Here is a 576,716-nt window from a genome sequence, read left to right as displayed (position 1 = left end):
AACTTGTGTTTCTTTCCATAGGAATCCATTGTTTGGTTTTCAGCAGCAAAGGTTCTGTGTCCATTTTTGAAACGTAGAAATATTCCTCCAAAAATTAGACGAACTACGAATTCCGATTTACTCACCTTTTATCAGGAGAGAACCCAGGGCTGCATCTTTAAGCCCAGCACTGACCCTGAAAAGTAATTCTAAGCGTACTTACCAGTAACTTGTATTTCTTTCCAGAGGTATCCATTGTGTGGTTTACAGCAGAAAAGTTTCTGTGATAATTTTTGAAACGTAGAAATATACATCTAAAATCAACCGAACTACGAATTCCGATTTAATCACCTGTTATCTGGAGAGAACCCAGGGCTGCATCTTTTAGCCCAGCACTGACCCTGAAATTTAATTCTAAGCGGACTCACCAGCAACTTGTATTTCCTTCCATAGGAATCCATTGTGTGGTTTTCAGCAGAAAAGTTACGAAGTTTCCATTTTTGAAACTTCCAAATATTCCTCTAAAATCAGCTGAACTACGAATTCCGATTAACTCACCTATTATCAGGAGAGAACCCAGGGCTGTATCTTTTAGACCAGCACTGACCCTGAAAAGTAATTCTAAGCGTACTTACCAGTAACTTGTATTTCCTTCCATAGGAATCCATTGTGTGGTTTTCACCAGAAATGTTTCTGTGTCCATTTTTGAAACATACAGATATTCCTCTAAAATTAGCCGAACTACGAATTCCAATTTACTCACCTGTTATCAGGAGAGAACCCAGTGCTGCATCTTATAGACCAGCACTGGTCCTGAAAAGTAATTAGAAGCGTACTTACCAGTAACTTGTATTTCTTTCCATAGGAATCCATTGTGTGGTTTTCAGCAGAAAAATGTCTAAGTGTCCATTTTTGAAACTTACAAATATACCTCTAAAATCAGCCAAACTACGAATTCCGATTTATTCACATGTTATCAGGAGAGAAGCCAGTGCTGCATCTTTTAGATCAGCACTGACACTGAAAAGTAATTCTAAGCGTACTAACCAGTAACTTGTATTTCTTTCCTTAGGAATCCATTGTGTGGTTTTCAGCAGCAAAGGTTCTGTGTCCATTTTTGAAATGTACCAATATTCCTCCAAAAATTAGCCGAACTACGAATTCCGATTTACTCACCTGTTATCAGGAGAGAACCCAGGGCTGCATCTTTAAGCCCAGCACAGACCCTGAAAAGTAATTCTAAGCGTACTTACCAGTAACTTGTATTTACTTCCATAGGAATCCATTATGTGGTTTTCACCAGAAAAGTTTCTGTTTCAATTTTTGAAACATACAAATATACCTCTAAAAATAGCCGAACTATGAATTCTGATTTACTCACCTGTTATCAGGAGAGAACCCAGTGCTGCATCTCTTAGACCAGTACTGACCCTGCAAAGTAATTCAAAGCGTACTTACCAGTAACTTGTGTTTCTTTTCATAGAAATCCATTGTGTGGTTTTCAGCAGCAAAGTTTCTAAGTGTCCATTTTTTAAACTTACAAATATTCCTCTAAAATCAGCCGAACTACGAATTTCGATTTACTCACCTGTTATCAGTAGAGAACCCAGTGCTGCATCTTTTAGACCAGCACTGACCCTGAAAAGTAATTAGAAGCGTACTTACCAGTAACTTGTATTTCTTCCATAGGAATCCATTGTGTGGTTTTCGGCAGAAAAGTTTCAAAGTGTCCATTTTTTACACTTACAAATATTCCTCTAAAGTCAGCCGCACTACGAATTCCGATTTACTCACCTGTTATCAGGTGAGAACCCAGCGCTGCACCTTTTAGACCAGCACTGGCCCTGAAAAGTAATTCTAAGCGTACTTACCTGTAACTTGTATTTCCTTCCATAGGACTCCATTGTGGTAGTTTTCACCAGAAAAGGTTCTGTGTCCATTTTTGAAACATACAAATATTCCTATAAAATTAGCAGAACTACGAATTCCGATGTACTTACCCGTTATCAGGAGAGAACCCAGGGCTGCATCTTTTAGACCAGCACTGACCCTGAAAAGTAATTCTAAGCGTCCTTACCAGTAACTTGCATTTCCTTCCATAGGAATCCATTGTGTGGTTTTCACCAGAAAAGTTTCTGTGTCAATTTTTGAAACTTACAAATAATACTCTAAAATTAGCCGAACTACGAATTCTGATTTACTCACCTGTTATCAGGAGAGAACCCAGTGCTGCATCTTTTAGACCAGCACTGACCCTGCAAAGTAATTCGAAGCGTACTTACCAGTAACTTGTGTTTCTTTCCATAGGAATCCATTGTGTGGTTTTCAGCAGCAAAGTTTCTAAGTGTCCATTTTTGAAACTTACAAATATTCCTCTAAAATCAGCTGAACTACGAATTCCGTTTACACACCTGTTATCAGTAGAGAACCCAGCGCTGCACCTTTTAGACCAGCACTGGCCCTGAAAAGTAATTCTAAGCGTACTTACCTGTAACTTGTATTTCCTTCCATAGGAATCCATTGTGGTAGTTTTCACCAGAAAAGGTTCTGTGTCCATTTTTGAAACGTACAAATATTCCTATAAAATTAGCAGAACTACGAATTCCGATTTACTTACCCGTTATCAGGAGAGAACCCAGGGCTGCATCTTTTAGACCAGCACTGACCCTGAAAAGTAATTCTAAGCGTCCTTACCAGTAACTTGCAATTCCTTCCATAGGAATCCATTGTGTGGTTTTCACCAGAAAAGTTTCTGTGTCAATTTTTGAAACTTACAAATAATCCTCTAAAATTAGCCGAACTACGAATTCTTATTTACTCACCTGTTATCAGGAGAGAACCCAGTGCTGCATCTTTTAGACCAGCACTGACCCTGCAAAGTAATTCGAAGCGTACTTACCAGTAACTTGTGTTTCTTTCCATAGGAATCCATTGTGTGGTTTTCAGCAGCAAAGTTTCTAAGTGTCCATTTTTGAAACTTACAAATATTCCTCTAAAATCAGCTGAGCTACGAATTCCGATTTACACACCTGTTATCAGTAGAGAACCCAGTGCTGCATCTTTTAGACCAGCACTGACCCTGAAAAGTAATTCTAAGCGGACTTACCAGTAACTTGAATTTCCTTCCATAGGAATCCATTGTGTTGTTTTCAGCAGAAAAGTTTCGAAGTGTCCATTTTTTAAATTTACAAATATTCCTCTAAAATCAGCTGAACTACGAATTCCGATTTACTCACCTGCTATCAGGAGAGAACCCAGGGCTGCATCCTTTAGACCAGCACTGACCCTGAAAAGTAATTCTAAGCGTACTTACCAGTAACTTGTATTTCCTTCCATAGGAATCCATTGTGTGGTTTTCACCAGAAATGTTTCTGTGTCCATTTTTGAAACATACAGATATTCCCCTAAAATTAGCCGAACTACGAATTCCAATTTACTCACCTGTTATCAGGAGAGAACCCAGTGCTGCATCTTATAAACCAGCACTGGCCCTGAAAAGTAATTCTAAGCGTACTTACCAGTAACTTGTGTTTCCTTCCTTAGGAATCCGTTGTGTGGTTTTCAGCAGAAAAGTTTCTAAGTGTCCATTTTTGAAACTTACAAATATTCCTCTAAAACCAGCCGAACTACGAATTCCGATTTACTCACCTGTTGTCAGGAGAGAAGCCAGTGCTGCATCTTTTAGACCAGCACTGACCCTGAAAAGTAATTCTAAGCGTACTTACCAGTAACTTGTATTTCTTTCCATAGGAATCCATTGTGTGGTTTTTAGCAGAAAAGTTTCTAAGTGTCCATTTTTGAAACGAACAAATATTCCTCTAAAATCAGCCGAACTACGAATTCCGATTTAATCACCAGTTATCAGGAGAGAACCCAGGGCTGCATCTTTAAGCCCAGCACTAACCCTGAAAAGTAATTCTAAGCGTACTTACCAGTAACTTGTATTTCTTTCCAGAGGAATCAATTGTGTGGTTTTCAGCAAAAAAGTTTCTGTGACAATTTTTGAAACGTTCAAATATACCACTAAAATCAACCGAAGTATGAATTCCGATTTAAGCACCTGTTATCTGGAGAGAACCCAGGGCTGCATCTTTTAGCCCAGCACTGACCCTGAAATTTAATTCTAAGCGGACCTACCAGCAACTTGTATTTCCTTCCATAGGAATCCATTGTGTGGTTTTCAGCAGAAAAGTTTCGAAGTTTCCATTTGTGAAACTTACAAATATTCCTCTTAAATCAGCTGAACTACGAATTCCGATTAACTCACCTGTTATCAGGAGAGAACCCAGGGCTGCATCTTTTAGACCAGCACTGACCCTGAAAAGTAATTCTAAGCGTACTTACCAGTACCTTGTATTTCCTTCCATAGGAATCCATTGTGTGGTTTTCACCAGAAAAGTTTCTGTGTCCATTTTTGAAACATACAGATATTCCTCTAAAATTAGCCGAACTATGAATTCCAATTTACTCACCTGTTATCAGGAGAGAACCCAGTGCTGCATCTTATAGACCAGCACTGGCCCTGAAAAGTAATTAGAAGTGTACTTACCAGTAACTTGTATTTCTTTCCATAGGAATCCATTGTGTGGTTTTCAGCAGAAAAGTTTCAAAGTGTCCATTTTTGAAACGTATAAATATTCCTCTAAAATCAGCCGAACTACGAATTCCTATTTACTCACATGTTATCAGGGGAGAACCCAGGGCTGCATCTTTAAGCCCAGCACTGACCCTGAAAAGTAATTCTAAGCGTACTTACCAGTAACTTGTATTTCTTTCCAGAGGTATCCATTGTGTGGTTTACAGCAGAAAAGTTTCTGTGATAATTTTTGAAACGTAGAAATATACATCTAAAATCAACCGAACTACGAATTCCGATTTAATCACCTGTTATCTGGAGAGAACCCAGGGCTGCATCTTTTAGCCCAGCACTGACCCTGAAATTTAATTCTAAGCGGACTCACCAGCAACTTGTATTTCCTTCCATAGGAATCCATTGTGTGGTTTTCAGCAGAAAAGTTACGAAGTTTCCATTTTTGAAACTTCCAAATATTCCTCTAAAATCAGCTGAACTACGAATTCCGATTAACTCACCTATTATCAGGAGAGAACCCAGGGCTGTATCTTTTAGACCAGCACTGACCCTGAAAAGTAATTCTAAGCGTACTTACCAGTAACTTGTATTTCCTTCCATAGGAATCCATTGTGTGGTTTTCACCAGAAATGTTTCTGTGTCCATTTTTGAAACATACAGATATTCCTCTAAAATTAGCCGAACTACGAATTCCAATTTACTCACCTGTTATCAGGAGAGAACCCAGTGCTGCATCTTATAGACCAGCACTGGTCCTGAAAAGTAATTAGAAGCGTACTTACCAGTAACTTGTATTTCTTTCCATAGGAATCCATTGTGTGGTTTTCAGCAGAAAAATGTCTAAGTGTCCATTTTTGAAACTTACAAATATACCTCTAAAATCAGCCAAACTACGAATTCCGATTTATTCACATGTTATCAGGAGAGAAGCCAGTGCTGCATCTTTTAGATCAGCACTGACACTGAAAAGTAATTCTAAGCGTACTAACCAGTAACTTGTATTTCTTTCCTTAGGAATCCATTGTGTGGTTTTCAGCAGCAAAGGTTCTGTGTCCATTTTTGAAATGTACCAATATTCCTCCAAAAATTAGCCGAACTACGAATTCCGATTTACTCACCTGTTATCAGGAGAGAACCCAGGGCTGCATCTTTAAGCCCAGCACAGACCCTGAAAAGTAATTCTAAGCGTACTTACCAGTAACTTGTATTTACTTCCATAGGAATCCATTATGTGGTTTTCACCAGAAAAGTTTCTGTTTCAATTTTTGAAACATACAAATATACCTCTAAAAATAGCCGAACTATGAATTCTGATTTACTCACCTGTTATCAGGAGAGAACCCAGTGCTGCATCTCTTAGACCAGTACTGACCCTGCAAAGTAATTCAAAGCGTACTTACCAGTAACTTGTGTTTCTTTTCATAGAAATCCATTGTGTGGTTTTCAGCAGCAAAGTTTCTAAGTGTCCATTTTTTAAACTTACAAATATTCCTCTAAAATCAGCCGAACTACTAATTTCGATTTACTCACCTGTTATCAGTAGAGAACCCAGTGCTGCATCTTTTAGACCAGCACTGACCCTGAAAAGTAATTAGAAGCGTACTTACCAGTAACTTGTATTTCTTCCATAGGAATCCATTGTGTGGTTTTCGGCAGAAAAGTTTCAAAGTGTCCATTTTTTACACTTACAAATATTCCTCTAAAGTCAGCCGCACTACGAATTCCGATTTACTCACCTGTTATCAGGTGAGAACCCAGCGCTGCACCTTTTAGACCAGCACTGGCCCTGAAAAGTAATTCTAAGCGTACTTACCTGTAACTTGTATTTCCTTCCATAGGACTCCATTGTGGTAGTTTTCACCAGAAAAGGTTCTGTGTCCATTTTTGAAACATACAAATATTCCTATAAAATTAGCAGAACTACGAATTCCGATGTACTTACCCGTTATCAGGAGAGAACCCAGGGCTGCATCTTTTAGACCAGCACTGACCCTGAAAAGTAATTCTAAGCGTCCTTACCAGTAACTTGCATTTCCTTCCATAGGAATCCATTGTGTGGTTTTCACCAGAAAAGTTTCTGTGTCAATTTTTGAAACTTACAAATAATACTCTAAAATTAGCCGAACTACGAATTCTGATTTACTCACCTGTTATCAGGAGAGAACCCAGTGCTGCATCTTTTAGACCAGCACTGACCCTGCAAAGTAATTCGAAGCGTACTTACCAGTAACTTGTGTTTCTTTCCATAGGAATCCATTGTGTGGTTTTCAGCAGCAAAGTTTCTAAGTGTCCATTTTTGAAACTTACAAATATTCCTCTAAAATCAGCTGAACTACGAATTCCGATTTACACACCTGTTATCAGTAGAGAACCCAGCGCTGCACCTTTTAGACCAGCACTGGCCCTGAAAAGTAATTCTAAGCGTACTTACCTGTAACTTGTATTTCCTTCCATAGGAATCCATTGTGGTAGTTTTCACCAGAAAAGGTTCTGTGTCCATTTTTGAAACGTACAAATATTCCTATAAAATTAGCAGAACTACGAATTCCGATTTACTTACCCGTTATCAGGAGAGAACCCAGGGCTGCATCTTTTAGACCAGCACTGACCCTGAAAAGTAATTCTAAGCGTCCTTACCAGTAACTTGCAATTCCTTCCATAGGAATCCATTGTGTGGTTTTCACCAGAAAAGTTTCTGTGTCAATTTTTGAAACTTACAAATAATCCTCTAAAATTAGCCGAACTACGAATTCTTATTTACTCACCTGTTATCAGGAGAGAACCCAGTGCTGCATCTTTTAGACCAGCACTGACCCTGCAAAGTAATTCGAAGCGTACTTACCAGTAACTTGTGTTTCTTTCCATAGGAATCCATTGTGTGGTTTTCAGCAGCAAAGTTTCTAAGTGTCCATTTTTGAAACTTACAAATATTCCTCTAAAATCAGCTGAGCTACGAATTCCGATTTACACACCTGTTATCAGTAGAGAACCCAGTGCTGCATCTTTTAGACCAGCACTGACCCTGAAAAGTAATTCTAAGCGGACTTACCAGTAACTTGAATTTCCTTCCATAGGAATCCATTGTGTTGTTTTCAGCAGAAAAGTTTCGAAGTGTCCATTTTTTAAATTTACAAATATTCCTCTAAAATCAGCTGAACTACGAATTCCGATTTACTCACCTGCTATCAGGAGAGAACCCAGGGCTGCATCCTTTAGACCAGCACTGACCCTGAAAAGTAATTCTAAGCGTACTTACCAGTAACTTGTATTTCCTTCCATAGGAATCCATTGTGTGGTTTTCACCAGAAATGTTTCTGTGTCCATTTTTGAAACATACAGATATTCCCCTAAAATTAGCCGAACTACGAATTCCAATTTACTCACCTGTTATCAGGAGAGAACCCAGTGCTGCATCTTATAAACCAGCACTGGCCCTGAAAAGTAATTCTAAGCGTACTTACCAGTAACTTGTGTTTCCTTCCTTAGGAATCCGTTGTGTGGTTTTCAGCAGAAAAGTTTCTAAGTGTCCATTTTTGAAACTTACAAATATTCCTCTAAAACCAGCCGAACTACGAATTCCGATTTACTCACCTGTTGTCAGGAGAGAAGCCAGTGCTGCATCTTTTAGACCAGCACTGACCCTGAAAAGTAATTCTAAGCGTACTTACCAGTAACTTGTATTTCTTTCCATAGGAATCCATTGTGTGGTTTTTAGCAGAAAAGTTTCTAAGTGTCCATTTTTGAAACGAACAAATATTCCTCTAAAATCAGCCGAACTACGAATTCCGATTTAATCACCAGTTATCAGGAGAGAACCCAGGGCTGCATCTTTAAGCCCAGCACTAACCCTGAAAAGTAATTCTAAGCGTACTTACCAGTAACTTGTATTTCTTTCCAGAGGAATCAATTGTGTGGTTTTCAGCAAAAAAGTTTCTGTGACAATTTTTGAAACGTTCAAATATACCACTAAAATCAACCGAAGTATGAATTCCGATTTAAGCACCTGTTATCTGGAGAGAACCCAGGGCTGCATCTTTTAGCCCAGCACTGACCCTGAAATTTAATTCTAAGCGGACCTACCAGCAACTTGTATTTCCTTCCATAGGAATCCATTGTGTGGTTTTCAGCAGAAAAGTTTCGAAGTTTCCATTTGTGAAACTTACAAATATTCCTCTTAAATCAGCTGAACTACGAATTCCGATTAACTCACCTGTTATCAGGAGAGAACCCAGGGCTGCATCTTTTAGACCAGCACTGACCCTGAAAAGTAATTCTAAGCGTACTTACCAGTACCTTGTATTTCCTTCCATAGGAATCCATTGTGTGGTTTTCACCAGAAAAGTTTCTGTGTCCATTTTTGAAACATACAGATATTCCTCTAAAATTAGCCGAACTATGAATTCCAATTTACTCACCTGTTATCAGGAGAGAACCCAGTGCTGCATCTTATAGACCAGCACTGGCCCTGAAAAGTAATTAGAAGTGTACTTACCAGTAACTTGTATTTCTTTCCATAGGAATCCATTGTGTGGTTTTCAGCAGAAAAGTTTCAAAGTGTCCATTTTTGAAACGTATAAATATTCCTCTAAAATCAGCCGAACTACGAATTCCTATTTACTCACATGTTATCAGGGGAGAACCCAGGGCTGCATCTTTTAGTCCAGCACAGACCCTGCAAAGTAATTTGAAGCGTCCTTACCAGTAACTTGTGTTTCTTTCCATAGGAATCCATTGTTTGGTTTTCAGCAGCAAAGGTTCTGTGTCCATTTTTGAAACGTAGAAATATTCCTTCAAAAAATAGACGAACTACGAATTCCGATTTACTCACCTGTTATCAGGAGAGAACCCAGGGCTGCATCTTTAAGCCCAGCACTGACCCTGAAAAGTAATTCTAAGCGTACTTACCAGTAACTTGTATTTCTTTCCAGAGGTATCCATTGTGTGGTTTACAGCAGAAAAGTTTCTGTGATAATTTTTGAAACGTAGAAATATACATCTAAAATCAACCGAACTACGAATTCCGATTTAATCACCTGTTATCTGGAGAGAACCCAGGGCTGCATCTTTTAGCCCAGCACTGACCCTGAAATTTAATTCTAAGCGGACTCACCAGAAACTTGTATTTCCTTCCATAGGAATCCATTGTGTGGTTTTCAGCAGAAAAGTTTCGAAGTTTCCATTTTTGAAACTTCCAAATATTCCTCTAAAATCAGCTGAACTACGAATTCCGATTAACTCACCTGTTATCAGGAGAGAACCCAGGGCTGCATCTTTTAGACCAGCACTGACCCTGAAAAGTAATTCTAAGCGTACTTACCAGTAACTTGTATTTCCTTCCATAGGAATCCATTGTGTGGTTTTCACCAGAAATGTTTCTGTGTCCATTTTTGAAACATACAGATATTCCTCTAAAATTAGCCGAACTACGAATTCCAATTTACTCACCTGTTATCAGGAGAGAACCCAGTGCTGCATCTTATAGACCAGCACTGGCCCTGAAAAGTAATTAGAAGCGTACTTACCAGTAACTTGTATTTCTTTCCATAGGAATCCATTGTGTGGTTTTCAGCAGAAAAGTTTCAAAGTGTCCATTTTTGAAACTTATAAATATTCCTCTAAAATCAGCCGAACTACGAATTCCTATTTACTCACATGTTATCAGGGGAGAACCCAGGGCTGCACCTTTTAGCCCAGCACTGACCCTGAAAAGTAATTCTAAGCGTACTTACCAGTAACTTGTATTTCCTTCCTTAGGAATCCGTTGTGTGGTTTTCAGCAGAAAAGTTTCTAAGAGTCCATTTTCGAAACTTACAAATATTCCTCTAAAATCAGCCGAACTACGAATTCCGATTGACTCACCTGTTATCAGGAGATAACCCAGTGCTGCACCTTTTAGACCAGCACTGGCCCTGAAAAATAATTAGAAGCGTACTTACCAGTAACTTGTATTTCTTTCCATAGGAATCCATTGTGTGGTTTTCAGCAGAAAAATGTCTAAGTGTCCATTTTTGAAACTTACAAATATACCTCTAAAATCAGCCGAACTACGAATTCCGATTTATTCACATGTTATCAGGAGAGAAGCCAGTGCTGCATCTTTTAGATCAGCACTTACACTGAAAAGTAATTCTAAGCGTACTAACCAGTAACTTGTATTTCTTTCCTTAGGAATCCATTGTGTGGTTTTCAGCAGCAAAGGTTCTGTGTCCATTTTTGAAATGTACCAATATTCCTCCAAAAATTAGCCGAACTACGAATTCCGATTTACTCACCTGTTATCAGGAGAGAACCCAGGGCTGCATCTTTAAGCCCAGCACAGACCCTGAAAAGTAATTCTAAGCGTACTTACCAGTAACTTGTATTTACTTCCATAGGAATCTATTATGTGGTTTTCACCAGAAAAGTTTCTGTGTCAATTTTTTAAACATACAAATATACCTCTAAAAATAGCCGAACTATGAATTCTGATTTACTCACCTGTTATCAAGAGAGAACCCAGTGCTGCATCTCTTAGACCAGTACTGACCCTGCAAAGTAATTTGAAGCGTACTTACCAGTAACTTGTGTTTCTTTTCATAGAAATCCATTGTGTGGTTTTCAGCAGCAAAGTTTCTAAGTGTCCATTTTTTAAACTTTCAAATATTCCTCTAAAATCAGCCGAACTACGAATTTCGATTTACTCACCTGTTATCAGTAGAGAACCCAGTGCTGCATCTTTTAGACCAGCACTGACCCTGAAAAGTAATTAGAAGCGTACTTACCAGTAACTTGTATTTCTTCCATAGGAATCCATTGTGTGGTTTTCGGCAGAAAAGTTTCAAAGTGTCCATTTTTTACACTTACAAATATTCCTCTAAAGTCAGCCGCACTACGAATTCCGATTTATTCACCTGTTATCAGGTGAGAACCCAGCGCTGCACCTTTTAGACCAGCACTGGCCCTGAAAAGTAATTCTAAGCGTACTTACCTGTAACTTGTATTTCCTTCCATAGGAATCCATTGTGGTAGTTTTCACCAGAAAAGGTTCTGTGTCCATTTTTGAAACGTACAAATATTCCTATAAAATTAGCAGAACTACGAATTCCGATTTACTTACCCGTTATCAGGAGAGAACCCAGGGCTGCATCTTTTAGACCAGCACTGACCCTGAAAAGTAATTCAAAGCGTCCTTACCAGTAACTTGCATTTCCTTCCATAGGAATCCATTGTGTGGTTTTCACCAGAAAAGTTTCTGTGTCAATTTTTGAAACTTACAAATAATCCTCTAAAATTAGCCGAACTACGAATTCTGATTTACTCACCTGTTATCAGGAGAGAACCCAGTGCTGCATCTTTTAGATCAGCACTGACACTGAAAAGTAATTCTAAGCGTACTAACCAGTAACTTGTACTTCTTTCCTTAGGAATCCATTGTGTGGTTTTCAGCAGCAAAGGTTCTGTGTCCATTTTTGAAATGTACCAATATTCCTCCAAAAATTAGCCGAACTACGAATTCCGATTTACTCACCTGTTATCAGGAGAGAACCCAGGGCTGCATCTTTAAGCCCAGCACAGACCCTGAAAAGTAATTCTAAGCGTACTTACCAGTAACTTGTATTTACTTCCATAGGAATCCATTATGTGGTTTTCACCAGAAAAGTTTCTGTGTCAATTTTTGAAACATACAAATATACCTCTAAAAATAGCCGAACTATGAATTCTGATTTACTCACCTGTTATCAAGAGAGAACCCAGTGCTGCATCTCTTAGACCAGTACTGACCCTGCAAAGTAATTCGAAGCGTACTTACCAGTAACTTGTGTTTCTTTTCATAGAAATCCATTGTGTGGTTTTCAGCAGCAAAGTTTCTAAGTGTCCATTTTTTAAACTTACAAATATTCCTCTAAAATCAGCCGAACTACGAATTTCGATTTACTCACCTGTTATCAGTAGAGAACCCAGTGCTGCATCTTTTAGACCAGCACTGACCCTGAAAAGTAATTAGAAGCGTACTTACCAGTAACTTGTATTTCTTCCATAGGAATCCATTGTGTGGTTTTCGGCAGAAAAGTTTCAAAGTGTCCATTTTTTACACTTACAAATATTCCTCTAAAGTCAGCCGCACTACGAATTTCGATTTACTCACCTGTTATCAGGTGAGAACCCAGCGCTGCACCTTTTAGACCAGCACTGGCCCTGAAAAGTAATTCTAAGCGTACTTACCTGTAACTTGTATTTCCTTCCATAGGAATCCATTGTGGTAGTTTTCACCAGAAAAGGTTCTGTGTACATTTTTGAAACTTACAAATATTCCTCTAAAATCAGCTGAACTACGAATTCCGATTTACACACCTGTTATCATTAGAGAACCCAGTGCTGCATCTTTTAGACCAGCACTGACCCAGAAAAGTAATTCTAAGCGGACTTACCAGTAACTTGAATTTCCTTCCATAGGAATCCATTGTGTGGTTTTCAGCAGAAAAGTTTCGAAGTGTCCATTTTTTAAATTTACAAATATTCCTCTAAAATCAGCTGAACTACGAATTCCGATTTACTCACCTGCTATCAGGAGAGAACCCAGGGCTGCATCCTTTAGACCAGCACTGACCCTGAAAAGTAATTCTAAGCGTACTTACCAGTAACTTGAATTTCCTTCCATAGGAATCCATTGTGTGGTTTTCAGCAGAAAAGTTTCGAAGTGTCCATTTTTTAAATTTACAAATATTCCTCTAAAATCAGCTGAACTACGAATTCCGATTAACTCACCTGTTATCAGGAGAGAACCCAGGGCTGCATCTTTTAGACCAGCACTGACCCTGAAAAGTAATTCTAAGCGTACTTACCAGTAACTTGTATTTCCTTCCATAGGAATCCATTGTGTGGTTTTCACCAGAAATGTTTCTGTGTCCATTTTTGAAACATACAGATATTCCTCTAAAATTAGCCGAACTACGAATTCCAATTTACTCACCTGTTATCAGGAGAGAACCCAGTGCTACATCTTATAGACCAGCACTGGCCCTGAAAAGTAATTAGAAGCGTACTTACCAGTAACTTGTATTTCTTTCCATAGGAATCCATTGTGTGGTTTTCAGCAGAAAAATGTCTAAGTGTCCATTTTTGAAACTTACAAATATACCTCTAAAATCAGCCAAACTACGAATTCCGATTTATTCACATGTTATCAGGAGAGAAGCCAGTGCTGCATCTTTTAGATCAGCACTGACACTGAAAAGTAATTCTAAGCGTACTAACCAGTAACTTGTATTTCTTTCCTTAGGAATCCATTGTGTGGTTTTCAGCAGAAAAGTTTCTAAGTGTCCATTTTTGAAACGTACAAATATTCCTCTAAAGTCAGCCGCACTACGAATTCCGATTTACTCACCTGTTATCAGGTGAGAACCCAGCGCTGCACCTTTTAGACCAGCACTGGCCCTGAAAAGTAATTCTAAGCGTACTTACCTGTAACTTGTATTTCCTTCCATAGGAATCCATTGTGGTAGTTTTCACCAGAAAAGGTTCTGTGTCCATTTTTGAAACGTACAAATATTCCTATAAAATTAGCAGAACTACGAATTCCGATTTACTTACCCGTTATCAGGAGAGAACCCAGGGCTGCATCTTTTAGACCAGCACTGACCCTGAAAAGTAATTCTAAGCGTCCTTACCAGTAACTTGCATTTCCTTCCATAGGAATCCATTGTGTGGTTTTCACCAGAAAAGTTTCTGTGTCAATTTTTGAAACTTACAAATAATCCTCTAAAATTAGCCGAACTACGAATTCTGATTTACTCACCTGTTATCAGGAGAGAACCCAGTGCTGCATCTTTTAGATCAGCACTGACACTGAAAAGTAATTCTAAGCGTACTAACCAGTAACTTGTATTTCTTTCCTTAGGAATCCATTGTGTGGTTTTCAGCAGCAAAGGTTCTGTGTCCATTTTTGAAATGTACCAATATTCCTCCAAAAATTAGCCGAACTACGAATTCCGATTTACTCACCTGTTATCAGGAGAGAACCCAGGGCTGCATCTTTAAGCCCAGCACAGACCCTGAAAAGCAATTCTAAGCGTACTTACCAGTAACTTGTATTTACTTCCATAGGATTCCATTATGTGGTTTTCACCAGAAAAGTTTCTGTGTCAATTTTTGAAACATACAAATATACCTCTAAAAATAGCCGAACTATGAATTCTGATTTACTCACCTGTTATCAAGAGAGAACCCAGTGCTGCATCTCTTAGACCAGTACTGACCCTGCAAAGTAATTCGAAGCGTACTTACCAGTAACTTGTGTTTCTTTTCATAGAAATCCATTGTGTGGTTTTCAGCAGCAAAGTTTCTAAGTGTCCATTTTTTAAACTTACAAATATTCCTCTAAAATCAGCCGAACTACGAATTTCGATTTACTCACCTGTTATCAGTAGAGAACCCAGTGCTGCATCTTTTAGACCAGCACTGACCCTGAAAAGTAATTAGAAGCGTACTTACCAGTAACTTGTATTTCTTCCATAGGAATCCATTGTGTGGTTTTCGGCAGAAAAGTTTCAAAGTGTCCATTTTTTACACTTACAAATATTCCTCTAAAGTCAGCCGCACTACGAATTTCGATTTACTCACCTGTTATCAGGTGAGAACCCAGCGCTGCACCTTTTAGACCAGCACTGGCCCTGAAAAGTAATTCTAAGCGTACTTACCTGTAACTTGTATTTCCTTCCATAGGAATCCATTGTGGTAGTTTTCACCAGAAAAGGTTCTGTGTACATTTTTGAAACTTACAAATATTCCTCTAAAATCAGCTGAACTACGAATTCCGATTTACACACCTGTTATCAGTAGAGAACCCAGTGCTGCATCTTTTAGACCAGCACTGACCCTGAAAAGTAATTCTAAGCGGACTTACCAGTAACTTGAATTTCCTTCCATAGGAATCCATTGTGTGGTTTTCAGCAGAAAAGTTTCGAAGTGTCCATTTTTTAAATTTACAAATATTCCTCTAAAATCAGCTGAACTACGAATTCCGATTTACTCACCTGCTATCAGGAGAGAACCCAGGGCTGCATCCTTTAGACCAGCACTGACCCTGAAAAGTAATTCTAAGCGTACTTACCAGTAACTTGAATTTCCTTCCATAGGAATCCATTGTGTGGTTTTCAGCAGAAAAGTTTCGAAGTGTCCATTTTTTAAATTTACAAATATTCCTCTAAAATCAGCTGAACTACGAATTCCGATTAACTCACCTGTTATCAGGAGAGAACCCAGGGCTGCATCTTTTAGACCAGCACTGACCCTGAAAAGTAATTCTAAGCGTACTTACCAGTAACTTGTATTTCCTTCCATAGGAATCCATTGTGTGGTTTTCACCAGAAATGTTTCTGTGTCCATTTTTGAAACATACAGATATTCCTCTAAAATTAGCCGAACTACGAATTCCAATTTACTCACCTGTTATCAGGAGAGAACCCAGTGCTACATCTTATAGACCAGCACTGGCCCTGAAAAGTAATTAGAAGCGTACTTACCAGTAACTTGTATTTCTTTCCATAGGAATCCATTGTGTGGTTTTCAGCAGAAAAATGTCTAAGTGTCCATTTTTGAAACTTACAAATATACCTCTAAAATCAGCCAAACTACGAATTCCGATTTATTCACATGTTATCAGGAGAGAAGCCAGTGCTGCATCTTTTAGATCAGCACTGACACTGAAAAGTAATTCTAAGCGTACTAACCAGTAACTTGTATTTCTTTCCTTAGGAATCCATTGTGTGGTTTTCAGCAGAAAAGTTTCTAAGTGTCCATTTTTGAAACGTACAAATATTCCTCTAAAATCAGCCGAACTACGAATTCCGATTACTCACCTGTTATCAGGAGAGAACCCAGTGCTGCATCTTTTAGACCAGCACTGACCCTGCAAAGTAATTCGAAGCGTACTTACCAGTAACTTATGTTTCTTTCCATAGTTCTCCAATTTGTGGTTCTCAGCAGCAAAGGTTCTGTGTCCATTTTTGAAACGTACCAATATTCCTCCAAAAATTAGCCGAACTACGAATTCCGATTTACTCACCTGTTATCAGGAGAGAACCCAGGGCTGCATCTTTAAGCCCAGCACAGACCCTGAAAAGTAATTCTAAGCGTACTTACCAGTAACTTGTATTTACTTCCATAGGAATCCATTATGTGGTTTTCACCAGAAAAGTTTCTGTGTCAATTTTTGAAACATACAAATATTCCTCTAAAATCAGCCGAACTACGAATTTCGATTTACTCACCTGTTATCAGTAGAGAACCCAGTGCTGCATCTTTTAGACCAGCACTGACCCTGAAAAGTAATTCTAAGCGTACTTACCAGTACCTTGTATTTCCTTCCATAGGAATCCATTGTGTGGTTTTCAGCAGAAAAGTTTCAAAGTGTCCATTTTTGAAACTTAGAAATATTCCTCTAAAATCAGCCGAACTACGAATTCCTATTTACTCACATGTTATCAGGAGAGAACCCAGGACTGCATCTTTTAGCCCAGCTCTGACCCTGAAAAGTAATTCTAAGCGTACTTACCAGTAACTTTTATTTCCTTCCTTAGGAATCCGTTGTGTGGTTTTCACCAGAAAAGTTTCTGTGTCAATTTTTGAAACTTACAAATAATCCTCTAAAATTAGCCGAACTACGAATTCTGATTTACTCACCTGTTATCAGGAGAGAACCCAGTGCTGCATGTTTTAGACCAGCACTGACCCTGCAAAGTAATTCGAAGCGTACTTACCAGTAACTTGTGTTTCTTTCCATAGGAATCCATTGTGTGGTTTTCAGCAGCAAAGTTTCTAAGTGTCCATTTTTGAAACTTACAAATATTCCTCTAAAATCAGCTGAACTACGAATTCCGATTTACACACCTGTTATCAGTAGAGAACCCAGTGCTGCATCTTTTTGACCAGCACTGACCCTGAAAAGTAATTCTAAGCGGACTTACCAGTAACTTGTATTTCCTTCCATAGGAATCAATTGTGTGGTTTTCAGCAGAAAAGTTTCGAAGTGTCCATTTTTTGAATTTACAAATATTCCTCTAAAATCAGCTGAACAATGAATTCTGATTTACTCACCTGCTATCAGGAGAGAACCCAGGGCTGCATCCTTGAGACCAGCACTGACCCTGAAAAGTAATTCTAAGCGTACTTACCAGTAACTTGTATTTCCTTCCATAGGAATCCATTGTGTGGTTTTCACCAAAAAAGGTTCTGTGTCTATTTTTGAAACATACACATATTCCTCTAAAATCAGCCGAACTACGAATTCCGATTTACTCACCTGTTATCAGTAGAGAACCCAGTCCTGCATCTTTTAGTCCAGCACAGACCCTGCAAAGTAATTTGAAGCGTCCTTACCAGTAACTTGTGTTTCTTTCCATAGGAATCCATTGTTTGGTTTTCAGCAGCAAAGGTTCTGTGTCCATTTTTGAAACGTAGAAATATTCCTCCAAAAATTAGACGAACTACGAATTCCGATTTACTCACCTGTTATCAGGAGAGAACCCAGGGCTGCATCTTTAAGCCCAGCACTGACCCTGAAAAGTAATTCTAAGCGTACTTACCAGTAACTTGTATTTCTTTCCAGAGGTATCCATTGTGTGGTTTACAGCAGAAAAGTTTCTGTGATAATTTTTGAAACGTAGAAATATACATCTAAAATCAACCGAACTACGAATTCCGATTTAATCACCTGTTATCTGGAGAGAACCCAGGGCTGCATCTTTTAGCCCAGCACTGACCCTGAAATTTAATTCTAAGCGGACTCACCAGCAACTTGTATTTCCTTCCATAGGAATCCATTGTGTGGTTTTCAGCAGAAAAGTTACGAAGTTTCCATTTTTGAAACTTCCAAATATTCCTCTAAAATCAGCTGAACTACGAATTCCGATTAACTCACCTATTATCAGGAGAGAACCCAGGGCTGTATCTTTTAGACCAGCACTGACCCTGAAAAGTAATTCTAAGCGTACTTACCAGTAACTTGTATTTCCTTCCATAGGAATCCATTGTGTGGTTTTCACCAGAAATGTTTCTGTGTCCATTTTTGAAACATACAGATATTCCTCTAAAATTAGCCGAACTACGAATTCCAATTTACTCACCTGTTATCAGGAGAGAACCCAGTGCTGCATCTTATAGACCAGCACTGGTCCTGAAAAGTAATTAGAAGCGTACTTACCAGTAACTTGTATTTCTTTCCATAGGAATCCATTGTGTGGTTTTCAGCAGAAAAATGTCTAAGTGTCCATTTTTGAAACTTACAAATATACCTCTAAAATCAGCCAAACTACGAATTCCGATTTATTCACATGTTATCAGGAGAGAAGCCAGTGCTGCATCTTTTAGATCAGCACTGACACTGAAAAGTAATTCTAAGCGTACTAACCAGTAACTTGTATTTCTTTCCTTAGGAATCCATTGTGTGGTTTTCAGCAGCAAAGGTTCTGTGTCCATTTTTGAAATGTACCAATATTCCTCCAAAAATTAGCCGAACTACGAATTCCGATTTACTCACCTGTTATCAGGAGAGAACCCAGGGCTGCATCTTTAAGCCCAGCACAGACCCTGAAAAGTAATTCTAAGCGTACTTACCAGTAACTTGTATTTACTTCCATAGGAATCCATTATGTGGTTTTCACCAGAAAAGTTTCTGTTTCAATTTTTGAAACATACAAATATACCTCTAAAAATAGCCGAACTATGAATTCTGATTTACTCACCTGTTATCAGGAGAGAACCCAGTGCTGCATCTCTTAGACCAGTACTGACCCTGCAAAGTAATTCGAAGCGTACTTACCAGTAACTTGTGTTTCTTTTCATAGAAATCCATTGTGTGGTTTTCAGCAGCAAAGTTTCTAAGTGTCCATTTTTTAAACTTACAAATATTCCTCTAAAATCAGCCGAACTACGAATTTCGATTTACTCACCTGTTATCAGTAGAGAACCCAGTGCTGCATCTTTTAGACCAGCACTGACCCTGAAAAGTAATTAGAAGCGTACTTACCAGTAACTTGTATTTCTTCCATAGGAATCCATTGTGTGGTTTTCGGCAGAAAAGTTTCAAAGTGTCCATTTTTTACACTTACAAATATTCCTCTAAAGTCAGCCGCACTACGAATTCCGATTTACTCACCTGTTATCAGGTGAGAACCCAGCGCTGCACCTTTTAGACCAGCACTGGCCCTGAAAAGTAATTCTAAGCGTACTTACCTGTAACTTGTATTTCCTTCCATAGGACTCCATTGTGGTAGTTTTCACCAGAAAAGGTTCTGTGTCCATTTTTGAAACATACAAATATTCCTATAAAATTAGCAGAACTACGAATTCCGATGTACTTACCCGTTATCAGGAGAGAACCCAGGGCTGCATCTTTTAGACCAGCACTGACCCTGAAAAGTAATTCTAAGCGTCCTTACCAGTAACTTGCATTTCCTTCCATAGGAATCCATTGTGTGGTTTTCACCAGAAAAGTTTCTGTGTCAATTTTTGAAACTTACAAATAATACTCTAAAATTAGCCGAACTACGAATTCTGATTTACTCACCTGTTATCAGGAGAGAACCCAGTGCTGCATCTTTTAGACCAGCACTGACCCTGCAAAGTAATTCGAAGCGTACTTACCAGTAACTTGTGTTTCTTTCCATAGGAATCCATTGTGTGGTTTTCAGCAGCAAAGTTTCTAAGTGTCCATTTTTGAAACTTACAAATATTCCTCTAAAATCAGCTGAACTACGAATTCCGATTTACACACCTGTTATCAGTAAAGAACCCAGCGCTGCACCTTTTAGACCAGCACTGGCACTGAAAAGTAATTCTAAGCGTACTTACCTGTAACTTGTATTTCCTTCCATAGGAATCCATTGTGGTAGTTTTCACCAGAAAAGGTTCTGTGTCCATTTTTGAAACGTACAAATATTCCTATAAAATTAGCAGAACTACGAATTCCGATTTACTTACCCGTTATCAGGAGAGAACCCAGGGCTGCATCTTTTAGACCAGCACTGACCCTGAAAAGTAATTCTAAGCGTCCTTACCAGTAACTTGCAATTCCTTCCATAGGAATCCATTGTGTGGTTTTCACCAGAAAAGTTTCTGTGTCAATTTTTGAAACTTACAAATAATCCTCTAAAATTAGCCGAACTACGAATTCTTATTTACTCACCTGTTATCAGGAGAGAACCCAGTGCTGCATCTTTTAGACCAGCACTGACCCTGCAAAGTAATTTGAAGCGTACTTACCAGTAACTTGTGTTTCTTTCCATAGGAATCCATTGTGTGGTTTTCAGCAGCAAAGTTTCTAAGTGTCCATTTTTGAAACTTACAAATATTCCTCTAAAATCAGCTGAGCTACGAATTCCGATTTACACACCTGTTATCAGTAGAGAACCCAGTGCTGCATCTTTTAGACCAGCACTGACCCTGAAAAGTAATTCTAAGCGGACTTACCAGTAACTTGAATTTCCTTCCATAGGAATCCATTGTGTTGTTTTCAGCAGAAAAGTTTCGAAGTGTCCATTTTTTAAATTTACAAATATTCCTCTAAAATCAGCTGAACTACGAATTCCGATTTACTCACCTGCTATCAGGAGAGAACCCAGGGCTGCATCCTTTAGACCAGCACTGACCCTGAAAAGTAATTCTAAGCGTACTTACCAGTAACTTGTATTTCCTTCCATAGGAATCCATTGTGTGGTTTTCACCAGAAATGTTTCTGTGTCCATTTTTGAAACATACAGATATTCCCCTAAAATTAGCCGAACTACGAATTCCAATTTACTCACCTGTTATCAGGAGAGAACCCAGTGCTGCATCTTATAAACCAGCACTGGCCCTGAAAAGTAATTCTAAGCGTACTTACCAGTAACTTGTGTTTCCTTCCTTAGGAATCCGTTGTGTGGTTTTCAGCAGAAAAGTTTCTAAGTGTCCATTTTTGAAACTTACAAATATTCCTCTAAAACCAGCCGAACTACGAATTCCGATTTACTCACCTGTTGTCAGGAGAGAAGCCAGTGCTGCATCTTTTAGACCAGCACTGACCCTGAAAAGTAATTCTAAGCGTACTTACCAGTAACTTGTATTTCTTTCCATAGGAATCCATTGTGTGGTTTTTAGCAGAAAAGTTTCTAAGTGTCCATTTTTGAAACGAACAAATATTCCTCTAAAATCAGCCGAACTACGAATTCCGATTTAATCACCAGTTATCAGGAGAGAACCCAGGGCTGCATCTTTAAGCCCAGCACTAACCCTGAAAAGTAATTCTAAGCGTACTTACCAGTAACTTGTATTTCTTTCCAGAGGAATCAATTGTGTGGTTTTCAGCAAAAAAGTTTCTGTGACAATTTTTGAAACGTTCAAATATACCACTAAAATCAACCGAAGTATGAATTCCGATTTAAGCACCTGTTATCTGGAGAGAACCCAGGGCTGCATCTTTTAGCCCAGCACTGACCCTGAAATTTAATTCTAAGCGGACCTACCAGCAACTTGTATTTCCTTCCATAGGAATCCATTGTGTGGTTTTCAGCAGAAAAGTTTCGAAGTTTCCATTTGTGAAACTTACAAATATTCCTCTTAAATCAGCTGAACTACGAATTCCGATTAACTCACCTGTTATCAGGAGAGAACCCAGGGCTGCATCTTTTAGACCAGCACTGACCCTGAAAAGTAATTCTAAGCGTACTTACCAGTACCTTGTATTTCCTTCCATAGGAATCCATTGTGTGGTTTTCACCAGAAAAGTTTCTGTGTCCATTTTTGAAACATACAGATATTCCTCTAAAATTAGCTGAACTACGAATTCCAATTTACTCACCTGTTATCAGGAGAGAACCCAGTGCTGCATCTTTTAGACCAGCACTGGCCCTGAAAAGTAATTAGAAGTGTACTTACCAGTAACTTGTATTTCTTTCCATAGGAATCCATTGTGTGGTTTTCAGCAGAAAAGTTTCAAAGTGTCCATTTTTGAAACTTATAAATATTCCTCTAAAATTAGCCGAACTACGAATTCTGATTTACTCACCTGTTATCAGGAGAGAACCCAGTGCTGCATCTTTTAGACCAGCACTGACCCTGCAAAGTAATTCGAAGCGTACTTACCAGTAACTTGTGTTTCTTTCCATAGGAATCCATTGTGTGGTTTTCAGCAGCAAAGTTTCTAAGTGTCCATTTTTGAAACTTACAAATATTCCTCTAAAATCAGCTGAACTACGAATTCCGATTTACACACCTGTTATCAGTAAAGAACCCAGCGCTGCACCTTTTAGACCAGCACTGGCACTGAAAAGTAATTCTAAGCGTACTTACCTGTAACTTGTATTTCCTTCCATAGGAATCCATTGTGGTAGTTTTCACCAGAAAAGGTTCTGTGTCCATTTTTGAAACGTACAAATATTCCTATAAAATTAGCAGAACTACGAATTCCGATTTACTTACCCGTTATCAGGAGAGAACCCAGGGCTGCATCTTTTAGACCAGCACTGACCCTGAAAAGTAATTCTAAGCGTCCTTACCAGTAACTTGCAATTCCTTCCATAGGAATCCATTGTGTGGTTTTCACCAGAAAAGTTTCTGTGTCAATTTTTGAAACTTACAAATAATCCTCTAAAATTAGCCGAACTACGAATTCTTATTTACTCACCTGTTATCAGGAGAGAACCCAGTGCTGCATCTTTTAGACCAGCACTGACCCTGCAAAGTAATTCGAAGCGTACTTACCAGTAACTTGTGTTTCTTTCCATAGGAATCCATTGTGTGGTTTTCAGCAGCAAAGTTTCTAAGTGTCCATTTTTGAAACTTACAAATATTCCTCTAAAATCAGCTGAGCTACGAATTCCGATTTACACACCTGTTATCAGTAGAGAACCCAGTGCTGCATCTTTTAGACCAGCACTGACCCTGAAAAGTAATTCTAAGCGGACTTACCAGTAACTTGAATTTCCTTCCATAGGAATCCATTGTGTTGTTTTCAGCAGAAAAGTTTCGAAGTGTCCATTTTTTAAATTTACAAATATTCCTCTAAAATCAGCTGAACTACGAATTCCGATTTACTCACCTGCTATCAGGAGAGAACCCAGGGCTGCATCCTTTAGACCAGCACTGACCCTGAAAAGTAATTCTAAGCGTACTTACCAGTAACTTGTATTTCCTTCCATAGGAATCCATTGTGTGGTTTTCACCAGAAATGTTTCTGTGTCCATTTTTGAAACATACAGATATTCCCCTAAAATTAGCCGAACTACGAATTCCAATTTACTCACCTGTTATCAGGAGAGAACCCAGTGCTGCATCTTATAAACCAGCACTGGCCCTGAAAAGTAATTCTAAGCGTACTTACCAGTAACTTGTGTTTCCTTCCTTAGGAATCCGTTGTGTGGTTTTCAGCAGAAAAGTTTCTAAGTGTCCATTTTTGAAACTTACAAATATTCCTCTAAAACCAGCCGAACTACGAATTCCGATTTACTCACCTGTTGTCAGGAGAGAAGCCAGTGCTGCATCTTTTAGACCAGCACTGACCCTGAAAAGTAATTCTAAGCGTACTTACCAGTAACTTGTATTTCTTTCCATAGGAATCCATTGTGTGGTTTTTAGCAGCAAAGTTTCTAAGTGTCCATTTTTGAAACTTACAAATATTCCTCTAAAATCAGCTGAACTACGAATTCCGATTTACACACCTGTTATCAGTAGAGAACCCAGTGCTGCATCTTTTAGACCAGCACTGACCCTGAAAAGTAATTCTAAGCGGACTTACCAGTAACTTGAATTTCCTTCCATAGGAATCCATTGTGTGGTTTTCAGCAGCAAAGTTTCTAAGTGTCCATTTTTGAAACTTACAAATATTCCTCTAAAATCAGCCGAACTACGAATTCCGATTTACACACCTGTTATCAGTAGAGAACCCAGTGCTGCATCTTTTAGACCAGCACTGACCCTGAAAAGTAATTCTAAGCGGACTTACCAGTAACTTGAATTTCCTTCCATAGGAATCCATTGTGTGGTTTTCAGCAGAAAAGTTTCGAAGTGTCCATTTTTGAAATTTACAAACATTCCTCTAAAATCAGCTGAACTACGAATTCCGATTTACTCACCTGCTATCAGGAGAGAACCCAGGGCTGCATCCTTTAGACCAGCACTGACCCTGAAAAGTAATTCTAAGCGTACTTACCAATAACTTGTATTTCCTTCCATAGGAATCCATTGTGTGGTTTTCAGCAGAAAAGTTTCGCAGTTTCCATTTGTGAAACTTACAAATATTCCTCTAAAATCAGCTGAACTACGAATTCAGATTAACTCACCTGTTATCAGGAGAGAACCCAGGGCTGCATCTTTTAGACCAGCACTGACACCTGAAAAGTAATTCTAAGCGTACTTACCAGTACCTTGTATTTCCTTCCATAGGAATCCATTGTGTGGTTTTCACCAGAAAAGTTTCTGTGTCCATTTTTGAAACATACAGATATTCCTCTAAAATTAGCTGAACTACGAATTCCAATTTACTCACCTGTTATCAGGAGAGAACCCAGTGCTGCATCTTTTAGACCAGCACTGGCCCTGAAAAGTAATTAGAAGTGTACTTACCAGTAACTTGTATTTCTTTCTATAGGAATCCATTGTGTGGTTTTCAGCAGAAAAGTTTCAAAGTGTCCATTTTTGAAACTTATAAATATTCCTCTAAAATCAGCCGAACTACGAATTCCTATTTACTCACATGTTATCAGGAGAGAACCCAGGACTGCATCTTTTAGCCCAGCTCTGACCCTGAAAAGTAATTCTAAGCGTACTTACCAGTAACTTTTATCTCCTTCCTTAGGAATCCGTTGTGTGGTTTTCACCAGAAAAGTTTCTGTGTCAATTTTTAAAACTTACAAATAATCCTCTAAAATTAGCCGAACTACGAATTCTGATTTACTCACCTGTTATCAGGAGAGAACCCAGTGCTGCATCTTTTAGACCAGCACTGAACCTGCAAAGTAATTCGAAGCGTAGTTACAAGTAACTTGTGTTTCTTTCCATAGGAATCCATTGTGTGGTTTTCAGCAGCAAAGTTTCTAAGTGTCCATTTTTGAAACTTACAAATATTCCTCTAAAATCAGCTGAACTACGAATTCCGATTTACACACCTGTTATCAGTAGAGAACCCAGTGCTGCATCTTTTAGACCAGCACTGACCCTGAAAAGTAATTCTAAGCGGACTTACCAGTAACTTGAATTTCCTTCCATAGGAATCCATTGTGTGGTTTTCAGCAGAAAAGTTTCGAAGTGTCCATTTTTGAAATTTACAAATATTCCTCTAAAATCAGCTGAACTACGAATTCGGATTTACTCACCTGCTATCAGGAGAGAACCCAGGGCTGCATCCTTTAGACCAGCACTGACCCTGAAAAGTAATTCTAAGCGTACTTACCAGTAACTTGTATTTCCTTCCATAGGAATCCATTGTGTGGTTTTCACCAGAAACATTTCTGTGTCCATTTTTGAAACGTAAAAATATTCCTCTAAAATTTGGCTAACTACGAATTCCGATTTACTCACCTGCTATCAGGAGAGAACCCAGTGCTGCATCTTTTAGACCAGCACTGACCCTGCAAAGTAATTCGAAGCGTACTTACCAGTAACTTGTGTTTCTTTCCATAGGAATCCATTGTGTGGTTTTCAGCAGCAAAGTTTCTAAGTGTCCATTTTTGAAACTTACAAATATTCCTCTAAAATCAGCTGAACTACGAATTCCGATTTACACACCTGTTATCAGTAGAGAACCCAGTGCTGCATCTTTTTGACCAGCACTGACCCTGAAAAGTAATTCTAAGCGGACTTACCAGTAACTTGTATTTCCTTCCATAGGAATCAATTGTGTGGTTTTCAGCAGAAAAGTTTCGAAGTGTCCATTTTTTGAATTTACAAATATTCCTCTAAAATCAGCTGAACAACGAATTCCGATTTACTCACCTGCTATCAGGAGAGAACCCAGGGCTGCATCCTTGAGACCAGCACAGACCCTGAAAAGTAATTCTAAGCGTACTTACCAGTAACTTGTATTTCCTTCCATAGGAATCCATTGTGTGGTTTTCACCAGAAAAGGTTCTGTGTCTATTTTTGAAACATACACATTTTCCTCTAAAATCAGCCGAACTACGAATTCCGATTTACTCACCTGTTATCAGTAGAGAACCCAGTCCTGCATCTTTTAGTCCAGCACAGACCCTGCAAAGTAATTTGAAGCGTCCTTACCAGTAACTTGTGTTTCTTTCCATAGGAATCCATTGTTTGGTTTTCAGCAGCAAAGGTTCTGTGTCCATTTTTGAAACGTAGAAATATTCCTCCAAAAATTAGACGAACTACGAATTCCGATTTACTCACCTGTTATCAGGAGAGAACCCAGGGCTGCATCTTTAAGCCCAGCACTGACCCTGAAAAGTAATTCTAAGCGTACTTACCAGTAACTTGTATTTCTTTCCAGAGGTATCCATTGTGTGGTTTACAGCAGAAAAGTTTCTGTGATAATTTTTGAAACGTAGAAATATACATCTAAAATCAACCGAACTACGAATTCCGATGTAATCACCTGTTATCTGGAGAGAACCCAGGGCTGCATCTTTTAGCCCAGCACTGACCCTGAAATTTAATTCTAAGCGGACTCACCAGCAACTTGTATTTCCTTCCATAGGAATCCATTGTGTGGTTTTCAGCAGAAAAGTTTTGAAGTTTCCATTTTTGAAACTTCCAAATATTCCTCTAAAATCAGCTGAACTACAAATTCCGATTAACTCACCTGTTATCAGGAGAGAACCCAGGGCTGCATCTTTTAGACCAGCACTGACCCTGAAAAGTAATTAGAAGTGTACTTACCAGTAACTTGTATTTCTTTCCATAGGAATCCATTGTGTGGTTTTCAGCAGAAAAGTTTCAAAGTGTCCATTTTTGAAACTTAGAAATATTCCTCTAAAATCAGCCGAACTACGAATTCCTATTTACTCACATGTTATCAGGGGAGAACCCAGGGCTGCATCTTTTAGCCCAGCACTGACCCTGAAAAGTAATTCTAAGCGTACTTACCAGTAACTTGTATTTCTTTCCGTAGGAATCCATTGTGTGGTTTTTAGCAGAAAAGATTCTAAGTGTCCATTTTTTAAACAAACAAATATTCCTCTAAAATCAGCAGAACTACGAATTCCGATTTAATCACCTGTTATCAGGAGAGAACCCAGGGCTGCATCTTTAAGCCCAGCACTGACCCTGAAATTTATTTCTAAGCGGACTTATCAGCAACTTGTATTTCCTTCCATAGGAATCCATTGTGTGGTTTTCAGCAGAAAAGTTTCGAAGTTTCCATTTGTGAAACTTACAAATATTCCTCTAACATCAGCTGAACTACGAATTCCGATTAACTCACCTGTTATCAGGAGAGAACCCAGGGCTGCATCTTTTAGACCAGCACTGACCCTGAAAAGTAATTCTAAGCGTACTTACCAGTAACTTGTATTTCCTTCCATAGGAATCCATTGTGTTGTTTTCACCAGAAAAGAATCTGTGTCCATTTTTGAAATGTACAAATATTCCTCTAAAATTAGCCGAACTACGAATTCCGTTTTACTCACCTGTTATCAGGAGAGAACCCAGGGCTGCATCTTTTAGCCCAGCACTGACCCTGAAAAGTAATTCTAAGCGTACTTACCAATAACTTGTATTTCCTTCCTTAGAAATCCATTGTGTGGTTTTCACCTGAAAAGTTTCTAAGAGTCCATTTTTGAAACTTACAAATATTCCTCTAAAATCAGCCGAACTACGAATTCCGATTGACTCACCTGTTATCAGGAGATAACCCAGTGCTGCACCTTTTAGACCAGCACTGGCCCTGAAAAATAATTAGAAGCGTACTTACCAGTAACTTGTATTTCTTTCCATAGGAATCCATTGTGTGGTTTTCAGCAGAAAAATGTCTAAGTGTCCATTTTTGAAACTTACAAATATACCTCTAAAATCAGCCGAACTACGAATTCTGATTTATTCACATGTTATCAGGAGAGAAGCCAGTGCTGCATCTTTTAGATCAGCACTGACACTGAAAAGTAATTCTAAGCGTACTAACCAGTAACTTGTATTTCTTTCCTTAGGAATCCATTGTGTGGTTTTCAGCAGAAAAGTTTCTAAGTGTCCATTTTTGAAACGTGCAAATATTCCTCTAAAATCAGCCGAACTACGAATTCCGATTACTCACCTGTTATCAGGAGAGAACCCAGTGCTGCATCTTTTAGACCAGCACTGACCCTGCAAAGTAATTCGAAGCGTACTTACCAGTAACTTATGTTTCTTTCCATAGTTCTCCAATTTGTGGTTCTCAGCAGCAAAGGTTCTGTGTCCACTTTTGAAACGTACCAATATTCCTCCAAAAATTAGCCGAACTACGAATTCCGATTTACTCACCTGTTATCAGGAGAGAACCCAGGGCTGCATCTTTAAGCCCAGCACAGACCCTGAAAAGTAATTCTAAGCGTACTTACCAGTAACTTGTATTTACTTCCATAGGAATCCATTATGTGGTTTTCACCAGAAAAGTTTCTGTGTCAATTTTTGAAACATACAAATATACCTCTAAAAATAGCCGAACTACGAATTCTGATTTACTCACCTGTTATCAGGAGAGAACCCAGTGCTGCATCTCTTAGACCAGTACTGACCCTGCAAAGTAATTCGAAGCGTACTTACCAGTAACTTGTGTTTCTTTTCATAGGAATCCATTGTGTGGTTTTCAGCAGCAAAGTTTCTAAGTGTCCATTTTTTAAACTTACAAATATTCCTCTAAAATCAGCCGAACTACGAATTTCGATTTACTCACCTGTTATCAGTAGAGAACCCAGTGCTGCATCTTTTAGACCAGCACTGACCCTGAAAAGTAATTAGAAGCGTACTTACCAGTAACTTGTATTTCTTTCCATAGGAATCCATTGTGTGGTTTTCGGCAGAAAAGTTTCAAAGTGTCCATTTTTTACACTTACAAATATTCCTCTAAAGTCAGCCGCACTACGAATTCCGATTTACTCACCTGTTATCAGGTGAGAACCCAGCGCTGCACCTTTTAGACCACCACTGGCCCTGAAAAGTAATTCTAAGCGTACTTACCTGTAACTTGTATTTCCTTCCATAGGAATCCATTGTGGTAGTTTTCACCAGAAAAGGTTCTGTGTCCATTTTTGAAACGTACAAATATTCCTATAAAATTAGCAGAACTACGAATTCCGATTTACTTACCCGTTATCAGGAGAGAACCCAGGGCTGCATCTTTTAGACCAGCACTGACCCTGAAAAGTAATTCTAAGCGTCCTTACCAGTAACTTGCATTTCCTTCCATAGGAATCCATTGTGTGGTTTTCACCAGAAAAGTTTCTGTGTCCATTTTTGAAATTTACAAATAATCCTCTAAAATTAGCCGAACTACGAATTCTGATTTACTCACCTGTTATCAGGAGAGAACCCAGTGCTGCATCTTTTAGACCAGCACTGACCCTGCAAAGTAATTCGAAGCGTACTTACCAGTAACTTGTGTTTCTTTCCATAGGAATACATTGTGTGGTTTTCAGCAGCAAAGTTTCTAAGTGTCCATTTTTGAAACTTACAAATATTCCTCTAAAATCAGCTGAACTACGAATTCTGATTTACACACCTGTTATCAGTAGAGAACCCAGTGCTGCATCTTTTAGACCAGCACTGACCCTGAAAAGTAATTCTAAGCGGACTTACCAGTAACTTGAATTTCCTTCCATAGGAATCCATTGTGTGGTTTTCAGCAGAAAAGTTTCGAAGTGTCCATTTTTGAAATTTACAAATATTCCTCTAAAATCAGCTGAACTACGAATTCCGATTTACTCACCTGCTATCAGGAGAGAACCCAGGGCTGCATCCTTTAGACCAGCACTGACCCTGAAAAGTAATTCTAAGCGTACTTACCAGTAACTTGTATTTCCTTCCATAGGAATCCATTGTGTGGTTTTCACCAGAAACATTTCTGTGTCCATTTTTGAAACGTAAAAATATTCCTCTAAAATTAGCCTAACTACGAATTCCGATTTACTCACCTGTAATAAGGAGAGAACCCAGGGCTGCATCTTTTAAACCAGCACTGACCCTGAAAAGTAATTCTAAGCATACTTACCAGTAAATTGTATTTCCTTTCATAGGAATCCATTGTGTGGTTTTCACCAGAAAAGGTTCTGTGTCTATTTTTGAAACATACACATATTCCTCTAAAATCAGCCGAACTACGAATTCCGATTTACTCACCTGTTATCAGTAGAGAACCCAGTGCTGCATCTTTTAGTCCAGCACAGACTCTGCAAAGTAATTTGAAGCGTCCTTACCAGTAACTTGTGTTTCTTTCCATAGGAATCCATTGTGTGGTTTTCAGCAGCAAAGGTTCTGTGTCCATTTTTGAAACGTAGAAATATTCCTCCAAAAATTAGCCGAACTACGAATTCCGATTTACTCACCTGTTATCAGGAGAGAACCCAGGGCTGCATCTTTAAGCCCAGCACTGACCCTGAAAAGTAATTCTAAGCGTACTTACCAGGAACTTGTATTTCTTTCCAGAGGAATCCATTGTGTGGTTTACAGCAGAAAAGTTTCTGTGACAATTTTTGAAACGTAGAAATATACATCTAAAATCAACCGAACTACGAATTCCAATTTAATCACCTGTTATCTGGAGAGAACCCAGGGCTGCATCTTTTAGCCCAGCACTGACCCTGAAATTTAATTCTAAGCGGACTTACCAGCAACTTGTATTTCCTTCCATAGGAATCCATTGTGTGGTTTTCAGCAGAAAAGTTTCGAAGTTTCCATTTTTGAAACTTCCAAATATTCCTCTAAAATCAGCTGAACTACGAATTCCGATTAACTCACCTGTTATCAGGAGAGAACCCAGGGCTGCATATTTTAGACCAGCACTGACCCTGAAAAGTAATTCTAAGCGTACTTACCAGTAACTTGTATTTCCTTCCATAGGAATCCATTGTGTGGTTTTCACCACAAATGTTTCTGTGTCCATTTTTAAACATACAGATATTCCCCTAAAATTAGCCGAACTACGAATTCCAATTTACTCACCTGTTATCAGGAGAGAACCCAGTGCTGCATCTTATAGACCAGCACTGGCCCTGAAAAGTAATTCTAAGCGTACTTACCAGTAACTTGTGTTTCCTTCCTTAGGAATCCGTTGTGTGGTTTTTAGCAGAAAAGTTTCTAAGTGTCCATTTTTGAAACGAACAAATACTCCTCTAAAATCAGCCGAACTACGAATTCCGATTTAATCACCTGTTATCAGGAGAGAACCCAGGGCTGCATCTTTAAGCCCAGCACTAACCCTGAAAAGTAATTCTAAGCGTACTTACCAGTAACTTGTATTTCTTTCCAGAGGAATCCATTGTGTGGTTTTCAGCAAAAAAGTTTCTGTGACAATTTTTGAAACGTTCAAATATACCACTAAAATCAACCGAACTACGAATTCCGATTTAGGCACCTGTTATCTGGAAAGAACCCAGGGCTGCATCTTTTAGCCCAGCACTGACCCTGAAATTTAATTCTAAGCGGACCTACCAGCAACTTGTATTTCCTTCCATAGGAATCCATTGTGTGGTTTTCAGCAGAAAAGTTTCGAAGTTTCCATTTGTGAAACTTACAAATATTCCTCTAAAATCAGCTGAACTACGAATTCCGATTAACTCACCTGTTATCAGGAGAGAACCCAGGGCTGCATCTTTTAGACCAGCACTGACCCTGAAAAGTAATTCTAAGCGTACTTACCAGTACCTTGTATTTCCTTCCATAGGAATCCATTGTGTGGTTTTCACCAGAAAAGTTTCTGTGTCCATTTTTGAAACATACAGATATTCCTCTAAAATTAGCTGAACTACGAATTCCAATTTACTCACCTGTTATCAGGAGAGAACCCAGTGCTGCATCTTTTAGACCAGCACTGGCCCTGAAAAGTAATTAGAAGTGTACTTACCAGTAACTTGTATTTCTTTCCATAGGAATCCATTGTGTGGTTTTCAGCAGAAAAGTTTCAAAGTGTCCATTTTTGAAACTTATAAATATTCCTCTAAAATCAGCCGAACTACGAATTCCTATTTACTCACATGTTATCAGGAGAGAACCCAGGACTGCATCTTTTAGCCCAGCTCTGACCCTGAAAAGTAATTCTAAGCGTACTTACCAGTAACTTTTATTTCCTTCCTTAGGAATCCGTTGTGTGGTTTTCACCAGAAAAGTTTCTGTGTCAATTTTTGAAACTTACAAATAATCCTCTAAAATTAGCCGAACTACGAATTCTGATTTACTCACCTGTTATCAGGAGAGAACCCAGTGCTGCATCTTTTAGACCAGCACTGAACCTGCAAAGTAATTCGAAGCGTACTTACCAGTAACTTGTGTTTCTTTCCATAGGAATCCATTGTGTGGTTTTCAGCAGCAAAGTTTCTAAGTGTCCATTTTTGAAACTTACAAATATTCCTCTAAAATCAGCTGAACTACGAATTCCGATTTACACACCTGTTATCAGTAGAGAACCCAGTGCTGCATCTTTTTGACCAGCACTGACCCTGAAAAGTAATTCTAAGCGGACTTACCAGTAACTTGTATTTCCTTGCATAGGAATCAATTGTGTGGTTTTCAGCAGAAAAGTTTCGAAGTGTCCATTTTTTGAATTTACAAATATTCCTCTAAAATCAGCTGAACAACGAATTCCGATTTACTCACCTGCTATCAGGAGAGAACCCAGGGCTGCATCCTTGAGACCAGCACTGACCCTGAAAAGTAATTCTAAGCGTACTTACCAGTAACTTGTATTTCCTTCCATAGGAATCCATTGTGTGGTTTTCACCAGAAAAGGTTCTGTGTCTATTTTTGAAACATACACATATTCCTCTAAAATCAGCCGAACTACGAATTCCGATTTACTCACCTGTTATCAGTAGAGAACCCAGTCCTGCATCTTTTAGTCCAGCACAGACCCTGCAAAGTAATTTGAAGCGTCCTTACCAGTAACTTGTGTTTCTTTCCATAGGAATCCATTGTTTGGTTTTCAGCAGCAAAGGTTCTGTGTCCATTTTTGAAACGTAGAAATATTCCTCCAAAAATTAGACGAACTACGAATTCCGATTTACTCACCTGTTATCAGGAGAGAACCCAGGGCTGCATCTTTAAGCCCAGCACTGACCCTGAAAAGTAATTCTAAGCGTACTTACCAGTAACTTGTATTTCTTTCCAGAGGTATCCATTGTGTGGTTTACAGCAGAAAAGTTTCTGTGATAATTTTTGAAACGTAGAAATATACATCTAAAATCAACAGAACTACGAATTCCGATTTAATCACCTGTTATCTGGAGAGAACCCAGGGCTGCATCTCTTAGCCCAGCACTGACCCTGAAATTTAATTCTAAGCGGACTCACCAGCAACTTGTATTTCCTTCCATAGGAATCCATTGTGTGGTTTTCGGCAGAAAAGTTTCGAAGTTTCCATTTTTGAAACTTTTAACTCACCTGTTATCAGGAGAGAACACAGGGCTGCATCTTTTAGACCAGCACTGACCCTGAAAAGTAATTAGAAGTGTACTTACCAGTAACTTGTATTTCTTTCCATAGGAATCCATTGTGTGGTTTTCAGCAGAAAAGTTTCAAAGTGTCCATTTTTGAAACTTATAAATATTCCTCTAAAATCAGCCGAACTACGAATTCCTATTTACTCACATGTTATCAGGGGAGAACCCAGGGCTGCATCTTTTAGCCCAGCACTGACCCTGAAAAGTAATTCTAAGCGTACTTACCAGTAACTTGTATTTCCTTCCTTAGGAATCCGTTGTGTGGTTTTCAGCAGAAAAGTTTCTAAGTGTCCATTTTTGAAACTTACAAATATTCCTCTAAAATCAGCCGAACTACGAATTCCGATTTACTCACCTGTTATCAGGAGAGGAGCCAGTGCTGCATCTATTAGACCAGCACTGACCCTGAAAAGTAATTCTAAGCGTACTTACCAGTAACTTGTATTTCTTTCCATAGGAATCCATTGTGTGGTTTTTAGCAGAAAAGATTCTAAGTGTCCATTTTTTAAACAAACAAATATTCCTCTAAAATCAGCAGAACTACGAATTCCGATTTAATCACCTGTTATCAGGAGAGAACCCAGGGCTGCATCTTTAAGCCCCGCACTGACCCTGAAATTTATTTCTAAGCGGACTTATCAGCAACTTGTATTTCCTTCCATAGGAATCCATTGTGTGGTTTTCAGCAGAAAAGTTTCGAAGTTTCCATTTGTGAAACTTACAAATATTCCTCTAACATCAGCTGAACTACGAATTCCGATTAACTCACCTGTTATCAGGAGAGAACCCAGGGCTGCATCTTTTAGACCAGCACTGACCCTGAAAAGTAATTCTAAGCGTACTTACCAGTAACTTGTATTTCCTTCCATAGGAATCCATTGTGTTGTTTTCACCAGAAAAGATTCTGTGTCCATTTTTGAAATGTACAAATATTCCTCTAAAATTAGCCGAACTACGAATTCCGTTTTACTCACCTGTTATCAGGAGAGAACCCAGGGCTGCATCTTTTAGCCCAGCACTGACCCTGAAAAGTAATTCTAAGCGTACTTACCAATAACTTGTATTTCCTTCCTTAGAAATCCATTGTGTGGTTTTCACCTGAAAAGGTTCTAAGAGTCCATTTTTGAAACTTACAAATATTCCTCTAAAATCAGCCGAACTACGAATTCCGATTGACTCACCTGTTATCAGGAGATAACCCAGTGCTGCACCTTTTAGACCAGCACTGGCCCTGAAAAATAATTAGAAGCGTACTTACCAGTAACTTGTATTTCTTTCCATAGGAATCCATTGTGTGGTTTTCAGCAGAAAAATGTCTAAGTGTCCATTTTTGAAACTTACAAATATACCTCTAAAATCAGCCGAACTACGAATTCCGATTTATTCACATGTTATCAGGAGAGAAGCCAGTGCTGCATCTTTTAGATCAGCACTGACACTGAAAAGTAATTCTAAGCGTACTAAACAGTAACTTTTATTTCTTTCCTTAGGAATCCATTGTGTGGTTTTCAGCAGAAAAGTTTCTAAGTGTCCATTTATGAAACGTACAAATATTCCTCTAAAATCAGCCGAACTACGAATTCCGATTACTCACCTGTTATCAGGAGAGAACCCAGTGCTGCATCTTTTAGACCAGCACTGACCCTGCAAAGTAATTCGAAGCGTACTTACCAGTAACTTATGTTTCTTTCCATAGTTCTCCAATTTGTGGTTCTCAGCAGCAAAGGTTCTGTGTCCATTTTTGAAACGTACCAATATTCCTCCAAAAATTAGCCGAACTACGAATTCCTATTTACTCACCTGTTATCAGGAGAGAACCCAGGGCTGCATCTTTAAGCCCAGCACAGACCCTGAAAAGTAATTCTAAGCGTACTTACCAGTAACTTGTATTTACTTCCATAGGAATCCATTATGTGGTTTTCACCAGAAAAAGTTTCTGTGTCAATTTTTGAAACATACAAATATACCTCTAAAAATAGCCGAACTACGAATTCTGATTTACTCACCTGTTATCAGGAGAGAACCCAGTGCTGCATCTCTTAGACCAGTACTGACCCTGCAAAGTAATTCGAAGCGTACTTACCAGTAACTTGTGTTTCTTTTCATAGGAATCCATTGCGTGGTTTTCAGCAGCAAAGTTTCTAAGTGTCCATTTTTTAAACTTACAAATATTCCTCTAAAATCAGCCGAACTACGAATTTCGATTTACTCACCTGTTATCAGTAGAGAACCCAGTGCTGCATCTTTTAGACCAGCACTGACCCTGAAAAGTAATTAGAAGCGTACTTACCAGTAACTTGTATTTCTTTCCATAGGAATCCATTGTGTGGTTTTCGGCAGAAAAGTTTCAAAGTGTCCATTTTTTACACTTACAAATATTCCTCTAAAGTCAGCCGCACTACGAATTCCGATTTACTCACCTGTTATCAGGTGAGAACCCAGTGCTGCACCTTTTAGAACAGCACTGGCCCTGAAAAGTAATTCTAAGCGTACTTACCTGTAACTTGTATTTCCTTCCATAGGAATCCATTGTGGTAGTTTTCACCAGAAAAGGTTCTGTGTCCATTTTTGAAACGTACAAATATTCCTATAAAATTAGCAGAACTACGAATTCCGATTTACTTACCCGTTATCAGGAGAGAACCCAGGACTGCATCTTTTAGACCAGCACTGACCCTGAAAAGTAATTCTAAGCGTCCTTACCAGTAACTTGCATTTCCTTCCATAGGAATCCATTGTGTGGTTTTCACCAGAAAAGTTTCTGTGTCAATTTTTGAAACTTACAAATAATCCTCTAAAATTAGCCGAACTACGAATTCTGATTTACTCACCTGTTATCAGGAGAGAACCCAGTGCTGCATCTTTTAGACCAGCACTGACCCTGCAAAGTAATTCGAAGCGTACTTACCAGTAACTTGTGTTTCTTTCCATAGGAATCCATTGTGTGGTTTTCAGCAGCAAAGTTTCTCAGTGTCCATTTTTGAAACTTACAAATATTCCTCTAAAATCAGCTGAACTACGAATTCCGATTTACACACCTGTTATCAGTAGAGAACCCAGTGCTGCATCTTTTAGACCAGCACTGACCCTGAAAAGTAATTCTAAGCGGACTTACCAGTAACTTGAATTTCCTTCCATAGGAATCCATTGTGTGGTTTTCAGCAGAAAAGTTTCGAAGTGTCCATTTTTTAAATTTACAAATATTCCTCTAAAATCAGCTGAACTACGAATTCCGATTTACTCACCTGCTATCAGGAGAGAACCCAGGGCTGCATCCTTTAGACCAGCACTGACCCTTAAAAGTAATTCTAAGCGTACTTACCAGTAACTTGTATTTCTTTCCAGAGGAATCCATTGTGTGGTTTTCAGCAAAAAAGTTTCTGTGACAATTTTTGAAACGTTCAAATATACCACTAAAATCAACCGAACTACGAATTCCGATTTAAGCACCTGTTATCTGGAGAGAACCCAGGGCTGCATCTTTTAGCCCAGCACTGACCCTGAAATTTAATTCTAAGCGGACCTACCAGCAACTTGTATTTCCTTCCATAGGAATCCATTGTGTGGTTTTCAGCAGAAAAGTTTCGAAGTTTCCATTTGTGAAACTTACAAATATTCCTCTAAAATCAGCTGAACTATGAATTCCGATTAACTCACCTGTTATCAGGAGAGAACCCAGGGCTGCATCTTTTAGACCAGCACTGACCCTGAAAAGTAATTCTAAGCGTACTTACCAGTACCTTGTATTTCCTTCCATAGGAATCCATTGTGTGGTTTTCACCAGAAAAGTTTCTGTGTCCATTTTTAAAACATACAGATATTCCTCTAAAATTAGCTGAACTACGAATTCCAATTTACTCACCTGTTATCAGGAGAGAACCCAGTGCTGCATCTTTTAGACCAGCACTGGCCCTGAAAAGTAATTAGAAGTGTACTTACCAGTAACTTGTATTTCTTTCCATAGGAATCCATTGTGTGGTTTTCAGCAGAAAAGTTTCTGTGTCAATTTTTGAAACTTACAAATATTCCTCTAAAATCAGCCGAAATACGAATTCCGATTTAATCACCTGTTATCTGGAGAGAACCCAGGGCTGCATCTTTTAGCCCAGCACTGACCCTGAAATGTAATTCTAAGCGGACTTACCAGTAACTTGTATTTCCTTCCATAGGAATCCATTGTGTGGTTTTCAGCAGAAAAGTTTCTAAGTGTCCATTTTTTAAATTTACATATAATCCTCTAAAATCAGCTGAACTACGAATTCCGATTAACTCACCTGTTATCAGGAGAGAATCCAGGGCTACATCTTTAAGCCCAGCACTGACCCTGAAAAGTAATTCTATGCGTACTTACCAGTAACTTGTATTTCTTTCCATAGGAATCCATTGTGGGGTTTTCAGCAAAAAAGTTTCTGTGTCAATTTTTGAAACGTACAAATATACCTCTAAAATCAGCCGAACTACGAATTCCGATTTAATGACCTGTTATCAGGAGAGAACCCAGGACTGCATCTTTTATACCAGCACTGACCCTGAAAAGTAATTCTAAGCGTACTTACCAGTAACTTGTCTTTCCTTCCTTAGAAATCCATTGTGTGGTTTTCACCAGAAAAGTTTCTGTGTCCATTTTTGAAACGTACAAATATTCCTCTAAAATTAGCCGAACTACGAATTCCGATTTACTCACCTGTTATCAGGAGAGAACCCAGGGCTGCATCTTTTAGCCCAGCAATGACCCTAAAAAGTAATTCTAAGCGTTCTTACCAGTAACTTGTATTTCCTTCCATAGGAATCCATTGTGTGGTTTTCAGCAGAAAAGTTTCAAAGTGTCCATTTTTGAAACGTACAAATAGTCCTCTAAAATCAGCCGAACTACGGATTCCGATTTACTCACCTGTTATCAGGAGAGAACCCAGGACTGCATCTTTTATACAAGCACTGACCCTGAAAAGTAATTCTAAGCGTACATACCAGTAACTTGTATTTCCTTCCATAGGAATCTATTGGGTGGTTTTCAGCAGAAATGTTTCTAAGTGTCCATTTTTGAAATGTACAAATATTCCTCTAAAATCAGCCGAACTACGAATTCCGATTTACTCGCCTGTTATCAGGAGAGAACCCAGTTCTGCATCTTTTAGACCAGCATTGACCCGGCAAAGTAATTCGAAGCGTACTTACCAGTAACTTGTGTTTCTTTCCATAGGAATCCATTGTGTGGTTTTCAGCAGCAAAGTTTCTAAGTGTCCATTTTTGAAACTTACAAATATTCCTCTAAATCAGCCGAACTACGAATTAAGATTTACTCACATGTTATCAGGAGAGAAGCCAGTGCTGCATCTTTTAGACCAGCACTGACCCTGAAAAGTAATTCTAAGCGTACTTACCAGTAACTTGTATTTCTTTCCATAGGAATCCATTGTGTGGTTTTTAGCAGAAAAGTTTCTAAGTGTCCATTTTTTAAACGTACAAATATTCTTCTAAAATCAGCCGAACTATGAATTCCGATTTACTCACCTGTTATCAGGAGAGAACCCAGGGCTGCATCTTCAAGCCCAGCACTGGCCCTGAAAAGTAATTCTAAGCGTACTTACCAGTAACTTGTATTTCTTTCCATAGGAATCCATTGTGTGGTTTTCAGCAGAAAAGTTTCTGTGTCAATTTTTGAAACGTACAAATATACCTCTAAAATCAGCCGAACTATGAATTCCGATTTAATCACCTGTTATCAGGAGAGAACCCAGGACTGCATCTTTTATACCAGCACTGACCCTGAAAAGTAATTCTAAGCGTACTTACCAGTAACTTGTATTTCCTTCCTTAGAAATCCATTGTGTGGTTTTCACCTGAAAAGTTTCTAAGAGTCCATTTTTGAAACTTACAAATATTCCTCTAAAATCAGCCGAACTACGAATTCCGATTTACTCACCTGTTATCAGGAGAGAAGCCAGTGGTGCATCTTTCAGACCAGCACTGACACTGAAAAGTAATTCTAAGCGTACTAACCAGTAACTTGTATTTCTTTCCATAAGAATCCATTGTGTGGTTTTCAGCAGAAAAGTTTCTAAGTGTCCATTTTTGAAACTTACAAATATTCCTCCAAAAATAAGCCGAACTACGAATTCCGATTTACTCACCTGTTATCAGGAGAGAACCCAGGGCTGCATCTTCAAGCCCAGCACTGACCCTGAAAAGTAATTCTAAGCGTACTTACCAGTAACTTGTATTTCCTTCCATAGGAATCCATTGTGTGGTTTTCACCAGAAAAGTTTCTGTGTCAATTTTTGAAACGTACAAATATACCTCTAAAAATAGCCGAACTACGAATTCTGATTTACTCACCTGTTATCAGAAGAGAACCCAGTGATGCATCTTTTAGACCAGCACTGACCCTGCAAAGTAATTCGAAGCGTACTTACCAGTAACCTGTGTTTCTTTCCATAGGAATCCATTGAGTGGTTTTCAGCAGCAAAGTTTCTAAGTGTCCATTTTTGAAACTTACAAATATTCCCCTAAAATCAGCCGAACTAAGAATTCCGATTTACTCACCTGTTATCAGGAGAGAACCCAGGGCTGCACCTTTTAGACCAGCACTGGCCCTGAAAAGTAATTTTAAGCGTACTTACCTGTAACTTGTATTTCCTTCCATAGGAATCCATTGTGTAGTTTTCACCAGAAAAGGTTCTGTGTCTATTTTTGAAACGTACAAATATTCCTATAAAATTGGCAGATCTACGAATTTCGATTTAGTCACCTGTTATCAGGAGAGAACCCAGGGCTGCATCTTTTAGACCAGCACTGACCCTGAAAAGTTTTTCTAAGCATACTTACCAGTAACTTGTATTTCCTTACATAGGAATGCATTGTGTGGTTTTCACCAGAAAAGTTTCTGTGTCCATTTTTGAAATGTAAAAATATTCCTCTAAAATTAGCCGAACTACGAATTCCGATTTTCTCACCTGTAATCAGGAGAGAACCCAGGGCTGCATCTTTTAGACCAGCACTGAACCCTGAAAAGTAATTCTAAGAGTACTTACCAGCAACTTGTATTTCCTTTCATATGAATCCATTGTGTGGTTTTCACCAGAAAAGATTCTGTGTCCAGTTTTGAAACGTACAAATATTGCTCCAAAAATTAGCCAAACTACGAATTCCGATTTACTCACCTGTTATCAGGACAGAACCCAGGGATGCATCTTTTAGCGCAGCACTGACCCTGAAAAGTATTTTTAAGCGTACTTACCAGTAACTTGTATTTCCTTCCATAGGAGTCCATTGTGTGGTTTTCAGCAGAAAAGTTTCTAAGTGTCCATTTTTGAAACGTACAAATATTCCTCTAAAATCAGCCGAACTACGAATTCCGATTTACTCACCTGTTATCAGGAGAGAACCCAGTGCTGCATCTTTCAGTCCAGCACAGACCCTGCAAAGTAATTTGAGGCGTCCTTACAAGTAACTTGTGTTTCTTCCCATAGGAATCCATTGTGTGGTTTTCTGCAGCAAAGGTTCTGTGTCCATTTTTGAAACGTAGATATATTCATCCAAAAATTAGCCAAACTACGAATTCCGATTTACTCACCTGTTATCAGGAGAGAACCCAGGGCTGCATCTTTAAGCCCAGCACTGACCCTGAAAAGTATTTCTAATCGTACTTACCAGTAACTTGTATTTCTTTCCAGAGGAATCCATTGTGTGGTTTTCAGCAGAAAAGTTTCTGTGACAATTTTTGAAGCGTACAAATATACCTCTAAAATCAACCGAACTACGAATTCCGATTTAATCACCTGTTATCAGGAGAGAACCCAGGGCTGCATCTTTTAGCCCAGCACTGACCCCGAAATTTAATTCTAAGCGGACTTACCAGTAACTTGTATTTCCTTCCATATGAATCCATTGTGTGGTTTTCACCAGAAAATTTCCTGTGTCCATTTTTGAAACTTACAAATATTCCTCTAAAATCAGCTGAACAACGAATTCCGATTAACTCACCTGTTAGCAGGAGAGAACCCAGGGCTGCATCTTTTAGACCAGCACTGACCCTGAAAAGTAATTCTAAGCGTACTTACCAGTAACTTGTATTTCCTTCCTTAGGAATCCATTGTGTGGTTTTCACCCGAAAAGTTTCTAAGTGTCCTTTTTTGAAACGTACAAATATTCCTCTAAAATCAGCCGAACTACGAATTCCGATTTACTCATCTGTTATCAGGAGAGAAGCCAGTGCTGCATCTTTTAGACCAGCACTGACCCTGAAAAGTAATTCTAAGCGTACTTATCAGTAACTTGTATTTCTTTCCATAGGAATCAATTGTGTGGTTTTTAGCATAAAAGTTTCTAAGTGTGCATTTTTGAAACGTACAAATATTCCTCTAAAATCAGCCGAACTACGAATTCCGATTTAATCACCTCTTATCAGGAGAGAACCCAGGGCTGCATCTTTTAGCCCAGCACTGACCCTGAAATGTAATTCTAAGCGGACTTACCAGTAACTTGTATTTCCTTCCATAGGAATCCATTGTGTGGTTTTCAGCAGAAAAGTTTCTGTGTCAATTTGTGAAACGTACAAATATACCTCTAAAATCAGCCGAACTACGAATTCCGATTTAATCACCTGTTTTCAGGAGAGAACGCAGGGCTGCATCTTTAAGCCCAGCAATGACCCTGAAATGTACTTCTAAGTGGACTTACCAGCAACTTTTATTTCCGTCAGAACGGTCCAGTGTCTCCCTATATCTCACCTACCACCAGTCCTCAACCCGCCTGATCTCACCGCTAGGTCACCTGAACATACCATCAAAACTGCACCCCGGCAACAGGCCGCAGGCCTTCCAGAACTCACCTCTCTTTATGATATTGATATTCTCCACTGCAGATCCTCAGAATTAACACTGAGCATCCACAAATCGATTCTGGACCTAAAGCACCTCCTTCACATCACTGAACTCACCTTCTCCAAACTATGGCGCTCTCAGACTGAAACTCACATCCCCGTCACGAAGCCCCTCCTTCACCCTCTACCTCTATCCCAAAGACACCTACGCCCTCGCAAGCAACCCTGCCTCCTCTCTGAAGAGGAAATTCTTGCTCTCCTCTACACCTATAAACCCTCCCCTGGCATGATCAATCCCTCAGAACTCACGGAGGAAGAAGTAGCTGACCTCCTACGTAGCTACGACTCTGCCTTCATAGCCCCATGCCCATTAGACCCAGAGGGAGAACACCCTATCTGCACGGTTGTAACCAACCCTAACAGAGCTGCTACCCGCCGCGTCCGAGGGGTGGTAAATAGCAACCTAGCCATAGTTCCTACCTCTGCCGCTACGGTCAACACCCACTCCTACCCCTCCCTAGCCGGCCTCCTAATAAACTGCCGATCAGCTGTAAAGCATGCATCCGATGTCGCCGACCTCATCATGAAACACAAATCGGATCTTGCAATCCTGACTGAATCTTGGCTCAAGGAGTCCTCATCACCCTACCTTGACCTCTTGGTCCCACCCAACTATAGCATTGTAAGGTTGGACAGACACTCAAAGAAAAAGGGGGGCGGCATTGCCTGTATCTACCGCTCCAACCTCCTTGTGACAGAACTGCCGGTGGACCCCACGGACTCTTGTGAATACCTCGCACTCGCCATCTCCAACAACACCTCGCAGCTGTGCAAATTGCACATTTTTTACCACCCCCCTGGCAATAATGACTGCTTTACGGACCTCCTCATGGAAATACTCACTACTAAGGTGTCCCCAAGCTCTAATGACATTTTTCTTGGTGACTTTAACTTGCATTGGAACGACCCTAAAAATCCTCAGGTCAATGCAATCAGAGACCTCTTAGCCGATCTAGCCCTTACCCAAGCTTGCACCCTCCCCATTCACGCGAAAGGTGCCACCCTCGACTGGATCATTGCTAAGAAATCAGCGATCAAACTTATCTCCATTGATCCTTGTGATTGGTCTGACCACCACGCCATCACCTTCCTCCTGCCCAACACTCGCAAACCATGGGCCCCCCAACCTGCGATTCCCAAACGATGATTCAGAGACACCAAGAACCTTGACCACGAGAAACTGGCAGCCCGTTGTGAATCTGACCTCCCCCCCCTCCACAGTGCACAATGGTCTCAAACCTGGCGGACCACTACTCCTCCACCATATCCGACATTCTTGATGACCTGGCACCGCTAAAACTAAAAAGAACACAGATCAAAGACAGAAACCCCTGGTTCAGTGGATCCCTCAACAAGGAGAGGAGATCCCTGCGACAGTCTGAATGAATCTGGAAAAAACACCCATCTGCGGCACATCTAAATCTCCTTTGCCAGGCCAGAAATGCCTACAACAAGAAAATACTCAACACAAAAAAAGAATTCTTCAGAACTGAACTGAAAAATGCGAAAAATAGGCCCCGCAAGCTGTTCAACCTGGTCAAACACCAATCCAACAAACTAGTGAAAACTGCCAAAGAAATACCGAAACCCTTAATATCAAGTGAGGATTTCTCTTCCTTCTTCTGTGAAAAAATCTCGGCCCTAAGAAATGAGCTTAAATCTGCAACCCTCCACCAAAATCAAAATCAGCCAGCTTCACCTTCTTCTTCTGTGTTGTCCACCCAAACCTCACCCAAAAACCTAGCACACTGGTCCAATTTTAATCTATGACGATCAATCTGTCTCTAAAATTCTTGCCTCCCTTAAACCGAACAATCATTTTAACGATCCTCTCCCCTCTAATTGCCTAGCTGCCGCCTCCAAGGCCATCATCCCTTCCTGGACCTCAATAATCAACGCCTCCCTCCTACAGGGCTCAATTCCTGACTCGCTCAAGGCGGGTCAAGTTATCCCCATCCTAAAAAAACCTACGCTGGACCCTGCCTCCGCCGAGAACTATAGACCCATTTCCAACATCCCACTCCTTGCCAAAGTTCTGGAAAAATTTGTGCAACAGCAGCTAAGCCATCACATCAACAACTTTCACCTGCTCGATGACTTTCAATCAGGCTTCAGACCGGGACACAGCACAGAAACCACCCTCCTCCACATTGTTGATGACGCTCTCCAAGCCCTAGATCTAGGCAAAACCTGTCTCCTAATCCTTCTATACCTCTCTTCCGCCTTTGATACGGTGAACCACGAAATTCTCCTTGAACGCCTCAAATCCAGGATGGGGCTGGAGGGCACCGTCCTTGAATGGTTTAGATCCTTCCTCCAAAACCGCTCACAAAGAGTCCTTATCAATGGCGATCTATCCGCCCCCTCTCCAGTTTCCGTGGGAGTCCCCCAAGGATCAACCCTATCCGCTACCCTTTTCAACCTTTATCTCGAACCTCTCACCAAGGTTCTGCGTTCCGCCAACATCTCATACCTTATGTACGCCGACGATACAGAGGTCTACATTAAAATCTCTTCCCCCAGGACATTCTCTTCCTAAACATGGCACTGAAGCTAACAGTCCATTGGCTCACTGCCAACCAGCTTAAACTCAACACCAACAAAACCGAATTCCTTCTGATATCCCCACCCAAACGTAACCCAGACATCCAGGAATGGATCAAGACAATCACGGCACTAAACTGCCCGCCTACCATTGTTGACTCGGCAAAATCCCTGGGAATAACCCTTGACGGCAGCTTGAATATGCACAGCCATATAAACGCGATGGCCAAAACGGCTAGATTCCACCTGAGCTACCTAAGAAACCTAAAACCCTTCCTCGAGAGGTCCGACCTTAAAATGGCTGCCCAGGCCCTTGTCATCTCCAGGCTTGAATATGGATGCTCTACTCTCACAGGGCTACCCAAGAACTCTCTGGCCCCACTGAAAGCCTGCCTCAACTCCGCTGCCAGACTCATAACGGGCTAAAAAAAATTTGACCACATCTCTCCCCACCTCAAAGCTCTGAACTGGCTGCCCCTGGAGGCCAGAATACAATTTAAACTGGCCTGCATAACTGACAAAGCTCTATACGCGAACTCACCGACATTTCTTGCACAAAAACTCGTGATATCCGGACAGGCCAGAAATTCCCGATCTGCCAAAAACCTGCTGTTGCAGCCAGCAAAATTCCAGAAGAAAAAAACCTACAATCGAGCCTTCTCTGGAGCCGCTCCAAGAATCTGGAACTCTATCCCACCCTCCGTTAGAAGACTCCCGTCCTTGGCACACTTTAAGAGGGAGACCAAAACTTTCTTAATGGGAAAATACCTCATCTAGCGAACCCCTTACAATCAGACTTGCCGCTTGTGCCCTATAACTGCCTGCTCAAACTTTTTATCCCATTTGTAGCGTCAACTGCAGCTAGGATGCACCTCGTGGATTGGAAACTTTGTATAGTATTGTTACTCTGCATACTTTAATTTTTCTCCCTCAGGTAGCTTGAATCTCCCCCTGTATCCCTTTCTCTTCCAGTGTGATCCCTCCCGTCCCTACGTCTTACTCCCCCCTCAATCCTGTAAAGCGCTCTGATACCCTCACGGGTCTGGTTCGCGCTATATAAAACTGTATAAAAATAAATAAATAAATAAATACATTTCCTTCCATAGGAATCCATTGTGTGGTTTTCAGCAGAAAAGTTTCTAAGTGTCCATTTTTGAAACTTACAAATATTCCTCTAAAATCAGTTGAACTACGAATTCCGATTAACTCACCTGTTATCAGGAGAGAACACAGGACTGCATCTTTTAGACCAGCACTGACCCGGCAAAGTAATTCGAAGCGTACTTACCAGTAACTTGTGTTTCTTTCCATAGGAATCCATTTTGTGGTTTTCAGCAGCAAAGTTTCTTTGTCCATTTTTGAAACGTACAGATATTCCTCTAAAATTAGCTGAACTACGAATTCCGATTTACTCACCTGTTACCAGGAGAGAACCCAGTGCTGCATCTTTTAGACCAGCACTGGCCCTGAAAAGTAATTAGAAGTGTACTTACCAGTAACTTGTATTTCTTTCCATAGGAATCCATTGTGTGGTTTTCAGCAGAAAAGTTTCTAAGTGTCCATTTTTGAAACTTACAAATATTCCTCTAAAATCAGAAGAACTATGAATTCCGATTTACTCACATGTTATCAGGAGATAACCCAGGGCTGCATCTTTTAGCCCAGCACTGACCCTGAAAAGTAATTCTAAGAGTACTTACCAGTAACTTGTATTTCCTTCCTTAGGAATCCGTTGTGTGGTTTTCAGCAGAAAAGTTTCTAATTGTCCATTTTGAAACTTACAAATATTCCTTTAAAATCAGCCGAACTACGAATTCCGATTTATTCACCTGTTATCAGGAGAGAAGCCAGTGCTGCATCTTTTAGACCAGCACTGACCCTGAAAAGTAATTCTAAGCGTACTTACCAGTAACTTGTATTTCTTTCCATAGAAATCCATTGTGTGGTTTTTAGCAGAAAAGTTTCTAAGTGTCCATTTTTGAAACGTACAAATATTCCTCTAAAATCAGCCGAACTACGAATTCCGATTTAATCACCTGTTATCAGGAGAGAACCCAGGGCTGCATCTTTTAGCCCAGCACTGACACTGAAAAGTAATTCTAAGCGTACTAACCAGTAACTTGTATTTCTTTCCATAGGAATCCATTGTGTGGTTTTCAGCTGAATAGTTTCTAAGTGTCCATTTTTGAAACGTACAAATATTCCTCTAAAATCAGCTGAAGTACGAATTCCTATTACTCACCTGTTCTCAGGAGAGAACCCAGTGCTGCATCTTTTAGACCAGCACTGACCCTGCAAAGTAATTCGAAGCGTACTTACCAGTAACTTATGTTTCTTTCCCTAGTTCTCCAATTTGTGGTTCTCAGCAGCAAAGGTTCTGTGTCCATTTTTGAAACGTACAAATATTCCTCCAAAAATTAGTTGAACTATGAATTCCGATTTACTCACCTGTTATCAGGAGAGAACCCAGGGCTGCATCTTTAAGCCCAGCACTGACCCTGCAAAGTAATTTGAAGCGTACTTACCAGTAACTTGTGTTTCTTTCCATAGGAATCCATTGTGTGGTTTTCAGCAGCAAAGTTTCTAAGTGTCCATTTTTGAAACTTACAAATATTCCTCTAAAATCAGCCGAACTACGAATTCCGATTTACTCACCTGTTCTCAGTAGAGAACCCAGTGCTGCATCTTTTAGACCAGCACTGACCTTGAAAAGTAATTAGAAGTGTACTTACCAGTAACTTGTATTTCTTTCCATAGGAATCCATTGAGCGGTTTTCAGCAACAAAGTTTTTAAGGGTCCATTTTTTAAACGTACAAATATTCCTCTAAAATCAGCCGAACTACGAATTCCGATTACTCACCTGTTATCAGGAGAGAACCCAGTGCTGCATCTGTTAGACAAGCACTGACCCTGCAAAGTAATTTGAAGCGTACTTACCAGTAACTTATGTTTCTTTCCATAGTTCTCCAATTTGTGGTTCTCAGCAGCAAAGGTTCTGTGTCCATTTTTGAAACGTACAAATATTCCTCCAAAAATTAGTCGAACTACGAATTCCGATTTACTCACCTGTTATCAGGAGAGAACCCAGGGCTGCATCTTTAAGCCCAGCACTGGCCCTGAAAAGTAATTCTAAGCGTACTTACCAGTATCTTGTATTTCCTTCCATAGGAATCCATTGTGTGGTTTTCACCAGAAATGTTCTGTGTCAATTTTTGAAACGTACAAATATACCTCTAAAAATAGCCGAACTACAAATTCTGATTTACTCACCTGTTATCAGGAGAGAACCTAGTGCTGCATCTTTTAGACCAGCACTGACACTGAAAAGTAAATCTAAGCGTACTAACCAGTAACTTGTATTTCTTTCCATAGGAATCCATTGTGTGGTTTTTAGAAGAAAAGTTTCTAAGTGTCCATTTTTGAAACAAACAAATATTCCTCTAAAATCAGCCGAACTACGAATTCTGATTTAATCACCTGATCTCAGGAGAGAACCCAGGGCTGCATCTTTTAGCCCAGCACTGACCCTCACATGTAATTCTAAGCAGACTTACCTGTAACTTGTATTTCCTTGCATAGGAATCCATTGTTTGGTTTTCAGCAGAAAAGTTTCTGTGTCAATTTTTGAAACGTACAAATATACCTCCAAAATCAGCCGAACTACAAATTCCGATTTCAGTGCTGGATCTTTTAGACCAGCTCCTATCCGACAAAGTAATTTGAAGCGTACTTACCAGTAACTTGTGTTTCTTTCCAAAGGAATCCATTTTGTGGTTTTCAGCAGCAAAGTTTCTAAGTGTCCATTTTTAAAACTTACAAACATTCCTCTAAAATCAGCTGAACTACGAATTCCGATTTACTCACCTGTTATCAGGAGAGAACCCAGTGCTGCATCTTTTAGACCAGCACTGGCCCTGAAAAGTAATTAGAAGTGTACTTACCAGTAACTTGTATTTCTTTCCATAGGAATCCATTGTGTGGTGTTCAGCAGAAAAGTTTCTAAGTGTCCATTTTTGAAACTTACAAATATTCCTCTAAAATCAGCCGAACTACGAATTCCGATTTACTCAGGTTATCAGGAGAGGACCCAGGGCTGCATCTTTTAGCCCAGCACTGACCCTGAAAAGTAATTCTAAGAGTACTTACCAGTAGCTTGTATTTCCTTCCTTAGGAATCCGTTGTGTGGTTTTCAGCAGAAAAGTTTCTAAGTGTCCATTTTTGAAACTTACAAATATTCCTCTAAAATCAGCTGAACTACGAATTCCGATTTACTCACCTGTTATCAGGAGAGAAGCCAGTGCTGCATCTTTTAGACCAGCACTGACCCTGAAAAGTAATTCTAAGCGTACTTACCAGTAACTTGTATTTCTTTCCATAGGAATCCATTGTGTGGTTTTCAGCAGAAAAGTTTCTGTGTCAATTTTTGAAACGTACAAATATACCTCTAAAATCAGCCGATGTACGAATTCCGATTTATTCACATGTTATCAGGAGAGAAGACAGTGCTGCATCTTTTAGACCAGCACTGACACTGAAAAGTAATTCTAAGCGTACTAACCAGTAACTTGTATTTCTTTCCATAGGAATCCATTGTGTGGTTTTCAGCTGAAAAGTTTCTAAGTGTCCACTTTTGAAATGTACAAATATTCCTCTCAAATCAGACGAACTACGAATTCCGATTACTCACCTGTTATCAGGAGAGAACCCAGTGCTGCATCTTTTAGACCAGCACTGACCATGTAAAGTAATTCGAAGCGTACATACCAGTAACTTATGTTTCTTTCCATAGTTTTCCAATTAAATAAGGTTCTTTCAAAAACATATAAATCTCTCTTCTATCTCCCAAGTAATGCTTCCCCAGCACAGATTAGACTGGAGTTCGGGTTAAATAATCAAGTTATTGCAAGAAAAGGCCAATTTATTAAAACGTGGTATAGGATCAAAAATGACCATGATAATCATATATCTCAGTTACTTTGGCAAAAAATAAATAAGAATACCAAATCAGTTGTAAGGAAATATCTCAACGATGCATTAGAAGAGTTTGCATTAATGCCAATCTGGAATAATATGATAAGCAATGGACCCATTAAAAAATTAGTAAATCGAACAACAAACCACCTTTCACTTGTACACGACAAAGATACACTAGCAAAAAGAAAACACTCGTGGGCAGTAATAAATGGATACGAAAAGAAGAAAGTACAAGAATACTTGGAGACACCTTGGTCTGAAAAAAGTAAACAATGTCTTATGAGAGCAAGATTTGGAATTTTACCAGGCCTTAGTCATGTCCCTCCGTGGAAAAAAACTAGTAGCAGCACATTGTGCAGACTTTGTAAAAGTGTAGAAGAGAATATTGTCCACCTTCTATGTATTTGTCCAGGACTCCGAAATGAAAGATGCACGTTACTGAAACCTCATTTTAACATGCGTGGAACAAGGACATGTAGACAGGCATTCAAAGTCTGTCTTCATTCGAACGATATAGTCATGAACGTTGCCTTTGTAAAGTTCCTAAAGATTGCATCTATAAAACTGGGAGTATAAAATATAAAAAATGTTTTTATGTATAATTTTTAAAGTAATTTTTTAGGTTATAATTGTTTTTTTTTTTAAATGTATTATATTTATTAAATATGTCTTTGTATTGGAAATATTGTAAGATTTTAACTAATCAAACAATAAAGAAAGCAAAGTTTCAAAGTGTCCATTTTTGAAACTTACAAATATTCCTCTAAAATCAGCCGAACTACGAATTCCGATTACTCACCTGTTATCAGGAGAGAACCCAGTGCTGCATCTTTTAGACAAGCACTGACCCTGCAAAGTAATTCAAAGCGTACTTACCAGTAACTTATGTTTCTTTCCATAGTTCTCCAATTTGTGGTTCTCAGCAGCAAAGGTTCTGTGTCCATTTTGGAAACGTACAAATATTCCTCCAAAAATTAGTCGAATTACGAATTCCGATTTACTCACCTGTTATCAGGAGAGAACACAGGGCTGCATCTTTAAGCCCAGCACTGGCCCTGAAAAGTAATTCTAAGCGTACTTACCAGTAACTTGTATTTCCTTCCATAGGAATCCATTGTGTGGTTTTCACCAGAAATGTTTCTGTGTCAATTTTTGCAACGTACAAATATACCTCTAAAAATAGCCGAACTACGAATTCTGATTTACTCACCTGTTATCAGGAGAGAACCCACTGCTGCATCTTTTAGACCAGCACTGACCCTGCAAAGTAATTTGAAGCGTACTTACCAGTAACTTGTGTTTCTTTCCATAGGAATCCATTGTGTGGTTTTCAGCAGAAAAGTTTCTAAGTGCCCATTTATGAAACTTGCAAATATTCCTCTAAAATCAGCCGAACTACGAATTCCGATTTACTCACCTGTTTTCAGGAGAGAACCCAGGGCTGCACCTTTTAGACCAGCACTGGCCCTGAAAAGTAATTCTAAGCGTACTTACCTGTAACTTGTATTTCCTTCCATAGGAATCCATTGTTTAGTTTTCACCAGAAAAGGTTCTGTGCCAATTTTTGAAACGTACAAATATTCATCTAAAATTAGCAGAAGTACGAATTCCAATTTACTCACCTGTTATCAGGAGAGAACCCAGTGCTGCATCTTTTAGAGAAGCACTGACCCTGCAAAGTAATTCGAAGCGTACTTACCAGTAACTTATGTTTCTTGCCATAGTTCTCCAATTTGTGGTTCTCAGCAGCAAAGGTTCTGTGTCCATTTTTGAAACGTACAAATATTCCTCCAAAAATTAGTCGAACTACGAATTCCGATTTACTCACCTGTTATCAGGAGAGAACCCAGGGCTGCATCTTTAAGCCCAGCACTGGCCCTGAAAAGTAATTCTAAGCATACTTACCAGTAACTTGTATTTCCTTCCATAGGAATCCATAGTGTGGTTTTTTACCAGAAATGTTTCTGTGTCAATTTTTGAAATGTACAAATATACCTCTAAAAATAGCCGAACTACGAATTCTGATTTACTCACCTGTTATCAGGAGAGAACCCAGTGCTGTATCTTTTAGACCAGCACTGACCCTGCAAAGTAATTTGAAGCGTACTTACCAGTAACTTGTATTTCTTTCCATAGGAATCCATTGTGTGGTTTTCAGCAGAAAAGTTTCAAAGTGCCCATTTATGAAACTTACAAATATTCCTCTAAAATCAGCCGAACTACGAATTCCGATTTACACACCTGTTATCAGTAGAGAACCCAGTGCTGCATCTTTTAGACCAGCACTGACCCTGAAAAGAAATTCTAAGCGTACTTACCAGTAACTTGTATTTCTTTCCATAGGAATCCATTGTGTGGTTTTTAGAAGAAAAGTTTCTAAGTGTCCATTTTTGAAACAAACAAATATTCCTCTAAAATCAGCCGAACTACAAATTCCGATTTAATCACCTGATCTCAGGAGAGAACCCAGGGCTGCATCTTTTAGCCCAGCACTGACCCTGACATGTAATTCTAAGCAGACTTACCTGTAACTTATATTTCCTTGCATAGGAATCCATTGTTTGGTTTTCAGCAGAAAAGTTTCTGTGTCAATTTTTGAAACGTACAAATATACCTCCAAAATCAGCCGAACTACGAATTCCGATTTAATCACCTGTTATCAGGAGAGAATGCAGGGCTGCATCTTTTAGCCCAGCACTGACCCTGAAATGTACTTCTAAGCGGACTTACCAGCAACTTGTATTTCCTTCCATAGGAATCCATTGTGTGGTTTTCTGCAGAATAGTTTCTAAGTGTCCATTTTTGAAACTTAGAAATATTCCTCTAAAATCAGTTGAACTACGAATTCCGATTAACTCACCTGTTATCAGGACAGAACCCAGGACTGCTTCTTTTAGACCAGCACTGACCCTGAAAAGTAATTCTAAGACTACTTACCATTAACTTGTATTTCCTTCCATAGGAATCCATTGTGTGGTTTTAACCAGAAAAGTTTCTGTGTCCAATTTTGAAACGTAAAAATATTCCTCTAAAATTAGCCAAACTACGAATTCCGATTTACTCACCTGTTATCAGGAGAGAACCCAGGGCAGCATCTTTTGGTCCCAGCAATGACCCTGAAAAGTAATTCTAAGCGTACTTACCAGTAACTTGTATTTCCTTCCATAGGAATCCATTGTGTGGTTTTCAGCAGAAAAGTTTCAAAGTGTCCAACGTACAAATAGTCTTCTAAAATCAGCCGAGCTACGGATTCCGATTTACTCACCTGTTATCAGGAGAGAACCCAGGACTGCATATTTTATACCAGCACTGACCCTGAAAAGTAATTCTAAGCGTACTTACCAGTAACTTGTATTTCCTTCCATAGGAATCTATTGGGTGGTTTTCAGCAGAAATGTTTCTAAGTGTCCATTTTTGAAACGTACAAATATTCCTCTAAAATCAGCCAAACTACGAATTCCGATTTACTCACCTGTTATCAGGAGAGAACCCACTGCTGCATCTTTTAGACCAGCACTGACCCTGCAAAGTAATTTGAAGCGTACTTACCAGTAACTTGTGTTTCTTTCCATGGGAATCCATTGTGTGGTTTTCAGCAGCAAAGTTTCTAAGTGTCCATTTTTGAAACTTACAAATATTCCTCTAAAATCAGCCGAACTACGAATTCCGATTTACTCACCTGTTATCAGTAGAGAACCCAGTGCTGCATCTTTTAGACCAGCACTGACCCTGAACAGTAATTAGAAGTGTACTTACCAGTAACTTGTATTTCTTTCCATAGGAATCCATTGTGTGGTTTTCAGCAGAAAAGTTTCTAAAGCCCATTTATGAAACTTACAAATATTCCTCTAAAATCAGCCGAACTACGAATTCCGATTTACTCACCTGTTTTCAGGAGAGAACCCAGGGCTGCACCTTTTAGACCAGCACTGGCCCTGAAACGTAATTCTAAGCGTACTTACCTGTAACTTGTATTTCCTTCCATAGGAATCCATTGTTTAGTTTTCACCAGAAAACGTTCTGTGCCAATTTTTGAAACGTACAAATATTCCTCTAAAATTAGCAGAAGTACGAATTCCAATTTACTCACCTGTTATCAGGAGAGAACCCAGTGCTGCATCTTTTAGAGAAGCACTGACCCTGCAAAGTAATTCGAAGCGTACTTACCAGTAACTTATGTTTCTTTCCATAGTTCTCCAATTTGTGGTTCTCAGCAGCAAAGGTTCTGTGTCCATTTTTTAAACATACAAATATTCCTCCAAAAATTAGTCGAACTATGAATTCCGATTTACTCACCTGTTATCAGGAGAGGACCCAGGGCTGCATCTTTAAGCCCAGCACTGACCCTGCAAAGTCATTTGAAGCGTACTTACCAGTAACTTGTGTTTCTTTCCATAGGAATCCATTGTGTGGTTTTCAGCAACAAAGTTTCAAAGTGTCCATTTTTGAAACTTACAAATATTCCTCTAAAATCAGCCGAACTACGAATTCCGATTTACTCACCTGTTATCAGTAAAGAACCCAGTGCTGTATCTTTTAGACCAGCACTGACCCTGAAAAGTAATTAGAAGTGTACTTACCAGTAACTTGTATTTCTTTCCATAGGAATCCATTGTGTGGTTTTCAGCAGAAAAGTTTCTAAGTGCCAATTTATGAAACTTACAAATATTCCTCTAAAATCAGCCGAACTACGAATTCCGATTTACTCACCTGTTTTCAGGAGAGAACCCAGGGCTGCACCTTTTAGACCAGCACTGGCCCTGAAAAGTAATTCTAAGAGTACTTACCTGTAACTTGTATTTCCTTCCATAGGAATCCATTGTTTAGTTTTCACCAGAAAAGGTTCTGTGCCAATTTTTGAAACGTACAAATATTCCTATAAAATTAGCAGAAGTACGAATTCCAATTTACTCACCTGTTATCAGGAGAGAACCCAGGGCTGCATCTTTTAGACCAGCACTGACCCTGAAAAGTAATTCTAAGCGTACTTACCAGTAACTTGTATTTCCTTCTATAGGAATCCATTGTGTGGTTTTCACCAGAAAAGTTTCTGTGTCATTTTTTGAAACTTACAAATAATCCTCTAAAATTAGCCGAACTACGAATTCTGATTTACTCACCTGTTATCAGGAGAGAACCCAGTGCTGCATCTTTTAGACCAGCACTGACCCTGAAAATTATTTCTAAGCGTACTTACCAGTAACTTGTATTTCTTTCCATAGGAATCCATTGTGTGGTTTTCACCAGAAAAGTTTCTAAGTGACCATTTTTGAAACGTACAAATATTCCTCTAAAATCAGCCGAACTACGAATTCCGATTTACACACCTGTTATCAGGAGAGAACCGAGGGCTGCATTTTTTAGCCCAGCACTGACCCTGAAAAGTAATTCTAAGCATACTTACCAGTAATTTGTATTTCATTCTATAGGAATCCAGTGTGTGGTTTTCACCAGCAAAGTTTCTAAGTGTCCAATTTTGAAACTTACAAATATTCCTCTAAAATCAGCTGAACTACGAATTCTGATTTACTCAACTTTTATCAGGAGAGAACCCAGGGCTGCCCTTTTTAGACCAGCACTGACCCTGAAAAGTAATTCTAAGCGTACTTACCTGTAACTTGTATTTCCTTCCATAGGAATCCATTGTGTAGTTTTCACCAGAAAAGGTTCTGTGTCCATTTTTGAAACGTACAAATATTCCTATAAAATTAGCAGAAGTTTGAATTCCAATTTACTCACCTGTTATCAGGAGAGAACCCAGGGCTGCATCTTTTAGACCAGCACTGACCCTGAAAAGTAATTCTAAGCGTACTTACAAGTAAGTTGTATTTCCTTCCATAGGAATCCATTGTGTGGTTTTCACCAGAAAAGTTTCTGTGTAATTTTTTGAAACTTACAAATAATCCTCTAAAATTAGCCGAACTACGAATTCTGATTTACTCACCTGTTATCAGGAGAGAACCCAGTGCTGCATCTTTTAGACCAGCACTGACCCTGCAAAGTAATTCGAAGCTTACTTACCAGTAACGTGTGTTTCTTTCCATAGGAAGCCATTGTGTGGTTTTCAGCAGCAAAGTTTCTAAGTTTCCATTTTTGAAGCTTACAAATATTCCTCTAAAATCAGCTGAACTACGAATTCCGATTTACACACCTGTTATCATTAGAGAACCCAGTGCTGCATCTTTTAGACCAGCACTGACCCTGAAAAGAAATTCTAAGTGTACTTACCATTAACTTGTATTTCTTTCCATAGGAATCCATTGTGTGGTTTTTAGCAGAAAAGTTTCTAAGTGTCCATTTTTGAAACAAACAAATATTCCTCTAAAATTAGCAGAAGTACGAATTCCAATTTACTCACCTGTTATCAGGAGAGAACCCAGTGCTGCATCTTTTAGAGAAGCACTGACCCTGCAAAGTAATTCGAAGCGTACTTACCAGTAACTTATGTTTCTTTCCATAGTTCTCCAATTTGTGGTTCTCAGCAGCAAAGGTTCTGTGTCCATTTTTTAAACGTACAAATATTCCTCCAAAAATTAGTCGAACTATGAATTCCGATTTACTCACCTGTTATCAGGAGAGGACCCAGGGCTGCATCTTTAAGCCCAGCACTGACCCTGCAAAGTCATTTGAAGCGTACTTACCAGTAACTTGTGTTTCTTTCCATAGGAATCCATTGTGTGGTTTTCAGCAACAAAGTTTCAAAGTGTCCATTTTTGAAACTTACAAATATTCCTCTAAAATCAGCCGAACTACGAATTCCGATTTACTCACCTGTTATCAGTAAAGAACCCAGTGCTGTATCTTTTAGACCAGCACTGACCCTGAAAAGTAATTAGAAGTGTACTTACCAGTAACTTGTATTTCTTTCCATAGGAATCCATTGTGTGGTTTTCAGCAGAAAAGTTTCTAAGTGCCCATTTATGAAACTTACAAATATTCCTCTAAAATCAGCCGAACTACGAATTCCGATTTACTCACCTGTTTTCAGGAGAGAACCCAGGGCTGCACCTTTTAGACCAGCACTGGCCCTGAAAAGTAATTCTAAGAGTACTTACCTGTAACTGGAAGACCTGGAAGAAGGCTATTGTTAAACCCCTGATTAAGAAGCCATCTTTAGACCCTACCATCACTTCCAACTACAGGCCAATTGCCTGCCTTCCATTTCCTGCCAAAATAGTGGAGGCAATAATGAATAAACAGCTCTCTGAGTTTATTGAACAACATAAGCTCTTAGATGACACTCAGTTCGGGTTCCGGAAGGGACACGGAACTGAGACAGCATTGATAAAGGCCTCGGATGAAATTCGAGAGATCATGGATTCGGGAGGTGCTGCAGTGCTCATCTTATTGGACCTGTCAGCTGCTTTTGACACGGTCGACCACGTCATCTTGGTCGACCGTGTCGCAGCCCTTGGAATTAGTCATCTGGCTAAAGACCTTATAGCCTCCTTCCTTGTTAATCGCAAACAGGCAGTCAATCTGGGCAACTACTACTCGCCCACTTCTGAACTGCCCTGTGGAGTCCCTCAAGGATCCTCGCTAAGTCCCACGCTTTTTAATATCTATGTTGCGGACTTGGCGAGGGTTATTAAATCACATGGGATGCGATTAACTACCTACGCGGATGACACCCAGCTTGTGCTGGCGGTGCATAAGAACGGTCCAGTGGTAGCAGCTAAGTTTCAGGAGGGGTTACTGGATGTACAATCATGGATGCACAGTAACTGCCTGAAACTTAATGCAGAGAAAACCGAAGTTATGACTTTCGGTAAGATCTCCCCCGAATGGTCTCCAACTTGGTGGCCCAGTCAGATGGGCTCCCCCCCGATTCCAGCTGTCAAGGTTAGGAATTTGGGAGTGATCTTTGATAACAGGCTATCTTTTGGTTATCATGTCAACAAGGTGGTCTCTGCTGCATTCTTCGTGCTGAAGCAAATAAAAAAACTCATGCCATACCTACCCGCTTCGGCAGGGAAAACACTGATTACCACCTTAGTGTTTTCGAAGCTGGACTATGGAAACGCCCTCTTCCTTAGCACTCACAAATACATCCTGAACAAATTGCAGTCCGTGCAAAATGTGGCAGCACGAATTCTGCTTAATATTCCTTGGCGACACTCTACTTCAGCAGCCATACGCCATCTACATTGGCTAAGAGTGGAGAGCAGAATTAAATTCAAGGCTCTCTGCATCGCCTACAAGGCCATTCATCAGACTGGACCAAAGTTCTTAAAGGAAGCTTTTCAGGTGTACATACCTGGAAAGAATCTAAGATCAGCAGCAAGCCACCTATTGCATGTTCCCCGAACAAGAACGGCCACATGGGGAGATAGACGCTTCCTGGTAGCGACCCCCATACTGTGGAACACACTCCCCTTGTATATTAAAACAGCACCAACACTCATTGCCTTCCGTAAGGCTCTGAAAACTTGGCTATTTAATCAATAAGTTCCTGTCCTCAATTTTGTGTATCCTAGAGCATCTCATTGCGCCTAGACACCCTAGGGTATTAGTTGCGCATTAAAAATCCCATAAATAAATAAATAAATAAAATAACTTGTATTTCCTTCCATAGGAATCCATTGTTTAGTTTTCACCAGAAAAGGTTCTGTGCCAATTTTTGAAACGTACAAATATTCCTATAAAATTAGCAGAAGTACGAATTCCAATTTACTCACCTGTTATCAGGAGAGAACCCAGGGCTGCATCTTTTAGACCAGCACTGACCCTGAAAAGTAATTCTAAGCATACTTACCAGTAACTTGTATTTCCTTCTATAGGAATCCATTGTGTGGTTTTCACCAGAAAAGTTTCTGTGTCATTTTTTGAAACTTACAAATAATCCTCTAAAATTAGCCGAACTACGAATTCTGATTTACTCACCTGTTATCAGGAGAGAACCCAGTGCTGCATCTTTTAGACCAGCACTGACCCTGAAAATTATTTCTAAGCGTACTTACCAGTAACTTGTATTTCTTTCCATAGGAATCCATTGTGTGGTTTTCACCAGAAAAGTTTCTAAGTGACCATTTTTGAAACGTACAAATATTCCTCTAAAATCAGCCGAACTACGAATTCCGATTTACACACCTGTTATCAGGAGAGAACCGAGGGCTGCATTTTTTAGCCCAGCACTGACCCTGAAAAGTAATTCTAAGCATACTTACCAGTAATTTGTATTTCATTCTATAGGAATCCAGTGTGTGGTTTTCACCAGCAAAGTTTCTAAGTGTCCAATTTTGAAACTTACAAATATTCCTCTAAAATCAGCTGAACTACGAATTCTGATTTACTCAACTGTTATCAGGAGAGAACCCAGGGCTGCCCTTTTTAGACCAGCACTGACCCTGAAAAGTAATTCTAAGCGTACTTACCTGTAACTTGTATTTCCTTCCATAGGAATCCATTGTGTAGTTTTCACCAGAAAAGGTTCTGTGTCCATTTTTGAAACGTACAAATATTCCTATAAAATTAGCAGAAGTTTGAATTCCAATTTACTCACCTGTTATCAGGAGAGAACCCAGGGCTGCATCTTTTAGACCAGCACTGACCCTGAAAAGTAATTCTAAGCGTACTTACAAGTAAGTTGTATTTCCTTCCATAGGAATCCATTGTGTGGTTTTCACCAGAAAAGTTTCTGTGTAATTTTTTGAAACTTACAAATAATCCTCTAAAATTAGCCGAACTACGAATTCTGATTTACTCACCTGTTATCAGGAGAGAACCCAGTGCCTCATCTTTTAGACCAGCACTGACCCTGCAAAGTAATTCGAAGCTTACTTACCAGTAACGTGTGTTTCTTTCCATAGGAAGCCATTGTGTGGTTTTCAGCAGCAAAGTTTCTAAGTGTCCATTTTTGAAGCTTACAAATATTCCTCTAAAATCAGCTGAACTACGAATTCCGATTTACACACCTGTTATCAGTAGAGAACCCAGTGCTGCATCTTTTAGACCAGCACTGACCCTGAAAAGAAATTCTAAGTGTACTTACCATTAACTTGTATTTCTTTCCATAGGAATCCATTGTGTGGTTTTTAGCAGAAAAGTTTCTAAGTGTCCATTTTTGAAACAAACAAATATTCCTCTAAAATCAGCCGAACTACGAATTCCGATTTAATCACCTGATCTCAGGAGAGAACCCAGGGCTGCATCTTTTAGCCCAGCACTGACCCTGAAATTTAATTCTAAGCAGACTTACCTGTAACTTGTATTTCCTTCCATAGGAATCCATTGTTTGGTTTTCAGCAGAAAAGTTTCTGTGCCAATTTTTGAAACGTACAAATATACCTTCAAAATCAGCCGAACTACGAATTCCGATTTAATCACCTGATCTCAGGAGAGCACCCAGGGCTGCATCTTTTAGCCCAGCACTGACCCTGAAATGTAATTCTAAGCAGACTTACCTGTAACTTGTATTTCCTTCCATAGGAATCCATTGTTTGGTTTTCAGCAGAAAAGTTTCTGTGTCAATTTTTGAAACGTACAAATATACCTCCAAAATCAGCCGAACTACGAATTCCGATTTAATCACCTGTTATCAGGAGAGAATGCAGGGCTGCATCTTTTAGCCCAGCACTGACCCTGAAATGTACTTCTAAGCGGACTTACCAGCAACTTGTATTTCCTTCCATAGGAATCCTTTTGTGTGGTTTTCTGCAGAAAAGTTTCTAAGTGTCCATTTTTGAAACTTAGAAAAATTCCTCTAAAATCAGTTGAACTACGAATTCCGATTAACTCACCTGTTATCAGGACAGAACCCAGGACTGCATCTTTTAGACCAGCACTGACCCTGAAAAGTAATTCTAAGAGTACTTACCATTAACTTGTATTTCCTTCCATAGGAATCCATTGTGTGGTTTTCACCAGAAAAGTTTCTGTGTCCATTTTTGAAACGTACAAATATTCCTCTAAAATTAGCCAAACTACGAATTCCGATTTACTCACCTGTTATCAGGAGAGAACCCAGGGCTGCATCTTTTGGTCCCAGCAATGACCCTGAAAAGTAATTCTAAGCGTACTTACCAGTAACTTGTATATCCTTCCATAGGAATCCATTGTGTGGTTTTCAGCAGAAAAGTTTCAAAGTGTCCAACGTACAAATAGTCCTCTAAAATCAGCCGAACTACGGATTCCGATTTACTTACCTGTTATCAGGAGAGAACCCAGGACTGCATCTTTTATACCAGCACTGACCCTGAAAAGTAATTCTAAGCGTACTTACCAGTAACTTGTATTTCCTTCCATAGGAATCTATTGGGTGGTTTTCAGCAGAAATGTTTCTAAGTGTCCATTTTTGAAACGTACAAATATTCCTCTAAAATCAGCCAAACTACGAATTCAGATTTACTCACCTGTTATCAGGAGAGAACCCAGTGCTGCATCTTTTAGACCAGCACTGACCCGACAAAGTAATTCGAAGTGTACTTATCATTAACTTGTGTTTCTTTCCAAAGGAATTCATTTTGTGGTTTTCAGCAGCAAAGTTTCTAAGTGTCCATTTTTAAAACTTACAAACATTCCTCTAAAATCAGCTGAACTACGAATTCCGATTTACTCACCTGTTATCAGGAGAGAACCCAGTGCTGCATCTTTTAGACCAGCACTGGCCCTGAAAAGTAATTAGAAGTGTACTTACCAGTAACTTGTATTTCTTTCCATAGGAATCCATTGTGTGGTTTTCAGCAGAAAAGTTTCTAAGTGTCCATTTTTGAAACTTACAAATATTCCTCTAAAATCAGCCGAACTACGAATTCCGATTTATTCACGTTATCAGGAGAGGACCCAGGGCTGCATCTTTTAGCCCAGCACTGACCCTGAAAAGTAATTCCAAGAGTACTTACCAGTAACTTGTATTTCCTTCCTTAGGAATCCGTTGTGTGGTTTTCAGCAGAAAAGTTTCTAAGTGTCCATTTTTGAAACTTACAAATATTCCTCTAAAATCAGCCGAACTACGAATTCCGATTTACTCACCTGTTATCAGGAGAGAAGCCAGTGCTGCATCTTTTAGACCAGCACTGACCCTGAAAAGTAATTCTAAGCGTACTTACCAGTAACTTGTATTTCTTTCCATAGGAATCCATTGTGTGGTTTTTAGCAGAAAAGTTTCTAAGTGTCCATTTATGAAACTTACAAATATTCCTCTAAAATCAGCCGAACTACGAATTCCGATTTACTCACCTGTTTTCAGGAGAGAACCCAGGGCTGCACTTTTTAGACCAGCACTGACCCTGAAAAGTAATTCTAAGCGTACTTACCTGTAACTTGTATTTCTTTCCATAGGAATCCATTGTGTAGTTTTCACCAGAAATGGTTCTGTGTCCATTTTTGAAACGTACAAATATTCCTATAAAATTAGCAGAATTACGAATTCCAATTTACTCACCTGTTATCAGGAGAGAACCCAGGGCTGCATCTTTTAGACCAGCACTGACCCTGAAAATTAATTCTAAGCGTACTTACCAGTAAGTTGTATTTCCTTCCATAGGAAGCCATTGTGTGGTTTTCAGCAGCAAAGTTTCTAAGTGTCCATTTTTGAAACTTACAAATATTCCTCTAAAATCAGCTGAACTACGAATTCCGATTTACACACCTGTTATCAGTAGAGAACCCAGTGCTGCATCTTTTGGACCAGCACTGACCATGAAAAGAAATTCTAAGCGTACTTACCAGTAACTTGTATTTCTTTCCATAGGAATCCATTGTGTGGTTTTTAGCAGAAAAGTTTCTAAGTGTCCATTTTTGAAACAAACAAATATTCCTCTAAAATCAGCCGAACTACGAATTCCGATTTAATCACCTGATCTCAGGAGAGAACCCAGGGCTGCATCTTTTATCCCAGCACTGACCCTGACATGTAATTCTAAGCAGACTTACCTGTAACTTGTATTTCCTTCCATAGGAATCCATTGTTTGGTTTTCAGCAGAAAAGTTTCTGTGTCAATTTTTGAAACGTACAAATATACCTCCAAAATCAGCCGAACTACGAATTCCGATTTAATCACCTGTTATCTGGAGAGAATGCAGGGCTGCATCTTTTAGCCCAGCACTGACCCTGAAATGTACTTCTAAGCGGACTTACCAGCAACTTGTATTTCCTTCCATAGGAATTCATTTTGTGGTTTTCTGCAGAAAAGTTTTTAAGTGTCCATTTTTGAAACTTAGAAATATTCCTCTAAAATCAGTTGAACTACGAATTCCGATTAACTCACCTGTTATCAGGACAGAACCCAGGACTGCATCTTTTAGACCAGCACTGACCCTGAAAAGTAATTCTAAGAGTACTTACCATTAACTTGTATTTCCTTCCATAGGAATCCATTGTGTTGTTTTCACTAGAAAAGTTTCTGTGTCCATTTTAGAAACGTACAAATATTCCTCTAAAATTAGCCAAACTACAAATTCCGATTTACTCACCTGTTATCAGGAGAGAACCCAGGGCTGCATCTTTTGGTCCCAGCAATGACCCTGAAAAGTAATTCTAAGCGTACTTACCAGTAACTTGTCTTTCCTTCCATAGGAATCCATTGTGTGGTTTTCAGCAGAAAAGTTTCAAAGTGTCCAACGTACAAATAGTCCTCTAAAATCAGCCAAACTACGGATTCCGATTTACTCACCTGTTATCAGGAGAGAACCTAGGACTGCATCTTTTATACCAGCACTGTCCCTGAAAAGTAATTCTAAGCGTACTTACCAGTAACTTGTATTTCCTTCCATAGGAATCTATTGGGTGGTTTTCAGCAGAAATGTTTCTAAGTGTCCATTTTTGAAACGTACAAATCTTCCACTAAAATCAGCCAAACTACGAATTCCGATTTACTCACCTGTTATCAGGAGAGAACCCAGTGCTGCATCTTTTAGACCAGCACTGGCCCTGAAAAGTAATTAGAAGTGTACTTACCAGTAACTTGTATTTCTTTCCATAGGAATCCATTGTGTGGTTTTCAGCAGAAAAGTTTCTGTGTCCATTTTTGAAACTTACAAATATTCCTCTAAAATCAGCCGAACTACGAATTCCGATTTATTCACGTTATCAGGAGAGGACCCAGGGCTGCATCTTTTAGCCCAGCACTGACCCTGAAAATTAATTCTAAGCGTACTTACCAGTAACTTGTATTTCTTTCCATAGGAATCCATTGTGTGGTTTTCACCAGAAAAGTTTCTAAGTGACCATTTTTGAAACGTACAAATATTCCTCTAAAATCAGCCGAACTACGAATTCCGATTTACTCACCCGTTATCATGAGAGAACCCAGTGCTGCATCTTTTAGACCAGCACTGACCCTGAAAATTAATTCTAAGCGTACTTACCAGTAACTTGTATTTCTTTCCATAGGAATCCATTGTGTGGTTTTCACCAGAAAAGTTTCTAAGTGACCATTTTTGAAACGTACAAATATTCCTCTAAAATCAGCCGAACTACGAATTCCGATTTACACACCTGTTATCAGGAGAGAACCGAGGGCTGCATTTTTTAGCCCAGCACTGACCCTGAAAAGTAATTCTAAGCATACTTACCAGTAATTTGTATTTCATTCTATAGGAATCCAGTGTGTGGTTTTCACCAGCAAAGTTTCTAAGTGTCCAATTTTGAAACTTACAAATATTCCTCTAAAATCAGCTGAACTACGAATTCTGATTTACTCAACTGTTATCAGGAGAGAACCCAGGGCTGCATCTTTTAGACCAGCACTGAGACTGAAAAGTAATTGTAAGCGTACTTACCAGTAACTTGTATTTCCTTAGATAGGAATCCATTGTGTGGTTTTCATCAGAAAAGTTTCTAAGTGTCCATTTTTGGAACGAACAGATATTCCTCTATAATCAGCCGAAATACGAATTCCGATTTACTCACCTGTTATCAGGAGAGAACCCAGTGCTGCATCTTTTAGACCAGCACTGACCCTGAAAAGAAATTCTAAGTGTACTTACCATTAACTTGTATTTCTTTCCATAGGAATCCATTGTGTGGTTTTTAGCAGAAAAGTTTCTAAGTGTCCATTTTTGAAACAAACAAATATTCCTCTAAAATTAGCAGAAGTACGAATTCCAATTTACTCACCTGTTATCAGGAGAGAACCCAGTGCTGCATCTTTTAGAGAAGCACTGACCCTGCAAAGTAATTCGAAGCGTACTTACCAGTAACTTATGTTTCTTTCCATAGTTCTCCAATTTGTGGTTCTCAGCAGCAAAAGTTCTGTGTCCATTTTTTAAACATACAAATATTCCTCCAAAAATTAGTCGAACTATGAATTCCGATTTACTCACCTGTTATCAGGAGAGGACCCAGGGCTGCATCTTTAAGCCCAGCACTGACCCTGCAAAGTCATTTGAAGCGTACTTACCAGTAACTTGTGTTTCTTTCCATAGGAATCCATTGTGTGGTTTTCAGCAACAAAGTTTCAAAGTGTCCATTTTTGAAACTTACAAATATTCCTCTAAAATCAGCCGAACTACGAATTCCGATTTACTCACCTGTTATCAGTAAAGAACCCAGTGCTGTATCTTTTAGACCAGCACTGACCCTGAAAAGTAATTAGAAGTGTACTTACCAGTAACTTGTATTTCTTTCCATAGGAATCCATTGTGTGGTTTTCAGCAGAAAAGTTTCTAAGTGCCCATTTATGAAACTTACAAATATTCCTCTAAAATCAGCCGAACTACGAATTCCGATTTACTCACCTGTTTTCAGGAGAGAACCCAGGGCTGCACCTTTTAGACCAGCACTGGCCCTGAAAAGTAATTCTAAGAGTACTTACCTGTAACTTGTATTTCCTTCCATAGGAATTCATTGTTTAGTTTTCACCAGAAAAGGTTCTGTGCCAATTTTTGAAACGTACAAATATTCCTATAAAATTAGCAGAAGTACGAATTCCAATTTACTCACCTGTTATCAGGAGAGAACCCAGGGCTGCATCTTTTAGACCAGCACTGACCCTGAAAAGTAATTCTAAGCGTACTTACCAGTAACTTGTATTTCCTTCTATAGGAATCCATTGTGTGGTTTTCACCAGAAAAGTTTCTGTGTCATTTTTTGAAACTTACAAATAATCCTCTAAAATTAGCCGAACTACGAATTCTGATTTACTCACCTGTTATCAGGAGAGAACCCAGTGCTGCATCTTTTAGACCAGCACTGACCCTGAAAATTATTTCTAAGCGTACTTACCAGTAACTTGTATTTCTTTCCATAGGAATCCATTGTGTGGTTTTCACCAGAAAAGTTTCTAAGTGACCATTTTTGAAACGTACAAATATTCCTCTAAAATCAGCCGAACTACGAATTCCGATTTACACACCTGTTATCAGGAGAGAACCGAGGGCTGCATTTTTTAGCCCAGCACTGACCCTGAAAAGTAATTCTAAGCATACTTACCAGTAATTTGTATTTCATTCTATAGGAATCCAGTGTGTGGTTTTCACCAGCAAAGTTTTTAAGTGTCCAATTTTGAAACTTACAAATATTCCTCTAAAATCAGCTGAACTACGAATTCTGATTTACTCAACTGTTATCAGGAGAGAACCCAGGGCTGCCCTTTTTAGACCAGCACTGACCCTGAAAAGTAATTCTAAGCGTACTTACCTGTAACTTGTATTTCCTTCCATGGGAATCCATTGTGTAGTTTTCACCAGAAAAGGTTCTGTGTCCATTTTTGAAACGTACAAATATTCCTATAAAATTAGCAGAAGTTTGAATTCCAATTTACTCACCTGTTATCAGGAGAGAACCCAGGGCTGCATCTTTTAGACCAGCACTGACCATGAGAAGTAATTCTAAGCGTACTTACAAGTAAGTTGTATTTCCTTCCATAGGAATCCATTGTGTGGTTTTCACCAGAAAAGTTTCTGTGTAATTTTTTGAAACTTACAAATAATCCTCTAAAATTAGCCGAACTACGAATTCTGATTTACTCACCTGTTATCAGGAGAGAACCCAGTGCTGCATCTTTTAGACCAGCACTGACCCTGCAAAGTAATTCGAAGCTTACTTACCAGTAACGTGTGTTTCTTTCCATAGGAAGCCATTGTGTGGTTTTCAGCAGCAAAGTTTCTAAGTGTCCATTTTTGAAGCTTACAAATATTCCTCTAAAATCAGCTGAACTACGAATTCCGATTTACACACCTGTTATCAGTAGAGAACCCAGTGCTGCATCTTTTAGACCAGCACTGACCCTGAAAAGAAATTCTAAGTGTACTTACCATTAACTTGTATTTCTTTCCATAGGAATCCATTGTGTGGTTTTTAGCAGAAAAGTTTCTAAGTGTCCATTTTTGAAACAAACAAATATTCCTCTAAAATCAGCCGAACTACGAATTCCGATTTAATCACCTGATCTCAGGAGAGAACCCAGGGCTGCATCTTTTAGCCCAGCACTGACCCTGAAATTTAATTCTAAGCAGACTTACCTGTAACTTGTATTTCCTTCCATAGGAATCCATTGTTTGGTTTTCAGCAGAAAAGTTTCTGTGCCAATTTTTGAAACGTACAAATATACCTTCAAAATTAAGCCGAACTACGAATTCCGATTTAATCACCTGATCTCAGGAGAGCACCCAGGGCTGCATCTTTTAGCCCAGCACTGACCCTGAAATGTAATTCTAAGCAGACTTACCTGTAACTTGTATTTCCTTCCATAGGAATCCATTGTTTGGTTTTCAGCAGAAAAGTTTCTGTGTCAATTTTTGAAACGTACAAATATACCTCCAAAATCAGCCGAACTACGAATTCCGATTTAATCACCTGTTATCAGGAGAGAATGCAGGGCTGCATCTTTTAGCCCAGCACTGACCCTGAAATGTACTTCTAAGCGGACTTACCAGCAACTTGTATTTCCTTCCATAGGAATCCTTTTGTGTGGTTTTCTGCAGAAAAGTTTCTAAGTGTCCATTTTTGAAACTTAGAAAAATTCCTCTAAAATCAGTTGAACTACGAATTCCGATTAACTCACCTGTTATCAGGACAGAACCCAGGACTGCATCTTTTAGACCACCACTGACCCTGAAAATTAATTCTAATAGTACTTACCATTTACTTGTATTTCCTTCCCTAGGAATCCATTATGTGGTTTTCACCAGAAAAGATTCTGTGTCCATTTTTGAAACGTACAAATATTCCTCTAAAATTAGCCATACTACGAATTCCGATTTACTCACCTGTTATCAGGAGAGAACCCAGGGCTGCATCTTTTGGTCCCAGCAATGACCCTGAAAAGTAATTCTAAGCGTACTTACCAGTAACTTGTATATCCTTCCATAGGAATCCATTGTGTGGTTTTCAGCAGAAAAGTTTCAAAGTGTCCAACGTACAAATAGTCCTCTAAAATCAGCCGAACTACGGATTCCGATTTACTTACCTGTTATCAGGAGAGAACCCAGGACTGCATCTTTTATACCAGCACTGACCCTGAAAAGTAATTCTAAGCGTACTTACCAGTAACTTGTATTAACTTCCATAGGAATATATTGGGTGGTTTTCAGCAGAAATGTTTCTAAGTGTCCATTTTTGAAACGTACAAATATTCCTCTAAAATCAGCCAAACTACGAATTCAGATTTACTCACCTGTTATCAGGAGAGAACCCAGTGCTGCATCTTTTAGACCAGCACTGACCCGACAAAGTAATTCGAAGTGTACTTATCATTAACTTGTGTTTCTTTCCAAAGGAATTCATTTTGTGGTTTTCAGCAGCAAAGTTTCTAAGTGTCCATTTTTAAAACTTACAAACATTCCTCTAAAATCAGCTGAACTACGAATTCCGATTTACTCACCTGTTATCAGGAGAGAACCCAGTGCTGCATCTTTTAGACCAGCACTGGCCCTGAAAAGTAATTAGAAGTGTACTTACCAGTAACTTGTATTTCTTTCCATAGGAATCCATTGTGTGGTTTTCAGCAGAAAAGTTTCTAAGTGTCCATTTTTGAAACTTACAAATATTCCTCTAAAATCAGCCGAACTACGAATTCCGATTTATTCACGTTATCAGGAGAGGACCCAGGGCTGCATCTTTTAGCCCAGCACTGACCCTGAAAAGTAATTCCAAGAGTACTTACCAGTAACTTGTATTTCCTTCCTTAGGAATCCGTTGTGTGGTTTTCAGCAGAAAAGTTTCTAAGTGTCCATTTTTGAAACTTACAAATATTCCTCTAAAATCAGCCGAACTACGAATTCCGATTTACTCACCTGTTATCAGGAGAGAAGCCAGTGCTGCATCTTTTAGACCAGCACTGACCCTGAAAAGTAATTCTAAGCGTACTTACCAGTAACTTGTATTTCATTCCATAGGAATCCATTGTGTGGTTTTTAGCAGAAAAGTTTCTAAGTGTCCATTTATGAAACTTACAAATATTCCTCTAAAATCAGCCGAACTACGAATTCCGATTTACTCACCTGTTTTCAGGAGAGAACCCAGGGCTGCACTTTTTAGACCAGCACTGACCCTGAAAAGTAATTCTAAGCGTACTTACCTGTAACTTGTATTTCCTTCCATAGGAATCCATTGTGTAGTTTTCACCAGAAATGGTTCTGTGTCCATTTTTGAAACGTACAAATATTCCTATAAAATTAGCAGAATTGCGAATTCCAATTTACTCACCTGTTATCAGGAGAGAACCCAGGGCTGCATCTTTTAGACCAGCACTGACCCTGAAAATTAATTCTAAGCGTACTTACCAGTAAGTTGTATTTCCTTCCATAGGAAGCCATTGTGTGGTTTTCAGCAGCAAAGTTTCTAAGTGTCCATTTTTGAAACTTACAAATATTCCTCTAAAATCAGCTGAACTACGAATTCCGATTTACACACCTGTTATCAGTAGAGAACCCAGTGCTGCATCTTTTAGACCAGCACTGACCATGAAAAGAAATTCTAAGCGTACTTACCAGTAACTTGTATTTCTTTCCATAGGAATCCATTGTGTGGTTTTTAGCAGAAAAGTTTCTAAGTGTCCATTTTTGAAACAAACAAATATTCCTCTAAAATCAGCCGAACTACGAATTCCGATTTAATCACCTGATCTCAGGAGAGAACCCAGGGCTGCATCTTTTATCCCAGCACTGACCCTGACATGTAATTCTAAGCAGACTTACCTGTAACTTGTATTTCCTTCCATAGGAATCCATTGTTTGGTTTTCAGCAGAAAAGTTTCTGTGTCAATTTTTGAAACGTACAAATATACCTCCAAAATCAGCCGAACTACGAATTCCGATTTAATCACCTGTTATCTGGAGAGAATGCAGGGCTGCATCTTTTAGACCAGCACTGACCCTGCAAAGTAATTCGAAGCTTACTTACCAGTAACGTGTGTTTCTTTCCATAGGAAGCCATTGTGTGGTTTTCAGCAGCAAAGTTTCTAAGTGTCCATTTTTGAAGCTTACAAATATTCCTCTAAAATCAGCTGAACTACGAATTCCGATTTACACACCTGTTATCAGTAGAGAACCCAGTGCTGCATCTTTTAGACCAGCACTGACCCTGAAAAGAAATTCTAAGTGTACTTACCATTAACTTGTATTTCTTTCCATAGGAATCCATTGTGTGGTTTTTAGCAGAAAAGTTTCTAAGTGTCCATTTTTGAAACAAACAAATATTCCTCTAAAATCAGCCGAACTACGAATTCCGATTTAATCACCTGATCTCAGGAGAGAACCCAGGGCTGCATCTTTTAGCCCAGCACTGACCCTGAAATTTTTTTCTAAGCAGACTTACCTGTAACTTGTATTTCCTTCCATAGGAATCCATTGTTTGGTTTTCAGCAGAAAAGTTTCTGTGCCAATTTTTGAAACGTACAAATATACCTTCAAAATCAGCCGAACTACGAATTCCGATTTAATCACCTGATCTCAGGAGAGCACCCAGGGCTGCATCTTTTAGCCCAGCACTGACCCTGAAATGTAATTCTAAGCAGACTTACCTGTAACTTGTATTTCCTTCCATAGGAATCCATTGTTTGGTTTTCAGCAGAAAAGTTTCTGTGTCAATTTTTGAAACGTACAAATATACCTCCAAAATCAGCCGAACTACGAATTCCGATTTAATCACCTGTTATCAGGAGAGAATGCAGGGCTGCATCTTTTAGCCCAGCACTGACCCTGAAATGTACTTCTAAGCGGACTTACCAGCAACTTGTATTTCCTTCCATAGGAATCCTTTTGTGTGGTTTTCTGCAGAAAAGTTTCTAAGTGTCCATTTTTGAAACTTAGAAAAATTCCTCTAAAATCAGTTGAACTACGAATTCCGATTAACTCACCTGTTATCAGGACAGAACCCAGGACTGCATCTTTTAGACCAGCACTGACCCTGAAAAGTAATTCTAAGAGTACTTACCATTAACTTGTATTTCCTTCCATAGGAATCCATTGTGTGGTTTTCACCAGAAAAGATTCTGTGTCCATTTTTGAAACGTACAAATATTCCTCTAAAATCAGCCAAACTACGAATTCAGATTTACTCACCTGTTATCAGGAGAGAACCCAGTGCTGCATCTTTTAGACCAGCACTGACCCGACAAAGTAATTCGAAGTGTACTTATCATTAACTTGTCTTTCTTTCCAAAGGAATTCATTTTGTGGTTTTCAGCAGCAAAGTTTCTAAGTGTCCATTTTTAAAACTTACAAACATTCCTCTAAAATCAGCTGAACTACGAATTCCGATTTACTCACCTGTTATCAGGAGAGAACCCAGTGCTGCATCTTTTAGACCAGCACTGGCCCTGAAAAGTAATTAGAAGTGTACTTACCAGTAACTTGTATTTCTTTCCATAGGAATCCATTGTGTGGTTTTCAGCAGAAAAGTTTCTAAGTGTCCATTTTTGAAACTTACAAATATTCCTCTAAAATCAGCCGAACTACGAATTCCGATTTATTCACGTTATCAGGAGAGGACCCAAGGCTGCATCTTTTAGCCCAGCACTGACCCTGAAAAGTAATTCCAAGAGTACTTACCAGTAACTTGTATTTCCTTCCTTAGGAATCCGTTGTGTGGTTTTCAGCAGAAAAGTTTCTAAGTGTCCATTTTTGAAACTTACAAATATTCCTCTAAAATCAGCCGAACTACGAATTCCGATTTACTCACCTGTTATCAGGAGAGAAGCCAGTGCTGCATCTTTTAGACCAGCACTGACCCTGAAAAGTAATTCTAAGCGTACTTACCAGTAACTTGTATTTCATTCCATAGGAATCCATTGTGTGGTTTTTAGCAGAAAAGTTTCTAAGTGTCCATTTATGAAACTTACAAATATTCCTCTAAAATCAGCCGAACTACGAATTCCGATTTACTCACCTGTTTTCAGGAGAGAACCCAGGGCTGCACTTTTTAGACCAGCACAGACCCTGAAAAGTAATTCTAAGCGTACTTACCTGTAACTTGTATTTCCTTCCATAGGAATCCATTGTGTAGTTTTCACCAGAAATGGTTCTGTGTCCATTTTTGAAACGTACAAATATTCCTATAAAATTAGCAGAATTGCGAATTCCAATTTACTCACCTGTTATCAGGAGAGAACCCAGGGCTGCATCTTTTAGACCAGCACTGACCCTGAAAATTAATTCTAAGCGTACTTACCAGTAAGTTGTATTTCCTTCCATAGGAAGCCATTGTGTGGTTTTCAGCAGCAAAGTTTCTAAGTGTCCATTTTTGAAACTTACAAATATTCCTCTAAAATCAGCTGAACTACGAATTCCGATTTACACACCTGTTATCAGTAGAGAACCCAGTGCTGCATCTTTTAGACCAGCACTGACCATGAAAAGAAATTCTAAGCGTACTTACCAGTAACTTGTATTTCTTTCCATAGGAATCCATTGTGTGGTTTTTAGCAGAAAAGTTTCTAAGTGTCCATTTTTGAAACAAACAAATATTCCTCTAAAATCAGCCGAACTACGAATTCCGATTTAATCACCTGATCTCAGGAGAGAACCCAGGGCTGCATCTTTTATCCCAGCACTGACCCTGACATGTAATTCTAAGCAGACTTACCTGTAACTTGTATTTCCTTCCATAGGAATCCATTGTTTGGTTTTCAGCAGAAAAGTTTCTGTGTCAATTTTTGAAACGTACAAATATACCTCCAAAATCAGCCGAACTACGAATTCCGATTTAATCACCTGTTATCTGGAGAGAATGCAGGGCTGCATCTTTTAGCCCAGCACTGACCCTGAAATGTACTTCTAAGCGGACTTACCAGCAACTTGTATTTCCTTCCATAGGAATTCATTTTGTGGTTTTCTGCAGAAAAGTTTTTAAGTGTCCATTTTTGAAACTTAGAAATATTCCTCTAAAATCAGTTGAACTACGAATTCCGATTAACTCACCTGTTATCAGGACAGAACCCAGGACTGCATCTTTTAGACCAGCACTGACCCTGAAAAGTAATTCTAAGAGTACTTACCATTAACTTGTATTTCCTTCCATAGGAATCCATTGTGTTGTTTTCACTAGAAAAGTTTCTGTGTCCATTTTAGAAACGTACAAATATTCCTCTAAAATTAGCCAAACTACAAATTCCGATTTACTCACCTGTTATCAGGAGAGAACCCAGGGCTGCATCTTTTGGTCCCAGCAATGACCCTGAAAAGTAATTCTAAGCGTACTTACCAGTAACTTGTCTTTCCTTCCATAGGGATCCATTGTGTGGTTTTCAGCAGAAAAGTTTCAAAGTGTCCAACGTACAAATAGTCCTCTAAAATCAGCCAAACTACGGATTCCGATTTACTCACCTGTTATCAGGAGAGAACCTAGGACTGCATCTTTTATACCAGCACTGTCCCTGAAAAGTAATTCTAAGCGTACTTACCAGTAACTTGTATTTCCTTCCATAGGAATCTATTGGGTGGTTTTCAGCAGAAATGTTTCTAAGTGTCCATTTTTGAAACGTACAAATCTTCCTCTAAAATCAGCCAAACTACGAATTCCGGTTTACTCACCTGTTATCAGGAGAGAACCCAGTGCTGCATCTTTTAGACCAGCACTGGCCATGAAAAGTAATTAGAAGTGTACTTACCAGTAACTTGTATTTCTTTCCATAGGAATCCATTGTGTGGTTTTCAGCAGAAAAGTTTCTGTGTCCATTTTTGAAACTTACAAATATTCCTCTAAAATCAGCCGAACTACGAATTCCGATTTATTCACGTTATCAGGAGAGGACCCAGGGCTGCATCTTTTAGCCCAGCACTGACCCTGAAAATTAATTCTAAGCGTACTTACCAGTAACTTGTATTTCTTTCCATAGGAATCCAATGTGTGGTTTTCACCAGAAAAGTTTCTAAGTGACCATTTTTGAAACGTACAAATATTCCTCTAAAATCAGCCGAACTACGAATTCCGATTTACTCACCTGTTATCATGAGAGAACCCAGTGCTGCATCTTTTAGACCAGCACTGACCCTGAAAATTAATTCTAAGCGTACTTACCAGTAACTTGTATTTCTTTCCATAGGAATCCATTGTGTGGTTTTCACCAGAAAAGTTTCTAAGTGACCATTTTTGAAACGTACAAATATTCCTCTAAAATCAGCCGAACTACGAATTCCGATTTACACACCTGTTATCAGGAGAGAACCGAGGGCTGCATTTTTTAGCCCAGCACTGACCCTGAAAAGTAATTCTAAGCATACTTACCAGTAATTTGTATTTCATTCTATAGGAATCCAGTGTGTGGTTTTCACCAGCAAAGTTTCTAAGTGTCCAATTTTGAAACTTACAAATATTCCTCTAAAATCAGCTGAACTACGAATTCTGATTTACTCAACTGTTATCAGGAGAGAACCCAGGGCTGCATCTTTTAGACCAGCACTGAGACTGAAAAGTAATTGTAAGCGTACTTACCAGTAACTTGTATTTCCTTAGATAGGAATCCATTGTGTGGTTTTCATCAGAAAAGTTTCTAAGTGTCCATTTTTGGAACGAACAGATATTCCTCTATAATCAGCCGAACTACGAATTCTGATTTGCTCACCTGTTATCAGGAGAGAACCCAGTGCTGCATCTTTTAGACCAGCACTGACCCTGAAAAGTAATTGTAAGCGTACTTACCAGTAACTTGTATTTCCTTCCATAGGAATCCATTGTGTGGTTTTAACCAGAAAAGTTTCTAGGTGTCCAATTTTTAAACGTACAAATATTCCTCTAAAATCAGCCAAACTACGAATTCCGATTTACTCACCTGTTATCAGGAGAGAACAGAGGGTTGCATCTTTTACCCCAACACTGACCATGAAAAGTAATCCTAAGCGTACTTACCAGTAACTTGTATTTATTTCCATAGGAATCCATTGTGTGGTTTTCACCAGAAAAGTTTCTAAGTGTCCATTTTTGAAACGTACAAATATTCCTCTAAAATCATCCGAACTACGAATTCTGATTTACTCACCTATTATCAGGAGAGATCCCAGTGCCGCATCTTTCAGCCCAGCACTGACCCTGAAAAATAATTCAAATCGTACTTACAAGTAACTTGTCTTTCCTTCCATAGGAATCCATTGTGTGGTTTTCACGAGAAAAGTTTCTAAATGTCCAATTTTGAAACGTACAAATATTCCTCAAAAATCAGCCGAACTACGAATCCTGATTTACTCACCTGTTACCAGGAGAGAACCAAGTGCTGCATTTTTTAGACCAGCAATGACCCTGAAAAGTAATTCTAAGCATACTTACCAGTAACTTGTATTTCCTTCCATAGGAATCCAGTGAGTGGTTTTCACCTGAAAAGTTTCTAAGTTTACATTTTTGAAAATTACAAATATTCCTCTAAAATCAGCTGAACTACTAATTCCGATTTAATCACCTGTTATCAGGAGAGAACCCAGGTCTGCATCTTTTAGACCAGCACTGACCCTGAAAAGTAATTCTAAGCATACTTACCAGTAACTTGTATTTCCTTCCATAGGAATCCAGTGTGTGGTTTTCACCAGAAAAGTTTTTAAGTGTCCAATTTTGAAACGTACAGATATTCCTCTAAAATCAGCCGAACTACGAATTCCGATTTACTTACCTGTTATCATGAGAGAACACAGTACTGCATCTTTCAGCGCAGCACTGACCCTGAAAAGTAATTCTAAGCCTCCTTACCAGTAACTTGTATGTCCTTCCATAGGAATCCATTGTGTGGTTTTCACCAGAAAAGTTTCTAAGAGTCCTTTTTTGAAATGTACAAATAATCCTCTAAAATCAGCCGACGAATTCCGATTTACTCACCTGTTATCAGAAGAGAACCCGGTGCTGCATCTTCCAGCCCAGCACTGACCCTGAAAAGAAATTGTAAGCGTACTTACCAGCAACTTGTATTTCCTTCCATAGAAATCCATTGTGTGGTTTTCACCATAAAAGGTTTTAAGTGTCTTTTTTTGAAATGTACAAATAATCCTCTAAAATCAGCCGAACTACGAATTCCGATTTACTCACCTGTTATCAGGAGAGAACCCAGGGTTGCATCTTTTAGACCAGCAGTGAAACTGAAAAGTAATTTTAAGCGTACTTACCAGTAACTTGTATTTCCTTCCATAGGAATCCAGTGTGTGGTTTTTACCAGAAAAGATTCTAAGTGTCCAATTTTGGAACATACAAATATTCCTCTATAATCAGCCGAACTACGTATTCCGATTTACTCACCTGTTATCAGGAGAGAACCCAGTGCTGTATCTTTTAGCCCAGCACTGACCCTGAAAAGTAATTCTAAGCGTACATACCAGTATTTTGTATTTCCTTAGATAGGAATCCATTGTGTGGTTTTCACCAGAAAAGTTTCTAAGTGTCCCTTTTTGAAACTTACAAATATTCCTCTAAAATCAGCCGAACTACGAATTCTGATTTGCTCACCTGTTATCAGGAGAGAACCCAGTGCTGCATCTTTTAGACCAGCACTGACCCTGAAAAGTAATTCTAAGCATACTTACCAGTAACTTGTATTTCCTTCCATAGGAATCCAGTGTGTGGTTTTCACCAGAAAATTTTCTAAGTGTCCAATTTTGAAACGTACAAATATTCTTCTAAAATCAGCCGAACTACTAATTCCGATATACTCACCTGTTAACAGGAGAGAACTGAGGGCTGCATTTTTTAGCCCAGCACTGACCCTGAAAAGTAATTCTAAGCATACTTACCAGTAACTTGTATTTCCTTCCATAGGAATCCAGTGTGTGGTTTTCACCAGAAAAGTTTCTAAGTGTCCATTTTTGAAACTTACAAATATTCCTCTAAAATCAGACAAATGACGAATTCTGATTTACTCACCTGTTATCAGGAGAGAACCCAGGGCTGCATCTTTTAGACAAACACTGACCCTGAAAAGTAATTCTAAGCATACTTATCAGTAACTTGTATTTCCTTCCATAGGAATCCAGTGTGTGGTTTTCACCAGAAAAGTTTCTAAGTGTCCATTTTTTAAACTTACAAATATTCCTCTAATATCAGCCGAACTACGAATTTCGATTTACTCAACTGTTATCAGGAGAGAACACAGTGCTGCATCTTTTAGCCCAGCACTGACCCTGAAAAGTAATTCTAAGCGTACTTACCAGTAACTTGTATTTCCTTCCATAGGAATCCATTGTGTGGTTTTCAGCAGAAAAGTTTCTAAGTGTCCATTTTTGAAACGTACAAATATTCCTCTAAAATCAGCTGAACTACGAATTCCGATTTAATCACCTGTTATCAGGAGAGAACCCAGGGCTGCATCTTTTAGCCCAGCACTGACCCTGAAATGTAATTCTAAGCGGACTTACCAGTAACTTGTATTTCCTTCCATAGGAATCCATTGTGTGGTTTTCAGCAGAAAAGTTTCTGTCAATTTTTGAAACGTACATATATACCTCTAAAATCAGCCGAACTACGAATTCCGATTTAATCACCTGTTATCAGGAGAAAACGCAGGGCTGCATCTTTAAGCCCAGCAATGACCCTGAAATGTACTTCTAAGCGGACTTACCAGCAACTTTTATTTCCTTCCATAGGAATCCATTGTGTGGTTTTCAGCAGAAAAGTTTCTAAGTGTCCATTTTTGAAACTTACAAATATTCCTTTAAAATCAGTTGAACTACGAATTCCGATTAACTCACCTGTTATCAGGAGAGAACACAGGACTGCATCTTTTATACCAGCACTGACCCTGAAAAGTAATTCTAAGCGTACTTACCAGTAACTTGTATTTCCTTCCATAGGAATCTATTGGGTGGTTTTCAGCAGAAATGTTTCTAAGTGTCCATTTTTGAAATGTATAAATATTCCTCTAAAATCAGCCAAACTACGAATTCCGATTTACTCACCTGTTATCAGGAGAGAACCCAGTGCTGCATCTTTTAGACCAGCACTGACCCGACAAAGTAATTCGAAGCGTACTTACGAGTAACTTGTGTTTCTTTCCATAGGAATCCATTTTGTGGTTTTCAGCAGCAAAGTTTCTAAGTGTCCATTTTTAAAACTTACAAACATTCCTCTAAAATCAGCCGAACTACGAATTCCGATTTACTCACCTGTTATCAGGAGAGAACCCAGTGCTGCATCTTTTAGACCAGCACTGGCCCTCAAAAGTAATTGTAAGAGTACTTACCAGTAACTTGTATTTCCTTCCTTAGGAATCCGTTGTGTGGTTTTCAGCAGAAAAGTTTCAAAGTGTCCATTTTTGAAACGTACAAATATTCCTCTAAAATCAGCCGAACTACGAATTCCGATTTAATCACCTGTTATCAGGAGAGAACCCAGGGCTGCATCTTTAAGCCCAGCACTGACCATGAAATGTAATTCTAAGCAGACTTACCAGTAACTTGTATTTCCTTCCATAGGAATCCATTGTGTGATTCTCAGCAGCAAAGTTTCTAAGTGTCCATTTTTTAAAACTTACATATATTCCTCTAAAATCAGCTGAACTACGAATTCCGATTACCTCATCTGTTATCAGGAGAGAACCCAGGGCTGTATCTTTAAGCCCAGCACTGACCCTGAAAAGTAATTCTAAGCGTACTTACCAGTAACTTGTATATCTTTCCATAGGAATCCATTGTGTGGTTTTCAGCAGAAAAGTTTCTGTGTCAATTTTTGAAACGTACAAATATACCTCTAAAATCAGCCGAAGTACGAATTCCGACTTATTCACATGTTATCAGGAGAGAAGCCAGTGCTGCATCTTTTAGACCAGCACTGACACTGAAAAGTAACTCTAAGCGTACTAACCAGTAACTTGTATTTCTTTCCATAGGAATCCATTGTGTGGTTTTCAGCTGAAAAGTTTCTAAGTGTCCATTTTTGAAATGTACAAATATTCCTCTAAAATCAGCCGAACTACGAATTCCGATTACTCACCTGTTATCAGGAGAGAACCCAGTGCTGCATCTTTTAGAGCAGCACTGACCCTGCAAAGTAATTAGAAGTGTACTTACCAGTAACTTGTATTTCTTTCCAGAGGAATCCATTGTGCGGTTTTCAGCAACAAAGTTTCTAAAGGTCCATTTTTGAAACGTACAAATATTCCTCTAAAATCAGCCAAACTACGAATTCCGATTACTCACCTGTTATCAGGAGAGAACCCAGTGCTGCATCTTTTAGAGAAGCACTGACCCTGCAAAGTAATTCGAAGCGTACTTACCAGTAACTTATGTTTCTTTCCATAGTTCTCCAATTTGTGGTTCTCAGCAGCAAAGGTTCTGTGTCCATTTTTGAAACGTACAAATATTCTTCCAAAAATTAGTCGAACTACGATTTCCGATTTACTCACCTGTTATCAGGAGAGAACCCAGGGCTGCATCTTTGAGCCCAGCACTGGCCCTGAAAAGTAATTCTAAGCGTACTTACCAGTAACTTGTATTTCCTTCCATAGGAATCCATTGTGTGGTTTTTTACCAGAAATGTTTCTGTCAATTTTTGAAATGTACAAATATACCTCTAAAAATAGCCGAACTACGAATTCTGATTTACTCACCTGTTATCAGGAGAGAACCCAGTGCTGCATCTTTTAGACCAGCACTGACCCTGCAAAGTAATTTGAAGCGTACTTACCAGTAACTTGTGTTTCTTTCCATAGGAATCCATTGTGTGGTTTTCAGCAGCAAAGTTTCTAAGTGTCCATTTATGAAACTTACAAATATTCCTCTAAAATCAGCCGAACTACGAATTCTGATTTACTCACCTGTTTTCAGGAGAGAACCCAGGGCTGCACCTTTTAGACCAGCACTGGCCCTGAAAAGTAATTCTAAGCGTACTTACCTGAAACTTGTATTTCCTTCCATAGGAATCCATTGTGTAGTTTTCACCAGAAAAGGTTCTGTGTCCATTTTTGAAACGTACAAATATTCCTATAAAATTAGCAGAAGTACGAATTCCAATTTACTCACCTGTTATCAGGAGAGAACCCAGGGCATCTTTTAGACCAGCACTTACCCTGAAAAGTAATTCTAAGCGTACTTACCAGTAACTTGTATTTCCTTCCATAGGAATCCATTGTGTGGTTTTCACCAGAAAAGTTTCTGTGTCCATTTTTGAAACGTACAGATATTCCTCTAAAATTAGCTGAACTATGAATTCCGATTTACTCACCTATTATCAGGAGAGAACCCAGGGCTGCATCTTTTAGCCCAGCAATGACCCTGAAAAGTAATTCTAAGCGTACTTACCAGTAACTTGTATTTCCTTCCATAGGAATCCATTGTGTGGTTTTCACCTGAAAAGTTTCTAAGTGTCAGCTTTTGAAACGTACAAATATTCTTCTAAAATCAGCCGAACTATGAATTCCGATTTACTCACCTGTTATCAGGAGAGAACCCAGTGCTGCATCTTTTAGCCCAGCACTGACCCTGAAAAGTAATTCTAAGCGTACTTACCAGTAACTTGTATTTCCTTCCATAGGAATCCATTGTGTGGTTTTCAGCAGAAAAGTTTCTAAGTGTCCATTTTTGAAACTTACAAATATTCCTTTAAAATCAGTTGAACTACGAATTCCGATTAACTCACCTGTTATCAGGAGAGAACACAGGACTGCATCTTTTATACCAGCACTGACCCTGAAAAGTAATTCTAAGCGTACTTACCAGTAACTTGTATTTCCTTCCATAGGAATCTATTGGGTGGTTTTCAGCAGAAATGTTTCTAAGTGTCCATTTTTGAAACGTATAAATATTCCTCTAAAATCAGCCAAACTACGAATTCCGATTTACTCACCTGTTATCAGGAGAGAACCCAGTGCTGCATCTTTTATACCAGCACTGACCCGACAAAGTAATTCGAAGCGTACTTACGAGTAACTTGTGTTTCTTTCCATAGGAATCCATTTTGTGGTTTTCAGCAGCAAAGTTTCTAAGTGTCCATTTTTAAAACTTACAAACATTCCTCTAAAATCAGCCGAACTACGAATTCCGATTTACTCACCTGTTATCAGGAGAGAACCCAGTGCTGCATCTTTTAGACCAGCACTGGCCCTCAAAAGTAATTAGAAGTGTACTTACCAGTAACTTGTATTTCTTTCCATAGGAATCCATTGTGTGGTTTTCAGCAGAAAAGTTTCTAAGTGTCCATTTTTGAAACTTACAAATATTCCTCTAAAATCAGCCAAACTACGAATTCCGATTTACTCACATGTTATCAGGTTAGAACCCAGGGCTGCATCTTTTAGCCCAGCACTGACCCTGAAAAGTAATTGTAAGAGTACTTACCAGTAACTTGTATTTCCTTCCTTAGGAATCCGTTGTGTGGTTTTCAGCAGAAAAGTTTCAAAGTGTCCATTTTTGAAACGTACAGATATTCCTCTAAAATCAGCCGAACTACGAATTCCGATTTAATCACCTGTTATCAGGAGAGAACCCAGGGCTGCATCTTTAAGCCCAGCACTGACCATGAAATGTAATTCTAAGCAGACTTACCAGTAACTTGTATTTCCTTCCATAGGAATCCATTGTGTGATTCTTAGCAGCAAAGTTTCTAAGTGTCCATTTTTTAAACTTACATATATTCCTCTAAAATCAGCTGAACTACGAATTCCGATTACCTCATCTGTTATCAGGAGAGAACCCAGGGCTGTATCTTTAAGCCCAGCACTGACCCTGAAAAGTAATTCTAAGCGTACTTACCAGTAACTTGTATATCTTTCCATAGGAATCCATTGTGTGGTTTTCAGCAGAAAAGTTTCTGTGTCAATTTTTGAAACGTACAAATATACCTCTAAAATCAGCCGAAGTACGAATTCCGACTTATTCACATGTTATCAGGAGAGAAGCCAGTGCTGCATCTTTTAGACCAGCACTGACACTGAAAAGTAACTCTAAGCGTACTAACCAGTAACTTGTATTTCTTTCCATAGGAATCCATTGTGTGGTTTTCAGCTGAAAAGTTTCTAAGTGTCCATTTTTGAAATGTACAAATATTCCTCTAAAATCAGCCGAACTACGAATTCCGATTACTCACCTGTTATCAGGAGAGAACCCAGTGCTGCATCTTTTAGACCAGCACTGACCCTGCAAAGTAATTAGAAGTGTACTTACCAGTAACTTGTATTTCTTTCCAGAGGAATCCATTGTGCGGTTTTCAGCAACAAAGTTTCTAAAGGTCCATTTTTGAAACGTACAAATACTCCTCTAAAATCAGCCGAACTACGAATTCCGATTACTCACCTGTTATCAGGAGAGAACCCAGTGCTGCATCTTTTAGAGAAGCACTGACCCTGCAAAGTAATTAGAAGCGTACTTACCAGTAACTTATGTTTCTTTCCATAGTTCTCCAATTTGTGGTTCTCAGCAGCAAAGGTTCTGTGTCCATTTTTGAAACGTACAAATATTCCTCCAAAAATTAGTCGAACTACGATTTCCGATTTACTCACCTGTTATCAGGAGAGAACCCAGGGCTGCATCTTTAAGCCCAGCACTGGCCCTGAAAAGTAATTCTAAGCGTACTTACCAGTAACTTGTATTTCCTTCCATAGGAATCCATTGTGTGGTTTTTTACCAGAAATGTTTCTGTCAATTTTTGAAATGTACAAATATACCTCTAAAAATAGCCGAACTACGAATTCTGATTTACTCACCTGTTATCAGGAGAGAACCCAGTGCTGCAACTTTTAGACCAGCACTGACCCTGGAAAATAATTTGAAGCGTACTTACCAGTAACTTGTGTTTCTTTCCATAGGAATCCATTGTGTGGTTTTCAGCAGCAAAGTTTCTAAGTGTCCATTTATGAAACTTACAAATATTCCTCTAAAATCAGCCGAACTACGAATTCCGATTTACTCACCTGTTTTCAGGAGAGAACCCAGGGCTGCACCTTTTAGACCAGCACTGGCACTGAAAAGTAATTGTAAGCGTACTTACCTGAAACTTGTATTTCCTTCCATAGGAATCCATTGTGTAGTTTTAACCAGAAAAGGTTCTGTGTCCATTTTTGAAATGTACAAATATTCGTATAAAATTAGCAGAAGTACGAATTCCAATTTACTCACCTGTTATCAGGAGAGAACCCAGGGCATCTTTTAGACCAGCACTTACCCTGAAAAGTAATTCTAAGCGTACTTACCAGTAACTTGTATTTCCTTCCATAGGAATCCATTGTGTGGTTTTCACCAGAAAAGTTTCTGTGTCCATTTTTGAAACGTACAGATATTCCTCTAAAATTAGCTGAACTATGAATTCCGATTTACTCACCTGTTATCAGGAGAGAACCCAGGGCTGCATCTTTTAGCCCAGCAATGACCCTGAAAAGTAATTCTAAGCGTACTTACCAGTAACTTGTATTTCTTTCCATAGGAATCCATTGTGTGGTTTTCAGCAGAAAAGTTTATGTGTCAATTTTTGAAACGTACAAATATACCTCTAAAATCAGCCGAAGTACGAATTCCGACTTATTCACATGTTATCAGGAGAGAAGCCAGTGCTGCATCTTTTAGACCAGCACTGACACTGAAAAGTAATTCTAAGCGTACTAACCAGTAACTTGTATTTCTTTCCATAGGAATCCATTGTGTGGTTTTCAGCTGAAAAGTTTCTAAGTGTCTATTTTTGAAACGTACAAATATTCCTCTAAAATCAGCCGAACTACGAATTCCGATTACTTACCTGTTATCAGGAGAGAACCCAGTGCTGCATCTTTTAGACCAGCACTGACCCTGCAAAGTAATTCGAAGTGTACTTACCAGTAACTTATGTTTCTTTCCATAGATCTCCAATTTGTGATTCTCAGCAGCAAAGGTTCTGTGTCCATTTTTGAAACGTACAAATATTCCTTCAAAAATTAGTCGAACTACGAATTCCGATTTACTCACCTGTTATCAGGAGAGAACCCCGGGCTGCATCTTTAAGCCCAGCACTGACCCTGCAAAGTAATTTGAAGCGTACTTACCAGTAACTTGTGTTTCTTTCCATAGGAAGTCATTGTGTGGTTTTCAGCAGAAAAGTTTCTAAGTGTCCATTTTTGAAACTTACAAATATTCCTCTAAAATCAGCTGAACTACGAATTCCGATGTACACACCTGTTATCAGTAGAGAACCCAGTGCTGCATCTTTTAGACCAGCACTGACCCTGAAAAGAAATTCTAAGCGGACTTACCAGTAACTTGTATTTCCTTCCATAGGAAACCATTGTTTGGTTTTCAGCAGAAAAGTTTCTGTGTCAATTTTTGAAACGTACAAATATACCTCCAAAATCAGTTGAACTACGAATTCCGATTAACTCACCTGTTATCAGGACAGAACCCAGGACTGCATCTTTTAGACCAGCACTGACCCTGAAAAGTAATTCTAAGAGTACTTACCATTAACTTGTATTTCCTTCCATAGGAATCCATTGTGTGGATTTCACCAGAAAAGTTTCTGTGTCCATCTTTGAAACGTACAAATATTCCTCTAAAATTAGCCGAACTACGAATTCCGATTTACTCACCTGTTATCAGGAGAGAACCTAGGGCTGCATCTTTTGGTCCCAGCAATGACCCTGAAAAGTAATTCTAAGCGTACTTACCAGTAACTTGTATTTCCTTCCAGAGGAATCCATTGTGTGGTTTTCAGCAGAAAAGTTTCAAAGTGTCCAACGTGCAAATAGTCCTCTAAAATCAGCCGAACTACGGATTCCGATTTACTCACCTGTTATCAGGAGAGAACCCAGGACTGCATCTTTTATACCAGCACTGACCCTGAAAAGTAATTCTAAGCGTACTTACCAGTAACTTGTATTTCCTTCCATAGGAATCTATTGGGTGGTTTTCAGCAGAAATGTTTCTAAGTGTCCATTTTTGAAACGTACAAATATTCCTCTAAAATCAGCCAAACTACGAATTCCGATTTACTCACCTGTTATCAGGAGAGAACCCAGTGCTGCATCTTTTAGACCAGCACTGACCCGACAAAGTAATTCGAAGCGTACTTACCAGTAACTTGTGTTTCTTTCCAAAGGAATCCATTTTGTGGTTTTCAGCAGCAAAGTTTCTAAGTGTCCATTTTTGAAACTTACAAATATTCCTCTAAAATCAGCCGAACTACGAATTCCGATTTACTCACCTGTTATCAGGAGAGAAGCCAGTGCTGCATCTTTTAGACCAGCACTGACCCTGAAAAGTAATTCTAAGCGTACTTACCAGTAACTTGTATTTCTTTCCATAGGAATCCATTGTGTGGTTTTTAGCAGAAAAGTTTCTACGTGTCCATTTTTGAAACGCACAAATATTCCTCTAAAATCAGCCGAACTACGAATTCCGATTTAATCACCTGTTATCAGGAGAGAATCCAGGGCTGCATCTTTTAGCCCAGCACTGACCATGAAATGTAATTCTAAGCGGACTTACCAGTAACTTGTATTTCCTTCCATAGGAATCCATTGTGTGGTTTTCAGCAGAAAAGTTTCTAAGTGTCCATTTTTTAAACTTACATATATTCCTCTAAAATCAGCTGAACTACGAATTCCGATTAACTCATCTGTTATCAGGAGAGAACCCAGGGCTGCATCTTTGAGCCCAGCACTGACCCTGAAAAGTAATTCTAAGCGTACTTACCAGTAACTTGTATATCTTTCCATAGGAATCCATTGTGTGGTTTTCAGCAGAAAAGTTTCTGTGTCAATTTTTGAAACGTACAAATATACCTCTAAAATCAGCCGAAGTACGAATTCCGATTTATTCACATGTTATCAGGAGAGAAGCCAGTGCTGCATCTTTTAGACCAGCACTGACACTGAAAAGTAATTCTAAGCGTACTAACCAGTAACTTGTATTTCCTTCCAGAGGAATCCATTGTGTGGTTTTCAGCAGAAAAGTTTCAAAGTGTCCAACGTGCAAATAGTCCTCTAAAATCAGCCGAACTACGGATTCCGATTTACTCACCTGTTATCAGGAGAGAACCCAGGACTGCATCTTTTATACCAGCACTGACCCTGAAAAGTAATTCTAAGCTTACTTACCAGTAACTTGTTTTTCCTTCCATAGGAATCTATTGGGAGGTTTTCAGCAGAAAAGTTTCTACGTGTCCATTTTTGAAACGTACAAATATTCCTCTAAAATCAGCCGAACTACGAATTCCTATTTAATCACCTGTTATCAGGAGAGAATCCAGTGCTGCATCTTTTAGCCCAGCACTGACCCTGAAAAGTAATTCTAAGCGTACTTACCAGTAACTTGTATTTCCTTCCTTAGGAATGCATTGTGTGGTTTTCAGCAGAAAAGTTTCTAAGTGTCCATTTTTTAAACGTACATATATTCCTCTAAAATCAGCTGAACTACGAATTCCGATTACCTCATCTGTTATCTGGAGAGAACCCAGGGCTGTATCTTTAAGCCCAGCACTGACCCTAAAAAGTAATTCTTAGCGTACTTACCAGTAACTTGTATATCTTTCTATAGGAATCCATTGTGTGGTTTTCAGCAGAAAAGTTTCTGTGTCAATTTTTGAAACGTACAAATATACCTCTAAAATCAGCCGAAGTACGAATTCCGACTTATTCACATGTTATCAGGAGAGAAGCCAGTGCTGCATCTTTTAGACCAGCACTGACACTGAAAAGTAACTCTAAGCGTACTAACCAGTAACTTGTATTTCTTTCCATAGGAATCCATTGTGTGGTTTTCAGCTGAAAAGTTTCTAAGTGTCCATTTTTGAAATGTACAAATATTCCTCTAAAATCAGCCGAACTACGAATTCCGATTACTCACCTGTTATCAGGAGAGAACCCAGTGCTGCATCTTTTAGACCAGCACTGACCCTGCAAAGTAATTAGAAGTGTACTTACCAGTAACTTGTATTTCTTTCCAGAGGAATCCATTGTGCGGTTTTCAGCAACAAAGTTTCTAAAGGTCCATTTTTGAAACGTACAAATATTCCTCTAAAATCAGCCGAACTACGAATTCCGATTACTCACCTGTTATCAGGAGAGAACCCAGTGCTGCATCTTTTAGAGAAGCACTGACCCTGCAAAGTAATTAGAAGCGTACTTACCAGTAACTTATGTTTCTTTCCATAGTTCTCCAATTTGTGGTTCTCAGCAGCAAAGGTTCTGTGTCCATTTTTGAAATGTACAAATATACCTCTAAAAATAGCCGAACTACGAATTCTGATTTACTCACCTGTTTTCAGGAGAGAACCCAGGGCTGCACCTTTTAGACCAGCACTGGCCCTGAAAAGTAATTCTAAGCGTACTTACCTGTAACTTGTGTTTCTTTCCATAGGAATCCATTGTGTGGTTTTCAGCAGCAAAGTTTCTAAGTGTCCATTTATGAAACTTACAAATATTCCTCTAAAATCAGCCGAACTACGAATTCCGATTTACTCACCTGTTTTCAGGAGAGAACCCAGGGCTGCACCTTTTAGACCAGCACTGGCCCTGAAAAGTAATTCTAAGCGTACTTACCTGAAACTTGTATTTCCTTCCATAGGAATCCATTGTGTAGTTTTCACCAGAAAAGGTTCTGTGTCCATTTTTGAAACGTACAAATATTCCTATAAAATTAGCAGAAGTACGAATTCCAATTTACTCACCTGTTATCAGGAGAGAACCCAGGGCATCTTTTAGACCAGCACTTACCCTGAAAAGTAATTCTAAGCGTACTTACCAGTAACTTGTATTTCCTTCCATAGGAATCCATTGTGTTGTTTTCACCAGAAAATTTTCTGTGTCCATTTCTGAAACGTACAGATATTCCTCTAAAATTAGCTGAACTATGAATTCCGATTTACTCACCTATTATCAGGAGATAACCCAGGGCTGCATCTTTTAGCCCAGCAATGACCCTGAAAAGTAATTCTAAGCGTACTTACCAGTAACTTGTATTTCCTTCCATAGGAATCCATTGTGTGGTTTTCACCTGAAAAGTTTCTAAGTGTCAGCTTTTGAAACGTACAAATATTCTTCTAAAATCAGCCGAACTATGAATTCCGATTTACTCACCTGTTATCAGGAGAGAACCCAGTGCTGCATCGTTTAGCCCAGCACTGACCCTGAAAAGTAATTCTAAGCGTACTTACCAGTAACTTGTATTTCCTTCCATAGGAATCCATTGTGTGGTTTTCAGCAGAAAAGTTTCTAAGTGTCCTTTTTTGAAACGTACAAATATTCCTTTTAAATCAGCCGAACCACGAATTCAATTTACTCACCTGTTATCAGGAGAGAAGCCAGTGCTGCATCTTTTAGACCAGCACTGACCCTGAAAAGTAATTCTAAGCGTACTTATAAATAACTTGTATTTCTTTCCATAGGAATCCATTGTGTGGTTTTCAGCAGAAAAGTTTCTGTGTCAATTTTTGAAACGTACAAATATACCTCTAAAATCAGCCGAACTACGAATTCCGATTTAATCACCTGTTATCAGGAGAAAACGCAGGGCTGCATCTTTAAGCCCAGCAATGACCCTGAAATGTACTTCTAAGCAGACTTACCAGCAACTTTTATTTCCTTCCATAGGAATCCATTGTGTGGTTTTCAGCAGAAAAGTTTCTAAGTGTCCATTTTTGAAACTTACAAATATTCCTTTAAAATCAGTTGAACTACGAATTCCGATTAACTCACCTGTTATCAGGAGAGAACACAGGACTGCATCTTTTATCCCAGCACTGACCCTGAAAAGTAATTCTAAGCCTACTTACCAGTAACTTGTATTTCCTTCCATAAAAATCTATTGGGTGGTTTTCAGCAGAAATGTTTCTAAGTGTCCATTTTTGAAACGTATAAATATTCCTCTAAAATCAGCCAAACTACGAATTCCGATTTACTCACCTGTTATCAGGAGAGAACCAAGTGCTGCATCTTTTAGACCAGCACTGACCCGACAAAGTAATTCGAAGCGTACTTACGAGTAACTTGTGTTTCTTTCCATAGGAATCCATTTTGTGGTTTTCAGCAGCAAAGTTTCTAAGTGTCCATTTTTAAAACTTACAAACATTCCTCTAAAATCAGCCGAACTACGAATTCCGATTTACTCACCTGTTATCAGGAGAGAACCCAGTGCTGCATCTTTTAGACCAGCACTGGCCCTCAAAAGTAATTAGAAGTGTACTTACCAGTAACTTGTATTTCTTTCCATAGGAATCCATTGTGTGGTTTTCAGCAGAAAAGTTTCTAAGTGTCCATTTTTGAAACTTACAAATATTCCTCTAAAATCAGCCAAACTACGAATTCCGATTTACTCACATGTTATCAGGAGAGAACCCAGGGCTGCATCTTTTAGCCCAGCACTGACCCTGAAAAGTAATTGTAAGAGTACTTACCAGTAACTTGTATTTCCTTCCTTACGAATCCGTTGTGTGGTTTTCAGCAGAAAAGTTTCAAAGTGTCCATTTTTAAACCTACAAATATTCCTCTAAAATCAGCCGAACTACGAATTCCGATTTAATCACCTGTTATCAGGAGAGAACCCAGGGCTGCATCTTTAAGCCCAGCACTGACCATGAAATGTAATTCTAAGCAGACTTACCAGTAACTTGTATTTCCTTCCATAGGAATCCATTGTGTGATTCTCAGCAGCAAAGTTTCTAACTGTCCATTTTTTAAACTTACATATATTCCTCTAAAATCAGCTGAACTACGAATTCCAATTAACTCATCTGTTATCAGGAGAGAACCCAGGGCTGTATCTTTAAGCCCAGCACTGACCCTGAAAAGTAATTCTAAGCGTACTTACCAGTAACTTGTATATCTTCCCATAGGAATCCATTGTGTGGTTTTCAGCAGAAAAGTTTCTGTGTCAATTTTTGAAACGTACAAATATACCTCTAAAATCAGCCGAAGTACGAATTCCGACTTATTTACATGTTATCAGGAGAGAAGCCAGTGCTGCATCTTTTAGACCAGCACTGACACTGAAAAGTAATTCTAAGCGTACTAACCAGTAACTTGTATTTCTTTCCATAGGAATCCATTGTGTGGTTTTCAGCTGAAAAGTTTCTAAGTGTCTATTTTTGAAACGTACAAATATTCCTCTAAAATCAGCCGAACTACGAATTCCGATTACTCACCTGTTATCAGGAGAGAACCCAGTGCTGCATCTTTTAGACCAGCACTGACCCTGCAAAGTAATTCGAAGTGTACTTACCAGTAACTTATGTTTCTTTCCATAGTTCTCCAATTTGTGATTCTCAGCAGCAAAGGTTCTGTGTCCATTTTTGAAACGTACAAATATTCCTTCAAAAATTAGTCGAACTACGAATTCCGATTTACTCACCTGTTATCAGGAGAGAACCCAGGGCTGCATCTTTAAGCCCAGCACTGACCCTGCAAAGTAATTTGAAGCGTACTTACCAGTAACTTGTGTTTCTTTCCATAGGAAGCCATTGTGTGGTTTTCAGCAGAAAAGTTTCTAAGTGTCCATTTTTGAAACGTACAAATATTCCTCTAAAATCAGCTGAACTACGAATTCCGATTTACACACCTGTTATCAGTAGAGAACCCAGTGCTGCATCTTTTAGACCAGCACTGACCCTGAAAAGAAATTCTAAGCGGACTTACCAGTAACTTGTATTTCCTTCCATAGGAAACCATTGTTTGGTTTTCAGCAGAAAAGTTTCTGTGTCAATTTTTGAAACGTACAAATATACCTCCAAAATCAGCCGAACTACGAATTCCGATTTAATCACCTGTTATCAGGAGAGAATGCAGGGCTGCATCTTTTAGCCCAGCACTGACCCTGAAATGTACTTCTAAGCGGACTTACCAGCAACTTGTATTTCCTTCCATAGGAATCCATTGTGTGGTTTTCTGCAGAAAAGTTTCTAAGTGTCCATTTTTGAAACTTAGAAATATTCCTCTAAAATCAGTTGAACTACGAATTCCGATTAACTCACCTGTTATCAGGACAGAACCCAGGACTGCATCTTTTAGACCAGCACTGACCCTGAAAAGTAATTCTAAGAGTACTTACCATTAACTTGTATTTCCTTCCATAGGAATCCATTGTGTGGATTTCACCAGAAAAGTTTCTGTGTCCATTTTTGAAACGTACAAATATACCTCTAAAATTAGCCGAACTACGAATTCCGATTTACTCACCTGTTATCAGGAGAGAACCCAGGGCTGCATCTTTTGGTCCCAGCAATGACCCTGAAAAGTAATTCTAAGCGTACTTACCAGTAACTTGTATTTCCTTCCAGAGGAATCCATTGTGTGGTCTTCAGCAGAAATGTTTCTAAGTGTCCATTTTTGAAACGTACAAATATTCCTCTAAAATCAGCCAAACTACGAATTCCGATTTACTCACCTGTTATCAGGAGAGAACCCAGTGCTGCATCTTTTAGACCAGCACTGACCCGACAAAGTAATTCGAAGCGTACTTACCAGTAACTTGTGTTTCTTTCCAAAGGAATCCATTTTGTGGTTTTCAGCAGCAAAGTTTCTAAGTGTCCATTTTTGAAACTTACAAATATTCCTCTAAAATCAGCCGAACTGCGAATTCCGATTTACTCACCTGTTATCAGGAGAGAAGCCAGTGCTGCATCTTTTAGACCAGCACTGACCCTGAAAAGTAATTCTAAGCGTACTTACCAGTAACTTGTATTTCTTTCCATAGGAATCCATTGTGTGGTTTTTAGCAGAAAAGTTTCTACGTGTCCATTTTTGAAACGTACAAATATTCCTCTAAAATCAGCCGAACTACGAATTCCGATTTAATCACCTGTTATCAGGAGAGAATCCAGGGCTGCATCTTTTAGCCCAGCACTGACCATGAAATGTAATTCTAAGCGGACTTACCAGTAACTTGTATTTCCTTCCATAGGAATCCATTGTGTGGTTTTCAGCAGAAAAGTTTCTAAGTGTCCATTTTTTAAACTTACATATATTCCTCTAAAATCAGCTGAACTACGAATTCCGATTAACTCATCTGTTATCAGGAGAGAACCCAGGGCTGCATCTTTGAGCCCAGCACTGACCCTGAAAAGTAATTCTAAGCGTACTTACCAGTAACTTGTATATCTTTCCATAGGAATCCATTGTGTGGTTTTCAGCAGAAAAGTTTCTGTGTCAATTTTTGAAACGTACAAATATACCTCTAAAATCAGCCGAAGTACGAATTCCGATTTATTCACATGTTATCAGGAGAGAATCCAGTGCTGCATCTTTTAGCCCAGCACTGACCCTGAAAAGTAATTCTAATTGTACTTACCAGTAACTTGTATTTCCTTCCCTAGAAATTCATTGTGTGGTTTTCAGCAGAAAAGATTCTAAGTGTCCTTTTTTGAAACATACAAATATACCTCTAAAATCAGCCGAAGTACGAATTCCGATTTATTCACATGTTATCAGGAGAGAAGCCAGTGCTGCATCTTTTAGAGCAGCACTGACCCTGCAAAGTAATTCGAAGCGTACTTACCAGTAACTTATGTTTCTTTCCATAGTTCTCCAATTTGTGGTTCTCAGCAGCAAAGGTTCTGTGTCCATTTTTGAAACGTACAAATATTCCTCCAAAAATTTGTCGAACTACGAATTCCGATTTACTCACCTGTTATTAGGAGAGAACCCAGGGCTGCATCTTTAAGCCCAGCACTGACCCTGCAAAGTAATTTGAAGCGCACTTACCAGTAACTTGTATTTCTTTCCAGAGGAATCCATTGTGTGGTTTTCAGCAGAAAAGTTTCTGTGACAATTATTGAAACGTACAAATATTTCTCTAAAGTCAGCCGAACTACGAATTCCGATTTACTCACCTGTTATCAGGAGAGAAGCCAGTGCTGCATCTTTTAGACGAGCACTGACCCTGAAAAGTAATTCTAAGCGTACTTACCAGTAACTTGTATTTCTTTCCATAGGAATCCATTGTGTGGTTTTTAGCAGAAAAGTTTCTGTGTCAATTTTTGAAACGTACAAATATACCTCTAAAATCAGCCGAACTACGAATTCCGATTTAATCACCTGTTATCAGGAGAGAACGCAGGGCTGCATCTTTAAGTCCAGCAATGACCCTAAAATGTACTTCTAAGCGGACTTACCAGCAACTTGTATTTTCTTCCATAGGAATCCATTGTGTGGTTTTCAGCAGAAATGTTTCTAAGTGTCCATTTTTGAAACGTAAAAATATTCCTCTAAAATTAGCCAAACTACGAATTCCGATTTACTCACCTGTTATCAGGAGAGGACCCAGTGCTGCATCTTTTAGACCAGCACTGACCCAGCAAAGCAATTCGAAGCGTACTTACCAGTTACTTGTATTTCTTTCCATAGGAATCCATTTTGTGGTTTTCATCAGCAAAGTTTCTAAGTGTCCATTTTTAAAACTTACAAATATTACTCTAAAATCAGCCGAACTACGAATTCCGATTTACTCACATGTTATCAGGAGAGAGCCAGGGCTGCATCTTTTAGCCCAGCACTGACCCTGAAAAGTAATTCTAAGAGTACTTACCAGTAACTTGTATTTCTTTCCATAGGAATCCATTGAGTGGTTTTTAGCAGAAAAGTTTCTGTGTCCATATTTGACACGTACAAATATTCCTCTGAAATCAGCTGAACTACGAATTCTGATTTAATAACCTGTTATCAGGAGAGAACCCAGGGCTGCATCTTTTAGCCCAGCACTGACCATGAAATGTAATTCTAAACGGACTTACCAATAACTTGTATTTCCTTCCATAGGAATCCATTGTGTGGTTTTCAGCAGAAAAGTTTCTAAGTGTCCATTTTTGAAACTTACAAATATTCCTCTAAAATCAGCCGAACTACGAATTCCGATTTACTCACCTGTAATCAGGAGAGAACCCAGAGCTGCATCTTTTAGACCAGCACTGACCCTGAAAAGTAATTTGAAGCGTACTTACCAGTAACTTGTGTTTCTTTACATAGGAATCCATTGTGTCGTTTTCAGCAGCAAAGGTTCTGTATCCATTTTTGAAATGTAGATATATTCATCCAAAAATTAGCCTAACTACGAATTCCGATTTACTCACCTGTTATCAGGTGAGAACCCAGGGCTGCATCTTTTAGCCCAGCACTGACCCTGAAATGTACTTCTAAGAGGACTTACCAGCAACTTGTATCTCCTCCCATAGGAATCCATTGTGTGGTTTTCAGCAGAAAAGTTTCTAAGTGTCCATTTTTGAAAATTACAAATATTTCCCTAAAATCAGCCGAACTACGAATTCCGATTTACTCACCTGTTATCAGGAGAGAACCCAGGGCTGCACCTTTTAGACCAGCACTGGCCCTGAAAAGTAATTCTAAGCGGACTTACCTGTAACTTGTATTTCCTTCCATAGGAATCCATTGTGTAGTTTTCACCAGAAAAGGTTCTGTGTCCATTTTTGAAACATACAAATATTCCTATAAAATTAGCAGAACTACGAATTCCGATTTCGTCACCTGTTATCAGGAGAGAACCCAGGGCTGCATCTTTTAGACCAGAACTGACCCTGAAAAGCAATTCTAAGCGTACTTACCAGTAACTTGTATTTCCTTACATAGGAATCCATTGTGTGGTTTTCACCAGAAAAGTTTCTGTGTCAATTTTTGAAATTTACAAATATTCCTCTAAAATCAGCCGAAGTACGAATTCCGATTTACACACCTGTTATCAGTAGAGAACCCAGTGCTGCATCTTTTAGACCAACACTGACCCTGAAAAGTAATTCTAAGCGGACTTACCATAACTTGTATTTCCTTCCATAGGAATCTATTGTGAGGTTTTCAGCAGAAAAGTTTCTAAGTGTCCATTTTTGAAACTTACAAATATTCCTCTAAAATCAGCTGAACTACGAATTCCGATTTACTCACATGCTATCAGGAGAGAACCCAGGGCTGCATCTTTTAGACCAGAACTGACCCTGAAAAGCAATTCTAAGCGTACTTACCAGTAACTTGTATTTCCTTCCATAGGAATCCATTGTGTGGTTTTCACCAGAAACATTTCTGTGTCCATTTTTGAAACGTAAAAATATTCCTCTAAAATTAGCCGAACTACGAATTCCGATTTACTCACCTGTAATCAGGAGAGAACCCAGGGCTGCATCTTTTAGACCAGCACTGACCCTGAAAAGTAATTTGAAGCGTACTTACCAGTAACTTGTGTTTCTTTACATAGGAATCCATTGTGTCGTTTTCAGCAGCAAAGGTTCTGTATCCATTTTTGAAATGTAGATATATTCATCCAAAAATTAGCCTAACTACGAATTCCGATTTACTCACCTGTTATCAGGTGAGAACCCAGGGCTGCATCTTTAAGCCCAGCACTGACCCTGAAAATAATTCTAATCGTACTTACCAGTAACTTGTATTTCTTTCCAGAGGAATCCATTGTGTGGTTTTCACCAGAAAAGTTTCTGTGTCCATTTTTGAAACGTACAAATATTCCTCTAAAATGAGCTGAACTACGAATTCCGATTTACTCACCTGCTATCAGGAGAGAACCCAGGGCTGCATCCTTTAGACCAGCACTGACCCTGAAAAGTAATTCTAAGCATACTTACCAGTAACTTGTATTTCCTTCCATAGGAATCCATTGTGTGGTTTTCACCAGAAACATTTCTGTGTCCATTTTTGAAACGTAAAAATATTCCTCTAAAATTAGCCGAACTACGAATTCCGATTTACGCACCTGTAATCAGGAGAGAACCCAGGGCTGCATCTTTTAGACCAGCACTGACCCTGAAAAGTAATTCTAAGAGTACTTACCAGTAACTTGTATTTCCTTTCATATGAATCCATTGTGTGGTTTTCAGCAGAAAAGTTTCTAAGTGTCCATTTTTGAAACGTACAAATATTCCTCTAAAATCAGCCGAACTACGAATTCCGATTTACTCACCTGTTATCAGGAGAGTACCCAGTGCTGCATCTTTCAGTCCAGCACAGACCCTGCAAAGTAATTTGAGGCGTCCTTACCAGTAACTTGTGTTTCTTCCATTAGGAATCCATTGTGTGGTTTTCAGCAGCAAAGGTTCTGTGTCCATTTTTGAACTGTAGATATATTCATCCAAAAATTAGCCTAACTACGAATTCCGATTTACTCACCTGTTATCAGGAGAGAACCCAGGGCTGCATCTTTAAGCCCAGCACTGACCCTGAAAATAATTCTAATCGTACTTACCAGTAACTTGTATTTCTTTCCAGAGGAATCCATTGTGTGGTTTTCAGCAGAAAAGTTTCTGTGACAATTATTGAAACGTACAAATATACCTCTAAAATCAACCGAACTACGAATTCCGATTTAATCACCTGTTATCAGGAGAGAACCCAGGGCTGCATCTTTTAGCCCAGCACTGATCCTGAAAAGTAATTCTAAGCGTACTTACCAGTAACTTGTATTTCCTTCCATAGGAATCCATTGTGTGGTTTTCACCAGAAAAGTTTCTAAGTGTCCTTTTTTGAAACGTACAAATATTCCTCTAAAATCAGCCGAACTACGAATTCCGATTTACTCACCTGTTATCAGGAGAGAAACCAGTGCTGCATTTTTTAGACCAGCACTGACCCTGAAAAGTAATTCTAAGCGTACTTACCAGTAACTTGTATTTCTTTCCATAGGAATCCATTGTGTGGTTTTTAGCAGAAAAGTTTCGAAGTGTCCATTTTTGAAACGTACAAATATTCCTCTAAAATCAGCCGAACTACGAATTCCGATTTACTCACCTGTTATCAGGAGAGAACCCAGTGCTGCATCTTTCAGTCAAGCACAGACCCTGCAAAGTAATTTGAGGCGTCCTTACCAGTAACTTGTGTTTCTTCCATTAGGAATCCATTGTGTGGTTTTCAGCAGCAAAGGTTCTGTATCCATTTTTGAAACGTAGATATATTCATCCAAAAATTAGCCTAACTACAAATTCCGATTTACTCACCTGTTATCAGGAGAGAACCCAGGGCTGCATCTTTTAGCCCAGCACTGATCCTGAAAAGTAATTCTAAGCGTACTTACCAGTAACTTGTATTTCCTTCCTTAGGAATCCATTGTGTGGTTTTCAGCAGAAAAGTTTCTAAGTGTCCATTTTTGAAACGTACAAATATTCCTCTAAAATTAGCCAAACTACGAATTCCGATTTACTCACCTGTTATCAGGAGAGAAGCCAGTGCTGCATCTTTTAGACGAGCACTGACCCTGAAAAGTAATTCTAAGCGTACTTACCAGTAACTTGTATTTCTTTCCATAGGAATCCATTGTGTGGTTTTTAGCAGAAAAGTTTCTGTGTCAATTTTTGAAACGTACAAATATACCTCTAAAATCAGCCGAACTACGAATTCCGATTTAATCACCTGTTATCAGGAGAGAAAGCAGGGCTGCATCTTTGAGCCCAGCAATGACCCTGAAATGTACTTCTAAGCGGACTTACCAGCAACTTGTATTTTCTTCCATAGGAATCCATTGTGTGGTTTTCAGCAGAAAAGTTTCTAAGTGTCCATTTTTGAAACTTACAAATATTCCTCTAAAATCAGTTGAACTACGAATTCCGATTAACTCACCTGTTATCAGGAGAGAACACAGGACTGCATCTTTTATACCAGCACTAACCCTGAAGAGTAATTCTAAGCGTACTTACCAGTAACTTGTATTTCCTTCCATAGGAATCTATTGGGTGGTTTTCAGCAGAAAAGTTTCTAAGTGTCCATTTTTGAAACGTACAAATATTCCTCTAAAATTAGCCAAACTACGAATTCCGATTTACTCACCTGTTATCAGGAGAGGACCCAGTGCTGCATCTTTTAGACCAGCACTGACCCAGCAAAGCAATTCGAAGCGTACTTACCAGTAACTTGTGTTTCTTTCCATAGGAATCCATTTTGTGGTTTTCATCAGCAAAGTTTCTAAGTGTCCATTTTTAAAACTTACAAACATTCCTCTAAAATCAGCCGAACTTCGAATTCCGATTTACTCACCTGTTATCAGGAGAGAACCCAGTGCTGCATCTTTTATACCAGCACTGGCCATGAAAAGCAATTAGAAGTGTACTTACCAGTAACTTGTATTTCTTTCTATAGGAATCCATTTTGTGGTTTTCATCAGCAAAGTTTCTAAATGTCCATTTTTAAAACTTACAAATATTCCTCTAAAATCAGCCGAACTACGAATTCCGATTTACTCACATGTTATCAGGAGATAACCCAGGGCTGCATCTTTTAGCCCAGCACTGACCCTGAAAAGTAATTCTAAGAGTACTTACCAGTAACTTGTATTTCTTTCCATAGGAATCCATTGGGTGGTTTTTAGCAGAAAAGTTTCTGTGTCCATTTTTGAAACGTACAAATATTCCTCTGAAATCAGCCGAACTACGAATTCTGATTTAATAACCTGTTATCAGGAGAGAACCCAGGGCTGCATCTTTTAGCCCAGCACTGACCATGAAATGTAATTCTAAACGGACTTACCAGTAACTTGTATTTCCTTCCATAGGAATCCATTGTGTGGTTTTCAGCAGAAAAGTTTCTAAGTGTCCATTTTTTAAACTTACATATATTCCTCTAAAAACAGCTGAACTACGAATTCCGATGAACTCATCTGTTATCAGGAGAGAACCCAGGGCTGCATCTTTAAGCCCAGCACTGACCCTGAACAGTAATTCTAAGCGTACTTACCAGTAACTTGTATTTCTTTCCATAGGAATCCATTGTGTGGTTTTCAGCAGAAAAGTTTCTAAGTGTCCTTTTTTTGAAACTTACAAATATTCCTCTAAAATCAGCCGAACTACGAATTCCGATTTACTCACATGTTATCAGGAGAGAACCCAGGGCTGCATCTTTTAGCCCAGCACTGACCCTGAAAAGTAATTCTAAGAGTTCTTACCAGTAACTTGTATTTCCTTCCTTAGGAATCCGTTGTGTGGTTTTCAGCAGAAAAGTTTCTAAGTGTCCATTTTTTAAACTTACAAATATTCCTCTAAAATCAGCTGAACTACGAATTCCAATTTACTCACCTGTTATCAGGAGAGAAACCAGTGCTGCATCTTTTAGACCCGCACTGACCCTGAAAAGTAATTCTAAGCGTACTTACCAGTAACTTGTATTTCTTTCCATAGGAATCCATTGTGTGGTTTTCAGCAGAAAAGTTTCTAAGTGTCCATTTTTTAAACTTACATATATTCCTCTAAAATCAGCTGAAATACGAATTCTGATTAACTCATCTGTTATCAGGAGAGAACCCAGGGCTGCATCTTTAAGCCCAGCACTGACCCTGAAAAGTAATTCTAAGCGTACTTACCAGTAACTTGTATTTCTTTCCATAGGAATCCATTGTGTGGTTTTCAGCAGATACGTTTCTGTGTCAATTTTTGAAACGTTCAAATATACCTCTAAAATCAGCCAAACTACAAATTCCGATTTACTCACCTGTTATCAGGAGAGAACCCAGTGCTGCACCTTTTAGACCAGCACTGGCCCTGAAAAGTAATTAGACGCGTACTTACCAGTAACTTGTATTTCTTTCCATAGGTATCCATTGTGTGGTTTTCAGCAGAAAAATTTCTAAGTGTCCATTTTTGAAACTTACGAATATACCTCTAAAATCAGCCGAAGTACGAATTCTGATTTATTCACATGTTATCAGGAGAGAAGCCAGTGCTGCATCTTTTAGACCAGCACTTACACTGAAAAGTAATTCTAAGCGTACTAACCAGTAACTTGAATTTCTTTCCATAGGAATCCATTGTGTGGTTTTCAGCTGAAAAGTTTCTAAGTGCCCATTTTTGAAACGTACAAATATTCCTCTAAAATCAGCCGAACTACGAATTCTGATTTACTCACTTGTTATCAGGAGAGAACCCAGTGCTGCATCTTTTAGACCAGCACTGACCCTGCAAAGTAATTCGAAGCGTACTTACCAGTAACTTATGTTTCTTTCCATAGTTCTCCAATTTGTGGTTCTCAGCAGCAAAGGTTCTGTGTCTATTTTTGAAACTTACAAATATTCCTCTAAAATCAGCCGAACTATGAATTCTGATTTACTCACCTGTTATCAGTAGAGAACCCAGTGCTGCATCTTTTAGACCAGCACTGACCCTGAAAAGTAATTAGAAGTGTACTTACCAGTAATTTGTATTTCTTTCCATAGGAATCCATTGTGTGGTTTTCAGCAACAAAGTTTCTAAGTGTCCATTTTTGAAATGTACAAATATTCCTCTAAAATCAGCCGAACTACAAATTCTGATTATTCACCTGTTATCAGGAGAGAACCCAGTGCTGCATCTTTTAGACAAGCACTGACCCTGCAAAGTAATTTGAAGCTTACTTACCAGTAACTTATGTTTCTTTCCATAGTTCTCCAATTTTGGTTCTCAGCAGCAAAGGTTCTGTGTCCATTTTTGAAACGTACAAATATTCCTCCAAAAATTAGTCGAACTATGATTTCCGATTTACTCACCTGTTATCAGGAGAGAACTCAGGGCTGCATCTTTAAGCCCAGCACTGACCCTGAAAAGTAATTCTAAGCGTACTTACCAGTAACTTGTATTTCCTTCCATAGGAATCCATTGTGTGGTTTTCACCAGAAAAGTTTCTGTGTCAATTTTTGAAAAGTACAAATATACCTCTAAAAATAGCCGAACTACGAATTCCGATTTACTCACCTGTTATCAGGAGAGAACCCGGTGCTGCATCTTTTAGCCCAGCACTGACCCTGAAAAGTAATTCTAAGCGAACTTACCAGTAACTTGTATTTCCTTCCTTAGGAATGCATTGTGTGGTTTTCAGCAGAATAGTTTCTAAGTGTCCTTTTTTGAAACGTACAAATATTCCTCTAAAATCAGCCGAACTACGAATTCCGATTTACTCACCTGTTATCAGGAGAGAAGCCAGTGCTGCATCTTTTAGCCCAGCACTGAGCCTGAAATGTAATTCTAACCGGACTTACCAGTAACTTGTATTTCCTTCCATAGGAATCCATTGTCTGGTTTTCAGCAGAAAAGTTTCTGTGTCAATTTTTGAAACGTACAAATATACCTCTAAAATCAGCCGAACTACGAATTCCAATTTAATCACCTGTTATCAGGAGAGAACGCAGAGCTGCATCTTTAAGCCCAGCAATGACCCTGAAATGTACTTCTAAGCGGACTTACCAGCAACTTGTATCTCCTCCCATAGGAATCCATTGTGTGGTTTTCAGCAGAAAAGTTTCTAAGTGTCCATTTTTGAAACTTACAAATATTTCCCTAAAATCAGCCGAACTACGAATTCCGATTTACTCACCTGTTATCAGGAGAGAACCCAGGGCTGCACCTTTTAGACCAGCACTGGCCCTGAAAAGTAATTCTAAGCGTACTTACCTGTAACTTGTATTTCCTTCCATAGGAATCCATTGTGTAGTTTTCACCAGAAAAGGTTCTGTGTCCATTTTTGAAACATACAAATATTCCTATAAAATTAGCAGAACTACGAATTCCGATTTCGTCACCTGTTATCAGGAGAGAACCCAGGGCTGCATCTTTTAGACCAGAACTGACCCTGAAAAGCAATTCTAAGCGTACTTACCAGTAACTTGTATTTCCTTACATAGGAATCCATTGTGTGGTTTTCACCAGAAAAGTTTCTGTGTCAATTTTTGAAATTTACAAATATTCCTCTAAAATCAGCCGAACTACGAATTCCGATTTACACACCTGTTATCAGTAGAGAACCCAGTGCTGCATCTTTTAGACCAGCACTGACCCTGAAAAGTAATTCTAAGCGGACTTACCAGTAACTTGTATTTCCTTACATAGGAATCTATTGTGTGGTTTTCAGCAGAAAAGTTTCTAAGTGTCCATTTTTTAAACTTACAAATATTCCTCTAAAATCAGCTGAACTACGAATTCCGATTTACTCACATGCTATCAGACCAGCATTGGCCCTGAAAAGTAATTCTAAGCGTACTTACCTGTAACTTGTATTTCCTTCCATAGGAATCCATTGTGTAGTTTTCACCAGAAAAGGTTCTGTGTCCATTTTTGAAACATACAAATATTCCTATAAAATTAGCAGAACTACGAATTCCGATTTCGTCACCTGTTATCAGGAGAGAACCCAGGGCTGCATCTTTTAGACCAGAACTGACCCTGAAAAGCAATTCTAAGCGTACTTACCAGTAACTTGTATTTAATCCATAGGAATCCATTGTGTGGTTTTCACCAGAAACATTTCTGTGTCCATTTTTGAAACGTAAAAATATTCCTCTAAAATTAGCCGAACTACGAATTCCGATTTACTCACCTGTAATCAGGAGAGAACCCAGGGCTGCATCTTTTAGACCAGCACTGACCCTGAAAAGTAATTTGAAGCGTACTTACCAGTAACTTGTGTTTCTTCCATTAGGAATCCATTGTGTTTTTCAGCAGCAAAGGTTCTGTATCCATTTTTGAAACGTAGATATATTCATCCAAAAATTAGCCTAACTACGAATTCCGATTTACTCACCTGTTTTCAGGAGAGAACCCAGGGCTGCATCTTTAAGCCCAGCACTGACCCTGAAAATAATTCTAATCGTACTTACCAGTAACTTGTATTTCTTTCCAGAGGAATCCATTGTGTGGTTTTCACCAGAAAAGTTTCTGTGTCCGTTTTTGAAACGTACAAATATTTCTCTAAAGTCAGCCGAACTACGAATTCCAATTTACTCACCTGTTATCAGGAGAGAACCCAGTGCTGCATCTTTTAGACCCGCACTGGCCCTGAAAAGTAGTTCTAAGCGTACTTACCAGTAACTTGTATTTCTTTCCATAGGAATCCATTGTGTGGTTTTTAGCAGAAAAGTTTCTAAGTGTCCATTTTTTAAACGTACAAATGTTCCTCTAAAATCAGCCGAACTCCGAATTCCGATTTAATCACCTGTTATCAGGAGAGAACCCAGGGCTGCATCTTTTAGCCCAGCACTGACCCTGAAATGTAATTCTAAGCGGACTTACCCGTAACTTGTATTTCCTTCCATAGGAATCCATTGGGTGGTTTTCAGCAGAAAAGTTTCTGTGTCAATTTTTGAAACGTACAAATATACCTCTAAAATCAGTTGAACTACGAATTCCGATTTAATCACCTGTTATCAGGAGAGAACGCAGGGCTGCATTCTTAAGCCCAGCAATGACCCTGAAATGTACTTCTAAGCGGAGTTACCAGCAACTTGTATTTCCTTCCATAGGAATCCATTGTGTGGTTTTCAGCAGAAAAGTTTCTAAGTGACCATTTTTGAAACTTACAAATATTCCTTTAAAATCAGTTGAACTACGAATTCCGATTAACTCACCTGTTATCAGGAGAGAACACAGGACTGCATCTTTTATACCAGCACTGACCCTGAAGAGTAATTCTAAGCGTACTTACCAGTAACTTGTATTTCCTTCCATAGGAATCTATTGGGTGGTTTTCAGCAGAAATGTTTCTAAGTGTCCATTTTTGAAACTTAAAAATATTCCTCTAAAATCAGCCGAACTACGAATTCCGATTTACTCACCTGTTATCAGGAGAGAACCCAGGGCTGCATCTTTTAGACCAGAACTGACCCTGAAAAGCAATTCTAAGCGTACTTACCAGTAACTTGTATTTCCTTCCATAGGAATCCATTGTGCGGTTTTCACCAGAAAAGTTTCTGTGTCAATTTTTGAAACGTACAAATATTCCTCTAAAATCAGCCGAACTACGAATTCCAATTTACTCACCTGTTATCAGGAGAGAAGCCAGTGCTGCATCTTTTAGACCAGCACTGACCCTGCAAAGTAATTCGAAGCTTACTTACCAGTAACTTATGTTTCTTTCCATAGTTCTCCAATTTGTGGTTCTCAGCAGCAAAGGTTCTGTGTCCATTTTTGAAACGTACAAATATTCCTTCAAAAATTAGTCGAACTACGAATTCCGATTTACTCACCTGTTATCAGGAGAGAACCCAGGGCTGCATCTTTAAGCCCAGCACTGACCCTGAAAAGTAATTCTAAGCGTACTTACCAGTAACTTGTATTTCCTTCCATAGGAATCCATTGTGTGGTTTTCACCAGAAAAGTTTCTGTGTCAATTTTTGAAACGTACAAATATACCTCTAAAAATAGCCGAACTACGAATTCCAATTTACTCACCTGTTATCAGGAGAGAACCCAGTGCTGCATCTTTTAGACCAGCACTGACACTGCAAAATAATTTGAAGCGAACTTACCAGTAACTTGTGTTTCTTTACATAGGAATCCATTGTGTCGTTTTCAACAGCAAGGTTTCTAAGTGTCCATTTTTGAAACTTACATATATTCCTCTAAAATCAGCCGAACTACGAATTCCGATTTACTCACATGTTATCAGGAAAGAAGCCAGTGCTGCATCTTTTAGACCAGCACTGACCCTGAAAAGTAATTCTAAGCGTACTTACCAGTAACTTGTATTTCTTTCCATAGGAATCCATTGTGTGGTTTTTAGCAGAAAAGTTTCCAAGTGTCCATTTTTGAAACGTACAAATATTCCTCTAAAATCAGCCGAACTACGAATTCCGATTTAATCACCTGTTATCAGGAGAGAACCCAGGGCTGCATCTTTTAGCCCAGCACTGACCCTGAATTGTAATTCTCAGCGGACTTACCAGTAACTGTTATTTCCTTCCATAGGAATCCATTGAGTGGTTTTCAGCAGAAAAGTTTCTAAGTGTCCATTTTTGAAACGTACAAATATTCCTCTAAAATCAGCCGAACTACGAATTCCAATTTACTCTCCTGTTATCAGGAGAGAAGCCAGTGCTGCATCTTTTAGACCAGCACTGACCCTGCAAAGTAATTCGGAGCTTACTTACCAGTAACTTATGTTTCTTTCCATAGTTCTCCAATTTGTGGTTCTCAGCAGCAAAGGTTCTGTGTCCATTTTTGAAACGTACAAATATTCCTCCAAAAATTAGTCGAACTACGAATTCCGATTTACTCACCTGTTATCAGGAGAGAACCCAGGGCTGCATCTTTAAGCCCAGCACTGACCCTGAAAAGTAATTCTAAGCGTACTTACCAGTAACTTGTATTTCCTTCTATAGGAATCCATTGTGTGGTTTTCACCAGACAAGTTTCTGTGTCAATTTTTGAAACGTACAAATATTCCTCTAAAATCAGCCGAACTACGAATTCCAATTTACTCACCTGTTATCAGGAGAGAAGCCAGTGCTGCATCTTTCAGTCCAGCACTGACCCTGCAAAGTAATTCGAAGCTTTCTTACCAGTAACTTATGTTTCTTTCCATAGTTCTCCAATTTGTGGTTCTCAGCAGCAAAGGTTCTGTGTCCATTTTTGAAACGTACAAATATTCCTCCAAAAATTAGTCGAACTACGAATTCCGATTTACTCACCTGTTATCAGGAGAGAACCCAGGGCGGCATCTTTAAGCCCAGCACTGACCCTGAAAAGTAATTCTAAGCGTACTTACCAGTAACTTGTATTTCCTTCCATAGGAATCCATTGTGTGGTTTTCACCAGAAAAGTTTCTGTGTCAATTTTTTAAACGTACAAATATACCTCTAAAAATAGCTGAACTACGAATTCGGATTTACTCACCTGTTATCAGGAGAGAACCCAGTGCTGCATCTTTTAGACCAGCACTGACCCTGCAAAATAATTTGAAGCGTACTTACCAGTAACTTGTGTTTCTTTACATAGGAATCCATTGTGTCAATTTCAACAGCAAGGTTTCTAAGTGTCCATTTTTGAAACTTACATATATTCCTCTAAAATCAGCCGAACTACGAATTCCGATTTACTCACCTGTTATCAGTAGAGAACCCAGTGCTGCATCTTTTAGCCCAGCACTGACCCTGAAAAGTAATTCTAAGCGTACATACCAGTAACTTGTATTTCCTTCCTTAGGAATGCATTGTGTGGTTTTCAGCAGAAAAGTTTCTAAGTGTCCTTTTTTGAAACGTACAAATATTCCTCTAAAATCAGCCGAACTACGAATTCCGATTTACTCAAATGTTATCAGGAAAGAAGCCAGTGCTGCATCTTTTAGACCAGCACTGACCCTGAAAACTAATTCTAAGCGTACTTACCAGTAACTTGTATTTCTTTCCATAGGAATCCATTGTGTGGTTTTTAGCAGAAAAGTTTCTAAGTGTCCATTTTTGAAACGTACAAATATTCCTCTAAAATCAGCCGAACTACGAATTCCGATTTAATCACCTGTTATCAGGAGAGAACCCAGGGCTGCATCTTTTAGCCCAGCACTGACCCTGAAATGTAATTCTCAGCGGACTTACCAGTAACTTGTATTTCCTTCCATAGGAATCCATTGTGTGGTTTTCAGCAGAAAAGTTTCTAAGTGTCCATTTTTTAAACTTACATATATTCCTCTAAAATCAGCTGAACTACGAATTCCGATTAACTCATCTGTTATCAGGAGAGAACCCAGGGCTGCATCTTTAAGCACAGCACTGACCCTGAAAAGTAATTCTAAGCGTACTTACCAGTAACTTGTATTTCTTTCCATAGGTATCCATTATGTCGTTTTCAGCAGCAAAGTTTCTTAGTGTCCATTTTTGAAACTTACAAATATTCCTCTAAAATCAGCCGAACTACGAATTCTGAATTACTCAACTGTTATCAGTAGAGAACCCAGTGCTGCATCTTTTAGCCCAGCACTGACCCTGAAAAGTAATTCTAAGCGTACTTACCAGTAACTTGTATTTCCTTCCTTAGGAATGCATTGTGTGGTTTTCAGCAGAAAAGTTTCTAAGTGTCCTTTTTTGAAACGTACAAATATTCCTCTAAAATCAGCCGAACTACGAATTCCGATTTACTCACATGTTATCAGGAAAGAAGCCAGTGCTGCATCTTTTAGACCAGCACTGACCCTGAAAAGTAATTCTAAGCGTACTTACCAGTAACTTGTATTTCTTTCCATAGGAATCCATTGTGTGGTTTTTAGCAGAAAAGTTTCCAAGTGTCCATTTTTGAAACGTACAAATATTCCTCTAAAATCAGCCGAACTACGAATTCCGATTTAATCACCTGTTATCAGGAGAGAACCCAGGGCTGCATCTTTTAGCCCAGCACTGACCCTGAAATGTAATTCTCAGCGGACTTACCAGTAACTGTTTTTTCCTTCCATAGGAATCCATTGAGTGGTTTTCAGCAGAAAAGTTTCTAAGTGTCCATTTTTGAAACTTACAAATATTCCTCTAAAATCAGCCGAACTACGAATTCCAATTTACTCTCCTGTTATCAGGAGAGAAGCCAGTGCTGCATCTTTTAGACCAGCACTGACCCTGCAAAGTAATTCGGAGCTTACTTACCAGTAACTTATGTTTCTTTCCATAGTTCTCCAATTTGTGGTTCTCAGCAGCAAAGGTTCTGTGTCCATTTTTTAAACGTACAAATATTCCTCCAAAAATTAGTCGAACTACGAATTCCAATTTACTCACCTGTTATCAGGAGAGAACCCAGGGCTGCATCTTTAAGCCCAGCACTGACCCTGAAAAGTAATTCTAAGCGTACTTACCAGTAACTTGTATTTCCTTCCATAGGAATCCATTGTGTGGTTTTCACCAGACAAGTTTCTGTGTCAATTTTTGAAACGTACAAATATTCCTCTAAAATCAGCCGAACTACGAATTCCAATTTACTCACCTGTTATCAGGAGAGAAGCCAGTGCTGCATCTTTCAGTCCAGCACTGACCCTGCAAAGTAATTCGAAGCTTTCTTACCAGTAACTTATGTTTCTTTCCATAGTTCTCCAATTTGTGGTTCTCAGCAGCAAAGGTTCTGTGTCCATATTTGAAACGTACAAATATTCCTCCAAAAATTAGTCGAACTACGAATTCCGATTTACTCACCTGTTATCAGGAGAGAACCCAGGGCGGCATCTTTAAGCCCAGCACTGACCCTGAAAAGTAATTCTAAGCGTACTTACCAGTAACTTGTATTTCCTTCCATAGGAATCCATTGTGTGGTTTTCACCAGAAAAGTTTCTGTGTCAATTTTTTAAACGTACAAATATACCTCTAAAAATAGCTGAACTACGAATTCGGATTTACTCACCTGTTATCAGGAGAGAACCCAGTGCTGCATCTTTTAGACCAGCACTGACCCTGCAAAATAATTTGAAGCGTACTTACCAGTAACTTGTGTTTCTTTACATAGGAATCCATTGTGTCAATTTCAACAGCAAGGTTTCTAAGTGTCCATTTTTGAAACTTACATATATTCCTCTAAAATCAGCCGAACTACGAATTCCGATTTACTCACCTGTTATCAGTAGAGAACCCAGTGCTGCATCTTTTAGCCCAGCACTGACCCTGAAAAGTAATTCTAAGCGTACATACCAGTAACTTGTATTTCCTTCCTTAGGAATGCATTGTGTGGTTTTCAGCAGAAAAGTTTCTAAGTGTCCTTTTTTGAAACGTACAAATATTCCTCTAAAATCAGCCGAACTACGAATTCCGATTTACTCACATGTTATCAGGAAAGAAGCCAGTGCTGCATCTTTTAGACCAGCACTGACCCTGAAAAGTAATTCTAAGCGTACTTACCAGTAACTTGTATTTCTTTCCATAGGAATCCATTGTGTGGTTTTTAGCAGAAAAGTTTCTAAGTGTCCATTTTTGAAACGTACAAATATTCCTCTAAAATCAGCCGAACTACGAATTCCGATTTAATCACCTGTTATCAGGAGAGAACCCAGGGCTGCATCTTTTAGCCCAGCACTGACCCTGAAATGTAATTCTCAGCGGACTTACCAGTAACTTGTATTTCCTTCCATAGGAATCCATTGTGTGGTTTTCAGCAGAAAAGTTTCTAAGTGTCCATTTTTTAAACTTACATATATTCCTCTAAAATCAGCTGAACTACGAATTCCGATTAACTCATCTGTTATCAGGAGAGAACCCACGGCTGCATCTTTAAGCACAGCACTGACCCTGAAAAGTAATTCTAAGCGTACTTACCAGTAACTTGTATTTCTTTCCATAGGTATCCATTATGTCGTTTTCAGCAGCAAAGTTTCTTAGTGTCCATTTTTGAAACTTACAAATATTCCTCTAAAATCAGCCGAACTACGAATTCTGAATTACTCAACTGTTATCAGTAGAGAACCCAGTGCTGCATCTTTTAGCCCAGCACTGACCCTGAAAAGTAATTCTAAGCGTACTTACCAGTAACTTGTATTTCCTTCCTTAGGAATGCATTGTGTGGTTTTCAGCAGAAAAGTTTCTAAGTGTCCTTTTTTGAAACGTACAAATATTCCTCTAAAATCAGCCGAACTACGAATTCCGATTTAATCACCTGTTATCAGGAGAGAACCCAGGGCTGCATCTTTTAGCCCAGCACTGACCCTGAAATGTAATTCTCAGCGGACTTACCAGTAACTTGTATTTCCTTCCATAGGAATCCATTGTGTGGTTTTCACCAGAAAAGTTTCTGTCTCAATTTTTGAAATGTACAAATATACCTCTAAAAATAGCCGAACTACGAATTCGGATTTACTCACCTGTTATCAAGAGAGAACCCAGGGCTGCATCTTTAAGCCCAGCACTGACCCTGCAAAGTAATTTGAAGCGTACTTACCAGTAACTTGTGTTTCTTTACATAGGAATCCATTGTGTCATTTTCAGCAGCAAGGTTTCTAAGTGTCCATTTTTGAAACTTACAAATATTCCTCTAAAATCAGCCGAACTATGAATTCCGATTTACTCACCTGTTATCAGTAGAGAACCCAGTGCTGCATCTTTTAGCCCAGCACTGACCCTGAAAAGTAATTCTAAGCGTACTTACCAGTAACTTGTATTTCATTCATTAGGAATGCATTGTGTGGTTTTCAGCAGAAAAGATTCTAAGTGTCCTTTTTTGAAACTTACAAATATTCCTCTAAAATCAGCCGAACTACGAATTCCGATTTTCTCACCTGTTATCAGGAGAGAAGCCAGTGCTGCATCTTTTAGACCAGCACTGACCCTGAAAAGTAATTCTAAGCGTACTTACCAGTAACTTGTATTTCTTTCCATAGGAATCCATTGTGTGTTTTTTAGCAGAAAAGTTTCTAAGTGTCCATTTTTGAAACGTACAAATATTCCTCTAAAATCAGCCGAACTACGAATTCTGATTTAATCACCTGTTATCAGGAGAGAACCCAGGGCTGCATCTTTTAGCCCAGCACTGACCCTGAAATGTAATTCTAAGCGGACTTACCAGTAACTTGTATTTCCTTCTATAGGAATCCATTGTGTGGTTTTCAGCAGAAAAGTTTCTAAGTGTCCATTTTTTAAACTTACATATATTCCTCTAAAATCAGCTGAACTACGAATTCCGATTAACTCATCTGTTATCAGGAGAGAACCCAGGGCTGCATCTTTAAGCCCAGCACTGACCCTGAAAAGTAATTCTAAGCGTACTTACCAGTAACTTGTATTTCTTTCCATAGGAATCCATTGTGTGGTTTTCAGCAGATACGTTTCTGTGTCAATTTTTGAAACGTTCAAATATACCTCTAAAATCAGCCAAACTACAAATTCCGATTTACTCACCTGTTATCAGGAGAGAACCCAGTGCTGCACCTTTTAGACCAGCACTGGCCCTGAAAAGTAATTAGACGCGTACTTACCAGTAACTTGTATTTCTTTCCATAGGTATCCATTGTGTGGTTTTCAGCAGAAAAATTTCTAAGTGTCCATTTTTGAAACTTACGAATATACCTCTAAAATCAGCTGAAGTACGAATTCCGATTTATTCACATGTTATCAGGAGAGAAGCCAGTGCTGCATCTTTTAGACCAGCACTGACACTGAAAAGTAATTCTAAGCGTACTAACCAGTAACTTGAATTTCTTTCCATAGGAATCCATTGTGTGGTTTTCAGCTGAAAAGTTTCTAAGTGCCCATTTTTGAAACGTACAAATATTCCTCTAAAATCAGCCGAACTACGAATTCTGATTTACTCACTTGTTATCAGGAGAGAACCCAGTGCTGCATCTTTTAGACCAGCACTGACCCTGCAAAGTAATTCGAAGCGTACTTACCAGTAGCTTATGTTTCTTTCCATAGTTCTCCAATTTGTGGTTCTCAGCAGCAAAGGTTCTGTGTCCATTTTTGAAACGTACAAATATTCCTCCAAAAATTTGTCGAACTACGAATTCCGATTTACTCACCTGTTATTAGGAGGACCCAGGGCTGCATCTTTAAGCCCAGCACTGACCCTGCAAAGTAATTTGAAGCGTACTTACCAGTAACTTGTGTTTCTTTCCATAGGAATCCATTGTGTGGTTTTCAGCAGCAAAGTTTCTAAGTGTCCATTTTTGAAACTTACAAATATTCCTCTAAAATCAGCCGATCTATGAATTCTGATTTACTCACCTGTTATCAGTAGAGGACCCAGTGCTGCATCTTTTAGACCAGCACTGACCCTGAAAAGTAATTAGAAGTGTACTTACCAGTAACTTGTATATCTTTCCATAGAAATCCATTGTGTGGTTTTCAGCAACAAAGTTTCTAAGTGTCCATTTTTGAAATGTACAAATATTCCTCTAAAATCAGCCGAACTACGAATTCGGATTTACTCACCTGTTATCAGGAGAGAAGCCAGTGCTGCATCTTTCAGACCAGCACTGACCCTGCAAAGTAATTTGAAGCTTAGTTACCAGTAACTTATGTTTCTTTCCATAGTTCTCCAATTTGTGGTTCTCAGCAGCAAAGGTTCTGTGTCCATTTTTGAAACGTACAAATATTCCTCCAAAAATTAGTCGAACTACGAATTCCGATTTACTCGCTTGTTATCAGGAGAGAACCCAGGGCTGCATCTTTAAGCCCAGCACTGACCCTGAAAAGTAATTCTAAGCGTACTTACCAGTAACTTGTATTTCCTTCCATAGGAATCCATTGTGCGGTTTTCACCAGAAAAGTTTCTGTGTCAATTTTTGAAACGTACAAATATTCCTCTAAAATCAGCCGAACTACGAATTCCAATTTACTCACCTGTTATCAGGAGAGAAGCCAGTGCTGCATCTTTTAGACCAGCACTGACCCTGCAAAGTAATTCGAAGCTTACTTACCAGTAACTTATGTTTCTTTCCATAGTTCTCCAATTTGTGGTTCTCAGCAGCAAAGGTTCTGTGTCCATTTTTGAAACGTACAAATATTCCTCCAAAAATTAGTCGAACTACGAATTCTGATTTACTCACCTGTTATCAGGAGAGAACCCAGGGCTGCATCTTTAAGCCCAGCACTGACCCTGAAAAGTAATTCTAAGCGTACTTACCAGTAACTTGTATTTCCTTCCATAGGAATCCATTGTGTGGTTTTCACCAGAAAAGTTTCTGTGTCAATTTTTGAAACGTACAAATATACCTCTAAAAATAGCCGAACTACGAATTCCAATTTACTCACCTGTTATCAGGAGAGAACCCAGTGCTGCATCTTTTAGACCAGCACTGACCCTGCAAAATAATTTGAAGCGAACTTACCAGTAACTTGTGTTTCTTTACATAGGAATCCATTGTGTCGTTTTCAACAGCAAGGTTTCTAAGTGTCCATTTTTGAAACTTACATATATTCCTCTAAAATCAGCCGAACTACGAATTCCGATTTACTCACATGTTATCAGGAAAGAAGCCAGTGCTGCATCTTTTAGACCAGCACTGACCCTGAAAAGTAATTCTAAGCGTACTTACCAGTAACTTGTATTTCTTTCCATAGGAATCCATTGTGTGGTTTTTAGCAGAAAAGTTTCCAAGTGTCCATTTTTGAAACGTACAAATATTCCTCTAAAATCAGCCGAACTACGAATTCCGATTTAATCACCTGTTATCAGGAGAGAACCCAGGGCTGCATCTTTTAGCCCAGCACTGACCCTGAAATGTAATTCTCAGCGGACTTACCAGTAACTGTTATTTCCTTCCATAGGAATCCATTGAGTGGTTTTCAGCAGAAAAGTTTCTAAGTGTCCATTTTTGAAACTTACAAATATTCCTCTAAAATCAGCCGAACTACGAATTCCAATTTACTCTCCTGTTATCAGGAGAGAAGCCAGTGCTGCATCTTTTAGACCAGCACTGACCCTGCAAAGTAATTCGGAGCTTACTTACCAGTAACTTATGTTTCTTTCCATAGTTCTCCAATTTGTGGTTCTCAGCAGCAAAGGTTCTGTGTCCATTTTTGAAACGTACAAATATTCCTCCAAAAATTAGTCGAACTACGAATTCCGATTTACTCACCTGTTATCAGGAGAGAACCCAGGGCTGCATCTTTGAGCCCAGCACTGACCCTGAAAAGTAATTCTAAGCGTACTTACCAGTAACTTGTATTTCCTTCCATAGGAATCCATTGTGTGGTTTTCACCAGACAAGTTTCTGTGTCAATTTTTGAAACGTACAAATATTCCTCTAAAATCAGCCGAACTACGAATTCCAATTTACTCACCTGTTATCAGGAGAGAAGCCAGTGCTGCATCTTTCAGACCAGCACTGACCCTGCAAAGTAATTCGAAGCTTTCTTACCAGTAACTTATGTTTCTTTCCATAGTTCTCCAATTTGTGGTTCTCAGCAGCAAAGGTTCTGTGTCCATTTTTGAAACGTACAAATATTCCTCCAAAAATTAGTCGAACTACGAATTCCGATTTACTCACCTGTTATCAGGAGAGAACCCAGGGCGGCATCTTTAAGCCCAGCACTGACCCTGAAAAGTAATTCTAAGCGTACTTACCAGTAACTTGTATTTCCTTCCATAGGAATCCATTGTGTGGTTTTCACCAGAAAAGTTTCTGTGTCAATTTTTTAAACGTACAAATATACCTCTAAAAATAGCTGAACTACGAATTCGGATTTACTCACCTGTTATCAGGAGAGAACCCAGTGCTGCATCTTTTAGACCAGCACTGACCCTGCAAAATAATTTGAAGCGTACTTACCAGTAACTTGTGTTTCTTTACATAGGAATCCATTGTGTCATTTTCAACAGCAAGGTTTCTAAGTGTCCATTTTTGAAACTTACATATATTCCTCTAAAATCAGCCGAACTACGAATTCCGATTTACTCACCTGTTATCAGTAGAGAACCCAGTGCTGCATCTTTTAGCCCAGCACTGACCGTGAAAAGTAATTCTAAGCGTACATACCAGTAACTTGTATTTCCTTCCTTAGGAATGCATTGTGTGGTTTTCAGCAGAAAAGTTTCTAAGTGTCCTTTTTTGAAACGTACAAATATTCCTCTAAAATCAGCCGAACTACGAATTCCGATTTAATCACCTGTTATCAGGAGAGAACCCAGGGCTGCATCTTTTAGCCCAGCACTGACCCTGAAATGTAATTCTCAGCGGACTTACCAGTAACTTGTATTTCCTTCCATAGGAATCCATTGTGTGGTTTTCAGCAGAAAAGTTTCTAAGTGTCCATTTTTTAAACTTACATATATTCCTCTAAAATCAGCTGAACTACGAATTCCGATTAACTCATCTGTTATCAGGAGAGAACCCAGGGCTGCATCTTTAAGCACAGCACTGACCCTGAAAAGTAATTCTAAGCGTACTTACCAGTAACTTGTATTTCTTTCCATAGGTATCCATTATGTCGTTTTCAGCAGAAAAGTTTCTTAGTGTCCATTTTTGAAACTTACAAATATTCCTCTAAAATCAGCCGAACTACGAATTCTGATTTACTCACCTGTTATCAGTAGAGAACCCAGTGCTGCATCTTTTAGCCCAGCACTGACCCTGAAAAGTAATTCTAAGCATACTTACCAGTAACTTGTATTTCCTTCCTTAGGAATGCATTGTGTGGTTTTCAGCAGAAAAGTTTCTAAGTGTCCTTTTTTGAAACGTACAAATATTCCTCTAAAATCAGCCGAACTACGAATTCCGATTTAATCACCTGTTATCAGGAGAGAACCCAGGGCTGCATCTTTTAGCCCAGCACTGACCCTGAAATGTAATTCTCAGCGGACTTACCAGTAACTTGTATTTCCTTCCATAGGAATCCATTGTGTGGTTTTCACCAGAAAAGTTTCTGTGTCAATTTTTGAAACGTACAAATATACCTCTAAAAATAGCCGAACTACGAATTCGGATTTACTCACCTGTTATCAAGAGAGAACCCAGGGCTGCATCTTTAAGCCCAGCACTGACCCTGCAAAGTAATTTGAAGCGTACTTACCAGTAACTTGTGCTTCTTTACATAGGAATCCATTGTGTCATTTTCAGCAGCAAGGTTTCTAAGTGTCCATTTTTGAAACTTACAAATATTCCTCTAAAATCAGCCGAACTATGAATTCCGATTTACTCACCTGTTATCAGTACAGAACCCAGTGCTGCATCTTTTAGCCCAGCACTGACCCTGAAAAGTAATTCTAAGCGTACTTACCAGTAACTTGTATTTCATTCATTAGGAATGCATTGTGTGGTTTTCAGCAGAAAAGTTTCTAAGTTTCCTTTTTTGAAACATACAAATATTCCTCTAAAATCAGCCGAACTACGAATTCCGATTTTCTCACCTGTTATCAGGAGAGAAGCCAGTGCTGCATCTTTTAGACCAGCACTGACCCTGAAAAGTAATTCTAAGCGTACTTACCAGTAACTTGTATTTCTTTCCATAGGAATCCATTGTGTGTTTTTTAGCAGAAAAGTTTCTAAGTGTCCATTTTTGAAACGTACAAATATTCCTCTAAAATCAGCCGAACTACGAATTCCGATTTAATCACCTGTTATCAGGAGAGAACCCAGGGCTGCATCTTTTAGCCCAGCACTGACCCTGAAATGTAATTCTAAGCGGACTTACCAGTAACTTGTATTTCCTTCTATAGGAATCCATTGTGTGGTTTTCAGCAGAAAAGTTTCTAAGTGTCCATTTTTTAAACGTACATATATTCCTCTAAAATCAGCTGAACTACGAATTCCGATTAACTCATCTGTTATCAGGAGAGAACCCAGGGCTGCATCTTTAAGCCCAGCACTGACCCTGAAAACTAATTCTAAGCGTACTTACCAGTAACTTGTATTTCTTTCCATAGGTATCCATTGTGTGGTTTTCAGCAGAAAAATTTCTAAGTGTCCATTTTTGAAACTCACAAATATACCTCTAAAATCAGCCGAAGTACAAATTCCGATTTATTCACATGTTATCAGGAGAGAAGCCAGTGCTGCATCTTTTAGACCAGCACTGACACTGAAAAGTAATTCTAAGCGTACTAACCAGTAACTCGGATTTCTTTCCATAGGAATCCATTGTGTGGTTTTCAGCTGAAAAGTTTCTAAGTGCCCATTTTTGAAACGTACATATATTCCTCTAAAATCAGCTGAACTACGAATTCCGATTAACTCATCTGTTATCAGGAGAGAACCCAGGGCTGCATCTTTAAGCCCAGCACTGACCCTGAAAACTAATTCTAAGCATACTTACCAGTAACTTGTATTTCTTTCCATAGGTATCCATCGTGTGGTTTTCAGCAGAAAAATTTCTAAGTGTCCATTTTTGAAACTCACAAATATACCTCTAAAATTAGTCGAACTACGAATTCCGATTTACTCACCTGTTATCAGGAGAGAACCCAGGGCTGCATCTTTAAGCCCAGCACTGACCCTGAAAAGTAATTCTAAGCGTACTTACCAGTAACTTGTATTTCCTTCCATAGGAATCCATTGTGTGGTTTTCACCAGACAAGTTTCTGTGTCAATTTTTGAAACGTACAAATATTCCTCTAAAATCAGCCGAACTACGAATTCCAATTTACTTACCTGTTATCAGGAGAGAAGCCAGTGCTGCATCTTTCAGACCAGCACTGACCCTGAAAAGTAATTCGAAGCTTTCTTACCAGTAACTTATGTTTCTTTCCATAGTTCTCCAATTTGTGGTTCTCAGCAGCAAAGGTTCTGTGTCCATTTTTGAAACGTACAAATATTCCTCCAAAAATTAGTCGAACTACGAATTCCGATTTACTCACCTGTTATCAGGAGAGAACCCAGGGCGGCATCTTTAAGCCCAGCACTGACCCTGAAAAGTAATTCTAAGCGTACTTACCAGTAACTTGTATTTCCTTCCATAGGAATCCATTGTGTGGTTTTCACCAGAAAAGTTTCTGTGTCAATTTTTTAAACGTACAAATATACCTCTAAAAATAGCTGAACTACGAATTCGGATTTACTCACCTGTTATCAGGAGAGAACCCAGTGCTGCATCTTTTAGACCAGCACTGACCCTGCAAAATAATTTGAAGCGTACTTACCAGTAACTTGTGTTTCTTTACATAGGAATCCATTGTGTCATTTTCAACAGCAAGGTTTCTAAGTGTCCATTTTTGAAACTTACATATATTCCTCTAAAATCAGCTGAACTACGAATTCCGATTAACTCATCTGTTATCAGGAGAGAACCCAGGGCTGCATCTTTAAGCACAGCACTGACCCTGAAAAGTAATTCTAAGCGTACTTACCAGTAACTTGTATTTCTTTCCATAGGTATCCATTGTGTCGTTTTCAGCAGCAAAGTTTCTTAGTGTCCATTTTCAAAACTTACAAATATTCCTCTAAAATCAGCCAAACTACGAATTCTGATTTACTCACCTGTTATCAGTAGAGAACCCAGTGCTGCATCTTTTAGCCCAGCACTGACCCTGAAAAGTAATTCTAAGCGTACTTACCAGTAACTTGTATTTCCTTCCTTAGGAATGCATTGTGTGGTTTTCAGCAGAAAAGTTTCTAAGTGTCCTTTTTTGAAACGTACAAATATTCCTCTAAAATCAGCCGAACTACGAATTCCGATTTAATCACCTGTTATCAGGAGAGAACCCAGGGCTGCATCTTTTAGCCCAGCACTGACCCTGAAATGTAATTCTCAGCGGACTTACCAGAAACTTGTATTTCCTTCCATAGGAATCCATTGTGTGGTTTTCACCAGAAAAGTTTCTGTGTCAATTTTTGAAACGTACAAATATACCTCTAAAAATAGCCGAACTACGAATTCGGATTTACTCACCTGTTATCAAGAGAGAACCCAGGGCTGCATCTTTAAGCCCAGCACTGACCCTACAAAGTAATTTGAAGCGTACTTACCAGTAACTTGTGTTTCTTTACATAGGAATCCATTGTGTCGTTTTCAGCAGCAAGGTTTCTAAGTGTCCATTTTTGAAACTTACAAATATTCCTCTAAAATCAGCCGAACTACGAATTCCGATTTACTCACCTGTTATCAGTAGAGAACCCAGTGCTGCATCTTTTAGCCCAGCACTGACCCTGAAAAGTAATTCTAAGCGTACTTACCAGTAACTTGTATTTCTTTCCATAGGAATCCATTGTGTGGTTTTTAGCAGAAAAGTTTTTAAGTGTCCATTTTTGAAACATACAAATATTCCTCTAAAATCAGCCGAACTACGAATTCCGATTTAATCACCTGTTATCAGGAGAGAACCCAGGGCTGCATCTTTTAGCCCAGCACTGACCCTGAAATGTAATTCTAAGCGGACTTACCAGTAACTTGTATTTCCTTCTATAGGAATCCATTGTGTGGTTTTCAGCAGAAAAGTTTCTAAGTGTCCATTTTTTAAACTTACATATATTCCTCTAAAATCAGCAGAACTACGAATTCCGATTAACTCATCTGTTATCAGGAGAGAACCCAGGGCTGCATCTTTAAGCCCAGCACTGACCCTGAAAACTAATTCTAAGCGTACTTACCAGTAACTTGTATTTCTTTCCATAGGTATCCATTGTGTGGTTTTCAGCAGAAAAATTTCTAAGTGTCCATTTTTGAAACTCACAAATATACCTCTAAAATCAGCCGAAGTACAAATTCCGATTTATTCACATGTTATCAGGAGAGAAGCCAGTGCTGCATCTTTTAGACCAGCACTGACACTGAAAAGTAATTCTAAGCGTACTAACCAGTAACTCGGATTTCTTTCCATAGGAATCCATCGTGTGGTTTTCAGCTGAAAAGTTTCTAAGTGCCCATTTTTGAAACGTACAAATATTCCTCTAAAATCAGCCGAACTACGAATTCCGATTACTCACCTGTTATCAGGAGAGAACCCAGTGCTGCATCTTTTAGACCAGCACTGACCCTGCAAAGTAATTTGAAGCGTACTTACCAGTAACTTATGTTTCTTTCCATAGTTCTCCAATTTGTGGTTCTCAGCAGCAAAGGTTCTGTGTCCATTTTTGAAACGTACAAATATTACTCCAAAAATTAGTCGAACTACGAATTCCGATTTACTCACCTATTATCAGGAGAGAACCCAGGGCTGCATCTTTAAGCCCAGCACTGTCCCTGCAAAGTAATTTGAAGCATACTTACCAGTAACTTGTGTTTCTTTCCATAGGAATCCATTGTGTGGTTTTCAGCAGCAAAGTTTCTAAGTGTCCATTTTTGAGACGTACAAATATTCCTCTAAAATCAGCCGAACTACGAATTCCGATTTAATCACCTGTTATCAGGAGAGAACCCAGGGCTGCATCTTTAAGCCCAGCACTGACCCTGAAATGTAATTTGAAGCGTACTTACCAGTAACTTATGTTTCTTTCCATAGTTCTCCAATTTGTGGTTCTCAGCAGCAAAGGTTCTGTGTCCATTTTTGAAACTACAAATATGCCTCCAAAAATTAGTCGAACTACGAATTCCGATTTACTCACCTGTTATCAGGAGAGAACCCAGTGCTGCATCTTTTAGACCAGCACTGACCCTGAAAAGTAATTAAAAGTGTACTTACCAGTAACTTGTATTTCTTTCCATAGGAATCCATTGTGTGGTTTTCAGCAACAAAGTTTCTAAGTGTCCATATTTGAAATGTACAAATATTCCTCTAAAATCAGCCAAACTACGAATTCCGATGACTCACCTGTTATCAGGAGAGAACCCAGTGCTGCATCTTTTAGACAAGCACTGACCCTGCAAAGTAATTCGAAGCTTTCTTACCAGTAACTTATGTTTCTTTCCATAGTTCTCCAATTTGTGGTTCTCAGCAGCAAAGGTTCTGTGTCCATTTTTGAAACGTACAAATATTCCTCCAAAAATTAGTCGAACTACGAATTCCGATTTACTCACCTGTTATCAGGAGAGAACCCAGGGCAGCATCTTTAAGCCCAGCACTGACCCTGAAAAGTAATTCTAAGCGTACTTACCATTAACTTGTATTTCCTTCCATAGGAATCCATTGTGTGGTTTTCACCAGAAAAGTTTTTGTGTCAATTTTTGAAACTTACAAATATACCTCTAAAACTAGCCAAACTACGAATTCAGATTTACTCACCTGTTATCAGGAGAGAAGCCAGTGCTGCATCTTTTAGACCAGCACTGACCCTGCAAAGTAATTTGAAGCTTAGTTACCAGTAACTTATGTTTCTTTCCATAGTTCTCCAATTTGTGGTTCTCAGCAGCAAAGGTTCTGTGTCCATTTTTGAAACGTACAAATATTCCTCCAAAAATTAGTCGAACTACGAATTCCCATTTACTCACTTGTTATCAGGAGAGAACCCAGGGCTGCATCTTTAAGCCCAGCACTGACTCTGAAAAGTAATTCTAAGCGTACTTACCAGTAACTTGTATTTCCTTCCATAGGAATCCATTGTGTGGTTTTCACCAGAAAAGTTTCTGTGTCAATTTTTGAAACGTACAAATATTCCTCTAAAATCAGCCGAACTAAGAATTCCAATTTACTCTCCTGTTATCAGGAGAGAAGCCAGGGCTGCATCTTTCAGACCAGCACTGACCCTGCAAAGTAATTCGAAGCTTTCTTACCAGTAACTTATGTTTCTTTCCATAGTTCTCCAATTTGTGGTTCTCAGCAGCAAAGGTTCTGTGTCCATTTTTGAAATGTACAAATATTCCTCCAAAAATTAGTCGAACTAAGAATTCCGATTTACTCACCTGTTATCAGGAGAGAACCCAGGGCTGCATCTTTAAGCCCAGCACTGACCCTGAAAAGTAATTCTAAGCGTACTTACCAGTAACTTGTATTTCCTTCCATAGGAATCCATTGTGTGGTTTTCACCAGACAAGTTTCTGTGTCAATTTTTGAAACGTACAAATATTCCTCTAAAATCAGCCGAACTACGAATTCCAATTTACTCACCTGTTATCAGGAGAGAACCCAGGGCTGCATCTTTCAGACCAGCACTGACCCTGCAAAGTAATTCGAAGCTTTCTTACCAGTAACTTATGTTTCTTTCCATAGTTCTCCAATTTGTGGTTCTCAGCAGCAAAGGTTCTGTGTCCATTTTTGAAACGTACAAATATTCCTCCAAAAATTAGTCGAACTACGAATTCCGATTTACTCACCTGTTATCAGGAGAGAACCCAGGGCTGCATCTTTAAGCCCAGCACTGACCCTGCAAAGTAATTTGAAGCGTACTTACCAGTAACTTGTGTTTCTTTACATAGGAATCCATTGTGTCATTTTCAGCAGCAAGGTTTCTAAGTGTCCATTTTTGAAACTTACAAATATTCCTCTAAAATAAGCCGAACTATGAATTCCGATTTACTCACCTGTTATCAGTACAGAACCCAGTGCTGCATCTTTTAGCCCAGCACTGACCCTGAAAAGTAATTCTAAGCGTACTTACCAGTAACTTGTATTTCATTCATTAGGAATGCATTGTGTGGTTTTCAGCAGAAAAGTTTCTAAGTGTCCTTTTTTGAAACATACAAATATTCCTCTAAAATCAGCCGAACTACGAATTCCGATTTTCTCACCTGTTATCAGGAGAGAAGCCAGTGCTGCATCTTTTAGACCAGCACTGACCCTGAAAAGTAATTCTAAGCGTACTTACCAGTAACTTGTATTTCTTTCCATAGGAATCCATTGTGTGTTTTTTAGCAGAAAAGTTTCTAAGTGTCCATTTTTGAAACGTACAAATATTCCTCTAAAATCAGCCGAACTACGAATTCCGATTTAATCACCTGTTATCAGGAGAGAACCCAGGGCTGCATCTTTTAGCCCAGCACTGACCCTGAAATGTAATTCTAAGCGGACTTACCAGTAACTTGTATTTCCTTCTATAGGAATCCATTGTGTAGTTTTCAGCAGAAAAGTTTCTAAGTGTCCATTTTTTAAACTTACATATATTCCTCTAAAATCAGCTGAACTACGAATTCCGATTAACTCATCTGTTATCAGGAGAGAACCCAGGGCTGCATCTTTAAGCCCAGCACTGACCCTGAAAACTAATTCTAAGCGTACTTACCAGTAACTTGTATTTCTTTCCATAGGTATCCATTGTGTGGTTTTCAGCAGAAAAATTTTTAAGTGTCCATTTTTGAAACTCACAAATATACCTCTAAAATCAGCCGAAGTACAAATTCCGATTTATTCACATGTTATCAGGAGAGAAGCCAGTGCTGCACCTTTTAGACCAGCACTGACACTGAAAAGTAATTCTAAGCGTACTAACCAGTAACTCGGATTTCTTTCCATAGGAATCCATTGTGTGGTTTTCAGCTGAAAAGTTTCTAAGTGCCCATTTTTGAAACGTACATATATTCCTCTAAAATCAGCTGAACTACGAATTCCGATTAACTCATCTGTTATCAGGAGAGAACCCAGGGCTGCATCTTTAAGCCCAGCACTGACCCTGAAAACTAATTCTAAGCGTACTTACCAGTAACTTGTATTTCTTTCCATAGGTATCCATTGTGTGGTTTTCAGCAGAAAAATTTCTAAGAGTCCATTTTTGAAACGTTCAAATATTCCTCTAAAATCAGCCGAACTACGAATTCCAATTTACTCACCTGATATCAGGAGAGAATCCAGTGCTGCATCTTTCAGACCAGCACTGACCCTAAAAAGTAATTCTAAGCATACTTACCAGAAACTTGTATTTCTTTCCATAGGAATCCATTGTGTGGTTCTCACCAGAAAAGGTTCTAACTGTCCATTTTTGAAACGTACAAATATTCCTCTAAAATCGGCCGAACTACAAATTCTGATTTACTCACCTGTAATCAGGTGAGAACCCAGTTCTGCTTCTTTTAGTCCAGCACTGACCCTGAAAAGTAATTCTAAGCGTACTTACCAGTAACTTGTATTTTCTTCCATAGGAATCCATTGTGTGGTTCTCACCAGAAAAGGTTCTAACTGTCCATTTTTGAAACGTACAAATATTCCTCTAAAATCGGCCGAACTACGAATTCTGATTTACTCACCTGTTATCAGGAGAGAACCCAGTGCTGCATCTTTTAGTACAGCACTGTTCCTGAAAAGTAATTCTAAGCGTACTTACCAGTAACTTGTATTTCATTCCATAGGAATCCATTGTGTGGTTCTCACCAGAAAAGGTACTAAGTGTCCATTTTTGAAACGTACAAATATTCCTCTAAAATCAGCTGAACTACGAATTCTGATTTACTCACCTGTAATCAGGTGAGAACCCAATGCTGCTTCTTTTAGTCCAGCACTGACCCTGAAAAGTAATTCTAAGCGTACTTACCAGTAACTTGTATTTCCTTCCATAGGAATCCATTGTGTGGTTTTCACCGGAAAAGTTTCTAAGTGTCCATTTTTAAAACGTACAAATATTCCTCTAAAATCAGCCGAAGTACGAATTCCGATTTACTCACCTGTTATCAGGAGAGAACCCAGTGCTGTATCTTTTAGCCCAGCACTCACCCTAAAAAGTAATTCTAAGCGTACTTACCAGTAACTTGTATTTCGTTTCATAGGAATCCATTGTGTGGTTTTCACCAGAAAAGTTTCTAAGAGTCCTTTTTAAAAACGTACAAATATTCCTCTAAAATCAGCTGAACTACGAATTCCGATTTACTCACCTGTTATCAGGAGAGAACCCACTGCTACATCTTTCAGCCCAGTACTGACCCTGAAAAGTAATTCTAAGCGTACTTACCAGTAACTTGTATTTCTTTCCATAGGAATCCATTGTGTGGTTTTCACCAGGAAAGTTCTAAGTGTCCAATTTTAAAATTTACAAATATTCCTCTAAAATCAGCCGAACTACGAATTCTGATTTACACACCTGTTATCAGGAGAGAACCCAGTGCTGCATCTTTTAGACCAGCACTGACCCTGAAAAGTAACTCTAAGCGTACTTACCAGTAACTTTTATTTCCTTCCATAAGAATCCATTGTGTGGTTTTCACCAGAAAAGTTTCTGTGTCCATTTTTGAAGCGCACAAATATTCCTTTAATATCAGCCGAACTACAAATTCCGATTTACTCAGCTGTTATCAGGAGAGAACCCAGTGCTGCATCTTTTAGACCAGCACTGACCCTGAAAAGTAATTCTAAGCGTACTTACCAGTAACTTGTATTTCCTTCCATAGGAATCCATTGTGTGGTTTTCACCAGGAAAGTTTTTAAGTGTCCAATTTTGAAACTTACAAATATTCCTCTAAAATCAGCCGAACTACGAATTCTGATTTACTCACCTGTTATCAGGAGAGAATCCAGTGCTGCATCTTTTAGCCCAGCACTGACCCTGAAAAGTAATTCTAAGCGTATTTACCAGTAACATGTATTTCCTGCCAGAGGAATCCATTGTGTGGTTTTCACCAGAAAAGTTTCTAAGTGTCCATTTTTGAAACGTACAAATGTTCCTCTAAAATCAGCCAAACTACGAATTCCGATGTACTCACCTGTTATCAGGAGAGAACCCACTGCTACATGTTTCAGCCCAGTAATGACCCTGAAGAGTAATTCTAAGCATACTTACCAGTAACTTGTATTTCCTTTCATTGGAATCCATTGTGTGGTTTTCACCAGAAAAGTTTCTAAGTGTCCAATTTTGAAAGGTACAAATATTCCTCTAAAATCAGCCGAACTACGAATTCCGATTTACACACCTTTTATCAGGAGAGAACCCAGTGCTGCATCTTTTAGTCCAACACTGACCCTGAAAAGTGATTCTAACCGAACTTACCAGTAACTTGTATTTCTTGCCATAGGAATCCATTGTGTGGTTTTCACCAGAAAGGTTTCTGTGTCCATTTTTGAAACACACAAATATTCCTTTAATATCAGCAGAACTACAAATTCCGATTTACTCACCTGTTATCAGGAGAGAACCCGGTGCTGCATCTTTTAGACCAGTACTGACCCTGAAAAGTAATTCTAAGTGTACTTACCAGTAACTTGTATTTCCTTCCATAGGAATCCATTGTCTGGTTTTTACCAGAAAAGTTTCTAAGTGTCCATTTTTGAAACATACAAATATTCCTCTAAAATCAGCGAAACTGCGAATTCCGATTTACTCACCTGTTATCAGGAGAGAACACACTGCTACATCTTTCAGCCCAGTACTGACCCTGAAAAGTAATTCTAAGCATACTTACCAGTAACTTGTATTTCCTTCCATAGGAATCCGTTGTGTGGTTTTCACCAGAAAAGTTTCTAAGTGTCCAATTTTGAAAGGTACAAATATTCCTCTAAAATCAGCCGAACTACGAATTCCGATTTACGCATCTGTTATCAGGAGAGAACCCAGTGCTGCATCTTTTAGACCAGCACTGACTCTGAAAAGTAATTCTAAGAGTACTTACCAGTAACTTATATTTCCTTTTGTAGGAATCCATTGTGTGGTTTCACTTTTCACCAGAAAAGTTTCTAAGTGTCCATTTTTTAAACGTACCAATATTCCTTTAAATTCAGCGGAACTACAAATTCCCATTTACTCACCTATTATCAGGAGAGAACCCAGTGCTGCATCGTTTAGACCAGCACTGACTCTGAAAAGTAATTCTAAGCGTACTTACCAGTAACATGTATTTCCTGCCAGAGGAATCCATTGTGTGGTTTTCACCAGAAAAGTTTCTAAATGTCCATTTTTGAAACGTACAAATGTTCCTCTAAAATCAGCCAAACTACGAATTCCGATGTACTCACCTGTTATCAGGAGAGAACCCACTGCTACATGTTTCAGCCCAGTAATGACCCTGAAGAGTAATTCTAAGCATACTTACCAGTAACTTGTATTTCCTTTCATAGGAATCCATTGTGTGGTTTTCACCAGAAAAGTTTCTAAGAGTCCATTTTAAAAACGTACAAATATTCCTCTAAAATCAGCCGAACTACGAATTCCAATTTACTCACCTGTTATCAGGAGAGAATCCAGTGCTGCATCTTTCAGCCCAGCACTGACCCTGAAAAGTAATTCTAAGCGTACTTACCAGTAACTTGTATTTCTTGCCATAGGAATCCATTGTGTGGTTTTCACCAGAAAGGTTTCTGTGTCCATTTTTGAAACACACAAATATTCCTTTAATATCAGCAGAACTACAAATTCCGATTTACTCAGCTGTTATCAGGAGAGAACCCGGTGCTGCATCTTTTAGACCAGTACTGACCCTGAAATGTGATTCTAAGCGTACTTACCAGTAACTTGTATTTCCTTGCATAGGAATCCATTGTGTGGTTTTCACCAGAAAAGTTTCTTAGTGTCCAATTTTAAAACATACAAATATTCCTCTAAAATCAGCCGAACAACGAATTCTGATTTACTCACCTGTTATCAGGAGAGAACCCGGTGCTGCATCTTTTAGACCAGTACTGACCCTGAAAAGTAATTCTAAGTGTACTTACCAATAACTTGTATTTCCTTGCATAGGAATCCATTGTGTGGTTTTCACCAGAAAAGTTTCTTAGTGTCCAATTTTAAAACATACAAATATTCCTCTAAAATCAGCCGAACAACGAATTCTGATTTACTCACCTGTTATCAGGAGAGAACCCGGTGCTGCATCTTTTAGACCAGTACTGACCCTGAAAAGTAATTCTAAGTGTACTTACCAGTAACTTGTATTTCCTTCCATAGGAATCCATTGTCTGGTTTTTACCAGAAAAGTTTCTAAGTGTCCATTTTTGAAACATAAAATACTCCTCTAAAATCAGCGAAACTGCGAATTCCGATTTACTCACCTGTTATCAGGAGAGAACCCACTGCTACATCTTTCAGCCCAGTACTGACCCTGAAAATTAATTCTAAGCATACTTACCAGTAACTTGTATTTCCTTCCATAGGAATCCGTTGTGTGGTTTTCACCAGAAAAGTTTCTAAGTGTCCAATTTTGAAAGCAAAAAATATTCCTTTAAAATCAGCCGAACTACGAATTCCGATTTACGCACCTGTTATCAGGAGAGAACCCAGTGCTGCATCTTTTAGACCAGCACTGACTCTGAAAAGTAATTCTAAGAGTACTTACCAGTAAGTTATATTTCCTTTCGTAGGAATCCATTGTGTGGTTTTCACCAGAAAAGTTTTTAAGTGTCCATTTTTGAAACGTACAAATATTCTTCTAAAATGAGCCAAACTACGAATTCCGATTTACTCACCTGTTATCAGGAGAGAACCCAGTGCTGCATCTTTCAGCCCAGTACTGACCCTGAAATGTAATTCTAAGCGTACTTACCAGTAACTTGTATTTCCTTCCATAGGAATCCATTGTGTGGTTTTCACCAGAAAACTTTCTGTGTCCAATTTTGAAATGCACAAATATTCCTTTAATATCAGCCGAACTAGGAATTCCAATTTACTTACCTGTTATCAGGAGAGAACCCAGTGCTGCATCTTTTAGTCCAGCACTGACCCTTAAAAGTGAATCTGACCGTACTTACCAGTTACTTGTATTTCCTTCCATAGGAATCCATTGTGTGGTTTTCACCAGAAAAGTTTCGAAGTGTCCATTTTTGAAACTTACAAATATTCCTCTAAAATCAGCCGAACTACGAATTCCAATGTACTCACCTGTTATCAGGAGAGAACCCAGTGCTGCATCTTTTAGTCCAGCACTGACCCTGAAAAGTGATTCTAACCGTACTTACCAGTTACTTGTATTTCCTTCCATAGGAATCAATTGTGTGGTTTTCACCAGAAAAGTTTCTAAGTGTCCATTTTTGAAACTTACAAATATTCCTCTAAAATCAGCCGAAGTACGAATTCTGATTTCCTCACCTTTTATCAGGAGAGAAACCAGTGCTGCATCTTTTAGACCAGCACTGACACTGAAAAGTAATTCTGAGCGTACTTACCAGTAACTTGTATTTCCTTCCATAGGAATCCATTGTGTGGTTTTCACCAGAAAAGTTTCTATGTGTCCATTTTTGAAACGTGTAAATATTCCTTTAAAATCAGCCGAACTACAAATTCCAATTTACTCACCTGTTATCAGGAGAGACCCCAGTGCTGCATCATTTAGACCAGCACAGACTCTGAAAAGTAATTCTAAGTGTACTTACCAGTAATTTGTGTTTCCTTCCAGAGGAATCCATTGTGTGGTTTTCACCAGAAAAGTTTCTCTAAGTGTCCATTTTTGAAACGTGCAAATAATCCTCTAAAATCAGCCGAACTACGAATTCCGATTTACGCACCTGTTATCAGGAGAGACCCCAGTGCTGCATCATTTAGACCAGCACAGACTCTGAAAAGTAATTCTAAGTGTACTTACCAGTAACTTGTATTTCCTTCCAGAGGAATCCATTGTGTGGTTTTCACCAGAAAAGTTTCTCTAAGTGTCCATTTTTGAAACGTGCAAATAATCCTCTAAAATCAGCCGAACTACGAATTCCGATTTACTCACCTGTTATCAGGAGAGAACCCACTGCTACATCTTTCAGCCCAGTACTGACCCTGAAAAGTAATTCTAAGCATACTTACCAGTAACTTGTATTTCCTTCCATAGGAATCCATTGTGTGGTTTTCACCAAAAAGTTTCTAAGTGTCCATTTTTTAAACGTACAAATATTCCTTTAAAATCAGCCGAACTACAAATTCCCATTTACTCACCTATTATCAGGAGAGAACCCAGTGCTGCATCGTTTAGACCAGCACTGACTCTGAAAAGTAATTCTAAGCGTATTTACCAGTAACATGTATTTCCTGCCAGAGGAATCCATTGTGTGGTTTTCACCAGAAAAGTTTCTAAGTGTCCATTTTTGAAACGTACAAATGTTCCTCTAAAATCAGCCAAACTACGAATTCCGATGTACTCACCTGTTATCAGGAGAGAACCCACTGCTACATGTTTCAGCCCAGTAATGACCCTGAAGAGTAATTCTAAGCATACTTACCAGTAACTTGTATTTCCTTTCATTGGAATCCATTGTGTGGTTTTCACCAGAAAAGTTTCTAAGTGTCTAATTTTGAAAGGTACAAATATTCCTCTAAAATCAGCCGAACTACGAATTCCGATTTACTCACCTGTTATCAGGAGAGAATCCAGTGCTGCATCTTTTAGCCCAGCACTGACCCTGAAAAGTAATTCTAAGCGTACTTACCAGTAACTTGTATTTCTTGCCATAGGAATCCATTGTGTGGTTTTCACCAGAAAGGTTTCTGTGTCCATTTTTGAAACACACAAATATTCCTTTAATATCAGCAGAACTACAAATTCCGATTTACTCACCTGTTATCAGGAGAGAACCCGGTACTGCATCTTTTAGACCAGTACTGACCCTGAAAAGTAATTCTAAGTGTACTTACCAGTAACTTGTATTTCCTTCCATAGGAATCCATTGTCTGGTTTTTACCAGAAAAGTTTCTAAGTGTCCAATTTTGAAAGGTACAAATATTCCTCTAAAATCAGCGAAACTGCGAATTCCGATTTACTCACCTGTTATCAGGAGAGAATACACTGCTACATCTTTCAGCCCAGTACTGACCCTGAAAAGTAATTCTAAGCATACTTACCAGTAACTTGTATTTCCTTCCATAGGAATCCGTTGTGTGGTTTTCACCAGAAAAGTTTCTAAGTGTCCAATTTTGAAAGGTACAAATATTCCTCTAAAATCAGCCGAACTACGAATTCCGATTTACGCACCTGTTATCAGGAGAGAACCCAGTGCTGCATCTTTTAGACCAGCACTGACTCTGAAAAGTAATTCTAAGAGTACTTACCAGTAACTTATATTTCCTTTTGTAGGAATCCATTGTGTGGTTTTCACCAGAAAAGTTTCTAAGTGTCCATTTTTTAAACGTACCAATATTCCTTTAAATTCAGCCGAACTACAAATTCCCATTTACTCACCTATTATCAGGAGGGAACCCAGTGCTGCATCGTTTAGACCAGCACTGACTCTGAAAAGTAATTCTAAGCGTACTTACCAGTAACATGTATTTCCTGCCAGAGGAATCCATTGTGTGGTTTTCACCAGAAAAGTTTCTAAATGTCCATTTTTGAAACGTACAAATGTTCCTCTAAAATCAGCCAAACTACGAATTCCGATGTACTCACCTGTTATCAGGAGAGAACCCACTGCTACATGTTTCAGCCCAGTAATGACCCTGAAGAGTAATTCTAAGCATACTTACCAGTAACTTGTATTTCCTTTCATTGGAATCCATTGTGCGGTTTTCACCAGAAAAGTTTCTAAGTGTCCAATTTTGAAAGGTACAAATATTCCTCTAAAATCAGCCGAACTACGAATTCCGATTTACACACCTTTTATCAGGAGAGAACCCAGTGCTGCATCTTTTAGACCAGCACTGACTCTGAAAAGTAATTCTAAGCGTACTTACCAGTAACTTGTATTTCCTTTCATAGGAATCCATTGTGTGGTTTTCACCAGAAAAGTTTCTAAGAGTCCATTTTAAAAACATACAAATATTCCTCTAAAATCAGCCGAACTACGAATTCCGATTTACTCACCTGTTATCAGGAGAGAATCCAGTGCTGCATCTTTCAGCCCAGCACTGACCCTGAAAAGTAATTCTAAGCGTACTTACCAGTAACTTGTATTTCTTGCCATAGGAATCCATTGTGTGGTTTTCACCAGAAAGGTTTCTGTGTCCATTTTTGAAACACACAAATATTCCTTTAATATCAGCAGAACTACAAATTCCGATTTACTCAGCTGTTATCATGAGAGAACACGGTGCTGCATCTTTTAGACCAGTACTGACCCTGAAAAGTAATTCTAAGTGTACTTACCAGTAACTTGTATTTCCTTCCATAGGAATCCATTGTCTGGTTTTTACCAGAAAAGTTTCTAAGTGTCCATTTTTGAAACATACAAATATTCCTCTAAAATCAGTGAAACTGCGAATTCCGATTTACTCACCTGTTATCAGGAGAGAACACACTGCTACATCTTTCAGCCCAGTACTGACCCTGAAAAGTAATTCTAAGCATACTTACCAGTAACTTGTATTTCCTTCCATAGGAATCCGTTGTGTGGTTTTCACCAGAAAAGTTTCTAAGTGTCCAATTTTGAAAGGTACAAATATTCCTCTAAAATCAGCCGAACTACGAATTCCGATTTACGCACCTGTTATCAGGAGAGAACCCAGTGCTGCATCTTTTAGACCAGCACTGACTCAGAAAAGTAATTCTAAGAGTACTTACCAGTAACTTATATTTCCTTTCGTAGGAATCCATTGTGTGGTTTTCACCAGAAAAGTTTCTAAGTGTCCATTTTTGAAACGTACAAATATTCCTCTAAAATGAGCCAAACTACGAATTCCGATTTACTCACCTGTTATCAGGAGAGAACCCAGTGCTCCATATTTCAGCCCAGTACTGACCCTGAAATGTGATTCTAAGCGTACTTACCAGTAACTTGTATTTCCTTGCATAGGAATCCATTGTGTGGTTTTCACCAGAAAAGTTTCTTAGTGTCCAATTTTAAAACATACAAATATTCCTCTAAAATCAGCCGAACAACGAATTCTGATTTACTCACCTGTTATCAGGAGAGAACCCGGTGCTGCATCTTTTAGACCAGTACTGACCCTGAAAAGTAATTCTAAGTGTACTTACCAGTAACTTGTATTTCCTTCCATAGAAATACATTGTCTGGTTTTTACCAGAAAAGTTTCTAAGTGTCCATTTTTGAAACATACAAATATTCCTCTAAAATCAGCGAAACTGCGAATTCCGATTTACTCACCTGTTATCAGGAGAGAACCCACTGCTACATCTTTCAGCCCAGTACTGACCCTGAAAATTAATTCTAAGCATACTTACCAGTAACTTGTATTTCCTTCCATAGGAATCCGTTGTGTGGTTTTCACCAGAAAAGTTTCTAAGTGTCCAATTTTGAAAGCTAAAAATATTCCTTTAAAATCAGCCGAACTACGAATTCCGATTTACGCACCTGTTATCAGGAGAGAACCCAGTGCTGCATCTTTTAGACCAGCACTGACTCTGAAAAGTAATTCTAAGAGTACTTACCAGTAAGTTATATTTCCTTTCGTTGGAATCCATTGTGTGGTTTTCACCAGAAAAGTTTCTAAGTGTCCATTTTTTAAACGTACAAATATTCCTCTAAAATGAGCCAAACTACGAATTCCGATTTACTCACCTGTTATCAGGAGAGAACCCAGTGCTGCATCTTTCAGCCCAGTTCTGACCCTGAAATGTAATTCTAAGCGTACTTACCAGTTACTTGTATTTCCTTCCATAGGAATCAATTGTGTGGTTTTCACCAGAAAAGTTTCTAAGTGTCCATTTTTGAAACTTACAAATATTCCTCTAAAATCAGCCGAACTACGAATTCCGATTTACACACCTTTTATCAGGAGAGAACCCAGTGCTGCATCTTTTAGACCAGCACTGACTCTGAAAAGTAATTCTAAGCGTACTTACCAGTAACTTGTATTTCCTTTCATAGGAATCCATTGTGTGGTTTTCACCAGAAAAGTTTCTAAGAGTCCATTTTAAAAACGTACAAATATTCCTCTAAAATCAGCCGAACTACGAATTCCGATTTACTCACCTGTTATCAGGAAAGAATCCAGTGCTGCATCTTTCAGCCCAGCACTGACCCTGAAAAGTAATTCTAAGCGTACTTACCAGTAACTTGTATTTCTTGCCATAGGAATCCATTGTGTGGTTTTCACCAGAAAGGTTTCTGTGTCCATTTTTGAAACACACAAATATTCCTTTAATATCAGCCGAACTACGAATTCCGATTGACGCACCTGTTATCAGGAGAGAACCCAGTGCTGCATCTTTTAGACCAGCACTGACTCTGAAAAGTAATTCTAAGAGTACTTACCAGTAAGTTATATTTCCTTTCGTAGGAATCCATTGTGTGGTTTTCACCAGAAAAGTTTTTAAGTGTCCATTTTTGAAACGTATAAATATTCCTCTAAAATGAGCCAAACTACGAATTCCGATTTACTCACCTGTTATCAGGAGAGAACCCAGTGCTGCATCTTTCAGCCCAGTACTGACCCTGAAATGTAATTCTAAGCGTACTTACCAGTAACTTGTATTTCCTTCCATAGGAATCCATTGTGTGGTTTTCACCAGAAAACTTTCTGTGTCCAATTTTGAAATGCACAAATATTCCTTTAATATCAGCCGAACTAGGAATTCCAATTTACTCACCTGTTATCAGGAGAGAACCCAGTGCTGCATCTTTTAGTCCAGCACTGACCCTGAAAAGTGAATCTGACCGTACTTACCAGTTACTTGTATTTCCTTCCATAGGAATCCATTGTGTGGTTTTCACCAGAAAAGTTTCGTAGTGTCCATTTTTGAAACTTACAAATATTCCTCTAAAATCAGCCGAACTACGAATTCCAATGTACTCACCTGTTATCAGGAGAGAACCCAGTGCTGCATCTTTTAGTCCAGCACTGACCCTGAAAAGTGATTCTAACCGTACTTACCAGTTACTTGTATTTCCTTCCGTAGGAATCAATTGTGTGGTTTTCACCAGAAAAGTTTCTAAGTGTCCATTTTTGAAACTTACAAATATTCCTCTAAAATCAGCCGAAGTACGAATTCTGATTTCCTCACCTTTTATCAGGAGAGAAACCAGTGCTGCATCTTTTAGACCAGCACTGACACTGAAAAGTAATTCTGAGCGTACTTACCAGTAACTTGTATTTCCTTCCATAGGAATCCATTGTGTGGTTTTCACCAGAAAAGTTTCTATGTGTCCATTTTTGAAACGTGTAAATATTCCTTTAAAATCAGCTGAACTACAAATTCCAATTTACTCACCTGTTATCAGGAGAGACCCCAGTGCTGCATCATTTAGACCAGCACAGACTCTGAAAAGTAATTCTAAGTGTACTTACCAGTAACTTGTGTTTCCTTCCAGAGGAATCCATTGTGTGGTTTTCACCAGAAAAGTTTCTCTAAGTGTCCATTTTTGAAACGTGCAAATAATCCTCTAAAATCAGCCGAACTACGAATTCCGATTTACTCACCTGTTATCAGGAGAGAACCCACTGCTACATCTTTCAGCCCAGTACTGACCCTGAAAAGTAATTCTAAGCATACTTACCAGTAACTTGTATTTCCTTCCATAGGAATCCATTGTGTGGTTTTCACCAAAAAGTTTCTAAGTTTCCATTTTTTAAACGTACAAATATTCCTTTAAAATCAGCCGAACTACAAATTCCCATTTACTCACCTATTATCAGGAGAGAACCCAGTGCTGCATCGTTTAGACCAGCACTGACTCTGAAAAGTAATTCTAAGCGTATTTACCAGTAACATGTATTTCCTGCCAGAGGAATCCATTGTGTGGTTTTCACCAGAAAAGTTTCTAAGTGTCCATTTTTGAAACGTACAAATGTTCCTCTAAAATCAGCCAAACTACGAATTCCGATGTACTCACCTGTTATCAGGAGAGAACCCACTGCTACATGTTTCAGCCCAGTAATGACCCTGAAGAGTAATTCTAAGCATACTTACCAGTAACTTGTATTTCCTTTCATTGGAATCCATTGTGTGGTTTTCACCAGAAAAGTTTCTAAGTGTCCAATTTTGAAAGGTACAAATATTCCTCTAAAATCAGCCGAACTACGAATTCCGATTTACTCACCTGTTATCAGGAGAGAATCCAGTGCTGCATCTTTCAGCCCAGCACTGACCCTGAAAAGTAATTCTAAGCGTACTTACCAGTAACTTGTATTTCTGGCCATAGGAATCCATTGTGTGGTTTTCACCAGAAAGGTTTCTGTGTCCATTTTTGAAACACACAAATATTCCTTTAATATCAGCAGAACTACAAATTCCGATTTACTCAGCTGTTATCAGGAGAGAACCCGGTGCTGCATCTTTTAGACCAGTACTGACCCTGAAAAGTAATTCTAAGTGTACTTACCAGTAACTTGTATTTCCTTCCATAGGAATCCATTGTCTGGTTTTTACCAGAAAAGTTTCTAAGTGTCCATTTTTGAAACATACAAATATTCCTCTAAAATCAGTGAAACTGCGAATTCCGATTTACTCACCTGTTATCAGGATAGAACGCACTGCTACATCTTTCAGCCCAGTACTGACCCTGAAAAGTAATTCTAAGCATACTTACCAGTAACTTGTATTTCCTTCCATAGGAATCAGTTGTGTGGTTTTCACCAGAAAAGTTTCTAAGTGTCCATTTTTGAAACGTACAAATATTCCTCTAAAATGAGCCAAACTACGAATTCCGATTTACTCACCTGTTATCAGGAGAGAACCCAGTGCTCCATCTTTCAGCCCAGTACTGACCCTGAAATGTGATTCTAAGCGTACTTACCAGTAACTTGTATTTCCTTCCATAGGAATCCGTTGTGTGGTTTTCACCTGAAAAGTTTCTAAGTATCCAATTTTGAAAGCTAAAAATATTCCTTTAAAATCAGCCGAACTACGAATTCCGATTTACGCACCTGTTATCAGGAGAGAACCCAGTGCTGCATCTTTTAGACCAGCACTGACTCTGAAAAGTAATTCTAAGCGTACTTACCAGTAACTTGTATTTCCTTTCATAGGAATCCATTGTGTTGTTTTCACCAGAAAAGTTTCTAAGAGTCCATTTTAAAAACGTACAAATATTCCTCTAAAATCAGCCGAACTACGAATTCCGATTTACTCACCTGTTATCAGGAAAGAATCCAGTGCTGCATCTTTCAGCCCAGCACTGACCCTGAAAAGTAATTCTAAGCGTACTTACCAGTAACTTGTATTTCTTGCCATAGGAATCCATTGTGTGGTTTTCACCAGAAAGGTTTCTGTGTCCATTTTTGAAACACACAAATATTCCTTTAATATCAGCAGAACTACAAATTCCGATTTACTCAGCTGTTATCAGGAGAGAACCCGGTGCTGCATCTTTTAGACCAGTACTGACCCTGAAAAGTAATTCTAAGTGTACTTACCAGTAACTTGTATTTCCTTCCATAGGAATCCATTGTCTGGTTTTTACCAGAAAAGTTTCTAAGTGTCCATTTTTGAAACATACAAATATTCCTCTAAAATCAGCGAAACTGCGAATTCCGATTTACTCACCTGTTATCAGGAGAGAACATACTGCTACATCTTTCAGCCCAGTACTGACCCTGAAAAGTAATTCTAAGCATACTTACCAGTAACTTGTATTTCCTTCCATAGGAATCCGTTGTGTGGTTTTCACCAGAAAAGTTTCTAAGTGTCCAATTTTGAAAGGTACAAATATTCCTCTAAAATCAGCCGAACTACGAATTCCGATTTACGCACCTGTTATCAGGAGAGAACCCAGTGCTGCATCTTTTAGACCAGCACTGACTCTGAAAAGTAATTCTAAGAGTACTTACCAGTAACTTATATTTCCTTTCGTAGGAATCCATTGTGTGGTTTTCACCAGAAAAGTTTCTAAGTGTCCATTTTTGAAACGTACAAATATTCCTCTAAAATGAGCCAAACTACGAATTCCGATTTACTCACCTGTTATCAGGAGAGAACCCAGTGCTCCATCTTTCAGCCCAGTACTGACCCTGAAATGTGATTCTAAGCGTACTTACCAGTAACTTGTATTTCCTTGCATAGGAATCCATTGTGTGGTTTTCACCAGAAAAGTTTCTTAGTGTCCAATTTTAAAACATACAAATACTCCTCTAAAATCAGCCGAACAACGAATTCTGATTTACTCACCTGTTATCAGGAGAGAACCCGGTGCAGCATCTTTTAGACCAGTACTGACCCTGAAAAGTAATTCTAAGTGTACTTATCAGTTACTTGTATTTCCTTCCATAGGAATCAATTGTGTGGTTTTCACCAGAAAAGTTTCTAAGTGTCCATTTTTGAAACTTACAAATATTCCTCTAAAATCAGCCGAAGTACGAATTCTGATTTACTCACCTTTTATCAGGAGAGAAACCAGTGCTGCATCTTTTAGACCAGCACTGACACTGAAAAGTAATTCTAAGCGTACTTACCAGTAACTTGTATTTCCTTCCAGAAGAATCCATTGTGTGGTTTTCACCAGAAAAGATTCTCTAAGTGTCCATTTTTGAAACGTGCAAATAATCCTCTAAAATCAGCCGAACTACGAATTCCGATTTACTCACCTGTTATCAGGAGAGAACCCACTGCTACATCTTTCAGCCCAGTACTGACCCTGAAAAGTAATTCTAAGCGTACTTACCAGTAACTTGTATTTCCTTCCATAGGAATCCATAGTGTGGTTTTCACCAAAAAGTTTCTAAGTGTCCATTTTTTAAACGTACAAATATTCCTTTAAAATCAGCCGAACTACAAATTCCCATTTACTCACCTATTATCAGGAGAGAACCCAGTGCTGCATCGTTTAGACCAGCACTGACTCTGAAAAGTAATTCTAAGCGTACTTACCAGTAACATGTATTTCCTGCCAGAGGAATGCATTGTGTGGTTTTCACCAGAAAAGTTTCTAAGTGTCCATTTTTGAAACGTACAAATGTTCCTCTAAAATCAGCCAAACTACGAATTCCGATGTACTCACCTGTTATCAGGAGAGAACCCACTGCTACATGTTTCAGCCCAGTAATGACCCTGAAGAGTAATTCTAAGCATACTTACCAGTAACTTGTATTTCCTTTCATTGGAATCCATTGTGTGGTTTTCACCAGAAAAGTTTCTAAGTGTCCAATTTTGAAAGGTACAAATATTCCTCTAAAATCAGCCGAACTACGAATTCCGATTTACTCACCTGTTATCAGGAGAGAATCCAGTGCTGCATCTTTCAGCGCAGCACTGACCCTGAAAAGTAATTCTAAGCGTACTTACCTTTAACTTGTATTTCTTGCCATAGGAATCCATTGTGTGGTTTTCACCAGAAAGGTTTCTGTGTCCATTTTTGAAACACACAAATATTCCTTTAATATCAGCAGAACTACAAATTCCGATTTACTCACCTGTTATCAGGAGAGATCCCAGTGCTGCATCTTTTAGACCAGCACTGACTCTGAATAGTAATTCTTAGAGTACTTACCAGTAACTTTTATTTCCTTCCATAGGAGTCCATTGTGTGGTTTTCACCAGAAAAGTTTCTAAGTGTCTATTTTTGAAAAGTACGAATATTCCTCTAAAATGAGCTAAACTACGAATTCCGATTTACTCACCTGTTATCAGGAGAGAACCCACTGCTACATCTTTCAGACCAGTACTGACCCTGAAAAGTAATTCTAAGTGTACTTACCAGTAACTTGTATTTCCTTCCATAGGAATCCATTGTCTGGTTTTTACCAGAAAAGTTTCTAAGTGTCCATTTTTGAAACATACAAATATTCCTCTAAAATCAGCGAAACTGCGAATTCCGATTTACTCACCTGTTATCAGGAGAGAACCCACTGCTACATCTTTCAGCCCAGTACTGACCCTGAAAATTAATTCTAAGCATACTTACCAGTAACTTGTATTTCCTTCCATAGGAATCCGTTGTGTGGTTTTCACCAGAAAAGTTTCTAAGTGTCCAATTTTTGAAAGCTAAAAATATTCCTTTAAAATCAGCCGAACTACGAATTCCGATTTATGCACCTGTTATCAGGAGAGAACCCAGTGCTGCATCTTTTAGACCAGCACTGACTCTGAAAAGTAATTCTAAGAGTACTTACCAGTAAGTTATATTTCCTTTCGTTGGAATCCATTGTGTGGTTTTCACCAGAAAAGTTTCTAAGTGTCCATTTTTGAAACGTACAAATATTCCTCTAAAATGAGGCAAACTACGAATTCCAATTTACTCACCTGTTATCAGGAGAGAACCCAGTGCTGCATCTTTCAGCCCAGTTCTGACCCTGAAATGTAATTCTAAGCGTACTTACCAGTTACTTGTATTTCCTTCCATAGGAATCAATTGTGTGGTTTTCACCAGAAAAGTTTCTAAGAGTCCATTTTAAAAACGTACAAATATTCCTCTAAAATCAGCCGAACTACGAATTCCGATTTACTCACCTGTTATCAGGAGAGAATCCAGTGCTGCATCTTTCAGCCCAGCACTGACCCTGAAAAGTAATTCTAAGCGTACTTACCAGTAACTTGTATTTCTTGCCATAGGAATCCATTGTGTGGTTTTCACCAGAAAGGTTTCTGTGTCCATTTTTGAAACACACAAATATTCCTTTAATATCAGCAGAACTACAAATTCCGATTTACTCAGCTGTTATCAGGAGAGAACCCGGTGCTGCATCTTTTAGACCAGTACTGACCCTGAAAAGTAATTCTAAGTGTACTTACCAGTAACTTGTATTTCCTTCCATAGGAATCCATTGTCTGGTTTTTACCAGAAAAGTTTCTAAGTGTCCATTTTTGAAACATACAAATATTCCTCTAAAATCAGTGAAACTGCGAATTCCGATTTACTCACCTGTTATCAGGAGAGAACACACTGCTACATCTTTCAGCCCATTACTGACCCTGAAAAGTAATTCTAAGCATACTTACCAGTAACTTGTATTTCCTTCCATAGGAATCAGTTGTGTGGTTTTCACCAGAAAAGTTTCTAAGTGTCCAATTTTGAAAGGTACAAATATTCCTCTAAAATCAGCCGAACTACGAATTCCGATTTACGCACCTGTTATCAGGAGAGAACCCAGTGCTGCATCTTTTAGACCAGCACTGACTCTGAAAAGTAATTCTAAGAGTACTTACCAGTAACTTATATTTCCTTTCGTAGGAATCCATTGTGTGGTTTTCACCAGAAAAGTTTCTAAGTGTCCATTTTTGAAACGTACAAATATTCCTCTAAAATGAGCCAAACTACGAATTCCGATTTACTCACCTGTTATCAGGAGAGAACCCAGTGCTCCATCTTTCAGCCCAGTACTGACCCTGAAATGTGATTCTAAGCGTACTTACCAGTAACTTGTATTTCCTTCCATAGGAATCCGTTGTGTGGTTTTCACCAGAAAAGTTTCTAAGTATCCAATTTTGAAAGCTAAAAATATTCCTTTAAAATCAGCCGAACTACGAATTCCGATTTACGCACCTGTTATCAGGAGAGAACCCAGTGCTGCATCTTTTAGACCAGCACTGACTCTGAAAAGTAATTGTAAGAGTACTTACCAGTAAGTTATATTTCCTTTCGTTGGAATCCATTGTGTGGTTTTCACCAGAAAAGTTTCTAAGTGTCCATTTTTGAAACGTACAAATATTCCTCTAAAATGAGCCAAACTACGAATTCCGATTTACTCACCTGTTATCAGGAGAGAACCCAGTGCTGCATCTTTCAGCCCAGTTCTGACCCTGAAATGTAATTCTAAGCGTACTTACCAGTTACTTGTATTTCCTTCCATAGGAATCAATTGTGTGGTTTTCACCAGAAAAGTTTCTAAGTGTCGATTTTTGAAACTTACAAATATTCCTCTAAAATCAGCCGAACTACGAATTCCGATTTACACACCTTTTATCAGGAGAGAACCCAGTGCTGCATCTTTTAGACCAGCACTGACTCTGAAAAGTAATTCTAAGCGTACTTACCAGTAACTTGTATTTCCTTTCATAGGAATCCATTGTGTTGTTTTCACCAGAAAAGTTTCTAAGAGTCCATTTTAAAAAAGTACAAATATTCCTCTAAAATCAGCCGAACTACGAATTCCGATTTACTCACCTGTTATCAGGAAAGAATCCAGTGCTGCATCTTTCAGCCCAGCACTGACCCTGAAAAGTAATTCTAAGCGTACTTACCAGTAACTTGTATTTCTTGCCATAGGAATCCATTGTGTGGTTTTCACCAGAAAGGTTTCTGTGTCCATTTTTGAAACACACAAATATTCCTTTAATATCAGCAGAACTACAAATTCCGATTTACTCAGCTGTTATCAGGAGAGAACCCGGTGCTGCATCTTTTAGACCAGTACTGACCCTGAAAAGTAATTCTAAGTGTACTTACCAGTAACTTGTATTTCCTTCCATAGGAATCCATTGTCTGGTTTTTACCAGAAAAGTTTCTAAGTGTCCATTTTTGAAACATACAAATATTCCTCTAAAATCAGCGAAACTGCGAATTCCGATTTACTCACCTGTTATCAGGAGAGAACATACTGCTACATCTTTCAGCCCAGTACTGACCCTGAAAAGTAATTCTAAGCATACTTACCAGTAACTTGTATTTCCTTCCATAGGAATCCGTTGTGTGGTTTTCACCAGAAAAGTTTCTAAGTGTCCAATTTTGAAAGGTACAAATATTCCTCTAAAATCAGCCGAAGTACGAATTCTGATTTCCTCACCTTTTATCAGGAGAGAAACCAGTGCTGCATCTTTTAGACCAGCACTGACACTGAAAAGTAATTCTGAGCGTACTTACCAGTAACTTGTATTTCCTTCCATAGGAATCCATTGTGTGGTTTTCACCAGAAAAGTTTCTATGTGTCCATTTTTGAAACGTGTAAATATTCCTTTAAAATCAGCCGAACTACAAATTCCAATTTACTCACCTGTTATCAGGAGAGACCCCAGTGCTGCATCATTTAGACCAGCACAGACTCTGAAAAGTAATTCTAAGTGTACTTACCAGTAATTTGTGTTTCCTTCCAGAGGAATCCATTGTGTGGTTTTCACCAGAAAAGTTTCTCTAAGTGTCCATTTTTGAAACGTGCAAATAATCCTCTAAAATCAGCCGAACTACGAATTCCGATTTACTCACCTGTTATCAGGAGAGAACCCACTGCTACATCTTTCAGCCCAGTACTGACCCTGAAAAGTAATTCTAAGCATACTTACCAGTAACTTGTATTTCCTTCCATAGGAATCCATTGTGTGGTTTTCACCAAAAAGTTTCTAAGTGTCCATTTTTTAAACGTACAAATATTCCTTTAAAATCAGCCGAACTACAAATTCCCATTTACTCACCTATTATCAGGAGAGAACCCAGTGCTGCATCGTTTAGACCAGCACTGACTCTGAAAAGTAATTCTAAGCGTATTTACCAGTAACATGTATTTCCTGCCAGAGGAATCCATTGTGTGGTTTTCACCAGAAAAGTTTCTAAGTGTCCATTTTTGAAACGTACAAATGTTCCTCTAAAATCAGCCAAACTACGAATTCCGATGTACTCACCTGTTATCAGGAGAGAACCCACTGCTACATGTTTCAGCCCAGTAATGACCCTGAAGAGTAATTCTAAGCATACTTACCAGTAACTTGTATTTCCTTTCATTGGAATCCATTGTGTGGTTTTCACCAGAAAAGTTTCTAAGTGTCCAATTTTGAAAGGTACAAATATTCCTCTAAAATCAGCCGAACTACGAATTCCGATTTACTCACCTGTTATCAGGAGAGAATCCAGTGCTGCATCTTTTAGCCCAGCACTGACCCTGAAAAGTAATTCTAAGCGTACTTACCAGTAACTTGTATTTCTTGCCATAGGAATCCATTGTGTGGTTTTCACCAGAAAGGTTTCTGTGTCCATTTTTGAAACACACAAATATTCCTTTAATATCAGCAGAACTACAAATTCCGATTTACTCACCTGTTATCAGGAGAGAACCCGGTGCTGCATCTTTTAGAACAGTACTGACCCTGAAAAGTAATTCTAAGTGTACTTACCAGTAACTTGTATTTCCTTCCATAGGAATCCATTGTCTGGTTTTTACCAGAAAAGTTTCTAAGTGTCCAATTTTGAAAGGTACAAATATTCCTCTAAAATCAGCGAAACTGCGAATTCCGATTTACTCACCTGTTATCAGGAGAGAATACACTGCTACATCTTTCAGCCCAGTACTGACCCTGAAAAGTAATTCTAAGCATACTTACCAGTAACTTGTATTTCCTTCCATAGGAATCCGTTGTGTGGTTTTCACCAGAAAAGTTTCTAAGTGTCCAATTTTGAAAGGTACAAATATTCCTCTAAAATCAGCCGAACTACGAATTCCGATTTACGCACCTGTTATCAGGAGAGAACCCAGTGCTGCATCTTTTAGACCAGCACTGACTCTGAAAAGTAATTCTAAGAGTACTTACCAGTAACTTATATTTCCTTTTGTAGGAATCCATTGTGTGGTTTTCACCAGAAAAGTTTCTAAGTGTCCATTTTTTAAACGTACCAATATTCCTTTAAATTCAGCCGAACTACAAATTCCCATTTACTCACCTATTATCAGGAGGGAACCCAGTGCTGCATCGTTTAGACCAGCACTGACTCTGAAAAGTAATTCTAAGCGTACTTACCAGTAACATGTATTTCCTGCCAGAGGAATCCATTGTGTGGTTTTCACCAGAAAAGTTTCTAAATGTCCATTTTTGAAACGTACAAATGTTCCTCTAAAATCAGCCAAACTACGAATTCCGATGTACTCACCTGTTATCAGGAGAGAACCCACTGCTACATGTTTCAGCCCAGTAATGACCCTGAAGAGTAATTCTAAGCATACTTACCAGTAACTTGTATTTCCTTTCATTGGAATCCATTGTGCGGTTTTCACCAGAAAAGTTTCTAAGTGTCCAATTTTGAAAGGTACAAATATTCCTCTAAAATCAGCCGAACTACGAATTCCGATTTACACACCTTTTATCAGGAGAGAACCCAGTGCTGCATCTTTTAGACCAGCACTGACTCTGAAAAGTAATTCTAAGCGTACTTACCAGTAACTTGTATTTCCTTTCATAGGAATCCATTGTGTGGTTTTCACCAGAAAAGTTTCTAAGAGTCCATTTTAAAAACATACAAATATTCCTCTAAAATCAGCCGAACTACGAATTCCGATTTACTCACCTGTTATCAGGAGAGAATCCAGTGCTGCATCTTTCAGCGAAGCACTGACCCTGAAAAGTAATTCTAAGCGTACTTACCAGTAACTTGTATTTCTTGCCATAGGAATCCATTGTGTGGTTTTCACCAGAAAGGTTTCTGTGTCCATTTTTGAAACACACAAATATTCCTTTAATATCAGCAGAACTACAAATTCCGATTTACTCAGCTGTTATCATGAGAGAACACGGTGCTGCATCTTTTAGACCAGTACTGACCCTGAAAAGTAATTCTAAGTGTACTTACCAGTAACTTGTATTTCCTTCCATAGGAATCCATTGTCTGGTTTTTACCAGAAAAGTTTCTAAGTGTCCATTTTTGAAACATACAAATATTCCTCTAAAATCAGTGAAACTGCGAATTCCGATTTACTCACCTGTTATCAGGAGAGAACACACTGCTACATCTTTCAGCCCAGTACTGACCCTGAAAAGTAATTCTAAGCATACTTACCAGTAACTTGTATTTCCTTCCATAGGAATCCGTTGTGTGGTTTTCACCAGAAAAGTTTCTAAGTGTCCAATTTTGAAAGGTACAAATATTCCTCCAAAATCAGCCGAACTACGAATTCCGATTTACGCACCTGTTATCAGGAGAGAACCCAGTGCTGCATCTTTTAGACCAGCACTGACTCAGAAAAGTAATTCTAAGAGTACTTACCAGTAACTTATATTTCCTTTCGTAGGAATCCATTGTGTGGTTTTCACCAGAAAAGTTTCTAAGTGTCCATTTTTGAAACGTACAAATATTCCTCTAAAATGAGCCAAACTACGAATTCCGATTTACTCACCTGTTATCAGGAGAGAACCCAGTGCTCCATATTTCAGCCCAGTACTGACCCTGAAATGTGATTCTAAGCGTACTTACCAGTAACTTGTATTTCCTTGCATAGGAATCCATTGTGTGGTTTTCACCAGAAAAGTTTCTTAGTGTCCAATTTTAAAACATACAAATATTCCTCTAAAATCAGCCGAACAACGAATTCTGATTTACTCACCTGTTATCAGGAGAGAACCCGGTGCTGCATCTTTTAGACCAGTACTGACCCTGAAAAGTAATTCTAAGTGTACTTACCAGTAACTTGTATTTCCTTCCATAGAAATCCATTGTCTGGTTTTTACCAGAAAAGTTTCTAAGTGTCCATTTTTGAAACATACAAATATTCCTCTAAAATCAGCGAAACTGCGAATTCCGATTTACTCACCTGTTATCAGGAGAGAACCCACTGCTACATCTTTCAGCCCAGTACTGACCCTGAAAATTAATTCTAAGCATACTTACCAGTAACTTGTATTTCCTTCCATAGGAATCCGTTGTGTGGTTTTCACCAGAAAAGTTTCTAAGTGTCCAATTTTGAAAGCTAAAAATATTCCTTTAAAATCAGCCGAACTACGAATTCCGATTTACGCACCTGTTATCAGGAGAGAACCCAGTGCTGCATCTTTTAGACCAGCACTGACTCTGAAAAGTAATTCTAAGAGTACTTACCAGTAAGTTATATTTCCTTTCGTTGGAATCCATTGTGTGGTTTTCACCAGAAAAGTTTCTAAGTGTCCATTTTTTAAACGTACAAATATTCCTCTAAAATGAGCCAAACTACGAATTCCGATTTACTCACCTGTTATCAGGAGAGAACCCAGTGCTGCATCTTTCAGCCCAGTTCTGACCCTGAAATGTAATTCTAAGCGTACTTACCAGTTACTTGTATTTCCTTCCATAGGAATCAATTGTGTGGTTTTCACCAGAAAAGTTTCTAAGTGTCCATTTTTGAAACTTACAAATATTCCTCTAAAATCAGCCGAACTACGAATTCCGATTTACACACCTTTTATCAGGAGAGAACCCAGTGCTGCATCTTTTAGACCAGCACTGACTCTGAAAAGTAATTCTAAGCGTACTTACCAGTAACTTGTATTTCCTTTCATAGGAATCCATTGTGTGGTTTTCACCAGAAAAGTTTCTAAGAGTCCATTTTAAAAACGTACAAATATTCCTCTAAAATCAGCCGAACTACGAATTCCGATTTACTCACCTGTTATCAGGAAAGAATCCAGTGCTGCATCTTTCAGCCCAGCACTGACCCTGAAAAGTAATTCTAAGCGTACTTACCAGTAACTTGTATTTCTTGCCATAGGAATCCATTGTGTGGTTTTCACCAGAAAGGTTTCTGTGTCCATTTTTGAAACACACAAATATTCCTTTAATATCAGCCGAACTACGAATTCCGATTGACGCACCTGTTATCAGGAGAGAACCCAGTGCTGCATCTTTTAGACCAGCACTGACTCTGAAAAGTAATTCTAAGAGTACTTACCAGTAAGTTATATTTCCTTTCGTAGGAATCCATTGTGTGGTTTTCACCAGAAAAGTTTTTAAGTGTCCATTTTTGAAACGTATAAATATTCCTCTAAAATGAGCCAAACTACGAATTCCGATTTACTCACCTGTTATCAGGAGAGAACCCAGTGCTGCATCTTTCAGCCCAGTACTGACCCTGAAATGTAATTCTAAGCGTACTTACCAGTAACTTGTATTTCCTTCCATAGGAATCCATTGTGTGGTTTTCACCAGAAAACTTTCTGTGTCCAATTTTGAAATGCACAAATATTCCTTTAATATCAGCCGAACTAGGAATTCCAATTTACTCACCTGTTATCAGGAGAGAACCCAGTGCTGCATCTTTTAGTCCAGCACTGACCCTGAAAAGTGAATCTGACCGTACTTACCAGTTACTTGTATTTCCTTCCATAGGAATCCATTGTGTGGTTTTCACCAGAAAAGTTTCGTAGTGTCCATTTTTGAAACTTACAAATATTCCTCTAAAATCAGCCGAACTACGAATTCCAATGTACTCACCTGTTATCAGGAGAGAACCCAGTGCTGCATCTTTTAGTCCAGCACTGACCCTGAAAAGTGATTCTAACCGTACTTACCAGTTACTTGTATTTCCTTCCGTAGGAATCAATTGTGTGGTTTTCACCAGAAAAGTTTCTAAGTGTCCATTTTTGAAACTTACAAATATTCCTCTAAAATCAGCCGAAGTACGAATTCTGATTTCCTCACCTTTTATCAGGAGAGAAACCAGTGCTGCATCTTTTAGACCAGCACTGACACTGAAAAGTAATTCTGAGCGTACTTACCAGTAACTTGTATTTCCTTCCATAGGAATCCATTGTGTGGTTTTCACCAGAAAAGTTTCTATGTGTCCATTTTTGAAACGTGTAAATATTCCTTTAAAATCAGCTGAACTACAAATTCCAATTTACTCACCTGTTATCAGGAGAGACCCCAGTGCTGCATCATTTAGACCAGCACAGACTCTGAAAAGTAATTCTAAGTGTACTTACCAGTAACTTGTGTTTCCTTCCAGAGGAATCCATTGTGTGGTTTTCACCAGAAAAGTTTCTCTAAGTGTCCATTTTTGAAACGTGCAAATAATCCTCTAAAATCAGCCGAACTACGAATTCCGATTTACTCACCTGTTATCAGGAGAGAACCCACTGCTACATCTTTCAGCCCAGTACTGACCCTGAAAAGTAATTCTAAGCATACTTACCAGTAACTTGTATTTCCTTCCATAGGAATCCATTGTGTGGTTTTCACCAAAAAGTTTCTAAGTTTCCATTTTTTAAACGTACAAATATTCCTTTAAAATCAGCCGAACTACAAATTCCCATTTACTCACCTATTATCAGGAGAGAACCCAGTGCTGCATCGTTTAGACCAGCACTGACTCTGAAAAGTAATTCTAAGCGTATTTACCAGTAACATGTATTTCCTGCCAGAGGAATCCATTGTGTGGTTTTCACCAGAAAAGTTTCTAAGTGTCCATTTTTGAAACGTACAAATGTTCCTCTAAAATCAGCCAAACTACGAATTCCGATGTACTCACCTGTTATCAGGAGAGAACCCACTGCTACATGTTTCAGCCCAGTAATGACCCTGAAGAGTAATTCTAAGCATACTTACCAGTAACTTGTATTTCCTTTCATTGGAATCCATTGTGTGGTTTTCACCAGAAAAGTTTCTAAGTGTCCAATTTTGAAAGGTACAAATATTCCTCTAAAATCAGCCGAACTACGAATTCCGATTTACTCACCTGTTATCAGGAGAGAATCCAGTGCTGCATCTTTCAGCCCAGCACTGACCCTGAAATGTGATTCTAAGCGTACTTACCAGTAACTTGTATTTCCTTCCATAGGAATCCGTTGTGTGGTTTTCACCTGAAAAGTTTCTAAGTATCCAATTTTGAAAGCTAAAAATATTCCTTTAAAATCAGCCGAACTACGAATTCCGATTTACGCACCTGTTATCAGGAGAGAACCCAGTGCTGCATCTTTTAGACCAGCACTGACTCTGAAAAGTAATTCTAAGCGTACTTACCAGTAACTTGTATTTCCTTTCATAGGAATCCATTGTGTTGTTTTCACCAGAAAAGTTTCTAAGAGTCCATTTTAAAAACGTACAAATATTCCTCTAAAATCAGCCGAACTACGAATTCCGATTTACTCACCTGTTATCAGGAAAGAATCCAGTGCTGCATCTTTCAGCCCAGCACTGACCCTGAAAAGTAATTCTAAGCGTACTTACCAGTAACTTGTATTTCTTGCCATAGGAATCCATTGTGTGGTTTTCACCAGAAAGGTTTCTGTGTCCATTTTTGAAACACACAAATATTCCTTTAATATCAGCAGAACTACAAATTCCGATTTACTCAGCTGTTATCAGGAGAGAACCCGGTGCTGCATCTTTTAGACCAGTACTGACCCTGAAAAGTAATTCTAAGTGTACTTACCAGTAACTTGTATTTCCTTCCATAGGAATCCATTGTCTGGTTTTTACCAGAAAAGTTTCTAAGTGTCCATTTTTGAAACATACAAATATTCCTCTAAAATCAGTGAAACTGCGAATTCCGATTTACTCACCTGTTATCAGGAGAGAACACACTGCTACATCTTTCAGCCCAGTACTGACCCTGAAAAGTAATTCTAAGCATACTTACCAGTAACTTGTATTTCCTTCCATAGGAATCAGTTGTGTGGTTTTCACCAGAAAAGTTTCTAAGTGTCCAATTTTGAAAGGTACAAATATTCCTCTAAAATCAGCCGAACTACGAATTCCGATTTACGCACCTGTTATCAGGAGAGAACCCAGTGCTGCATCTTTTAGACCAGCACTGACTCTGAAAAGTAATTCTAAGAGTACTTACCAGTAACTTATATTTCCTTTCGTAGGAATCCATTGTGTGGTTTTCACCAGAAAAGTTTCTAAGTGTCCATTTTTGAAACGTACAAATATTCCTCTAAAATGAGCCAAACTACGAATTCCGATTTACTCACCTGTTATCAGGAGAGAACCCAGTGCTCCATCTTTCAGCCCAGTACTGACCCTGAAATGTGATTCTAAGCGTACTTACCAGTAACTTGTATTTCCTTCCATAGGAATCCGTTGTGTGGTTTTCACCAGAAAAGTTTCTAAGTATCCAATTTTGAAAGCTAAAAATATTCCTTTAAAATCAGCCGAACTACGAATTCCGATTTACGCACCTGTTATCAGGAGAGAACCCAGTGCTGCATCTTTTAGACCAGCACTGACTCTGAAAAGTAATTGTAAGAGTACTTACCAGTAAGTTATATTTCCTTTCGTTGGAATCCATTGTGTGGTTTTCACCAGAAAAGTTTCTAAGTGTCCATTTTTGAAACGTACAAATATTCCTCTAAAATGAGCCAAACTACGAATTCCGATTTACTCACCTGTTATCAGGAGAGAACCCAGTGCTGCATCTTTCAGCCCAGTTCTGACCCTGAAATGTAATTCTAAGCGTACTTACCAGTTACTTGTATTTCCTTCCATAGGAATCAATTGTGTGGTTTTCACCAGAAAAGTTTCTAAGTGTCGATTTTTGAAACTTACAAATATTCCTCTAAAATCAGCCGAACTACGAATTCCGATTTACACACCTTTTATCAGGAGAGAACCCAGTGCTGCATCTTTTAGACCAGCACTGACTCTGAAAAGTAATTCTAAGCGTACTTACCAGTAACTTGTATTTCCTTTCATAGGAATCCATTGTGTTGTTTTCACCAGAAAAGTTTCTAAGAGTCCATTTTAAAAAAGTACAAATATTCCTCTAAAATCAGCCGAACTACGAATTCCGATTTACTCACCTGTTATCAGGAAAGAATCCAGTGCTGCATCTTTCAGCCCAGCACTGACCCTGAAAAGTAATTCTAAGCGTACTTACCAGTAACTTGTATTTCTTGCCATAGGAATCCATTGTGTGGTTTTCACCAGAAAGGTTTCTGTGTCCATTTTTGAAACACACAAATATTCCTTTAATATCAGCAGAACTACAAATTCCGATTTACTCAGCTGTTATCAGGAGAGAACCCGGTGCTGCATCTTTTAGACCAGTACTGACCCTGAAAAGTAATTCTAAGTGTACTTACCAGTAACTTGTATTTCCTTCCATAGGAATCCATTGTCTGGTTTTTACCAGAAAAGTTTCTAAGTGTCCATTTTTGAAACATACAAATATTCCTCTAAAATCAGCGAAACTGCGAATTCCGATTTACTCACCTGTTATCAGGAGAGAACATACTGCTACATCTTTCAGCCCAGTACTGACCTTGAAAAGTAATTCTAAGCATACTTACCAGTAACTTGTATTTCCTTCCATAGGAATCCGTTGGGTGGTTTTCACCAGAAAAGTTTCTAAGTGTCCAATTTTGAAAGGTACAAATATTCCTCTAAAATCAGCCGAACTACGAATTCCGATTTACGCACCTGTTATCAGGAGAGAACCCAGTGCTACATCTTTTAGACCAGCACTGACTCTGAAAAGTAATTCTAAGAGTACTTACCAGTAACTTATATTTCCTTTCGTAGGAATCCATTGTGTGGTTTTCACCAGAAAAGTTTCTAAGTGTCCATTTTTGAAACGTACAAATATTCCTCTAAAATGAGCCAAACTACGAATTCCGATTTACTCACCTGTTATCAGGAGAGAACCCAGTGCTCCATCTTTCAGCCCAGTACTGACCCTGAAATGTGATTCTAAGCGTACTTACCAGTAACTTGTATTTCCTTGCATAGGAATCCATTGTGTGGTTTTCACCAGAAAAGTTTCTTAGTGTCCAATTTTAAAACATTCAAATATTCCTCTAAAATCAGCCGAACAACGAATTCTGATTTGCTCACCTGTTATCAGGAGAGAACCCGGTGCAGCATCTTTTAGACCAGTACTGACCCTGAAAAGTAATTCTAAGTGTACTTACCAGTTACTTGTATTTCCTTCCATAGGAATCAATTGTGTGGTTTTCTCCAGAAAATTTTCTGTGTCCATTTTTGAAACTTACAAATATTCCTCCAAATTCAGCCGAAGTACGAATTCTGATTTACTCACCTGATATCAGGAGAGAACCCAGTGCTGCATCTTTTAGTCCAGCACTGACCCTGAAAAGTAATTCTAAGCGTACTTACCAGTAACTTGTATTTCCTTCTATAGGAATCCATAGTGTGGTTTTCACCAGAAAAGTTTCTAAGTGTCCATTTTTGAAACATACAAATATTCCTCTAAAATCAGCCGAACTACGAATTCCGATTTACGCACCTGTTATCAGGAGAGAACCCAGTGCTGCATCTTTTAGACCAGCACTGACTCTGAAAAGTAATTCTAAGAGTACTTACCAGTAAGTTATATTTCCTTTCGTTGGAATCCATTGTGTGGTTTTCACCAGAAAAGTTTCTAAGTGTCCATTTTTGAAACGTACAAATATTCCTCTAAAATGAGGCAAACTACGAATTCCAATTTACTCACCTGTTATCAGGAGAGAACCCAGTGCTGCATCTTTCAGCCCAGTTCTGACCCTGAAATGTAATTCTAAGCGTACTTACCAGTTACTTGTATTTCCTTCCATAGGAATCAATTGTGTGGTTTTCACCAGAAAAGTTTCTAAGAGTCCATTTTAAAAACGTACAAATATTCCTCTAAAATCAGCCGAACTACGAATTCCGATTTACTCACCTGTTATCAGGAGAGAATCCAGTGCTGCATCTTTCAGCCCAGCACTGACCCTGAAAAGTAATTCTAAGCGTACTTACCAGTAACTTGTATTTCTTGCCATAGGAATCCATTGTGTGGTTTTCACCAGAAAGGTTTCTGTGTCCATTTTTGAAACACACAAATATTCCTTTAATATCAGCAGAACTACAAATTCCGATTTACTCAGCTGTTATCAGGAGAGAACCCGGTGCTGCATCTTTTAGACCAGTACTGACCCTGAAAAGTAATTCTAAGTGTACTTACCAGTAACTTGTATTTCCTTCCATAGGAATCCATTGTCTGGTTTTTACCAGAAAAGTTTCTAAGTGTCCATTTTTGAAACATACAAATATTCCTCTAAAATCAGTGAAACTGCGAATTCCGATTTACTCACCTGTTATCAGGAGAGAACACACTGCTACATCTTTCAGCCCAGTACTGACCCTGAAAAGTAATTCTAAGCATACTTACCAGTAACTTGTATTTCCTTCCATAGGAATCAGTTGTGTGGTTTTCACCAGAAAAGTTTCTAAGTGTCCAATTTTGAAAGGTACAAATATTCCTCTAAAATCAGCCGAACTACGAATTCCGATTTACGCACCTGTTATCAGGAGAGAACCCAGTGCTGCATCTTTTAGACCAGCACTGACTCTGAAAAGTAATTCTAAGAGTACTTACCAGTAACTTATATTTCCTTTCGTAGGAATCCATTGTGTGGTTTTCACCAGAAAAGTTTCTAAGTGTCCATTTTTGAAACGTACAAATATTCCTCTAAAATGAGCCAAACTACGAATTCCGATTTACTCACCTGTTATCAGGAGAGAACCCAGTGCTCCATCTTTCAGCCCAGTACTGACCCTGAAATGTGATTCTAAGCGTACTTACCAGTAACTTGTATTTCCTTCCATAGGAATCCGTTGTGTGGTTTTCACCAGAAAAGTTTCTAAGTATCCAATTTTGAAAGCTAAAAATATTCCTTTAAAATCAGCCGAACTACGAATTCCGATTTACGCACCTGTTATCAGGAGAGAACCCAGTGCTGCATCTTTTAGACCAGCACTGACTCTGAAAAGTAATTGTAAGAGTACTTACCAGTAAGTTATATTTCCTTTCGTTGGAATCCATTGTGTGGTTTTCACCAGAAAAGTTTCTAAGTGTCCATTTTTGAAACGTACAAATATTCCTCTAAAATGAGCCAAACTACGAATTCCGATTTACTCACCTGTTATCAGGAGAGAACCCAGTGCTGCATCTTTCAGCCCAGTTCTGACCCTGAAATGTAATTCTAAGCGTACTTACCAGTTACTTGTATTTCCTTCCATAGGAATCAATTGTGTGGTTTTCACCAGAAAAGTTTCTAAGTGTCGATTTTTGAAACTTACAAATATTCCTCTAAAATCAGCCGAACTACGAATTCCGATTTACACACCTTTTATCAGGAGAGAACCCAGTGCTGCATCTTTTAGACCAGCACTGACTCTGAAAAGTAATTCTAAGCGTACTTACCAGTAACTTGTATTTCCTTTCATAGGAATCCATTGTGTTGTTTTCACCAGAAAAGTTTCTAAGAGTCCATTTTAAAAAAGTACAAATATTCCTCTAAAATCAGCCGAACTACGAATTCCGATTTACTCACCTGTTATCAGGAAAGAATCCAGTGCTGCATCTTTCAGCCCAGCACTGACCCTGAAAAGTAATTCTAAGCGTACTTACCAGTAACTTGTATTTCTTGCCATAGGAATCCATTGTGTGGTTTTCACCAGAAAGGTTTCTGTGTCCATTTTTGAAACACACAAATATTCCTTTAATATCAGCAGAACTACAAATTCCGATTTACTCAGCTGTTATCAGGAGAGAACCCGGTGCTGCATCTTTTAGACCAGTACTGACCCTGAAAAGTAATTCTAAGTGTACTTACCAGTAACTTGTATTTCCTTCCATAGGAATCCATTGTCTGGTTTTTACCAGAAAAGTTTCTAAGTGTCCATTTTTGAAACATACAAATATTCCTCTAAAATCAGCGAAACTGCGAATTCCGATTTACTCACCTGTTATCAGGAGAGAACATACTGCTACATCTTTCAGCCCAGTACTGACCCTGAAAAGTAATTCTAAGCATACTTACCAGTAACTTGTATTTCCTTCCATAGGAATCCGTTGTGTGGTTTTCACCAGAAAAGTTTCTAAGTGTCCAATTTTGAAAGGTACAAATATTCCTCTAAAATCAGCCGAACTACGAATTCCGATTTACGCACCTGTTATCAGGAGAGAACCCAGTGCTACATCTTTTAGACCAGCACTGACTCTGAAAAGTAATTCTAAGAGTACTTACCAGTAACTTATATTTCCTTTCGTAGGAATCCATTGTGTGGTTTTCACCAGAAAAGTTTCTAAGTGTCCATTTTTGAAACGTACAAATATTCCTCTAAAATGAGCCAAACTACGAATTCCGATTTACTCACCTGTTATCAGGAGAGAACCCAGTGCTCCATCTTTCAGCCCAGTACTGACCCTGAAATGTGATTCTAAGCGTACTTACCAGTAACTTGTATTTCCTTGCATAGGAATCCATTGTGTGGTTTTCACCAGAAAAGTTTCTTAGTGTCCAATTTTAAAACATACAAATATTCCTCTAAAATCAGCCGAACAACGAATTCTGATTTGCTCACCTGTTATCAGGAGAGAACCCGGTGCAGCATCTTTTAGACCAGTACTGACCCTGAAAAGTAATTCTAAGTGTACTTACCAGTTACTTGTATTTCCTTCCATAGGAATCAATTGTGTGGTTTTCTCCAGAAAATTTTCTGTGTCCATTTTTGAAACTTACAAATATTCCTCCAAATTCAGCCGAAGTACGAATTCTGATTTACTCACCTGATATCAGGAGAGAACCCAGTGCTGCATCTTTTAGTCCAGCACTGACCCTGAAAAGTAATTCTAAGCGTACTTACCAGTAACTTGTATTTCCTTCTATAGGAATCCATAGTGTGGTTTTCAACAGAAAAGTTTCTAAGTGTCCATTTTTGAAACATACAAATATTCCTCTAAAATCAGCCGAACTACGAATTCCGATTTACGCACCTGTTATCAGGAGAGAACCCAGTGCTACATCTTTTAGACCAGCACTGACTCTGAAAAGTAATTCTAAGAGTACTTACCAGTAACTTATATTTCCTTTCGTAGGAATCCATTGTGTGGTTTTCACCAGAAAAGTTTCTAAGTGTCCATTTTTGAAACTTACAAATATTCCTCTAAAATCAGCCGAAGTACGAATTCTGATTTACTCACCTTTTATCAGGAGAGAAACCAGTGCTGCATCTTTTAGACCAGCACTGACACTGAAAAGTAATTCTAAGCGTACTTACCAGTAACTTGTATTTCCTTCCAGAGGAATCCATTGTGTGGTTTTCACCAGAAAATTTTCTCTAAGTGTCCATTTTTGAAACGTGCAAATAATCCTCTAAAATCAGCCGAACTACGAATTCCGATTTACTCACCTGTTATCAGGAGAGAACCCACTGCTACATCTTTCAGCCCAGTACTGACCCTGAAAAGTAATTCTAAGCGTACTTACCAGTAACTTGTATTTCCTTCCATAGGAATCCATTGTGTGGTTTTCACCAAAAAGTTTCTAAGTGTCCATTTTTTAAACGTACAAATATTCCTTTAAAATCAGCCGAACTACAAATTCCCATTTACTCACCTATTATCAGGAGAGAACCCAGTGCTGCATCATTTAGACCAGCACTGACTCTGAAAAGTAATTCTAAGCGTACTTACCAGTAACATGTATTTCCTGCCAGAGGAATGCATTGTGTGGTTTTCACCAGAAAAGTTTCTAAGTGTCCATTTTTGAAACGTACAAATGTTCCTCTAAAATCAGCCAAACTACGAATTCCGATGTACTCACCTGTTATCAGGAGAGAACCCACTGCTACATGTTTCAGCCCAGTAATGACCCTGAAGAGTAATTCTAAGCATACTTACCAGTAACTTGTATTTCCTTTCATTGGAATCCATTGTGTGGTTTTCACCAGAAAAGTTTCTAAGTGTCCAATTTTGAAAGGTACAAATATTCCTTTAAAATCAGCCGAACTACGAATTCCAATTTACACACCTGTTATCAGGAGAGAACCCAGTGCTGCATCTTTTAGACCAGCACTGACTCTGAAAAGTAATTCTAAGCGTACTTACCAGTAACTTGTATTTCCTTTCATAGGAATCCATTGTGTGGTTTTCACCAGAAAAGTTTCTAAGAGTCCATTTTAAAAACGTACAAATATTCCTCTAAAATCAGCCGAACTACGAATTCCGATTTACTCACCTGTTATCAGGAGAGAATCCAGTGCTGCATCTTTCAGCGCAGCACTGACCCTGAAAAGTAATTCTAAGCGTACTTACCTTTAACTTGTATTTCTTGCCATAGGAATCCATTGTGTGGTTTTCACCAGAAAGGTTTCTGTGTCCATTTTTGAAACACACAAATATTCCTTTAATATCAGCAGAACTACAAATTCCGATTTACTCACCTGTTATCAGGAGAGATCCCAGTGCTGCATCTTTTAGACCAGCACTGACTCTGAATAGTAATTCTTAGAGTACTTACCAGTAACTTTTATTTCCTTCCATAGGAGTCCATTGTGTGGTTTTCACCAGAAAAGTTTCTAAGTGTCTATTTTTGAAAAGTACGAATATTCCTCTAAAATGAGCTGAACTACGAATTCCGATTTACTCACCTGTTATCAGGAGAGAACCCACTGCTACATCTTTCAGCCCAGTACTGACCCTGAAAAGTAATTCTAAGTGTACTTACCAGTAACTTGTATTTCCTTCCATAGGAATCCATTGTCTGGTTTTTACCAGAAAAGTTTCTAAGTGTCCATTTTTGAAACATACAAATATTCCTCTAAAATCAGCGAAACTGCGAATTCCGATTTACTCACCTGTTATCAGGAGAGAACCCACTGCTACATCTTTCAGCCCAGTACTGACCCTGAAAATTAATTCTAAGCATACTTACCAGTAACTTGTATTTCCTTCCATAGGAATCCGTTGTGTGGTTTTCACCAGAAAAGTTTCTAAGTGTCCAATTTTGAAAGCTAAAAATATTCCTTTAAAATCAGCCGAACTACGAATTCCGATTTACGCACCTGTTATCAGGAGAGAACCCAGTGCTGCATCTTTTAGACCAGCACTGACTCTGAAAAGTAATTCTAAGAGTACTTACCAGTAAGTTATATTTCCTTTCGTTGGAATCCATTGTGTGGTTTTCACCAGAAAAGTTTCTAAGTGTCCATTTTTGAAACGTACAAATATTCCTCTAAAATGAGCCAAACTACGAATTCCAATTTACTCACCTGTTATCAGGAGAGAACCCAGTGCTGCATCTTTCAGCCCAGTTCTGACCCTGAAATGTAATACTAAGCGTACTTACCAGTTACTTGTATTTCCTTCCATAGGAATCAATTGTGTGGTTTTCACCAGAAAAGTTTCTAAGAGTCCATTTTAAAAACGTACAAATATTCCTCTAAAATCAGCCGAACTACGAATTCCGATTTACTCACCTGTTATCAGGAAAGAATCCAGTGCTGCATTTTTCAGCCCAGCACTGACCCTGAAAAGTAATTCTAAGCGTACTTACCAGTAACTTGTATTTCTTGCCATAGGAATCCATTGTGTGGTTTTCACCAGAAAGGTTTCTGTGTCCATTTTTGAAACACACAAATATTCCTTTAATATCAGCAGAACTACAAATTCCGATTTACTCAGCTGTTATCAGGAGAGAACCCGGTGCTGCATCTTTTAGACCAGTACTGACCCTGAAAAGTAATTCTAAGTGTACTTACCAGTAACTTGTATTTCCTTCCATAGGAATCCATTGTCTGGTTTTTACCAGAAAAGTTTCTAAGTGTCCATTTTTGAAACATACAAATATTCGTCTAAAATCAGCGAAACTGCGAATTCCGATTTACTCACCTGTTATCAGGAGAGAACACACTGCTACATCTTTCAGCCCAGTACTGACCCTGAAAAGTAATTCTAAGCATACTTACCAGTAACTTGTATTTCCTTCCATAGGAATCCGTTGTGTGGTTTTCATCAGAAAAGTTTCTAAGTGTCCAATTTTGAAAGGTACAAATATTCCTCTAAAATCAGCCGAACTACGAATTCTGATGTACGCACCTGTTATCAGGAGAGAACCCAGTGCTGCATCTTTTAGACCAGCACTGACTCTGAAAAGTAATTCTAAGAGTACTTACCAGTAACTTATATTTCCTTTCGTAGGAATCCATTGTGTGGTTTTCACCAGAAAAGTTTCTAAGTGTCCATTTTTGAAACGTACAAATATTCCTCTAAAATGAGCCAAACTACGAATTCCGATTTACTCACCTGTTATCAGGAGAGAACCCAGTGCTCCATCTTTCAGCCCAGTACTGACCCTGAAATGTGATTCTAAGCGTACTTACCAGTAACTTGTATTTCCTTGCATAGGAATCCATTGTGTGGTTTTCACCAGAAAAGTTTCTTAGTGTCCAATTTTAAAACATACAAATATTCCTCTAAAATCAGCCGAACAACGAATTCTGATTTACTCACCTGTTATCAGGAGAGAACCCGGTGCTGCATCTTTTAGACCAGTACTGACCCTGAAAAGTAATTCTAAGTGTACTTACCAGTTACTTGTATTTCCTTCCATAGGAATCAATTGTGTGGTTTTCACCAGAAAAGTTTCTAAGTGTCCATTTTTGAAACTTACAAATATTCCTCTAAAATCAGCCGAAGTACGAATTCTGATTTACTCACCTTTTATCAGGAGAGAAACCAGTGCTGCATCTTTTAGACCAGCACTGACACTGAAAAGTAATTCTAAGTGTACTTACCAGTAACTTGTATTTCCTTCCAGAGGAATCCATTGTGTGGTTTTCACCAGAAAAGTTTCTCTAAGTGTCCATTTTTGAAACGTGCAAATAATCCTCTAAAATCAGCCGAACTACGAATTCCGATTTACTCACCTGTTATCAGGAGAGAACCCACTGCTACATCTTTCAGCCCAGTACTGACCCTGAAAAGTAATTCTAAGCGTACTTACCAGTAACTTGTATTTCCTTCCATAGGAATCCATTGTGTGGTTTTCACCAAAAAGTTTCTAAGTGTCCATTTTTTAAACGTACAAATATTCCTTTAAAATCAGCCGAACTACAAATTCCCATTTACTCACCTATTATCAGGAGAGAACCCAGTGCTGCATCGTTTAGACCAGCACTGACTCTGAAAAGTAATTCTAAGCGTACTTACCAGTAACATGTATTTCCTGCCAGAGGAATGCATTGTGTGGTTTTCACCAGAAAAGTTTCTAAGTGTCCATTTTTGAAACGTACAAATGTTCCTCTAAAATCAGCCAAACTACGAATTCCGATGTACTCACCTGTTATCAGGAGAGAACCCACTGCTACATGTTTCAGCCCAGTAATGACCCTGAAGAGTAATTCTAAGCATACTTACCAGTAACTTGTATTTCCTTTCATTGGAATCCATTGTGTGGTTTTCACCAGAAAAGTTTCTAAGTGTCCAATTTTGAAAGGTACAAATATTCCTCTAAAATCAGCCGAACTATGAATTCCAATTTACACACCTGTTTTCAGGAGAGAACCCAGTGCTGCATCTTTTAGACCAGCACTGACTCTGAAAAGTAATTCTAAGCGTACTTACCAGTAACTTGTATTTCCTTTCATAGGAATCCATTGTGTGGTTTTCACCAGAAAAGTTTCTAAGAGTCCATTTTAAAAACGTACAAATATTCCTCTAAAATCAGCCGAACTACGAATTCCGATTTACTCACCTGTTATCAGGAGAGAATCCAGTTCTGCATCTTTCAGCGCAGCACTGACCCTGAAAAGTAATTCTAAGCGTACTTACCTTTAACTTGTATTTCTTGCCATAGGAATCCATTGTGTGGTTTTCACCAGAAAGGTTTCTGTGTCCACTTTTGAAACACACAAATATTCCTTTAATATCAGCAGAACTACAAATTCCGATTTACTCACCTGTTATCAGGAGAGATCCCAGTGCTGCATCTTTTAGACCAGCACTGACTCTGAATAGTAATTCTTAGAGTACTTACCAGTAACTTTTATTTCCTTCCATAGGAGTCCATTGTGTGGTTTTCACCAGAAAAGTTTCTAAGTGTCAATTTTTGAAACGTACAAATATTCCTGTAAAATGAGCCAAACTACGAATTCCGATTTACTCACCTGTTATCAGGAGAGAACCCAGTGCTGCATCTTTCAGCCCAGTACTGACCCTGAAATGTAATTCTAAGCGTACTTACCAGTAACTTGTATTTTCTTGCATAGGAATCCATTGTGTGGTTTTCACCAGAAAAGTTTCTTAGTGTCCAATTTTAAAACATACAAATATTCCTCTAAAATCAGCCGAACAACGAATTCTGATTTACTCACCTGTTATCAGGAGAGAACCCGGTGCTGCATCTTTTAGAGCAGTAATGACCCTGAAAAGTAATTCTAAGCGTACTTACCAGTAACTTGTATTTCCTTCCATAGGAATCCATTGTGTTGTTTTTACCAGAAAAGTTTCTTAGTGTCCATTTTTGAAACGTACAAATATTCCTCTAAAATGAGCCAAACTACGAATTCCGATTTACTCACCTGTTATCAGGAGAGAACCCAGTGCTCCATCTTTCAGCCCAGTACTGACCATGAAATGTAATTCTAAGTGAACTTACCAGTAACTTGTATTTCCTTGCATAGGAATCCATTGTGTGGTTTTCACCAGAAAAGTTTCTTAGTGTCCAATTTTAAAACATACAAATATTCCTCTAAAATCAGCCGAACAACGAATTCTGATTTACTCACCTGTTATCAGGAGAGAACCCGGTGCTGCATCTTTTAGAGCAGAAATGACCCTGAAAAGTAATTCTAAGTGTACTTACCAGTAACTTGCATTTCCTTCCATAGGAATCCATTGTCTGTTTTTTACCAGAAAAGTTTCTAAGTGTCCATTTTTGAAACATACAAATATTCCTCTAAAATCAGCGAAACTGCGAATTACGATTTACTCACCTGTTATCAGGAGAGAACCCACTGCTACATCTTTCAGCCCAGTACTGACCCTGAAAAGTAATTCTAAGCATACTTACCAGTAACTTGTATTTCCTTCCATAGGAATCCATTGTGTGGTTTTCACCAGAAAAGTTTCTATGTGTCCATTTTTGAAACGTGTAAATATTCCTTTAAAATCAGCCGAACTACAAATTCCAATTTACTCACCTGTTATCAGGTGAGACCCCAGTGCTGCATCATTTAGACCAGCACAGACTCTGAAAAGTAATTCTAAGTGTAATTACCAGTAACTTGTATTTTCTTCCAGAGGAATCCATTGTGTGGTTTTCACCAGAAAAGTTTCTCTAAGTGTCCATTTTTGAAACATGCAAATAATCCTCTAAAATCAGCCGAACTACGAATTCCGATTTACTCACCTGTTATCAGGAGAGAACCCACTGCTACATCTTTCAGCCCAGTACTGACCCTGAAAATTAATTCTAAGCATACTTACCAGTAACTTGTATTTCCTTCCATAGGAATCCATTGTGTGATTTTCACCAAAAAATTTCTAATTGTCCATTTTTTAAACATACAAATATTCCTTTAAAATCAGCCGAACTACAAATTCCCATTTACTCACCTATTATCAGGAGAGAACCCAGTGCTGCATCGTTTAGACCAGCACTGACTCTGAAAAGTAATTCTAAGCGTACTTACCAGTAACATGTATTTCCTGCCAGAGGAATCCATTGTGTGGTTTTCACCAGAAAAGTTTCTAAGTGTCCATTTTTGAAACGTACAAATGTTCCTCTACAATCAGCCAAAGTACGAATTCCGATGTACTCACCTGTTATCAGGAGAGAACCCACTGCTACATGTTTCAGCCCAGTACTGACCCTGAAAATTAATTCTAAGCATACTTACCAGTAACTTGTATTTCCTTCCATAGGAATCCATTGTGTGATTTTCACCAAAAATTTCTAATTGTCCATTTTTTAAACATACAAATATTCCTTTAAAATCAGCCGAACTACAAATTCCCATTTACTCACCTATTATCAGGAGAGAACCCAGTGCTGCATCTTTCAGCCCAGTACTGACCCTGAAAAGTAATTCTAAGCGTACTTACCAGTAACTTGTATTTCTTGCCATAGGAATTCATTGTGTGGTTTTCACCAGAAAGATTTCTGTGTCCATTTTTGAAACACACAAATATTACTTTAATATCAGCAGAACTACAAATTCCGATTTACTCACCTGTTATCAGGAGAGATCCCAGTGCTGCATCTTTTAGACCAGCACTGACTCTGAATAGTAATTCTTAGAGTACTTACCAGTAACTTGTATTTCCTTCCATAGGAGTCCATTGTGTGGTTTTCACCAGAAAAGTTTCTAAGTGTCCATTTTTGAAACGTACAAATATTCCTGTAAAATGAGCCAAACTACGAATTCCGATTTACTCACCTGTTATCAGGAGAGAACCCAGTGCTGCATCTTTCAGCCCAGTACTGACCTTGAAATGTAATTCTAAGCGTACTTACCAGTAACTTGTATTTTCTTGCATAGGAATCCATTGTGTGGTTTTCAACAGAAAAGTTTTTTAGTGTCCAATTTTGAAACGTACAAATATTCCTCCAAAATCAGCCGAACAACGAATTCCGATTTACTCACCTGTTATCAGGAGAGAACCCGGTGCTGCATCTTTTAGACCAGTACTGACCCTGAAAAGTAATTCTAAGCGTACTTACCAGTAACTTGTATTTCCTTCCATAGGAATCCATTGTGTGGTTTTTACCAGAAAATTTTCTTAGTGTCCATTTTTGAAACGTACAAATATTCCTCTAAAATGAGCCAATCTACGAATTCCGATTTACTCACCTGTTATCAGGAGAGAACCCAGTGCTCCATCTTTCAGCCCAGTACTGACCCTGAAATGTAATTCTAAGCGTACTTACCAGTAACTTGTATTTCCTTGCATAGGAATCCATTGTGTGGTTTTCACCAGAAAAGTTTCTTAGTGTCCAATTTTAAAACATACAAATATTCCTCTAAAATCAGCCGAACAACGAATTCTGATTTACTCACCTGTTATCAGGAGAGAACCCGGTGCTGCATCTTTTAGAGCAGTACTGACCCTGAAAAGTAATTCTAAGTGTACTTACCAGTAACTTGTATTTCCTTCCATAGGAATCCATATTCTGGTTTTTACCAGAAAAGTTTCTAAGTGTCCATTTTTGAAAGGTACAAATATTCCTCTAAAATCAGCCGAACTACGAATTCCGATTTACGCACCTGTTATCAGGAGAGAACCCAGTGCTGCATCTTTTAGACAAGCACTGACTCTGAAAAGTAATTCTAAGAGTACTTACCAGTAAGTTATATTTCCTTTCGTAGGAATCCATTGTGTGGTTTTCACCAGAAAAGGTTCTAAGTGTCCATTTTTGAAACGTACAAATATTCCTCTAAAATGAGCCAAACTACGAATTCCGATTTACTCACCTGTTATCAGGAGAGAACCCAGTGCTGCATCTTTCAGCCCAGTACTGACCCTGAAATGTAATTCTAAGCGTACTTACCAGTAACTTGTATTTCCTTGCATAGGAATTCATTGTGTGGTTTTCACCAGAAAAGTTTCTTAGTGTTCAATTTTAAAACATACAAATATTCCTCTAAAATCAGCCGAACAACGAATTCCGATTTACTCACCTGTTATCAGGAGAGAACCCGGTGCTGCATCTTTTAGGCCAGTACTGACCCTGAAAAATAATTCTAAGTGTACTTACCAGTAACTTGTATTTCCTTCCATAGGAATCCATTGTGTGGTTTTCACCAGAAAACTTTCTGTGTCCAATTTTGAAACGCACAAATATTCCTTTAATATCAGCCAAACTAGGAATTCCAATTTACTCACCTGTTATCAGGAGAGAACCCAGTGCTGCATCTTTTAGTCCAGCACTGACCCTGAAAAGTAAATCTGACCGTACTTACCAGTTACTTGTATTTCCTTCCATAGGAATCCATTGTGTGGTTTTCACCAGAAAAGTTTCTAAGTGTCCAATTTTGAAAGGTACAAATATTCCTCTAAAATCAGCCAAAGTACGAATTCTGATTTACTCACCTTTTATCAGGAGAGAAACCAGTGCTGCATCTTTTAGACCAGCACTGACACTGAAAAGTAATTCTAAGCATACTTACCAGTAACTTGTATTTCCTTCCATAGGAATCCATTGTGTGGTTTTCACCAGAAAAGTTTCTATGTGTCCATTTTTGAAACGTGTAAATATTCCTTTAAAATCAGCCGAACTACAAATTCCAATTTACTCACCTGTTATCAGGAGAGACCCCAGTGCTGCATCATTTAGACCAGCACAGACTCTGAAAAGTAATTCTAAGTGTACTTACCAGTAACTTGTATTTCCTTCCAGAGGAATCCATTGTGTGGTTTTCACCAGAAAAGTTTCTCTAAGTGTCCATTTTTGAAACGTGCAAATAATCCTCTAAAATCAGCCGAACTACGAATTCCGATTTACTCACCTGTTATCAGGAGAGAACCCACTGCTACATCTTTCAGCCCAGTACTGACCCTGAAAAGTAATTCTAAGCATACTTACCAGTAACTTGTATTTCCTTCCATAGGAATCCATTGTGTGGTTTTCACCAAAAAGTTTCTAAGTGTCCATTTTTTAAACATACAAATATTCCTTTAAAATCAGCCGAACTACAAATTCCCATTTACTCACCTATTATCAGGAGAGAACCCAGTGCTGCATCGTTTAGACCAGCACTGACTCTGAAAAGTAATTCTAAGCGTACTTACCAGTAACATGTATTTCCTGCCAGAGGAATCCATTGTGTGGTTTTCAACAGAAAAGTTTCTAAGTGTCCATTTTTGAAACGTACAAATGTTCCTCTAAAATCAGCCAAACTACGAATTCCGATGTACTCACCTGTTATCAGGAGAGAACCCACTGCTACATGTTTCAGCCCAGTAATGACCCTGAAGAGTAATTCTAAGCATACTTACCAGTAACTTGTATTTCCTTTCATTGGAATCCATTGTGTGGTTTTCACCAGAAAAGTTTCTAAGTGTCCAATTTTGAAAGGTACAAATATTCCTCTAAAATCAGCCGAACTACGAATTCCGATTTACACACCTGTTATCAGGCGAGAACCCAGTGCTGCATCTTTTAGACCAGCACTGACTCTGAAAAGTAATTCTAAGCATACTTACCAGTAACTTGTATTTCCTTTCATAGGAATCCATTGTGTGGTTTTCACCAGAAAAGTTTCTAAGTGTCCATTTTTGAAACGTACAAATATTCCTGTAAAATGAGCCAAACTACGAATTCCGATTTACTCACCTGTTATCAGGAGAGAACCCAGTGCTGCATCTTTCAGCCCAGTACTTACCCTGAAATGTAATTCTAAGCGTACTTACCAGTAACTTGTATTTTCTTGCATAGGAATCCATTGTGTGGTTTTCACCAGAAAAGTTTCTTAGTGTCCAATTTTGAAACGTACAAATATTCCTCTAAAATCAGCCGAACAACGAATTCCGATTTACTCACCTGTTATCAGGAGAGAACCCGGTGCTGCATCTTTTAGACCAGTACTGACCCTGAAAAGTAATTCTAAGCGTACTTACCAGTAACTTGTATTTCCTTCCATAGGAATCCATTGTGTGGTTTTCAACAGAAAAGTTTCTAAGTGTCCATTTTTGAAATGTACAAATGTTCCTCTAAAATCAGCAAAACTACGAATTCCGATGTACTCACCTGTTATCAGGAGAGAACCCACTGCTACATGTTTCAGCCCAGTAATGACCCTGAAGAGTAATTCTAAGCATACTTACCAGTAACTTGTATTTCCTTTCATTGGAATCCATTGTGTGGTTTTCACCAGAAAAGTTTCTAAGTGTCCAATTTTGAAAGGTACAAATATTCCTCTAAAATCAGCCGAACTACGAATTCCGATTTACACACCTGTTATCAGGCGAGAACCCAGTGCTGCATCTTTTAGACCAGCACTGACTCTGAAAAGTAATTCTAAGCGTACTTACCAGTAACTTGTATTTCCTTTCATAGGAATCCATTGTGTGGTTTTCACCAGAAAAGTTTCTAAGAGTCCATTTTAAAAACGTACAAATATTCCTCTAAAATCAGCCAAACTACGAATTCCGATTTACTCACCTGTTATCAGGAGAGAATCCAGTGCTGCATCTTTCAGCCCAGCACTGACCCTGAAAAGTAATTCTAAGCGTACTTACCAGTAACTTGTATTTCTTGCCATAGGAATCCATTGTGTGGTTTTCACCAGAAAGGTTTCTGTGTCCATTTTTGAAACACACAAATATTCCTTTAATATCAGCAGAACTACAAATTCCGATTTACTCACCTGTTATCAGGAGAGATCCCAGTGCTGCATCTTTTAGACTAGCACTGACTCTGAATAGTAATTCTTAGAGTACTTACCAGTAACTTGTATTTCCTTCCATAGGAGTCCATTGTGTGGTTTTCACCAGAAAAGTTTCTAAGTGTCCATTTTTGAAACGTACAAATATTCCTGTAAAATGAGCCAAACTACGAATTCCGATTTACTCACCTGTTATCAGGAGAGAACCCAGTGCTGCATCTTTCAGCCCAGTACTGACCCTGAAATGTAATTCTAAGCGTACTTACCAGTAACTTGTATTTTCTTGCATAGGAATCCATTGTGTGGTTTTCACCAGAAAAGTTTCTTAGTGTCCAATTTTGAAACGTACAAATATTCCTCTAAAATCAGCCGAACAACGAATTCCGATTTACTCACCTGTTATCAGGAGAGAACCCGGTGCTGCATCTTTTAGACCAGTACTGACCCTGAAAAGTAATTCTAAGCGTACTTACCAGTAACTTGTATTTCCTTCCATAGGAATCCATTGTGTGTTTTTTACCAGAAAAGTTTCTTAGTGTCCATTTTTGAAACGTACAAATATTCCTCTAAAATAAGCCAAACTACGAATTCCGATTTACTCACCTGTTATCAGGAGAGAACCCAGTGCTCCATCTTTCAGCCCAGTACTGACCCTGAAATGTAATTCTAAGCGTACGTACCAGTAACTTGTATTTCCTTGCATAGAAATCCATTGTGTGGTTTTCACCAGAAAAGTTTCTTAGTGTCCAATTTTAAAACATACAAATATTCCTCTAAAATCAGCCGAACAACGAATTCTGATTTACTCACCTGTTATCAGGAGAGAACCCGGTGCTGCATCTTTTAGACCAGTACTGACCCTGAAAAGTAATTCTAAGTGTACTTACCAGTAACTTGTTATTCCTTCCATAGGAATCCATTTTCTGGTTTTTACCAGAAAAGTTTCTAAGTGTCCATTTTTGAAACATACAAATATTCCTCTGAAATCAGCGAAACTGCGAATTCCGATTTACTCACATGTTATCAGGAGAGAACCCACTGCTACATCTTTCAGCCCAGTACTGACCCTGAAAAGTAATTCTAAGCATACTTAGCAGTGTAACTTGTATTTCCTTCCATAGGAATCCGTTGTGTGGTTTTCACCAGAAAAGTTTCTAAGTGTCCAATTTTGAAAGGTACAAATATTCCTCTAAAATCAGCCGAACTACGAATTCCGATTTACGCACCTGTTATCAGGAGAGAACCCAGTGCTGCATCTTTTAGACAAGCACTGACTCTGAAAAGTAATTCTAAGAGTACTTACCAGTAAGTTATATTTCCTTTCGTAGGAATCCATTGTGTGGTTTTCACCAGAAAAGTTTCTAAGAGTCCATTTTAAAAACGTACAAATATTCCTCTAAAATCAGCCGAACTCCGAATTCCGATTTACTCACCTGTTATCAGGAGAGAATCCAGTGCTGCATCTTTCAGCCCAGCACTGACCCTGAAAAGTAATTCTAAGCGTACTTACCAGTAACTTGTATTTCTTGCCATAGGAATCCATTGTGTGGTTTTCACCAAAAAGGTTTCTGTCCATTTTTGAAACACACAAATATTCCTTTAATATCAGCAGAACTACAAATTCCGATTTACTCACCTGTTATCAGGAGAGATCCCAGTGCTGCATCTTTTAGACCAGCACTGACTCTGAATAGTAATTCTTAGAGTACTTACCAGTAACTTGTATTTCCTTCCATAGGAGTCCATTGTGTGGTTTTCACCAGAAAAGTTTCTAAGTGTCCATTTTTGAAACGTACAAATATTCCTGTAAAATGAGCCAAACTACGAATTCCGATTTACTCACCTGTTATCAGGAGAGAACCCAGTGCTGCATCTTTCAGCCCAGTACTGACCCTGAAATGTAATTCTAAGTGTACTTACCAGTAACTTGTATTTTCTTGCATAGGAATCCATTGTGTGGTTTTCACCAGAAAAGTTTCTTAGTGTCCATTTTTGAAACTTACAAATATTCCTCTAAAATCAGCCGAAGTACGAATTCTGATTTACTCACCTTTTATCAGGAGAGAAACCAGTGCTGCATCTTTTAGACCAGCACTGACACTGAAAAGTAATTCTAAGCGTACTTACCAGTAACTTGTATTTCCTTCCATAGGAATCCATTGTGTGGTTTTCACCAGAAAAGTTTGTAAGTGTCCATTTTTGAAACTTACAAATATTCCTCTAAAATCAGCCGAACTACGAATTCCAATTTACTCACCTGTTATCAGGAGAGAACCCAGTGCTGCATCTTTTAGTCCAGCACTGACCCTGAAAAGTGATTCTAACCGTACTTACCAGTTACTTGTATTTCCTTCCATAGGAATCAATTGTGTGGTTTTCACCAGAAAAGTTTCTAAGTGTCCATTTTTGAAACTTACAAATATTCCTCTAAAATCAGCCAAAGTACGAATTCTGATTTACTCACCTTTTATCAGGAGAGAAACCAGTGCTGCATCTTTTAGACCAGCACTGACACTGAAAAGTAATTCTAAGCATACTTACCAGTAACTTGTATTTCCTTCCATAGGAATCCATTGTGTGGTTTTCACCAGAAAAGTTTCTATGTGTCCATTTTTGAAACGTGTAAATATTCCTTTAAAATCAGCCGAACTACAAATTCCAATTTACTCACCTGTTATCAGGAGAGACCCCAGTGCTGCATCATTTAGACCAGCACAGACTCTGAAAAGTAATTCTAAGTGTACTTACCAGTAACTTGTATTTGCTTCCAGAGGAATCCATTGTGTGGTTTTCACCAGAAAAGTTTCTCTAAGTGTCCATTTTTGAAACGTGCAAATAATCCTCTAAAATCAGCCGAACTACGAATTCCGATTTACTCACCTGTTATCAGGAGAGAACCCACTGCTACATCTTTCAGCCCAGTACTGACCCTGAAAAGTAATTCTAAGCATACTTACCAGTAACTTGTATTTCCTTCCATAGGAATCCATTGTGTGGTTTTCACCAAAAAGTTTCTAAGTGTCCATTTTTTAAACATACAAATATTCCTTTAAAATCAGCCGAACTACAAATTCCCATTTACTCACCTATTATCAGGAGAGAACCCAGTGCTGCATCGTTTAGACCAGCACTGACTCTGAAAAGTAATTCTAAGCGTACTTACCAGTAACATGTATTTCCTGCCAGAGGAATCCATTGTGTGGTTTTCACCAGAAAAGTTTCTAAGTGTCCAATTTTGAAAGGTACAAATATTCCTCTAAAATCAGCCGAACTACGAATTCCGATTTACACACCTGTTATCAGGCAAGAACCCAGTGCTGCATCTTTTAGACCAGCACTGACTCTGAAAAGTAATTCTAAGCATACTTACCAGTAACTTGTATTTCCTTTCATAGGAATCCATTGTGTGGTTTTCACCAGAAAAGTTTCTAAGTGTCCATTTTTGAAACGTACAAATATCCCTCTAAAATCAGCCTTACAACGAATTCCGATTTACTCACCTGTTATCAGGAGAGAACCCGGTGCTGCATCTTTTAGACCAGTACTGACCCTGAAAAGTAATTCTAAGCGTACTTACCAGTAACTTGTATTTCCTTCCATAGGAATCCATTGTGTGGTTTTCAACAGAAAAGTTTCTAAGTGTCCATTTTTGAAACGTACAAATGTTCCTCTAAAATCAGCAAAACTACGAATTCCGATGTACTCACCTGTTATCAGGAGAGAACCCACTGCTACATGTTTCAGCCCAGTAATGACCCTGAAGAGTAATTCTAAGCATACTTACCAGTAACTTGTATTTCCTTTCATTGGAATCCATTGTGTGGTTTTCACCAGAAAAGTTTCTAAGTGTCCAATTTTGAAAGGTACAAATATTCCTCTAAAATCAGCCGAACTACGAATTCCGATTTACACACCTGTTATCAGGCGAGAACCCAGTGCTGCATCTTTTAGACCAGCACTGACTCTGAAAAGTAATTCTAAGCGTACTTACCAGTAACTTGTATTTCCTTTCATAGGAATCCATTGTGTGGTTTTCACCAGAAAAGTTTCTAAGAGTCCATTCTAAAAACGTACAAATATTCCTCTAAAATCAGCCGAACTACGAATTCCGATTTACTCACCTGTTATCAGGAGAGAATCCAGTGCTGCATCTTTCAGCCCAGCACTGACCCTGAAAAGTAATTCTAAGCGTACTTACCAGTAACTTGTATTTCTTGCCATAGGAATCCATTGTGTGGTTTTCACCAGAAAGGTTTCTGTGTCCATTTTTGAAACACACAAATATTCCTTTAATATCAGCAGAACTACAAATTCCGATTTACTCACCTGTTATCAGGAGAGATCCCAGTGCTGCATCTTTTAGACTAGCACTGACTCTGAATAGTAATTCTTAGAGTACTTACCAGTAACTTGTATTTCCTTCCATAGGAGTCCATTGTGTGGTTTTCACCAGAAAAGTTTCTAAGTGTCCATTTTTGAAACGTACAAATATTCCTGTAAAATGAGCCAAACTACGAATTCCGATTTACTCACCTGTTATCAGGAGAGAACCCAGTGCTGCATCTTTCAGCCCAGTACTGACCCTGAAATGTAATTCTAAGCGTACTTACCAGTAACTTGTATTTTCTTGCATAGGAATCCATTGTGTGGTTTTCACCAGAAAAGTTTCTTAGTGTCCAATTTTGAAACGTACAAATATTCCTCTAAAATCAGCCGAACAACGAATTCCGATTTACTCACCTGTTATCAGGAGAGAACCCGGTGCTGCATCTTTTAGACCAGTACTGACCCTGAAAAGTAATTCTAAGCGTACTTACCAGTAACTTGTATTTCCTTCCATAGGAATCCATTGTGTGTTTTTTACCAGAAAAGTTTCTTAGTGTCCATTTTTGAAACGTACAAATATTCCTCTAAAATAAGCCAAACTACGAATTCCAATTTACTCACCTGTTATCAGGAGAGAACCCAGTGCTCCAACTTTCAGCCCAGTACTGACCCTGAAATGTAATTCTAAGCGTACGTACCAGTAACTTGTATTTCCTTGCATAGAAATCCATTGTGTGGTTTTCACCAGAAAAGTTTCTTAGTGTCCAATTTTAAAACATACAAATATTCCTCTAAAATCAGCCGAACAACGAATTCTGATTTACTCACCTGTTATCAGGAGAGAACCCGGAGCTGCATCTTTTAGACCAGTACTGACCCTGAAAAGTAATTCTAAGTGTACTTACCAGTAACTTGTTATTCCTTCCATAGGAATCCATTTTCTGGTTTTTACCAGAAAAGTTTCTAAGTGTCCATTTTTGAAACATACAAATATTCCTCGAAAATCAGCGAAACTGCGAATTCCGATTTACTCACATGTTATCAGGAGAGAACCCACTGCTACATCTTTCAGCCCAGTACTGACCCTGAAAAGTAATTCTAAGCATACTTAGCAGTGTAACTTGTATTTCCTTCCATAGGAATCCGTTGTGTGGTTTTCACCAGAAAAGTTTCTAAGTGTCCAATTTTGAAAGGTACAAATATTCCTCTAAAATCAGCCGAACTACGAATTCCGATTTACGCACCTGTTATCAGGAGAGAACCCAGTGCTGCATCTTTTAGACAAGCACTGACTCTGAAAAGTAATTCTAAGAGTACTTACCAGTAAGTTATATTTCCTTTCGTAGGAATCCATTGTGTGGTTTTCACCAGAAAAGTTTCTAAGAGTCCATTTTAAAAATGTACAAATATTCCTCTAAAATCAGCCGAACTCCGAATTCCGATTTACTCACCTGTTATCAGGAGAGAATCCAGTGCTGCATCTTTCAGCCCAGCACTGACCCTGAAAAGTAATTCTAAGCGTACTTACCAGTAACTTGTATTTCTTGCCATAGGAATCCATTGTGTGGTTTTCACCAAAAAGGTTTCTGTCCATTTTTGAAACACACAAATATTCCTTTAATATCAGCAGAACTACAAATTCCGATTTACTCACCTGTTATCAGGAGAGATCCCAGTGCTGCATCTTTTAGACCAGCACTGACTCTGAATAGTAATTCTTAGAGTACTTACCAGTAACTTGTATTTCCTTCCATAGGAGTCCATTGTATGGTTTTCACCAGTAAAGTTTCTAAGTGTCCATTTTTGAAACGTACAAATATTCCTGTAAAATGAGCCAAACTACGAATTCCGATTTACTCACCTGTTATCAGGAGAGAACCCAGTGCTGCATCTTTCAGCCCAGTACTGACCCTGAAATGTAATTCTAAGCGTACTTACCAGTAACTTGTATTTTCTTGCATAGGAATCCATTGTGTGGTTTTCACCAGAAAAGTTTCTTAGTGTCCAATTTTGAAACGTACAAATATTCCTCTAAAATCAGCCGAACAACGAATTCCGATTTACTCACCTGTTATCAGGAGAGAACCCGATGCTGCATCTTTTAGACCAGTACTGACCCTGAAAAGTAATTCTAAGCGTACTTACCAGTAACTTGTATTTCCTTCCATAGGAATCCATTGTGTGGTTTTTACCAGAAAAGTTTCTAAGTGTCCATTTTTGAAACATACAAATATTCCTCTAAAATCAGCGAAACTGCGAATTCCGATTTACCTACCTGTTATCAGGAGAGAACCCACTGCTACATCTTTCAGCCCAGTAATGACCCTGAAAAGTAATTCTAAGCATACTTAGCAGTGTAACTTGTATTTCCTTCCATAGGAATCCGTTGTGTGGTTTTCACCAGAAAAGTTTCTAAGTGTCCAATTTTGAAAGATACAAATATTCCTCTAAAATCAGCCGAACTACGAATTCCGATTTACGCACCTGTTATCAGGAGAGAACCCAGTGCTGCATCTTTTAGACAAGCACTGACTCTGAAAAGTAATTCTAAGAGTACTTACCAGTAAGTTATATTTCCTTTCGTAGGAATCCATTGTGTGGTTTTCAACAGAAAAGTTTCTAAGTGTCCATTTTTGAAACGTACAAATATTCCTCTAAAATGAGCCAAACTACGAATTCCGATTTACTCACCTGTTATCAGGAGAGAACCCAGTGCTCCATCTTTCAGCCCAGTACTGACCCTGAAATGTAATTCTAAGCATACTTACCAGTAACTTGTATTTCCTTCCATAGGAATCCATTTTGTGGTTTTCACCAGAAAACTTTCTGTGTCCAATTTTGAAACGCACAAATATTCCTTTAATATCAGCCGAACTAGGAATTCCAATTTAATCACCTGTTATCAGGAGAGAACCCAGTGCTGCATCTTTTAGTCCAGCACTGACCCTGAAAAGTGAATCTGACCGTACTTACCAGTTACTTGTATTTCCTTCCATAGGAATCCATTGTGTGGTTTTCACCAGAAAAGTTTCTAAGTGTCCATTTTTGAAACTTACAAATATTCCTTCAAAAATCAGCCCAACTACGAATTCCAATTTACTCGCCTGTTATCAGGAGAGAACCCAGTGCAGCATCTTTTAGTCCAGCACTGACCCTGAAAAGTGATTCTAACCGTACTTACCAGTTACTTGTATTTCCTTCCATAGGAATGAATTGTGTGGTTGTCACCAGAAAAGTTTCTATGTGTCCATTTTTGAAACGTGTAAATATTCCTTTAAAATCAGCCGAACTACAAATTCCAATTTACTCACCTGTTATCAGGAGAGACCCCAGTGCTGCATCATTTAGACCAGCACAGACTCTGAAAAGTAATTCTAAGTGTACTTACCAGTAACTTGTATTTCCTTCCAGAGGAATCCATTGTGTGGTTTTCACCAGAAAAGTTTCTCTAAGTGTCCATTTTTGAAACGTGCAAATAATCCTCTAAAATCAGCCGAACTACGAATTCCGATTTACTCACCTGTTATCAGGAGAGAACCCACTGCTACATCTTTCAGCCCAGTACTGACCCTGAAATGTAATTCTAAGCGTACTTACCAGTAACTTGTATTTCCTTGCATAGGAATCCATTGTGTGGTTTTCACCAGAAAACTTTCTTAGTGTTCAATTTTAAAACATACAAATATTCCTCTAAAATCAGCCGAACAACGAATTCCGATTTACTCACCTGTTATCAGGAGAGAACCCGGTGCTGCATCTTTTAGGCCAGTACTGACCCTGAAAAGTAATTCTAAGTGTACTTACCAGTAACTTGTATTTCCTTCCATAGGAACCCATTGTGTGGTTTTCACCAGAAAACTTTCTGTGTCCAATTTTGAAACGCACAAATATTCCTTTAATATCAGCCGAACTAGGAATTCCAATTTACTCACCTGTTATCAGGCGAGAACCCAGTGCTGCATCTTTTAGTCCAGCACTGACCCTGAAAAGTGATTCTAACCGTACTTACCAGTTACTTGTATTTCCTTCCATAGGAATCCATTGTGTGGTTTTCACCAAAAAGTTTCTAAGTGTCCAATTTTAAAAAGTACAAATATTCCTCTAAAATCAGCCGAACTACGAATTCCGATTTACACACCTGTTATCAGGAGAGAACCCAGTGCTGCATCTTTTAGACCAGCACTGACTCTGAAAAGTAATTCTAAGCGTACTTACCAGTAACTTGTATTTCCTTTCATAGGAATCCATTGTGTGGTTTTCACCAGAAAAGTTTCTAAGAGTCCATTTTAAAAACGTACAAATATTCCTCTAAAATCAGCCGAACTACGAATTCTGATTTACTCACCTGTTATCAGGAGAGAATCCAGTGCTGCATCTTTCAGCCCAGCACTGACCCTGAAAAGTAATTCTAAGCGTACTTACCAGTAACTTGTATTTCTTGCCATAGGAATCCATTGTGTGGTTTTCACCAGAAAGATTTCTGTGTCCATTTTTGAAACACACAAATATTCCTTTAATATCAGCAGAACTACAAATTCCGATTTACTCACCTGTTATCAGGAGAGATCCCAGTGCTGCATCTTTTAGACCAGCACTGACTCTGAATAGTAATTCTTAGAGTACTTACCAGTAACTTGTATTTCCTTCCATAGGAATCCATTGTGTGGTTTTCACCAGAAAAGTTTCTATGTGTCCATTTTTTAAACGTGTAAATATTCCTTTAAAATCAGCCGAACTACAAATTCCAATTTACTCACCTGTTATCAGGAGAGACCCCAGTGCATCATTTAGACCAGCACAGACTCTGAAAAGTAATTCTAAGTGTACTTACCAGTAACTTGTATTTCCTTCCAGAGGAATCCATTGTGTAGTTTTCACCAGAAAAGTTTCTCTAAGTGTTCATTTTTGAAACGTACAAATATTACTCTAAAATGAGCCAAACTACGAATTCCGATTTACTCACCTGTTATCAGGAGAGAACCCAGTGCTGCATCTTTCAGCCCAGTACTGACCCTGAAATGTAATTCTAAGCATACTTACCAGTAACTTGTATTTCTTTCCATAGGAATCCATTGTGTGGTTTTCACCAGAAAAGTTTCTTAGTGTCCAATTTTAAAACATACAAATATTCCTCTAAAATCAGCCGAACAACGAATTCCGATTTACTCACCTTTCATCAGGAGAGAACCCGGTGCTGCATCTTTTAGGCCAGTACTGACCCTGAAAAGTAATTCTAAGTGTACTTATCAGTAACTTGTATTTCCTTCCATAGGAATCCATTGTGTGGTTTTTACCAGAAAGGTTTCTGTGTCCATTTTTGAAACACACAAATATTCCTTTAATATCAGCAGAACTACAAATTCCGATTTACTCACCTGTTATCAGGAGAGATCCCAGTGCTGCATCTTTTAGACCAGCACTGACTCTGAATAGTAATTCTTAGAGTACTTACCAGTAACATGTATTTCCTGCCAGAGGAATCCATTGTGTGGTTTTCACCAGCAAAGTTTCTAAGTGTCCATTTTTGAAACGTACAAATGTTCCTCTAAAATCAGCCAAACTACGAATTCCGATGTACTCACCTGTTATCAGGAGAGAACCCACTGCTACATCTTTCAGCCCAGTAATGACCCTGAAGAGTAATTCTAAGCATACTTACCAGTAACTTGTATTTCCTTTCATTGGAATCCATTGTGTGGTTTTCACCAGAAAAGTTTCTAAGTGTCCAGTTTTAAAAGGTACAAATATTCCTCTTAAATCAGCCGAACTACGAATTCTGATTTACACACCTGTTATCAGGAGAGAACCCAGTGCTGCATCTTTCAGCCCAGCACTGACCCTGAAAAGTAATTCTAAGCGTACTTACCAATAACTTGTATTTCTTGCCATAGGAATCCATTGTGTGGTTTTCACCAGAAAGGTTTCTGTGTCCATTTTTGAAACACACAAATATTCCTTTATTATTAGCAGAACTACAAATTCCGATTTACTCACCTGTTATCAGGAGAGATCCCAGTGCTGCATCTTTTAGACCAGCACTGACTCTGAATAGTAATTCTTAGAGTACTTACCAGTTACTTGTATTTCCTTCCATAGGAATCCATTGTGTGGTTTTCACCAGAAAAGTTTGTAAGTGTCCATTTTTGAAACTTACAAATATTCCTCTAAAATCAGCCGAACTACGAATTCCAATTTACTCACCTGTTATCAGGAGAGAACCCAGTGCTGCATCTTTTAGTCCAGCACTGACCCTGAAAAGTGATTCTAACCGTACTTACCAGTTACTTGTATTTCCTTCCATAGGAATCAATTGTGTGGTTTTCACCAGAAAAGTTTCTAAGTGTCCATTTTTGAAACTTACAAATATTCCTCTAAAATCAGCCAAAGTACGAATTCTGATTTACTCACCTTTTATCAGGAGAGAAACCAGTGCTGCATCTTTTAGACCAGCACTGACACTGAAAAGTAATTCTAAGCATACTTACCAGTAACTTGTATTTCCTTCCATAGGAATCCATTGTGTGGTTTTCACCAGAAAAGTTTCTATGTGTCCATTTTTGAAACGTGTAAATATTCCTTTAAAATCAGCCGAACTACAAATTCCAATTTACTCACCTGTTATCAGGAGAGACCCCAGTGCTGCATCATTTAGACCAGCACAGACTCTGAAAAGTAATTCTAAGTGTACTTACCAGTAACTTGTATTTCCTTCCAGAGGAATCCATTGTGTGGTTTTCACCAGAAAAGTTTCTCTAAGTGTCCATTTTTGAAACGTGCAAATAATCCTCTAAAATCAGCCGAACTACGAATTCCGATTTACTCACCTGTTATCAGGAGAGAACCCACTGCTACATCTTTCAGCCCAGTACTGACCCTGAAAAGTAATTCTAAGCATACTTACCAGTAACTTGTATTTCCTTCCATAGGAATCCATTGTGTGGTTTTCACCAAAAAGTTTCTAAGTGTCCATTTTTTAAACATACAAATATTCCTTTAAAATCAGCCGAACTACAAATTCCCATTTACTCACCTATTATCAGGAGAGAACCCAGTGCTGCATCGTTTAGACCAGCACTGACTCTGAAAAGTAATTCTAAGCGTACTTACCAGTAACATGTATTTCCTGCCAGAGGAATCCATTGTGTGGTTTTCAACAGAAAAGTTTCTAAGTGTCCATTTTTGAAACGTACAAATGTTCCTCTAAAATCAGCCAAACTACGAATTCCGATGTACTCACCTGTTATCAGGAGAGAACCCACTGCTACATGTTTCAGCCCAGTAATGACCCTGAAGAGTAATTCTAAGCATACTTACCAGTAACTTGTATTTCCTTTCATTGGAATCCATTGTGTGGTTTTCACCAGAAAAGTTTCTAAGTGTCCAATTTTGAAAGGTACAAATATTCCTCTAAAATCAGCCGAACTACGAATTCCGATTTACACACCTGTTATCAGGCAAGAACCCAGTGCTGCATCTTTTAGACCAGCACTGACTCTGAAAAGTAATTCTAAGCATACTTACCAGTAACTTGTATTTCCTTTCATAGGAATCCATTGTGTGGTTTTCACCAGAAAAGTTTCTAAGTGTCCATTTTTGAAACGTACAAATATTCCTGTAAAATGAGCCAAACTACGAATTCCGATTTACTCACCTGTTATCAGGAGAGAACCCAGTGCTGCATCTTTCAGCCCAGTACTGACCCTGAAATGTAATTCTAAGCGTACTTACCAGTAACTTGTATTTTCTTGCATAGGAATCCATTGTGTGGTTTTCACCAGAAAAGTTTCTTAGTGTCCAATTTTGAAACGTACAAATATCCCTCTAAAATCAGCCGAACAACGAATTCCGATTTACTCACCTGTTATCAGGAGAGAACCCGGTGCTGCATCTTTTAGACCAGTACTGACCCTGAAAAGTAATTCTAAGCGTACTTACCAGTAACTTGTATTTCCTTCCATAGGAATCCATTGTGTGGTTTTCAACAGAAAAGTTTCTAAGTGTCCATTTTTGAAACGTACAAATGTTCCTCTAAAATCAGCAAAACTACGAATTCCGATGTACTCACCTGTTATCAGGAGAGAACCCACTGCTACATGTTTCAGCCCAGTAATGACCCTGAAGAGTAATTCTAAGCATACTTACCAGTAACTTGTATTTCCTTTCATTGGAATCCATTGTGTGGTTTTCACCAGAAAAGTTTCTAAGTGTCCAATTTTGAAAGGTACAAATATTCCTCTAAAATCAGCCGAACTACGAATTCCGATTTACACACCTGTTATCAGGCGAGAACCCAGTGCTGCATCTTTTAGACCAGCACTGACTCTGAAAAGTAATTCTAAGCGTACTTACCAGTAACTTGTATTTCCTTTCATAGGAATCCATTGTGTGGTTTTCACCAGAAAAGTTTCTAAGAGTCCATTCTAAAAACGTACAAATATTCCTCTAAAATCAGCCGAACTACGAATTCCGATTTACTCACCTGTTATCAGGAGAGAATCCAGTGCTGCATCTTTCAGCCCAGCACTGACCCTGAAAAGTAATTCTAAGCGTACTTACCAGTAACTTGTATTTCTTGCCATAGGAATCCATTGTGTGGTTTTCACCAGAAAGGTTTCTGTGTCCATTTTTGAAACACACAAATATTCCTTTAATATCAGCAGAACTACAAATTCCGATTTACTCACCTGTTATCAGGAGAGATCCCAGTGCTGCATCTTTTAGACTAGCACTGACTCTGAATAGTAATTCTTAGAGTACTTACCAGTAACTTGTATTTCCTTCCATAGGAGTCCATTGTGTGGTTTTCACCAGAAAAGTTTCTAAGTGTCCATTTTTGAAACGTACAAATATTCCTGTAAAATGAGCCAAACTACGAATTCCGATTTACTCACCTGTTATCAGGAGAGAACCCAGTGCTGCATCTTTCAGCCCAGTACTGACCCTGAAATGTAATTCTAAGCGTACTTACCAGTAACTTGTATTTTCTTGCATAGGAATCCATTGTGTGGTTTTCACCAGAAAAGTTTCTTAGTGTCCAATTTTGAAACGTACAAATATTCCTCTAAAATCAGCCGAACAACGAATTCCGATTTACTCACCTGTTATCAGGAGAGAACCCGGTGCTGCATCTTTTAGACCAGTACTGACCCTGAAAAGTAATTCTAAGCGTACTTACCAGTAACTTGTATTTCCTTCCATAGGAATCCATTGTGTGTTTTTTACCAGAAAAGTTTCTTAGTGTCCATTTTTGAAACGTACAAATATTCCTCTAAAATAAGCCAAACTACGAATTCCGATTTACTCACCTGTTATCAGGAGAGAACCCAGTGCTCCATCTTTCAGCCCAGTACTGACCCTGAAATGTAATTCTAAGCGTACGTACCAGTAACTTGTATTTCCTTGCATAGAAATCCATTGTGTGGTTTTCACCAGAAAAGTTTCTTAGTGTCCAATTTTAAAACACAAATATTCCTCTAAAATCAGCCGAACAACGAATTCTGATTTACTCACCTGTTATCAGGAGAGAACCCGGTGCTGCATCTTTTAGACCAGTACTGACCCTGAAAAGTAATTCTAAGTGTACTTACCAGTAACTTGTTATTCCTTCCATAGGAATCCATTTTCTGGTTTTTACCAGAAAAGTTTCTAAGTGTCCATTTTTGAAACATACAAATATTCCTCGAAAATCAGCGAAACTGCGAATTCCGATTTACTCACATGTTATCAGGAGAGAACCCACTGCTACATCTTTCAGCCCAGTACTGACCCTGAAAAGTAATTCTAAGCATACTTAGCAGTGTAACTTGTATTTCCTTCCATAGGAATCCGTTGTGTGGTTTTCACCAGAAAAGTTTCTAAGTGTCCAATTTTGAAAGGTACAAATATTCCTCTAAAATCAGCCGAACTACGAATTCCGATTTACGCACCTGTTATCAGGAGAGAACCCAGTGCTGCATCTTTTAGACAAGCACTGACTCTGAAAAGTAATTCTAAGAGTACTTACCAGTAAGTTATATTTCCTTTCGTAGGAATCCATTGTGTGGTTTTCACCAGAAAAGTTTCTAAGAGTCCATTTTAAAAATGTACAAATATTCCTCTAAAATCAGCCGAACTCCGAATTCTGATTTACTCACCTGTTATCAGGAGAGAATCCAGTGCTGCATCTTTCAGCCCAGCACTGACCCTGAAAAGTAATTCTAAGCGTACTTACCAGTAACTTGTATTTCTTGCCATAGGAATCCATTGTGTGGTTTTCACCAAAAAGGTTTCTGTCCATTTTTGAAACACACAAATATTCCTTTAATTTCAGCAGAACTACAAATTCCGATTTACTCACCTGTTATCAGGAGAGATCCCAGTGCTGCATCTTTTAGACCAGCACTGACTCTGAATAGTAATTCTTAGAGTACTTACCAGTAACTTGTATTTCCTTCCATAGGAGTCCATTGTATGGTTTTCACCAGAAAAGTTTCTAAGTGTCCATTTTTGAAACGTACAAATATTCCTGTAAAATGAGCCAAACTACGAATTCCGATTTACTCACCTGTTATCAGGAGAGAACCCAGTGCTGCATCTTTCAGCCCAGTACTGACCCTGAAATGTAATTCTAAGCGTACTTACCAGTAACTTGTATTTTCTTGCATAGGAATCCATTGTGTGGTTTTCACCAGAAAAGTTTCTTAGTGTCCAATTTTGAAACGTACAAATATTTCTCTAAAATCAGCCAAACAACGAATTCCGATTTACTCACCTGTTATCAGGAGAGAACCCGATGCTGCATCTTTTAGACCAGTACTGACCCTGAAAAGTAATTCTAAGCGTACTTACCAGTAACTTGTATTTCCTTCCATAGGAATCCATTGTGTGGTTTTTACCAGAAAAGTTTCTAAGTGTCCATTTTTGAAACATACAAATATTCCTCTAAAATCAGCGAAACTGCGAATTCCGATTTACTCACCTGTTATCAGGAGAGAACCCACTGCTACATCTTTCAGCCCAGTACTGACCCTGAAAAGTAATTCTAAGCATACTTAGCAGTGTAACTTGTATTTCCTTCCATAGGAATCCGTTGTGTGGTTTTCACCAGAAAAGTTTCTAAGTGTCCAATTTTGAAAGATACAAATATTCCTCTAAAATCAGCCGAACTACGAATTCCGATTTACGCACCTGTTATCAGGAGAGAACCCAGTGCTGCATCTTTTAGACAAGCACTGACTCTGAAAAGTAATTCTAAGAGTACTTACCAGTAAGTTATATTTCCTTTCGTAGGAATCCATTGTGTGGTTTTCAACAGAAAAGTTTCTAAGTGTCCATTTTTGAAACGTACAAATATTCCTCTAAAATGAGCCAAACTACGAATTCCGATTTACTCACCTGTTATCAGGAGAGAACCCAGTGCTCCATCTTTCAGCCCAGTACTGACCCTGAAATGTAATTCTAAGCATACTTACCAGTAACTTGTATTTCCTTCCATAGGAATCCATTTTGTGGTTTTCACCAGAAAACTTTCTGTGTCCAATTTTGAAACGCACAAATATTCCTTTAATATCAGCCGAACTAGGAATTCCAATTTACTCACCTGTTATCAGGAGAGAACCCAGTGCTGCATCTTTTAGTCCAGCACTGACCCTGAAAAGTGAATCTGACCGTACTTACCAGTTACTTGTATTTCCTTCCATAGGAATCCATTGTGTGGTTTTCACCAGAAAAGTTTCTAAGTGTCCATTTTTGAAACTTACAAATATTCCTTCAAAAATCAGCCCAACTACGAATTCCAATTTACTCACCTGTTATCAGGAGAGAACCCAGTGCAGCATCTTTTAGTCCAGCACTGACCCTGAAAAGTGATTCTAACCGTACTTACCAGTTACTTGTATTTCCTTCCATAGGAATGAATTGTGTGGTTTTCACCAGAAAAGTTTCTATGTGTCCATTTTTGAAACGTGTAAATATTCCTTTAAAATCAGCCGAACTACAAATTCCAATTTACTCACCTGTTATCAGGAGAGACCCCAGTGCTTCATCATTTAGACCAGCACAGACTCTGAAAAGTAATTCTAAGTGTACTTACCAGTAACTTGTATTTCCTTCCAGAGGAATCCATTGTGTGGTTTTCACCAGAAAAGTTTCTCTAAGTGTCCATTTTTGAAACGTGCAAATAATCCTCTAAAATCAGCCGAACTACGAATTCCGATTTACTCACCTGTTATCAGGAGAGAACCCACTGCTACATCTTTCAGCCCAGTACTGACCCTGAAATGTAATTCTAAGCGTACTTACCAGTAACTTGTATTTCCTTGCATAGGAATCCATTGTGTGGTTTTCACCAGAAAACTTTCTTAGTGTTCAATTTTAAAACATACAAATATTCCTCTAAAATCAGCCGAACAACGAATTCCGATTTACTCACCTGTTATCAGGAGAGAACCCGGTGCTGCATCTTTTAGGCCAGTACTGACCCTGAAAAGTAATTCTAAGTGTACTTACCAGTAACTTGTATTTCCTTCCATAGGAATCCATTGTGTGGTTTTCACCAGAAAACTTTCTGTGTCCAATTTTGAAACGCACAAATATTCCTTTAATATCAGCCGAACTAGGAATTCCAATTTACTCACCTGTTATCAGGCGAGAACCCAGTGCTGCATCTTTTAGTCCAGCACTGACCCTGAAAAGTGATTCTAACCGTACTTACCAGTTACTTGTATTTCCTTCCATAGGAATCCATTGTGTGGTTTTCACCAAAAAGTTTCTAAGTGTCCAATTTTAAAAGGTACAAATATTCCTCTAAAATCAGCCGAACTACGAATTCCGATTTACACACCTGTTATCAGGAGAGAACCCAGTGCTGCATCTTTTAGACCAGCACTGACTCTGAAAAGTAATTCTAAGCGTACTTACCAGTAACTTGTATTTCCTTTCATAGGAATCCATTGTGTGGTTTTCACCAGAAAAGTTTCTAAGAGTCCATTTTAAAAACGTACAAATATTCCTCTAAACTCAGCCGAACTACGAATTCTGATTTACTCACCTGTTATCAGGAGAGAATCCAGTGCTGCATCTTTCAGCCCAGCACTGACCCTGAAAAGTAATTCTAAGCGTACTTACCAGTAACTTGTATTTCTTGCCATAGGAATCCATTGTGTGGTTTTCACCAGAAAGATTTCTGTGTCCATTTTTGAAACACACAAATATTCCTTTAATATCAGCAGAACTACAAATTCCGATTTACTCACCTGTTATCAGGAGAGATCCCAGTGCTGCATCTTTTAGACCAGCACTGACTCTGAATAGTAATTCTTAGAGTACTTACCAGTAACTTGTATTTCCTTCCATAGGAATCCATTGTGTGGTTTTCACCAGAAAAGTTTCTATGTGTCCATTTTTTAAACGTGTAAATATTCCTTTAAAATCAGCCGAACTACAAATTCCAATTTACTCACCTGTTATCAGGAGAGACCCCAGTGCATCATTTAGACCAGCACAGACTCTGAAAAGTAATTCTAAGTGTACTTACCAGTAACTTGTATTTCCTTCCAGAGGAATCCATTGTGTGGTTTTCACCAGAAAAGTTTCTCTAAGTGTTCATTTTTGAAACGTACAAATATTCCTCTAAAATGAGCCAAACTACGAATTCCGATTTACTCACCTGTTATCAGGAGAGAACCCAGTGCTGCATCTTTCAGCCCAGTACTGACCCTGAAATGTAATTCCAAGCATACTTACCAGTAACTTGTATTTCTTTCCATAGGAATCCATTGTGTGGTTTTCACCAGAAAAGTTTCTTAGTGTCCAATTTTAAAACATACAAATATTCCTCTAAAATCAGCCGAACAACGAATTCCGATTTACTCACCTTTCATCAGGAGAGAACCCGGTGCTGCATCTTTTAGGCCAGTACTGACCCTGAAAAGTAATTCTAAGTGTACTTACCAGTAACTTGTATTTCCTTCCATAGGAATCCATTGTGTGGTTTTTACCAGAAAGGTTTCTGTGTCCATTTTTGAAACACACAAATATTCCTTTAATATCAGCAGAACTACAAATTCCGATTTACTCACCTGTTATCAGGAGAGATCCCAGTGCTGCATCTTTTAGACCAGCACTGACTCTGAATAGTAATTCTTAGAGTACTTACCAGTAACATGTATTTCCTGCCAGAGGAATCCATTGTGTGGTTTTCACCAGCAAAGTTTCTAAGTGTCCATTTTTGAAACGTACAAATGTTCCTCTAAAATCAGCCAAACTACGAATTCCGATGTACTCACCTGTTATCAGGAGAGAACCCACTGCTACATCTTTCAGCCCAGTAATGACCCTGAAGAGTAATTCTAAGCATACTTACCAGTAACTTGTATTTCCTTTCATTGGAATCCATTGTGTGGTTTTCACCAGAAAAGTTTCTAAGTGTCCAGTTTTAAAAGGTACAAATATTCCTCTAAAATCAGCCGAACTACGAATTCTGATTTACACACCTGTTATCAGGAGAGAACCCAGTGCTGCATCTTTCAGCCCAGCACTGACCCTGAAAAGTAATTCTAAGCGTACTTACCAATAACTTGTATTTCTTGCCATAGGAATCCATTGTGTGGTTTTCACCAGAAAGGTTTCTGTGTCCATTTTTGAAACACACAAATATTCCTTTATTATCAGCAGAACTACAAATTCCGATTTACTCACCTGTTATCAGGAGAGATCCCAGTGCTGCATCTTTTAGACCAGCACTGACTCTGAATAGTAATTCTTAGAGTACTTACCAGTAACTTGTATTTCCTTCCATAGGAGTCCATTGTGTGGTTTTCACCAGAAAAGTTTCTAAGTGTCCATTTTTGAAATGTACAAATATTCCTGTAAAATGAGCCAAACTACGAATTCCGATTTACTCACCTGTTATCAGGAGAGAACCAAGCGCTGCATCTTTCAGCCCAGTACTGACCCTGAAATGTAATTCTAAGCGTACTTACCAGTAACTTGTATTTCCTTGCATAGGAATCCATTGTGTGGTTTTCACCAGAAAAGTTTCTTAGTGTCCAATTTTGAAACGTACAAATATTCCTCCAAAATCAGCCGAACAATGAATTCCGATTTACTCACCTGTAATCAGGAGAGAACACGGTGCTGCATCTTTTAGACCAGTACTGACCCTGAAAAGTAATTCTAAGCGTACTTACCAGTAACTTGTATTTCCTTCCATAGGAATCCATTGTGTGGTTTTTACCAGAAAAGTTTCTAAGTGTCCATTTTTGAAACATACAAATATTCCTCTAAAATCAGCGAAACTGCGAATTCCGATGTACTCACCTGTTATCAGGAGAGAACCCAGTGCTGCATCTTTTACCACAGCACTGACCCTGAAAAGTAAATCTAAACGTACTTACCAGTAACTTGTATTTTCTTTCATAGGAATCCATTGTGTGGTTTTCACCAAAAAGTGTTCTGTGTCCATTTTTGAAACTTACAAATATTCCTCTAAAATCAGCCGAAGTACGAATTCTGATTTACTCACCTTTTATCAGGAGAGAAACCAGTGCTGCATCTTTTAGACCAGCACTGACGCTGAAAAGTAATTCTAAGAGTACTTACCAGTAACTTGTTTTTCCTTCCATAGGAATCCTTTGTGTGGTTTTCACCAAAAAGTGTTCTGTGTCCATTTTTGAAACTTACAAATATTCCTCTAAAATCAGCCGAAGTACGAATTCTGATTTACTCACCTGTTATCAGGAGAGAACCCAGTGCTGCATCCTTTAGTCCAGCACTGACCCTGAAAAGTAATTCTAAGCATACTTACCAGTAACTTGTATTTCCTTCCATAGGAATCCATTGTGTGGTTTGCACCAGAAAAGTTTCTAAGTGTCCAATTTTGAAACATACAAATATTCCTCTAAAATTAGCCGAACTACGAATTCCGGTTTACTCACCTGTTATCAGGAGAGAACCCAGTGTTGCATCTTTAATCCCAGCACTGACCCTGAAAAGTAATTCTAAGCGTACTTACCAGTATCTTGTATTTCCTTGCTTCGGAATCCATTGTGTGGTTTTCACCAGAAAAGTTTCTTAGTGTCTAATTTTGAAACGTACAGATATTCTTCTAAAATCAGCCGAACTACGAATTCTGATTTACTCACCTGTTATCAGTAGAGAACCCAGTGCTGCATCTTTTTGACCAGCACTGACCCTGAAAAGTAATTCTAAGCGTACTTACCAGTAACTTTTATTTCCTTCCATAGGAATCCATTGTGCGGTTTTCACCGGAAAAGTTTCTGTGTCCATTTTTGAAAAGCACAAATATTCCTTTAATATCAGCCAAACTACAAATTCCGATTTACTCACCTGTCATCAGGAGAGAACCCAGTGCTGCATCTTTTAGACCAGCACTGACTCTGAAAAGTAATTCTAAGCATACTTACCAGTAACTTGTATTTCCTTCCATCGGAATCCATTGTGTTGTTTTCACCAGAAAAGTATCTGTGTCCATTTTTGAAACTTACAAATATTCCTCTAAAATCAGCCAAAGTACGAATTCTGATTTACTCACCTGTTATCAGGAGATAACCCAGTGTTGCATCTTTTAGTCCAGCACTGTCCCTGAAAAGTATTTTCTAAGCATACTTACCAGTAACTTGTATTTCATTCCATAGGAATCCTTTGTGTGCTTTTCACCAGAAAAGTTTCTAAGTACCCATTTTTGAAATGTACAAATATTCCTCTAAAATCAGCCGAACTACGAATTCCGATTTACTCACCTGTTATCAGGAGAGAACCCAGTGCTGCATCTTTTAGCCCAGCACTGATCCTGAAAAGTAATTCTAAGCATACTTACCAGTAACTTGTATTTCCTTCCATAGGAATCCATTGTGTGGTTTTCACCAGAAAAGTTTCTGTGTCCATTTTTGAAACTTACAAATATTCCTCCAAAATCAGCCGAAGTACGAATTCTGATTTACTCACCTGTTATCAGGAGAGAACCCAGTGCTGCATCTTTTAGTCCAGCACTGACCCTGAAAAGTAATTCTAAGCGTACTTACCAGTAACTTGTATTTCCTTCTATAGGAATACATAGTGTGGTTTTCAACAGAAAAGTTTCTAAGTGTCCATTTTTGAAACATACAAATATTCCTCTAAAATCAGCCGAACTATGAATTCCAATTTACTCACCTGTTATCAGGTGAGAACCCAGTGCTGCATCTTTTAGACCAGCACTGACTCTGAAAAGTAATTCTAAGTGTACTTACCAGTAACTTGTATTTCCTTCCATAGGAATCCATTGTGTGGTTTTCACCCGATAAGTGTCCAATTTTGAAATGTACAAATATTCCTCCAAAATCAGCCGAACTACGAATTCCGATTTACTCACCTGTTATCAGGAGAGAAACCAGTGCTGCATCTTTTAGCCCAGCACTGAGCCTGAAAAGTAATTCTAAGCATACTTACCAGTAACTTGTATTTCCTTCCATAGGAATCCATTGTGCGGTTTTCACCAGAAAAGTTTCTGTGTCCATTTTTGAAATGCACAAATATTCCTTTAATATCAGCCGAACTACAAATTCCGATTTACTCACCTGTTATCAGGAGAGAACCCAGTGCTGCATCTTTTAGACCAGCACTGACTCTGAAAAGTAATTCTAAGCATACTTACCAGTAACTTGTATTTCCTTCCATAGGAATCCATTTTGTTGTTTTCACCAGAAAAGTTTCTGTGTCCATTTTTGAAACTTACAAATATTCCTCTAAAATCAGCCAAAGTACGAATTCTGATTTACTCACCTGTTATCAGGAGATAACCCAGTGTTGCATCTTTTAGCCCAGCACTGATCCTGAAAAGTAATTCTAAGCATACTTACAGTAACTTGTATTTCCTTCCATAGGAATCCATTGTGTGGTTTTCACCAGAAAAGTTTCTGTGTCCATTTTTGAAACTTACAAATATTGCTCCAAAATCAGCCGAAGTACGAATTCTGATTTACTCACTTGTTATCAGGAGAGAACCCAGTGCTGCATCTTTTAGTCCAGCACTGACCCTGAAAAGTAATTCTAAGCGTACTTACCAGTAACTTGTATTTCATTCCATAGGAATCCATTGTGTGGTTTTGAGCAGAAAAGTTTCTAAGTGTCAAATTTTGAAACGTACAAATATTCCTCTAAAATCAGCCGAACTACGAATTCCGATTTACTCAGCTGTTCTCAGGAGAGAACCCAGTGCTGCATCTTTTAGTCCAGAACTGACCCTGAAAAGTAATTCTAAGCGTACTTACCAGTAACTTGTATTTCCTTCTATAGGAATCCATAGTGTGGTTTTCAACAGAAAAGTTTCTAAGTGTCCATTTTTGAAACATACAAATATTCCTCTAAAATCAGCCGAACTACGAATTCCAATTTACTCACCTGTTATCAGGAGAGAACCCACTGCTACATCTTTTAGTCCAGCACTGACCCTGAAAAGTAATTCTAAGCGTACTTACCAGTAACTTGCATTTCCTTCCATAGGAATCCATTGTGTGGTTTTCACCAGAAAAGTTTCAAAGTGTCCAATTTAGAAAGGTACAAATGTTCCTATAAAATCAGCCGAACTACGAATTCCGATTTACTCACCTGTTATCAGGAGAGAACAGAGAGCTGCATCTTTTAGCCCAGCACTGACCCTGAAAAGTAATTCTAAGCGTACTTACCAGTAACTTGTATTTCCTTCCATAGGAATCCAGTGGGTGGTTTTCACCAGAAAAGTTTCTAAGTGTCCAGTTTTTTAAACTTACAAATATTCCTCTAACATCAGCCGAAGTACGAATTCTGATTTACTCACCTGATTTCAGGAGAGAACCCAGTGCTGCATCTTTTAGTCCAGCACTGACCCTGAAAAGTAATTCTAAGCGTACTTACCAGTAACTCGTATTTCATTCCATAGGACTCCATTGTGTGGTTTTGAGCAGAAAAGTTTCTAAGTGTCCAATTTTGAAACGTACACATATCCCTCTAAAATCAGCCAAACTACGAATTCTGATTTACTCACCTGGTATCAGGAGAGAACCCAATGCTGCATCTTTTAGTCCAGCACTGACCCTGAAAAGTAATTCTAAGCGTACTTACCAGTAACTTGTATTTCCCTCCATAGTAATCCATTGTGTGGTTTTCACCAGAAAAGTTTCTAAGTGTCCATTTTTGAAAGGTACAAATATTCCTCTAAAATCAGCCGAACTACGAATTCTGATTTACTCACCTGTTATCAGGAGAGCACCGAGTGCTGCATCATTTAGCCCAGCACTGACCCTGAAAATATCTCTAAGCGTACTTACCAGTAACTTGTATTTCCTTCCGTAGGAATCCATTGTGTGGTTTTCACCAGAAAAGTTTGTGTCCATTTTTGAAACGTACAAATATTCCTCTAAAATCAGCCGAAGTACGAATTCTGATTTACTCACCTGTTATCAGGAGAGAACCCAGTGCTGCATCTTTTAGTCCAGCACTGACCCTGAAAAGTAATTCTAAGCATATTTACCAGTAACTTGCATTTCATTCCATAGGAATCCATTGTGTGGTTTTCACCAGTAAAGTTTCTAAGTGTCCATTTTTGAAAGGTTCAAATATTCCTCTAAAATCAGCCGAACTATGAATTCCGATTTACTCACCTGTTATCAGGGGAGAACCGAGTGCTGCATCATTTAGCCCAGCACTGACCCTGAAAAGTAATTCTAAGCGTACTTACCAGTAACTTGTATTTCCTTCCATAGGAATCCATTGTGTGGTTTTCACCAGAAAAGTTTGTGTCCATTTTTGAAACGTACAAATATTCCTCTAAAATCAGCCGAAGTACGAATTCTGATTTACTCACCTTTTATCAGGAGAGAACCCAGTGCTGCATCTTTTAGACCAGCACTTACTCTGAGAAATAATTCTAAGCGTACTTACCAGTAACTCGTATTTCATTCCATAGGACTCCATTGTGTGGTTTTGAGCAGAAAAGTTTCAAAGTGTCCAATTTTGAAAGGTACAAATATTCCTCTAAAATCAGCCGAACTACTAATTCCGATTTACTCACCTGTTATCAGGAGAGAACCCAGTGCTGCATCTTTTAGTCCAGCACTGACCCTGAAAAGTAATTCTAAGCGTACTTACCAGTAACTTGTATTTCCTTCTATAGGAATACATAGTGTGGTTTTCAACAGAAAAGTTTCTAAGTGTCCATTTTTGAAACATACAAATATTCCTCTAAAATCAGCCGAACTACGAATTCCAATTTACTCACCTGTTATCAGGTGAGAACCCAGTGCTGCATCTTTTAGACCAGCACTGACTCTGAAAAGTAATTCTAAGTGTACTTACCAGTAACTTGTATTTCCTTCCATAGGAATCCATTGTGTGGTTTTCACCCGATAAGTGTCCAATTTTGAAATGTACAAATATTCCTCCAAAATCAGCCGAACTACGAATTCCGATTTACTCACCTGTTATCAGGAGAGAAACCAGTGCTGCATCTTTTAGCCCAGCACTGAGCCTGAAAAGTAATTCTAAGCGTACTTACCAGTAACTTGTATTTCCTTCCATAGGAATCCATTGTGCGGTTTTCACCAGAAAAGTTTCTGTGTCCATTTTTGAAATGCACAAATATTCCTTTAATATCAGCCGAACTACAAATTCCGATTTACTCACCTGTTATCAGGAGAGAACCCAGTGCTGCATCTTTTAGTCCAGCACTGACTCTGAAAAGTAATTCTAAGCATACTTACCAGTAACTTGTATTTCCTTCCATAGGAATCCATTTTGTTGTTTTCACCAGAAAAGATTCTGTGTCCATTTTTGAAACATACAAATATTCCTCTAAAATCAGCCGAACTACGAATTCCAATTTACTCACCTGTTATCAGGAGAGAACCCACTGCTACATCTTTTAGTCCAGCACTGACCCTGAAAAGTAATTCTAAGCGTACTTACCAGTAACTTGTATTTCCTTCCATAGGAATCCATTGTGTGGTTTTCACCAGAAAAGTTTCAAAGTGTCCAATTTAGAAAGGTACAAATGTTCCTATAAAATTAGCCGAACTACGAATTCCGATTTACTCACCTGTTATCAGGAGAGAACAGAGAGCTGCATCTTTTAGCCCAGCACTGACCCTGAAAAGTAATTCTAAGCGTACTTACCAGTAACTTGTATTTCCTTCCATACGAATCCAGTGGGTGGTTTTCACCAGAAAAGTTTCTAAGTGTCCAGTTTTTTAAACTTACAAATATTCCTCTAACATCAGCCGAAGTACGAATTCTGATTTACTCACCTGATTTCAGGAGAGAACCCAGTGCTGCATCTTTTAGTCCAGCACTGACCCTGAAAAGTAATTCTAAGCGTACTTACCAGTAACTCGTATTTCATTCCATAGGACTCCATTGTGTGGTTTTGAGCAGAAAAGTTTCTAAGTGTCCAATTTTGAAACGTACACATATCCCTCTAAAATCAGCCAAACTACGAATTCTGATTTACTCACCTGGTATCAGGAGAGAACCCAATGCTGCATCTTTTAGTCCAGCACTGACCCTGAAAAGTAATTCTAAGCATACTTACCAGTAACTTGTATTTCCCTCCATAGTAATCCATTGTGTGGTTTTCACCAGAAAAGTTTCTAAGTGTCCATTTTTGAAAGGTACAAATATTCCTCTAAAATCAGCCGAACTACGAATTCTGATTTACTCACCTGTTATCAGGAGAGAACCGAGTGCTGCATCATTTAGCCCAGCACTGACCCTGAAAATATCTCTAAGCGTACTTACCAGTAACTTGAATTTCCTTCCGTAGGAATCCATTGTGTGGTTTTCACCAGAAAAGTTTGTGTCCATTTTTGAAACGTACAAATATTCCTCTAAAATCAGCCGAAGTACGAATTCTGATTTACTCACCTGTTATCAGGAGAGAACCCAGTGCTGCATCTTTTAGTCCAGCACTGACCCTGAAAAGTAATTCTAAGCATATTTACCAGTAACTTGCATTTCATTCCATAGGAATCCATTGTGTGGTTTTCACCAGTAAAGTTTCTAAGTGTCCATTTTTGAAAGGTTCAAATATTCCTCTAAAATCAGCCGAACTATGAATTCCGATTTACTCACCTGTTATCAGGGGAGAACCGAGTGCTGCATCATTTAGCCCAGCACTGACCCTGAAAAGTAATTCTAAGCGTACTTACCAGTAACTTGTATTTCCTTCCATAGGAATCCATTGTGTGGTTTTCACCAGAAAAGTTTGTGTCCATTTTTGAAACGTACAAATATTCCTCTAAAATCAGCCGAAGTACGAATTCTGATTTACTCACCTTTTATCAGGAGAGAACCCAGTGCTGCATCTTTTAGACCAGCACTTACTCTGAGAAATAATTCTAAGCGTACTTACCAGTAACTCGTATTTCATTCCATAGGACTCCATTGTGTGGTTTTGAGCAGAAAAGTTTCAAAGTGTCCATTTTTGAAATGTACAAATATTCCTCTAAAATCATCTGAACAACGAATTCCGATTTACTCACCTGTATTCAGGAGAGAACCGAGTGCTGCATCATTTAACCGAGCACTGACCCTAAAAAGTAATTCTAAGCGTACTTACCAGTAACTTGTATTTCCTTCCATAGGAATCCATTGTGTGGTTTTCACCCAATAAGTGTCCAATTTTGAAATGTACAAATATTCCTCCAAAATCAGCCGAACTACGAATTCCGATTTACTCACCTGTTATCAGGAGAGAACCCAGTGCTGCATCTTTTAGCCCAGCACTGACCCTGAAAAGTAATTCTAAGCGTACTTACCAGTAACTTGTATTTCCTTCCATAGGAATCCATTGTGCGGTTTTCACCAGAAAAGTTTCTGTGTCCATTTTTGAAATGCACAAATATTCCTTTAATATCAGCCGAACTACAAATTCCAATTTACTCACCTGTTATCAGGAGAGAACCCAGTGCTGCATCTTTTAGACCAGCACTGACTCTGAAAAGTAATTCTAAGCATACTTACCAGTAACTTGTATTTCCTTCCATAGGAATCCATTGTGTTGTTTTCACCAGAAAAGTTTCTGTGTCCATTTTTGAAAGTTACAAATATTCCTCTAAAATCAGCCAAAGTACGAATTCTGATTTACTCACCTGTTATCAGGAGATAACCCAGTGTTGCATCTTTTAGTCCAGCACTGTCCCTGAAAAGTATTTTCTAAGCATACTTACCAATAACTTGTATTTCATTCCATAGGAATTCTTTGTGTGCTTTTCACCAGAAAAGTTTCTAAGTACCCATTTTAGAAACATACAAATATTCCTCTAAAATCAGCCGAACTACGAATTTCGATTTACTCACCTGTTATCAGGAGAGAACCCAGTGCTGCATCTTTTAGCCCAGCACTGATCCTGAAAAGTAATTCTAAGCATACTTACAGTAACTTGTATTTCCTTCCATAGGAATCCATTGTGTGGTTTTCACCCGATAAGTGTCCAATTTTGAAATGTACAAATATTCCTCCAAAATCAGCCGAACTGCGAATTCCGATTTACTCACCTGTTATCAGGAGAGAACCCAGTGCTGCATCTTTTAGTCCAGCACTGACCCTGAAAAGTAATTTTAAGCGTACTTACCAGTAACTTGTATTTCATTCCATAGGAATCCATTGTGTGGTTTTGAGCAGAAAAGTTTCTAAGTGTCAAATTTTGAGACGGTCAAATATTCCTCTAAAATCAGCCGAACTACGAATTCCGATTTACTCAGCTGTTATCAGGAGAGAACCCAGTGCTGCATCTTTTAGTCCATCACTGACCCTGAAAAGTAATTCTAAGCGTACTTACCAGTAACTTGTATTTCCTCCATAGGAATCCATTGTGTGGTTTTCACCCGATAAGTGTCCAATTTCGAAATGTACAAATATTCCTCCAAAATCAGCCGAACTGCGAATTCCGATTTACTCACCTGTTATCAGGAGAGAACCCAGTGCTGCATCTTTTAGCCCAGCACTGACCCTGAAAAGTAATTCTAAGCGTACTTACCAGTAACTTGTATTTCCTTCCATAGGAATCCATTGTGCGGTTTTCAGCAGAAAAGTTTCTGTGTCCATTTTTGAAATGCACAAATATTCCTTTAATATCAGCCGAACTACAAATTCCAATTTACTCACCTGTTATCAGGAGAGAACCCAGTGCTGCATCTTTTAGACCAGCACTGACTCTGAAAAGTAATTCTAAGCATACTTACCAGTAACTTGTATTTCCTTCCATAGGAATCCATTGTGTTGTTTTCACCAGAAAAGTTTCAGTGTCCATTTTTGAAACTTACAAATATTCCTCTAAAATCAGCCAAAGTACGAATTCTGATTTACTCACCTGTTATCAGGAGATAACCCAGTGTTGCATCTTTTAGTCCAGCACTGTCCCTGAAAAGTATTTTCTAAGCATACTTACCGGTAACTTGTATTTCATTCCATAGGAATCCTTTGTGTGCTTTTCACTAGAAAAGTTTCTAAGTACCCATTTTTGAAATGTACAAATATTCCTCTAAAATCAGCCGAACTACGAATTCCGATTTACTCACCTGTTATCAGGAGAGAACCCAGTGCTGCATCTTTTAGCCCAGCACTGATCCTGAAAAGTAATTCTAAGCATACTTACCACTAAATTGTATTTCCTTCCATAGGAATCCATTGTGTGCTTTTCTCCAGAAAAGTTTCTGTGTCCATTTTTGAAACTTACAAATATTCCTCCAAATTCAGCCGAAGTACGAATTCTGATTTACTCACCTGATATCAGGAGAGAACCCAGTGCTGCATCTTTTAGTCCAGCACTGACCCTGAAATGTAATTCTAAGCGTACTTACCAGTAACTTGTATTTCCTTCTATAGGAATCCATAGTGTGGTTTTCAACAGAAAAGTTTCTAAGTGTCCATTTTTGAAACATACAAATATTCCTCTAAAATCAGCCGAACTACGAATTCCAATTTACTCACCTGTTATCAGGAGAGAACCCACTGCTACATCTTTTAGTCCAGCACTGACCCTGAAAAGTAATTCTAAGCATACTTACTAGTAACTTGTATTTCCTTCCATAGGAATACATTGTGTGGTTTTCACAAGAAAAGTTTCAAAGTGTCCAATTTAGAAAAGTACAAATGTTCCTATAAAATCAGCCGAACTACGAATTCCGATTTACTCACCTGTTATCAGGAGAGAACCGAGAGCTGCATCTTTTAGCCCAGCACTGACCCTGAAAAGTAATTCTAAGCGTACTTACCAGTAACTTGTATTTCCTTCCATAGGAATCCAGTAGGTGGTTTTCACCAGAAAAGTTTCTAAGTGTCCAGTTTTTTAAACTTACAAATATTCCTCTAACATCAGCCGAAGTACGAATTCTGATTTACTCACCTGATTTCAGGAGAGAACCAAGTGCTGCATCTTTTAGTCCAGCACTGACCCTGAAAAGTAATTCTAAGCGTACTTACCAGTAACTCGTATTTCATTCCATAGGAATCCATTGTGTGGTTTTGAGCAGAAAAGTTTCTAAGTGTCCATTTTAGAAATGTACACATATCCCTCTAAAATCAGCCAAACTACGAATTCTGATTTACTCACCTGTTATCAGGAGAGAACCCAGTGCTGCATCTTTTAGTCCAGCACTGACCCTGAAAAGTAATTCTAAGCGTACTTACCAGTAACTTGTATTTCCCTCCATAGGAATCCATTGTGTGGTTTTCACCAGAAAAGTTTCTAAGTGTCCATTTTTGAAAGGTACAAATATTCCTCTAAAATCAGCCGAACTACGAATTCTGATTTACTCACCTGTTATCAGGAGAGAACCGAGTGCTGCATCATTTAGTCCAGCACTGACCCTGAAAAGTAATTCTAAGCGTACTTACCAGTAACTCGTATTTCATTTAATAGGAATCCATTATGTGGTTTTGAGCAGAAAAGGTTCTAAGTGTCCAATTTTGAAACGTACACATATCCCTCTAAAATCAGCCAAACTACGAATTTCGATTTACTCACCTGTTATCAGGAGAGAACCCAGTGCTGCATCTTTTAGTCCAGCACTGACCCTGAAAAGTAATTCTAAGCGTACTTACTAGTAACTTGTATTTCCTTCCATAGGAATCCATTGTGTGGTTTTCACCCGATAAGTGTCCAATTTTGAAATGTACAAATATCCCTCCAAAATCAGCCGAACTACGAATTCCGATTTACTCACCTGTTACCAGGAGAGAACCCAGTGCTGCATCTTTTAGCCCAGCACTGACCCTGAAAAGTAATTCTAAGCGTACTTACCAGTAACTTGTATTTCCTTCCATAGGAATCCATTGTGCGGTTTTCACCAGAAAAGTTTCTGTGTCCATTTTTGAAATGCACAAATATTCCTTTAATATCAGCCGAACTACAAATTCCAATTTACTCACCTGTTATCAGGAGAGAACCCAGTGCTGCATCTTTTAGACCAGCACTGACTCTGAAAAGTAATTCTAAGCATACTTACCAGTAACTTGTATTTCCTTCCATAGGAATCCATTGTGTTGTTTTCACCAGAAAAGTTTCTGTGTCCATTTTTGAAACTTACAAATATTCCTCTAAAATCAGCCAAAGTACGAATTCTGATTTACTCACCTGTTATCAGGAGATAACCCAGTGTTGCATCTTTTAGTCCAGCACTGTCCCTGAAAAGTATTTTCTAAGCATACTTACCAGTAACTTGTATTTCATTCCATAGGAATCCTTTGTGTGCTTTTCACCAGAAAAGTTTCTAAGTACCCATTTTTGAAATGTACAAATATTCCTCTAAAATCAGCCGAACTACGAATTCCGATTTACTCACCTGTTATCAGGAGAGAACCCAGTGCTGCATCTTTTAGCCCAGCACTGATCCTGAAAAGTAATTCTAAGCATACTTACCACTAACTTGTATTTCCTTCCATAGGAATCCATTGTGTGGTTTTCTCCAAAAAAGTTTCTGTGTCCATTTTTGAAACTTACAAATATTCCTCCAAATTCAGCCGAAGTACGAATTCTGATTTACTCACCTGATATCAGGAGAGAACCCAGTGCTGCATCTTTTAGTCCAGCACTGACCCTGAAAAGTGAATCTGACCGTACTTACCAGTTACTTGTATTTCCTTCCATAGGAATCCATTGTGTGGTTTTCACCAGAAAAGTTTCTAAGTGTCCATTTTTGAAACTTACAAATATTCCTCTAAAATCAGCCGAACTACGAATTCCAATTTACTCACCTGTTATCAGGAGAGAACCCAGTGCTGCATCTTTCAGCCCAGCACTGACCCTGAAAAGTAATTCTAAGCGTACTTACCTGTAACTTGTATTCCCTTCCATAGGAATCCATTGTGTGGTTTTCACCTGAAAAGATTCTGTGTCCATATTTGAAACGTACAAATATTCCTCTAAAATCAGCCAAACAACAAATTCCGATTTACTCACCTGTTATCAAGAGAGAACTCAGTGCTGCATCTTTTAGACCAGCACTGACCCTGAAAAGTAATTCTAAGCGTACTTACCAGTAACTTGTATTTCCTTCCATAGGAATGCATTGTGTGGTTTTCACCAGAAAAGATTCTGTGTCCATTTTTGAAACATACAAATATTCCTCTAAAATCTGCCAAACTACAAATTTTGATTTACTCACCTGTTATCAGGAAAGAACTCAGTGCTGCATCTTTTACCCAAGCACTGACCCTGAAAAGTAATTCTAAGCGTACTTACCAGTAACTTCTATTTCCTTCCATAGGAATCAATTGTGTGGTTTTCGGCAAAAAAGTTCCCAAGTGTCGATTTTTGAAACGTACAAATATTCCTCTAAAGTCAGTCGAACTATGAATTTAGATTTACTCACCTGTTATCAGGAGAGAACCCAGTGCTGCATCTTTTATCCCAGCACTGACCCTGAAAAGTAATTCTAAGCGTACTTACCAGTAACTTGTATTTCCTTCCATAGGAATCCATTGTGTGGTTTTCTCCAGAAAAGTTTCTGTGTCCATTTTTGAAACTTACAAATATTCCTCCAAATTCAGCCGAAGTACGAATTCTGATTTACTCACCTGATATCAGGAGAGAACCCAGTGCTGCATCTTTTAGTCCAGCACTGACCCTGAAAAGTAATTCTAAGCGTACTTACCAGTAACTTGTATTTCCTTCCATAGGAATCCATTGTGCGGTTTTCACCAGAAAAGTTTCTGTGTCCATTTTTGAAATGCACAAATATTCCTTTAATATCAGCCGAACTACGAATTCTGATTTACTCACCTGTTATCAGGAGAGAACCGAGTGCTGCATCATTTAGTCCAGCACTGACCCTGAAAAGTAATTCTAAGCGTACTTACCAGTAACTCGTATTTCATTCCATAGGAATCCATTATGTGGTTTTGAGCAGAAAAGGTTCTAAGTGTCCAATTTTGAAACGTACACATATCCCTCTAAAATCAGCCGAACTACGAATTCCGATTTACTCACCTGTTATCAGGAGAGAACCCAGTGCTGCATCTTTTAGCCCAGCACTGACCCTGAAAAGTAATTCTAAGCGTACTTACCAGTAACTTGTATTTCCTTCCATAGGAATCCATTGTGCGGTTTTCACCAGAAAAGTTTCTGTGTCCATTTTTGAAATGCACAAATATTCCTTTAATATCAGCCGAACTACAAATTCTAATTTACTCACCTGTTATCAGGAGAGAACCCAGTGCTGCATCTTTTAGACCAGCACTGACTCTGAAAAGTAATTCTAAGCATACTTACCAGTAACTTGTATTTCCTTCCATAGGAATCCATTGTGTTGTTTTCACCAGAAAAGTTTCTGTGTCCATTTTTGAAACTTACAAATATTCCTCTAAAATCAGCCAAAGTACGAATTCTGATTTACTCACCTGTTATCAGGAGATAACCCAGTGTTGCATCTTTTAGTCCAGCACTGTCCCTGAAAAGTATTTTCTAAGCATACTTACCAGTAACTTGTATTTCATTCCATAGGAATCCTTTGTGTGCTTTTCACCAGAAAAGTTTCTAAGTACCCATTTTTGAAATGTACAAATATTCCTCTAAAATCAGCCGAACTACGAATTCCGATTTACTCACCTGTTATCAGGAGAGAACCCAGTGCTGCATCTTTTAGCCCAGCACTGATCCTGAAAAGTAATTCTAAGCATACTTACCACTAACTTGTATTTCCTTCCATAGGAATCCATTGTGTGGTTTTCTCCAAAAAAGTTTCTGTGTCCATTTTTGAAACTTACAAATATTCCTCCAAATTCAGCCGAAGTACGAATTCTGATTTACTCACCTGATATCAGGAGAGAACCCAGTGCTGCATCTTTTAGACCAGCACTGACCCTGAAAAGTGAATCTGACCGTACTTACCAGTTACTTGTATTTCCTTCCATAGGAATCCATTGTGTGGTTTTCACCAGAAAAGTTTCTGTGTCCATTTTTGAAACTTACAAATATTCCTCCAAATTCAGCCGAAGTACGAATTCTGATTTACTCACCTGATATCAGGAGAGAACCCAGTGCTGCATCTTTTAGTCCAGCACTGACCCTGAAAAGTAATTCTAAGCGTACTTACCAGTAACTTGTATTTCCTTCTATAGGAATCCATAGTGTGGTTTTCAACAGAAAAGTTTCTAAGTGTCCATTTTTGAAACATACAAATATTCCTCTAAAATCAGCCGAACTACGAATTCCGATTTACTCACCTGTTATCAGGAGAGAACCCAGTGCTGCATCTTTTAGCCCAGCACTGACCCTGAAAAGTAATTCTAAGCGTACTTACCAGTAACTTGTATTTCCTTCCATAGGAATCCATTGTGCGGTTTTCACCAGAAAAGTTTCTGTGTCCATTTTAGAAATGCACAAATATTCCTTTAATATCAGCCGAACTACAAATTCCAATTTACTCACCTGTTATCAGGAGAGAACCCAGTGCTGCATCTTTTAGACCAGCACTGACTCTGAAAAGTAATTCTAAGCATACTTACCAGTAACTTGTATTTCCTTCCATAGGAATCCATTGTGTTGTTTTCACCAGAAAAGTTTCTGTGTCCATTTTTGAAACTTACAAATATTCCTCTAAAATCAGCCAAAGTACGAATTCTGATTTACTCACCTGTTATCAGGAGATAACCCAGTGTTGCATCTTTTAGTCCAGCACTGTCCCTGAAAAGTATTTTCTAAGCATACTTACCAGTAACTTGTATTTCATTCCATAGGAATTCTTTGTGTGCTTTTCACCAGAAAAGTTTCTAAGTACCCATTTTTGAAACGTACAAATATTCCTCTAAAATCAGCCGAACTACGAATTCCAATTTACTCAGCTGTTATCAGGAGAGAACCCAGTGCTGCATCTTTTAGTCCATCACTGACCCTGAAAAGTAATTCTAAGCGTACTTACCAGTAACTTGTATTTCCTCCATAGGAATCCATTGTGTGGTTTTCACCCGATAAGTGTCCAATTTTGAAATGTACAAATATTCCTCCAAAATCAGCCGAACTGCGAATTCCGATTTACTCACCTGTTATCAGGAGAGAACCCAGTGCTGCATCTTTTAGCCCAGCACTGACCCTGAAAAGTAATTCTAAGCGTACTTACCAGTAACTTGTATTTCCTTCCATAGGAATCCATTGTGCGGTTTTCACCAGAAAAGTTTCTGTGTCTATTTTTGAAATGCACAAATATTCCTTTAATATCAGCCGAACTACAAATTCCAATTTACTCACCTGTTATCAGGAGAGAACCCAGTGCTGCATCTTTTAGACCAGCACTGACTCTGAAAAGTAATTCTAAGCATACTTACCAGTAACTTGTATTTCCTTCCATAGGAATCCATTGTGTTGTTTTCACCAGAAAAGTTTCTGTGTCCATTTTTGAAACTTACAAATATTCCTCTAAAATCAGCCAAAGTACGAATTCTGATTTACTCACCTGTTATCAGGAGATAACCCAGTGTTGCATCTTTTAGTCCAGCACTATCCCTGAAAAGTATTTTCTAAGCATACTTACCGGTAACTTGTATTTCATTCCATAGGAATCCTTTGTGTGCTTTTCACTAGAAAAGTTTCTAAGTACCCATTTTTGAAATGTACAAATATTCCTCTAAAATCAGCCGAACTACGAATTCCGATTTACTCACCTGTTATCAGGAGAGAACCCAGTGCTGCATCTTTTAGCCCAGCACTGATCCTGAAAAGTAATTCTAAGCATACTTACCACTAAATTGTATTTCCTTCCATAGGAATCCATTGTGTGCTTTTCTCCAGAAAAGTTTCTGTGTCCATTTTTGAAACTTACAAATATTCCTCCAAATTCAGCCGAAGTACGAATTCTGATTTACTCACCTGATATCAGGAGAGAACCCAGTGCTGCATCTTTTAGTCCGGTACAAAAGGGGGTGATGATGGACGGAGCATCAGAACCAATCAAACACTCACACCCAGTCAACAGATCTGGGTTTGATCCATCACCGTTCTTTAGCCCACTCTGCCACCCCAGTTCAGACATGGCCATATGCAAATCAGTCTGACCCTGTGCCTCATGGGAACAGTCCAGCCCGAACTGCCAAGCCATGCCTTCCCTGGACCGGAAACAAGCTTCCTAGGACCGGTTTCTGGCATTTCAGCCGTCTTCAGCCAGGCTTGCTTGAATCCAGTGGCAAAGTGAGCAAGGGACTCACGTCTGAGCATACCCTGCCAACTTATGGCGAACAAAGCGGTACAAAAGGGGGTGATGATGGACGGAGCATCAGAACCAATCAAACACTCACACCCAGTCAACAGATCTGGGTTTGATCCATCACCGTTCTTTAGCCCACTCTGCCACCCCAGTTCAGACATGGCCATATGCAAATCAGTCTGACCCTGTGCCTCATGGGAACAGTCCAGCCCGAACTGCCAAGCCATGCCTTCCCTGGACCGGAAACAAGCTTCCTAGGACCGGTTTCTGGCATTTCAGCCGTCTTCAGCCAGGCTTGCTTGAATCCAGTGGCAAAGTGAGCAAGGGACTCACGTCTGAGCATACCCTGCCAACTTATGGCGAACAAAGCGGTACAAAAGGGGGTGATGATGGACGGAGCATCAGAACCAATCAAACACTCACACCCAGTCAACAGATCTGGGTTTGATCCATCACCGTTCTTTAGCCCACTCTGCCACCCCAGTTCAGACATGGCCATATGCAAATCAGTCTGACCCTGTGCCTCATGGGAACAGTCCAGCCCGAACTGCCAAGCCATGCCTTCCCTGGACCGGAAACAAGCTTCCTAGGACCGGTTTCTGGCATTTCAGCCGTCTTCAGCCAGGCTTGCTTGAATCCAGTGGCAAAGTGAGCAAGGGACTCACGTCTGAGCATACCCTGCCAACTTATGGCGAACAAAGCGGTACAAAAGGGGGTGATGATGGACGGAGCATCAGAACCAATCAAACACTCACACCCAGTCAACAGATCTGGGTTTGATCCATCACCGTTCTTTAGCCCACTCTGCCACCCCAGTTCAGACATGGCCATATGCAAATCAGTCTGACCCTGTGCCTCATGGGAACAGTCCAGCCCGAACTGCCAAGCCATGCCTTCCCTGGACCGGAAACAAGCTTCCTAGGACCGGTTTCTGGCATTTCAGCCGTCTTCAGCCAGGCTTGCTTGAATCCAGTGGCAAAGTGAGCAAGGGACTCACGTCTGAGCATACCCTGCCAACTTATGGCGAACAAAGCGGTACAAAAGGGGGTGATGATGGACGGAGCATCAGAACCAATCAAACACTCACACCCAGTCAACAGATCTGGGTTTGATCCATCACCGTTCTTTAGCCCACTCTGCCACCCCAGTTCAGACATGGCCATATGCAAATCAGTCTGACCCTGTGCCTCATGGGAACAGTCCAGCCCGAACTGCCAAGCCATGCCTTCCCTGGACCGGAAACAAGCTTCCTAGGACCGGTTTCTGGCATTTCAGCCGTCTTCAGCCAGGCTTGCTTGAATCCAGTGGCAAAGTGAGCAAGGGACTCACGTCTGAGCATACCCTGCCAACTTATGGCGAACAAAGCGGTACAAAAGGGGGTGATGATGGACGGAGCATCAGAACCAATCAAACACTCACACCCAGTCAACAGATCTGGGTTTGATCCATCACCGTTCTTTAGCCCACTCTGCCACCCCAGTTCAGACATGGCCATATGCAAATCAGTCTGACCCTGTGCCTCATGGGAACAGTCCAGCCCGAACTGCCAAGCCATGCCTTCCCTGGACCGGAAACAAGCTTCCTAGGACCGGTTTCTGGCATTTCAGCCGTCTTCAGCCAGGCTTGCTTGAATCCAGTGGCAAAGTGAGCAAGGGACTCACGTCTGAGCATACCCTGCCAACTTATGGCGAACAAAGCGGTACAAAAGGGGGTGATGATGGACGGAGCATCAGAACCAATCAAACACTCACACCCAGTCAACAGATCTGGGTTTGATCCATCACCGTTCTTTAGCCCACTCTGCCACCCCAGTTCAGACATGGCCATATGCAAATCAGTCTGACCCTGTGCCTCATGGGCAGATCTGTTGACTGGGTTTGAGTGTTTGATTGGTTCTGATGCTCTATCCATCACCACCCCCTTTTGTACCACTTTGTTCGCCATAAGTTGGCAGGGTATGCTCAGACGTGAGTCCCTTGCTCACTGTGCCACTGGATTCAAGCAAGCCTGGCTGAAGACGGCTGAAATGCCAGAAACCGGTCCTAGGAAGCTTGTTTCCGGTCCAGGGAAGGCATGGCTTGGCAGTTTGGGCTGGACTGTTCCCATGAGGCACAGGGTCAGACAGATTTGCATATGGCCATGTCTGAACTGGGTTAGCAGATTGGGCTAAAGAACGGTGATGGATCAAACCCAGATCTGTTGACTGGGTTTGAGTGTTTGATTGGTTCTGATGCTCTATCCATCACCACCCCCTTTTGTACCACTTTGTTCGCCATAAGTTGGCAGGGTATGCTCAGACGTGAGTCCCTTGCTCACTGTGCCACTGGATTCAAGCAAGCCTGGCTGAAGACGGCTGAAATGCCAGAAACCGGTCCTAGGAAGCTTGTTTCCGGTCCAGGGAAGGCATGGCTTGGCAGTTTGGGCTGGACTGTTCCCATGAGGCACAGGGTCAGACAGATTTGCATATGGCCATGTCTGAACTGGGGTGGCAGATTGGGCTAAAGAACGGTGATGGATCAAACCCAGATCTGTTGACTGGGTTTGAGTGTTTGATTGGTTCTGATGCTCTATCCATCACCACCCCCTTTTGTACCACTTTGTTCGCCATAAGTTGGCAGGGTATGCTCAGACGTGAGTCCCTTGCTCACTGTGCCACTGGATTCAAGCAAGCCTGGCTGAAGACGGCTGAAATGCCAGAAACCGGTCCTAGGAAGCTTGTTTCCGGTCCAGGGAAGGCATGGCTTGGCAGTTTGGGCTGGACTGTTCCCATGAGGCACAGGGTCAGACAGATTTGCATATGGCCATGTCTGAACTGGGGTGGCAGATTGGGCTAAAGAACGGTGATGGATCTAACCCAGATCTGTTGACTGGGTTTGAGTGTTTGATTGGTTCTGATGCTCTATCCATCACCACCCCCTTTTGTACCACTTTGTTCGCCATAAGTTGGCAGGGTATGCTCAGACGTGAGTCCCTTGCTCACTGTGCCACTGGATTCAAGCAAGCCTGGCTGAAGACGGCTGAAATGCCAGAAACCGGTCCTAGGAAGCTTGTTTCCGGTCCAGGGAAGGCATGGCTTGGCAGTTTGGGCTGGACTGTTCCCATGAGGCACAGGGTCAGACAGATTTGCATATGGCCATGTCTGAACTGGGGTGGCAGATTGGGCTAAAGAACGGTGATGGATCAAACCCAGATCTGTTGACTGGGTTTGAGTGTTTGATTGGTTCTGATGCTCTATCCATCACCACCCCCTTTTGTACCACTTTGTTCGCCATAAGTTGGCAGGGTATGCTCAGACGTGAGTCCCTTGCTCACTGTGCCACTGGATTCAAGCAAGCCTGGCTGAAGACGGCTGAAATGCCAGAAACCGGTCCTAGGAAGCTTGTTTCCGGTCCAGGGAAGGCATGGCTTGGCAGTTTGGGCTGGACTGTTCCCATGAGGCACAGGGTCAGACAGATTTGCATATGGCCATGTCTGAACTGGGGTGGCAGATTGGGCTAAAGAACGGTGATAGATCAAACCCAGATCTGTTGACTGGGTTTGAGTGTTTGATTGGTTCTGATGCTCTATCCATCACCACCCCCTTTTGTACCACTTTGTTCGCCATAAGTTGGCAGGGTATGCTCAGACGTGAGTCCCTTGCTCACTGTGCCACTGGATTCAAGCAAGCCTGGCTGAAGACGGCTGAAATGCCAGAAACCGGTCCTAGGAAGCTTGTTTCCGGTCCAGGGAAGGCATGGCTTGGCAGTTTGGGCTGGACTGTTCCCATGAGGCACAGGGTCAGACAGATTTGCATATGGCCATGTCTGAACTGGGGTGGCAGATTGGGCTAAAGAACGGTGATGGATCAAACCCAGATCTGTTGACTGGGTTTGAGTGTTTGATTGGTTCTGATGCTCTATCCATCACCACCCCCTTTTGTACCACTTTGTTCGCCATAAGTTGGCAGGGTATGCTCAGACGTGAGTCCCTTGCTCACTGTGCCACTGGATTCAAGCAAGCCTGGCTGAAGACGGCTGAAATGCCAGAAACCGGTCCTAGGAAGCTTGTTTCCGGTCCAGGGAAGGCATGGCTTGGCAGTTTGGGCTGGACTGTTCCCATGAGGCACAGGGTCAGACAGATTTGCATATGGCCATGTCTGAACTGGGGTGGCAGATTGGGCTAAAGAACGGTGATGGATCAAACCCAGATCTGTTGACTGGGTTTGAGTGTTTGATTGGTTCTGATGCTCTATCCATCACCACCCCCTTTTGCATCTTTTAGTCCAGCACTGACCCTGAAAAGTAATTCTAAGCGTACTTACCAGTAACTTGTATTTCCTTCTATAGGAATCCATAGTGTGGTTTTCAACAGAAAAGTTTCTAAGTGTCCATTTTTGAAACATACAAATATTCCTCTAAAATCAGCCGAACTACGAATTCCAATTTACTCACCTGTTATCAGGAGAGAACCCACTGCTACATCTTTTAGTCCAGCACTGACCCTGAAAAGTAATTCTAAGCATACTTACCAGTAACTTGTATTTCCTTCCATAGGAATCCATTGTGTGGTTTTCACCAGAAAAGTTTCAAAGTGTCCAATTTAGAAAGGTACAAATGTTCCTATAAAATCAGCCGAACTACGAATTCCGATTTACTCACCTGTTATCAGGAGAGAACCGAGAGCTGCATCTTTTAGCCCAGCACGGACCCTGAAAAGTAATTCTAAGCGTACTTACCAGTAACTTGTATTTCCTTCCATAGGAATCCAGTAGGTGGTTTTCACCAGAAAAGTTTCTAAGTGTCCAGTTTTTTAAACTTACAAATATTCCTCTAACATCAGCCGAAGTACGAATTCTGATTTACTCACCTGATTTCAGGAGAGAACCAAGTGCTGCATCTTTTAGTCCAGCACTGACCCTGAAAAGTAATTCTAAGCGTACTTACCAGTAACTTGTATTTCCCTCCATAGGAATCCATTGTGTGGTTTTCACCAGAAAAGTTTCTAAGTGTCCATTTTTGAAAGGTACAAATATTCATCTAAAATCAGCCGAACTACGAATTCTGATTTACTCACCTGTTATCAGGAGAGAACCGAGTGCTGCATCATTTAGTCCAGCACTGACCCGGAAAAGTAATTCTAAGCGTACTTACCAGTAACTCGTATTTCATTCCATAGGAATCCATTATGTGGTTTTGAGCAGAAAAGGTTCTAAGTGTCCAATTTTGAAACGTACACATATCCCTCTAAAATCAGCCAAACTACGAATTTCGATTTACTCACCTGTTATCAGGTGAGAACCCAGTGCTGCATCTTTTAGTCCAGCACTGACCCTGAAAAGTAATTCTAAGCGTACTTACGAGTAACTTGTATTTCCTTCCATAGGAATCCATTGTGTGGTTTTCACCCGATAAGTGTCCAATTTTGAAATGTACAAATATTCCTCCAAAATCAGCCGAACTACGAATTCCGATTTACTCACCTGTTATCAGGAGAGAACCCAGTGCTGCATCTTTTAGCCCAGCACTGACCCTGAAAAGTAATTCTAAGCGTACTTACCAGTAACTTGTATTTCCTTCCATAGGAATCCATTGTGCGGTTTTCACCAGAAAAGTTTCTGTGTCCATTTTTGAAATGCACAAATATTCCTTTAATATCAGCCGAACTACAAATTCCAATTTACTCACCTGTTATCAGGAGAGAACCCAGTGCTGCATCTTTTAGACCAGCACTGACTCTGAAAAGTAATTCTAAGCATACTTACCAGTAACTTGTATTTCCTTCCATAGGAATCCATTGTGTTGTTTTCACCAGAAAAGTTTCTGTGTCCATTTTTGAAACTTACAAATATTCCTCTAAAATCAGCCAAAGTACGAATTCTGATTTACTCACCTGTTATCAGGAGATAACCCAGTGTTGCATCTTTTAGTCCAGCACTGTCCCTGAAAAGTATTTTCTAAGCATACTTACCAGTAACTTGTATTTCATTCCATAGGAATTCTTTGTGTGCTTTTCACCAGAAAAGTTTCTAAGTACCCATTTTTGAAACGTACAAATATTCCTCTAAAATCAGCCGAACTACGAATTTCGATTTACTCACCTGTTATCAGGAGAGAACCCAGTGCTGCATCTTTTAGCCCAGCACTGACCCTGAAAACTAATTTTAAGCGTACTTACCAGTAACTTGTATTTCCTTCCATAGGAATCCATTGTGTGGTTTTGAGCAGAAAAGTTTCTAAGTGTCAAATTTTGAGACGGTCAAATATTCCTCTAAAATCAGCCGAACTACGAATTCCAATTTACTCAGCTGTTATCAGGAGAGAACCCAGTGCTGCATCTTTTAGTCCATCACTGACCCTGAAAAGTAATTCTAAGCGTACTTACCAGTAACTTGTATTTCCTCCATAGGAATCCATTGTGTGGTTTTCACCCGATAAGTGTCCAATTTTGAAATGTACAAATATTCCTCCAAAATCAGCCGAACTGCGAATTCCGATTTACTCACCTGTTATCAGGAGAGAACCCAGTGCTGCATCTTTTAGCCCAGCACTGACCCTGAAAAGTAATTCTAAGCGTACTTACCAGTAACTTGTATTTCCTTCCATAGGAATCCATTGTGCGGTTTTCACCAGAAAAGTTTCTGTGTCTATTTTTGAAATGCACAAATATTCCTTTAATATCAGCCGAACTACAAATTCCAATTTACTCACCTGTTATCAGGAGAGAACCCAGTGCTGCATCTTTTAGACCAGCACTGACTCTGAAAAGTAATTCTAAGCATACTTACCAGTAACTTGTATTTCCTTCCATAGGAATCCATTGTGTTGTTTTCACTAGAAAAGTTTTGTGTCCATTTTTGAAACTTACAAATATTCCTCTAAAATCAGCCAAAGTACGAATTCTGATTTACTCACCTGTTATCAGGAGATAACCCAGTGTTGCATCTTTTAGTCCAGCACTGTCCCTGAAAAGTATTTTCTAAGCATACTTACCGGTAACTTGTATTTCATTCCATAGGAATCCTTTGTGTGCTTTTCACTAGAAAAGTTTCTAAGTACCCATTTTTGAAATGTACAAATATTCCTCTAAAATCAGCCGAACTACGAATTCCGATTTACTCACCTGTTATCAGGAGAGAACCCAGTGCTGCATCTTTTAGCCCAGCACTGATCCTGAAAAGTAATTCTAAGCATACTTACCACTAAATTGTATTTCCTTCCATAGGAATCCATTGTGTGCTTTTCTCCAGAAAAGTTTCTGTGTCCATTTTTGAAACTTACAAATATTCCTCCAAATTCAGCCGAAGTACGAATTCTGATTTACTCACCTGATATCAGGAGAGAACCCAGTGCTGCATCTTTTAGTCCAGCACTGACCCTGAAAAGTAATTCTAAGCGTACTTACCAGTAACTTGTATTTCCTTCTATAGGAATCCATAGTGTGGTTTTCAACAGAAAAGTTTCTAAGTGTCCATTTCTGAAACATACAAATATTCCTCTAAAATCAGCCGAACTACGAATTCCAATTTACGCACCTGTTATCAGGAGAGAACCCACTGCTACATCTTTTAGTCCAGCACTGACCCTGAAAAGTAATTCTAAGCATACTTACCAGTAACTTGTATTTCCTTCCATAGGAATCCATTGTGTGGTTTTCACCAGAAAAGTTTCAAAGTGTCCAATTTAGAAAGGTACAAATGTTCCTATAAAATCAGCCGAACTACGAATTCCGATTTACTCACCTGTTATCAGGAGAGAACCGAGAGCTGCATCTTTTAGCCCAGCACGGACCCTGAAAAGTAATTCTAAGCGTACTTACCAGTAACTTGTATTTCCTTCCATGGGAATCCAGTAGGTGGTTTTCACCAGAAAAGTTTCTAAGTGTCCAGTTTTTTAAACTTACTAATATTCCTCTAACATCAGCCGAAGTACGAATTCTGATTTAATCACCTGATTTCAGGAGAGAACCAAGTGCTGCATCTTTTAGTCCAGCACTGACCCTGAAAAGTAATTCTAAGCGTACTTACCAGTAACTTGTATTTCCCTCCATAGGAATCCATTGTGTGGTTTTCACAAGAAAAGTTTCTAAGTGTCCATTTTTGAAAGGTACAAATATTCATCTAAAATCAGCCGAACTACGAATTCTGATTTACTCACCTGTTATCAGGAGAGAACCGAGTGCTGCATCATTTAGTCCAGCACTGACCCTGAAAAGTAATTCTAAGCGTACTTACCAGTAACTCGTATTTCATTCCATAGGAATCCATTATGTGGTTTTGAGCAGAAAAGGTTCTAAGTGTCCAATTTTGAAACGTACACATATCCCTCTAAAATCAGCCAAACTACGAATTTCGATTTACTCACCTGTTATCAGGAGAGAACCCAGTGCTGCATCTTTTAGTCCAGCACTGACCCTGAAAAGTAATTCTAAGCGTACTTACGAGTAACTTGTATTTCCTTCCATAGGAATCCATTGTGTGGTTTTCACCCGATAAGTGTCCAATTTTGAAATGTACAAATATTCCTCCAAAATCAGCCGAACTGCGAATTCCGATTTACTCACCTGTTATCAGGAGAGAACCCAGTGCTGCATCTTTTAGCCCAGCACTGACCCTGAAAAGTAATTCTAAGCGTACTTACCAGTAACTTGTATTTCCTTCCATAGGAATCCATTGTGCGGTTTTCACCAGAAAAGTTTCTGTGTCTATTTTTGAAATGCACAAATATTCCTTTAATATCAGCCGAACTACAAATTCCAATTTACTCACCTGTTATCAGGAGAGAACCCAGTGCTGCATCTTTTAGACCAGCACTGACTCTGAAAAGTAATTCTAAGCATACTTACCAGTAACTTGTATTTCCTTCCATAGGAATCCATTGTGTTGTTTTCACTAGAAAAGTTTTGTGTCCATTTTTGAAATGTACAAATATTCCTCTAAAATCAGCCGAACTACGAATTCCGATTTACTCACCTGTTATCAGGAGAGAACCCAGTGCTGCATCTTTTAGCCCAGCACTGATCCTGAAAAGTAATTCTAAGCATACTTACCACTAAATTGTATTTCCTTCCATAGGAATCCATTGTGTGCTTTTCTCCAGAAAAGTTTCTGTGTCCATTTTTGAAACTTACAAATATTCCTCCAAATTCAGCCGAAGTACGAATTCTGATTTACTCACCTGATATCAGGAGAGAACCCAGTGCTGCATCTTTTAGCCCAGCACTGATCCTGAAAAGTAATTCTAAGCATACTTACCACTAAATTGTATTTCCTTCCATAGGAATCCATTGTGTGCTTTTCTCCAGAAAAGTTTCTGTGTCCATTTTTGAAACTTACAAATATTCCTCCAAATTCAGCCGAAGTACGAATTCTGATTTACTCACCTGATATCAGGAGAGAACCCAGTGCTGCATCTTTTAGTCCAGCACTGACCCTGAAAAGTAATTCTAAGCGTACTTACCAGTAACTTGTATTTCCTTCTATAGGAATCCATAGTGTGGTTTTCAACAGAAAAGTTTCTAAGTGTCCATTTCTGAAACATACAAATATTCCTCTAAAATCAGCCGAACTACGAATTCCAATTTACGCACCTGTTATCAGGAGAGAACCCACTGCTACATCTTTTAGTCCAGCACTGACCCTGAAAAGTAATTCTAAGCATACTTACCAGTAACTTGTATTTCCTTCCATAGGAATCCATTGTGTGGTTTTCACCAGAAAAGTTTCAAAGTGTCCAATTTAGAAAGGTACAAATGTTCCTATAAAATCAGCCGAACTACGAATTCCGATTTACTCACCTGTTATCAGGAGAGAACCGAGAGCTGCATCTTTTAGCCCAGCACGGACCCTGAAAAGTAATTCTAAGCGTACTTACCAGTAACTTGTATTTCCTTCCATGGGAATCCAGTAGGTGGTTTTCACCAGAAAAGTTTCTAAGTGTCCAGTTTTTTAAACTTACTAATATTCCTCTAACATCAGCCGAAGTACGAATTCTGATTTAATCACCTGATTTCAGGAGAGAACCAAGTGCTGCATCTTTTAGTCCAGCACTGACCCTGAAAAGTAATTCTAAGCGTACTTACCAGTAACTTGTATTTCCCTCCATAGGAATCCATTGTGTGGTTTTCACAAGAAAAGTTTCTAAGTGTCCATTTTTGAAAGGTACAAATATTCATCTAAAATCAGCCGAACTACGAATTCTGATTTACTCACCTGTTATCAGGAGAGAACCGAGTGCTGCATCATTTAGTCCAGCACTGACCCTGAAAAGTAATTCTAAGCGTACTTACCAGTAACTCGTATTTCATTCCATAGGAATCCATTATGTGGTTTTGAGCAGAAAAGGTTCTAAGTGTCCAATTTTGAAACGTACACATATCCCTCTAAAATCAGCCAAACTACGAATTTCGATTTACTCACCTGTTATCAGGAGAGAACCCAGTGCTGCATCTTTTAGTCCAGCACTGACCCTGAAAAGTAATTCTAAGCGTACTTACGAGTAACTTGTATTTCCTTCCATAGGAATCCATTGTGTGGTTTTCACCCGATAAGTGTCCAATTTTGAAATGTACAAATATTCCTCCAAAATCAGCCGAACTGCGAATTCCGATTTACTCACCTGTTATCAGGAGAGAACCCAGTGCTGCATCTTTTAGCCCAGCACTGACCCTGAAAAGTAATTCTAAGCGTACTTACCAGTAACTTGTATTTCCTTCCATAGGAATCCATTGTGCGGTTTTCACCAGAAAAGTTTCTGTGTCTATTTTTGAAATGCACAAATATTCCTTTAATATCAGCCGAACTACAAATTCCAATTTACTCACCTGTTATCAGGAGAGAACCCAGTGCTGCATCTTTTAGACCAGCACTGACTCTGAAAAGTAATTCTAAGCATACTTACCAGTAACTTGTATTTCCTTCCATAGGAATCCATTGTGTTGTTTTCACTAGAAAAGTTTTGTGTCCATTTTTGAAATGTACAAATATTCCTCTAAAATCAGCCGAACTACGAATTCCGATTTACTCACCTGTTATCAGGAGAGAACCCAGTGCTGCATCTTTTAGCCCAGCACTGATCCTGAAAAGTAATTCTAAGCATACTTACCACTAAATTGTATTTCCTTCCATAGGAATCCATTGTGTGCTTTTCTCCAGAAAAGTTTCTGTGTCCATTTTTGAAACTTACAAATATTCCTCCAAATTCAGCCGAAGTACGAATTCTGATTTACTCACCTGATATCAGGAGAGAACCCAGTGCTGCATCTTTTAGTCCAGCACTGACCCTGAAAAGTAATTCTAAGCGTACTTACCAGTAACTTGTATTTCCTTCTATAGGAATCCATAGTGTGGTTTTCAACAGAAAAGTTTCTAAGTGTCCATTTTTGAAACATACAAATATTCCTCTAAAATCAGCCGAACTACGAATTCCAATTTACGCACCTGTTATCAGGAGAGAACCCACTGCTACATCTTTTAGTCCAGCACTGACCCTGAAAAGTAATTCTAAGCATACTTACCAGTAACTTGTATTTCCTTCCATAGGAATCCATTGTGTGGTTTTCACCAGAAAAGTTTCAAAGTGTCCAATTTAGAAAGGTACAAATGTTCCTATAAAATCAGCCGAACTACGAATTCCGATTTACTCACCTGTTATCAGGAGAGAACCGAGAGCTGCATCTTTTAGCCCAGCACGGACCCTGAAAAGTAATTCTAAGCGTACTTACCAGTAACTTGTATTTCCTTCCATGGGAATCCAGTAGGTGGTTTTCACCAGAAAAGTTTCTAAGTGTCCAGTTTTTTAAACTTACTAATATTCCTCTAACATCAGCCGAAGTACGAATTCTGATTTACTCACCTGATTTCAGGAGAGAACCAAGTGCTGCATCTTTTAGTCCAGCACTGACCCTGAAAAGTAATTCTAAGCGTACTTACCAGTAACTTGTATTTCCCTCCATAGGAATCCATTGTGTGGTTTTCACAAGAAAAGTTTCTAAGTGTCCATTTTTGAAAGGTACAAATATTCATCTAAAATCAGCCGAACTACGAATTCTGATTTACTCACCTGTTATCAGGAGAGAACCGAGTGCTGCATCATTTAGTCCAGCACTGACCCTGAAAAGTAATTCTAAGCGTACTTACCAGTAACTCGTATTTCATTCCATAGGAATCCATTATGTGGTTTTGAGCAGAAAAGGTTCTAAGTGTCCAATTTTGAAACGTACACATATCCCTCTAAAATCAGCCAAACTACGAATTTCGATTTACTCACCTGTTATCAGGAGAGAACCCAGTGCTGCATCTTTTAGTCCAGCACTGACCCTGAAAAGTAATTCTAAGCGTACTTACGAGTAACTTGTATTTCCTTCCATAGGAATCCATTGTGTGGTTTTCACCCGATAAGTGTCCAATTTTGAAATGTACAAATATTCCTCCAAAATCAGCCGAACTACGAATTCCGATTTACTCACCTGTTATCAGGAGAGAACCCAGTGCTGCATCTTTTAGCCCAGCACTGACCCTGAAAAGTAATTCTAAGCGTACTTACCAGTAACTTGTATTTCCTTCCATAGGAATCCATTGTGCGGTTTTCACCAGAAAAGTTTCTGTGTCCATTTTTGAAATGCACAAATATTCCTTTAATATCAGCCGAACTACAAATTCCAATTTACTCACCTGTTATCAGGAGAGAACCCAGTGCTGCATCTTTTAGACCAGCACTGACTCTGAAAAGTAATTCTAAGCATACTTACCAGTAACTTGTATTTCCTTCCATAGGAATCCATTGTGTTGTTTTCACCAGAAAAGTTTCTGTGTCCATTTTTGAAACTTACATATATTCCTCTAAAATCAGCCAAAGTACGAATTCTGATTTACTCACCTGTTATCAGGAGATAACCCAGTGTTGCATCTTTTAGTCCAGCACTGTCCCTGAAAAGTATTTTCTAAGCATACTTACCAGTAACTTGTATTTCATTCCATAGGAATCCTTTGTGTGCTTTTCACCAGAAAAGTTTCTAAGTACCCATTTTTGAAATGTACAAATATTCCTCTAAAATCAGCCGAACTACGAATTCCGATTTACTCACCTGTTATCAGGAGAGAACCCAGTGCTGCATCTTTTAGCCCAGCACTGATCCTGAAAAGTAATTCTAAGCATACTTACCACTAACTTGTATTTCCTTCCATAGGAATCCATTGTGTGGTTTTCTCCAAAAAAGTTTCTGTGTCCATTTTTGAAACTTACAAATATTCCTCCAAATTCAGCCGAAGTACGAATTCTGATTTACTCACCTGATATCAGGAGAGAACCCAGTGCTGCATCTTTTAGTCCAGCACTGACCCTGAAAAGTGAATCTGACCGTACTTACCAGTTACTTGTATTTCCTTCCATAGGAATCCATTGTGTGGTTTTCACCAGAAAAGTTTCTAAGTGTCCATTTTTGAAACTTACAAATATTCCTCTATAATCAGCCGAACTACGAATGCCAATTTACTCACCTGTTATCAGGAGAGAACCCAGTGCTGCATCTTTCAGCCCAGCACTGACCCTGAAAAGTAATTCTAAGCGTACTTACCTGTAACTTGTATTTCCTTCCATAGGAATCCATTGTGTGGTTTTCACCTGAAAAGATTCTGTGTCCATATTTGAAACGTACAAATATTCCTCTAAAATCAGCCAAACAACAAATTCCGATTTACTCACCTGTTATCAAGAGAGAACTCAGTGCTGCATCTTTTAGACCAGCACTGACCCTGAAAAGTAATTCTAAGCGTACTTACCAGTAACTTGTATTTCCTTCCATAGGAATGCACTGTGTGGTTTTCACCAGAAAAGATTCTGTGTCCATTTTTGAAACATACAAATATTCCTCTAAAATCTGCCAAACTACGAATTTTGATTTACTCACCTGTTATCAGGAAAGAACTCAGTGCTGCATCTTTTACCCAAGCACTGACCCTGAAAAGTAATTCTAAGCGTACTTACTAGTAACTTCTATTTCCTTCCATAGGAATCAATTGTGTGGTTTTCGGCAAAAAAGTTCCCAAGTGTCGACTTTTGAAACGTACAAATATTCCTCTAAAGTCAGTCGAACTATGAATTCCGATTTACTCACCTGTTATCAGGAGAGAACCCAGTGCTGCATCTTTTATCCCAGCACTGACCCTGAAAAGTAATTCTAAGCGTACTTACCAGTAACTTGTATTTCCTTCCATAGGAATCCATTGTGTGGTTTTCACCAGAAAAGTTTCTGTGTCCATTTTTGAAACTTACAAATATTCCTCCAAATTCAGCCGAAGTACGAATTCTGATTTACTCACCTGATATCAGGAGAGAACCCAGTGCTGCATCTTTTAGTCCAGCACTGACCCTGAAAAGTAATTCTAAGCGTACTTACCAGTAACTTGTATTTCCTTCTATAGGAATCCATAGTGTGGTTTTCAACAGAAAAGTTTCTAAGTGTCCATTTTTGAAACATACAAATATTCCTCTAAAATCAGCCGAACTACGAATTCCGATTTACTCACCTGTTATCAGGAGAGAACCCAGTGCTGCATCTTTTAGCCCAGCACTGACCCTGAAAAGTAATTCTAAGCGTACTTACCAGTAACTTGTATTTCCTTCCATAGGAATCCATTGTGCGGTTTTCACCAGAAAAGTTTCTGTGTCCATTTTTGAAATGCACAAATATTCCTTTAATATCAGCCGAACTACAAATTCCAATTTACTCACCTGTTATCAGGAGAGAACCCAGTGCTGCATCTTTTAGACCAGCACTGACTCTGAAAAGTAATTCTAAGCATACTTACCAGTAACTTGTATTTCCTTCCATAGGAATCCATTGTGTTGTTTTCACCAGAAAAGTTTCTGTGTCCATTTTTGAAACTTACAAATATTCCTCTAAAATCAGCCAAAGTACGAATTCTGATTTACTCACCTGTTATCAGGAGATAACCCAGTGTTGCATCTTTTAGTCCAGCACTGTCCCTGAAAAGTATTTTCTAAGCATACTTACCAGTAACTTGTATTTCATTCCATAGGAATTCTTTGTGTGCTTTTCACCAGAAAAGTTTCTAAGTACCCATTTTTGAAACGTACAAATATTCCTCTAAAATCAGCCGAACTACGAATTCCGATTTACTCAGCTGTTATCAGGAGAGAACCCAGTGCTGCATCTTTTAGTCCATCACTGACCCTGAAAAGTAATTCTAAGCGTACTTACCAGTAACTTGTATTTCCTCCATAGGAATCCATTGTGTGGTTTTCACCCGATAAGTGTCCAATTTTGAAATGTACAAATATTCCTCCAAAATCAGCCGAACTGCGAATTCCGATTTACTCACCTGTTATCAGGAGAGAACCCAGTGCTGCATCTTTTAGCCCAGCACTGACCCTGAAAAGTAATTCTAAGCGTACTTACCAGTAACTTGTATTTCCTTCCATAGGAATCCATTGTGCGGTTTTCACCAGAAAAGTTTCTGTGTCTATTTTTGAAATGCACAAATATTCCTTTAATATCAGCCGAACTACAAATTCCAATTTACTCACCTGTTATCAGGAGAGAACCCAGTGCTGCATCTTTTAGACCAGCACTGACTCTGAAAAGTAATTCTAAGCATACTTACCAGTAACTTGTATTTCCTTCCATAGGAATCCATTGTGTTGTTTTCACCAGAAAAGTTTCTGTGTCCATTTTTGAAACTTACAAATATTCCTCTAAAATCAGCCAAAGTACGAATTCTGATTTACTCACCTGTTATCAGGAGATAACCCAGTGTTGCATCTTTTAGTCCAGCACTATCCCTGAAAAGTATTTTCTAAGCATACTTACCGGTAACTTGTATTTCATTCCATAGGAATCCTTTGTGTGCTTTTCACTAGAAAAGTTTCTAAGTACCCATTTTTGAAATGTACAAATATTCCTCTAAAATCAGCCGAACTACGAATTCCGATTTACTCACCTGTTATCAGGAGAGAACCCAGTGCTGCATCTTTTAGCCCAGCACTGATCCTGAAAAGTAATTCTAAGCATACTTACCACTAAATTGTATTTCCTTCCATAGGAATCCATTGTGTGCTTTTCTCCAGAAAAGTTTCTGTGTCCATTTTTGAAACTTACAAATATTCCTCCAAATTCAGCCGAAGTACGAATTCTGATTTACTCACCTGATATCAGGAGAGAACCCAGTGCTGCATCTTTTAGTCCGGTACAAAAGGGGGTGATGATGGACGGAGCATCAGAACCAATCAAACACTCACACCCAGTCAACAGATCTGGGTTTGATCCATCACCGTTCTTTAGCCCACTCTGCCACCCCAGTTCAGACATGGCCATATGCAAATCAGTCTGACCCTGTGCCTCATGGGAACAGTCCAGCCCGAACTGCCAAGCCATGCCTTCCCTGGACCGGAAACAAGCTTCCTAGGACCGGTTTCTGGCATTTCAGCCGTCTTCAGCCAGGCTTGCTTGAATCCAGTGGCAAAGTGAGCAAGGGACTCACGTCTGAGCATACCCTGCCAACTTATGGCGAACAAAGCGGTACAAAAGGGGGTGATGATGGACGGAGCATCAGAACCAATCAAACACTCACACCCAGTCAACAGATCTGGGTTTGATCCATCACCGTTCTTTAGCCCACTCTGCCACCCCAGTTCAGACATGGCCATATGCAAATCAGTCTGACCCTGTGCCTCATGGGAACAGTCCAGCCCGAACTGCCAAGCCATGCCTTCCCTGGACCGGAAACAAGCTTCCTAGGACCGGTTTCTGGCATTTCAGCCGTCTTCAGCCAGGCTTGCTTGAATCCAGTGGCAAAGTGAGCAAGGGACTCACGTCTGAGCATACCCTGCCAACTTATGGCGAACAAAGCGGTACAAAAGGGGGTGATGATGGACGGAGCATCAGAACCAATCAAACACTCACACCCAGTCAACAGATCTGGGTTTGATCCATCACCGTTCTTTAGCCCACTCTGCCACCCCAGTTCAGACATGGCCATATGCAAATCAGTCTGACCCTGTGCCTCATGGGAACAGTCCAGCCCGAACTGCCAAGCCATGCCTTCCCTGGACCGGAAACAAGCTTCCTAGGACCGGTTTCTGGCATTTCAGCCGTCTTCAGCCAGGCTTGCTTGAATCCAGTGGCAAAGTGAGCAAGGGACTCACGTCTGAGCATACCCTGCCAACTTATGGCGAACAAAGCGGTACAAAAGGGGGTGATGATGGACGGAGCATCAGAACCAATCAAACACTCACACCCAGTCAACAGATCTGGGTTTGATCCATCACCGTTCTTTAGCCCACTCTGCCACCCCAGTTCAGACATGGCCATATGCAAATCAGTCTGACCCTGTGCCTCATGGGAACAGTCCAGCCCGAACTGCCAAGCCATGCCTTCCCTGGACCGGAAACAAGCTTCCTAGGACCGGTTTCTGGCATTTCAGCCGTCTTCAGCCAGGCTTGCTTGAATCCAGTGGCAAAGTGAGCAAGGGACTCACGTCTGAGCATACCCTGCCAACTTATGGCGAACAAAGCGGTACAAAAGGGGGTGATGATGGACGGAGCATCAGAACCAATCAAACACTCACACCCAGTCAACAGATCTGGGTTTGATCCATCACCGTTCTTTAGCCCACTCTGCCACCCCAGTTCAGACATGGCCATATGCAAATCAGTCTGACCCTGTGCCTCATGGGAACAGTCCAGCCCGAACTGCCAAGCCATGCCTTCCCTGGACCGGAAACAAGCTTCCTAGGACCGGTTTCTGGCATTTCAGCCGTCTTCAGCCAGGCTTGCTTGAATCCAGTGGCAAAGTGAGCAAGGGACTCACGTCTGAGCATACCCTGCCAACTTATGGCGAACAAAGCGGTACAAAAGGGGGTGATGATGGACGGAGCATCAGAACCAATCAAACACTCACACCCAGTCAACAGATCTGGGTTTGATCCATCACCGTTCTTTAGCCCACTCTGCCACCCCAGTTCAGACATGGCCATATGCAAATCAGTCTGACCCTGTGCCTCATGGGAACAGTCCAGCCCGAACTGCCAAGCCATGCCTTCCCTGGACCGGAAACAAGCTTCCTAGGACCGGTTTCTGGCATTTCAGCCGTCTTCAGCCAGGCTTGCTTGAATCCAGTGGCAAAGTGAGCAAGGGACTCACGTCTGAGCATACCCTGCCAACGTATGGCGAACAAAGCGGTACAAAAGGGGGTGATGATGGACGGAGCATCAGAACCAATCAAACACTCACACCCAGTCAACAGATCTGGGTTTGATCCATCACCGTTCTTTAGTCCACTCTGCCACCCCAGTTCAGACATGGCCATATGCAAATCAGTCTGACCCTGTGCCTCATGGGAACAGTCCAGCCCGAACTGCCAAGCCATGCCTTCCCTGGACCGGAAACAAGCTTCCTAGGACCGGTTTCTGGCATTTCAGCCGTCTTCAGCCAGGCTTGCTTGAATCCAGTGGCAAAGTGAGCAAGGGACTCACGTCTGAGCATACCCTGCCAACTTATGGCGAACAAAGCGGTACAAAAGGGGGTGATGATGGACGGAGCATCAGAACCAATCAAACACTCACACCCAGTCAACAGATCTGGGTTTGATCCATCACCGTTCTTTAGCCCACTCTGCCACCCCAGTTCAGACATGGCCATATGCAAATCAGTCTGACCCTGTGCCTCATGGGAACAGTCCAGCCCGAACTGCCAAGCCATGCCTTCCCTGGACCGGAAACAAGCTTCCTAGGACCGGTTTCTGGCATTTCAGCCGTCTTCAGCCAGGCTTGCTTGAATCCAGTGGCAAAGTGAGCAAGGGACTCACGTCTGAGCATACCCTGCCAACTTATGGCGAACAAAGCGGTACAAAAGGGGGTGATGATGGACGGAGCATCAGAACCAATCAAACACTCACACCCAGTCAACAGATCTGGGTTTGATCCATCACCGTTCTTTAGCCCACTCTGCCACCCCAGTTCAGACATGGCCATATGCAAATCAGTCTGACCCTGTGCCTCATGGGAACAGTCCAGCCCGAACTGCCAAGCCATGCCTTCCCTGGACCGGAAACAAGCTTCCTAGGACCGGTTTCTGGCATTTCAGCCGTCTTCAGCCAGGCTTGCTTGAATCCAGTGGCAAAGTGAGCAAGGGACTCACGTCTGAGCATACCCTGCCAACTTATGGCGAACAAAGCGGTACAAAAGGGGGTGATGATGGACGGAGCATCAGAACCAATCAAACACTCACACCCAGTCAACAGATCTGGGTTTGATCCATCACCGTTCTTTAGCCCACTCTGCCACCCCAGTTCAGACATGGCCATATGCAAATCAGTCTGACCCTGTGCCTCATGGGAACAGTCCAGCCCGAACTGCCAAGCCATGCCTTCCCTGGACCGGAAACAAGCTTCCTAGGACCGGTTTCTGGCATTTCAGCCGTCTTCAGCCAGGCTTGCTTGAATCCAGTGGCAAAGTGAGCAAGGGACTCACGTCTGAGCATACCCTGCCAACTTATGGCGAACAAAGCGGTACAAAAGGGGGTGATGATGGACGGAGCATCAGAACCAATCAAACACTCACACCCAGTCAACAGATCTGGGTTTGATCCATCACCGTTCTTTAGCCCACTCTGCCACCCCAGTTCAGACATGGCCATATGCAAATCAGTCTGACCCTGTGCCTCATGGGAACAGTCCAGCCCGAACTGCCAAGCCATGCCTTCCCTGGACCGGAAACAAGCTTCCTAGGACCGGTTTCTGGCATTTCAGCCGTCTTCAGCCAGGCTTGCTTGAATCCAGTGGCAAAGTGAGCAAGGGACTCACGTCTGAGCATACCCTGCCAACTTATGGCGAACAAAGCGGTACAAAAGGGGGTGATGATGGACGGAGCATCAGAACCAATCAAACACTCACACCCAGTCAACAGATCTGGGTTTGATCCATCACCGTTCTTTAGCCCACTCTGCCACCCCAGTTCAGACATGGCCATATGCAAATCAGTCTGACCCTGTGCCTCATGGGAACAGTCCAGCCCGAACTGCCAAGCCATGCCTTCCCTGGACCGGAAACAAGCTTCCTAGGACCGGTTTCTGGCATTTCAGCCGTCTTCAGCCAGGCTTGCTTGAATCCAGTGGCAAAGTGAGCAAGGGACTCACGTCTGAGCATACCCTGCCAACTTATGGCGAACAAAGCGGTACAAAAGGGGGTGATGATGGACGGAGCATCAGAACCAATCAAACACTCACACCCAGTCAACAGATCTGGGTTTGATCCATCACCGTTCTTTAGCCCACTCTGCCACCCCAGTTCAGACATGGCCATATGCAAATCAGTCTGACCCTGTGCCTCATGGGCAGATCTGTTGACTGGGTTTGAGTGTTTGATTGGTTCTGATGCTCTATCCATCACCACCCCCTTTTGTACCACTTTGTTCGCCATAAGTTGGCAGGGTATGCTCAGACGTGAGTCCCTTGCTCACTGTGCCACTGGATTCAAGCAAGCCTGGCTGAAGACGGCTGAAATGCCAGAAACCGGTCCTAGGAAGCTTGTTTCCGGTCCAGGGAAGGCATGGCTTGGCAGTTTGGGCTGGACTGTTCCCATGAGGCACAGGGTCAGACAGATTTGCATATGGCCATGTCTGAACTGGGTTAGCAGATTGGGCTAAAGAACGGTGATGGATCAAACCCAGATCTGTTGACTGGGTTTGAGTGTTTGATTGGTTCTGATGCTCTATCCATCACCACCCCCTTTTGTACCACTTTGTTCGCCATAAGTTGGCAGGGTATGCTCAGACGTGAGTCCCTTGCTCACTGTGCCACTGGATTCAAGCAAGCCTGGCTGAAGACGGCTGAAATGCCAGAAACCGGTCCTAGGAAGCTTGTTTCCGGTCCAGGGAAGGCATGGCTTGGCAGTTTGGGCTGGACTGTTCCCATGAGGCACAGGGTCAGACAGATTTGCATATGGCCATGTCTGAACTGGGGTGGCAGATTGGGCTAAAGAACGGTGATGGATCAAACCCAGATCTGTTGACTGGGTTTGAGTGTTTGATTGGTTCTGATGCTCTATCCATCACCACCCCCTTTTGTACCACTTTGTTCGCCATAAGTTGGCAGGGTATGCTCAGACGTGAGTCCCTTGCTCACTGTGCCACTGGATTCAAGCAAGCCTGGCTGAAGACGGCTGAAATGCCAGAAACCGGTCCTAGGAAGCTTGTTTCCGGTCCAGGGAAGGCATGGCTTGGCAGTTTGGGCTGGACTGTTCCCATGAGGCACAGGGTCAGACAGATTTGCATATGGCCATGTCTGAACTGGGGTGGCAGATTGGGCTAAAGAACGGTGATGGATCTAACCCAGATCTGTTGACTGGGTTTGAGTGTTTGATTGGTTCTGATGCTCTATCCATCACCACCCCCTTTTGTACCACTTTGTTCGCCATAAGTTGGCAGGGTATGCTCAGACGTGAGTCCCTTGCTCACTGTGCCACTGGATTCAAGCAAGCCTGGCTGAAGACGGCTGAAATGCCAGAAACCGGTCCTAGGAAGCTTGTTTCCGGTCCAGGGAAGGCATGGCTTGGCAGTTTGGGCTGGACTGTTCCCATGAGGCACAGGGTCAGACAGATTTGCATATGGCCATGTCTGAACTGGGGTGGCAGATTGGGCTAAAGAACGGTGATGGATCAAACCCAGATCTGTTGACTGGGTTTGAGTGTTTGATTGGTTCTGATGCTCTATCCATCACCACCCCCTTTTGTACCACTTTGTTCGCCATAAGTTGGCAGGGTATGCTCAGACGTGAGTCCCTTGCTCACTGTGCCACTGGATTCAAGCAAGCCTGGCTGAAGACGGCTGAAATGCCAGAAACCGGTCCTAGGAAGCTTGTTTCCGGTCCAGGGAAGGCATGGCTTGGCAGTTTGGGCTGGACTGTTCCCATGAGGCACAGGGTCAGACAGATTTGCATATGGCCATGTCTGAACTGGGGTGGCAGATTGGGCTAAAGAACGGTGATAGATCAAACCCAGATCTGTTGACTGGGTTTGAGTGTTTGATTGGTTCTGATGCTCTATCCATCACCACCCCCTTTTGTACCACTTTGTTCGCCATAAGTTGGCAGGGTATGCTCAGACGTGAGTCCCTTGCTCACTGTGCCACTGGATTCAAGCAAGCCTGGCTGAAGACGGCTGAAATGCCAGAAACCGGTCCTAGGAAGCTTGTTTCCGGTCCAGGGAAGGCATGGCTTGGCAGTTTGGGCTGGACTGTTCCCATGAGGCACAGGGTCAGACAGATTTGCATATGGCCATGTCTGAACTGGGGTGGCAGATTGGGCTAAAGAACGGTGATGGATCAAACCCAGATCTGTTGACTGGGTTTGAGTGTTTGATTGGTTCTGATGCTCTATCCATCACCACCCCCTTTTGTACCACTTTGTTCGCCATAAGTTGGCAGGGTATGCTCAGACGTGAGTCCCTTGCTCACTGTGCCACTGGATTCAAGCAAGCCTGGCTGGAGACGGCTGAAATGCCAGAAACCGGTCCTAGGAAGCTTGTTTCCGGTCCAGGGAAGGCATGGCTTGGCAGTTTGGGCTGGACTGTTCCCATGAGGCACAGGGTCAGACAGATTTGCATATGGCCATGTCTGAACTGGGGTGGCAGATTGGGCTAAAGAACGGTGATGGATCAAACCCAGATCTGTTGACTGGGTTTGAGTGTTTGATTGGTTCTGATGCTCTATCCATCACCACCCCCTTTTGCATCTTTTAGTCCAGCACTGACCCTGAAAAGTAATTCTAAGCGTACTTACCAGTAACTTGTATTTCCTTCTATAGGAATCCATAGTGTGGTTTTCAACAGAAAAGTTTCTAAGTGTCCATTTTTGAAACATACAAATATTCCTCTAAAATCAGCCGAACTACGAATTCCAATTTACTCACCTGTTATCAGGAGAGAACCCACTGCTACATCTTTTAGTCCAGCACTGACCCTGAAAAGTAATTCTAAGCATACTTACCAGTAACTTGTATTTCCTTCCATAGGAATCCATTGTGTGGTTTTCACCAGAAAAGTTTCAAAGTGTCCAATTTAGAAAGGTACAAATGTTCCTATAAAATCAGCCGAACTACGAATTCCGATTTACTCACCTGTTATCAGGAGAGAACCGAGAGCTGCATCTTTTAGCCCAGCACGGACCCTGAAAAGTAATTCTAAGCGTACTTACCAGTAACTTGTATTTCCTTCCATAGGAATCCAGTAGGTGGTTTTCACCAGAAAAGTTTCTAAGTGTCCAGTTTTTTAAACTTACAAATATTCCTCTAACATCAGCCGAAGTACGAATTCTGATTTACTCACCTGATTTCAGGAGAGAACCAAGTGCTGCATCTTTTAGTCCAGCACTGACCCTGAAAAGTAATTCTAAGCGTACTTACCAGTAACTTGTATTTCCCTCCATAGGAATCCATTGTGTGGTTTTCACCAGAAAAGTTTCTAAGTGTCCATTTTTGAAAGGTACAAATATTCATCTAAAATCAGCCGAACTACGAATTCTGATTTACTCACCTGTTATCAGGAGAGAACCGAGTGCTGCATCATTTAGTCCAGCACTGACCCGGAAAAGTAATTCTAAGCGTACTTACCAGTAACTCGTATTTCATTCCATAGGAATCCATTATGTGGTTTTGAGCAGAAAAGGTTCTAAGTGTCCAATTTTGAAACGTACACATATCCCTCTAAAATCAGCCAAACTACGAATTTCGATTTACTCACCTGTTATCAGGTGAGAACCCAGTGCTGCATCTTTTAGTCCAGCACTGACCCTGAAAAGTAATTCTAAGCGTACTTACGAGTAACTTGTATTTCCTTCCATAGGAATCCATTGTGTGGTTTTCACCCGATAAGTGTCCAATTTTGAAATGTACAAATATTCCTCCAAAATCAGCCGAACTACGAATTCCGATTTACTCACCTGTTATCAGGAGAGAACCCAGTGCTGCATCTTTTAGCCCAGCACTGACCCTGAAAAGTAATTCTAAGCGTACTTACCAGTAACTTGTATTTCCTTCCATAGGAATCCATTGTGCGGTTTTCACCAGAAAAGTTTCTGTGTCCATTTTTGAAATGCACAAATATTCCTTTAATATCAGCCGAACTACAAATTCCAATTTACTCACCTGTTATCAGGAGAGAACCCAGTGCTGCATCTTTTAGACCAGCACTGACTCTGAAAAGTAATTCTAAGCATACTTACCAGTAACTTGTATTTCCTTCCATAGGAATCCATTGTGTTGTTTTCACCAGAAAAGTTTCTGTGTCCATTTTTGAAACTTACAAATATTCCTCTAAAATCAGCCAAAGTACGAATTCTGATTTACTCACCTGTTATCAGGAGATAACCCAGTGTTGCATCTTTTAGTCCAGCACTGTCCCTGAAAAGTATTTTCTAAGCATACTTACCAGTAACTTGTATTTCATTCCATAGGAATTCTTTGTGTGCTTTTCACCAGAAAAGTTTCTAAGTACCCATTTTTGAAACGTACAAATATTCCTCTAAAATCAGCCGAACTACGAATTTCGATTTACTCACCTGTTATCAGGAGAGAACCCAGTGCTGCATCTTTTAGCCCAGCACTGACCCTGAAAACTAATTTTAAGCGTACTTACCAGTAACTTGTATTTCCTTCCATAGGAATCCATTGTGTGGTTTTGAGCAGAAAAGTTTCTAAGTGTCAAATTTTGAGACGGTCAAATATTCCTCTAAAATCAGCCGAACTACGAATTCCAATTTACTCAGCTGTTATCAGGAGAGAACCCAGTGCTGCATCTTTTAGTCCATCACTGACCCTGAAAAGTAATTCTAAGCGTACTTACCAGTAACTTGTATTTCCTCCATAGGAATCCATTGTGTGGTTTTCACCCGATAAGTGTCCAATTTTGAAATGTACAAATATTCCTCCAAAATCAGCCGAACTGCGAATTCCGATTTACTCACCTGTTATCAGGAGAGAACCCAGTGCTGCATCTTTTAGCCCAGCACTGACCCTGAAAAGTAATTCTAAGCGTACTTACCAGTAACTTGTATTTCCTTCCATAGGAATCCATTGTGCGGTTTTCACCAGAAAAGTTTCTGTGTCTATTTTTGAAATGCACAAATATTCCTTTAATATCAGCCGAACTACAAATTCCAATTTACTCACCTGTTATCAGGAGAGAACCCAGTGCTGCATCTTTTAGACCAGCACTGACTCTGAAAAGTAATTCTAAGCATACTTACCAGTAACTTGTATTTCCTTCCATAGGAATCCATTGTGTTGTTTTCACTAGAAAAGTTTTGTGTCCATTTTTGAAACTTACAAATATTCCTCTAAAATCAGCCAAAGTACGAATTCTGATTTACTCACCTGTTATCAGGAGATAACCCAGTGTTGCATCTTTTAGTCCAGCACTGTCCCTGAAAAGTATTTTCTAAGCATACTTACCGGTAACTTGTATTTCATTCCATAGGAATCCTTTGTGTGCTTTTCACTAGAAAAGTTTCTAAGTACCCATTTTTGAAATGTACAAATATTCCTCTAAAATCAGCCGAACTACGAATTCCGATTTACTCACCTGTTATCAGGAGAGAACCCAGTGCTGCATCTTTTAGCCCAGCACTGATCCTGAAAAGTAATTCTAAGCATACTTACCACTAAATTGTATTTCCTTCCATAGGAATCCATTGTGTGCTTTTCTCCAGAAAAGTTTCTGTGTCCATTTTTGAAACTTACAAATATTCCTCCAAATTCAGCCGAAGTACGAATTCTGATTTACTCACCTGATATCAGGAGAGAACCCAGTGCTGCATCTTTTAGTCCAGCACTGACCCTGAAAAGTAATTCTAAGCGTACTTACCAGTAACTTGTATTTCCTTCTATAGGAATCCATAGTGTGGTTTTCAACAGAAAAGTTTCTAAGTGTCCATTTCTGAAACATACAAATATTCCTCTAAAATCAGCCGAACTACGAATTCCAATTTACGCACCTGTTATCAGGAGAGAACCCACTGCTACATCTTTTAGTCCAGCACTGACCCTGAAAAGTAATTCTAAGCATACTTACCAGTAACTTGTATTTCCTTCCATAGGAATCCATTGTGTGGTTTTCACCAGAAAAGTTTCAAAGTGTCCAATTTAGAAAGGTACAAATGTTCCTATAAAATCAGCCGAACTACGAATTCCGATTTACTCACCTGTTATCAGGAGAGAACCGAGAGCTGCATCTTTTAGCCCAGCACGGACCCTGAAAAGTAATTCTAAGCGTACTTACCAGTAACTTGTATTTCCTTCCATGGGAATCCAGTAGGTGGTTTTCACCAGAAAAGTTTCTAAGTGTCCAGTTTTTTAAACTTACTAATATTCCTCTAACATCAGCCGAAGTACGAATTCTGATTTAATCACCTGATTTCAGGAGAGAACCAAGTGCTGCATCTTTTAGTCCAGCACTGACCCTGAAAAGTAATTCTAAGCGTACTTACCAGTAACTTGTATTTCCCTCCATAGGAATCCATTGTGTGGTTTTCACAAGAAAAGTTTCTAAGTGTCCATTTTTGAAAGGTACAAATATTCATCTAAAATCAGCCGAACTACGAATTCTGATTTACTCACCTGTTATCAGGAGAGAACCGAGTGCTGCATCATTTAGTCCAGCACTGACCCTGAAAAGTAATTCTAAGCGTACTTACCAGTAACTCGTATTTCATTCCATAGGAATCCATTATGTGGTTTTGAGCAGAAAAGGTTCTAAGTGTCCAATTTTGAAACGTACACATATCCCTCTAAAATCAGCCAAACTACGAATTTCGATTTACTCACCTGTTATCAGGAGAGAACCCAGTGCTGCATCTTTTAGTCCAGCACTGACCCTGAAAAGTAATTCTAAGCGTACTTACGAGTAACTTGTATTTCCTTCCATAGGAATCCATTGTGTGGTTTTCACCCGATAAGTGTCCAATTTTGAAATGTACAAATATTCCTCCAAAATCAGCCGAACTGCGAATTCCGATTTACTCACCTGTTATCAGGAGAGAACCCAGTGCTGCATCTTTTAGCCCAGCACTGACCCTGAAAAGTAATTCTAAGCGTACTTACCAGTAACTTGTATTTCCTTCCATAGGAATCCATTGTGCGGTTTTCACCAGAAAAGTTTCTGTGTCTATTTTTGAAATGCACAAATATTCCTTTAATATCAGCCGAACTACAAATTCCAATTTACTCACCTGTTATCAGGAGAGAACCCAGTGCTGCATCTTTTAGACCAGCACTGACTCTGAAAAGTAATTCTAAGCATACTTACCAGTAACTTGTATTTCCTTCCATAGGAATCCATTGTGTTGTTTTCACTAGAAAAGTTTTGTGTCCATTTTTGAAATGTACAAATATTCCTCTAAAATCAGCCGAACTACGAATTCCGATTTACTCACCTGTTATCAGGAGAGAACCCAGTGCTGCATCTTTTAGCCCAGCACTGATCCTGAAAAGTAATTCTAAGCATACTTACCACTAAATTGTATTTCCTTCCATAGGAATCCATTGTGTGCTTTTCTCCAGAAAAGTTTCTGTGTCCATTTTTGAAACTTACAAATATTCCTCCAAATTCAGCCGAAGTACGAATTCTGATTTACTCACCTGATATCAGGAGAGAACCCAGTGCTGCATCTTTTAGCCCAGCACTGATCCTGAAAAGTAATTCTAAGCATACTTACCACTAAATTGTATTTCCTTCCATAGGAATCCATTGTGTGCTTTTCTCCAGAAAAGTTTCTGTGTCCATTTTTGAAACTTACAAATATTCCTCCAAATTCAGCCGAAGTACGAATTCTGATTTACTCACCTGATATCAGGAGAGAACCCAGTGCTGCATCTTTTAGTCCAGCACTGACCCTGAAAAGTAATTCTAAGCGTACTTACCAGTAACTTGTATTTCCTTCTATAGGAATCCATAGTGTGGTTTTCAACAGAAAAGTTTCTAAGTGTCCATTTCTGAAACATACAAATATTCCTCTAAAATCAGCCGAACTACGAATTCCAATTTCCGCACCTGTTATCAGGAGAGAACCCACTGCTACATCTTTTAGTCCAGCACTGACCCTGAAAAGTAATTCTAAGCATACTTACCAGTAACTTGTATTTCCTTCCATAGGAATCCATTGTGTGGTTTTCACCAGAAAAGTTTCAAAGTGTCCAATTTAGAAAGGTACAAATGTTCCTATAAAATCAGCCGAACTACGAATTCCGATTTACTCACCTGTTATCAGGAGAGAACCGAGAGCTGCATCTTTTAGCCCAGCACGGACCCTGAAAAGTAATTCTAAGCGTACTTACCAGTAACTTGTATTTCCTTCCATGGGAATCCAGTAGGTGGTTTTCACCAGAAAAGTTTCTAAGTGTCCAGTTTTTTAAACTTACTAATATTCCTCTAACATCAGCCGAAGTACGAATTCTGATTTAATCACCTGATTTCAGGAGAGAACCAAGTGCTGCATCTTTTAGTCCAGCACTGACCCTGAAAAGTAATTCTAAGCGTACTTACCAGTAACTTGTATTTCCCTCCATAGGAATCCATTGTGTGGTTTTCACAAGAAAAGTTTCTAAGTGTCCATTTTTGAAAGGTACAAATATTCATCTAAAATCAGCCGAACTACGAATTCTGATTTACTCACCTGTTATCAGGAGAGAACCGAGTGCTGCATCATTTAGTCCAGCACTGACCCTGAAAAGTAATTCTAAGCGTACTTACCAGTAACTCGTATTTCATTCCATAGGAATCCATTATGTGGTTTTGAGCAGAAAAGGTTCTAAGTGTCCAATTTTGAAACGTACACATATCCCTCTAAAATCAGCCAAACTACGAATTTCGATTTACTCACCTGTTATCAGGAGAGAACCCAGTGCTGCATCTTTTAGTCCAGCACTGACCCTGAAAAGTAATTCTAAGCGTACTTACGAGTAACTTGTATTTCCTTCCATAGGAATCCATTGTGTGGTTTTCACCCGATAAGTGTCCAATTTTGAAATGTACAAATATTCCTCCAAAATCAGCCGAACTGCGAATTCCGATTTACTCACCTGTTATCAGGAGAGAACCCAGTGCTGCATCTTTTAGCCCAGCACTGACCCTGAAAAGTAATTCTAAGCGTACTTACCAGTAACTTGTATTTCCTTCCATAGGAATCCATTGTGCGGTTTTCACCAGAAAAGTTTCTGTGTCTATTTTTGAAATGCACAAATATTCCTTTAATATCAGCCGAACTACAAATTCCAATTTACTCACCTGTTATCAGGAGAGAACCCAGTGCTGCATCTTTTAGACCAGCACTGACTCTGAAAAGTAATTCTAAGCATACTTACCAGTAACTTGTATTTCCTTCCATAGGAATCCATTGTGTTGTTTTCACTAGAAAAGTTTTGTGTCCATTTTTGAAATGTACAAATATTCCTCTAAAATCAGCCGAACTACGAATTCCGATTTACTCACCTGTTATCAGGAGAGAACCCAGTGCTGCATCTTTTAGCCCAGCACTGATCCTGAAAAGTAATTCTAAGCATACTTACCACTAAATTGTATTTCCTTCCATAGGAATCCATTGTGTGCTTTTCTCCAGAAAAGTTTCTGTGTCCATTTTTGAAACTTACAAATATTCCTCCAAATTCAGCCGAAGTACGAATTCTGATTTACTCACCTGATATCAGGAGAGAACCCAGTGCTGCATCTTTTAGTCCAGCACTGACCCTGAAAAGTAATTCTAAGCGTACTTACCAGTAACTTGTATTTCCTTCTATAGGAATCCATAGTGTGGTTTTCAACAGAAAAGTTTCTAAGTGTCCATTTTTGAAACATACAAATATTCCTCTAAAATCAGCCGAACTACGAATTCCAATTTACGCACCTGTTATCAGGAGAGAACCCACTGCTACATCTTTTAGTCCAGCACTGACCCTGAAAAGTAATTCTAAGCATACTTACCAGTAACTTGTATTTCCTTCCATAGGAATCCATTGTGTGGTTTTCACCAGAAAAGTTTCAAAGTGTCCAATTTAGAAAGGTACAAATGTTCCTATAAAATCAGCCGAACTACGAATTCCGATTTACTCACCTGTTATCAGGAGAGAACCGAGAGCTGCATCTTTTAGCCCAGCACGGACCCTGAAAAGTAATTCTAAGCGTACTTACCAGTAACTTGTATTTCCTTCCATGGGAATCCAGTAGGTGGTTTTCACCAGAAAAGTTTCTAAGTGTCCAGTTTTTTAAACTTACTAATATTCCTCTAACATCAGCCGAAGTACGAATTCTGATTTACTCACCTGATTTCAGGAGAGAACCAAGTGCTGCATCTTTTAGTCCAGCACTGACCCTGAAAAGTAATTCTAAGCGTACTTACCAGTAACTTGTATTTCCCTCCATAGGAATCCATTGTGTGGTTTTCACAAGAAAAGTTTCTAAGTGTCCATTTTTGAAAGGTACAAATATTCATCTAAAATCAGCCGAACTACGAATTCTGATTTACTCACCTGTTATCAGGAGAGAACCGAGTGCTGCATCATTTAGTCCAGCACTGACCCTGAAAAGTAATTCTAAGCGTACTTACCAGTAACTCGTATTTCATTCCATAGGAATCCATTATGTGGTTTTGAGCAGAAAAGGTTCTAAGTGTCCAATTTTGAAACGTACACATATCCCTCTAAAATCAGCCAAACTACGAATTTCGATTTACTCACCTGTTATCAGGAGAGAACCCAGTGCTGCATCTTTTAGTCCAGCACTGACCCTGAAAAGTAATTCTAAGCGTACTTACGAGTAACTTGTATTTCCTTCCATAGGAATCCATTGTGTGGTTTTCACCCGATAAGTGTCCAATTTTGAAATGTACAAATATTCCTCCAAAATCAGCCGAACTACGAATTCCGATTTACTCACCTGTTATCAGGAGAGAACCCAGTGCTGCATCTTTTAGCCCAGCACTGACCCTGAAAAGTAATTCTAAGCGTACTTACCAGTAACTTGTATTTCCTTCCATAGGAATCCATTGTGCGGTTTTCACCAGAAAAGTTTCTGTGTCCATTTTTGAAATGCACAAATATTCCTTTAATATCAGCCGAACTACAAATTCCAATTTACTCACCTGTTATCAGGAGAGAACCCAGTGCTGCATCTTTTAGACCAGCACTGACTCTGAAAAGTAATTCTAAGCATACTTACCAGTAACTTGTATTTCCTTCCATAGGAATCCATTGTGTTGTTTTCACCAGAAAAGTTTCTGTGTCCATTTTTGAAACTTACATATATTCCTCTAAAATCAGCCAAAGTACGAATTCTGATTTACTCACCTGTTATCAGGAGATAACCCAGTGTTGCATCTTTTAGTCCAGCACTGTCCCTGAAAAGTATTTTCTAAGCATACTTACCAGTAACTTGTATTTCATTCCATAGGAATCCTTTGTGTGCTTTTCACCAGAAAAGTTTCTAAGTACCCATTTTTGAAATGTACAAATATTCCTCTAAAATCAGCCGAACTACGAATTCCGATTTACTCACCTGTTATCAGGAGAGAACCCAGTGCTGCATCTTTTAGCCCAGCACTGATCCTGAAAAGTAATTCTAAGCATACTTACCACTAACTTGTATTTCCTTCCATAGGAATCCATTGTGTGGTTTTCTCCAAAAAAGTTTCTGTGTCCATTTTTGAAACTTACAAATATTCCTCCAAATTCAGCCGAAGTACGAATTCTGATTTACTCACCTGATATCAGGAGAGAACCCAGTGCTGCATCTTTTAGTCCAGCACTGACCCTGAAAAGTGAATCTGACCGTACTTACCAGTTACTTGTATTTCCTTCCATAGGAATCCATTGTGTGGTTTTCACCAGAAAAGTTTCTAAGTGTCCATTTTTGAAACTTACAAATATTCCTCTAAAATCAGCCGAACTACGAATGCCAATTTACTCACCTGTTATCAGGAGAGAACCCAGTGCTGCATCTTTCAGCCCAGCACTGACCCTGAAAAGTAATTCTAAGCGTACTTACCTGTAACTTGTATTTCCTTCCATAGGAATCCATTGTGTGGTTTTCACCTGAAAAGATTCTGTGTCCATATTTGAAACGTACAAATATTCCTCTAAAATCAGCCAAACAACAAATTCCGATTTACTCACCTGTTATCAAGAGAGAACTCAGTGCTGCATCTTTTAGACCAGCACTGACCCTGAAAAGTAATTCTAAGCGTACTTACCAGTAACTTGTATTTCCTTCCATAGGAATGCACTGTGTGGTTTTCACCAGAAAAGATTCTGTGTCCATTTTTGAAACATACAAATATTCCTCTAAAATCTGCCAAACTACGAATTTTGATTTACTCACCTGTTATCAGGAAAGAACTCAGTGCTGCATCTTTTACCCAAGCACTGACCCTGAAAAGTAATTCTAAGCGTACTTACTAGTAACTTCTATTTCCTTCCATAGGAATCAATTGTGTGGTTTTCGGCAAAAAAGTTCCCAAGTGTCGACTTTTGAAACGTACAAATATTCCTCTAAAGTCAGTCGAACTATGAATTCCGATTTACTCACCTGTTATCAGGAGAGAACCCAGTGCTGCATCTTTTATCCCAGCACTAACCCTGAAAAGTAATTCTAAGCGTACTTACCAGTAACTTGTATTTCCTTCCATAGGAATCCATTGTGTGGTTTTCTCCAGAAAAGTTTCTGTGTCCATTTTTGAAACTTACAAATATTCCTCCAAATTCAGCCGAAGTACGAATTCTGATTTACTCACCTGATATCAGGAGAGAACCCAGTGCTGCATCTTTTAGTCCAGCACTGACCCTGAAAAGTAATTCTAAGCGTACTTACCAGTAACTTGTATTTCCTTCTATAGGAATCCATAGTGTGGTTTTCAACAGAAAAGTTTCTAAGTGTCCATTTTTGAAACATACAAATATTCCTCTAAAATCAGCCGAACTACGAATTCCGATTTACTCACCTGTTATCAGGAGAGAACCCAGTGCTGCATCTTTTAGCCCAGCACTGACCCTGAAAAGTAATTCTAAGCGTACTTACCAGTAACTTGTATTTCCTTCCATAGGAATCCATTGTGCGGTTTTCACCAGAAAAGTTTCTGTGTCCATTTTTGAAATGCACAAATATTCCTTTAATATCAGCCGAACTAGAAATTCCAATTTACTCACCTGTTATCAGGAGAGAACCCAGTGCTGCATCTTTTAGACCAGCACTGACTCTGAAAAGTAATTCTAAGCATACTTACCAGTAACTTGTATTTCCTTCCATAGGAATCCATTGTGTTGTTTTCACCAGAAAAGTTTCTGTGTCCATTTTTGAAACTTACAAATATTCCTCTAAAATCAGCCAAAGTACGAATTCTGATTTACTCACCTGTTATCAGGAGATAACCCAGTGTTGCATCTTTTAGTCCAGCACTGTCCCTGAAAAGTATTTTCTAAGCATACTTACCAGTAACTTGTATTTCATTCCATAGGAATTCTTTGTGTGCTTTTCACCAGAAAAGTTTCTAAGTACCCATTTTTGAAACGTACAAATATTCCTCTAAAATCAGCCGAACTACGAATTTCGATTTACTCACCTGTTATCAGGAGAGAACCCAGTGCTGCATCTTTTAGCCCAGCACTGATCCTGAAAAGTAATTCTAAGCATACTTACAGTAACTTGTATTTCCTTCCATAGGAATCCATTGTGTGGTTTTCACCAGAAAAGATTCTGTGTCCATTTTTGAAACTTACAAATATTCCTCCAAAATCAGCCGAAGTACGAATTCTGATTTACTCACCTGTTATCAGGAGAGAACCCAGTGCTGCATCTTTTAGTCCAGCACTGACCCTGAAAAGTAATTTTAAGCGTACTTACCAGTAACTTGTATTTCATTCCATAGGAATCCATTGTGTGGTTTTGAGCAGAAAAGTTTCTAAGTGTCAAATTTTGAGACGGTCAAATATTCCTCTAAAATCAGCCGAACTACGAATTCCGATTTACTCAGCTGTTATCAGGAGAGAACCCAGTGCTGCATCTTTTAGTCCATCACTGACCCTGAAAAGTAATTCTAAGCGTACTTACCAGTAACTTGTATTTCCTTCATAGGAATCCATTGTGTGGTTTTCACCCGATAAGTGTCCAATTTTGAAATGTACAAATATTCCTCCAAAATCAGCCGAACTGCGAATTCCGATTTACTCACCTGTTATCAGGAGAGAACCCAGTGCTGCATCTTTTAGCCCAGCACTGACCCTGAAAAGTAATTCTAAGCGTACTTACCAGTAACTTGTATTTCCTTCCATAGGAATCCATTGTGCGGTTTTCACCAGAAAAGTTTCTGTGTCCATTTTTGAAATGCACAAATATTCCTTTAATATCAGCCGAACTACAAATTCCAATTTACTCACCTATCAGGAGAGAACCCAGTGCTGCATCTTTTAGACCAGCACTGACTCTGAAAAGTAATTCTAAGCATACTTACCAGTAACTTGTATTTCCTTCCATAGGAATCCATTGTGTTGTTTTCACCAGAAAAGTTTCTGTGTCCATTTTTGAAACTTACAAATATTCCTCTAAAATCAGCCAAAGTACGAATTCTGATTTACTCACCTGTTATCAGGAGATAACCCAGTGTTGCATCTTTTAGTCCAGCACTGTCCCTGAAAAGTATTTTCTAAGCATACTTACCGGTAACTTGTATTTCATTCCATAGGAATCCTTTGTGTGCTTTTCACTAGAAAAGTTTCTAAGTACCCATTTTTGAAATGTACAAATATTCCTCTAAAATCAGCCGAACTACGAATTCCGATTTACTCACCTGTTATCAGGAGAGAACCCAGTGCTGCATCTTTTAGCCCAGCACTGATCCTGAAAAGTAATTCTAAGCATACTTACCACTAAATTGTATTTCCTTCCATAGGAATCCATTGTGTGCTTTTCTCCAGAAAAGTTTCTGTGTCCATTTTTGAAACTTACAAATATTCCTCCAAATTCAGCCGAAGTACGAATTCTGATTTACTCACCTGATATCAGGAGAGAACCCAGTGCTGCATCTTTTAGTCCAGCACTGACCCTGAAAAGTAATTCTAAGCGTACTTACCAGTAACTTGTATTTCCTTCTATAGGAATCCATAGTGTGGTTTTCAACAGAAAAGTTTCTAAGTGTCCATTTTTGAAACATACAAATATTCCTCTAAAATCAGCCGAACTACGAATTCCAATTTACTCACCTGTTATCAGGAAAGAACCCACTGCTACATCTTTTAGTCCAGCACTGACCCTGAAAAGTAATTCTAAGCATACTTACCAGTAACTTGTATTTCCTTTCATAGGAATCCATTGTGTGGTTTTCACCAGAAAAGTTTCAAAGTGTCCAATTTAGAAAGGTACAAATGTTCCTATAAAATCATCCGAACTACGAATTCCGATTTACTCACCTGTTATCAGGAGAGAACCGAGAGCTGCATCTTTTAGCCCAGCACGGACCCTGAAAAGTAATTCTAAGTGTACTTACCAGTAACTTGTATTTCCTTCCATAGGAATCCAGTAGGTGGTTTTCACCAGAAAAGTTTCTAAGTGTCCAGTTTTTTAAACTTACAAATATTCCTCTAACATCAGCCGAAGTACGAATTCTGATTTACTCACCTGATTTCAGGAGAGAACCAAGTGCTGCATCTTTTAGTCCAGCACTGACCCTGAAAAGTAATTCTAAGCGTACTTACCAGTAACTTGTATTTCCCTCCATAGGAATCCATTGTGTGGTTTTCACCAGAAAAGTTTCTAAGTGTCCATTTTTGAAAGGTACAAATATTCATCTAAAATCAGCCGAACTACGAATTCTGATTTACTCACCTGTTATCAGGAGAGAACCGAGTGCTGCATCATTTAGTCCAGCACTGACCCTGAAAAGTAATTCTAAGCGTACTTACCAGTAACTCGTATTTCATTCCATAGGAATCCATTATGTGGTTTTGAGCAGAAAAGGTTCTAAGTGTCCAATTTTGAAACGTACACATATCCCTCTAAAATCAGCCAAACTACGAATTTCGATTTACTCACCTGTTATCAGGAGAGAACCCAGTGCTGCATCTTTTAGTCCAGCACTGACCCTGAAAAGTAATTCTAAGCGTACTTACCAGTAACTTGTATTTCCTTCCATAGGAATCCATTGTGTGGTTTTCACCCGATAAGTGTCCAATTTTGAAATGTACAAATATTCCTCCAAAATCAGCCGAACTACGAATTCCGATTTACTCACCTGTTATCAGGAGAGAACCCAGTGCTGCATCTTTTAGCCCAGCACTGACCCTGAAAAGTAATTCTAAGCGTACTTACCAGTAACTTGTATTTCCTTCCATAGGAATCCATTGTGCGGTTTTCACCAGAAAAGTTTCTGTGTCCATTTTTGAAATGCACAAATATTCCTTTAATATCAGCCGAACTACAAATTCCAATTTACTCACCTGTTATCAGGAGAGAACCCAGTGCTGCATCTTTTAGACCAGCACTGACTCTGAAAAGTAATTCTAAGCATACTTACCAGTAACTTGTATTTCCTTCCATAGGAATCCATTGTATTGTTTTCACCAGAAAAGTTTCTGTGTCCATTTTTGAAACTTACAAATATTCCTCTAAAATCAGCCAAAGTACGAATTCTGATTTACTCACCTGTTATCAGGAGATAACCCAGTGTTGCATCTTTTAGTCCAGCACTGTCCCTGAAAAGTATTTTCTAAGCATACTTACCAGTAACTTGTATTTCATTCCATAGGAATCCTTTGTGTGCTTTTCACCAGAAAAGTTTCTAAGTACCCATTTTTGAAATGTACAAATATTCCTCTAAAATCAGCCGAACTACGAATTCCGATTTACTCACCTGTTATCAGGAGAGAACCCAGTGCTGCATCTTTTAGCCCAGCACTGACCCTGAAAAGTAATTCTAAGCGTACATACCAGTAACTTGTATTTCCTTCCATAGGAATCCATTGTGCGGTTTTCACCAGAAAAGTTTCTGTGTCCATTTTTGAAATGCACAAATATTCCTTTAATATCAGCCGAACTACAAATTCCAATTTACTCACCTGTTATCAGGAGAGAACCCAGTGCTGCATCTTTTAGACCAGCACTGACTCTGAAAAGTAATTCTAAGCATACTTACCAGTAACTTGTATTTCCTTCCATAGGAATCCATTGTATTGTTTTCACCAGAAAAGTTTCTGTGTCCATTTTTGAAACTTACAAATATTCCTCTAAAATCAGCCAAAGTACGAATTCTGATTTACTCACCTGTTATCAGGAGATAACCCAGTGTTGCATCTTTTAGTCCAGCACTGTCCCTGAAAAGTATTTTCTAAGCATACTTACCAGTAACTTGTATTTCATTCCATAGGAATCCTTTGTGTGCTTTTCACCAGAAAAGTTTCTAAGTACCCATTTTTGAAATGTACAAATATTCCTCTAAAATCAGCCGAACTACGAATTCCGATTTACTCACCTGTTATCAGGAGAGAACCCAGTGCTGCATCTTTTAGCCCAGCACTGATCCTGAAAAGTAATTCTAAGCATACTTACCACTAACTTGTATTTCCTTCCATAGGAATCCATTGTGTGGTTTTCTCCAAAAAAGTTTCTGTGTCCATTTTTGAAACTTACAAATATTCCTCCAAATTCAGCCGAAGTACGAATTCTGATTTACTCACCTGATATCAGGAGAGAACCCAGTGCTGCATCTTTTAGTCCAGCACTGACCCTGAAAAGTGAATCTGACCGTACTTACCAGTTACTTGTATTTCCTTCCATAGGAATCCATTGTGTGGTTTTCACCAGAAAAGTTTCTAAGTGTCCATTTTTGAAACTTACAAATATTCCTCTAAAATCAGCCGAACTACGAATTCCAATTTACTCACCTGTTATCAGGAGAGAACCCAGTGCTGCATCTTTCAGCCCAGCACTGACCCTGAAAAGTAATTCTAAGCGTACTTACCTGTAACTTGTATTTCCTTCCATAGGAATCCATTGTGTGGTTTTCACCTGAAAAGATTCTGTGTCCATATTTGAAACGTACAAATATTCCTCTAAAATCAGCCAAACAACAAATTCCGATTTACTCACCTGTTATCAAGAGAGAACTCAGTGCTGCATCTTTTAGAGCAGCACTGACCCTGAAAAGTAATTCTAAGCGTACTTACCAGTAACTTGTATTTCCTTCCATAGGAATGCATTGTGTGGTTTTCACCAGAAAAGATTCTGTGTCCATTTTTGAAACGTACAAATATTCCTCTAAAATCTGCCAAACTACGAATTTTGATTTACTCACCTGTTATCAGGAAAGAACTCAGTGCTGCATCTTTTACCCAAGCACTGACCCTGAAAAGTAATTCTAAGCGTACTTACCAGTAACTTCTATTTCCTTCCATAGGAATCAATTGTGTGGTTTTCGGCAAAAAAGTTCCCAAGTGTCGATTTTTGAAACGTACAAATATTCCTCTAAAGTCAGTCGAACTATGAATTCCAATTTACTCACCTGTTATCAGGAGAGAACCCAGTGCTGCATCTTTTATCCCAGCACTGACCCTGAAAAGTAATTCTAAGCGTACTTACCAGTAACTTGTATTTCCTTCCATAGGAATCCATTGTGTGGTTTTCTCCAGAAAAGTTTCTGTGTCCATTTTTGAAACTTACAAATATTCCTCCAAATTCAGCCGAAGTACGAATTCTGATTTACTCACCTGATATCAGGAGAGAACCCAGTGCTGCATCTTTTAGTCCAGCACTGACCCTGAAAAGTAATTCTAAGCGTACTTACCAGTAACTTGTATTTCCTTCTATAGGAATCCATAGTGTGGTTTTCAACAGAAAAGTTTCTAAGTGTCCATTTTTGAAACATACAAATATTCCTCTAAAATCAGCCGAACTACGAATTCCAATTTACTCACCTGTTATCAGGTGAGAACCCAGTGCTGCATCTTTTAGACCAGCACTGACTCTGAAAAGTAATTCTAAGTGTACTTACCAGTAACTTGTATTTCCTTCCATAGGAATCCATTGTGTGGTTTTCACCCGATAAGTGTCCAATTTTGAAATGTACAAATATTCCTCCAAAATCAGCCGAACTACGAATTCCGATTTACTCACCTGTTATCAGGAGAGAACCCAGTGCTGCATCTTTTAGCCCAGCACTGAGCCTGAAAAGTAATTCTAAGCGTACTTACCAGTAACTTGTATTTCCTTCCATAGGAATCCATTGTGCGGTTTTCACCAGAAAAGTTTCTGTGTCCATTTTTGAAATGCACAAATATTCCTTTAATATCAGCCGAACTACAAATTCCGATTTACTCACCTGTTATCAGGAGAGATCCCAGTGCTGAATCTTTTAGACCAGCACTGACTCTGAAAAGTAATTCTAAGCATACTTACCAGTAACTTGTATTTCCTTCCATAGGAATCCATTTTGTTGTTTTCACCAGAAAAGTTTCTGTGTCCATTTTTGAAACTTACAAATATTCCTCTAAAATCAGCCAAAGTACGAATTCTGATTTACTCACCTGTTATCAGGAGATAACCCAGTGTTGCATCTTTTAGTCCAGCACTGTCCCTGAAAAGTATTTTCTAAGCATACTTACCAGTAACTTGTATTTCATTCCATAGGAATCCTTTGTGTGCTTTTCACCAGAAAAGTTTCTAAGTACCCATTTTTGAAACGTACAAATATTCCTCTAAAATCAGCCAAACTACGAATTTTGATTTACTCACCTATCAGGAGAGAACCCAGTGCTGCATCTTTTATCCCAGCACTGATCCTGAAAAGTAATTCTAAGCATACTTACAGTAACTTGTATTTCCTTCCATAGGAATCCATTGTGTGGTTTTCACCAGAAAAGTTTCTGTGTCCATTTTTGAAACTTACAAATATTCCTCCAAAATCAGCCGAAGTACGAATTCTGATTTACTCACCTGTTATCAGGAGAGAACCCAGTGCTGCATCTTTTAGTCCAGCACTGACCCTGAAAAGTAATTCTAAGCGTACTTACCAGTAACTTGTATTTCATTCCATAGGAATCCATTGTGTGGTTTTGAGCAGAAAAGTTTCTAAGTGTCAAATTTTGAGACGTACAAATATTCCTCTAAAATCAGCCGAACTACGAATTCCGATTTACTCAGCTGTTACCAGGAGATAATCCAGTGCTGCATCTTTTAGTCCAGCACTGACCCTGAAAAGTAATTCTAAGCGTACTTACCAGTAACTTGTATTTCCTTCTATAGGAATCCATAGTGTGGTTTTCAACAGAAAAGTTTCTAAGTGTCCATTTTTGAAACATACAAATATTCCTCTAAAATCAGCCGAACTACGAATTCCAATTTACTCACCTGTTATCAGGAGAGAACCCACTGCTACATCTTTTAGTCCAGCATTGACCCTGAAAAGTAATTCTAAGCATACTTACCAGTAACTTGTATTTCCTTCCATAGGAATCAATTGTGTGGTTTTCACCAGAAAAGTTTCAAAGTGTCCAATTTAGAAAGGTACAAATGTTCCTATAAAATCAGCCGAACTACGAATTCCGATTTACTCACCTGTTATCAGGAGAGAACCGAGAGCTGCATCTTTTAGCCCAGCACTGACCCTGAAAAGTAATTCTAAGCGTACTTACCAGTAACTTGTATTTCCTTCCATAGGAATCCAGTAGGTGGTTTTCACCAGAAAAGTTTCTAAATGTCCAGTTTTTTAAACTTACAAATATTCCTCTAACATCAGCCGAAGTACGAATTCTGATTTACTCACCTGATTTCAGGAGAGAACCAAGTGCTGCATCTTTTAGTCCAGCACTGACCCTGAAAAGTAATTCTAAGCGTACTTACCAGTAACTCGTATTTCATTCCATAGGAATCCATTGTGTGGTTTTGAGCAGAAAAGTTTCTAAGTGTCCAATTTTGAAACGTACACATATCCCTCTAAAATCAGCCAAATTACGAATTCTGATTTACTCACCTGTTATCAGGAGAGAACCCAGTGCTGCATCTTTTAGTCCAGCACTGACCCTGAAAAGTAATTCTAAGCGTACTTACCAGTAACTTGTATTTCCCTCCATAGGAATCCATTGTGTGGTTTTCACCAGAAAAGTTTCTAAGTGTCCATTTTTGAAAGGTACAAATATTCCTCTAAAATCAGCCAAACTACGAATTCTGATTTACTCACCTGTTATCAGGAGAGAACCGAGTGCTGCATCATTTAGCCCAGCACTGACCCTGAAAAGTAATTCTAAGCGTACTTACCACTAACTTGTATTTCCTTCCATAGGAATCCATTGTGTGGTTTGCACCAGAAAAGTTTCTAAGTGTCTAATTTTGAAACGTACAATTATTCCTCTAAAATCAGCCAAAGTACGAATTCTGATTTACTCACCTGTTATCAGGAGAGAACCCAGTGCTGCATCTTTTAGTCCAGCACTGACCCTGAAAAGTAATTCTAAGCGTACTTACCAGTAACTTGTATTTCCTTGCATCGGAATCCATTGTGTGGTTTTGACCAGAAAAGTTTCTTAGCGTCCAATTTTGAAACGTACAGATATTCCTCTAAAATCAGCCAAAGTACGAATTCTGATTTACTCACCTGTTATCAGGAGAGAACCCACTGCTACATCTTTTAGTCCAGCACTGACCCTGAAAAGTAATTCTAAGCATACTTACCAGTAACTTGTATTTCCTTCCGTAGGAATCCATTGTGTTGTTTTCACCAGAAAAGTTTGTGTCCATTTTTGAAACGTACAAATATTCCTCTAAAATCAGCCGAAGTACGAATTCTGATTTACTCACCTGTTATCAGGAGAGAACCCAGTGCTGCATCTTTTAGTCCAGCACTGACCCTGAAAAGTAATTCTAAGCGTACTTACTAGTAACTTGTATTTCCTTCCATAGGAATCCATTGTGTGGTTTTCACCAGAAAAGTTTCTGTGTCCATTTTTGAAACTTACAAATATTCCTCCAAAATCAGCCGAAGTACGAATTCTGATTTACTCACCTGTTATCAGGAGAGAACCCAGTGCTGCATCTTTTAGTCCAGCACTGACCCTGAAAAGTAATTCTAAGCATACTTATCAGTAACTTGTATTTCATTCCATAGGAATCCATTGTGTGGTTTTGAGCAGAAAAGTTTCTAAGTGTCCAATTTTGAAACGTACATATATTCCTCTAAAATCAGGCGAACTACGAATTCCGATTTACTCACCTGTTATCAGGAGAGAACCCAGTGCTGCATCTTTTAGTCCAGCACTGACCCTGAAAAGTAATTCTAAGCGTACTTACCAGTAACTTGTATTTCCTTCCATAGGAATCCATAGTGTGGTTTTCAACAGAAAAGTTTCTAAGTGTCCATTTTTGAAACATACAAATATTCCTCTAAAATCAGCCGAACTACAAATTCCAATTTACTCACCTGTTATCAGGAGAGAACCCACTGCTACATCTTTTAGTCCAGCACTGACCCTGAAAAGTAATTCTAAGCGTACTTACCAGTAACTTGTATTTCCTTCCATAGGAATCCAGTGGGCGGTTTTCACCAGAAAAGTTTCTAAGTGTCCAGTTTTTCAAACTTACACATATTCCTCTAACATCAGCCGAAGTATGAATTCTGATTTACTCACCTGATTTCAGGAGAGAACCCAGTGCTGCATCTTTTAGTCCAGCACTGACCCTGAAAAGTAATTCTAAGCGTACGGACTAGTAACTTGTATTTCCCTCCTTAGGAATCCATTGTGTGGTTTTCACCAGAAAAGTTTCTAAGTGTCCATTTTTGAAAGGTACTAATATTCCACTAAAATCAGCCGAACTACGAATTCCGATTTACTCACCTGTTATCAGGAGAGAACCGAGTGCTGCATCATTTAGCCCAGCACTGACCCTGAAAAGTATTTCTAAGCGTACTTACCAGTAACTTGTATTTCCTTCCGTAGGAATCCATTGTGTGGTTTTCACCAGAAAAGTTTGTGTCCATTTTTGAAACGTACAAATATTCCTCTAAAATCAGCCTAAGTACGAATTCTGATTTACTCACCTGTTATCAGGAGAGAACCCAGTGCTGCATCTTTTAGTCCAGCACTGACCCTGAAAAGTAATTCTAAGCGTACTTACCAGTAACTTGTATTTCCTTCCATAGGAATCCATTGTGTGGTTTTTACCAGAAAAGTTTCTAAGTGTCCAATTTTGAAACGTACAAATATTCCTCTAAAATCAGCGAAACTGCGAATTCCGATTTACTCACCTGTTATCAGGAGAGAACCCAGTGCTGCATCTTTTAGCCCAGCACTGACCCTGAAAAGTAATTCTAAGCGTACTTACCAGTAACTTGTATTTCCTTCCATAGGAATCCATTGTGCGGTTTTCACCTGAAAAGTTTCTGTGTCCATTTTTGAAACACACAAATATGACTTTAATATCAGCCGAACTACAAATTCCGATGTACTCACCTGTTATCAGGAGAGAACCCAGTGCTGCATCTTTTAGACCAGCACTGACTCTGAAAAGTAATTCTAAGCATACTTACCAGTAACTTGTATTTCCTTCCATAGGAATCCATTGTGTTGTTTTCACCAGAAAAGTTTCTGTGTCCATTTTTGAAACTTACAAATATTCCTCTAAAATCAGCCAAAGTACGAATTCTGATTTACTCACCTGTTATAAGGAGATAACCCAGTGCTGCATCTTTTAGTCCAGCACTGACCCTGAAAAGTATTTCTAAGCGTACTTACCAGTAACTTGTATTTCCTTCCGTAGGAATCCATTGTGTGGTTTTCACCAGAAAAGTTTGTGTCCATTTTTGAAACATACAAATATTCCTCTAAAATCAGCCTAAGTACGAATTCTGATTTATTCACCTGTTATCAGGAGAAAACCCAGTGCTGCATCTTTTAGTCCAGCACTGACTCTGAAAAGTAATTCTAAGCATACTTACCAGTAACTTGTATTTCCTTCCATAGGAATCCATTGTGTTGTTTTCACCAGAAAAGTTTCTGTGTCCATTTTTGAAACTTACAAATATTCCTCTAAAATCAGCCAAAGTACGAATTCTGATTTACTCACCTGTTATCAGGAGATAACCCAGTGTTGCATCTTTTAGTCCAGCACTGTCCCTGAAAAGTATTTTCTAAGCATACTTACCAGTAACTTGTATTTCATTCCATAGGAATTCTTTGTGTGCTTTTCACCAGAAAAGTTTCTAAGTACCCATTTTTGAAACGTACAAATATTCCTCTAAAATCAGCCGAACTACGAATTTCGATTTACTCACCTGTTATCAGGAGAGAACCCAGTGCTGCATCTTTTAGCCCAGCACTGATCCTGAAAAGTAATTCTAAGCATACTTACAGTAACTTGTATTTCCTTCCATAGGAATCCATTGTGTGGTTTTCACCAGAAAAGTTTCTGTGTCCATTTTTGAAACTTACAAATATTCCTCCAAAATCAGCCGAAGTACGAATTCTGATTTACTCACCTGTTATCAGGAGAGAACCCAGTGCTGCATCTTTTAGTCCAGCACTGACCCTGAAAAGTAATTTTAAGCGTACTTACCAGTAACTTGTTTTTCATTCCATAGGAATCCATTGTGTGGTTTTGAGCAGAAAAGTTTCTAAGTGTCAAATTTTGAGACGTACAAATATTCCTCTAAAATCAGCCGAACTACGAATTCCGATTTACTCAGCTGTTATCAGGAGAGAACCCAGTGCTGCATCTTTTAGTCCATCACTGACCCTGAAAAGTAATTCTAAGCGTACTTACCAGTAACTTGTATTTCCTTCTATAGGAATCCATAGTGTGGTTTTCAACAGAAAAGTTTCTACGTGTCCATTTTTGAAACATACAAATATTCCTCTAAAATCAGCCGAACTACGAATTCCAATTTACTCACCTGTTATCAGGAGAGAACCCACTGCTACATCTTTTAGTCCAGCACTGACCCTGAAAAGTAATTCTAAGCATACTTACCAGTAATTTGTATTTCCTTCCATAGGAATCCATTGTGTGGTTTTCACCAGAAAAGTTTCAAAGTGTCCAATTTAGAAAGGTACACATTTTCCTATAAAATCAGCCGAACTACGAATTCCGATTTACTCACCTGTTATCAGGAGAGAACCGAGAGCTGCATCTTTTAGCCCAGCACTGACCCTGAAAAGTAATTCTAAGCGTACTTACCAGTAACTTGTATTTCCTTCCATAGGAATCCAGTGGGTGGTTTTCACCAGAAAAGTTTCTAAGTGTCCAGTTTTTTAAACTTACAAATATTCCTCTAACATCAGCCGAAGTACGAATTCTGATTTACTCACCTGATTTCAGGAGAGAACCAAGTGCTGCATCGTTTAGTCCAGCACTGACCCTGAAAAGTAATTCTAAGCGTACTTACCAGTAACTCGTATTTCATTCCATAGGAATCCATTGTGTGGTTTTGAGCAGAAAAGTTTCTAAGTGTCCAATTTTGAAACGTACACATATCCCTCTAAAATCAGCCAAACTACGAATTTCGATTTACTCACCTGTTATCAGGAGAGAACCCAGTGCTGCATCTTTTAGTCCAGCACTGACCCTGAAAAGTAATTCTAAGCGTACTTACCAGTAACTTGTATTTCCTCCATAGGAATCCATTGTGTGGTTTTCACCCGATAAGTGTCCAATTTTGAAATGTACAAATATTCCTCCAAAATCAGCCGAACTGCGAATTCCGATTTACTCACCTGTTATCAGGAGAGAACCCAGTGCTGCATCTTTTAGCCCAGCACTGACCCTGAAAAGTAATTCTAAGCGTACTTACCAGTAACTTGTATTTCCTTCCATAGGAATCCATTGTGCAGTTTTCACCAGAAAAGTTTCTGTGTCCATTTTTGAAATGCACAAATATTCCTTTAATATCAGCCGAACTACAAATTCCAATTTACTCACCTGTTATCAGGAGAGAACCCAGTGCTGCATCTTTTAGACCAGCACTGACTCTGAAAAGTATTTCTAAGCATACTTACCAGTAACTTGTATTTCCTTCCATAGGAATCCATTGTGTTGTTTTCACCAGAAAAGTTTCTGTGTCCATTTTTGAAACTTACAAATATTCCTCTAAAATCAGCCAAAGTACGAATTCTGATTTACTCACCTGTTATCAGGAGAGAACCCAGTGCTGCATCTTTTAGCCCAGCACTGATCCTGAAAAGTAATTCTAAGCATACTTACCACTAACTTGTATTTCCTTCCATAGGAATCCATTGTGTGGTTTTCTCCAGAAAAGTTTCTGTGTCCATTTTTGAAACTTACAAATATTCCTCCAAATTCAGCCGAAGTACGAATTCTGATTTACTCACCTGATATCAGGAGAGAACCCACTGCTATATCTTTTAGTCCAGCACTGACCCTGAAAAGTAATTCTAAGCATACTTACCAGTAACTTGTATTTCCTTCCATAGGAATCCATTGTGTGGTTTTCACCAGAAAAGTTTCAAAGTGTTCAATTTAGAAAGGTACAAATGTTCCTATAAAATAAGCCGAACTACGAATTCCGATTTACTCACCTGTTATCAGGAGAGAACCGAGAGCTGCATCTTTTAGCCCAGCACTGACCCTGAAAAGTAATTCTAAGCGTACTTACCAGTAACTTGTATTTCCTTTATAGGAATCCAGTAGGTGGTTTTCACCAGAAAAGTTTCTAAGTGTCCAGTTTTTTAAACTTACAAATATTCCTCTAACATCAGCCGAAGTACGAATTCTGATTTACTCACCTGATTTCAGGAGAGAACCCAGTGCTGCATCTTTTAGTCCAGCACTGACCCTGAAAAGTAATTCTAAGCGTACTTACCAGTAATTCATATTTCATTCCATAGGAATCCATTGTGTGGTTTTGAGCAGAAAAGCTTCTAAGTGTCCAATTTTGAAACGTACACATATCCCTCTAAAATCAGCCAAACTACGAATTCTGATTTACTCACCTGTTATCAGGAGAGAACCCAGTGCTGCATCTTTTAGTCCAGCACTGACCCTGAAAAGTAATTCTAAGCGTACTTACCAGTAACTTGTATTTCCCTCCATAGGAATCCATTGTGTGGTTTTCACCAGAAAAGTTTCTAAGTGTCCATTTTTGAAAGGTACAAATATTCCTCTAAAATCAGCCGAACTACGAATTCTGATTTACTCACCTGTTATCATGAGAGAACCGAGTGCTGCATCATTTAGTCCAGCACTGACCCTGAAAAGTAATTCTAAGCGTACTTACCAGTAACTCGTATTTCATTCCATAGGAATCCATTATGTGGTTTTGAGCAGAAAAGGTTCTAAGTGTCCAATTTTGAAACGTACACATATCCCTCTAAAATCAGCCAAACTACGAATTTCGATTTACTCACCTGTTATCAGGAGAGAACCCAGTGCTGCATCTTTTAGTCCAGCACTGACCCTGAAAAGTAATTCTAAGCGTGCTTACCAGTAACTTGTATTTCCTTCCATAGGAATCCATTGTGTGGTTTTCACCCGATAAGTGTCCAATTTTGAAATGTACAAATATTCCTCCAAAATCAGCCGAACTACGAATTCCGATTTACTCACCTGTTATCAGGAGAGAACCCAGTGCTGCATCTTTTAGCCCAGCACTGACCCTGAAAAGTAATTCTAAGCGTACTTACCAGTAACTTGTATTTCCTTCCATAGGAATCCATTGTGCGGTTTTCACCAGAAAAGTTTCTGTGTCCATTTTTGAAATGCACAAATATTCCTTTAATATCAGCCGAACTACAAATTCCAATTTACTCACCTGTTATCAGGAGAGAACCCAGTGCTGCATCTTTTAGACCAGCACTGACTCTGAAAAGTAATTCTAAGCATACTTACCAGTAACTTGTATTTCCTTCCATAGGAATCCATTGTGTTGTTTTCACCAGAAAAGTTTCTGTGTCCATTTTTGAAACTTACAAATATTCCTCTAAAATCAGCCAAAGTACGAATTCTGATTTACTCACCTGTTATCAGGAGATAACCCAGTGTTGCATCTTTTAGTCCAGCACTGTCCCTGAAAAGTATTTTCTAAGCATACTTACCAGTAACTTGTATTTCATTCCATAGGAATCCTTTGTGTGCTTTTCACCAGAAAAGTTTCTAAGTACCCATTTTTGAAATGTACAAATATTCCTCTAAAATCAGCCGAACTACGAATTCCGATTTACTCACCTGTTATCAGGAGAGAACCCAGTGCTGCATCTTTTAGCCCAGCACTGATCCTGAAAAGTAATTCTAAGCATACTTACCACTAACTTGTATTTCCTTCCATAGGAATCCATTGTGTGGTTTTCTCCAAAAAAGTTTCTGTGTCCATTTTTGAAACTTACAAATATTCCTCCAAATTCAGCCGAAGTACGAATTCTGATTTACTCACCTGATATCATGAGAGAACCCAGTGCTGCATCTTTTAGTCCAGCACTGACCCTGAAAAGTGAATCTGACCGTACTTACCAGTTACTTGTATTTCCTTCCATAGGAATCCATTGTGTGGTTTTCACCAGAAAAGTTTCTAAGTGTCCATTTTTGAAACTTACAAATATTCCTCTAAAATCAGCCGAACTACGAATTCCAATTTACTCACCTGTTATCAGGAGAGAACCCAGTGCTGCATCTTTCAGCCCAGCACTGACCCTGAAAAGTAATTCTAAGCGTACTTACCTGTAACTTGTATTTCCTTCCATAGGAATCCATTGTGTGGTTTTCACCTGAAAAGATTCTGTGTCCATATTTGAAACGTACAAATATTCCTCTAAAATCAGCCAAACAACAAATTCCGATTTACTCACCTGTTATCAAGAGAGAACTCAGTGCTGCATCTTTTAGACCAGCACTGACCCTGAAAAGTAATTCTAAGCGTACTTACCAGTAACTTGTATTTCCTTCCATAGGAATGCATTGTGTGGTTTTCACCAGAAAAGATTCTGTGTCCATTTTTGAAACGTACAAATATTCCTCTAAAATCTGCCAAACTACGAATTTTGATTTACTCACCTGTTATCAGGAAAGAACTCAGTGCTGCATCTTTTACCCAAGCACTGACCCTGAAAAGTAATTCTAAGCGTACTTACCAGTAACTTCTATTTCCTTCCATAGGAATCAATTGTGTGGTTTTCGGCAAAAAAGTTCCCAAGTGTCGATTTTTGAAACGTACAAATATTCCTCTAAAGTCAGTCGAACTATGAATTCCGATTTACTCACCTGTTATCAGGAGAGAACCCAGTGCTGCATCTTTTATCCCAGCACTGACCCTGAAAAGTAATTCTAAGCGTACTTACCAGTAACTTGTATTTCCTTCCATAGGAATCCATTGTGTGGTTTTCTCCAGAAAAGTTTCTGTGTCCATTTTTGAAACTTACAAATATTCCTCCAAATTCAGCCGAAGTACGAATTCTGATTTACTCACCTGATATCAGGAGAGAACCCAGTGCTGCATCTTTTAGTCCAGCACTGACCCTGAAAAGTAATTCTAAGCGTACTTACCAGTAACTTGTATTTCCTTCTATAGGAATCCATAGTGTGGTTTTCAACAGAAAAGTTTCTAAGTACCCATTTTTGAAATGTACAAATATTCCTCTAAAATCAGCCGAACTACGAATTCCAATTTACTCACCTGTTATCAGGAGAGAACCCAGTGATGCATCTTTCAGCCCAGCACTGACCCTGAAAAGTAATTCTAAGCGTACTTACCTGTAACTTGTATTTCCTTCCATAGGAATCCATTGTGTGGTTTTCACCTGAAAAGATTCTGTGTCCATATTTGAAACGTACAAATATTCCTCTAAAATCAGCCAAACAACAAATTCCGATTTACTCACCTGTTATCAAGAGAGAACTCAGTGCTGCATCTTTTAGACCAGCACTGACCCTGAAAAGTAATTCTAAGCGTACTTACCAGTAACTTGTATTTCCTTCCATAGGAATGCATTGTGTGGTTTTCACCAGAAAAGATTCTGTGTCCATTTTTGAAACGTACAAATATTCCTCTAAAATCTGCCAAACTACGAATTTTGATTTACTCACCTGTTATCAGGAAAGAACTCAGTGCTGCATCTTTTACCCAAGCACTGACCCTGAAAAGTAATTCTAAGCGTACTTACCAGTAACTTCTATTTCCTTCCATAGGAATCAATTGTGTGGTTTTCGGCAAAAAAGTTCCCAAGTGTCCATTTTTGAAACTTACAAATATTCCTCCAAATTCAGCCGAAGTACGAATTCTGATTTACTCACCTGATATCAGGAGAGAACCCAGTGCTGCATCTTTTAGTCCAGCACTGACCCTGAAAAGTAATTCTAAGCGTACTTACCAGTAACTTGTATTTCCTTCCATAGGAATCCATAGTGTGGTTTTTACCAGAAAAGTTTCTAAGTGTCCAATTTTGAAACGTACAAATATTCCTCTAAATTCAGCGAAACTGCGAATTCCGATTTACTCACCTGTTATCAGGAGAGAACCCAGTGCTGCATCTTTTAGCCCAGCACTGACCCTGAAAAGTAATTCTAAGCATACTCACCAGTAACTTGTATTTCCTTCCATAGGAATCCATTGTGCGGTTTTCACCTGAAAAGTTTCGGTGTCCATTTTTGAAACACACAAATATGACTTTAATATCAGCCGAACTACAAATTCCGATGTACTCACCTGTTATCAGGAGAGAACCCAGTGCTGCATCTTTTAGACCAGCACTGACTCTGAAAAGTAATTCTAAGCATACTTACCAGTAACTTGTATTTCCTTCCATAGGAATCCATTGTGTTGTTTTCACCAGAAAAGTTTCTGTGTCCATTTTTGAAACTTACAAATATTCCTCTAAAATCAGCCAAAGTACGAATTCTGATTTACTCACCTGTTATAAGGAGATAACCCAGTGCTGCATCTTTTAGTCCAGCACTGACCCTGAAAAGTATTTCTAAGCGTACTTACCAGTAACTTGTATTTCCTTCCGTAGGAATCCATTGTGTGGTTTTCACCAGAAAAGTTTGTGTCCATTTTTGAAACATACAAATATTCCTCTAAAATCAGCCTAAGTACGAATTCTGATTTATTCACCTGTTATCAGGAGAGAACCCAGTGCTGCATCTTTTAGTCCAGCACTGACCCTGAAAAGTAATTATAAGCGTACTTACCAGTAACTTGTATTTCCTTCCATAGGAATCCATTGTGTGGTTTTTACCAGAAAAGTTTCTAAGTGTCCATTTTTTAAACTTACAAATATTCCTCTAAAATCAGCCAAAGTACGAATTCTGATTTACTCACCTGTTATAAGGAGATAACCCAGTGCTGCATCTTTTAGTCTAGCACTGACCCTAAAAAGTAATTCTAAGCGTACTTACCAGTAATTTGTATTTCCTTCCATAGGAATCCATTGTGTGGTTTTCACCAAAATGTGTTCTGTGTCCATTTTTGAAACTTACAAATATTCCTCTAAAATCAGCCGAAGTACGAATTCTGATTTACTCACCTGTATTCAGGAGAGAACCCAGTGCTGCATCTTTTAGTCCAGCACTGACCATGAAAAGTAATTCTAAGCGTACTTACCAGTAACTTGTATTTCCTTCCATAGGAATCCATTGTGTGGTTTTCACCAGAAAAGTTTCTAAGTGTCCTTTTTTGAAACGTAGAAATATTCCTCTAAAATCAGCCGAACTACGAATTCCGATTTACTCGCCTGTTATCAGGAGAGAACCCTGTGCTGCATCTTTTAGCCCAGCACCGACCCTGAAAAGTAATTCTAAGCGTACTTACCACTAACTTGTATTTCCTTCCATAGGAATCCATTGTGTGGTTTTTACCAGAAAAGTTTCTAAGTGTCCAATTTTGAAACGTACAAATATTCCTCTAAAATCAGCGAAACTGCGAATTCTGATTTACTCACCTGTTATCAGGAGAGAACCCAGTGCTGCATCTTTTAGCCCAGCACTGACCCTGAAAAGTAATTCTAAGCGTACTTACCAGTAACTTGTATTTCCTTCCATAGGAATCTATTGTGCGGTTTTCACCTGAAAAGTTTCTGTGTCCATTTTTGAAACACACATATATGACTTTAATATCAGCTGAACTACAAATTCCGATGTACTCACCTGTTATCAGGAGAGAACCCAGTGCTGCATCTTTTAGACCAGCACTGACTCTGAAAAGTAATTCTAAGCATACTTACCAGTAACTTGTATTTCCTTCCACAGGAATCCATTGTGTTGTTTTCACCAGAAAAGTTTCTGTGTCCATTTTTGAAACTTACAAATATTCCTCTAAAATCAGCCAAAGTACGAATTCTGATTTACTCACCTGTTATAAGGAGATAACCCAGTGCTACATCTTTTAGTCCAGCACTGACCCTGAAAAGTATTTCTAAGCGTACTTACCAGTAACTTGTATTTCCTTCCGTAGGAATCCATTGTGTGGTTTTCACCAGAAAAGTTTGTGTCCATTTTTGAAACATACAAATATTCCTCTAAAATCAGCCTAAGTACGAATTCTGAATTACTCACCTGTTATCAGGAGAGAACCCAGTGCTGCATCTTTTAGTCCAGCACTGACCCTGAAAAGTAATTCTAAGCGTACTTACCAGTAATTTGTATTTCCTTCCATAGGAATCCATTGTGTGGTTTTTACCAGAAAAGTTTCTAAGTGTCCAATTTTGAAACGTACAAATATTCCTCTAAAATCAGCGAAACTGCGAATTCCGATTAACTCACCTGTTATCAGGAGAGAACCCAGTGCTGCATCTTTTAGCCCAGCACTGACCCTGAAAAGTAATTCTAAGCGTACTTACCAGTAACTTTTATTTCCTTCCATAGGAATACCTTGTGCGGTTTTCACCTGAAAAGTTTCGGTGTCCATTTTTGAAACACACAAATATGACTTTAATATCAGCCGAACTACAAATTCCGATGTACTCACCTGTTATCAGGAGAGAACCCAGTGCTGCATCTTTTAGACCAGCACTGACTCTGAAAGGTAATTCTAAGCATACTTACCAGTAACTTGTATTTCCTTCCATAGGAATCCATTGTGTTATTTTCACCAGAAAAGTTTCTGTGTCCATTTTTGAAACTTACAAATATTCCTCTAAAATCAGCCAAAGTACGAATTCTGATTTACTCACCTGTTATAAGGAGATAACCCAGTGCTGCATCTTTTAGTCCAGCACTGACCCTGAAAAGTAATTCTAAGCGTACTTACCAGTAATTTGTATTTCCTTCCATAGGAATCCATTGTGTGGTTTTCACCAAAATGTGTTCTGTGTACATTTTTGAAACTTACAAATATTCCTCTAAAATCAGCCGAAGTACGAATTCTGATTTACTCACCTGTATTCAGGAGAGAACCCAGTGCTGCATCTTTTAGTCCAGCACTGACCATGAAAAGTAATTCTAAGCGTACTTACCAGTAACTTGTATTTCCTTCCATAGGAATCCATTGTGTGGTTTTCACCAGAAAAGTTTCTAAGTGTCCTTTTTTGAAACGTAGAAATATTCCCCTAAAATCAGCCGAACTACGAATTCCGATATACTCGCCTGTTATCAGGAGAGAACCCTGTGCTGCATCTTTTAGCCCAGCACCGACCCTGAAAAGTAATTCTAAGCGTACTTACCACTAACTTGTATTTCCTTCCATAGGAATCCATTGTGTGGTTTGCACCAGAAAAGTTTCTAAGTGTCCAATTTTGAAACGTACAAATATTCCTCTAAAATCAGCCAAAGTACGAATTCTGATTTACTCACCTGTTATCAGGAGAGAACCCAGTGCTGCATCTTTAATCCCAGCACTGACCCTGAAAAGTAATTCTAAGCGTACTTACCAGTAACTTGTATTTCCTTGCATCGGAATCCATTGTGTGGTTTTGACCAGAAAAGTTTCTTAGCGTCCAATTTTGAAACGTACAGATATTCCTCTAAAATCAGCCGAACTATGAATTCTTATTTACTCACCTGTTATCAGGAGAGAACCCAGTGCTGCATCTTTTAGACCAGCACTGACCCTGAAAAGTAATTCTAAGCATACTTACCAGTAACTTGTATTTCCTTCCATAGGAATATATTGTGTTGTTTTCACCAGAAAAGTTTCTGTGTCCATTTTGAAACTTACATATATTCCTCTAAAATCAGCCAAAGTACGAATTCTGATTTACTCACCTGTTATCAGGATAGAACCCAGTGCTGCATCTTTTAGTCCAGCACTGTCCCTGAAAAGTATTTTCTAAGCGTACTTACCAGTAACTTGTATTTCATTCCATAGGAATCTATTGTGTGCTTTTCACCAGAAAAGTTTCTAAGTGCCCATTTTTGAAACGTACAAGTATTCCTCTAAAATCAGCCGAACTACGAATTCTGATTTATTCACCTGTTATCAGGAGAGAACCCAGTGCTGCATCTTTTAGCCCAGCACTGATCCTGAAAAGTAATTCTAAGCATACTTACCAGTAAATTGTATTTCCTTCCATAGGAATCCATTGTGTGGTTTTCACCAGAAAAGTTTCTGTGTCCATTTTTCAAAACTTACAAATATTCCTCTAAAATCAGCCGAAGTACGAATTCTGATTTACTGGCCTGTTATCAGGAGAGAACCCAGTGCTGCATCTTTTAGTCCAGCACTGACGCTGAAAAGTAATTCTAAGCGTACTTACCAGTAACTTGTATTTCCTTCCATAGGAATCCATTGTGTGGTTTTCACCAGAAAAGTTTCTAAGTGTCCTTTTTTGAAACGTAGAAATATTCCCCTAAAATCAGCCGAACTACGAATTCCGATATACTCGCCTGTTATCAGGAGAGAACCCTGTGCTGCATCTTTTAGCCCAGCACCGACCCTGAAAAGTAATTCTAAGCGTACTTACCACTAACTTGTATTTCCTTCCATAGGAATCCATTGTGTGGTTTGCACCAGAAAAGTTTCTAGGTGTCCAATTTTGAAACGTACAAATATTCCTCTAAAATCAGCCAAAGTACGAATTCTGATTTACTCACCTGTTATCAGGAGAGAACCCAGTGCTGCATCTTTAATCCCAGCACTGACCCTGAAAAGTAATTCTAAGCGTACTTACCAGTAACTTGTATTTCCTTGCATCGGAATCCATTGTGTGGTTTTGACCAGAAAAGTTTCTTAGCGTCCAATTTTGAAACGTACAGATATTCCTCTAAAATCAGCCGAACTATGAATTCTGATTTACTCACCTGTTATCAGGAGAGAACCCAGTGCTGCATCTTTTAGACCAGCACTGACCCTGAAAAGTAATTCTAAGCATACTTACCAGTAACTTGTATTTCCTTCCATAGGAATATATTGTGTTGTTTTCACCAGAAAAGTTTCTGTGTCCATTTTGAAACTTACATATATTCCTCTAAAATCAGCCAAAGTACGAATTCTGATTTACTCACCTGTTATCAGGATAGAACCCAGTGCTGCATCTTTTAGTCCAGCACTGTCCCTGAAAAGTATTTTCTAAGCGTACTTACCAGTAACTTGTATTTCATTCCATAGGAATCTATTGTGTGCTTTTCACCAGAAAAGTTTCTAAGTGCCCATTTTTGAAACGTACAAGTATTCCTCTAAAATCAGCCGAACTACGAATTCTGATTTATTCACCTGTTATCAGGAGAGAACCCAGTGCTGCATCTTTTAGCCCAGCACTGATCCTGAAAAGTAATTCTAAGCATACTTACCAGTAAATTGTATTTCCTTCCATAGGAATCCATTGTGTGGTTTTCACCAGAAAAGTTTCTGTGTCCATTTTTCAAAACTTACAAATATTCCTCTAAAATCAGCCGAAGTACGAATTCTGATTTACTGGCCTGTTATCAGGAGAGAACCCAGTGCTGCATCTTTTAGTCCAGCACTGACGCTGAAAAGTAATTCTAAGCGTACTTACCAGTAACTTGTATTTCCTTCCATAGGAATCCATAGTGTGGTTTTCAACAGAAAAGTTTCTAAGTGTCCATTTTTGAAACATACAAATATTCCTCTAAAATCAGCCGAACTACGAATTCCAATTTACTCACCTGTTATCAGGAGAGAACCCACTGCTACATCTTTTAGTCCAGCACTGACCCTGAAAAGTAATTTTAAGCGTACTTACCAGTAACTTGTATTTCCTTCCATAGGAATCCATAGTGAGGTTTTCAACAGAAAAGTTTCTAAGTGTCCATTTTTGAAACGTACAGATATTCCTTTAAAATCAGCCGAACTACAAATTCCGATTTACTCACCTGTTATCAGGAGAGAACCCACTGCTATATCTTTCAGCCGACTTGCGCGGCTGGATCGGATGCTTCACTCGTTCGTTTCCTGGAAAAGTATCATAGTTATAACGGGAACATTATTCAAGGTCCTCCCTTCTGACTTGGACTACGGACACTTTGTTTCCTTACGGCTGTCCTACAAGTTATACAGACTTCATATTTGGTCGCCTTGCTCTACAAGTATTGCCCTATTCACTGATACAGCGGAGACATTAGATGCCCCAAGCTGCGTCAGACACGGCTATATGTTATCAACTTCTCATCTTCAATTCGAGTTTTGAATACTATTAGTCCCCAGATAATTGTCCTGAAGAGACCCCTTACCCAGAGTGGGTTGAAACGTCGTCGACACCAACAAAGGGAGAGCAAAAAAGATTTGTTACACTCTTACATGCCTCTCATTGTTTTTTAAAGACCTCTTAAACACCATGTTCACTTTGTAGGCTATGATCATCTGACTGGGTTCTATTTTCACCTTTTTCACTATCTTTCTTATGTGCCTGAAAAATATAAAATGTTTGTGATACAATTGTGATTTGTGTAATAAATTTCATTTACTTCGGCTGAAGTAAATAAGCTCTCCAGGCTAACTAAGTACGTTTTCTTTGGCTTTTTGATTAAATCAGTTGGGAGTATAATTTCTACTCCATATTGCAAATGGATTATTTTGAATAAGTTCCTTGTGGACATTTTCTTACTTAATATCTTTCAGCCCAGCACTGACCCTGAAATGTAATTCTAAGCGTACTTACCAGTAACGTGTATTTCCTTCCATAGGAATCCATTGTGTGGTTTTCACCAGAAAAGTTTAAAAGTGTCCAATTTTGAAAGGTACAAATATTCCTATAAAATCAGCCGAACTACGAATTCCGATTTACTCACCTGTTATCAGGAGAGAACCGTGATCTCCATCTTTTAGCCCAGCACTGACCCTGAAAATTAATTCTAAGCGTACATACCAGTAAGTTGTATTTCCTTCCATAGGAATCCAGTGGGTGGTTTTCACCAGGAAAGTTTCTAAGTGTCCATTTATTAAACTTACAAATATTCCTCTAACATCAGCCGAAGTACGAATTCTGATTTACTCACCTGGTTTCAGGAGAGAACCCAGTGCTGCATCTTTTAGTCCAGCACTGACCCTGAAAAGTAATTCTAAGCTTACTTACCAGTAACTTGTATTTCATTCCATAAGAATCCATTGTGTGGTTTTGAGCAGAAAAGTTTCTAAGTGTCCAATTTTGAAACGTACACATATTCCTCTAAAATCAGCCGAACTACGAATTCCGATTTACTCACCTGTTATCAGGAGAGAGCCCAGTGCTGCATCGTTTAGTCCAGCACTGACCCTGAAAAGTAATTCTAAGCATACTTACCAGTAACTTGTATTTCCCTCCATAGGAATCCATTGTGTGGTTTTCACCAGAAAAGTTTGTGTCCATTTTTGAAACGTACAAATATTCCTCTAAAATCAGCCGAAGTACGAATTCTGATTTACTCACCTGTTATCAGGAGAGAACCCAGTGCTGCATCTTTTAGTCCAGCACTGACCCTGAAAAGTAATTCTAAGCGTACTTACCAGTAACTTGTATTTCCTTCCATAGGAATCCATTGTGTGCTTTTCACCAGAAAAGTTTCTAAGTGTCCATTTTTGAAATGTACAAATATTCCTTTAAAATCAGCCGAACTATGAATTCTGATTTACTCACCTGTTATCAGGAGAGAACCCAGTGCTGCATCTTTTAGACCAGCACTGACCCTGAAAAGTAATTCTAAGCATACTTACCAGTAACTTGTATTTCCTTCCATAGGAATCCATTGTGTTGTTTTCACCAGAAAAGTTTCTGTGTCCATTTTGAAACTTACATATATTCCTCTAAAATCAGCCAAAGTACGAATTCTGATTTACTCACCTGTTATCAGGATAGAACCCAGTGCTGCATCTTTTAGTCCAGCACTGTCCCTGAAAAGTATTTTCTAAGCGTACTTACCAGTAACTTGTATTTCATTCCATAGGAATCTATTGTGTGCTTTTCACCAGAAAAGTTTCTAAGTGCCCATTTTTGAAACGTACAAATATTCCTCTAAAATCAGCCGAACTACGAATTCCGATTTACTCACCTGTTATCAGGAGAGAACCCAGTGCTGCATCTTTTAGCCCAGCACTGATCCTGAAAAGTAATTCTAAGCATACTTACCAGTAAATTGTATATCCTTCCATAGGAATCCATTGTGTGGTTTTCACCAGAAAAGTTACTGTGTCCATTTTTGAAACTTACAAATATTCCTCTAAAATCAGCCGAAGTACGAATTCTGATTTACTCACCTGTTATCAGGAGAGAACCCAGTGCTGCATCTTTTAGTCCAGCACTGACCCTTAAAAGTAATTCTAAGCGTACTTACCAGTAACTTGGATTTCATTCCATAGGAATCCATTGTGTGGTTTTCACCAGAAAAGTTTCTAAGTGCCCATTTTTGAAACGTACAAGTATTCCTCTAAAATCAGCCGAACTACGAATTCTGATTTATTCACCTGTTATCAGGAGAGAACCCAGTGCTGCATCTTTTAGCCCAGCACTGATCCTGAAAAGTAATTCTAAGCATACTTACCAGTAAATTGTATTTCCTTCCATAGGAATCCATTGTGTGGTTTTCACCAGAAAAGTTTCTGTGTCCATTTTTCAAAACTTACAAATTTTCCTCTAAAATCAGCCGAAGTACGAATTCTGATTTACTGGCCTGTTATCAGGAGAGAACCCAGTGCTGCATCTTTTAGTCCAGCACTGACGCTGAAAAGTAATTCTAAGCGTACTTACCAGTAACTTGTATTTCCTTCCATAGGAATCCATAGTGTGGTTTTCAACAGAAAAGTTTCTAAGTGTCCATTTTTGAAACATACAAATATTCCTCTAAAATCAGCCGAACTACGAATTCCAATTTACTCACCTGTTATCAGGAGAGAACCCACTGCTACATCTTTTAGTCCAGCACTGACCCTGAAAAGTAATTTTAAGCGTACTTACCAGTAACTTGTATTTCCTTCCATAGGAATCCATAGTGAGGTTTTCAACAGAAAAGTTTCTAAGTGTCCATTTTTGAAACGTACAAATATTCCTTTAAAATCAGCCGAACTACAAATTCCGATTTACTCACCTGTTATCAGGAGAGAACCCACTGCTATATCTTTCAGCCGACTTGCGCGGCTGGATCGGATGCTTCACTCGTTCGTTTCCTGGAAAAGTATCATAGTTATAACGGGAACATTATTCAAGGTCCTCCCTTCTGACTTGGACTACGGACACTTTGTTTCCTTACGGCTGTCCTACAAGTTATACAGACTTTATATTTGGTCGCCTTGCTCTACAAGTATTGCCCTATTCACTGATACAGCGGAGACATTAGATGCCCCAAGCTGCGTCAGACACGGCTATATGTTATCAACTTCTCATCTTCAATTCGAGTTTTGAATACTATTAGTCCCCAGATAATTGTCCTGAAGAGACCCCTTACCCAGAGTGGGTTGAAACGTCGTCGACACCAACAAAGGGAGAGCAAAAAAGATTTGTTACACTCTTACATGCCTCTCATTGTTTTTTAAAGACCTCTTAAACACCATGTTCACTTTGTAGGCTATGATCATCTGACTGGGTTCTATTTTCACCTTTTTCACTATCTTTCTTATGTGCCTGAAAAATATAAAATGTTTGTGATACAATTGTGATTTGTGTAATAAATTTCATTTACTTCGGCTGAAGTAAATAAGCTCTCCAGGCTAACTAAGTACGTTTTCTTTGGCTTTTTGATTAAATCAGTTGGGAGTATAATTTCTACTCCATATTGCAAATGGATTATTTTGAATAAGTTCCTTGTGGACATTTTCTTACTTAATATCTTTCAGCCCAGCACTGACCCTGAAATGTAATTCTAAGCGTACTTACCAGTAACGTGTATTTCCTTCCATAGGAATCCATTGTGTGGTTTTCACCAGAAAAGTTTAAAAGTGTCCAATTTTGAAAGGTACAAATATTCCTATAAAATCAGCCGAACTACGAATTCCGATTTACTCACCTGTTATCAGGAGAGAACCGTGATCTCCATCTTTTAGCCCAGCACTGACCCTGAAAATTAATTCTAAGCGTACATACCAGTAAGTTGTATTTCCTTCCATAGGAATCCAGTGGGTGGTTTTCACCAGGAAAGTTTCTAAGTGTCCATTTATTAAACTTACAAATATTCCTCTAACATCAGCCGAAGTACGAATTCTGATTTACTCACCTGGTTTCAGGAGAGAACCCAGTGCTGCATCTTTTAGTCCAGCACTGACCCTGAAAAGTAATTCTAAGCTTACTTACCAGTAACTTGTATTTCTTTCCATAAGAATCCATTGTGTGGTTTTGAGCAGAAAAGTTTCTAAGTGTCCAATTTTGAAACGTACACATATTCCTCTAAAATCAGCCGAACTACGAATTCCGATTTACTCACCTGTTATCAGGAGAGAGCCCAGTGCTGCATCGTTTAGTCCAGCACTGACCCTGAAAAGTAATTCTAAGCATACTTACCAGTAACTTGTATTTCCCTCCATAGGAATCCATTGTGTGGTTTTCACCAGAAAAGTTTGTGTCCATTTTTGAAACGTACAAATATTCCTCTAAAATCAGCCGAAGTACGAATTCTGATTTACTCACCTGTTATCAGGAGAGAACCCAGTGCTGCATCTTTTAGTCCAGCACTGACCCTGAAAAGTAATTCTAAGCGTACTTACCAGTAACTTGTATTTCCTTCCATAGGAATCCATTGTGTGGTTTTCACCAGAAAAGTTTCTAAGTGTCCATTTTTGAAATGTACAAATATTCCTTTAAAATCAGCCGAACTATGAATTCTGATTTACTCACCTGTTATCAGGAGAGAACCCAGTGCTGCATCTTTTAGACCAGCACTGACCCTGAAAAGTAATTCTAAGCATACTTACCAGTAACTTGTATTTCCTTCCATAGGAATCCATTGTGTTGTTTTCACCAGAAAAGTTTCTGTGTCCATTTTGAAACTTACATATATTCCTCTAAAATCAGCCAAAGTACGAATTCTGATTTACTCACCTGTTATCAGGATAGAACCCAGTGCTGCATCTTTTAGTCCAGCACTGTCCCTGAAAAGTATTTTCTAAGCGTACTTACCAGTAACTTGTATTTCATTCCATAGGAATCTATTGTGTGCTTTTCACCAGAAAAGTTTCTAAGTGCCCATTTTTGAAACGTACAAATATTCCTCTAAAATCAGCCGAACTACGAATTCCGATTTACTCACCTGTTATCAGGAGAGAACCCAGTGCTGCATCTTTTAGCCCAGCACTGATCCTGAAAAGTAATTCTAAGCATACTTACCAGTAAATTGTATATCCTTCCATAGGAATCCATTGTGTGGTTTTCACCAGAAAAGTTACTGTGTCCATTTTTGAAACTTACAAATATTCCTCTAAAATCAGCCGAAGTACGAATTCTGATTTACTCACCTGTTATCAGGAGAGAACCCAGTGCTGCATCTTTTAGTCCAGCACTGACCCTTAAAAGTAATTCTAAGCGTACTTACCAGTAACTTGGATTTCATTCCATAGGAATCCATTGTGTGGTTTTCACCAGAAAAGTTTAAAAGTGTCCAATTTTGAAAGGTACAAATATTCCTATAAAATCAGCCAAACTACGAATTCCGATTTACTCACCTGTTATCAGGAGAGAACCCAGTGGTGCATCTTTTAGACAGCACTGACTCTGAGAAGTAATTCTGAGCGTACTTACCAGTAACTTGTATTTCCTTCCATAGGAATCCATTGTATGGTTTTCACTAGTAAAGTTTCTAAGAGTCCATTTTTGAAACGTTCAAATATTCCTCTAAAATCAGCCGAACTACAAATTCCGATTTACTCACCTGTTATCAGGAGAGAACCCAGTGCTGCATCTTTTAGTCCAGCACTGACCCTGAAAAGTAATTCTAAGCTTACTTACCAGTAACTTGTATTTCATTCCATAGGAATCCATTGTGTGGTTTTGAGCAGAAAAGTTTCTAAGTGTCCAATTTTGAAACGTACACATATTCCTCTAAAATCAGCCGAACTACGAATTCCGATTTACTCACCTGTTATCAGGAGAGAGCCCAGTGCTGCATCGTTTAGTCCAGCACTGACCCTGAAAAGTAATTCTAAGCATACTTACCAGTAACTTGTATTTCCCTCCATAGGAATCCATTGTGTGGTTTTCACCAGAAAAGTTTGTGTCCATTTTTGAAACGTACAAATATTCCTCTAAAATCAGCCGAAGTACGAATTCTGATTTACTCACCTGTTATCAGGAGAGAACCCAGTGCTGCATCTTTTAGACCTGCACTGACCCTGAAAAGTAATTCTAAGCATACTTACCAGTAACTTGTATTTCCTTCCATAGGAATCCATTGTGTTGTTTTCACCAGAAAAGTTTCTGTGTCCATTTTGAAACTTACATATATTCCTCTAAAATCAGCCAAAGTACGAATTCTGATTTACTCACCTGTTATCAGGATAGAACCCAGTGCTGCATCTTTTAGTCCAGCACTGTCCCTGAAAAGTATTTTCTAAGCGTACTTACCAGTAACTTGTATTTCATTCCATAGGAATCTATTGTGTGCTTTTCACCAGAAAAGTTTCTAAGTGCCCATTTTTGAAACGTACAAATATTCCTCTAAAATCAGCCGAACTACGAATTCCGATTTACTCACCTGTTATCAGGAGAGAACCCAGTGCTGCATCTTTTAGCCCAGCACTGATCCTGAAAAGTAATTCTAAGCATACTTACCAGTAAATTGTATATCCTTCCATAGGAATCCATTGTGTGGTTTTCACCAGAAAAGTTACTGTGTCCATTTTTGAAACTTACAAATATTCCTCTAAAATCAGCCGAAGTACGAATTCTGATTTACTCACCTGTTATCAGGAGAGAACCCAGTGCTGCATCTTTTAGTCCAGCACTGACCCTTAAAAGTAATTCTAAGCGTACTTACCAGTAACTTGGATTTCATTCCATAGGAATCCATTGTGTGGTTTTCACCAGAAAAGTTTAAAAGTGTCCAATTTTGAAAGGTACAAATATTACTATAAAATCAGCCAAACTACGAATTCCGATTTACTCACCTGTTATCAGGAGAGAACCCAGTGGTGCATCTTTTAGACCAGCACTGACTCTGAGAAGTAATTCTAAGCGTACTTACCAGTAACTTGTATTTCCTTCCATAGGAATCCTTTGTGTGGTTTTCACCAGATAAGTGTCCACTTTTGAAACGTACAAATATTCCTCTAAAATCTGCCGAACTACGAATTCCGATTTACTCACCTGTTATCAGGAGAGAACCGAGATCTCCATCTTTTAGCCCAGCACTGACCCTGAAAAGTAATTCTAAGCGTACTTACCAGTAACTTGTATTTCCTTCCATAGGAATCCATTGTGCGGTTTTCACCTGAAAAGTTTCGGTGTCCATTTTTGAAACACACAAATATGACTTTAATATCAGCCGAACTACAAATTCCGATGTACTCACCTGTTATCAGGAGAGAACCCAGTGCTGCATCTTTTAGACCAGCACTGACTCTGAAAAGTAATTCTAAGCATACTTACCAGTAACTTGTATTTCCTTCCATAGGAATCCATTGTGTTGTTTTCACCAGAAAAGTTTCTGTGTCCATTTTTGAAACTTACAAATATTCCTCTAAAATCAGCCAAAGTACGAATTCTGATTTACTCACCTGTTATAAGGAGATAACCCAGTGCTGCATCTTTTAGTCCAGCACTGACCCTAAAAAGTAATTCTAAGCGTACTTACCAGTAATTTGTATTTCCTTCCATAGGAATCCATTGTGTGGTTTTCACCAAAATGTGTTCTGTGTCCATTTTTGAAACTTACAAATATTCCTCTAAAATCAGCCGAAGTACGAATTCTGATTTACTCACCTGTTATCAGGAGAGAACCCAGTGCTGCATCTTTTAGACCAGCACTGACTCTGAAAAGTAATTCTAAGCATACTTACCAGTAAGTTGTATTTCCTTCCATAGGAATCCATTGTGTTGTTTTCACCAGAAAAGTTTCTGTGTCCATTTTTGAAACTTACAAATATTCCTCTAAAATCAGCCAAAGTACGAATTCTGATTTACTCACCTGTTATAAGGAGATAACCCAGTGCTGCATCTTTTAGCCCAGCACTGACCCTGAAAAGTAATTCTAAGCGTACTTACCAGTAACTTGTATTTTCTTCCATAGGAATCCTTTGTGTGGTTTTCACCAGATAAGTGTCCACTTTTGGAACGTACAAATATTCCTCTAAAATCAGCCGAACTACGAATTCCGATTTACTCACCTGTTATCAGGAGAGAACCCAGTGCTGCATCTTTTAGTCCAGCACTGACCATGAAAAGTAATTCTAAGCGTACTTACCAGTAACTTGTATTTCCTTCCATAGGAATCCATTGTGTGGTTTTCACCAGAAAAGTTTCTAAGTGTCCTTTTTTGAAACGTAGAAATATTCCTCTAAAATCAGCCGAACTACGAATTCCGATTTACTCGCCTGTTATCAGGAGAGAACCCTGTGCTGCATCTTTTAGCCCAGCACCGACCCTGAAAAGTAATTCTAAGCGTACTTACCAGTAATTTGTATTTCATTCCATAGGAATCTATTGTGTGCTTTTCACCAGAAAAGTTTCTAAGTGTCTATTTTTTAAAAGTACGAATATTCCTCTAAAATGAGCTGAACTACGAATTCCGATTTACTCACCTGTTATCATGAGAGAACCCACTGCTACATCTTTCAGCCCAGCACTGACCCTGAAAAGTAATTCTAAGCGTACTTACCAGTAACTTGTATTTCCTTCCATAGGAATCCATTGTGCGGTTTTCACCTGAAAAGTTTCTGTGTCCATTTTTGAAACACACAAATATGACTTTAATATCAGCCGAACTACAAATTCCGATGTACTCACCTGTTATCAGGAGAGAACCCAGTGCTGCATCTTTTAGACCAGCACTGACTCTGAAAAGTAATTCTAAGCATACTTACCAGTAACTTGTATTTCCTTCCATAAGAATCCATTGTGTTGTTTTCACCAGAAAAGTTTCTGTGTCCATTTTTGAAACTTACAAATATTCCTCTAAAATCAGCCAAAGTACGAATTCTGATTTACTCACCTGTTATAAGGAGATAACCCAGTGCTGCATCTTTTAGTCCAGCACTGACCCTGAAAAGTATTTCTAAGCGTACTTACCAGTAACTTGTATTTCCTTCCGTAGGAATCCATTGTGTGGTTTTCACCAGAAAAGTTTGTGTCCATTTTTGAAACATACAAATATTCCTCTAAAATCAGCCTAAGTACGAATTCTGATTTACTCACCTGTTATCAGGAGAGAACCCAGTGCTGCATCTTTTAGTCCAGCACTGACCCTGAAAAGTAATTCTAAGCGTACTTACCAGTAACTTGTATTTCCTTCCATAGGAATCCATTGTGTGGTTTTTACCAGAAAAGTTTCTAAGTGTCCAATTTTGAAACGTACAAATATTCCTCTAAAATCATCGAAACTGCGAATTCCGATTTACTCACCTGTTATCAGGAGAGAACCCAGTGCTGCATCTTTTAGCCCAGCACTGACCCTGAAAAGTAATTCTAAGCGTACTTACCAGTAACTTGTATTTCCTTCCATAGGAATCCATTGTGCGGTTTTCACCTGAAAAGTTTCGGTGTCCATTTTTGAAACACACAAATATGACTTTAATATCAGCCGAACTACAAATTCCGATGTACTCACCTGTTATCAGGAGAGAACCCAGTGCTGCATCTTTTAGTCCAGCACTGACCATGAAAAGTAATTCTAAGCGTACTTACCAGTAACTTGTAATTCCTTCCATAGGAATCCATTGTGTGGTTTTCACCAGAAAAGTTTCTAAGTGTCCTTTTTTGAAACGTAGAAATATTCCTCTAAAATCAGCCGAACTACGAATTCCGATTTACTCGCCTGTTATCAGGAGAGAATCCTGTGCTGCATCTTTTAGCCCAGCACCGACCCTGAAAAGTAATTCTAAGCGTACTTACCACTAACTTGTATTTCCTTCCATAGGAATCCATTGTGTGGTTTGCACCAGAAAAGTTTCTAAGTGTCCAATTTTGAAACGTACAAATATTCCTCTAAAATCAGCCAAAGTACGAATTCTGATTTACTCACCTGTTATCAGGAGAGAACCCAGTGCTGCATCTTTAATCCCAGCACTGACCCTGAAAAGTAATTCTAAGCATACTTACCAGTAACTTGTATTTCCTTGCATCGGAATCCATTGTGTGGTTTTGACCAGAAAAGTTTCTTAGCGTCCAATTTTGAAACGTACAGATATTCCTCTAAAATCAGCCGAACTATGAATTCTGATTTACTCACCTGTTATCAGGAGAGAACCCAGTGCTGCATCTTTTAGACCAGCACTGACCCTGAAAAGTAATTCTAAGCATACTTACCAGTAACTTGTATTTCCTTCCATAGGAATCCATTGTGTTGTTTTCACCAGAAAAGTTTCTGTGTCCATTTTGAAACTTAGATATATTCCTCTAAAATCAGCCAAAGTACGAATTCTGATTTACTCACCTGTTATCAGGATAGAACCCAGTGCTGCATCTTTTAGTCCAGCACTGTCCCTGAAAAGTATTTTCTAAGCGTACTTACCAGTAATTTGTATTTCATTCCATAGGAATCTATTGTGTGCTTTTCACCAGAAAAGTTTCTAAGTGTCTATTTTTTAAAAGTACGAATATTCCTCTAAAATGAGCTGAACTACGAATTCCGATTTACTCACCTGTTATCATGAGAGAACCCACTGCTACATCTTTCAGCCCAGTACTGACCCTGAAAAGTAATTCTAAGAGTACTTACCAGTAACTTGTATTTCCTTCCATAGGAATCCATTGTGTGGTTTTCACCAGAAAAGTTTATGTGTCCATTTTTGAAACTTACAAATATTCCTCTAAAATCAGCCAAAGTACGAATTCTGATTTACTCACCTGTTATAAGGAGATAACCCAGTGCTGCATCTTTTAGTCCAGCACTGACCCTAAAAAGTAATTCTAAGCGTACTTACCAGTAATTTGTATTTCCTTCCATAGGAATCCATTGTGTGGTTTTCACCAAAATGTGTTCTGTGTCCATTTTTGAAACTTACAAATATTCCTGTAAAATCAGCCGAAGTACGAATTCTGATTTACTCACCTGTATTCAGGAGAGAACCCAGTGCTGCATCTTTTAGTCCAGCACTGACCATGAAAAGTAATTCTAAGCGTACTTACCAGTAACTTGTATTTCCTTCCATAGGAATCCAATGTGTGGTTTTCACCAGAAAAGTTTCTAAGTGTCCTTTTTTGAAACGTAGAAATATTCCTCTAAAATCAGCCGAACTACAAATTCCGATTTACTCGCCTGTTATCAGGAGAGAACCCTGTGCTGCATCTTTTAGCCCAGCACCGACCCTGAAAAGTAATTCTAAGCGTACTTACCACTAACTTGTATTTCCTTCCATAGGAATCCATTGTGTGGTTTGCACCAGAAAAGTTTCTAAGTGTCCAATTTTGAAACGTACAAATATTCCTCTAAAATCAGCGAAACTGCGAATTCCGATTTACTCACCTGTTATCAGGAGAGAACCCAGTGCTGCATCTTTTAGCCCAGCACTGACCCTGAAAAGTAATTCTAAGCGTACTTACCAGTAACTTGTATTTCCTTCCATAGGAATCCATTGTGCGGTTTTCACCTGAAAAGTTTCGGTGTCCATTTTTGAAACACACAAATATGACTTTAATATCAGCCGAACTACAAATTCCGATGTACTCACCTGTTATCAGGAGAGAACCCAGTGCTGCATCTTTTAGACCAGCACTGACTCTGAAAAGTAATTCTAAGCATACTTACCAGTAACTTGTATTTCCTTCCATAGGAATCCATTGTGTTATTTTCACCAGAAAAGTTTCTGTGTCCATTTTTGAAACTTACAAATATTCCTCTAAAATCAGCCAAAGTACGAATTCTGATTTACTCACCTGTTATAAGGAGAGAACCCAGTGCTGCATCTTTTAGTCCAGCACTGACCATGAAAAGTAATTCTAAGCGTACTTACCAGTAACTTGTATTTCCTTCCATAGGAATCCATTGTGTGGTTTTCACCAGAAAAGTTTCTGTGTCCATTTTTGAAACTTACAAATATTTCTCTAAAATCAGCCAAAGTACGAATTCTGATTTACTCACCTGTTATAAGGAGATAACCCAGTGCTGCATCTTTTAGTCCAGCACTGACCCTGAAAAGTAATTCTAAGCATACTTACCAGTAACTTGTATTTCCTTCCATAGGAATCCATTGTGTGGTTTTCACCAGAAAAGTTTCTAAGTGTCCTTTTTTGAAACGTAGAAATATTCCTCTAAAATCAGCCGAACTACGAATTCCGAATTACTCGCCTGTTATCAGGAGAGAACCCTGTGCTGCATCTTTTAGCCCAGCACCGACCCTGAAAAGTAATTCTAAGCGTACTTACCACTAACTTGTATTTCCTTCCATAGGACTACATTGTGTGGTTTTCACAAGAAAAGTTTCTGTGTCCATTTTTGAAACGTACAAATATTCCTCTAAAATCAGCCGAAGTACGAATTCTGATTTACTCACCTGTTATCAGGAGAGAACCCAGTGCTGCATCTTTTAGACCTGCACTGACTCTGAAAAGTAATTCTAAGCATACTTACCAGTAACTTGTATTTCCTTCCATAGGAATCCATTGTGTTGTTTTCACCAGAAAAGTTTCTGTGTCCATTTTTGAAACTTACAAATATTCCTCTAAAATCAGCCAAAGTACGAATTCTGATTTACTCACCTGTTATAAGGAGATAACCCAGTGCTGCATCTTTTAGTCCAGCACTGACCCTAAAAAGTAATTCTAAGCGTACTTACCAGTAATTTGTATTTCCTTCCATAGGAATCCATTGTGTGGTTTTCACCAAAATGTGTTCTGTGTCCATTTTTGAAACTTACAAATATTCCTCTAAAATCAGCCGAAGTACGAATTCTGATTTACTCACCTGTATTCAGGAGAGAACCCAGTGCTGCATCTTTTAGTCCAGCACTGACCATGAAAAGTAATTCTAAGCGTACTTACCAGTAACTTGTATTTCCTTCCATAGGAATCCATTGTGTGGTTTTCACCAGAAAAGTTTCTAAGTGTCCTTTTTTGAAATGTAGAAATATTCCTCTAAAATCAGCCGAACTACGAATTCCGATTTACTCGCCTGTTATCAGGAGAGAACCCTGTGCTGCATCTTTTAGCCCAGCACCGACCCTGAAAAGTAATTCTAAGCGTACTTACCAGTAATTTGTATTTCATTCCATAGGAATCTATTGTGTGCTTTTCACCAGAAAAGTTTCTAAGTGTCTATTTTTTAAAAGTACGAATATTCCTCTAAAATGAGCTGAACTACGAATTCCGATTTACTCACCTGTTATCATGAGAGAACCCACTGCTACATCTTTCAGCCCAGCACTGACCCTGAAAAGTAATTCTAAGCGTACTTACCAGTAACTTGTATTTCCTTCCATAGGAATCCATTGTGCGGTTTTCACCTGAAAAGTTTCTGTGTCCATTTTTGAAACACACAAATATGACTTTAATATCAGCCGAACTACAAATTCCGATGTACTCACCTGTTATCAGGAGAGAACCCAGTGCTGCATCTTTTAGACCAGCACTGACTCTGAAAAGTAATTCTAAGCATACTTACCAGTAACTTGTATTTCCTTCCATAAGAATCCATTGTGTTGTTTTCACCAGAAAAGTTTCTGTGTCCATTTTTGAAACTTACAAATATTCCTCTAAAATCAGCCAAAGTACGAATTCTGATTTACTCACCTGTTATAAGGAGATAACCCAGTGCTGCATCTTTTAGTCCAGCACTGACCCTGAAAAGTATTTCTAAGCGTACTTACCAGTAACTTGTATTTCCTTCAGTAGGAATCCATTGTGTGGTTTTCACCAGAAAAGTTTGTGTCCATTTTTGAAACATACAAATATTCCTCTAAAATCAGCCTAAGTACGAATTCTGATTTACTCACCTGTTATCAGGAGAGAACCCAGTGCTGCATCTTTTAGTCCAGCACTGACCCTGAAAAGTAATTCTAAGCGTACTTACCAGTAACTTGTATTTCCTTCCATAGGAATCCATTGTGTGGTTTTTACCAGAAAAGTTTCTAAGTGTCCAATTTTGAAACGTACAAATATTCCTCTAAAATCATCGAAACTGCGAATTCCGATTTACTCACCTGTTATCAGGAGAGAACCCAGTGCTGCATCTTTTAGCCCAGCACTGACCCTGAAAAGTAATTCTAAGCGTACTTACCAGTAACTTGTATTTCCTTCCATAGGAATCCATTGTGCGGTTTTCACCTGAAAAGTTTCGGTGTCCATTTTTGAAACACACAAATATGACTTTAATATCAGCCGAACTACAAATTCCGATGTACTCACCTGTTATCAGGAGAGAACCCAGTGCTGCATCTTTTAGTCCAGCACTGACCATGAAAAGTAATTCTAAGCGTACTTACCAGTAACTTGTAATTCCTTCCATAGGAATCCATTGTGTGGTTTTCACCAGAAAAGTTTCTAAGTGTCCTTTTTTGAAACGTAGAAATATTCCTCTAAAATCAGCCGAACTACGAATTCCGATTTACTCGCCTGTTATCAGGAGAGAATCCTGTGCTGCATCTTTTAGCCCAGCACCGACCCTGAAAAGTAATTCTAAGCGTACTTACCACTAACTTGTATTTCCTTCCATAGGAATCCATTGTGTGGTTTGCACCAGAAATGTTTCTAAGTGTCCAATTTTGAAACGTACAAATATTCCTCTAAAATCAGCCAAAGTACGAATTCTGATTTACTCACCTGTTATCAGGAGAGAACCCAGTGCTGCATCTTTAATCCCAGCACTGACCCTGAAAAGTAATTCTAAGCATACTTACCAGTAACTTGTATTTCCTTGCATCGGAATCCATTGTGTGGTTTTGACCAGAAAAGTTTCTTAGCGTCCAATTTTGAAACGTACAGATATTCCTCTAAAATCAGCCGAACTATGAATTCTGATTTACTCACCTGTTATCAGGAGAGAACCCAGTGCTGCATCTTTTAGACCAGCACTGACCCTGAAAAGTAATTCTAAGCATACTTACCAGTAACTTGTATTTCCTTCCATAGGAATCCATTGTGTTGTTTTCACCAGAAAAGTTTCTGTGTCCATTTTGAAACTTAGATATATTCCTCTAAAATCAGCCAAAGTACGAATTCTGATTTACTCACCTGTTATCAGGATAGAACCCAGTGCTGCATCTTTTAGTCCAGCACTGTCCCTGAAAAGTATTTTCTAAGCGTACTTACCAGTAATTTGTATTTCATTCCATAGGAATCTATTGTGTGCTTTTCACCAGAAAAGTTTCTAAGTGTCTATTTTTTAAAAGTACGAATATTCCTCTAAAATGAGCTGAACTACGAATTCCGATTTACTCACCTGTTATCATGAGAGAACCCACTGCTACATCTTTCAGCCCAGTACTGACCCTGAAAAGTAATTCTAAGAGTACTTACCAGTAACTTGTATTTCCTTCCATAGGAATCCATTGTGTGGTTTTCACCAGAAAAGTTTATGTGTCCATTTTTGAAACTTACAAATATTCCTCTAAAATCAGCCAAAGTACGAATTCTGATTTACTCACCTGTTATAAGGAGATAACCCAGTGCTGCATCTTTTAGTCCAGCACTGACCCTAAAAAGTAATTCTAAGCGTACTTACCAGTAATTTGTATTTCCTTCCATAGGAATCCATTGTGTGGTTTTCACCAAAATGTGTTCTGTGTCCATTTTTGAAACTTACAAATATTCCTGTAAAATCAGCCGAAGTACGAATTCTGATTTACTCACCTGTATTCAGGAGAGAACCCAGTGCTGCATCTTTTAGTCCAGCACTGACCATGAAAAGTAATTCTAAGCGTACTTACCAGTAACTTGTATTTCCTTCCATAGGAATCCATTGTGTGGTTTTCACCAGAAAAGTTTCTAAGTGTCCTTTTTTGAAACGTAGAAATATTCCTCTAAAATCAGCCGAACTACAAATTCCGATTTACTCGCCTGTTATCAGGAGAGAACCCTGTGCTGCATCTTTTAGCCCAGCACCGACCCTGAAAAGTAATTCTAAGCGTACTTACCACTAACTTGTATTTCCTTCCATAGGAATCCATTGTGTGGTTTTTACCAGAAAAGTTTCTAAGTGTCCAATTTTGAAACGTACAAATATTCCTCTAAAATCAGCGAAACTGCAAATTCCGATTTACTCACCTGTTATCAGGAGAGAACCCAGTGCTGCATCTTTTAGCCCAGCACTGACCCTGAAAAGTAATTCTAAGCGTACTTACCAGTAACTTGTATTTCCTTCCATAGGAATCCATTGTGCGGTTTTCACCTGAAAAGTTTCTGTGTCCATTTTTGAAACACACAAATATGACTTTAATATCAGCCGAACTACAAATTCTGATGTACTCACCTGTTATCAGGAGAGAACCCAGTGCTGCATCTTTTAGACCAGCACTGACTCTGAAAAGTAATTCTAAGCATACTTACCAGTAACTTGTATTTCCTTCCGTAGGAATCCATTTTGTGGTTTTCACCAGAAAAGTTTGTGTCCATTTTTGAAACATACAAATATTCCTCTAAAATCAGCCTAAGTACGAATTCTGATTTACTTACCTGTTATCAGGAGAGAACCCAGTGCTGCATCTTTTAGTCCAGCACTGACCCTGAAAAGTAATTCTAAGCGTACTTACCAGTAACTTGTATTTCCTTCCATAGGAATCCATTGTGTGGTTTTCACCAGAAAAGTTTATGTGTCCATTTTTGAAACTTACAAATATTCCTCTAAAATCAGCCAAAGTACGAATTCTGATTTACTCACCTGTTATAAGGAGATAACCCAGTGCTGCATCTTTTAGTCCAGCACTGACCCTAAAAAGTAATTCTAAGCGTACTTACCAGTAATTTGTATTTCCTTCCATAGGAATCCATTGTGTGGTTTTCACCAAAATGTGTTCTGTGTCCATTTTTGAAACTTACAAATATTCCTGTAAAATCAGCCGAAGTACGAATTCTGATTTACTCACCTGTATTCAGGAGAGAACCCAGTGCTGCATCTTTTAGTCCAGCACTGACCATGAAAAGTAATTCTAAGCGTACTTACCAGTAACTTGTATTTCCTTCCATAGGAATCCATTGTGTGGTTTTCACCAGAAAAGTTTCTAAGTGTCCTTTTTTGAAACGTAGAAATATTCCTCTAAAATCAGCCGAACTACAAATTCCGATTTACTCGCCTGTTATCAGGAGAGAACCCAGTGCTGCATCTTTTAGCCCAGCACTGACCCTGAAAAGTAATTCTAAGCGTACTTACCAGTAACTTGTATTTCCTTCCATAGGAATCCATTGTGCGGTTTTCACCTGAAAAGTTTCTGTGTCCATTTTTGAAACACACAAATATGACTTTAATATCAGCCGAACTACAAATTCCGATGTACTCACCTGTTATCAGGAGAGAACCCAGTGCTGCATCTTTTAGACCAGCACTGACTCTGAAAAGTAATTCTAAGCATACGTACCAGTAACTTGTATTTCCTTCCGTAGGAATCCATTGTGTGGTTTTCACCAGAAAAGTTTGTGTCCATTTTTGAAACATACAAATATTCCTCTAAAATCAGCCTAAGTACGAATTCTGATTTACTCACCTGTTATCAGGAGAGAACCCAGTGCTGCATCTTTTAGTCCAGCACTGACCCTGAAAAGTAATTCTAAGCGTACTTACCAGTAACTTGTATTTCCTTCCATAGGAATCCATTGTGTGGTTTTTACCAGAAAAGTTTCTAAGTTTCCAATTTTGAAACGTACAAATATTCCTCTAAAATCAGCGAAACTGCGAATTCCGATTTACTCACCTGTTATCAGGAGAGAACCCAGTGCTGCATCTTTCAGCCCAGCACTGACCCTGAAAAGTAATTCTAAGCGTACTTACCAGTAACTTGTATTTCCTTCCATAGGAATCCATTGTGTGGTTTTCACCAAAATGTTTTCTGTGTCCATTTTTGAAACTTACAAATATTCCTCTAAAATCAGCCGAAGTACGAATTCTGATTTACTCACCTGTATTCAGGAGAGAACCCAGTGCTGCATCTTTTAGTCCAGCACTGACCATGAAAAGTAATTCTAAGCGTACTTACCAGTAACTTGTATTTCCTTCCATAGGAATCCATTGTGTGGTTTTCACCAGAAAAGTTTCTAAGTGTCCAATTTTGAAACGTACAAATATTCCTCTAAAATCAGCGAAACTGCGAATTCCGATTTACTCACCTGTTATCAGGAGAGAACCCAGTGCTGCATCTTTTAGCCCAGCACTGACCCTGAAAAGTAATTCTAAGCGTACTTACCAGTAACTTGTATTTCCTTCCATAGGAATCCATTGTGCGGTTTTCACCTGAAAAGTTTCTGTGTCCATTTTTGAAACTTACAAATATTCCTCTAAAATCAGCCAAAGTACGAATTCTGATTTACTCACCTGTTATAAGAAGATAACCCAGTGCTGCATCTTTTAGTCCAGCACTGACCCTGAAAAGTATTTCTAAGCGTACATACCAGTAACTTGTATTTCCTTCCGTAGGAATCCATTGTGTGGTTTTCACCAGAAAAGTTTGTGTCCATTTTTGAAACATACAAATATTCCTCTAAAATCAGCCTAAGTACGAATTCTGATTTACTCACCTGTTATCAGGAGAGAACCCAGTGCTGCATCTTTTAGTCCAGCACTAACCCTGAAAAGTAATTCTAAGCGTACTTACCAGTAACTTGTATTTCCTTCCATAGGAATCCATTGTGTGGTTTTTACCAGAAAAGTTTCTAAGTGTCCAATTTTGAAACGTACAAATATTCCTCTAAAATCAGCGAAACTGCGAATTCCGATTTACTCACCTGTTATCAGGAGAGAACCCAGTGCTGCATCTTTTAGCCCAGCACTGACCCTGAAAAGTAATTCTAAGCGTACTTACCAGTAACTTGTATTTCCTTCCATAGGAATCCATTGTGCGGTTTTCACCTGAAAAGTTTCGGTGTCCATTTTTGAAACACACAAATATGACTTTAATATCAGCCGAACTACAAATTCCGATGTACTCACCTGTTATCAGGAGAGAACCCAGTGCTGCATCTTTTAGACCAGCACTGACTCTGAAAAGTAATTCTAAGCATACTTACCAGTAACTTGTATTTCCTTCCATAGGAATCCATTGTGTTATTTTCACCAGAAAAGTTTCTGTGTCCATTTTTGAAACTTACAAATATTCCTCTAAAATCAGCCAAAGTACGAATTCTGATTTACTCACCTGTTATAAGGAGAGAACCCAGTGCTGCATCTTTTAGTCCAGCACTGACCATGAAAAGTAATTCTAAGCGTACTTACCAGTAACTTGTATTTCCTTCCATAGGAATCCATTGTGTGGTTTTCACCAGAAAAGTTTCTGTGTCCATTTTTGAAACTTACAAATATTCCTCTAAAATCAGCCAAAGTACGAATTCTGATTTACTCACCTGTTATAAGGAGATAACCCAGTGCTGCATCTTTTAGTCCAGCACTGACCCTGAAAAGTATTTCTAAGCGTACTTACCAGTAACTTGTATTTCCTTCCGTAGGAATCCATTGTGTGGTTTTCACCAGAAAAGTTTGTGTCCATTTTTGAAACATACAAATATTCCTCTAAAATCAGCCTAAGTACGAATTCTGATTTACTCACCTGTTATCAGGAGAGAACCCAGTGCTGCATCTTTTAGTCCAGCACTGACCCTGAAAAGTAATTCTAAGCGTACTTACCAGTAACTTGTATTTCCTTCCATAGGAATCCATTGTGTGGTTTTTACCAGAAAAGTTTCTAAGTGTCCAATTTTGAAACGTACAAATATTCCTCTAAAATCAGCGAAACTGCGAATTCCGATTTACTCACCTGTTATCAGGAGAGAACCCAGTGCTGCATCTATTAGCCCAGCACTGACCCTGAAAAGTAATTCTAAGCGTACTTACCAGTAACTTGTATTTCCTTCCATAGGAATCCATTGTGCGGTTTTCACCTGAAAAGTTTCGGTGTCCATTTTTGAAACACACAAATATGACTTTAATATCAGCCGAACTACAAATTCCGATGTACTCACCTGTTATCAGGAGAGAACCCAGTGCTGCATCTTTTAGACCAGCACTGACTCTGAAAAGTAATTCTAAGCATACTTACCAGTAACTTGTATTTCCTTCCATAGGAATCCATTGTGTTATTTTCACCAGAAAAGTTTCTGTGTCCATTTTTGAAACTTACAAATATTCCTCTAAAATCAGCCAAAGTACGAATTCTGATTTACTCACCTGTTATAAGGAGAGAACCCAGTGCTGAATCTTTTAGTCCAGCACTGACCATGAAAAGTAATTCTAAGCGTACTTACCAGTAACTTGTATTTCCTTCCATAGGAATCCATTGTGTGGTTTTCACCAGAAAAGTTTCTGTGTCCATTTTTGAAACTTACAAATATTTCTCTAAAATCAGCCAAAGTACGAATTCTGATTTACTCACCTGTTATAAGGAGATAACCCAGTGCTGCATCTTTTAGTCCAGCACTGACCCTGAAAAGTAATTCTAAGCATACTTACCAGTAACTTGTATTTCCTTCCATAGGAATCCATTGTGTGGTTTTCACCAGAAAAGTTTCTAAGTGTCCTTTTTTGAAACGTAGAAATATTCCTCTAAAATCAGCCGAACTACGAATTCCGAATTACTCGCCTGTTATCAGGAGAGAACCCTGTGCTGCATCTTTTAGCCCAGCACCGACCCTGAAAAGTAATTCTAAGCGTACTTACCACTAACTTGTATTTCCTTCCATAGGACTACATTGTGTGGTTTTCACAAGAAAAGTTTCTGTGTCCATTTTTGAAACGTACAAATATTCCTCTAAAATCAGCCGAAGTACGAATTCTGATTTACTCACCTGTTATCAGGAGAGAACCCAGTGCTGCATCTTTTAGACCAGCACTGACTCTGAAAAGTAATTCTAAGCATACTTACCAGTAACTTGTATTTCCTTCCATAGGAATCCATTGTGTTGTTTTCACCAGAAAAGTTTCTGTGTCCATTTTTGAAACTTACAAATATTCCTCTAAAATCAGCCAAAGTACGAATTCTGATTTACTCACCTGTTATAAGGAGATAACCCAGTGCTGCATCTTTTAGTCCAGCACTGACCCTAAAAAGTAATTCTAAGCGTACTTACCAGTAATTTGTATTTCCTTCCATAGGAATCCATTGTGTGGTTTTCACCAAAATGTGTTCTGTGTCCATTTTTGAAACTTACAAATATTCCTCTAAAATCAGCCGAAGTACGAATTCTGATTTACTCACCTGTATTCAGGAGAGAACCCAGTGCTGCATCTTTTAGTCCAGCACTGACCATGAAAAGTAATTCTAAGCGTACTTACCAGTAACTTGTATTTCCTTCCATAGGAATCCATTGTGTGGTTTTCACCAGAAAAGTTTCTAAGTGTCCTTATTTGAAATGTAGAAATATTCCTCTAAAATCAGCCGAACTACGAATTCCGATTTACTCGCCTGTTATCAGGAGAGAACCCTGTGCTGCATCTTTTAGCCCAGCACCGACCCTGAAAAGTAATTCTAAGCGTACTTACCAGTAATTTGTATTTCATTCCATAGGAATCTATTGTGTGCTTTTCACCAGAAAAGTTTCTAAGTGTCTATTTTTTAAAAGTACGAATATTCCTCTAAAATGAGCTGAACTACGAATTCCGATTTACTCACCTGTTATCATGAGAGAACCCACTGCTACATCTTTCAGCCTAGCACTGACCCTGAAAAGTAATTCTAAGCGTACTTACCAGTAACTTGTATTTCCTTCCATAGGAATCCATTGTGCGGTTTTCACCTGAAAAGTTTCTGTGTCCATTTTTGAAACACACAAATATGACTTTAATATCAGCCGAACTACAAATTCCGATGTACTCACCTGTTATCAGGAGAGAACCCAGTGCTGCATCTTTTAGACCAGCACTGACTCTGAAAAGTAATTCTAAGCATACTTACCAGTAACTTGTATTTCCTTCCATAAGAATCCATTGTGTTGTTTTCACCAGAAAAGTTTCTGTGTCCATTTTTGAAACTTACAAATATTCCTCTAAAATCAGCCAAAGTACGAATTCTGATTTACTCACCTGTTATAAGGAGATAACCCAGTGCTGCATCTTTTAGTCCAGCACTGACCCTGAAAAGTATTTCTAAGCGTACTTACCAGTAACTTGTATTTCCTTCCGTAGGAATCCATTGTGTGGTTTTCACCAGAAAAGTTTGTGTCCATTTTTGAAACATACAAATATTCCTCTAAAATCAGCCTAAGTACGAATTCTGATTTACTCACCTGTTATCAGGAGAGAACCCAGTGCTGCATCTTTTAGTCCAGCACTGACCCTGAAAAGTAATTCTAAGCGTACTTACCAGTAACTTGTATTTCCTTCCATAGGAATCCATTGTGTGGTTTTTACCAGAAAAGTTTCTAAGTGTCCAATTTTGAAACGTACAAATATTCCTCTAAAATCATCGAAACTGCGAATTCCGATTTACTCACCTGTTATCAGGAGAGAACCCAGTGCTGCATCTTTTAGCCCAGCACTGACCCTGAAAAGTAATTCTAAGCGTACTTACCAGTAACTTGTATTTCCTTCCATAGGAATCCATTGTGCGGTTTTCACCTGAAAAGTTTCGGTGTCCATTTTTGAAACACACAAATATGACTTTAATATCAGCCGAACTACAAATTCCGATGTACTCACCTGTTATCAGGAGAGAACCCAGTGCTGCATCTTTTAGACCAGCACTGACTCTGAAAAGTAATTCTAAGCATACTTACCAGTAACTTGTATTTCCTTCCATAGGAATCCATTGTGTTATTTTCACCAGAAAAGTTTCTGTGTCCATTTTTGAAACTTACAAATATTCCTCTAAAATCAGCCAAAGTACGAATTCTGATTTACTCACCTGTTATAAGGAGAGAACCCAGTGCTGCATCTTTTAGTCCAGCACTGACCATGAAAAGTAATTCTAAGCGTACTTACCAGTAACTTGTAATTCCTTCCATAGGAATCCATTGTGTGGTTTTCACCAGAAAAGTTTCTAAGTGTCCTTTTTTGAAACGTAGAAATATTCCTCTAAAATCAGCCGAACTACGAATTCCGATTTACTCGCCTGTTATCAGGAGAGAATCCTGTGCTGCATCTTTTAGCCCAGCACCGACCCTGAAAAGTAATTCTAAGCGTACTTACCACTAACTTGTATTTCCTTCCATAGGAATCCATTGTGTGGTTTGCACCAGAAAAGTTTCTAAGTGTCCAATTTTGAAACGTACAAATATTCCTCTAAAATCAGCCAAAGTACGAATTCTGATTTACTCACCTGTTATCAGGAGAGAACCCAGTGCTGCATCTTTAATCCCAGCACTGACCCTGAAAAGTAATTCTAAGCATACTTACCAGTAACTTGTATTTCCTTGCATCGGAATCCATTGTGTGGTTTTGACCAGAAAAGTTTCTTAGCGTCCAATTTTGAAACGTACAGATATTCCTCTAAAATCAGCCGAACTATGAATTCTGATTTACTCACCTGTTATCAGGAGAGAACCCAGTGCTGCATCTTTTAGACCAGCACTGACCCTGAAAAGTAATTCTATGCATACTTACCAGTAACTTGTATTTCCTTCCATAGGAATCCATTGTGTTGTTTTCACCAGAAAAGTTTCTGTGTCCATTTTGAAACTTAGATATATTCCTCTAAAATCAGCCAAAGTACGAATTCTGATTTACTCACCTGTTTTCAGGATAGAACCCAGTGCTGCATCTTTTAGTCCAGCACTGTCCCTGAAAAGTATTTTCTAAGCGTACTTACCAGTAATTTGTATTTCATTCCATAGGAATCTATTGTGTGCTTTTCACCAGAAAAGTTTCTAAGTGTCTATTTTTTAAAAGTACGAATATTCCTCTAAAATGAGCTGAACTACGAATTCCGATTTACTCACCTGTTATCATGAGAGAACCCACTGCTACATCTTTCAGCCCAGTACTGACCCTGAAAAGTAATTCTAAGCGTACTTACCAGTAACTTGTATTTCCTTCCATAGGAATCCATTGTGTGGTTTTCACCAGAAAAGTTTATGTGTCCATTTTTGAAACTTACAAATATTCCTCTAAAATCAGCCAAAGTACGAATTCTGATTTACTCACCTGTTATAAGGAGATAACCCAGTGCTGCATCTTTTAGTCCAGCACTGACCCTAAAAAGTAATTCTAAGCGTACTTACCAGTAATTTGTATTTCCTTCCATAGGAATCCATTGTGTGGTTTTCACCAAAATGTGTTCTGTGTCCATTTTTGAAACTTACAAATATTCCTGTAAAATCAGCCGAAGTACGAATTCTGATTTACTCACCTGTATTCAGGAGAGAACCCAGTGCTGCATCTTTTAGTCCAGCACTGACCATGAAAAGTAATTCTAAGCGTACTTACCAGTAACTTGTATTTCCTTCCATAGGAATCCATTGTGTGGTTTTCACCAGAAAAGTTTCTAAGTGTCCTTTTTTGAAACGTAGAAATATTCCTCTAAAATCAGCCGAAAAACAAATTCCGATTTACTCGCCTGTTATCAGGAGAAAACCCTGTGCTGCATCTTTTAGCCCAGCACCGACCCTGAAAAGTAATTCTAAGCGTACTTACCACTAACTTGTATTTCCTTCCATAGGAATCCATTGTGTGGTTTTTACCAGAAAAGTTTCTAAGTGTCCAATTTTGAAACGTACAAATATTCCTCTAAAATCAGCGAAACTGCGAATTCCGATTTACTCACCTGTTATCAGGAGAGAACCCAGTGCTGCATCTTTTAGCCCAGCACTGACCCTGAAAAGTAATTCTAAGCGTACTTACCAGTAACTTGTATTTCCTTCCATAGGAATCCATTGTGCGGTTTTCACCTGAAAAGTTTCTGTGTCCATTTTTGAAACACACAAATATGACTTTAATATCAGCCGAACTACAAATTCCGATGTACTCACCTGTTATCAGGAGAGAACCCAGTGCTGCATCTTTTAGACCAGCACTGACTCTGAAAAGTAATTCTAAGCATACTTACCAGTAACTTGTATTTCCTTCCGTAGGAATCCATTGTGTGGTTTTCACCAGAAAAGTTTGTTTCCATTTTTGAAACATACAAATATTCCTCTAAAATCAGCCTAAGTACGAATTCTGATTTACTCACCTGTTATCAGGAGAGAACCCAGTGCTGCATCTTTTAGTCCAGCACTGACCCTGAAAAGTAATTCTAAGCGTACTTACCAGTAACTTGTATTTCCTTCCATAGGAATCCATTGTGTGGTTTTTACCAGAAAAGTTTCTAAGTTTCCAATTTTGAAACGTACAAATATTCCTCTAAAATCAGCGAAACTGCGAATTCCGATTTACTCACCTGTTATCAGGAGAGAACCCAGTGCTGCATCTTTTAGCCCAGCACTGACCCTGAAAAGTAATTCTAAGCGTACTTACCAGTAACTTGTATTTCCTTCCATAGGAATCCATTGTGTGGTTTTCACCAAAATGTGTTCTGTGTCCATTTTTGAAACTTACAAATATTCCTCTAAAATCAGCCGAAGTACGAATTCTGATTTACTCACCTGTATTCAGGAGAGAACCCAGTGCTGCATCTTTTAGTCCAGCACTGACCATGAAAAGTAATTCTAAGCGTACTTACAAGTTACTTGTATTTCCTTCCATAGGAATCCATTGTGTGGTTTTCACCAGAAAAGTTTCTAAGTGTCCAATTTTGAAACGTACAAATATTCCTCTAAAATCAGCGAAACTGCGAATTCCGATTTACTCACCTGTTATCAGGAGAGAACCCAGTGCTGCATCTTTTAGCCCAGCACTGACCCTGAAAAGTAATTCTAAGCGTACTTACCAGTAACTTGTATTTCCTTCCATAGGAATCCATTGTGCGGTTTTCACCTGAAAAGTTTCTGTGTCCATTTTTGAAACTTACAAATATTCCTCTAAAATCAGCCAAAGTACGAATTCTGATTTACTCACCTGTTATAAGGAGATAACCCAGTGCTGCATCTTTTAGTCCAGCACTGACCCTGAAAAGTATTTCTAAGCGTACTTACCAGTAACTTGTATTTCCTTCCATAGGAATCCATTGTGTGGTTTTCACCAGAAAAGTTTCTAAGTGTCCAATTTTGAAACGTACAAATATTCCTCTAAAATCAGCGAAACTGCGAATTCCGATTTACTCACCTGTTATCAGGAGAGAACCCAGTGCTGCATCTTTTAGACCAGCACTGACACTGAAAAGTAATTCTAAGCATACTTACCAGTAACTTGTATTTCCTTCCATAGGAATCCATTGTGTTGTTTTCACCAGAAAAGTTTCTGTGTCCATTTTTGAAACTTACAAATATTCCTCTAAAATCAGCCAAAGTACGAATTCTGATTTACTCACCTGTTATAAGGAGATAACCCAGTGCTGCATCTTTTAGTCCAGCACTGACCCTGAAAAGTATTTCTAAGCGTACTTACCAGTAACTTGTATTTCCTTCCATAGGAATCCATTGTGTGGTTTTCACCAGAAAAGTTTGTGTCCATTTTTGAAACATACAAATATTCCTCTAAAATCAGCCTAAGTACGAATTCTGATTTACTCACCTGTTATCAGGAGAGAACCCAGTGCTGCATCTTTTAGCCCAGCACTGACCCTGAAAAGTAATTCTAAGCATACTTACCAGTAACTTGTATTTCCTTCCATAGGAATCCATTGTGCGGTTTTCACCTGAAAAGTTTCGGTGTCCATTTTTGAAACACACAAATATGACTTTAATATCAGCCGAACTACAAATTCCGATGTACTCACCTGTTATCAGGAGAGAACCCAGTGCTGCATCTTTTAGACCAGCACTGACTCTGAAAAGTAATTCTAAGCATACTTACCAGTAACTTGTATTTCCTTCCATAGGAATCCATTGTGTTATTTTCACCAGAAAAGTTTCTGTGTCCATTTTTGAAACTTACAAATATTCCTCTAAAATCAGCCAAAGTACGAATTCTGATTTACTCACCTGTTATAAGGAGAGAACCCAGTGCTGCATCTTTTAGTCCAGCACTGACCATGAAAAGTAATTCTAAGCGTACTTACCAGTAACTTGTATTTCCTTCCATAGGAATCCATTGTGTGGTTTTCACCAGAAAAGTTTCTGTGTCCATTTTTGAAACTTACAAATATTCCTCTAAAATCAGCCAAAGTACGAATTCGGATTTACTCACCTGTTATAAGGAGATAACCCAGTGCTGCATCTTTTAGTCCAGCACTGACCCTGAAAAGTAATTCTAAGCATACTTACCAGTAACTTGTATTTCCTTCCATAGGAATCCATTGTGTGGTTTTCACCAGAAAAGTTTCTAAGTGTCCTTTTTTGAAACGTAGAAATATTCCTCTAAAATCAGCCGAACTACGAATTCCGAATTACTCGCCTGTTATCAGGAGAGAACCCTGTGCTGCATCTTTTAGCCCAGCACCGACCCTGAAAAGTAATTCTAAGCGTACTTACCACTAACTTGTATTTCCTTCCATAGGAATCCATTGTGTGGTTTGCACCAGAAAAGTTTCTAAGTGTCCAATTTTGAAACGTACAAATATTCCTCTAAAATCAGCCAAAGTACGAATTCTGATTTACTCACCTGTTATCAGGAGAGAACCCAGTGCTGCATCTTTAATCCCAGCACTGACCCTGAAAAGTAATTCTAAGCGTACTTACCAGTAACTTGTATTTCCTTGCATCGGAATCCATTGTGTGGTTTTGACCAGAAAAGTTTCTTAGCGTCCAATTTTGAAACGTACAGATATTCCTCTAAAATCAGCCGAACTATGAATTCTGATTTACTCACCTGTTATCAGGAGAGAACCCAGTGCTGCATCTTTTAGACCAGCACTGACCCTGAAAAGTAATTCTAAGCATACTTACCAGTAACTTGTATTTCCTTCCATAGGAATCCGTTGTGTTGTTTTCACCAGAAAAGTTTCTGTGTCCATTTTGAAACTTACATATATTCCTCTAAAATCAGCCAAAGTACGAATTCTGATTTACTCACCTGTTATCAGGATAGAACCCAGTGCTGCATCTTTTAGTCCAGCACTGTCCCTGAAAAGTATTTTCTAAGCGTACTTACCAGTAATTTGTATTTCATTCCATAGGAATCTATTGTGTGCTTTTCACCAGAAAAGTTTCTAAGTGCCCATTTTTGAAACGTACAAGTATTCCTCTAAAATCAGCCGAACTACGAATTCCGATTTATTCACCTGTTATCAGGAGAGAACCCAGTGCTGCATCTTTTAGCCCAGCACTGATCCTGAAATGTAATTCTAAGCATACTTACCAGTAAATTGTATTTCCTTCCATAGGAATCCATTGTGTGGTTTTCACCAGAAAAGTTTCTGTGTCCCTTTTTGAAACTTACAAATATTCCTTTAAAATCAGCCGAAGTACGAATTCTGATTTACTGGCCTGTTATCAGGAGAGAACCCAGTGCTGCATCTTTTAGTCCAGCACTGACGCTGAAAAGTAATTCTAAGCGTACTTACCAGTAACTTGTATTTCCTTCCATAGGAATCCATAGTGTGGTTTTCAACAGAAAAGTTTCTAAGTGTCCATTTTTGAAACATACAAATATTCCTCTAAAATCAGCCGAACTACGAATTCCAATTTACTCACCTGTTATCAGGAGAGAACCCACTGCTACATCTTTTAGTCCATCACTGACCCTGAAAAGTAATTCTAAGCGTACTTACCAGTAACTTCTATTTCCTTCCATAGGAATCCATAGTGTGGTTTTCAACAGAAAAGTTTCTAAGTGTCCATTTTTGAAACGTACAAATATTCCTTTAAAATCAGCCGAACTACAAATTCCGATTTACTCACCTGTTATCAGGAGAGAACCCACTGCTATATCTTTCAGCCGACTTGCGCAGCTGGATCGGATGCTTCACTCGTTCGTTTCCTGGAAAAGTATCATAGTTATAACGGGAACATTATTCAAGGTCCTCCCTTCTGACTTGGACTACGGACACTTTGTTTCCTTACGGCTGTCCTACAAGTTATACAGACTTCATATTTGGTCGCCTAGCTCTACAAGTATTGCCCTATTCACTGATACAGCGGAGACATTAGATGCCCCAACCTGCGTCAGACACGGCTATATGTTATCAACTTCTCATCTTCAATTCGAGTTTTGAATACTATTAGTCCCCAGATAATTGTCCTGAAGAGACCCCTTACCCAGAGTGGGTTGAAACGTCGTCGACACCAACAAAGGGAGAGCAAAAAAGATTTGTTACACTCTTACATGCCTCTCATTGTTTTTTAAAGACCTCTTAAACACCATGTTCACTTTGTAGGCTATGATCATCTCACTGGGTTCTATTTTCACCTTTTTCACTATCTTTCTTATGTGCCTGAAAAATATAAAATGTTTGTGATACAATTGTGATTTGTGTAATAAATTTCATTTACTTCGGCTGAAGTAAATAAGCTCTCCAGGCTAACTAAGTACGTTTTCTTTGGCTTTTTGATTAAATCAGTTGGGAGTATAATTTCTACTCCATATTGCAAATGGATTATTTTGAATAAGTTCCTTGTGGACATTTTCTTACTTAATATCTTTCAGCCCAGCACTGACCCTGAAATGTAATTCTAAGCGTACTTACCAGTAACGTGTATTTCCTTCCATAGGAATCCATTGTGTGGTTTTCACCAGAAAAGTTTAAAAGTGTCCAATTTTGAAAGGTACAAATATGCCTCTAAAATCAGCCAAAGTACGAATTCTGATTTACTCACCTGTTATCAGGAGAGAACCCAGTGCTGCATCTTTAATCCCAGCACTGACCCTGAAAAGTAATTCTAAGCGTACTTACCAGTAACTTGTATTTCCTTGCATCGGAATCCATTGTGTGGTTTTGTCCAGAAAAGTTTCTTAGCGTCCAATTTTGAAACGTACAGATATTCCTCTAAAATCAGCCGAACTATGAATTCTGATTTACTCACCTGTTATCAGGAGAGAACCCAGTGCTGCATCTTTTAGACCAGCACTGACCCTGAAAAGTAATTCTAAGCATACTTACCAGTAACTTGTATTTCCTTCCATAGGAATCCATTGTGTTGTTTTCACCAGAAAAGTTTCTGTGTCCATTTTGAAACTTACATATATTCCTCTAAAATCAGCCAAAGTACGAATTCTGATTTACTCACCTGTTATCAGGATAGAACCCAGTGCTGCATCTTTTAGTCCAGCACTGTCCCTGAAAAGTATTTTCTAAGCGTACTTACCAGTAATTTGTATTTCATTCCATAGGAATCTATTGTGTGCTTTTCACCAGAAAAGTTTCTAAGTGCCCATTTTTGAAACGTACAAGTATTCCTCTAAAATCAGCCGAACTACGAATTCCGATTTATTCACCTGTTATCAGGAGAGAACCCAGTGCTGCATCTTTTAGCCCAGCACTGATCCTGAAATGTAATTCTAAGCATACTTACCAGTAAATTGTATTTCCTTCCATAGGAATCCATTGTGTGGTTTTCACCAGAAAAGTTTCTGTGTCCCTTTTTGAAACTTACAAATATTCCTTTAAAATCAGCCGAAGTACGAATTCTGATTTACTGGCCTGTTATCAGGAGAGAACCCAGTGCTGCATCTTTTAGTCCAGCACTGACGCTGAAAAGTAATTCTAAGCGTACTTACCAGTAACTTGTATTTCCTTCCATAGGAATCCATAGTGTGGTTTTCAACAGAAAAGTTTCTAAGTGTCCATTTTTGAAACATACAAATATTCCTCTAAAATCAGCCGAACTACGAATTCCAATTTACTCACCTGTTATCAGGAGAGAACCCACTGCTACATCTTTTAGTCCATCACTGACCCTGAAAAGTAATTCTAAGCGTACTTACCAGTAACTTCTATTTCCTTCCATAGGAATCCATAGTGTGGTTTTCAACAGAAAAGTTTCTAAGTGTCCATTTTTGAAACGTACAAATATTCCTTTAAAATCAGCCGAACTACAAATTCCGATTTACTCACCTGTTATCAGGAGAGAACCCACTGCTATATCTTTCAGCCGACTTGCGCGGCTGGATCGGATGCTTCACTCGTTCGTTTCCTGGAAAAGTATCATAGTTATAACGGGAACATTATTCAAGGTCCTCCCTTCTGACTTGGACTACGGACACTTTGTTTCCTTACGGCTGTCCTACAAGTTATACAGACTTCATATTTGGTCGCCTAGCTCTACAAGTATTGCCCTATTCACTGATACAGCGGAGACATTAGATGCCCCAACCTGCGTCAGACACGGCTATATGTTATCAACTTCTCATCTTCAATTCGAGTTTTGAATACTATTAGTCCCCAGATAATTGTCCTGAAGAGACCCCTTACCCAGAGTGGGTTGAAACGTCGTCGACACCAACAAAGGGAGAGCAAAAAAGATTTGTTACACTCTTACATGCCTCTCATTGTTTTTTAAAGACCTCTTAAACACCATGTTCACTTTGTAGGCTATGATCATCTCACTGGGTTCTATTTTCACCTTTTTCACTATCTTTCTTATGTGCCTGAAAAATATAAAATGTTTGTGATACAATTGTGATTTGTGTAATAAATTTCATTTACTTCGGCTGAAGTAAATAAGCTCTCCAGGCTAACTAAGTACGTTTTCTTTGGCTTTTTGATTAAATCAGTTGGGAGTATAATTTCTACTCCATATTGCAAATGGATTATTTTGAATAAGTTCCTTGTGGACATTTTCTTACTTAATATCTTTCAGCCCAGCACTGCCCCTGAAATGTAATTCTAAGCGTACTTACCAGTAACGTGTATTTCCTTCCATAGGAATCCATTGTGTGGTTTTCACCAGAAAAGTTTAAAAGTGTCCAATTTTGAAAGGTACAAATATGCCTCTAAAATCAGCCAAAGTACGAATTCTGATTTACTCACCTGTTATCAGGAGAGAACCCAGTGCTGCATCTTTAATCCCAGCACTGACCCTGAAAAGTAATTCTAAGCATACTTACCAGTAACTTGTATTTCCTTGCATCGGAATCCATTGTGTGGTTTTGACCAGAAAAGTTTCTTAGCGTCCAATTTTGAAACGTACAGATATTCCTCTAAAATCAGCCGAACTATGAATTCTGATTTACTCACCTGTTATCAGGAGAGAACCCAGTGCTGCATCTTTTAGACCAGCACTGACCCTGAAAAGTAATTCTAAGCATACTTACCAGTAACTTGTATTTCCTTCCATAGGAATCCATTGTGTTGTTTTCACCAGAAAAGTTTCTGTGTCCATTTTGAAACTTACATATATTCCTCTAAAATCAGCCAAAGTACGAATTCTGATTTACTCACATGTTATCAGGATAGAACCCAGTGCTGCATCTTTTAGTCCAGCACTGTCCCTGAAAAGTATTTTCTAAGCGTACTTACCAGTAATTTGTATTTCATTCCATAGGAATCTATTGTGTGCTTTTCACCAGAAAAGTTTCTAAGTGCCCATTTTTGAAACGTACAAGTATTCCTCTAAAATCAGCCGAACTACGAATTCCGATTTATTCACCTGTTATCAGGAGAGAACCCAGTGCTGCATCTTTTAGCCCAGCACTGATCCTGAAATGTAATTCTAAGCATACTTACCAGTAAATTGTATTTCCTTCCATAGGAATCCATTGTGTGGTTTTCACCAGAAAAGTTTCTGTGTCCCTTTTTGAAACTTACAAATATTCCTTTAAAATCAGCCGAAGTACGAATTCTGATTTACTGGCCTGTTATCAGGAGAGAACCCAGTGCTGCATCTTTTAGTCCAGCACTGACGCTGAAAAGTAATTCTAAGCGTACTTACCAGTAACTTGTATTTCCTTCCATAGGAATCCATAGTGTGGTTTTCAACAGAAAAGTTTCTAAGTGTCCATTTTTGAAACATACAAATATTCCTCTAAAATCAGCCGAACTACGAATTCCAATTTACTCACCTGTTATCAGGAGAGAACCCACTGCTACATCTTTTAGTCCATCACTGACCCTGAAAAGTAATTCTAAGCGTACTTACCAGTAACTTCTATTTCCTTCCATAGGAATCCATAGTGTGGTTTTCAACAGAAAAGTTTCTAAGTGTCCATTTTTGAAACGTACAAATATTCCTTTAAAATCAGCCGAACTACAAATTCCGATTTACTCACCTGTTATCAGGAGAGAACCCACTGCTATATCTTTCAGCCGACTTGCGCGGCTGGATCGGATGCTTCACTCGTTCGTTTCCTGGAAAAGTATCATAGTTATAACGGGAACATTATTCAAGGTCCTCCCTTCTGACTTGGACTACGGACACTTTGTTTCCTTACGGCTGTCCTACAAGTTATACAGACTTCATATTTGGTCGCCTAGCTCTACAAGTTTTGCCCTATTCACTGATACAGCGGAGACATTAGATGCCCCAACCTGCGTCAGACACGGCTATATGTTATCAACTTCTCATCTTCAATTCGAGTTTTGAATACTATTAGTCCCCAGATAATTGTCCTGAAGAGACCCCTTACCCAGAGTGGGTTGAAACGTCGTCGACACCAACAAAGGGAGAGCAAAAAAGATTTGTTACACTCTTACATGCCTCTCATTGTTTTTTAAAGACCTCTTAAATACCATGTTCACTTTGTAGGCTATGATCATCTCACTGGGTTCTATTTTCACCTTTTTCACTATCTTTCTTATGTGCCTGAAAAATATAAAATGTTTGTGATACAATTGTGATTTGTGTAATAAATTTCATTTACTTCGGCTGAAGTAAATAAGCTCTGCAGGCTAACTAAGTACGTTTTCTTTGGCTTTTTGATTAAATCAGTTGGGAGTATAATTTCTACTCCATATTGCAAATGGATTATTTTGAATAAGTTCCTTGTGGACATTTTCTTACTTAATATCTTTCAGCCCAGCACTGACCCTGAAATGTAATTCTAAGCGTACTTACCAGTAACGTGTATTTCCTTCCATAGGAATCCATTGTGTGGTTTTCACCAGAAAAGTTTAAAAGTGTCCAATTTTGAAAGGTACAAATATGCCTATAAAATCAGCCGAACTACGAATTCCGATTTACTCACCTGTTATCAGGAGAGAACCGAGATCTCCATCTTTTAGCCCAGCACTGACCCTGAAAAGTAATTCTAAGCGTACATACCAGTAAGTTGTATTTCCTTCCATAGGAATCCAGTGGGTGGTTTTCACCAGAAAAGTTTCTAAGTGTCCATTTATTAAACTTCCAAACATTCCTCTAACATCAGCCGAAGTACGAATTCTGATTTACTCACCTGGTTTCAAGGAGAGAACCCAGTGCTGCATCTTTTAGTCCAGCACTGACCCTGAAAAGTAATTCTAAGCATACTTACCAGTAACTTGTATTTCCTTCCATAGGAATCCATTGTGTTGTTATCACCAGAAAAGTTTCTGTGTCCATTTTTGAAACTTACAAATATTCCTCTAAAATCAGCCAAAGTACGAATTCTGATTTACTCATCTGTTATAAGGAGATAACCCAGTGCTGCATCTTTTAGTCCAGCACTGACCCTGAAAATTAATTCTAAGCATACTTACCAGTAACTTGTATTTCCCTCCATAGGAATCCATTGTGTGGTTTTCACCAGAAAAGTTTGTGTCCATTTTTGAAACGTACAAATATTCCTCTAAAATCAGCCGAAGTACGAATTCTGATTTACTCACCTGTTATCAGGAGAGAACCCAGTGCTGCATCTTTTAGTCCAGCACTGACCCTGAGAAGTAATTCTAAGCGTAGTTACCAGTAACTTGTATTTCCTTCCATAGGAATCCATTGTGTGGTTTTCACCAGAAAAGTTTCTAAGTGTCCATTTTTGAAATGTACAAATATTCCTTTAAAATCAGCCGAACTATGAATTCTGATTTACTCACCTGTTATCAGGAGAGAACCCAGTGCTGCATCTTTTAGACCAGCACTGACCCTGAAAAGTAATTCTAAGCATACTTACCAGTAACTTGTATTTCCTTCCATAGGAATCCATTGTGTTGTTTTCACCAGAAAAGTTTCTGTGTCCATTTTGAAACTTACATATATTCCTCTAAAATCAGCCAAAGTACGAATTCTGATTTACTCACCTGTTATCAGGATAGAACCCAGTGCTGCATCTTTTAGTCCAGCACTGTCCCTGAAAAGTATTTTCTAAGCATACTTACCAGTAACTTGTATTTCATTCCATAGGAATCTATTGTGTGCTTTTCACCAGAAAAGTTTCTAAGTGCCCATTTTTGAAACGTACAAATATTCCTATAAAATCAGCCAAACTACGAATTCCGATTTACTCACCTGTTTTCAGGAGAGAACCCAGTGGTGCATCTTTTAGACCAGCACTGACTCTGAGAAGTAATTCTAAGCGTACTTACCAGTAACTTGTATTTCCTTCCATAGGAATCCTTTGTGTGGTTTTCACCAGATAAGTGTCCACTTTTGAAACGTACAAATATTCCTCTAAAATCTGCCGAACTACGAACTCCAATTTACTCACCTGTTATCAGGAGAGAACCGAGATCTCCATCTTTTAGCCCAGCACTGACCCTGAAAAGTAATTCTAAGCGTACTTACCAGTAACTTGTATTTCCTTCCATAGGAATCCATTGTGCGGTTTTCACCTGAAAAGTTTCGGTGTCCATTTTTGAAACACACAAATATGACTTTAATATCAGCCGAACTACAAATTCCGATGTACTCACCTGTTATCAGGAGAGAACCCAGTGCTGCATCTTTTAGACCAGCACTGACACTGAAAAGTAATTCTAAGCATACTTACCAGTAACTTGTATTTCCTTCCATAGGAATCCATTGTGTTGTTTTCACCAGAAAAGTTTCTGTGTCCATTTTTGAAACTTACAAATATTCCTCTAAAATCAGCCAAAGTACGAATTCTGATTTACTCACCTGTTATAAGGAGATAACCCAGTGCTGCATCTTTTAGTCCAGCACTGACCCTAAAAAGTAATTCTAAGCGTACTTACCAGTAATTTGTATTTCCTTCCATAGGAATCCATTGTGTGGTTTTCACCAAAATGTGTTCTGTGTCCATTTTTAAAACTTACAAATATTCCTCTAAAATCAGCCGAAGTACGAATTCTGATTTACTCACCTGTATTCAGGAGAGAACCCAGTGCTGCATCTTTTAGTCCAGCACTGACCATGAAAAGTAATTCTAAGCGTACTTACCAGTAACTTGTATTTCCTTCCATAGGAATCCATTGTGTGGTTTTCACCAGAAAAGTTTCTAAGTGTCCTTTTTTGAAACGTAGAAATATTCCTCTAAAATCAGCCGAACTACGAATTCCGATTTACTCGCCTGTTATCAGGAGAAAACCCTGTGCTGCATCTTTTAGCCCAGCACCGACCCTGAAAAGTAATTCTAAGCGTACTTACCACTAACTTGTATTTCCTTCCATAGGAATCTATTGTGTGGTTTTTACCAGAAAAGTTTCTAAGTGTCCAATTTTGAAACGTACAAATATTCCTCTAAAATCAGCGAAACTGCGAATTCCGATTTACTCACCTGTTATCAGGAGAGAACCCAGTGCTGCATCTTTTAGCCCAGCACTGACCCTGAAAAGTAATTCTAAGCGTACTTACCAGTAACTTGTATTTCCTTCCCTAGGAATCCATTGTGCGGTTTTCACCTGAAAAGTTTCTGTGTCCATTTTTGAAACACACAAATATGACTTTAATATCAGCCGAACTACAAATTCCGATGTACTCACCTGTTATCAGGAGAGAACCCAGTGCTGCATCTTTTAGACCAGCACTGACTCTGAAAAGTAATTCTAAGCATACTTACCAGTAACCTGTATTTCCTTCCATAGGAATCCATTGTGTGGTTTTCAACAGAAAAGTTTCTAAGTGTCCATTTTTGAAATGTACAAATATTCCTTTAAAATCAGCCGAACTATGAATTCTGATTTACTCACCTGTTATCAGGAGAGAACCCAGTGCTGCATCTTTTAGACCAGCACTGACCCTGAAAAGTAATTCTAAGCATACTTACCAGTAACTTGTATTTCCTTCCATAGGAATCCATTGTGTTGTTTTCACCAGAAAAGTTTCTGTGTCCATTTTGAAACTTACATATATTCCTCTAAAATCAGCCAAAGTACGAATTCTGATTTACTCACCTGTTATCAGGATAGAACCCAGTGCTGCATCTTTTAGTCCAGCACTGTCCCTGAAAAGTATTTTCTAAGCGTACTTACCAGTAACTTGTATTTCATTCCATAGGAATCTATTGTGTGCTTTTCACCAGAAAAGTTTCTAAGTGCCCCTTTTTGAAACGTACAAATATTCCTCTAAAATCAGCCGAACTACGAATTCCGATTTACTCACCTGTTATCAGGAGAGAACCCAGTGCTGCATCTTTTAGCCCAGCACTGATCCTGAAAAGTAATTCTAAGCATACTTACCAGTAAATTGTATTTCCTTCCATAGGAATCCATTGTGTGGTTTTCACCAGAAAAGTTTCTGTGTCCATTTTTTAAACTTACAAATATTCCTCTAAAATCAGCCGAAGTACGAATTCTGATTTACTCACCTGTTATCAGGAGAGAACCCAGTGCTGCATCTTTTAGTCTAGCACTGACCCTTAAAAGTAATTCTAAGCGTACTTACCAGTAACTTGGATTTCATTCCATAGGAATCCATTGTGTGGTTTTCAACAGAAAAGTTTAAAAGTGTCCAATTTTGAAAGGTACAAATATTCCCATAAAATCAGCCAAACTACGAATTCCGATTTACTCACCTGTTATCAGGAGAGAACCCAGTGGTGCATCTTTTAGACCAGCACTGACTCTGAGAAGTAATTCTAAGCGTACTTACCAGTAACTTGTATTTCCTTCCATAGGAATCCTTTGTGTGGTTTTCACCAGATAAGTGTCCACTTTTGAAACGTACAAATATTCCTCTAAAATCTGCCGAACTACGAACTCCGATTTACTCACCTGTTATCAGGAGAGAACCGAGATCTCCATCTTTTAGCCCAGCACTGACCCTGAAAAGTAATTCTAAGCGTACTTACCAGTAACTTGTATTTCCTTCCATAGGAATCCATTGTGCGGTTTTCACCTGAAAAGTTTCGGTGTCCATTTTTGAAACACACAAATATGACTTTAATATCAGCCGAACTACAAATTCCGATGTACTCACCTGTTATCAGGAGAGAACCCAGTGCTGCATCTTTTAGACCAGCACTGACACTGAAAAGTAATTCTAAGAATACTTACCAGTAACTTGTATTTCCTTCCATAGGAATCCATTGTGTTGTTTTCACCAGAAAAGTTTCTGTGTCCATTTTTGAAACTTACAAATATTCCTCTAAAATCAGCCAAAGTACGAATTCTGATTTACTCACCTGTTATAAGGAGATAACCCAGTGCTGCATCTTTTAGTCCAGCACTGACCCTAAAAAGTAATTCTAAGCGTACTTACCAGTAATTTGTATTTCCTTCCATAGGAATCCATTGTGCGGTTTTCACCTGAAAAGTTTCTGTGTCCATTTTTGAAACACACAAATATGACTTTAATATCAGCCGAACTACAAATTCCGATGTACTCACCTGTTATCAGGAGAGAACCCAGTGCTGCATCTTTTAGACCAGCACTGACTCTGAAAAGTAATTCTAAGCATACTTACCAGTAACCTGTATTTCCTTCCATAGGAATCCATTGTGTGGTTTTCAACAGAAAAGTTTCTAAGTGTCCATTTTTGAAATGTACAAATATTCCTTTAAAATCAGCCGAACTATGAATTCTGATTTACTCACCTGTTATCAGGAGAGAACCCAGTGCTGCATCTTTTAGACCAGCACTGACCCTGAAAAGTAATTCTAAGCATACTTACCAGTAACTTGTATTTCCTTCCATAGGAATCCATTGTGTTGTTTTCACCAGAAAAGTTTCTGTGTCCATTTTGAAACTTACATATATTCCTCTAAAATCAGCCAAAGTACGAATTCTGATTTACTCACCTGTTATCAGGATAGAACCCAGTGCTGCATCTTTTAGTCCAGCACTGTCCCTGAAAAGTATTTTCTAAGCGTACTTACCAGTAACTTGTATTTCATTCCATAGGAATCTATTGTGTGCTTTTCACCAGAAAAGTTTCTAAGTGCCCCTTTTTGAAACGTACAAATATTCCTCTAAAATCAGCCGAACTACGAATTCCGATTTACTTACCTGTTATCAGGAGAGAACCCAGTGCTGCATCTTTTAGCCCAGCACTGATCCTGAAAAGTAATTCTAAGCATACTTACCAGTAAATTGTATTTCCTTCCATAGGAATCCATTGTGTGGTTTTCACCAGAAAAGTTTCTGTGTCCATTTTTTAAACTTACAAATATTCCTCTAAAATCAGCCGAAGTACGAATTCTGATTTACTCACCTGTTATCAGGAGAGAACCCAGTGCTGCATCTTTTAGTCTAGCACTGACCCTTAAAAGTAATTCTAAGCGTACTTACCAGTAACTTGGATTTCATTCCATAGGAATCCATTGTGTGGTTTTCAACAGAAAAGTTTAAAAGTGTCCAATTTTGAAAGGTACAAATATTCCCATAAAATCAGCCAAACTACGAATTCCGATTTACTCACCTGTTATCAGGAGAGAACCCAGTGGTGCATCTTTTAGACCAGCACTGACTCTGAGAAGTAATTCTAAGCGTACTTACCAGTAACTTGTATTTCCTTCCATAGGAATCCTTTGTGTGGTTTTCACCAGATAAGTGTCCACTTTTGAAACGTACAAATATTCCTCTAAAATCTGCCGAACTACGAACTCCGATTTACTCACCTGTTATCAGGAGAGAACCGAGATCTCCATCTTTTAGCCCAGCACTGACCCTGAAAAGTAATTCTAAGCGTACTTACCAGTAACTTGTATTTCCTTCCATAGGAATCCATTGTGCGGTTTTCACCTGAAAAGTTTCGGTGTCCATTTTTGAAACACACAAATATGACTTTAATATCAGCCGAACTACAAATTCCGATGTACTCACCTGTTATCAGGAGAGAACCCAGTGCTGCATCTTTTAGACCAGCACTGACACTGAAAAGTAATTCTAAGCATACTTACCAGTAACTTGTATTTCCTTCCATAGGAATCCATTGTGTTGTTTTCACCAGAAAAGTTTCTGTGTCCATTTTTGAAACTTACAAATATTCCTCTAAAATCAGCCAAAGTACGAATTCTGATTTACTCACCTGTTATAAGGAGATAACCCAGTGCTGCATCTTTTAGTCCAGCACTGACCCTAAAAAGTAATTCTAAGCGTACTTACCAGTAATTTGTATTTCCTTCCATAGGAATCCATTGTGTGGTTTTCACCAAAATGTGTTCTGTGTCCATTTTTGAAACTTACAAATATTCCTCTAAAATCAGCCGAAGTACGAATTCTGATTTACTCACCTGTATTCAGGAGAGAACCCAGTGCTGCATCTTTTAGTCCAGCACTGACCATGAAAAGTAATTCTAAGCGTACTTACCAGTAACTTGTATTTCCTTCCATAGGAATCCATTGTGTGGTTTTCACCAGAAAAGTTTCTAAGTGTCCTTTTTTGAAACGTAGAAATATTCCTCTAAAATCAGCCGAACTACGAATTCCGATTTACTCGCCTGTTATCAGGAGAGACCCCTGTGCTGCATCTTTTAGCCCAGCACCGACCCTGAAAAGTAATTCTAAGCGTACTTACCACTAACTTGTATTTCCTTCCATAGGAATCTATTGTGTGGTTTTTACCTGAAAAGTTTCTGTGTCCATTTTTGAAACACACAAATATGACTTTAATATCAGCCGAACTACAAATTCCGATGTACTCACCTGTTATCAGGAGAGAACCCAGGGCTGCATCTTATAGCCCAGCACTGACCCTGAAAAGTAATTCTAAGCATACTTACCAGTAACTTGTATTTCCCTCCATAGGAATCCATTGTGTGGTTTTCACCAGAAAAGTTTGTGTCCATTTTTGAAACGTACAAATATTCCTCTAAAATCAGCCGAAGTACGAATTCTGATTTACTCACCTGTTATAAGGAGATAACCCAGTGCTGCATCTTTTAGTCCAGCACTGACCCTGAAAAGTATTTCTAAGCGTACTTACCAGTAACTTGTATTTCCTTCCGTAGGAATCCATTGTGTGGTTTTCACCAGAAAAGTTTGTGTCCATTTTTGAAACATACAAATATTCCTCTAAAATCAGCCTAAGTAAGAATTCTGATTTACTCACCTGTTATCAGGAGAGAACCCAGTGCTGCATCTTTTAGTCCAGCACTGACCCTGAAAAGTAATTCTAAGCGTACTTACCAGTAACTTGTATTTCCTTCCATAGGAATCCATTGTGTGGTTTTTACCAGAAAAGTTTCTAAGTGTCCAATTTTGAAACGTACAAATATTCCTCTAAAATCAGAGAAACTGGAAATTCCGATTTACTCACCTGTTATCAGGAGAGAACCCAGTGCTGCATCTTTTAGCCCAGCACTGACCCTGAAAAGTATTTCTAAGCGTACTTACCAGTAACTTGTATTTCCTTCCGTAGGAATCCATTGTTTGGTTTTCACCAGAAAAGTTTGTGTCCATTTTTGAAACATACAAATATTCCTCTAAAATCAGCCTAAGTAAGAATTCTGATTTACTCACCTGTTATCAGGAGAGAACCCAGTGCTGCATCTTTTAGTCCAGCACTGACCCTGAAAAGTAATTCTAAGCGTACTTACCAGTAACTTGTATTTCCTTCCATAGGAATCCATTGTGTGGTTTTTACCAGAAAAGTTTCTAAGTGTCCAATTTTGAAACGTACAAATATTCCTCTAAAATCAGAGAAACTGGAAATTCCGATTTACTCACCTGTTATCAGGAGAGAACCCAGTGCTGCATCTTTTAGCCCAGCACTGACCCTGAAAAGTAATTCTAAGCGTACTTACCAGTAACTTGTATTTCCTTCCATAGGAATCCATTGTGCGGTTTTCACCTGAAAAGTTTTGGTGTCCATTTTTGAAACACACAAATATGACTTTAATATCAGCCGAACTACAAATTCCGATGTACTCACCTGTTATCAGGATAGAACCCATTGCTGCATCTTTTAGACCAGCACTGACTCTGAAAAGTAATTCTAAGCATACTTACCAGTAACTTGTATTTCCTTCCATAGGAATCCATTGTGTTATTTTCACCAGAAAAGTTTCTGTGTCCATTTTTGAAACTTACAAATATTCCTCTAAAATCAGCCAAAGTACGAATTCTGATTTACTCACCTGTTATAAGGAGAGAACCCAGTGCTGCATCTTTTAGTCAAGCACTGACCATGAAAAGTAATTCTAAGCGTACTTACCAGTAACTTGTATTTCCTTCCATAGGAATCCATTGTGTGGTTTTCACCAGAAAAGTTTCTAAGTGTCCTTTTTTGAAACGTAGAAATATTCCTCTAAAATCAGCCGAACTACGAATTCCGATTTACTCGCCTGTTATCAGGAGAGAACCCTGTGCTGCATCTTTTAGCCCAGCACCAACCCTGAAAAGTAATTCTAAGCGTACTTACCACTAACTTGTATTTCCTTCCATAGGAATCCATTGTGTGGTTTGCACCAGAAAAGTTTCTAAGTGTCCAATTTTGAAACGTACAAATATTCCTCTAAAATCAGCCAAAGTACGCATTCTGATTTACTCACCTGTTATCAGGAGAGAACCCAGTGCTGCATCTTTAATCCCAGCACTGACCCTGAAAAGTAATTCTAAGCGTACTTACCAGTAACTTGTATTTCCTTGCATCGGAATCCATTGTGTGGTTTTGACCAGAAAAGTTTCTTAGCGTCCAATTTTGAAACGTACAGATATTCCTCTAAAATCAGCCAAACTATGAATTCTGATTTACTCACCTGTTATCAGGAGAGAACCCAGTGCTGCATCTTTTAGACCAGCACTGACCCTGAAAAGTAATTCTAAGCATACTTACCAGTAACTTGTATTTCCTTCCATAGGAATCCATTGTGTTGTTTTCACCAGAAAAGTTTCTGTGTCCATTTTGAAACTTACATATATTCCTGTAAAATCAGCCAAAGTACAAATTCTGATTTACTCACCTCTTATCAGGATAGAACCCAGTGCTGCATCTTTTAGTCCAGCACTGTCCCTGAAAAGTATTTTCTAAGCGTACTTACCAGTAACTTGTATTTCATTCCATAGGAATCTATTGTGTGCTTTTCACCAGAAAAGTTTCTAAGTGCCCATTTTTGAAATGTACAAGTATTCCTCTAAAATCAGCCGAACTACGAATTCAGATTTATTCACCTGTTATCAGGAGAGAACCCAGTGCTGCATCTTTTAGCCCAGCACTGATCCTGAAATGTAATTCTAAGCATACTTACCAGTAAATTGTATTTCCTTCCATAGGAATCCATTGTGTGGTTTTCACCAGAAAAGTTTCTGTGTCCATTTTTGAAACTTACAAATATTCCTCTAAAATCAGCCGAAGTACGAATTCTGATTTACTGGCCTGTTATCGGGAGAGAACCCAGTGCTGCATCTTTTAGTCCAGCACTGACGCTGAAAATTAATTCTAAGCGTACTTACCAGTAACTTGTATTTCCTTCCATAGGAATCCATAGTGTGGTTTTCAACAGAAAAGTTTCTAAGTGTCCATTTTTGAAACATAAAAATATTCCTCTAAAATCAGCCGAACTACGAATTCCAATTTACTCACCTGTTATCAGGAGAGAACCCACTGCTACATCTTTTAGTCCAGCACTGACCCTGAAAAGTAATTCTAAGCGTACTTACCAGTAACTTGTATTTCCTTCCATAGGAATCCATAGTGTGGTTTTCAACAGAAAAGTTTCTAAGTGTCCATTTTTGAAACGTACAAATATTCCTTTAAAATCAGCCGAACTACAAATTCCGATTTACTCACCTGTTATCAGGAGAGAACCCACTGCTATATCTTTCAGCCGACTTGCGCGGCTGGATTGGATGCTTCACTCATTCGTTTCCTGGAAAAGTATCATAGTTATAACGGGAGCATTATTCAAGGTCCTCCCTTCTGACTTGGACTACGGACACTTTGTTTCCTTACGGCTGTCCTACAAGTTATACAGACTTCATATTTGGTCGCCTTGCTCTACAAGTATTGCCCTATTCACTGATACAGCGGAGACATTAGATGCCCCAAGCTGCGTCAGACACGGCTATATGTTATCAACTTCTCATCTTCAATTCGAGTTTTGAATACTATTAGTCCCCAGATAATTGTCCTGAAGAGACCCCTTACCCAGAGTGGGTTAAAACGTCGTCGACACCAACAAAGGGAGAGCAAAAAAGATTTGTTACACTCTTACATGCCTCTCATTGTTTTTTAAAGACCTCTTAAACACCATGTTCACTTTGTAGGCTATGATCATCTCACTGGGTTCTATTTTCACCTTTTTCACTATCTTTCTTATGTGCCTGAAAAATATAAAATGTTTGTGATACAATTGTGATTTGTGTAATAAATTTCATTTACTTCGGCTGAAGTAAATAAGCTCTCCAGGCTAACTAAGTACGTTTTCTTTGGCTTTTTGATTAAATCAGTTGGGAGTATAATTTCTACTCCATATTGCAAATGGATCATTTTGAATAAGTTCCTTGTGGACATTTTCTTACTTAATATCTTTCAGCCCAGCACTGACCCTGAAATGTAATTCTAAGCGTACTTACCAGTAACGTGTATTTCCTTCCATAGGAATCCATTGTGTGGTTTTCATCAGAAAAGTTTAAAAGTGTCCAATTTTGAAAGGTACAAATATTCCTATAAAATCAGCCGAACTACGAATTCCGATTTACTCACCTGTTATCAGGAGAGAACCGAGATCTCCATCTTTTAGCCCAGCACTGACCCTGAAAAGTAATTCTAAGCGTACATACCAGTAAGTTGTATTTCCTTCCATAGGAATCCAGTGGGTGGTTTTCACCAGAAAAGTTTCTAAGTGTCCATTTATTAAACTTACAAATATTCCTCTAACATCAGCCGAAGTACGAATTCTGATTTACTCACCTGGTTTCAGGAGAGAACCCAGTGCTGCATCTTTTAGTCCAGCACTGACCCTGAAAAGTAATTCTAAGCTTACTTACCAGTAACTTGTATTTCATTCCATAAGAATCCATTGTGTGGTTTTGAGCAGAAAAGTTTCTAAGTGTCCAATTTTGAAACGTACACATATTCCTCTAAAATCAGCCGAACTACGAATTCCGATTTACTCACCTGTTATCAGGAGAGAGCCCAGTGCTGCATCGTTTAGTCCAGCACTGACCCTGAAAAGTAATTCTAAGCATACTTACCAGTAACTTGTATTTCCCTCCATAGGAATCCATTGTGTGGTTTTCACCAGAAAAGTTTGTGTCCATTTTTGAAACGTACAAATATTCCTCTAAAATCAGCCGAAGTACGAATTTTGATTTACTCACCTGTTATCAGGAGAGAACCCAGTGCTGCATCTTTTAGTCCAGCACTGACCCTGAAAAGTAATTCTAAGCGTACTTACCAGTAACTTGTATTTCCTTGCATCGGAATCCATTGTGTGGTTTTGACCAGAAAAGTTTCTTAGCGTCCAATTTTGAAACGTACAGATATTCCTCTAAAATCAGCCAAACTATGAATTCTGATTTACTCACCTATCAGGAGAGAACCCAGTGCTGCATCTTTTAGACCAGCACTGACCCTGAAAAGTAATTCTAAGCATACTTACCAGTAACTTGTATTTCCTTCCATAGGAATCCATTGTGTTGTTTTCACCAGAAAAGTTTCTGTGTCCATTTTGAAACTTACATATATTCCTCTAAAATCAGCCAAAGTACAAATTCTGATTTACTCACCTCTTATCAGGATAGAACCCAGTGCTGCATCTTTTAGTCCAGCACTGTCCCTGAAAAGTATTTTCTAAGCGTACTTACCAGTAACTTGTATTTCATTCCATAGGAATCTATTGTGTGCTTTTCACCAGAAAAGTTTCTAAGTGCCCATTTTTGAAACGTACAAGTATTCCTCTAAAATCAGCCGAACTACGAATTCAGATTTATTCACCTGTTATCAGGAGAGAACCCAGTGCTGCATCTTTTAGCCCAGCACTGATCCTGAAATGTAATTCTAAGCATACTTACCAGTAAATTGTATTTCCTTCCATAGGAATCCATTGTGTGGTTTTCACCAGAAAAGTTTCTGTGTCCATTTTTGAAACTTACAAATATTCCTCTAAAATCAGCCGAAGTACGAATTCTGATTTACTGGCCTGTTATCGGGAGAGAACCCAGTGCTGCATCTTTTAGTCCAGCACTGACGCTGAAAAGTAATTCTAAGCGTACTTACCAGTAACTTGTATTTCCTTCCATAGGAATCCATAGTGTGGTTTTCAACAGAAAAGTTTCTAAGTGTCCATTTTTGAAACATAAAAATATTCCTCTAAAATCAGCCGAACTACGAATTCCAATTTACTCACCTGTTATCAGGAGAGAACCCACTGCTACATCTTTTAGTCCAGCACTGACCCTGAAAAGTAATTCTAAGCGTACTTACCAGTAACTTGTATTTCCTTCCATAGGAATCCATAGTGTGGTTTTCAACAGAAAAGTTTCTAAGTGTCCATTTTTGAAACGTACAAATATTCCTTTAAAATCAGCCGAACTACAAATTCCGATTTACTCACCTGTTATCAGGAGAGAACCCACTGCTATATCTTTCAGCCGACTTGCGCGGCTGGATTGGATGCTTCACTCATTCGTTTCCTGGAAAAGTATCATAGTTATAACGGGAGCATTATTCAAGGTCCTCCCTTCTGACTTGGACTACGGACACTTTGTTTCCTTACGGCTGTCCTACAAGTTATACAGACTTCATATTTGGTCACCTTGCTCTACAAGTATTGCCCTATTCACTGATACAGCGGAGACATTAGATGCCCCAAGCTGCGTCAGACACGGCTATATGTTATCAACTTCTCATCTTCAATTCGAGTTTTGAATACTATTAGTCCCCAGATAATTGTCCTGAAGAGACCCCTTACCCAGAGTGGGTTGAAACGTCGTCGACACCAACAAAGGGAGAGCAAAAAAGATTTGTTACACTCTTACATGCCTCTCATTGTTTTTTAAAGACCTCTTAAACACCATGTTCACTTTGTAGGCTATGATCATCTCACTGGGTTCTATTTTCACCTTTTTCACTATCTTTCTTATGTGCCTGAAAAATATAAAATGTTTGTGATACAATTGTGATTTGTGTAATAAATTTCATTTACTTCGGCTGAAGTAAATAAGCTCTCCAGGCTAACTAAGTACGTTTTCTTTGGCTTTTTGATTAAATCAGTTGGGAGTATAATTTCTACTCCATATTGCAAATGGATCATTTTGAATAAGTTCCTTGTGGACATTTTCTTACTTAATATCTTTCAGCCCAGCACTGACCCTGAAATGTAATTCTAAGCGTACTTACCAGTAACGTGTATTTCCTTCCATAGGAATCCATTGTGTGGTTTTCATCAGAAAAGTTTAAAAGTGTCCAATTTTGAAAGGTACAAATATTCCTATAAAATCAGCCGAACTACGAATTCCGATTTACTCACCTGTTATCAGGAGAGAACCGAGATCTCCATCTTTTAGCCCAGCACTGACCCTGAAAAGTAATTCTAAGCGTACATACCAGTAAGTTGTATTTCCTTCCATAGGAATCCAGTGGGTGGTTTTCACCAGAAAAGTTTCTAAGTGTCCATTTATTAAACTTACAAATATTCCTCTAACATCAGCCGAAGTACGAATTCTGATTTACTCACCTGGTTTCAGGAGAGAACCCAGTGCTGCATCTTTTAGTCCAGCACTGACCCTGGAAAGTAATTCTAAGCTTACTTACCAGTAACTTGTATTTCATTCCATAAGAATCCATTGTGTGGTTTTGAGCAGAAAAGTTTCTAAGTGTCCAATTTTGAAACGTACACATATTCCTCTAAAATCAGCCGAACTACGAATTCCGATTTACTCACCTGTTATCAGGAGAGAGCCCAGTGCTGCATCGTTTAGTCCAGCACTGACCCTGAAAAGTAATTCTAAGCATACTTACCAGTAACTTGTATTTCCCTCCATAGGAATCCATTGTGTGGTTTTCACCAGAAAAGTTTGTGTCCATTTTTGAAACGTACAAATATTCCTCTAAAATCAGCCGAAGTACGAATTTTGATTTACTCACCTGTTATCAGGAGAGAACCCAGTGCTGCATCTTTTAGTCCAGCACTGACCCTGAAAAGTAATTCTAAGCGTACTTACCAGTAACTTGTATTTCCTTCCATAGGAATCCATTGTGTGGTTTTCACCAGAAAAGTTTCTAAGTGTCTATTTTTGAAATGTACAAATATTCCTTTAAAATCAGCCGAACTATGAATTCTGATTTACTCACCTGTTATCAGGAGAGAACCCACTGCTATATCTTTCAGCCGACTTGCGCGGCTGGATTGGATGCTTCACTCATTAGTTTCCTGGAAAAGTATCATAGTTATAACGGGAGCATTATTCAAGGTCCTCCCTTCTGACTTGGACTACGGACACTTTGTTTCCTTACGGCTGTCCTACAAGTTATACAGACTTCATATTTGGTCGCCTTGCTCTACAAGTATTGCCCTATTCACTGATACAGCGGAGACATTAGATGCCCCAAGCTGCGTCAGACACGGCTATATGTTATCAACTTCTCATCTTCAATTCGAGTTTTGAATACTATTAGTCCCCAGATAATTGTCCTGAAGAGACCCCTTACCCAGAGTGGGTTGAAACGTCGTCGACACCAACAAAGGGAGAGCAAAAAAGATTTGTTACACTCTTACATGCCTCTCATTGTTTTTTAAAGACCTCTTAAACACCATGTTCACTTTGTAGGCTATGATCATCTCACTGGGTTCTATTTTCACCTTTTTCACTATCTTTCTTATGTGCCTGAAAAATATAAAATGTTTGTGATACAATTGTGATTTGTGTAATAAATTTCATTTACTTCGGCTGAAGTAAATAAGCTCTCCAGGCTAACTAAGTACGTTTTCTTTGGCTTTTTGATTAAATCAGTTAGGAGTATAATTTCTACTCCATATTGCAAATGGATCATTTTGAATAAGTTCCTTGTGGACATTTTCTTACTTAATATCTTTCAGCCCAGCACTGACCCTGAAATGTAATTCTAAGCGTACTTACCAGTAACGTGTATTTCCTTCCATAGGAATACATTGTGTGTTTTTCATCAGAAAAGTTTAAAAGTGTCCAATTTTGAAAGGTACAAATATTCCTATAAAATCAGCCGAACTACGAATTCCGATTTACTCACCTGTTATCAGGAGAGAACCGAGATCTCCATCTTTTAGCCCAGCACTGACCCTGAAAAGTAATTCTAAGCGTACATACCAGTAAGTTGTATTTCCTTCCATAGGAATCCAGTGGGTGGTTTTCACCAGAAAAGTTTCTAAGTGTCCATTTATTAAACTTACAAATATTCCTCTAACATCAGCCGAAGTACGAATTCTGATTTACTCACCTGGTTTCAGGAGAGAACCCAGTGCTGCATCTTTTAGTCCAGCACTGACCCTGAAATGTAATTCTAAGCTTACTTACCAGTAACTTGTATTTCATTCCATAGGAATCCATTGTGTGGTTTTGAGCAGAAAAGTTTCTAAGTGTCCAATTTTGAAACGTACACATATTCCTCTAAAATCAGCCGAACTACGAATTCCGATTTACTCACCTGTTATCAGGAGAGAGCCCAGTGCTGCATCGTTTAGTCCAGCACTGACCCTGAAAAGTAATTCTAAGCATACTTACCAGTAACTTGTATTTCCCTCCATAGGAATCCATTGTGTGGTTTTCACCAGAAAAGTTTGTGTCCATTTTTGAAACGTACAAATATTCCTCTAAAATCAGCCGAAGTACGAATTCTGATTTACTCACCTGTTATCAGGAGAGAACCCAGTGCTGCATCTTTTAGTCCAGCACTGACCCTGAAAAGTAATTCTAAGCGTACTTACCAGTAACTTGTATTTCATTCCATAGGAATCTATTGTGTGCTTTTCACCAGAAAAGTTTCTAAGTGCCCATTTTTGAAACGTACAAATATTCCTCTAAAATCAGCCGAACTACGAATTCCGATTAACTCACCTGTTATCAGGAGAGAACCCAGTGCTGCATCTTTTAGCCCAGCACTGATCCTGAAAAGTAATTCTAAGCATACTTACCAGTAAATTGTATTTCCTTCCATAGGAATCCATTGTGTGGTTTTCACCAGAAAAGTTTCTGTGTCCATTTTTGAAACTTACAAATCTTCCTCTAAAATCAGCCGAAGTACGAATTCTGATTTACTCACCTGTTATCAGGAGAGAACCCAGTGCTGCATCTTTTAGTCCAGCACTGACCCTTAAAAGTAATTCTAAGCATACTTACCAGTAACTTGGATTTCATTCCATAGGAATCCATTGTGTGGTTTTCACCAGAAAAGTTTAAAAGTGTCCAATTTTGAAAGGTACAAATATTCCTATAAAATCAGCCAAACTACGAATTCTGATTTACTCACCTGTTATCAGGAGAGAACCCAGTGGTGCATCTTTTAGACCAGCACTGACTCTGAGAAGTAATTCTGAGCGTACTTACCAGTAACTTGTATTTCCTTCCATAGGAATCCTTTGTGTGGTTTTCACCAGATAAGTGTCCACTTTTGAAACGTACAAATATTCCTCTAAAATCTGCCGAACTACGAATTCCGATTTACTCACCTGTTATCAGGAGAGAACCGAGATCTCCATCTTTTAGCCCGCACTGACCCTGAAAAGTAATTCTAAGCGTACATACCAGTAAGTTGTATTTCCTTCCATAGGAATCCATTGTGCGGTTTTCACCAGAAAAGTTTCTGTGTCCATTTTTGAAATGCACAAATATTCCTTTAATATCAGCCGAACTACAAATTCCGATTTACTCACCTGTTATCAGGAGAGAACCCAGTGCTGCATCTTTTAGACCAGCACTGACTCTGAAAAGTAATTCTAAGCATAACTTGTATTTCCTTCCATAGGAATCCATTGTGTTGTTTTCACCAGAAAAGTTTCTGTGTCCATTTTTGAAACTTACAAATATTCCTCTAAAATCAGCCAAAGTACGAATTCTGATTTACTCACCTGTTATCAGGAGATAACCCAGTGATGCATCTTTTAGTCCAGCACTGTCCTTGAAAAGTATTTTCTAAGCATACTTAGCAGTAACTTGTATTTCATTCCATAGGAATCCTTTGTGTGCTTTTCACCAGAAAAGTTTCTAAGTACCCATTTTTGAAACGTACAAATATTCCTCTAAAATCAGCCAAACTACGAATTCCGATTTACTCACCTGTTATCAGGAGAGAACCCAGTGCTGCATCTTTTAGCCCAGCACTGATCCTGAAAAGTAATTCTAAGCATACTTACCAGTAACTTGTATTTCCTTCCATAGGACTACATTGTGTGGTTTTCACAAGAAAAGTTTCTGTGTCCATTTTTGAAACGTACAAATATTCCTCTAAAATCAGCCGAAGTACGAATTCTGATTTACTCACCTGTTATCAGGAGAGAACCCAGTGCTGCATCTTTTAGTCCAGCACTGACCCTGAAAAGTAATTCTAAGCGTACTTACCAGTAACTTGTATTTCCTTCCATAGGAATCCCTAGTGTGGTTTTCAACAGAAAAGTTTCTAAGTGTCCATTTTTGAAACATACAAATATTCCTCTAAAATCAGCTGAACTACGAATTCCAATTTACTCACCTGTTATCAGGAGAGAACCCACTGCTACATCTTTTAGTCCAGCACTGACCCTGAAAAGTAATTCTAAGCATACTTACCAGTAACTTGTATTTCCTTCCATAGGAATCCATAGTGTGGTTTTCAACAGAAAAGTTTCTAAGTGTCCATTTTTGAAACATACAAATATTCCTCTAAAATCAGCTGAACTACGAATTCCAATTTACTCACCTGTTATCAGGAGAGAACCCACTGATACATCTTTCAGCCCAGTACTGACCCTGAAATGTAGTTCTAAGCATACTTACCAGTAACTTGTATTTCCTTCCATAGGAATCCATTGTGTGGTTTTCACCAGAAAAGTTTCAAAGTGTCCAATTTTGAAAGGTACAAATATTCCTCTAAAATGAGCCGAACTACTAATTCCGATTTATTCACCTGTTATCAGGAGACAACCCAGTGCTGCATCTTTTAGACCACCACTGACTCTGAGAAGTAATTCTAAGCGTACTTACCAGTAACTTGTATTTTCTTCCATAGGAATCCTTTGTGTGGTTTTCACCAGATAAGTGTCCACTTTTGGAACGTACAAATATTCCTCTAAAATCAGCCGAACTACGAATTCCGATTTACTCACCTGTTATCAGGAGAGAACCCAGTGCTGCATCTTTTAGCCCAGCACTGACCCTGAAAAGTAATTCTAAGCGTACTTACCAGTAACTTGTATTTCCTTCTATAGGAATCCATTGTGTGGTTTTCACCAGATAAGTGTCCACTTTTGAAACGTACAAATATTCCTCTAAAATCAGCCGAACTACGAATTCCGATTTACTCACCTGCTATCAGGCGAGAACCCAGTGCTGCATCTTTTAGTCCAGCACTGACCCTGAAAAGTAATTCTAAGCGTACTTACCATTAACTTGTATTTCATTCCATAGGAATCCATTGTGTGGTTTTGAGCAGAAAAGTTTCTAAGTGTCCAATTTTGAAACGTACACATATTCCTCTAAAATCAGCCGAACTACGAATTCCGATTTACTCACCTGTTATCAGGAGAGAACCCAGTGCTGCATCTTTTAGTCCAGCACTGACCCTGAAAAGTAATTCTAAGCATACTTACCAGTAACTTGTATTTCCCAACATAGGAATCCATTGTGTAGTTTTCACCAGAAAAGTTTCTAAGTGGCCATTTTTGAAAGGTACAAATATTTCTCTAAAATCAGCCAAACTACGAATTCCGATTTACTCACCTGTTATCAGGAGAGAACCCAGTGGTGCATCTTTTAGACCAGCACTGACTCTGAGAAGTAATTCTGAGCGTACTTACCAGTAACTTGTATTTCCTTCCATAGGAATCCTTTGTGTGGTTTTCACCAGATAAGTGTCCACTTTTGAAACGTACAAATATTCCTCTAAAATCTGCCGAACTACGAATTCCGATTTACTCACCTGTTATCAGGAGAGAACCGAGATCTCCATCTTTTAGCCCGCACTGACCCTGAAAAGTAATTCTAAGCGTACATACCAGTAAGTTGTATTTCCTTCCATAGGAATCCATTGTGCGGTTTTCACCAGAAAAGTTTCTGTGTCCATTTTTGAAATGCACAAATATTCCTTTAATATCAGCCGAACTACAAATTCCGATTTACTCACCTGTTATCAGGAGAGAACCCAGTGCTGCATCTTTTAGACCAGCACTGACTCTGAAAAGTAATTCTAAGCATAACTTGTATTTCCTTCCATAGGAATCCATTGTGTTGTTTTCACCAGAAAAGTTTCTGTGTCCATTTTTGAAACTTACAAATATTCCTCTAAAATCAGCCAAAGTACGAATTCTGATTTACTCACCTGTTATCAGGAGATAACGCAGTGATGCATCTTTTAGTCCAGCACTGTCCTTGAAAAGTATTTTCTAAGCATACTTACCAGTAACTTGTATTTCATTCCATAGGAATCCTTTGTGTGCTTTTCACCAGAAAAGTTTCTAAGTACCCATTTTTGAAACGTACAAATATTCCTCTAAAATCAGCCAAACTACGAATTCCGATTTACTCACCTGTTATCAGGAGAGAACCCAGTGCTGCATCTTTTAGCCCAGCACTGATCCTGAAAAGTAATTCTAAGCATACTTACCAGTAACTTGTATTTCCTTCCATAGGACTACATTGTGTGGTTTTCACAAGAAAAGTTTCTGTGTCCATTTTTGAAACGTACAAATATTCCTCTAAAATCAGCCGAAGTACGAATTCTGATTTACTCACCTGTTATCAGGAGAGAACCCAGTGCTGCATCTTTTAGTCCAGCACTGACCCTGAAAAGTAATTCTAAGCGTACTTAGCAGTAACTTGTATTTCCTTACATAGGAATCCATAGTGTGGTTTTCAACAGAAAAGTTTCTAAGTGTCCATTTTTGAAACATACAAATATTCCTCTAAAATCAGCTGAACTACGAATTCCAATTTACTCACCTGTTATCAGGAGAGAACCCACTGCTACATCTTTTAGTCCAGCACTGACCCTGAAAAGTAATTCTAAGCATACTTACCAGTAACTTGTATTTCCTTCCATAGGAATCCATAGTGTCGTTTTCAACAGAAAAGTTTCTAAGTGTCCATTTTTGAAACATACAAATATTCCTCTAAAATCAGCTGAACTACGAATTCCAATTTACTCACCTGTTATCAGGAGAGAACCCACTGATACATCTTTCAGCCCAGTACTGACCCTGAAATGTAGTTCTAAGCATACTTACAAGTAACTTGTATTTCCTTCCATAGGAATCCATTGTGTGGTTTTCACCAGAAAAGTTTCAAAGTGTCCAATTTTGAAAGGTACAAATATTCCTCTAAAATGAGCCGAACTACTAATTCCGATTTATTCACCTGTTATCAGGAGACAACCCAGTGCTGCATCTTTTAGACCACCACTGACTCTGAGAAGTAATTCTAAGCGTACTTACCAGTAACTTGTATTTTCTTCCATAGGAATCCTTTGTGTGGTTTTCACCAGATAAGTGTCCACTTTTGGAACGTACAAATATTCCTCTAAAATCAGCCGAACTACGAATTCCGATTTACTCACCTGTTATCAGGAGAGAACCCAGTGCTGCATCTTTTAGCCCAGCACTGACCCTGAAAAGTAATTCTAAGCGTACTTACCAGTAACTTGTATTTCCTTCCATAGGAATCCATTGTGTGGTTTTCACCAGAAAAGTTTCTGTGTCCATTTTTGAAACTTACAAATCTTCCTCTAAAATCAGCCGAAGTACGAATTCTGATTTACTCACCTGTTATCAGGAGAGAACCCAGTGCTGCATCTTTTAGTCCAGCACTGACCCTTAAAAGTAATTCTAAGCATACTTACCAGTAACTTGGATTTCATTCCATAGGAATCCATTGTGTGGTTTTCACCAGAAAAGTTTAAAAGTGTCCAATTTTGAAAGGTACAAATATTCCTATAAAATCAGCCAAACTACGAATTCCGATTTACTCACCTGTTATCAGGAGAGAACCCAGTGGTGCATCTTTTAGACCAGCACTGACTCTGAGAAGTAATTCTGAGCGTACTTACCAGTAACTTGTATTTCCTTCCATAGGAATCCTTTGTGTGGTTTTCACCAGATAAGTGTCCACTTTTGAAACGTACAAATATTCCTCTAAAATCTGCCGAACTACGAATTCCGATTTACTCACCTGTTATCAGGAGAGAACCGAGATCTCCATCTTTTAGCCCGCACTGACCCTGAAAAGTAATTCTAAGCGTACATACCAGTAAGTTGTATTTCCTTCCATAGGAATCCATTGTGCGGTTTTCACCAGAAAAGTTTCTGTGTCCATTTTTGAAATGCACAAATATTCCTTTAATATCAGCCGAACTACAAATTACGATTTACTCACCTGTTATCAGGAGAGAACCCAGTGCTGCATCTTTTAGACCAGCACTGACTCTGAAAAGTAATTCTAAGCATAACTTGTATTTCCTTCCATAGGAATCCATTGTGTTGTTTTCACCAGAAAAGTTTCTGTGTCCATTTTTGAAACTTACAAATATTCCTCTAAAATCAGCCAAAGTACGAATTCTGATTTACTCACCTGTTATCAGGAGATAACCCAGTGATGCATCTTTTAGTCCAGCACTGTCCTTGAAAAGTATTTTCTAAGCATACTTACCAGTAACTTGTATTTCATTCCATAGGAATCCTTTGTGTGCTTTTCACCAGAAAAGTTTCTAAGTACCCATTTTTGAAACGTACAAATATTCCTCTAAAATCAGCCAAACTACGAATTCCGATTTACTCACCTGTTATCAGGAGAGAACCCAGTGCTGCATCTTTTAGCCCAGCACTGATCCTGAAAAGTAATTCTAAGCATACTTACCAGTAACTTGTATTTCCTTCCATAGGACTACATTGTGTGGTTTTCACAAGAAAAGTTTCTGTGTCCATTTTTGAAACGTACAAATATTCCTCTAAAATCAGCCAAAGTACGAATTCTGATTTACTCACCTGTTATCAGGAGAGAACCCAGTGCTGCATCTTTTAGTCCAGCACTGACCCTGAAAAGTAATTCTAAGCGTACTTACCAGTAACTTGTATTTCCTTCCATAGGAATCCATAGTGTGGTTTTCAACAGAAAAGTTTCTAAGTGTCCATTTTTGAAACATACAAATATTCCTCTAAAATCAGCTGAACTACGAATTCCAATTTACTCACCTGTTATCAGGAGAGAACCCACTGCTACATCTTTTAGTCCAGCACTGACCCTGAAAAGTAATTCTAAGCATACTTACCAGTAACTTGTATTTCCTTCCATAGGAATCCATAGTGTGGTTTTCAACAGAAAAGTTTCTAAGTGTCCATTTTTGAAACATACAAATATTCCTCTAAAATCAGCTGAACTACGAATTCCAATTTACTCACCTGTTATCAGGAGAGAACCCACTGATACATCTTTCAGCCCAGTACTGACCCTGAAATGTAGTTCTAAGCATACTTACCAGTAACTTGTATTTCCTTCCATAGGAATCCATTGTGTGGTTTTCACCAGAAAAGTTTCAAAGTGTCCAATTTTGAAAGGTACAAATATTCCTCTAAAATGAGCCGAACTACGAATTCCGATTTACTCACCTGTTATCAGGAGAGAACCCAGTGCTGCATCTTTAAGCCCAGCACTGACCCTGAAAAGTAATTCTAAGCGTACTTACCAGTAACTTGTATTTCCTTCTATAGGAATCCATTGTGTGGTTTTCACCAGATAAGTGTCCACTTTTGAAACGTACAAATATTCCTCTAAAATCAGCCGAACTACGAATTCCGATTTACTCACCTGCTATCAGGCGAGAACCCAGTGCTGCATCTTTTAGTCCAGCACTGACCCTGAAAAGTAATTCTAAGCGTACTTACCATTAACTTGTATTTCATTCCATAGGAATCCATTGTGTGGTTTTGAGCAGAAAAGTTTCTAAGTGTCCAATTTTGAAACGTACACATATTCCTCTAAAATCAGCCGAACTACGAATTCCGATTTACTCACCTGTTATCAGGAGAGAACCCAGTGCTGCATCTTTTAGTCCAGCACTGACCCTGAAAAGTAATTCTAAGCGTACTTACCAGTAACTTGTATTTCCCAACATAGGAATCCATTGTGTAGTTTTCACCAGAAAAGTTTCTAAGTGGCCATTTTTGAAAGGTACAAATATTTCTCTAAAATCAGCCAAACTACGAATTCCGATTTACTCACCTGTTATCAGGAGAGAACCCAGTGATGCATCATTTAGCCCAGCACTGACCCTGAAAAGTAATTCTAAGCGTACTTACCAGTAACTTGTATTTCCTTCCGTAGGAATCCATTGTGTGGTTTTCACCAGAAAAGTTTGTGTCCATTTTTGAAACGTACAAATATTCCTCTAAAATCAGCCGAAGTACGAATTCTGATTTACTCACCTGTTATCAGGAGAGAACCCAGTGCTGCATCTTTTAGTCCAGCACTGACCCTGAAATGTAATTCTAAGCGTACTTTCCAGTAACTTGTATTTCCTTCCATAGGAATCCATTGTGTGGTTTTCACCAGAAAAGTTTCTAAGTGTCCATTTTTGAAAGGTAGAAATATTTCTCTAAAATCAGCCAAACTACGAATTCCGATTTACTCACCTGTTATCAGGAGAGAACTCAGTGCTGCATCATTTAGCACAGCACTGACCCTGAAAAGTAATTCTAAGCGTACTTACCAGTAACTTGTATTTCCCTCCATCGGAATCCATTGTGTGGTTTTCACCAGAAAAGTTTGTGTCCATTTTTGAAACGTACAAATATTCCTCTAACATCAGCCGAAGTAGGAATTCTGATTTACTCACCTGTTATCAGGAGAGAACCCAGTGCTGCATCTTTTAGTCCAGCACTGACCCTGAAAAGTAATTCTAAGCTTACTTACCAGTAACTTGTATTTCATTCCATAGGAATCCATTGTGTGGTTTTGAGCAGAAAAGTTTCTAAGTGTCCAATTTTGAAACGTACACATATTCCTCTAAAATCAGCCGAACTACGAATTCCGATTTACTCACCTGTTATCAGGAGAGAGCCCAGTGCTGCATCTTTTAGTCCAGCACTGACCCTGAAAAGTAATTCTAAGCATACTTACCAGTAACTTGTATTTCCCTCCATAGGAATCCATTGTGTGGTTTTCACCAGAAAAGTTTGTGTCCATTTTTGAAACGTACAAATATTCCTCTAAAATCAGCCGAAGTACGAATTCTGATTTACTCACCTGTTATCAGGAGAGAACCCAGTGCTGCATCTTTTAGTCCAGCACTGACCCTGAAAAGTAATTCTAAGCGTACTTACCAGTTACTTGTATTTCCTTCCATAGGAATCCATTGTGTGGTTTTCACCAGAAAAGTTTCTAAGTGTCCATTTTTGAAAAGTACAAATATTCCTTTAAAATCAGCCGAACTATGAATTCTGATTTACTCACCTGTTATCAGGAGAGAACCCAGTGCTGCATCGTTTAGACCAGCACTGACCCTGAAAAGTAATTCTAAGCATACTTACCAGTAACTTTTATTTCCTTCCATAGGAATCCATTGTGTTGTTTTCACCAGAAAAGTTTCTGTGTCCATTTTGAAACTTACATATATTCCTCTAAAATCAGCCAAAGTACGAATTCTGATTTACTCACCTGTTATCAGGATAGAACCCAGTGCTGCATCTTTTAGTCCAGCACTGTCCCTGAAAAGTATTTTCTAAGCGTACTTACCAGTAACTTGTATTTCATTCCATAGGAATCTATTGTGTGCTTTTCACCAGAAAAGTTTCTAAGTGCCCATTTTTGAAACGTACAAATATTCCTCTAAAATCAGCCGAACTACGAATTCCGATTTAATCACCTGTTATCAGGAGAGAACCTAGTGCTGCATCTTTTAGCCCAGCACTGATCCTGAAAAGTAATTCTAAGCATACTTACCAGTAAATTGTATTTCCTTCCATAGGAATCCATTGTGTGGTTTTCACCAGAAAAGTTTCTGTGTCCATTTTTGAAACTTACAAATATTCCTCTAAAATCAGCCGAAGTACGAATTCTGATTTACTCACCTGTTATCAGGAGAGAACCCAGTGCTGCATCTTTTAGTCCAGCACTGACCCTTAAAAGTAATTCTAAGCGTACTTACCAGTAACTTGGATTTCATTCCATAGGAATCCATTGTGTGGTTTTCACCAGAAAAGTTTAAAAGTGTAAAATTTTGAAAGGTACAAATATTCCTATAAAATCAGCCAAACTACGAATTCCGATTTACTCACCTGTTATCAGGAGAGAACCCAGTGGTGCATCTTTTAGACCAGCACTGACTCTGAGAAGTAATTCTAAGCGTACTTACCAGTAACTTGTATGTCCTTCCATAGGAATCCTTTGTGTGGTTTTCACCAGATAAGTGTCCACTTTTGAAACGTACAAATATTCCTCTAAAATCTGCCGAACTACGAAGTCCGATTTACTCACCTGTTATCACGAGAGAACCGAGATCTCCATCTTTTAGCCCAGCACTGACCCTGAAAAGTAATTCTAAGCGTACATACCAGTAAGTTGTATTTCCTTCCATAGGAATCCAGTGGGTGGTTTTCACCAGAAAAGTTTCTAAGTGTCCATTTATTAAACTTACAAATATTCCTCTAACATCAGCCGAAGTACGAATTCTGATTTACTCACCTGGTATCAGGAGAGAACCCAGTGCTGCATCTTTTAGTCCAGCACTGACCCTGAAAAGTAATTCTAAGCTTACTTACCAGTAACTTGTATTTCATTCCATAGGAATCCATTGTGTGGTTTTCACCAGAAAAGTTTCTAAGTGTCCATTTTTGAAAGGTACAAATATTCCTCTAAAATCAGCCAAACTACGAATTCCGATTTACTCACCTGTTATCAGGAGAGAACCGAGTGCTGCATCATTTAGCCCAGCACTGACCCTGAAAAGTAATTCTAAGCGTACTTACCAGTAACTTGTATTTCCTTCCGTAGGAATCCATTGTGTGGTTTTCACCAGAAAAGTTTGTGTCCATTTTTGAAACGTACAAATATTCCTCTAAAATCAGCTGAAGTACGAATTCTGATTTACTCACCTGTTATCAGGAGAGAACCCAGTGCTGCTTTTTTTAGTCCAGCACTGACCCTGAAAAGTAATTCTAAGCGTATTTACCAGTAACTTGTATTTCCTTCCATAGGAATCCAGTGTGTGGTTTTTACCAGAAAAGTTTCTAAGTGTCCATTTTTGAAATGTACAAATATTCCTCTAAAATCAGCGAAACTGCGAATTCCGATTTACTCACCTGTTATCAGGCGAGAACCCAGTGCTGCATCTTTTAGACCAGCACTGACTCTGAAAAGTAATTCTAAGCGTACTTACCAGTAACTTGTATTTCCTTCCATAGGAATCCATTGTGTGGTTTTCACCAGATAAGTGTCCAATTTTGAAATGTACAAATATTCCTCCAAAATCAGCCGAACTACGAATTCCGATTTACTCACCTGTTATCAGGAGAGAACCCAGTGCTGCATCTTTTAGCCCAGCACTGACCCTGAAAAGTAATTCTAAGCGTACTTACCAGTAACTTGTATTTCCTTCCATAGGAATCCATTGTGCGGTTTTCACCAGAAAAGTTTCTGTGTCCATTTTTGAAATGCACAAATATTCCTTTAATATCAGCCGAACTACAAATTCCGATTTACTCACCTGTTATCAGGAGAGAACCCAGTGCTGCATCTTTTAGACCAGCACTGACTCTGAAAAGTAATTCTAAGCATAACTTGTATTTCCTTCCATAGGAATCCATTGTGTTGTTTTCACCAGAAAAGTTTCTGTCCATTTTTTAAACTTACAAATATTCCTCTAAAATCAGCCAAAGTACGAATTCTGATTTACTCACCTGTTATCAGGAGATAACCCAGTGATGCATCTTTTAGTCCAGCACTGTCCTTGAAAAGTATTTTCTAAGCATACTTACCAGTATTTTGTATTTCATTCCATAGGAATCCTTTGTGTGCTTTTCACCAGAAAAGTTTCTAAGTACCCATTTTTGAAACGTACAAATATTCCTCTAAAATCAGCCGAAGTACGAATTCTGATTTACTCACCGGTTATCAGGAGAGAACCCAGTGCTGCATCTTTTAGTCCAGCACTGACCCTGAAAAGTAATTCTAAGCGTACTTACCAGTAACTTGTATTTCATTCCATAGGAATCCATTGTGTGGTTTTGAGCAGAAAAGTTTCTAAGTGTCCAATTTTGAAACGTACAAATATTCCTCTAAAATCATCCGAACTACGAATTCCGATTCACTCACCTGTTATCAGGAGAGAACCCAGTGCTGCATCTTTTAGTCGAGCACTGACCCTGAAAAGTAATTCTAAGCGTACTTACCAGTAACTTGTATTTCCTTCCATAGGAATCCATAGTGTGGTTTTCAACAGAAAAGTTTCTAAGTGTCCATTTTTGAAACATACAAATATTCCTCTAAAATCAGCCGAACTACGAATTCCAATTTACTCACCTGTTATCAGGAGAGAACCCACTGCTACATCTTTTAGTCCAGCACTGACCCTGAAAAGTAATTCTAAGCATACTTACCAGTAACTTGTATTTCCTTCCATAGGATTCCATAGTGTGGTTTTCAACAGAAAAGTTTCTAAGTGTCTATTTTTGAAACATACAAATATTCCTCTAAAATCAGCTGAACTACGAATTCCAATTTACTCACCTGTTATCAGGAGAGAACCCACTGATACATCTTTCAGCCCAGTACTGACCCTGAAATGTAGTTCTAAGCGTACTTACCAGTAACTTGTATTTCCTTCCATAGGAATCCATTGTGTGGTTTTCACCAGAAAAGTTTCAAAGTGTCCAATTTTGAAAGGTACAAATATTCCTCTAAAATGAGCCGAACTACTAATTCTGATTTATTCACCTGTTATCAGGAGACAACCCAGTGCTGCATCTTTTAGACCACCACTGACTCTGAGAAGTAATTCTAAGCGTACTTACCAGTAACTTGTATTTTCTTCCATAGGAATCCTTTGTGTGGTTTTCACCAGATAAGTGTCCACTTTTGGAATGTACAAATATTCCTCTAAAATCAGCCGAACTACGAATTCCGATTTACTCACCTGTTATCAGGAGAGAACCCAGTGCTGCATCTTTTAGCCCAGCACTGACCCTGAAAAGTATTCTAAGTGTACTTACCAGTAACTTGTATTTCCTTCTATAGGAATCCATTGTGTGGTTTTCACCAGATAAGTGTCCACTTTTGAAACGTACAAATATTCCTCTAAAATCAGCCGAACTACGAATTCCGATTTACTCACCTGCTATCAGGCGAGAACCCAGTGCTGCATCTTTTAGTCCAGCACTGACCCTGAAAAGTAATTCTAAGCGTACTTACCAGTAACTTGTATTTCATTCCATAGGAATCCATTGTGTGGTTTTGAGCAGAAAAGTTTCTAAGTGTCCAATTTTGAAACGTACACATATTCCTCTAAAATCAGCCGAACTACGAATTCCGATTTACTCACCTGTTATCAGGAGAGAAACCAGTGCTGCATCTTTTAGTCCAGCACTGACCCTGAAAAGTAATTCTAAGCGTACTTACCAGTAACTTGTATTTCCCAACATAGGAATCCATTGTGTAGTTTTCACCAGAAAAGTTTCTAAGTGGCCATTTTTGAAAGGTACAAATATTTCTCTAAAATCAGCCAAACTACGAATTCCGATTTACTCAGCTATCAGGAGAGAACCCAGTGATGCATCATTTAGCCCAGCACTGACCCTGAAAAGTAATTCTAAGCGTACTTACCAGTAACTTGTATTTCCTTCCGTAGGAATCCATTGTGTGGTTTTCACCAGAAAAGTTTGTGTCCATTTTTGAAACGTACAAATATTCCTCTAAAATCAGAGAAACTGGAAATTCCGATTTACTCACCTGTTATCAGGAGAGAACCCAGTGCTGCATCTTTTAGCCCAGCACTGACCCTGAAAAGTAATTCTAAGCGTACTTACCAGTAACTTGTATTTCCTTCCATAGGAATCCATTGTGCGGTTTTCACCTGAAAAGTTTTGGTGTCCATTTTTGAAACACACAAATATGACTTTAATATCAGCCGAACTACAAATTCCGATGTACTCACCTGTTATCAGGAGAGAACCCAGTGCTGCATCTTTTAGACCAGCAGTGACTCTGAAAAGTAATTCTAAGCATACTTACCAGTAACTTGTATTTCCTTCCGTAGGAATCCATTGTGTTGTTTTCACCAGAAAAGTTTTTGTGTCCATTTTTGAAACTTACAAATATTCCTCTAAAATCAGCCAAAGTATGAATTCTGATTTACTCACCTGTTATCAGGAGATAACCCAGTGCTGCATCTTTTAGTCCAGCACTGTCCCTGAAAAGTATTTTCTAAGCATACTTACCAGTAACTTGTATTTCATTCCATAGGAATCCATTGTGTGCTTTTCATCAGAAAAGTTTCTAAGTGCCCATTTTTGAAACGTACAAATATTCCTATAAAATCAGCCAAACTACGAATTCCGATTTACTCACCTGTTTTCAGGAGAGAACCCAGTGGTGCATCTTTTAGACCAGCACTGACTCTGAGAAGTAATTCTAAGCGTACTTACCAGTAACTTGTATTTCCTTCCATAGGAATCCTTTGTGTGGTTTTCACCAGATAAGTGTCCACTTTTGAAACGTACAAATATTCCTCTAAAATCTGCCGAACTACGAACTCCGATTTACTCACCTGTTATCAGGAGAGAACCGAGATCTCCATCTTTTAGCCCAGCACTGACCCTGAAAAGTAATTCTAAGCGTACTTACCAGTAACTTGTATTTCCTTCCATAGGAATCCATTGTGCGGTTTTCACCTGAAAAGTTTCGGTGTCCATTTTTGAAACACACAAATATGACTTTAATATCAGCCGAACTACAAATTCCGATGTACTCACCTGTTATCAGGAGAGAACCCAGTGCTGCATCTTTTAGACCAGCACTGACACTGAAAAGTAATTCTAAGCATACTTACCAGTAACTTGTATTTCCTTCCATAGGAATCCATTGTGTTGTTTTCACCAGAAAAGTTTCTGTGTCCATTTTTGAAACTTACAAATATTCCTCTAAAATCAGCCAAAGTACGAATTCTGATTTACTCACCTGTTATAAGGAGATAACCCAGTGCTGCATCTTTTAGTCCAGCACTGACCCTAAAAAGTAATTCTAAGCGTACTTACCAGTAACTTGTATTTCCTTCCATAGGAATCCATTGTGCGGTTTTCACCTGAAAAGTTTCGGTGTCCATTTTTAAAACACACAAATATGACTTTAATATCAGCCGAACTACAAATTCCGATGTACTCACCTGTTATCAGGAGAGAACCCAGTGCTGCATCTTTTAGACCAGCACTGACACTGAAAAGTAATTCTAAGCATATTTACCAGTAATTTGTATTTCCTTCCATAGGAATCCATTGTGTGGTTTTCACCAAAATGTGTTCTGTGTCCATTTTTGAAACTTACAAATATTCCTCTAAAATCAGCCGAAGTACGAATTCTGATTTACTCACCTGTATTCAGGAGAGAACCCAGTGCTGCATCTTTTAGTCCAGCACTGACCATGAAAAGTAATTCTAAGCGTACTTACCAGTAACTTGTATTTCCTTCCATAGGAATCCATTGTGTGGTTTTCACCAGAAAAGTTTCTAAGTGTCCTTTTTAGAAACGTAGAAATATTCCTCTAAAATCAGCCGAACTACGAATTCCGATTTACTCGCCTGTTATCAGGAGAGAACCCTGTGCTGCATCTTTTAGCCCAGCACCGACCCTGAAAAGTAATTCTAAGCGTACTGACCACTAACTTGTATTTCCTTCCATAGGAATCTATTGTGTGGTTTTTACCAGAAAAGTTTCTAAGTGTCCAATTTTGAAACGTACAAATATTCCTCTAAAATCAGCCGAAGTACGAATTCTGATTTACTCACCTGTATTCAGGAGAGAACCCAGTGCTGCATCTTTTAGTCCAGCACTGACCATGAAAAGTAATTCTAAGCGTACTTACCAGTAACTTGTATTTCCTTCCATAGGAATCCATTGTGTGGTTTTCACCAGAAAAGTTTCTAAGTGTCCTTTTTTGAAACGTAGAAATATTCCTCTAAAATCAGCCGAACTACGAATTCCGATTTACTCGCCTGTTATCAGGAGAGAACCCTGTGCTGCATCTTTTAGCCCAGCACTGACCCTGAAAAGTAATTCTAAGCGTACTTACCAGTAACTTGTATTTCCTTCCATAGGAATCCATTGTGCGGTTTTCACCTGAAAAGTTTCTGTGTCCATTTTTGAAACACACAAATATGACTTTAATATCAGCCGAACTACAAATTCCGATGTACTCACCTGTTATCAGGAGAGAACCCAGTGCTGCATCTTTTAGACCAGCACTGACTCTGAAAAGTAATTCTAAGCATACTTACCAGTAACTTGTATTTCCTTCCATAGGAATACATTGTGTTGTTTTCACCAGAAAAGTTTCTGTGTCCATTTTTGAAACTTACAAATATTCCTCTAAAATCAGCCAAAGTACAAATTCTGATTTACTCACCTGTTATAAGGAGATAACCCAGTGCTGCATCTTTTAGTCCAGCACTGACCCTGAAAAGTATTTCTAAGCGTACTTACCAGTAACTTGTATTTCCTTCCGTAGGAATCCATTGTGTGGTTTTCACCAGAAAAGTTTGTGTCCATTTTTGAAACATACAAATATTCCTCTAAAATCAGCCTAAGTAAGAATTCTGATTTACTCACCTGTTATCAGGAGAGAACCCAGTGCTGCATCTTTTAGTCCAGCACTGACCCTGAAAAGTAATTCTAAGCATACTTACCAGTAACTTGTATTTCCTTCCATAGGAATCCATTGTGTGGTTTTCACCAGAAAAGTTTCTGTGTCCATTTTTGAAACTTACAAATATTCCTCTAAAATCAGCCGAAGTACGAATTCTGATTTACTCACCTGTTATCAGGAGAGAACGCAGTGCTGCATCTTTTAGTCCAGCACTGACCCTGAAATGTAATTCTAAGCTTACTTTCCAGTAACTTGTATGTCCTTCCATAGGAATCTATTGTGTGGTTTTCACCAGAAAAGTTTCTAAGTGTCCATTTTTGAAACTTACAAATATTCCTCTAAAATCAGCCGAAGTACGAATTCTGATTTACTCACCTTTTATCAGGAGAGAACCCAGTGCTGCATCTTTTAGACCAGCACTGACGCTGAAAAGTAATTCTAAGCGTACTTACCAGTAACTTGTATTTCCTTCCATAGGAATCCATTGTGTGGTTTTCACCAGAAAAGCTTCAAAGTGTCTAATTTTGAAAGGTACAAATATTCCTCTAAAATCAGCCGAACTACTAATTCCGATTTACTCACCTGTTATCAGGAGAGAACCCAGTGCTGCATCTTTTAGACCAGCACTTACTCTGAGAAATAATTCTAAGCGTACTTACCAGTAACTTGTATTTCCTTCCATAGGAATCCTTTGTGTGGTTTTCACCAGATAAGTGTCCACTTTTGAAACGTACAAATATTCCTCTAAAATCAGCCGAACTACGAATTCCGATATACTCACCTGTTATCAGGAGAGAACCCAGTGCTGCATCTTTTAGCCCAGCACTGACCCTGAAAAGTAATTCTAAGCGTACTTACCAGTAACTTGCATTTCCTTCCATAGGAATCCATTGTGTGGTTTTCACCAGAAAAGTTTCTAGGTGTCCATTTTTGAAAGGTACAAATATTCCTCTAAAATCAGCCAAACTACGAATTCCGATTTACTCACCTGTTATCAGGAGAGAACCCAGTGCTGCATCTTTTAGCCCAGCACTGACCCTGAAAAGTAATTCTAAGCGTACTTACCAGTAACTTGTATTTCCCTCCATAGGAATCCATTGTGTGGTTTTCACCAGAAAAGTTTCTAGGTGTCCATTTTTGAAAGGTACAAATATTCCTCTAAAATCAGCCAAACTACGAATTCCGATTTACTCACCTGTTATCAGGAGAGAACCCAGTGCTGCATCTTTTAGTCCAGCACTGACCCTGAAAAGTAATTCTAAGCGTACTCACCAGTAACTTGCATTTCCTTCCATAGGAATTATTTGTGTGGTTTTCACCAAAAAAGTTTCTGTGTCCATTTTTGAAACATACAAATATTCCTCTAAAATCAGCCGAACTACGAATTCCTATTTACTCACCTGTTATCAGGAGAGAACCCAGTGCTGCATCTTTTAGTCCAGCACTGACCCTGAAAAGTAATTCTAAGCGTACTTACCAGTAACTTGTATTTCATTCCATAGGAATCCATTGTGTGGATTTCACCAGAAAAGTTTCACTGTCCAATTTTGAAAGGTACAAATATTCCTCTAAAGTCAGCTGAACTACAAATTCCGATTTACTCACCTGTTATCAGGAGGGAACCCAGTGCTGCATCTTTTAGACCAGCATTGACTCTGAGAAATAATTCTAAGCGTACTTACCAGTAACTTGTATTTCCTTCCATTGGAATCCTTTGTGTGGTTTTCACCAGATAAGTGTCCAATTTTGAAACGTACAAATATTCCTCTAAAATCAGACGAACGACGAATTCCGATTTACTCACCTGTTATCAGGAGAGAACCCAGTGCTGCATCTTTCAGCCCAGCACTGACCCTGAAAAGTAATTTTAAGCGTACTTACCAGTAACTTGTATTTCTTTCCATAGGCATCCATTGTGTGGTTTTCACCAGAAAAGTTACTGTGTCCATTTTTGAAAAGCACAAATATTCCTTTAATATCAGCCGAACTACAAATTCCGATTTACTCAACTGTATTCAGGAGAGATCCCAGTGCTGCATCTTTTAGACCAGCACTGACTCTGAAAAGTAATTCTAAGCGTACTTACCAGTAACTTGTATTTCCTTCCATAGGAATCCATTGTGTTGTTTTCACTAGAAAAGTTTCTGTGTCCATTTTTGAAACTTACAAATATTCCTCTAAAATCAGCTGAACTACGAATTCCGATTTATTCACCTGTTATCAGGAGAGAACCCAGTGCTGCATCTTTCAGCCCAGCACTGACCCTGATTTGTAATTCTGAGCGTACTTACCAGTAACTTGCATTTCCTTCCATAGGAATTATTTGTGTGGTTTTCACCAGAAAAGTTTCTGTGTCCATTTTTGAAACCTACAAATATTCCTCTAAAATCAGCCGAATTACGAATTCCGATTTACTCACCTGTTAGCAGGAGAGAACCCAGTGCTGCGTCTTTTAGTCCAGCACTGACCCTAAAAAGTAATTCTAAGCGTACTTACCAGTAACTTGTATTTCCTTCCATAGGAATCCATTGTGTGGTTTTCACCAGAAAAGTTTGTAAGTGTCCATTATTGAAACGTACAAATATTCCTTTAAAATCAGCCGAACTACAAATTCCGATTTACTCACCTGATCTCAGGAGAGAACCCAGTGCTGCATCGTTTAGACCAGCACTGACTATGAAAAGTAATTCTAAGCGTACTTACCAGTAACTTGTATTTTCTTCCATAGGAATCCATTGTGTGGTTTTCACCAGAAAAGTTTCTAAGTGTCCATTTTTCAAAAACGCACAAATATTCCTCTAAAATCAGGCGAACTACGAATTCCGATTTACTCACCTGTTATCAGGAGAGATCCCACTGCTATATCTTTCATCCCAGTACTGACCCTGAAATGTAATTCTAAGCGTACTAACCAGTAACTTGTATTTCCTTCCATAGGAATCCTTTATGTGGTTTTCACCAGATAAGTGTCCACTTTTGAAACGTACAAATATTCCTCTAAAATCAGCTGAACTACGAATTCCGATTTATTCACCTGTTATCAGGAGAGAACCCAGTGCTGCATCTTTCAGCCCAGCACTGACCCTGATTTGTAATTCTGAGCGTACTTACCAGTAACTTGCATTTCCTTCCATAGGAATTATTTGTGTGGTTTTCACCAGAAAAGTTTCTGTGTCCATTTTTGAAACCTACAAATATTCCTCTAAAATCAGCCGAATTACGAATTCCGATTTACTCACCTGTTAGCAGGAGAGAACCCAGTGCTGCGTCTTTTAGTCCAGCACTGACCCTAAAAAGTAATTCTAAGCGTACTTACCAGTAACTTGTATTTCCTTCCATAGGAATCCATTGTGTGGTTTTCACCAGAAAAGTTTGTAAGTGTCCATTATTGAAACGTACAAATATTCCTTTAAAATCAGCCGAACTACAAATTCCGATTTACTCACCTGATCTCAGGAGAGAACCCAGTGCTGCATCGTTTAGACCAGCACTGACTCTGAAAAGTAATTCTAAGCGTACTTACCAGTAACTTGTATTTTCTTCCATAGGAATCCATTGTGTGGTTTTCACCAGAAAAGTTTCTAAGTGTCCATTTTTCAAAAACGCACAAATATTCCTCTAAAATCAGGCGAACTACGAATTCCGATTTACTCACCTGTTATCAGGAGAGATCCCACTGCTATATCTTTCATCCCAGTACTGACCCTGAAATGTAATTCTAAGCGTACTAACCAGTAACTTGTATTTCATTCCATAGGAATCCATTGTGTGGATTTCATCAGAAAAGTTTCACTGTCTAATTTTGAAAGGTACAAATATTCCTCTAAAATCAGCCGAACTACGAATTCCGATTTACTCACCTGTTATCAGGAGAGAACCCAGTGCTGCATCTTTCAGCCCAGCACTGACCCTGAAAAGTAATTTTAAGCGTACTTACCAGTAACTTGTATTTCTTTCCATAGGAATCCATTGTGTGGTTTTCACCAGAAAAGTTTCAAAGTGTCCAATTTTGAAATGTACAAATATCCCTATAAAATCAGCCGAAGTACGAATTCTGATTTACTCAACTTTTATCAGGAGAGAACCCAGTGCTGCATCTTTTAGACCAGCACTGACGCTGAAAAGCAATTCTAAGCGTACTTACCAGTAACTTGTATTTCCTTCCATAGGAATCCTTTGTGTGGTTTTCACCAGATAAGTGTCCACTTTTGAAACGTACAAATATTCCTCTAAAACCAGCCGAACTACGAATTCCGATTTACTCACCTGTTATCAGGAGAGAACCCAGTGCTGCATCTTTTAGCCCAGCACTGACCCTGAAAAGTAATTCTAAGCGTACTTACCAGTAACTTGTATTTCCTTCCATAGGAATCCTTTGTGTGGTTTTCACCAGATAAGTGTCCACTTTTGAAACTTACAAATATTCCTCTAAAATCAGCCGAACTACGAATTCTGATTTACTCAACTTTTATCAGGAGAGAACCCAGTGCTGCATCTTTTAGTCCAGCACTGACCCTGAAATGTAATTCTAAGCGTACTTTCCAGTAACTTGTATTTCCTTTCATAGGAATCCATTGTGTGGATTTCACCAGAAAAGTTTCAAAGTGTCCAATTTTGAAAGGTACAAATATTCCTCTAAAATCAGCCGAACTACTAATTCCGATTTACTCACCTGTTATCAGGAGAGAACCCAGAGCTGCATCTTTTAGACCAGCACTGACTCTGAAAAGTAATTCTAAGCATACTTACCAGTAACTTGTATTTCCTTCCGTAGGAATCCATTTTGTTGTTTTCACCAGAAAAGTTTTTGTGTCCATTTTTAAAACTTACAAATATTCCTCTAAAATCAGCCAAAGTAACAATTCTGATTTACTCACCTGTTATCAGGAGATAACCCAGTGCTGCATCTTTTAGTCCAGCACTGTCCCTGAAAAGTATTTTCTAAGCATACTTACCAGTAACTTGTATTTCATTCCATAGGAATCCATTGTGTGGTTTTCACCAGAAAAGTTTCTGTGTCCATTTTTGAAACGTACAAATATTCCTCTAAAATCAGCCGAAGTACGAATTCTGATTTACTCAACTTTTATCAGGAGAGAACCTAGTGCTGCATCTTTTAGTCCAGCACTGACCCTGAAATGTAATTCTAAGCGTACTTTCCAGTAACTTGTATTTCCTTCCATAGGAATCCATTGTGTGGTTTTCACCAGAAAAGTTTCAAAGTGTCCAATTTTGAAAGGTACAAATATTCCTCTAAAATCAGCCGAACTACTAATTCCGATTTACTCACCTGTTATCAGGAGAGAACCCAGAGCTGCATCTTTTAGACCAGCACTGACTCTGAAAAGTAATTCTAAGCATACTTACCAGTAACTTGTATTTCCTTCCGTAGGAATCCATTTTGTTGTTTTCACCAGAAAAGTTTTTGTGTCCATTTTTGAAACTTACAAATATTCCTCTAAAATCAGCCAAAGTAACAATTCTGATTTACTCACCTGTTATCAGGAGATAACCCAGTGCTGCATCTTTTAGTCCAGCACTGTCCCTGAAAAGTATTTTCTAAGCATACTTTCCAGTAACTTGTATTTCATTCCATAGGAATCCATTGTGTGGTTTTCACCAGAAAAGTTTCAAAGTGTCCAATTTTGAAAGGTACAAATATTCCTCTAAAATCAGCCGAACTACTAGTTCCGATTTACTCACCTGTTATCAGGAGAGAACCCAGTGCTGCATCTTTTAGACCAGCACTTACTCTGAGAAGTAATTCTAAGCGTACTTACCAGTAACTTGTATTTCCTTCCATAGGAATCCTTTGTGTGGTTTTCACCAGATAAGTGTCCACTTTCGAAACATACAAATATTCCTCTAAAATCAGCCGAACTACGAACTCCAATTTACTCACCTGTTATCAGGAGAGAACCCAGTGCTGCATCTTTTAGCCCAGCACTGACCCTGAAAAGTAATTCTAAGCATACTTACCAGTAACTTGTATTTCCTTCCATAGGAATCCTTTATGTGGTTTTCACCAGATAAGTGTCCACTTTTGAAACGTACAAATATTCCTCTAAAATCAGCCGAACTACGAATTCCGATTTATTCACCTGTTATCAGGAGAGAACCCAGTGCTGCATCTTTTAGCCCAGCACTGACCCTGAAAAGTAATTCTAAGCGTACTTACCAGTAACTTGCATTTCCTTCCATAGGAATTATTTGTGTGGTTTTCACCAGAAAAGTTTCTGTGTCCATTTTTGAAACGTACAAATATTCCTTTAAAATCAGCCGAACTACAAATTCCGATTTACTCACCTGTTATCAGGAGAGAACCCAGTGCTGCATCGTTTAGAACAGCACTGACTCTGAAAAGTAATTCTAAGCGTACTTACCAGTAACTTGTATTTCCTTCCATAGGAATCCATTGTGTGGTTTTCGCCAGAAAAGTTTCTACGTGTCCATTTTTGAAACGCACAAATATTCCTCTAAAATCAGGCGAACTACGAATTCCGATTTACTCACCTGTTATCAGGAGAGAACCCACTGCTACATCTGTCATCCCAGTACTGACCCTGAAATGTAATTCTAAGCGTACTAACCAGTAACTTGTATTTCATTCCATAGGAATCCATTGTGTTGATTTCACCAGAAAAGTTTCAATGTACAATTTTGAAAGGTACAAATATTCCTCTAAAGTCAGCTGAACTACAAATTCCGATTTACTCACCTGTTATCAGGAGAGAACCCAGTGCTGCATCTTTTAGACCAGCATTGACTCTGACAAGTAATTCTAAGCGTTCTTACCAGTAACTTGTATTTCCTTCCATTGGAATCCTTTGTGTGGTTTTCACCAGATAAGTGTCCAATTTTGAAACGTACAAATATTCCTCTAAAATCAGCCGAACTACAAATTCCGATTTACTCACCTGTTATCAGGAGAGAACCCAGTGCTGCATCTTTTAGTCCAGCACTGACCCTGAAAAGTAATTCTAAGCGTACTTACCAGTAACTTGTATTTCTTTCCATAGGAATCCATTGTGTGGTTTTCACCAGAAAAGTTTCTGTGTCCATTTTTGAAACGCACAAATATTCCTTTAATATTAGCCGAACTACAAATTCCGATTTACTCACCTGTTATCAGGAGAGATCTCAGTGCTGCATCTTTTAGACCAGCACTGACTCTGAAAAGTAATTCTAAGCGTACTTACCAGTAACTTGTATTTCCTTCCATAGGAATCCATTGTATTGTTTTCACCAGAAAAGTTTCTGTGTCCATTTTTGAAACTTACAAATATTCCTCTAAAATCAGCCGAACTACGAATTCCGATTTATTCACCTGTTATCAGGAGAGAACCCAGTGCTGCATCTTTCAGCCCAGCACTGACCCTGAAAAGTAATTCTAAGCGTACTTACCAGTAACTTGCATTTCCTTCCATAGGAAATATTTGTGTGGTTTTCACCAGAAAAGTTTCTGTGTCCATTTTTGAAACGTACAAATATTCCTCTAAAATCAGCCGAATTACGAATTCCGATTTACTCACCTGTTATCAGGAGAGAACCCAGTGCTGCATCTTTTAGTCCAGACGTCTTACTCGTTTAGACGCTGAGGCCCTGCTTCGGACTAATCCCGATACCTGGCGATTGACAAGCCGATTTCAAGTGCTGATCGATTTTTGCAAACATTGCGGATTATTCACCGCTGGATGCCTTCCTCATACTTGACTAATTGTCTCAATTGGATAGTTTTTTCCATGATAGATTGCTGATATTGAAGTATTACCCGTATACCTTAAGGTGTTCCTGTTGGCCTCCTTTATAGTGTCCTTTATAGACACCTGAAGATACCCCTCTAAATGTGACGGACCTTATTTATTTGTTCCACATTTCCTGCAATTAATAATGAGGTGGTGATTTACCACGGACACAGGTATTTTAAAATATCGCGATAACCATAGTCCTGATGATGACCTCAATGCAAGGAAGTTGAAACGTCGTCGACCGGACAGCATTATTTACGGCTCACTACAGGGTCCTGTGAGACCTTTATGATTATGTGTAAATCATCCATTGTATATAACTCTCCTCGACCTTGAATTTATTTGAATTATTTTGCCGTACCTTGTTGTCATTCTCACACTTATGTCACTGCGCCGTTCACTTTTTCACTTCACTGCACATATGTTTGTTATGGTTATTTTGAATTGTATATACCAATTGTGTATCTAATTATAAAATCTGTTCCCTTTCTATCTTTTGATCTCTCTTGTCTTCCCTTCTCTTGATTGAATTGTGTATCGATTGGTCCTCTCATTCATTTTCCCTGTTGAGACATTGTTTTTTGTTACTACATGTACCCGGTCTCAGCTGGGCTAACGGGCTTGCTCCTGTTTTGCTTGTATATATATATATAGCATCTTTTAGTCCAGCACTGACCCTAAAAAGTAATTCTAAGCGTACTTACCAGTAACTTGTATTTCCTTCCATAGGAATCCATTGTGTGGTTTTCACCAGAAAAGTTTGTAAGTGTCCATTATGGAAACGTACAAATATTCCTTTAAAATCAGCCGAACTATAAATTCCGATTTACTCACCTGATATCAGGAGAGAACCCAGTGCTGCATCGTTTAGGCCAGCACTGACTCTGAAAAGTAATTCTAAGCGTACTTACCAGTAACTTGTATTTCCTTCCATAGGAATCCATTGTGTGGTTTTCACCAGAAAAGTTTCTAAGTGTCCATTTTTGAAACGTACAAATATTCCTCTACAATCAGCGAAACTGCGAATTACGATTTACTCACCTGTTATCTGGGAGAACCCAGTGCTCCATCTTTTAGACCAGCACTGACTCTGAAAAGTAATTCTAAGCGTACTTACCAGTAGCTTGTATTTCCTTCCATAGGAATCCATTGTGTGCTTTTCACCAGAAAAGTTTCTAAGTGCCCATTTTTGAAACGTACAAATATTCCTCTAAAATCAGCCGAACTACGGATTCCGATTTACTCACCTGTTATCAGGAGAGAACCCAGTGCTGCATCTTTTAGCCCAGCACTGATCCTGAAAAGTAATTCTAAGCATACTTACCAGTAACTTGTATTTCCTTCCATGGGAATCCATTGTGTGGTTTTGAGCAGAAAAGTTTCCAAGTGTCCAATTTTGAAATGTACAAATATTCCTCTAAAATCAGCCGAAGTACGAATTCTGATTTACTCAACTTTTATCAGGAGAGAACCCAGTGCTGCATCTTTTAGTCCAGCACTGACCCTGAGAATTAATTCTAAGCGTACTTACCAGTAACTTGTATTTCCTTCCATAGGAATCCTTTGTGTGGTTTTCACCAGATAAGTGTCCACTTTTGAAACGTACAAATATTCCTCTAAAATCAGCCGAACTACGAATTCCGATATACTCACCTGTTATAAGGAGAGAACCCAGTGCTGCATCTTTTAGCCCAGCACTGACCCTGAAAAGTAATTCTAAGCGTACTTACCAGTAACTTGTATTTCCTTCCATAGGAATCCTTTATGTGGTTTTCACCAGATAAGTGTCCACTTTTGAAACGTACAAATATTCCTATAAAATCAGCCGAACTACGAATTCCGATTTATTCACCTGTTATCAGGAGAGAACCCAGTGCTGCATCTTTTAGCCCCGCACTGACCCTGAAAAGTAATTCTAAGCGTACTTACTAGTAACTTGCATTTCCTTCCATAGGAATTAATTGTGTGGTTTTCACCAGAAAAGTTTCTGTGTCCATTTTTGAAACATACAAATATTCCTCTAAAATCAGCCAAACTACGAATTCCGACTTACTCACCTGTTATCAGGAGAGAACTCAGTGCTGCATCTTTTAGTCCAGCACTGACCCTAAAAAGTAATTCTAAGCGTACTTACCAGTAACTTATATTTCCTTCCATAGGAATCCATTGTGTGGTTTTCACCAGAAAAGTTTCTAAGCGTCCATTTTTGAAACGCACAAATATTCCTCTAAAATCAGGTGAACTACGAATTCCGATTTACTCACCTGTTATCAGGAAAGAACCCACTGCTACATCTTTCATCCCAGTACTGACCCTGAAATGTAATTCTAAGCGTACTAACCAGTAACTTGTATTTCATTCCATAGGAATCCATTGTGTGGATTTCACCAGAAAAGTTTCACTGTCCAATTTTGAAAGGTACAAATATTCCTCTAAAGTCAGCCGAACTACAAATTCCGATTTACTCACCTTTTATCAGGAGAGAACCCAGTGCTGCATCTTTTAGACAAACACTGACGCTGAAAAGTAATTCTAAGCGTATTTACCAGTAACTTGTATTTCCTTCCATAGGAATCCATTGTGTGGTTTTCACCAGAAAAGTTTCAAAGTGTCCAATTTTGAAACGTACAAATATTCCTCTAAAATCAGCCGAATTACGAATTCCGATTTACTCACCTGTGATCAGGAGAGAACCCAGTGCTGCATCTTTCAGCCCAGCACTGACCCTGAAAAGTAATTTTAAGCGTACTTACCAGTAACTTGTATTTCTTTCCATAGGAATCCATTGTGTGGTTTTCACTAGAAAAGTTTCAAAGTGTCCAATTTTGAAAGGTACAAATATTCCTCTAAAATCAGCCGAACTACGAATTCCGATTTACTTACCTGTTATCAGGAGATAACCCAGTGCTGCATCTTTTAGACCAGCACTGACTCTGAGAAGTAATTCTAAGCTTACTTACCAGTAACTTGTATTTCCTTCCATAGGAATCCTTTGTGTGGTTTTCACCAGATAAGTGTCCACTTTTGAAACGTACAAATATTCCTCTAAAATCAGCTGAACTACGAATTCCGATTTACTCACCTGTTATCAGGAGAGAACCCAGTGCTGCATCTTTTAGCCCAGCACTGACCCTGAAAAGTAATTCTAAGCGTACTTACCAGTAACTTGTATTTCCTTCCATAGGAATCCTTTGTGTGGTTTTCACCAGATAAGTGTCCACTTTTGAAACGTACAAATATTCCTCTAAAATCAGCTGAACTACGAATTCCGATTTACTCACCTGTTATCAGGAGTGAACCGAGAGCTGCATCTTTTAGCCCAGCACTGACCCTGAAAAGTAATTCTAAGCGTACTTACCAGTAACTTGTATTTCATTCCATAGGAATCCATTGTGTGGTTTTGAGCAGAAAAGTTTCTAAGTGTCTAATTTTGAAACGTACACATATTCCTCTAAAATCAGCCGAACTACGAATTCCGATTTACTCACCTGTTATCAGGAGAGAACCCAGTGCTGCATCTTTTAGTCCAGCACTGACCCTGAAAAGTAATTATAAGCGTACTTACCAGTAACTTGTATTTCCCTCCATAGGAATCCATTGTGTGGTTTTCACCAGAAAAGTTTCTGTGTCCATTTTTGAAACTTACAAATATTCCTCTAAAATCAGCCGAAGTACGAATTCTGATTTACTCACCTGTTATCAGGAGAGAACCCAGTGCTGCATCTTTTAGTCCAGCGCCGACCCTGAAATGTAATTCTAAGCGTACTTTCCAGTAACTTGTATGTCCTTCCATAGGAATCCATTGTGTGGTTTTCACCAGAAAAGTTTCTGTGTCCATTTTTGAAAATTACAAATATTCCTCTAAAATCAGCCGAAGTACGAATTTCGATTTACTCACCTGTTATCAGGAAAGAACCCACTGCTACATCTTTCATCCCAGTACTGACCCTGAAATATAATTCTAAGCGTACTTTCCAGTAACTTTTATGTCCTTCCATAGGAATCCATTGTGTGGTTTTCACCAGAAAAGTTTCTAAGTGTCCATTTTTGAAACTTACAAATATTCCTCTAAAATCAGCCGAAGTACGAATTCTGATTCACTCACCTTTTATCAGGAGAGAACCCAGTGCTGCATCTTTTAGACCAGCACTGACGCTGAAAAGTAATTCTAAGCGTGCTTACCAGTAACTTGTATTTCATTCCATAGGAATCCATTGTGTGGTTTTGAGCAAAAAAGTTTCTGTGTCCATTTTTGAAACACACAAATATGACTTTAATATCAGCCGAACTACAAATTCCGATGTACTCACCTGTTATCAGGAGAGAACCCAGTGCTGCATCTTTTAGACCAGCACTGACTCTGAAAAGTAATTCTAAGCATACTTACCAGTAACTTGTATTTCCTTCCATAGGAATCTATTGTGTGGTTTTCACCAGAAAAGTTTCTAAGTGTCCATTTTTGAAACTTACAAATATTCCTCTAAAATCAGCCGAAGTACGAATTCTGATTTACTCAACTTTTATCAGGAGAGAACCCAGTGCTGCATCTTTTAGACCAGCACTGACGCTGAAAAGTAATTCTAAGCGTACTTACCAGTAACTTGTATTTCCTTCCATAGGAATCCATTGTGTGGTTTTCACCAGAAAAGTTTCAAAGTGTCCAATTTTGAAAGGTACAAATATTCCTCTAAAATCAGCCGAACTACTAATTCTGATTTACTGACCTGTTATCAGGAGAGAACCCAGTGCTGCATCTTTTAGACCAGCACTTACTCTGAGAAATAATTCTAAGCGTACTTACCAGTAACTTGTATTTCCTTCCATAGGAATCCTTTGTGTGATTTTCACCAGATAAGTGTCCACTTTTGAAACGTACAAATATTCCTCTAAAATCAGCCGAACTACGAATTCCGATATACTCACCTGTTATCAGGAGAGAACCCAGTGCTGCATCTTTTAGCCCAGCACTGCCCCTGAAAAGTAATTCTAAGCGTACTTACCAGTAACTTGCATTTCCTTCCATAGGAATTAATTGTGTGGTTTTCACCAGAAAAGTTTCTGTGTCCATTTTTGAAACATACAAATATTCCTCTAAAATCAGCCGAACTACGAATTCCGACTTACTCACCTGTTATCAGGAGAGAACCCAGTGCTGCATCTTTTAGCCCAGCACTGATCCTGAAATGTAATTCTAAGCATACTTACCAGTAACTTGTATTTCCTTCCATAGGAATCCATTGTGTGGTTGTCACCAGAAAAGTTTCAAAGTGTCCAATTTTGAAACGTACAAATACTCCTCTAAAATCAGCTGAATTACGAATTCCGATTTACTCACCTGTGATCAGGAGAGAACACATTGCTGCATCTTTCAGCCCAGCACTGACCCTGAAAAGTAATTTTAAGCGTACTTACCAGTAACTTGTATTTCCCTCCATAGGAATCCATTGTGTGGTTTTTACCAGATAAGTGTCCACTTTTGAAACGTACAAATATTCCTCTAAAATCAGCCGAACTACGAATTCCGATTTACTCACCTGTTATCAGGAATGAACCGAGAGCTGCATCTTTTAGCCCAGCACTGACCCTGAAAAGTAATTCTAAGCGTACTTACCAGTAACTTGTATTTCATTCCATAGGAATCCATTGTGTGGTTTTGAGCAGAAAAGTTTCTAAGTGTCCAATTTTGAAACGTACACATATTCCTCTAAAATCAGCCGAACTACGAATTCCGATTTTCTCACCTGTTATCAGGAGAGAACCCAGTGCTGCATCTTTTAGTCCAGCACTGACCCTGAAAAGTAATTCTAAGTGTACTTACCAGTAACTTGTATTTCCCTCCATAGGAATCCATTGTGTGGTTTTCACCAGAAAAGTTTCTAAGTGTCCATTTTTGAAAGGTACAAATATTCCTCTAAAATCAGCCAAACTACGAATTCCGATTTACTCACCTGTTATCAGGAGAGAACCCAGTGCTGCATCTTTTAGTCCAGCACTGACCCTGAAAAGTAATTCTAAGCGTACTTACCAGTAACTTGTATTTCCTTCCATAGGAATCCATTGTGTGGTTTTCACCAGATAAGTGTCCACTTTCGAAACATACAAATATTCCTCTAAAATCAGCCGAACTACGAATTCCGATTTACTCACATGTTATCAGGAGAGAACCCAGTGCTGCATATTTTAGCCCAGCACTGCCCCTGAAAAGTAATTCTAAGCGTACTTACCAGTAACTTGTATTTCCTTCCATAGGAATCCTTTATGTGGTTTTCACCAGATAAGTGTCCACTTTTGAAACGTACAAATATTCCTCTAAAATCAGCCGAGCTACGAATTCCGATTTATTCACCTGTTATCAGGAGAGAACCCAGTGCTGCATCTTTTAGCCCAGCACTGACCCTGGAAAGTAATTCTAAGCGTACTCACCAGTAACTTGCATTTCCTTCCATAGGAATTATTTGTGTGGTTTTCACCAAAAAAGTTTCTGTGTCCATTTTTGAAACATACAAATATTCCTCTAAAATCAGCCGAACTATGAATTCCGATTTACTCACCTGTTATCAGGAGAGAACCCAGTGCTGCATCTTTTAGTCCAGCACTGACCCTGAAAAGTAATTCTAAGCGTACTTACCAGTAACTTGTATTTCATTCCATAGGAATCCATTGTGTGGATTTCACCAGAAAAGTTTCAGTGTCCAATTTTGAAAGGTACAAATATTCCTCTAAAGTCAGCTGAACTACAAATTCCGATTTACTCACCTGTTATCAGGAGAGAACCCAGTGCTGCATCTTTTAGACCAGCATTGACTCTGAGAAGTAATTCTAAGCGTACTTACCAGTAACTTGTATTTCCTTCCATTGGAATCCTTTGTGTGGTTTTCACCAGATAAGTGTCCAATTTTGAAACGTACAAATATTCCTCTAAAATCAGCCGAACTACGAATTCCGATTTACTCACCTGTTATCAGGAGAGAACCCAGTGCTGCATCTTTCAGCCCAGCACTGACCCTGAAAAGTAATTTTAAGCGTACTTACCAGTAACTTGTATTTCTTTCCATAGGAATCCATTGTGTGGTTTTCACCAGAAAAGTTACTGTGTCCATTTTTAAAACGCACAAATATTCCTTTAATATCAGCCGAACTACAAATTCCGATTTACTCAACTGTTATCAGGATAGATCCCAGTGCTGCATCTTTTAGACCAGCACTGACTCTGAAAAGTAATTCTAAGCGTACTTACCAGTAACTTGTATTTCCTTCCATAGGAATCCATTGTGTTGTTTTCACCAGAAAAGTTTCTGTGTCCATTTTTGAAACTTACAAATATTCCTCTAAAATCAGCTGAACTACGAATTCCGATTTATTCACCTGTTATCAGGAGAGAACCCAGTGCTGCATCTTTCAGCCCAGCACTGACCCTGATTTGTAATTCTAAGCGTACTTACCAGTAACTTGCATTTTCTTCCATAGGAATTATTTGTGTGGTTTTCACCAGAAAAGTTTCTGTGTCCATTTTTGAAACCTACAAATATTCCTCTAAAATCAGCCGAATTACGAATTCCGATTTACTCACCTGTTAGCAGGAGAGAACCCAGTGCTGCGTCTTTTAGTCCAGCACTGACCCTAAAAAGTAATTCTAAGCGTACTTACCAGTAACTTGTATTTCCTTCCATAGGAATCCATTGTGTGGTTTTCACCAGAAAAGTTTGTAAGTGTCCATTATTGAAACGTACAAATATTCCTTTAAAATCAGCCAAACTACAAATTCCGATTTACTCTCCTGATCTCAGGAGAGAACCCAGTGCTGCATCGTTTAGACCAGCACTGACCCTGAAAAGTAATTTTAAGCGTACTTACCAGTAACTTGTATTTCTTTCCATAGGAATCCATTGTGTGGTTTTCATCAGAAAAGTTTCAAAGTGTCTAATTTTGAAATGTACAAATATTCCTCTAAAATCAGCCGAACTACGAATTCCGATTTACTCACCTGTTATCAGGAGAGAACCCAGTGCTGCATCTTTCAGCCCAGCACTGACCCTGAAAAGTAATTTTAAGCGTACTTACCAGTAACTTGTATTTCTTTCCATAGGAATCCATTGTGTGATTTTCACCAGAAAAGTTTCAAAGTGTCTAATTTTGAAATGTACAAATATTCCTCTAAAATCAGCCGAAGTACGAATTCTGATTTACTCAACTTTTATCAAGAGAGAACCCAGTGCTGCATCTTTTAGACCAGCACTGACGCTGAAAAGTAATTCTAAGCGTACTTACCAGTAACTTGTTTTTCCTTCCATAGGAATCCTTTGTGTGGTTTTCACCAGATAAGTGTCCACTTTTGAAACGTACAAATATTCCTCTAAAATCAGCCGAACTATGAATTCCGATTTACTCACCTGTTATCAGGAGTGAACCGAGAGCTGCATCTTTTAGCCCAGCACTGACCCTAAAAAGTAATTCTAAGCGTACTTACCAGTAACTTGTATTTCCTTCCATATGAATCCATTGTGTGGTTTTCAGCTGAAAAGTTTTGAGTGTCCATTTTTAAAACGTACAAATATTCCTCCAAAATCAGTCGAACTATGAATTCCGATTTACTCACCTGTTATCAGGAGTGAACCGAGAGCTGCATCTTTTGGCCCACCACTGACACTGAAAAGTAATTCTAAGCGTACTTACCAGTACCTTGTATTTCCTTCCGTAGGAATCCATTGTGTGGTTTTCAGCAGAAAAGTTTCTAAGTGTCCATTTTTGAAACGTACAAATATTCCTCCAAAATCAGTGGAACTACTAATTCCAATTTACTCATCTGTTATCAGGAGAGAACCCAGGGCTGCATCTTTTAGCCCAGCACTGACCCTGGAAAATAATTCTAAGCGTACTTACCAGTAACTTGTATTGCCTTCCATAGGCATCAATTGTGTGGTTTTCACCAGAAACGTTTCTTAGTGTCCATTTTTGAATCTTACAAATATTCCTATATAATCAGCCGAACTACGAATTCCGATTTACTCACCTGTTATCAGGAGAGAACCCAGTGCTGCATCTTTTAGCCCAGCACTGACCCTGAAAAGTAATTCTAAGCGTACTTACCAGTAACTTGTATTTCCTTCCATAGGAATCCTTTGTGTGGTTTTCACCAGATAAGTGTCCACTTTTGAAACTTACAAATATTCCTCTAAAATCAGCCGAAGTACGAATTCTGATTTACTCAACTTTTATCAGGAGAGAACCCAGTGCTGCATCTTTTAGTCCAGCACTGACCCTGAAATGTAATTCTAAGCGTACTTTCCAGTAACTTGTATTTCCTTCCATAGGAATCCATTGTGTGGTTTTCACCAGAAAAGTTTCAAAGTGTCCAATTTTGAAAGGTACAAATATTCCTCTAAAATCAGCCGAACTACTAATTCCGATTTACTCACCTGTTATCAGGAGAGAACCCAGAGCTGCATCTTTTAGACCAGCACTGACTCTGAAAAGTAATTCTAAGCATACTTACCAGTAACTTGTATTTCCTTCCGTAGGAATCCATTTTGTTGTTTTCACCAGAAAAGTTTCAAAGTGTCCAATTTTGAAAGGTACAAATATTCCTCTAAAATCAGCCAAAGTAACAATTCTGATTTACTCACCTGTTATCAGGAGATAACTCAGTGCTGCATCTTTTAGTCCAGCACTGTCCCTGAAAAGTATTTTCTAAGCATACTTTCCAGTAACTTGTATTTCATTCCATAGGAATCCATTGTGTGGTTTTCACCAGAAAAGTTTCAAAGTGTCCAATTTTGAAAGGTACAAATATTCCTCTAAAATCAGCCGAACTACTAGTTCCGATTTACTCACCTGTTATCAGGAGAGAACCCAGTGCTGCATCTTTTAGACCAGCACTTACTCTGAGAAGTAATTCTAAGCGTACTAACCAGTAACTTGTATTTCCTTCCATAGGAATCCTTTGTGTGGTTTTCACCAGATAAGTGTCCACTTTCGAAACATACAAATATTCCTCTAAAATCAGACGAACTACGAACTCCGATTTACTCACCTGTTATCAGGAGAGAACCCAGTGCTGCATCTTTTAGCCCAGCACTGACCCTGAAAAGTAATTCTAAGCGTACTTACCAGTAACTTGTATTTCCTTCCATAGGAATCCTTTAAGTGGTTTTCACCAGATAAGTGTCCACTTTTGAAACGTACAAATATTCCTCTAAAATCAGCCGAACTACGAATTCCGATTTATTCACCTGTTATCAGGAGAGAACCCAGTGCTGCATCTTTTAGCCCAGCACTGACCCTGAAAAGTAATTCTAAGCGTACTTACCAGTAACTTGCATTTCCTTCCATAGGAATTATTTGTGTGGTTTTCACCAGAAAAGTTTCTGTGTCCATTTTTGAAACGTACAAATATTCCTTTAAAATCAGCCGAACTACAAATTCCGATTTACTCACCTGTTATCAGGAGAGAACCCAGTGCTGCATTGTTTAGAACAGCACTGACTCTGAAAAGTAATTCTAAGCGTACTTACCAGTAACTTGTATTTCCTTCCATAGGAATACATTGTGTGGTTTTCGCCAGAAAAGTTTCTACGTGTCCATTTTTGAAACGCACAAATATTCCTCTAAAATCAGCCGAACTACGAATTCCGATTTACTCACCTGTTATCAGGAGAGAACCCAGTGCTGCATCTTTTAGCCCAGCACTGACCCTGAAAAGTAATTCTAAGCGTACTTACCAGTAACTTGTATTTCCTTCCATAGGAATCCTTTGTGTGGTTTTCACCAGATAAGTGTCCAATTTTGAAAGGTACAAATATTCCTCTAAAATCAGCCGAACTACTAATTCCGATTTACTCACCTGTTATCAGGAGAGAACCCAGAGCTGCATCTTTTAGACCAGCACTGACTCTGAAAAGTAATTCTAAGCATACTTACCAGTAACTTGTATTTCCTTCCGTAGGAATCCATTTTGTTGTTTTCACCAGAAAAGTTTTTGTGTCCATTTTTGAAACTTACAAATATTCCTCTAAAATCAGCCAAAGTTAGAATTCTGATTTACTCACCTGTTATCAGGAGATAACCCAGTGCTGCATCTTTTAGTCCAGCACTGTCCCTGAAAAGTATTTTCTAAGCATACTTTCCAGTAACTTGTATTTCATTCCATAGGAATCCATTGTGTGGTTTTCACCAGAAAAGTTTCAAAGTGTCTAATTTTGAAAGGTACAAATATTCCTCTAAAATCAGCCGAACTACTAGTTCCGATTTACTCACCTGTTATCAGGAGAGAACCCAGTGCTGCATCTTTCAGACCAGCACTTACTCTTAGAAGTAATTCTAAGCGTACTTACCAGTAACTTGTATTTCCTTCCATAGGAATCCTTTGTGTGGTTTTCACCAGATAAGTGTCCACTTTCGAAACATACAAATATTCCTCTAAAATCAGCCGAACTACGAACTCCGATTTACTCACCTGTTATCAGGAGAGAACCCAGTGCTGCATCTTTTAGCCCAGCACTGACCCTGAAAAGTAATTCTAAGCGTACTTACCAGTAACTTGTATTTCCTTCCATAGGAATCCTTTATGTGGTTTTCACCAGATAAGTGTCCACTTTTGAAACGTACAAATATTCCTCTAAAATCAGCCGAACTACGAATTCCGATTTATTCACCTGTGATCAGGAGAGAACCCAGTGCTGCATCTTTTAGCCCAGCACTGACCCTGAAAAGTAATTCTAAGCGTACTTACCAGTAACTTGCATTTCCTTCCATAGGAATTATTTGTGTGGTTTTCACCAGAAAAGTTTCTGTGTCCATTTTTGAAACGTACAAATATTCCTTTAAAATCAGCCGAACTACAAATTCCGATTTACTCACCTGTTATCAGGAGAGAACCCAGTGCTGCATCATTTAAAACAGCACTGACTCTGAAAAGTAATTCTAAGCGTACTTACCAGTAACTTGTATTTCCTTCCATAGGAATCCATTGTGTGGTTTTCGCCAGAAAAGTTTCTACGTGTCCATTTTTGAAACGCACAAATATTCCTCTAAAATCAGGCGAACTACGAATTCCGATTTACTCACCTGTTATCAGGAGAGAACCCACTGCTACATCTGTCATCCCAGTACTGACCCTGAAATGTAATTCTAAGCGTACTAACCAGTAACTTGTATTTCATTCCATAGGAATCCATTGTGTTGATTTCACCAGAAAAGTTTCAATGTACAATTTTGAAAGGTACAAATATTCCTCTAAAGTCAGCTGAACTACAAATTCCGATTTACTCACCTGTTATCAGGAGAGAACCCAGTGCTGTATCTTTTAGACCAGCATTGACTCTGACAAGTAATTCTAAGCGTTCTTACCAGTAGCTTGTATTTCCTTCCATTGGAATCCTTTGTGTGGTTTTCACCAGATAAGTGTCCAATTTTGAAACGTACAAATATTCCTCTAAAATCAGCCGAACTACAAATTCCGATTTACTCACCTGTTATCAGGAGAGAACCCAGTGCTGCATCTTTTAGTCCAGCACTGACCCTGAAAAGTAATTCTAAGCGTACTTACCAGTAACTTGTATTTCTTTCCATAGGAATCCATTGTGTGGTTTTCACCAGAAAAGTTTCTGTGTCCATTTTTGAAACGCACAAATATTCCTTTAATATCAGCCGAACTACAAATTCCAATTTACTCACCTGTTATCAGGAGAGATCTCAGTGCTGCATCTTTTAGACCAGCACTGACTCTGAAAAGTAATTCTAAGCGTACTTACCAGTAACTTGTATTTCCTTCCATAGGAATCCATTGTGTTGTTTTCACCAGAAAAGTTTCTGTGTCCATTTTTGAAACTTACAAATATTCCTCTAAAATCAGCCGAACTACGAATTCCGATTTATTCACCTGTTATCAGGAGAGAACCCAGTGCTGCATCTTTCAGCCCAGCACTGACCCTGAAAAGTAATTCTAAGCGTACTTACCAGTCACTTGCATTTCCTTCCATAGGAAATATTTGTGTGGTTTTCACCAGAAAAGTTTCTGTGTCCATTTTTGAAACGTACAAATATTCCTCTAAAATCAGCCGAATTACGAATTCCGATTTACTCACCTGTTATCAGGAGAGAACCCAGTGCTGCATCTTTTAGTCCAGCAATGACCCTAAAAAGTAATTCTAAGCGTACTTACCAGTAACTTGTATTTCCTCCCATAGGAATCCATTGTGTGGTTTTCACCAGAAAAGTTTGTAAGTGTCCATTATTGAAACGTACAAATATTCCTTTAAAATCAGCCGAACTACAAATTCCGATTTACTCACCTGATATCAGGAGAGAACCCAGTGCTGCATCGTTTAGGCCAGCACTGACTCTGAAAAGTAATTCTAAGCGTACTTACCAGTAACTTGTATTTCCTTCCATAGGAATCCTTTGTGTGGTTTTCACCAGATAAGTGTCCACTTTTGAAACGTACAAATATTCCTCTAAAATCAGCCGAACTATGAATTCCGATTTACTCACCTGTTATCAGGAGTGAACCGAGAGCTGCATCTTTTAGCCCAGCACTGACCCTGAAAAGTAATTCTAAGCGTACTTACCAGTAACTTGTATTTCCTTCCAGAGGAATCCATTGTGTGGTTTTTACCAGAAAAGTTTCTAAGTGTCCATTTTTGAAACGTACAAATATTCCTCTAAAATCAGCGAAACTGCGAATTCCGATTTACTCACCTGCTATCAGGCGAGAACCCAGTGCTGCATCTTTTAGTCCAGCACTGACCCTGAAAAGTAATTCTAAGCGTACTTACCAGTAACTTGTATTTCATTCCATAGGAAACCATTGTGTGGTTTTGAGCAGAAAAGTTTCTAAGTGTCCAATTTTGAAAAGTACACATACTCCTCTAAAATCAGCCAAACTACGAATTCCGATTTATTCACCTGTTATCAGGAGAGAACCCGGTGCTGCATCATTTAGCCCAGCACTGACCCTGAAAAGTAATTCTAAGCGTACTTACCAGTAACTTGTATTTCCTTCCGTAGGAATCCATTGTGTGGTTTTCACCAGATAAGTTTGTGTCCATTTTTGAAACGTACAAATATTCCTCTAAAATCAGCCGAAGTACGAATTCTGAATTACTCACCTGTTATCAGGAGAGAACCTAGTGCTGCATCTTTTAGTCCAGCACTGACCCTGAAAAGTAATTCTAAGCGTACTTACCAGTAACTTGTATTTCCTTCCTTAGGAATCCATTGTGTGGTTTTTACCAGAAAAGTTTCTAAGTGTCCATTTTTGAAACGTACAAATATTCCTCTAAAATCAGCGAAACTGCGAATTACGATTTACTCACCTGTTATCTGGGAGAACCCAGTGCTCCATCTTTTAGACCAGCACTGACTCTGAAAAGTAATTCTAAGCGTACTTACCAGTAGCTTGTATTTCCTTCCATAGGAATCCATTGTGCAGTTTTCACCAGAAAAGTTTCTGTGTCCATTTTTGAAACGCACAAATATTCCTTTAATATCAGCCAAACTACAAATTCCGATTTACTCACCTGTTATCAGGAGAGAACCCAGTGCTGCATCTTTTAGACCAGCACTGACTCTGAAAATTAATTCTTAGCATACTTACCAGTAACTTGTATTTTCTTCCATAGGAATCCATTGTGTGCTTTACACCAGAAAAGTTTCTAAGTGCCCATTTTTGAAACGTACAAATATTCCTCTAAAATCAGCCGAACTACGGATTCCGATTTACTCACCTGTTATCAGGAGAGAACCCAGTGCTGCATCTTTTAGCCCAGCACTGACGCTGAAAAGTAATTCTAAGCATACTTACCAGTAACTTGTATTTCCTTTCATAGGAATCCATTGTGTAGTTTTCACCAGAAAAGTTTCAAAGTCTCCAATTTTGAAAGGTACAAATATTCCTCTAAAATCAGCCGAACTACTAATTCCGATTTACTCACCTGTTATCAGGAGTGAACCCAGAGCTGCATCTTTTAGACCAGCACTGACTCTGAAAAGTAATTCTAAGCATACTTACCAGTAACTTGTATTTCCTTCCGTAGGAATCCATTGTGTTGTTTTCACCAGAAAAGTTTTTGTGTCCATTTTTTAAACTTACAAATATTCCTCTAAAATCAGCCGAAGCACGAATTCTGATTTACTCACCTTTTATCATGAGAGAACCCAGTGCTGCATCTTTTAGACCAGCATTGACGCTGAAAAGTAATTCTAAGCATACTTACCAGTAACTTGTATTTCCTTCCATAGGAATCCATTGTGTGGTTTTCACCAGAAAAGTTTCAAAGTCTCCAATTTTGAAAGGTACAAATATTCCTCTAAAATCAGCCGAACTACTAATTCTGATTTACTCACCTGTTATCAGGAGATAACCCAGTGCTGCATCTTTTAGTCCAGCACTGTCCCTGAAAAGTATTTTCTAAGCATACTTACCAGTAACTTGTATTTCATTCCATAGGAATCCATTGTGTGGTTTTCACCAGAAAAGTTTCAAAGTGCCCATTTTTGAAACGTACAAATATTCCTCTAAAATCAGCCGAAGTACGAATTCTGATTTACTCACCAGTTATCAGGAGAGAACCCAGTGCTGCATCTTTTAGTCCAGCACTGACCCTGAAAAGTAATTCTAAGCATACTTACCAGTAACTTGTTTTTCATTCCATAGGAATCCATTGTGTGGTTTTGAGCAGAAAAGTTTCTAAGTGTCCAATTTTGAAATGTACAAATATTCCTCTAAAATCAGCCGAAGTACGAATTCTGATTTACTCAACTTTTCTCAGGAGAGAACCCAGTGCTGCATCTTTTAGACCAGCACTGACGCTGAAAAGTAATTCTAAGCGTACTTACCAGTAACTTGTATTTCCTTCCATAGGAATCCATTGTGTGGTTTTCACCAGAAAAGTTTCAAAGTGTCCAATTTTGAAAGGTACAAATATTCCTCTAAACTCAGCCGAACTACTAGTTCCGATTTACTCACCTGTTATCAGGAGAGAACCCAGTGCTGCATCTTTTAGACCAGCACTTACTCTGAGAAGTAATTCTAAGCGTACTTACCAGTAACTTTTATTTCCTTCCATAGGAATCCTTTGTGTGGTTTTCACCAGATAAGTGTCCCCTTTCGAAACATACAAATATTCCTCTAAAATCAGCCGAACTACGAATTCCGATTAACTCACCTGTTATCAGGAGAGAACCCAGTGCTGCATCTTTTAGCCCAGCACTGACCCTGAAAAGTAATTCTAAGCGTACTTACCAGTAACTTTTATTTCCTTCCATAGGAATCCTTTATGTGGTTTTCACCAGATAAGTGTCCACTTTTGAAACGTACAAATATTCCTCTAAAATCAGCCGAACTACGAATTCCGATGTATTCACCTGTTATCAGGAGAGAACCCAGTGCTGCATCTTTTAGCCCAGCACTGACCCTGAAAAGTAATTCTAAGCGTACTTACCAGTAACTTGCATTTCCTTCTATAGGAATTATTTGTGTGGTTTTCACCAGAAAAGTTTCTGTGTCCATTTTTGAAACGTACAAATATTCCTCTAAAATCAGCCGAACTACGAATTCCGATTTACTCACCTGTTATCAGGAGAGAACCCATTGCTGCATCTTTTAGTCCGGCACTGACCCTAAAAAGTAATTCTAAGCGTACTTGCCAGTAACTTGTATTTCCTTCCATAGGAATCCATTGTGTGGTTTCACCAGAAAAGTTTGTAAGTGTCCATTTTTGAAACGTACAAATATTCCTTTAAAATCAGCCAAACTACAAATTCCGATTTACTCACCTGTTATCAGGAGAGAACCCAGTGCTGCATCGTTTAGACCAGCACTGACTCTGAAAAGTAATTCTAAGCGTACTTACCAGTAACTTGTATTTCCTTCCATAGGAATCCATTGTGTGGTTTTCACCAGAAAAGTTTCTAAGTGTCCATTTTTGAAACGCACAAATATTCCTCTAAAATCAGGCGAACTACGAATTCCGATTTACTCACCTGTTATCAGGAGAGAACCCAGTGCTGCATCTTTTAGCCCAGCACTGATCCTGAAAAGTAATTCTAAGCATACTTACCAGTAACTTGTATTTCCTTCCATAGGAATCCATTGTGTGGTTTTGAGCAGAAAAGTTTCCAAGTGTCCAATTTTGAAAGGTACAAATATTCCTCTAAAATCAGCCGAAGTACGAATTCTGATTTACTCAACTTTTATCAGGAGAGAACCCAGTGCTGCATCTTTTAGTCCAGCACTGACCCTGAAATGTAATTCTAAGCGTACTTTCCAGTAACTTGTATTTCCTTCCATAGGAATCCATTGTGTGGTTTTCACCAGAAAAGTTTCTAAGTGTCAGTTTTTGAAACTTACAAATATTCCTCTAAAATCAGCCGAAGTACGAATTCTGATTTACTCACCTTTTATCATGAGAGAACCCAGTGCTGCATCTTTTAGACCAGCACTGACGCTGAAAAGTAATTCTAAGCATACTTACCAGTAACTTGTATTTCCTTCCATAGGAATCCATTGTGTGGTTTTCACCAGAAAAGTTTCAAAGTCTCCAATTTTGAAAGGTACAAATATTCCTCTAAAATCAGCCGAACTACTAATTCCGATTTACTCACCTGTTATCAGGAGTGAACCCAGAGCTGCATCTTTTAGACCAGCACTGACTCTGAAAAGTAATTCTAAGCATACTTACCAGTAACTTGTATTTCATTCCATAGGAATCCATTGTGTGGTTTTCACTAGAAAAGTTTCAAAGTGCCCATTTTTGAAACGTACAAATATTCCTCTAAAATCAGCCGAAGTACGAATTCTGATTTACTCACCTGTTATCAGGAGAGAACCCAGTGCTGCATCTTTTAGTCCAGCACTGACCCTGAAAAGTAATTCTAAGCATACTTACCAGTAACTTGTTTTTCATTCCATAGGAATCCATTGTGTGGTTTTGAGCAGAAAAGTTTCTAAGTGTCCAATTTTGAAATGTACAAATATTCCTCTAAAATCAGCCGAAGTACGAATTCTGATTTACTCAACTTTTCTCAGGAGAGAACCCAGTGCTGCATCTTTTAGACCAGCACTGACGCTGAAAAGTAATTCTAAGCGTACTTACCAGTAACTTGTATTTCCTTCCATAGGAATCCATTGTGTGGTTTTCACCAGAAAAGTTTCAAAGTGTCCAATTTTGAAAGGTACAAATATTCCTCTAAACTCAGCCGAACTACTAGTTCCGATTTACTCACCTGTTATCAGGAGAGAACCCAGTGCTGCATCTTTTAGACCAGCACTTACTCTGAGAAGCAATTCTAAGCGTACTTACCAGTAACTTGTATTTCCTTCCATGGGAATCCTTTGTGTGGTTTTCACCAGATAAGTGTCCCCTTTCGAAACATACAAATATTCCTCTAAAATCAGCCGAACTACGAATTCCGATTAACTCACCTGTTATCAGGAGAGAACCCAGTGCTGCATCTTTTAGCCCAGCACTGACCCTGAAAAGTAATTCTAAGCGTACTTACCAGTAACTTGTATTTCCTTCCATAGGAATGCTTTATGTGGTTTTCACCAGATAAGTGTCCACTTTTGAAACGTACAAATATTCCTCTAAAATCAGCCGAACTACGAATTCCGATTTATTCACCTGTTATCAGGAGAGAACCCAGTGCTGCATCTTTTAGCCCAGCACTGACCCTGAAAAGTAATTCTAAGCGTACTTACCAGTAACTTGCATTTCCTTCTATAGGAATTATTTGTGTGGTTTTCACCAGAAAAGTTTCTGTGTCCATTTTTGAAACGTACAAATATTCCTCTAAAATCAGCCGAACTACGAATTCCGATTTACTCACCTGTTATCAGGAGAGAACCCATTGCTGCATCTTTTAGTCCGGCACTGACCCTAAAAAGTCATTCTAAGCGTACTTGCCAGTAACTTGTATTTCCTTCCATAGGAATCCATTGTGTGGTTTCACCAGAAAAGTTTGTAAGTGTCCATTTTTGAAACGTACAAATATTCCTTTAAAATCAGCCAAACTACAAATTCCGATTTACTCACCTGTTATCAGGAGAGAACCCAGTGCTGCATCGTTTAGACCAGCACTGACTCTGAAAAGTAATTCTAAGCGTACTTACCAGTAACTTGTATTTCCTTCCATAGGAATCCATTGTGTGGTTTTCACCAGAAAAGTTTCTAAGTGTCCATTTTTGAAACGCACAAATATTCCTCTAAAATCAGGCGAACTACGAATTCCGATTTACTCACCTGTTATCAGGAGAGAACCCACTGCTACATCTTTCATCTCAGTACTGACCCTGAAATGTAATTCTAAGCGTACTAACCAGTAACTTGTATTTCATTCCATAGGAATCCATTGTGTGGATTTCACCAGAAAAGTTTCACTGTCCACTTTTGAAAGGTACAAATATTCCTCTAAAATCAGCCGAACTACGAATTCCAATTTACTCACCTGTTATCAGGAGTGAACCCAGTGCTGCATCTTTCAGCCCAGCACTGACCCTGAAAAGTAATTTTAAGCGTACTTACCAGTAACTTGTATTTCTTTCCATAGGAATCCATTGTGTGGTTTTCACCAGAAAAGTTTCAAAGTGTCCAATTTTGAAAGGTACACATATTTCTCTAAAATCAGCCGAACTACGAATTCCGATTTACTCACCTGTTATCAGGAGATAACCCAGTGCTGCATCTTTTAGACCAGCACTGACTCTGAGAAGTAATTCTAAGCGTACTTACCAGTAACTTGTATTTCCTTCCATAGGAATCCTTTGTGTGGTTTTCACCAGATAAGTGTCCACTTTTGAAACGTACAAATATTCCTCTAAAATCAGCCGAAGTACGAATTCTGATTTACTCACCTGTTATCAGGAGAGAACACAGTGCTGCATCTTTTAGTCTAGCACTGATCCTGAAAAGTAATTCTAAGCGTACTTACCAGTAACTTGTATTTCCTTCCTTAGGAATCCATTGTGTGGTTTTTACCAGAAAAGTTTCTAAGTGTCCATTTTTGAAACGTCCAAATATTCCTCTAAAATCAGCGAAACTGCGAATTATGATTTACTCACCTGTTATCAGGCGAGAACCCAGTGCTCCATCTTTTAGACCAGCACTGACTCTGAAAAGTAATTCTAAGCGTACTTACCAGTAGCTTGTATTTCCTTCCATAGGAATCCATTGTGCGGTTTTCACCAGAAAAGTTTCTGTGTCCATTTTTGAAACGCACAAATATTCCTTTAATATCAGCCGAACTACAAATTCCGATTTACTCACCTGTTATCAGGAGAGAACCCAGTGCTGCATCTTTTAGACCAGCACTGACTCTGAAAATTAATTCTTAGCATACTTACCAGTAACTTGTATTTCCTTGCGTAGGAATCCATTGTGTTGTTTTCACCAGAAAAGTTTTTGTGCCCATTTTTGAAACGTACAAATATTCCTCTAAAATCAGCCGAACTACGAATTCTGATTTACTCACCTGTTATCAGGAGAGAACCCAGTGCTGCATCTTTTAGCCCAGCACTGATCCTGAAAAGTAATTCTAAGCATACTTACCAGTAACTTGTATTTCCTTCCATAGGAATCCATTGTGTGGTTTTGAGCAGAAAAGTTTCTAAGTGTCCAATTTTGAAATGTACAAATATTCCTCTAAAATCAGCCGAACTACGAATTCCGATTTACTCACCTGTTATCAGGAGAGAACCCAGTGCTGCATCTTTTAGCCCAGCACTGATCCTGAAAAGTAATTCTAAGCATACTTACCAGTAACTTGTATTTCCTTCCATAGGAATCCATAGTGTGGTTTTGAGCAGAAAAGTTTCTAAGTGTCCAATTTTGAAATGTACAAATATTCCTCTAAAATCAGCCGAAGTACGAATTCTGATTTACTCAACTTTTATCAGGAGAGAACCCAGTGCTGCATCTTTTAGTCCAGCACTGACCCTGAAATGTAATTCTAAGCGTACTTTCCAGTAACTTGTATTTCCTTCCATAGGAATCCATTGTGTGGTTTTCACCAGAAAAGTTTCAGTGTCCATTTTTGAAACTTACAAATATTCCTCTAAAATCAGCCGAAGTACGAATTCCGATTTACTCACCTGTTATCAGGAAAGAACCCACTGCTACATCTTTCATCCCAGTACTGACCCTGAAATGTAATTCAAAGCGTACTAACCAGTAACTTGTATCTCATTCCATAGGAATCCATTGTGTGGATTTCACCAGAAAAGTTTCACTGTCCAATTTTGAAAGGTACAAATATTCCTCTAAAATCAGCCGAACTACGTATTCCGATTTACTCACCTGTTATCAGGAGAGAACCCAGTGCTGCATCTTTTAGCCCAGCACTGATCCTGAAAAGTAATTCTAAGCATACTTACCAGTAACTTGTATTTCCTTCCATAGGAATCCATTGTATGGTTTTCACCAGAAAAGTTTCTGTGTCCATTTTTGAAACTTACAAATATTCCTCTAAAATCAGCCGAAGTACGAATTCTGATTTACTCACCTGTTATCTGGAGAGAACCCAGTGCTGCATCTTTTAGTCCAGCACCGACCCTGAAAAGTAATTCTAAGCGTACTTACCAGTAACTTGTATTTCATTCCATAGGAATCCATTGTGTGGTTTTGAGCAGAAAAGTTTCTAAGTGTCCAATTTTGAAACGTACAAATATTCCTCTAAAAACAGCCGAAGTACGAATTCTGATTTACTCAACTTTTATCAGGAGAGAACCCAGTGCTGCATCTTTTAGACCAGCACTGACGCTGAAAAGTAATTCTAAGCGTACTTACCAGTAACTTGTATTTCCTTCCATAGGAATCCATTGTGTGGTTTTCACCAGAAAAGTTTCAAAGTGTCCAATTTTGAAAGGTACAAATATTCCTCTAAAATCAGCCGAACTACTAGTTCTGATTTACTCACCTGTTATCAGGAGAGAACCCAGTGCTGCATCTTTTAGACCAGCACTTACTCTGAGAAGTAATTCTAAGCGTACTTACCAGTAACTTGTATTTCCTTCCATGGGAATCCTTTGTGTGGTTTTCACCAGATAAGTGTCCCCTTTCGAAACATACAAATATTCCTCTAAAATCAGCCGAACTACGAATTCCGATTTACTCACCTGTTATCAGGAGAGAACCCAGTGCTGCATCTTTTAGCCCAGCACTGACCCTGAAAAGTAATTCTAAGCCTACTTACCAGTAACTTGTATTTCCTTCCATAGGAATCCCTTATGTGGTTTTCACCAGATAAGTGACCACTTTTGAAACGTACAAATATTCCTCTAAAATCAGCCGAACTACGAATTCCGATTTATTCACCTATCAGGAGAGAACCCTGTGCTGCATCTTTTAGCCCAGCACTGACCCTGAAAAGTAATTCTAAGCGTACTTACCAGTAACTTTCATTTCCTTCCATAGGAATTATTTGTGTGGTTTTCACCAGAAAAGTTTCTGTGTCCATTTTTGAAACGTACGCGGGGCGCTTTTGTTTGTCATGCACTAAGAACTTTGCCAACTTTACCTGCGGTTGCCTTGGGCTCTGAGCGCTGCTGAGGGTCACATCCTGCCGGCGTGAACTTTGCCACCAGCGCGGCAGTAGGAACTACAAATCCCATCAGCCCAAGCGGCAGGAAGCCACCACCGCAAGCACCGATTTCCCGCCAGGACCTGTTTAAAAATCCAGGCCGGTCTCGGCAGAGCGGGCGCTTTTGTTTGTCATGCACTAAGAACTTTGCCAACATTACCTGCGGTTGCCTTGGGCTCTGAGCGCTGCTGAGGGTCACATCCTGCCGGCGTGAACTTTGCCACCAGCGCGGCAGTAGGAACTACAAATCCCATCAGCCCTAGCGGCAGGAAGCCGCCACCGCCAGCACCGATTTCCTGCCAGGACCTGTTTAAAAATCCAGGCCGGTCTCGGCAGAGCGGGCGTTTTTGTTTGTCATGCACTAAGAACTTTGCCAACATTACCTGCGGTTGCCTTGGGCTCTGAGCGCTGCTGAGGGTCACATCCTGCCGGCGTGAACTTTGCCACCAGCGCGGCAGTAGGAACTACAAATCCCATCAGCCCTAGCGGCAGGAAGCCGCCACCGCCAACACCGATTTCCCGCCAGGACCTGTTTAAAAATCCAGGCCGGTCTCGGCAGAGCGGGCGCTTTTGTTTGTCATGCACTAAAAACTTTGCCAACATTACCTGCGGTTGCCTTGGGCTCTGAGCGCTGCTGAGGGTCACATCCTGCCGGCGTGAACTTTGCCACCAGCGCGGCAGTAGGAACTACAAATCCCATCAGCCCTAGCGGCAGGAAGCCGCCACCGCCAGCACCGATTTCCCGCCAGGACCTGTTTAAAAATCCAGGCCGGTCTCCGCGTCGCGGGACGCGCGCGGGCGGCACCGGGGTAAGCCCGGGACAAGGGCGGGACCGTCTGTGGCCGTCCGGGGCCGATCGAGGCCGGGCAGGGCCACATCTCCTGGTCAGTACTTTTGTCCCTGATTTTCTCTTGCTGGACCACACGCCTTACTCTATAGTGTGTAAGGCAGTGAACTACTTCAATCAGTATATTGTATTGGCACCCACGTTTAGTATCGAGGTTATCCATCCCCCTCTGTGGTATTATTCAGCTTACTATCTGTTAGTGCCAGACCTGTTACCAGCTCGCACTGTACTAATAGTGCACAGCACTGAACAAAATGATGAAACGGGGAAAAAAAAACAATACTAAATCTCCTGCCACACGGTCACATACCAGACTACTGACCGTGGAACCTCAGCCCCTACCAACTTTGACTGCTATAGACAAAATGTTACAGCAGACCATTGGGGTTGTGGCCACCGCTATTGAGAACACAGAGAGAAGGCTCTCCATCACCCCATCTCTATGTATCCCAGTACAGGAAATGGATACTTCTACTACTATGAATGAGGTGTTGGGAGCCAGCTCATGCATGACATCTTCATATATAGACCTGCCTTGCAGTCAGCTACCTGTAGAGAATGACAAACAGTCCCACAGCAGACCCACTTCTTCAATCCCCCCCGCTGTTGCAGGGAAAAAGCTAGACACACGAAAATCCTGCCCTAGAATTAAGAAAAAATGTAATACTAACAGGCCGAGTAAACACAACCACGTAAACCATGATCTGGTGACCCCTTCTAATAGTCTCCCTGATTCCACCCCAGGGATACCTTGCTGGGTTGCTAGTATGGTCACGGATTTACAAACGTCCCTAGAGAGGATAATAACAACACAACTAAAGCCATTGGTGTCAAAAATCGATAAACTTATTTCTGCAATAAATGCCAAAGGGGGAGATAAAACAGGGATAGCTAATCCCCCTAAAAATATGGGACCCATTACTTTGGAAGCTGAACTATCTAAAAGCTCTTCTCACTCAAATGGCGGAAATAATAAATTCCTAATACAGAGTAGTGACACAAATCTAAGCACAGATACTCAAAGTTTAACTTTTGCTCCATCCAAAAATGGCCACCAAAGTAATAGCACCCTACCCACAGCAACCCTGACAAATACAGCTGATAAAGCTGCGACAAAGATGAAGGAAATTAGCCAGGGGCACAAAACCACTACACCTATGGGAAATGACACGATGACGAGAACGAGTTCCTATCAGCTCCCAACAATAAACTTACCCCCAGAAGCTCAGCCATTTGTTGTAGTACTTGTGGGAGTACCACCCTTAACTGAGGGAAAAAGAGAAAGGGAGGATGAGCTCAAAAATAAGTTTATCCAATGGCTAACGGTCAACATGCCCCTACCAACTAATATCTCAGGTGAAATCCTTCTCGCTAGAAGAGTGGGATGGATCGGGAGGAACCCAAAGACCATAGCAGGGGACGTGATAATCTTAAATTTTAGGGACACCAGTGCTGTGCAATACATATGCAGCACCAAGGCTTACGCACAAAACACCCAAATATCTGCATTACACCTCTCACACTTTTATCCCACTCCCAGCTTGGAACTACCCTGGCAAAGAGTTAGGCCAGCAAATAGAGGGTACTATCGTCTACCCTATACCCTGGAAAACAGAGGGTTATACAGGGAAAGCGGACCCATCCGCCCTTTTCTCTTCCCGATACAACCACACTGGAATAGGTTCAGTGTGCTGGAGGAGGTGGATTGACTTACCCCAGAAGTAAAACTAAACTCTCATGCCATTGCCGAGACTCCTACCTGGGCAGAGGCTACGGTGGAGAAAATACTGCTAGAAGACCTGACAGCCACCTCACCACCCGAACAGAGATCCAAGGAAAGGGTAATTAATGCTAACACCGGGGATACTAAGGGCTCTGATGGCCCGAATCAATGCTGCATACAATTGGTCTCATGGAATATAGCTGGTATTAAAAATAAACTGCCCACCCCAGAGTGGGTAGGATTTATGGCCAAATTTGATATCTGCCTAATGCAGGAGACCTGGGCACTTGAAAATAGCGTCAGTATGACCTTTGCCACTTACGACATCTTGGCGTCATTCGCAGGCAAAGGTCGGCCTTCTGGTGGACTATCAATCTGGATAGCCACACACTTGGGAGTCCAGGCCACCCAAGTACCAACAAAATCCCTGGACTTCCAGTGTGTCCTTTTAAAACCTCTAGGTAGTTCCCCAGTAGCAATAATAAACGTATACTCAAGACCCACCAAAAGCGGCAAAGAATCAGCCGTATTTAGTGACCTGGCCTCATTTATTTCAGGGCTTGACCCCTCTTTATCCTTAGTTATTGGAGGGGACTTCAACTGCCAGTTTGAACCGCTGGGTGAAGCTGAGTTGGGTGACCAGGATGAAGTAGATGAGCTGTGGCATATCCCAACTCCCGACACTGTACCAGTAAGAGCCTGGACACCCTTGGCATTACAAATAAAATCCTTCTCCCTTGCAATGTCTCTGCGGGCATGCAATGGGAGATTGGACTCTGATCGCCCAGCAACTGGAACATTTAACCGATCCAACAGAGTCTCTATCATTGACTATGTAATGATTGAGGCCAAAAATTGGGACAAGCTGCTGGATTTTAGAATTGAGAAAAGACAGGACAGTGACCACAATGCACTGATCCTAACCCTGAAGCCAGGGTCCTTTGGCCTGAAAAATAGTGAGACCAACCCCACTTTAGTAACCCACCCCCTCGCATTAACTAATAATAGAAGGCGGGTGAAATGGCCACATTTGGCAGAGTCACCCCTACAACTTGCCAAAATTTACCAAATGGCCACGCCTTTCATAGCCCAGATGGCCGAAGGAAAAGATCACGCACAAATACTGGGTATTCATAAACAACTAGTTGTGGCACTGGCTGATGTTTTCCATCCTGTAATTCGTACCAAGAGGCGTGCACCAAACACCCACCCCTGGTATAAAACTGACTGTAGGAAATTACGTAAGGAACTTCTAACGGCAATTAAGCTAAAAAATAAGCCAGATATCAGAACCCTTAGGAAGGCATATAAGGAGGAACTACATAGGAGCCGGTTGGATTGGGAAGAGGATACATGGGGAAAATTGAGGAATGCCCTGATGCTGAAGGACGCCAAACTTTTCTGGGCATTAGTGAATAATACCAGGAGAAATAGTGCGGAACCTTTTCTCCCAAATATTTCGCCCGCTGTGTGGGAAGCCCATATTGCGACCCTATATAGTTCCCCCTCGGGGGAAACATTGGTGCACCCAGTCGGTGAGAGGGCATTCCAACCGGATGGCTCTACTTGTATGATAACGAATCCGGATTCTCAGAGCGAGTCCAGAACACGAGGGTCTATGACATCTGTGGAACATCCGGGCCACGCAGGTGCTAGAGCTGGGGTAGTTCCAGAAAGCACTGTTAGAATATCAATCAAGGAAGTAGAGCACGCTATCGCCAGGCAGCCCCATAATAAAGCACCCGGCCTGGACAAAGTCCCTGGTGATCTCTTCCACTCCCAACCCAGGATCTGGGCACCCTATTTAGCTGCACTGTTTAATGCAGTGCTTCAGGGAACTAACATCCCAGACACATGGGCCGGGGCTGAAATTGTCCCTATATTCAAAAAAGGTTCCCCCTTGGCCCCCTCAAACTATAGACCGATAAGCCTCCTGGATACCTCACAGAAACTCATGGGTCGGATCATCTTGGATAGAATTCTAGAATGGGCAGAAGAAAATAAAATACTAACCACTCTACAAGCTGGGTTCAGAGCCGGGATTTCGACCCTAGACCAGCTTTTTAGATTACAGGTTCTGTACTGGAAGACGGTAATATTGGAGGGTTGCAGCTTATACCTGGTATTTGTTGACCTACGGGCCGCTTTTGACCTTGTGCCCAGGGAAAAGCTATGGAGGGTATTGGAAGACCTAAAGCTCCCCCCATACTTACTAGAAGTTCTAAAGCGTTTTCACAAAGGGAACTACGCCCAGGTACGCTGTGGGAAGAACGGTGATTTATCCGACCCTTTCCCCGTCAACAGAGGAGTACGCCAGGGTTGCGCCCTGGCACCCACACTCTTCAGCCTTTACATAAATGGCTTGGTTGGTGACCTGGATGCAGTCAGAAACAATGATGCCCCTCGCTTGTCAACTGGGCGGGTGCCTGCTCTGATGTTCGCGGATGACACCCTGTTGTTATCGGGGACATCAACAGGCATCCAGAGGGTTTTGGATGGATTTGTAACATTCTGCGCTCTGAGGGGACTTGAAATGAACTTAGATAAGACAAAGTACATGATTTTCGGCCCACCAAAGCGCACCCGCCCCTGCCCATCTCTGAATGGCACCCCACATGAAAGGGTCAGAACTTTTGTTTACCTGGGTGTCACCCTGACCGAAGATTTCGGCTGGGGCCCCCAGGTGGCCAAATCTGCCCTAAAGTTAACGCAGATAGCGGGTGGCATTAATAAGTTTCATAGGAAAACGCAATTTAAACCAGTTTCCCCAGCCCTCAAAATGTACAGGGTTCAAGCCAGACCTACCGCCACATACGGCGCAGAACTCTGGGGCCACACTCGTGTATCACACCTTTCAAAGGCTGAACACACATTCGTTAGAAACTTGTTAGGGCTCCCCCAGAGTACACCTCTTATACCTATGAGGCTAGACTTAGACCTGGAACCCATTTCTGAATTCCTATCAAACCGACCCCTCCTATACTGGAGAAGGTTATGGACAGCGCCTGAGCTCAACGACTATAGAGCTGAATTTTTAGCAATCTGGGACCAACTGAAGGCCAAAAATATACCCTGGCTATCCCATCTTAAAGCCTTAACACATCAGATAGGCCTGCCACAACTCTGGGAGTCTCCAGGGGTGAGCTGTATAGCGGTACAGAAGAAGGAGTTGCTAGCTCTACTCAAACAGCATAAACTAGCTCTGTTATACCGCTCACAGTCCATGGGTAGGTTGACTACAGACTTCCTGCAAGTTAAGATGGTACCCAGCAGGGAGGAGTTCCTAGACCAAACTCAGCCCCCGATTGCTAAAAAGTTATATATTCAGCTAAGGTATGGCTGCCTTCCAATCGGGGACCTGACCTGCAAATGGGTAGGGAGAAGTGAGGGTCTTTGTCCGGGTTGTAACGCAATTAAAGAAGATTTAGCTCATATCTAATTCTTCTGCCCTGCCTACAAAGAAATACGCAGATCTTGGCTTGTGCCACTATGTAGAAACTTAGGCTTAAAACAATGTGCACAAGCATGCAGGATATTGCGTTATGATACCTCACCCCCAACTGTGTTCACTGTTTCCCGTTTTTTACATAGTATGTGGCGGAGGAGGTCCGCCCTTATTAATCAAATTAACGATGTGTAAATTTCATCTTTGATAACCCTTGTTTAATAATGTTTTACCTGTATGTATAAATATTTATGTTTTATCTTGTATGTATATATTTTACCTGTGCTTTTATGGTCAACAACCGAAATAAAGCTATCAAAGTGAAAAAAAAAAAAAGTGAAACGTACAAATATTCCTCTAAAATCAGCCGAACTACGAATTCCGATTTACTCACCTGTTATCCGGAGAGAACCCATTGCTGCATCTTTTAGTACGGCACTGACCCTAAAAAGTAATTCTAAGCGTACTTGCCAGTAACTTGTATTTCCTTCCATAGGAATCCATTGTGTGGTTTTCACCAGAAAAGTTTGTAAGTGTCCATTTTTGAAACGTACAAATATTCCTTTAAAATCAGCCGAACTACAAATTCCGATTTACTCACCTGTTATCAGGAGAGAACCCAGTGCTGCATCGTTTAGACCAGCACTGACTCTGAAAAGTAATTCTAAGCGTACTTACCAGTAACTTGTATTTCCTTCCATAGGAATCCATTGTGTGGTTTTCACCAGAAAAGTTTCTAAGTGTCCATTTTTGAACGCACAAATATTCCTCTAAAATCAGGCGAACTACGAATTCCGATTTACTCACCTGTTATCAGGAGAGAACCCACTGCTACATCTATCATCCCAGTACTGACCCTGAAATGTAATTCTAAGCGTACTAACCAGTAACTTGTATTTCATTCCATAGGAATCCATTGTGTGGATTTCACCAGAAAAGTTTCAATGTCCAATTTTGAAAGGTACAAATATTCCTCTAAATTCAGCTGAACTACAAATTCCGATTTACTCACCTGTTATCAGGAGAGAACCCAGTGCTGCATCTTTTAGACCAGCATTGACTCTGAGAAGTAATTCTAAGCGTTCTTACCAGTAACTTGTATTTCCTTCCATTGGAATCCTTTGTGTGGTTTTCACCAGATAAGTGTCCAATTTTGAAACGTACAAATATTCCTCTAAAATCAGCCGAAGTACGAATTCTGATTTACTCACCTGTTATCAGGAGAGAACCCAGTGCTGCATCTTTTAGTCCAGCACTGACCCTGAAAAGTAATTCTAAGCGTACTTACCAGTAACTTGTATTTCCTTCCTTAGGAATCCATTGTGTGGTTTTCACCAGATAAGTGTCCACTTTTGAAACGTACAAATATTCCTCTAAAATCAGCCGAAGTACGAATTCTGATTTACTCACCTGTTATCAGGAGAGAACCCAGTGCTGCATCTTTTAGTCCAGCACTGACCCTGAAAAGTAATTCTAAGCGTACTTACCAGTAACTTGTATTTCCTTCCTTAGGAATCCATTGTGTGGTTTTTACCAGAAAAGTTTCTGTGTCCATTTTTGAAACGCACAAATATTCCTTTAATATCAGCCAAACTACAAATTCCGATTTACTCACCTGTTATCAGGAGAGAACCCAGTGCTGCATCTTTTAGACCAGCACTGACTCTGAAAATTAATTCTTAGCATACTTACCAGTAACTTGTATTTTCTTCCATAGGAATCCATTGTGTTGTTTTCCCCAGAAAAGTTTTTGTGTCCATTTTTGAAACTTACAAATATTCCTCTAAAATCAGCCAAAGTACGAATTCTGATTTACTCACCTGTTATCAGGAGATAACCCAGTGCTGCATCTTTTAGTCCAGCACTGTCCCTGAAAAGTATTTTCTAAGCATACTTACCAGTAACTTGTATTTCATTCCATAGGAATCCATTGTGTGCTTTACACCAGAAAAGATTCTAAGTGCCCATTTTTGAAACGTACAAATATTCCTCTAAAATCAGCCGAACTACGGATTCCGATTTACTCACCTGTTATCAGGAGAGAACCCAGTGCTGCATCTTTTAGCCCAGCACTGATCCTGAAAAGTAATTCTAAGCATACTTACCAGTAACTTGTATTTCCTTCCATAGGAATCCATTGTGTGGTTTTGAGCAGAAAAGTTTCCAAGTGTCCAATTTTGAAAGGTACAAATATTCCTCTAAAATCAGCCGAAGTACGAATTCTGATTTACTCAACTTTTATCAGGAGAGAACCCAGTGCTGCATCTTTTAGTCCAGCACTGACCCTGAAATGTAATTCTAAGCGTACTTTCCAGTAACTTGTATTTCCTTCCATAGGAATCCATTGTGTGGTTTTCACCAGAAAAGTTTCTAAGTGTCAATTTTTGAAACTTACAAATATTCCTCTAAAATCAGCCGAAGTACGAATTCTGATTTACTCACCTTTTATCATGAGAGAACCCAGTGCTGCATCTTTTAGACCAGCACTGACGCTGAAAAGTAATTCTAAGCATACTTACCAGTAACTTGTATTTCCTTCCATAGGAATCCATTGTGTGGTTTTCACCAGAAAAGTTTCAAAGTCTCCAATTTTGAAAGGTACAAATATTCCTCTAAAATCAGCCGAACTACTAATTCCGATTTACTCACCTGTTATCAGGAGTGAACCCAGAGCTGCATCTTTTAGACCAGCACTGACTCTGAAAAGTAATTCTAAGCATACTTACCAGTAACTTGTATTTCCTTCCGTAGGAATCCATTGTGTTGTTTTCACCAGAAAAGTTTTTGTGTCCATTTTTGAAACTTACAAATATTCCTCTAAAATCAGCCGAAGCACGAATTCTGATTTACTCACCTTTTATCATGAGAGAACCCAGTGCTGCATCTTTTAGACCAGCACTGACGCTGAAAAGTAATTCTAAGCATACTTACCAGTAACTTGTATTTCCTTCCATAGGAATCCATTGTGTGGTTTTCACCAGAAAAGTTTCAAAGTCTCCAATTTTGAAATGTACAAATATACCTCTAAAATCAGCCGAAGTACGAATTCTGATTTACTCACCTTTTATCATGAGAGAACCCAGTGCTGCATCTTTTAGACCAGCACTGACGCTGAAAAGTAATTCTAAGCATACTTACCAGTAACTTGTATTTCCTTCCATAGGAATCCATTGTGTGGTTTTCACCAGAAAAGTTTCAAAGTCTCCAAATTTGAAAGGTACAAATATTCCTCTAAAATCAGCCGAACTACTAATTCCGATTTACTCACCTGTTATCAGGAGTGAACCCAGAGCTGCATCTTTTAGACCAGCACTGACTCTGAAAAGTAATTCTAAGCATACTTACCAGTAACTTGTATTTCCTTCCGTAGGAATCCATTGTGTTGTTTTCACCAGAAAAGTTTTTGTGTCCATTTTTGAAACTTACAAATATTCCTCTAAAATCAGCCGAAGCACGAATTCTGATTTACTCACCTTTTATCATGAGAGAACCCAGTGCTGCATCTTTTAGACCAGCATTGACGCTGAAAAGTAATTCTAAGCATACTTACCAGTAACTTGTATTTCCTTCCATAGGAATCCATTGTGTGGTTTTCACCAGAAAAGATTCAAAGTCTCCAATTTTGAAAGGTACAAATATTCCTCTAAAATCAGCCGAACTACTAATTCTGATTTACTCACCTGTTATCAGGAGATAACCCAGTGCTGCATCTTTTAGTCCAGCACTGTCCCTGAAAAGTATTTTCTAAGCATACTTACCAGTAACTTGTATTTCATTCCATAGGAATCCATTTTGTGGTTTTCACCAGAAAAGTTTCAAAGTGCCCATTTTTGAAACGTACAAATATTCCTCTACAATCAGCCGAAGTACGAATTCTGATTTACTCACCTGTTATCAGGAGAGAACCCAGTGCTGCATCTTTTAGTCCAGCACTGACCCTGAAAAGTAATTCTAAGCATACTTACCAGTAACTTGTTTTTCATTCCATAGGAATCCATTGTGTGGTTTTGAGCAGAAAAGTTTCTAAGTGTCCAATTTTGAAATGTACAAATATTCCTCTAAAATCAGCCGAAGTACGAATTCTGATTTACTCAACTTTTATCAGGAGAGAACCCAGTGCTGCATCTTTTAGACCAGCACTGACGCTGAAAAGTAATTCTAAGCGTACTTACCAGTAACTTGTATTTCCTTCCATAGGAATCCATTGTGTGGTTTTCACCAGAAAAGTTTCAGTGTCCAATTTTGAAAGGTACAAATATTCCTCTAAAATCAGCCGAACTACTAGTTCCGATTTACTCACCTGTTATCAGGAGAGAACCCAGTGCTGCATCTTTTAGACCAGCACTTACTCTGAGAAGTAATTCTAAGCGTACTTACCAGTAACTTGTATTTCCTTCCATGGGAATCCTTTGTGTGGTTTTCACCAGATAAGTGTCCCCTTTCGAAACATACAAATATTCCTCTAAAATCAGCCGAACTACGAATTCCGATTAACTCACCTGTTATCAGGAGAGAACCCAGTGCTGCATCTTTTAGCCCAGCACTGACCCTGAAAAGTAATTCTAAGCGTACTTACCAGTAACTTGTATTTCCTTCCATAGGAATCCTTTATGTGGTTTTCACCAGATAAGTGTCCACTTTTGAAACGTACAAATATTCCTCTAAAATCAGCCGAACTACGAATTCCGATTTATTCACCTGTTATCAGGAGAGAACCCAGTGCTGCATCTTTTAGCCCAGCACTGACCCTGAAAAGTAATTCTAAGCGTACTTACCAGTAACTTGCATTTCCTTCTATAGGAATTATTTGTGTGGTTTTCACCAGAAAAGTTTCTGTGTCCATTTTTGAAACGTACAAATATTCCTCTAAAATCAGCCGAACTACGAATTCCGATTTACTCACCTGTTATCAGGAGAGAACCCATTGCTGCATCTTTTAGTCCGGCACTGACCCTAAAAAGTAATTCTAAGCGTACTTGCCAGTAACTTGTATTTCCTTCCATAGGAATCCATTGTGTGGTTTCACCAGAAAAGTTTGTAAGTGTCCATTTTTGAAACGTACAAATATTCCTTTAAAATCAGCCAAACTACAAATTCCGATTTACTCACCTGTTATCAGGAGAGAACCCAGTGCTGCATCGTTTAGACCAGCACTGACTCTGAAAAGTAATTCTAAGCGTACTTACCAGTAACTTGTATTTCCTTCCATAGGAATCCATTGTGTGGTTTTCACCAGAAAAGTTTCTAAGTGTCCATTTTTGAAACGCACAAATATTCCTCTAAAATCAGGCGAACTACGAATTCCGATTTACTCACCTGTTATCAGGAGAGAACCCACTGCTACATCTTTCATCTCAGTACTGACCCTGAAATGTAATTCTAAGCGTACTAACCAGTAACTTGTATTTCATTCCATAGGAATCCATTGTGTGGATTTCACCAGAAAAGTTTCACTGTCCACTTTTGAAAGGTACAAATATTCCTCTAAAATCAGCCGAACTACGAATTCCAATTTACTCACCTGTTATCAGGAGTGAACCCAGTGCTGCATCTTTCAGCCCAGCACTGACCCTGAAAAGTAATTTTAAGCGTACTTACCAGTAACTTGTATTTCTTTCCATAGGAATCCATTGTGTGGTTTTCACCAGAAAAGTTTCAAAGTGTCCAATTTTGCAAGGTACACATATTTCTCTAAAATCAGCCGAACTACGAATTCCGATTTACTCACCTGTTATCAGGAGATAACCCAGTGCTGCATCTTTTAGACCAGCACTGACTCTGAGAAGTAATTCTAAGCGTACTTACCAGTAACTTGTATTTCCTTCCATAGGAATCCTTTGTGTGGTTTTCACCAGAAAAGTGTCCACTTTTGAAACGTACAAATATTCCTCTAAAATCAGCCGAAGTACGAATTCTGATTTACTCACCTGTTATCAGGAGAGAACACAGTGCTGCATCTTTTAGTCTAGCACTGATCCTGAAAAGTAATTCTAAGCGTACTTACCAGTAACTTGTATTTCCTTCCTTAGGAATCCATTGTGTGGTTTTTACCAGAAAAGTTTCTAAGTGTCCATTTTTGAAACGTCCAAATATTCCTCTAAAATCAGCGAAACTGCGAATTATGATTTACTCACCTGTTATCAGGCGAGAACCCAGTGCTCCATCTTTTAGACCAGCACTGACTCTGAAAAGTAATTCTAAGCGTACTTACCAGTAGCTTGTATTTCCTTCCATAGGAATCCATTGTGCGGTTTTCACCAGAAAAGTTTCTGTGTCCATTTTTGAAACGCACAAATATTCCTTTAATATCAGCCGAACTACAAATTCCGATTTACTCACCTGTTATCAGGAGAGAACCCAGTGCTGCATCTTTTAGACCAGCACTGACTCTGAAAATTAATTCTTAGCATACTTACCAGTAACTTGTATTTCCTTGCGTAGGAATCCATTGTGTTGTTTTCACCAGAAAAGTTTTTGTGCCCATTTTTGAAACGTACAAATATTCCTCTAAAATCAGCCGAACTACGAATTCTGATTTACTCACCTGTTATCAGGAGAGAACCCAGTGCTGCATCTTTTAGCCCAGCACTGATCCTGAAAAGTAATTCTAAGCATACTTACCAGTAACTTGTATTTCCTTCCATAGGAATCCATTGTGTGGTTTTGAGCAGAAAAGTTTCTAAGTGTCCAATTTTGAAATGTACAAATATTCCTCTAAAATCAGCCGAACTACGAATTCCGATTTACTCACCTGTTATCAGGAGAGAACCCAGTGCTGCATCTTTTAGCCCAGCACTGATCCTGAAAAGTAATTCTAAGCATACTTACCAGTAACTTGTATTTCCTTCCATAGGAATCCATTGTGTGGTTTTGAGCAGAAAAGTTTCTAAGTGTCCAATTTTGAAATGTACAAATATTCCTCTAAAATCAGCCGAAGTACGAATTCTGATTTACTCAACTTTTATCAGGAGAGAACCCAGTGCTGCATCTTTTAGTCCAGCACTGACCCTGAAATGTAATTCTAAGCGTACTTTCCAGTAACTTGTATTTCCTTCCATAGGAATCCATTGTGTGGTTTTCACCAGAAAAGTTTCAGTGTCCATTTTTGAAACTTACAAATATTCCTCTAAAATCAGCCGAAGTACGAATTCCGATTTACTCACCTGTTATCAGGAAAGAACCCACTGCTACATCTTTCATCCCAGTACTGACCCTGAAATGTAATTCAAAGCGTACTAACCAGTAACTTGTATCTCATTCCATAGGAATCCATTGTGTGGATTTCACCAGAAAAGTTTCACTGTCCAATTTTGAAAGGTACAAATATTCCTCTAAAATCAGCCGAACTACGAATTCCGATTTACTCACCTGTTATCATGAGAGAACCCAGTGCTGCATCTTTTAGCCCAGCACTGATCCTGAAAAGTAATTCTAAGCATACTTACCAGTAACTTGTATTTCCCTCCATAGGAATCCATTGTATGGTTTTCACCAGAAAAGTTTCTGTGTCCATTTTTGAAACTTACAAATATTCCTCTAAAATCAGCCGAAGTACGAATTCTGATTTACTCACCTGTTATCTGGAGAGAACCCAGTGCTGCATCTTTTAGTCCAGCACCGACCCTGAAAAGTAATTCTAAGCGTACTTACCAGTAACTTGTATTTCATTCCATAGGAATCCATTGTGTGGTTTTGAGCAGAAAAGTTTCTAAGTGTCCAATTTTGAAACGTACAAATATTCCTCTAAAAACAGCCGAAGTACGAATTCTGATTTACTCAACTTTTATCAGGAGAGAACCCAGTGCTGCATCTTTTAGACCAGCACTGACGCTGAAAAGTAATTCTAAGCGTACTTACCAGTAACTTGTATTTCCTTCCATAGGAATCCATTGTGTGGTTTTCACCAGAAAAGTTTCAAAGTGTCCAATTTTGAAAGGTACAAATATTCCTCTAAAATCAGCCGAACTACTAGTTCCGATTTACTCACCTGTTATCAGGAGAGAACCCAGTGCTGCATCTTTTAGCCCAGCACTGACCCTGAAAAGTAATTCTAAGCCTACTTACCAGTAACTTGTATTTCCTTCCATAGGAATCCTTTATGTGGTTTTCACCAGATAAGTGACCACTTTTGAAACGTACAAATATTCCTCTAAAATCAGCCGAACTACGAATTCCGATTTATTCACCTGTTATCAGGAGAGATCCCAGTGCTGCATCTTTTAGCCCAGCACTGACCCTGAAAAGTAATTCTAAGCGTACTTACCAGTAACTTTCATTTCCTTCCATAGGAATTATTTGTGTGGTTTTCACCAGAAAAGTTTCTGTGTCCATTTTTGAAACGTACGCGGGGCGCTTTTGTTTGTCATGCACTAAGAACTTTGCCAACTTTACCTGCGGTTGCCTTGGGCTCTGAGCGCTGCTGAGGGTCACATCCTGCCGGCGTGAACTTTGCCACCAGCGCGGCAGTAGGAACTACAAATCCCATCAGCCCAAGCGGCAGGAAGCCACCACCGCCAGCACCGATTTCCCGCCAGGACCTGTTTAAAAATCCAGGCCGGTCTCGGCAGAGCGGGCGCTTTTGTTTGTCATGCACTAAGAACTTTGCCAACATTACCTGCGGTTGCCTTGGGCTCTGAGCGCTGCTGAGGGTCACATCCTGCCGGCGTGAACTTTGCCACCAGCGCGGCAGTAGGAACTACAAATCCCATCAGCCCTAGCGGCAGGAAGCCGCCACCGCCAGCACCGATTTCCTGCCAGGACCTGTTTAAAAATCCAGGCCGGTCTCGGCAGAGCGGGCGTTTTTGTTTGTCATGCACTAAGAACTTTGCCAACATTACCTGCGGTTTCCTTGGGCTCTGAGCGCTGCTGAGGGTCACATCCTGCCGGCGTGAACTTTGCCACCAGCGCGGCAGTAGGAACTACAAATCCCATCAGCCCTAGCGGCAGGAAGCCGCCACCGCCAACACCGATTTCCCGCCAGGACCTGTTTAAAAATCCAGGCCGGTCTCGGCAGAGCGGGCGCTTTTGTTTGTCATGCACTAAGAACTTTGCCAACATTACCTGCGGTTGCCTTGGGCTCTGAGCGCTGCTGAGGGTCACATCCTGCCGGCGTGAACTTTGCCACCAGCGCGGCAGTAGGAACTACAAATCCCATCAGCCCTAGCGGCAGGAAGCCGCCACCGCCAGCACCGATTTCCTGCCAGGACCTGTTTAAAAATCCAGGCCGGTCTCGGCAGAGCGGGCGTTTTTGTTTGTCATGCACTAAGAACTTTGCCAACATTACCTGCGGTTTCCTTGGGCTCTGAGCGCTGCTGAGGGTCACATCCTGCCGGCGTGAACTTTGCCACCAGCGCGGCAGTAGGAACTACAAATCCCATCAGCCCTAGCGGCAGGAAGCCGCCACCGCCAACACCGATTTCCCGCCAGGACCTGTTTAAAAATCCAGGCCGGTCTCGGCAGAGCGGGCGCTTTTGTTTGTCATGCACTAAAAACTTTGCCAACATTACCTGCGGTTGCCTTGGGCTCTGAGCGCTGCTGAGGGTCACATCCTGCCGGCGTGAACTTTGCCACCAGCGCGGCAGTAGGAACTACAAATCCCATCAGCCCTAGCGGCAGGAAGCCGCCACCGCCAGCACCGATTTCCCGCCAGGACCTGTTTAAAAATCCAGGCCGGTCTCCGCGTCGCGGGACGCGCGCGGGCGGCGCCGGGGTAAGCCTGGGACAAGGGCGGGACCGTCTGTGGCCGTCCGGGGCCGATCGAGGCCGGGCAGGGCCACATCTCCTGGTCAGTACTTTTGTCCCTGATTTTCTCTTGCTGGACCACACGCCTTACTCTATAGTGTGTAAGGCAGTGAACTACTTCAATCAGTATATTGTATTGGCACCCACGTTTAGTATCGAGGTTATCCATCCCCCTCTGTGGTATTATTCAGCTTACTATCTGTTAGTGCCAGACCTGTTACCAGCTCGCACTGTACTAATAGTGCACAGCACTGAACAAAATGATGAAACGGGGGAAAAAAAACAATACTAAATCTCCTGCCACACGGTCACATACCAGACTACTGACCGTGGAACCTCAGCCCCTACCAACTTTGACTGCTATAGACAAAATGTTACAGCAGACCATTGGGGTTGTGGCCACCGCTATTGAGAACACAGAGAGAAGGCTCTCCATCACCCCATCTCTATGTATCCCAGTACAGGAAATGGATACTTCTACTACTATGAATGAGGTGTTGGGAGCCAGCTCATGCATGACATCTTCATATATAGACCTGCCTTGCAGTCAGCTACCTGTAGAGAATGACAAACAGTCCCACAGCAGACCCACTTCTTCAATCCCCCCGCTGTTGCAGGGAAAAAGCTAGACACACGAAAATCCTGCCCTAGAATTAAGAAAAAATGTAATACTAACAGGGCGAGTAAACACAACCACGTAAACCATGATCTGGTGACCCCTTCTAATAGTCTCCCTGATTCCACCCCAGGGATACCTTGCTGGGTTGCTAGTATGGTCACGGATTTACAAACGTCCCTAGAGAGGATAATAACAACACAACTAAAGCCATTGGTGTCAAAAATCGATAAACTTATTTCTGCAATAAATGCCAAAGGGGGAGATAAAACAGGGATAGCTAATCCCCCTAAAAATATGGGACCCATTACTTTGGAAGCTGAACTATCTAAAAGCTCTTCTCACTCAAATGGCGTAAATAATAAATTCCTAATACAGAGTAGTGACACAAATCTAAGCACAGATACTCAAAGTTTAACTTTTGCTCCATCCAAAAATGGCCACCAAAGTAATAGCACCCTACCCACAGCAACCCTGACAAATACAGCTGATAAAGCTGCGACAAAGATGAAGGAAATTAGCCAAGGGCACAAAACCACTACACCTATGGGAAATGACACGATGACGAGAACGAGTTCCTATCAGCTCCCAACAATAAACTTACCCCCAGAAGCTCAGCCATTTGTTGTAGTACTTGTGGGAGTACCACCCTTAACTGAGGGAAAAAGAGAAAGGGAGGATGAGCTCAAAAATAAGTTTATCCAATGGCTAACGGTCAACATGCCCCTACCAACTAATATCTCAGGTGAAATCCTTCTCGCTAGTAGAGTGGGATGGATCGGGAGGAACCCAAAGACCATAGCAGGGGACGTGATAATCTTAAATTTTAGGGACACCAGTGCTGTGCAATACATATGCAGCACCAAGGCTTACGCACAAAACACCCAAATATCTGCATTACACCTCTCACACTTTTATCCCACTCCCAGCTTGGAACTACCCTGGCAAAGAGTTAGGCCAGCAAATAGAGGGTACTATCGTCTACCCTATACCCCGGAAAACAGAGGGTTATACAGGGAAAGCGGATCCATCCGCCCTTTTCTCTTCCCGATACAACCACACTGGAATAGGTTCAGTGTGCTGGAGGAGGTGGATTGACTTACCCCAGAAGTAAAACTAAACTCTCATGCCATTGCCGAGACTCCTACCTGGGCAGAGGCTACGGTGGAGAAAATACTGCTAGAAGACCTGACAGCCACCTCACCACCCGAACAGAGATCCAAGGAAAGGGTAATTAATGCTAACACCGGGGATACTAAGGGCTCTGATGGCCCGAATCAATGCTGCATACAATTGGTCTCATGGAATATAGCTGGTATTAAAAATAAACTGCCCACCCCAGAGTGGGTAGGATTTATGGCCAAATTTGATATCTGCCTAATGCAGGAGACCTGGGCACTTGAAAATAGCGTCAGTATGACCTTTGCCACTTACGACATCTTGGCGTCATTCGCAGGCAAAGGTCGGCCTTCTGGTGGACTATCAATCTGGATAGCCACACACTTGGGAGTCCAGGCCACCCAAGTACCAACAAAATCCCTGGACTTCCAGTGTGTCCTTTTAAAACCTCTAGGTAGTTCCCCAGTAGCAATAATAAACGTATACTCAAGACCCACCAAAAGCGGCAAAGAATCAGCCGTATTTAGTGACCTGGCCTCATTTATTTCAGGGCTTGACCCCTCTTTTTCCTTAGTTATTGGAGGGGACTTCAACTGCCAGTTTGAACCGCTGGGTGAAGCTGAGTTGGGTGACCAGGATGAAGTAGATGAGCTGTGGCATATCCCAACTCCCGACACTGTACCAGTAAGAGCCTGGACACCCTTGGCATTACAAATAAAATCCTTCTCCCTTGCAATGTCTCTGCGGGCATGCAATGGGAGATTGGACTCTGATCGCCCAGCAACTGGAACATTTAACCGATCCAACAGAGTCTCTATCATTGACTATGTAATGATTGAGGCCAAAAATTGGGACAAGCTGCTGGATTTTAGAATTGAGAAAAGACAGGACAGTGACCACAATGCACTGATCCTAACCCTGAAGCCAGGGTCCTTTGGCCTGAAAAATAGTGAGACCAACCCCACTTTAGTAACCCACCCCCTCGCATTAACTAATAATAGAAGGCGGGTGAAATGGCCACATTTGGCAGAGTCACCCCTACAACTTGCCAAAATTTACCAAATGGCCACGCCTTTCATATCCCAGATGGCCGAAGGAAAAGAGCACGCACAAATACTGGGTATTCATAAACAACTAGTTGTGGCACTGGCTGATGTTTTCCATCCTGTAATTCGTACCAAGAGGCGTGCACCAAACACCCACCCCTGGTATAACACTGACTGTAGGAAATTACGTAAGGAACTTCTAACGGCAATTAAGCTAAAAAATAAGCCAGATATCAGAACCCTTAGGAAGGCATATAAGGAGGAACTACATAGGAGCCGGTTGGATTGGGAAGAGGATACATGGGGAAAATTGAGGAATGCCCTGATGCTGAAGGACGCCAAACTTTTCTGGGCATTAGTGAATAATACCAGGAGAAATAGTGCGGAACCTTTTCTCCCAAATATTTCGCCCGCTGTGTGGGAAGCCCATTTTGCGACCCTATATAGTTCCCCCTCGGGGGAAACATTGGTGCACCCAGTCGGTGAGAGGGCATTCCAACCGGATGGCTCTACTTGTATGATAACGAATCCGGATTCTCAGAGCGAGTCCAGAACACGAGGGTCTATGACATCTGTGGAACATCCGGGCCACGCAGGTGCTAGAGCTGGGGTAGTTCCAGAAAGCACTGTTAGAATATCAATCAAGGAAGTAGAGCACGCTATCGCCAGGCAGCCCCATAATAAAGCACCCGGCCTGGACAAAGTCCCTGGTGATCTCTTCCACTCCCAACCCAGGATCTGGGCACCCTATTTAGCTGCACTGTTTAATGCAGTGCTTCAGGGAACTAACATCCCAGACACATGGGCCGGGGCTGAAATTGTCCCTATATTCAAAAAAGGTTCCCCCTTGGCCCCCTCAAACTATAGACCGATAAGCCTCCTGGATACCTCACAGAAACTCATGGGTCGGATCATCTTGGATAGAATTCTAGAATGGGCAGAAGAAAATAAAATACTAACCACTCTACAAGCTGGGTTCAGAGCCGGGATTTCGACCCTAGACCAGCTTTTTAGATTACAGGTTCTGTACTGGAAGACGGTAATATTGGAGGGTTGCAGCTTATACCTGGTATTTGTTGACCTACGGGCCGCTTTTGACCTTGTGCCCAGGGAAAAGCTATGGAGGGTATTGGAAGACCTAAAGCTCCCCCCATACTTACTAGAAGTTCTAAAGCGTTTTCACAAAGGGAACTACGCCCAGGTACGCTGTGGGAAGAACGGTGATTTATCCGACCCTTTCCCCGTCAACAGAGGAGTACGCCAGGGTTGCGCCCTGGCACCCACACTCTTCAGCCTTTACATAAATGGCTTGGTTGGTGACCTGGATGCAGTCAGAAACAATGATGCCCCTCGCTTGTCAACTGGGCGGGTGCCTGCTCTGATGTTCGCGGATGACACCCTGTTGTTATCGCGGACATCAACAGGCATCCAGAGGGTTTTGGATGGATTTGTAACATTCTGCGCTCTGAGGGGACTTGAAATGAACTTAGATAAGACAAAGTACATGATTTTCGGCCCACCAAAGCGCACCCGCCCCTGCCCATCTCTGAATGGCACCCCACATGAAAGGGTCAGAACTTTTGTTTACCTGGGTGTCACCCTGACCGAAGATTTCGGCTGGGGCCCCCAGGTGGCCAAATCTGCCCTAAAGTTAACGCAGATAGCGGGTGGCATTAATAAGTTTCATAGGAAAACGCAATTTAAACCAGTTTCCCCAGCCCTCGAAATGTACAGGGTTCAAGCCAGACCTACCGCCACATACGGCGCAGAACTCTGGGGCCACACTCGTGTATCACCCCTTTCAAAGGCTGAACACACATTCGTTAGAAACTTGTTAGGGCTCCCCCAGAGTACACCTCTTATACCTATGAGGCTAGACTTAGACCTGGAACCCATTTCTGAATTCCTATCAAACCGACCCCTCCTATACTGGAGAAGGTTATGGACAGCGCCTGAGCTCAACGACTATAGAGCTGAATTTTTAGCAATCTGGGACCAACTGAAGGCCAAAAATATACCCTGGCTATCCCATCTTAAAGCCTTAACACATCAGATAGGCCTGCCACAACTCTGGGAGTCTCCAGGGGTGAGCTGTATAGCGGTACAGAAGAAGGAGTTGCTAGCTCTACTCAAACAGCATAAACTAGCTCTGTTATACCGCTCACAGTCCATGGGTAGGTTGACTACAGACTTCCTGCAAGTTAAGATGGTACCCAGCAGGGAGGAGTTCCTAGACCAAATTCAGCCCCCGATTGCTAAAAAGTTATATATTCAGCTAAGGTATGGCTGCCTTCCAATCGGGGACCTGACCTGCAAATGGGTAGGGAGAAGTGAGGGTCTTTGTCCGGGTTGTAACGCAATTAAAGAAGATTTAGCTCATATCTAATTCTTCTGCCCTGCCTACAAAGAAATACGCAGATCTTGGCTTGTGCCACTATGTAGAAACTTAGGCTTAAAACAATGTGCACAAGCATGCAGGATATTGCGTTATGATACCTCACCCCCAACTGTGTTCACTGTTTCCCGTTTTTTACATAGTATGTGGCGGAGGAGGTCCGCCCTTATTAATCAAATTAACGATGTGTAAATTTCATCTTTGATAACCCTTGTTTAATAATTTTTTACCTGTATGTATAAATATTTATGTTTTATCTTGTATGTATATATTTTACCTGTGCTTTTATGGTCAACAACCGAAATAAAGCTATCAAAGTGAAAAAAAAAAAAGTGAAACGTACAAATATTCCTCTAAAATCAGCCGAACTACGAATTCCGATTTACTCACCTGTTATCCGGAGAGAACCCATTGCTGCATCTTTTAGTACGGCACTGACCCTAAAAAGTAATTCTAAGCGTACTTGCCAGTAACTTGTATTTCCTTCCATAGGAAACCATTGTGTGGTTTTCACCAGAAAAGTTTGTAAGTGTCCATTTTTGAAACGTACAAATATTCCTTTAAAATCAGCCGAACTACAAATTCCGATTTACTCACCTGTTATCAGGAGAGAACCCAGTGCTGCATCGTTTAGACCAGCACTGACTCTGAAAAGTAATTCTAAGCGTACTTACCAGTAACTTGTATTTCCTTCCATAGGAATCCATTGTGTGGTTTTCACCAGAAAAGTTTCTAAGTGTCCATTTTTGAACGCACAAATATTCCTCTAAAATCAGGCGAACTACAAATTCCGATTTACTCACCTGTTATCAGGAGAAAACCCACTGCTACATCTATCATCCCAGTACTGACCCTGAAATGTAATTCTAAGCGTACTAACCAGTAACTTGTATTTCATTCCATAGGAATCCATTGTGTGGATTTCACCAGAAAAGTTTCAATGTCCAATTTTGAAAGGTACAAATATTCCTCTAAATTCAGCTGAACTACAAATTCCGATTTACTCACCTGTTATCAGGAGAGAACCCAGTGCTGCATCTTTTAGACCAGCATTGACTCTGAGAAGTAATTCTAAGCATTCTTACCAGTAACTTGTATTTCCTTCCATTGGAATCCTTTGTGTGGTTTTCACCAGATAAGTGTCCAATTTTGAAACGTACAAATATTCCTCTAAAATCAGCCGAAGTACGAATTCTGATTTACTCACCTGTTATCAGGAGAGAACCCAGTGCTGCATCTTTTAGTCCAGCACTGACCCTGAAAAGTAATTCTAAGCGTACTTACCAGTAACTTGTATTTCCTTCCTTAGGAATCCATTGTGTGGTTTTCACCAGATAAGTGTCCACTTTTGAAACGTACAAATATTCCTCTAAAATCAGCCGAAGTACGAATTCTGATTTACTCACCTGTTATCAGGAGAGAACCCAGTGCTGCATCTTTTAGTCCAGCACTGACCCTGAAAAGTAATTCTAAGCGTACTTACCAGTAACTTGTATTTCCTTCCTTAGGAATCCATTGTGTGGTTTTCACCAGATAAGTGTCCACTTTTGAAACGTACAAATATTCCTCTAAAATCAGCCGAAGTACGAATTCTGATTTACTCACCTGTTATCAGGAGAGAACCCAGTGCTGCATCGTTTAGACCAGCACTGACTCTGAAAAGTAATTCTAAGCGTACTTACCAGTAACTTGTATTTCCTTCCATAGGAATCCATTGTGTGGTTTTCACCAGAAAAGTTTCTAAGTGTCCATTTTTGAACGCACAAATATTCCTCTAAAATCAGGCGAACTACAAATTCCGATTTACTCACCTGTTATCAGGAGAGAACCCACTGCTACATCTATCATCCCAGTACTGACCCTGAAATGTAATTCTAAGCGTACTAACCAGTAACTTGTATTTCATTCCATAGGAATCCATTGTGTGGATTTCACCAGAAAAGTTTCAATGTCCAATTTTGAAAGGTACAAATATTCCTCTAAATTCAGCTGAACTACAAATTCCGATTTACTCACCTGTTATCAGGAGAGAACCCAGTGCTGCATCTTTTAGACCAGCATTGACTCTGAGAAGTAATTCTAAGCGTTCTTACCAGTAACTTGTATTTCCTTCCATTGGAATCCTTTGTGTGGTTTTCACCAGATAAGTGTCCAATTTTGAAACGTACAAATATTCCTCTAAAATCAGCCGAAGTACGAATTCTGATTTACTCACCTGTTATCAGGAGAGAACCCAGTGCTGCATCTTTTAGTCCAGCACTGACCCTGAAAAGTAATTCTAAGCGTACTTACCAGTAACTTGTATTTCCTTCCTTAGGAATCCATTGTGTGGTTTTCACCAGATAAGTGTCCACTTTTGAAACGTACAAATATTCCTCTAAAATCAGCCGAAGTACGAATTCTGATTTACTCACCTGTTATCAGGAGAGAACCCAGTGCTGCATCTTTTAGTCCAGCACTGACCCTGAAAAGTAATTCTAAGCGTACTTACCAGTAACTTGTATTTCCTTCCTTAGGAATCCATTGTGTGGTTTTTACCAGAAAAGTTTCTGTGTCCATTTTTGAAACGCACAAATATTCCTTTAATATCAGCCAAACTACAAATTCCGATTTACTCACCTGTTATCAGGAGAGAACCCAGTGCTGCATCTTTTAGACCAGCACTGACTCTGAAAATTAATTCTTAGCATACTTACCAGTAAATTGTATTTTCTTCCATAGGAATCCATTGTGTTGTTTTCCCCAGAAAAGTTTTTGTGTCCATTTTTGAAACTTACAAATATTCCTCTAAAATCAGCCAAAGTACGAATTCTGATTTACTCACCTGTTATCAGGAGATAACCCAGTGCTGCATCTTTTAGTCCAGCACTGTCCCTGAAAAGTATTTTCTAAGCATACTTACCAGTAACTTGTATTTCATTCCATAGGAATCCATTGTGTGCTTTACACCAGAAAAGTTTCTAAGTGCCCATTTTTGAAACGTACAAATATTCCTCTAAAATCAGCCGAAGTACGAATTCTGATTTACTCAACTTTTATCAAGAGAGAACCCAGTGCTGCATCTTTTAGACCAGCACTGACGCTGAAAAGTAATTCTAAGCATACTTACCAGTAACTTGTATTTCCTTCCATAGGAATCCATTGTGTGGTTTTCACCAGAAAAGTTTCAAAGTCTCCAATTTTGAAAGGTACAAATATTCCTCTAAAATCAGCCGAACTACTAATTCCGATTTACTCACCTGTTATCAGGAGTGAACCCAGAGCTGCATCTTTTAGACCAGCACTGACTCTGAAAAGTAATTCTAAGCATACTTACCAGTAACTTGTATTTCCTTCCGTAGGAATCCATTGTGTTGTTTTCACCAGAAAAGTTTTTGTGTCCATTTTTGAAACTTACAAATATTCCTCTAAAATCAGCCGAAGCACGAATTCTGATTTACTCACCTTTTATCATGAGAGAACCCAGTGCTGCATCTTTTAGACCAGCACTGACGCTGAAAAGTAATTCTAAGCATACTTACCAGTAACTTGTATTTCCTTCCATAGGAATCCATTGTGTGGTTTTCACCAGAAAAGTTTCAAAGTCTCCAATTTTGAAAGGTACAAATATTCCTCTAAAATCAGCCTAACTACTAATTCTGATTTACTCACCTGTTATCAGGAGATAACCCAGTGCTGCATCTTTTAGTCCAGCACTGTCCCTGAAAAGTATTTTCTAAGCATACTTACCAGTAACTTGTATTTCATTCCATAGGAATCCATTGTGTGGTTTTCACCAGAAATGTTTCAAAGTGCCCATTTTTGAAACGTACAAATATTCCTCTAAAATCAGCCGAAGTACGAATTCTGATTTACTCACCTGTTATCAGGAGAGAACCCAGTGCTGCATCTTTTAGTCCAGCACTGACCCTGAAAAGTAATTCTAAGCATACTTACCAGTAACTTGTTTTTCATTCCATAGGAATCCATTGTGTGGTTTTGAGCAGAAAAGTTTCTAAGTGTCCAATTTTGAAATGTACAAATATTCCTCTAAAATCAGCCGAAGTACGAATTCTGATTTACTCAACTTTTATCAGGAGAGAACCCAGTGCTGCATCTTTTAGACCAGCACTGACGCTGAAAAGTAATTCTAAGCGTACTTACCAGTAACTTGTATTTCCTTCCATAGGAATCCATTGTGTGGTTTTCATCAGAAAAGTTTCAAAGTGTCCAATTTTGAAAGGTACAAATATTCCTCTAAAATCAGCCGAACTACTAGTTCCGATTTACTCACCTGTTATCAGGAGAGAACCCAGTGCTGCATCTTTTAGACCAGCACTTACTCTGAGAAGTAATTCTAAGCGTACTTACCAGTAACTTGTATTTCCTTCCATGGGAATCCTTTGTGTGGTTTTCACCAGATAAGTGTCCCCTTTCGAAACATACAAATATTCCTCTAAAATCAGCCGAACTACGAATTCCGATTTACTCACCTGTTATCAGGAGAGAACCCAGTGCTGCATCTTTTAGCCCAGCACTGACCCTGAAAAGTAATTCTAAGCGTACTTACCAGTAACTTGTATTTCCTTCCATAGGAATCCTTTATGTGGTTTTCACCAGATAAGTGTCCACTTTTGAAACGTACAAATATTCCTCTAAAATCAGCCGAACTACGAATTCCGATTTATTCACCTGTTATCAGGAGAGAACCCAGTGCTGCATCTTTTAGCCCAGCACTGACCCTGAAAAGTAATTCTAAGCGTACTTACCAGTAACTTGCATTTCCTTCTATAGGAATTATTTGTGTGGTTTTCACCAGAAAAGTTTCTGTGTCCATTTTTGAAACGTACAAATATTCCTCTAAAATCAGCCGAACTACGAATTCCGATTTACTCACCTGTTATCAGGAGAGAACCCATTGCTGCATCTTTTAGTCCGGCACTGACCCTAAAAAGTAATTCTAAGCGTACTTGCCAGTAACTTGTATTTCCTTCCATAGGAATCCATTGTGTGGTTTCACCAGAAAAGTTTGTAAGTGTCCATTTTTGAAACGTACAAATATTCCTTTAAAATCAGCCAAACTACAAATTCCGATTTACTCACCTCTTATCAGGAGAGAACCCAGTGCTGCATCGTTTAGACCAGCACTGACTCTGAAAAGTAATTCTAAGCGTACTTACCAGTAACTTGTATTTCCTTCCATAGGAATCCATTGTGTGGTTTTCACCAGAAAAGTTTCTAAGTGTCCATTTTTGAAACGCACAAATATTCCTCTAAAATCAGGCGAACTACAAATTCCAATTTACTCACCTGTTATCAGGAGAGAACCCACTGCTACATCTTTCATCTCAGTACTGACCCTGAAATGTAATTCTAAGCGTACTAACCAGTAACTTGTATTTCATTCCATAGGAATCCATTGTGTGGATTTCACCAGAAAAGTTTCACTGTCCACTTTTGAAAGGTACAAATATTCCTCTAAAATCAGCCGAACTACGAATTCCAATTTACTCACCTGTTATCAGGAGTGAACCCAGTGCTGCATCTTTCAGCCCAGCACTGACCCTGAAAAGTAATTTTAAGCGTACTTACCAGTAACTTGTATTTCCTTCCATAGGAATCCTTTGTGTGGCTTTCACCAGATAAGTGTCCACTTTTGAAACGTACAAATATTCCTCTAAAATCAGCCGAAGTACGAATTCTGATTTACTCACCTGTTATCAGGAGAGAACCCAGTGCTGCATCTTTTAGTCTAGCACTGATCCTGAAAAGTAATTCTAAGCGTACTTACCAGTAACTTGTATTTCCTTCCTTAGGAATCCATTGTGTGGTTTTTACCAGAAAAGTTTCTAAGTGTCCATTTTTGAAACGTCCAAATATTCCTCTAAAATCAGCGAAACTGCGAATTATGATTTACTCACCTGTTATCAGGCGAGAACCCAGTGCTCCATCTTTTAGACCAGCACTGACTCTGAAAAGTAATTCTAAGCGTACTTACCAGTAGCTTGTATTTCCTTCCATAGGAATCCATTGTGCGGTTTTCACCAGAAAAGTTTCTGTGTCCATTTTTGAAACGCACAAATATTCCTTTAATATCAGCCGAACTACAAATTCCGATTTACTCACCTGTTATCAGGAGAGAACCCAGTGCTGCATCTTTTAGACCAGCACTGACGCTGAAAAGTAATTCTAAGCGTACTTACCAGTAACTTGTATTTCCTTCCATAGGAATCCATTGTGTGGTTTTCATCAGAAAAGTTTCAAAGTGTCCAATTTTGAAAGGTACAAATATTCCTCTAAAATCAGCCGAACTACTAGTTCCGATTTACTCACCTGTTATCAGGAGAGAACCCAGTGCTGCATCTTTTAGACCAGCACTTACTCTGAGAAGTAATTCTAAGCGTACTTACCAGTAACTTGTATTTCCTTCCATGGGAATCCTTTGTGTGGTTTTCACCAGATAAGTGTCCCCTTTCGAAACATACAAATATTCCTCTAAAATCAGCCGAACTACGAATTCCAATTTACTCACCTGTTATCAGGAGAGAACCCAGTGCTGCATCTTTTAGCCCAGCACTGACCCTGAAAAGTAATTCTAAGCGTACTTACCAGTAACTTGTATTTCCTTCCATAGGAATCCTTTATGTGGTTTTCACCAGATAAGTGTCCACTTTTGAAACGTACAAATATTCCTCTAAAATCAGCCGAACTACGAATTCCGATTTATTCACCTGTTATCAGGAGAAAACCCAGTGCTGCATCTTTTAGCCCAGCACTGACCCTGAAAAGTAATTCTAAGCGTACTTACCAGTAACTTGCATTTCCTTCTATAGGAATTTTTTGTGTGGTTTTCACCAGAAAAGTTTCTGTGTCCATTTTTGAAACGTACAAATATTCCTCTAAAATCAGCCGAACTACGAATTCTGATTTACTCACCTGTTATCAGGAGAGAACCCATTGCTGCATCTTTTAGTCCGGCACTGACCCTAAAAAGTAATTCTAAGCGTACTTGCCAGTAACTTGTATTTCCTTCCATAGGAATCCATTGTGTGGTTTCACCAGAAAAGTTTGTAAGTGTCCATTTTTGAAACGTACAAATATTCCTTTAAAATCAGCCAAACTACAAATTCCGATTTACTCACCTCTTATCAGGAGAGAACCCAGTGCTGCATCGTTTAGACCAGCACTGACTCTGAAAAGTAATTCTAAGCGTACTTACCAGTAACTTGTATTTCCTTCCATAGGAATCCATTGTGTGGTTTTCACCAGAAAAGTTTCTAAGTGTCCATTTTTGAAACGCACAAATATTCCTCTAAAATCAGGCGAACTACGAATTCCAATTTACTCACCTGTTATCAGGAGAGAACCCACTGCTACATCTTTCATCTCAGTACTGACCCTGAAATGTAATTCTAAGCGTACTAACCAGTAACTTGTATTTCATTCCATAGGAATCCATTGTGTGGATTTCACCAGAAAAGTTTCACTGTCCACTTTTGAAAGGTACAAATATTCCTCTAAAATCAGCCGAACTACGAATTCCAATTTACTCACCTGTTATCAGGAGTGAACCCAGTGCTGCATCTTTCAGCCCAGCACTGACCCTGAAAAGTAATTTTAAGCGTACTTACCAGTAACTTGTATTTCCTTCCATAGGAATCCTTTGTGTGGCTTTCACCAGATAAGTGTCCACTTTTGAAACGTACAAATATTCCTCTAAAATCAGCCGAAGTACGAATTCTGATTTACTCACCTGTTATCAGGAGAGAACCCAGTGCTGCATCTTTTAGTCTAGCACTGATCCTGAAAAGTAATTCTAAGCGTACTTACCAGTAACTTGTATTTCCTTCCTTAGGAATCCATTGTGTGGTTTTTACCAGAAAAGTTTCTAAGTGTCCATTTTTGAAACGTCCAAATATTCCTCTAAAATCAGCGAAACTGCGAATTATGATTTACTCACCTGTTATCAGGCGAGAACCCAGTGCTCCATCTTTTAGACCAGCACTGACTCTGAAAAGTAATTCTAAGCGTACTTACCAGTAGCTTGTATTTCCTTCCATAGGAATCCATTGTGCGGTTTTCACCAGAAAAGTTTCTGTGTCCATTTTTGAAACGCACAAATATTCCTTTAATATCAGCCGAACTACAAATTCCGATTTACTCACCTGTTATCAGGAGAGAACCCAGTGCTGCATCTTTTAGACCAGCACTGACTCTGAAAATTAATTCTTAGCATACTTACCAGTAACTTGTATTTCCTTGCGTAGGAATCCATTGTGTTGTTTTCACCAGAAAAGTTTCTGTGTCCATTTTTGAAACGCACAAATATTCCTTTAATATCAGCCGAACTACAAATTCCGATTTACTCACCTGTTATCAGGAGAGAACCCAGTGCTGCATCTTTTAGTCCAGCACTGACCCTGAAAAGTAATTCTAAGCATACTTACCAGTAACTTGTTTTTCATTCCATAGGAATCCATTGTGTGGTTTTGAGCAGAAAAGTTTCTAAGTGTCCAATTTTGAAATGTACAAATATTCCTCTAAAATCAGCCGAAGTACGAATTCTGATTTACTCAACTTTTATCAGGAGAGAACCCAGTGCTGCATCTTTTAGACCAGCACTGACGCTGAAAAGTAATTCTAAGCGTACTTACCAGTAACTTGTATTTCCTTCCATAGGAATCCATTGTGTGGTTTTCATCAGAAAAGTTTCAAAGTGTCCAATTTTGAAAGGTACAAATATTCCTCTAAAATCAGCCGAACTACTAGTTCCGATTTACTCACCTGTTATCAGGAGAGAACCCAGTGCTGCATCTTTTAGACCAGCACTTACTCTGAGAAGTAATTCTAAGCGTACTTACCAGTAACTTGTATTTCCTTCCATGGGAATCCTTTGTGTGGTTTTCACCAGATAAGTGTCCCCTTTCGAAACATACAAATATTCCTCTAAAATCAGCCGAACTACGAATTCCGATTTACTCACCTGTTATCAGGAGAGAACCCAGTGCTGCATCTTTTAGCCCAGCACTGACCCTGAAAAGTAATTCTAAGCGTACTTACCAGTAACTTGTATTTCCTTCCATAGGAATCCTTTATGTGGTTTTCACCAGATAAGTGTCCACTTTTGAAACGTACAAATATTCCTCTAAAATCAGCCGAACTACGAATTCCGATTTATTCACCTGTTATCAGGAGAGAACCCAGTGCTGCATCTTTTAGCCCAGCACTGACCCTGAAAAGTAATTCTAAGCGTACTTACCAGTAACTTGCATTTCCTTCTATAGGAATTTTTTGTGTGGTTTTCACCAGAAAAGTTTCTGTGTCCATTTTTGAAACGTACAAATATTCCTCTAAAATCAGCCGAACTACGAATTCTGATTTACTCACCTGTTATCAGGAGAGAACCCATTGCTGCATCTTTTAGTCCGGCACTGACCCTAAAAAGTAATTCTAAGCGTACTTGCCAGTAACTTGTATTTCCTTCCATAGGAATCCATTGTGTGGTTTCACCAGAAAAGTTTGTAAGTGTCCATTTTTGAAACGTACAAATATTCCTTTAAAATCAGCCGAACTACAAATTCCGATTTACTCACCTGTTATCAGGAGAGAACCCAGTGCTGCATCTTTTAGACCAGCACTGACTCTGAAAATTAATTCTTAGCATACTTACCAGTAACTTGTATTTCCTTGCGTAGGAATCCATTGTGTTGTTTTCACCAGAAAAGTTTCTGTGTCCATTTTTGAAACGCACAAATATTCCTTTAATATCAGCCGAACTACAAATTCCGATTTACTCACCTGTTATCAGGAGAGAACCCAGTGCTGCATCTTTTAGTCCAGCACTGACCCTGAAAAGTAATTCTAAGCATACTTACCAGTAACTTGTTTTTCATTCCATAGGAATCCATTGTGTGGTTTTGAGCAGAAAAGTTTCTAAGTGTCCAATTTTGAAATGTACAAATATTCCTCTAAAATCAGCCGAAGTACGAATTCTGATTTACTCAACTTTTATCAGGAGAGAACCCAGTGCTGCATCTTTTAGACCAGCACTGACGCTGAAAAGTAATTCTAAGCGTACTTACCAGTAACTTGTATTTCCTTCCATAGGAATCCATTGTGTGGTTTTCATCAGAAAAGTTTCAAAGTGTCCAATTTTGAAAGGTACAAATATTCCTCTAAAATCAGCCGAACTACTAGTTCCGATTTACTCACCTGTTATCAGGAGAGAACCCAGTGCTGCATCTTTTAGACCAGCACTTACTCTGAGAAGTAATTCTAAGCGTACTTACCAGTAACTTGTATTTCCTTCCATGGGAATCCTTTGTGTGGTTTTCACCAGATAAGTGTCCCCTTTCGAAACATACAAATATTCCTCTAAAATCAGCCGAACTACGAATTCCGATTTACTCACCTGTTATCAGGAGAGAACCCAGTGCTGCATCTTTTAGCCCAGCACTGACCCTGAAAAGTAATTCTAAGCGTACTTACCAGTAACTTGTATTTCCTTCCATAGGAATCCTTTATGTGGTTTTCACCAGATAAGTGTCCACTTTTGAAACGTACAAATATTCCTCTAAAATCAGCCGAACTACGAATTCCGATTTATTCACCTGTTATCAGGAGAGAACCCAGTGCTGCATCTTTTAGCCCAGCACTGACCCTGAAAAGTAATTCTAAGCGTACTTACCAGTAACTTGCATTTCCTTCTATAGGAATTTTTTGTGTGGTTTTCACCAGAAAAGTTTCTGTGTCCATTTTTGAAACGTACAAATATTCCTCTAAAATCAGCCGAACTACGAATTCTGATTTACTCACCTGTTATCAGGAGAGAACCCATTGCTGCATCTTTTAGTCCGGCACTGACCCTAAAAAGTAATTCTAAGCGTACTTGCCAGTAACTTGTATTTCCTTCCATAGGAATCCATTGTGTGGTTTCACCAGAAAAGTTTGTAAGTGTCCATTTTTGAAACGTACAAATATTCCTTTAAAATCAGCCAAACTACAAATTCCGATTTACTCACCTCTTATCAGGAGAGAACCCAGTGCTGCATCGTTTAGACCAGCACTGACTCTGAAAAGTAATTCTAAGCGTACTTACCAGTAACTTGTATTTCCTTCCATAGGAATCCATTGTGTGGTTTTCACCAGAAAAGTTTCTAAGTGTCCATTTTTGAAACGCACAAATATTCCTCTAAAATCAGGCGAACTACGAATTCCAATTTACTCACCTGTTATCAGGAGAGAACCCACTGCTACATCTTTCATCTCAGTACTGACCCTGAAATGTAATTCTAAGCGTACTAACCAGTAACTTGTATTTCATTCCATAGGAATCCATTGTGTGGATTTCACCAGAAAAGTTTCACTGTCCACTTTTGAAAGGTACAAATATTCCTCTAAAATCAGCCGAACTACGAATTCCAATTTACTCACCTGTTATCAGGAGTGAACCCAGTGCTGCATCTTTCAGCCCAGCACTGACCCTGAAAAGTAATTTTAAGCGTACTTACCAGTAACTTGTATTTCCTTCCATAGGAATCCTTTGTGTGGCTTTCACCAGATAAGTGTCCACTTTTGAAACGTACAAATATTCCTCTAAAATCAGCCGAAGTACGAATTCTGATTTACTCACCTGTTATCAGGAGAGAACCCAGTGCTGCATCTTTTAGTCTAGCACTGATCCTGAAAAGTAATTCTAAGCGTACTTACCAGTAACTTGTATTTCCTTCCTTAGGAATCCATTGTGTGGTTTTTACCAGAAAAGTTTCTAAGTGTCCATTTTTGAAACGTCCAAATATTCCTCTAAAATCAGCGAAACTGCGAATTATGATTTACTCACCTGTTATCAGGCGAGAACCCAGTGCTCCATCTTTTAGACCAGCACTGACTCTGAAAAGTAATTCTAAGCGTACTTACCAGTAGCTTGTATTTCCTTCCATAGGAATCCATTGTGCGGTTTTCACCAGAAAAGTTTCTGTGTCCATTTTTGAAACGCACAAATATTCCTTTAATATCAGCCGAACTACAAATTCCGATTTACTCACCTGTTATCAGGAGAGAACCCAGTGCTGCATCTTTTAGACCAGCACTGACTCTGAAAATTAATTCTTAGCATACTTACCAGTAACTTGTATTTCCTTGCGTAGGAATCCATTGTGTTGTTTTCACCAGAAAAGTTTTTGTGCCCATTTTTGAAACGTACAAATATTCCTCTAAAATCAGCCGAACTACGAATTCTGATTTACTCACCTGTTATCAGGAGAGAACCCAGTGCTGCATCTTTTAGCCCAGCACTGATCCTGAAAAGTAATTCTAAGCATACTTACCAGTAACTTGTATTTCCTTCCATAGGAATCCATTGTGTGGTTTTGAGCAGAAAAGTTTCTAAGTGTCCAATTTTGAAATGTACAAATATTCCTCTAAAATCAGCCGAACTACGAATTCCGATTTACTCACCTGTTATCAGGAGAGAACCCAGTGCTGCATCTTTTAGCCCAGCACTGATCCTGAAAAGTAATTCTAAGCATACTTACCAGTAACTTGTATTTCCTTCCATAGGAATCCATTGTGTGGTTTTGAGCAGAAAAGTTTCTAAGTGTCCAATTTTGAAATGTACAAATATTCCTCTAAAATCAGCCGAAGTACGAATTCTGATTTACTCAACTTTTATCAGGAGAGAACCCAGTGCTGCATCTTTTAGTCCAGCACTGACCCTGAAATGTAATTCTAAGCGTACTTTCCAGTAACTTGTATTTCCTTCCATAGGAATCCATTGTGTGGTTTTCACCAGAAAAGTTTCTGTGTCCATTTTTGAAACTTACAAATATTCCTCTAAAATCAGCCGAAGTACGAATTCCGATTTACTCACCTGTTATCAGGAAAGAACCCACTGCTACATCTTTCATCCCAGTACTGACCCTGAAATGTAATTCAAAGCGTACTAACCAGTAACTTGTATTTCATTCCATAGGAATCCATTGTGTGGATTTCACCAGAAAAGTTTCACTGTCCACTTTTGAAAGGTACAAATATTCCTCTAAAATCAGCCGAACTACGAATTCCAATTTACTCAGCTGTTATCAGGAGTGAACCCAGTGCTGCATCTTTCAGCCCAGCACTGACCCTGAAAAGTAATTTTAAGCGTACTTACCAGTAACTTGTATTTCCTTCCATAGGAATCCTTTGTGTGGCTTTCACCAGATAAGTGTCCACTTTTGAAACGTACAAATATTCCTCTAAAATCAGCCGAAGTACGAATTCTGATTTACTCACCTGTTATCAGGAGAGAACCCAGTGCTGCATCTTTTAGTCTAGCACTGATCCTGAAAAGTAATTCTAAGCGTACTTACCAGTAACTTGTATTTCCTTCCTTAGGAATCCATTGTGTGGTTTTTACCAGAAAAGTTTCTAAGTGTCCATTTTTGAAACGTCCAAATATTCCTCTAAAATCAGCGAAACTGCGAATTATGATTTACTCACCTGTTATCAGGCGAGAACCCAGTGCTCCATCTTTTAGACCAGCACTGACTCTGAAAAGTAATTCTAAGCGTACTTACCAGTAGCTTGTATTTCCTTCCATAGGAATCCATTGTGCGGTTTTCACCAGAAAAGTTTCTGTGTCCATTTTTGAAACGCACAAATATTCCTTTAATATCAGCCGAACTACAAATTCCGATTTACTCACCTGTTATCAGGAGAGAACCCAGTGCTGCATCTTTTAGACCAGCACTGACTCTGAAAATTAATTCTGAGCATACTTACCAGTAACTTGTATTTCCTTGCGTAGGAATCCATTGTGTTGTTTTCACCAGAAAAGTTTTTGTGCCCATTTTTGAAACGTACAAATATTCCTCTAAAATCAGCCGAACTACGAATTCTGATTTACTCACCTGTTATCAGGAGAGAACCCAGTGCTGCATCTTTTAGCCCAGCACTGATCCTGAAAAGTAATTCTAAGCATACTTACCAGTAACTTGTATTTCCTTCCATAGGAATCCATTGTGTGGTTTTGAGCAGAAAAGTTTCTAAGTGTCCAATTTTGAAATGTACAAATATTCCTCTAAAATCAGCCGAACTACGAATTCCGATTTACTCACCTGTTATCAGGAGAGAACCCAGTGCTGCATCTTTTAGCCCAGCACTGATCCTGAAAAGTAATTCTAAGCATACTTACCAGTAACTTGTATTTCCTTCCATAGGAATCCATTGTGTAGTTTTGAGCAGAAAAGTTTCTAAGTGTCCAATTTTGAAATGTACAAATATTCCTCTAAAATCAGCCGAAGTACGAATTCTGATTTACTCAACTTTTATCAGGAGAGAACCCATTGCTGCATCTTTTAGTCCAGCACTGACCCTGAAATGTAATTCTAAGCGTACTTTCCAGTAACTTGTATTTCCTTCCATAGGAATCCATTGTGTGGTTTTCACCAGAAAAGTTTCTGTGTCCATTTTTGAAACTTACAAATATTCCTCTAAAATCAGCCGAAGTACGAATTCCGATTTACTCACCTGTTATCAGGAAAGAACCCACTGCTACATCTTTCATCCCAGTACTGACCCTGAAATGTAATTCAAAGCGTACTAACCAGTAACTTGTATTTCATTCCATAGGAATCCATTGTGTGGATTTCACCAGAAAAGTTTCACTGTCCACTTTTGAAAGGTACAAATATTCCTCTAAAATCAGCCGAACTACGAATTCCAATTTACTCAGCTGTTATCAGGAGTGAACCCAGTGCTGCATCTTTCAGCCCAGCACTGACCCTGAAAAGTAATTTTAAGCGTACTTACCAGTAACTTGTATTTCCTTCCATAGGAATCCTTTGTGTGGCTTTCACCAGATAAGTGTCCACTTTTGAAACGTACAAATATTCCTCTAAAATCAGCCGAAGTACGAATTCTGATTTACTCACCTGTTATCAGGAGAGAACCCAGTGCTGCATCTTTTAGTCTAGCACTGATCCTGAAAAGTAATTCTAAGCGTACTTACCAGTAACTTGTATTTCCTTCCTTAGGAATCCATTGTGTGGTTTTTACCAGAAAAGTTTCTAAGTGTCCATTTTTGAAACGTCCAAATATTCCTCTAAAATCAGCGAAACTGCGAATTATGATTTACTCACCTGTTATCAGGCGAGAACCCAGTGCTCCATCTTTTAGACCAGCACTGACTCTGAAAAGTAATTCTAAGCGTACTTACCAGTAGCTTGTATTTCCTTCCATAGGAATCCATTGTGCGGTTTTCACCAGAAAAGTTTCTGTGTCCATTTTTGAAACGCACAAATATTCCTTTAATATCAGCCGAACTACAAATTCCGATTTACTCACCTGTTATCAGGAGAGAACCCAGTGCTGCATCTTTTAGACCAGCACTGACTCTGAAAATTAATTCTGAGCATACTTACCAGTAACTTGTATTTCCTTGCGTAGGAATCCATTGTGTTGTTTTCACCAGAAAAGTTTTTGTGCCCATTTTTGAAACGTACAAATATTCCTCTAAAATCAGCCGAACTACGAATTCTGATTTACTCACCTGTTATCAGGAGAGAACCCAGTGCTGCATCTTTTAGCCCAGCACTGATCCTGAAAAGTAATTCTAAGCATACTTACCAGTAACTTGTATTTCCTTCCATAGGAATCCATTGTGTGGTTTTGAGCAGAAAAGTTTCTAAGTGTCCAATTTTGAAATGTACAAATATTCCTCTAAAATCAGCCGAACTACGAATTCCGATTTACTCACCTGTTATCAGGAGAGAACCCAGTGCTGCATCTTTTAGCCCTGCACTGATCCTGAAAAGTAATTCTAAGCATACTTACCAGTAACTTGTATTTCCTTCCATAGGAATCCATTGTGTGGTTTTGAGCAGAAAAGTTTCTAAGTGTCCAATTTTGAAATGTACAAATATTCCTCTAAAATCAGCCGAAGTACGAATTCTGATTTACTCAACTTTTATCAGGAGAGAACCCAGTGCTGCATCTTTTAGTCCAGCACTGACCCTGAAATGTAATTCTAAGCGTACTTTCCAGTAACTTGTATTTCCTTCCATAGGAATCCATTGTGTGGTTTTCACCAGAAAAGTTTCTGTGTCCATTTTTGAAACTTACAAATATTCCTCTAAAATCAGCCAAAGTACGAATTCCGATTTACTCACCTGTTATCAGGAAAGAACCCACTGCTACATCTTTCATCCCAGTACTGACCCTGAAATGTAATTCAAAGCGTACTAACCAGTAACTTGTATCTCATTCCATAGGAATCCATTGTGTGGATTTCACCAGAAAAGTTTCACTGTCCAATTTTGAAAGGTACAAATATTCCTCTAAAATCAGCCGAACTACGAATTCCGATTTACTCACCTGTTATCAGGAGAGAACCCAGTGCTGCATCTTTTAGCCCAGCACTGATCCTGAAAAGTAATTCTAAGCATACTTACCAGTAACTTGTATTTCCTTCCATAGGAATCTATTATATGGTTTTCACCAGAAAAGTTTCTGTGTCCATTTTTGAAACTTACAAATATTCCTCTAAAATCAGCCGAAGTACGAATTCTGATTTACTCACCTGTTATCAGGAGAGAACCCAGTGCTGCATCTTTTAGTCCAGCACCGACCCTGAAAAGTAATTCTAAGCGTACTTACCAGTAACTTGTATTTCATTCCATAGGAATCCATTGTGTGGTTTTGAGCAGAAAAGTTTCTAAGTGTCCAATTTTGAAATGTACAAATATTCCTCTAAAAACAGCCGAAGTACGAATTCTGATTTACTCAACTTTTATCAGGAGAGAACCCAGTGCTGCATCTTTTAGACCAGCACTGACGCTGAAGAGTAATTCTAAGCGTACTTACCAGTAACTTGTATTTCCTTCCATAGGAATCCATTGTGTGGTTTTCACCAGAAAAGTTTCAAAGTGTCCAATTTTGAAAGGTACAAATATTCCTCTAAAATCAGCCGAACTACTAGTTCCGATTTACTCACCTGTTATCAGGAGAGAACCCAGTGCTGCATCTTTTAGACCAGCACTTACTCTGAGAAGTAATTCTAAGCGTACTTACCAGTAACTTGTATTTCCTTCCATGGGAATCCTTTGTGTGGTTTTCACCAGATAAGTGTCCCCTTTCGAAACATGCAAATATTCCTCTAAAATCAGCCGAACTACGAATTCCGATTTACTCACCTGTTATCAGGAGAGAACCCAGTGCTGCATCTTTTAGCCCAGCACTGACCCTGAAAAGTAATTCTAAGCCTACTTACCAGTAACTTGTATTTCCTTCCATAGGAATCCTTTATGTGGTTTTCACCAGATAAGTGACCACTTTTGAAACGTACAAATATTCCTCTAAAATCAGCCGAACTACGAATTCCGATTTATTCACCTGTTATCAGGAGAGAACCCAGTGCTGCATCTTTTAGCCCAGCACTGACCCTGAAAAGTAATTCTAAGCGTACTTACCAGTAACTTTCATTTCCTTCCATAGGAATTATTTGTGTGGTTTTCACCAGAAAAGTTTCTGTGTCCATTTTTGAAACGTACGCGGGGCGCTTTTGTTTGTCATGCACTAAGAACTTTGCCAACTTTACCTGCGGTTGCCTTGGGCTCTGAGCGCTGCTGAGGGTCACATCCTGCCGGCGTGAACTTTGCCACCAGCGCGGCAGTAGGAACTACAAATCCCATCAGCCCAAGCGGCAGGAAACCGCCACCGCCAGCACCGATTTCCCGCCAGGACCTGTTTAAAAATCCAGGCCGGTCTCGGCAGAGCGGGCGCTTTTGTTTGTCATGCACTAAGAACTTTGCCAACATTACCTGCGGTTGCCTTGGGCTCTGAGCGCTGCTGAGGGTCACATCCTGCCGGCGTGAACTTTGCCACCAGCGCGGCAGTAGGAACTACAAATCCCATCAGCCCTAGCGGCAGGAAGCCGCCCCCGCCAGCACCGATTTCCCGCCAGGACCTGTTTAAAAATCCAGGCCAGTCTCGGCAGAGCGGGCGTTTTTGTTTGTCATGCACTAAGAACTTTGCCAACATTACCTGCGGTTGCCTTGGGCTCTGAGCGCTGCTGAGGGTCACATCCTGCCGGCGTGAACTTTGCCACCAGCGCGGCAGTAGGAACTACAAATCCCATCAGCCCTAGCGGCAGGAAGCCGCCACCGCCAACACCGATTTCCCGCCAGGACCTGTTTAAAAATCCAGGCCGGTCTCGGCAGAGCGGGCGCTTTTGTTTGTCATGCACTAAAAACTTTGCCAACATTACCTGCGGTTGCCTTGGGCTCTGAGCGCTGCTGAGGGTCACATCCTGCCGGCGTGAACTTTGCCACCAGCGCGGCAGTAGGAACTACAAATCCCATCAGCCCTAGCGGCAGGAAGCCGCCACCGCCAGCACCGATTTCCCGCCAGGACCTGTTTAAAAATCCAGGCCGGTCTCCGCGTCGCGGGACGCGCGCGGGCGGTGCCGGGGTAAGCCCGGGACAAGGGTGGGACCGTCTGTGGCCGTCCGGGGCCGATCGAGGCCGGGCAGGGCCACATCTCCTGGTCAGTACTTTTGTCCCTGATTTTCTCTTGCTGGACCACACGCCTTACTCTATAGTGTGTAAGGCAGTGAACTACTTCAATCAGTATATTGTATTGGCACCCACGTTTAGTATCGAGGTTATCCATCCCCCTCTGTGGTATTATTCAGCTTACTATCTGTTAGTGCCAGACCTGTTACCAGCTCGCACTGTACTAATAGTGCACAGCACTGAACAAAATGATGAAACGGGGGAAAAAAAACAATACTAAATCTCCTGCCACACGGTCACATACCAGACTACTGACCGTGGAACCTCAGCCCCTACCAACTTTGACTGCTATAGACAAAATGTTACAGCAGACCATTGGGGTTGTGGCCACCGCTATTGAGAACACAGAGAGAAGGCTCTCCATCACCCCATCTCTATGTATCCCAGTACAGGAAATGGATACTTCTACTACTATGAATGAGGTGTTGGGAGCCAGCTCATGCATGACATCTTCATATATAGACCTGCCTTGCAGTCAGCTACCTGTAGAGAATGACAAACAGTCCCACAGCAGACCCACTTCTTCAATCCCCCCCGCTGTTGCAGGGAAAAAGCTAGACACACGAAAATCCTGCCCTAGAATTAAGAAAAAATGCAATACTAACAGGCCGAGTAAACACAACCACGTAAACCATGATCTGGTGACCCCTTCTAATAGTCTCCCTGATTCTACCCCAGGGATACCTTGCTGGGTTGCTAGTATGGTCACGGATTTACAAACGTCCCTAGAGAGGATAATAACAACACAACTAAAGCCATTGGTGTCAAAAATCGATAAACTTATTTCTGCAATAAATGCCAAAGGGGGAGATAAAACAGGGATAGCTAATCCCCCTAAAAATATGGGACCCATTACTTTGGAAGCTGAACTATCTAAAAGCTCTTCTCACTCAAATGGCGGAAATAATAAATTCCTAATACAGAGTAGTGACACAAATCTAAGCACAGATACTCAAAGTTTAACTTTTGCTCCATCCAAAAATGGCCACCAAAGTAATAGCACCCTACCCACAGCAACCCTGACAAATACAGCTGATAAAGCTGCGACAAAGATGAAGGAAATTAGCCAGGGGCACAAAACCACTACACCTATGGGAAATGACACGATGACGAGAACGAGTTCCTATCAGCTCCCAACAATAAACTTACCCCCAGAAGCTCAGCCATTTGTTGTAGTACTTGTGGGAGTACCACCCTTAACTGAGGGGAAAAGAGAAAGGGAGGATGAGCTCAAAAATAAGTGTATCCAATGGCTAACGGTCAACATGCCCCTACCAACTAATATCTCAGGTGAAATCCTTCTCGCTAGAAGAGTGGGATGGATCGGGAGGAACCCAAAGACCATAGCAGGGGACGTGATAATCTTAAATTTTAGGGACACCAGTGCTGTGCAATACATATGCAGCACCAAGGCTTACGCACAAAACACCCAAATATCTGCATTACACCTCTCACACTTTTATCCCACTCCCAGCTTGGAACTACCCTGGCAAAGAGTTAGGCCAGCAAATAGAGGGTACTATCGTCTACCCTATACCCCGGAAAACAGAGGGTTATACAGGGAAAGCGGACCCATCCGCCCTTTTCTCTTCCCGATACAACCACACTGGAATAGGTTCAGTGTGCTGGAGGAGGTGGATTGACTTACCCCAGAAGTAAAACTAAACTCTCATGCCATTGCCGAGACTCCTACCTGGGCAGAGGCTACGGTGGAGAAAATACTGCTAGAAGACCTGACAGTCACCTCACCACCCGAACAGAGATCCAAGGAAAGGGTAATTAATGCTAACACGGGGATACTAAGGGCTCTGATGGCCCGAATCAATGCTGCATACAATTGGTCTCATGGAATATAGCTGGTATTAAAAATAAACTGCCCACCCCAGAGTGGGTAGGATTTATGGCCAAATTTGATATCTGCCTAATGCAGGAGACCTGGGCACTTGAAAATAGCGTCAGTATGACCTTTGCCACTTACGACATCTTGGCGTCATTTGCAGGCAAAGGTCGGCCTTCTGGTGGACTATCAATCTGGATAGCCACACACTTGGGAGTCCAGGCCACCCAAGTACCAACAAAATCCCTGGACTTCCAGTGTGTCCTTTTAAAACCTCTAGGTAGTTCCCCAGTAGCAATAATAAACGTATACTCAAGACCCACCAAAAGCGGCAAAGAATCAGCCGTATTTAGTGACCTGGCCTCATTTATTTCAGGGCTTGACCCCTCTTTTTCCTTAGTTATTGGAGGGGACTTCAACTGCCAGTTTGAACCGCTGGGTGAAGCTGAGTTGGGTGACCAGGATGAAGTAGATGAGCTGTGGCATATCCCAACTCCCGACACTGTACCAGTAAGAGCCTGGACACCCTTGGCATTACAAATAAAATCCTTCTCCCTTGCAATGTCTCTGCGGGCATGCAATGGGAGATTGGACTCTGATCGCCCAGCAACTGGAACATTTAACCGATCCAACAGAGTCTCTATCATTGACTATGTAATGATTGAGGCCAAAAATTGGGACAAGCTGCTGGATTTTAGAATTGAGAAAAGACAGGACAGTGACCACAATGCACTGATCCTAACCCTGAAGCCAGGGTCCTTTGGCCTGAAAAATAGTGAGACCAACCCCACTTTAGTAACCCACCCCCTCGCATTAACTAATAATAGAAGGCGGGTGAAATGGCCACATTTGGCAGAGTCACCCCTACAACTTGCCCAGATGGCCGAAGGAAAAGAGCACGCACAAATACTGGGTATTCATAAACAACTAGTTGTGGCACTGGCTGATGTTTTCCATCCTGTAATTCGTACCAAGAGGCGTGCACCAAACACCCACCCCTGGTATAACACTGACTGTAGGAAATTACGTAAGGAACTTCTAACGGCAATTAAGCAAAAAATTAAGCCAGATATCAGAACCCTTAGGAAGGCATATAAGGAGGAACTACATAGGAGCCGGTTGGATTGGGAAGAGGATACATGGGGAAAATTGAGGAATGCCCTGATGCTGAAGGACGCCAAACTTTTCTGGGCATTAGTGAATAATACCAGGAGAAATAGTGCGGAACCTTTTCTCCCAAATATTTCGCCCGCTGTGTGGGAAGCCCATTTTGCGACCCTATATAGTTCCCCCTCGGGGGAAACATTGGTGCACCCAGTCGGTGAGAGGGCATTCCAACCGGATGGCTCTACTTGTATGATAACGAATCCGGATTCTCAGAGCGAGTCCAGAACACGAGGGTCTATGACATCTGTGGAACATCCGGGCCACGCAGGTGCTAGAGCTGGGGTAGTTCCAGAAAGCACTGTTAGAATATCAATCAAGGAAGTAGAGCACGCTATCGCCAGGCAGCCCCATAATAAAGCACCCGGCCTGGACAAAGTCCCTGGTGATCTCTTCCACTCCCAACCCAGGATCTGGGCACCCTATTTAGCTGCACTGTTTAATGCAGTGCTTCAGGGAACTAACATCCCAGACACATGGGAAGGGGCTGAAATTGTCCCTATATTCAAAAAAGGTTCCCCCTTGGCCCCCTCAAACTATAGACCGATAAGCCTCCTGGATACCTCACAGAAACTCATGGGTCGGATCATCTTGAATAGAATTCTAGAATGGGCAGAAGAAAAGAAAATACTAACCACTCTACAAGCTGGGTTCAGAGCCGGGATTTCGACCCTAGACCAGCTTTTTAGATTACAGGTTCTGTACTGGAAGACGGTAATATTGGAGGGTTGCAGCTTATACCTGGTATTTGTTGACCTACGGGCCGCTTTTGACCTTGTGCCCAGGGAAAAGCTATGGAGGGTATTGGAAGACCTAAAGCTCCCCCCATACTTACTAGAAGTTCTAAAGCGTTTTCACAAAGGGAACTACGCCCAGGTACGCTGTGGGAAGAACGGTGATTTATCCGACCCTTTCCCCGTCAACAGAGGAGTATGCCAGGGTTGCGCCCTGGCACCCACACTCTTCAGCCTTTACATAAATGGCTTGGTTGGTGACCTGGATGCGGTCAGAAACAATGATGCCCCTCGCTTGTCAACTGGGCGGGTGCCTGCTCTGATGTTCGCGGATGACACCCTGTTGTTATCGCAGACATCAACAGGCATCCAGAGGGTTTTGGATGGATTTGTAACATTCTGCGCTCTGAGGGGACTTGAAATGAACTTAGATAAGACAAAGTACATGATTTTCGGCCCACCAAAGCGCACCCGCCCCTGCCCATCTCTGAATGGCACCCCACATGAAAGGGTCAGAACTTTTGTTTACCTGGGTGTCACCCTGACTGAAGATTTCGGCTGGGGCCCCCAGGTGGCCAAATCTGCCCTAAAGTTAACGCAGATAGCGGGTGGCATTAATAAGTTTCATAGGAAAACGCAATTTAAACCAGTTTCCCCAGCCCTCGAAATGTACAGGGTTCAAGCCAGACCTACCGCCACATACGGCGCAGAACTCTGGGGCCACACTCGTGTATCACCCCTTTCAAAGGCTGAACACACATTCGTTAGAAACTTGTTAGGGCTCCCCCAGAGTACACCTCTTATACCTATGAGGCTAGACTTAGACCTGGAACCCATTTCTGAATTCCTATCAAACCGACCCCTCCTATACTGGAGAAGGTTATGGACAGCGCCTGAGCTCAACGACTATAGAGCTGAATTTTTAGCAATCTGGGACCAACTGAAGGCCAAAAATATACCCTGGCTATCCCATCTTAAAGCATTAACACATCAGATAGGCCTGCCACAACTCTGGGAGTCTCCAGGGGTGAGCTGTATAGCGGTACAGAAGAAGGAGTTGCTAGCTCTACTCAAACAGCATAAACTAGCTCTGTTATACCGCTCACAGTCCATGGGTAGGTTGACTACAGACTTCCTGCAAGTTAAGATGGTACCCAGCAGGGAGGAGTTCCTAGACCAAATTCAGCCCCCGATTGCTAAAAAGTTATATATTCAGCTAAGGTATGGCTGCCTTCCAATCGGGGACCTGACCTGCAAATGGGTAGGGAGAAGTGAGGGTCTTTGTCCGGGTTGTAACGCAATTAAAGAAGATTTAGCTCATATCTAATTCTTCTGCCCTGCCTACAAAGAAATACGCAGATCTTGGCTTGTGCCACTATGTAGAAACTTAGGCTTAAAACAATGTGCACAAGCATGCAGGATATTGCGTTATGATACCTCACCCCCAATTGTGTTCACTGTTTCCCGTTTTTTACATAGTATGTGGCGGAGGAGGTCCGCCCTTATTAATCAAATTAACGATGTGTAAATTTCATCTTTGATAACCCTTGTTTAATAATTTTTTACCTGTATGTATAAATATTTATGTTTTATCTTGTATGTATATATTTTACCTGTGCTTTTATGGTCAACAACCGAAATAAAGCTATCAAAGTGAAGAAAAAAAAAAAAGTGAAACGTACAAATATTCCTCTAAAATCAGCCGAACTACGAATTCCGATTTACTCACCTGTTATCCGGAGAGAACCCATTGCTGCATCTTTTAGTACGGCACTGACCCTAAAAAGTAATTCTAAGCGTACTTGCCAGTAACTTATATTTCCTTCCATAGGAATCCATTGTGTGGTTTTCACCAGAAAAGTTTGTAAGTGTCCATTTTTGAAACGTACAAATATTCCTTTAAAATCAGCCGAACTACAAATTCCGATTTACTCACCTGTTATCAGGAGAGAACCCAGTGCTGCATCGTTTAGACCAGCACTGACTCTGAAAAGTAATTCTAAGCGTACTTACCAGTAACTTGTATTTCCTTCCATAGGAATCCATTGTGTGGTTTTCACCAGAAAAGTTTCTAAGTGTCCATTTTTGAACGCACAAATATTCCTCTAAAATCAGGCGAACTACGAATTCCGATTTACTCACCTGTTATCAGGAGAGAACCCACTGCTACATCTATCATCCCAGTACTGACCCTGAAATGTAATTCTAAGCGTACTAACCAGTAACTTGTATTTCATTCCATAGGAATCCATTGTGTGGTTTTCACCAGAAAAGTTTGTAAGTGTCCATTTTTGAAACGTACAAATATTCCTTTAAAATCAGCCGAACTACAAATTCCGATTTACTCACCTGTTATCAGGAGAGAACCCAGTGCTGCATCGTTTAGACCAGCACTGACTCTGAAAAGTAATTCTAAGCGTACTTACCAGTAACTTGTATTTCCTTCCATAGGAATCCATTGTGTGGTTTTCACCAGAAAAGTTTCTAAGTGTCCATTTTTGAACGCACAAATATTCCTCTAAAATCAGGCGAACTACGAATTCCGATTTACTCACCTGTTATCAGGAGAGAACCCACTGCTACATCTATCATCCCAGTACTGACCCTGAAATGTAATTCTAAGCGTACTAACCAGTAACTTGTATTTCATTCCATAGGAATCCATTGTGTGGATTTCACCAGAAAAGTTTCAATGTCCAATTTTGAAAGGTACAAATATTCCTCTAAATTCAGCTGAACTACAAATTCCGATTTACTCACCTGTTATCAGGAGAGAACCCAGTGCTGCATCTTTTAGACCAGCATTGACTCTGAGAAGTAATTCTAAGCGTTCTTACCAGTAACTTGTATTTCCTTCCATTGGAATCCTTTGTGTGGTTTTCACCAGATAAGTGTCCAATTTTGAAACGTACAAATATTCCTCTAAAATCAGCCGAAGTACGAATTCTGATTTACTCACCTGTTATCAGGAGAGAACCCAGTGCTGCATCTTTTAGTCCAGCACTGACCCTGAAAAGTAATTCTAAGCGTACTTACCAGTAACTTGTATTTCCTTCCTTAGGAATCCATTGTGTGGTTTTCACCAGATAAGTGTCCACTTTTGAAACGTACAAATATTCCTCTAAAATCAGCCGAAGTACGAATTCTGATTTACTCACCTGTTATCAGGAGAGAACCCAGTGCTGCATCTTTTAGTCCAGCACTGACCCTGAAAAGTAATTCTAAGCGTACTTACCAGTAACTTGTATTTCCTTCCTTAGGAATCCATTGTGTGGTTTTTACCAGAAAAGTTTCTAAGTGTCCATTTTTGAAACGTCCAAATATTCCTCTAAAATCAGCGAAACTGCGAATTACGATTTACTTACCTGTTATCAGGCGAGAACCCAGTGCTCCATCTTTTAGACCAGCACTGACTCTGAAAAGTAATTCTAAGCGTACTTACCAGTAGCTTGTATTTCCTTCCATAGGAATCCATTGTGCGGTTTTCACCAGAAAAGTTTCTGTGTCCATTTTTGAAACGCACAAATATTCCTTTAATATCAGCCGAACTACAAATTCCGATTTACTCACCTGTTATCAGGAGAGAACCCAGTGCTGCATCTTTTAGACCAGCACTGACTCTGAAAATTAATTCTTAGCATACTTACCAGTAACTTGTATTTCCTTCCGTAGGAATCCATTGTGTTGTTTTCACCAGAAAAGTTTTTGTGTCCATTTTATAAACTTACAAATATTCCTCTAAAATCAGCCAAAGTACGAATTCTGATTTACTCACCTGTTATCAGGAGATAACCCAGTGCTGCATCTTTTGGTCCAGCACTGTCCCTGAAAAGTATTTTCTAAGCATACTTACCAGTAACTTGTATTTCATTCCATAGGAATCCATTGTGTGCTTTTCACCAGAAAAGTTTCTAAGTGCCCATTTTTGAAACGTACAAATATTCCTCTAAAATCAGCCGAACTACGAATTCCGATTTACTCACCTGTTATCAGGAGAGAACCCAGTGCTGCATCTTTTAGCCCAGCACTGATCCTGAAAAGTAATTCTAAGCATACTTACCAGTAACTTATATTTCCTTCCATAGGAATCCATTGTGTGGTTTTGAGCAGAAAAGTTTCTAAGTGTCCAATTTTAAAATGTACAAATATTCCTCTAAAATCAGCCGAACTACGAATTCCGATTTACTCACCTGTTATCAGGAGAGAACCCAGTGCTGCATCTTTTAGCCCAGCACTGATCCTGAAAAGTAATTCTAAGCATACTTACCAGTAACTTGTATTTCCTTCCATAGGAATCCATTGTGTGGTTTTGAGCAGAAAAGTTTCTAAGTGTCCAATTTTGAAATGTACAAATATTCCTCTAAAATCAGCCGAAGTACGAATTCTGATTTACTCAACTTTTATCAGGAGAGAACCCAGTGCTGCATCTTTTAGTCCAGCACTGACCCTGAAATGTAATTCTAAGCGTACTTTCCAGTAACTTGTATTTCCTTCCATAGGAATCCATTGTGTGGTTTTCACCAGAAAAGTTTCTAAGTGTCCATTTTTGAAACTTACAAATATTCCTCTAAAATCAGCCGAAGTACGAATTCTGATTTACTCACCTTTTATCAGGAGAGAACCCAGTGCTGCATCTTTTAGACCAGCACTGACGCTGAAAAGTAATTCTAAGCCTACTTACCAGTAACTTGTATTTCCTTCCATAGGAATCCATTGTGTGGTTTTCACCAGAAAAGTTTCAAAGTCTCCAATTTTGAAAGGTACAAATATTCCTCTAAAATCAGCCGAACTACTAATTCCGATTTACTCACCTGTTATCAGGAGTGAACCCAGAGCTGCATCTTTTAGGCCAGCACTGACTCTGAAAAGTAATTCTAAGCATACTTACCAGTAACTTGTATTTCCTTCCGTAGGAATCCATTGTGTTGTTTTCACCAGAAAAGTTTTTGTGTCCATTTTTGAAACTTACAAATATTCCTCTAAAATCAGCCAAAGTAAGAATTCTGATTTACTCACCTGTAATCAGGAGAGAACCCAGTGCTGCATCTTTTAGACCAGCACTGACGCTGAAAAGTAATTCTAAGCCTACTTACCAGTAACTTGTATTTCCTTCCATAGGAATCCATTGTGTGGTTTTCACCAGAAAAGTTTCAAAGTCTCCAATTTTGAAAGGTACAAATATTCCTCTAAAATCAGCCGAACTACAAATTCCGATTTACTCACCTGTTATCAGGAGTGAACCCAGAGCTGCATCTTTTAGGCTAGCACTGACTCTGAAAAGTAATTCTAAGCATACTTACCAGTAACTTGTATTTCCTTCCGTAGGAATCCATTGTGTTGTTTTCACCAGAAAAGTTTTTGTGTCCATTTTTGAAACTTACAAATATTCCTCTAAAATCAGCCAAAGTAAGAATTCTGATTTACTCACCTGTTATCAGGAGATAACCCAGTGCTGCATCTTTTAGTCCAGCACTGTCCCTGAAAAGTATTTTCTAAGCATACTTACCAGTAACTTGTATTTCATTCCATAGGAATCCATTGTGTGGTTTTCACCAGAAAAGTTTCTAAGTGTCCATTTTTGAAACTTACAAATATTCCTCTAAAATCAGCCGAAGTACGAATTCTGATTTACTCACCTTTTATCAGGAGAGAACCCAGTGCTGCATCTTTTAGACCAGCACTGACACTGAAAAGTAATTCTAAGCCTACTTACCAGTAACTTGTATTTCCTTCCATAGGAATCCATTGTGTGGTTTTCACCAGAAAAGTTTCAAAGTCTCCAATTTTGAAAGGTACAAATATTCCTCTAAAATCAGCCGAACTACTAATTCCGATTTACTCACCTGTTATCAGGAGTGAACCCAGAGCTGCATCTTTTAGGCCAGCACTGACTCTGAAAAGTAATTCTAAGCATACTTACCAGTAACTTGTATTTCCTTCCGTAGGAATCCATTGTGTTGTTTTCACCAGAAAAGTTTTTGTGTCCATTTTTGAAACTTACAAATATTCCTCTAAAATCAGCCAAAGTAAGAATTCTGATTTACTCACCTGTTATCAGGAGAGAACCCAGTGCTGCATCGTTTAGTCCAGCACTGACCCTGAAAAGTAATTCTAAGCGTACCTACCCGTAACTTGTATTTCATTCCATAGGAATCCATTGTGTGGTTTTGAGCAGAAAAGTTTATGTGTCCAATTTTGAAATGTACAAATATTCCTCTAAAATCAGCCGAAGTACGAATTCTGATTTACTCAACTTTTATCAGGAGAGAACCCAGTGCTGCATCTTTTAGACCAGCACTGACGCTGAAAAGTAATTCTAAGCGTACTTACCAGTAACTTGTATTTCCTTCCATAGGAATCCATTGTGTGGTTTTCACCAGAAAAGCTTCGAGTGTCCATTTTTAAAACATACAAATATTCCTCTAAAATCAGCCGAACTAAGAATTCCGATTTACTCACCTGTTATCAGGAGAGATCCCAGTGCTGCATCTTTTAGCCAAGCACTGACCCTGAGGAGTAACTCTAAGCATACTTACCAGAAACTTGTATTTCCTTCCATATGAATACATTGTGTGGTTTTCAGCTGAAAAGTTTCTAATTGTCCATTTTTGAAACGTACAAATATGCCTCTAAAATTAGTCGAACTACGAATTCCGATTTACTCACCTGTTATCAGGAGAGAACCCAGTGCTGCATCTTTTAGCCCAGCACTGACCCTGAAAAGTAATTCTAAGCGTACTTACCAGTAACTTGTATTTCCTTCCATAGGAAACTATTGTGTGGTTTTCAGCAGAAAAGTTTCTAAGTGTCTATTTTTGAAACGTACAAATATGCCTCTAAAATTAGTCGAACTACGAATTCCGATTTACTCACCTGTTATCAGGAGAGAACCCAGTGCTGCATCTTTTGGCCCACCACTGACCCTGAAAAGTAATTCTAAGCGTACTTACCAGTAACTTGTATTTCCTTCCGTAGGAATCCATTGTGTGGTTTTCACCAGAAAAGCTTCGAGTGTCCATTTTTAAAACATACAAATATTCCTCTAAAATCAGCCGAACTAAGAATTCCGATTTACTCACCTGTTATCAGGAGAGATCCCAGTGCTGCATCTTTTAGCCAAGCACTGACCCTGAGGAGTAACTCTAAGCATACTTACCAGAAACTTGTATTTCCTTCCATATGAATACATTGTGTGGTTTTCAGCTGAAAAGTTTCTAATTGTCCATTTTTGAAACGTACAAATATGCCTCTAAAATTAGTCGAACTACGAATTCCGATTTACTCACCTGTTATCTGTAGAGAACCCAGTGCTGCATCTTTTAGCCCACCACTGACCCTGAAAATTAATTCTAAGCGTACTTACCAGTAACTTGCATATCCTTCCATAGGAATCCATTGTGTGGTTTTCAGCAGAAAAGTTTCTAAGTGTCCATTTTTGAAACGTACAAATATGCCTCTAAAATTAGTCGAACTACGAATTCCGATTTACTCACCTGTTATCAGGAGAGAACCCAGTGCTGCATCTTTTAGCCCACCACTGACCCTGAAAAGTAATTCTAAGCGTACTTACCAGTAACTTGTATTTCCTTCCATAGGAAACTATTGTGTGTTTTTCACCAGAAAAGTTTCTAAGTATCCATTTTTGAAACGTATAAATATTCCTCTAAAATCAGCCAAAATATGAATTCCGATTTACTCACCTGTTATCAGGAGAGAACCCAGGGCTGCATCTTTTAGCCCAGCACTGACCCTGAAAAGTAATTCTAAGCGTACTTACCAGTAACTTGTATTTCCTTCCATAGGAATCCATTGTGTGGTTTTCACCAGAAAAGTTTCTAAGTGTCCATTTTTGAAACGTACAATTATTCCTCTAAAATCAACCGAACTACAAATTCTGATTTACTCAACTGTTATCAGGAGAAGACCCAGTGCTGCATCTTTTAGACCAGCACTGACTATGAAAAGTAATTCTAAGCGTACTTACCAGTAACTTGTACTTCCTTCCATAGGAATCCATTGTGTGATTTTCACCTGAAAAGTTTCTAAGTGTCCATTTTTGAAATGTACAACTATTCCTCTAAAATCAGCCGAACTATGAATTTTGATTTACTCACCTGTTATCAGGAATGAACTCAAGGCTGCATCTTTTAGCCCAGCACTGACCCTGAAAAGTAATCCTAATCGTACTTACCAGTAACTTGTATTTCCTTCCATAGGAATCCATTGTGTGGATTTCACCACAAAAGTTTCTAAGTGTCGATTTTTGAAACGTACAAATATTCCTATAAAATCAGCCGAACTACGAATTCTAATTTACTCACCTGTTATCAGGAGAGAACCCAGTGCTGCATCTTTTAGAGCAGCACTGACCCTGAAAAGTAATTCTAAGCGTACTTACCAGTAACTTGTATTTCCTTCCTTAGGAATCCATTGTGTGGTTTTCACCAGAAAAGTTTCCAAGTGTCCATTTATGAAACGTACAAATATTCCTCTAAAATCAGCTGAACTACGAATTCCGATTTACTCACCTGTTATCAGGAGAGAACCCAGTGCTGAATCTTTTAGAGCAGCACTGACCCTGAAAAGTAATTCTAAGCGTATTTACCAGTAACTTTATTTCCTTCTTAGGAATCCATTGTGTGGTTTTCACCAGAAAAGTTTCTAAGTGTCCATTTTTTAGACTTACAAATATTCCTCTAACATCAGTTGAACTACGAATTCCGATTTACTCATCTGTTATCAGGAGAGAACCCAGTGCTGCATCTTTTAGAGCAGCACTGAACCTGAAAAGTAATTCTAAGTGTATTTACCAGTAACTTGTATTTCCTTCCATAGGAATCCATTGTGTGGTTTTCACCAGAAAAGTTTAAAAGTGTCCATTTTTGAAGCGTACAAATATTCCTCTAAAATCACCCGAACTGCGAATTCTGATTTACTCACCTGTTATCAGGAGAAAACCCAGTGCTGCATCTTTTACACCAGCACTGACCATGAAAAGTATTTCTAAGCGTACTTACCAGTAACTTGTACTTCATTCCATAGGAATCCATTGTGTGGTTTTCACCAGAAAAGTTTCCAAGTGTCCATTTTTTAGACATACAAATATTCCTCTAAAATCAGCCGAACTACGAATTCCGATTTACTCACCTGTTATCAGGAGAGAACCCAGTGCTGCATCTTTTAGAGCAGAACTGACCCTGAAAAGTAATTCTAAGCGTACTTACCAGTAACTTGTATTTCCTTCCATAGGAATCCATTGTGTGGTTTTCACCAGAAAAGTTTCCAAGTGTCCATTTTTGAAACGTACAAATATTCCTCTACAATCAGCCGAACTACGAATTCTGATTTACTCACCTGTTATCAGGAGAGAATCCAGTGCTGCATCTTTTAGAGCAGCACTGACTCTGAAAAGTAATTCTAAGCGTATTTACCAGTAACTTGTATTTCCTTCCATAGGAATCCATTTTGTGGTTTTTACCAGAAAAGTTAACAAGTGTCCATTTTTGAAACGTACAAATATTCCTCTAAAATCAGCCGAACTACGAATTCTGATTTACTCACCTGTTATCAGGAGAAGACCCAGTGCTGCATCTTTTAGACCAGCACTGATCCTGAAAAGTAATTCTAAGCGTACTTACCAGTAACTTGTATTTCCTTCCATAGGAATGCATTGTGTGATTTTCACCAGAAAAGTTTCTAAGTATCCATTTTTGAAACGTACAAATATTCCTCTAAAATCAGCCAAAATATGAATTCCGATTTACTCACCTGTTATCAGGAGAGAACCCAGGGCTGCATCTTTTAGCCCAGCACTGACCCTGAAAAGTAATTCTAAGCGTACTTACCAGTAACTTGTATTTCCTTCCATAGGAATCCATTGTGTGGTTTTCACCAGAAAAGTTTCTAAGTGTCCATTTTTGAAACGTACAATTATTCCTCTGAAATCAGCCGAACTACAAATTCTGATTTACTCAACTGTTATCAGAAGACCCAGTGCTGCATCTTTTAGACCAGCGCTGACTATGAAAAGTAATTCTAAGCGTACTTACCAGTAACTTGTACTTCCTTCCATAGGAATCCATTGTGTGATTTTCACCTGAAAAGTTTCTAAGTGTCCATTTTTGAAATGTACAACTATTCCTCTAAAATCAGCCGAACTATGAATTTTGATTTACTCACCTGTTATCAGGAATGAACTCAAGGCTGCATCTTTTAGCCCAGCACTGACCCTGAAAAGTAATCCTAATCGTACTTACCAGTAACTTGTATTTCCTTTCATAGGAATCCATTGTGTGGATTTCACCACAAAAGTTTCTAAGTGTCGATTTTTGAAACGTACAAATATTCCTATAAAATCAGCCGAACTACGAATTCTAATTTACTCACCTGTTATCAGGAGAGAACCCAGTGCTGCATCTTTTAGAGCAGCACTGACCCTGAAAAGTAATTCTAAGCGTACTTACCAGTAACTTGTATTTCCTTCCTTAGGAATCCATTGTGTGGTTTTCACCAGAAAAGTTTCCAAGTGTCCATTTATGAAACGTACAAATATTCCTCTAAAATCAGCTGAACTACGAATTCCGATTTACTCACCTGTTATCAGGAGAGAACCCAGTGCTGCATCTTTTAGAGCAGCACTGAACCTGAAAAGTAATTCTAAGTGTATTTACCAGTAACTTGTATTTCCTTCCATAGGAATCCATTGTGTGGTTTTCACCAGAAAAGTTTAAAAGTGTCAATTTTTGAAGCGTACAAATATTCCTCCAAAATCACCCGAACTGCGAATTCTGATTTACTCACCTGTTATCAGGAGAAAACCCAGTGCTGCATCTTTTAGACCAGCACTGACCATGAAAAGTAATTCTAAGCGTACTTACCAGTAACTTGTACTTCATTCCATAGGAATCCATTGTGTGGTTTTCACCAGAAAAGTTTCCAAGTGTCCATTTTTTAGACATACAAATATTCCTCTAAAATCAGCCGAACTACGAATTCCGATTTACTCACCTGTTATCAGGAGAGAACCCAGTGCTGCATCTTTTAGAGCAGAACTGACCCTGAAAAGTAATTCTAAGCGTACTTACCAGTAACTTGTATTTCCTTCCATAGGAATCCATTGTGTGGTTTTCACCAGAAAAGTTTCCAAGTGTCCATTTTTGAAACGTACAAATATTCCTCTACAATCAGCCGAACTACGAATTCTGATTTACTCACCTGTTATCAGGAGAGAATCCAGTGCTGCATCTTTTAGAGCAGCACTGACTCTGAAAAGTAATTCTAAGAGTATTTACCAGTAACTTGTATTTCCTTCCATAGGAATCCATTGTGTGGTTTTTACCAGAAAAGTTAACAAGTGTCCATTTTTGAAACGTACAAATATTCCTCTAAAATCAGCCGAACTACGAATTCTGATTTACTCACCTGTTATCAGGAGAAGACCCAGTGCTGCATCTTTTAGACCAGCACTGATCCTGAAAAGTAATTCTAAGCGTACTTACCAGTAACTTGTATTTCCTTCCATAGGAATCCATTGTGTGATTTTCACCAGAAAAGTTTCTAAGTGTCCATTTTTGAAACGTACAAATATTCCTCTAAAATCAGCCGAAATACGAATACCGATTTACTCACCTGTTATCAGGGGAGAACACAGGGCTTCATCTTTTAGCCCAGCACTGACCCTGAAAAGTAATTCTAAGCGTACTTACCAGTAACTTGTATTTCCTTCTATAGGAATCCATTGTGTGGTTTTCACCAGGAAAGTTTCTAAGTGTCCAGTTTTTGAAACGCACAGATATTCCTCTAAAATCAGCCGAACTACGAATTCTGATTTACTCACCTGTTATCAGGAGAGAACCCAGTGCTGCATCTTTTAGAGCAGCACTGACCCTGAAAAGTAATTCTAAGCGTATATACCAGTAACTTGTATTTCCTTCCATAGGAATCCATTGTGTGGTTTTCACCAGAAAAGTTTCTAAGTGTCCATTTTTTAGACTTACAAATATTCCTCTAAAATCAGTTGAACTACGAATTCCAATTTACTCACCTATTATCAGGAGAGAACCCAGTGCTGCATCTTTTAGAGCAGCACTGACCCTGAAAAGTAATTCTAAGTGTATTTACCAGTAACTTGTATTTCCTTCTATAGGAAATAATTGTGTGGTTTTCACCAGAAAAGTTTCCAAGTGTCCATTTTTGAAGCGTACAAATATTCCTATAAAATCAGCCGAACTACGAATTCTGATTTACTCACCTGTTATCAGGAGACAACCCAGTGCTGCATCTTTTAGAGCAGCACTGACCCTGAAAATTAATTCTAAGCGTATTTACCAGTAACTTGTATTTCCTTCCATAGGAATCCATTGTGTGGTTTTCACCAGAAAAGTTTCTGAGTGTCCTTTTTTGAAATGTACAAATATTCCTCTAAAATCAGCCGAACTACGAATTCCGATTTACTTACCTGTTATCAGGAGAGGACCCAGTGCTGCATCTTTTAGCCCAGCACTGACCCTGAAAAGTAATTCTAAGCGTACTTACCAGTAACTTGTATTTCCTTCCATAGGAATCCATTATGTGGGTTTCACCAGAAAAGTTTCCAAGTGTCCATTTTGAAACGTACAACTATTCCTCTAAAATCAGCTGAACTATGAATTTTCATTTACTCACCTGTTATCAGGAATGAACTCAAGGCTGCATCTTTTAGCCCAGCACTGACCCTGAAAAGTAATCCTAATCGTACTTACTAGTAACTTATATTTCCTTCCATAGTTATCCATTGTGTTGTTTTCACCAGAAAAGTTTCTAAGTGTCCATTTTTGAAACGTACAAATATTCCTCTAAGATCAGCCGAACTACAAATTCCAATTTACTCACCTGTTATCAGGAGAGAACCCAGTGCTGCATCTATTAGAGAAGCACTGACCCTGAAAAGTAATTCTAAGCGTACTTACCAGTAACTTGTATTTCCTTCCTTAGGAATCCATTGTGTGGTTTTCACCAGAAAAGGTCCAAGTGTCCATTTATGAAACGTACAAATATTCCTCTAAAATCAGCCGAACTACGAATTCCGATTTACTCACCTGTTATCAGGAGAGAACCCAGTGCTGCATCTTTTAGAGCAGCACTGACCCTGAAAAGTAATTCTAAGCGTATTTACCAGTAACTTGTATTTCCTTCCATAGGAATCCATTGTGTGGTTTTCACCAGAAAAGTTTCCAAGTGTCCATTTTTTAGACATACAAATATTCCTCTAAAATCAGCCGAACTACGAATTCCGATTTACTCACCTGTTATCAGGAGAGAACCCAGTGCTGCATCTTTTAGAGCAGAACTGACCCTGAAAAGTAATTCTAAGCGTACTTACCAGTAACTTGTATTTCCTTCCATAGGAATCCATTGTGTGGTTTTCACCAGAAAAGTTTCCAAGTGTCCATTTTTGAAACGTACAAATATTCCTCTACAATCAGCCGAACTACGAATTCTGATTTACTCACCTGTTATCAGGAGAAGACCCAGTGCTGCATCTTTTAGACCAGCACTGATCCTGAAAAGTAATTCTAAGCGTACTTACCAGTAACTTGTATTTCCTTCCATAGGAATCCATTGTGTGATTTTCACCAGAAAAGTTTCTAAGTGTCCATTTTTGAAACGTACAAATTTTCCTCTAAAATCAGCCGAAATACGAATACAGATTTACTCACCTGTTATCAGGGGAGAACACAGGGCTTCATCTTTTAGCCCAGCACTGACCCTGAAAAGTAATTCTAAGCGTACTTACCAGTAACTTGTATTTCCTTCTATAGGAATCCATTGTGTGGTTTTCACCAGGAAAGTTTCTAAGTGTCCAGTTTTTGAAACGCACAGATATTCCTCTAAAATCAGCCGAACTACGAATTCTGATTTACTCACCTGTTATCAGGAGAGAACCCAGTGCTGCATCTTTTAGAGCAGCACTGACCCTGAAAAGTAATTCTAAGCGTATTTACCAGTAACTTGTAATTCCTTCCATAGGAATCCATTGTGTGGTTTTCACCAGAAAAGTTTCCAAGTGTCCATTTTTTAGACTTACAAATATTCCTCTACAATCAGCCGAACTACGAATTCTGATTTACTCACCTGTTATCAGGAGAGAATCCAGTGCTGCATCTTTTAGAGCAGCACTGACTCTGAAAAGTAATTCTAAGCGTATTTACCAGTAACTTGTATTTCCTTCCATAGGAATCCATTTTGTGGTTTTTACCAGAAAAGTTAACAAGTGTCCATTTTTGAAACGTACAAATATTCCTCTAAAATCAGCCGAACTACGAATTCTGATTTACTCACCTGTTATCAGGAGAAGACCCAGTGCTGCATCTTTTAGACCAGCACTGATCCTGAAAAGTAATTCTAAGCGTACTTACCAGTAACTTGTATTTCCTTCCATAGGAATCCATTGTGTGATTTTCACCAGAAAAGTTTCTAAGTATCCATTTTTGAAACGTACAAATATTCCTCTAAAATCAGCCAAAATATGAATTCCGATTTACTCACCTGTTATCAGGAGAGAACCCAGGGCTGCATCTTTTAGCCCAGCACTGACCCTGAAAAGTAATTCTAAGCGTACTTACCAGTAACTTGTATTTCCTTCCATAGGAATCCATTGTGTGGTTTTCACCAGAAAAGTTTCTAAGTGTCCATTTTTGAAACGTACAATTATTCCTCTGAAATCAGCCGAACTACAAATTCTGATTTACTCAACTGTTATCAGAAGACCCAGTGCTGCATCTTTTAGACCAGCGCTGACTATGAAAAGTAATTCTAAGCGTACTTACCAGTAACTTGTACTTCCTTCCATAGGAATCCATTGTGTGATTTTCACCTGAAAAGTTTCTAAGTGTCCATTTTTGAAATGTACAACTATTCCTCTAAAATCAGCCGAACTATGAATTTTGATTTACTCACCTGTTATCAGGAATGAACTCAAGGCTGCATCTTTTAGCCCAGCACTGACCCTGAAAAGTAATCCTAATCGTACTTACCAGTAACTTGTATTTCCTTTCATAGGAATCCATTGTGTGGATTTCACCACAAAAGTTTCTAAGTGTCGATTTTTGAAACGTACAAATATTCCTATAAAATCAGCCGAACTACGAATTCTAATTTACTCACCTGTTATCAGGAGAGAACCCAGTGCTGCATCTTTTAGAGCAGCACTGACCCTGAAAAGTAATTCTAAGCGTACTTACCAGTAACTTGTATTTCCTTCCTTAGGAATCCATTGTGTGGTTTTCACCAGAAAAGTTTCCAAGTGTCCATTTATGAAACGTACAAATATTCCTCTAAAATCAGCTGAACTACGAATTCCGATTTACTCACCTGTTATCAGGAGAGAACCCAGTGCTGCATCTTTTAGAGCAGCACTGAACCTGAAAAGTAATTCTAAGTGTATTTACCAGTAACTTGTATTTCCTTCCATAGGAATCCATTGTGTGGTTTTCACCAGAAAAGTTTAAAAGTGTCAATTTTTGAAGCGTACAAATATTCCTCCAAAATCACCCGAACTGCGAATTCTGATTTACTCACCTGTTATCAGGAGAAAACCCAGTGCTGCATCTTTTAGACCAGCACTGACCATGAAAAGTAATTCTAAGCGTACTTACCAGTAACTTGTACTTCGTTCCATAGGAATCCATTGTGTGGTTTTCACCAGAAAAGTTTCCAAGTGTCCATTTTTTAGACATACAAATATTCCTCTAAAATCAGCCGAACTACGAATTCCGATTTACTCACCTGTTATCAGGAGAGAACCCAGTGCTGCATCTTTTAGAGCAGAACTGACCCTGAAAAGTAATTCTAAGCGTACTTACCAGTAACTTGTATTTCCTTCCATAGGAATCCATTGTGTGGTTTTCACCAGAAAAGTTTCCAAGTGTCCATTTTTGAAACGTACAAATATTCCTCTACAATCAGCCGAACTACGAATTCTGATTTACTCACCTGTTATCAGGAGAGAATCCAGTGCTGCATCTTTTAGAGCAGCACTGACTCTGAAAAGTAATTCTAAGAGTATTTACCAGTAACTTGTATTTCCTTCCATAGGAATCCATTGTGTGGTTTTTACCAGAAAAGTTAACAAGTGTCCATTTTTGAAACGTACAAATATTCCTCTAAAATCAGCCGAACTACGAATTCTGATTTACTCACCTGTTATCAGGAGAAGACCCAGTGCTGCATCTTTTAGACCAGCACTGATCCTGAAAAGTAATTCTAAGCGTACTTACCAGTAACTTGTATTTCCTTCCATAGGAATCCATTGTGTGATTTTCACCAGAAAAGTTTCTAAGTGTCCATTTTTGAAACGTACAAATATTCCTCTAAAATCAGCCGAAATACGAATACCGATTTACTCACCTGTTATCAGGGGAGAACACAGGGCTTCATCTTTTAGCCCAGCACTGACCCTGAAAAGTAATTCTAAGCGTACTTACCAGTAACTTGTATTTCCTTCTATAGGAATCCATTGTGTGGTTTTCACCAGGAAAGTTTCTAAGTGTCCAGTTTTTGAAACGCACAGATATTCCTCTAAAATCAGCCGAACTACGAATTCTGATTTACTCACCTGTTATCAGGAGAGAACCCAGTGCTGCATCTTTTAGAGCAGCACTGACCCTGAAAAGTAATTCTAAGCGTATATACCAGTAACTTGTATTTCCTTCCATAGGAATCCATTGTGTGGTTTTCACCAGAAAAGTTTCTAAGTGTCCATTTTTTAGACTTACAAATATTCCTCTAAAATCAGTTGAACTACGAATTCCAATTTACTCACCTATTATCAGGAGAGAACCCAGTGCTGCATCTTTTAGAGCAGCACTGACCCTGAAAAGTAATTCTAAGTGTATTTACCAGTAACTTGTATTTCCTTCTATAGGAAATAATTGTGTGGTTTTCACCAGAAAAGTTTCCAAGTGTCCATTTTTGAAGCGTACAAATATTCCTATAAAATCAGCCGAACTACGAATTCTGATTTACTCACCTGTTATCAGGAGACAACCCAGTGCTGCATCTTTTAGAGCAGCACTGACCCTGAAAATTAATTCTAAGCGTATTTACCAGTAACTTGTATTTCCTTCCATAGGAATCCATTGTGTGGTTTTCACCAGAAAAGTTTCTGAGTGTCCTTTTTTGAAATGTACAAATATTCCTCTAAAATCAGCCGAACTACGAATTCCGATTTACTTACCTGTTATCAGGAGAGGACCCAGTGCTGCATCTTTTAGCCCAGCACTGACCCTGAAAAGTAATTCTAAGCGTACTTACCAGTAACTTGTATTTCCTTCCATAGGAATCCATTATGTGGGTTTCACCAGAAAAGTTTCCAAGTGTCCATTTTGAAACGTACAACTATTCCTCTAAAATCAGCTGAACTATGAATTTTCATTTACTCACCTGTTATCAGGAATGAACTCAAGGCTGCATCTTTTAGCCCAGCACTGACCCTGAAAAGTAATCCTAATCGTACTTACTAGTAACTTATATTTCCTTCCATAGTTATCCATTGTGTTGTTTTCACCAGAAAAGTTTCTAAGTGTCCATTTTTGAAACGTACAAATATTCCTCTAAGATCAGCCGAACTACAAATTCCAATTTACTCACCTGTTATCAGGAGAGAACCCAGTGCTGCATCTATTAGAGAAGCACTGACCCTGAAAAGTAATTCTAAGCGTACTTACCAGTAACTTGTATTTCCTTCCTTAGGAATCCATTGTGTGGTTTTCACCAGAAAAGGTCCAAGTGTCCATTTATGAAACGTACAAATATTCCTCTAAAATCAGCCGAACTACGAATTCCGATTTACTCACCTGTTATCAGGAGAGAACCCAGTGCTGCATCTTTTAGAGCAGCACTGACCCTGAAAAGTAATTCTAAGCGTATTTACCAGTAACTTGTATTTCCTTCCATAGGAATCCATTGTGTGGTTTTCACCAGAAAAGTTTCCAAGTGTCCATTTTTTAGACATACAAATATTCCTCTAAAATCAGCCGAACTACGAATTCCGATTTACTCACCTGTTATCAGGAGAGAACCCAGTGCTGCATCTTTTAGAGCAGAACTGACCCTGAAAAGTAATTCTAAGCGTACTTACCAGTAACTTGTATTTCCTTCCATAGGAATCCATTGTGTGGTTTTCACCAGAAAAGTTTCCAAGTGTCCATTTTTGAAACGTACAAATATTCCTCTACAATCAGCCGAACTACGAATTCTGATTTACTCACCTGTTATCAGGAGAAGACCCAGTGCTGCATCTTTTAGACCAGCACTGATCCTGAAAAGTAATTCTAAGCGTACTTACCAGTAACTTGTATTTCCTTCCATAGGAATCCATTGTGTGATTTTCACCAGAAAAGTTTCTAAGTGTCCATTTTTGAAACGTACAAATTTTCCTCTAAAATCAGCCGAAATACGAATACCGATTTACTCACCTGTTATCAGGGGAGAACACAGGGCTTCATCTTTTAGCCCAGCACTGACCCTGAAAAGTAATTCTAAGCGTACTTACCAGTAACTTGTATTTCCTTCTATAGGAATCCATTGTGTGGTTTTCACCAGGAAAGTTTCTAAGTGTCCAGTTTTTGAAACGCACAGATATTCCTCTAAAATCAGCCGAACTACGAATTCTGATTTACTCACCTGTTATCAGGAGAGAACCCAGTGCTGCATCTTTTAGAGCAGCACTGACCCTGAAAAGTAATTCTAAGCGTATTTACCAGTAACTTGTAATTCCTTCCATAGGAATCCATTGTGTGGTTTTCACCAGAAAAGTTTCCAAGTGTCCATTTTTTAGACTTACAAATATTCCTCTAAAATCAGTTGAACTACGAATTCCAATTTACTCACCTATTATCAGGAGAGAACCCAGTGCTGCATCTTTTAGAGCAGCACTGACCCTGAAAAGTAATTATAAGTGTATTTACCAATAACTTGTATTTCCTTCTATAGGAAATCATTGTGTGGTTTTCACCAGAAAAGTTTCCAAGTGTCCATTTTTGAAGCGTACAAATATTCCTCTAAAATCAGCCAAACTACGAATTCTGATTTACTCACCTGTTATCAGGAGACAACCCAGTGCTGCATCTTTTAGAGCAGCACTGACCCTGAAAATTAATTCTAAGCGTATTTACCAGTAACTTGTATTTCCTTCCATAGGAATCCATTGTGTGGTTTTCACCAGAAAAGTTTCTGAGTGTCCTTTTTTGAAATGTACAAATATTCCTCTAAAATCAGCCGAACTACGAATTCCGATTTACTTACCTGTTATCAGGAGAGGACCCAGTGCTGCATCTTTTAGCCCAGCACTGACCCTGAAAAGTAATTCTAAGCGTACTTACCAGTAACTTGTATTTCCTTCCATAGGAATCCATTATGTGGGTTTCACCAGAAAAGTTTCCAAGTGTCCATTTTGAAACGTACAACTATTCCTCTAAAATCAGCTGAACTATGAATTTTCATTTACTCACCTGTTATCAGGAATGAACTCAAGGCTGCATCTTTTAGCCCAGCACTGACCCTGAAAAGTAATCCTAATCGTACTTACTAGTAACTTATATTTCCTTCCATAGTTATCCATTGTGTTGTTTTCACCAGAAAAGTTTCTAAGTGTCCATTTTTGAAACGTACAAATATTCCTCTAAGATCAGCCGAACTACAAATTCCAATTTACTCACCTGTTATCAGGAGAGAACCCAGTGCTGCATCTATTAGAGAAGCACTGACCCTGAAAAGTAATTCTAAGCGTACTTACCAGTAACTTGTATTTCCTTCCTTAGGAATCCATTGTGTGGTTTTCACCAGAAAAGGTCCAAGTGTCCATTTATGAAACGTACAAATATTCCTCTAAAATCAGCCGAACTACGAATTCCGATTTACTCACCTGTTATTAGGAGAGAACCCAGTGCTGCATCTTTTAGAGCAGCACTGACCCTGAAAAGTAATTCTAAGCGTATTTACCAGTAACTTGTATTTCCTTCCATAGGAATCCATTGTGTGGTTTTCACCAGAAAAGTTTCCAAGTGTCCATTTTTTAGACTTACAAATATTCCTCTAAAATCAGTTGAACTACGAATTCCGATTTACTCACCTGTTATCAGGAGAGAACCCAGTGCTGCATCTTTTAGAGCAGCACTGACCCTGAAAAGTAATTCTAAGTGTATTTACCAGTAACTTGTATTTCCTTCCATAGGAATCCATTGTGTGGTTTTCACCAGAAAAGTTTCAAGTGACCATTTTTGAAGCATACAAATATTCTTCTAAAATCACCCGAACTGCGAATTCTGATTTACTCACCTGTTATCAGGAGAAAACCCAGTGCTGCATCTTTTAGGCCAGCACTGACCATGAAAAGTAATTATCCGCGTACTTACCAGTAGCTTGTACTTCCTTCCATAGGAATCCATTGTGTGGTTTTCACCAGAAAAGTTTCCAAATGTCCATTTTTTAGACTTACAAATATTCCTCTAAAATCAGTTGAACTACGAATTCCGATTTACTCACCTGATATCAGGAGAAAACCCAGTGCTGCATCTTTTAGACCAGCACTGACCATGAAAAGTAATTCTAAGCGTACTTACCAGTAACTTGTACTTCCTTCCATAGGAATCCATTGTGTGGTTTTCACCAGAAAAGTTTCTAAGTGTCCATTTTTGAAACGTACAAATATTCCTCTAAAATCAGCCGAAATACGACTTCTGATTTACTCACCTGTCAAAAGGAGAGAACCCAGGGCTGCATCTTTTAGCCCAGCACTGACCCTGAAAAGTAATTCTAAGTGTACTTACCAGTAACTTGTATTTCCTTCCATAGGAATCCATTGTGTGGTTTTCACCAGAAAAGTTTCTAAGTGTCCATTTTTGAAACGTACAAATATTCCTCTAAAATCAGCCGAACTACGAATTCTGAATTACTCACCTGTTATCAGGAGAGAAACCAGTGCTGCATCTTTGAGAGCAGCACTGACCCTGAAAAGTAATTCTAAGCGTATTTACCAGTACCTTGTATTTCCTTCCATAGGAATCCATTGTCTGGTTTTCACCAGAAAATTTTCCAAGTGTCCATTTTTGAAGCGTACAAATATTCCTCTAAAATCAGCTGAACTACGAATTCTGATTTACTCACCTGTTATCAGGACAAAACCCAGTGCTGCATCTTTTAGACCAGCACTGACTATGAAAAGTAATCCTAATCATACTTACCAGTAACTTGTATTATCTTCCATAGGAATCCATTGTGTGGATTTCACCAGAAAAGTTTCCAAGTGTCCATTTTTTAGACTTACAAATATTCCTCTAAAATCAGCCGAACTACGAATTCCGATTTACTCACCTGTTATCAGGAGAGAACCCAGAGCTGCATCTTTTAGCCTAGCACTGACCCTAAAAAGTATTTCTAAGCGTACTTACCAGTAACTTGTATTATCTTCCATAGGAATCCATTGTGTGGTTTTCACCAGAAAAGTTTCTAAGTGTCCATTTTTGAAACGTACAAATATTCCTCTAAAATCAGCCAAAATGCGAATTCCGATATACTCACCTGTTATCAGGAGAGAACCCAGGGCTGCATCTTTTAGCCCAGCACTGACCCTGAAAAGTAATTCTAAGCGTACTTACCAGTAACCTGTATTTCCTTCCATAGGAATCCATTGTGTGGTTTTCACCAGAAAAGTTTCTAAGTGTCCATTTTTGAAACATACAAATATTCCTCTAAAATCAGCCGAACTACGAATTCCGATTTACTCACCTGTTATCAGGAGAGAACCCAGTGCTGCATCTTTTAGAGCAGCACTGACCCTGAAAAGTAATTCTAAGCGTATTTACCAGTAACTTGTATTTCCTTCCATAGGAATCCATTGTGTGGGTTTCACCAGAAAAGTTTCCAAGTGTCCATTTTTGAAACGTACAACTATTCCTCTAAAATCAGCCGAACTATGAATTTTGATTTACTCACCTGTTATCAGGAATGAACTCAAGGCTGCATCTTTTAGCCCAGCATTGACCCTGAAAAGTAATCCTAATCGTACTTACCAGTAACTTGTATTTCCTTCCATAGGAATCCATTGTGTGGTTTTCACCAGAAAAGTTTCCAAGTGTCCATTTTTTAGACTTACAAATATTCCTCTAAAATCAGTTGAATTACGAATTCCGATTTACTCACCTGTTATCAGGAGAGAACCCAGTGCTGCATCTTTTAGAGCAGCACTGACCCTGAAAAGTAATTCTAAGTGTATTTACCAGTAACTTGTATTTCCTTCCATAGGAATCCATTGTGTGGTTTTCACCAGAAAAGTTTCCAAGTGTCCATTTTTGAAGCGTACAAATATTCCTCTAAAATCACCTGAACTGCGAATTCTGATTTACGCACCTGTTATCAGGAGAAAACCCAGTGCTGCATCTTTTAGGCCAGCACTGACCATGAAAAGTAATTCTAAGCGTACTTACCAGTAACTTGTACTTCCTTCCATAGGAATCCATTGTGTGGTTTTCACCAGAAAAGTTTCTAAGTGTCCATTTTTGAAACATACAAATATTCCGCTGAAATCAGCCGAAATACAAATTCCTGTGTACTCACCTGTTATCAGGAGAGAACCCAGGGCTGCATCTTTTAGCCCAACACTGACCCTGAAAAGTAATTCTAAGCGTACTTACCAGTAACTTGTATTTCCTTCCATAGGAATCCATTGTGTGGTTTTCACCAGAAAAGTTTCAAGTGTCCATTTTTGAAGCATACAAATATTCCTCTAAAATCACCCGAACTGCGAATTCTGATTTACTCACCTGTTATCAGGAGAAAACCCAGTGCTGCATCTTTTAGGCCAGCACTGACCATGAAAAGTAATTATACGCGTACTTACCAGTAGCTTGTACTTCCTTCCATAGGAATCCATTGTGTGGTTTTCACCAGAAAAGTTTTTAAGTGTCCATTTTTGAAACGTACAAATATTCCTCTAAAATCAGCCGAAATACGAATACCGATTTACTCACCTGTTATCAGGGGAGAACACAGGGCTTCATCTTTTAGCCCAGCACTGACCCTGAAAAGTAATTCTAAGCGTACTTACCAGTAACTTGTATTTCCTTCTATAGGAATCCATTGTGTGGTTTTCACCAGAAAAGTTTCTAAGTGTCCAGTTTTTGAAACGCACAGATATTCCTCTAAAATCAGCCGAACTACGAATTCCGATTTACTCACCTGTCATCAGGAGAGAACTCAGTGCTGCATCTTTTAGAGCAGCACTGACCCTGAAAAGTAATTCTAAGCGTATTTACCAGTAACTTGTATTTCCTTCCATAGGAATCCATTGTGTGGTTTTCACCAGAAAAGTTTCCAAGTGTCCATTTTTTAGACTTACAAATATTCCTCTAAAATCAGTTGAACTACGAATTCCGATTTACTCACCTATTATCAGGAGAGAACCCAGTGATGCATCTTTTAGAGCAGCACTGACCCTGAAAAGTAATTCTAAGTGTATTTACCAGTAACTTGTATTTCCTTCTATAGGAAATCATTGTGTGGTTTTCACCAGAAAAGTTTCCAAGTGTCCATTTTTGAAGCGTACAAATATTCCTCTAAAATCAGCCGAACTACGAATTCTGATTTACTCACCTGTTATCAGGAGACAACCCAGTGCTGCATCTTTTAGAGCAGCACTGACCCTGAAAACTAATTCTAAGCGTATTTACCAGTAACTTGTATTTCCTTCCATAGGAATCCATTGTGTGGTTTTCACCAGAAAAGTTTCCAAGTGTCCATTTTTGAAACGTACAAATATTCCTCTAAAATCAGCCGAAATACGAATTCCTGTTTACTCACCTGTTATCAGGAGAGAACCCAGAGCTGCATCTTTTAGCCCAGCACTGACCCTGAAAAGTAATTCTAAGCGTACTTACCAGTAATTTGTATTTCCTTCCATAGGAATCCATTATGTGGGTTTCACCAGAAAAGTTTCCAAGTGTCCATTTTGAAACGTACAACTATTCCTCTAAAATCAGCCGAACTATGAATTTTGATTTACTCACCTGTTATCAGGAATGAACTCAAGGATGCATCTTTTACCCCAGCACTGACCCTGAAAAGTAATCCTAATCGTACTTACTAGTAACTTGTATTTCCTTCCATAGTTATCCATTGTGTTGTTTTCACCAGAAAAGTTTCTAAGTGTCCATTTTTGAAACGTACAAATATTCCTCTAAGATCAGCCAAACTACAAATTCCAATTTACTCACCTGTTATCAGGAGAGAACCCCGTGCTGCATCTATTAGAGAAGCACTGACCCTGAAAAGTAATTCTAAGCATACTTACCAGTAACTTGTATTTCCTTCCTTAGGAATCCATTGTGTGGTTTTCACCAGAAAAGGTCCAAGTGTCCATTTATGAAACGTACAAATATTCCTCTAAAATCAGCCGAACTACGAATTCCGATTTACTCACCTGTTATCAGGAGAGAACCCAGTGCTGCATCTTTTAGAGCAGCACTGACCCTGAAAAGTAATTCTAAGCGTATTTACCAGTAACTTGTATTTCCTTCCATAGGAATCCATTGTGTGGTTTTCACCAGAAAAGTTTCTGAGTGTCCTTTTTTGAAATGTACAAATATTCCTCTAAAATCAGCCGAACTACGAATTCCGATTTACTTACCTGTTATCAGGAGAGGACCCAGTGCTGCATCTTTTAGCCCAGCACTGACCCTGAAAAGTAATTCTAAGCGTACTTACCAGTAACTTGTATTTCCTTCCATAGGAATCCATTATGTGGGTTTCACCAGAAAAGTTTCCAAGTGTCCATTTTGAAACGTACAACTATTCCTCTAAAATCAGCTGAACTATGAATTTTCATTTACTCACCTGTTATCAGGAATGAACTCAAGGCTGCATCTTTTAGCCCAGCACTGACCCTGAAAAGTAATCCTAATCGTACTTACTAGTAACTTATATTTCCTTCCATAGTTATCCATTGTGTTGTTTTCACCAGAAAAGTTTCTAAGTGTCCATTTTTGAAACGTACAAATATTCCTCTAAGATCAGCCGAACTACAAATTCCAATTTACTCACCTGTTATCAGGAGAGAACCCAGTGCTGCATCTATTAGAGAAGCACTGACCCTGAAAAGTAATTCTAAGCGTACTTACCAGTAACTTGTATTTCCTTCCTTAGGAATCCATTGTGTGGTTTTCACCAGAAAAGGTCCAAGTGTCCATTTATGAAACGTACAAATATTCCTCTAAAATCAGCCGAACTACGAATTCCGATTTACTCACCTGTTATTAGGAGAGAACCCAGTGCTGCATCTTTTAGAGCAGCACTGACCCTGAAAAGTAATTCTAAGCGTATTTACCAGTAACTTGTATTTCCTTCCATAGGAATCCATTGTGTGGTTTTCACCAGAAAAGTTTCCAAGTGTCCATTTTTTAGACTTACAAATATTCCTCTAAAATCAGTTGAACTACGAATTCCGATTTACTCACCTGTTATCAGGAGAGAACCCAGTGCTGCATCTTTTAGAGCAGCACTGACCCTGAAAAGTAATTCTAAGTGTATTTACCAGTAACTTGTATTTCCTTCCATAGGAATCCATTGTGTGGTTTTCACCAGAAAAGTTTCAAGTGACCATTTTTGAAGCATACAAATATTCTTCTAAAATCACCCGAACTGCGAATTCTGATTTACTCACCTGTTATCAGGAGAAAACCCAGTGCTGCATCTTTTAGGCCAGCACTGACCATGAAAAGTAATTATCCGCGTACTTACCAGTAGCTTGTACTTCCTTCCATAGGAATCCATTGTGTGGTTTTCACCAGAAAAGTTTCCAAATGTCCATTTTTTAGACTTACAAATATTCCTCTAAAATCAGTTGAACTACGAATTCCGATTTACTCACCTGATATCAGGAGAAAACCCAGTGCTGCATCTTTTAGACCAGCACTGACCATGAAAAGTAATTCTAAGCGTACTTACCAGTAACTTGTACTTCCTTCCATAGGAATCCATTGTGTGGTTTTCACCAGAAAAGTTTCTAAGTGTCCATTTTTGAAACGTACAAATATTCCTCTAAAATCAGCCGAAATACGACTTCTGATTTACTCACCTGTCAAAAGGAGAGAACCCAGGGCTGCATCTTTTAGCCCAGCACTGACCCTGAAAAGTAATTCTAAGTGTACTTACCAGTAACTTGTATTTCCTTCCATAGGAATCCATTGTGTGGTTTTCACCAGAAAAGTTTCTAAGTGTCCATTTTTGAAACGTACAAATATTCCTCTAAAATCAGCCGAACTACGAATTCTGAATTACTCACCTGTTATCAGGAGAGAAACCAGTGCTGCATCTTTGAGAGCAGCACTGACCCTGAAAAGTAATTCTAAGCGTATTTACCAGTACCTTGTATTTCCTTCCATAGGAATCCATTGTCTGGTTTTCACCAGAAAATTTTCCAAGTGTCCATTTTTGAAGCGTACAAATATTCCTCTAAAATCAGCTGAACTACGAATTCTGATTTACTCACCTGTTATCAGGACAAAACCCAGTGCTGCATCTTTTAGACCAGCACTGACTATGAAAAGTAATCCTAATCATACTTACCAGTAACTTGTATTATCTTCCATAGGAATCCATTGTGTGGATTTCACCAGAAAAGTTTCCAAGTGTCCATTTTTTAGACTTACAAATATTCCTCTAAAATCAGCCGAACTACGAATTCCGATTTACTCACCTGTTATCAGGAGAGAACCCAGAGCTGCATCTTTTAGCCTAGCACTGACCCTAAAAAGTATTTCTAAGCGTACTTACCAGTAACTTGTATTATCTTCCATAGGAATCCATTGTGTGGTTTTCACCAGAAAAGTTTCTAAGTGTCCATTTTTGAAACGTACAAATATTCCTCTAAAATCAGCCAAAATGCGAATTCCGATATACTCACCTGTTATCAGGAGAGAACCCAGGGCTGCATCTTTTAGCCCAGCACTGACCCTGAAAAGTAATTCTAAGCGTACTTACCAGTAACCTGTATTTCCTTCCATAGGAATCCATTGTGTGGTTTTCACCAGAAAAGTTTCTAAGTGTCCATTTTTGAAACATACAAATATTCCTCTAAAATCAGCCGAACTACGAATTCCGATTTACTCACCTGTTATCAGGAGAGAACCCAGTGCTGCATCTTTTAGAGCAGCACTGACCCTGAAAAGTAATTCTAAGCGTATTTACCAGTAACTTGTATTTCCTTCCATAGGAATCCATTGTGTGGGTTTCACCAGAAAAGTTTCCAAGTGTCCATTTTTGAAACGTACAACTATTCCTCTAAAATCAGCCGAACTATGAATTTTGATTTACTCACCTGTTATCAGGAATGAACTCAAGGCTGCATCTTTTAGCCCAGCATTGACCCTGAAAAGTAATCCTAATCGTACTTACCAGTAACTTGTATTTCCTTCCATAGGAATCCATTGTGTGGTTTTCACCAGAAAAGTTTCCAAGTGTCCATTTTTTAGACTTACAAATATTCCTCTAAAATCAGTTGAATTACGAATTCCGATTTACTCACCTGTTATCAGGAGAGAACCCAGTGCTGCATCTTTTAGAGCAGCACTGACCCTGAAAAGTAATTCTAAGTGTATTTACCAGTAACTTGTATTTCCTTCCATAGGAATCCATTGTGTGGTTTTCACCAGAAAAGTTTCCAAGTGTCCATTTTTGAAGCGTACAAATATTCCTCTAAAATCACCTGAACTGCGAATTCTGATTTACGCACCTGTTATCAGGAGAAAACCCAGTGCTGCATCTTTTAGGCCAGCACTGACCATGAAAAGTAATTCTAAGCGTACTTACCAGTAACTTGTACTTCCTTCCATAGGAATCCATTGTGTGGTTTTCACCAGAAAAGTTTCTAAGTGTCCATTTTTGAAACATACAAATATTCCGCTGAAATCAGCCGAAATACAAATTCCTGTGTACTCACCTGTTATCAGGAGAGAACCCAGGGCTGCATCTTTTAGCCCAACACTGACCCTGAAAAGTAATTCTAAGCGTACTTACCAGTAACTTGTATTTCCTTCCATAGGAATCCATTGTGTGGTTTTCACCAGAAAAGTTTCAAGTGTCCATTTTTGAAGCATACAAATATTCCTCTAAAATCACCCGAACTGCGAATTCTGATTTACTCACCTGTTATCAGGAGAAAACCCAGTGCTGCATCTTTTAGGCCAGCACTGACCATGAAAAGTAATTATACGCGTACTTACCAGTAGCTTGTACTTCCTTCCATAGGAATCCATTGTGTGGTTTTCACCAGAAAAGTTTTTAAGTGTCCATTTTTGAAACGTACAAATATTCCTCTAAAATCAGCCGAAATACGAATACCGATTTACTCACCTGTTATCAGGGGAGAACACAGGGCTTCATCTTTTAGCCCAGCACTGACCCTGAAAAGTAATTCTAAGCGTACTTACCAGTAACTTGTATTTCCTTCTATAGGAATCCATTGTGTGGTTTTCACCAGAAAAGTTTCTAAGTGTCCAGTTTTTGAAACGCACAGATATTCCTCTAAAATCAGCCGAACTACGAATTCCGATTTACTCACCTGTCATCAGGAGAGAACTCAGTGCTGCATCTTTTAGAGCAGCACTGACCCTGAAAAGTAATTCTAAGCGTATTTACCAGTAACTTGTATTTCCTTCCATAGGAATCCATTGTGTGGTTTTCACCAGAAAAGTTTCCAAGTGTCCATTTTTTAGACTTACAAATATTCCTCTAAAATCAGTTGAACTACGAATTCCGATTTACTCACCTATTATCAGGAGAGAACCCAGTGATGCATCTTTTAGAGCAGCACTGACCCTGAAAAGTAATTCTAAGTGTATTTACCAGTAACTTGTATTTCCTTCTATAGGAAATCATTGTGTGGTTTTCACCAGAAAAGTTTCCAAGTGTCCATTTTTGAAGCGTACAAATATTCCTCTAAAATCAGCCGAACTACGAATTCTGATTTACTCACCTGTTATCAGGAGACAACCCAGTGCTGCATCTTTTAGAGCAGCACTGACCCTGAAAACTAATTCTAAGCGTATTTACCAGTAACTTGTATTTCCTTCCATAGGAATCCATTGTGTGGTTTTCACCAGAAAAGTTTCCAAGTGTCCATTTTTGAAACGTACAAATATTCCTCTAAAATCAGCCGAAATACGAATTCCTGTTTACTCACCTGTTATCAGGAGAGAACCCAGAGCTGCATCTTTTAGCCCAGCACTGACCCTGAAAAGTAATTCTAAGCGTACTTACCAGTAATTTGTATTTCCTTCCATAGGAATCCATTATGTGGGTTTCACCAGAAAAGTTTCCAAGTGTCCATTTTGAAACGTACAACTATTCCTCTAAAATCAGCCGAACTATGAATTTTGATTTACTCACCTGTTATCAGGAATGAACTCAAGGATGCATCTTTTACCCCAGCACTGACCCTGAAAAGTAATCCTAATCGTACTTACTAGTAACTTGTATTTCCTTCCATAGTTATCCATTGTGTTGTTTTCACCAGAAAAGTTTCTAAGTGTCCATTTTTGAAACGTACAAATATTCCTCTAAGATCAGCCAAACTACAAATTCCAATTTACTCACCTGTTATCAGGAGAGAACCCCGTGCTGCATCTATTAGAGAAGCACTGACCCTGAAAAGTAATTCTAAGCATACTTACCAGTAACTTGTATTTCCTTCCTTAGGAATCCATTGTGTGGTTTTCACCAGAAAAGGTCCAAGTGTCCATTTATGAAACGTACAAATATTCCTCTAAAATCAGCCGAACTACGAATTCCGATTTACTCACCTGTTATCAGGAGAGAACCCAGTGCTGCATCTTTTAGAGCAGCACTGACCCTGAAAAGTAATTCTAAGCGTATTTACCAGTAACTTGTATTTCCTTCCATAGGAATCCATTGTGTGGTTTTCACCAGAAAAGTTTCTGAGTGTCCTTTTTTGAAATGTACAAATATTCCTCTAAAATCAGCCGAACTACGAATTCCGATTTACTTACCTGTTATCAGGAGAGGACCCAGTGCTGCATCTTTTAGCCCAGCACTGACCCTGAAAAGTAATTCTAAGCGTACTTACCAGTAACTTGTATTTCCTTCCATAGGAATCCATTATGTGGGTTTCACCAGAAAAGTTTCCAAGTGTCCATTTTGAAACGTACAACTATTCCTCTAAAATCAGCTGAACTATGAATTTTCATTTACTCACCTGTTATCAGGAATGAACTCAAGGCTGCATCTTTTAGCCCAGCACTGACCCTGAAAAGTAATCCTAATCGTACTTACTAGTAACTTATATTTCCTTCCATAGTTATCCATTGTGTTGTTTTCACCAGAAAAGTTTCTAAGTGTCCATTTTTGAAACGTACAAATATTCCTCTAAGATCAGCCGAACTACAAATTCCAATTTACTCACCTGTTATCAGGAGAGAACCCAGTGCTGCATCTATTAGAGAAGCACTGACCCTGAAAAGTAATTCTAAGCGTACTTACCAGTAACTTGTATTTCCTTCCTTAGGAATCCATTGTGTGGTTTTCACCAGAAAAGGTCCAAGTGTCCATTTATGAAACGTACAAATATTCCTCTAAAATCAGCCGAACTACGAATTCCGATTTACTCACCTGTTATTAGGAGAGAACCCAGTGCTGCATCTTTTAGAGCAGCACTGACCCTGAAAAGTAATTCTAAGCGTATTTACCAGTAACTTGTATTTCCTTCCATAGGAATCCATTGTGTGGTTTTCACCAGAAAAGTTTCCAAGTGTCCATTTTTTAGACTTACAAATATTCCTCTAAAATCAGTTGAACTACGAATTCCGATTTACTCACCTGTTATCAGGAGAGAACCCAGTGCTGCATCTTTTAGAGCAGCACTGACCCTGAAAAGTAATTCTAAGTGTATTTACCAGTAACTTGTATTTCCTTCCATAGGAATCCATTGTGTGGTTTTCACCAGAAAAGTTTCAAGTGACCATTTTTGAAGCATACAAATATTCTTCTAAAATCACCCGAACTGCGAATTCTGATTTACTCACCTGTTATCAGGAGAAAACCCAGTGCTGCATCTTTTAGGCCAGCACTGACCATGAAAAGTAATTATCCGCGTACTTACCAGTAGCTTGTACTTCCTTCCATAGGAATCCATTGTGTGGTTTTCACCAGAAAAGTTTCCAAATGTCCATTTTTTAGACTTACAAATATTCCTCTAAAATCAGTTGAACTACGAATTCCGATTTACTCACCTGATATCAGGAGAAAACCCAGTGCTGCATCTTTTAGACCAGCACTGACCATGAAAAGTAATTCTAAGCGTACTTACCAGTAACTTGTACTTCCTTCCATAGGAATCCATTGTGTGGTTTTCACCAGAAAAGTTTCTAAGTGTCCATTTTTGAAACGTACAAATATTCCTCTAAAATCAGCCGAAATACGACTTCTGATTTACTCACCTGTCAAAAGGAGAGAACCCAGGGCTGCATCTTTTAGCCCAGCACTGACCCTGAAAAGTAATTCTAAGTGTACTTACCAGTAACTTGTATTTCCTTCCATAGGAATCCATTGTGTGGTTTTCACCAGAAAAGTTTCTAAGTGTCCATTTTTGAAACGTACAAATATTCCTCTAAAATCAGCCGAACTACGAATTCTGAATTACTCACCTGTTATCAGGAGAGAAACCAGTGCTGCATCTTTGAGAGCAGCACTGACCCTGAAAAGTAATTCTAAGCGTATTTACCAGTACCTTGTATTTCCTTCCATAGGAATCCATTGTCTGGTTTTCACCAGAAAATTTTCCAAGTGTCCATTTTTGAAGCGTACAAATATTCCTCTAAAATCAGCTGAACTACGAATTCTGATTTACTCACCTGTTATCAGGACAAAACCCAGTGCTGCATCTTTTAGACCAGCACTGACTATGAAAAGTAATCCTAATCATACTTACCAGTAACTTGTATTATCTTCCATAGGAATCCATTGTGTGGATTTCACCAGAAAAGTTTCCAAGTGTCCATTTTTTAGACTTACAAATATTCCTCTAAAATCAGCCGAACTACGAATTCCGATTTACTCACCTGTTATCAGGAGAGAACCCAGAGCTGCATCTTTTAGCCTAGCACTGACCCTAAAAAGTATTTCTAAGCGTACTTACCAGTAACTTGTATTATCTTCCATAGGAATCCATTGTGTGGTTTTCACCAGAAAAGTTTCTAAGTGTCCATTTTTGAAACGTACAAATATTCCTCTAAAATCAGCCAAAATGCGAATTCCGATATACTCACCTGTTATCAGGAGAGAACCCAGGGCTGCATCTTTTAGCCCAGCACTGACCCTGAAAAGTAATTCTAAGCGTACTTACCAGTAACCTGTATTTCCTTCCATAGGAATCCATTGTGTGGTTTTCACCAGAAAAGTTTCTAAGTGTCCATTTTTGAAACATACAAATATTCCTCTAAAATCAGCCGAACTACGAATTCCGATTTACTCACCTGTTATCAGGAGAGAACCCAGTGCTGCATCTTTTAGAGCAGCACTGACCCTGAAAAGTAATTCTAAGCGTATTTACCAGTAACTTGTATTTCCTTCCATAGGAATCCATTGTGTGGGTTTCACCAGAAAAGTTTCCAAGTGTCCATTTTTGAAACGTACAACTATTCCTCTAAAATCAGCCGAACTATGAATTTTGATTTACTCACCTGTTATCAGGAATGAACTCAAGGCTGCATCTTTTAGCCCAGCATTGACCCTGAAAAGTAATCCTAATCGTACTTACCAGTAACTTGTATTTCCTTCCATAGGAATCCATTGTGTGGTTTTCACCAGAAAAGTTTCCAAGTGTCCATTTTTTAGACTTACAAATATTCCTCTAAAATCAGTTGAATTACGAATTCCGATTTACTCACCTGTTATCAGGAGAGAACCCAGTGCTGCATCTTTTAGAGCAGCACTGACCCTGAAAAGTAATTCTAAGTGTATTTACCAGTAACTTGTATTTCCTTCCATAGGAATCCATTGTGTGGTTTTCACCAGAAAAGTTTCCAAGTGTCCATTTTTGAAGCGTACAAATATTCCTCTAAAATCACCTGAACTGCGAATTCTGATTTACGCACCTGTTATCAGGAGAAAACCCAGTGCTGCATCTTTTAGGCCAGCACTGACCATGAAAAGTAATTCTAAGCGTACTTACCAGTAACTTGTACTTCCTTCCATAGGAATCCATTGTGTGGTTTTCACCAGAAAAGTTTCTAAGTGTCCATTTTTGAAACATACAAATATTCCGCTGAAATCAGCCGAAATACAAATTCCTGTGTACTCACCTGTTATCAGGAGAGAACCCAGGGCTGCATCTTTTAGCCCAACACTGACCCTGAAAAGTAATTCTAAGCGTACTTACCAGTAACTTGTATTTCCTTCCATAGGAATCCATTGTGTGGTTTTCACCAGAAAAGTTTCAAGTGTCCATTTTTGAAGCATACAAATATTCCTCTAAAATCACCCGAACTGCGAATTCTGATTTACTCACCTGTTATCAGGAGAAAACCCAGTGCTGCATCTTTTAGGCCAGCACTGACCATGAAAAGTAATTATACGCGTACTTACCAGTAGCTTGTACTTCCTTCCATAGGAATCCATTGTGTGGTTTTCACCAGAAAAGTTTTTAAGTGTCCATTTTTGAAACGTACAAATATTCCTCTAAAATCAGCCGAAATACGAATACCGATTTACTCACCTGTTATCAGGGGAGAACACAGGGCTTCATCTTTTAGCCCAGCACTGACCCTGAAAAGTAATTCTAAGCGTACTTACCAGTAACTTGTATTTCCTTCTATAGGAATCCATTGTGTGGTTTTCACCAGAAAAGTTTCTAAGTGTCCAGTTTTTGAAACGCACAGATATTCCTCTAAAATCAGCCGAACTACGAATTCCGATTTACTCACCTGTCATCAGGAGAGAACTCAGTGCTGCATCTTTTAGAGCAGCACTGACCCTGAAAAGTAATTCTAAGCGTATTTACCAGTAACTTGTATTTCCTTCCATAGGAATCCATTGTGTGGTTTTCACCAGAAAAGTTTCCAAGTGTCCATTTTTTAGACTTACAAATATTCCTCTAAAATCAGTTGAACTACGAATTCCGATTTACTCACCTATTATCAGGAGAGAACCCAGTGATGCATCTTTTAGAGCAGCACTGACCCTGAAAAGTAATTCTAAGTGTATTTACCAGTAACTTGTATTTCCTTCTATAGGAAATCATTGTGTGGTTTTCACCAGAAAAGTTTCCAAGTGTCCATTTTTGAAGCGTACAAATATTCCTCTAAAATCAGCCGAACTACGAATTCTGATTTACTCACCTGTTATCAGGAGACAACCCAGTGCTGCATCTTTTAGAGCAGCACTGACCCTGAAAACTAATTCTAAGCGTATTTACCAGTAACTTGTATTTCCTTCCATAGGAATCCATTGTGTGGTTTTCACCAGAAAAGTTTCCAAGTGTCCATTTTTGAAACGTACAAATATTCCTCTAAAATCAGCCGAAATACGAATTCCTGTTTACTCACCTGTTATCAGGAGAGAACCCAGAGCTGCATCTTTTAGCCCAGCACTGACCCTGAAAAGTAATTCTAAGCGTACTTACCAGTAATTTGTATTTCCTTCCATAGGAATCCATTATGTGGGTTTCACCAGAAAAGTTTCCAAGTGTCCATTTTGAAACGTACAACTATTCCTCTAAAATCAGCCGAACTATGAATTTTGATTTACTCACCTGTTATCAGGAATGAACTCAAGGATGCATCTTTTACCCCAGCACTGACCCTGAAAAGTAATCCTAATCGTACTTACTAGTAACTTGTATTTCCTTCCATAGTTATCCATTGTGTTGTTTTCACCAGAAAAGTTTCTAAGTGTCCATTTTTGAAACGTACAAATATTCCTCTAAGATCAGCCAAACTACAAATTCCAATTTACTCACCTGTTATCAGGAGAGAACCCCGTGCTGCATCTATTAGAGAAGCACTGACCCTGAAAAGTAATTCTAAGCATACTTACCAGTAACTTGTATTTCCTTCCTTAGGAATCCATTGTGTGGTTTTCACCAGAAAAGGTCCAAGTGTCCATTTATGAAACGTACAAATATTCCTCTAAAATCAGCCGAACTACGAATTCCGATTTACTCACCTGTTATCAGGAGAGAACCCAGTGCTGCATCTTTTAGAGCAGCACTGACCCTGAAAAGTAATTCTAAGCGTATTTACCAGTAACTTGTATTTCCTTCCATAGGAATCCATTGTGTGGTTTTCACCAGAAAAGTTTCCAAGTGTCCATTTTTTAGACTTACAAATATTCCTCTAAAATCAGTTGAACTACGAATTCCGATTTACTCACCTATTATCAGGAGAGAACCCAGTGCTGCATCTTTTAGAGCAGCACTGACCCTGAAAAGTAATTCTAAGTGTATTTACCAGTAACTTGTATTTCCTTCTATAGGAAATCATTGTGTGGTTTTCACCAGAAAAGTTTCCAAGTGTCCATTTTTTAGACTTACAAATATTCCTCTAAAATCAGCCGAACTACGAATTCCGATTTACTCACCTGTTATCAGGAGAGAACCCAGGGCTGCATCTTTTAGCCCAGCACTGACCCTGAAAAGTAATTCTAAGCATACTTACCAGTAACCTGTATTTCCTTCCATAGGAATCCATTGTGTGGTTTTCACCAGAAAAGTTTCTAAGTGTCCATTTTTGAAACGTACAAATATTCCTCTAAAATCAGCCGAACTACGAATTCCGATTTACTCACCTGTTATCAGGAGAGAACCCAGTGCTGCATCTTTTAGAGCAGCACTGACCCTGAAAAGTAATTCTAAGCGTATTTACCAGTAACTTGTATTTCCTTCCATAGGAATCCATTGTGTGGTGTTCACCAGAAAAGTTTCCAAGTTCCATTTTTTAGACTTACAAATGTTCCTCTAAAATCAGTTGAACTACGAATTCCGATTTACTCACCTGTTATCAGGAGAGAACCCAGTGCTGCAGCTTTTAGAGCAGCTCTGACCCTGATAAGTAATTCCAAGCGTACTTGCCAGTAACTTGTACTTCCTTCCATAGGAATCCATTGTGTGGTTTTCACCAGAAAAGTTTCTAAGTGTCCATTTTCGAAACGTACAAATATTCCTCTAAAATCAGCCGAAATACGACTTCTGATTTACTCACCTGTTATCAGAAGAGAACCCAGGGCTGCATCTTATAGCCCAGCACTGACCCTGAAAAGTAATTCTAAGCGTATTTACCAGTAACTTGTATTTCCTTCCATAGGAATCCATTGTGTGGTTTTCACCAGAAAAGTTTCCAAGTGTCCATTTTTTAGACTTACAAATATTCCTCTAAAATCAGTTGAACTACGAATTCCGATTTACTCACCTATTATCAGGAGAGAACCCAGTGCTGCATCTTTTAGAGCAGCACTGACCCTGAAAAGTAATTCTAAGTGTATTTACCAGTAACTTGTATTTCCTTCTATAGGAAATCATTGTGTGGTTTTCACCAGAAAAGTTTCCAAGTGTCCATTTTTTAGACTTACAAATATTCCTCTAAAATCAGCCGAACTACGAATTACGATTTACTCACCTGTTATCAGGAGAGAACCCAGGGCTGCATCTTTTAGCCCAGCACTGACCCTGAAAAGTAATTCTAAGCATACTTACCAGTAACCTGTATTTCCTTCCATAGGAATCCATTGTGTGGTTTTCACCAGAAAAGTTTCTAAGTGTCCATTTTTGAAACGTACAAATATTCCTCTAAAATCAGCCGAACTACGAATTCCGATTTACTCACCTGTTATCAGGAGAGAACCCAGTGCTGCATCTTTTAGAGCAGCACTGACCCTGAAAAGTAATTCTAAGCGTATTTACCAGTAACTTGTATTTCCTTCCATAGGAATCCATTGTGTGGGTTTCACCAGAAAAGTTTCCAAGTGTCCTTTTTTGAAACGTACAACTATTCCTCTAAAATCAGCCGAACTATGAATTTTGATTTACTCACCTGTTATCAGGAATGAACTCAAGGCTGCATCTTTTAGCCCAGCACTGACCCTGAAAAGTAATCCTAATCGTCCTTACCAGTAACTTGTATTTCCTTCCATAGGAATCCATTGTGTGGTTTTCACCAGAAAAGTTTCCAAGTGTCCATTTTTTAGACTTACAAATATTCCTCTAAAATCAGTTGAATTACGAATTCCGATTTACTCACCTGTTATCAGGAGAGAACCCAGTGCTGCATCTTTTAGAGCAGCACTGACCCTGAAAAGTAATTCTAAGTGTATTTACCAGTAACTTGTATTTCCTTCCATAGGAATCCATTGTGTGGTTTTCACCAGAAAAGTTTCCAAGTGTCCATTTTTGAAGCGTACAAATATTCCTCTAAAATCACCTGAACTGCGAATTCTGATTTACTCACCTGTTATCAGGAGAAAACCCAGTGCTGCATCTTTTAGGCCAGCACTGACCATGAAAAGTAATTCTAAGCGTACTTACCAGTAACTTGTACTTCCTTCCATAGGAATCCATTGTATGGTTTTCACCAGAAAAGTTTCTAAGTGTCCATTTTTGAAACATACAAATATTCCTCTAAAATCAGCCGAAATACAAATTCCTGTGTACTCACCTGTTATCAGGAGAGAACCCAGGGCTGCATCTTTTAGCCCAGCACTGACCCTGAAAAGTAATTCTAAGCGTACTTACCAGTAACTTGTATTTCCTTCCATAGGAATCCATTGTGTGGTTTTCACCAGAAAAGTTTCTAAGTGTCTACTTTTTTAAATGTACAAATATTCCTCTAAAATCAGCCAAACTACGAATTCTGATTTACTCACCTGTTATCAGGAGAGAACCCAGTGCTGCATCTTTTAGAGCAGCACTGAAACCTGAAAAGTAATTCTAAGCGTATTTACCAGTAACTTGTATTTCCTTCCATAGGAATCCATTGTGTGGTTTTCACCAGAAAAGTTTCCAAATGTCCATTTTTTAGACTTACAAATATTCCTCTAAAATCAGTTGAACTACGAATTCCGATTTACTCACCTGATATCAGGAGAAAACCCAGTGCTTCATCTTTTAGACCAGCACTGACCATGAAAAGTAATTCTAAGCATACTTACCATTATCTTGTACTTCCTTCCATAGGAATCCATTGTGTGGTTTTCACCAGAATAGTTTCTAAGTGTCCATTTTTGAAACATATAAATATTCCTCTAAAATCAGCCGAAATACGACTTCCGATTTACTCACCTGTTATCAGGAGAGAACCCAGGGCTGCATCTTTTAGCCCAGCACTGACCCTGAAAAGTAATTCTAAGCGTACTTACCAGTAACTTGTATTTCCTTCCATAGGAATCCATTGTGTGGGTTTCACCAGAAAAGTTTCCAAGTGTCCATTTTGAAACGTACAACTATTCCTCTAAAATCAGATGAACTATGAATTTTGATTTACTCACCTGTTATCAGGAATGAACTCAAGGCTGCATCTTTTAGCCCAGCACTGACCTTGAAAAGTAATCCTAATCGTACTTACCAGTAACTTGTATTTCCTTTATAGGAATCCATTGTGTTGTTTTCACCAGAAAAGTTTCTAAGTGTCCATTTTTGAAACGTACAAATAATCCTCTAAGATCAGCCGAACTACAAATTCCAATTTACTCACCTGTTATCAGGATAGAACCCAGTGCTGCGTCTTTTAGAGCAGCACTGACCCTGAAAAGTAATTCTAAGCGTACTTACCAGTAACTTGTATTTCCTTCCTTAGGAATCCATTGTGTGGTTTTCACCAGAAAAGCTTCCAAGTGTCCATTTATGAAATGTACAGATATTCCTCTAAAATCAGCCGAACTACGAATTCCGATTTACTCACCTGTTATCAGGAGAGAACCCAGTGCTGCATCTTTTAGAGCAGCACTGACCCTGAAAAGTAATTCTAAGTGTATTTACCAGTAACTTGTATTTCCTTCCATAGGAATCCATTGTGTGGTTTTCACCAGAAAAGTTTCCAAGTGTCCATTTTTTAGACTTACAAATATTCCTCTAAAATCAGTTGAACTACGAATTCTGATTTACTCACCTGTTATCAGGAGAAAACCCAGTGCTGCATCTTTTAGGCCAGCACTGACCATGAAAAGTAATTCTAAGCGTACTTACCAGTAACTTGTACTTCCTTCCATAGGAATCCATTGTGTGGTTTTCACCAGAAAAGTTTCCAAGTGTCCATTTATGAAACGTACAAATATTCCTCTAAAATCAGCCGAACTACGAATTCCGATTTACTCACCTGCTATCAGGAGAGAACCCAGTGCTGCATCTTTTAGAGCACCACTGACCCTGAAAAGTAATTCTAATCGTATTTACCAGTAACTTGTATTTCCTTCCATAGGAATCCATTGTGTGGTTTTCACCAGAAAAGTTTCCAAATGTCCATTTTTTAGACTTACAAATATTCCTCTAAAATCAGTTGAACTACGAATTCCGATTTACTCACCTGATATCAGGAGAAAACCCAGTGCTGCATCTTTTAGACCAGCACTGACCCTGAAAATGTATTCTAAGCGTACCTACCAGTAACTTGTATTTCCTTCCATAGGAATCCATTGTGTGGTTTTCACTAGAAAAATGTCTGTCTCCATTTTTGAAATGTACAAATATACCTCTAAAATCAGCCGAACTGCGAATTCCGATTTACTCACCTGTAATCAGGAGAGAACCCAGTGCTGCATCTTTTAGCCTAGCAATGACCCTGAAAAGTAATTCTAAGCGTACTTACCATTAACTTCTATTTCCTTCCATAGGAATCCATTGTGTGGTTTTCACCAGAAAACTTTCTGTGTCCATTTTTGAAACATACAAATATTCCTCTAAAATCAGCCGCAATACGAATTCTGATTTACTCACCTGTTATCAGGAGAGAACCCAGTGCTGCATCTTTTAGAGCAGCACTGACCCTGAAAAGTAATTCTAAGCGTATTTACCAGTAACTTGTATTTCCTTCCATAGGAATCCATTGTGTGGTTTTCACCAGAAAAGTTTCCAAGTGTCCATTTTTTAGACTTACAAATATTCCTCTAAAATCAGTTGAACTACGAATTCCGATTTACTCACCTATTATCAGGAGAGAACCCAGTGCTGCATCTTTTAGAGCAGCACTGACCCTGAAAAGTAATTCTAAGTGTATTTACCAGTAACTTGTATTTCCTTCTATAGGAAATCATTGTGTGGTTTTCACCAGAAAAGTTTCCAAGTGTCCATTTTTTAGACTTACAAATATTCCTCTAAAATCAGCCGAACTACGAATTCCGATTTACTCACCTGTTATCAGGAGAGAACCCAGGGCTGCATCTTTTAGCCCAGCACTGACCCTGAAAAGTAATTCTAAGCATACTTACCAGTAACCTGTATTTCCTTCCATAGGAATCCATTGTGTGGTTTTCACCAGAAAAGTTTCTAAGTGTCCATTTTTGAAACATACAAATATTCCTCTAAAATCAGCCGAAATACAAATTCCTGTGTACTCACCTGTTATCAGGAGAGAACCCAGGGCTGCATCTTTTAGCCCAGCACTGACCCTGAAAAGTAATTCTAAGCGTACTTACCAGTAACTTGTATTTCCTTCCATAGGAATCCATTGTGTGGTTTTCACCAGAAAAGTTTCTAAGTGTCTACTTTTTTAAATGTACAAATATTCCTCTAAAATCAGCCAAACTACGAATTCTGATTTACTCACCTGTTATCAGGAGAGAACCCAGTGCTGCATCTTTTAGAGCAGCACTGAAACCTGAAAAGTAATTCTAAGCGTATTTACCAGTAACTTGTATTTCCTTCCATAGGAATCCATTGTGTGGTTTTCACCAGAAAAGTTTCCAAATGTCCATTTTTTAGACTTACAAATATTCCTCTAAAATCAGTTGAACTACGAATTCCGATTTACTCACCTGATATCAGGAGAAAACCCAGTGCTTCATCTTTTAGACCAGCACTGACCATGAAAAGTAATTCTAAGCATACTTACCATTATCTTGTACTTCCTTCCATAGGAATCCATTGTGTGGTTTTCACCAGAATAGTTTCTAAGTGTCCATTTTTGAAACATATAAATATTCCTCTAAAATCAGCCGAAATACGACTTCCGATTTACTCACCTGTTATCAGGAGAGAACCCAGGGCTGCATCTTTTAGCCCAGCACTGACCCTGAAAAGTAATTCTAAGCGTACTTACCAGTAACTTGTATTTCCTTCCATAGGAATCCATTGTGTGGGTTTCACCAGAAAAGTTTCCAAGTGTCCATTTTGAAACGTACAACTATTCCTCTAAAATCAGATGAACTATGAATTTTGATTTACTCACCTGTTATCAGGAATGAACTCAAGGCTGCATCTTTTAGCCCAGCACTGACCTTGAAAAGTAATCCTAATCGTACTTACCAGTAACTTGTATTTCCTTTATAGGAATCCATTGTGTTGTTTTCACCAGAAAAGTTTCTAAGTGTCCATTTTTGAAACGTACAAATAATCCTCTAAGATCAGCCGAACTACAAATTCCAATTTACTCACCTGTTATCAGGATAGAACCCAGTGCTGCGTCTTTTAGAGCAGCACTGACCCTGAAAAGTAATTCTAAGCGTACTTACCAGTAACTTGTATTTCCTTCCTTAGGAATCCATTGTGTGGTTTTCACCAGAAAAGCTTCCAAGTGTCCATTTATGAAATGTACAGATATTCCTCTAAAATCAGCCGAACTACGAATTCCGATTTACTCACCTGTTATCAGGAGAGAACCCAGTGCTGCATCTTTTAGAGCAGCACTGACCCTGAAAAGTAATTCTAAGTGTATTTACCAGTAACTTGTATTTCCTTCCATAGGAATCCATTGTGTGGTTTTCACCAGAAAAGTTTCCAAGTGTCCATTTTTTAGACTTACAAATATTCCTCTAAAATCAGTTGAACTACGAATTCTGATTTACTCACCTGTTATCAGGAGAAAACCCAGTGCTGCATCTTTTAGGCCAGCACTGACCATGAAAAGTAATTCTAAGCGTACTTACCAGTAACTTGTACTTCCTTCCATAGGAATCCATTGTGTGGTTTTCACCAGAAAAGTTTCCAAGTGTCCATTTATGAAACGTACAAATATTCCTCTAAAATCAGCCGAACTACGAATTCCGATTTACTCACCTGCTATCAGGAGAGAACCCAGTGCTGCATCTTTTAGAGCACCACTGACCCTGAAAAGTAATTCTAATCGTATTTACCAGTAACTTGTATTTCCTTCCATAGGAATCCATTGTGTGGTTTTCACCAGAAAAGTTTCCAAATGTCCATTTTTTAGACTTACAAATATTCCTCTAAAATCAGTTGAACTACGAATTCCGATTTACTCACCTGATATCAGGAGAAAACCCAGTGCTGCATCTTTTAGACCAGCACTGACCCTGAAAATGTATTCTAAGCGTACCTACCAGTAACTTGTATTTCCTTCCATAGGAATCCATTGTGTGGTTTTCACTAGAAAAATGTCTGTCTCCATTTTTGAAATGTACAAATATACCTCTAAAATCAGCCGAACTGCGAATTCCGATTTACTCACCTGTAATCAGGAGAGAACCCAGTGCTGCATCTTTTAGCCTAGCAATGACCCTGAAAAGTAATTCTAAGCGTACTTACCATTAACTTCTATTTCCTTCCATAGGAATCCATTGTGTGGTTTTCACCAGAAAACTTTCTGTGTCCATTTTTGAAACATACAAATATTCCTCTAAAATCAGCCGCAATACGAATTCTGATTTACTCACCTGTTATCAGGAGAGAACCCAGTGCTGCATCTTTTAGAGCAGCACTGACCCTGAAAAGTAATTCTAAGCGTATTTACCAGTAACTTGTATTTCCTTCCATAGGAATCCATTGTGTGGTTTTCACCAGAAAAGTTTCCAAGTGTCCATTTTTTAGACTTACAAATATTCCTCTAAAATCAGTTGAACTACGAATTCCGATTTACTCACCTATTATCAGGAGAGAACCCAGTGCTGCATCTTTTAGAGCAGCACTGACCCTGAAAAGTAATTCTAAGTGTATTTACCAGTAACTTGTATTTCCTTCTATAGGAAATCATTGTGTGGTTTTCACCAGAAAAGTTTCCAAGTGTCCATTTTTTAGACTTACAAATATTCCTCTAAAATCAGCCGAACTACGAATTCCGATTTACTCACCTGTTATCAGGAGAGAACCCAGGGCTGCATCTTTTAGCCCAGCACTGACCCTGAAAAGTAATTCTAAGCATACTTACCAGTAACCTGTATTTCCTTCCATAGGAATCCATTGTGTGGTTTTCACCAGAAAAGTTTCTAAGTGTCCATTTTTGAAACGTACAAATATTCCTCTAAAATCAGCCGAACTACGAATTCCGATTTACTCACCTGTTATCAGGAGAGAACCCAGTGCTGCATCTTTTAGAGCAGCACTGACCCTGAAAAGTAATTCTAAGCGTATTTACCAGTAACTTGTATTTCCTTCCATAGGAATCCATTGTGTGGTGTTCACCAGAAAAGTTTCCAAGTTCCATTTTTTAGACTTACAAATGTTCCTCTAAAATCAGTTGAACTACGAATTCCGATTTACTCACCTGTTATCAGGAGAGAACCCAGTGCTGCAGCTTTTAGAGCAGCTCTGACCCTGATAAGTAATTCCAAGCGTACTTGCCAGTAACTTGTACTTCCTTCCATAGGAATCCATTGTGTGGTTTTCACCAGAAAAGTTTCTAAGTGTCCATTTTCGAAACGTACAAATATTCCTCTAAAATCAGCCGAAATACGACTTCTGATTTACTCACCTGTTATCAGAAGAGAACCCAGGGCTGCATCTTATAGCCCAGCACTGACCCTGAAAAGTAATTCTAAGCGTATTTACCAGTAACTTGTATTTCCTTCCATAGGAATCCATTGTGTGGTTTTCACCAGAAAAGTTTCCAAGTGTCCATTTTTTAGACTTACAAATATTCCTCTAAAATCAGTTGAACTACGAATTCCGATTTACTCACCTATTATCAGGAGAGAACCCAGTGCTGCATCTTTTAGAGCAGCACTGACCCTGAAAAGTAATTCTAAGTGTATTTACCAGTAACTTGTATTTCCTTCTATAGGAAATCATTGTGTGGTTTTCACCAGAAAAGTTTCCAAGTGTCCATTTTTTAGACTTACAAATATTCCTCTAAAATCAGCCGAACTACGAATTCCGATTTACTCACCTGTTATCAGGAGAGAACCCAGGGCTGCATCTTTTAGCCCAGCACTGACCCTGAAAAGTAATTCTAAGCATACTTACCAGTAACCTGTATTTCCTTCCATAGGAATCCATTGTGTGGTTTTCACCAGAAAAGTTTCTAAGTGTCCATTTTTGAAACGTACAAATATTCCTCTAAAATCAGCCGAACTACGAATTCCGATTTACTCACCTGTTATCAGGAGAGAACCCAGTGCTGCATCTTTTAGAGCAGCACTGACCCTGAAAAGTAATTCTAAGCGTATTTACCAGTAACTTGTATTTCCTTCCATAGGAATCCATTGTGTGGTTTTCACCAGAAAAGTTTCCAAATGTCCATTTTTTAGACTTACAAATATTCCTCTAAAATCAGTTGAACTACGAATTCCGATTTACTCACCTGATATCAGGAGAAAACCCAGTGCTGCATCTTTTAGACCAGCACTGACCCTGAAAATGTATTCTAAGCGTACCTACCAGTAACTTGTATTTCCTTCCATAGGAATCCATTGTGTGGTTTTCACTAGAAAAATGTCTGTCTCCATTTTTGAAATGTACAAATATACCTCTAAAATCAGCCGAACTGCGAATTCCGATTTACTCACCTGTAATCAGGAGAGAACCCAGTGCTGCATCTTTTAGCCTAGCAATGACCCTGAAAAGTAATTCTAAGCGTACTTACCATTAACTTCTATTTCCTTCCATAGGAATCCATTGTGTGGTTTTCACCAGAAAACTTTCTGTGTCCATTTTTGAAACATACAAATATTCCTCTAAAATCAGCCGCAATACGAATTCTGATTTACTCACCTGTTATCAGGAGAGAACCCAGTGCTGCATCTTTTAGAGCAGCACTGACCCTGAAAAGTAATTCTAAGCGTATTTACCAGTAACTTGTATTTCCTTCCATAGGAATCCATTGTGTGGTTTTCACCAGAAAAGTTTCCAAGTGTCCATTTTTTAGACTTACAAATATTCCTCTAAAATCAGTTGAACTACGAATTCCGATTTACTCACCTATTATCAGGAGAGAACCCAGTGCTGCATCTTTTAGAGCAGCACTGACCCTGAAAAGTAATTCTAAGTGTATTTACCAGTAACTTGTATTTCCTTCTATAGGAAATCATTGTGTGGTTTTCACCAGAAAAGTTTCCAAGTGTCCATTTTTTAGACTTACAAATATTCCTCTAAAATCAGCCGAACTACGAATTCCGATTTACTCACCTGTTATCAGGAGAGAACCCAGGGCTGCATCTTTTAGCCCAGCACTGACCCTGAAAAGTAATTCTAAGCATACTTACCAGTAACCTGTATTTCCTTCCATAGGAATCCATTGTGTGGTTTTCACCAGAAAAGTTTCTAAGTGTCCATTTTTGAAACGTACAAATATTCCTCTAAAATCAGCCGAACTACGAATTCCGATTTACTCACCTGTTATCAGGAGAGAACCCAGTGCTGCGTCTTTTAGAGCAGCACTGACCCTGAAAAGTAATTCTAAGCGTATTTACCAGTAACTTGTATTTCCTTCCATAGGAATCCATTGTGTGGTGTTCACCAGAAAAGTTTCCAAGTTCCATTTTTTAGACTTACAAATGTTCCTCTAAAATCAGTTGAACTACGAATTCCGATTTACTCACCTGTTATCAGGAGAGAACCCAGTGCTGCAGCTTTTAGAGCAGCTCTGACCCTGATAAGTAATTCCAAGCGTACTTGCCAGTAACTTGTACTTCCTTCCATAGGAATCCATTGTGTGGTTTTCACCAGAAAAGTTTCTAAGTGTCCATTTTCGAAACGTACAAATATTCCTCTAAAATCAGCCGAAATACGACTTCTGATTTACTCACCTGTTATCAGAAGAGAACCCAGGGCTGCATCTTATAGCCCAGCACTGACCCTGAAAAGTAATTCTAAGCGTATTTACCAGTAACTTGTATTTCCTTCCATAGGAATCCATTGTGTGGTTTTCACCAGAAAAGTTTCCAAGTGTCCATTTTTTAGACTTACAAATATTCCTCTAAAATCAGTTGAACTACGAATTCCGATTTACTCACCTATTATCAGGAGAGAACCCAGTGCTGCATCTTTTAGAGCAGCACTGACCCTGAAAAGTAATTCTAAGTGTATTTACCAGTAACTTGTATTTCCTTCTATAGGAAATCATTGTGTGGTTTTCACCAGAAAAGTTTCCAAGTGTCCATTTTTTAGACTTACAAATATTCCTCTAAAATCAGCCGAACTACGAATTCCGATTTACTCACCTGTTATCAGGAGAGAACCCAGGGCTGCATCTTTTAGCCCAGCACTGACCCTGAAAAGTAATTCTAAGCATACTTACCAGTAACCTGTATTTCCTTCCATAGGAATCCATTGTGTGGTTTTCACCAGAAAAGTTTCTAAGTGTCCATTTTTGAAACGTACAAATATTCCTCTAAAATCAGCCGAACTACGAATTCCGATTTACTCACCTGTTATCAGGAGAGAACCCAGTGCTGCATCTTTTAGAGCAGCACTGACCCTGAAAAGTAATTCTAAGCGTATTTACCAGTAACTTGTATTTCCTTCCATAGGAATCCATTGTGTGGGTTTCACCAGAAAAGTTTCCAAGTGTCCATTTTTGAAACGTACAACTATTCCTCTAAAATCAGCCGAACTATGAATTTTGATTTACTCACCTGTTATCAGGAATGAACTCAAGGCTGCATCTTTTAGCCCAGCACTGACCCTGAAAAGTAATCCTAATCGTCCTTACCAGTAACTTGTATTTCCTTCCATAGGAATCCATTGTGTGGTTTTCACCAGAAAAGTTTCCAAGTGTCCATTTTTTAGACTTACAAATATTCCTCTAAAATCAGTTGAATTACGAATTCCGATTTACTCACCTGTTATCAGGAGAGAACCCAGTGCTGCATCTTTTAGAGCAGCACTGACCCTGAAAAGTAATTCTAAGTGTATTTACCAGTAACTTGTATTTCCTTCCATAGGAATCCATTGTGTGGTTTTCACCAGAAAAGTTTCCAAGTGTCCATTTTTGAAGCGTTCAAATATTCCTCTAAAATCACCTGAACTGCGAATTCTGATTTACTCACCTGTTATCAGGAGAAAACCCAGTGCTGCATCTTTTAGGCCAGCACTGACCATGAAAAGTAATTCTAAGCGTACTTACCAGTAACTTGTACTTCCTTCCATAGGAATCCATTGTGTGGTTTTCACCAGAAAAGTTTCTAAGTGTCCATTTTTGAAACATACAAATATTCCTCTAAAATCAGCCGAAATACAAATTCCTGTGTACTCACCTGTTATCAGGAGAGAACCCAGGGCTGCATCTTTTAGCCCAGCACTGACCCTGAAAAGTAATTCTAAGCGTACTTACCAGTAACTTGTATTTCCTTCCATAGGAATCCATTGTGTGGTTTTCACCAGAAAAGTTTCTAAGTGTCTACTTTTTTAAATGTACAAATATTCCTCTAAAATCAGCCAAACTACGAATTCTGATTTACTCACCTGTTATCAGGAGAGAACCCAGTGCTGCATCTTTTAGAGCAGCACTGAAACCTGAAAAGTAATTCTAAGCGTATTTACCAGTAACTTGTATTTCCTTCCATAGGAATCCATTGTGTGGTTTTCACCAGAAAAGTTTCCAAATGTCCATTTTTTAGACTTACAAATATTCCTCTAAAATCAGTTGAACTACGAATTCCGATTTACTCACCTGATATCAGGAGAAAACCCAGTGCTTCATCTTTTAGACCAGCACTGACCATGAAAAGTAATTCTAAGCATACTTACCATTATCTTGTACTTCCTTCCATAGGAATCCATTGTGTGGTTTTCACCAGAATAGTTTCTAAGTGTCCATTTTTGAAACATATAAATATTCCTCTAAAATCAGCCGAAATACGACTTCCGATTTACTCACCTGTTATCAGGAGAGAACCCAGGGCTGCATCTTTTAGCCCAGCACTGACCCTGAAAAGTAATTCTAAGCGTACTTACCAGTAACTTGTATTTCCTTCCATAGGAATCCATTGTGTGGGTTTCACCAGAAAAGTTTCCAAGTGTCCATTTTGAAATGTACAACTATTCCTCTAAAATCAGATGAACTATGAATTTTGATTTACTCACCTGTTATCAGGAATGAACTCAAGGCTGCATCTTTTAGCCCAGCACTGACCTTGAAAAGTAATCCTAATCGTACTTACCAGTAACTTGTATTTCCTTTATAGGAATCCATTGTGTTGTTTTCACCAGAAAAGTTTCTAAGTGTCCATTTTTGAAACGTACAAATAATCCTCTAAGATCAGCCGAACTACAAATTCCAATTTACTCACCTGTTATCAGGATAGAACCCAGTGCTGCGTCTTTTAGAGCAGCACTGACCCTGAAAAGTAATTCTAAGCGTACTTACCAGTAACTTGTATTTCCTTCCTTAGGAATCCATTGTGTGGTTTTCACCAGAAAAGCTTCCAAGTGTCCATTTATGAAATGTACAGATATTCCTCTAAAATCAGCCGAACTACGAATTCCGATTTACTCACCTGTTATCAGGAGAGAACCCAGTGCTGCATCTTTTAGAGCAGCACTGACCCTGAAAAGTAATTCTAAGTGTATTTACCAGTAACTTGTATTTCCTTCCATAGGAATCCATTGTGTGGTTTTCACCAGAAAAGTTTCCAAGTGTCCATTTTTTAGACTTACAAATATTCCTCTAAAATCAGTTGAACTACGAATTCTGATTTACTCACCTGTTATCAGGAGAAAACCCAGTGCTGCATCTTTTAGGCCAGCACTGACCATGAAAAGTAATTCTAAGCGTACTTACCAGTAACTTGTACTTCCTTCCATAGGAATCCATTGTGTGGTTTTCACCAGAAAAGTTTCCAAGTGTCCATTTATGAAACGTACAAATATTCCTCTAAAATCAGCCGAACTACGAATTCCGATTTACTCACCTGCTATCAGGAGAGAACCCAGTGCTGCATCTTTTAGAGCACCACTGACCCTGAAAAGTAATTCTAATCGTATTTACCAGTAACTTGTATTTCCTTCCATAGGAATCCATTGTGTGGTTTTCACCAGAAAAGTTTCCAAATGTCCATTTTTTAGACTTACAAATATTCCTCTAAAATCAGTTGAACTACGAATTCCGATTTACTCACCTGATATCAGGAGAAAACCCAGTGCTGCATCTTTTAGACCAGCACTGACCCTGAAAATGTATTCTAAGCGTACCTACCAGTAACTTGTATTTCCTTCCATAGGAATCCATTGTGTGGTTTTCACTAGAAAAATGTCTGTCTCCATTTTTGAAATGTACAAATATACCTCTAAAATCAGCCAAACTGCGAATTCCGATTTACTCACCTGTAATCAGGAGAGAACCCAGTGCTGCATCTTTTAGCCTAGCAATGACCCTGAAAAGTAATTCTAAGCGTACTTACCATTAACTTCTATTTCCTTCCATAGGAATCCATTGTGTGGTTTTCACCAGAAAACTTTCTGTGTCCATTTTTGAAACATACAAATATTCCTCTAAAATCAGCCGCAATACGAATTCTGATTTACTCACCTGTTATCAGGAGAGAACCCAGTGCTGCATCTTTTAGAGCAGCACTGACCCTGAAAAGTAATTCTAAGCGTATTTACCAGTAACTTGTATTTCCTTCCATAGGAATCCATTGTGTGGTTTTCACCAGAAAAGTTTCCAAGTGTCCATTTTTTAGACTTACAAATATTCCTCTAAAATCAGTTGAACTACGAATTCCGATTTACTCACCTATTATCAGGAGAGAACCCAGTGCTGCATCTTTTAGAGCAGCACTGACCCTGAAAAGTAATTCTAAGTGTATTTACCAGTAACTTGTATTTCCTTCTATAGGAAATCATTGTGTGGTTTTCACCAGAAAAGTTTCCAAGTGTCCATTTTTTAGACTTACAAATATTCCTCTAAAATCAGCCGAACTACGAATTCCGATTTACTCACCTGTTATCAGGAGAGAACCCAGGGCTGCATCTTTTAGCCCAGCACTGACCCTGAAAAGTAATTCTAAGCATACTTACCAGTAACCTGTATTTCCTTCCATAGGAATCCATTGTGTGGTTTTCACCAGAAAAGTTTCTAAGTGTCCATTTTTGAAACGTACAAATATTCCTCTAAAATCAGCCGAACTACGAATTCCGATTTACTCACCTGTTATCAGGAGAGAACCCAGTGCTGCATCTTTTAGAGCAGCACTGACCCTGAAAAGTAATTCTAAGCGTATTTACCAGTAACTTGTATTTCCTTCCATAGGAATCCATTGTGTGGTGTTCACCAGAAAAGTTTCCAAGTTCCATTTTTTAGACTTACAAATGTTCCTCTAAAATCAGTTGAACTACGAATTCCGATTTACTCACCTGTTATCAGGAGAGAACCCAGTGCTGCAGCTTTTAGAGCAGCTCTGACCCTGATAAGTAATTCCAAGCGTACTTGCCAGTAACTTGTACTTCCTTCCATAGGAATCCATTGTGTGGTTTTCACCAGAAAAGTTTCTAAGTGTCCATTTTCGAAACGTACAAATATTCCTCTAAAATCAGCCGAAATACGACTTCTGATTTACTCACCTGTTATCAGAAGAGAACCCAGGGCTGCATCTTATAGCCCAGCACTGACCCTGAAAAGTAATTCTAAGCGTATTTACCAGTAACTTGTATTTCCTTCCATAGGAATCCATTGTGTGGTTTTCACCAGAAAAGTTTCCAAGTGTCCATTTTTTAGACTTACAAATATTCCTCTAAAATCAGTTGAACTACGAATTCCGATTTACTCACCTATTATCAGGAGAGAACCCAGTGCTGCATCTTTTAGAGCAGCACTGACCCTGAAAAGTAATTCTAAGTGTATTTACCAGTAACTTGTATTTCCTTCTATAGGAAATCATTGTGTGGTTTTCACCAGAAAAGTTTCCAAGTGTCCATTTTTTAGACTTACAAATATTCCTCTAAAATCAGCCGAACTACGAATTCCGATTTACTCACCTGTTATCAGGAGAGAACCCAGGGCTGCATCTTTTAGCCCAGCACTGACCCTGAAAAGTAATTCTAAGCATACTTACCAGTAACCTGTATTTCCTTCCATAGGAATCCATTGTGTGGTTTTCACCAGAAAAGTTTCTAAGTGTCCATTTTTGAAACGTACAAATATTCCTCTAAAATCAGCCGAACTACGAATTCCGATTTACTCACCTGTTATCAGGAGAGAACCCAGTGCTGCATCTTTTAGAGCAGCACTGACCCTGAAAAGTAATTCTAAGCGTATTTACCAGTAACTTGTATTTCCTTCCATAGGAATCCATTGTGTGGGTTTCACCAGAAAAGTTTCCAAGTGTCCATTTTTGAAACGTACAACTATTCCTCTAAAATCAGCCGAACTATGAATTTTGATTTACTCACCTGTTATCAGGAATGAACTCAAGGCTGCATCTTTTAGCCCAGCACTGACCCTGAAAAGTAATCCTAATCGTCCTTACCAGTAACTTGTATTTCCTTCCATAGGAATCCATTGTGTGGTTTTCACCAGAAAAGTTTCCAAGTGTCCATTTTTTAGACTTACAAATATTCCTCTAAAATCAGTTGAATTACGAATTCCGATTTACTCACCTGTTATCAGGAGAGAACCCAGTGCTGCATCTTTTAGAGCAGCACTGACCCTGAAAAGTAATTCTAAGTGTATTTACCAGTAACTTGTATTTCCTTCTATAGGAAATCATTGTGTGGTTTTCACCAGAAAAGTTTCCAAGTGTCCATTTTTTAGACTTACAAATATTCCTCTAAAATCAGCCGAACTACGAATTCCGATTTACTCACCTGTTATCAGGAGAGAACCCAGGGCTGCATCTTTTAGCCCAGCACTGACCCTGAAAAGTAATTCTAAGCATACTTACCAGTAACCTGTATTTCCTTCCATAGGAATCCATTGTGTGGTTTTCACCAGAAAAGTTTCTAAGTGTCCATTTTTGAAACGTACAAATATTCCTCTAAAATCAGCCGAACTACGAATTCCGATTTACTCACCTGTTATCAGGAGAGAACCCAGTGCTGCAGCTTTTAGAGCAGCTCTGACCCTGATAAGTAATTCCAAGCGTACTTGCCAGTAACTTGTACTTCCTTCCATAGGAATCCATTGTGTGGTTTTCACCAGAAAAGTTTCTAAGTGTCCATTTTCGAAACGTACAAATATTCCTCTAAAATCAGCCGAAATACGACTTCTGATTTACTCACCTGTTATCAGAAGAGAACCCAGGGCTGCATCTTATAGCCCAGCACTGACCCTGAAAAGTAATTCTAAGCGTATTTACCAGTAACTTGTATTTCCTTCCATAGGAATCCATTGTGTGGTTTTCACCAGAAAAGTTTCCAAGTGTCCATTTTTTAGACTTACAAATATTCCTCTAAAATCAGTTGAACTACGAATTCCGATTTACTCACCTATTATCAGGAGAGAACCCAGTGCTGCATCTTTTAGAGCAGCACTGACCCTGAAAAGTAATTCTAAGTGTATTTACCAGTAACTTGTATTTCCTTCTATAGGAAATCATTGTGTGGTTTTCACCAGAAAAGTTTCCAAGTGTCCATTTTTTAGACTTACAAATATTCCTCTAAAATCAGTTGAACTACGAATTCCGATTTACTCACCCGTTATCAGGAGAGAACCCAGGGCTGCATCTATTAGCCCAGCACTGACCCTGAAAAGTAATTCTAAGCATACTTACCAGTAACCTGTATTTCCTTCCATAGGAATCCATTGTGTGGTTTTCACCAGAAAAGTTTCTAAGTGTCCATTTTTGAAACGTACAAATATTCCTCTAAAATCAGCCGAACTACGAATTCCGATTTACTCACCTGTTATCAGGAGAGAACCCAGTGCTGCATCTTTTAGAGCAGCACTGACCCTGAAAAGTAATTCTAAGCGTATTTACCAGTAACTTGTATTTCCTTCCATAGGAATCCATTGTGTGGGTTTCACCAGAAAAGTTTCCAAGTGTCCATTTTTGAAACGTACAACTATTCCTCTAAAATCAGCCGAACTATGAATTTTGATTTACTCACCTGTTATCAGGAATGAACTCAAGGCTGCATCTTTTAGCCCAGCACTGACCCTGAAAAGTAATCCTAATCGTCCTTACCAGTAACTTGTATTTCCTTCCATAGGAATCCATTGTGTGGTTTTCACCAGAAAAGTTTCCAAGTGTCCATTTTTTAGACTTACAAATATTCCTCTAAAATCAGTTGAATTACGAATTCCGATTTACTCACCTGTTATCAGGAGAGAACCCAGTGCTGCATCTTTTAGAGCAGCACTGACCCTGAAAAGTAATTCTAAGTGTATTTACCAGTAACTTGTATTTCCTTCCATAGGAATCCATTGTGTGGTTTTCACCAGAAAAGTTTCCAAGTGTCCATTTTTGAAGCGTACAAATATTCCTCTAAAATCACCTGAACTGCGAATTCTGATTTACTCACCTGTTATCAGGAGAAAACCCAGTGCTGCATCTTTTAGGCCAGCACTGACCATGAAAAGTAATTCTAAGCGTACTTACCAGTAACTTGTACTTCCTTCCATAGGAATCCATTGTGTGGTTTTCACCAGAAAAGTTTCTAAGTGTCCATTTTTGAAACATACAAATATTCCTCTAAAATCAGCCGAAATACAAATTCCTGTGAACTCACCTGTTATCAGGAGAGAACCCAGGGCTGCATCTTTTAGCCCAGCACTGACCCTGAAAAGTAATTCTAAGCGTACTTACCAGTAACTTGTATTTCCTTCCATAGGAATCCATTGTGTGGTTTTCACCAGAAAAGTTTCTAAGTGTCTACTTTTTTAAATGTACAAATATTCCTCTAAAATCAGCCAAACTACGAATTCTGATTTACTCACCTGTTATCAGGAGAGAACCCAGTGCTGCATCTTTTAGAGCAGCACTGAAACCTGAAAAGTAATTCTAAGCGTATTTACCAGTAACTTGTATTTCCTTCCATAGGAATCCATTGTGTGGTTTTCACCAGAAAAGTTTCCAAATGTCCATTTTTTAGACTTACAAATATTCCTCTAAAATCAGTTGAACTACGAATTCCGATTTACTCACCTGATATCAGGAGAAAACCCAGTGCTTCATCTTTTAGACCAGCACTGACCATGAAAAGTAATTCTAAGCATACTTACCATTATCTTGTACTTCCTTCCATAGGAATCCATTGTGTGGTTTTCACCAGAATAGTTTCTAAGTGTCCATTTTTGAAACATATAAATATTCCTCTAAAATCAGCCGAAATACGACTTCCGATTTACTCACCTGTTATCAGGAGAGAACCCAGGGCTGCATCTTTTAGCCCAGCACTGACCCTGAAAAGTAATTCTAAGCGTACTTACCAGTAACTTGTATTTCCTTCCATAGGAATCCATTGTGTGGGTTTCACCAGAAAAGTTTCCAAGTGTCCATTTTGAAACGTACAACTATTCCTCTAAAATCAGATGAACTATGAATTTTGATTTACTCACCTGTTATCAGGAATGAACTCAAGGCTGCATCTTTTAGCCCAGCACTGACCTTGAAAAGTAATCCTAATCGTACTTACCAGTAACTTGTATTTCCTTCCATAGGAATCCATTGTGTTGTTTTCACCAGAAAAGTTTCTAAGTGTCCATTTTTGAAACGTACAAATAATCCTCTAAGATCAGCCGAACTACAAATTCCAATTTACTCACCTGTTATCAGGATAGAACCCAGTGCTGCGTCTTTTAGAGCAGCACTGACCCTGAAAAGTAATTCTAAGCGTACTTACCAGTAACTTGTATTTCCTTCCTTAGGAATCCATTGTGTGGTTTTCACCAGAAAAGCTTCCAAGTGTCCATTTATGAAATGTACAGATATTCCTCTAAAATCAGCCGAACTACGAATTCCGATTTACTCACCTGTTATCAGGAGAGAACCCAGTGCTGCATCTTTTAGAGCAGCACTGACCCTGAAAAGTAATTCTAAGTGTATTTACCAGTAACTTGTATTTCCTTCCATAGGAATCCATTGTGTGGTTTTCACCAGAAAAGTTTCCAAGTGTCCATTTTTTAGACTTACAAATATTCCTCTAAAATCAGTTGAACTACGAATTCTGATTTACTCACCTGTTATCAGGAGAAAACCCAGTGCTGCATCTTTTAGGCCAGCACTGACCATGAAAAGTAATTCTAAGCGTACTTACCAGTAACTTGTACTTCCTTCCATAGGAATCCATTGTGTGGTTTTCACCAGAAAAGTTTCCAAGTGTCCATTTATGAAACGTACAAATATTCCTCTAAAATCAGCCGAACTACGAATTCCGATTTACTCACCTGCTATCAGGAGAGAACCCAGTGCTGCATCTTTTAGAGCACCACTGACCCTGAAAAGTAATTCTAATCGTATTTACCAGTAACTTGTATTTCCTTCCATAGGAATCCATTGTGTGGTTTTCACCAGAAAAGTTTCCAAATGTCCATTTTTTAGACTTACAAATATTCCTCTAAAATCAGTTGAACTACGAATTCCGATTTACTCACCTGATATCAGGAGAAAACCCAGTGCTGCATCTTTTAGACCAGCACTGACCCTGAAAATGTATTCTAAGCGTACCTACCAGTAACTTGTATTTCCTTCCATAGGAATCCATTGTGTGGTTTTCACTAGAAAAATGTCTGTCTCCATTTTTGAAATGTACAAATATACCTCTAAAATCAGCCGAACTGCGAATTCCGATTTACTCACCTGTAATCAGGAGAGAACCCAGTGCTGCATCTTTTAGCCTAGCAATGACCCTGAAAAGTAATTCTAAGCGTACTTACCATTAACTTCTATTTCCTTCCATAGGAATCCATTGTGTGGTTTTCACCAGAAAACTTTCTGTGTCCATTTTTGAAACATACAAATATTCCTCTAAAATCAGCCGCAATACGAATTCTGATTTACTCACCTGTTATCAGGAGAAAACCCAGTGCTGCATCTTTTAGACCAGCACTGACTATGAAAAGTAATTGTAAGCGTACTTACCAGTAACTTGTACTTCCTTCCATAGGAATCCATTGTGTGATTTTCACCAGAAAAGTTTCTAAGTGTCCATTTTTGAAACGTACAAATATTCCTCTAAAATCAGCCGAAATACGAATTCCGATTTACTCACTTGTTAGCAGGAGAGAGCCCAGGGCTGCATCTTTTAGCCCAGCACTGACCCTGGAAAGTAATTCTAAGCGTATTTACCAGTAACTTGTATTTCCTTCCATAGGAATCCATTGTGTGGTTTTCACCAGAAAAGTTTCCAAGTGTCCATTTTTGAAGCGTACAAATATTCCTCTAAAATCAGCCGAACTACGAATTCTGATTTACTCACCTGTTATCAGGAGAGAACCCAGTGCTGCATCTTTTAGAGCAGCACTGACCCTGGAAAGTAATTCTAAGCGTATTTACCAGTAACTTGTATTTCCTTCCATAGGAATCCATTGTGTGGTTTTCACCAGAAAAGTTTCCAAGTGTCCATTTTTGAAGCGTACAAATATTCCTCTAAAATCAGCCGAACTACGAATTCTGATTTACTCACCTGTTATCAGGAGAAGACCCAGTGCTGCATCTTTTAGACCAGCACTGACTATGAAAAGTAATTCTAAGCGTACTTACCAGTAACTTGTACTTCCTTCCATAGGAATCCATTGTGTGATTTTCACCAGAAAAGTTTCTAAGTGTCCATTTTTGAAATGTACAAATATTCCTCTAAAATCAGCCAAACTACGAATTCCAATTTACTCACCTGTTGTCAGGAGAGAACCCAGTGCTGCATCTTTTAGAGCAGCACTGACCCTGAAAAGTAATTCTAAGCGTACTTACCAGTAACTTGTATTTCCTTCCTTAGGAATCCATTGTGTGGTTTTCACCAGAAAAGTTTCCAAGTGTCCATTTATGAAACGTACAAATATTCCTCTAAAATCAGCCGAACTATGAATTTTGATTTACTCACCTGTTATCAGGAATGAACTCAAGGCTGCATCTTTTAGCCCAGCACTGACCCTGAAAAGTAATCCTAATCGTCCTTACCAGTAACTTGTATTTCCTTCCATAGGAATCCATTGTGTGGTTTTCACCAGAAAAGTTTCCAAGTGTCCATTTTTTAGACTTACAAATATTCCTCTAAAATCAGTTGAATTACGAATTCCGATTTACTCACCTGTTATCAGGAGAGAACCCAGTGCTGCATCTTTTAGAGCAGCACTGACCCTGAAAAGTAATTCTAAGTGTATTTACCAGTAACTTGTATTTCCTTCCATAGGAATCCATTGTGTGGTTTTCACCAGAAAAGTTTCCAAGTGTCCATTTTTGAAGCGTACAAATATTCCTCTAAAATCACCTGAACTGCGAATTCTGATTTACTCACCTGTTATCAGGAGAAAACCCAGTGCTGCATCTTTTAGGCCAGCACTGACCATGAAAAGTAATTCTAAGCGTACTTACCAGTAACTTGTACTTCCTTCCATAGGAATCCATTGTGTGGTTTTCACCAGAAAAGTTTCTAAGTGTCCATTTTTGAAACATACAAATATTCCTCTAAAATCAGCCGAAATACAAATTCCTGTGTACTCACCTGTTATCAGGAGAGAACCCAGGGCTGCATCTTTTAGCCCAGCACTGACCCTGAAAAGTAATTCTAAGCGTACTTACCAGTAACTTGTATTTCCTTCCATAGGAATCCATTGTGTGGTTTTCACCAGAAAAGTTTCTAAGTGTCTACTTTTTTAAATGTACAAATATTCCTCTAAAATCAGCCAAACTACGAATTCCGATTTACTCACCTGTTATCAGGAGAGAACCCAGTGCTGCATCTTTTAGAGCAGCACTGAAACCTGAAAAGTAATTCTAAGCGTATTTACCAGTAACTTGTATTTCCTTCCATAGGAATCCATTGTGTGGTTTTCACCAGAAAAGTTTCCAAATGTCCATTTTTTAGACTTACAAATATTCCTCTAAAATCAGTTGAACTACGAATTCCGATTTACTCACCTGATATCAGGAGAAAACCCAGTGCTTCATCTTTTAGACCAGCACTGACCATGAAAAGTAATTCTAAGCATACTTACCATTATCTTGTACTTCCTTCCATAGGAATCCATTGTGTGGTTTTCACCAGAATAGTTTCTAAGTGTCCATTTTTGAAACGTACAAATATTCCTCTAAAATCAGCCGAAATACGACTTCCGATTTACTCACCTGTTATCAGGAGAGAACCCAGGGCTGCATCTTTTAGCCCAGCACTGACCCTGAAAAGTAATTCTAAGCGTACTTACCAGTAACTTGTATTTCCTTCCATAGGAATCCATTGTGTGGGTTTCACCAGAAAAGTTTCCAAGTGTCCATTTTGAAACGTACAACTATTCCTCTAAAATCAGATGAACTATGAATTTTGATTTACTCACCTGTTATCAGGAATGAACTCAAGGCTGCATCTTTTAGCCCAGCACTGACCTTGAAAAGTAATCCTAATCGTACTTACCAGTAACTTGTATTTCCTTCCATAGGAATCCATTGTGTTGTTTTCACCAGAAAAGTTTCTAAGTGTCCATTTTTGAAACGTACAAATATTCCTCTAAGATCAGCCGAACTACAAATTCCAATTTACTCACCTGTTATCAGGAGAGAACCCAGTGCTGCATCTTTTAGAGCAGCACTGACCCTGAAAAGTAATTCTAAGCGTACTTACCAGTAACTTGTATTTCCTTCCTTAGGAATCCATTGTGTGGTTTTCACCAGAAAAGCTTCCAAGTGTCCATTTATGAAATGTACAGATATTCCTCTAAAATCAGCCGAACTACGAATTCCGATTTACTCACCTGTTATCAGGAGAGAACCCAGTGCTGCATCTTTTAGAGCAGCACTGACCCTGAAAAGTAATTCTAAGTGTATTTACCAGTAACTTGTATTTCCTTCCATAGGAATCCATTGTGTGGTTTTCACCAGAAAAGTTTCCAAGTGTCCATTTTTTAGACTTACAAATATTCCTCTAAAATCAGTTGAACTACGAATTCCGATTTACTCACCTGTTAACAGAAGAGAACCCAGTGCTGCATCTTTTAGAGAAGCACTGACCCTGAAAAGTAATTCTAAGTGTATTTACCAGTAACTTGTATTTCCTTCCATAGGAATCCATTGTGTGGTTTTCACCAGAAAAGTTTCCAAGTGTCCATTTTTCAAGCGTACAAATATTCCTCTAAAATCACCCGAACTGTGAATTCTGATTTACTCACCTGTTATCAGGAGAAAACCCAGTGTTGCATCTTTTAGGCCAGCACTGACCATGAAAAGTAATTGTAAGCGTACTTACCAGTAACTTGTACTTCCTTCCATAGGAATCCATTGTGTGGTTTTCACCAGAAAAGTTTCCAAGTGTCCATTTATGAAACGTACAAAAATTCCTCTAAAATCAGCCGAACTACGAATTCCGATTTACTCACCTGCTATCAGGAGAGAACCCAGTGCTGCATCTTTTAGAGCACCACTGACCCTGAAAAGTAATTCTAATCGTATTTACCAGTAACTTGTATTTCCTTCCATAGGAATCCATTGTGTGGTTTTCACCAGAAAAGTTTCCAAATGTCCATTTTTTAGACTTACAAATATTCCTCTAAAATCAGTTGAACTACGAATTCCGATTTACTCACCTGATATCAGGAGAAAACCCAGTGCTGCATCTTTTAGACCAGCACTGACCCTGAAAAAGTATTCTAAGCGTACCTACCAGTAACTTGTATTTCCTTCCATAGGAATCCATTGTGTGGTTTTCACTAGAAAAATGTCTGTGTCCATTTTTGAAATGTACAAATATACCTCTAAAATCAGCCGAACTGCGAATTCCGATTTACTCACCTGTAATCAGGAGAGAACCCAGTGCTGCATCTTTTAGCCTAGCAATGACCATGAAAAGTAATTCGAAGCGTACTTACCATTAACTTCTATTTCCTTCCATAGGAATCCATTGTGTGGTTTTCACCAGAAAACTTTCTGTGTCCATTTTTGAAACATACAAATATTCCTCTAAAATCAGCCGCAATACGAATTCTGATTTACTCACCTGTTATCAGGAGAAAACCCAGTGCTGCATCTTTTAGACCAGCACTGACTATGAAAAGTAATTGTAAGCGTACTTACCAGTAACTTGTACTTCCTTCCATAGGAATCCATTGTGTGATTTTCACCAGAAAAGTTTCTAAGTGTCCATTTTTGAAACGTACAAATATTTCTCTAAAATCAGCCGAAATACGAATTCCGATTTACTCACTTGTTAGCAGGAGAGAGCCCAGGGCTGCATCGTTTAGCCCAGCACTGACCCTGAAAAGTAATTCAAAGCGTACTTACCAGTAACTTGTATTTCCTTCCATAGGAATCCATTGTGTGGTTTTCACCAGAAAAGTTTCTAAGTGTCCATTTTTGAAGCGTACAAATATTCCTCTAAAATCAGCCGAACTACAAATTCTGATTTACTCACCTGTTATCAGGAGAGAACCCAGTGCTGCATCTTTTAGAGCAGCACTGACCCTGGAAAGTAATTCTAAGCGTATTTACCAGTAACTTGTATTTCCTTCCATAGGAATCCATTGTGTGGTTTTCACCAGAAAAGTTTCCAAGTGTCCATTTTTGAAGCGCACAAATATTCCTCTAAAATCAGCCGAACTACGAATTCTGATTTACTCACCTGTTATCAGGAGAAGACCCAGTGCTGCATCTTTTAGACCAGCACTGACTATGAAAAGTAATTCTAAGCGTACTTACCAGTAACTTGTACTTCCTTCCATAGGAATCCATTGTGTGATTTTCACCAGAAAAGTTTCTAAGTGTCCATTTTTGAAACGTACAAATATTCCTCTAAAATCAGCCGAACTACGAATTCCAATTTACTCACCTGTTGTCAGTAGAGAACCCAGTGCTGCATCTTTTAGAGCAGCACTGACCCTGAAAAGTAATTCTAAGCGTACTTACCAGTAACTTGTATTTCCTTCCTTAGGAATCCATTGTGTGGTTTTCACCAGAAAAGTTTCCAAGTGTCCATTTATGAAACATACAAATATTCCTCTAAAATCAGCCGAAATACAAATTCCTGTGTACTCACCTGTTATCAGGAGAGAACCCAGGGCTGCATCTTTTAGCCCAGCACTGACCCTGAAAAGTAATTCTAAGCGTACTTACCAGTAACTTGTATTTCCTTCCATAGGAATCCATTGTGTGGTTTTCACCAGAAAAGTTTCTAAGTGTCTACTTTTTGAAACGTACAAATATTCCTCTATTAAATCACCCGAACTGTGAATTCTGATTTACTCACCTGTTATCAGGAGAAAACCCAGTGTTGCATCTTTTAGGCCAGCACTGACCATGAAAAGTAATTGTAAGCGTACTTACCAGTAACTTGTACTTCCTTCCATAGGAATCCATTGTGTGGTTTTCACCAGAAAAGTTTCCAAGTGTCCATTTATGAAACGTACAAAAATTCCTCTAAAATCAGCCGAACTACGAATTCCGATTTACTCACCTGCTATCAGGAGAGAACCCAGTGCTGCATCTTTTAGAGCACCACTGACCCTGAAAAGTAATTCTAATCGTATTTACCAGTAACTTGTATTTCCTTCCATAGGAATCCATTGTGTGGTTTTCACCAGAAAAGTTTCCAAATGTCCATTTTTTAGACTTACAAATATTCCTCTAAAATCAGTTGAACTACGAATTCCGATTTACTCACCTGATATCAGGAGAAAACCCAGTGCTGCATCTTTTAGACCAGCACTGACCCTGAAAAAGTATTCTAAGCGTACCTACCAGTAACTTGTATTTCCTTCCATAGGAATCCATTGTGTGGTTTTCACTAGAAAAATGTCTGTGTCCATTTTTGAAATGTACAAATATACCTCTAAAATCAGCCGAACTGCGAATTCCGATTTACTCACCTGTAATCAGGAGAGAACCCAGTGCTGCATCTTTTAGCCTAGCAATGACCCTGAAAAGTAATTCGAAGCGTACTTACCATTAACTTCTATTTCCTTCCATAGGAATCCATTGTGTGGTTTTCACCAGAAAACTTTCTGTGTCCATTTTTGAAACATACAATTATTCCTCTAAAATCAGCCGCAATACGAATTCTGATTTACTCACCTGTTATCAGGAGAAAACCCAGTGCTGCATCTTTTAGACCAGCACTGACTATGAAAAGTAATTGTAAGCGTACTTACCAGTAACTTGTACTTCCTTCCATAGGAATCCATTGTGTGATTTTCACCAGAAAAGTTTCTAAGTGTCCATTTTTGAAACGTACAAATATTTCTCTAAAATCAGCCGAAATACGAATTCCGATTTACTCACTTGTTAGCAGGAGAGAGCCCAGGGCTGCATCGTTTAGCCCAGCACTGACCCTGAAAAGTAATTCAAAGCGTACTTACCAGTAACTTGTATTTCCTTCCATAGGAATCCATTGTGTGGTTTTCACCAGAAAAGTTTCTAAGTGTCCATTTTTGAAGCGTACAAATATTCCTCTAAAATCAGCCGAACTACAAATTCTGATTTACTCACCTGTTATCAGGAGAGAACCCAGTGCTGCATCTTTTAGAGCAGCACTGACCCTGGAAAGTAATTCTAAGCATATTTACCAGTAACTTGTATTTCCTTCCATAGGAATCCATTGTGTGGTTTTCACCAGAAAAGTTTCCAAGTGTCCATTTTTGAAGCGTACAAATATTCCTCTAAAATCAGCCGAACTACGAATTCTGATTTACTCACCTGTTATCAGGAGAAGACCCAGTGCTGCATCTTTTAGACCAGCACTGACTATGAAAAGTAATTCTAAGCGTACTTACCAGTAACTTGTATTTCCTTCCTTAGGAATCCATTGTGTGGTTTTCACCAGAAAAGTTTCCAAGTGTCCATTTATGAAACGTACAAATATTCCTCTAAAATCAGCCGAACTACGAATTCCGATTTACTTACCTGTTATCAGGAGAGAACCCAGTGCTGCATCTTTTAGAGCAGCACTGACCCTGAAAAGTAATTCTAAGCGTATTTACCAGTAACTTGTATTTCCTTCCATAGGAATCTATTGTGTGGTTTTCACCAGAAAAGTTTCCAAGTGTCCATTTTTTAGACTTACAAATATTCCTCTAAAATCAGTTGAACTACGAATTCCGATTTACTCACCTGTTATCAGAAGAGAACCCAGTGCTGCATCTTTTAGAGCAGCACTGACCCTGAAAAGTAATTCTAAGTGTATTTACCAGTAACTTGTATTTCCTTCCAAAGGAATCCATTGTGTGGTTTTCACCAGAAAAGTTTCCAAGTGTCCATTTTTGAAGTGTACAAATATTCCTCTAAAATCAGCCGAAATACAAATTCCGATTTACTCACCTGCTATCAGGAGAGAACCCAGTGCTGCATCTTTTAGAGCACCACTGACCCTGAAAAGTAATTCTAATCGTATTTACCAGTAACTTGTATTTCCTTCCATAGGAATCCATTGTGTGGTTTTCACCAGAAAAGTTTCCAAATGTCCATTTTTTAGACTTACAAATATTCCTCTAAAATCAGTTGAAGTACGAATTCCGATTTACTCACCTGATATCAGGAGAAAACCCAGTGCTGCATCTTTTAGACTAGCACTGACCCTGAAAAGTAATTCTAAGCGTATTTACCAGTAACTTGTATTTCCTTCCATAGGAATCAATTGTGTGGTTTTCACCAGAAAATTTTCCAAGTGTCCATTTTTGAAGCCTACAAATATTCCTCTAAAATTAGCCGAACTACGAATTCTGATTTACTCACCTGTTATCAGGAGAAAACCCAGTGCTGCATCTTTTAGACCAGCACTGACTATGAAAAGTAATTCTAAGCGTACTTACCAGTAACTTGTACTTCCTTCCATAGGAATCCATTGTGTGATTTTCACCAGAAAAGTTTCTAAGTGTCCATTTTTGAAACTTACAAATATTCCTCTAAAATCAGCCGAAATACGAATTCCGATTTACTCACCTGTTAGCAGGAGAGAGCCCAGGGCTGCATCTTTTAGCCCAGCACTGACCCTGAAAAGTAATTCAAAGCGTATTTACCAGTAACTTGTATTTCCTTCCATAGGAATCCATTGTGTGGTTTTCACCAGAAAAGTTTCTAAGTGTCCATTTTTGAAACGTACAAATATTCCTCTAAAATCAGCCGAACTACGAATTCTGATTTACTCACCTGTTATCAGGAGAGAACCCAGTGCTGCATCTTTTAGAGCAGCACTGACCCTGGAAAGTAATTCTAAGCGTATTTACCAGTAACTTGTATTTCCTTCCATAGGAATCCATTGTGTGGTTTTCACCAGAAAAGTTTCTAAGTGTCCATTTTTGAAGCGTACAAATATTCCTCTAAAATCAGCCGAAATACGAATTCTGATTTACTCACCTGTTATCAGGAGAAGACCCAGTGCTGCATCTTTTAGACCAGCACTGACTATGAAAAGTAATTCTAAGCGTACTTACCAGTAACTTGTACTTCCTTCCATAGGAATCCATTGTGTGATTTTCACCAGAAAAGTTTCTAAGTGTCCATTTTTGAAACGTACAAATATTCCTCTAAAATCAGCCAAACTACGAATTCCAATTTACTCACCTGTTGTCAGGAGAGAACCCAGTGCTGCATCTTTTAGAGCAGCACTGACCCTGAAAAGTAATTCTAAGCGTACTTACCAGTAACTTGTATTTCCTTCCTTAGGAATCAATTGTGTGGTTTTCACCAGAAAAGTTTCCAAGTGTCCATTTATGAAACGTACAAATATTCCTCTAAAATCAGCCGAACTACGAATTCCGATTTACTTACCTGTTATCAGGAGAGAACCCAGTGCTGCATCTTTTAGAGCAGCACTGACCCGGAAAAGTAATTCTAAGCGTATTTACCAGTAACTTGTATTTCCTTCCATAGGAATCTATTGTGTGGTTTTCACCAGAAAAGTTTCCAAGTGTCCATTTTTTAGACTTACAAATATTCCTCTAAAATCAGTTGAACTACGAATTCCGATTTACTCACCTGTTATCAGGAGAGAACCCAGTGCTGCATCTTTTAGAGCAGCACTGACCCTGAAACGTAATTCTAAGTGTATTTACCAGTAACTTGTATTTCCTTGCAAAGGAATCCATTGTGTGGTTTTCACCAGAAAAGTTTCCAAGTGTCCATTTTTGAAGTGTACAAATATTCCTCTAAAATCAGCCGAAATACAAATTCCTGTTTACTCACCTGTTATCAGGAGAGAACCCAGGGCTGCATCGTTTAGCCCAGCACTGACCCTGAAAAGTAATTCTAAGAGTACTTACAAGTAACTTGTATTTCGTTCCATAGGAATCCATTGTGTGGTTTTCACCAGAAAAGTTTCTAAGTGTCCATTTTTGAAACGTACAACTATTCCTCTAAAATCAGCCGAACTATGAATTTTGATTTACTCACCTGTTATCAGGAATGAACTCAAGGCTGCATCTTTTAGCCCAGCACTGACCCTGAAAAGTAATCCTAATCGTACTTACCAGTAACTTGTACTTCCCTCCATAGGAATCCATTGTGTGGTTTTCACCTGAAAAGTTTCTAAGTGACCATTTTTGAAACGTACAAATATTCCTCTAAAATCAGCCGAACTACGAATTCCAATTTACTCACCTGTTATCAGGAATGAACTCAAGGCTGCATCTTTTAGCCCAGCACTGACCCTGAAAAGTAATTCTAAGCGTATTTACCTGTAACTAGTATTTCCTTCCATAGGAATCCATTGTGTGGTTTTCACCAGAAAAGTTTCCAAGTTCCATTTTTTAGACTTACAAATATTCCTCTAAAATCTGTTGAACTACGAATTCCGATTTACTCGCCTGTTATCAGGAGAGAACCCAGTGCTGCATCTTTTAGAGCAGCACTGACCCTGAAAAGTAATTCTAAGCGTATTTACCAGTAACTTGTATTTCCTTCCATAGGAATCCATTGTGTGGTTTTCACCAGAAAAGTTTCTAAGTGTCCATTTTTGAAACGTACAAATATTCCTCTAAAATCAGCCGAAATACGAATTCCGATATACTCACCTGTTATCAGGAATGAACTCAAGGCTGCATCTTTTAGCCCAGCACTGACCCTGAAAAGTAATTCTAAGTGTATTTACCAGTAACTAGTATTTCCTTCCATAGGAATCCATTGTGTGGTTTTCACCAGAAAAGTTTCTAAGTGTCCATTTTTGAAACGTACAAATATTCCTCTAAAATCAGCCGAAATACGAATTCCGATATACTCACCTGTTATCAGGAGAGAACCCAGAGCTGCATCTTTTAGCCCAGCACTGACCCTGAAAAGTAATTCTAAGCGTACTTACTAGTAACTTGTATTTCCTTCCATAGGAATCCATTGTGTGGTTTTCACCAGAAAAGTTTCTAAGTGTCCATTTTTGAAACGTACAAGTATTCCTCTAAAATCAGCCGAAATACGACTTCCGATTTACTCACCTGTTATCAGGAGAGAACCCAGGACTGCATCTTTTAGCGAAGCACTGACCCTGAAAAGTAATTCTAAGCGTACTTACCAGTAACTTGTATTTACTTCCATAGGAATCCATTGTGTGGTTTTCACCAGAAAAGTTTCCAAGTGTCCATTTTTGAAGCGTACAAATATTCCTCTAAAATCAGCCGAACTACGACTTCTGATTTACTCACCTGTTATCAGGAGAAAACCCAGCGCTGCATCTTTTAGACCAGCACTGACTATGAAAAGTAATTCTAAGCGTACTTACCAGTAACTTGTACTTCCTTCCATAGGAATCCATTGTGTGATTTTCACCAGAAAAGTTTCTAAGTGTCCATTTTTGAAATGTGCAAATATTCCTCTAAAATCAGCCAAAATACGAATTCCGATGTACTCACCTGTTATCAGGAGAGAACCCAGGGCTGCATCTTTTAGCCCAGCACTGACCCTGAAAAGTAATTCTAAGCGTACTTACCAGTAACTTGTATTTCCTTCCATAGGAATCCATTGTGTGGTTTTCACCAGAAAAGTTTCCAAGTGTCCATTTTTGAAGCGTACAAATATTCCTCTAAAATCAGCCGAAATACGAATTCCGATGTACTCACCTGTTATCAGGAGAGAACCCTGGGCTGCATCTTTTAGACCAGCACTGACCATGAAAAATAATTCTAAGCGTACTTACCAGTAACTAGTACTTCCTTCCATAGGAATCCATTGTGTGATTTTCACCAGAAAAGTTTCTAAGTGTCCATTTTTGAAATGTACAAATATTCCTCTAACCGCTTCCGAACTACGAATTCCGATTTACTCACCTGTTATCAGGAGAGAACCCAGTGCTGCATCTTTTAGAGCAGCACTGACCCTGAAAAGTAATTCTAAGTGTAGTACCAGTAACTTGTATTTCCTTGCATAGGAATCCATTGTGTGGTTTTCACCAGAAAAGTTTCCAAGTGTCCATTTTTGAAGCGTACAAATATTCCTCTAAAATCAGCCGAAATACGAATTCCGATGTACTCACCTGTTATCAGGAGAGAACCCAGGGCTGCATCTTTTAGACCAGCACTGACCATGAAAAGTAATTCTAAGCGTACTTACCAGTAACTTGTATTTCCTTCCTTAGGAATCCATTGTGTGGTTTTCACCAGAAAAGTTTCCAAGTGTCCATTTATGAAACGTACAAACATTCCTCTAAAATCAGCCGAACTACGAATTCCGATTTACTCACCTGTTATCAGGAGAGAACCCAGTGCTGCATCTTTTAGAGCAGCACTGACCCTGAAAAGTAATTCTAAGTGTAGTACCAGTAACTTGTATTTCCTTGCATAGGAATCCATTGTGTGGTTTTCACCAGAAAAGTTTCCAAGTGTCCATTTTTTAGACTTACAAATATTCCTCTAAAATCAGCCGAACTACGAATTCCGATTTACTCACCTGTTATCAGGAGAGAACCCAGTGCTGCATCTTTTAGAGCAGCACTGACCCTGAAAAGTAATTCTAAGCGTATTTACCAGTAACTTGTATTTCCTTCCATAGGAATCCATTGTGTGGTTTTCACCAGAAAAGTTTCCAAATGTCTATTTTTTTAAACTTACAAATATTCCTCTAAAATCAGTTGAACTACGAATTCTGATTTACTCACCTGATATCAGGAGAAAACCCAGTGCTGCATCTTTTAGACCAGCACTGACCATGAAAAGTAATTCTAAGCATACTTACCAGTAACTTGTACTTCCTTCCATAGGAATCCATTGTGTGGTTTTCACCAGAATAGTTTCTAAGTGTCCATTTTTGAAACGTACAAATATTCCTCTAAAATCAGCCAAAATACGACTTCCGATTTACTCACCAGTTATCAGGAGAGAACCCAGGGCTGCATCTTTTAGTCCAGCACTGACCCTGAAAAGTAATTCTAAGCGTACTTACCAGTAACTTGTACTTCCTTCCATAGGAATCCATTGTGTGGTTTTCACCAGAAAAGTTTCCAAGTGTCCATTTTTGAAACGTACAAATATTCCTCTAAAATCAGCCGAAATACAAATTCCTGTTTACTCACCTGTTATCAGGAGAGAACCCAGGGCTGCATCTTTTAGCCCAGCACTGACCCTGAAAAGTAATTCTAAGCGTACTTACCAGTAACTTGTATTTCCTTCCATAGGAATCCATTGTGTGGTTTTCACCAGAAAAGTTTCTAAGTGTCCATTTTATAAATGTACAAATATTCCTCTAAAATCAGCCAAACTACGAATTCCGATTTACTCACCTGTTATCAGGAGAGAACCCAGTGCTGCATCTTTTAGAGCAGCACTGACCCTGAAAAGTAATTCTAAGCGTATTTACCAGTAACTTGTATTTCCTTCCATAGGAATCCATTGTGTGGTTTTCACCAGAAAAGTTTCCAAATGTCCATTTTTTTAAACGTACAAATATTCCTCTAAAATCAGTTGAACTACGAATTCTGATTTACTCACCTGATATCAGGAGAAAACCCAGTGCTGCATCTTTTAAACCAGCACTGACCATGAAAAGTAATTCTAAGCATACTTACCAGTAACTTGTACTTCCTTCCATAGGAATCCATTGTGTGGTTTTCACCAGAATAGTTTCTAAGTGTCCATTTTTGAAACGTACAAATATTCCTCTAAAATCAGCCGAACTATGAATTTTGATTTACTCACCTGTTATCAGGAATGAACTCAAGGCTGCATCTTTTAGCCCAGCACTGACCCTGAAAAGTAATCCTAATCGTACTTACCAGTAACTTGTATCTCCTTCCCTAGGAATCCATTGTGTGGTTTTCACCAGAAAAGTTTTTAAGTGTCAATTTTTGAAACGTACAAATATTCCTCTAAAATCAACCGAACTACGAATTCCAATTTACTCACCTGTTGTCAGGAAAGAACCCAGTGCTGCATCTTTTAGAGCAGCACTGACCCTGAAAAGTAATTCTAAGCGTACTTACCAGTAACTTGAATTTCCTTCCTTAGGAATCCATTGTGTGGTTTTCACCAGAAAAGTTTCCAAGTGTCCATTTATGAAACTTACAAATATTCCTCTAAAATCAGCTGAACTACGAATTCCGATTTACTCACCTGTTATCAGGAGAGAATCCAGTGCTGCATCTTTTAGAGCAGCACTGACCCTGAAAAGTAATTCTAAGCGTATTTACCAGTAACTTGTATTTCCTTCCATAGGAATCCATTGTGTGGTTTTCACCAGAAAAGTTTCCAAGTTCCATTTTTTAGACTTACAAATATTCCTCTAAAATCAGTTGAACTACGAATTCCGATTTACTCACCTGTTATCAGGAGAGAACCCAGTGCTGCATCTTTTAGAGCAGCACTGACCCTGATAAGTAATTCTAAGTGTATTTACCAGTAACTTGTATTTCCTTCCATAGGAATCCATTGTGTGGTTTTCACCAGAAAAGTTTCCAAGTGTACATTTTTGAAGCGTACAAATATTCCTCTAAAATCACCCGATCTGCGAATTCTGATTTACTCACCTGTTATCAGGAGAAAACCCAGTGCTGCATCTTTTAGGCCAGCACTGACCATGAAAAGTAATTCTAAGCGTACTTACCAGTAACTTGTACTTCCTTCCATAGGAATCCATTGTGTGGTTTTCACCAGAAAAGTTTCTAAGTGTCCATTTTTGAAACGTACAAATATGCCTCTAAAATCAGCCGAAATACAAATTCCTGTTTACTCACCTGTTATCAGGAGAGAACCCAGGGCTGCATCTTTTAGCCCAGCACTGACCCTGAAAAGTAATTCTAAGCGTACTTACCAGTAACTTGTATTTCCTTCCATAGGAATCCATTGTGTGGTTTTCACCAGAAAAGTTTCCAAATGTCCATTTTTTTAAACTTACAAATATTCCTCTAAAATCAGATAAACTACGAATTCTGATTTACTCACCTGATATCAGGAGAAAACCCAGTGCTGCATCTTTTAGACCAGCACTGACCATGAAAAGTACTTCTAAGCATACTTACCAGTAACTTGTACTTCCTTCCATAGGAATCCATTGTGTGGTTTTCACCAGAATAGTTTCTAAGTGTCCATTTTTGAAACGTACAAATATTCCTCTAAAATCAGCCGAAATACGACTTCCGATTTACTCACCTGTTATCAGGAGAGAACCCAGGGCTGCATCTTTTAGCCCAGCACTGACCCTGAAAAGTAATTCTAAGCGTACTTACCAGTAACTTGTATTTCCTTCCATAGGAATCCATTGTGTGGTTTTCACCAGAAAAGTTTCCAAGTGTCCATTTTTGAAGCGTACAAATATTCCTCTAAAATCACCCGAACTGCGAATTCTGATTTACTCACCTGCTATCAGGAGAAAACCCAGTGCAGCATCTTTTAGGCCAGCACTGACCATGAAAAGTAATTCTAAGCGTACTTACCAGTAACTTGTACTTCCTTCCATACGAATCCATTGTGTGGTTTTCACCAGAAAAGTTTCTAAGCATCCATTTTGGAAACGTACAAATATTCCTCTAAAATCAGCCGAAATACAAATTCCTGTTTACTCACCTGTTATCAGGAGAGAACCCAGGGCTGCATCTTTTAGCCCAGCACTGACCCTGAAAAGTAATTCTAAGCGTACTTACCAGTAACTTGTATTTCCTTCCATAGGAATCCATTGTGTGGTTTTCACCAGAAAAGTTTCCAAGTGTCCATTTTTTAAATGTACAAATATTCCTCTAAAATCAGCCAAACTACGAATTCCGATTTACTCACCTGATATCAGGAGAAAACCCAGTGCTGCATCGTTTAGACCAGCACTGACCATGAAAAGTAATTCTAAGCATACTTACCAGTAACTTGTACTTCCTTCCATAGGAATCCATTGTGTGGTTTTCACCAGAATAGTTTCTAAGTGTCCATTTTTGAAACGTACAAATATTCCTCTAAAATCAGCCGAAATACGACTTCCGATTTACTCACCTGTTATCAGGAGAGAACCCAGTGCTGCATCTTTTAGAGCAGCACTGACCCTGAAAAGTAATTCTAAGCGTATTTACCAGTAACTTGTATTTCCTTCCATAGGAATCCATTGTGTGGTTTTCACCAGAAAAGTTTCCAAGTTCCATTTTTTAGACTTACAAATATTCCTCTAAAATCAGTTGAACTACGAATTCCGATTTACTCACCTGTTATCAGGAGAGAAGCGAGTGCTGCATCTCTTAGAGCAGCACTGACCCTGATAAGTAATTCTAAGTGTATTTACCAGTAACTTGTATTTCCTTCCATAGGAATCCATTGTGTGGTTTTCATCAGAAAAGTTTCCAAGTGTCCATTTTTGAAGCGTACAAATATTCCTCTAAAATCACCCGAACTGCGAATTCTAATTTACTCACCTGTTATCAGGAGAAAACCCAGTGCTGCATCTTTTAGGCCAGCACTGACCATGAAAAGTAATTCTAAGTGTACTTACCAGTAACTTGTACTTCCTTCCATAGGAATCCATTGTGTGGTTTTCACCAGAAAAGTTTCTAAGTGTCCATTTTTGAAACGTACAAATATTCCTCTAAAATCAGCCGAAATACAAATTCCTGTTTACTCACCTGTTATCAGGAGAGAACCCAGGGCTGCATCTTTTAGCCCAGCACTGACCCTGAAAAGTAATTCTAAGCGTACTTACCAGTAACTTGTATTTCCTTCCATAGGAATCCATTGTGTGGTTTTCACCAGAAAAGTTTCCAAGTTCCATTTTTTAGACTTACAAATATTCCTCTAAAATCAGTTGAACTACGAATTCCGATTAACTCACCTGTTATCAGGAGAGAAGCGAGTGCTGCATCTCTTAGAGCAGCACTGACCCTGATAAGTAATTCTAAGTGTATTTACCAGTAACTTGTACTTCCTTCCATAGGAATCCATTGTGTGGTTTTCACCAGAAAAGTTTCTAAGTGTCCATTTTTGAAACGTACAAATATTCCTCTAAAATCAGCCGAAATACAAATTCCTGTTTACTCACCTGTTATCAGGAGAGAACCCAGGGCTGCATCTTTTAGCCCAGCACTGACCCTGAAAAGTAATTCTAAGCGTACTTACCAGTAACTTGTATTTCCTTCCATAGGAATCCATTGTGTGGTTTTCACCAAAAAAGTTTCTAAGTGTCCATTTTTTAAATGTACAAATATTCCTCTAAAATCAGCCAAACTACGAATTCCGATTTACTCACGTGTTATCAGGAGAGAACCCAGTGCTGCATCTTTTAGAGCAGCACTGACCCTGAAAAGTAATTCTAAGCGTATTTACCAGTAACTTGTATTTCCTTCCATAGGAATCTATTGTGTGGTTTTCACCAGAAAAGTTTCCAAATGTCCATTTTTTTAAACTTACAAATATTCCTCTAAAATCAGTTGAACTACGAATTCTGATTTACTCACCTGATATCAGGAGAAAACCCAGTGCTGCATCTTTTAGACCAGCACTGACCATGAAAAGTAATTCTAAGCATACTTACCAGTAACTTGTACTTCCTTCCATAGGAATCCATTGTGTGGTTTTCACCAGAATAGTTTCTAAGTGTCCATTTTTGAAACGTACAAATATTCCTCTAAAATCAGCCGAACTATGAATTTTGATTTACTCACCTGTTATCAGGAATGAACTCAAGGCTGCATCTTTTAGCCCAGCACTGACCCTGAAAAGTAATCCTAATCGTACTTACCAGTAACTTGTATCTCCTTTCACAGGAATCCATTGTGTGGTTTTCACCAGAAAAGTTTCTAAGTGTCCATTTTTGAAAAATACAAATATTCCTCTAAAATCAGCCAAACTACGAATTCCGATTTACTCACCTGTTATCAGGAGAGAACCCAGTGTTGCATCTTTTAGAGCAGCACTGACCCTGAAAAGTAATTCTAAGCGTATTTACCAGTAACTTGTATTTCCTTCCATAGGAATCCATTGTGTGGTTTTCACCAGAAAAGTTTCCAAATGTCCATTTTTTAAACTTACAAATATTCCTCTAAAATCAGTTGAACTACGAATTCCGATTTACTCACCTGATATCAGGAGAAAACCCGGTGCTGTATCTTTTAGACCAGCACTGACCATGAAAAGTAATTCTAAACATACTTACCAGTAACTTGTACTTCCTTCCATAGGAATCCATTGTGTGGTTTTCACCAGAATAGTTTCTAAGTGTCCATTTTTGAAACGTACAAATATTCCTCTAAAATCAGCCGAAATACGACTTCCGATTTACTCACCTGTTATCAGGAGAGAACCCAGGGCTGCATCTTATAGCCCAGCACTGACCCTGAAAAGTAATTCTAAGCGTACTTACCAGTAACTTGTATTTACTTCCCTAGGAATCCATTGTGTGGTTTTCACCAGAAAAGTTTCTAAGTGTCCATTTTTGAAACGTACAAATATTCCTCTAAAATCAGCCGAACTACGAATTCCGATTTACTCACCTGTTATCAGGAGAGAACCCAGTGCTGCATCTTTTAGAGCAGCACTGACTCTGAAAAGTAATTCTAAGCGTACTTACCAGTAACTTGTATTTCCTTTCATAGGAATCCATTGTGTGGTTGGTTTTCACCAGAAAAGTTTCCAAGTGTCCATTTTTTAGACTTACAAATATTCCTCTAAAATCAGCCGAACTACGAATTCCGATTTACTCACCTGTTATCAGGAGAGAACCCAGTGCTGCATCTTTTAGAGCACACAAGAAAAACAGGAGCAAGCCCGTTAGCCCAGCTGAGACCGGGTATATATAATAACAAAAAACAATGTCTCAACAGGGAAAATGAATAAGAGGACCAATCGATACACAATTCAATTAAGGGAAGGGAAGACAAGAGAGATCCAAGGATAGAAAGGGAACAGATTTAATAATTAGATACACAATTGGTATATACAATTCAAAATAACCATAACTAACACATGTGAACTGACAGTGAAGTGAAAAAGTGAACGGCGCAGTGACATAAGTGTGAGGGTGACAGCAAAGTACGGCAAAATGGTTCAAATAAATTCAAGGTCAAGGAGAGTTATATACAATGGATAATTTACACATAATCATAAAGGTCTCACAGGACCCTATAATTAGCCGTAAGTAATGCTGTCTGGTCGACGACGTTTCAACCTCCTTGCGTTGAGGTCATCATCAGGACTATGGTTATTGCAATATTTTAAAATACCTGTGTCCGTGGTAAAAACACCACCTCAATGTTAATGGCAGGAAAATGTGGAACAATTAATTATGGTCCGTCACATTTAGGGGGGGATCTTCAAGTGTCTATAAGGGACACCAAAACTGCGGAGGCCAACAGGAACAATTTAAGGTATCCTGGTTATGCTTCACAATCAACCATCAATTGGATCAATTCGTTAAATAAGGAGAAGGCATCCAGCGGTGAGTAATCCGCAATGTTTGAAAACAATCAGCACTTAGAGTCGGTTCGTCAATCACCATGTATCGGGATTAGTCCGAGGTGGGGCCTCAGCGTCTAAACGAGTAAGACGTCCTCTTATGCATCTTTTAGAGCAGCACTGACCCTGAAAAGTAATTCTAAGCGTATTTACCAGTAATTTGTATTTCTTTCCATAGGAATCCATTGTGTGGTTTTCACCAGAAAAGTTTCCAAGTGTCCATTTTTTAGACTTACAAATATTCCTCTAAAATCAGTTGAACTACGAATTCCGATTTACTCACCTGTTATCAGGAGAGAACCCAGTGCTGCATCTTTTAGAGCAGCACTGACCCTGAAAAAGTAATTCTAAGTGTATTTACCAGTAACTTGTATTTCCTTCCATAGGAATCCATTGTGTGGTTTTCACCAGAAAAGTTTCCAAGTGTCCATTTTTGAAGCGTACAAATATTCCTCTAAAATCACCCGAACTGCGAATTCTGATTTACTCACCTGTTATCAGGAGAAAACCCAGTGCTGCATCTTTTAGGCCAGCACTGACCATGAAAAGTAATTCTAAGCGTACTTACCAGTAACTTGTACTTCCTTCCATAGGAATCCATTGTGTGGTTTTCACCAGAAAAGTTTCTAAGTGTCCATTTTTGAAACGTACAAATATTCCTCTAAAATCAGCCAAAATACAAATTCCTGTTTATTCACCTGTTATCAGGAGAGAACCCAGGGCTGCATCTTTTAGCCCAGCACTGACCCTGAAAAGTAATTCTAAGCGTACTTACCAGTAACTTGTATTTCCTTCCATAGGAATCCATTGTGTGGTTTTCACCAGAAAAGTTTCCAAATGTCCATTTTTTAGACTTACAAATATTCCTCTAAAATCAGTTGAACTACGAATTCCGATTTACTCACCTGATATCAGGAGAAAACCCAGTGCTGCATCTTTTAGACCAGCACTGACCATGTAAAATAATTCTAAGCATACTTACCAGTAACTTGTACTTCCTTCCATAGGAATCCATTGTGTGGTTTTCACCAGAAAAGTTTCCAAGTTCCATTTTTTAGACTTACAAATATTCCTCTAAAATCAGTTGAACTACGAATTCCGATTTACTCACCTGTTATCAGGAGAGAACCCAGTGCTGCATCTTTTAGAGCAGCACTGACCCTGATAAGTAATTCTAAATGTATTTACCAGTAACTTGTATTTCCTTCCATAGGAATCCATTGTGTGGTTTTCACCAGAAAAGTTTCTAAGTGTCCATTTTTGAAGCGTACAAATATTCCTCTAAAATCACCCGATCTGCGAATTCTGATTTACTCACCTGTTATCAGGAGAAAACCCAGTGCTGCATCTTTTAGGCCAGCACTGACCATGAAAAGTAATTCTAAGCGTACTTACCAGTAACTTGTACTTCCTTCCATAGGAATCCATTGTGTGGTTTTCACCAGAAAAGTTTCTAAGTGTCCATTTTTGAAACGTACAAATATGCCTCTAAAATCAGCCGAAATACAAATTCCTGTTTACTCACCTGTTATCAGGAGAGAACCCAGGGCTGCATCTTTTAGCCCAGCACTGACCCTGAAAAGTAATTCTAAGCGTACTTACCAGTAACTTGTATTTCCTTCCATAGGAATCCATTGTGTGGTTTTCACCAGAAAAGTTTCCAAATGCCCATTTTTTAGACTTACAAATATTCCTCTAAAATCAGTTGAACTACGAATTCCGATTTACTCGCCTGTTATCAGGAGAGAACCCAGTGCTGCATCTTTTAGAGCAGCACTGACCCTGAAAAGTAATTCTAAGCGTATTTACCAGTAACTTGTATTTCCTTCCATAGGAATCCATTGTGTGGTTTTCACCAGAAAAGTTTCCAAATGTCCATTTTTTTAAACTTACAAATATTCCTCTAAAATCAGTTGAACTACGAATTCTGATTTACTCACCTGATATCAGGAGAAAACCCAGTGCTGCATCTTTTAGACCAGCACTGACCATGAAAAGTACTTCTAAGCATACTTACCAGTAACTTGTACTTCCTTCGATAGGAATCCATTGTGTGGTTTTCACCAGAATAGTTTCTAAGTGTCCATTTTTGAAACGTACAAATATTCCTCTAAAATCAGCCGAAATACGACTTCCGATTTACTCACCTGTTATCAGGAGAGAACCCAGGGCTGCATCTTTTAGCCCAGCACTGACCCTGAAAAGTAATTCTAAGCGTACTTACCAGTAACTTGTATTTCCTTCCATAGGAATCCATTGTGTGGTTTTCACCAGAAAAGTTTCCAAGTGTCCATTTTTGAAGCGTACAAATATTCCTCTAAAATCACCCGAACTGCGAATTCTGATTTACTCACCTGCTATCAGGAGAAAACCCAGTGCTGCATCTTTTAGGCCAGCACTGACCATGAAAAGTAATTCTAAGCGTACTTACCAGTAACTTGTACTTCCTTCCATACGAATCCATTGTGTGGTTTTCACCAGAAAAGTTTCTAAGCATCCATTTTGGAAACGTACAAATATTCCTCTAAAATCAGCCGAAATACAAATTCCTGTTTACTCACCTGTTATCAGGAGAGAACCCAGGGCTGCATCTTTTAGCCCAGCACTGACCCTGAAAAGTAATTCTAAGCGTACTTACCAGTAACTTGTATTTCCTTCCATAGGAATCCATTGTGTGGTTTTCACCAGAAAAGTTTCCAAGTGTCCATTTTTTAAATGTACAAATATTCCTCTAAAATCAGCCAAACTACGAATTCCGATTTACTCACCTGATATCAGGAGAAAACCCAGTGCTGCATCGTTTAGACCAGCACTGACCATGAAAAGTAATTCTAAGCATACTTACCAGTAACTTGTACTTCCTTCCATAGGAATCCATTGTGTGGTTTTCACCAGAAAAGTTTCCAAGTGTCCATTTTTGAAGCGTACAAATATTCCTCTAAAATCACCCGATCTGCGAATTCTGATTTACTCACCTGTTATCAGGAGAAAACCCAGTGCTGCATCTTTTAGGCCAGCACTGACCATGAAAAGTAATTCTAAGCGTACTTACCAGTAACTTGTACTTCCTTCCATAGGAATCCATTGTGTGGTTTTCACCAGAAAAGTTTCTAAGTGTCCATTTTTGAAACGTACAAATATGCCTCTAAAATCAGCCGAAATACAAATTCCTGTTTACTCACCTGTTATCAGGAGAGAACCCAGGGCTGCATCTTTTAGCCCAGCACTGACCCTGAAAAGTAATTCTAAGCGTACTTACCAGTAACTTGTATTTCCTTCCATAGGAATCCATTGTGTGGTTTTCACCAGAAAAGTTTCCAAATGTCCATTTTTTTAAACTTACAAATATTCCTCTAAAATCAGTTGAACTACGAATTCTGATTTACTCACCTGATATCAGGAGAAAACCCAGTGCTGCATCTTTTAGACCAGCACTGACCATGAAAAGTACTTCTAAGCATACTTACCAGTAACTTGTACTTCCTTCCATAGGAATCCATTGTGTGGTTTTCACCAGAATAGTTTCTAAGTGTCCATTTTTGAAACGTACAAATATTCCTCTAAAATCAGCCGAAATACGACTTCCGATTTACTCACCTGTTACCAGGAGAGAACCCAGGGCTGCATCTTTTATCCCAGCACTGACCCTGAAAAGTAATTCTAAGCGTACTTACCAGTAACTTGTATTTCCTTCCATAGGAATCCATTGTGTGGTTTTCACCAGAAAAGTTTCCAAGTGTCCATTTTTGAAGCGTACAAATATTCCTCTAAAATCACCCGAACTGCGAATTCTGATTTACTCACCTGCTATCAGGAGAAAACCCAGTGCTGCATCTTTTAGGCCAGCACTGACCATGAAAAGTAATTCTAAGCGTACTTACCAGTAACTTGTACTTCCTTCCATACGAATCCATTGTGTGGTTTTCACCAGAAAAGTTTCTAAGCATCCATTTTGGAAACGTACAAATATTCCTCTAAAATCAGCCGAAATACAAATTCCTGTTTACTCACCTGTTATCAGGAGAGAACCCAGGGCTGCATCTTTTAGCCCAGCACTGACCCTGAAAAGTAATTCTAAGCGTACTTACCAGTAACTTGTATTTCCTTCCATAGGAATCCATTGTGTGGTTTTCACCAGAAAAGCTTCCAAGTGTCCATTTTTTAAATGTACAAATATTCCTCTAAAATCAGCCAAACTACGAATTCCGATTTACTCACCTGATATCAGGAGAAAACCCAGTGCTGCATCGTTTAGACCAGCACTGACCATGAAAAGTAATTCTAAGCATACTTACCAGTAACTTGTACTTCCTTCCATAGGAATCCATTGTGTGGTTTTCACCAGAATAGTTTCTAAGTGTCCATTTTTGAAACGTACAAATATTCCTCTAAAATCAGCCGAAATACGACTTCCGATTTACTCACCTGTTATCAGGAGAGAACCCAGTGCTGCATCTTTTAGAGCAGCACTGACCCTGAAAAGTAATTCTAAGCGTATTTACCAGTAACTTGTATTTCCTTCCATAGGAATCCATTGTGTGGTTTTCACCAGAAAAGTTTCCAAGTTCCATTTTTTAGACTTACAAATATTCCTCTAAAATCAGTTGAACTACGAATTCCGATTTACTCACCTGTTATCAGGAGAGAAGCGAGTGCTGCATCTCTTAGAGCAGCACTGACCCTGATAAGTAATTCTAAGTGTATTTACCAGTAACTTGTATTTCCTTCCATAGGAATCCATTGTGTGGTTTTCATCAGAAAAGTTTCCAAGTGTCCATTTTTGAAGCGTACAAATATTCCTCTAAAATCACCCGAACTGCGAATTCTAATTTACTCACCTGTTATCAGGAGAAAACCCAGTGCTGCATCTTTTAGGCCAGCACTGACCATGAAAAGTAATTCTAAGTGTACTTACCAGTAACTTGTACTTCCTTCCATAGGAATCCATTGTGTGGTTTTCACCAGAAAAGTTTCTAAGTGTCCATTTTTGAAACGTACAAATATTCCTCTAAAATCAGCCGAAATACAAATTCCTGTTTACTCACCTGTTATCAGGAGAGAACCCAGGGCTGCATCTTTTAGCCCAGCACTGACCCTGAAAAGTAATTCTAAGCGTACTTACCAGTAACTTGTATTTCCTTCCATAGGAATCCATTGTGTGGTTTTCACCAGAAAAGTTTCCAAGTTCCATTTTTAGACTTACAAATATTCCTCTAAAATCAGTTGAACTACGAATTCCGATTAACTCACCTGTTATCAGGAGAGAAGCGAGTGCTGCATCTCTTAGAGCAGCACTGACCCTGATAAGTAATTCTAAGTGTATTTACCAGTAACTTGTACTTCCTTCCATAGTAATCCATTGTGTGGTTTTCACCAGAAAAGTTTCTAAGTGTCCATTTTTGAAACGTACAAATATTCCTCTAAAATCAGCCGAAATACAAATTCCTGTTTACTCACCTGTTATCAGGAGAGAACCCAGGGCTGCATCTTTTAGCCCAGCACTGACCCTGAAAAGTAATTCTAAGCGTACTTACCAGTAACTTGTATTTCCTTCCATAGGAATCCATTGTGTGGTTTTCACCAGAAAAGTTTCTAAGTGTCCATTTTTTAAATGTACAAATATTCCTCTAAAATCAGCCAAACTACGAATTCCGATTTACTCACCTGTTATCAGGAGAGAACCCAGTGCTGCATCTTTTAGAGCAGCACTGACCCTGAAAAGTAATTCTAAGCGTATTTACCAGTAACTTGTATTTCCTTCCATAGGAATCCATTGTGTGGTTTTCACCAGAAAAGTTTCCAAATGTCCATTTTTTTAAACTTACAAATATTCCTCTAAAATCAGTTGAACTACGAATTCTGATTTACTCACCTGATATCAGGAGAAAACCCAGTGCTGCATCTTTTAGACCAGCACTGACCATGAAAAGTAATTCTAAGCATACTTACCAGTAACTTGTACTTCCTTCCATAGGAATCCATTGTGTGGTTTTCACCAGAATAGTTTCTAAGTGTCCATTTTTGAAACGTACAAATATTCCTCTAAAATCAGCCGAACTATGAATTTTGATTTACTCACCTGTTATCAGGAATGAACTCAAGGCTGCATCTTTTAGCCCAGCACTGACCCTGAAAAGTAATCCTAATCGTACTTACCAGTAACTTGTATCTCCTTTCACAGGAATCCATTGTGTGGTTTTCACCAGAAAAGTTTCTAAGTGTCCATTTTTGAAAAATACAAATATTCCTCTAAAATCAGCCAAACTACGAATTCCGATTTACTCACCTGTTATCAGGAGAGAACCCAGTGCTGCATCTTTTAGAGCAGCACTGACCCTGAAAAGTAATTCTAAGCGTATTTACCAGTAACTTGTATTTCCTTCCATAGGAATCCATTGTGTGGTTTTCACCAGAAAAGTTTCCAAATGTCCATTTTTTAAACTTACAAATATTCCTCTAAAATCAGTTGAACTACGAATTCCGATTTACTCACCTGATATCAGGAGAAAACCCGGTGCTGTATCTTTTAGACCAGCACTGACCATGAAAAGTAATTCTAAGCATACTTACCAGTAACTTGTACTTTCTTCCATAGGAATCCATTGTGTGGTTTTCACCAGAATAGTTTCTAAGTGTCCATTTTTGAAACGTACAAATATTCCTCTAAAATCAGCCGAAATACGACTTCCGATTTACTCACCTGTTATCAGGAGAGAACCCAGGGCTGCATCTTATAGCCCAGCACTGACCCTGAAAAGTAATTCTAAGCGTACTTACCAGTAACTTGTATTTACTTCCATAGGAATCCATTGTGTGGTTTTCACCAGAAAAGTTTCTAAGTGTCCATTTTTGAAACGTACAAATATTCCTCTAAAATCAGCCGAACTACGAATTCCGATTTACTCACCTGTTATCAGGAGAGAACCCAGTGCTGCATCTTTTAGAGCAGCACTGACTCTGAAAAGTAATTCTAAGCGTACTTACCTGTAACTTGTATTTCCTTTCATAGGAATCCATTGTGTGGTTTTCACCAGAAAAGTTTCCAAGTGTCCATTTTTTAGACTTACAAATATTCCTCTAAAATCAGCCGAACTACGAATTCCGATTTACTCACCTGTTATCAGGAGAGAACCCAGTGCTGCATCTTTTAGAGCAGCACTGACCCTGGAAAGTAATTCTAAGCGTATTTACCAGTAATTTGTATTTCTTTCCATAGGAATCCATTGTGTGGTTTTCACCAGAAAAGTTTCCAAGTGTCCATTTTTTAGACTTACAAATATTCCTCTAAAATCAGTTGAACTACGAATTCCGATTTACTCACCTGTTATCAGGAGAGAACCCAGTGCTGCATCTTTTAGAGCAGCACTGACCCTGAAAAAGTAATTCTAAGTGTATTTACCAGTAACTTGTATTTCCTTCCATAGGAATCCATTGTGTGGTTTTCACCAGAAAAGTTTCCAAGTGTCCATTTTTGAAGCGTACAAATATTCCTCTAAAATCACCCGAACTGCGAATTCTGATTTACTCACCTGTTATCAGGAGAAAACCCAGTGCTGCATCTTTTAGGCCAGCACTGACCATGAAAAGTAATTCTAAGCGTACTTACCAGTAATTTGTATTTCTTTCCATAGGAATCCATTGTGTGGTTTTCACCAGAAAAGTTTCCAAGTGTCCATTTTTTAGACTTACAAATATTCCTCTAAAATCAGTTGAACTACGAATTCCGATTTACTCACCTGTTATCAGGAGAGAACCCAGTGCTGCATCTTTTAGAGCAGCACTGACCCTGAAAAAGTAATTCTAAGTGTATTTACCAGTAACTTGTATTTCCTTCCATAGGAATCCATTGTGTGGTTTTCACCAGAAAAGTTTCCAAGTGTCCATTTTTGAAGCGTACAAATATTCCTCTAAAATCACCCGAACTGCGAATTCTGATTTACTCACCTGTTATCAGGAGAAAACCCAGTGCTGCATCGTTTAGACCAGCACTGACCATGAAAAGTAATTCTAAGCATACTTACCAGTAACTTGTACTTCCTTCCATAGGAATCCATTGTGTGGTTTTCACCAGAATAGTTTCTAAGTGTCCATTTTTGAAACGTACAAATATTCCTCTAAAATCAGCCGAAATACGACTTCCGATTTACTCACCTGTTATCAGGAGAGAACCCAGTGCTGCATCTTTTAGAGCAGCACTGACCCTGAAAAGTAATTCTAAGCGTATTTACCAGTAACTTGTATTTCCTTCCATAGGAATCCATTGTGTGGTTTTCACCAGAAAAGTTTCCAAGTTCCATTTTTTAGACTTACAAATATTCCTCTAAAATCAGTTGAACTACGAATTCCGATTTACTCACCTGTTATCAGGAGAGAAGCGAGTGCTGCATCTCTTAGAGCAGCACTGACCCTGATAAGTAATTCTAAGTGTATTTACCAGTAACTTGTATTTCCTTCCATAGGAATCCATTGTGTGGTTTTCATCAGAAAAGTTTCCAAGTGTCCATTTTTGAAGCGTACAAATATTCCTCTAAAATCACCCGAACTGCGAATTCTAATTTACTCACCTGTTATCAGGAGAAAACCCAGTGCTGCATCTTTTAGGCCAGCACTGACCATGAAAAGTAATTCTAAGTGTACTTACCAGTAACTTGTACTTCCTTCCATAGGAATCCATTGTGTGGTTTTCACCAGAAAAGTTTCTAAGTGTCCATTTTTGAAACGTACAAATATTCCTCTAAAATCAGCCGAAATACAAATTCCTGTTTACTCACCTGTTATCAGGAGAGAACCCAGGGCTGCATCTTTTAGCCCAGCACTGACCCTGAAAAGTAATTCTAAGCGTACTTACCAGTAACTTGTATTTCCTTCCATAGGAATCCATTGTGTGGTTTTCACCAGAAAAGTTTCCAAGTTCCATTTTTTAGACTTACAAATATTCCTCTAAAATCAGTTGAACTACGAATTCCGATTAACTCACCTGTTATCAGGAGAGAAGCAAGTGCTGCATCTCTTAGAGCAGCACTGACCCTGATAAGTAATTCTAAGTGTATTTACCAGTAACTTGTACTTCCTTCCATAGTAATCCATTGTGTGGTTTTCACCAGAAAAGTTTCTAAGTGTCCATTTTTGAAACGTACAAATATTCCTCTAAAATCAGCCGAAATACAAATTCCTGTTTACTCACCTGTTATCAGGAGAGAACCCAGGGCTGCATCTTTTAGCCCAGCACTGACCCTGAAAAGTAATTCTAAGCGTACTTACCAGTAACTTGTATTTCCTTCCATAGGAATCCATTGTGTGGTTTTCACCAGAAAAGTTTCTAAGTGTCCATTTTTAAATGTACAAATATTCCTCTAAAATCAGCCAAACTACGAATTCCGATTTACTCACCTGTTATCAGGAGAGAACCCAGTGCTGCATCTTTTAGAGCAGCACTGACCCTGAAAAGTAATTCTAAGCGTATTTACCAGTAACTTGTATTTCCTTCCATAGGAATCCATTGTGTGGTTTTCACCAGAAAAGTTTCCAAATGTCCATTTTTTTAAACTTACAAATATTCCTCTAAAATCAGTTGAACTACGAATTCTGATTTACTCACCTGATATCAGGAGAAAACCCAGTGCTGCATCTTTTAGACCAGCACTGACCATGAAAAGTAATTCTAAGCATACTTACCAGTAACTTGTACTTCCTTCCATAGGAATCCATTGTGTGGTTTTCACCAGAATAGTTTCTAAGTGTCCATTTTTGAAACGTACAAATATTCCTCTAAAATCAGCCGAACTATGAATTTTGATTTACTCACCTGTTATCAGGAATGAACTCAAGGCTGCATCTTTTAGCCCAGCACTGACCCTGAAAAGTAATCCTAATCGTACTTACCAGTAACTTGTATCTCCTTTCACAGGAATCCATTGTGTGGTTTTCACCAGAAAAGTTTCTAAGTGTCCATTTTTGAAAAATACAAATATTCCTCTAAAATCAGCCAAACTACGAATTCCGATTTACTCACCTGTTATCAGGAGAGAACCCAGTGCTGCATCTTTTAGAGCAGCACTGACCCTGAAAAGTAATTCTAAGCGTATTTACCAGTAACTTGTATTTCCTTCCATAGGAATCCATTGTGTGGTTTTCACCAGAAAAGTTTCCAAATGTCCATTTTTTAAACTTACAAATATTCCTCTAAAATCAGTTGAACTACGAATTCCGATTTACTCACCTGATATCAGGAGAAAACCCGGTGCTGTATCTTTTAGACCAGCACTGACCATGAAAAGTAATTCTAAGCATACTTACCAGTAACTTGTACTTTCTTCCATAGCAATCCATTGTGTGGTTTTCACCAGAATAGTTTCTAAGTGTCCAATTTTGAAACGTACAAATATTCCTCTAAAATCAGCCGAAATACGACTTCCGATTTACTCACCTGTTATCAGGAGAGAACCCAGGGCTGCATCTTATAGCCCAGCACTGACCCTGAAAAGTAATTCTAAGCGTACTTACCAGTAACTTGTATTTACTTCCATAGGAATCCATTGTGTGGTTTTCACCAGAAAAGTTTCTAAGTGTCCATTTTTGAAACGTACAAATATTCCTCTAAAATCAGCCGAACTACGAATTCCGATTTACTCACCTGTTATCAGGAGAGAACCCAGTGCTGCATCTTTTAGAGCAGCACTGACTCTGAAAAGTAATTCTAAGCGTACTTACCAGTAACTTGTATTTCCTTTCATAGGAATCCATTGTGTGGTTTTCACCAGAAAAGTTTCCAAGTGTCCATTTTTTAGACTTACAAATATTCCTCTAAAATCAGCCGAACTACGAATTCCGATTTACTCACCTGTTATCAGGAGAGAACCCAGTGCTGCATCTTTTAGAGCAGCACTGACCCTGGAAAGTAATTCTAAGCGTATTTACCAGTAATTTGTATTTCTTTCCATAGGAATCCATTGTGTGGTTTTCACCAGAAAAGTTTCCAAGTGTCCATTTTTTAGACTTACAAATATTCCTCTAAAATCAGTTGAACTACGAATTCCGATTTACTCACCTGTTATCAGGAGAGAACCCAGTGCTGCATCTTTTAGAGCAGCACTGACCCTGAAAAAGTAATTCTAAGTGTATTTACCAGTAACTTGTATTTCCTTCCATAGGAATCCATTGTGTGGTTTTCACCAGAAAAGTTTCCAAGTGTCCATTTTTGAAGCGTACAAATATTCCTCTAAAATCACCCGAACTGCGAATTCTGATTTACTCACCTGTTATCAGGAGAAAACCCAGTGCTTCATCTTTTAGGCCAGCACTGACCATGAAAAGTAATTCTAAGCGTACTTACCAGTAATTTGTATTTCTTTCCATAGGAATCCATTGTGTGGTTTTCACCAGAAAAGTTTCCAAGTGTCCATTTTTTAGACTTACAAATATTCCTCTAAAATCAGTTGAACTACGAATTCCGATTTACTCACCTGTTATCAGGAGAGAACCCAGTGCTGCATCTTTTAGAGCAGCACTGACCCTGAAAAAGTAATTCTAAGTGTATTTACCAGTAACTTGTATTTCCTTCCATAGGAATCCATTGTGTGGTTTTCACCAGAAAAGTTTCCAAGTGTCCATTTTTGAAGCGTACAAATATTCCTCTAAAATCACCCGAACTGCGAATTCTGATTTACTCACCTGTTATCAGGAGAAAACCCAGTGCTGCATCTTTTAGGCCAGCACTGACCATGAAAAGTAATTCTAAGCGTACTTACCAGTAACTTGTACTTCCTTCCATAGGAATCCATTGTGTGGTTTTCACCAGAAAAGTTTCTAAGTGTCCATTTTTGAAACGTACAAATATTCCTCTAAAATCAGCCGAAATACAAATTCCTGTTTACTCACCTGTTATCAGGAGAGAACCCAGGGCTGCATCTTTTAGCCCAGCACTGACCCTGAAAAGTAATTCTAAGCGTACTTACCAGTAACTTGTATTTCCTTCCATAGGAATCCATTGTGTGGTTTTCACCAGAAAAGTTTCTAAGTGTCCATTTTTTAAATGTACAAATATTCCTCTAAAATCAGCCAAACTACGAATTCCGATTTACTCACCTGTTATCAGGAGAGAACCCAGTGCTGCATCTTTTAGAGCAGCACTGACCCTGAAAAAAAATTCTAAGCGTATTTACCAGTAACTTGTATTTCCTTCCATAGGAATCCATTGTGTGGTTTTCACCAGAAAAGTTTCCAAATGTCCATTTTTTTAAACTTACAAATATTCCTCTAAAATCAGTTGAACTACGAATTCTGATTTACTCACCTGATATCAGGAGAAAACCCAGTGCTGCATCTTTTAGACCAGCACTGACCATGAAAAGTAATTCTAAGCATACTTACCAGTAACTTGTACTTCCTTCCATAGGAATCCATTGTGTGGTTTTCACCAGAATAGTTTCTAAGTGTCCATTTTTGAAACGTACAAATATTCCTCTAAAATCAGCCGAACTATGAATTTTGATTTACTCACCTGTTATCAGGAATGAACTCAAGGCTGCATCTTTTAGCCCAGCACTGACCCTGAAAAGTAATCCTAATCGTACTTACCAGTAACTTGTATCTCCTTTCACAGGAATCCATTGTGTGGTTTTCACCAGAAAAGTTTCTAAGTGTCCATTTTTGAAAAATACAAATATTCCTCTAAAATCAGCCAAACTACGAATTCCGATTTACTCACCTGTTATCAGGAGAGAACCCAGTGCTGCATCTTTTAGAGCAGCACTGACCCTGAAAAGTAATTCTAAGCGTATTTACCAGTAACTTGTATTTCCTTCCATAGGAATCCATTGTGTGGTTTTCACCAGAAAAGTTTCCAAATGTCCATTTTTTAAACTTACAAATATTCCTCTAAAATCAGTTGAACTACGAATTCCGATTTACTCACCTGATATCAGGAGAAAACCCGGTGCTGTATCTTTTAGACCAGCACTGACCATGAAAAGTAATTCTAAGCATACTTACCAGTAACTTGTACTTTCTTCCATAGCAATCCATTGTGTGGTTTTCACCAGAATAGTTTCTAAGTGTCCAATTTTGAAACGTACAAATATTCCTCTAAAATCAGCCGAAATACGACTTCCGATTTACTCACCTGTTATCAGGAGAGAACCCAGGGCTGCATCTTATAGCCCAGCACTGACCCTGAAAAGTAATTCTAAGCGTACTTACCAGTAACTTGTATTTACTTCCATAGGAATCCATTGTGTGGTTTTCACCAGAAAAGTTTCTAAGTGTCCATTTTTGAAACGTACAAATATTCCTCTAAAATCAGCCGAACTACGAATTCCGATTTACTCACCTGTTATCAGGAGAGAACCCAGTGCTGCATCTTTTAGAGCAGCACTGACTCTGAAAAGTAATTCTAAGCGTACTTACCAGTAACTTGTATTTCCTTTCATAGGAATCCATTGTGTGGTTTTCACCAGAAAAGTTTCCAAGTGTCCATTTTTTAGACTTACAAATATTCCTCTAAAATCAGCCGAACTACGAATTCCGATTTACTCACCTGTTATCAGGAGAGAACCCAGTGCTGCATCTTTTAGAGCAGCACTGACCCTGGAAAGTAATTCTAAGCGTATTTACCAGTAATTTGTATTTCTTTCCATAGGAATCCATTGTGTGGTTTTCACCAGAAAAGTTTCCAAGTGTCCATTTTTTAGACTTACAAATATTCCTCTAAAATCAGTTGAACTACGAATTCCGATTTACTCACCTGTTATCAGGAGAGAACCCAGTGCTGCATCTTTTAGAGCAGCACTGACCCTGAAAAAGTAATTCTAAGTGTATTTACCAGTAACTTGTATTTCCTTCCATAGGAATCCATTGTGTGGTTTTCACCAGAAAAGTTTCCAAGTGTCCATTTTTGAAGCGTACAAATATTCCTCTAAAATCACCCGAACTGCGAATTCTGATTTACTCACCTGTTATCAGGAGAAAACCCAGTGCTTCATCTTTTAGGCCAGCACTGACCATGAAAAGTAATTCTAAGCGTACTTACCAGTAATTTGTATTTCTTTCCATAGGAATCCATTGTGTGGTTTTCACCAGAAAAGTTTCCAAGTGTCCATTTTTTAGACTTACAAATATTCCTCTAAAATCAGTTGAACTACGAATTCCGATTTACTCACCTGTTATCAGGAGAGAACCCAGTGCTGCATCTTTTAGAGCAGCACTGACCCTGAAAAAGTAATTCTAAGTGTATTTACCAGTAACTTGTATTTCCTTCCATAGGAATCCATTGTGTGGTTTTCACCAGAAAAGTTTCCAAGTGTCCATTTTTGAAGCGTACAAATATTCCTCTAAAATCACCCGAACTGCGAATTCTGATTTACTCACCTGTTATCAGGAGAAAACCCAGTGCTGCATCTTTTAGGCCAGCACTGACCATGAAAAGTAATTCTAAGCGTACTTACCAGTAACTTGTACTTCCTTCCATAGGAATCCATTGTGTGGTTTTCACCAGAAAAGTTTCTAAGTGTCCATTTTTGAAACGTACAAATATTCCTCTAAAATCAGCCGAAATACAAATTCCTGTTTACTCACCTGTTATCAGGAGAGAACCCAGGGCTGCATCTTTTAGCCCAGCACTGACCCTGAAAAGTAATTCTAAGCGTACTTACCAGTAACTTGTATTTCCTTCCATAGGAATCCATTGTGTGGTTTTCACCAGAAAAGTTTCCAAGTTCCATTTTTTAGACTTACAAATATTCCTCTAAAATCAGTTGAACTACGAATTCCGATTAACTCACCTGTTATCAGGAGAGAAGCAAGTGCTGCATCTCTTAGAGCAGCACTGACCCTGATAAGTAATTCTAAGTGTATTTACCAGTAACTTGTACTTCCTTCCATAGTAATCCATTGTGTGGTTTTCACCAGAAAAGTTTCTAAGTGTCCATTTTTGAAACGTACAAATATTCCTCTAAAATCAGCCGAAATACAAATTCCTGTTTACTCACCTGTTATCAGGAGAGAACCCAGGGCTGCATCTTTTAGCCCAGCACTGACCCTGAAAAGTAATTCTAAGCGTACTTACCAGTAACTTGTATTTCCTTCCATAGGAATCCATTGTGTGGTTTTCACCAGAAAAGTTTCTAAGTGTCCATTTTTTAAATGTACAAATATTCCTCTAAAATCAGCCAAACTACGAATTCCGATTTACTCACCTGTTATCAGGAGAGAACCCAGTGCTGCATCTTTTAGAGCAGCACTGACCCTGAAAAGTAATTCTAAGCGTATTTACCAGTAACTTGTATTTCCTTCCATAGGAATCCATTGTGTGGTTTTCACCAGAAAAGTTTCCAAATGTCCATTTTTTTAAACTTACAAATATTCCTCTAAAATCAGTTGAACTACGAATTCTGATTTACTCACCTGATATCAGGAGAAAACCCAGTGCTGCATCTTTTAGACCAGCACTGACCATGAAAAGTAATTCTAAGCATACTTACCAGTAACTTGTACTTCCTTCCATAGGAATCCATTGTGTGGTTTTCACCAGAATAGTTTCTAAGTGTCCATTTTTGAAACGTACAAATATTCCTCTAAAATCAGCCGAACTATGAATTTTGATTTACTCACCTGTTATCAGGAATGAACTCAAGGCTGCATCTTTTAGCCCAGCACTGACCCTGAAAAGTAATCCTAATCGTACTTACCAGTAACTTGTATCTCCTTTCACAGGAATCCATTGTGTGGTTTTCACCAGAAAAGTTTCTAAGTGTCCATTTTTGAAAAATACAAATATTCCTCTAAAATCAGCCAAACTACGAATTCCGATTTACTCACCTGTTATCAGGAGAGAACCCAGTGCTGCATCTTTTAGAGCAGCACTGACCCTGAAAAGTAATTCTAAGCGTATTTACCAGTAACTTGTATTTCCTTCCATAGGAATCCATTGTGTGGTTTTCACCAGAAAAGTTTCCAAATGTCCATTTTTTAAACTTACAAATATTCCTCTAAAATCAGTTGAACTACGAATTCCGATTTACTCACCTGATATCAGGAGAAAACCCGGTGCTGTATCTTTTAGACCAGCACTGACCATGAAAAGTAATTCTAAGCATACTTACCAGTAACTTGTACTTTCTTCCATAGCAATCCATTGTGTGGTTTTCACCAGAATAGTTTCTAAGTGTCCAATTTTGAAACGTACAAATATTCCTCTAAAATCAGCCGAAATACGACTTCCGATTTACTCACCTGTTATCAGGAGAGAACCCAGGGCTGCATCTTATAGCCCAGCACTGACCCTGAAAAGTAATTCTAAGCGTACTTACCAGTAACTTGTATTTACTTCCATAGGAATCCATTGTGTGGTTTTCACCAGAAAAGTTTCTAAGTGTCCATTTTTGAAACGTACAAATATTCCTCTAAAATCAGCCGAACTACGAATTCCGATTTACTCACCTGTTATCAGGAGAGAACCCAGTGCTGCATCTTTTAGAGCAGCACTGACTCTGAAAAGTAATTCTAAGCGTACTTACCAGTAACTTGTATTTCCTTTCATAGGAATCCATTGTGTGGTTTTCACCAGAAAAGTTTCCAAGTGTCCATTTTTTAGACTTACAAATATTCCTCTAAAATCAGCCGAACTACGAATTCCGATTTACTCACCTGTTATCAGGAGAGAACCCAGTGCTGCATCTTTTAGAGCAGCACTGACCCTGGAAAGTAATTCTAAGCGTATTTACCAGTAATTTGTATTTCTTTCCATAGGAATCCATTGTGTGGTTTTCACCAGAAAAGTTTCCAAGTGTCCATTTTTTAGACTTACAAATATTCCTCTAAAATCAGTTGAACTACGAATTCCGATTTACTCACCTGTTATCAGGAGAGAACCCAGTGCTGCATCTTTTAGAGCAGCACTGACCCTGAAAAAGTAATTCTAAGTGTATTTACCAGTAACTTGTATTTCCTTCCATAGGAATCCATTGTGTGGTTTTCACCAGAAAAGTTTCCAAGTGTCCATTTTTGAAGCGTACAAATATTCCTCTAAAATCACCCGAACTGCGAATTCTGATTTACTCACCTGTTATCAGGAGAAAACCCAGTGCTTCATCTTTTAGGCCAGCACTGACCATGAAAAGTAATTCTAAGCGTACTTACCAGTAATTTGTATTTCTTTCCATAGGAATCCATTGTGTGGTTTTCACCAGAAAAGTTTCCAAGTGTCCATTTTTTAGACTTACAAATATTCCTCTAAAATCAGTTGAACTACGAATTCCGATTTACTCACCTGTTATCAGGAGAGAACCCAGTGCTGCATCTTTTAGAGCAGCACTGACCCTGAAAAAGTAATTCTAAGTGTATTTACCAGTAACTTCTATTTCCTTCCATAGGAATCCATTGTGTGGTTTTCACCAGAAAAGTTTCCAAGTGTCCATTTTTGAAGCGTACAAATATTCCTCTAAAATCACCCGAACTGCGAATTCTGATTTACTCACCTGTTATCAGGAGAAAACCCAGTGCTGCATCTTTTAGGCCAGCACTGACCATGAAAAGTAATTCTAAGCGTACTTACCAGTAACTTGTACTTCCTTCCATAGGAATCCATTGTGTGGTTTTCACCAGAAAAGTTTCTAAGTGTCCATTTTTGAAACGTACAAATATTCCTCTAAAATCAGCCAAAATACAAATTCCTGTTTACTCACCTGTTATCAGGAGAGAACCCAGGGCTGCATCTTTTAGCCCAGCACTGACCCTGAAAAGTAATTCTAAGCGTACTTACCAGTAACTTGTATTTCCTTCCATAGGAATCCATTTTGTGGTTTTCACCAGAAAAGTTTCCAAATGTCCATTTTTTAGACTTACAAATATTCCTCTAAAATCAGTTGAACTACGAATTCCGATTTACTCACCTGTTATCAGGAGAGAACCCAGTGCTGCATCTTTTAGAGCAGCACTGACCCTGATAAGTAATTCTAAATGTATTTACCAGTAACTTGTATTTCCTTCCATAGGAATCCATTGTGTGGTTTTCACCAGAAAAGTTTCCAAGTGTCCATTTTTGAAGCGTACAAATATTCCTCTAAAATCACCCGATCTGCGAATTCTGATTTACTCACCTGTTATCAGGAGAAAACCCAGTGCTGCATCTTTTAGGCCAGCACTGACCATGAAAAGTAATTCTAAGCGTACTTACCAGTAACTTGTACTTCCTTCCATAGGAATCCATTGTGTGGTTTTCACCAGAAAAGTTTCTAAGTGTCCATTTTCGAAACGTACAAATATGCCTCTAAAATCAGCCGAAATACAAATTCCTGTTTACTCACCTGTTATCAGGAGAGAACCCAGGGCTGCATCTTTTAGCCCAGCACTGACCCTGAAAAGTAATTCTAAGCGTACTTACCAGTAACTTGTATTTCCTTCCTTAGGAATCCATTGTGTGGTTTTCACCAGAAAAGTTTCCAAATGCCCATTTTTTAGACTTACAAATATTCCTCTAAAATCAGTTGAACTACGAATTCCGATTTACTCGCCTGTTATCAGGAGAGAACCCAGTGCTGCATCTTTTAGAGCAGCACTGACCCTGAAAAGTAATTCTAAGCGTATTTACCAGTAACTTGTATTTCCTTCCATAGGAATCCATTGTGTGGTTTTCACCAGAAAAGTTTCCAAATGTCCATTTTTTTAAACTTACAAATATTCCTCTAAAATCAGTTGAACTACGAATTCTGATTTACTCACCTGATATCAGGAGAAAACCCAGTGCTGCATCTTTTAGACCAGCACTGACCATGAAAAGTAATTCTAAGCGTACTTACCAGTAACTTGTATTTCCTTCCATAGGAATCCATTGTGTGGTTTTCACCAGAAAAGTTTCCAAGTGTCCATTTTTGAAACGTACAAATATTCCTCTAAAATCAGCCGAAATACGACTTCCGATTTACTCACCTGTTATCAGGAGAGAACCCAGGGCTGCATCTTTTAGCCCAGCACTGACCCTGAAAAGTAATTCTAAGCGTACTTACCAGTAACTTGTATTTCCTTCCATAGGAATCCATTGTGTGGTTTTCACCAGAAAAGTTTCCAAGTGTCCATTTTTGAAGCGTACAAATATTCCTCTAAAATCACCCGAACTGCGAATTCTGATTTACTCACCTGCTATCAGGAGAAAACCCAGTGCTGCATCTTTTAGGCCAGCACTGACCATGAAAAGTAATTCTAAGCGTACTTACCAGTAACTTGTACTTCCTTCCATATGAATCCATTGTGTGGTTTTCACCAGAAAAGTTTCTAAGCATCCATTTTGGAAACGTACAAATATTCCTCTAAAATCAGCCGAAATACAAATTCCTGTTTACTCACCTGTTATCAGGAGAGAACCCAGGGCTGCATCTTTTAGCCCAGCACTGACCCTGAAAAGTAATTCTAAGCGTACTTACCAGTAACTGGTATTTCCTTCCATAGGAATCCATTGTGTGGTTTTCACCAGAAAAGTTTCCAAGTGTCCATTTTTTAAATGTACAAATATTCCTCTAAAATCAGCCAAACTACGAATTCCGATTTACTCACCTGATATCAGGAGAAAACCCAGTGCTGCATCTTTTAGGCCAGCACTGACCATGAAAAGTAATTCTAAGCGTACTTACCAGTAACTTGTACTTCCTTCCATATGAATCCATTGTGTGGTTTTCACCAGAAAAGTTTCTAAGCATCCATTTTGGAAACGTACAAATATTCCTCTAAAATCAGCCAAAATACAAATTCCTGTCTACTCACCTGTTATCAGGAGAGAACCCAGGGCTGCATCTTTTAGCCCAGCACTGACCCTGAAAAGTAATTCTAAGCGTACTTACCAGTAACTTGTATTTCCTTCCATAGGAATCCATTTTGTGGTTTTCACCAGAAAAGTTTCCAAATGTCCATTTTTTAGACTTACAAATATTCCTCTAAAATCAGTTGAACTACGAATTCCGATTTACTCACCTGATATCAGGAGAAAACCCAGTGCTGCATCTTTTAGACCAGCACTGACCATGTAAAATAATTCTAAGCATACTTACCAGTAACTTGTACTTCCTTCCATAGGAATCCATTGTGTGGTTTTCACCAGAAAAGTTTCCAAGTTCCATTTTTTAGACTTACAAATATTCCTCTAAAATCAGTTGAACTACGAATTCCGATTTACTCACCTGTTATCAGGAGAGAACCCAGTGCTGCATCTTTTAGAGCAGCACTGACCCTGATAAGTAATTCTAAATGTATTTACCAGTAACTTGTATTTCCTTCCATAGGAATCCATTGTGTGGTTTTCACCAGAAAAGTTTCCAAGTGTCCATTTTTGAAGCGTACAAATATTCCTCTAAAATCACCCGATCTGCGAATTCTGATTTACTCACCTGTTATCAGGAGAAAACCCAGTGCTGCATCTTTTAGGCCAGCACTGACCATGAAAAGTAATTCTAAGCGTACTTACCAGTAACTTGTACTTCCTTCCATAGGAATCCATTGTGTGGTTTTCACCAGAAAAGTTTCTAAGTGTCCATTTTTGAAACGTACAAATATGCCTCTAAAATCAGCCGAAATACAAATTCCTGTTTACTCACCTGTTATCAGGAGAGAACCCAGGGCTGCATCTTTTAGCCCAGCACTGACCCTGAAAAGTAATTCTAAGCGTACTTACCAGTAACTTGTATTTCCTTCCATAGGAATCCATTGTGTGGTTTTCACCAGAAAAGTTTCCAAATGCCCATTTTTTAGACTTACAAATATTCCTCTAAAATCAGTTGAACTACGAATTCCGATTTACTCGCCTGTTATCAGGAGAGAACCCAGTGCTGCATCTTTTAGAGCAGCACTGACCCTGAAAAGTAATTCTAAGCGTATTTACCAGTAACTTGTATTTCCTTCCATAGGAATCCATTGTGTGGTTTTCACCAGAAAAGTTTCCAAATGTCCATTTTTTTAAACTTACAAATATTCCTCTAAAATCAGTTGAACTACGAATTCTGATTTACTCACCTGATATCAGGAGAAAACCCAGTGCTGCATCTTTTAGACCAGCACTGACCATGAAAAGTAATTCTAAGCGTACTTACCAGTAACTTGTATTTCCTTCCATAGGAATCCATTGTGTGGTTTTCACCAGAAAAGTTTCCAAGTGTCCATTTTTGAAACGTACAAATATTCCTCTAAAATCAGCCGAAATACGACTTCCGATTTACTCACCTGTTATCAGGAGAGAACCCAGGGCTGCATCTTTTAGCCCAGCACTGACCCTGAAAAGTAATTCTAAGCGTACTTACCAGTAACTTGTATTTCCTTCCATAGGAATCCATTGTGTGGTTTTCACCAGAAAAGTTTCCAAGTGTCCATTTTTGAAGCGTACAAATATTCCTCTAAAATCACCCGAACTGCGAATTCTGATTTACTCACCTGCTATCAGGAGAAAACCCAGTGCTGCATCTTTTAGGCCAGCACTGACCATGAAAAGTAATTCTAAGCGTACTTACCAGTAACTTGTACTTCCTTCCATATGAATCCATTGTGTGGTTTTCACCAGAAAAGTTTCTAAGCATCCATTTTGGAAACGTACAAATATTCCTCTAAAATCAGCCGAAATACAAATTCCTGTTTACTCACCTGTTATCAGGAGAGAACCCAGGGCTGCATCTTTTAGCCCAGCACTGACCCTGAAAAGTAATTCTAAGCGTACTTACCAGTAACTGGTATTTCCTTCCATAGGAATCCATTGTGTGGTTTTCACCAGAAAAGTTTCCAAGTGTCCATTTTTTAAATGTACAAATATTCCTCTAAAATCAGCCAAACTACGAATTCCGATTTACTCACCTGATATCAGGAGAAAACCCAGTGCTGCATCGTTTAGACCAGCACTGACCATGAAAAGTAATTCTAAGCATACTTACCAGTAACTTGTACTTCCTTCCATAGGAATCCATTGAGTGGTTTTCACCAGAATAGTTTCTAAGTGTCTATTTTTGAAACGTACAAATATTCCTCTAAAATCAGCCGAAATACGACTTCCGATTTACTCACCTGTTATCAGGAGAGAACCCAGTGCTGCATCTTTTAGAGCACCACTGACCCTGAAAAGTAATTCTAAGCGTATTTACCAGTAACTTGTATTTCCTTCCATAGGAATCCATTGTGTGGTTTTCACCAGAAAAGTTTCCAAGTTCCATTTTTTAGACTTACAAATATTCCTCTAAAATCAGTTGAACTACGAATTCCGATTTACTCACCTGTTATCAGGAGAGAAGCGAGTGCTGCATCTCTTAGAGCAGCACTGACCCTGATAAGTAATTCTAAGTGTATTTACCAGTAACTTGTATTTCCTTCCATAGGAATCCATTGTGTGGTTTTCATCAGAAAAGTTTCCAAGTGTCCATTTTTGAAGCGTACAAATATTCCTCTAAAATCACCCGAACTGCGAATTCTAATTTACTCACCTGTTATCAGGAGAAAACCCAGTGCTGCATCTTTTAGGCCAGCACTGACCATGAAAAGTAATTCTAAGCGTACTTACCAGTAACTTGTACTTCCTTCCATAGGAATCCATTGTGTGGTTTTCACCAGAAAAGTTTCTAAGTGTCCATTTTTGAAACGTACAAATATTCCTCTAAAATCAGCCGAAATACAAATTCCTGTTTACTCACCTGTTATCAGGAGAGAACCCAGGGCTGCATCTTTTAGCCCAGCACTGACCCTGAAAAGTAATTCTAAGCGTACTTACCAGTAACTTGTATTTCCTTCCATAGGAATCCATTGTGTGGTTTTCACCAGAAAAGTTTCCAAGTTCCATTTTTTAGACTTACAAATATTCCTCTAAAATCAGTTGAACTACGAATTCTGATTTACTCACCTGATATCAGGAGAAAACCCAGTGCTGCATCTTTTAGACCAGCACTGACCATGAAAAGTAATTCTAAGCATACTTACCAGTAACTTGTACTTCCTTCCATAGGAATCCATTGTGTGGTTTTCACCAGAATAGTTTCTAAGTGTCCATTTTTGAAGCGTACAAATATTCCTCTAAAATCAGCCGAACTATGAATTTTGATTTACTCACCTGTTATCAGGAATGAACTCAAGGCTGCATCTTTTAGCCCAGCACTGACCCTGAAAAGTAATCCTAATCGTACTTACCAGTAACTTGTATCTCCTTTCATAGGAATCCATTGTGTGGTTTTCACCAGAAAAGTTTCTAAGTGTCCATTTTTGAAAAATAAAAATATTCCTCTAAAATCAGCCAAACTACGAATTCCGATTTACTCACCTGTTATCAGGAGAGAACCCAGTGCTGCATCTTTTAGAGCAGCACTGACCCTGAAAAGTAATTCTAAGCGTATTTACCAGTAACTTGTATTTCCTTCCATAGGAATCCATTGTGTGGTTTTCACCAGAAAAGTTTCCAAATGTCCATTTTTTAAACTTACAAATATTCCTCTAAAATCAGTTGAACTACGAATTTCGATTTACTCACCTGATATCAGGAGAAAACCCGGTGCTGCATCTTTTAGACCAGCACTGACCATGAAAAGTAATTCTAAGCATACTTACCAGTAACTTGTACTTCCTTCCATAGGAATCCATTGTGTGGTTTTCACCAGAATAGTTTCTAAGTGTCCATTTTTGAAACGTACAAATATTCCTCTAAAATCAGCCGAAATACGACTTCCGATTTACTCACCTGTTATCAGGAGAGAACCCAGGGCTGCATCTTTTAGCCCAGCACTGACCCTGAAAAGTAATTCTAAGCGTACTTACCAGTAACTTGTATTTCCTTCCATAGGAATCCATTGTGTGGTTTTCACCAGAAAAGTTTCCAAGTTCCATTTTTGAAACGTACAAATATTCCTCTAAAATCAGCCGAAATACAAATTCCTGTTTACTCACCTGTTATCAGGAGAGAACCCAGGGCTGCATCTTTTAGCCCAGCACTGACCCTGAAAAGTAATTCTAAGCGTACTTACCAGTAACTTGTATTTCCTTCCATAGGAATCCATTGTGTGGTTTTCACCAGAAAAGTTTCTAAGTGTCCATTTTTTAAATGTACAAATATTCCTCTAAAATCAGCCAAACTACGAATTCCGATTTACTCACCTGTTATCAGGAGAGAACCCAGTGCTGCATCTTTTAGAGCAGCACTGACCCTGAAAAGTAATTCTAAGCGTATTTACCAGTAACATGTATTTCCTTCCATAGGAATCCATTGTGTGGTTTTCACCAGAAAAGTTTCCAAATGTCAATTTTTTTAAACTTACAAATATTCCTCTAAAATCAGTTGAACTACGAATTCTGATTTACTCACCTGATATCAGGAGAAAACCCAGTGCTGCATCTTTTAGACCAGCACTGACCATGAAAAAAAATTCTAAGCATACTTACCAGTAACTTGTACTTCCTTCCATAGGAATCCATTGTGTGGTTTTCACCAGAATAGTTTCTAAGTGTCCATTTTTGAAGCGTACAAATATTCCTCTAAAATCAGCCGAACTATGAATTTTGATTTACTCACCTGTTATCAGGAATGAACTCAAGGCTGCATCTTTTAGCCCAGCACTGACCCTGAAAAGTAATCCTAATCGTACTTACCAGTAACTTGTATCTCCTTTCATAGGAATCCATTGTGTGGTTTTCACCAGAAAAGTTTCTAAGTGTCCATTTTTGAAAAATACAAATATTCCTCTAAAATCAGCCAAACTACGAATTCCGATTTACTCACCTGTTATCAGGAGAGAACCCAGTGCTGCATCTTTTAGAGCAGCACTGACCCTGAAAAGTAATTCTAAGCGTATTTACCAGTAACTTGTATTTCCTTCCATAGGAATCCATTGTGTGGTTTTCACCAGAAAAGTTTCCAAATGTCCATTTTTTAAACTTACAAATATTCCTCTAAAATCAGTTGAACTACGAATTCCGATTTACTCACCTGATATCAGGAGAAAACCCGGTGCTGCATCTTTTAGACCAGCACTGACCATGAAAAGTAATTCTAAGCATACTTACCAGTAACTTGTACTTCCTTCCATAGGAATCCATTGTGTGGTTTTCACCAGAATAGTTTCTAAGTGTCCATTTTTGAAACGTACAAATATTCCTCTAAAATCAGCCGAAATACGACTTCCGATTTACTCACCTGTTATCAGGAGAGAACCCAGGGCTGCATCTTATAGCCCAGCACTGACCCTGAAAAGTAATTCTAAGCGTACTTACCAGTAACTTGTATTTACTTCCATAGGAATCCATTGTGTGGTTTTCACCAGAAAAGTTTCTAAGTGTCCATTTTTGAAACATACAAATATTCCTCTAAAATCAGCCGAACTACGAATTCCGATTTACTCACCTGTTATCAGGAGAGAACCCAGTGCTGCATCTTTTAGAGCAGCACTGACTCTGAAAAGTAATTCTAAGCGTATTTACCAGTAATTTGTATTTCTTTCCATAGGAATCCATTGTGTGGTTTTCACCAGAAAAGTTTCCAAGTGTCCATTTTTTAGACTTACAAATATTCCTCTAAAATCAGTTGAACTACGAATTCCGATTTACTCACCTGTTATCAGGAGAGAACCCAGTGCTGCATCTTTTAGAGCAGCACTGACCCTGAAAAAGTAATTCTAAGTGTATTTACCAGTAACTTGTATTTCCTTCCATAGGAATCCATTGTGTGGTTTTCACCAGAAAAGTTTCCAAGTGTCCATTTTTGAAGCGTACAAATATTCCTCTAAAATCACCCGAACTGCGAATTCTGATTTACTCACCTGTTATCAGGAGAAAACCCAGTGCTGCATCTTTTAGGCCAGCACTGACCATGAAAAGTAATTCTAAGCGTACTTACCAGTAACTTGTACTTCCTTCCATAGGAATCCATTGTGTGGTTTTCACCAGAAAAGTTTCTAAGTGTCCATTTTTGAAACGTACAAATATTCCTCTAAAATCAGCCAAAATACAAATTCCTGTTTACTCACCTGTTATCAGGAGAGAACCCAGGGCTGCATCTTTTAGCCCAGCACTGACCCTGAAAAGTAATTCTAAGCGTACTTACCAGTAACTTGTATTTCCTTCCATAGGAATCCATTGTGTGGTTTTCACCAGAAAAGTTTCCAAATGTCCATTTTTTAGACTTACAAATATTCCTCTAAAATCAGTTGAACTACGAATTCCGATTTACTCACCTGATATCAGGAGAAAACCCAGTGCTGCATCTTTTAGACCAGCACTGACCATGTAAAATAATTCTAAGCATACTTACCAGTAACTTGTACTTCCTTCCATAGGAATCCATTGTGTGGTTTTCACCAGAATAGTTTCTAAGTGTCCATTTTTGAAACGTACAAATATTCCTCTAAAATCAGCCAAAATACGACTTCCGATTTACTCACCTGTTATCAGGAATGAACTCAAGGCTGCATCTTTTAGCCCAGCACTGACCCTGAAAAGTAATCCTAATTGTACTTACCAGTAACTTGTATTTCCTTCCATAGGAATCCATTGTGTGGTTTTCATCAGAAAAGTTTCTAAGTGTCCATTTTTGAAACGTACAAATATTCCTCTAAAATCTGCCGAACTACGAATTCCAATTTACTCAACTGTTGTCAGGAGAGAACCCAGTGCTGCATCTTTTAGAGCAGCACTGACCCTGAAAAGTAATTCTAAGCGTACTTACCAGTAACTTGTATTTCCTTCCTTAGGAATCCATTGTGTGGTTTTCACCAGAAAAGTTTCCAAGTGTCCATTAATGAAACGTACAAATATTCCTCTAAAATCAGCCGAATTACGAATTCCAATATACTCACCTGTTATCAGGAGAGAACCCAGTGCTGCATCTTTTAGAGCAGCACTGACCCTGAAAAGTAATTCTAAGCGTATTTACCAGTAACTTGTATTTCCTTCCATAGGAATCCATTGTGTGGTTTTCACCAGAAAAGTTTCCAAGTGTCCATTTTTTAGACTTACAAATATTCCTCTAAAATCAGCCGAACTACGAATTCCGATTTACTCACCTGTTATCAGGAGAGAACCCAGTGCTGCATCTTTTAGAGCAGCACTGACCCTGAAAAGTAATTCTAAGCGTATTTACCAGTAATTTGTATTTCTTTCCATAGGAATCCATTGTGTGGTTTTCACCAGAAAAGTTTCCAAGTGTCCATTTTTTAGACTTACAAATATTCCTCTAAAATCAGTTGAACTACGAATTCCGATTTACTCACCTGTTATCAGGAGAGAACCCAGTGCTGCATCTTTTAGAGCAGCACTGACCCTGAAAAGTAATTCTAAGTGTATTTACCAGTAACTTGTACTTCCTTCCATAGGAATCCATTGTGTGGTTTTCACCAGAAAAGTTTCTAAGTGTCCATTTTTGAAACGTACAAATATTCCTCTAAAATCAGCCAAAATACAAATTCCTGTTTACTCACCTGTTATCAGGAGAGAACCCAGGGCTGCATCTTTTAGCCCAGCACTGACACTGAAAAGTAATTCTAAGCGTACTTACCAGTAACTTGTATTTCCTTCCATAGGAATCCATTGTGTGGTTTTCACCAGAAAAGTTTCCAAATGTCCATTTTTTAGACTTACAAATATTCCTCTAAAATCAGTTGAACTACGAATTCCGATTTACTCACCTGATATCAGGAGAAAACCCAGTGCTGCATCTTTTAGACCAGCACTGACCATGTAAAATAATTCTAAGCATACTTACCAGTAACTTGTACGTCCTTCCATAGGAATCCATTGTGTGGTTTTCACCAGAATAGTTTCTAAGTGTCCATTTTTGAAACGTACAAATATTCCTCTAAAATCAGCCAAAATACGACTTCCGATTTACTCACCTGTTATCAGGAATGAACTCAAGGCTGCATCTTTTAGCCCAGCACTGACCCTGAAAAGTAATCCTAATTGTACTTACCAGTAACTTGTATTTCCTTCCATAGGAATCCATTGTGTGGTTTTCATCAGAAAAGTTTCTAAGTGTCTATTTTTGAAACGTACAAATATTCCTCTAAAATCTGCCGAACTACGAATTCCAATTTATTCAACTGTTGTCAGGAGAGAACCCAGTGCTGCATCTTTTAGAGCAGCACTGTCCCTGAAAAGTAATTCTAAGCGTACTTACCAGTAACTTGTATTTCCTTCCTTAGGAATCCATTGTGTGATTTTCACCAGAAAAGTTTCTAAGTGTACATTTTTGAAACGTACAAATATTCCTCTAAAATCAGCCGAACTACGAATTTCAATTTACTCACCTGTTATCAGGAGAGAACCCAGTGCTGCATCTTTTAGAGCAGCACTGACCCTGAAAAGTAATTCTAAGCGTATTTACCAGTAACTTGTATTTCCTTCCATAGGAATCCATTGTGTGGTTTTCACCAGAAAAGTTTCCAAGTGTCCATTTTTTAGACTTACAAATATTCCTCTAAAATCAGTTGAACTACGAATTCCGATTTACTCACCTGTTATCAGGAGAGAACCCAGTGCTGCATCTTTTAGAGCAGCACTGACCCTGAAAAGTAATTCTAAGTGTATTTACCAGTAACTTGTACTTCCTTCCATAGGAATCCATTGTGTGGTTTTCACCAGAATAGTTTCTAAGTGTCCATTTTTGAAATGTACAAATATTCCTCTAAAATCAGCCGAAATACGACTTCCGATTTACTCACATGTTATCAGGAGAGAACCCAGGGCTGCATCTTTTAGCCCAGCACTGACCCTGAAAAGTAATTCTAAGCATACTTACCAGTAACTTGTATTACCTCCCATAGGAATCCATTGTGTGGTTTTCACCAGAAAAGTTTCCAAATGTCCATTTTTGAAATGTACAAATATTCCTCAAAAATCAGCCGAACTACGAATTCCGATTTACTCACCTGTTATCAGGAGAGAACCCAGTGCTGCATCTTTGAGAGCAGCAGTGACCCTGAAAAGTAATTCTAAGCGAATTTACCAGTAACTTGTATTTCCTTTCATAGGAATCCATTGTGTGGGTTTCACCAGAAAAGTTTGCAAGTGTCCATTTTTGAAACGTACAACTATTCCTCTAAAATCAGCCGAACTATGAATTTTGATTTACTCACCTGTTATCAGGAATGAACTCAAGGCTGCATCTTTTAGCCCAGCACTGACCCTGAAAAGTAATCCTAATCGTACTTACCAGTAACTTGTACTTCCTTCCATAGGAATCCATTGTGTGGTTTTCACCAGAATAGTTTCTAAGTGTCCATTTTTGAAACGTACAAATATTCCTCTAAAATCAGCCGAATTACGAATTCCGATATACTCACCTGTTATCAGGAGAGAACCCAGTGCTGCATCTTTTAGACCAGCACTGACCATGAAAAGTAATTCTAAGCGTACTTACCAGTAACTTGTACTTCCTTCCATAGGAATCCATTGTGTGGTTTTCACCAGAATAGTTTCTAAGTGTCGATTTTTGAAACGTACAAATATTCCTCTAAAATCAGCCGAAATACGACTTCCGATTTACTCACCTGTTATCAGGAGAGAACCCAGGGCTGCATCTTATAGCCCAGCACTGACCCTGAAAAGTAATTCTAAGCGTACTTACCAGTAACTTGTATTTACTTCCATAGGAATCCATTGTGTGGTTTTCACCAGAAAAGTTTCCAAGTGTCCATTTTTTAGACTTACAAATATTCCTCTAAAATCAGCTGAACTACGAATTCCGATTTACTCACCTGTTATCAGGAGAGAACCCAGTGCTGCATCTTTTAGAGCAGCACTGACCCTGAAAAGTAATTCTAAGCGTATTTACGAGTAATTTGTATTTCTTTCCATAGGAATCCATTGTGTGGTTTTCACCAGAAAAGTTTCCAAGTGTCCATTTTTTAGACTTACAAATATTCCTCTAAAGTCAGTTGAACTACGAATTCCGATTTACTCACCTGTTATCAGGAGAGAACCCAGTGCTGCATCTTTTAGAGGAGCACTGACCCTGAAAAGTAATTCTAAGTGTATTTACCAGTAACTTGTATTTTCTTCCATAGGAATCCATTGTGTGGTTTTCACCAGAAAAGTTTCCAAGTGTCCATTTTTGAAGCGTACAAATATTCCTCTAAAATCACCCGAACTGCGAATTCTGATTTACTCACCTGTTATCAGGAGAAAACCCAGTGCTGCATCTATTAGGCCAGCACTGACCATGAAAAGTAATTCTAAGCGTACTTACCAGTAACTTGTATTTCCTTCCATAGGAATCCATTGTGTGGTTTTCACCAGAAAAGTTTCCAAGTGTCCATTTTTGAAGCGTCCAAATATTCCTCTAAAATCAGCCGAACTATGAATTCTGATTTACTCACCTGTTATCAGGAGAAAAGCCAGTGCTGCATCTTTTAGACCAGCACTGACTATGAAAAGTAATTCTAAGCGTACTTACCAGTAACTTGTACTTCCTTCCATAGGAATCCATTGTGTGACTTTCACCAGAAAAGTTTCTAAGTGTCCATTTTTGAAACGTACAAATATTCCTCTAAAATCAGCCAAAATACAAATTCCTGTTTACTCACCTGTTATCAGGAGAGAACCCAGGGCTGCATCTTTTAGCCCAGCACTGACCCTGAAAAGTAATTCTAAGCGTACTTACCAGTAACTTGTATTTCCTTCCATAGGAATCCATTGTGTGGTTTTCACCAGAAAAGTTTCCAAATGTCCATTTTTTAGACTTACAAATATTCCTCTAAAATCAGTTGAACTACGAATTCCGATTTACTCACCTGATATCAGGATAAAACCCAGTGCTGCATCTTTTAGACCAGCACTGACCATGTAAAATAATTCTAAGCATACTTACCAGTAACTTGTACTTCCTTCCATAGGAATCCATTGTGTGGTTTTCACCAGAATAGTTTCTAAGTGTCCATTTTTGAAACGTACAAATATTCCTCTAAAATCAGCCAAAATACGACTTCCGATTTACTCACCTGTTATCAGGAATGAACTCAAGGCTGCATCTTTTAGCCCAGCACTGACCCTGAAAAGTAATTCTAAGCGTACTTACCAGTAACTTGTATTTCCTTCCATAGGAATCCATTGTGTGGTTTTCATCAGAAAAGTTTCCAAATGTCCATTTTTTAGACTTACAAATATTCCTCTAAAATCAGTTGAACTACGAATTCCGATGTACTCACCTGATATCAGGAGAAAACCCAGTGCTGCATCTTTTAGACCAGCACTGACCCTGAAAAGTAATTCTAAGCGTACTTACCAGTAACTTGTATTTCCTTCCTTAGGAATCCATTGTGTGATTTTCACCAGAAAAGTTTCTAAGTGTCCATTTTTGAAACGTACAAATATTCCTCTAAAATCAGCCGAACTACGAATTCCGATTTACTCACCTGTTATCAGGAGAGAACCCAGTGCTGCATCTTTTAGAGCAGCACTGACCCTGAAAAGTAATTCTAAGCGTATTTACCAGTAACTTGTATTTCCTTCCATAGGAATCCATTGTGTGGTTTTCACCAGAAAAGTTTCCAAGTGTCCATTTTTGAAGCGTACAAATATTCCTCTAAAATCACCTGAACTGCAAATTCTGATTTACTCACCTGTTATCAGGAGAAAACCCAGTGCTGCATCTTTTAGGCCAGCACTGACCATGAAAAGTAATTCTAAGCGTACTTACCAGTAACTTGTACTTCCTTCCATAGGAATCCATTGTGTGGTTTTCACCAGAAAAGTTTCTAAGTGTCCATTTTTGAAACGTACAAATATTCCTATAAAATCAGCCGAAATACAAATTCCTGTTTACTCACCTGTTATCAGGAGAGAACCCAGGGCTGCATCTTTTAGCCCAGCACTGACCCTGAAAAGTAATTCTAAGCGTACTTACCAGTAACTTGTATTTACTTCCATAGGAATCCATTGTGTGGTTTTCACCAGAAAAGTTTCTAAGTGTCCATTTTTTAAATGTACAAATATTCCTCTACAATCAGCCAAACTACGAATTCCGATTTACTCACCTGTTATCAGGAGAGAACCCAGTGCTGCATCTTTTAGAGCAGCACTGACCCTGAAAAGTAATTCTAAGCGTATTTACCAGTAACTTGTATTTCCTTCCATAGGAATCCATTGTGTGGTTTTCACCAGAAAAGTTTCTAAGTGTCCATTTTTGAAACGTACAAATATTCCTCTAAAATCAGCCGAAATACGACTTCTGATTTACTCACCTGTTATCAGGAGAGAACCCAGGGCTGCATCTTATAGCCCAGCACTGACCCTGAAAAGTAATTCTAAGCGTACTTACCAGTAACTTGTATTTACTTCCATAGGAATCCATTGTGTGGTTTTCACCAGAAAAGTTTCTAAGTGTCCATTTTTGAAACGTACAAATATTCCTCTGAAATCAGCCGAACTACGAATTCCGATTTACTCACCTGTTATCAGGAGAGAACTCAGTGCTGCATCTTTTAGAGCAGCACTGACCCTGAAAAGTAATTCTAAGCGTACTTACCAGTAACTTGTATTTCCTTCCATAGGAATCCATTGTGTGGTTTTCACCAGAAAAGTTTCTAAGTGTCCATTTTTGAAACGTGCAAATATTCCTCTAAAATCAGACGAACTACGGATTCCGATTTACTCACCTGTTATCAGGAGAGAACCCAGTGCTGCATCTTTTAGAGCAGCACTGACCCTGAAATGTAATTCTAAGCGTATTTACCAGTAACTTGTATTTCCTTCCATAGGAATCCATTGTGTGGGTTTCACCAGAAAAGTTTCCAAGTGTCCATTTTTGAAACGTAGAACTATTACTCTAAAATCAGCCGAACTATGAATTTTGATTTACTCACCTGTTATCAGGAATGAACTCAAGGCTGCATCTTTTAGCCCAGCACTGACCCTGAAAAGTAATCCTAATCGTACTTACCAGTAACTTGTATTTCCTTCCATAGGAATCCATTGTGTGGTTTTCACCAGAAAAGTTTCTAAGTGTCAATTTTTGAAACGTACAAATATTCCTCTAAAATCAGCCGAACTACGAATTCCAATTTACTCACCTGTTGTCAGGAGAGAACCCAGTGCTGCATCTTTTAGAGCAGCACTGACCCTGAAAAGTAATTCTAAGCATATTTACCAGTAACTTGTATTTCCTTCCATAGGAATCCATTGTGTGGTTTTCACCAGAAAAGTTTCCAAGTTCCATTTTTTAGACTTACAAATGTTCCTCTAAAATCAGTTGAACTACGAATTCCGATTTACTCACCTGTTATCAGGAGAGAACCCAGTGCTGCAGCTTTTAGAGCAGCTCTGACCCTGATAAGTAATTCCAAGCGTACTTGCCAGTAACTTGTACTTCCTTCCATAGGAATCCATTGTGTGGTTTTCACCAGAAAAGTTTCTAAGTGTCCATTTTCGAAACGTACAAATATTCCTCTAAAATCAGCCGAAATACGACTTCTGATTTACTCACCTGTTATCAGAAGAGAACCCAGGGCTGCATCTTATAGCCCAGCACTGACCCTGAAAAGTAATTCTAAGCGTACTTACCAGTAACTTGTATTTCCTTCCATAGGAATCCATTGTGTGGTTTTCACCAGAAAAGTTTCTAAGTGTCCATTTTTGAAACGTACAAATATTCCTCTAAAATCAGCCGAACTACGAATTCCGATTTACTCACCTGTTATCAGGAGAAAACCCAGTGCTGCATCTTTTAGAGCATCAATGACCCTGAAAAGTAATTCTAAGCGTATTTACCAGTAACTTGTATTTCCTTCCATAGGAATCCATTGCGTGGTTTTCACCAGAAAAGTTTCTAAGTGTCCATTTTTGAAACAAACAAATATTCCTCTAAAATCAGCCGAAATACGACTTCTGATATACTCACCTGTTATCAGGAGAGAACCCAGGGCTGCATCTTATAGCCCAGCACTGACCCTGAAAAGTAATTCTAAGCGTACTTACCAGTAACTTGTATTTCCTTCCATAGGAATCCATTGTGTGGTTTTCACCAGAAAAGTTTCTAAGTGTCCATTTTTGAAACGTACAAATATTCCTCTAAAATCAGCCGAACTATGAATTCCGATTTACTCACCTGTTATCAGGAGAGAACCCAGTGCTGCATCTTTTAGAGCAGCACTGACCCTGAAAAGTAATTCTAAGCGTATTTACTAGTAACTTGTATTTCCTTCCATAGGAATCCATTGTGTGGGTTTCACCAGAAAAGTTTCCAAGTGTCCATTTTTGAAACGTAGAACTATTCCTCTAAAATCAGCCTAACTATGAATTTTGATTTACTCACCTGTTATCAAGAATGAACTCAAGGCTGCATCTTTTAGCACAGCACTGACCCTGAAAAGTAATCGTACTTACCAGTAACTTGTATTTCCTTCCATAGGAATCCATTGTGTGGTTTTCACCAGAAAAGTTTCCAAATGTCCATTTTTGAAACGTACAAATATTCCTCAAAAATCAGCCGAACTACGAATTCCGATTTACTCACCTGTTATCAGGAGAGAACCCAGTGCTGCATCTTTGAGAGCAGCAGTGACCCTGAAAAGTAATTCTAAGCGTATTTACCAGTAACTTGTATTTCCTTCCATAGGAATCCATTGTGTGGGTTTCACCAGAAAAGTTTGCAAGTGTCCATTTTTGTAACGTACAACTATTCCTCTAAAATCAGCCGAACTATGAATTTTGATTTACTCACCTGTTATCAGGAATCAACTCAAGGCTGCATCTTTTAGCCCAGCACTGACCCTGAAAAGTAATCCTAATCGTACTTACCAGTAACTTGTATTTCCTTCCATAGGAATCCATTGTGTGGTTTTCACTAGAAAAGTTTCTAAGTGTCCATTTTTGAAACGTACAAATATTCCTCTAAAATCAGCCGAACTACGAATTCCGATATACTCACCTGTTATCAGGAGAGAACCCAGTGCTGCATCTTTTAGAGCAGCACTGACCCTGAAAAGTAATTCTAAGCGTATTTACCAGTAACTTGTATTTCCTTCCATAGGAATCCATTGCGTGGTTTTCACCAGAAAAGTTTCTAAGTGTCCATTTTTGAAACAAACAAATATTCCTCTAAAATCAGCCGAAATATGACTTCTGATATACTCACCTGTTATCAGGAGAGAACCCAAGGCTGCATCTTATAGCCCAGCACTGACCCTGAAAAGTAATTCTAAGCGTACTTACCAGTAACTTGTATTTCCTTCCATAGAAATCCATTGTGTGGTTTTCACCAGAAAAGTTTCTAAGTGTCCATTTTTGAAACGTACAAATATTCCTCTAAAATCAGCCGAACTATGAATTCCGATTTACTCACCTGTTATCAGGAGAGAACCCAGTGCTGCATCTTTTAGAGCAGCACTGACCCTGAAAAGTAATTCTAAGCGTATTTACTAGTAAATTGTATTTCCTTCCATAGGAATCCATTGTGTGGGTTTCACCAGAAAAGTTTCCAAGTGTCCATTTTTGAAACGTAGAACTATTCCTCTAAAATCAGCCTAACTATGAATTTTGATTTACTCACCTGTTATCAAGAATGAACTCAAGGCTGCATCTTTTAGCACAGCACTGACCCTGAAAAGTAATCGTACTTACCAGTAACTTGTATTTCCTTCCATAGGAATCCATTGAATGGTTTTCACCAGAAAAGTTTCCAAATGTCCATTTTTTAAACTTACAAATATTCCTCTAAAATCAGTTGAACTACAAATTCGGATTTACTCACCTGATATCAGGAGAAAACCCAGTGCTGCATCTTTTAGACCAGCACTGACCATGAAAAGTAATTCTAAGCGTATTTACCAGTAACTTGTATTTCCTTCCATAGGAATCCATTCAGTGGTTTTCACCAGAAAAGTTTCTAAGTGTCCATTTTTGAAACGTACAAATATTCCTCTAAAATCGGCCGAACTACGAATTCCGATTTACTCACCTGTTATCAGGAGAGAACCCAGTGCTGCATCTTTTAGAGCAGCACTGACCCTGAAAAGTAATTCTAAGCGTATTTACCAGTAACTTGTATTTCCTTCCATAGGAATCCATTGTGTGGTTTTCACCAGAAAAGTTTCCAAGTGTCCATTTTTGAAGCCTACAAATATTCCTCTAAAATCACCTGAACTGCGAATTCTGATTTACTCACCTGTTATCAGGAGAAAACCCAGTGCTGCATCTTTTAGGCCAGCACTGACCATGAAAAGTAATTCTAAGCGTACTTACCAGTAACTTGTACTTCCTTCCATAGGAATCCATTGTGTGGTTTTCACCAGAAAAGTTTCTAAGTGTCCATTTTTGAAACGTACAAATATTCCTATAAAATCAGCCGAAATACAAATTCCTTTTTACTCACCTGTTATCAGGAGAGAACCCAGGGCTGCATCTTTTAGCCCAGCACTGACCCTGAAAAGTAATTCTAAGCGTACTTACCAGTAACTTGTATTTCCTTCCATAGGAATCCATTGTGTGGTTTTCTCCAGAAAAGTTTCTAAGTGTCCATTTTTTAAATGTACAAATATTCCTCTACAATCAGCCAAACTACGAATTCCGATTTACTCACCTGTTATCAGGAGAGAACCCAGTGCTGCATCTTTTAGAGCAGCACTGACCCTGAAAAGTAATTCTAAGCGTATTTACCAGTAACTTGTATTTCATTCCATAGGAATCCATTGTGTGGTTTTCACCAGAAAAGTTTCTAAGTGTCCATTTTTGAAACGTACAAATATTCCTCTAAAATCAGCCGAAATACGACTTCTGATTTACTCACCTGTTATCAGGAGAGAACCCAGGGCTGCATCTTATAGCCCAGCACTGACCCTGAAAAGTAATTCTAAGCGTACTTACCAGTAACTTGTATTTACTTTCATAGGAATCCATTGTGTGGTTTTCACCAGAAAAGTTTCTAAGTGTCCATTTTTGAAACGTACAAATATTCCTCTAAAATCAGCCGAACTACGAATTCCGATTTACTCACCTGTTATCAGGAGAGAACCCAGTGCTGCATCTTTTAGAGCAGCACTGACCCTGAAAAGTAATTCTAAGCGTACTTACCAGTAACTTGTATTTCCTTCCATAGGAATCCATTGTGTGGTTGTCACCAGAAAAGTTTCTAAGTGTCCATTTTCGAAACGTACAAATATTCCTCTAAAATCAGCCGAAATACGACTTCTGATTTACTCACCTGTTATCAGGAGAGAACCCAGGGCTGCATCTTATAGCCCAGCACTGACCCTGAAAAGTAATTCTAAGCGTACTTACCAGTAACTTGTATTTCCTTCCATAGGAATCCATTGCGTGGTTTTCACCAGAAAAGTTTCTAAGTGTCCATTTTTGAAACGTACAAATATTCCTCTAAAATCAGCCAAAATACGACTTCTGATATACTCACCTGTTATCAGGAGAGAACCCAGGGCTGCATCTTATAGCCCAGCACTGACCCTGGAAAGTAATTCTAAGCATACTTACCAGTAACTTGTATTTCCTTCCATAGGAATCCATTGTGTGGTTTTCACCAGAAAAGTTTCTAAGTGTCCATTTTTGAAACGTACAAATATTCCTCTAAAATCAGCCGAACTATGAATTCCGATTTACTCACCTGTTATCAGGAGAGAACCCAGTGCTGCATCTTTTAGAGAAGCACTGACCCTGAAAAGTAATTCTAAGCGTATTTACCAGTAACTTGTATTTCCTTCCATAGGAATCCATTGTGTGGGTTTCACCAGAAAAGTTTCCAAGTGTCCATTTTTGAAACGTAGAACTATTCCTCTAAAATCAGCCGAACTATGAATTTTGATTTACTCACCTGTTATCAGGAATGAACTCAAGGCTGCATATTTTAGCCCAGCACTGACCATGAAAAGTAATCCTAATCGTACTTACCAGTAACTTGTATTTCCTTCCATAGGAATCCATTGTGTGGTTTTCACCAGAAAAGTTTCTAAGTGTCAATTTTTGAAACGTACAAATATTCCTCTAAAATCAGCCGAACTACGAATTCCAATTTACTCACCTGTTGTCAGGAGAGAACCCAGTGCTGCATCTTTTAGAGCAGCACTGACCCTGAAAAGTAATTCTAAGCGTACTTACCAGTAACTTGTATTTCCTTCCATAGGAATCCATTGTGTGGTTTTCACCAGAAAAGTTTCTAAGTGTCCATTTTTGAAACGTACAAATATTCCTCTATAATCAGCCGAGCTACGAATTCCGATTTACTCACCTGTTATCAGGAGAGAACCCAGTGCTGCATCTTTTAGAGCAGCACTGACCCTGAAAAGTAATTCTAAGCGTATTTACCAGTAACTTGTATTTCCTTCCATAGGAATCCATTGTGTGGTTTTCACCAGAAAAGTTTCCAAGTGTCCATTTTTGAAGCGTACAAATATTCCTCTAAAATCAGCCGAACTATGAAATCTGATTTACTCACCTGTTATCAGGAGAAAACCCAGTGCTGCATCTTTTAGACCAGCACTGACTATGAAAAGTAATTCTAAGCGTACTTACCAGTAACTTGTACTTCCTTCCATAGGAATCCATTGTGTGACTTTCACCAGAAAAGTTTCTAAGTGTCCATTTTTGAAACGTACAAATATTCCTCTAAAATCGGCCAAAATACAAATTCCTATTTACTCACCTGTTATCAGGAGAGAACCCAGGTCTGCATCTTTTAGCCCAGCACTGACCCTGAAAAGTAATTATAAGCGTACTTACCAGTAACTTGTATTTCCTTCCATAGGAATCCATTGTGTGGTTTTCACCAGAAAAGTTTCTAAGTGTCCATTTTTGAAACGTACAAATATTCCTCTATAATCAGCCGAACTACGAATTCCGATTTACTCACCTGTTATCAGGAGAAAAACCAGTGCTGCATCTTTTAGAGCAGCACTGACCCTGAAAAGTAATTCTAAGCGTATTTACCAGTAACTTGTATTTCCTTCCATAGGAATCCATTGTGTGGTTTTCACCAGAAAAGTTTCCAAGTGTCCATTTTTGAAGCGTACAAATATTCCTCTAAAATCAGCCGAACTACGAATTCCGATTTACTCACCTGTTATCAGGAGAGAACCCAGTGCTGCATCTTTTAGAGCACTGACCCTGAAAAGTAATTCTAAGCGTACTTACCAGTAACTTGTATTTCCTTCCATAGGAATCCATTGTGTGGTTTTCACCAGAAAAGTTTCTAAGTGTCCATTTTCGAAACGTACAAATATTCCTCTAAAATCAGCCGAAATACGACTTCTGATTTACTCACCTGTTATCAGGAGAGAACCCAGGGCTGCATCTTATAGCCCAGCACTGACCCTGAAAAGTAATTCTAAGCGTACTTACCAGTAACTTGTATTTCCTTCCATAGGAATCCATTGCGTGGTTTTCACCAGAAAAGTTTCTAAGTGTCCATTTTTGAAACGTACAAATATTCCTCTAAAATCAGCCAAAATACGACTTCTGATATACTCACCTGTTATCAGGAGAGAACCCAGGGCTGCATCCTATAGCCCAGCACTGACCCTGGAAAGTAATTCTAAGCATACTTACCAGTAACTTGTATTTCCTTCCATAGGAATCCATTGTGTGGTTTTCACCAGAAAAGTTTCTAAGTGTCCATTTTTGAAACGTACAAATATTCCTCTAAAATCAGCCGAACTATGAATTCTGATTTACTCACCTGTTATCAGGAGAGAACCCAGTGCTGCATCTTTTAGAGCAGCACTGACCCTGAAAAGTAATTCTAAGCGTATTTACTAGTAACTTGTATTTCCTTCCATAGGAATCCATTGTGTGGGTTTCACCAGAAAAGTTTCCAAGTGTCCATTTTTGAAACGTAGAACTATTCCTCTAAAATCAGACGAACTATGAATTTTGATTTACTCACCTGTTATCAGGAATGAACTCAAGGCTGCATCTTTTAGCCCAGCACTGACCCTGAAAAGTAATCCTAATCGTACTTACCAGTAACTTGTATTTCCTTCCATAGGAATCCATTGTGTGGTTTTCACCAGAAAAGTTTCCAAGTGTCCATTTTTGAAGCGTACAAATATTCCTCTAAAATCAGCCGAACTATGAATTCTGATTTACTCACCTGTTATCAGGAGAAAACCCAGTGCTGCATCTTTTAGACCAGCACTGACTATGAAAAGTAATTCTAAGCGTACTTACCAGTAACTTGTACTTCCTTCCATAGGAATCCATTGTGTGACTTTCACCAGAAAAGTTTCTAAGTGTCCATTTTTGAAACGTACAAATATTCCTCTAAAATCAGCCAAAATACAAATTCCTATTTACTCACCTGTTATCAGGAGAGAACCCAGGTCTGCATCTTTTAGAACAGCACTGACCCTGAAAAGTAATTATAAGCGTACTTACCAGTAACTTGTATTTCCTTCCATAGGAATCCATTGTGTGGTTTTCACCAGAAAAGTTTCTAAGTGTCCATTTTTTAAATGTACAAATATTCCTCTAAAATCAGCCAAACTACGAATTCCGATTTACTCACCTGTTATCAGGAGAGAACCCAGTGCTGCATCTGTTAGAGCAGCACTGACCCTGAAAAGTAATTCTAAGCGTATTTACCAGTAACTTGTATTTCCTTCCATAGGAATCCATTGTGTGGTTTTCACCAGAAAAGTTTCTAAGTGTCCATTTTTGAAACGTACAAATATTCCTCTATAATCAGCCGAACTACGAATTCCGATTTACTCACCTGTTATCAGGAGAAAAACCAGTGCTGCATCTTTTAGAGCAGCACTGACCCTGAAAAGTAATTCTAAGCGTATTTACCAGTAACTTGTATTTTCTTCCATTGTGTGGTTTTCACCAGAAAAGTTTCCAAGTGTCCATTTTTGAAGCGTACAAATATTCCTCTAAAATCAGCCGAACTATGAATTCTGATTTACTCACCTGTTATCAGGAGAAAACCCAGTGCTGCATCTTTTAGACCAGCACTGACTATGAAAAGTAATTCTAAGCGTACTTACCAGTAACTTGTACTTCCTTCCATAGGAATCCATTGTGTGACTTTCACCAGAAAAGTTTCTAAGTGTCCATTTTTGAAACGTAAAAATATTCCTCTAAAATCAGCCGAAATACGAATTCCGATTTACTCACCTGTTATCAGGAGAGAACCCAGGGCTGCATCTTTTAGCCCAGCACTGACCCTGAAAAGTAATTCTAAGCGTACTTCCCAGTAACTTGTATTTCCTTCCATAGGAATCCATTGTGTGGTTTTCACCAGAAAAGTTTCTAAGTGTCCATTTTTGAAACGTACAAATATTCCTCTAAAATCAGCCGAACTACGAATTCTGATTTACTCACCTGTTATCAGGAAAGAACCCAGTGCTGCATCTGTAGAGCAGCACTGACTCTGAAAAGTAATTCTAAGCGAATTTACCAGTAACTTGTATTTCCTTCCATAGGAATCCATTGTATGGTTTTCACCAGAAAAGTTTCCAAGTGTCCATTTATGAAACGTACAAATATTCCTCTAAAATCAGCCGAACTATGAATTCTGATTTACTCACCTGTTATCAGGAGAAGACCCAGTGCTGCATCTTTTAGACCAGCACTGACTATGAAAAGTAATTCTAAGCGTACTTACCAGTAACTTGTATTTCCTTCCATAGGAATACATTGTGTGGTTTTCACCAGAAAAGTTTCCAAGTGTCCATTTTTGAAGCGTACAAATATTCCTCTAAAATCAGCCGAACTATGAATTCTGATTTACTCACCTGTTATCAGGAGAAAACCCAGTGCTGCATCTTTTAGACCAGCACTGACTATGAAAAGTAATTCTAAGCGCACTTACCAGTAACTTGTACTTCCTTCCATAGGAATCCATTGTGTGACTTTCACCAGAAAAGTTTCTAAGTGTCCATTTTTGAAACGTACAAATATTCCTCTAAAATCAACCGAAATACGAATTCCGATTTACTCACCTGTTATCAGGAGAGAACCCAGGGCTGCATCTTTTAGCCCAGCACTGACCCTGAAAAGTAATTCTAAGCGTACTTACCAGTAACTTGTATTTCCTTCCATAGGAATCCATTGTGTGGTTTTCACCAGAAAAGTTTCTAAGTGTCCATTTTTGAAACGTACAAATATTCCTCTAAAATCAGCCGAAATACAAATTCCTGTTTACTCACCTGTTATCAGGAGAGAACCCAGGGTTGCATCTTTTAGCCCAGCACTGACCCTGAAAAGTAATTCTAAGCGTACTTACCAGTAACTTGTATTTTCTTCCATAGGAATCCATTGTGTGGTTTTCACCAGAAAAGTTTCCAAGTGTCCATTTATGAAACGTACAAATATTCCTCTAACCTCAGCCGAACTACGAATTCCGATTTACTCACCTGTTATCAGGAGAGAACCCAGTGCTGCATCTTTTAGAGCAGCACTGACCCTGAAAAGTAATTCTAAGCGTACTTACCAGTAACTTGTATTTCCTTCCTTAGGAATCCATTGTGTGGTTTTCACCAGAAAAGTTTCCAAGTGTCCATTTATGAAACGTACAAATATTCCTCTAAAATCAGCCGAATTACGAATTCCAATTTACTCACCTGTTGTCAGGAGAGAACCCAGTGCTGCATCTTTTAGAGCAGCACTGACCCTGAAAAGTAATTCTAAGCGTACTTACCAGTAACTTGTATTTCCTTCCTTAGCAATCCATTGTGTGGTTTTCACCAGAAAAGTTTCCAAGTGTCCATTTATGAAACGTACAAATATTCCTCTAAAATCAGCCGAATTACGAATTCCGATTTACTCACCTGTTATCAGGAGAGAACCCAGTGCTGCATCTTTTAGAGCAGCACTGACCATGAAAAGTAATTCTAAGCGTATTTACCAGTAACTTGTATTTCCTTCCATAGGAATCCATTGTGTGGTTTTCACCAGAAAAGTTTCCAAGTGTCCATTTTTTAGACTTACAAATATTCCTCTAAAATCAGTTGAACTATGAATTCCGATTTACTCACCTGTTATCAGGAGAGAACCCAGTGCTGTATCTTTTAGAGCAGCACTGACCCTGAAAAGTAATTTTAAGTGTATTTACCAGTAACTTGTATTTCCTTCCATAGGAATCCATTGTGTGGTTTACACCAGAAAAGTTTCCAAGTGTCCATTTTTGAAGCGTACAAATATTCCTCTAAAATCACCCGAACTGCGAATTCTGATTTACTCACCTGTTATCAGGAGAGAACCCAGGGTTGCATCTTTTAGCCCAGCACTGACCCTGAAAAGTAATTCTAAGCGTACTTACCAGTAACTTGTATTTCCTTCCATAGGAATCCATTGTGTGGTTGTCACCAGAAAAGTTTCTAAGTGTCCATTTTTTAAATGTACAAATATTCCTTTAAAATCAGCCAAACTACGAATTCCGATTTACTCACCTGTTATCAGGAGAGAACCCAGTGCTGCATCTTTTAGAGCAGCACTGACCCTGAAAAGTAATTCTAAGCGTATTTACCAGTAACTTGTATTTCATTCCATAGGAATCCATTGTGTGGTTTTTACCAGAAAAGTTTCCAAGTGTCCATTTATGAAACGTACAAATATTCCTCTAAATTCAGCCGAACTACGAATTCTGATTTACTCACCTGTTATCAGGAGAAGACCCAGTGCTGCATCTTTTAGAGCAGCACTGACTATGAAAAGTAATTCTAAGTGTATTTACCAGTAACTTGTATTTCATTCCATAGGAATCCATTGTGTGGTTTTCACCAGAAAAGTTTCCAAGTGTCCATTTTTGAAGCGTACAAATATTCCTCTAAAATCAGCCGAACTATGAATTCTGATTTACTCACCTGTTATCAGGAGAAAACCCAGTGCTGCATCTTTTAGACCAGCACTGACTATGAAAAGTAATTCTAAGCGTACTTACCAGTAACTTGTACTTCCTTCCATAGGAATCCATTGTGTGACTTTCACCAGAAAAGTTTCTAAGTGTCCATTTTTGAAACGTAAAAATATTCCTCTAAAATCAGCCGAAATACGAATTCCGATTTACTCACCTGTTATCAGGAGAGAACCCAGGGCTGCTCTTTTAGCCCAGCACTGACCCTGAAAAGTAATTCTAAGCGTACTTCCCAGTAACTTGTATTTCCTTCCATAGGAATCCATTGTGTGGTTTTCACCAGAAAAGTTTCTAAGTGTCCATTTTTGAAACGTACAAATATTCCTCTAAAATCAGCCGAACTACGAATTCTGATTTACTCACCTGTTATCAGGAAAGAACCCAGTGCTGCATCTGTAGAGCAGCACTGACTCTGAAAAGTAATTCTAAGCGAATTTACCAGTAACTTGTATTTCCTTCCATAGGAATCCATTGTATGGTTTTCACCAGAAAAGTTTCCAAGTGTCCATTTATGAAACGTACAAATATTCCTCTAAAATCAGCCGAACTATGAATTCTGATTTACTCACCTGTTATCAGGAGAAGACCCAGTGCTGCATCTTTTAGACCAGCACTGACTATGAAAAGTAATTCTAAGCGTACTTACCAGTAACTTGTATTTCCTTCCATAGGAATCCATTGTGTGGTTTTCACCAGAAAAGTTTCCAAGTGTCCATTTTTGAAGCGTACAAATATTCCTCTAAAATCAGCCGAACTATGAATTCTGATTTACTCACCTGTTATCAGGAGAAAACCCAGTGCTGCATCTTTTAGACCAGCACTGACTATGAAAAGTAATTCTAAACGCACTTACCAGTAACTTGTACTTCCTTCCATAGGAATCCATTGTGTGACTTTCACCAGAAAAGTTTCTAAGTGTCCATTTTTGAAACGTACAAATATTCCTCTAAAATCAACCGAAATACGAATTCCGATTTACTCACCTGTTATCAGGAGAGAACCCAGGGCTGCATCTTTTAGCCCAGCACTGACCCTGAAAAGTAATTCTAAGCGTACTTACCAGTAACTTGTATTTCCTTCCATAGGAATCCATTGTGTGGTTTTCACCAGAAAAGTTTCTAAGTGTCCATTTTTGAAACGTACAAATATTCCTCTAAAATCAGCCAAAATACAAATTCCTGTTTACTCACCTGTTATCAGGAGAGAACCCAGGGTTGCATCTTTTAGCCCAGCACTGACCCTGAAAAGTAATTCTAAGCGTACTTACCAGTAACTTGTATTTTCTTCCATAGGAATCCATTGTGTGGTTTTCACCAGAAAAGTTTCCAAGTGTCCATTTATGAAACGTACAAATATTCCTCTAACCTCAGCCGAACTACGAATTCCGATTTACTCACCTGTTATCAGGAGAGAACCCAGTGCTGCATCTTTTAGAGCAGCACTGACCCTGAAAAGTAATTCTAAGCGTACTTACCAGTAACTAGTACTTCCTTCCATAGGAATCCATTGTGTGGTTTTCACCAGAAAAGTTTCTAAGTGTCCATTTTTGAAACGTACAAATATTCCTCTAAAATCAGCCGAACTACGAATTCCGATTTACTCACCTGTTATCAGGAGAGAACCCAGTGCTGCATCTTTTAGAGCAGCACTGACCCTGAAAAGTAATTCTAAGCATACTTACCAGTAACTTGTATTTCCTTCCATAGGAATCCATTGTGTGGTTTTCACCAGAAAAGTTTCTAAGTGTCCATTTTTGAAACGTACAAATATTCCTCTAAAATCAGCCGAACTATGAATTCTGATTTACTCACCTGTTATCAGGAGAGAACCCAGTGCTGCATCTTTTAGAGCAGCACTGACCCTGAAAAGTAATTCTAAGCGTATTTACTAGTAACTTGTATTTCCTTCCATAGGAATCCATTGTGTGGGTTTCACCAGAAAAGTTTCCAAGTGTCCATTTTTGAAACGTAGAACTATTCCTCTAAAATCAGACGAACTATGAATTTTGATTTACTCACCTGTTATCAGGAATGAACTCAAGGCTGCATCTTTTAGCCCAGCACTGACCCTGAAAAGTAATCCTAATCGTACTTACCAGTAACTTGTATTTCCTTCCATAGGAATCCATTGTGTGGTTTTCACCAGAAAAGTTTCCAAGTGTCCATTTTTGAAGCGTACAAATATTCCTCTAAAATCAGCCGAACTATGAATTCTGATTTACTCACCTGTTATCAGGAGAAAACCCAGTGCTGCATCTTTTAGACCAGCACTGACTATGAAAAGTAATTCTAAGCGTACTTACCAGTAACTTGTACTTCCTTCCATAGGAATCCATTGTGTGACTTTCACCAGAAAAGTTTCTAAGTGTCCATTTTTGAAACGTACAAATATTCCTCTAAAATCAGCCAAAATACAAATTCCTATTTACTCACCTGTTATCAGGAGAGAACCCAGGTCTGCATCTTTTAGCCCAGCACTGACCCTGAAAAGTAATTATAAGCGTACTTACCAGTAACTTGTATTTCCTTCCATAGGAATCCATTGTGTGGTTTTCACCAGAAAAGTTTCTAAGTGTCCATTTTTTAAATGTACAAATATTCCTCTAAAATCAGCCAAACTACGAATTCCGATTTACTCACCTGTTATCAGGAGAGAACCCAGTGCTGCATCTGTTAGAGCAGCACTGACCCTGAAAAGTAATTCTAAGCGTATTTACCAGTAACTTGTATTTCCTTCCATAGGAATCCATTGTGTGGTTTTCACCAGAAAAGTTTCTAAGTGTCCATTTTTGAAACGTACAAATATTCCTCTATAATCAGCCGAACTACGAATTCCGATTTACTCACCTGTTATCAGGAGAAAAACCAGTGCTGCATCTTTTAGAGCAGCACTGACCCTGAAAAGTAATTCTAAGCGTATTTACCAGTAACTTGTATTTTCTTCCATTGTGTGGTTTTCACCAGAAAAGTTTCCAAGTGTCCATTTTTGAAGCGTACAAATATTCCTCTAAAATCAGCCGAACTATGAATTCTGATTTACTCACCTGTTATCAGGAGAAAACCCAGTGCTGCATCTTTTAGACCAGCACTGACTATGAAAAGTAATTCTAAGCGTACTTACCAGTAACTTGTACTTCCTTCCATAGGAATCCATTGTGTGACTTTCACCAGAAAAGTTTCTAAGTGTCCATTTTTGAAACGTAAAAATATTCCTCTAAAATCAGCCGAAATACGAATTCCGATTTACTCACCTGTTATCAGGAGAGAACCCAGGGCTGCATCTTTTAGCCCAGCACTGACCCTGAAAAGTAATTCTAAGCGTACTTCCCAGTAACTTGTATTTCCTTCCATAGGAATCCATTGTGTGGTTTTCACCAGAAAAGTTTCTAAGTGTCCATTTTTGAAACGTACAAATATTCCTCTAAAATCAGCCGAACTACGAATTCTGATTTACTCACCTGTTATCAGGAAAGAACCCAGTGCTGCATCTGTAGAGCAGCACTGACTCTGAAAAGTAATTCTAAGCGAATTTACCAGTAACTTGTATTTCCTTCCATAGGAATCCATTGTATGGTTTTCACCAGAAAAGTTTCCAAGTGTCCATTTATGAAACGTACAAATATTCCTCTAAAATCAGCCGAACTATGAATTCTGATTTACTCACCTGTTATCAGGAGAAGACCCAGTGCTGCATCTTTTAGACCAGCACTGACTATGAAAAGTAATTCTAAGCGTACTTACCAGTAACTTGTATTTCCTTCCATAGGAATCCATTGTGTGGTTTTCACCAGAAAAGTTTCCAAGTGTCCATTTTTGAAGCGTACAAATATTCCTCTAAAATCAGCCGAACTATGAATTCTGATTTACTCACCTGTTATCAGGAGAAAACCCAGTGCTGCATCTTTTAGACCAGCACTGACTATGAAAAGTAATTCTAAACGCACTTACCAGTAACTTGTACTTCCTTCCATAGGAATCCATTGTGTGACTTTCACCAGAAAAGTTTCTAAGTGTCCATTTTTGAAACGTACAAATATTCCTCTAAAATCAACCGAAATACGAATTCCGATTTACTCACCTGTTATCAGGAGAGAACCCAGGGCTGCATCTTTTAGCCCAGCACTGACCCTGAAAAGTAATTCTAAGCGTACTTACCAGTAACTTGTATTTCCTTCCATAGGAATCCATTGTGTGGTTTTCACCAGAAAAGTTTCTAAGTGTCCATTTTTGAAACGTACAAATATTCCTCTAAAATCAGCCAAAATACAAATTCCTGTTTACTCACCTGTTATCAGGAGAGAACCCAGTGCTGCATCTTTTAGAGGAGCACTGACCCTGAAAAGTAATTCTAAGTGTATTTACCAGTAACTTGTATTTTCTTCCATAGGAATCCATTGTGTGGTTTTCACCAGAAAAGTTTCCAAGTGTCCATTTTTGAAGCGTACAAATATTCCTCTAAAATCACCCGAACTGCGAATTCTGATTTACTCACCTGTTATCAGGAGAAAACCCAGTGCTGCATCTATTAGGCCAGCACTGACCATGAAAAGTAATTCTAAGCGTACTTACCAGTAACTTGTATTTCCTTCCATAGGAATCCATTGTGTGGTTTTCACCAGAAAAGTTTCCAAGTGTCCATTTTTGAAGCGTCCAAATATTCCTCTAAAATCAGCCGAACTATGAATTCTGATTTACTCACCTGTTATCAGGAGAAAAGCCAGTGCTGCATCTTTTAGACCAGCACTGACTATGAAAAGTAATTCTAAGCGTACTTACCAGTAACTTGTACTTCCTTCCATAGGAATCCATTGTGTGACTTTCACCAGAAAAGTTTCTAAGTGTCCATTTTTGAAACGTACAAATATTCCTCTAAAATCAGCCAAAATACAAATTCCTGTTTACTCACCTGTTATCAGGAGAGAACCCAGGGCTGCATCTTTTAGCCCAGCACTGACCCTGAAAAGTAATTCTAAGCGTACTTACCAGTAACTTGTATTTCCTTCCATAGGAATCCATTGTGTGGTTTTCACCAGAAAAGTTTCCAAATGTCCATTTTTTAGACTTACAAATATTCCTCTAAAATCAGTTGAACTACGAATTCCGATTTACTCACCTGATATCAGGATAAAACCCAGTGCTGCATCTTTTAGACCAGCACTGACCATGTAAAATAATTCTAAGCATACTTACCAGTAACTTGTACTTCCTTCCATAGGAATCCATTGTGTGGTTTTCACCAGAATAGTTTCTAAGTGTCCATTTTTGAAACGTACAAATATTCCTCTAAAATCAGCCAAAATACGACTTCCGATTTACTCACCTGTTATCAGGAATGAACTCAAGGCTGCATCTTTTAGCCCAGCACTGACCCTGAAAAGTAATTCTAAGCGTACTTACCAGTAACTTGTATTTCCTTCCATAGGAATCCATTGTGTGGTTTTCATCAGAAAAGTTTCCAAATGTCCATTTTTTAGACTTACAAATATTCCTCTAAAATCAGTTGAACTACGAATTCCGATGTACTCACCTGATATCAGGAGAAAACCCAGTGCTGCATCTTTTAGACCAGCACTGACCCTGAAAAGTAATTCTAAGCGTACTTACCAGTAACTTGTATTTCCTTCCTTAGGAATCCATTGTGTGATTTTCACCAGAAAAGTTTCTAAGTGTCCATTTTTGAAACGTACAAATATTCCTCTAAAATCAGCCGAACTACGAATTCCGATTTACTCACCTGTTATCAGGAGAGAACCCAGTGCTGCATCTTTTAGAGCAGCACTGACCCTGAAAAGTAATTCTAAGCGTATTTACCAGTAACTTGTATTTCCTTCCATAGGAATCCATTGTGTGGTTTTCACCAGAAAAGTTTCCAAGTGTCCATTTTTGAAGCGTACAAATATTCCTCTAAAATCACCTGAACTGCAAATTCTGATTTACTCACCTGTTATCAGGAGAAAACCCAGTGCTGCATCTTTTAGGCCAGCACTGACCATGAAAAGTAATTCTAAGCGTACTTACCAGTAACTTGTACTTCCTTCCATAGGAATCCATTGTGTGGTTTTCACCAGAAAAGTTTCTAAGTGTCCATTTTTGAAACGTACAAATATTCCTATAAAATCAGCCGAAATACAAATTCCTGTTTACTCACCTGTTATCAGGAGAGAACCCAGGGCTGCATCTTTTAGCCCAGCACTGACCCTGAAAAGTAATTCTAAGCGTACTTACCAGTAACTTGTATTTACTTCCATAGGAATCCATTGTGTGGTTTTCACCAGAAAAGTTTCTAAGTGTCCATTTTTTAAATGTACAAATATTCCTCTACAATCAGCCAAACTACGAATTCCGATTTACTCACCTGTTATCAGGAGAGAACCCAGTGCTGCATCTTTTAGAGCAGCACTGACCCTGAAAAGTAATTCTAAGCGTATTTACCAGTAACTTGTATTTCCTTCCATAGGAATCCATTGTGTGGTTTTCACCAGAAAAGTTTCTAAGTGTCCATTTTTGAAACGTACAAATATTCCTCTAAAATCAGCCGAAATACGACTTCTGATTTACTCACCTGTTATCAGGAGAGAACCCAGGGCTGCATCTTATAGCCCAGCACTGACCCTGAAAAGTAATTCTAAGCGTACTTACCAGTAACTTGTATTTACTTCCATAGGAATCCATTGTGTGGTTTTCACCAGAAAAGTTTCTAAGTGTCCATTTTTGAAACGTACAAATATTCCTCTGAAATCAGCCGAACTACGAATTCCGATTTACTCACCTGTTATCAGGAGAGAACTCAGTGCTGCATCTTTTAGAGCAGCACTGACCCTGAAAAGTAATTCTAAGCGTACTTACCAGTAACTTGTATTTCCTTCCATAGGAATCCATTGTGTGGTTTTCACCAGAAAAGTTTCTAAGTGTCCATTTTTGAAACGTACAAATATTCCTCTAAAATCAGACGAACTACGGATTCCGATTTACTCACCTGTTATCAGGAGAGAACCCAGTGCTGCATCTTTTAGAGCAGCACTGACCCTGAAATGTAATTCTAAGCGTATTTACCAGTAACTTGTATTTCCTTCCATAGGAATCCATTGTGTGGGTTTCACCAGAAAAGTTTCCAAGTGTCCATTTTTGAAACGTAGAACTATTACTCTAAAATCAGCCGAACTATGAATTTTGATTTACTCACCTGTTATCAGGAATGAACTCAAGGCTGCATCTTTTAGCCCAGCACTGACCCTGAAAAGTAATCCTAATCGTACTTACCAGTAACTTGTATTTCCTTCCATAGGAATCCATTGTGTGGTTTTCACCAGAAAAGTTTCTAAGTGTCAATTTTTGAAACGTACAAATATTCCTCTAAAATCAGCCGAACTACGAATTCCAATTTACTCACCTGTTGTCAGGAGAGAACCCAGTGCTGCATCTTTTAGAGCAGCACTGACCCTGAAAAGTAATTCTAAGCATATTTACCAGTAACTTGTATTTCCTTCCATAGGAATCCATTGTGTGGTTTTCACCAGAAAAGTTTCCAAGTTCCATTTTTTAGACTTACAAATGTTCCTCTAAAATCAGTTGAACTACGAATTCCGATTTACTCACCTGTTATCAGGAGAGAACCCAGTGCTGCAGCTTTTAGAGCAGCTCTGACCCTGATAAGTAATTCCAAGCGTACTTGCCAGTAACTTGTACTTCCTTCCATAGGAATCCATTGTGTGGTTTTCACCAGAAAAGTTTCTAAGTGTCCATTTTCGAAACGTACAAATATTCCTCTAAAATCAGCCGAAATACGACTTCTGATTTACTCACCTGTTATCAGAAGAGAACCCAGGGCTGCATCTTATAGCCCAGCACTGACCCTGAAAAGTAATTCTAAGCGTACTTACCAGTAACTTGTATTTCCTTCCATAGGAATCCATTGTGTGGTTTTCACCAGAAAAGTTTCTAAGTGTCCATTTTTGAAACGTACAAATATTCCTCTAAAATCAGCCGAACTACGAATTCCGATTTACTCACCTGTTATCAGGAGAAAACCCAGTGCTGCATCTTTTAGAGCATCAATGACCCTGAAAAGTAATTCTAAGCGTATTTACCAGTAACTTGTATTTCCTTCCATAGGAATCCATTGCGTGGTTTTCACCAGAAAAGTTTCTAAGTGTCCATTTTTGAAACAAACAAATATTCCTCTAAAATCAGCCGAAATACGACTTCTGATATACTCACCTGTTATCAGGAGAGAACCCAGGGCTGCATCTTATAGCCCAGCACTGACCCTGAAAAGTAATTCTAAGCGTACTTACCAGTAACTTGTATTTCCTTCCATAGGAATCCATTGTGTGGTTTTCACCAGAAAAGTTTCTAAGTGTCCATTTTTGAAACGTACAAATATTCCTCTAAAATCAGCCGAACTATGAATTCCGATTTACTCACCTGTTATCAGGAGAGAACCCAGTGCTGCATCTTTTAGAGCAGCACTGACCCTGAAAAGTAATTCTAAGCGTATTTACTAGTAACTTGTATTTCCTTCCATAGGAATCCATTGTGTGGGTTTCACCAGAAAAGTTTCCAAGTGTCCATTTTTGAAACGTAGAACTATTCCTCTAAAATCAGCCTAACTATGAATTTTGATTTACTCACCTGTTATCAAGAATGAACTCAAGGCTGCATCTTTTAGCACAGCACTGACCCTGAAAAGTAATCGTACTTACCAGTAACTTGTATTTCCTTCCATAGGAATCCATTGTGTGGTTTTCACCAGAAAAGTTTCCAAATGTCCATTTTTGAAACGTACAAATATTCCTCAAAAATCAGCCGAACTACGAATTCCGATTTACTCACCTGTTATCAGGAGAGAACCCAGTGCTGCATCTTTGAGAGCAGCAGTGACCCTGAAAAGTAATTCTAAGCGTATTTACCAGTAACTTGTATTTCCTTCCATAGGAATCCATTGTGTGGGTTTCACCAGAAAAGTTTGCAAGTGTCCATTTTTGTAACGTACAACTATTCCTCTAAAATCAGCCGAACTATGAATTTTGATTTACTCACCTGTTATCAGGAATCAACTCAAGGCTGCATCTTTTAGCCCAGCACTGACCCTGAAAAGTAATCCTAATCGTACTTACCAGTAACTTGTATTTCCTTCCATAGGAATCCATTGTGTGGTTTTCACTAGAAAAGTTTCTAAGTGTCCATTTTTGAAACGTACAAATATTCCTCTAAAATCAGCCGAACTACGAATTCCGATATACTCACCTGTTATCAGGAGAGAACCCAGTGCTGCATCTTTTAGAGCAGCACTGACCCTGAAAAGTAATTCTAAGCGTATTTACCAGTAACTTGTATTTCCTTCCATAGGAATCCATTGCGTGGTTTTCACCAGAAAAGTTTCTAAGTGTCCATTTTTGAAACAAACAAATATTCCTCTAAAATCAGCCGAAATATGACTTCTGATATACTCACCTGTTATCAGGAGAGAACCCAAGGCTGCATCTTATAGCCCAGCACTGACCCTGAAAAGTAATTCTAAGCGTACTTACCAGTAACTTGTATTTCCTTCCATAGAAATCCATTGTGTGGTTTTCACCAGAAAAGTTTCTAAGTGTCCATTTTTGAAACGTACAAATATTCCTCTAAAATCAGCCGAACTATGAATTCCGATTTACTCACCTGTTATCAGGAGAGAACCCAGTGCTGCATCTTTTAGAGCAGCACTGACCCTGAAAAGTAATTCTAAGCGTATTTACTAGTAAATTGTATTTCCTTCCATAGGAATCCATTGTGTGGGTTTCACCAGAAAAGTTTCCAAGTGTCCATTTTTGAAACGTAGAACTATTCCTCTAAAATCAGCCTAACTATGAATTTTGATTTACTCACCTGTTATCAAGAATGAACTCAAGGCTGCATCTTTTAGCACAGCACTGACCCTGAAAAGTAATCGTACTTACCAGTAACTTGTATTTCCTTCCATAGGAATCCATTGAATGGTTTTCACCAGAAAAGTTTCCAAATGTCCATTTTTTAAACTTACAAATATTCCTCTAAAATCAGTTGAACTACAAATTCGGATTTACTCACCTGATATCAGGAGAAAACCCAGTGCTGCATCTTTTAGACCAGCACTGACCATGAAAAGTAATTCTAAGCGTATTTACCAGTAACTTGTATTTCCTTCCATAGGAATCCATTCAGTGGTTTTCACCAGAAAAGTTTCTAAGTGTCCATTTTTGAAACGTACAAATATTCCTCTAAAATCAGCCGAAATACGAATTCCGATATACTCACCTGTTATCAGGAGAGCACCCAGGGCTGCATCTTTTAGCCCAGCACTGACCCTGAAAAGTAATTCTAAGCGTACTTACCAGTAACTTGTATTTCCTTCCATAGGAATCCATTGTGTGGTTTTCACCAGAAAAGTTTCTAAGTGTCCATTTTTGAAACGTACAAATATTCCTCTAAAATCGGCCGAACTACGAATTCCGATTTACTCACCTGTTATCAGGAGAGAACCCAGTGCTGCATCTTTTAGAGCAGCACTGACCCTGAAAAGTAATTCTAAGCGTATTTACCAGTAACTTGTATTTCCTTCCATAGGAATCCATTGTGTGGTTTTCACCAGAAAAGTTTCCAAGTGTCCATTTTTGAAGCCTACAAATATTCCTCTAAAATCACCTGAACTGCGAATTCTGATTTACTCACCTGTTATCAGGAGAAAACCCAGTGCTGCATCTTTTAGGCCAGCACTGACCATGAAAAGTAATTCTAAGCGTACTTACCAGTAACTTGTACTTCCTTCCATAGGAATCCATTGTGTGGTTTTCACCAGAAAAGTTTCTAAGTGTCCATTTTTGAAACGTACAAATATTCCTATAAAATCAGCCGAAATACAAATTCCTTTTTACTCACCTGTTATCAGGAGAGAACCCAGGGCTGCATCTTTTAGCCCAGCACTGACCCTGAAAAGTAATTCTAAGCGTACTTACCAGTAACTTGTATTTCCTTCCATAGGAATCCATTGTGTGGTTTTCTCCAGAAAAGTTTCTAAGTGTCCATTTTTTAAATGTACAAATATTCCTCTACAATCAGCCAAACTACGAATTCCGATTTACTCACCTGTTATCAGGAGAGAACCCAGTGCTGCATCTTTTAGAGCAGCACTGACCCTGAAAAGTAATTCTAAGCGTATTTACCAGTAACTTGTATTTCATTCCATAGGAATCCATTGTGTGGTTTTCACCAGAAAAGTTTCTAAGTGTCCATTTTTGAAACGTACAAATATTCCTCTAAAATCAGCCGAAATACGACTTCTGATTTACTCACCTGTTATCAGGAGAGAACCCAGGGCTGCATCTTATAGCCCAGCACTGACCCTGAAAAGTAATTCTAAGCGTACTTACCAGTAACTTGTATTTACTTTCATAGGAATCCATTGTGTGGTTTTCACCAGAAAAGTTTCTAAGTGTCCATTTTTGAAACGTACAAATATTCCTCTAAAATCAGCCGAACTACGAATTCCGATTTACTCACCTGTTATCAGGAGAGAACCCAGTGCTGCATCTTTTAGAGCAGCACTGACCCTGAAAAGTAATTCTAAGCGTACTTACCAGTAACTTGTATTTCCTTCCATAGGAATCCATTGTGTGGTTGTCACCAGAAAAGTTTCTAAGTGTCCATTTTCGAAACGTACAAATATTCCTCTAAAATCAGCCGAAATACGACTTCTGATTTACTCACCTGTTATCAGGAGAGAACCCAGGGCTGCATCTTATAGCCCAGCACTGACCCTGAAAAGTAATTCTAAGCGTACTTACCAGTAACTTGTATTTCCTTCCATAGGAATCCATTGCGTGGTTTTCACCAGAAAAGTTTCTAAGTGTCCATTTTTGAAACGTACAAATATTCCTCTAAAATCAGCCAAAATACGACTTCTGATATACTCACCTGTTATCAGGAGAGAACCCAGGGCTGCATCTTATAGCCCAGCACTGACCCTGGAAAGTAATTCTAAGCATACTTACCAGTAACTTGTATTTCCTTCCATAGGAATCCATTGTGTGGTTTTCACCAGAAAAGTTTCTAAGTGTCCATTTTTGAAACGTACAAATATTCCTCTAAAATCAGCCGAACTATGAATTCCGATTTACTCACCTGTTATCAGGAGAGAACCCAGTGCTGCATCTTTTAGAGAAGCACTGACCCTGAAAAGTAATTCTAAGCGTATTTACCAGTAACTTGTATTTCCTTCCATAGGAATCCATTGTGTGGTTTTCACCAGAAAAGTTTCCAAGTGTCCATTTTTGAAACGTAGAACTATTCCTCTAAAATCAGCCGAACTATGAATTTTGATTTACTCACCTGTTATCAGGAATGAACTCAAGGCTGCATATTTTAGCCCAGCACTGACCATGAAAAGTAATCCTAATCGTACTTACCAGTAACTTGTATTTCCTTCCATAGGAATCCATTGTGTGGTTTTCACCAGAAAAGTTTCTAAGTGTCAATTTTTGAAACGTACAAATATTCCTCTAAAATCAGCCGAACTACGAATTCCAATTTACTCACCTGTTGTCAGGAGAGAACCCAGTGCTGCATCTTTTAGAGCAGCACTGACCCTGAAAAGTAATTCTAAGCGTACTTACCAGTAACTTGTATTTCCTTCCATAGGAATCCATTGTGTGGTTTTCACCAGAAAAGTTTCTAAGTGTCCATTTTTGAAACGTACAAATATTCCTCTATAATCAGCCGAGCTACGAATTCCGATTTACTCACCTGTTATCAGGAGAGAACCCAGTGCTGCATCTTTTAGAGCAGCACTGACCCTGAAAAGTAATTCTAAGCGTATTTACCAGTAACTTGTATTTCCTTCCATAGGAATCCATTGTGTGGTTTTCACCAGAAAAGTTTCCAAGTGTCCATTTTTGAAGCGTACAAATATTCCTCTAAAATCAGCCGAACTATGAAATCTGATTTACTCACCTGTTATCAGGAGAAAACCCAGTGCTGCATCTTTTAGACCAGCACTGACTATGAAAAGTAATTCTAAGCGTACTTACCAGTAACTTGTACTTCCTTCCATAGGAATCCATTGTGTGACTTTCACCAGAAAAGTTTCTAAGTGTCCATTTTTGAAACGTACAAATATTCCTCTAAAATCGGCCAAAATACAAATTCCTATTTACTCACCTGTTATCAGGAGAGAACCCAGGTCTGCATCTTTTAGCCCAGCACTGACCCTGAAAAGTAATTATAAGCGTACTTACCAGTAACTTGTATTTCCTTCCATAGGAATCCATTGTGTGGTTTTCACCAGAAAAGTTTCTAAGTGTCCATTTTTGAAACGTACAAATATTCCTCTATAATCAGCCGAACTACGAATTCCGATTTACTCACCTGTTATCAGGAGAAAAACCAGTGCTGCATCTTTTAGAGCAGCACTGACCCTGAAAAGTAATTCTAAGCGTATTTACCAGTAACTTGTATTTCCTTCCATAGGAATCCATTGTGTGGTTTTCACCAGAAAAGTTTCCAAGTGTCCATTTTTGAAGCGTACAAATATTCCTCTAAAATCAGCCGAACTACGAATTCCGATTTACTCACCTGTTATCAGGAGAGAACCCAGTGCTGCATCTTTTAGAGCACTGACCCTGAAAAGTAATTCTAAGCGTACTTACCAGTAACTTGTATTTCCTTCCATAGGAATCCATTGTGTGGTTTTCACCAGAAAAGTTTCTAAGTGTCCATTTTCGAAACGTACAAATATTCCTCTAAAATCAGCCGAAATACGACTTCTGATTTACTCACCTGTTATCAGGAGAGAACCCAGGGCTGCATCTTATAGCCCAGCACTGACCCTGAAAAGTAATTCTAAGCGTACTTACCAGTAACTTGTATTTCCTTCCATAGGAATCCATTGCGTGGTTTTCACCAGAAAAGTTTCTAAGTGTCCATTTTTGAAACGTACAAATATTCCTCTAAAATCAGCCAAAATACGACTTCTGATATACTCACCTGTTATCAGGAGAGAACCCAGGGCTGCATCCTATAGCCCAGCACTGACCCTGGAAAGTAATTCTAAGCATACTTACCAGTAACTTGTATTTCCTTCCATAGGAATCCATTGTGTGGTTTTCACCAGAAAAGTTTCTAAGTGTCCATTTTTGAAACGTACAAATATTCCTCTAAAATCAGCCGAACTATGAATTCTGATTTACTCACCTGTTATCAGGAGAGAACCCAGTGCTGCATCTTTTAGAGCAGCACTGACCCTGAAAAGTAATTCTAAGCGTATTTACTAGTAACTTGTATTTCCTTCCATAGGAATCCATTGTGTGGGTTTCACCAGAAAAGTTTCCAAGTGTCCATTTTTGAAACGTAGAACTATTCCTCTAAAATCAGACGAACTATGAATTTTGATTTACTCACCTGTTATCAGGAATGAACTCAAGGCTGCATCTTTTAGCCCAGCACTGACCCTGAAAAGTAATCCTAATCGTACTTACCAGTAACTTGTATTTCCTTCCATAGGAATCCATTGTGTGGTTTTCACCAGAAAAGTTTCCAAGTGTCCATTTTTGAAGCGTACAAATATTCCTCTAAAATCAGCCGAACTATGAATTCTGATTTACTCACCTGTTATCAGGAGAAAACCCAGTGCTGCATCTTTTAGACCAGCACTGACTATGAAAAGTAATTCTAAGCGTACTTACCAGTAACTTGTACTTCCTTCCATAGGAATCCATTGTGTGACTTTCACCAGAAAAGTTTCTAAGTGTCCATTTTTGAAACGTACAAATATTCCTCTAAAATCAGCCAAAATACAAATTCCTATTTACTCACCTGTTATCAGGAGAGAACCCAGGTCTGCATCTTTTAGAACAGCACTGACCCTGAAAAGTAATTATAAGCGTACTTACCAGTAACTTGTATTTCCTTCCATAGGAATCCATTGTGTGGTTTTCACCAGAAAAGTTTCTAAGTGTCCATTTTTTAAATGTACAAATATTCCTCTAAAATCAGCCAAACTACGAATTCCGATTTACTCACCTGTTATCAGGAGAGAACCCAGTGCTGCATCTGTTAGAGCAGCACTGACCCTGAAAAGTAATTCTAAGCGTATTTACCAGTAACTTGTATTTCCTTCCATAGGAATCCATTGTGTGGTTTTCACCAGAAAAGTTTCTAAGTGTCCATTTTTGAAACGTACAAATATTCCTCTATAATCAGCCGAACTACGAATTCCGATTTACTCACCTGTTATCAGGAGAAAAACCAGTGCTGCATCTTTTAGAGCAGCACTGACCCTGAAAAGTAATTCTAAGCGTATTTACCAGTAACTTGTATTTTCTTCCATTGTGTGGTTTTCACCAGAAAAGTTTCCAAGTGTCCATTTTTGAAGCGTACAAATATTCCTCTAAAATCAGCCGAACTATGAATTCTGATTTACTCACCTGTTATCAGGAGAAAACCCAGTGCTGCATCTTTTAGACCAGCACTGACTATGAAAAGTAATTCTAAGCGTACTTACCAGTAACTTGTACTTCCTTCCATAGGAATCCATTGTGTGACTTTCACCAGAAAAGTTTCTAAGTGTCCATTTTTGAAACGTAAAAATATTCCTCTAAAATCAGCCGAAATACGAATTCCGATTTACTCACCTGTTATCAGGAGAGAACCCAGGGCTGCATCTTTTAGCCCAGCACTGACCCTGAAAAGTAATTCTAAGCGTACTTCCCAGTAACTTGTATTTCCTTCCATAGGAATCCATTGTGTGGTTTTCACCAGAAAAGTTTCTAAGTGTCCATTTTTGAAACGTACAAATATTCCTCTAAAATCAGCCGAACTACGAATTCTGATTTACTCACCTGTTATCAGGAAAGAACCCAGTGCTGCATCTGTAGAGCAGCACTGACTCTGAAAAGTAATTCTAAGCGAATTTACCAGTAACTTGTATTTCCTTCCATAGGAATCCATTGTGTGGTTTTCACCAGAAAAGTTTCCAAGTGTCCATTTTTGAAGCGTACAAATATTCCTCTAAAATCAGCCGAACTATGAATTCTGATTTACTCACCTGTTATCAGGAGAAAACCCAGTGCTGCATCTTTTAGACCAGCACTGACTATGAAAAGTAATTCTAAGCGCACTTACCAGTAACTTGTACTTCCTTCCATAGGAATCCATTGTGTGACTTTCACCAGAAAAGTTTCTAAGTGTCCATTTTTGAAACGTACAAATATTCCTCTAAAATCAACCGAAATACGAATTCCGATTTACTCACCTGTTATCAGGAGAGAACCCAGGGCTGCATCTTTTAGCCCAGCACTGACCCTGAAAAGTAATTCTAAGCGTACTTACCAGTAACTTGTATTTCCTTCCATAGGAATCCATTGTGTGGTTTTCACCAGAAAAGTTTCTAAGTGTCCATTTTTGAAACGTACAAATATTCCTCTAAAATCAGCCGAAATACAAATTCCTGTTTACTCACCTGTTATCAGGAGAGAACCCAGGGTTGCATCTTTTAGCCCAGCACTGACCCTGAAAAGTAATTCTAAGCGTACTTACCAGTAACTTGTATTTTCTTCCATAGGAATCCATTGTGTGGTTTTCACCAGAAAAGTTTCCAAGTGTCCATTTATGAAACGTACAAATATTCCTCTAACCTCAGCCGAACTACGAATTCCGATTTACTCACCTGTTATCAGGAGAGAACCCAGTGCTGCATCTTTTAGAGCAGCACTGACCCTGAAAAGTAATTCTAAGCGTACTTACCAGTAACTTGTATTTCCTTCCTTAGGAATCCATTGTGTGGTTTTCACCAGAAAAGTTTCCAAGTGTCCATTTATGAAACGTACAAATATTCCTCTAAAATCAGCCGAATTACGAATTCCAATTTACTCACCTGTTGTCAGGAGAGAACCCAGTGCTGCATCTTTTAGAGCAGCACTGACCCTGAAAAGTAATTCTAAGCGTACTTACCAGTAACTTGTATTTCCTTCCTTAGCAATCCATTGTGTGGTTTTCACCAGAAAAGTTTCCAAGTGTCCATTTATGAAACGTACAAATATTCCTCTAAAATCAGCCGAATTACGAATTCCGATTTACTCACCTGTTATCAGGAGAGAACCCAGTGCTGCATCTTTTAGAGCAGCACTGACCATGAAAAGTAATTCTAAGCGTATTTACCAGTAACTTGTATTTCCTTCCATAGGAATCCATTGTGTGGTTTTCACCAGAAAAGTTTCCAAGTGTCCATTTTTTAGACTTACAAATATTCCTCTAAAATCAGTTGAACTATGAATTCCGATTTACTCACCTGTTATCAGGAGAGAACCCAGTGCTGTATCTTTTAGAGCAGCACTGACCCTGAAAAGTAATTTTAAGTGTATTTACCAGTAACTTGTATTTCCTTCCATAGGAATCCATTGTGTGGTTTACACCAGAAAAGTTTCCAAGTGTCCATTTTTGAAGCGTACAAATATTCCTCTAAAATCACCCGAACTGCGAATTCTGATTTACTCACCTGTTATCAGGAGAGAACCCAGGGTTGCATCTTTTAGCCCAGCACTGACCCTGAAAAGTAATTCTAAGCGTACTTACCAGTAACTTGTATTTCCTTCCATAGGAATCCATTGTGTGGTTGTCACCAGAAAAGTTTCTAAGTGTCCATTTTTTAAATGTACAAATATTCCTTTAAAATCAGCCAAACTACGAATTCCGATTTACTCACCTGTTATCAGGAGAGAACCCAGTGCTGCATCTTTTAGAGCAGCACTGACCCTGAAAAGTAATTCTAAGCGTATTTACCAGTAACTTGTATTTCATTCCATAGGAATCCATTGTGTGGTTTTTACCAGAAAAGTTTCCAAGTGTCCATTTATGAAACGTACAAATATTCCTCTAAATTCAGCCGAACTACGAATTCTGATTTACTCACCTGTTATCAGGAGAAGACCCAGTGCTGCATCTTTTAGAGCAGCACTGACTATGAAAAGTAATTCTAAGTGTATTTACCAGTAACTTGTATTTCATTCCATAGGAATCCATTGTGTGGTTTTCACCAGAAAAGTTTCCAAGTGTCCATTTTTGAAGCGTACAAATATTCCTCTAAAATCAGCCGAACTATGAATTCTGATTTACTCACCTGTTATCAGGAGAAAACCCAGTGCTGCATCTTTTAGACCAGCACTGACTATGAAAAGTAATTCTAAGCGTACTTACCAGTAACTTGTACTTCCTTCCATAGGAATCCATTGTGTGACTTTCACCAGAAAAGTTTCTAAGTGTCCATTTTTGAAACGTAAAAATATTCCTCTAAAATCAGCCGAAATACGAATTCCGATTTACTCACCTGTTATCAGGAGAGAACCCAGGGCTGCTCTTTTAGCCCAGCACTGACCCTGAAAAGTAATTCTAAGCGTACTTCCCAGTAACTTGTATTTCCTTCCATAGGAATCCATTGTGTGGTTTTCACCAGAAAAGTTTCTAAGTGTCCATTTTTGAAACGTACAAATATTCCTCTAAAATCAGCCGAACTACGAATTCTGATTTACTCACCTGTTATCAGGAAAGAACCCAGTGCTGCATCTGTAGAGCAGCACTGACTCTGAAAAGTAATTCTAAGCGAATTTACCAGTAACTTGTATTTCCTTCCATAGGAATCCATTGTATGGTTTTCACCAGAAAAGTTTCCAAGTGTCCATTTATGAAACGTACAAATATTCCTCTAAAATCAGCCGAACTATGAATTCTGATTTACTCACCTGTTATCAGGAGAAGACCCAGTGCTGCATCTTTTAGACCAGCACTGACTATGAAAAGTAATTCTAAGCGTACTTACCAGTAACTTGTATTTCCTTCCATAGGAATCCATTGTGTGGTTTTCACCAGAAAAGTTTCCAAGTGTCCATTTTTGAAGCGTACAAATATTCCTCTAAAATCAGCCGAACTATGAATTCTGATTTACTCACCTGTTATCAGGAGAAAACCCAGTGCTGCATCTTTTAGACCAGCACTGACTATGAAAAGTAATTCTAAACGCACTTACCAGTAACTTGTACTTCCTTCCATAGGAATCCATTGTGTGACTTTCACCAGAAAAGTTTCTAAGTGTCCATTTTTGAAACGTACAAATATTCCTCTAAAATCAACCGAAATACGAATTCCGATTTACTCACCTGTTATCAGGAGAGAACCCAGGGCTGCATCTTTTAGCCCAGCACTGACCCTGAAAAGTAATTCTAAGCGTACTTACCAGTAACTTGTATTTCCTTCCATAGGAATCCATTGTGTGGTTTTCACCAGAAAAGTTTCTAAGTGTCCATTTTTGAAACGTACAAATATTCCTCTAAAATCAGCCAAAATACAAATTCCTGTTTACTCACCTGTTATCAGGAGAGAACCCAGGGTTGCATCTTTTAGCCCAGCACTGACCCTGAAAAGTAATTCTAAGCGTACTTACCAGTAACTTGTATTTTCTTCCATAGGAATCCATTGTGTGGTTTTCACCAGAAAAGTTTCCAAGTGTCCATTTATGAAACGTACAAATATTCCTCTAACCTCAGCCGAACTACGAATTCCGATTTACTCACCTGTTATCAGGAGAGAACCCAGTGCTGCATCTTTTAGAGCAGCACTGACCCTGAAAAGTAATTCTAAGCGTACTTACCAGTAACTAGTACTTCCTTCCATAGGAATCCATTGTGTGGTTTTCACCAGAAAAGTTTCTAAGTGTCCATTTTTGAAACGTACAAATATTCCTCTAAAATCAGCCGAACTACGAATTCCGATTTACTCACCTGTTATCAGGAGAGAACCCAGTGCTGCATCTTTTAGAGCAGCACTGACCCTGAAAAGTAATTCTAAGCATACTTACCAGTAACTTGTATTTCCTTCCATAGGAATCCATTGTGTGGTTTTCACCAGAAAAGTTTCTAAGTGTCCATTTTTGAAACGTACAAATATTCCTCTAAAATCAGCCGAACTATGAATTCTGATTTACTCACCTGTTATCAGGAGAGAACCCAGTGCTGCATCTTTTAGAGCAGCACTGACCCTGAAAAGTAATTCTAAGCGTATTTACTAGTAACTTGTATTTCCTTCCATAGGAATCCATTGTGTGGGTTTCACCAGAAAAGTTTCCAAGTGTCCATTTTTGAAACGTAGAACTATTCCTCTAAAATCAGACGAACTATGAATTTTGATTTACTCACCTGTTATCAGGAATGAACTCAAGGCTGCATCTTTTAGCCCAGCACTGACCCTGAAAAGTAATCCTAATTGTACTTACCAGTAACTTGTATTTCCTTCCATAGGAATCCATTGTGTGGTTTTCACCAGAAAAGTTTCCAAGTGTCCATTTTTGAAGCGTACAAATATTCCTCTAAAATCAGCCGAACTATGAATTCTGATTTACTCACCTGTTATCAGGAGAAAACCCAGTGCTGCATCTTTTAGACCAGCACTGACTATGAAAAGTAATTCTAAGCGTACTTACCAGTAACTTGTACTTCCTTCCATAGGAATCCATTGTGTGACTTTCACCAGAAAAGTTTCTAAGTGTCCATTTTTGAAACGTACAAATATTCCTCTAAAATCAGCCAAAATACAAATTCCTATTTACTCACCTGTTATCAGGAGAGAACCCAGGTCTGCATCTTTTAGCCCAGCACTGACCCTGAAAAGTAATTATAAGCGTACTTACCAGTAACTTGTATTTCCTTCCATAGGAATCCATTGTGTGGTTTTCACCAGAAAAGTTTCTAAGTGTCCATTTTTTAAATGTACAAATATTCCTCTAAAATCAGCCAAACTACGAATTCCGATTTACTCACCTGTTATCAGGAGAGAACCCAGTGCTGCATCTGTTAGAGCAGCACTGACCCTGAAAAGTAATTCTAAGCGTATTTACCAGTAACTTGTATTTCCTTCCATAGGAATCCATTGTGTGGTTTTCACCAGAAAAGTTTCTAAGTGTCCATTTTTGAAACGTACAAATATTCCTCTATAATCAGCCGAACTACGAATTCCGATTTACTCACCTGTTATCAGGAGAAAAACCAGTGCTGCATCTTTTAGAGCAGCACTGACCCTGAAAAGTAATTCTAAGCGTATTTACCAGTAACTTGTATTTTCTTCCATTGTGTGGTTTTCACCAGAAAAGTTTCCAAGTGTCCATTTTTGAAGCGTACAAATATTCCTCTAAAATCAGCCGAACTATGAATTCTGATTTACTCACCTGTTATCAGGAGAAAACCCAGTGCTGCATCTTTTAGACCAGCACTGACTATGAAAAGTAATTCTAAGCGTACTTACCAGTAACTTGTACTTCCTTCCATAGGAATCCATTGTGTGACTTTCACCAGAAAAGTTTCTAAGTGTCCATTTTTGAAACGTAAAAATATTCCTCTAAAATCAGCCGAAATACGAATTCCGATTTACTCACCTGTTATCAGGAGAGAACCCAGGGCTGCATCTTTTAGCCCAGCACTGACCCTGAAAAGTAATTCTAAGCGTACTTCCCAGTAACTTGTATTTCCTTCCATAGGAATCCATTGTGTGGTTTTCACCAGAAAAGTTTCTAAGTGTCCATTTTTGAAACGTACAAATATTCCTCTAAAATCAGCCGAACTACGAATTCTGATTTACTCACCTGTTATCAGGAAAGAACCCAGTGCTGCATCTGTAGAGCAGCACTGACTCTGAAAAGTAATTCTAAGCGAATTTACCAGTAACTTGTATTTCCTTCCATAGGAATCCATTGTATGGTTTTCACCAGAAAAGTTTCCAAGTGTCCATTTATGAAACGTACAAATATTCCTCTAAAATCAGCCGAACTATGAATTCTGATTTACTCACCTGTTATCAGGAGAAGACCCAGTGCTGCATCTTTTAGACCAGCACTGACTATGAAAAGTAATTCTAAGCGTACTTACCAGTAACTTGTATTTCCTTCCATAGGAATACATTGTGTGGTTTTCACCAGAAAAGTTTCCAAGTGTCCATTTTTGAAGCGTACAAATATTCCTCTAAAATCAGCCGAACTATGAATTCTGATTTACTCACCTGTTATCAGGAGAAAACCCAGTGCTGCATCTTTTAGACCAGCACTGACTATGAAAAGTAATTCTAAGCGCACTTACCAGTAACTTGTACTTCCTTCCATAGGAATCCATTGTGTGACTTTCACCAGAAAAGTTTCTAAGTGTCCATTTTTGAAACGTACAAATATTCCTCTAAAATCAACCGAAATACGAATTCCGATTTACTCACCTGTTATCAGGAGAGAACCCAGGGCTGCATCTTTTAGCCCAGCACTGACCCTGAAAATTAATTCTAAGCGTACTTACCAGTAACTTGTATTACCTTCCATAGGAATCCATTGTGTGGTTTTCACCAGAAAAGTTTCTAAGTGTCCATTTTTGAAACGTACAAATATTCCTCTAAAATCAGCCGAAATACAAATTCCTGTTTACTCACCTGTTATCAGGAGAGAACCCAGGGTTGCATCTTTTAGCCCAGCACTGACCCTGAAAAGTAATTCTAAGCGTACTTACCAGTAACTTGTATTTTCTTCCATAGGAATCCATTGTGTGGTTTTCACCAGAAAAGTTTCCAAGTGTCCATTTATGAAACGTACAAATATTCCTCTAACCTCAGCCGAACTACGAATTCCGATTTACTCACCTGTTATCAGGAGAGAACCCAGTGCTGCATCTTTTAGAGCAGCACTGACCCTGAAAAGTAATTCTAAGCGTACTTACCAGTAACTTGTATTTCCTTCCTTAGGAATCCATTGTGTGGTTTTCACCAGAAAAGTTTCCAAGTGTCCATTTATGAAACGTACAAATATTCCTCTAAAATCAGCCGAATTACGAATTCCAATTTACTCACCTGTTGTCAGGAGAGAACCCAGTGCTGCATCTTTTAGAGCAGCACTGACCCTGAAAAGTAATTCTAAGCGTACTTACCAGTAACTTGTATTTCCTTCCTTAGCAATCCATTGTGTGGTTTTCACCAGAAAAGTTTCCAAGTGTCCATTTATGAAACGTACAAATATTCCTCTGAAATCAGCCGAATTACGAATTCCGATTTACTCACCTGTTATCAGGAGAGAACCCAGTGCTGCATCTTTTAGAGCAGCACTGACCATGAAAAGTAATTCTAAGCGTATTTACCAGTAACTTGTATTTCCTTCCATAGGAATCCATTGTGTGGTTTTCACCAGAAAAGTTTCCAAGTGTCCATTTTTTAGACTTACAAATATTCCTCTAAAATCAGTTGAACTATGAATTCCGATTTACTCACCTGTTATCAGGAGAGAACCCAGTGCTGCATCTTTTAGAGCAGCACTGACCCTGAAAAGTAATTTTAAGTGTATTTACCAGTAACTTGTATTTCCTTCCATAGGAATCCATTGTGTGGTTTACACCAGAAAAGTTTCCAAGTGTCCATTTTTGAAGCGTACAAATATTCCTCTAAAATCAGCCGAACTATGAATTCTGATTTACTCACCTGTTATCAGGAGAAAACCCAGTGCTGCATCTTTTAGACCAGCACTGACCCTGAAAAGTAATTCTAAGCGTACTTACCAGTAACTTGTATTTCCTTCCATAGGAATCCATTGCGTGGTTTTCACCAGAAAAGTTTCTAAGTGTCCATTTTTGAAACGTACAAATATTCCTCTAAAATCAGCCAAAATACGACTTCTGATATACTCACCTGTTATCAGGAGAGAACCCAGGGCTGCATCTTATAGCCCAGCACTGACCCTGGAAAGTAATTCTAAGCATACTTACCAGTAACTTGTATTTCCTTCCATAGGAATCCATTGTGTGGTTTTCACCAGAAAAGTTTCTAAGTGTCCATTTTTGAAACGTACAAATATTCCTCTAAAATCAGCCGAACTATGAATTCCGATTTACTCACCTGTTATCAGGAGAGAACCCAGTGCTGCATCTTTTAGAGAAGCACTGACCCTGAAAAGTAATTCTAAGCGTATTTACCAGTAACTTGTATTTCCTTCCATAGGAATCCATTGTGTGGGTTTCACCAGAAAAGTTTCCAAGTGTCCATTTTTGAAACGTAGAACTATTCCTCTAAAATCAGCCGAACTATGAATTTTGATTTACTCACCTGTTATCAGGAATGAACTCAAGGCTGCATATTTTAGCCCAGCACTGACCATGAAAAGTAATCCTAATCGTACTTACCAGTAACTTGTATTTCCTTCCATAGGAATCCATTGTGTGGTTTTCACCAGAAAAGTTTCTAAGTGTCAATTTTTGAAACGTACAAATATTCCTCTAAAATCAGCCGAACTACGAATTCCAATTTACTCACCTGTTGTCAGGAGAGAACCCAGTGCTGCATCTTTTAGAGCAGCACTGACCCTGAAAAGTAATTCTAAGCGTACTTACCAGTAACTTGTATTTCCTTCCATAGGAATCCATTGTGTGGTTTTCACCAGAAAAGTTTCTAAGTGTCCATTTTTGAAACGTACAAATATTCCTCTATAATCAGCCGAGCTACGAATTCCGATTTACTCACCTGTTATCAGGAGAGAACCCAGTGCTGCATCTTTTAGAGCAGCACTGACCCTGAAAAGTAATTCTAAGTGTATTTACCAGTAACTTGTATTTCCTTCCATAGGAATCCATTGTGTGGTTTTCACCAGAAAAGTTTCCAAGTGTCCATTTTTGAAGCGTACAAATATTCCTCTAAAATCAGCCGAACTATGAAATCTGATTTACTCACCTGTTATCAGGAGAAAACCCAGTGCTGCATCTTTTAGACCAGCACTGACTATGAAAAGTAATTCTAAGCGTACTTACCAGTAACTTGTACTTCCTTCCATAGGAATCCATTGTGTGACTTTCACCAGAAAAGTTTCTAAGTGTCCATTTTTGAAACGTACAAATATTCCTCTAAAATCGGCCAAAATACAAATTCCTATTTACTCACCTGTTATCAGGAGAGAACCCAGGTCTGCATCTTTTAGCCCAGCACTGACCCTGAAAAGTAATTATAAGCGTACTTACCAGTAACTTGTATTTCCTTCCATAGGAATCCATTGTGTGGTTTTCACCAGAAAAGTTTCTAAGTGTCCATTTTTGAAACGTACAAATATTCCTCTATAATCAGCCGAACTACGAATTCCGATTTACTCACCTGTTATCAGGAGAAAAACCAGTGCTGCATCTTTTAGAGCAGCACTGACCCTGAAAAGTAATTCTAAGCGTATTTACCAGTAACTTGTATTTCCTTCCATAGGAATCCATTGTGTGGTTTTCACCAGAAAAGTTTCCAAGTGTCCATTTTTGAAGCGTACAAATATTCCTCTAAAATCAGCCGAACTACGAATTCCGATTTACTCACCTGTTATCAGGAGAGAACCCAGTGCTGCATCTTTTAGAGCACTGACCCTGAAAAGTAATTCTAAGCGTACTTACCAGTAACTTGTATTTCCTTCCATAGGAATCCATTGTGTGGTTTTCACCAGAAAAGTTTCTAAGTGTCCATTTTCGAAACGTACAAATATTCCTCTAAAATCAGCCGAAATACGACTTCTGATTTACTCACCTGTTATCAGGAGAGAACCCAGGGCTGCATCTTATAGCCCAGCACTGACCCTGAAAAGTAATTCTAAGCGTACTTACCAGTAACTTGTATTTCCTTCCATAGGAATCCATTGCGTGGTTTTCACCAGAAAAGTTTCTAAGTGTCCATTTTTGAAACGTACAAATATTCCTCTAAAATCAGCCAAAATACGACTTCTGATATACTCACCTGTTATCAGGAGAGAACCCAGGGCTGCATCCTATAGCCCAGCACTGACCCTGGAAAGTAATTCTAAGCATACTTACCAGTAACTTGTATTTTCTTCCATAGGAATCCATTGTGTGGTTTTCACCAGAAAAGTTTCCAAGTGTCCATTTATGAAACGTACAAATATTCCTCTAACCTCAGCCGAACTACGAATTCCGATTTACTCACCTGTTATCAGGAGAGAACCCAGTACTGCATCTTTTAGAGCAGCACTGACCCTGAAAAGTAATTCTAAGCGTACTTACCAGTAACTAGTACTTCCTTCCATAGGAATCCATTGTGTGGTTTTCACCAGAAAAGTTTCCAAGTGTCCATTTATGAAACGTACAAATATTCCTCTAAAATCAGCCGAATTACGAATTCCGATTTACTCACCTGTTATCAGGAGAGAACCCAGTGCTGCATCTTTTAGAGCAGCACTGACCATGAAAAGTAATTCTAAGCGTATTTACCAGTAACTTGTATTTCCTTCCATAGGAATCCATTGTGTGGTTTTCACCAGAAAAGTTTCCAAGTGTCCATTTTTTAGACTTACAAATATTCCTCTAAAATCAGTTGAACTATGAATTCCGATTTACTCACCTGTTATCAGGAGAGAACCCAGTGCTGCATCTTTTAGAGCAGCACTGACCCTGAAAAGTAATTCTAAGTGTATTTACCAGTAACTTGTATTTCCTTCCATAGGAATCCATTGTGTGGTTTACACCAGAAAAGTTTCCAAGTGTCCATTTTTGAAGCGTACAAATATTCCTCTAAAATCACCCGAACTGCGAATTCTGATTTACTCACCTGTTATCAGGAGAGAACCCAGGGTTGCATCTTTTAGCCCAGCACTGACCCTGAAAAGTAATTCTAAGCGTACTTACCAGTAACTTGTATTTCCTTCCATAGGAATCCATTGTGTGGTTGTCACCAGAAAAGTTTCTAAGTGTCCATTTTTTAAATGTACAAATATTCCTTTAAAATCAGCCAAACTACGAATTCCGATTTACTCACCTGTTATCAGGAGAGAACCCAGTGCTGCATCTTTTAGAGCAGCACTGACCCTGAAAAGTAATTCTAAGCGTATTTACCAGTAACTTGTATTTCATTCCATAGGAATCCATTGTGTGGTTTTCACCAGAAAAGTTTCCAAGTGTCCATTTATGAAACGTACAAATATTCCTCTAAATTCAGCCGAACTACGAATTCTGATTTACTCACCTGTTATCAGGAGAAGACCCAGTGCTGCATCTTTTAGAGCAGCACTGACCCTGAAAAGTAATTCTAAGCGTATTTACCAGTAACTTGTATTTCCTTCCATAGGAATCCATTGTGTGGTTTTCACCAGAAAAGTTTCCAAGTGTCCATTTTTGAAGCGTACAAATATTCCTCTAAAATCAGCCGAACTATGAATTCTGATTTACTCACCTGTTATCAGGAGAAAACCCAGTGCTGCATCTTTTAGACCAGCACTGACTATGAAAAGTAATTCTAAGCGTACTTACCAGTAACTTGTACTTCCTTCCATAGGAATCCATTGTGTGACTTTCACCAGAAAAGTTTCTAAGTGTCCATTTTTGAAACGTACAAATATTCCTCTAAAATCAGCCGAAGTACGAATTCCGATTTACTCACCTGTTATCAGGAGAGAACCCAGGGCTGCATCTTTTAGCCCAGCACTGACCCTGAAAAGTAATTCTACGCGTACTTACCAGTAACTTGTACTTCCTTCCATAGGAATCCATTGTGTGGTTTTCACCAGAAAAGTTTCTAAGTGTCTATTTTTGAAACGTACATATATTCCTCTAAAATCAGCCGAAATACAAATTCCTATTTACTCACCTGTTATCAGGAGAGAACCCAGGGCTGCATCTTATAGCCCAGCACTGACCCTGAAAAGTAATTCTAAGCGTACTTACCAGTAACTTGTATTTACTTCCATAGGAATCCATTGTGTGGTTTTCACCAGAAAAGTTTCCAAGTGTCCATTTTTGAAGCGTACAAATATTCCTCGAAAATCACCCGAACTGCGAATTCTGATTTACTCACCTGTTATCAGGAGAAAACCCAGTGCTGCATCTTTTAGGCCAGCACTGACCATGAAAAGTAATTCTAAGCGTACTTACCAGTAACTTGTACTTCCTTCCATAGGAATCCATTGTGTGGTTTTCACCAGAAAAGTTTCTAAGTGTCTATTTTTGAAACGTACATATATTCCTCTAAAATCAGCCGAAATACAAATTCCTATTTACTCACCTGTTATCAGGAGAGAACCCAGGGCTGCATCTTATAGCCCAGCACTGACCCTGAAAAGTAATTCTAAGCGTACTTACCAGTAACTTGTATTTACTTCCATAGGAATCCATTGTGTGGTTTTCACCAGAAAAGTTTCTAAGTGTCCATTTTTGAAACGTACAAATATTCCTCTATAATCAGCCGAACTACGAATTCCGATTTACTCACCTGTTATCAGGAGAAAACCCAGTGCTGCATCTTTTAGAGCAGCACTGACCCTGAAAAGTAATTCTAAGCGTATTTACCAGTAACTTGTATTTCCTTCCATAGGAATCCATTGTGTGGTTTTCACCAGAAAAGTTTCCAAGTGTCCATTTTTGAAGCGTACAAATATTCCTCTAAAATCAGCCGAACTATGAATTCTGATTTACTCACCTGTTATCAGGAGAAAACCCAGTGCTGCATCGTTTAGACCAGCACTGACTATGAAAAGTAATTCTAAGAGTACTTACCAGTAACTTGTACTTCCTTCCATAGGAATCCATTGTGTGACTTTCACCAGAAAAGTTTCTAAGTGTCCATTTTTGAAACGTAAAAATATTCCTCTAAAATCAGCCGAAATACGAATTCCAATTTACTCACCTGTTATCAGGAGAGAACCCAGGGCTGCATCTTTTAGCCCAGCACTGACCCTGAAAAGTAATTCTAAGCATACTTCCCAGTAACTTGTATTTCCTTCCATAGGAATCCATTGTGTGGTTTTCACCAGAAAAGTTTCTAAGTGTCCATTTTTGAAATGTACAAATATTCCTCTAAAATCAGCCGAAATACAAATTCCTGTTTACTCACCTGTTATCAGGAGAGAACCCAGGGTTGCATCTTTTAGCCCAGCACTGACCCTGAAAAGTAATTCTAAGCGTACTTACCAGTAACTTGTATTTTCTTCCATAGGAATCCATTGTGTGGTTTTCACCAGAAAAGTTTCCAAGTGTCCATTTATGAAACGTACAAATATTCCTCTAAAATCGGCCGAACTACGAATTCTGATTTACTCACCTGTTATCAGGAGAAGACCCAGTGCTGCATCTTTTAGACCAGCACTGACTATGAAAAGTAATTCTAAGCGTACTTACCAGTAACTTGTATTTCCTTCCATAGGAATCCATTGTGTGATTTTCACCAGAAAAGTTTCTAAGTGTCCATTTTTGAAACATACAAATATTCCTCTAAAATCAGCCGAAATACGAATTCCGATGTACTCACCTGTTATCAGGAGAGAACCCAGGGCTGCATCTTTTAGCCCAGCACTGACCCTAAAAAGTAATTCTAAGCGTACTTACCAGTAACTTGTATTTCCTTCCATAGGAATCCATTGTGTGGTTTTCACCAGAAAAGTTTCCAAGTGTCCATTTTTGAAGTGTACAAATATTCCTCTAAAATCACCCGAACTGCGAATTCTGATTTACTCACCTGTTATCAGGAGAAAACCCAGTGCTGCATCTTTTAGACCAGCACTGACCATGAAAAGTAATTCTAAGCGTACTTACCAGTAACTAGTACTTCCTTCCATAGGAATCCATTGTGTGGTTTTCACCAGAAAAGTTTCTAAGTGTCCATTTTTGAAATGTACAAATATTCCTCTAACCTCAGCCGAACTACGAATTCCGATTTACTCACCTGTTATCAGGAGAGAACCCAGTGCTGCATCTTTTAGAGCAGCACTGACCCTGAAAAGTAATTCTAAGCGTACTTACCAGTAACTTGTATTTCCTTCCTTAGGAATCCATTGTGTGGTTTTCACCAGAAAAGTTTCCAAGTGTCCATTTATGAAACGTACAAATATTCCTCTAAAATCAGCCGAATTACGAATTCCAATTTACTCACCTGTTGTCAGGAGAGAACCCAGTGCTGCATCTTTTAAAGCAGCACTGACCCTGAAAAGTAATTCTAAGCGTACTTACCAGTAACTTGTATTTCCTTCCTTAGCAATCCATTGTGTGGTTTTCACCAGAAAAGTTTCCAAGTGTCCATTTATGAAACGTACAAATATTCCTCTAAAATCAGCCGAATTACGAATTCCGATTTACTCACCTGTTATCAGGAGAGAACCCAGTGCTGCATCTTTTAGAGCAGCACTGACCATGAAAAGTAATTCTAAGCGTATTTACCAGTAACTTGTATTTCCTTCCATAGGAATCCATTGTGTGGTTTTCACCAGAAAAGTTTCCAAGTGTCCATTTTTTAGACTTACAAATATTCCTCTAAAATCAGTTGAACTATGAATTCCGATTTACTCACCTGTTATCAGGAGAGAACCCAGTGCTGCATCTTTTAGAGCAGCACTGACCCTGAAAAGTAATTCTAAGTGTATTTACCAGTAACTTGTATTTCCTTCCATAGGAATCCATTGTGTGGTTTACACCAGAAAAGTTTCCAAGTGTCCATTTTTGAAGCGTACAAATATTCCTCTAAAATCACCCGAACTGCGAATTCTGATTTACTCACCTGTTATCAGGAGAGAACCCAGGGTTGCATCTTTTAGCCCAGCACTGACCCTGAAAAGTAATTCTAAGCGTACTTACCAGTAACTTGTATTTCCTTCCATAGGAATCCATTGTGTGGTTGTCACCAGAAAAGTTTCTAAGTGTCCATTTTTTAAATGTACAAATATTCCTCTAAATTCAGCCGAACTACGAATTCTGATTTACTCACCTGTTATCAGGAGAAGACCCAGTGCTGCATCTTTTAGAGCAGCACTGACCCTGAAAAGTAATTCTAAGCGTATTTACCAGTAACTTGTATTTCCTTCCATAGGAATCCATTGTGTGGTTTTCACCAGAAAAGTTTCCAAGTGTCCATTTTTGAAGCGTACAAATATTCCTCTAAAATCAGCCGAACTATGAATTCTGATTTACTCACCTGTTATCAGGAGAAAACCCAGTGCTGCATCTTTTAGACCAGCACTGACTATGAAAAGTAATTCTAAGCGTACTTACCAGTAACTTGTACTTCCTTCCATAGGAATCCATTGTGTGACTTTCACCAGAAAAGTTTCTAAGTGTCCATTTTTGAAACGTACAAATATTCCTCTAAAATCAGCCGAAGTACGAATTCCGATTTACTCACCTGTTATCAGGAGAGAACCCAGGGCTGCATCTTTTAGCCCAGCACTGACCCTGAAAAGTAATTCTACGCGTACTTACCAGTAACTTGTACTTCCTTCCATAGGAATCCATTGTGTGGTTTTCACCAGAAAAGTTTCCAAGTGTCCATTTTTGAAGCGTACAAATATTCCTCGAAAATCACCCGAACTGCGAATTCTGATTTACTCACCTGTTATCAGGAGAAAACCCAGTGCTGCATCTTTTAGGCCAGCACTGACCATGAAAAGTAATTCTAAGCGTACTTACCAGTAACTTGTACTTCCTTCCATAGGAATCCATTGTGTGGTTTTCACCAGAAAAGTTTCTAAGTGTCTATTTTTGAAACGTACATATATTCCTCTAAAATCAGCCGAAATACAAATTCCTATTTACTCACCTGTTATCAGGAGAGAACCCAGGGCTGCATCTTATAGCCCAGCACTGACCCTGAAAAGTAATTCTAAGCGTACTTACCAGTAACTTGTATTTACTTCCATAGGAATCCATTGTGTGGTTTTCACCAGAAAAGTTTCTAAGTGTCCATTTTTGAAACGTACAAATATTCCTCTATAATCAGCCGAACTACGAATTCCGATTTACTCACCTGTTATCAGGAGAAAACCCAGTGCTGCATCTTTTAGAGCAGCACTGACCCTGAAAAGTAATTCTAAGCGTATTTACCAGTAACTTGTATTTCCTTCCATAGGAATCCATTGTGTGGTTTTCACCAGAAAAGTTTCCAAGTGTCCATTTTTGAAGCGTACAAATATTCCTCTAAAATCAGCCGAACTATGAATTCTGATTTACTCACCTGTTATCAGGAGAAAACCCAGTGCTGCATCGTTTAGACCAGCACTGACTATGAAAAGTAATTCTAAGAGTACTTACCAGTAACTTGTACTTCCTTCCATAGGAATCCATTGTGTGACTTTCACCAGAAAAGTTTCTAAGTGTCCATTTTTGAAACGTAAAAATATTCCTCTAAAATCAGCCGAAATACGAATTCCAATTTACTCACCTGTTATCAGGAGAGAACCCAGGGCTGCATCTTTTAGCCCAGCACTGACCCTGAAAAGTAATTCTAAGCATACTTCCCAGTAACTTGTATTTCCTTCCATAGGAATCCATTGTGTGGTTTTCACCAGAAAAGTTTCTAAGTGTCCATTTTTGAAACGTACAAATATTCCTCTAAAATCAGCCGAACTACGAATTCTGATTTACTCACCTGTTATCAGGAAAGAACCCAGTGCTGCATCTGTAGAGCAGCACTGACTCTGAAAAGTAATTCTAAGCGAATTTACCAGTAACTTGTATTTCCTTTTATAGGAATCCATTGTATGGTTTTCACCAGAAAAGTTTCCAAGTGTCCATTTATGAAACGTACAAATATTCCTCTAAAATCAGCCGAACTATGAATTCTGATTTACTCACCTGTTATCAGGAGAAGACCCAGTGCTGCATCTTTTAGACCAGCACTGACTATGAAAAGCAATTCTAAGCGTACTTACCAGTAACTTGTATTTCCTTCCATAGGAATCCATTGTGTGGTTTTCACCAGAAAAGTTTCCAAGTGTCCATTTTTGAAGCGTACAAATATTCCTCTAAAATCAGCCGAACTATGAATTCTGATTTACTCACCTGTTATCAGGAGAAAACCCAGTGCTGCATCTTTTAGACCAGCACTGACTATGAAAAGTAATTCTAAGCGCACTTACCAGTAACTTGTACTTCCTTCCATAGGAAGCCATTGTGTGACTTTCACCAGAAAAGTTTCTAAGTGTCCATTTTTGAAACGTACAAATATTCCTCTAAAATCAACCGAAATACGAATTCCGATTTACTCACCTGTTATCAGGAGAGAACCCAGGGCTGCATCTTTTAGCCCAGCACTGACCCTGAAAAGTAATTCTAAGCGTACTTACCAGTAACTTGTATTTCCTTCCATAGGAATCCATTGTGTGGTTTTCACCAGAAAAGTTTCTAAGTGTCCATTTTTGAAACGTACAAATATTCCTCTAAAATCAGCCGAAATACAAATTCCTGTTTACTCACCTGTTATCAGGAGAGAACCCAGGGTTGCATATTTTAGCCCAGCACTGACCCTGAAAAGTAATTCTAAGCGTACTTACCAGTAACTTGTATTTTCTTCCATAGGAATCCATTGTGTGGTTTTCACCAGAAAAGTTTCCAAGTGTCCATTTATGAAACGTACAAATATTCCTCTAAAATCGTCCGAACTACGAATTCTGATTTACTCACCTGTTATCAGGAGAAGACCCAGTGCTGCATCTTTTAGACCAGCACTGACTATTAAAAGTAATTCTAAGCGTACTTACCAGTAACTTGTATTTCCTTCCATAGGAATCCATTGTGTGATTTTCACCAGAAAAGTTTCTAAGTGTCCATTTTTTAAACGTACAAATATTCCTCTAAAATCAGCCGAAATACGAATTCCGATGTACTCACCTGTTATCAGGAGAGAACCCAGGGCTGCATCTTTTAGCCCAGCACTGACCCTAAAAAGTAATTCTAAGCGTACTTACCAGTAACTTGTATTTCCTTCCATAGGAATCCATTGTGTGGTTTTCACCAGAAAAGTTTCCAAGTGTCCATTTTTGAAGTGTACAAATATTCCTCTAAAATCACCCGAACTGCAAATTCTGATTTACTCACCTGTTATCAGGAGAAAACCCAGTGCTGCATCTTTTAGACCAGCACTGACCATGAAAAGTAATTCTAAGCGTACTTACCAGTAACTAGTACTTCCTTCCATAGGAATCCATTGTGTGGTTTTCACCAGAAAAGTTTCTAAGTGTCCATTTTTGAAATGTACAAATATTCCTCTAACCTCAGCCGAACTACGAATTCCGATTTACTCACCTGTTATCAGGAGAGAACCCAGTGCTGCATCTTTTAGAGCAGCACTGACCCTGAAAAGTAATTCTAAGCGTACTTACCAGTAACTTGTATTTCCTTCCTTAGGAATCCATTGTGTGGTTTTCACCAGAAAAGTTTCCAAGTGTCCATTTATGAAACGTACAAATATTCCTCTAAAATGAGCCGAATTACGAATTCCAATTTACTCACCTGTTGTCAGGAGAGAACCCAGTGCTGCATCTTTTAGAACAGCACTGACCCTGAAAAGTAATTCTTAGCGTACTTACCAGTAACTTGTATTTCCTTCCTTAGGAATCCATTGTGTGGTTTACACCAGAAAAGTTTCCAAGTGTCCATTTATGAAACGTACAAATATTCCTCTAAATCAGCCGAATTACGAATTCCGATTTACTCACCTGTTATCAGGAGAGAACCCAGTGCTGCATCTTTTAGAGCAGCATTGACCCTGAAAAGTAATTCTAAGCGTATTCACCAGTAACTTGTATTTCCTTCCATAGGAATCCATTGTGTGGTTTTTACCAGAAAAGTTTCCAAGTGTCCATTTTTTAGACTTACAAATATTCCTCTAAAATCAGTTGAACTATGAATTCCGATTTACTCACCTGTTATCAGGAGAGAACCCAGTGCTGCATCTTTTAGAGCAGCACTGACCCTGAAAAGTAATTCTAAGTGTATTTACCAGTAACTTGTATTTTCTTCCATAGGAATCCATTGTGTGGTTTACACCAGAAAAGTTTCCAAGTGTCCATTTTTGAAGCGTACAAATATTCCTCTAAAATCACCCGAACTGCGAATTCTGATTTACTCACCTGTTATCAGGAGAGAACCCAGGGTTTCATCTTTTAGCCCAGCACTGACCCTGAAAAGTAATTCTAAGCATACTTACCAGTAACATGTATTTCCTTCCATAGGAATCCATTGTGTGGTTGTCACCAGAAAAGTTTCTAAGTGTCCATTTTTTAAATGTACAAATATTCCTTTAAAATCAGCCAAACTACGAATTCCGATTTACTCACCTGTTATCAGGAGAGAACCCAGTGCTGCATCTTTTAGAGCAGCACTGACCCTGAAAAGTAATTCTAAGCGTATTTACCAGTAACTTGTATTTCATTCCATAGGAATCCATTGTGTGGTTTTCACCAGAAAAGTTTCCAAGTGTCCATTTATGAAACGTACAAATATTCCTCTAAATTCAGCCGAACTACGAATTCTGATTTACTCACCTGTTATCAGGAGAAGACCCAGTGCTGCATCTTTTAGAGCAGCACTGACCCTGAAAAGTAATTCTAAGCGTATTTACCAGTAAATTGTATTTCCTTCCATAGGAATCCATTGTGTGGTTTTCACCAGAAAAGTTTCCAAGTGTCCATTTTTGAAGCGTACAAATATTCCTCTAAAATCAGCCGAACTATGAATTCTGATTTACTCACCTGTTATCAGGAGAAAACCCAGTGCTGCATCTTTTAGACCAGCACTGACTATGAAAAGTAATTCTAAGCGTACTTACCAGTAACTTGTACTTCCTTCCATAGGAATCCATTGTGTGACTTTCACCAGAAAAGTTTCTAAGTGTCCATTTTTGAAACGTACAAATATTCCTCTAAAATCAGCCGAAGTACGAATTCCGATTTACTCACCTGTTATCAGGAGAGAACCCAGGGCTGCATCTTTTAGCCCAGCACTGACCCTGAAAAGTAATTCTACGCGTACTTACCAGTAACTTGTACTTCCTTCCATAGGAATCCATTGTGTGGTTTTCACCAGAAAAGTTTCCAAGTGTCCATTTTTGAAGCGTACAAATATTCCTCGAAAATCACCCGAACTGCGAATTCTGATTTACTCACCTGTTATCAGGAGAAAACCCAGTGCTGCATCTTTTAGGCCAGCACTGACCATGAAAAGTAATTCTAAGCGTACTTACCAGTAACTTGTACTTCCTTCCATAGGAATCCATTGTGTGGTTTTCACCAGAAAAGTTTCTAAGTGTCTATTTTTGAAACGTACATATATTCCTCTAAAATCAGCCGAAATACAAATTCCTATTTACTCACCTGTTATCAGGAGAGAACCCAGGGCTGCATCTTATAGCCCAGCACTGACCCTGAAAAGTAATTCTAAGCGTACTTACCAGTAACTTGTATTTACTTCCATAGGAATCCATTGTGTGGTTTTCACCAGAAAAGTTTCTAAGTGTCCATTTTTGAAACGTACAAATATTCCTCTATAATCAGCCGAACTACGAATTCCGATTTACTCACCTGTTATCAGGAGAAAACCCAGTGCTGCATCTTTTAGAGCAGCACTGACCCTGAAAAGTAATTCTAAGCGTATTTACCAGTAACTTGTATTTCCTTCCATAGGAATCCATTGTGTGGTTTTCACCAGAAAAGTTTCCAAGTGTCCATTTTTGAAGCGTACAAATATTCCTCTAAAATCAGCCGAACTATGAATTCTGATTTACTCACCTGTTATCAGGAGAAAACCCAGTGCTGCATCGTTTAGACCAGCACTGACTATGAAAAGTAATTCTAAGAGTACTTACCAGTAACTTGTACTTCCTTCCATAGGAATCCATTGTGTGACTTTCACCAGAAAAGTTTCTAAGTGTCCATTTTTGAAACGTAAAAATATTCCTCTAAAATCAGCCGAAATACGAATTCCAATTTACTCACCTGTTATCAGGAGAGAACCCAGGGCTGCATCTTTTAGCCCAGCACTGACCCTGAAAAGTAATTCTAAGCATACTTCCCAGTAACTTGTATTTCCTTCCATAGGAATCCATTGTGTGGTTTTCACCAGAAAAGTTTCTAAGTGTCCATTTTTGAAACGTACAAATATTCCTCTAAAATCAGCCGAACTACGAATTCTGATTTACTCACCTGTTATCAGGAAAGAACCCAGTGCTGCATCTGTAGAGCAGCACTGACTCTGAAAAGTAATTCTAAGCGAATTTACCAGTAACTTGTATTTCCTTTTATAGGAATCCATTGTATGGTTTTCACCAGAAAAGTTTCCAAGTGTCCATTTATGAAACGTACAAATATTCCTCTAAAATCAGCCGAACTATGAATTCTGATTTACTCACCTGTTATCAGGAGAAGACCCAGTGCTGCATCTTTTAGACCAGCACTGACTATGAAAAGCCATTCTAAGCGTACTTACCAGTAACTTGTATTTCCTTCCATAGGAATCCATTGTGTGGTTTTCACCAGAAAAGTTTCCAAGTGTCCATTTTTGAAGCGTACAAATATTCCTCTAAAATCAGCCGAACTATGAATTCTGATTTACTCACCTGTTATCAGGAGAAAACCCAGTGCTGCATCTTTTAGACCAGCACTGACTATGAAAAGTAATTCTAAGCGCACTTACCAGTAACTTGTACTTCCTTCCATAGGAAGCCATTGTGTGACTTTCACCAGAAAAGTTTCTAAGTGTCCATTTTTGAAACGTACAAATATTCCTCTAAAATCAACCGAAATACGAATTCCGATTTACTCACCTGTTATCAGGAGAGAACCCAGGGCTGCATCTTTTAGCCCAGCACTGACCCTGAAAAGTAATTCTAAGCGTACTTACCAGTAACTTGTATTTCCTTCCATAGGAATCCATTGTGTGGTTTTCACCAGAAAAGTTTCTAAGTGTCCATTTTTGAAACGTACAAATATTCCTCTAAAATCAGCCGAAATACAAATTCCTGTTTACTCACCTGTTATCAGGAGAGAACCCAGGGTTGCATCTTTTAGCCCAGCACTGACCCTGAAAAGTAATTCTAAGCGTACTTACCAGTAACTTGTATTTTCTTCCATAGGAATCCATTGTGTGGTTTTCACCAGAAAAGTTTCCAAGTGTCCATTTATGAAACGTACAAATATTCCTCTAAAATCGTCCGAACTACGAATTCTGATTTACTCACCTGTTATCAGGAGAAGACCCAGTGCTGCATCTTTTAGACCAGCACTGACTATGAAAAGTAATTCTAAGCGTACTTACCAGTAACTTGTATTTCCTTCCATAGGAATCCATTGTGTGATTTTCACCAGAAAAGTTTCTAAGTGTCCATTTTTTAAACGTACAAATATTCCTCTAAAATCAGCCGAAATACGAATTCCGATGTACTCACCTGTTATCAGGAGAGAACCCAGGGCTGCATCTTTTAGCCCAGCACAGACCCTAAAAAGTAATTCTAAGCGTACTTACCAGTAACTTGTATTTCCTTCCATAGGAATCCATTGTGTGGTTTTCACCAGAAAAGTTTCCAAGTGTCCATTTTTGAAGTGTACAAATATTCCTCTAAAATCACCCGAACTGCAAATTCTGATTTACTCACCTGTTATCAGGAGAAAACCCAGTGCTGCATCTTTTAGACCAGCACTGACCATGAAAAGTAATTCTAAGCGTACTTACCAGTAACTAGTACTTCCTTCCATAGGAATCCATTGTGTGGTTTTCACCAGAAAAGTTTCTAAGTGTCCATTTTTGAAATGTACAAATATTCCTCTAACCTCAGCCGAACTACGAATTCCGATTTACTCACCTGTTATCAGGAGAGAACCCAGTGCTGCATCTTTTAGAGCAGCACTGACCCTGAAAAGTAATTCTAAGCGTACTTACCAGTAACTTGTATTTCCTTCCTTAGGAATCCATTGTGTGGTTTTCACCAGAAAAGTTTCCAAGTGTCCATTTATGAAACGTACAAATATTCCTCTAAAATGAGCCGAATTACGAATTCCAATTTACTCACCTGTTGTCAGGAGAGAACCCAGTGCTGCATCTTTTAGAACAGCACTGACCCTGAAAAGTAATTCTTAGCGTACTTACCAGTAACTTGTATTTCCTTCCTTAGGAATCCATTGTGTGGTTTTCACCAGAAAAGTTTCCAAGTGTCCATTTATGAAACGTACAAATATTCCTCTAAATCAGCCGAATTACGAATTCCGATTTACTCACCTGTTATCAGGAGAGAACCCAGTGCTGCATCTTTTAGAGCAGCATTGACCCTGAAAAGTAATTCTAAGCGTATTCACCAGTAACTTGTATTTCCTTCCATAGGAATCCATTGTGTGGTTTTTACCAGAAAAGTTTCCAAGTGTCCATTTTTTAGACTTACAAATATTCCTCTAAAATCAGTTGAACTATGAATTCCGATTTACTCACCTGTTATCAGGAGAGAACCCAGTGCTGCATCTTTTAGAGCAGCACTGACCCTGAAAAGTAATTCTAAGTGTATTTACCAGTAACTTGTATTTTCTTCCATAGGAATCCATTGTGTGGTTTACACCAGAAAAGTTTCCAAGTGTCCATTTTTGAAGCGTACAAATATTCCTCTAAAATCACCCGAACTGCGAATTCTGATTTACTCACCTGTTATCAGGAGAGAACCCAGGGTTTCATCTTTTAGCCCAGCACTGACCCTGAAAAGTAATTCTAAGCATACTTACCAGTAACATGTATTTCCTTCCATAGGAATCCATTGTGTGGTTGTCACCAGAAAAGTTTCTAAGTGTCCATTTTTTAAATGTACAAATATTCCTTTAAAATCAGCCAAACTACGAATTCCGATTTACTCACCTGTTATCAGGAGAGAACCCAGTGCTGCATCTTTTAGAGCAGCACTGACCCTGAAAAGTAATTCTAAGCGTATTTACCAGTAACTTGTATTTCATTCCTTAGGAATCCATTGTGTGGTTTTCACCAGAAAAGTTTCCAAGTGTCCAGTTATGAAACGTACAAATATTCCTCTAAATTCAGCCGAACTACGAATTCTGATTTACTCACCTGTTATCAGGAGAAGACCCAGTGCTGCATCTTTTAGAGCAGCACTGACCCTGAAAAGTAATTCTAAGCGTATTTACCAGTAAATTGTATTTCCTTCCATAGGAATCCATTGTGTGGTTTTCACCAGAAAAGTTTCCAAGTGTCCATTTTTGAAGCGTACAAATATTCCTCTAAAATCAGCCGAACTATGAATTCTGATTTACTCACCTGTTATCAGGAGAAAACCCAGTGCTGCATCTTTTAGACCAGCACTGACTATGAAAAGTAATTCTAAGCGTACTTACCAGTAACTTGTACTTCCTTCCATAGGAATCCATTGTGTGACTTTCACCAGAAAAGTTTCTAAGTGTCCATTTTTGAAATGTACAAATATTCCTCTAAAATCAGCCGAAGTACGAATTCCGATTTACTCACCTGTTATCAGGAGAGAACCCAGGGCTGCATCTTTTAGCCCAGCACTGACCCTGAAAAGTAATTCTACGCGTACTTACCAGTAACTTGTACTTCCTTCCATAGGAATCCATTGTGTGGTTTTCACCAGAAAAGTTTCCAAGTGTCCATTTTTGAAGCGTACAAATATTCCTCGAAAATCACCCGAACTGCGAATTCTGATTTACTCACCTGTTATCAGGAGAAAACCCAGTGCTGCATCTTTTAGGCCAGCACTGACCATGAAAAGTAATTCTAAGCGTACTTACCAGTAACTTGTACTTCCTTCCATAGGAATCCATTGTGTGGTTTTCACCAGAAAAGTTTCTAAGTGTCTATTTTTGAAACGTACATATATTCCTCTAAAATCAGCCGAAATACAAATTCCTATTTACTCACCTGTTATCAGGAGAGAACCCAGGGCTGCATCTTATAGCCCAGCACTGACCCTGAAAAGTAATTCTAAGCGTACTTACCAGTAACTTGTATTTACTTCCATAGGAATCCATTGTGTGGTTTTCACCAGAAAAGTTTCTAAGTGTCCATTTTTGAAACGTACAAATATTCCTCTATAATCAGCCGAACTACGAATTCCGATTTACTCACCTGTTATCAGGAGAAAACCCAGTGCTGCATCTTTTAGAGCAGCACTGACCCTGAAAAGTAATTCTAAGCGTATTTACCAGTAACTTGTATTTCCTTCCATAGGAATCCATTGTGTGGTTTTCACCAGAAAAGTTTCCAAGTGTCCATTTTTGAAGCGTACAAATATTCCTCTAAAATCAGCCGAACTATGAATTCTGATTTACTCACCTGTTATCAGGAGAAAACCCAGTGCTGCATCGTTTAGACCAGCACTGACTATGAAAAGTAATTCTAAGAGTACTTACCAGTAACTTGTACTTCCTTCCATAGGAATCCATTGTGTGACTTTCACCAGAAAAGTTTCTAAGTGTCCATTTTTGAAACGTAAAAATATTCCTCTAAAATCAGCCGAAATACGAATTCCAATTTACTCACCTGTTATCAGGAGAGAACCCAGGGCTGCATCTTTTAGCCCAGCACTGACCCTGAAAAGTAATTCTAAGCATACTTCCCAGTAACTTGTATTTCCTTCCATAGGAATCCATTGTGTGGTTTTCACCAGAAAAGTTTCTAAGTGTCCATTTTTGAAACGTACAAATATTCCTCTAAAATCAGCCGAACTACGAATTCTGATTTACTCACCTGTTATCAGGAAAGAACCCAGTGCTGCATCTGTAGAGCAGCACTGACTCTGAAAAGTAATTCTAAGCGAATTTACCAGTAACTTGTATTTCCTTTTATAGGAATCCATTGTATGGTTTTCACCAGAAAAGTTTCCAAGTGTCCATTTATGAAACGTACAAATATTCCTCTAAAATCAGCCGAACTATGAATTCTGATTTACTCACCTGTTATCAGGAGAAGACCCAGTGCTGCATCTTTTAGACCAGCACTGACTATGAAAAGCAATTCTAAGCGTACTTACCAGTAACTTGTATTTCCTTCCATAGGAATCCATTGTGTGGTTTTCACCAGAAAAGTTTCCAAGTGTCCATTTTTGAAGCGTACAAATATTCCTCTAAAATCAGCCGAACTATGAATTCTGATTTACTCACCTGTTATCAGGAGAAAACCCAGTGCTGCATCTTTTAGACCAGCACTGACTATGAAAAGTAATTCTAAGCGCACTTACCAGTAACTTGTACTTCCTTCCATAGGAAGCCATTGTGTGACTTTCACCAGAAAAGTTTCTAAGTGTCCATTTTTGAAACGTACACATATTCCTCTAAAATCAACCGAAATACGAATTCCGATTTACTCACCTGTTATCAGGAGAGAACCCAGGGCTGCATCTTTTAGCCCAGCACTGACCCTGAAAAGTAATTCTAAGCGTACTTACCAGTAACTTGTATTTCCTTCCATAGGAATCCATTGTGTGGTTTTCACCAGAAAAGTTTCTAAGTGTCCATTTTTGAAACGTACAAATATTCCTCTAAAATCAGCCGAAATACAAATTCCTGTTTACTCACCTGTTATCAGGAGAGAACCCAGGGTTGCATCTTTTAGCCCAGCACTGACCCTGAAAAGTAATTCTAAGCGTACTTACCAGTAACTTGTATTTTCTTCCATAGGAATCCATTGTGTGGTTTTCACCAGAAAAGTTTCCAAGTGTCCATTTATGAAACGTACAAATATTCCTCTAAAATCGTCCGAACTACGAATTCTGATTTACTCACCTGTTATCAGGAGAAGACCCAGTGCTGCATCTTTTAGACCAGCACTGACTATGAAAAGTAATTCTAAGCGTACTTACCAGTAACTTGTATTTCCTTCCATAGGAATCCATTGTGTGATTTTCACCAGAAAAGTTTCTAAGTGTCCATTTTTTAAACGTACAAATATTCCTCTAAAATCAGCCGAAATACGAATTCCGATGTACTCACCTGTTATCAGGAGAGAACCCAGGGCTGCATCTTTTAGCCCAGCACTGACCCTAAAAAGTAATTCTAAGCGTACTTACCAGTAACTTGTATTTCCTTCCATAGGAATCCATTGTGTGGTTTTCACCAGAAAAGTTTCCAAGTGTCCATTTTTGAAGTGTACAAATATTCCTCTAAAATCACCCGAACTGCAAATTCTGATTTACTCACCTGTTATCAGGAGAAAACCCAGTGCTGCATCTTTTAGACCAGCACTGACCATGAAAAGTAATTCTAAGCGTACTTACCAGTAACTAGTACTTCCTTCCATAGGAATCCATTGTGTGGTTTTCACCAGAAAAGTTTCTAAGTGTCCATTTTTGAAATGTACAAATATTCCTCTAACCTCAGCCGAACTACGAATTCCGATTTACTCACCTGTTATCAGGAGAGAACCCAGTGCTGCATCTTTTAGAGCAGCACTGACCCTGAAAAGTAATTCTAAGCGTACTTACCAGTAACTTGTATTTCCTTCCTTAGGAATACATTGTGTGGTTTTCACCAGAAAAGTTTCCAAGTGTCCATTTATGAAACGTACAAATATTCCTCTAAAATGAGCCGAATTACGAATTCCAATTTACTCACCTGTTGTCAGGAGAAAACCCAGTGCTGCATCTTTTAGAACGTTACAACAAACAAATGATGGACGGAATGCTGACAATGCATACATTCTCCCCCAGTCAAGAGATCTGGGTTAAATCCATCGTTTGTCAGCATTCCGTCCATCATTTGTTTGTTGTAACGCTTTTCGCCCTAAGTGGGATGGGTATTCCCAGACGTGGGACCCGTGCTCACTACGCCACTGGAGTCAAGCTATCCTGGCTGATGACGGCTGATAGCCAGAAACCGGTCCTAGGATGGTTGATTCCGGTCCAGGGAAGACATGGCTTGGCAGTTCGGGCTGGACTGTTCCCATGAGGCACAGGGTCAAGACTGATTTGCATATGGCCATGTCTAAACTGGGGTGGTGTAGTGGGCAAAAGAACGATGGATTTAACCCAGATCTCTTGACTGGGGGAGAATGTCTGCATTGTCAGCATTCCGTCCATCATTTGTTTGTTGTAACGCTTTTCGCCCTAAGTGGGATGGGTATTCCCAGACGTGGGACCCGTGCTCACTACGCCACTGGAGTCAAGCTATCCTGGCTGATGACGGCTGATAGCCAGAAACCGGTCCTAGGATGGTTGATTCCGGTCCAGGGAAGACATGGCTTGGCAGTTCGGGCTGGACTGTTCCCATGAGGCACAGGGTCAAGACTGATTTGCATATGGCCATGTCTAAACTGGGGTGGTGTAGTGGGCAAAAGAACGATGGATTTAACCCAGATCTCTTGACTGGGGGAGAATGTCTGCATTGTCAGCATTCCGTCCATCATTTGTTTGTTGTAACGCTTTTCGCCCTAAGTGGGATGGGTATTCCCAGACGTGGGACCCGTGCTCACTACGCCACTGGAGTCAAGCTATCCTGGCTGATGACGGCTGATAGCCAGAAACCGGTCCTAGGATGGTTGATTCCGGTCCAGGGAAGACATGGCTTGGCAGTTCGGGCTGGACTGTTCCCATGAGGCACAGGGTCAAGACTGATTTGCATATGGCCATGTCTAAACTGGGGTGGTGTAGTGGGCAAAAGAACGATGGATTTAACCCAGATCTCTTGACTGGGGGAGAATGTCTGCATTGTCAGCATTCCGTCCATCATTTGTTTGTTGTAAAGCATCTTTTAGAACAGCACTGACCCTGAAAAGTAATTCTTAGCGTACTTACCAGTAACTTGTATTTCCTTCCTTAGGAATCCATTGTGTGGTTTTCACCAGAAAAGTTTCCAAGTGTCCATTTATGAAACGTACAAATATTCCTCTAAAATCAGCCGAATTACGAATTCCGATTTACTCACCTGTTATCAGGAGAGAACCCAGTGCTGCATCTTTTAGAGCAGCATTGACCCTGAAAAGTAATTCTAAGCGTATTCACCAGTAACTTGTATTTCCTTCCATAGGAATCCATTGTGTGGTTTTTACCAGAAAAGTTTCCAAGTGTCCATTTTTTAGACTTACAAATATTCCTCTAAAATCAGTTGAACTATGAATTCCGATTTACTCACCTGTTATCAGGAGAGAACCCAGTGCTGCATCTTTTAGAGCAGCACTGACCCTGAAAAGTAATTCTAAGTGTATTTACCAGTAACTTGTATTTTCTTCCATAGGAATCCATTGTGTGGTTTACACCAGAAAAGTTTCCAAGTGTCCATTTTTGAAGCGTACAAATATTCCTCTAAAATCACCCGAACTGCGAATTCTGATTTACTCACCTGTTATCAGGAGAGAACCCAGGGTTGCATCTTTTAGCCCAGCACTGACCCTGAAAAGTAATTCTAAGCATACTTACCAGTAACATGTATTTCCTTCCATAGGAATCCATTGTGTGGTTGTCACCAGAAAAGTTTCTAAGTGTCCATTTTTTAAATGTACAAATATTCCTTTAAAATCAGCCAAACTACGAATTCCGATTTACTCACCTGTTATCAGGAGAGAACCCAGTGCTGCATCTTTTAGAGCAGCACTGACCCTGAAAAGTAATTCTAAGCGTATTTACCAGTAACTTGAATTTCCTTCCATAGGAATCCATTGTGTGGTTTTCACCAGAAAAGTTTCCAAGTGTCCATTTATGAAACGTACAAATATTCCTCTAAATTCAGCCGAACTACGAATTCTGATTTACTCACCTGTTATCAGGAGAAGACCCAGTGCTGCATCTTTTAGAGCAGCACTGACCCTGAAAATTAATTCTAAGCATATTTACCAGTAACTTGTATTTCCTTCTATAGGAATCCATTGTGTGGTTTTCACCAGAAAAGTTTCCAAGTGTCCCTTTTTGAAGCGTACAAATATTCCTCTAAAATCAGCCGAACTATGAATTCCGATTTACTCACCTGTTATCAGGAGAAAACCCAGTGCTGCATCTTTTAGACCAGCACTGACTATGAAAAGTAATTCTAAGCGTACTTACCAGTAACTTGTACTTCCTTCCTTAGGAATCCATTGTGTGACTTTCACCAGAAAAGTTTCTAAGTGTCCATTTTTGAAACGTACAAATATTCCTCTAAAATCAGCCGAAATACGAATTCTGATTTACTCACCTGTTATCAGGAGAGAACCCAGGGCTGCATCTTTTAGCCCAGCACTGACCCTGAAAAGTAATTCTAAGCGTACTTACCAGTAACTTGTATTTCCTTCCATAGGAATCCATTGTGTGGTTTTCGCCAGAAAAGTTTCCAAGTGTCCATTTATGAAACGTACAAATATTCCTCTAAATTCAGCCGAACTACGAATTCTGATTTACTCACCTGTTATCAGGAGAAGACCCAGTGCTGCATCTTTTAGAGCAGCACTGCATCTTTTAGAGCAGCACTGACCCTGAAAATTAATTCTAAGCGTATTTACCAGTAACTTGTATTTCCTTCCATAGGAATCCATTGTGTGGTTTTCACCAGAAAAGTTTCCAAGTGTCCATTTTTAAAGCGTACAAATATTCCTCTAAAATGAGCCGAACTATGAATTCTGATTTACTCACCTGTTATCAGGAGAGAACCCAGGGCTGCATCTTTTAGCCCAGCACTGACCCTAAAAAGTAATTCTAAGCGTACTTACCAGTAACTTGTATTTCCTTCCATAGGAATCCATGGTGTGGTTTTCACCAGAAAAGTTTCCAAGTGTCCATTTTTGAAGTGTACAAATATTCCTCTAAAATCACCCGAACTGCAAATTCTGATTTACTCACCTGTTATCAGGAGAAAACCCAGTGCTGCATCTTTTAGACCAGCACTGACCATGAAAAGTAATTCTAAGCGTACTTACCAGTAACTAGTACTTCCTTCCATAGGAATCCATTGTGTGGTTTTCACCAGAAAAGTTTCTAAGTGTCCATTTTTGAAATGTACAAATATTCCTCTAACCTCAGCCGAACTACGAATTCCGATTTACTCACCTGTTATCAGGAGAGAACCCAGTGCTGCATCTTTTAGAGCAGCACTGACCCTGAAAAGTAATTCTAAGCGTACTTACCAGTAACTTGTATTTCCTTCCTTAGGAATCCATTGTGTGGTTTTCACCAGAAAAGTTTCCAAGTGTCCATTTATGAAACGTACAAATATTCCTCTAAAATGAGCCGAATTACGAATTCCAATTTACTCACCTGTTGTCAGGAGAGAACCCAGTGCTGCATCTTTTAGAACAGCACTGACCCTGAAAAGTAATTCTTAGCGTACTTACCAGTAACTTGTATTTCCTTCCTTAGGAATCCATTGTGTGGTTTTCACCAGAAAAGTTTCCAAGTGTCCATTTATGAAACGTACAAATATTCCTCTAAAATCAGCCGAATTACGAATTCCGATTTACTCACCTGTTATCAGGAGAGAACCCAGTGCTGCATCTTTTAGAGCAGCATTGACCCTGAAAAGTAATTCTAAGCGTATTCACCAGTAACTTGTATTTTCTTCCATAGGAATCCATTGTGTGGTTTACACCAGAAAAGTTTCCAAGTGTCCATTTTTGAAGCGTACAAATATTCCTCTAAAATCACCCGAACTGCGAATTCTGATTTACTCACCTGTTATCAGGAGAGAACCCAGGGTTGCATCTTTTAGCCCAGCACTGACCCTGAAAAGTAATTCTAAGCATACTTACCAGTAACATGTATTTCCTTCCATAGGAATCCATTGTGTGGTTGTCACCAGAAAAGTTTCTAAGTGTCCATTTTTTAAATGTACAAATATTCCTTTAAAATCAGCCAAACTACGAATTCCGATTTACTCACCTGTTATCAGGAGAGAACCCAGTGCTGCATCTTTTAGAGCAGCACTGACCCTGAAAAGTAATTCTAAGCGTATTTACCAGTAACTTGAATTTCCTTCCATAGGAATCCATTGTGTGGTTTTCACCAGAAAAGTTTCCAAGTGTCCATTTATGAAACGTACAAATATTCCTCTAAATTCAGCCGAACTACGAATTCTGATTTACTCACCTGTTATCAGGAGAAGACCCAGTGCTGCATCTTTTAGAGCAGCACTGACCCTGAAAATTAATTCTAAGCATATTTACCAGTAACTTGTATTTCCTTCCATAGGAATCCATTGTGTGGTTTTCACCAGAAAAGTTTCCAAGTGTCCCTTTTTGAAGCGTACAAATATTCCTCTAAAATCAGCCGAACTATGAATTCTGATTTACTCACCTGTTATCAGGAGAAAACCCAGTGCTGCATCTTTTAGACCAGCACTGACTATGAAAAGTAATTCTAAGCGTACTTACCAGTAACTTGTACTTCCTTCCTTAGGAATCCATTGTGTGACTTTCACCAGAAAAGTTTCTAAGTGTCCATTTTTGAAACGTACAAATATTCCTCTAAAATCAGCCGAAATACGAATTCCGATTTACTCACCTGTTATCAGGAGAGAACCCAGGGCTGCATCTTTTAGCCCAGCACTGACCCTGAAAAGTAATTCTAAGCGTACTTACCAGTAACTTGTATTTCCTTCCATAGGAATCCATTGTGTGGTTTTCACCAGAAAAGTTTCCAAGTGTCCATTTATGAAACGTACAAATATTCCTCTAAATTCAGCCGAACTACGAATTCTGATTTACTCACCTGTTATCAGGAGAAGACCCAGTGCTGCATCTTTTAGAGCAGCACTGACCCTGAAAATTAATTCTAAGCGTATTTACCATTAACTTGTATTTCCTTCCATAGGAATCCATTGTGTGGTTTTCACCAGAAAAGTTTCCAAGTGTCCATTTTTGAAGCGTACAAATATTCCTCTAAAATCAGCCGAACTATGAATTCTGATTTAATCACCTGTTATCAGGAGAAAACCCAGTGCTGCATCTTTTAGACCAGCACTGACTATGAAAAGTAATTCTAAGCGTACTTACCAGTAACTTGTACTTCCTTCCATAGGAATCCATTGTGTGACTTTCACCAGAAAAGTTTCTAAGGTTCCATTTTTGAAACGTACAAATATTCCTCTAAAATCAGCCGAAATACGAATTCCGATGTACTCACCTGTTATCAGGAGAGAACCCAGGGCTGCATCTTTTAGAGCAGCACTGACCCTGAAAAGTAATTCTAAGCGTACTTACCAGTAACTTGTATTTCCTTCCTTAGGAATCCATTGTGTGGTTTTCACCAGAAAAGTTTCCAAATGTCCATTTATGAAACGTACAAATATTCCTCTAAAATCAGCCGAATTACGAATTCCGATTTACTCACCTGTTATCAGGAGAGAACCCAGTGCTGCATCTTTTAGAGCAGCACTGACCCTGAAAAGTAATTCTAAGCGTATTTACCAGTAACTTGTATTTCCTTCCATAGGAATCCATTGTGTGGTTTTCACCAGAAAAGTTTCTAAGTGTCCATGTTTTAGACTTACCAATATTCCTCTAAAATCAGTTGAACTACGAATTCCGATTTACTCACCTGTTATCAGGAGAGAACCCAGTGCTGCATCTTTTAGAGCAGCACTGACCCTGAAAAGTAATTCTAAGTGTATTTACCAGTAACTTGTACTTCCTTCCATAGGAATCCATTGTGTGGTTTTCACCAGAATAGTTTCTAAGTGTCCATTTTTGAAACGTACAAATATTCCTCTAAAATCAGCCGAAATACGACTTCCGATTTACTCACCTGTTATCAGGAGAGAACCCAGGGCTGCATCTTTTAGCCCAGCACTGACCCTGAAAAGTAATTCTAAGCGTACTTACCAGTAACTTGTATTACCTTCCATAGGAATCCATTGTGTGGTTTTCACCAGAAAAGTTTCCAAATGTCCATTTTTGAAACGTACAAATATTCCTCAAAAATCAGCCGAACTACGAATTCCGATTTACTCACCTGTTATCAGGAGAGAACCCAGTGCTGCATCTTTTAGAGCAGCACTGACCCTGAAAAGTAATTCTAAGCGTATTTACCAGTAACTTGTATTTCCTTCCATAGGAATCCATTGTGTGGGTTTCACCAGAAAAGTTTGCAAGTGTCCATTTTTGAAACGTACAACTATTCCTCTAAAATCAGCCGAACTATGAATTTTGATTTACTCACCTGTTATCAGGAATGAACTCACGGCTGCATCTTTTAGCCCAGCACTGACCCTGAAAAGTAATCCTAATCGTACTTACCAGTAACTTTTTTTTTCCTTCCCTAGGAATCCATTGTGTGGTTTTCACTAGAAAAGTTTCTAAGTGTCCATTTTTGAAACGTACAAATATTCCTCTAAAATCAGCCGAACTACGAATTCCAATTTACTCACCTGTTGTCAGGAGAGAACCCAGTGCTGCATCTTTTAGAGCAGCACTGACCCTGAAAAGTAATTCTAAGCGTACTTACCAGTAACTTGTATTTCCTTCCTTAGGAATCCATTGTGTGGTTTTCACCAGAAAAGTTTCCAAGTGTCCATTTATGAAACGTACAAATATTCCTCTAAAATCATCCGAATTACGAATTCCGATATACTCACCTGTTATCAGGAGAGAACCCAGTGCTGCATCTTTTAGAGCAGCACTGACCCTGAAAAGTAATTCTAAGTGTATTTACCATTAACTTGTATTTCCTTCCATAGGAATCCATTGTGTGGTTTTCACCAGAAAAGTTTCCAAGTGTCCATTTTTTAGACTTACAAATATTCCTCTAAAATCAGTTGTACTACGAATTCCAATTTACTCACCTGTTATCAGGAGAGAACCCAGTGCTGCATCTTTTAGAGCAGCACTGACCCTGAAAAGTAATTCTAAGTGTATTTACCAGTAACTTGTATTTCCTTCCATAGGAATCCATTGTGTGGTTTTCACCAGAAAAGTTTCCAAGTGTCCATTTTTTAGACTTACAAATATTCCTCTAAAATCAGTTGAACTACGAATTCCGATATACTCACCTGTTATTAGGAGAGAACTCAGTGCTGCATCTTTTAGAGCAGCACTGACCCTGAAAAGTAATTCTAAGTGTATTTACCAGTAACTTGTATTTTCTTCCATAGGAATCCATTGTGTGGTTTTCACCAGAAAAGTTTCCAAGTGTCCATTTTTGAAGCGTACAAATATTCCTCTAAAATCACCCGAACTGCAAATTCTGATTTACTCACCTGTTATCAGGAGAGAACCCAGGGCTGCATCTTTTAGCCCAGCACTGACCCTGAAAAGTAATTCTAAGCGTACTTACCAGTAACTTGTATTACCTTCCATAGGAATCCATTGTGTGGTTTTCACCAGAAAAGTTTCTAAGTGTCCATTTTTGAAACGTACAAATATTCCTCTAAAATCAGCCGAACTACGAATTCCGATTTACTCACCTGTTATCAGGAGAGAACCCAGTGCTGCATCTTTTAGAGCAGCACTGACTCTGAAAAGTAATTCTAAGCGTATTTACCAGTAACTTGTATTTCCTTCCATAGGAATCCATTGTGTGGGTTTCACCAGAAAAGTTTGCAAGTGTCCATTTTTGAAACGTACAACTATTCCTCTAAAATCAGCCGAACTATGAATTTGGATTTACTCACCTGTTATCACGAATGAACTCAAGGCTGCATCTTTTAGCCCAGCACTGACCCTGAAAAGTAATCCTAATCGTATTTACCAGTAACTTGTATTTCCTTCCATAGGAATCCATTGTGTGGTTTTCACTAGAAAAGTTTCTAAGTGTCCATTTTTGAAACGTACAAATATTCCTCTAAAATCAGCCGAACTACGAATTCCAATTTACTCACCTGTTGTCAGGAGAGAACCCAGTGCTGCATCTTTTAGAGCAGCACTGACCCTGAAAAGTAATTCTAAGCGTACTTACCAGTAACTTGTATTTCCTTCCTTAGGAATCCATTGTGTGGTTTTCACCAGAAAAGTTTCCAAGTGTCCATTTATGAAACGTACAAATATTCCTCTAAAATCAGCCGAATTCCGAATTTCGATTTACTCACCTGTTATCAGGAGAGAACCCAGTGCTGCATCTTTTAGAGCAGCACTGACCCTGAAAAGTAATTCTAAGCGTATTTACCAGTAACTTGTATTTCCTTCCATAGGAATCCATTGTGTGGTTTTCACCAGAAAAGTTTCCAAGTGTCCATTTTTTAGACTTACAAATATTCCTCTAAAATCAGTTGAACTACGAATTCCGGTTTACTCACCTGATATCAGGAGAAAACCCAGTGCTGCATCTTTTAGACCAGCACTGACAATGAAAAATAATTCTAAGCATACTTACCAGTAACTTGTACTTCCTTCCATAGGAATCCATTGTGTGGTTTTCACCAGAAAAGTTTCCAAGTGTCCATTTTTTAGACTTACAAATATTCCTCTAAAATCAGTTGAACTACGAATTCTGATTTACTCACCTGTTATCAGGAGAGAACCCAGTGCTGCATCTTTTAGAGCAGCACTGACCCTGAAAAGTAATTCTAAGTGTATTTACCAGTAACTTGTATATCCTTCCATAGGAATCCATTGTGTGGGTTTCACCAGAAAAGTTTCCAAGTGTCCATTTTTGAAACGTACAACTATTCCTCTAAAATCAGCCGAACTATGAATTTTGATTTACTCACCTGTTATCAGGAATGAACTCAAGGCTGCATCTTTTAGCCCAGCACTGACCCTGAAAAGTAATCCTAATCGTACTTACCAGTAACTTGTATTTCCTTCCATAGGAATCCATTGTGTGGTTTTCACCAGAAAAGTTTCCAAGTGTCCATTTATGAAACGTACAAATATTCCTCTAAAATCAGCCGAATTACGAATTCCGATTTACTCACCTGTTATCAGGAGAGAACCCAGTGCTGCATCTTTTAGAGCAGCACTGACCCTGAAAAGTAATTCTAAGCGTATTTACCAGTAATTTGTATTTCCTTCCATAGGAATCCATTGTGTGGTTTTCACCAGAAAAGTTTCCAAGTGTCCATTTTTTAGACTTACAAATATTCCTCTAAAATCAGTTGAACTACGAACTCCGATTTACTCACCTGTTATCAGGAGAGAACCCAGTGCTGCATCTTTTAGTGCAGCACTGACCCTGAAAAGTAATTCTAAGTGTATTTACCAGTAACTTGTATTTCCTTCCATAGGAATCCATTGTGTGGTTTTCACCAGAAAAGTTTCCAAGTGTCCATTTTTTAGACTTACAAATATTCCTCTAAAATCAGTTGAACTACGAATTCCGATTTACTCACCTGTTATCAGGAGAGAACCCAGTGCTTCATCTTTTAGAGCAGCACTGACCCTGAAAAGTAATTCTAAGTGTATTTACCAGTAACTTGTATTTCCTTCCATAGGAATCCATTGTGTGGTTTTCACCAGAAAAGTTTCCAAGTGTCCATTTTTGAAACGTACATATATTCCTCTAATATCACCCGAACTGCGAATTCTGATTTACTCACCTGTTATCAGGAGAGAACCCAGGGCTGCATCTTTTAGCCCAGCACTGACCCTGAAAAGTAATTCTAAGCGTACTTACCAGTAACTTGTATTACCTTCCATAGGAATCCATTGTGTGGTTTTCACCAGAAAAGTTTCCAAATGTCCATTTTTGAAACGTACAAATATTCCTAAAAAATCAGCCGAACTACGAATTCCGATTTACTCACCTGTTATCAGGAGAGAACCCAGTGCTGCATCTTTTAGAGCAGCACTGACCCTGAAAAGTAATTCTAAGCGTATTACCAGTAACTTGTATTTCCTTCCATAGGAATCCATTGTGTGGGTTTCACCAGAAAAGTTTGCAAGTGTCCATTTTTGAAACGTACAACTATTCCTCTAAAATCAGCCGAACTATGAATTTGGATTTACTCACCTGTTATCAGGAATGAACTCAAGGCTGCATCTTTTAGCCCAGCACTGACCCTGAAAAGTAATCCTAATCGTACTTACCAGTAACCTGTATTTCCTTCCATAGGAATCAATTGTGTGGTTTTCACTAGAAAAGTTTCTAAGTGTCCATTTTTGAAACGTACAAATATTCCTCTAAAATCAGCCGAATTACGAATTTCGATTTACTCACCTGTTATCAGGAGAGAACCCAGTGCTGCATCTTTTAGAGCAGCACTGACCCTGAAAAGTAATTCTAAGCGTATTTACCAGTAACTTGTATTTCCTTCCATAGGAATCCATTGTGTGGTTTTCACCAGAAAAGTTTCTAAGTGTCCATTTTTGAAGCGTACAAATATTCCTCTAAAATCAGCCGAACTACAAATTCTGATTTACTCACCTGTTATCAGGAGAGAACCCAGTGCTGCATCTTTTAGAGCAGCACTGACCCTGGAAAGTAATTCTAAGCGTATTTACCAGTAACTTGTATTTCCTTCCATAGGATTCCATTGTGTGGTTTTCACCAGAAAAGTTACCAAATGTCCATTTTTGAAATGTACAAATATTCCTCAAAAATCAGCCGAACTACGAATTCCGATTTACTCACCTGTTATCAGGAGAGAACCCAGTGCTGCATCTTTTAGAGCAGCACTGACCCTGAAAAGTAATTCTAAGCGTATTTACCAGTAACTTGTATTTCCTTCCATAGGAATCCATTGTGTGGTTTTCACCAGAAAAGTTTCCAAGTGTCCATTTTTTAGACTTACAAATATTCCTCTAAAATCAGTTGAACTACGAATTCCGATTTACTCACCTGATATCAGGAGAAAACCCAGAGCTGCATCTTTTAGACCAGCACTGACCATGAAAAATAATTCTAAGCATACTTACCAGTAACTTGTACTTCCTTCCATAGGAATCCATTGTGTGGTTTTCACCAGAATAGTTTCTAAGTGTCCATTTTTGAAACGTACAAATATTCCTCTAAAATCAGCCGAAATACGACTTCCGATTTACTCACCTGTTATCAGGAGAGAACCCAGGGCTGCATCTTTTAGCCCAGCACTGACCCTGAAAAGTAATTCTAAGCGTACTTACCAGTAACTTGTATTTCCTTCCATAGGATTCCATTGTGTGGTTTTCACCAGAAAAGTTACCAAATGTCCATTTTTGAAATGTACAAATATTCCTCAAAAATCAGCCGAACTACGAATTCCGATTTACTCACCTGTTATCAGGAGAGAACCCAGTGCTGCATCTTTTAGAGCAGCACTGACCCTGAAAAGTAATTCTAAGCGTATTTACCAGTAACTTGTATTTCCTTCCATAGGAATCCATTGTGTGGTTTTCACCAGAAAAGTTTCCAAGTGTCCATTTTTTAGACTTACAAATATTCCTCTAAAATCAGTTGAACTACGAATTCTGATTTACTCACCTGTTATCAGGAGAGAACCCAGTGCTGCATCTTTTAGAGCAGCACTGACCCTGAAAAGTAATTCTAAGTGTATTTACCAGTAACTTGTATTTCCTTCCATAGGAATCCATTGTGTGGTTTTCACCAGAACAGTTTCCAAGTGTCCATTTTTGAAGCATACAAATATTCCTCTAAAATCACCCGAACTGCAAATTCTGATTTACTCACCTGTTATCAGGCGAAAACCCAGTGCTGCATCTTTTAGACCAGCACTGACTATGAAAAGTAATTCTAAGCGTATTTACCAGTAACTTGTACTTCCTTCCATAGGAATCCATTGTGTGATTTTCACCAGAAAAGTTTCTAAGAGTCCATTTTTGAAACGTACAAGTATTCCTCTGAAATCAGCCGAAATACGACTTCCGATTTACTCACCTGTTATCAGGAGAGAACCCAGGGCTGCATCTTTTAGCCCAGCACTGACCCTGAAAAGTAACCCTAATCGTACTTACCAGTAACTTGTATTTCCTTCCATAGGAATCCATTGTGTGGTTTTCACCAGAAAAGTTACTAAGTGTCCATTTTTGAAACGTACAAATATTCCTCTAAAATCAGCCGAACTACGAATTCCAATTTACTCACCTGTTGTCAGGAGAGAACCCAGTGCTGCATCTTTTAGAGCAGCACTGACCCTGAAAAGTAATTCTAAGCGTCCTTACCAGTAACTTGTATTTCCTTCCTTAGGAATCCATTGTGTGGTTTTCACCAGAAAAGTTTCCAAGTGTCCATTTATGAAGCGTACAAATATTCCTCTAAAATCACCCGAACTGCGAAGTCTGATTTACTCACCTGTTATCAGGAGAAAACCCAGTGCTGCATCTTTTAGGCCAGCACTGACCATGAAAAGTAATTCTAAGCGTACTTACCAGTAACTTGTACTTCCTTCCATAGGAATCCATTGTGTGGTTTTCACCAGAAAAGTTTCTAAGTGTCCATTTTTGAAACGTACAAATATTCCTCTAAAATCAGCCGAAATACAAATTCCTGTTTACTCACCTGTTATCAGGAGAGAACCCAGGGTTGCATCTTTTAGCCCAGCACTGACCCTGAAAAGTAATTCTAAGCGTACTTACCAGTAACTTGTATTTCCTTCCATAGGAATCCATTGTGTGGTTTTCACCAGAAACGTTTCTAAGTGTCCATTTTTTAAATGTACAAATATTCCTTTAAAATCAGCCAAACTACGAATTCCGATTTACTCACCTGTTATCAGGAGAGAACGCAGTGCTGCATCTTTTAGAGCAGCACTGACCCTGAAAAGTAATTCTAAGCGTATTTACCAGTAACTTGTACTTCCTTCCATAGGAATCCATTGTGTGGTTTTCATCAGAAAAGTTTCTAAGTGTCCATTTTTGAAACGTACAAATATTCCTCTAAAATCTGCCGAACTACGAATTCCAATTTACTCACCTGTTGTCAGGAGAGAACCCAGTGCTGCATCTTTTAGAGCAGCACTGACCCTGAAAAGTAATTCTAAGCGTATTTACCAGTAACTTGTATTTCCTTCCATAGGAATCCATTGTGTGGTTTTCACCAGAAAAGTTTCCAAGTGTCCATTTTTTAGACTTACAAATATTCCTCTAAAATCAGTTGAACTACGAATTCCGATTTAGTCACCTGTTATCAGGAGAGAACGCAGTGCTGCATCTTTTTGAGCAGTACTGACCCTGAAAAGTAATTCTAAGTGTATTTACCAGTAACTTGTACTTCCTTCCATAGGAATCCATTGTGTGGTTTTCACCAGAATAGTTTCTAAGTGTCCATTTTTGAAACGTACAAATATTCCTCTAAAATCAGCCGAAATACGACTTCCGATTTACTCACCTGTTATCAGGAGAGAACCCAGGGCTGCATCTTTTAGCCCAGCACTGACCCTGAAAAGTAATTCTAAGCGTACTTACCAGTAACTTCTATTACCTTCCATAGGAATCCATTGTGTGGTTTTCACCAGAAAAGTTTCCAAATGTCCATTTTTGAAACGTACAAATATTCCTCTAAAATCAGCCGAACTACGAATTCCGATTTACTCACCTGTTATCAGGAGAGAACCCAGTGCTGCATCTTTTAGCGCAGCACTGACCCTGAAAAGTAATTCTAAGCGTATTTACCAGTAACTTGTATTTCCTTCCATAGGAATCCATTGTGTGGGTTTCACCAGAAAAGTTTGCAAGTGTCCATTTTTGAAACGTACAACTATTCCTCTAAAATCAGCCGAACTATGAATTTGGATTTACTCACCTGTTATCAGGAATGAACTCAAGGCTGCATCTTTTAGCCCAGCACTGACCCTGAAAAGTAATCCTAATCGTACTTACCAGTAACTTGTATTTCCTTCCATAGGAATCCATTGTGTGGTTTTCACTAGAAAAGTTTCTAAGTGTCCATTTTTGAAACGTACAAATATTCCTCTAAAATCAGCCGAACTACGAATTCCAATTTACTCACCTGTTGTCAGGAGAGAACCCAGTGCTGCATCTTTTAGAGCAGCACTGACCCTGAAAAGTAATTCTAAGCGTACTTACCAGTAACTTGTATTTCCTTCCTTAGGAATCCATTGTGTGGTTTTCACCAGAAAAGTTTCCAAGTGTCCATTTATGAAACGTACAAATATTCCTCTAAAATCAGCCGAATTACGAATTTCGATTTACTCACCTGTTATCAGGAGAGAACCCAGTGCTGCATCTTTTAGAGCAGCACTGACCCTGAAAAGTAATTCTAAGCGTAGTTACCAGTAACTTGTATTTCCTTCCATAGGAATCCATTGTGTGGTTTTCACCAGAAAAGTTTCCAAGTGTCCATTTATGAAATGTACAAATATTCCTCTAAAATCAGCCGAATTACGAATTCCGATTTACTCACCTGTTATCAGGAGAGAACCCATTGCTGCATCTTTTAGAGCAGCACTGACCCTGAAAAGTAATTCTAAGCGTATTTACCAGTAACTTGTATTTCCTTCCATAGGAATCCATTGTGTGGTTTTCACCAGAAAAGTTTCCAAGTGTCCATTTTGTAGACTTACAAATATTCCTCTAAAATCAGTTGAACTACGAATTCCGATTTACTCACCTGTTATCAGGAGAGAACCCAGTGCTGCATCTTTTAGAGCAGCACTGACCCTGAAAAGTAATTCTAAGTGTATTTACCAGTAACTTGTATTTCCTTCCATAGGAATCCATTGTGTGGTTTACACCAGAAAAGTTTCCAAGTGTCCATTTTTGAAGCGTACAAATATTCCTCTAAAATCACCCGAACTGCGAATTCTGATTTACTCACCTGT

Source organism: Triturus cristatus, chromosome 1_1 (genome assembly GCF_964204655.1).
Source record: "Triturus cristatus chromosome 1_1, aTriCri1.1, whole genome shotgun sequence".
Classification (NCBI taxonomy): Eukaryota; Metazoa; Chordata; class Amphibia; order Caudata; family Salamandridae; genus Triturus; species Triturus cristatus.
Note: the sequence above shows the minus strand (reverse complement) of the source record.